Here is a 576,716-nt window from a genome sequence, read left to right as displayed (position 1 = left end):
GGAGACCCGCACAGTAGCAGTTTGCTCCTGAAGGACTGCACACCATGGAAAGGACCCATCCTGGGGCAGTTTGTGAAGAAGTGCAGCCTATGGGAAGGACACATGTTGGAGAAGTTAATGAAGAACTGTGTGCCATGGAAGGGATCCCATGCTGGAGCAGGGGAAGAGCATGAGGACGAAGGAGTGGCAGAGGCAAAGTGTTATGAACTGACCACAACCTCCATTCTCCATCCCCCTGTGCCACTCTAGGGGAGGAGGTAGAAGAATCAGGACTGAAATTGAGCCTGGGAAGAAGAGAAGGTTGGGGGAAAGGTGGTTTTAGATTTCTTCTTATTTCTCATTAACCTGCTGTGATTAGTTGGCAAAAAAAAAAATTAAATTAATTTCCCTAAGTCAAGTTCATTTTGCCCATGATGGTAATGGGTAAGTGATCTCCCTGTCCTTATCTCGAGCCACAGGCTTTTTGTCATATTTTCTCACCCTATGTTGTTACGAAAAGGGAGTGATAGAGTGGCTTGGTGGGCACCTGGCACCCAGCCAAGGTGAACTCACCACAGTTACAGATACAAATTACTTTACTAATGTATCCCTTGAAATATTAATACTTTTACAGTGATACATTGATTTTAACCTGGGTGTAATAATGCTACTACTTAGACAAGCACTGTTCAGAGACTCCATACAGTAACATCCTGAACACGTTTCATTGTTTCAAATAAAATCAATTTATTTAAGCATTGGGCAGCAGCCATTACTCAAGGAGCATGTTCCTGACTTCAATGACCTCTCAAAAAACAACAGCAAAAGAATTCAAAAATTTTGCTGTCTAGTCAGTAAGAAATGAAGGTTTATGACAATTTAGTATATTGAATAAAGTTGATGAGTTTAATTTTTTTTTGCTTCTTAGGTAGTGGAAAATTTAAAATTTCCTTCTCATTCATATGGTTCTACAGATTCCAGAAAATGTGATTTCTGTGTGAACACAAACATAATTCAAGGGAACATAAAGCAAAGATGAAAACTGTGGAAAGTCTCTGTGTGGGAAATACTTTGCAAAAGCAATGAGATTATAAATAAATTGTATAAATACATAGACATATCTATATCCATCTGCATATGTATGTGTTTGTACAGATACATATACTGACAACATCAAAAACTAAGATGTTTGAATCTATGAGTTAGATCAATTCATTAGTTTGTTGATACTAAGATAAATAGTGTTGTAATCAGCAAAGTACCAGGCAACTCACTTGAAGAAAGGGATCCTTGTTCAGACCCTGTCTGCCTTACAGCTGGTTAAAGGAATCCCTCTTTACGAAAATGCACATCTATATGCAAAGTTTCACTGCTTAACTCTTCTACTAATGTAGTATAACTTCCTCAAATGGATCAGTCAGAATGCTGAGTCCATCCAAATAACACTTATATAGTTATTTACTCCTGTAAAGGAAAGTAAAAATTGCTACTCATAGAAACTAAGAAAAAAATCAGTCCTCTGCTCTCATCAAATCCGTCATATCCTCTGTCTTCTCTTTCAAACCACAATCACCTGTTATTAGTTTATGGGAAAGAGAAAATCCATTGAAAGGTTATGGAATGAATCTTACTTGCATCAAAAATAATATTAAAACTCTCCTGGATTTTAAAGTAGGGTCAGTGCTTGAAAATTTCATCTGACATATAAGGAAGTTGCTACATGTGCAAGCGTATACACTACATAAGCTCTTCTGAGAATCAAACACGAAGCAGCTACATTATGGAGGAGACAAGGTGATAATTCAATATATAAATTCAGCCTAATTCCTACAAAAACAATAGGAAAGCTTTGATTTGAAACCAGATGTTTCATCTGCTCAAGATCTTATGCAGGTTAAAGTCCCCAGAAAAATAATGTAACTGTTAAGAAAAATGATATTGTAGTTATTTTAAGAGAGTACTAGTGTTACAGAGATGAACTGCCTGAGATGAAGAAAATGGTAATGAAGACTGGTAAAAAAAAATGGTAATTCTGAAACCAATGAGCCAGAAGATGTCAAAAAGATCACAGCTAGGAAATAGGTAATATAAATTATGCAACTAGAGAGCACTCACAAAAACGAATTTTTGGCAGGAAATAACCAGATAAATAATTTTTCCCCTTCTAGAAATGTAAAGGAGGAGGATAACTCTTGAGGCTTGTCAGATAATGGAGTGGTATCAGTCATGCAACAGTGATATTATCAGGAGCAGAAATAGAAGGGAGAGAATTCCACTCAGCTTCCAGGCTGTCTTCTTTTCCTCTGTTCCTGTTGATAACAGCACAGCAGAGGCACTGTTAAGACATGTTAGCTTGACTGCAACCTAACACTTGGTCTGGAGGTAGCACTGCAGGTGTAGCCTTGCCATATAAAAGCCAGTGATTGAGGCCTGGGTTTGAAACACAGTGTAACTACAGTCTGAGAACTCATTTGAAAGCTAGTTTAACAGACTCATCACAAAAGTGATGGCACAAATAGTAATGAATGTCACAAAAAGGTCGATCATGTTTTCCTGAATGTCTAAATCCACTCAACACTGTGACCAAAATTATCTCCTTTGCTTTCAATAAACCTCTGATTATCTGCAATTCTATCTTAAACTTGTATAATACTTTATTCACCTAGGTACTATAATAAGTAGGATCTGCTGCCCTGGTAACTGGAGACAAAAACAACCAGCAAATCAACTCACAATCACAGTTCAGTGTGTACAGATCCTAATTAAATATTGATTTTAGAAGCACAAGCAATTTCTGGTCCACACAAGTCTGGCAAGATGTACACTGTAAGAAAGTTGGAACCGAGCTTTCCAAAAGATTTTATGAAGCAACTACTCCTTTTTTATGCTTCACATGCTTTTGCTGATACAGTTTCCTAACTCAGAATGTTGGATATGCACACACAGAAGCAGATATCAAGTGAAAGAAGAGTTTTAAAAAAAATTAGCCTTTTATTCCTTCTATGTAAAGCAGTCAAATCCTATCTAATTTTCATGCATGTTAAAACTAATTCTGGTTTTGCAACTGAAAATATTATTTGAACATCTCATCTTCTGCAGAAGACAGAAGGAATACAATGTAAGAAAACCTTATCCTTATGTTACTGTTCAGTTACCCTGTAGAGATCCATAATGCACTAATTTATCTGACAGCCCCCATTGGTGATGTCAAGACTCTATGTCCCAGTCCATAGAACAGATTAAAGTTTTAAATTTAAATGCTTTAATGGATGGCCATTGAGTGAGGCTGTGATAAAAAGAAGGAACATAACAGTGTCTTAAATTTTGATACAACACAAGTTTAACTTAACATACGTACTTTTACATACATCCTTCCTTTAATGAAGAGTCACCACTATAGAACAGACTCTACATTCAGCCTCTCAGCAGATCCTCAGCATTTATTGCTGGTTATCAAGGCTTCCACTGCAATAGAGGACTCATGTCCCTGCAAGAGACAGAGGTAAGTTTGCAGATTTAAGTAGGGAGCTAGATGTGAATTCATGTCATCAAAGCTGCCTGAACACATAGTAAAGCTGATTGATCTTTATCACTCTGCAAGGGAAATCACCTCAGTAGGTTCACAGAAGTAAGGGGAGGAGGAGAGGAGAGGGCAGCCTTCTGGTCAACTGCATAGAAGACAGTGTAAATGCTAAAGTCAGCATTCAGATTTCAGCAACTGTCATCTAGATTAACTACTTAGTGCATATCAATATTATGAGTTAATCCTTTTAAAAAAAAGGATTTTCTTTACAGAAGTAAAAATAGAAGCTTATTAAAAAAATGACCTTGGTTCAAGTTCCATCTCTAGTAATCTCCACTTTGGAAAAATTTCTCCTTCAGTAGGATTTTGCAGAGTGTAAGTCAGCATAGAATATGTCCTAGTATTTCTAAAACTTGTATAGCTTGAAATTTTTACCAATTATACAAAACCCCACAAAATTACACAGAGTCATTAGAAATCATGAGACTAAATCCATTAGGCTTCTGTTTTTAAAGTCACAGACTATCTGCGTTTTTATAAAAGGCAAAACTCTTATTTGAGAGGAATTTAATTACATATTATGAAAATTAGCCAAATGTAACATTAAAAATAATTTTGTCAACAATAGGATGTGACCCTGAAAGTTGAAGCACACTTTTAGCAAAGTGAAGAACACTAAGGATCAAGTGAGACTGGAAATTCTACTTCATACAGAATTTCAAAATAGCAAAATTTTTTTTCATTCTGAATTGGAGCAAAGACATAATTTTTCATTCTCCTTGAAACCAACATGTAAACAGAAAAGAATTTAAGACCAAAAACTTTTTATTTCTTATCAAAATGTAGGTTCAATCAAATATAAAAGGAATGTAGCCAGCTGGCTGCTAAGCTGACCACCAAGGAATCAGAAGTGTAAGAGATTCCTCTTGTCCACCAGCTTTTTCTAACTCTAGCTTACCAGATTAGCTGTTAGAAATCATCTTTTTTTTTTCTTATGAAATGTATGTTTAAATTTCTAAAAATTAACAAGCACCAAAAAACTATCTGTATTACCAATGACATTACTCAAACTCTTGGGAGAATATGGCACTTTTCAGGATACACCCATATGTCATTAGCTGTTGGATAATTGACTGGAAATACATATGGTTCTTTATGGTGATTAGGATGTATTATAAGGAACATTGATCATAATCGGAAAGATTGAATGTGAGAAGAGTTTTATTAAAAATGAGATGCAGAAAAAACTGATGAGACAGCTACACAATAGCCCAGCCAATAATAAGTTGTTCTTTATGGTATTTGGTTAATTTTTCTTTAAAGAAGTCAGTAGATACACTATTTTAAAAAGTTCTTTTTTTTTCCAGCTAAAAATGGCAGCAAATAGTGGCACATAATCCCATTAGAATGCTGACCTGAACTGTTAGAAGAGTATTTTAATGATTTCTTTAAACAAATTAAACATACACACCAGATTTCCCCCTCATTTGATTAAAGAACATCATATTGTGGCATAATCAGAATAGTTCCAAAGGTTTCCAATCTACTTTTAGTTAATGACTAGTAGTGTTAATATAGTGGTTAAAGATTACAGATTGCTCATAAGTAATGTTTCTGTTTGTTGCATACAATGGCAATTGGGAAATTGCCCTGTCGTTACAATTCAACACGTTAGCGTATAAATTAAGATTCACAAATGAAACAACTGAAAGAAACACATGGCCAAGACATGTGGCTAAATCATTAAGCTACCTTTGGAAATGTTTTAAATCATGTGTATTGATTACTTGGTCAGACCTTAGGTGGAGTAAATCGAAATAATGTTAATGAGTGCAATGCAGCTATATCTTCTAATAGACAGAATGAGGTAATTTTCCTGGAAAAATAATGAAATTTTCCCCCATCGCCTAAGGTAGATCCTCAGCTGGAGGATTTCATTCAGTTCTGGACAATGAACTTCAAGATGTAATATGTCAAAATGCAGGCCAGGGAGAAAAAAAAAAAAAAAAGCACAATAAAAAGGAAAAAATATTGTCCCCACTAAATAATTGAAAGGAAATACATATCCTAAACCAGGGAGGTTTAAGCTAAACAATTACAGCTTCAAAGGCCATAGAGTGATGTCTTCTGTGTTTATCATGTATGAAAAGAAACAATAGGTTTAATTACATCAGAAAAGATTGAACTTTAAAAAATATTTTCTAAAAGTAAGAAAAGTAAAGCATGGCTTTACTTAAAGTTGGCTGAGTGACTCTAAAGTATCTGTCACTGAGGGTTTTAAAAAGGGATTAGGTAAATATACACTAGAAATTATATAAACATAAGGAATCCTGTGTTGTATGAAAAGAGTGGGTGAGATGACCTTGCAGTGATCCTTCCAAGATTTTTCCATCTTTCTACAGTTACTGTTCTTATGTAGCCAGTTATTCTTAGAAGCAAGTTTGATTGACTGAACTGGAAGGATTGTTTTTTCCTGGTTCATATAGGCATAAGTACAGACTGCAAATTTTGAGGCAAGTTCTCATGTGCTCTGACCTTTGTAAACTATAAAGGAGAAATGCATAGAAGGACAGAACATAAATAAGCCATACATCAGAAGAAGCCACATAAATAATTAGTGGAGGAAATATTGCTAACGTGGAAAATTGTAAGCACAATGAACCTGAGAAGACCATTCCTTGCCATATTACATCATTCTTAGATACTGAGTTTAGTGTGGACTCCAATATCTCTTAGTTCTACCACTGGACATCACTGAAAAGAACCTGGCTCCATCTTCTTTGCACCCTCCCTCCAAATATTTATATACAGTGACAAAATCCCTCCTCAACTAGGCTAAAGAATTCCAGCTTTCTCAGTCTTTTCTCATAGCAGAGGTGCTCCAGTCCCTTAATCATCTTTGTGCTGCCTTGTTGGACTCTGCAGTGACATACAGAGATACGTCTCTCTTTTACCAAGAAGACCAAAACCCAATACAGTACTCCAGGTGTGGCCTCACCAGCAAGTCGGGATCTGCTGACAATACTTGGCCTAATGCAGCCTTAGAATTGCCTAATGCAGCCTTAACCTTAACCATACCATTAACCTTCTTTGACACAAAGGCACATTTTTGGCTTATGTTCAACCTGATGTCCACTGCAACATCTGAGCTGAGTAGCTGAGAAGCTACTTTGTAAACAATGGGCCCTCAGTGTATACTGGTCCATGGGCTTTTTTCTTCCCAGATGCAGGACTTTGTAGTTGCCGTTATTGAACTTCATGAGGTTCCTGTCAGCCTGTTAAGGTCCCTGTGGATAGCAACATGACCCTCTGGTGTACCAGTCACTCCTCCCAGCTTTGTGTCATCAGTAAACTTGCTGAGGGTATACTCTGTCCCATCATTCAGATCATTAATGAAGACATTGAAAAAGACAGCACCCAATATTGACCCCTGTGTTATATCACTTGCTATTAGCCTCCAGCTAGACCTTGTGCCGCTCATCACCACCCTCTGGGCCCAGCCATTTGGACAGTTTTCAATCCATCTCACTGTCTGTACATCCAACTTATACATCAACAACTTGTCAGTAAGGAACTTATAAGAGACAGTGTTAAAGGCTTTACTGAAGTCCAGGTAGACAATATCCACTGCTTCATCTACTATGCTAGTCATTTGTTAGTGTTTACACTGTAGTTTGCATTGGGTACAGTTGACTGTTCTGCTAAGTCAGAGGAAATTCCCAGAGTTGCACCGGCTCCTCATAGACTGGGTATACTCTTCGCTTTCTGAAACATCCAGAGTGCATTCACTCTTTCCTACACATCATGTTTTGGATCTGCACATGAAGGGAATAATCTGTACTCCTTTTAGTGGAGAAATGGCAACCACATCTAAGATTCATGAAAAGCTGTTAGCTAGTGTGAGATAAATCTCATGCTTTTACAACAGAGCTGTATGGTCTCATTTCCGTTCCTTGTGGCTTCACACACCTTACATACTGGCTGATCTTTGGCTGACCTACAGCTACCACACTGTGTCACTGACACCACTGAATCAGAATGATATTAGATCTGCTGATCAAATGCATCTGGCATGTGGGGTCACAGAGTGGAGCCAGAGGCTACAGTATGGCAGTACAGCTGCAGGCTTTGTAACCTGTTGGGGTCTGCTGCAAGGGGCACTCCCTATCCCTGACTCCCACTGCCACCCCGCTCTGGCATGCAGCTCTCTGTGCTACCTTCTCTTCCCTTACATCAATGCTTTCGCAGACTTAACTAAATGAAGTTCCTTGAGAAAGTGTACCACTGAAAAGGGAGACCTTCCAAGAGTGAACGTTAATCAGAAATAATCTGCTCATGGTTCCATGAATATTGATATTCTTATCTGTAATATGGTAATACCGAGGACCTTCCCAGTCATCAACTAGAATGCTACCATGCAGTAAATGATAGTCTTATTCTGTAGGAGAAAAAGGGAAAAGCAAGAAGGGAAAAGGAAAAGGGAAAATAAAAATAGGAAATAGAAAAGGAAAAAATAAAGAGGAAGAGGAAGAAGGAAAGGAATGGGGAAAGGGAAAGGGAAAGGGAAAGGGAAAGGGAAAGGGAAAGGGAAAGGGAAGGGGAAGGGAAAAAGGAAAGGGAAGGGGAAAGGGAAAAGGAAAGAGAAGGGGAAAGGGAAAGGGAAAGGGAAAGGGAAAGGGAAAGGGAAAGGGAAAGAAGAAGAAAAGAAGAAAAGAAAAATAAAAAGAAACAGTAAAAGAGAAAAAACGAAAAAAATAAGGGCAGGTTTCATTTTAAATTATGATTTTCAAATCAAACAATGCATTTTTTTTTTCTTAAAGGAAAGATAATGCACAGAAAAGACAATTTTTGCTATAAGAATGCTAACCATAATTTTACCTGTAGTTGTAGTACTGAGACTATAAAGATTTGGTCAGAAATCATTAGATCAACATCAAGAAGGCAAATCTGGATTTTCTTCTTTGATTGCTTTGCTAAGATTGCTGCAATATATTATTTGTTTAATATAACCCACAGAAGATTATGTCACTGAAATTTCAATTTGCATCAGGGAAAAAAAAAATCAGCAGACTGAGACTTTCATTCTCCCTAGATCAAGAAAAGTAGATTCAAAATAAATATTTATGTTCGTGTTCATATTCCTGTCATTTAATTAAATTCTCTGTTGGCCAGAAGGGACATCACACTGACAGTTATGAAAAAATGAGACTTTTAAAAAAGATCGAGTTTCATCCATTAACATTAATCTCTAAGCACTGGAATTTAGTCTGGATCTTTCACAAATCAGATTATACTACCTCTGTTTTTCAGATATTTTGTCACTATCTCCAGTGCTCTGTGTAGTCAGAGGACAGATACAGGATTAGATGAGTTGAGGATCTAATTCAGCATAGCACTTCATAAAATATTTAAGTCACAGACGTGTTTCCTTAAACAGGTGTAAACAAAGTATCCATGAGAAAGCCTACTACTTTCTCCTGTCCCATCCCAGACATTTGAAAGCTCCCTCGCAGCAGGAAACTAGAAGGAGTGGGGAACACACTTAGTAGTACAATGAAAGGTGCGCAATGAGGCAGAGGTATCAGTAAACTGAATTCAAAGATAAGGTAGTGATATTACTTCGTTCAAAAATTACTGATATATAAGAAAGTAGTTCTTTCCTACAACACATAAAATTTTCCTCTCTCTGTTAAACTTGCAACAGTTTTACACAAACTGTGTTTTTGTGGGACAAAATTTACTCTAATTTCCTTCAGTCACAGGGCAATTTTCTTTAAAATGCAATCCTACCTTGAAAATTGTTATTTAATTATCTGTTCATTATGCCTCAGTGATTCCAATATTAAAAATGCTAGTAATGAATATGAAAAAAAAATTGTCAGTCACACAAATTCAACCTGAAAGACAGTCTCCCTCCTTCCTTTAATAGAGTAAAAAAGATTCTGCAAATCAAATTACACCTCAATTACAAATGTGTAGCTTCATTGTTTCTGATTATGTTTTCAATGACACCTGTGGCATCTTATTTCCATCAATGTTTTTATGCATGTATAATCTTAGGTAAGTAACTAGAATCTACTTAGTCTTGCCCTGGCTGATGCTCTAGAAGAGCTTGCATCGTGTTCCTCTTTTTTAATATTTCCTCAAAGTTAATGTAGATGAAAATTATTTTAGAAATCCTACTTTTTTGTGACTATACTTAGTAGACAACACTCTCTTAAGAAGCATATATCTGTCTGATCAGAAGAACAATAGAAGTCTGACACTTAATGGCAGTATATCCAGAAAGTCAGCAGACTTACTTACATCTACATTTCTCAAAGAAAAAAACCCCAACCTACTGCAGATCTTCTGAATAGAAATCACACAATAAGGTACATTCACATGAAGGAGGAGCAGTTTCACGCACAAGAAAAAACTTGACTATACATACACTGTAGTTGTACAGTTGAAGTAGTATTCCTAACCTAGTAAACTGCCCTTTAACAAGGATTTTTAGCCTGTGATAAGGCTTGTGTATTTGCACTACTTCTGTTCCAGAGAGGAAGCTATATAGAAAGCCATGAGTCTAATGACGGATTTTAAAAGATATTTTGGTGCATAAAGTTGAAAACATATGTCTAATAAGATCTTTTTTTTTTTTAGTATTTTAGTTCCAGATTTCCATTGCAATCAATAACTAGGGTTAGGCTCTTAAATATTTTTTAGAACACATTTGTTCTAAATTTGTTCTATATTTTTCTCTGATCACTTTTGATCTGCAGTATATATACCTCATTCATTCTTGAATAAGATTTTACTCACAATCTATTTGTGGTAAAATAATCTATGGAAAAGTAATGCATGGCTGAGGGAAGGGTTGGTTTTAAACTCTTTGGAAGAAGGAGGACCTTTGGAGTTCATAATTAGAATGTTTAAGTGCCATAGTGATGAAAACACCTTTCCCAGAATAGAGCTAGAGAGCTATCTTAAAGAAGGTAGTTGTGCACATAAACTGTTCAACATAACCACAACATTGCATTTAGTTGGATAAATTAGTTTAGCTAGAGCACATCGATAGCCTCATATGTTTTGCTCATACGTGGTGTTGCTGTTGTACATATGTTTCTGTTAAATCCAAAAACTAAAGGCAATATCTTTTAAATGAATTCATATCAGTTGGATTTCTAATGTAATTTGGAATACTCCAAAAGTAACAAAATAACGATTGAACTGTCAGAGGGCATAAATTTAGTATTCTAAGCAATAATGTTTATATTCTTACTTTGATGTTTTCACGCAGAGGAATCTTCTGTTTCTTGGAGATCAGTAATCTAAAATTTCATGCCAGAGTCTTATCAGCAGGAATGAAATAAGGAATAAATATTGTAGCTCTTTAAGAAGACTTACTATATAAAATGTAATAAATAAAAAAAATTATTTTGGAAACCGCATGTATTTATTACTGTTACTGATCAAAATTTCTCATTTAAAACCTTTTTTTTTTCCACAAAAGCGTAGAAACAAGTTTGGGGGTTGGCATTTTTTAAGTTCATACATTTTTTTTTCTTCTGAAACAAGAAAGTTAGAATCATTCGTTTTTTCAACAGACAAGTAATTTTTATTTATTTAAGTACTATTTGTGATGGTCTCTGTTCCAGTACTGGTGAACGTGTGAAACCAGAATAAAATAAACTGCAAATATACTCAGAATATGGATTACCAAATTTTTCTCCAACGGTAAGACATCTGACATCTGCTGCTACTCAGAAGGAGGAGAATGACCAGATTGAATTAATTAAAAAATGCTTATCACAATCATGAAGAGCTGAGGAAAGTTATAACCTGAAAAACACATTCATGCAAGAAAAAAATTTTGTGCAAATATGGGTTTTTATTAGTATAGAAAAAAACCCACATGTATATCTGTGTTGTCTTAAGGCTAGTCAGTTTCAAACTGGGATCTAAATGTTTTCTTATAGATAAGTGATGGTATAAAGCATGCAGAGAATAAATTAAGTTTCAAAAAAACCAATTTAGGGGTTGCCTGAAAAACCTTTAATAATAATATCTATAATAATAAGTTGAAGTTTACAGTCTTAAGCAATCAAATCTGTTATTCAGATTTATTTTTAATACCTTCATTTTATCTTATGTCATTCCATCTGCCAGCCACTCCAACAAAACTCCTAGGTTTCTGCTTCAATAAGTCTTGAACTCATCACTTTAAATATCCTACCAACTCTAAAGCCCTCTGAAAATTTGATTTTCTATCTGTGAGTTTTTTTTCACCTCATGCCATAAAATCATAGATATCTCATATAAAGAAGCCTGAAATCTAGCTGAGGGAAGCTATAAATGTAATGCAGTGTAATCAGAATGAAGAAACTTCATTTAGAAAATCATCTTATTAAAATTGCTTTACACAAACAAAACAAACATAAATCAGGAAGATATTCACATAGAGGTATTTTACCCCTCTAACAGATGAATTATTGCATACACACAACCTCAGCGGTATTGGAACTGGCTCCAGTCCGAGTATCCAGTCAATAATTCCCTTTCAAATAACCTATTCCACACAAAATATTGAAAACAAAAATGCTGGTGCAATGGGAGGAATTTATGTTAATGAGACATTTGGCAATATTTGAACATGTATATATGTTGTCTTACTATATTTAAACTATTATATCTACTCTCCACTTAAATGATAATTTGCCAGCTTAAAATGTTGTCTTGTTGGTTTACATTACCATTATGAAGAAACAATAGTCATAGCTTTATTGTTGTGTACTGTGAATGAAAGCAACTTGATATGCAGAATACTCATTATATTTTATTAAAATAATAATAATTTTAAATTCATTCAGAAGGGTAGAATCAGAAGCAGACATACACTTTCTGTCTCTTAGCTCTATTAAATACTCTTTCATTTGCTGCTATTCCACTTTTTGTCAGTAAACAAATGAACTATTATATCTTAACAACTTCTTAACTCAATCTCCAAAGTAAATCATTCATATGATTTTATTAAGAAAAAAAATAATTAAAAAAAACAACTGACACACAACTAATGGTGGACTTAGTTCTTAACTCATGTACTTTGGAAAATTTTACCTAAACTATATTAAAATAAACAGTGTCCCAAAAGATAAACAGGCATCATAAGAAATAAAAATGCTATTTGAAGATACATGAGGAAATTCATTCTCTCTCTCTCTCTCTTTTTTTCTCTCCTCCACCTTAATAAGAATTATAAGGTGTTAAAATGTTATATGGCTTGAAAAAAATACGTTCACAAAACCATCTGCAGCTTCTGAGCAGAAAAGGAAACTCAATTAACTTGCTGCAGTACTTGAAAGTTAGAATAAATCAGTGATTCTCGACATTATACAAATAAGATAGCAGCAGGATGTTGTTAGGTAAACTAAGCACTCTAAAGAAAGAAAAACTTAGATAGAGGTTTTTATATGAAAAATAGGAAGAGGGAACTTGCAAAAGGGTTGTAGAAGTGGCAGAAGACAACAACTGAAATGTAGCAACCATCTTGACCCCTGGGAAAAAAAGAGACAGATAGCCCTGGAATTTTATTCATGAATTTCTGGAATGCTACCAAATGTGATGCAGTCAATAAGATACCTCTACAGCTGGAAAGAGGTGTTCAAAAGCAAATTCACACTCATATATCACAACCATATATTTCAAATTCAAACAAGCTGAAAACTTAAACTTTCTTTCACATGTTTGGACATGATATATAGTGAATAAATGGCCAGTAATCAGTGGAGAAAACTAAGTTTCTCTAAGCTGTTAAATAAAAGAATGCAAGTCTATTTACACTTGCATATTCCAGCTTCGTTGTCTGATTGCTGTTGTTTTATCTGTTCATAAAATACTGTATCTAACTGTCTATCATCCTTTCCATGCTTCTAACAAAAGAAAATGAAATACTAGGAACGGTTACAAAACAATAATTTATATTTTTAAGCCTATCTTTTCCTAGATGTTGTAAAAAGTTACCTCACTGTAAAGTTTTAAAATTGTTTTTGAATTGTTTAGTATGGTCCCCATTAGAAATGTTACACTTCCAGAGGAAACCAAGGGAAACATTTCTTCCGGACTCTAATTATTGAACAAGTTGTGTTCTGAAACTTGATTGACAGCCCTTAACATTTTATCCTAGAAGTACTAGGAAAATGCTTTTCTCTTCTATGTGATTGGAATATGCTTTTTAAATTTCCTACACTGTCTGCTTAATTCCTATCTTGTGTTAATGAATTCCATGCAGTAATTCCCTGTGTAAATATTTGCTTTCCTCTATATTTTAAAATTAACTGTTTTACCATTGAAAACCCTCTTGTACTTTTTTATCATGGATGAAAGTAAATAGGTAAATTGATTGACCCTTCTCTGTTATTTTTCATTACTTTGTGTATTGCCCGAAGTTATTTATATATAAAATATTAAGGCAATATGCTTCTTGCAGGGGGGTTGGACTAGATGACCTTTGAAGGTCCCTTCCAACCCTAACCATTCCATGATTCTATGATTCTAATCTGAGAACTGAATTCAAAGGAAGTCTAAATTAATATTCAAAAGTGTTTAGTTAGTCTTAATCTCTTCCTTTGAAATCAATGAGAGTTTCACTATTGATCCCTTGGGAGCTCACTAAACATTATTAAAATCCAAAGAGCATAATTGTCCAATGTTACTGCAAGTCACAGATGAACACTGGCATCAGCTCCTCTACCATGAGATGTCTAAAATAAATAAAAGCATTTTGTTTGCAAGCTAATTTATAAGTTACTTATATTAATATTATATGTTACTGTTACATCTTCTCTATGAAGGAATTAATGCCTTTATTAGTTATATTCTAAAGCATTTCAGAATGAATGGTCTGACTTTTTTTTATGATGTGTTTGCAAGATAAATCAACATGTTCAGATCAGCACACTCACAAACTACAGTCTTTTTTTTGTTGCTCTACTCAGGAGCACAATAGCTGATTGTATCCCCCAGCTCACACACTGCTGTTCACCAAAACAATCATCTGAAACCTTCTTTGTCTTCTTTCATGTCCTATCTGCAGAAGGCCAAGTCCTGCTGCTGTAGGGATGACCACAGACCCAGCTGCAGGAACAGGCAAAAGACATTTGACTCACAGTAAGTACCATGCAGACTGTGGCAGCAATGCGAACAATTATTATATTGCCTTAGAAACAGCATAAATGAAGAAATTTCATCAGAAAATGAGTGGCTAGTTCAATTTCCCTGCCTTTCAGTCTCCAGAAATTCTAAACAGCTTGCTAGTACTTTTTCTACGTAGAGTTGATGCTAATGTTCATATCTACTGTACACCCATGTGTTAGACTAGGACAATCACACCATGACGTGGTTAATTATCAGAATGATATATTTTCAGTAGCTGTTATTTAGCATTTTCCTGTGAAGTTAATTAGCTAATGTTTGTAAGATGCTTAACTTTCTCAGCAAGAAAGTATTATAAGCATGCATATTGCATCTAGGTACAGTTATATGTGCAAAAACAATGTTTATGGGTAAGTTTCCCTGACCACTCTTGGCCCCTCTTTTTAAAAGAGCTTTTGTTTGTTTATGCATTTAAAATTATTCCAGATATGAATAATTCAGGCTGAATTGCTTTATGTTGCACAATGTTTCTTAAAAGGTTTAAAAAATCCATGCTGCAGAGAAAGAGTAAGGATTCAAATTTCAGCAACAGTATCAAAACAATTATTTGCCATTCACTTGGTAATAATACAATAACAAAATCATAGACTCATAGAATAGATAGCGTTGGAACGGACCTTTAAAGGTCATCTAGTCCAAATCTGGTCCAACCTTCCTGCAAGGAGCAGAGACATCTCCAACTAGATCAGGTTGCTCAGAGCCCTGTCCAACCTGGCCTTGAAAGTTTCCAAGGATGGGGCATCTACCACCTCTCTTGGCATCCCGTTCCAGTGTTCCACCAACCATACTGTAAAAAATTTTTTCCTTATATCACATTGGAATCTACGTCCTTTTATTTTAAAACCATTACCCCTTGTCCTGTCACAACAGATCCTGCTAAATTGTTTCTCCCCATCTTTCCTGTAAGACTCTTTAGGTATTGGAAGGCTGCTATAAGGTCTCACTGGAGCCTTCTCTTCTCCAGGCTGAGCAATCCCAACTCTCTCAACCTGTCCTTATAGGAGAAGTGCCCCAGCCCTCTTATCATCTTCGTGGCCCAGCTCCAGAGCTGGACGAAGTACTCCAGGTGGGGTCTCATCAGAGCGGAGTAGATGGACAGAATCACCTCCCTCGACCCGCTGGCCACACTTCACTTGATGCAGCCCAGGATGCGGTTGGCTGTCTGGGCTGCAAAAGCACATTACTGGTTCATGTTGAGCTTCTCGTCCACCATCATTCCCAAGTATTTCTCCTCAGGGCTGCTCTCAATCCATTCTCTGCCCGGCCTATATTTGTGTCTGGGATTGCCTCAAGACATGTGCAGGACCTTGTGTTTGGCCTTGTTGAACTTCATGAGGTTGGCACGGGCCCACCTCTCCAGCCTGTCAAGGTCCCTCTGGATGGCACCCTCCCCTCCTGCGTGTTGATGGCACTACACAGCCTGGTGTCATTGGTGAACTTGCTGAGGGTGCACTCTATCCTACTGTCCATGTCACCGACAAAGATGTTGAACAGGGCTAGGGCCAACATGAACCCCTGAGGAACACCACTCATCACCGATCTCCACTTGGACAGTGAGCCATTGACTACCACTCTCTGAGTTCAGCCATCCAGCCAATTTCTTATCCACCAAGTGATCTGTCCATCAAATCCATGTCTCTGCAGTTTGGAGACAAAGATATTGTGTGGGACAGTGTCAAATGCCTTGCCAAGTCCAGGTAGATGACGTCAGTTGCTCCTCCTGTGTCCACTGATGCTGTAACCTCATCATAGAAGGCCACCAACTTGGTCATGCACAATTTACCCTTAGTGAAGCCTTTAGTTGGCTGTCACCAGTCACCTCCTTATATTTCATGTGCCTCAGCATGGTTTCTAGGAGAATCTGCTCCGTGATCTTGCATGCACAGAGGTGGAACTGACCAGCCTATAGTTCCCCGGGTCTTCCTTGTTTCCCTTTTTAAAAATGAGGATTATGTTTCCCCTTTTCCAGTCAGCAGGAACCTCACCAGACTGCCACGACTTCTCAAATGTGATGGATAGCAGCTTGGCAATTTCATCTGCCAGTTCCCTCAGGATGCATTTCATCAGGTCCCACGGACTTGTGCACCTTCAGGTTCCTTAGATGGTCCTGAACCTGCTCTTCTGCTACAGTGGGTGGTTCTTCATTCTCCCATTCCCTGCTTTTGCCTTCTGTACTTGGATGATGTGGCTAGATACATCCGCTGCAGCCTGGACAAGGTATGAAGGTGCAACCTCTGACAAAGTGCAGTTTTCACAAGCTCCACACCAACTGCTACTTTAGCATTTTGACTCAGTGCAATAATATGCTTTTGAGGAATATGATCCACTCTTACTATAGATTGCTCAAGTTCACAGCGTAGTTTTTATACTCATGAGCTTGATTCCTACCAGATAAAAGTCAACCAGAATCTGCAACACAGATGCCAACCAATTGTACTCAAATCTCTAATGAGTACATAAGGGTTCAAGCCAAAAACTGGTTCTCTGAACAGCTTTAAACAGCACACATAGAGATATTTAGTGGCTGGAGAGATTTCATTTGAGATCAAACCTTATCTTGGTGTACATTGGTTATCTAGGTGTAAGGTTTGTCTGAGCACTGCTGCTTGCATCAGATAATCCTCCCACACCAAATTAGTTCCTAATGATATACCTGTGTACATAGATACGACTATAAAATATCCTGTTCTTGAAGCTTCTGACATCTGTCTTTCCTTTATGTCTCCTCCTCCCATGAGTTTTCTGATTCACCTTATGTATGACTTACCTACAGGTAGAATAAAGTATTTAGAATGTCAAAATATGTATCTTAGTTTGCTTGATTACACATTTAAGTTTTTCTACTCAAATTTTCCATTACCTCAGATGCTCTTTTTTTCTAAAATGCATCATCTCTGTTTTAATAATTTCCATGCATATTATGGGTTTGGAGGATGAGTGTTGTGAACAGTTACTAAAGAATTAAACCTGTAAAGAACAGAAAAGTTTGAGTAGAAATAGGTGACAAAATGAATTATGAATTTTTTAAAATAAAAAAAGACACAATAATAAAATAATCTAAATATGTTCCTCCTCATTAACTCTGAACTGACCATAGTCAATGAATTCCCTGAGAGTTAAAAATTTGTGACTCAATACAGTGTCCATTAGAAGTACTTAGGAAGCTTCATATTAAGACATGCTACTTCCAAAGTTGATATTAAAACAGAATTTTGGGGAGTGTGAGCAGGAGAAAGATAGGCTAGTGAGAACACAAAAGAGTTTTAACAGCAAAAGTACAAGAGGAAAAATAGAAAAAAAAAACCCTGTTATTTACAGTTTTTGATAAATCAAGGCAATTCAAACTGAATTATTTTCTGTATGATACAAGCCATAATAACAAAATAGCACAAAACAAATTCAGTAGGTGTGAGCCCACTTAGTAAACTGCTGTTCGTCTGCTACTCAGGATCTACTCTAATTTACAGTGACAACTTGGGCTGGTAAATATCTGCAGTATAATTGTCAGATTTTTTAAAGCATTAGTAGATTAGAGAGAGAGCTACCACAGTTTCTTACAGTTAGATATTCCAGCAGTAACTTGCAAGACACTTTTGGCAGTGAGCTGCATTGTTTTATTACCCTCGTATACATTTCTTAGTAACTTGCATTCATTAGTTTGTGAAACTTAGCAAGAAGTGTCAAATGACTTGTTTCTTGGCAGTCTGTTTCTTTGGCTTTGCTAGAATTCAAGCCTAGCACCATTAACCTAGAATTAATATTTGTAGTACACTTATTTAATTTCCTAATAGTTTGTATTTTTCCTTAACCTTTAGATTTGAGCACTCCAGATAGGCAGGAATCCTTGGCATATAAATTATTATGTAGGATGTATGCTTTCCAACTATTTTTTTGCATTGTTTATTTAAAACCACTACTCCAATTCATACACACTTAATTCTTCAAGCTGTAATGTGAATGGAAGTGATAACTCTAGGTATCCATGTCAGGTTATTTTTGAGTGTTCCAAATAGTCATGCAAACCAATCAGCCTGACAACCATCTCAATAGTGTGGGCTCTCTAAAGCTACTCCTGGTACGGATAGGTGAGCATCATGCTTGTTGCCCTCCAGACTGGCCAAATGCAGCCTGCCTCAGAGTGTCCACCGGCTTTGGGGGAGCTTTGCCAGCAGCACCTCCATGCGCTCCAGGTTTGGAGAAAGAGAATTGAGTGCTGTAAATACAATTTCCCCAAACAAGTCTTTTCTAGCAGTGATACTTTAATATGCCCTTACCTCAAAGTTTGAGATTAAAGATCAACCTTAGCTGCACATCGTATTTACATATCTGCTATCTCACTTAAGTCTGAGGCTATTTTTCTGTTTCCTATCCAGTTACTGTTCTATGCTTATTCACATTACAACACTATCTGCCTTAATATTTTCCCCTCATGTTAAACTATTGCTTCATTTGCTAGCTGTTGTGGATGTCTTGTTCTCTCTTCTCAGTCACTGGGCCTGTGAGCCAAATTCAGAAGTGATATGTAAGGTGCTGTAAGATAGATCCCATAATATTCACTTGAATTCCCTCAGTATTTCATACTCTGCTCTTCATAATGTGAAAGGCAATGTAATTCAATATAACTCTCATACAAAGTAGTTGAAAGGAGTTGGGTAAGCTAAACCATCTCCCTCTATAAATTTTCCTTTTCCCAGCTGTTTATTATGTGAGTTAACTTTGATTTAAGTACAGGAGGTCTGAAAGAGAGAGTAAGGTAGTAGACGCAAGTCTAAGGTAATTCTCTGTTCGTTGTGGGTGCACTAGCTTGTTCCTATTTAAACCATGCAGAAGTATAGGCTCTGTGTGGGCTAGTTCAGCTCATAGACAGTTTAGCTATGTTAATTACAGATCTGCCTGGCTCCATTTATTTATGACGACATTATGCTCCTGAGTCAGCAGAAGCAAGCCATCTAAGAACCACTTTTTGTGGGAAACACTAATGAGACACCCACTGCCTTATGCTGACTTAAAGAAGGGAGACTATACTGGAAAACTATTTAACTATCTGGATTGTTTCCATTATTTTCAGTATCTAATCTTCTGAGTAAAGATAACAGAGTTGACTATAAAACACACTGTCTGTGTTTTACCTTTTGTATCACTTCTGAATTCAACTCTACTCCTTCAATTGAACTATGTACATATGTTTGATAAACAAAAGTATTTTGATGACAGTCTTGCCTATTAGGCAAAGTAAGCCATCCTCTATTTATCTGCTCATTTTACTTTAAAAAGAAAAAGTTGTTTTGTTTTGTTTTGTTTTGTTTTGTTTTGTTTTCTGAGCGAGAAAAAGGGTCTTATTTTTTGCAGTGGTCCAAATGAACCAGTCCATATTCTCAGGACTTAGAGGAGACTCTTGTATGTAGCAGCTGGTAACAGAGAGAGTGAGAACAAAACATGAATCGGGATGTCAGGAAGCTCTGGATACAATGTAGAAATAAAATAAAGAAAATACGTGAAGGAGGGACAGTGGAAACAGATTGTGAGCATGAAGGTTGAAGGAAAACATGAGGCAGGTAGTTCCTCTGAAATATATTGTTATTGCCTCTGCTGAAAAAGAAAGTTAAACCTCAGGGAAAGCTGCTGGGTACCTCCTACTTTAAAAGTTACTGGAGGGAGCGTCAGGAAAAAGAAAAAGATGTTTTTTAAAAAGAACAGATCTGCAAAGGTGAGTTTCTGCAAGCCAGTGCTCTAGTGGCTCGATCCTGTCTGCCTGTTTCACCTGGATGTTCATTGCCTTTCATGACACTTCAGTCTGACAACCCATATTACACTGCAGAGTAGCTTATGGGAGCTGAAGTTTACATTAATAGGCTTTCCATATTCGTTTTTCACTGAAAGTGGATGTGTTTGCAACAGATCCTTTTCACTCAATCTTCTTTGTCACAAGAAGATTGCAAATCATGTCTTTGTAAATTCTAACTCTGTGTGGAATTTTTAACAATAAAAATTTCAGTGTTACTGATATGACCATGTTATTAAGGAATACATGTCAAAGAAAGAAATGGTACTCTAGATCCCACATAAATTCTCTATATCTGAGAACTTTGTACCGTATATATATAAAGTCATGGAAATTATTAATAGCAATGCCTTGTCATTTGTCAAGAATATAAAGATATTTGAATGCAAAAGTTATTTTGTATCTAAATTAATCTACATCTTCTGTGCTAGTCAATTTACACTCTAGCAGTGTCCAAAAGCCATGTCCGTGATACAGAGAGCTTCTGTGATACCTGCCTTGTGCAAGCACCATGTAGATATTGCCTAACTTGGAATTATTTCTGGAGGAGTACTGGTACTTAACATGCAGTCTCACTGTTAGAAAACATATTTTTTTCATATTTTAAACTTGGACTGAATGTTAAAAGGATGAATATTTGCATCCTATTCAACTTCAGTGCAAATATCAACATTAAGAATAGTTTTAATGAAGATTCAGTTTTAGCTACCTTATAGAAAATAGTATATAGAAGTAATTCTTTCTTATTGTTTTTAGGAGGGGGGAAGGGATTGTCCAAGTACTTTAGGTTGTGGTTCTTTAAGAAAAAGCTACACTATTTGCTACCTTTAATAATTCCCACACAGTTTCTTATCTGAGAGTAGAGAGAGACATACAAAGTACTAATCTGGAAGAAACATGAGACTAATGAGAACTGACATTTTGTGTATACAGCAGATTTAAAATTTTCCAGAGTCAAGACGATGAGAATCATAGAATCATAGAATAGTTTGAGTTGATCTCCTTTATTGACCTGATCATGTTGATGTGAAAAGTTTATTATCCACAAAAATGCATGCTTGGTTTTAATAGTTCTGTCAATATCACTTTTTCTTTGCATGTTTGTAATTCTTATAGTTATTCCATGAGAAAAATTTAAAGCCGTCTAATACTTCATGGAGTATCCGTAGCTACTTGAGCTCTTTAATTCTAAAAGTGCCCTTTCTCCTACGTGGCATTCCCTTAGTGTACCTCAGGTTGGAGAGTGGAAAACCCCCACTGTATGCTCTAGTTCTTAATCAGTCAATTAATATACACTCAGGAGTTACTCTTCTGCGGCAGACCTACCCATAATTGAATTTATGTCAGATAAGATGTTGTACTTATACATCCACTGGGAGTAGAAATTAAGACATCAGCCATAAGACACACAAAGATTTGTCTTCCCTATGATTTCAGAGATACAGCTGCTAGTTACTTTTAGAGTATTGTGCAGATGCTTAAACAACTGAGGGACTGATTTACCTGACTCTTCTAAGAATACTCAGTCATTGCCCCAGCTGAAAATATATGAGGTCAGGCCATCCCACTGCATAAAGATGACAGCTGACAAAGTTTTACCAACCTATATAATTGTCATTGATGTAAGAACCACTTATGTACGATTGTGCAATTACAAATTTGGGAGTAATTTACAGTGGGTTTGGGGATTTGTTAATGAACTTAAACACTTTCAAACTTGAAATCTTAATTAGTATATCCCTACCAATTTTTCATTTCAGGAGAACTTATTTGTTTGCAAAATTACAAGTAATTTTCCAATTCTAGATTGAGGAATATACAGCAGGAAAACAACTTTTTTCTAGGGTATTGCATCGTTTCTTTTTTTGGATGCAAATTTCATTCTGAATACATTGAAATGAAAAAAAAAGTTATTATTAATAAATTCTAAGAGGGCAAGATAGTATCTAATTGCAACATCTTCCATTCATAGATCCTCCATCTCTAGCCCACATAGACAATAAAGTCAATTGCACAAGTTCACACTGATTTATCCACATGGACTCAGAGGAACCCAAGAGTTCCTTGTCCCAAGCCAATCACCACTTGCTTTTGTATTTGTTTCTTTGCAGCCTCTTCATACAACGCTTGCAGTGCAAAAGGGCAATGAGCAAGGTTGTAAGCTGGTCCTTTGTTGTAAGGTGATGTAGAACTGTTGTGGTTTAACCGCAGTCAGCAATCGAGTACCACACAGACGCTGACTCCCCCTCCCAAGGGGATGGGGGAGAGAACTGGGAAGAAAAGAAAACTCATGGTTTGAGAAAAAGACAGCTTACTAGGATAGCAAAGGAAAATATAATAATATATGTGTATATATAAAAATAATGGTGATAATAATGATACTATTAAAAACATACAAAACAAATTATGCACAATTTCTCACAACCTAACAACCCAATGACTGATACAGCACATCTGGAGCAGCAATAATAAAATTAAAAAAAAAACCTGAAAATTATCCCAGAACAATTCCAAACAGCAAGAAAAATGCTAGCCAGCTCACCAGCCCACCCCCACTTATGTACTGAGCATGACATTTACTGCATGGAATAATCTCTTTAGCCAATTTAGATCAACTCTACTGGCTAGACCTCTCCCAGCTTCCTGCACCTGCACATCAGCGAAACCTGGTAAGCTGGAAAGTGTCCTTGGTCTCTTCAGCAACAACTCATAACATCAGTGTATTATCAACATTCTTCACATACCAAATCCCATACTAAATCCAAAACATAGCAGCTACTGAGAAGAAAATTAGCTCCATTCCAGCCAAAACCAGAACAACAACCAAAAGTGAAAAAAACTAAAATACAGTCAACTCAGAAAAACTAAGTTAAATTGCAAGAGAGCTTCCATATTAGTACAATAAGGCATTCAGTTACTACCCAACGAGGCAAGTGATTAACAGATCCATGTACTGGGACAATTTTCTTGCATAAAAACAGGACAATGAAAAATTACAATTTGCCTTTAATGCTTTCCATATTGAACTGTTAAAAACTTTCATACTCTGAAGGATTTATTCAATTACAAGAAAAGACTCATTAAAATAAATATTACATTTTAGTTCACCCTGTGAGAAACTCCTATTAAGGTCAAATGTTTGAGTCAGAAAATGTCTTGAGCTTCAAAAATAAACTGTATGGCTAAAAGAGATTCTTCCAAATCCACCCTGAAAGTGTTTGATTCCTCTTCTGTTTTTACAGATGTAAATCACATTTCATTTAAACTGGTAAGAGAAAGTGGAGAATTCAGGCCACACTGTCTAACCACACAGTACTTCAGTTTGAAATTTGTAATCATTTCTTTTTATTCTTTTTTTTTACTCAACAGAGGTAGGGTTTACAATAAGGCACAGCAGTTAGAATCATAAGGAAATACCCTATAGTCAGTGACTGATTGTCCCTTGATTAGATTCTGCTCCAGGCCACATTTGTTCACATCACTTCCTTTTTTCTGTTTTCAGGATCCACAATTGCAATCAAATCTCAGACATAAACACATAATCACAGTCTACTTTAGCTGAAAAGAGATTTCTCTTTACACAGAGGGGAGTCCTATGGTGTTTTTCAAAGCATAAAGAAGGTTTTTTTGCCCCACACATAAAGAAAAAAATCCAAACCCTTCATTTTTCTTTCTGACTGAGTGCCACAAAGTCTGTAGGGGGATGTTAGATCAAGTGCAGAGTGTAATACCCTTCATTTTCAACTCCCATCCTAGCCTTGTAGATTCTACTTCATGCTTGTTCCTATGAAAACATTCCCAGGCTCCGGTGTCACCTGCCTTTAACATTACTCAAGGGTGGTCTCAGGCTGATCTGAGTCTAATCTTAGAAAGTGTAAGCTACCTTGCCTTATCTAACATTACTACCCAAAACAAACACTATTTAAGCTATCATGAAAATAATCTTCTTAAAGGAATTGCCTTTCAGTTTTTAGGACACTTAAAATTCCTCTAGACTAATACTAGTCCGAAATAAAAATAAAGGTGCTGACTGATTGTTAATGCTGCAAACCCTCTGCCTCTGTCTATAGTATAATTTTAATGCCTTTGCTTGTGGGTAAAATAAGCTGTGTTTTAGGATGTGAGCATTTCACTTCATTGACACGTTTTATTTTCCACATGTTCTACAATAACCGTCAAAAGCTGAGACTACTCTTTTGCTATGGAATTAATCATCATTAAACACTAAACCATAAGAACATAAAGGAACTTGTCAAACATTAACAAGCTCTATAGATTTAGCAGACATTACCACAGAATTAGTGTGTAGACCATCTTTAATGGCCACATGTCATTATAAATGTAGTCAAATTTCTATGCCCAATCTATGATTGATTCATTTTACAAATGTATTAAATCCACTAAAGCAGCTTGCTCGGGAGATTGCCAGAAATTAGATAGCTAACAAATGAGTTAAGAATTAACTTGTTCGTTGAATATGTTCAAATAAATATGTTGTCATGTTCATAAAATCCATTAACTTTAGTACATAGCACAGTTAATCACGGAGCACTTCCAGGATTGCTCATTGTGTGGTCCTTGTCCACAGGAAGAAAGAAAATGGAACATCTCTTCTTTCATCTGCAGATTTTCAGACGATACCCACATTCTGAGGGTGATCAGATATTTCAGTAGCATGTATAACATAGTCTAACAGAAAACATGTTAAAAATGAGCTTTAAGGAAATTGCATTACTTATCTACGGAGTACTGTTATATCTCCCAGGCTGCCAATCATCCTTTCTTGGTCAAACACACACTACAAGTCAGATTTTTAGCTAAACTGAAGGCTACATTTCCAGGAGATGCTGCAATAAAATATCTCACATTCTTTCTAGGCCAATAAAAAGGCATGTCAATGCAACTGATTTGATGGTGATTGGATGATGATTCCCTTAAAGAATAATGGATTCCCTTAAAAAATACGGAGTATGTGATTGGAAAATACAGTACTATAGATACAGAACAAAATATTTGTAACTTTGATGAATAAATGAATTGGAGGAAGAGTCCTAGAGCCATAAAGGCAGACCACAAACAGATTTATCCCAGAGAGAGTAGGATAGCCAAGAGTATTAGCCACCATGTAAAGGTGAATGCTGATAGTGTATGTGGAAAGAAGGCTTCACAGTATGCAGAAGCAAGACATGAACAATAGCTGAAGACTCTAAAGATTCAAAGAACATAGATCAAACTGCAATGTAATGGGAAAAATAGAAGTGTATTTTGCCTACATGAGTTTGTCTCTGGATCTATTTATCTATCTATCTATACCTGGATCTAGAATCCTATGACAGAGCAGTACATGCTCTGTGTTTAGTATTTAATACTTCCTTCTGAAAAAGTTAACCCATACAAGCAAAAATTTAGAGCTAAGGGGTTCATAAACTCCAGGGGGTATTGACAATCACTGACACTAGTAGCTGGGTCATGGGTTGTCAGATCTCAGACAAGTTGCCTCCAAGGATCTGCCTTCTGTTCATGACAAAGGGCTGTAGGTGCAAGGAAACTTGGTTTGAGAGCAATCACAGCAGTTTCAAAAGTGTCCAGCCAGGGATGACTTGGCTATAGTTCTCACAGGGTCCTAATATCCCCAGGTTCCTTAACACATTGTACTCAGGAAAGAAAATGGAAAACCTTATATTACAGTAAGAAGACAGGATAGCCACAGCAGATACCCTTTTAAAAGTCATTAAATCTGTTCTCCACAAATCAATTATCATTGAAATTACATTCATCTAGCTTTCTGTTCATCCTACTCTGAGGAATAATCCTATTTGCCACTATTCTCAGTGACCCCTGGGATAATAATGCTTCCTTTGCTTGCTCTGCACATCTCTTGATAGTAATGAGTTGCCCTGTGCACATGCACTTTTAAATCCAGAGTTAATAAGGCAATCACTTGTTTATTAGAGACAATCACATTTTCTCTTTTCACTTGATGTTGTAATGTGGCTTATTTCAAGAAATAAATTTTATTTTCTGGAAGTAGATGGAATTTCAGTATGTTCTACATCACATACATCACATCTATTTCCCAGTTTTGCTTCATCAAGGCCACAGGGAAGGGGTCAAGTGGTTTTTTGTTTGGTTTTTTTTTCCCCAGATCCAGAAGGCTGATTAAGATTGTACTTTTTGGGTTAGCAAATAGAAAACTACATTGGGAGAGAGGAAGAAGACATTGGTCAACATTTTATTGGATATAATGCATAATCTCTGTGTACTGCTGGTTTATGAATGTGAGGTATAGGCATTGACACTACAGGTCATATGCACGTTGAGGACAACAACACACAAACAATTAGTACGGACAATTTTTATGTTGAAACAGGTCTCCTGCCCTATAAATCTTAAAACTAAAGGAATTTCTGTGCTGTTTTCTAATTGTGTCAATGGATTATAAATATACTATATTTTTTCTCTGAGTTCCCTTTAGTAGTGATAATTCTTTCAGTCTCCTAGCTTAAGTTGTCAACCTTACAAAACAGCCTCAGAAAACAAATGGTCATGAATGCAAACAGTTTTTTTGCTCAGAGGAACTTGCAAAATCAGAAGAGAGAATCAATCACTTTCATTATAGGAAAGTTAGTCCCTCTCCAAGTAAGCTAGTTTCTAGTAAAGCATGTGATACTTACCTTTAGTAAATGGCTTTTGCTAATGCATGACCTCAATTCAACTGAACACTGAATCAGTGGTACAGAAACCGTTCCCATAGTCACAGGCCAAGGTAATCACTGCTCAGAAGAGGTTTTATTTTTCTTTACTGTCTTGTATCCAGAATTCAGTCCTTATTCATAACTATAACACACTATGTGCATACTTATAAATAATGAAATACTATTCCTATCTCTACTGATTTAGGCAGTTTAGATAATAATGAATATATTTCTAACAGAGTAAAGATGTTATCTTATTTACATTCTACTATATATTTAAATATATGTAGGAAAAATTCTAGACTCCTTAGCCACGAATTTTGCAAGTCTGCTTAATGCTTTTATGAAAACATTAAGCAATCAGCAAGAGAAAATAAAATATTTGTTCCAAAAATTGTCATGTTCCTCTAACTAATTTAAAGAGCAAAATTAAGTCTTTTTTAAAAATTATAGAAACATATTCTCATGTATCTATAAAGCATGTAGCAAAATACAATATTTTCCTGTATTTCTATAATTATAGGTGATTTATTGTCAAACTAATAATTTTATCATTAGTAAATTCATAACTACCACTTCCTTCTACTCTTCCTCTGAAAGACATCGTAGAAGAATTGAAACAGGCTGTCTGCAATAAGAATGTTGAAGCTATTACTCAAGCAAAATTCCATCTGAGATCATCTGGAGCTGTCTCTAAAATAAAAATTTAAAAATCACTTTAGTTGAAAATTATGAGAAGAAAATGGACAGAGTCTTCAGAGGTTTTGACAATGCGTTATATTTGTTCATATAATAGAAAACACTATAGAAATTTAAGTCCAAATCTTAGTCCAAAACTACAAAAGATCCCTATTAGTTTTGTCCTTGCATAATTTCTCCTTTTCATTGACTCTTGTAAGGAGATCAGTGAGATTTAAAGTTCCATCTTTAAGGTTGTAAGTTTGTAAATTAGCCCGCAGTATCAGGGCTGACTTTCTGACAAAAGGTTTTTCCTAGTGTGTAGCAAACGGCACTTTCATTGCCAGTCAAAATATCCATGTCATAAAATGAGGGATTATTGCTGTGCAGAAAAGAGGAGGTGTATTTTTTTTTTTACAGTGGAATTTTAGGTGCTTAGCAATTTTGGCAACAGATTTTTTCTTTGTATGACAGTATCGTATCCACATAATTCACAAAATTCAGCAAATGCAATAGTACAGGTCTCTAAATATACATAACTAAAGGGTGTCATTTACAAAATCTTCACAGAAAATATTTTATGCTAATTCCAGAACAAAAAATTTCAACATGAAACTCTATATTCACAGTGAGAGCTCAGAGAATATTTTGTTCCATATGGACTGTAACGGAACATATCCCAGCCTCCATTAGCACAGCTTAAAATAAATTTGTATACTACCCAAAACATTCACCCAAAATCAATAAAATTCAAGCCTAAATAATCATACCTTTCTTTGTTTTATAACATTTGGTCAGAATTAAATTTTCTCTCACAGCACAGCAGAACACAAGCTATATTGATAACTCATTATAAAAGCAGAGAACCACTTATTCTTACATTTGTTTTATATAAATAAATTGCTATACTGTTACTATGTCTTTACTGCTGCTTGACGAGAAAGACTTCAGCCTGGAAGAAACAGTTTTAATACATGATTGTCTACAAACGTTCATCAGTCATTGGAAATCTGAGCATAAAAAATGCCAGAATAAATGAGAGTAAAACATCACCACAAGCCAAGCTCTGACCTTATTTCTCAGTTTTAACTCAGCCTTGACTTAGGCAGACTTCTCCTGAAGACAGTGGAATTGAGAAATGAATCGTTACCTATAACTCAGTGTGTATGGCTTAGTCTCCAGTATCTGCAGGACAGTTAAACTTGTGTTGCTTTCTTCTTCACATTGGACAGTAGTTGGTAGGGCTTACAAGCTCATATGTCCTGAGTTTTTCAGGTTTTCCATATCAAATAATGTTACACTTCCTTAAGAATGTTACACATTTTAGTCCGAGAGCTATCACATTTTCAGCAAATGCCTTGTCCCCATTCATTTACGCTGAAAAAGGCAAAGCTGCCTAAGTCACCTTCAACTCCACTACAATGTCGATTCTGTGAAGCAGAAGGGTTGGTCTCAGTACTTCCCACTGCTTATATCACAGACTTTGATCCTGCAGTTCTGCTGCGAGAACCGGAACAGATGTCTGCTAATAACAGCAGGTCCAAGAGCTGAGTGGATGTGTCACTCACAAAGGATGTGACACAGGATTGTTCCTGGCATGCACAGTGGCTGTTTGGAGGGAGATTCAAGGCACCAACAGGCCAGACTTATGGAAAAGCACAGCCAAGTGAAACAAGTGGCAATTATTGAAAACATTGTGAATTCTTTTCCAAATCAGCAGAGACAAGTATATGCCTCCAAGAACACTTCACTTAACCTATCAAAGTGAAATGCAGGAGACTTCTATTGAAACATCTGCTGACTGCTGACTGCTGACTGCAGACTGATGTCTGCAAATGGCCCTGACTTGTAGGTGATACCTCAATGGAGATCTTCAACTCATCTTGTTGGCTGTTCACAGGTGTGTTTTTCTACTGGAGTTGTCCCAATCTGCAGAAATCATTTCAAGTGTACTGCAAGAAGGATTTGAGTCTCAGATTCCAGCATCAAGGCCAACCGCATCCTGGGCTGCATCAAGAGAAGCGTGGCCAGCAGGTCGAGGGAGGTGATTCTCCCCCTCTACTCTGCCCTGGTGAGACCCCACATGGAGTACTGTGTCCAGCTCTCGAGTCCCAACATAAGGAGGACATAGAACTATTGGATAGAGTCCAGAGGAGGGCCACTAAAATGATCAGGGGGCTGGAGCACCTCCCCTGTGAGGACAGGCTGCGAGAGTTGGGACTGTTCAGCCTGGAGAAGAGAAGGCTCCGGGGAGACCTAATAGCGGTCTTCCAGTACCTCAAGGGGGCCTACAAGAAAGATGGGGAGAGGCTGTTCAGTAGGGCCTGTTGTGATAGGACGAGAGGTAATGGTTTTAAAATAGTGGGGGGTAGATTTAGATTAGATATTAGGAAAAAATTTTTTACAATGCGAGTTGTAGAACACTGGAACAGGTTGCCCAGAGAGGTGGTGGATGCCCCATCCCTGGAAACGTTCAAGGCCAGGCTGGATGAGGCTCTGAGCAACCTGATCTAGTTGGGGATGTCCCTGCTCCTTGCAGGGGGGTTGGACTAGATGACCTTTGAAGGTCCCTTCCAACCCTAACCATTCTATGATTCTATCATATGTTCAGAGGTCTGAGGTACAGATTCACTCCCTTTGGCCCAGATACTATTCAATTACTTGTGCAGCTGTAAAAACAATGCCAACAGAAAAAGTGGAGAGACTTTCACAAAAATATCTAAGACTTTGGTGATTTATCAACGTAGGACTGTGGGAAATAGGTGTAAATACGGCATAACATAATTTTGAACCAGAATTACCTATAAGCTAAACAAGAGGTCTATTTTATTGACTATTTTGATATGGCTTACTTTTCTACATACTACTTCTCTCTCTTGTGTTTGTCAAAACACCTAAGTTTCATAATTTTTCTCCTTTATTCTCATTCTATCTAATTAATTTTCCTCATTGAATACCTTTTTCTTTTTAATTTCTGTCTTGCATATCTAATACTTACCATGCAGTGATGGAGAGGACTTCATTTAAGACAAGGGCTCCTCCTAAACAATAAAAAAAAGCTAGAAATAATAATAGCAGAACATTCAAGCTCTCCACAGTTAAGCACCTCTCTGACAATGGTGCATAAGCTATTAATTGCTCTAAGATATTTGTATCCTTGGCTCCTTCTGATATCAGTGAGGGGTGCAGAAACAGGAACTCAGCCCTGTGCCAGATGAGATATTGAATTCCTATTTCTTCAGAAACTGTACTCAATTTCTTCAGTCACCTTTAAGGCATTTGGGAACCAACACACATTTTGAAGGTCAAAGGTGGAACAAATCTAACCACTAGTACACAGTAGTTCTGGCACAATGATGGATGAAAATAAGTTTTTTGTAGCTTCATTGTAGCTTTTTGGAAGAAAAGCTACCAGATAACAAAATGTTTTGTGAATTAATATTGCTTCCACCACATCTTTCTTATACTAGAAATACATCCAATACAAAAATCAACTAGAAGTCTAAGCTACACTGTACCATATTTTTTTTACTTCCTTCTGGTTTTGCTCTCTTTCACCTCACTGAACCAGCCACAAGATTGTTGAAATCTATAAAGCACCACTTGGCCTCATTTCTGTCAAAACTGCTAAGTCATATTTGCCCAAGTTCTAAAAGAGATTATTCATAACAAATGTATTGATTTGTTCATAACCATTTTAGCTGAAATAAAAGGAACCTCCACTGTCTGCAGATTTATAACCCCACAGTAATGAGATGTTTGAACTGCATGAGAGACAGCCAATGTTTTTTTATGAACCCATTATTTGAAGCTACTGTACTTAAATGTGGTATCCAGAATGGAATGTAATGGTTTCATTTTATTTGTCTTACTTAAAACTTTCCACTTATCTGTGCAACTGGGAGATTGAAATCATGGATTTCCTTACACATCCCACAAAGCAAAGCCACTAGCATAGCCAGCATCTTCCCTCTTTAGCTGAAAAAGCATACATATCACGTCTGTATATTGCAAAGTCTATTTTCAGCAAAAACATTTCAGCAAAATCTCATGCCAAGTTCATTATCTGTATATATTTCCATACATCTTGCATACTAATTCTTGGAATGGTCAGATGTTTTTTTTTTTAAAGGTTATGACATGTATTTTGAACTCTATGCATAAGACAAGGTGATCCAGTCAGAAATCTTCCATTTGCTCTGTTACTTTTTCCACAGAAGAGGAGTGACCAGCTGAGCAACGTGTGTAGCCTCTACAAAGAGTGTCTGTTTGCTGAGAGGGCATAGTGAAAGCCCCACATATCTCTGCCAAGCCCCGATAGCAGGATGAGGTGAACAGGAATCTTGCTGTTTTAGCAGTTTCATTTCCAACCCACAGCATTGTCAACAGCATTTGGGGCAAGGTCTCAAAAGCAGATCAGGTCCCAGTGATTTAAGAGATCAAACTATGTATAAAACCTTGTACGATGGACTGATACTAAAGAGTAAGAATTTGTTCTGCACCAGCAGAAACAGTGCCTGGAGATGGAGAGTGGATGGGGGAATGGTCTTAGAGGAACAGACCTGGAAACACCCATCACAATAGCAACAAATCCCTTCATGCCCTGATCACCTTAGGCTTTTTAGAGATTTGTGACCATTTGGGGCTTAGCAGTTGAAATCTTTACCCCTGATAACTGAGGTTTCAGTACATTGCAGCGCTGAATAGCTTCTCCTCTGTTTGATTTTTGGATACTAGACTGAATCTGGATTAGATCTAATATGTATTGAATTTGGCCCAGTGTGTTTTAGATCTAAGCACTTTTAGAAGACAAATCACAGGCTGCCAATAGAAGACTTTGCATCTAATTGCAATGACAGAGTAAATGTTGCTTTAATCGCACCTAATCGGGCAATCTAACAGCTGAAACTGTGCTGCAAACTAGAACTATGATTTAAAAAAGAAGAAAATATCAATATTCATTTCTGATATGGGAAACATGCACAGCTGTTTAACTGAGAAGGAATGAAGGATGAAGGACAGAAGGGAAAAAGGAAGAGAGGGATATGGCATTCAGTGGGGAATGACTAGGGTGCGGTCCTTCCCTCTACTTCTCCTTTCTATATTTCCCAGCTTGATATCCCCAGAAATGATTCCTGACAACACAGGGTGGTGGAGAATTCCTTAGATGTCACTGGACTCAAATTCTGCTTTGTTTGCTATGAAGGATATTAATTTGAAGAGCTATGATTTAGTACTGCATACTGCAAGCTAAGCAACATATATTTTGAGGGTTTCTATGGCTCTTGTGGTATTTGCTTCTTGAAATGTTCCATTTACCTCAAGATTATTCCTCTCCTGTCAACATTTAGTGAACAAAATGAGAGAGGAACTACCCTTGACTTAAAGGGAACTCTTTAACAGCCCCAGGATATATATAATTGGTTTTCATGTATTATACTTAAGTTTTTCTACCCAACATCTATTGTGTGTATATTGAAAGAAAAAATAGAAAGCTGAGAAAATAGAGAGAAAAGACTTAGGAAAAGAAAAAAAAATTACCAGCAGGCATGATCCAAAACAGCAACTGTTGAAAAAAGAAATACACTTTCTTATTAATTTCTCTCTCTCGGTTACCCTTCCTTTATCTTTTTCATTCTGCTTTACTTTATTTACCCCTTACTGATTGATCTTCTTTGGCTAGCAAGCAAGATGAGATCTATCCTGTCTCTGGCACATTAGCTTTACTAAAGCAATCATCTGCAAAACTGAATAACAGTACCACATTCAAAAGGGCTATTAAAGGATAAATCACTGTTTCACATGCATAAAGCTACCAGGAATTAGATATTCACATCTTAGGTGTAATCTATTCTTAGTCTCCAGTCTGTAAGATTCCTGAAAGAGCAAAAGCACGAAGGACTTCCCACTGATGCCAGGATTCACATGTAGCACCTCACCATTCTGCAGCTCCTGAGACAGTTCCACCATCAAGTCTGCCAGATAGGCTTGAAATTCTGAATGCACCACATATCTTGCCTGCCAGAAGTCAAGATTATGCTTTAATCACAGCTGCTAGGCTTCTTCACTTTCCTCATTCTTCCATCTTCCATGATATATTTCTTCATTGAATCACTTTAAACATCTGATTACCATTTGTGAGGATTCTGGTGCTGCAAATGGGTTATTCCACCACAACCAGTCACCACTGGCATAGTCAGAAGGGAAACTAAGTTATTGCAGTTGTGTGTTATTATGTGTTAGCTGAAATGGCTGCACCTCTTCTCCTCTGGTTTTATAAACTTGTAGGCACAATAGCCAGAAAAATTGATGTGCTTACTCTGGAAAGGTGGCAATAAAATTCAAGAAGTTAATACAAAGAGTCATTTTGTTACAAAAGGCGCATGAGTTAGAATAGTTCCAAGGCAGTGTTACCAGCGACACCAGTGATCAGTGGGTCAAATTCCCAACATATCAACATGTGGGCAGCTCTAATGCTGCGGTGACAGCCTCACAGCTGCCTACGTGATGGTCTGTAACTTACTGGAACGCTCCAATCTCCACAGTCCCATCATCAACTCAATGACCACAGCTTTTTTTTCTTCTGAATTTGTATTGAAGTGGAAAAGGAGAAAAGTAGACAAAGCTTATTGGCAAGTGTAGTCGGTAAAAATATCAGAGTGTTGGGGGTTTTTGTTGAAGTTGTTTTTTTTTTACTCTTTTGAAAGTCTCAGTATTGCCAACTTGGATGCATTCACCGAAATGTTTATGAGATTTATGAATTGAGCTTCTGGCCTTTAACATTCATTTTTCAAAATAAAATCAAGTGGTATTTCACAGAAAGTAAGGGCAAAAGTGAAAAGGGCCATCTTGTAAGGATTTCTCCTGTAGGATTTTTCACTCCTTTTTCTCCTTTTTTTAGCCCAAGCCTAGTAGTGCTGTGAAATGGGAAACAAAGAGGAAAAAAAAATAAATTATATAATAATTATAATATAATTATATAATAAAATTGTTTTCAACAGGAGTTCTCCTGCTAATTTCAAAGGGTTTTTGAGAATTTTGTTGCTTCCTAAATGTCCCAAAGTCTTCCATGCTGAGGAAAGACAGAAACTTTTGAAAACATTTGTTCAGCTCCTTTCAAATCAGAATTGCATTTAAAATCCTCAAGAGCATTGCAAAAATTTGCTTTCCTTTACATTTAAGTTTCTTCTAAATTTATTTTATAAACATTCACTTGCTAACATATTTTAAAAGCATCCACATAAAGTCACAAAATTTCATGTCTCTTCAGCAATATAGGTTGCTGAATTTATGAATACTGTCTATGAAGCTCAAACTTGACATGTCTCATAGTGTCAAGGAAAGTTCAACATACCTCTTATCTTCAGCATTCAAGGATAACTAGCCTACCCACCAGATGTACCACTCTAGACAACGACTGCAATTCCCAGTTTCATTCATCAGGTAAATCAGACCTTTCAAACACTAGGAGAAAGTCTCTCTGAACAGGAGGTTGTTCTTTACAGAGCACTGGTCCAAGTCTGACACATGAGGAAATTAAGACTTCTTATATCTGAAAAATCACAGACATGTGGAGCCACTGAATTTTTTTTTTTTTTTGCCCCTCCTTAGGAAAATTTGGAAAAAATTACATTTAAGTGTCTCTCAGGAATCTTTAAGAAACTGACAATATTTAGCAAAAGTTACAGAGCAGCACATGTAAAAAAGGAAGGGAAAAAAGCAAAAAGAGAACAAAAAAGGGGAAAATAATTTATAAAGCATTTAGAATACCACTTTCAGTAGCCTAAAGGAAAATCAAAGAGGCAAGCACAAAATATCCATCTTTCATATTTTTTTAAATTATGTCAAGAAAAAATTATAACTCTCTAATTTAAATCCTGGGGAACAAGACAAAACTTTTAAAATTGTAAAATTGTTTAAGGCTTTTAGGTCTTTTTCTATTTTAACCTACTACATAGAGAAAAATAATCTAAAGTGAATCAGATTAAAGAGATGTCTCTGGAAAGTAGCTGTCTTTTCTGTGTCTTGTTCGTCTGATGGCCAGTACAATGAGCCTTTGACAGAAGTTCTTATATGCTTCAATAGTGATAATAGACTGAAAATGCAGATAAAATTAAAGCATCCAATGTCATCTCCTCAGACAAAATTTACCAATAAACTCAAACTCATAATTTATAAAAGCAGTAATATTCAATATTTTTGTGCTGTTTTTATACTACAAGTAATAGGTTTGGGGGTTAGGGGACATTTTTATTGTCTCAAGGATTTCCTTCTCCAATACTTTTGAACGTGTACATTTACTGGTGTTTCCACTACCTTCCAGGAAAGCCCTGAATCTTACTTCATTTTATGTGACTCTGGATTTTCCCTTTTTGTCTCATTGCCTTCTGAAGCTGCTATTATCTGGTTTCCTTCAGCCTTCCTAGTCTTAATGTAAGGACAGGGCTTACCCTTACAGTTATGATTAACATTATGGTGATGCAAAAACATTGCCCCATCCCAATTGTACTTACCAGAGCTCCTGGCAGCATCCCAAAACTCAGCCTCCACTACAGCAAAACACAATTCAATCCACACTGTATTCCCAGACTTGAGTTACCCTTTTCTCCTTTTGCTTTAGCAGCCATAACATTGAGGCATTGTGCCTCCCCCTACTTTTTATGGCTGAGGGGGGAAACATTCCTCCTGGAAGCCTCGGATACTCAAATCATCAGGCTTTTTCACCTAGCTTTCTACCCTTGAACTTGGCCTCCTGTTTCCATCCAATTGTCCTGAATTTACGGGCTTTGGGCAGCTCAACCAAATCAGTCCCTAGGCTGCTCTGAAACCAGCCAAGCTCCAGGAATCCCATCTACGTATTTAAGGTTTTGTACAACAAAGGGGGAAAGGAGGGTAGAGGGGAGCCAACAAGTTAGCAGAGCTTCCCTTTATAATTTCTCAGGGGAAGAAAAACGGCACTCTAATGATTTAAACAGCCTGATGTGTGTTGTCAAGGCCCATAAGTCAGCACCAAAGAGTTATATGCAATATACCTCATAGCAGCTAAAAAATGCATTTGCCATGAAACAATACTGTGTTATTCACCTAATATGCTCCAGAAATCCTGCCCAGGCCCTTTAGTAGGTGACCAATTTAAAGAAGGTAAAGCTCTGGAGATTGGTTATTACTATACACTGTACATTGCAGAACAACTCTATAGCAAAGATCTAACTGAGAAAAATCTCCTTCGCATGTACTCCCTTTCTCTGATCTGAGAACCCTAATATCCACAATATTAAGGTATTTTAGAATGTAATTAATTTTCACTGTGAGTAAAGTAAATGCTTCTAATTTAAGGAGTTCTCACAGTGCAAAACCTGCAATGAATTTGCTTTAAATACTTATCTTAGAGATAACTGGCAGATAACTGGTCCATATTCAAGGAGCACCTCCTCCAAGCTCAGCAGAGGTGCATCCCGATGAAAAACAAGTCCAGCAAAAAGGCCAGGAGGCCGGCATGGATGAGCAAGGAGCTCCTGGACCAACTGAAAGTGAAAAAGGAAGCCTATAGAGGGTGGAAGTGGGGACAGGTAGCCTGGGAGGACTACAAAGAGGCTGCGCGAGTGGCCAGGGATAAGGTAAGGAAGGCCAAAGCCCTGGCAGAACTGAATCTGGCCAGGGATATAAAATGTAACAAGAAGAGCTTTTATAGGTACGTAGGGGACAAAAGAAAGTCCAGGGAAAATGTAGGCTCCCTCCAGAAGGGAACTGGTGTCCTGGTTACCCAGGACATGGAGAAGGCTGAGGTTCTCAATGACTTTTTTGCCTCAGTCTTCACCGACAAGAGTTCCTGTCCCACCGCCCAAGCTGTAGAAGGTGCAAGCAGGGACTGCGAGAATGAAGAACTGCCCATTGTACTCAAAGAGCAGGTTCGGGATCATCTAAGGAACCTGAAGGTGCACAAGTCCATGGGTCCTGATGAGATCCATCCGCAGGTCCTGAGGGAACTGGCGGATGAAGTTGCCAAGCCACTGGCTATCGTATTTGAGAAGTCGTGGCTGTTCAGTAGGGCCTGTTGCGATAGGACGAGAGGTAATGGTTTTAAAATAGAGGGGGGTAGATTTAGATTAGAAATTAGGAAAAAATTTTTTACTATGCGAGTTATAGAACACTGGAACAGGTTGCCCAGAAAGGTGGTGGAGGCCCCATCCCTGGAAACATTCAAGGCCAGGCTGGATGAGGCTCTGAGCAACCTGACCTAGTCAGGGATGTCCCTGCTCCCTGCAGGGGGGTTGGACTAGATGACCTTTGAAGGTCCCTTCCAACCCTAACCATTCTATGATTCTATGATTCTATAAAAATAACATTAACATTGTGTTTATTAGAATTTAAAAGTAGTACAATATGTGCATGTTTTATTAAGCATTCTTCAAGTCATCACAAAAAAATATTAATCTACTAGTAGAGATAACTTCAGTGTATCTCCATCCATCCTAAGCTAGCACTTCTATTCTCTCTGACACACAGGACATGTTAAGGAGACAGGAAAATTATTCTGACTTCTGTTTCAAGGAGACCTGGCGTAAATAGATTCCCAAACTTAGAGACACAGGAAATCTTGTTAGTGATGCCCAACAATGTGCATGCATGCCAGACCACCACGCATCAGCAAGCTGTGTCTGCCCCTCACTGCTGTCTGCAGGAGTTACCCACCATGTCAATGTGATGTTTGCTCCCTGGCCAGCGTCCATCAAGCCCTGCTGCCACCCAGCACCTACTCTGCAATCCTGCACCCATCAGGTGTCTTTCCCTAACAAAGACCTAAGAAGTTGCTCAATATTTGGTGTAAAGTCCCACTGAATTTGGCTCTGGTTTGAACAGGACTACTCATCATCTTTAAGCAAAGCATCGTGTCAGAAAAGGATGTGAGCCAAGGAAGGCCTTGGCCCTAAGCATTTCAGGCTTTCTGAAATCAAATCTGAGCTAGCAGGAGATGTATATCAGTAATAGTTCTTTCCATGTAACCAACTATTACTCCTGACACCTAGCCAAGTGGAGAAGTTGAGGGTCACTACATTTTAATACAGGATCTCTTAACTTTCACTGTTATTAAGACCTTGTGAGTCACTCAAGGTAATGATTCCAAATGGGGGGAAAAAGTAAGGCCAATAATGGAACCTGCAGACATGGAAGAGATTTTTATTATTCCTGGGAGATGCTATAAAGAAATGTCAGACTGAACACCTACTGAAAAGTGCTGGAATCAGTGTCTCTCTGTAAAAGTGAGTAAATGCTCAAAATAAATTAATTAAACTAGCATTTTTTTTAATAAAAGTCAGAAGGATTAGGGGTGGAGAAGGATTCTTATCTTGTATTTACTCTGGTCATTATTTTTCTGTAGATTGAACTGGATGAAAAGTAATATATGTATTGCTTTTGCTTTTTGGATCCTAAAACACTATAAAAGTACTATTCACCTAAACTTAGGTGTGATGAATTGTAGTAACCCTTCTGCTGTAAAGAGGTAACTACCATACCTCAGAAGCTCCTGCTACCATGAGCTAATTTTTCCAGCCTATTTCTCCTCCTTCCATATGAAAGCTGTTGCCTACAACTTCAGATTTGCTTTGATTTCTTTTGACTTTTAAATATTAGACAAAGAAATTCTAAGAGAAGAGATGTAATTTCATTTAGGTGTCCTTGCCTGGAAACAAACTCAGTTTCCAGAAGTAGAAAGCAAACACTGCTCTACCTACTTTTTGTAATACCCATTAGAATCCTCAGTTTCAAAGTCAAAAGGCTTAATTAATAAGGTATTATTAAAATTACTTTTAGTAGGTTTAACAGCAGAGTCTGCGGTAATGGCCCTAGGATACTTCTGGTAATCATTTGGTCTTCGGCCTTTCCTAGTTACTGTTTCCACTAACTCTGCTTTGCAGATTACTATTTACAAATCCTATTAAAAATCCTTTTTTTTTTCTTTTTCTTTTATTTTTTTTGTCAGAAGTCTCTTTAATATACACAGAATAGATATCAGAAGCATTTTTTGTGATTGTGATCTTCAAGTTGGTTTTCTTTTTTATTTCAGAGATATCTAATTTCCTATCTTCTACTGATATATCCAGGGGCAAAAAGAAGTTCCAAGAAATCCCCACTTCATCACATTTCATTACAGGTCAGGTTTGTGTTCCTAAATTTTATAGGACACAATATTAGTCACACAGGTCCTTGTGACTGACTACTTAATATATTCATACTTGAGAATTGTACTTCAGCCAGTCCTGAACAACCACTAGCAGTTCACTGCAACAATATTTAAAGACATGAACTGTGTCTCCAAAGTCCCGTCTTTACATTTCACGTCCAGTTTACTTTTTACTCATATAAAAGTAGGTAATCTGGCAAGTAGGTTACCAGACTGCTTGTAAAGTTTTTTCTGCTTTTTTTTTTTCTGAATGCTCTATGCAGATTTCTGCTTATTTCTCTTTCAGTTTGAGATACTATATTCATATGCATTGTTGTTATTTCAGTAGAAACTACATCTGCTTGCTGAACACATGCGATTAGAACTGGTTTTGTTCAGCCTGGTTTAGAACATAGGGATTTTTTTTTGCCTTTAACAATCTGCCAATGCATATTGTTAAAAATAAACCTCTTGCCTCAAAAGGTATTTATTTTCTTCAATTATATTTTTCTTTTTAGAAAAGCAAATTTTATTTAAAAATCGTTATATTAATATTATATGTATATTTTATATATACATCATATATTAATTCACATACCTTCAGTAATTGGTGTATAGCCTTCTCCAATTAAGATAGAGCTGGATATCAAAATTAATGAGAAGACTGTAGGTTTTAACACTATTTTTTTTCTCTCCTCTCTGAACTCTCTGGATATTAAGTGATAAACTCAACTTAATCTTTATCTACTAAGTTACCACTCTCTGCTGTGCACTCCCCCTTCTGCAGGAGGTCACTGTCTCCACAGTAATATAGCTAACAAAAAGCTGTAGTGTCCACACATCTATGTTATAGTGGGAGGGAGAAAACATCACCCTGTGGCACCTGTTGGCAGAGGGACAAAGAAGAAAGAAATGCGATACAACTTTTAATCATCACAATATGTCTCCCTGGACACCTCTTTGTGGTCCATCAGGAGCATCCAGAGCGGCATCAAGCCTCTCACAGAGGTGTCAGGCAAAAAGATCACCTCAGGTTTCTTCTCTACTATTGTGTAGGACATTTGGAGTTCCTGATTTATGCAGACTTACTGTTCATTCCTTTAACTTCACCATTTATATATGCCATTTCCAACATCCAAGAAAACTTTTGGTTATGTTATTTCTGCAGGTAGATCTCTAAACATCCTCCTCCTCATCACACTCCTTCCTTTGTTCAGGTAGTTGTATAAGGTTTCTCTGTTTGTTATTATTTTATTTTTCAGCTACAGATTCAATTCTGTGTCAAGTGATATTTCAGCAAAGGGGAAATGTATTTTCAAAGCATGATGAGAATTCAGAGTTTGGATATAAAGAACTTTTGGGGTTTGTGTCCTGCGAGCAGAAGATATTGAAAGCAATCAATACCTCACAGCATGAAGCATCTTCTGAAGGACTCCTATCTTTGTAGTTAGGAATAACCAAGTATGTACCTGATATATACCAAAGCAAAAGGTACAAAGTGGGTTTTAACCTGATTAGTCTGGAAACAGAAACAGAATGAAAAGCTTATTGTAGGTATATGAAACAGATATTGACATGTTATAAATCTTTGTAGCCCTGTGTGTCCCCACCATTTTAAGCAAGACAGAGCATCTCTTTTCAATTATAAAAAGAATGACAGTCTCTGTGTCTGTCTGCCTGTCTCTCCATTTTGGACATGGACTTATCACACAATAGACATAATTTGAAAAAGGAAACTCAAAGTACTAGTTAAAATTTTTATTATTTGTTTACTTGGGAAAGCTGGATCCTACCACAAAGATCAACTAGAAACATCAAAAAAAAAAGTGCATCCAAGGAACCTTTTGTTTGTATGAAAATATGCTTTCTACCACAAGGAAGAGATTTGGCCAGAAATTTATTTTGATTTCCCAACATTTTGTATCATTTGAGGTAACAATATGCACCTTTTAAGAAATAACAATAAATAAATCTGTGGTCTGTGTTTGTTTTCTTAAATATGTGAAGTAAGATTAAAAAATATTTTCCTTCATATCAATCAAAACCAATAGACTATAAATAAATACAGAATTTTCTCAGATAACAAGCACTGTAAATCTACAGTTTAGTTTTCTTTAAAATATCCTCTTTACATGCGGAAACCTTACTGAAGGAATGGTAGGAACTGTGGTATCTTTTTCACTAAAAAAGAGACATTACAAAAGGCATGTGTTCAGGAGGACTTAAGGGTCAAAGTCAGGGATCACTTATACCATGAAGTTCCGTGGAATTTAAAGATTATATGTGAGCAAAATCTGCACTTTGAAGTTGTTCAAAATGCCTGAGGCAGTCCCTTAAGAAAAAGTCTATGCAGTTGCCTAGCTGGGAGTACTGATATGGACAGGGCTTTTTTTTATGAGCAGATCCACTTCAACAATCATGACAATTAAACATACAAAGGTCCCAGCTGGAGTGATGCTAACATCAGTCCAGCTGTTTCACAAAGAAAAAACATCATGTAAAGTCAGCATTCCCCCGTCCCATGTTCTTTGTGAGATGGAGATCCCAAGTCTCCCACAAACAAAGAAGATAATTTGGTGTTATGTTACTATTATTCTGCAGGAAGAAAAAGAGACCATGAAATGCAGATTTATGAATGAAATTGCATCAGGATTTCTGAAGTTGATGCACATTTCAATAGAATTTAATCTGAGAAGATGCAAAAGGGAACTACAGTGCAAGAAAAAGTCCTATAAAGACCATAGTGTAAGGAAAGGAATCATCAAATATCTCTCTTTTTCTGTCCCTAGGACAGATTTTTATAGTGTTAGGGTCTTTGCTTTAAAGAAAAAAAAAAAAAACAAATTGCAAAAGCTAATTACAAGCTATAACTTTCACAGTCAGCTATAGTTTTCGCATTCTGCTGCTACACTACCTTCAGAAATTCTGTAGACTGAAGTGAGAAGTTAAACACATATGGGATGTGTCATTGTCAGTGCTGTTTTATATTGGCACTATGAAAATGTTTGGATAATTTTTTAATGGTTCCTTTTTAATCTAGTTAGAGACTAGAAATTACTAATGTAGTAGTTCCTCTATTACTTTTTTTTTTTTAACAAAATACATTACAGCAATAACAGTATATCTTTATGGCCTCCATCTAGTTATATATTTTTGTACTGACAAAGCCATATTACATCATAGCTTTGCTACACAAAAACATCAGGCAGTAATCATAGCTAGCTGCTTGTTCTTAAGGTAAAGATTAACACTGATGAGATTAGTAACTCCCGTAAAGATTGTTCATGCTTGTCAAAAATATTGGTTTAGATTGTTGTAAAGTCTGAAAAAAATATAATCCTTCAAAATTAGCCGGTGTTTTTAAGGTTTGCATAACAAAGGGAAGTACTAGAACCACATTTTTATTGAATGAAAATCTTGGCATTTTGGAACAAAATATGACACAGGTGAAATCCATTAGTCCACTGAGTGTAAAGGAAGGAATAAAACAGTTCCAGAAATGGTAAAAAAACCAAAAACTCTTGTTTCACAATGCAAAATCATGTTGCCTTTGGAACTGAAACACTTTCTAATGAATCACTTTTTTACAAATATGGAAATCAATTCACTTTTCGGGAAACACACCATCTTTGTATAAAATTGGAAAGCATCACGTCTTCCTTGTAGTACTATACCAAGTTACGTGCAAGAAAATAAGCAAACAACTCTGTTGAAAAAGTATGAATTACGGTGCTATTTCAGCCAAAGGCTGGAGAGTCGTACAAAGCTACACCTCTAAAATGAGCTATAGTTAGTTCAGATAAGGACCTGAACATAGGAAGGATCTGAACTTATCTGCTCTCAAGTTAGAAAAAAAAACCTCTATAGGGTTTTAAGGCTGCCACATTCATTTTTTTTCAGTATCAGGCACTTGAAAAGAGACAAATGTCTCAAGTTTTTCTAGGCGTTACCTCTGTCTTCAAAGATGTCTCTGAGTTTGGATCCAACTCGTATGGAGAGTGTATAGCTATTCAACAAAGCACTTCCACTTACATTTTAGCCTGACTCAACAAGTATGAAAAGGAGACATCACATACATTGAGAAATACTCTTTATAAATGAATGAACCACAGAAAACATAAAGGAAAGGACATCACAAGTCTGCAGAGATATGATTTGAATTAAAGTGGGATTCACTTGCTACATTTCATTTTGCATTTTGTAATAAGTTGTAAGGAGGGATACGGAAGAAGCTATTGCTTTATAATCCATTTGATTCAGGAGAATACTAAAAGGAGGCAATATTGCATAGGAACAAAAACTGAAAATAAGTTAATAAAAAATTCAAAGAAATATCTTCTGTGATAAAAAATTCAACAAAAAAAAAGAATATATATTTTGTAAATAAACTTTACTATTAATTTTACAATAAAACAAAAATGAAATGCTGAGAAATATCCAGAATTCTGTGGACAAAGGGATTTTTAAAAGATTAAAATAATGTATAATTTGGAAAACACTTTTATGTTTAACTAAAAGCTCACAACTTTTAAAAAATTCCACTTTTAATAAAACCGTTGAACCAAAACAGCCTCCGAAGTTTGAGAAGACGAAGGAATGGCTCATGTAATTTTATAGGGATCCTGCTGAACCTAACTAGGAAAGGCTTTCTGTGTGGGGGCTTTCTGAGAATGTATGCAGGAAAAAATTAAGATGAGATGATGAAGGAGATAGAACATTATCTTGTGCATGGTGTATTTGCATGCCTCAATTTTTCTACTGTATAATATTTTGCCTGAGTGCATAAACTAAAGTGTGATAGAATGTGTGTCGTGGTTTTGTTAGTGAGGGGGGGCCTAAGGTGGTAGCTTCTGTAGGAAACTGCTAGAAGTTTGTTCAGTGGACTCGGCCGGGCCTAGGGCGGACCTGCTGCTGGCCAAGGCCAAGCCGATTGGTAGCAGAATGTTCCGTGATAACGCCTCTGCGATAAGAAGAGAAGGGGAAAACAGAAAACGTATTTAAGAAGGGGAAAACAGAAAATAAAAAAGAGAGAAGAGAAGATGTGAAGAAGCTGAGCCAGGGCAGAGGCCAGAGCGGAAGGCACAGGCCTCGTGGGCCTTGCAGGCCTCACCCTCTGGCCTCTTGCCAGGCAGCCGACTGGGCTCGACTCGGTCCAGCCTGGCTGCAAGAAGTGGAGAGGAGATGAGAAGTGAATAAGATGTAAACAAGATCCTGAGAGACATCTACCAGCCTGTTGTGAGGAACGGTTGCAGACGCCAAGGTCAGTGAAGAAGGAGGGGGAGGAGTAATGCAGCTCCTGGCCAAGATTCCCCTGCAGCCTGTGGTGACGACCATGGTGGAGCAGGTTGTCCCCCTGCAGCCCATGGAGGTCCACGGAGGAGCAGAGATCCACTTGGAGCCCGTGAAGGACCCCACACCAGGGGAGGTGGATGCCTGAAGGCGGCTGTGGCCCATGGAGGGCCCGCTGGGACAGCTGTTCTAGAGGGACTGCACCCGTGGAAGAGATGACCCACGCCGGAGCAGTTTTACGAAGGACTCTGGCGTAGGGGTTGGACCCCACAACGGAGCAGGGGAGGAATGTGAGGAGTTCTTCCCCCAACCATGAAGCAGTGGCGTGAAACAACATGTGATGAACTGACTGCAACCCCCATTCCCTCTTCCCCCCTGTGCCGCTCAGGGAGGGGAAGGTAGTAGAGATAATGTTAAGCTTGGGAAGAGGGAGGGGTGGGGGGAGGTTATCTTGTTCTCTGTCTCATTCTCCTGCTGTTTGTAGTAATAAATGAACAGTTTTTCCCAAGTTGAGTCTGTTTTGCCCGTGATGGTAACTTTAAGGATTTCTCCCTGTCCTTATCTCAAACCTCGAGCCATTTTTCCTTATATTTTCTCTCCCCATTCTCTCGGAGGGTGGGGGGAGTGAGAGAGAGACTGCGTAGTCTGGTCCTGATCAGGGCTGAACTATGACAATGTGTTAGGGAAGGCAAGTGGTAATCCACTAGCTAAATGAGAATATCGAGTTCTTGTTCATCAGTGGTCTGATGTACATGTTTCCAGAAAGACTGCAGACTAATTTTGCCAAAGCCAGAGTAAAAAACAGAACAAAATTAATCATTCAAGTGCCCCACTATGAGGAAAAAAAATGAGGGAAGAAGAGTGGCTTAGCAGAAAAAGAGACAAGCAGAATTTCCTTGGAGTGCTTTCAAGACACTTCTGCTCATTTAAACTTGAAGCGGGTGACAAGCTGCAGGCAATTGATTTAATAGTTTGAACCCTTTTTCTCCGACTGTTGTGTGCAATAGCTGAGTGAGCAGAAAATAGGTCTGTTTGTTTCAAACTTAATCACAAATGCTTGAAAGGTAAGACCTGACAACCCTTAATTGCAGTTTTGCAGACATGTTGATATGGAGTAAAGAGGTAAGGAGTCTCATTTTAGTGTCTGGTCTAAGAAGCTGAAAGAGATTTCCCTGATAGACAGATATATCTGAAAGGCATATATTTGACCAGTGGCAGGTCGGGGCTGTGGACAAGGGGAAAAAAAGACCTCTCCTGGATTTCTAACAGGATGATAGATGTTGGAGAGTTGTTATCTTTGTGGGACTACCTAGGGAATGGAAACCAGTAGACCTTTGATACGGAAAAAGGCGAGCAACAGTCTATCACTGGGAAGAATATCTACAATGGAAACAGAGGTGGGAAAGAATTACATTCTGCAGTGATTGAAGTTTCTCTGTGCTCTCAGGAAAATGCAAAGATTTCTCTAAGGAAGTATTCCCAAGACATATTTTACCACTCAGTATTTTTGTCAAAAGAGTCATCTGTCAGAGGACTATTTCCTCCATAAAAAAAAAAAAGTTTATCTATCATGGTGTGATTTTGAAAATTTAACCGATGTATGATCTTTGCAAACTTCTAGGACTCTTTTGCACATATGGAGGAGCAAATTTATCTTTTACTGGAAATATCTGAACATATTTTGGTTTTGATGTTAATTATAACTAATTACATACTCCTAACAACTCAATGGCAGTGTAAGCAGATACTATTTGCTATCACCTTTTGAAAAAGAAGACATATTTGCATGATTGCAAAATATAAAATTATAACAGGCACAGGATGGAATCATCAGGAAAGGAAAGCTGAGGTACATTTCAGAGTGGGACTACTGAGGAAAACATTACTGCCCTTGCTGTGAACTAGCAACTGCTGTCATTAGGTGCTCTATTTAGATGGACTTGGCAGTAATAGTTTCCAACTCTGTTTGAGTCAGAGACAGTGAATAAACTTCTGCTCTGAACATTGTTCCATAAAAGTGAACAAAGTGTTTGGCAGTTTACTGATGAAAGATTTTGCTGTATTAATGTACCAGATTCATTCTTTATAATGTGGCTGATATTTCAGTACCACTACCAAATAAGCAAACTTTTAGTGGTAAAAGTGGACTAGGTTTTTTTTGAGTGAAACCAAGAAATCTGCAGGAAGGGTGAGCAAGGGCAAGGATAAGACTGAAAGTTATATTTTACAAGGTATTGACAAAACAAATGAGAAAAACACTAGAAATTGATTTTCAGGGTGTTCTTGGATTATTTTAGGGACCTTTAAAATTGTTATGTTCTTATTTTCTAATTTACACATGTAAATCTGAAATACTTAAGTATGTATTCAAAATTAAAATGCAATTTTTGGTGCAATAACTCGTTTTACAAACACTGAGGCACACAGCCAGTCACAGAGGTAAGCCAGTCCATAGTCAAAGCTTGGCGAGGCATCACGGTACAGGAACTGGCACTCCAAATATTTGGTTTGGCTAAGTCATGCACTCCTAGAAGAAGAGAGAAGTATTTCTCCTCTCCCCTCTGCCTCAGGATGTCTTACATGCTATTCAAAAGTTGTCATTCAAAATTAAAACCGTAGAGTCATAGAATAGTTTGAGTTGGAAGGGACCTTTAAAGATCATCCAGTCCAATCCCCCTGAAAGGAGCGGGAACATCTCCAACTGAATCAGGTTGCTCAGAGCCCCATCTAGCCTGGCCTTGAATGTTTCCAGGGATGGGGCATCTACCACCTCTCTGGGCAACCTGTGCCAGTGTTCCACCACCCTCATTGTAAAAATTTCTTCCTTATTTCTAATTTAAATCTACCTTCTTCTAGTTTAAAAATATTACCCCTCATCTTATTACAATGAATCTTGCTAAAGATTTTGTCCCCATAGAATCATAGAATGCTTAGGGTTGGAAGGGACCTTCAAAGGTCATCTAGACCAACCCCCCTGCAAGGAGCAGGGACATCCCCGACTAGATCAAGTTGCTCAGAGCCTCATCCAACCTGGCCTTGAATGTTTCCAGGGATGGGGCTTCCACCACCTCTCTGGGCAACCTGTTCCAGTGTTCTACAACTGGCATTGTAAAAAAAAAATTCCTAATATCTAATCTAAATCTACCCCCCACTATTTTAAAACCATTACCTCTTGTCCTATCACAACAGGCCCTACTGAACAGCCTCTCCCCGTGTTTCCTGTAGGCCCCCTTGAGGTACTGGAAGGCCACTGTCAGGTCTCCCCGGAGCCTTCTCTTCTCCAGGCTGAACAGCCCCAACTCTCGCAGCCTGTCCTCACAGAAGAGGTGCTCCAGCCCCCTGATCATTTTAGTGGCCCTCCTCTGGACTCTGTCCAACAGTTCTATGTCCTACTTATGTTGGGACTCGAGAGCTGGACACAGTACTTCATGTGGGGTCTTATGAGAGCAGAGTAGAGGGGGAGAATCACCTCTCTCAACCTGCTGTCCATACTTCTTTTGAAGCAGCCTAGGATGCGGTTGGCTTTCTGGACTTCAAGCACCCATTGTTGACTCATGTTGATCTTCTCATCCACCAGTATCCCCAAGTCCTTCTCAAGGCTGCTCTCAGTCCATTCTCCATCCAGTAAAATATCAAGTATTTCTGGTTTTGAATGTTTTAAAATGGTTCTATACCTCTAAAATAAAATATTTTAATGTAAATAATTAAAAATTTGATGTTTTGTTCTTTAGAAAAACTTCTCTTTTACTGTTTCTGCTGATTTAAAACAAACACACAAACACAGATGCCGAATCTGTGCCTGATTTCAGTCTCCAGTTACAACATTTTCCACCAAATGAATGCAATACTTATAAAAATTGTTCCACTCTAAATGCAAGAGTTATTTTGATTGTCTTTCATGCTTCACTCCCCCTCTCTGAGGCATGCCAGCGCTCATGGTTTCACTTCTAGCCTTTGCTTGCACTGTGTAATGATAAGAGGGGACTATGGTAGAGCAAAAACCTGGATAGTGTAGAAAGGCAAATTAGAATAGCAGGTTTGGAACCTTCTGAAGAGGTGCAATGTGCAGTCTTTCCCTGCACAATAGTGAGATAGTGTGAGCTTTTGCGCCATCTTCACAGCTTTTGTATGTAGAGGTGGCATTAATGCTGAGCAATTGTCCTGAACACAATATGGCCATCTGTGTGTAAAGATCACACACACATGTGCAAGAAAATGTCTTAGCCCTTTCTTTTGCCCTGTAGAGGGAATCCAGGACAATCTATCTACAATATTTGCCCACACGATTTTTGGTAAATTTAGAGTTATTCTGCTCATTTTTCATGACTTTTTTCAACATGCTGACCACCATAATTGCTGTAACAAGTGCCAGCACAAAATACAAGTTTTTTAATTTTACTGAGCCTGTAACAGAGAGTGCAGGATGTCCAAATTCAGTGTGCTGTATGTGAATCCAAATAAGAGCCATCTGTAGACGTACAGCAGGATGTATGCTATCCTGTAAGCCCGAAAGCACATATGAGGTTAATTGGTTTTCAGTTCAAAATACCACTTTTCTAAATGCAGTATTATTTGTTTTGAAAATAAATGAAAGGAAGGAAACAATAGGTTATGCAGAACAAAACAATGTAGGAAATAGGCATCAGAAGAGTGGGATGTGTTCCATACTGCAAAGTTCATTTACCAATAGGGTATTTGAAAAATTACAACGAGCATGCTTTCAGTACATGAGTCCTGAAAGGAACAATAACATGTAAAGACATCCTGAGGCAGAAGGGAGACGAGAAATACTTGCCCCTTCATCTAGGAGTCATGATGTAGCCAAAACAAATATTTAGAGTGCAAGTTCCTGTACAGTGATGGCCTGCCAAGCTCTTACTGTGGACTGGCTTACCTCTGTGACTGGCTTACCTCTGTGACTGACTGTCTGCCTCAGAGTTTGTAAAATAAGTTATTGCACCAAATACCAGACTGATTTTTCGACTTGCAGTAAAACAATGTGATATTAACAACTCTATTACTTCCTGTGTATCAGTCTGAACAGCATTCTCTGTACCAATCCTTAGCCTTTCTGTGAGCAGTGAGAAGGAAGGGCTGTGTAGATGAAGGAAATAGGTCTCAAATCTTTCCTTAGGAAAGCTATCATTAATTTTCTTCAGCTATATTTTGTAAGCTGTTAGTTTCCATTTTATTCTCAAGTCAGCTTACAAAAAACTTTACACTGCTGTTTCTCCATCTTCAGTAATATTCTGATTTTTTTAAGTTCCTCTGCAGTATCTAGATATGGCTGAACCCGTAAGTAACAAGAATACAGTTAATACAGTCAAAATCTTAGAGTCATAACTTGGTAATCTACATAAAATTTGGGAGGAAAGCAGAAGGACAGGCTGCAAGAGGAAAGGGCTTGCAGAAAGCAGTAGGAAATCATGCAAATTTGATGCAAAGAAAATAGCTTCCAGTTACCCATAGGCATCAAAGCTGGAAGAGACAGGATTTTGTTTGGTGATTAAGACAACTCTTAACCACTCTTCCAGCTGCTACCTGCTCTAACGCCCTAATTGGAAGTAAATTTTACTGGAAATTTAAAGATAAAGACTGGAAAGAGGAAAGATTTTGGAGAGATCTGCAAAAAACAATTCTGGCTTACTTTTTCATTTCACATTAACAGGAGATAACAAGACCTATTGAAATGTCTTTAAAATGCCGTTATTCTTCATGTTTATATATATATACTTACACACACATGCCTACATATATATTCCTGTTATGTTGTTCCCTCACATCTGGTGTCAGAAAGCAAACTTAAGGCACCTAAGTGTCTTTGGGAGAACTAATATAGCAAAAGGATTATGGCTATACCAATTTGCTAAAAATAACCAAAGCAATTTGCATAACATAATAAAAGGATGTTAATTTTTTCATACAAAACAGAGGAATGGCTCTATTAATAGTTAAATAATATCCTTAATATTCCAAGGCCATGGAGAAACTATTTACTTTTGTCATTACTATTATCTAGCTTTTTAAATTAGTTTATACCCACATACATATTCATATGAACATGACTTTTTTTTCCAGTATATTTGTAAGTATTTTAAAGAGTCCTCATATGGATGAGGAAGCTTCAGAAAAATCAAGTGTCTTGTTTAAATATACCAAGTTTACCAGTGGCAGAGCCAACCCCCTCCGCCAGACAAACAAAAAAAAGTGCTTCCACTATTATCATTGCAGACATAGCTCTCCATGTCACTACAGTGTACTGGAATGTGAGCTTGAGTTTGCAGGAGAGTAGGAGCATCCGTCTATTTTGCGACTTAGTTTGCTGCTGTTGTAACGTCAGCCCCTTCTATGTTTTCACTTCAACTGTCCCCATTCCTCATATTCCTTAATTAATCAGGAATAACAATTTAACAGCACCGGGGTCCCTGCAATGCTCCATCCACATAGTCTTCTGATAGAGATTCATTCTGATGGCTTTGCTGTTCTTGAAGAACTCTGAATTTTTCTAAAGATCCATTCAGGATTTCAATTAATGACATGCATGTGCAATATATTCAGCACATCCTGGATGCATAAACCTATTAAGACTCAGCTGTAACACTGAGAAGTAGATAATTCCAGGCTTTCTAGATATTGTATAGCTTGGTAAAAGCGGTAAAGTTGCCAAGAAATCATGGATTAACATATGACATCTTACAACATCATCCACACTTGACTTAAAGATGGAGAAAGAGGTCTTGTTTCAGAAAGAATAGATGTATACAATCCCTTTATGTTCTGCAAAGAGTGGAATCTTCTGCATAATTTGTAAAATTTCAAAAAAATCATTAGTACATCTTTTCTATTTATTACCAACTTATGATAAATATATACACAGGTAAAAAACATGGCCCGTTATTTTGGTGTCTCTATGGCTAAATGAGACTCTATTCTGCTCATATAAACCTTAAAAACACCCCAGCATTATAATGAAATTGCTTACCGTCTGAACACACTAGAAGATGAGAACCGTATTTGTTGGATCCCAGCTGTGGCACTGAAATAGAAGAAAAATGCAACTATTGTGTAACTGCATGAGCATCCTCAGGTCTCCAATTAGATATTCTACCAGGTGCTAATCCTGCCAAAGACACTCATTGACTTCTGCATATGTCCAAACACTCAAGCTACTGCGTGGCTGCCAAGTCTACCTGGTTGTCACTAAAGCACATCTTGCCATCTAAAGGTAGGACAGTAATTTCAGGAAAATAAAAGGCAGGAAGTCATATTCAACATGGTCTTCATTTCTTTCTGTGAATTGCAAGAAAAAAATTTCAAGTAGCCACCATAGATTTTTGGAAACTTTCTATATTGCTGAGACATTGATCTCTGCATTCAGTCTGGTTGTTGCTTTAAGTTCTGGCAAACTAAAGCAGAATGAAGACAACCAAGAAATTGATATCTCCAGGTAGATTACATCCCGTATTGTAACAGCAAAACAGCATTGTAATAATGTCAAACCAACAGCCAGTGGTCAACACAGGGTAACTACTCTACATCAGTATGATTAAAAATGTTCTACTCAGTTTATCTGGTCAGCGTAGAGCTATGCTGGATGTTAAAAAAAAAAGCAGACATGTAAAAGTAGGGCTGGCCCTCAAAAAATCCCAGAGTGGCAGAGCATTGTAATTCTTACATAGTACAGACTCAACCATTGAACTACAGCTCCTCAGCTTCCAAGGTAGTTTAAATGCCTATGTAGAAGCATTTCAGGGAGAAGTAAAAAAGCAAACACTGAAAAAAATGCTCTCCAGAGAAGTAATGTCCACAAAGGTATCAAATCAAGTCACAGATGGTTCATTATATAGACTTTTTTTTTCTCATCCTAAAAACATTTACACTGAGTTAATGGTGATTTCTGCAACCTCACCAAGTTCCCTGAGATCTTCTATTCAGAAAGGGGTTTTTTTTCTGTTCATTATGAGCTTAACTTGCATAACTTTTCTGACCCCATTACACATTTTCTTTCAATAACCATTATTCACAACAAGTTTATAGATTAAAGTGACTTTCCTCTTACCTTTCACCTGCCTTGAATAATGTATTACTTCATAGTAAGATTCAAGATGTCTCTTCCTCCTTCATTTATCATATACACTGATTGAATTAATTTCAAATCAGGCTGTAGGCTATTTTGGGCAAGGGTCGTTTCCAGCAGGGTATTTGCAGAGCATTCACTGCATAGGGGTCTGCTACAATTGGGTGATAGCAGAGTACAATAACAGATGTTATTAGCAACAACAGCAGCTTTAGGTTCAAAGGTCAGATGAGGTGATGTCTTAAAACAAATGAGACCATTTCATTCTGCTGGCTAGTGAATAGTGATTACTTCACCAAATGAATTTGGTGTTTGCAGCTTCTACTGAGAATACCTGATTGATGTGAGTCCTGGCTGGTGCCGCTTGTCAGAGCTGTCAGAGCATAACCTTGATGGGTATGTTACAGCACTGCCTGCCTCTCTCTATCACTTTCACTATGTGTCAAGCTCTAGTTTGTTGATTACAAATTGATGGTCATTTTAGCATTACTGATTTTGTTCGTTTAACATTCGTGATACTGCTTCTCCACCCTGCTCTTTATGTACGCACAAGAGAGGTACAAAGTAAAAGCTAATAAACCATGTAAAGAAGCTTCAGATGAATCCAGCATACTTATAGAATGGTGATTTAAATTAAGCTAGGACAGGGTATTTTTTTCTGCATGCTGATTTTAATTTTTTTTTTGACTAAGCAATTTTCTAAATTTAAATAAATTTCTGTAAATTCAACACACAATACAATTAGTAAGTCCATTTACACTTTTGAAGCCTAGAATGGCAGCATATTATCATTTTAAGCCTAATTTATAGTGAACATCAGTGAAGAGCTATCCATGTGAAGATTTTAATAACATCGTGCAATGTATATGAAATTACTATCTATAATAGCAAGAGCATGATGACTCATGGCAAATTAACATATTTATTAGTCAGTAAAATTGATAGTACCAAATTGCTGGAGAAATTCAAATAATATAATAGGCAAGGTAAAATTTAAAACAGATAAGATTATGCAAATAAAATACCACTGGAATTAATATATAAATTTTGTAACACAGTATAATATTGGAAAAGTGAAAATATGCCTTGAAGGTAGAATACTTGATGCACAGTAATTTTTAGAAACTGTAGAGATTTGTAAATCTTCTGATAATAATACAAACATTTCATACCATTCAGAGAAAAAAAAAGCCTCTAAGTGACTGACATAGAAAAGCAGTTTCATAGCAGAAAAATCATAGAAAAGGATGTCATATTATATGTCCATTTTTACAAGCTGTGCACGTAGTCCAGTTTGTAAAGTAGTGAAACTTTGCATCTTCTGGGAAGCTCAGAAAGATAATAACTTGGTAGACATTTGGAGAGTGTTTCAAAAGCCTGACTGTAGGGATTTTGTGGCATTTTTGACCTTAGAATAACTGCAGGGTACTAGCTTATATGACATAGGACCACAAGAGACAAAGATCCCTTGAAGAAGCAGCTGAATATCAAGCATGAGACCCTAGAACATTTAAAATAACAGTAGATGACTAAATCTCAGCATCTGAATCCTGTGTTCACCCCTGCTTAGTCATCTTGCTTGAGCAGTTGATAGACATTGTTGTCACTCACAGCATATCCTAGCATAAGAATTCAGGAGTCTTTAACTCCTAAGTCCCTCTCAGCACAGAAGACATTGTGCAGTTCTCAAATTACAGATGAACAACTATGTGTAACTCCTGAAGGTGTTCTCACACACTTGGAGGAAATTAGACATTGCTACAGATATCCACCCACCTATGGTTCTGGCACATCTACATAATAGTACATGTATCAAGCACGCGTTTGCTTAATCACACAAAACACTCACCTGCACACAGAGTTAGATTCTTAGGATACAGTAGATAGCACCTCAACTTTAATATGCTTCAAATTGCTTTATGTTTGTGGCTTCTCTCCAGATTAATAGAGGCCCATGGCTAGCTCCACAAATATTGCTTCAATTACTATGGGAAAAGATCCATTGTATTGTAGGGGTATTCTCTATCCTGTGTTTTATGCCAGTGGTTTTGTGGACATTGCATTATAGCATTTTATCTTCTCTTTTTCTTTTTGTCATGCAGTTCATTAAACACATTTCTTCCAAGATCCTGTTGTATTATTCATTTTGATTCACTGAAGTCCTCTGAGATCGAGAAAAACCTCCAGGGTATATACACTCAAAACAAACCTGAAACTGTGGAGAACATTGATTTTTCTTTATGTATCAGCATACTCAGCTCAATTTGTTGCAGTAATATTAAAATTAAACAATAAAAAGCAAGGAACTGTGTAGGAATTATTCCTCCTACACTGCTTTTTAAACAAGTAAATGATCTCTATCTTGTTGTTCGAACTAAAAAATAAAATATAAAAACTTACTGCGATACAATGAACACTGCTCAGTTATCTGTCTTACACATTTTTCTACATTTGCTTCAAAAAGCATGAGTAACATTGTAAACCAGTAAATGGCTCAGAAATAAGTCATGTTATCATGACAAATACCGTAAGTCACTTTGTTAATTAAAGAAAATAATAATTAGAAACTCTTATTTTCAACAATGACAGCAGATACCTCATACCAGCCAAGCTCTGAAACTGCTAGATATTTGGCAGGTCTCAATATTTGTTGAACAGAAGCAAGTGAAACAGTAGGTGATATAAATATTGTCAGTTTATAATTCAGATATTGTTGTCATGGTCAAATTATTCCTTCATAAATTCTGACTGTTTTCACCTTTTTAAAGAAATGTGGGAAATTCCACATTTGAGTACTTTCTACTTAGAAAAATCCAAACTTAGAAAAAAATAGGTTTTCTGAAGCAGTATTCGGGTTATGCTGCAGTCTTACAAGAATCCACAAGAGCAAATTAATTTAGAAAGTGAGGAAAGAGATGGATAGAGCAAATTCTATAACTTTTAAATGTCAAGAAAGATTACAATGTCTTGTACTACCATGTATGGTTCATATCTGAGGTCTGATTATAAAACAGTTCCTAGACCACCTTTCCTATTAACAACAGAAGTTTTCTGGTAAACCATGGATTTGCAGTTCCTTATTTAATATTTTCAGACTTCAGACACCATTTGCGTATGGAAATGGGTAAACAGAAAACAGAACCATCACACTTCCTTCATCTCACCTCTCCCTTATATTTCAAGGACGTGAAATGGAACACATACTTGTCCACACTCCTATAAATCAAGTTTCAAATGAATTTTTACTCATTATAGATCACCTACATGCTATGAATTACATCTGTATCCATAACTGGTATCTCACTTTCATTGCAGATCTAAGTGGAAAACAGTGAGTTTTAAAAAACCAAAACTTTTTTCTAGGTATAAAACTGAAAGGAAACTTATTGTGTAAGGTTACTTTAAATTGAAAAGTTGTTGAAGAAAATTGTATAAATTGTTTTAAAACATAAATCTAATTAATTTTGTTATTATTGAAGCAATCGAGAAAATATGTTAAATTTTTTACCTCAGCCTGTAATTTATGAAGAAAAACTATAAGCATTTCACCCTTCTCCATCAAGAATTTCTAAGAAGTCCATGTGGCATTCTTGAAATTTTTTACTATACATCTTGTACTATTCATAAGGCACTATACTATCCATATGTCAAATAGCAACACACCAGGAAGTTTCTCATTTGTTCACTAAGATGTGCTTAGTGATGTCTGAAAGTTCTGCCAAATTACTCAGTCTGCTCCTATGGAGCATTTTTTTCTCTTCCATGAACCTCCAAGAAACATATTCTGAGATTAGAGGGGGTACAATAGTATGTATTTTTTCTATTAACTTTTTTTTTTGTGGCCAAGACATAGACTATATTGCACTCATGTATTTTATTACAACATATTATACTGATAGGTTTCAGGGATAAATTGTACAGCCTTCATATGCTGATTCCAGGTTGGTTGCTTATAAATAGCTCTTTCGCATTTTCTTTCTGTCTTGTTTATACAAATGCATTGTGCTTTGTAGCTGTACAGTTAAATATGTGTCAGATAATATATAGTATGTTAGTAACATATAAAGAGGACAATATAACACGGGCTGGCAAAATTAATAAATAAAAATAACTGACAATTGCTGTTATCTCCTGCCAGTGACACATTTTATTTTTTAACTGAGTTACAAAGGAAGAGTTTAGCTGTAATTTATCTGGGTGGTGTTTACTCACAGCATCATGAACATCTGAAAACTGAAACATTCAAGGCCAGGTTGGATGAGGCTCTGAGCAACCTGATCTAGTCAAAGATGTCCCTTCTCCTTGCAGGGGGGTTGGACTAGATGACCTTTGAAGGGCCCTTCCAACCCAAACCATTCTATGATTCTATGAGTCTATGTAGTAAGCTTTATACTACACTTTACGTTACTTATGGTGTGAGTTGTATGAAAAGTAGGATAAAAATGGATGCTAAACAACTATGCATTTAATATGAGTAAAATCCTGAATCTTGCACAAATTTCAAGTAAGGACTTGATCCACAGTGTGCCTTTGATTAATGACAACTATTTCTAGAGGCTTCAGTGGGCTTTGGATTAGGCCTTAAAAGGCCAGGGCAGGATACAAGGAGCAGAATCAAGCCATTAAAGTCATACAGCACCATACAATGCACCAAATACCTTCAGGTAAGCCCAGAACTGCTGTTTCCTCAGCATCTGTATTCTTTCTTGTGCAGGATGATATTTTCAAGGTGGATCCAAATAAACAATTACATTGCCATATGTATGTTGGTAATAATGTGACCAGGCTCTTCTGAATCTAATTTTGATCCCAGAGAAGAAGATACATTCTTAGAGCAATGATGTGTCTCACTAGGCTATGGTAAAATGTTCCTGAAGCTACAATAGCAAAGATTCTGTACTTGGTTAAGCCAACTCTCAGAAGTGGCAGCGATGACAACTTAATTCCAGCCTTCCAACATTGATATTAGCACAGCTGTGGCATGCTGCTGGGGACATCTTAAATGTTAAAGTTGGTATTCAGTAAAGTAACCCACAAATATAGTCTTTGGAAATACTGGTGACATTACAGTTGCTTTTCTTAAGCAAACAGGGTTCATATGTGCCTTCTTTCAGACCCATTAAGATATCTTCAGACCCAGCTACAAGGTTTGCCAGGGAACAAAGCACAGCGTACCTGCAACAAACATCCTGACTCAACCTGTTTCAAAAAGGTCTGTAATTTCTATTTTCACATTACAACAGAGCTGTGCTTTCTGATATTTTTGTTTATCAATAATAGGTGAAAAACCCTAAGCAAAAAAACAATGTGTATGCTGCACTACCTGAGGAGAAACCCTAAAAGCACTGGAGCTTGCAAGTTGGACTTTTACTCACAGAAATATAGAGCTGCCAGTGGGGATGAATACTGCCTATTATTTTGAATTTAACCTTTTGCTTGAAACCAGAAAGTCTGATCTGAAGAAAATCTTTGCAAATCTTTTTTTTTTTTTTTTGTATCCAAAGGCTTAGACACTCTCTCTGGGCAGCAGATTCAGTATCAGTGGTCATTACCCTTGTCATAGTTCATCAGCTCATTTGTGCTGCTTCATCATACAGAGCTGCAGCTTGAATCAATTAAGGTTAAAAGTAATGGTTTGAGGTTTTGATTTTTTTTTTCTTCTCTTAGGTTTGTCCACGTGGCAGGTGGTTTTGTAGCACTTACACTAATTTTTGGCCTTGTTGTTATGCATCATGCTCTTGAGTCAGGAGTGTTGTCTCATCTCTGAAACAAGAAATGAATATCTGGCCTAATGACACCTTTAATTTCCTCATCACCTAATGAAACTACATTTAAAGGATGCCTTTCCCATCTCTTTATGTTGGTGTAAGTCAGCATCAAGGTCAAACAACCTATCTGATTCTCACTGCTGCCCTCTGTGTGCAGCACAAACATCCTTTCTGAATACTTTTTTTTATTATTATCTTTTATTCATCAAGATAGTTCTAATTCAGGTTATTTCCCCAAATCTACTCTGTTATGTAGCTTTATAAATGCTCATACAAACAGAAGAGAGGTGGTAGTGGAAGGTAAGTATGAAACTGTGGTCAGAGTAGCAGAATGACTCACCCTCTCCCTGAAGGCCCTGTGACTATACTCTGAAGTATGTAGTCTTTCCTTGGATGCTTACAAAGGTGGTGAGGAAAGTAAGAGTTGGCAGAATATGAGTTTTGTCGAAAAGTTTGGTTTCCGATACTGACTTTCACATGCACATGCAAAAGGAATACTTTGGCTCTTGACTACAGTCGTGGCTACTTATTACATCTCTATGGCAAATTTTCAGCTACGGAGTTAAATTTCTACATAAGTTGGAGGCTTTGTACATGGATGTAAGACAAATTAAGGGACTTCAGAGAGTCCAAGGGAGAATTCAGGTGTTCATGTGTATTAGTCTTATTTAGCTTGATTTCTCTTGGATGAGTGGTTAGATCGAGTCATAATCGATTTTGATCAGAAAGGGACTGTGTTTTTACAACCAGATGTGAATCAAAGCACCTAAGCTTTGAATAGGGGATCCAGTAATACGGAAACTTAGTAGAAATGTTCATTACAAAATAATAATATTTTAAGGAAAATCTTTTACTGGCAGCATGAGATTCTATAATGTTTTCCCAAATTTTCCCAGTGCTCTGCCTTAAGTTTACAAGGATTCAGAAGGTCTCCTTTACAAATTGTTTTAATATTTCTGTGAAGGTACCATGAGTGTCCAACTGCATATTGAAAGAATTTTGAATTTTTTTAAAGTATAGAGTTTAAAATGGAAATGTAAACACTAAATTTTGTAAATTATTTTCAAAGATATTTACTGCCCCCAGGCAGAACTTACCTGACAGACCTCCTTCTTATCACATTAGTGGGAAGTCAAGAAAAATTGAAATCCAATATAGTTTTGAGCCTATTTTAATAGTAATATCTCAGTGTTATTCATTTCATAGACTGCAAAGTAACTTTGAGGATCAGTCCAAAACAGGAAAATATTTTAATTCAGATACTTGTGTTATATTATCTTCCTAAGCATCTACCCAGTTTTTAGCCACATGAACCAGTTTTACCAGTATGGTGGGAATGGATGTATGCCATAACACCCTTCTCAAAAACTAAAATGAAATGAAAAAATCTTGATGTATTTGCCCATGCCACTGACATTTCCACCATGCACAGGAAGGGCAGAGACTTTGAAATCAGAGATATTTTGGCAAAATGAGAACAGTTACCATTGTGTCCTTGCTTGACTACTAGAAGTTTTCAAATCCCCTTTCAAAGGTAAAATGAATTTTACAATGAGGATGGTAGAACACTGGAACAGGTTGCCCAGAGAGGTGGTGGATGCCCCATCCCTGGAAACATTCAAGACCAGGTTGGGTGGGGCTCTGAGTAACCTGATCTAGTTGAAGATGTCCCTGCTTCTTGCAGGGCCGTTGGACTAGACGACCTTTAAATGTCCCTTCCTATGCAAACCATTCTATGATGCCTCTAGATGTTCTAATGCTTTAGATATTGCAAAACTAAACAACATCTTCATACTTAAAGCACACTAAGTATCCATTTCAAACATATGGTTACACTTAGAAATAATAATGTTCATGATCTTTCATTAGTGGACTCAGTTGCCTTTTTTAGAGATATTTTAAAAAGGAGATCGTAATGTGCAACCACTTTGTAAAATATAATAATTATGCAACTTTAAAATATATTTTTGGGGGTTTTTTTTAGTAACTATTGGCAGTAAGACAGCACTTTCACACCAAATCTGCACCGACCTGGAAGCATATTACATGCTTTACATGTCTGACATTGCACAGACAATCTAATTTGTTGTGGTAAGAAAGATGTTTCTCTGTGCATGTCACCTGTGTTCAACAGCTGACAAGCAAATGATTCGGACACATGAAAGAAATGTGCAAAATTACCTTCAGCAGCTAATAGAGGAGTTCATTTACAAGAATTAACTGAGGGACACGGAAACATATTCAACTAATTAACTATACAAATTACAAATGTATGAGGGAATAGAAAATAGGTAATCTTTCTCAATACTGTAAAAAATGGTAGATTAGTGATCCAAGTATGCCATTGCCAGATTATTTCACAGTGTAATGGATTCTTGGGTGAAAGATCCAATACATATGTAAGGTATTACATCTGTTTTTCTAGTGGTCACATTTGTGATCCATGTGTAAAAGAAGAGAAAGCTATATTTTATGACTTGAGATGACAGAAGACTTGGATAACCCAGAGGTGATCCACAAGAAATGGAAATCATTAAATGTATAGTAGCCATCCTATTTCCATCTAAAGCATTTAGGACTTCTATATAAACCTTTGAAGCTTAAAAGAAGGAACTAAAAGAAAGAAACTTCAAGATAACAGTCTCCAAGACTTATGGCAGGACTGTGTGAGGTTTCTCACTTGTCATATGTACTTCCATTTCATGAGATACATCTGGCAGACAGAAAGGAAATAGTTGCTTCAAAGAGAACTTTAAGGAACATAATGAAAAGGCCAAACAATAATCCTTATCTATCAAACCCATCTCAATTTTTAATTAAATTCCTCTGTCATTTTCTTCTTTAAAACATCTACAGCTGACAAAAAAGTTTCAGCAGCTAACACCAAATAGTTTTGATATGTCATCAGATTTGTATCATGTTTAAACATCAGTGTGAAACAGGTTAGCTCTCAAGAACGAAGATTCATCAATTATACCCTTGGTTCTACTAATAATTTTCAGAACAATTTACAGAAAACTACTCACCTACATTTGCTTGTATGTAAAGAGCTCAAAATGATACCTTTGCGTCCACAGATTCCATAACTACTCATATTGCTCTAAGTTGAGGTCCAAGCAGAGCCAACATTTAGCATTATGCCAAAAAAGACATCAAAAAAGCATCATGCTCGTTGCTTATTCTGAGGCACTATGGACCAAGTGAAAGTGTGTGCGGATAGGAAACTTAAACATCCAAAAAATGTTCTAGTATTAATTGAGTAACAAGAGTCTAAGGAGGCATTTCACAATACCATGGGATATAAATTTTCAAAATTAAATATATTCAAGAAACTGAATTTTTGTGACTTGGTCTATCAAGACCTGCTCCTGTCTTGGCTGAGCAGAGCAAATACATTTCTATCTCATAACCAAACCTATTAGAGAGTCATTAATTAGGTGTTCTCGCACATAAATGTCTTAAAGATCCTTTGATTTATTTTGCATATCTCTAAAAAATATGAACAGTACTGAGCAGAAAAACATTTATTCAAAAACATGTTGATGGCTGTGACAACAGGCAATTACATGAAATTATGGCTTGTCACCCCAGGACTTATTCCTTCATCAGGGAAGTGCTAACTTGTTGAGGACTTTACCCCTTCTACTAGCATATGACAGTATCTCCCTTCAGAAGAACTTAAATTTTTTTTGCAGGCAAAAACATTCTAAGTTACAGGCATCCAAAACGTTAGCCTTCTTATGTTTCTGAATTTATTATATCCATGGAAATAAATCCATTACAGTTTATGATCACCAGAATCCACTTCAAGAAGCAACTATACTTGAAGATGCCTTCTTTTTTTTTCTCTTTCCAGCAAATGAGAGATTTAATTTTGATAATAGTAAAATAAGAAAGTGGGTAGTTGAAAAGCAAATATATCACTAAAATATGACTCCAAATACTACTGAGAATAAGATTCACCCTTTGACATTGAAGGAGTGGGCTAATTTAGGAATCTGACTTTGCCTTTCTGAGTTCTGTCAGTCTGTATCTTCTCTGTCACTGTGTCCAAACACAATCCTCCTGTCTCTTCTTTATACACCTTTTGAAAAGTTATTCCACTGAAAGCATAGCTTTTCTATTTATTCTGCCTTAGGCTATAATGACTGACAATTTATCCATCTCCTGCTTCGTATAATATGTCAAATACCAAATAAGACCATGAGTTTTCATCTGCACCACACATACCCCATTTAGTAAATCATAGAAATTAACTTTCTTCTCATTGTGGAAACCATATTTTATATACTAATAATATAGTGGAAAATTAGTCATTTTGAAAGCCATTCTCTTCAGTTTCAGAAGTTCTTGGCATCATAAATGTCTATTAAGTAGTTAGAATACTTTGTAAGATTTTGTTGGAGTTTGTGGTCTTTTTACCACTGCATCGGCATTTGAAGAAAGTATCTAAATCAACAGACTACACACAAGACTAAGTAGATCATTATACTCTTCCCAGGTCTCTTGTTTGAGCTAAGATACTCTGCAGCAAGGCATGGAAAATGTAGAGAAGTGCAGACAGAGGAAGAAAGCACATAAATTTCAAGCAGCTTGATTTAATAACCTATTGATGAGTTCATTCGGGATTTAATTATCAAGCACATGGGACAGAGATTCAAGAATATCACAAATCAGCCATTCTAATCTAAAAAATAAAAAAGTTTGATTATTTATAATTTATGGATACAATTATAGAAGGATAAGTAAAGGTGAAAATGTTACATTGCTGAAGCACAGGTGTACTGGATAAGATCATAGGTCCATATAGAACTGTGTTTGTCCTTTCGGAGTACCTATTAAGGGATACCATGGAGAGGAGTTTAGATCAGCATATATAGACAACAATTGGGCCCTCTACATACTTTTTCAGGACACCTTCCTAGCTTCCACCTGAAGTTTAGACATTTCCTGAACTAGTGGTTTATTTACTAAACTTTTAAAATAACAATTGATTAAACTCTTAGACAGATACCATCTGTACTGAAACATTCACTATAATGCATTTTATCAACTTGTTCTAAAATCACTTCCTTTAACAATTTATTCTGAGAAGTGCCAATGTGTGCTCATACGCCTTCCTTTGTGAGGAAAAATTCTGGTGCCATAAGATATCTTAATCTCCTCTGCATGAGACTAACATTCATCCCAGAAAGGAACTTTCAAATACTGTTGCAACTTAAAATTTTATGTATGTTCCCCCTTGATTTGTGTTAAGACCCGCAAGAGTAACTCCGATCGAGGCCTGATAGCTGAAACCATGTCAGGAGAGGGGCTAGAATAATGCTTTATGTACATGAATCTTTGTAGGAGCTTTCCAGTTCAAATGCGAAGTAGTATTCTTGCTATTCTACCTCTGGGTGGTTAATGAAATATTTTATTTACGAGACTTTTAGTGTTTGCTGATTATGCTTTCATTTTTATTACTTAATTGTTTTGATCTATTGGGATATATTTTCTTTTAAAATTAAACTGTGTTTTAGTTATAGTTGTTCAGAACACATAGGTCTATTGACAGAGGTACCTTTTAATACAAATACTTCATTATTATTCTTTCTAATACTGCTCATTATTGTGACACATATTATATATTTACTGCCCAAACTGCTTTTTTCTTCTTTTTAATATAAGCATGACCTACTAGAAATGGAAAGAAAAAAAGGCTGTTAAATAAAGAAAAAAAAAACCAAAATTATATAAATAACTCAAAGATGTATCTACTATGAACATGAGAGACCAAGAGCAAATTCCACAGAAGACATGAAATAGGGAAGAGATATCCCGTGAGTGAGGAAAGATTTGTATTTTCCTTGACCTCAATTCCCTGACAGAGACAAAGCATGAGGAACTGAAATGCATTAAGCAAAATGTTCCCATAGAATAAATAAAATTACTTTAATATTTTAATGTCGAAAGTTGTCACTCATAGCTCTTGTTCATAAAAATAGGAGACATTAATTCTAATAAACGATAGAACTTTATTTAGTAGTGCACCTTTCATAAAAATTGTATTCAAAGGCACTTTATACTCTTAAATAATACAGTAACAGATCTGAATAATAAATAATACAGGAATTGAGGAAGAGAGAAATTAGGTAATACTGGCAAATGGATTTTTTTTTCTTTCTAAGAGGTATACAAGATTAAAAAAAAAAGAGCATAGGCACAGATAGACTGTTCTGTATGATAAGAGCTGTACTGGAAACAATTCCATCTGCGGCCAAGCTGTGGATAATTGTAAGTGTTTGGTGAGTGTTGCATAAAGACAAGACATGATAATATGAAATAAAACACTGCAAATCTTCAGAGAAAGAGTGGGGAGAAGAAAACATAGAGTCCTGGACTGGGGGTTTAGAGGAGTTTTTTAAATTATGATACCTGATGATCCATGTTTTCAGATTGGGACTATGTTACATACAATTTTGTCTGTTAAAAGAGAGAGAAAAAATTCACATAAGGGATCAACAGTTAGACACTCAAATCCCCAGTTTAGCCACCTACCATGATTTAAACATTCAAAACTGGAAAACTCTCAAGCTGATATGAAAAGAGAAAATGGAATTATTAATTCTAGTTCAGGTGCTCAAATATAAGTAAGCACTCAATGCAGATGGAGATGGAAAATAAAAACTTGGATGAGTGCATCCTATGATCCCTTCCCCCATCTACATCCATGTTGGAAGTCAAGGTCAGACTTCCTTTGATTGGAAAAGACCACCATGAAATAATTTGTCATAGTATGGTAATATTTATGTAAAGAATTTATGTAACAAATTTTGTAAGCTGGACAATAGAAGATCCCAGCTACTTAAATAAGTGATCATCTTTAGTAATCATTGTCTTGGGTTGCTCTGTCAGCTAGCATAAAAAAACGTTCCTCTGTGCAGCACTTCAAGGGAATCTGGATCCATGTTTTTACTATTTATTTTCTTTTTAGAGACACATCTGTTCTTCTCTGAGTTCAACAAAGAATATACTTTACAATTAATTTGCCATTGCATTAAAAAACCCACTTTTACTTAGTTATTGATCAATCTGACCTTATTTTTTGAATCCTACCAAAAAAAAAGAATTTTCAGTATTTCTATTCTACACTCTGTGGGATGCAAAAAACATCCATATAACTTCCTGAATTTGTATCTATGTAATTCCTCTGCAATCACCGTAGACATCAGAATCCCCTCTGACTATGATCACAGCTTGTTTACCATGATAAAACTTAGACTGGTAATACATATTATTAATTAGACTATATTAGATCTTGTTAACACAAGAGTTCCCAACAGAATATCAAAATAACTTGTTCTTAGTAGGCATTATGTTGTGAACTAGCACTGTTTCAACCTCATTATAACAATTTTCATCACTAGTGTACTCTATTTTCATAGCAACTACAATTGCTTATATAAAAACTAATGTGCTAAAAGTATACACATTTATGAACCTCTAGAGTGTGTTTGGTCCTCCATTTTACTGAACTGAAGAAATATCAGCATTTTCTTTAGATAAATGTATCTATTCTTTTTCAGTGTAAGAGAGAACAGAGAAACACTCGTATTAGAAATTTAGAAATTTAGGTCTGTTACAGGCTGCTTTTCAGAAATAATTGAGATGGTTTTGCTAAGATATTTTAAGACGGTCTCAAGTTTGACCACGTGTAACCTTTTTCTTAAACATCTGCCTTAGTTTCCATCCAATCCCTAAACTTTTTATTCTGTAATGTACAATTGTGCTTTCACTTATCCAGAGGAAAGGAGACAGGAACTTGTATTTACAAAATTGTAACAACATTTAAAAAGAAAAACAGTAAAGTTGTTTTTCTTTCTTTCTTTCTCTTTTTTTTTTTTTCAGTAAAGGAGTATTGGACTTTATAATTTCAACAGAGGAGCTATCCTAACCAGCTGCTCTTTGAGTGGATTGTTTAGCTAAATTAACCATACAGAGATGACTAACATATTTTCAATTCCAAGCTTCAAGTGACCCTTGTATAAAGAATATACGCAAATATTTCTCGTTCTTGCCCTTTATTTTTTTAATAAGCTCAACTTATTATAGCAGGAAAGTACATCCTGCCTTGTGCTCCTCTCTACATTTATCTTAAGAGCAGCAAACAGAATGCAAATCAGTACCTTGGACTTGTTCTGTCTTAAGAGTATAGGATCACTTCAGCTATGTGAAGCAGCTTTTCACCAGGAAAAGGCTAGGCGCGACAAAGCTCAGTAGTCTAAAGGTAGAGCTTATTAAATCTATGAATAGGATCGCCCAGCATGGTTGGTTGTTGGGGCTGTGCTGAGAAGAACCCTCTCCAGTCCTACACTCCCATATGTCAGAAGGAAATCCTCTGCAGGGAAATCTCCCATTTTCCACATTAGCAATTTCCAAAGATCTCCAAAGGCTTGTGTCTTTTGCTGCTTTTCCTAGCCAGCACTGATCTGACATATTCTCTCTCCAAGCACAGAAACTAAGAACATTATAAGAGTTCTCTGCAGTTCCACAAAATACATATTTCCCCTGGGCTTAGGATGTCTTTCAACTTGCTAAGATTATCTCAATTTATTAAAGTTGTCAGTGATTGGTATAATTGCAAAACTGAAAACCACATTTGCATCATAGGGGCAAAAAAGGTAAAGAGTGATTCAAAATAATCATTCCGTTACTAACTGGTCTAGCCAGCTATGTCACTATCGGGGAATAATTTTTCTTACCTTACCACAAAACTGTTTGCCCTATGTAGTGTCTGACTTCTATGTTTTATCAGCTCATGCATCATCTACATTTGATAACAAATACCATTTAGTCACATGGATGAAACAATCACAGATAGGAGAGGAAAAAAAAAAAAACAAAACTAAAAAGATCAAGGAAAAAAATCCTAAAAGATTAAGGAATTGTTTAAATGTCAGAGAGATGTATATGTTAACAGCATGTTGACCCATTCTTAAACCCGGTTCAGATAAAATTCCCCAAACATAGAGTATCTAATCTAATATGCACCAGATGTAGAAGGACACAGCACTCCCCAGTCCACACGTATTGGTTAATGCAACTTCATCAACTCATAGTACTGGCATCATGTACTGAATGGGTCACAATCCACAGTAGAACTTGGTACAACAGCACCCTGAAGAACATTAAGATCATTCTTTCTTTCTGTGGGTGTTACAGACCTAATCACACAGTCATATCCAGGCCAAAATTGAGCAAATATGTGCAGTTTGATATGGTTTAATTTAGACATAAGAGGGACACCCTACACTGATAAGGAAACCAGGAAAAATGAATTCTTTAAGATGAAAATATTAGAATCTTACTAATATATTTTACTTTAAAAGAATTTTCTTCAAAATTCTCTTTCACTTTGGAGCCAAGAATTACCTTCTTGAAGAACTCTGTATTTCCCATTGATAAGAAAGGCAGATTAAATCCCTAACATAAGGACATTTATGAAGTTTACAGTTAAATGTAAAGAACAGGTAATTTTCACTTAATTAATTTCTTATGCATTCTTGAGAGTATTTTTTTAGTGAAAAACGAAACTCTCCATAACTTGCGTTGCTAGAGTTGCTTATAAATATGTCCTATTTCTAAATGTGTAAATCCTTACAAGAGCAGAGGGAGAGAAAGCAGAATTTGATACCCTAGGACTTGCCTTGGTTTTGCAACATCTGCCTTCTGTGCACTGAGTTGCACTGATCAAAAGCAATCAAGCTGAAATAATTTAATTTTAGAAGAAAAAGCACCTGGTAATAAAGAGTTCTCTGAACTCTGGAGATCGATTTGCTCAGTTTGATTCCCTGATGTAAGACCAATAAAGGGCTGAAAAGCTCAGACTTGATATGATGCTTTTGGTGATGGCTGGATTCTCCAAGGACAGTAAAGCATGTATTTTATTTATTATGTGATTTATATGATCAAGTTGGTTAACATTATTTCAGGCCAACAGCTGTTCTTTCTTCTCATTTTGGATCATGGTTTTTCAGATAACTGCTAAACAGCATTTTTGGATTATAGGAGATTTTTTTTTCATAAATTGGAAAAATATAATTAAAAAAAAATGCTCTGGCATCTGACAAAGTGCTTGCCTGAGATGGATTTGTACAGATGAGTTTTAAAATATGATGTGTGGTTTCATCAACTACTGTATATTCTGAGCTTTAAGTGCAGTAGTTTTTATGCAAATACAAACACTTTTTCAGATACCTTTTTCAAGGTCTTTTTCCTCAGCACTTTAGATCCACACAGCATGTGTCATGGAAAAATTTTGTCCCAAATTGAATTCCTAATTAAGCAGTGATTTTGTGAAAGAAAAAAGGACAGTGCTATGTTTGAGATTCAGTTTTGCTAGTGTTCCTGTCAATTTCAGCTGAAGAACAGAGATTTAAGTACTCTAAACACATTCTACTGTCTAAAATATGCTCACATATCAAACATGAAAAAGATATTAATAAAAGAAGTCTCATATATTGATGACTGGAACCTGATCCTGCAACAATCTTTACCCATGCAATGTACTATCAATGTTAAAGTGTAGGAGTTCATTCTTATGGACATGTAAGATTCATTGTTCAGGCTTCACTGATAGCCAAAAAACCAGAAAACTAAGATAAGTTGAGATTCTAGAATAGAATCACAGAATAGTTAGGGTTGGAAGGGACCTTTGAAGGTCATCTAGTCCAACACCCCTGCAAGGAGCAGGGTCATGAGAAACTTATTTTTTCCTTTGAATTTTGCAAGGCAATTTCTTAATGGAGATACAATAAGCTTAAAATGTAACATTAAAGAGTCCCTATCCTTTACCAGCTCTTTGTCTTCATCCCCTTTTTATCTGCCTATATACCTACATGGTCCTTTCTGAGTTTTCTCTGTCTCCATAGTTACGTAGGAAGTTGTCATAGATGCAGTAAGACACTCAAGATGTTTAGATCTTGGATGTGTAAGGAAGAACGGATGGAAAGAGAAAAAAAAAAAACAACCTGCAGAATTTATTTTTTCAGTATGACAGCTGATGACTTAAATGAAAACTTTCACAAAGATTCCCAGACTACCTCTTAGTTTGAATGCTAAACTGCATTATAATGAGGTAATATTTCTAACCCAGCTTTAATTGTCACCACCTACAGTATATACTCTGTCCTAACACACGCACATATAGTTTAGAACTTTTATCTCAGTCTCTGTACAAGGAAATTAGCATAGGTCCCATACTGTCACAAGTAAGAAATAGTTACTTAAACAACTTGACCATCTAGGCTTAATACTCTTGTAAAATACATATCTGAAATGATGTATAAATCTCTGCAGTAAAGAGTTTTTTATTTCATTTCTCTGAAACTACTATATGATATTTCACTCAGTTAAATTTCAGTTGCTGAAGTTGATCCTCCATCATCTATGTATATTTTTTAAGGCATTTTAAATAAAATTTGAACAAAATTATTAAAAGTGTTTTCAAATTCGGGGCACTGGGTACAGCAAATGGACTATATCATTACTTGTGCATGTATATGTGTGTGTATGTGTATACACGTATGCATACACCCTATGTGTGCAGACCGACTATAGATGGATTGACAGGTAAGTCTGTATACACTTGGTATATGCATGATATGTACAGACAGGCAGACTAGAGAAACAGACACATGGATAAATGGATGGATCAATTAATGAAATTCTTCCCTAGTAGTTTCTCCCTTCATGTATGTGGAGTGGGAGAAGGTAAAGCATTTCTGTCAAAGAGAGTAATTTAAGACTGTCTACCATCGCCGCAGGGAGAAGTAGTTCCTGAGGACTGAGTTCTAACCACGTTGGAAACAATCTTTACAAGATTCCATTAATCTTAATTTTGCTTACCATATTCGCAAGGAAACATTGTGTTACAGTTACTAAGCAAAGAAAAAGTCCCTCTGAAGTACCTTACTCTCACTACAGGCTTTCAGAGAAGGAAGTAGTTTCCACTTACCAATTTCATGCCTGTCAAAGGCCCTGGAAAGCATTTCCTTTTTTTTTGTTTTGGTTTGGGATTTGGTTGGTTTTTCTCCTGCTGCTCTGTTATTCTCAATGGTATTCCAATTATTTTATTTCTTTCATTCTCCCTAGGGTTTTCAGAAAGTTTGCCAACCCTCTAACATGACAAGGAACTTCTCCTGAACCCCAGCTTCTGATTCACTCCAGGACCCCAGGATATAAACTGATTCTCTTCTTCAGGACTTTGGGTCCTTTTCCAAAGCATTTTCTGATAATGTTTGTAAACAGGCAAAATGAAATTAAAGGAAAAGAACAGAATAAAGAATGCCTTATAATAGAAGAATAAAACAGGCACTTTAAAGACATGGATATTTTTTATATTTTCACTCTTTCCCCTTCCTTATAGACTCCTTGCAGCAATATGAGGCTCTCCCTGTGACTCCTTGCTCTCTTCTACCAAGACCAACATCAATCTTTGTCATATCAAACCCCTAATAATCCAAGTACTAGCCAACAAACAAGAAGTGACAAGTATCTGCCTGAACCTAAGAGGGAAAAACTGAGGCAGGCCTAGACACAGTCACAGATGCAGTGTCAGAGACAAGCATGGAGGTGTGCAGGCTCTCCACTGATGGAGGAGGTAGACCATGCTCTCTACCAGACCATGCAAATGGAAGAAGAGTGATTTTCTTCTTACAAGTACATGGAGAGAGTGGTTGGAGGTTTCTACCTCCAAATAAACTAGGCAACCTTTTGTCATTTCCAACTAAAAATACATGTAAAATGTAACTCAGAAAAGACCTGCTTTGGAATTATGTAACGGACAATTTTGTTCAAGCATTGCAAATATCTGCACATTAGTGTCTTGCCAGTAACAGATTTTTTCCATGGTCACTAACAGACCCATGTGGTTTAACAGTCTTACTCCGTGTCTGTTTAGACACAGTTTCTTTTCTAACCTTCTTGTGAACCTAAGGAAAAGACACAATTGGCTGGTTTTAATTTACATTCTAAACATGCCACGTGACAATTCAAGGAAAAGAAGTTATTTCAGTCTTGACTTATAACTAATATAAATATGTTCAAAATGTATGCATATGTCTAATTTTGCAAGCATTTGGCTTTGATTGATAAATACATACATGTACAAAATGTTGATGTATATATTAAATATAAATTATACAACTTTTATATATATACAACAAATATATACAACTTTTAAAATTATTTAACAATTAAAATATTCTTAGGCTAATTACAGTACAAAACCTCATGTCAAGGCACTCACATTTCTCTGTTGAATATTTTTTCTACATTGTACCATGGCAATGAACCCTTAAGGAATTTTCTAAGTAAATGTGGCAAAAACATTGATTGTGAATTTATTTTTCTTATAATTTGTGTATGTTTTCTTTCTCTTTAGAACTTCTGCCTTTGTTAGATGAGGGATCTGAACATTTCTTTTTACAATTATGCCACAGATTCTGAGGTCAAAAGTTTCCAAAGTTTCTGGGTAGAAATACACAGCACAGAACAGCAAATGTATGCTAAAATATACAGAAAGTTTAGTGACCATGTACAACAAAAGGATTGGAAGTGCACACGACTTAGTTGTGAGAGCTCTCAGAAGTACATTATTCTGCTAAACCAAGTTCAAGAAATCCAATCTTAAAATTATAGTGCCAACTAAGCATAGGATTTTAAAGGAAGCTAACAAGGTTTTCACCACCCCTGTGAAAACATACTAGGCCAGTATGTACTACTTTGTCATAGAACCAAATTGAGACTTTTCCCTATAAAATTAAGATCAGCACTGTCCCTCAACTAAATCTATTTACACATGTAGACTATTGATTAAGACCGTGCTTTTTCTATAAGCAGTTAGTAGGAACAAATGCTTGCTTATAAAAAAGTCTGGAGAGGACCAATAACTAGATTTGATCTTTAAGTCTACATGATTCACATTAGAACATACGAAATATAGAGACATTTTTTTACTCTGGACATGTCAGTGTGGTCCTGCACCATCTTGCCAAGTGCTGTAGTCCAAGTTCATTAAGGTTCATAATTTTGCATCAAATCTCAGCTCCCCAAATTAAAAGATCTGAAAATAAAAACACGAACAGCAAGAAGAAAGAGAAACTATGCCCTCAGCTTGGTGTCGAAACCCATTTGGAAACAATGACCATGAAGATTCAAAAAAAGAGGAAAAAAAAGCTGTCTTGCCTAAGATATGTATCTCCAATGTAACAGTGGTCATTAATGGTGGTCCAATTTTTTAACACTCTACTTTTTTCCTAGGTAATAGCAAGAATACTTGTCAATCAGGTAATCTGAACCAGGAAGTCCGGTTCAGGATCCATAAGGATCACTAACTCATCCAAGTTTCATAATACACACAGAATGACCAGGCTTTTCACTTTTCAAAGGAGGCTTGTACTGATGTTCATGTGCAAGTGCATAACTGTGTAGTCTAGAAAACAAATAAATATGAAATTGTCGTGGTTTTGTTTAGTAGGGGGTGGGCCTAAGGTGGTAGCTTCTGTAGGAAACTGCTAGAAGTCGCTCCCCTTTGTTCAGGGGACTTGGCCAGGCCTAGGGCGGACCCACTGCTGGCCAAGGCCGAGCCGATTGGCAGCAGAATGTCTCGTGATAACGCCTCTGCGATAACGTATTTAAGAAGGGGAAAACAGAAAAAAAAAAAAAAAGAGAGAAGAGAAGATGTGAAGAAGCTGAGCGGGGGCAGAGGCGCAGAGGGGGAGGTGCAGGCCTCATGGGCCTTGCAGGCCTCACCCTCTGGCCTCTCGCCACGCAGCCGACTGGGCCCAACTCGGACCAGCCCGGCTGCAAGAAGTGGAGAGGAGATGAGAAGTGAATAAGATGTAAAAAAGATCCTGAGAGACATCTACCAGCCTGTTGTGAGGAATGGCTACAGACGCCAAGGTCAGTTCAGAAGGAGGGGGAGGAGTAATGCGGCTCCTAGCCAAGATTCCCCTGCAGCCTGTGGTGATGACCATGGTGGAACAGGTTGTCCCCCTGCAGCCCATGGAGGTCCACGGAGGAGCAGAGATCCACTTGGAGCCCATGAAGGACCCCGTACCGGGGGAGGTGGATGCCTGAAGGCAGCTGTGGCCCATGGAGGGCCCGCTGGGACAGCTGTTCTAGAGGGACTGCACCCGTGGAAGAGATGACCCACGCCGGAGCAGTTCCACGAAGGACTGTGGCCCGTGGGAGGGACCCCACGATGGAGCAGGGGAGGAATGTGAGGAGTTCTTCCCCCGACCATGAAGCAGCGGTGTGAAACAACGTATGATGAACTGACTGCAACCCCCATTCCCTCTTCCCCCCCTGTGCCACTCAGGAGGGGAAGGTGGTAGAGATAATGTTAAGCTTGGGAAGAGGGAGGGGTGGAGGGAGGTTATCTTGTTCTCTGTCTCATTCTCCTGCTGTTTGTAGTAATAAATGAATAGTTTTCCCCAAGTCGAGTCTGTTTTGCCCGTGACAGTAACTTTAAGGATTTCTCCCTGTCCTTATCTCAAACCTCGAGCCGTTTTTCTTATATTTTCTCTCCCTGTTTCTCTCAGAAGGTGGGGGGAGTGAGAGAGAGACTGCGTAGTCTGGTCCGATCGGGGCTGAACTACGACAGAAATATAGCTATAAACAGTGTTTTCTCCGAGCAATGTAATAAATTAGGTCGCTACCATGATCAGTATTCCATATCAGTTTCACATCTGTAAAAAATACTAGTTTAAACTTGTGCAGTTGTTAAGTAGTTCCAGAAACACCACCACTGTAAATATTTCTTACATCGGTTTATGGCAACTGTTGTGCTTCTACAAGATTAAAATGCTCTGAAAAGCAAATATGATTTTAGAGTTTCCTCTTGAAGAACACACAGTATCTGCATTCACTATACTTATCCCTGCAAGTATTAATAGGAGCAGTAGCTACTGAGTTTTCCCAACTAAACCCTGTGAGAATAAAATCCTTCAGCTCCGGAGAAAATAAATTTAAATAATGTAATTTTGCTAAAAATGTGGCTTAATTACACATAATGTTAAATGGCAATTATAGAAGATGTAAAACAAGCTTAAAATTATATTTATAATTTGAAAAAGTCCTTCCTTTTTCCCTAAACTCTCTTCAGCAAATAATGTAAATTAATTATTTCTTTTCTGAATTTTGGAAATGTATTCAAGTAAAAAAACCCTAAATAGATAAAAAACAGATAAAATCTGCCAACTGTGTAACCATGAAAACTCTAGATCCAGATGGAAAATTACTTTTTCTCCATCAAACTTTCATTAAAAAGAAAGCTATTAGCTGGTTTTAACTTATAAGTCTAGGGGAAGTGAGATAAAACAGAAAATTACTACAGATTTATGTTGTTTCAGTAAATGTTGCTCCTATGTTAACCAGAGTCTCAGCTGAGATAAAGTGGAATGGCACTAAAACACATGTAATATGTAGCAGATAATACTGACTTCTTTCAGACCCCGTGATCCAGTCCAGCATTTCCTCCCTGATCAGAGGGAAGTGGAGTTATGGAACTACGTAAACACTGTGCTGAAGAAGAGATTCTCTGGAAATCTTTCTTAGGAAGCGTTTGGAAAGAGACTGTAGCTACATATAAGTTTCAGGTCCTGAACTTGGGTCACAACAACCCCATGTAATGCTATAAGCTTGGGGAAGAGAGGCTGGAAAGTCACTCAGCGGAAAAGGACCTTGGGGTTGTTGGTCAACAGCTGGTTGAATATGAGCTGGCAACGTGCCCAGGTGTCCAAGAAGGCAAATAGCATCCTGGCTTGTGTCAGAAACAGTGTGGCCAGCAGCAGCAGGGAAATTATTATCCCCCTGTACTCGGCACTGGTGAGGCTGCACCTTTAATACTGTGTTTAGTTTTAGGCCCCTCAAGAGAGACTGAGGTGCTACAGCATGTCCAAAGAAGAGTAACAAAGCTGGAAAGGAGTCTAGAGAACAAGTCTTCTGAGAAGCCACTGAGCGAACTGAGGTTTTTTACTCTGCAGAAAAGGAGGCTGAAGGGAGACCTTATTGCTCTCTACAACTACCTGAAAGGAGGTTGTAGTGAGGTGGGTGTTGGTCTCTTCAGGTTCTCTCTCCAAGTAACAAGTGATAGGATGAGAGGAAATTACCTCAGGTTGCACCAGGGATGGTTTAGATTGGATATTAGGAAAAGTTTCTTCACAGAAAAGGTTTTCAAGCATTGGAACAGGCTATCCGGGGAAGTGGTAGAGTGACCAGCCCTGCAGGTGTTTAAAAGATGTGTAGATGTGGCACCTGGGGACATGGTTTAGTGATAGACCTGACAATGTTAATGCTTGGACTCAATGATGTTAAGGATTATTTCCAACTGAAATGATTCTATGATTCTACATTATCCTCAGACTATGTCAAGCATAATATTGTGTGTACTAGTCCTCCTGATATCGCTGTCTTCTTTATTTTGCCCTCTGGACTCTTGAAAAAAGTATAAATAAAGTAGGATAAGAAAACTGAATGTGGATGTCTAAACTAGACATTGTGTAACATTATTGTAAAGGTAGATGGTCTCTTAGAAATGACTTGGTCTCCTACTGAGAACAAGAAGCTACTGAGCATGAATCTAGGATAGACGGTTTGAATCGGTGGATCTCTGTGTGCACTGAAGGCGCCAGTCTCCATTCAGTCCTGGCAAGTCAGCTAAATGCATTCTCTTTGAACTGAATATCGGCTAAGTAAAAAGATCAAATATCTTTTCTTTATGTAAAGCTTCTTCAGCCCTGAATGGGAGATACATTTCCTGTGGGAATAAAATTGAAAGCTAAGAAAGTAAGAACACATCTTTTAACCATTCTGAAAGAGACTTTCTAATTTTTATTTAACTGTTCCTTTGTACAAAGTGTTATCCAAAGCTTCAACAGAAACTTCTTTGCTTTGAGAATGCCAGCAGTTAGTAGATATTTGTGAGATTGTATATTACTTTAGTATAAAGTTTCAAAAATAGTTTAAATTCTGAATTGCCTAAGTGGAATTTACGCATAGCTATTGACAGCAGATACCTACCCTGTGAAGGACAACCAAGGTCTTTTAAAACGTTACTCCACAATACAATTCCCCTGACTCCTCTGCTCCATGGACATTTATACACCTATAGATGCTGCTAAAAATTATTGTAGCTTTGCATAAGGACATATGAAAAAGGCTTTCAGTTCACTGTGGGAACAACATTCTTAAGTTCTGGAGAAAGTAAATTTTAAAAATGTCATTTTGCCTCTTCTCTTTAAGTCCAGGGTAATCAAGTGTCTCATCCTTCTTGATATACCAATATTAAGATAGGCATCTCTTTTATATTGCCAGTCTAAGTAACTTGTCTTTGTAGTGGCACTTCTTGGAAGATTCATTTATTCTGAGCCTCACTTCATACTTTGAAGATTCTTTACAAGATTCTGTTGTGAGGTTTCATTTGAAATGGAAAATACATTAAAATATGGAAAAAACATTATATATATATACACACACACATACACATCCCACACACCGTGTCATGAAATGAAATCCAATTTAGTCTTTCTCTCTTTTTAACAAAGGTGTTCCTGATCAGCATTTGACTACTTTGGCAAACGTTCTGCCCAGTGAAAACAGTGTATCAACACAGCACAGCAAGGATGCTGATTGACTGCTTCAGTGCAGATCTAGGCTGATTTAATTACTGGCAAGAGTTTGTGGCCAGGAACCGTGGTCTTGCTGTTTTATATCATCAAATTCTAATTCTTATTCCCATTACGTTTAGGAAAATCCAAATAAAAAAACTAATGTAATTAGCAAGTAATATATGTAAGGATAAATTTGATTACAGTTTGAGTATTTATAACAGATCTGCAGCAGGTATAAATAAGCATAGTTTCATGGATTTAAAGAGAATTTTCCCTGTTTACACAAAGTCAAGATGCCAAACTTCTATGTTCTCATAGATATTTGCGATATATTTAGGATTAATTCATAACAACTTGCTCTTTCTTTGCAGAGACATATTCTGCATAATTATAGTGCAGTGGTATTAATCTGTAATGCATACTCAGTGGTATTAATCTGTAATGGATAAGAAAGAAATAAAGCAGGGAGCAGGGGAAAGACATTTTAATGTAAATACCCATCTGCTGACAAGAGCCATTAACAAATCATGCATGCCAAATGATGCTCATGTTACCTTAATGAGGAATAGTTAAGGCACAGAAACAAGCAAAAAACATTTGGCAGGATTTGAATACTTTGCCAGACAATACCAAAGCTACTTGGATGAAATGGCCAAGGCATGACCTGATTCAAGTGAGCAAAGACAGTGGATGTGAAATTCTAGATTTTTAGGTTAATGCTCAGTGCACGTAACTACTCCTCCAAAAACTCTTCCTCTGAAAATATTGTTCCTGCTGCTGTACAGCAGTTACTTTTATTTTAAGAAGGTGGGTTTTGTTACAAATAGTTGTGTATTATGAAAGGGAAGAGGTCTGCATAACTAAATCCAGATGAATCTCACAACTATCAGCCATTGATTTACATCGTTCTACGGTCCCAGTGCTCCCATATGAAGCAAGACATTTATGGAATTCCACCTGGGGGTAGGTGAAGAAGTCAGGCATGATAATGAAAAAGAGAATTCAGAGAATATAAAGTTAACTTCATCTCTTTTGTGTATTTTTCTTAGCTTTAGAAATATATCTGCAAATAATCCTAGCCTAATTACTATTTCTTTTACATCATAATACTTAAGCAGGCAGCAATCTCAAATGTCATTAAAGCATAAAGTAACTCTTGTCTGGGATTTTATTTTAATTTTTTTAATTTCAACATTTATTTAACTATAATTTCTAGAACAGCAACTGTATCACAGATCTGTGTTTCTGTTTCGACTCTGTCATACTCCAAAATCTGCTTTAAAGCCAGATCTGCATATTGTCACCATAGGGAGCAGAATATCTCTGAATGGCACATCCATTAAAAGAGAAAAATCAAAACACAATGGAATTAAATATTTGCTACATATATACTGGAATTAACAGTAATTGTGAGAACCATCATTAAGATGGATATGCATGTCTTCAGTGTTTTTTCCTTGTAGTTCAGAAACTCAAGTGAAAATGCTAAGATTGAAATTAGCAACATTGAGTGAATGATGATCAAGATTGGAAAAAAAATGATGAGAACACTATATTACTTACCTATAACAAATGATATATGAAGAACGTAATATAATTTAACTTACCTAAGGTAGGAGAATTTGGTTGACTACAGGACCTGTGGGGTTTTCTCTCTCCTAGTCCTGTAGATGTGAGGTTGTTACAGTTCCTTGTCCCCAGGGCCAGGCGGTAGGGAGGCTGAGCACAGTTCCTGAGACACACACACACCAGACAGCTAAAAATTGGACTTAATAGGAATAGAGATCATATTGTCGTGATGAAGCCCAGGACTCAGACAAACACATGTGCTTAACAGCCGGCACCTTCTTACCTGTGGCCACGCACTTCTAATATCTTTCCTTCTATTTTCCCACACTTATCCCACCCCAGTCTTACTTGATCCCTCCTCTTCTCCACCTTCAAACTGTCTCCTGAACATCCCATAGTAATCTCCTGTTTGTCAGTGTCCTTCTGATCCCTGTCAAGTCTTTGTGTAATTTGCTTAGCCTTTATTCATATAACATAACAAAATCCTAATTTATTTTACAAAACTAGTATTTACAGCACTCAAGTCAACATGCTTGAGATGACACAGTAGTACAAAAATACTTAATGAAAATTTGACTGCAAGTCTAATATACTCCATTTGGCACTTCAGACCTCTCTACCAAAAAAGCAAGTCACAGGATTTTTCACTTCGTTAAAAGATATACTACCTTTTAGGAAACAGTACAAGTCCCCATTAAAAAAAAAAATATTAGCTGAAGAATTATGTTTTGGACTTGTATTTTGAGACATGAGAAATTAGGATGTATCTTAGTGTTTATTTATTAGAAGAAAGACTGACATATTTTCATGTTAATGCCACTGACCTATTTAAAGCAACAGCAACTTTAGGCTTTTGCAAGACTATTCAAATTACTTTTTTCAAGAAAAAAAATATAGAATATATGTGAGAAATCATGGATGTAATTCAAAACATAAATGAAGGTCAAGCCTTATGCAAGGCCTCGCAGCCATCGCCCAAACAAAATTTTGCTGAAAGCAAAATTCTCTTTCCATCTATCATTTCCTTTGATAGCGCCTTTCCAGCCTCTCTGCATCCATACCTCTGGCCTTCCTTTTTCCCACAACCTAACTCTAGCCTTAAATGAAACCTGAGCCTTACACAAGGACCCCTAGCCTCCTCATTAATTTAAAACTCCTCACAGCAAAGTTCCTCTGAATCCCACATTTTCTTTTGGCAGCCTCTTTTCAGTCCTACTCCATCTGCATCCTTAGCTTTCTTCTTTCTTTGAATCAGCCCTAATCTCAACCTAACATAGCAGAACAAGCTTTACCATGTAACTGTAAAGAAAATTTAATAATGTGATTTTAATTTAGGAACCAGAGAATCTTTATTGTGAAAAGGTAGCCATCAAAATTTCTCCAGAACAGAATCACAGATCTAGTCCAAGCCCTCAGCTGAAATAGATTGCTTAGGGCCATGGTCATTTGAGTGCTTAACAACTCCACAGATGGAGACTTCACAAGCTCTCTGGGCAACATGTTTGACTGACCTCACAGGAAATAAGTTATTTACTACATTCAAATGGAAACTCCTGTGTGCCAATTTGTGTCCATTGCCTCTTCTCCTGTCAGTGGGCACTGTTGAGAAGAGTCTGGCTCCTTCTTCTTCATTCAATCCCTCAGGTATTTACAGACATTCATGAGAAGCCCTTGAGCCTTCTCTTCTCCATGCAGAACAATCCCTTCTTTCTCAGTATCACTGCATGTGAAAGGCGTTCTACTCACAGAACCACTCACATGTATTTTAACACATAAAACTACACCAATGCAAAGCCAAGGGAAACTGAGACAGTAGCAGAGAAATACCAAACATTTGCAATATTCAGACAGTAAAGGATTTTCCCAACCACATAAACTAGTCACAGGCCTCACTTTGAGAAGTTTGAGAAAATAAATGGGAATGCCTGGGAAATGCTAACACCCAAAGATTCTCTAGTGGAGAAAGACTCTTTCCCAGGAAACAGTAAAGAAATAGAGAACGGTGCACCACAAAAACAAGGTCCACTTGAATTCTGTGTTAAACTGCATCTATGCAAAGTCAAAATCAGACTCAAAAATATAAACTTTATTGATCTCCTATCAATTGTGAAGGAAAAGACTTTTCATATTTTTATACATAAATCATATAGATACTCAGTAAGTCTAATGTTCCAGGAAGTAAAAATTACTTGAGAACCAATTTTCCATAGGTGTTTAATAATTGTCACGCGTTGTACAGATATGTCTGCATAAAGTGAAAGACAGCATGAGGATCAAGCCTCAATCCAGAACCAAAAGATGCTATTTTACCATGTCCTTATTGTTTACCTTAGGCTACCCGCAAGTATTATTTCAATTAAAAAAAAATGGAGCTGGTTATGTTTATATTCCATCAGACTGGTAATGTCTCCAAACTTTTTTGGTTAGTGTTTCAGACTGAATTACAGTCTGAAGCTTTATGATATTTTAATTACAGGTTATTCATAAAGATTGCAGTTAAGGAAGTAAAATTATTTTAAAAGCCTCTCTGAGATTATTTAACAATAATTTACAATTTTTAAATGTCTAATTTTGTTAGGAACTATAGATGGTTTTGGCTTGAATCCCTAACACCAAGCTTTCTGTAGGAGAGAGAAATCTAGTAGTTGAGCTTTGATCTTCCAGTCACATAATCCAACTTTAAAATAAGATTAGTTATAAAACCATGTTGTTTATTCTACTTTTTCAATTTATCAAACTATCCATACATTTATTATATTCACAATTTTCCTTCCTTTTTTTCTGGTCATTTTTCAAAAATATCCCAGTTAATATATTCTTTCAGAAAAAGGACCTTTAAAGTTATTATCTCCATGCTGTCTTAAAGCTAAGAAAGTCTATCACAGTTTTCAGAGGATTAAGAAAGTATTATTTTAATCCTTGGAGATGTTCAACAGTGTGCCTTGGCAGCCAAGAGGACAGATTGCTTCCTGCATAATCAGTCAGTCAAAAGAGGTGATTATCCCTCTGTATTCAGTGTTGGTGCAGCCTCACGTTGAGTACTGCCAATCAATTCTGGGCCTCACAATTTAAGAAGGATATTAAGGTCCTTGAATGCATCCAGAGGAGGCCAACAAAGCTGGTGAAGGGACTGGAAGGTGTGTCCTCTGAGGAGTGGCTAAGGACTGTGGGCTTGTCTAGTTTGGAGAAAAGGAGGCTGAGGGGCAACCTCATTGCTCTCTACAGCTTCCTGAGGAGGGGAAGTTGAGAAGGTGGTGCTGATCTCTTCTCCCTGGTATCCAGTGACAGAACATGTGGGAATGGTTCAAAGCTGCACCAGAGGAGGTTTAGACTGGACATTAGGAAGCACTTCTTTACCAAGAGGGTGGTCAAACACTGGAACAGGCTTCCTAGAGAGGTGGTTGATGCCCCAAGCCTGTCAGTGTTTAAGAGGTGTTTGGAAAATGCCCTTAATATTATGCTTTAAGTGTTGGACAGCTCTGAATTGGTCAGGCAGTTGGACTAGATGACCATTGTTTGTCCCTTTCAACTGAAATATTCTATTATTTTCTCTTGTGTTTGATTCACCAGCAGTGTTGTGCCAAAAGCACTGACTTGTCATTTTGCCTGGGCTTCAGAGTCTGAGAAATAAACTGAACAGTTGACTGTTAATTGCAATAGCACTATATCAGTCCTAGTCTCTTATGATCCTAATGCTGAGGGCTTGGGTTTGTGTTTTTTTTTTTCCTTTCAGCTAATCCTGCAGTAAAGCTGTAAAATATTAGCCCACATTTTTTTTTTCAGAAATTCTTCCTTACTGGACAAATGGAATAAGAAATTTCTGTATGACTAACCGAAGTAGAGCAAAGTTAAAAGAAACTCAAAGTCAGATCTGAGAAGAGAAAGTTTTAAACAACTCACTTAAAAGCTTCCCATCAGCTTTACACAAAGTACAAAGCAGAGACAACAAGGTTTTAGAGCAACCTAGCCACAACATATCAGCCAACAAGTAAATTGAGTCATCTATTTTGCCATTGTTATTTTAATACGGGTATGTTATGGTTTTGTTAGTGAGGGGGGGCCTAACGTGGTAGCTTCTGTAGGAAACTGCTAGAAGTCGCTCCTCCATGTTCAGTGGACTCTGGCAGGCCTAGGGTGGGCCCGCTGCTGGCCAAGGCCAAGCCAATTGGTAGTAGAATGTCCCGTGATAATGCCTCTGCGATAACGTATTTAAGAAGGGGAAAACAGGAAAAAAAAAAGGAGGGAGAAGATGTGAAGCAGCTGAGCAGGGGGCAGAGAGGGGGAGGCGCGTGCCTTGTGGGTCTTCCAGGCCTCACCCTCTGGCCTCCCACCGGGCAGCCGACTGGGCCCAACTCGGACCAGCCCGGCTGCAAGAAGTGGAGAGGAGATGTGAAGTGAATAAGATGTAAAAAGGATCCTGAAAGGTGTCTGCCAGCCTGTTGTGAGGAATGGCTGCAGATACCAAGGTCAGTGAAGAAGGAGGGGGAGGAGTAATGCAGCTCCTGGCCAAGATTCCCCTGCAGCCCATGGTGAAGACCATGGTGAAGCAGGCTGTCCCCCTGCAGCCCATGGAGGTCCACGGAGGAGCAGAGATCCACCTGCAGCCCGTGGAGGACCCCACGCCAGAGCAGGTGGAGGCCTGAAGGAGGCTGTGGCCCGTGGAGGGCCTGCTGGGACAGCTGTTCTGGAGGGACTGCACCCCGTGGAAGAGATGACCCACGCCGGAGCAGTTTCACGAAGGACTGTGGCCCGTGGGAGGGACCCCACGCTGGAGCAGAGGAGGAATGCAAGGAGTTCTTCCCCCGACGATGACACAGCGGCGTAAAACATGGCGTGATGAACTGACCGCGCCCCCTATTCCCTCTTCCCCCCCGTGCCACTCGGGGCGGGGTGAGGTAGTAGAGATAATGTTAAGCCCGGGAAGAGGGAGGGGTGTGGGGGGGTTATCTTGTTCCCTGTCTCATTCTCCTGCTGGTTTTAGAAATAAATGAGTATTTTTCTCCAAGTCGAGTCTGTTTTGCCCATAACGGTAACTTTAAGGATTTCTCCCCATCCTTATCTCAAACCTTGAGCCGTTTTTCTTATATCATCTCCCCCTATTCTCTCGGAGGGTGGGAGGAGCGAGAGAGAGACTGCGTAGTCTGGTCCCGATCGGGGCTGAACTACGACAGGGTATATACATTCTGATTATAAGGATAAGAAATTCAAGTAACAGTTGTATCCAAGAAGTGGAATAAAGGTCAGGATTTTAAATTGGTTGTTTAATTATAGCAGTGCAGAAGCACATAGAGATGGAATTTGATAATGGGTCAAAGACTTCTGTGGGAATAAGGGTTATGGCCCAAACAATGAGGAGAAAAAGAATTATATTTATTGAGAGTAGAGTCAGACAACTTGGTTTTATTTCTATAAAGCATTTCTGGCTAAGATTTTTGGGTAAAAGAAAAAAAAGAGAAAGGAAAAAGAAATAGAAGCTACTTATTCTTTAATCAGTCTCTTAAAGTAAAACACAGAATAATCAGACTAGAAAGACTGCAGAGCTTGTAAATTTCAGTCCTTTTCAGTTGTCTGTTTCATTAAATACCTAATTTACTCTTGAAAATTTACTTTTCAAATATTAATCATTGCATTGAATTTCATGTAAATCAATATGGTTTCCAAAACATCTCACACCTTCTACATATGCATCTGGAATTCCACATGTGTTTCTGGAAAGTGTGCAATAAAATGCAAGCCAGTGGTAAATCCTCATTTCCAATAAGCTATCAAATTTTTATGGAACTCCCTTCTGATGTCACGACCCTGAAGAAACATCCTTATTTAGTTAGTTTCATAAATATTTCCATTGCAGACAGCATGTTCATAACGTATTTGCCTTTACATACGGCAACACTATGCCCTTTTAAATGGCAACACTTCAGAAATCAGATTCAGTAACTACATACATTAATTTTGAGTTTTCCAAAGCATGATGCAGCTACTGAAAATTGCTCCAAATGTTTGTTCTACAGTTGTGCATGAAAATGAACACAGGAATGACTAACAGCTTATTTTATATTTTCTATTATAAATTCTCCTGTGCTCCAAAATTTAGGGTAAGCCTTCAGCAAACCAAGAAAATTTGTTCTTAAGAAATTATTGAATATAGTCTCACAGATCTCACATTTTTTATCTTGTATTTGTCTAGAGAAATAGATTACTTAGTCCTTTACAATAGACAGCTCTCAGAAATATGTAGCATAATCATACTGTCCACTTTGTTCCTTCACAAGACTGGAATGGTTTTGCACTTATCACGTAATTTTATTTTTTTATTGCTAGTGAATGGTGAGTCCCACCAGACCTTCAGAATAAGGATCAGGCCTATAACAAACATCAGCACTTCCCTTAGCTCTCTGGAGTCCACAGCTCGTAACCTCATACTTCCTTGGATTTTTTTCAGAAATTCTGGTAGTTACAGTTCTACACTTTCACATGTTAAGAGTAGGAAACCTAATTCCTTATTAGTTTATTATCCCTTACTAATGGATACATGAAACACTAATGGCAGAGACATAAGGCATTTCTAAGAGTTAGCAGCCACGTGGCAGATACGAGTTTCTCACTCTGTTATACCAGCCAGGAAATGCTTGACTCTGATATAACTACTACTGTTAAGAACTATGGAAAGATGAAAAAATAAATAACACAACTGAATATCTTAAAGCATTCAGAGGTACATTTCATGGTACCATAGATGTAATACTCTGCATACAATGTTTTACAATGAAGCTTTGCCTTAGCCCTTTAATGGTGAACCAGGAATTCTTAACCCAGGTCTCTTACAGCCGTTATAAATAGTGATGGTAAGAGTTAAGATTTGTTCTGAGAGAGATTACCAAACTGATCTTTAACTTTTCAGCAACAGGTAGTCCCTTATAATGTGCAATTCAAACTTTTCAACACATAATAAAATATTTTCATTTCCTTCACAAGCTTCTTAGTTGGATCTTTAATTCTATTTGTCACTCATGAGATGCCAGGAATTGTCCTTTCCAGAAGCACTTACAATTTAAAGAGTTCAGCCTTGCAGAGCTATTATTTATTTAATCTTTCCAGAACCAGCAGCTGATATATCTTCTATGCAATGACAGTGTTCAGCTTATAACGTGAAGCTGGTGATTCAGCTTTTGAAAAACATTCTGATTTGTTTGGCTTAGAAGACTGATGGCAAGATAATCCTTCACCTCTGTTAGTTCTAGAGTTTGGCTGAGAACAAATTCAAGGGGGCATGAATCTGTATGTATCACTTTTCTTGGAATATCCAGTTCTGAGACTCTTAACTAAGTTGCTTTCCAGTAGCTTGGTTTCCAGCATGTCTTGAAGCCCCAGCTACTCAAAGAATTCTCATGAAAGAGAACCAAAGTAAATAGTAACCTTTCAAAATCCTGAACATGATCTTTTCAGGTCAGAAAAAGATCAAATATTTTCCATGTGGGACACATTAGTAGCACTTTGTGTATAGAAGACACTTAGTTTCTGTCAGTCTTGAATCTTTTACAAGCATTTGGATGGATAGATGGTAGTATCATAGCAGTTCAATAAATTATTGTAATTTTAAGCTCCCAGTACTAATATAGGAATTTCCACTTTTTTTTTTCCCAACATTTAGGAAAAGGTAGCATCAATAATAACTCTTTTTATCTAAACTTTTACAGTTTGAATAATCTAACAGCATTTAGGGATTCATTTCATGTGTATAATGTCTTGTAATTTATATAATTTAATCTTAAGTAAGTAAAGAATGTTTTATTTGTAATATGAGAAAAACACACTATCAATTTTAAGAAGTCTTGGAAGAAAATTCCTATGAAGGTATTTAAAAATCTACATTAAATACTCTTACCACAAAATTCTATTTGGCTTCTAGGGAGAGAAGAATAATATTTACTGTAATTCAGAAGATCAAGTTCTCCCTTGATTTAGAGATATTATTTGAAGAAAGCACAGGGCCAAGAAAAGAGAAGTATTAGAACTACCAGATATTACGCATCATGTTTTCAGACCTTGATGCATTCAAATATGTACTATTAATAGATATCCACAGGTTTTTAATTTCTCTTCCAGTTTTTTAAGTTTATAAAAATTCAAGTATATTATGCAGTTCTCTTTCTGCACATTTTTTAATTAATGGAGAATAGGTGTGCTACTGGAAATCATAACAAAGGCTTTTTTACCAACATATATTTATGGTTTTCTGTATCAGATGAACCTACCTATATTTTCTGCTGTAATTCTGTAATATTACTAGCAGTGCAAATAACCTTAAACATTACAATTTCATATGATGATTCAAAAAACTGTCCAGGTAGACAGATCAATTACGTATAAAAATCCGGAATATGTCTTACATAATTATATGTCCGTATTAGCAAACAGACATGTAGCTCTTATTAAAAGTCTTTGCTTTTAAGAAGGAGAAGAATATGATGTTTCTTATTAGGCAATATTTCACTGCTGCATGAACACATAGCTAGCTATCCTCAAGCCTGCTGAGCCAGACATAGAACTGTCATAGTTCAGCCCCGATCGGGACCAGACTACGCAGTCTCTCTCTCGCTCCTCCCACCCTCCGAGAGAATAGGGGGAGATGATATAAGAAAAACGGCTCAAGGTTTGAGATAAGGACAGGGAGAAATCCTTAAAGTTACCATCACGGGCAAAACAGACTCGACTTCGGGAAAAGTATTCATTTATTTCTAAAACTAGCAGGATAATGAGACAGGGAACAAGATAGCTTCCCCCTACCCCTCCCTCTTCCCAGACTTAACATTATCTCTACTACCTCCCCTCCCAAGTGGCACAGGGGAGAAAAAGGGAATGGGGGTTGCGGTCAGTTCATCACGTGTTGTTTTACACCACTATGTCATCATCGGGGGAAGAACTCCTCACATTCTTCCTCTGCTCCAGCGTGGGGTCCCTCCCACAGGCCACAGTCCTTCGTGAAACTGCTCCGGCGTGGGTCATCTCTTCCACGGGGTGCAGTCCCTCCAGAACAGCTGTCCCAGTGGGCTCTCCATGGGCCACAGCCTCCTTCAGGCCTCCACCTGCTCTGGCGTGGGGTCCTCCACGGGCTGCAGGTGGATCTCTGCTCCTCCGTGGACCTCCATGGGCTGCAGGGGGACAACCTGCTCCACAATGGTCTTCACCACGGGCTACAGGGGAATCTTGGCCAGGAGCTGCATTACTCCTCCCCCTCCTTCTTCACTGACCTTGGCGTCTGCAACCGTTCCTCACAACAGGCTGGTAGATGTCTCTCAGGATCTTTTTTACATCTTATTCACTTCTCATCTCCTCTCCACTTCTTGCAGCCGGGCTGGTCCGAGTTGGGCCCAGTCGGCTGCCCGGTGGGAGGCCAGAGGGTGAGGCCTGCAAGGGCCACAAGGCTCGCGCTTCCCCCTCTCTGCCCCCGCTCAGCTGCTTTACATCTTCCTTTTTTTTTTTTCCTGTTTTCCCCTTCTTAAATACGTTATCGCAGAGGCGTTATCAGGGGACATTCTGCTAACAATTGGCTCGGCCTTGGCCAGCAGCAGGTCCACCCTAGACCCGGCCGAGCCCACTAAACAAAGGGGAGAAACTTCTAGCAGTTTCCTACAGAAGCTACCACCTTAGGTCCCCCCTCACTAACAAAACCAGAACAAGAACCATGACTCCAACATAGCGTGACCGCACATAATTCCAGCTCATACCTTTTCGCTCAGTGTCACAGAGAAGGGATGTGTATCCCACCAACTTTGGGATCAGTCTGGTTGTGACTTCTGCAAAGAATCTGGATCACTACAGAGTGATCTCAAGATCAAAAACTGTCCAAATGGCTTACAGCCACCATTGAATGCTACAAATTCAAATGGAATGCATAAGCTACAGTGCCACATACTTAAAAAAACAGACTAGAACAGAAGTCTATACTTAAGGCACATAAAAATTTGTTTGATTAATTCCCAGAGATTTATAAGACTGGAAAAGATGAGCCCAAATTTAGAGATGGAAAAAATGGCAAATTTTGTTCTTGTGTAAGAAATATGGACTCTCACTGATTTTATACAAATACCAGTTCCCAAAGCTATCATTTTTAGCAAGGAGATAACAGTGTAGAAGGGCTAGTGAACCGTTTTCTTTGAGACTCAAGCTGATCTTTTATTGCTAAAAGCAGAGCTCATATCTGTCCATTCATACATCCTACCATTCCCTGAGGCATCAGGGGATTAGATTACACTAAAATTAACAAGAAGCAGTTCAATAGGAAGAGACCTGTACATTGAAATATTTAATAATGAAGTGTGTAAATATCTCAGGGATTTTACTTTGTGAGATTGGGCTGGTACCATAACTGAAGAAAACTAGCTGCTGAAATAGTGCACACCTGGAACATATCTTCCAGTGTAAGGTCATCAAAAGGAAACCCAGTTCACGTCCTCTAGTTTTCTTGGTAGGCGTGTGAGAACAACAGACAGATTTCACACCTAAACCGCAGTCCTCATCTTCTGTATATCATACAAGTAGATAAATTCTTAGGTAGCACGATAAGATTTAACAATGATAGAGTGCCAAAAATGAGTCCACAGTAGGACAATGATATCTATGAGATTTTACATTCTTAGAAGAAAGTATCATTCTAACATTTGGGAAAAGAATAAGTAATTTTGGTTTGAGTTTGATTATTACTACAGGCTAACAATCTAATCCATACGAAAAGAAAAAGCCCTTCATTCTAAAACACTGCTTTCATAACCTGGAATTTTGGTAAGGTCAGAAAAAAAAATAGATTTAAATCTCATATTTCTAAATATGAGCAGCAACGGCATTTCCTCTGTGGAGAGAGTAACATGTCCAGAAAGTTACCAGATAGAAATGGCTGTCAGCAGCAGGAAGACCTGAGTATCTTATTTGCTGAGTTCAGTAGAAGTGGAATGGACAAATCGATTGCTGCAGCCTTTCTGGTCAGTGTCACTGCTAAGCAAGAAATTAATATGTGTCAGCTATCCATTAATGAAAACCATGCAGTAATAGAGGGAACTCTACTAGTTAGATAACTGGGGCCACATCTAGTACTGATATGAAAAACAACCACCATGCTGAATTTGTTATACAGTATGAAATTGTTGCATATGGTTACTTTCTAAATGCTGAGGTAACATGAAGCAACTCCATGTAAATCAACACCTGCAGTATGACTTCACCCTGAAACCCGATGAAGTATTCCATGATGAGAATATACCTGGGAATTGCATTCCGAGGTGTGCAGGAGAAATAAAATAAAGATATGAAGGATCACTTGGACACAGGTTAGCTTGTAAATCTTTGGAGCTCAATCTCATGATTCAATAATAAAATCAGGAGTATTTTTTTTAAGCAAGGTTAGTTTTCATATTGAAATTAAACCACTATAGAAAAACCTATGAAAACAGAACTGGCTCTCTCCTTTGCAAATTATGTCAATCTGTATTAATTCCATTCCTGGTACCAAATGTATGATATTACTGGGATGTTCCTTCAGCACTCTGCACACAGTGTAAGCAATTTCATGGAAAAAGAAGGAGGGATGACTGGGTAAAAATCCTGTACAAATCAAAAACCTGTACAAATCAAAGCTTTTTATATGCTGCAATAAGTGCTACAAGTATCCTACAGTCTGTTAAGGGGACTTGAAATGATGTGGCAGGGTGTGTAAAGGTGCTGGATAGATAGTAGCTCATTGTGATATAATCAACACCAGAATTTGTCCCAAGATTCACAAATTTGCATGCTCAGATGGGAAAGCCATCTACCTCCTAATACCTCTTTTGGCCTCTTTTTCCAAGAAAGATTTCCTTCTGAATCAGACAGTGCACTTTCTTCTTACAATTTTTAAAAATGGCATTTTCTGTAGTGTCCATGTTCTTTTACATTCCATGCAGCACAACCTTTTAAAAGTATTGTTACCTAAAGGAAACTCTCTGAATAAGTCACTGTAGATGAGTTATAAAAACTGTCTATTAATTACAACTGTCTATTAATTACCGACCTACACATTAGTGTCATGTCAGCTACTCAAAACTACACTGCCCACTTAAAACCTAGGGGCCTATGGTATTTTCCACCAGATGACAAAGAGGATTGCACATCCATCTCCACTGATAGCTGGCCATAAACAGATTTTCTTACTAATCTTTGAGTTTTCAGAGTTAGGTGACAAGGACCAGAGCTTTGATTTAACTACACAACATCAGAATATGATCTGCCCCTTGCTGCTGTTTTTAAGATACTTTTTGTTAATTAAAAAAAAAATATGTAACACATGGGAATGAATATCCATTCCCAATATCCACTAGTCAAGTAAAAAAAATATATATATTTTGCAGCAGATTATATGGTAGTATGATTTGACAGATAACAAATAAGTTAATCTTCTTGCTACTTATTCAAAGAAAAAAATATCTTTTGGTATAAATATCCATATAATGTGTAGTTTCAAAGAAATTGAGGTGCAAATATATATTAAATATGCTTTAGTTACAGAAAAGCTTAAGAATTTTCTACTACTCTTTTAATACAGACTTGTAGAGCTAATCTTCTGCTCTCAAGCAAATTTTTGCAGATAGTGATAGAATTTCCATATTACAAAAGGCAAATGCTTGCTTCAAACTTAGTTCCCATTCTTAGCACAGAATTTCATACAACAAAATACTAACATTTATTCCTAGATTTATTCATAATGAAGAGTGATAAAGCTTTTAAAAACAGGTAAGATCTCAATTGTGTTTTTAAAATGTTAGTTCCAAAATCGGTAATGTAACTCTTTGTAGATCTCGCTTCACAAAAACAAGAAAAGCTTTTCTTTAGGTTTATGCCATACTTAACCATCACACGGACACTGACCATTGTCTTCTAAATCAAGACTTTCATGCTTATTTTTGGTGGATATTATTACAGTTCCTAAAAAATAATGCTATGGCTTCCAGATTTACAAGCCTGAGAAATAATGAAAGCTGCAAACCTTTAGGGCAAGAATAAGACTTAGATCGAGTTCAAGCACACTAGTCAACTCAGTGCAAAGCAGCGTATCAGCTTAATATAAAGTTGATATGGCCCTATCAGTCATATGAACTTTCAGCATAAATTTGATCACAGGTCACAATGATTCAGATGTTTAAATAAGATTATTTTCCTCTGGTTTATAATACATCAACTCTGCTACGGATGCCTTCTCCATTTCCAAAATCATGATCTACCCCATCAGTACGGTGAGACTGCTGTCACTGCACATTATTTTGACTGTGTTATATCTTACTGACAACATCACCTCTTTTGATTTACATTGACAGGACTTAAAATACATAAGTGAAATATTCTCCAAGGCATATAATCAATAGCATCTGCTGCACTTCTGGTATTTCCTTTGCCCTGTTTATACCATTACTGTCTCTGCTGAAGCTATATTACTATAAATGTTTCCAGGAGCATATGTTGGCATCAGCTCACAGCACTAAAAATTTAAAATCTCAGAGGAATCTCAGAAGTATTACTACTTTATTTTTCTAATATTCAAGTTATAGTGATGATAAATAAGATGATGAAACATACACACTAAAATCCTGTGTAGCATATTGTTGTTTTGGGCAATACAAGGTAATAATGGCAAAGAATGTTCAATAATAATAAAAAAGACTTATTATATTGAAAAAATAGTAATTATTACTTTTTTACAAGAAAAAACAAATAGTGTTCAAATATTAAAATCTGCTAACTTTTGGAAATATGGTGGCATGAAAATCAATATTCTCAAGAACTATTTAGGACAATATGACCAACATTAAGTGAAAAAGTGATGTTATTTTTAAGGAAATAGTGTATATGCATTATTTCAATTGTATTTTCTGATGTAAGTATTTACATGTTATTAAAAAGCACAGTTGAAAATGAAAGGATTATGTTAAATACTGAAAGGTAGAAAGCAAGCTGGAAACAAAATTCTGATAAGTACAGGTCTATAGCTGAACAGTGGAGAGAAAAATCTATGCATAATTTAAATTAAAAAGCATGGTCTGATTTATTTTTAATATGTCAGATTGAGTACTCTAAAACACATTAATTTTGGTAGTGTTGCACTAAGCTTAGGCACATCATGATTTATTAAAATATTTCTAATATAAATATCACCTAACTGTTTAACTATGGGATAGACTTATAATTTTTTCAAATGGTTATTATTTTCTTTTTTTAAAAAGAATATTTAGTGTGTTCAGGTGAAGCAAGAGAATAGTCAGTGCAATTACTTTCCTTTAGGCAGGTGAAGAAATGCTTTGCTGAATCAAGATAAAAAGTTCTTTCAAGGTCAAATGCTAAGAGAAAATTATTACATTTCAAAAAGATATCAAATGAGAAGCTTGTTGAAGTTTATCATTGTAAATGGTATGAGGAGCAGTAAGACATAATGAAGAACTGAAAAGAGTTATTGCAGATCATTTATCAGCTGCATATAAGTCATTCATGATAGTACTGAACATGCCACAATCTCAGCTGTGTGCTGAAGTGCATATATGCGGGGCCTGTGAAAGTTCAATATATTAAACCTGTTTACCTGATTAATGTACTTAATTTGTATTTCTTACAAATCACCTGTTCTATCAAAAGATTGAGGATTTCTTCAGACTAAAAATAAGTCTATATTAAACTTAATTCAAATTAAATTTCAGAAATTATTTTAAAGTAACTTAAATGTTAATTTAAAATTATCTTTCAAAAAGGAAAGAAAAAAAATACCATGTGCTATCTCTGTATTGAAAAAAAATAAGAATATCAGTATTTTCAACGTGACAGAACATATTTCTTGAGTAAGAAAGGAAAATGAGTAACTTTTGGATTCCATATCTAAATCTGGTCCCTTTTCTTGAACTCTTTATTGAGATTATGCTGTTAATTATCAGACTTTTTTTCCCCTTGTATACTTTAATGACACAAAATTCTGGCTGTTAACAGTTTGTGTTAGCATATTCTAGGTAGTTATATCAGGTAGATATTCTGTCAAAAAACTAGTCTGGGCCTTTTCAAGATTAATTTTGAAATAATGTTTTCTTTAAATCAAAAATACAGTAATTGTTTGGACCTGTCATGAGCAAGATTAGTTGCTTGCTTCAAAGACATTACCGCTTTTTAGATACTATAATGGCTAAAAGGCAAATTTTAAAATTCAGAGGACTTTTTATTCCTAGTTCAATTAAACAAGTGAACTATGCCATATTCAATGTATCAATTACTACAATCAAATGCAGGCTCCTGCCTAAAGAGAAGCAGTGATCAAAGAAGCTCACTCTATGAACACTTATGTTCAGAGTAGATCTGTCTCTGTATCTTTTTCCATAAGCATGAAAATATTGGTTAAGAGTTTTTAGCCCTATTATTCCTTAGAATTAACGCTAAGATGGTTCAGAGTTCTGGTCAGACTGTAAATATATTCTTAAATCTTATCTCAGATGAGTAAAAAATTGTCAAAAGATGTGCCTACCTCCAAAGGTAGAGATACAGGAACAAATCTGAAAATGAATATATATGAAATCTATAAATAACAGATACTAGCAGCTTCTGTGTGGCATTTATCAGTATGTCAGACAGCAATAAAGGTGAATCCATCTCCTATTTACAATAAAATTCAGCTTCAGCTGAACTCCTAAATTTGTAAGTGTTTATTTCTAAGGTTTTATGTATGATTTACATTCAAAATATGAGATTCCTCTCTAAATTTTTTTCAAAATATCTCATTCTTGCATGCCTCAGTACTTCTATGTCAGAAGTAAATTGAAATGTAGTTCAAACATGGGTGGGTGCTGGAAAAGAGTAACAAGAACATTTGATTGATACATTCCCTAGAATGTGGGTAACTTTTTAAGGAAAAATAAAAATACAGTAACATAGCACAAGAAGGATAGATAAAGACGATGACATTTCCACATTAAAACAGTCATGATTTTCCTTTGGAGGACACATGCTTTTCCTTAACTCGTACAAGAATATAGGTATTTTTAAAATGTGTCCACATAAATGCTTGAGAACTCAGTTTCTGCCACCTACTTTCATTGGCTATCGGGGAACTAAACTTTACAGATTTCAGGCAAATGTTACCTAGCTTCAAAAGCCTCTTCTAAGAAAAGAAATGCAGACAAGGATGAATGAATTATAAATGCATCACAAGATCCACTAAATAACAGCCTTGCATTAAAAAAAAAAAAAAAAACCAAACCTTTTTTTAACAGAACTTACCAGGCCTACAATTCTTCTACTTTGACAGCCAAAAAGAGAAGCACACAGAGTAGGTGGAGTACTGCGTCCAGTTCTGGAGCCCCCAGCAGAAGAAGGACATGGACCAGTTGGAGAAGGTCCAGAGGAGGGCCACAAAGATAATAAGAGGGCTGGAGCACCTTTCCTATGAGGACAGGCTGAAAGAGTTGGGGCTGTTCAGCTTGGAGAAGAGGAGGCTCCGGTGAGACCTAACAGTGGTTTTCCAGTATCTCAAGGGTGCTTACAAGAAAGATGGGGAGAGATTGTTCAGTAGGGCCTGTTGTGATACGACAAGGGGTAATGGTTTCAAAATAGAGGGAGGTGGATTTAGATTAGATTAGATATTAGGAAAAAATGTTTTACACTGAGGGTTGTAGAACACTGGAATGGGTTGCCAAGAGAGGTGGTTGATGCCCCATCCCTGGAAACGTTCAAGGCCAGGCTGGATAAGGCTTTGAGCAACCTGATGTAGTCAAAGATGTCCCTGCCTCTTGCAGAGGGGTTGACTAGATGACCTTTGAAGGTGTCTTCCAACCCAAACTATTTTATGATTTTATTCTACTGTATTTTCCTTGCATTTCCTTGTCTCGTTGCAAGTTTAGGAAGATAGGTATTAGCTTTAAAATAGTATTTCAAATAGGGAAATGTAAATTTGTCTATGATTTTCCCTACCCTTCACAGTATCAACTCAGATTTCATTTCATATTGCGCAAACATCAAGTTAAAACTCCTACACTGGCTTTCCTAACAGCTATGTGCATTTTTGTGTCTTGATTGGCAGGCCTACACATACAACAATTATGTAAAGATCACATTTTAAAGTGGTTGTTAAACTTGCCATATGACTTGTCTGGTGTTCTGCAGGTTTTTTTTACAGTATTAATATTCAGAAAATGATTTATTGATGGAGAAATATCTTTTGAGAACTACCTGAGCACAATTTCTGCAAAAAGTAGAAATAGAATACAAATTACATACTTCAGTTAGTAACAAAAGGGCTGTTAAGATTGGCAGCCAGTTATACTTTACATATTAGAGCTATAGTATTCATAATACTTCGTGGGTTTGCTGTTGCTCTAGGACAGTTAACTTTCAATCCAGAACAAAGAGAAATAGCCAGCAACATCTCTTTTTGACAATAAAAATGCAAAGCTGCTTTGAAAGAACCAGAGGGATACAGGTTTCACAGTGCTTTATTAGCCACTTAAAGACAGTCATAGCAAGCTTTTTAAATGAGGAATTCCAGCATTTTTCCTACATATCGAGTTTTTTAGTGGAGTCAGCTGTAAGTCTAAAAGGCATGTCCAATGATCTGGATTATTCTATTTATATATGAGCAGGTAAACCCATAGGTGAGTACTCAGTGCTTTATTACAGGTGCTACAGTATGAGACAGTCATCGCAGCATAGTGTTCTGGATTGTTTTCTTTGATTTAGGTGCCTCTGCTCTACCCAAGTCTAATTTTATGCACTGAAGTAGAAGATTTCTGAACTTACTTTGTCTTCATGTATGTCATATATTAGTGCATCTTAACATACAGAAGAAGAATTGAAATACAGATCAAAATGAAAACAAAGTATTCAGTAGATCTATATTATGTATTTTATATTGTTTTGTATTGATTCTTGGAATGTCAACTTTTAATCTTAATTCTGGAAAATAATTATTTTCAACCTTTCCATGTCTCTTTTCCAGTTCCCAGAAGGACAAGAAATTCAGTTTTGATTCCTTTCATCCCAAGAATTAATTCCATTGAGATATCATTTATAACTTATATGTTATTTCCTTTTCTTTATGGTATTATCTAATTTCATTTTTCCTTCTTCTTTAGGCATTTACAATTATACCAATGTTGGAATACTTTCTTCTATTTATCCTTCTTAGATATTACTTTTAAGATGTTCTTCTATCTCTTGGGAAAGTTCCTTGTATAGAAGATATGCACATAAGAAAAAAGAAAATATAATTCCAGATGAAAGTAGTGTAAGTTTAAGTTCTCAGAAAAAGTATTTAGACCACTCAAGGTCTGATTAACATACAAACTGCTACAATTTGTTGTATAAAACAGATCTTTGGAGCAGTGTTGACTCAGGCACAGGTACATTTTAATGACAAGTCTGATTGTAAAACAGAATTTCTTTTTCCAATTACAGTTTAACTTCACAAGTGTTCTGCCAGTTTAATTTTCTTGAATATTTAATGCATAAAACCAACTCTTCCAGAAACATCAGGACTCCAGATGAAGTATTAAAGTACAAGTAAATCTATTTTAAATTTGAAAACAAAGAAGTTTAATCAAACTTTCTTTAGGCTGCTGAGCCTGGAGAGAGATGTAAAAAATAAAACAGAAAGTCAACTCACCAGGCAGGTTCTGCTAATCTCACAGACTATTAATCATATTCCTTGTAACAAGAAAATACTATTAGCTGTTGCATTTAAAATGATGCGCAAAAAAAAACATTGAAAAGATCTTATTTTAAAAACTATTTTATCTTCAAAGTTTTTAATGGAACAATTAGACTGACCCTTCAACCTGACATACGACACATTTATTATATATACATTAGTGTACAGAATTCAAGCTCAGTATTTGGATGACTGGATATACATTTGGACATGTATTTGGGCAGTTAAGTTGCATGTTTCTTTTCATTCATAAAATGACTGTTTCCCTACACTACAACTCTATTAATCAAACAATACTCTCATAGTGAAAAGATCTTTATACACTGGAAACATCATGCTCTGTGAGAAAGTCAAGATAAATAGCCAGTCGAGATCATTTATGTCTCAGCTCTCCAAACTTTCTGCAACTGAAATCAGTTCCTGAATGGTATCTAAACGACTACATTTCCATTACCGCTAAAAATACAATCTAAATTAGAGTCCAGTCCTGCCATCTTTTAAGTACTTAGTTAAATTATTGGATTCTAAGTCCTTAACAAAGCCAAACATATTTAACATTAGCCACTTGAGGCAATTTGGCTATATTATAATCTATATTCACCATCTAAACAATGTGGAGCTTTCAATTCCATTCCAGAGACCGTGGCAGCTCTCTGCTCCTCACTTCCACAGAAGATTCAGAAGGACAGCAATCTCTGGCATCAGACAGTTCTACTAGCAATTACTAATGAGCAATTTGTCCTATGGAAAAGTACTGAAAGTAAAGGTGTAGGTATTGCAAGAAAAAAATATCTCTGCACCCCTTCCAACAATTTCATGCATATACAGCTGAGGTGCAGGCAGTTGACCTAGCCCATTTAGAAGTTTTATGTGGAAAATTTATGTCTCCTTCCTCTCCTCAATACCATACACAATTCAAATATCATGGAGTTTTTGGCAAAGGAAACTGGTAGGAAGGCATACTGTTTTCATGATGTTTTGTCTGAGTACATTACACAGTCATTCTTTGCAATGCCATTTCTCTCTTCCATACACACAGAAACAAATTCAATGAACAGGCAGCCTGTGAGTTGCTGCTCCTCCTTAAATGGTGAGAAATACTTTATGATTGTCTCACTGAGAATAATCAATATAATGAAACTCAAAAATCTCATCCAATAAATGTGCTTCAGTGGCTTTGATTTTTTCTACAATATAGCTTATGTATATTGCATTTTTTATTTCTTTTTTTTTCGTTATGCTACGCTTTTGATTGAGAGACACTTTGAGAGAGAAACTTATAGTGCCACCTCAGATTAAAGTTTCCAGTTATGAATTTAACTAGGCAGTTATTGGGCACTACAATCAGTAAATACTAACTGATTATTAAAAAGAAATTCAGACATTATTAGTTGTGTAATAGATACATATATATTGTATCACTGTAAAACCTCAGTTTTATAGGGTTTTACTAACCAACTGCTATTTCTAGTGCTTATAAAAAATAACTACTCTATTAAATCTGGTTCTTTAGCCTGAGTGTGATGGATTATGTACTATTCTGTTACTATTTGTGACTGCTGTATGGTGACCTGGATACTGAGATTGTTAGCCTATGCCTGTGTTTTGCTACTGGCAGAGTTAGATGGGCAGTGTCTCCGCTGCTGTGCATCAGTGAACACACACTGCACTAAATAAGACCAGTAAGAGAAAACACTGTGCACAACAGTCACTTTAGTCCTCATCATCCAAAAAAGGCAACCCTTAGTATTCTTAAAAGAAGAAACCAATGCCTGAAGATGATCCATACTTCTACCTTCAAGGTGATTGAAATCTAAGTTTTGACTCTTGGATTCAAGGAACTGTTGAGGTTGGAAGGGTTCTCTGGAGATTATCCAGTCTAACCACTCTGCTCAGAGTCAACAGATTATGTCTTCTCCTAATATTAGCTCCATAAAGAACTCACTGTACTATCCAGAGCTGGTTCTTTGAACCAGACCACCAAAAGGTCCTCCTACCATTAAATGGTCTTGCCAAAAGAGGCCATTGTGAAGGTGCTTGTCAGATGGATACAGGCACATGATTTCAGCCCCACATTCTGATAAAAGAAAAACAAGGTAATGTTGTCCCTTCATATCCTACTTGAACTTCATCACCAATAAATTTCATTAGGCAGGGTACCAATTTTCTATTTTAAACAAAGGGCTTTTGCACATGATTGCACTCTTAGAGCTTTGGGAGTTATTCTGCTCTGACTGAACAGCAGTGGCTAACTGTATAGCCACAACACAATGTCAAACATGTCAAAAGAACCTCAAGGAAAGAGGCTTAAGCTAACGTGTTATAGGTCAAGCTGGGAATCATGCACAATGAGTAACAAATGCTCAGTTGACACTTAGTGTGTGTTCATATGTAACTTTGTTTTATGTCTGAGAGAAACAATAAAGTCCAGAACCCACTGCCACTGGAAGAAGTGGCTAATAGAACTTACGCTAAGAAAGTTACTGACCCTTCAAAATAAACCACATCACTAGAACATGTCCCGAGTTTCCACATGCTTTTTTCTCTCAGAAGAAAGTGTATATTCTTAGCTTACATATTTAAAATTCTAATGACTTGGGACCATCCATACAACGCTTGCACACAGTTAAAAGTGTGTCGGGTGATTGCCTGCGTAACTACTTGCTAGACTTGAGCTGTGAGAGTGAGGAAAATGCACGAACAATAACTGAATCTCACAGATTTCCATTTTTAGTCTGGAACACCCCATCTCAGTGTATTCAGAGGGGTTTCAAATTTTATTGCCATGGTAGTAAAAACAATGACCCAATAGCAAGTCCCTATCCAGCCAGTGAAAATTCCAAAACTTAAAAGTCTGATCCAGTAAGATATTTAAACCCATGTGATTCCTTAGCACAGGAGTAGTCCCACTGAAGTCAATTAGAACTATTTCTTTGCTTAAAGAAGTAGTTCTAATTCTGCCAAACTGGGACCTAAAAGAAAGTGTCATAGAAAAACAACTATAATACCTATTTTCTTTTGGGGACTATCGATTTTTTTCCCCCTAAGTTTTCACATCTGGGCTCAGACTTCCTTACTTAAATAATTCAGCTGGCATTAGGAACATGTAGATTTTTATTTTTTAAGGAAGGCTAAATAGAAACAGAAGCAAAAAAAAAACTTGCAATGATAATAAAACAGCACAGTTGAAGAAGACCAACAAGGAAAAGCTTCCCTAAAAATTCTGACAAAACTCTACAAATCCTTTGTGTTCCAGCATCACCTCTATGCAACAGACCATTTTACTACACTTATGGACTAAGAAATTCAAAGAGTTAGTTTTCTTCAGCTTTGACTGTTTAAAATTAAAAAAAAAAAAAAAAGAGAATTAAAAAACCCAAACAAAATATTGTTTATAATAAATGAAGGCCAAATTATTTAGCAGAAGCTTCTGAGGAGGCTTTCCCTGATGGTCTAGCACCTTCCCTGACTATGTATACACTTTAGTATACACTGGCGTGGAGAGAACATTAACTATTTCATGTGATGTGATGGCACCCTTGTTCAAAACTCGGTCCATAATGCTAACCACTTTAGCAGAAATTAAACCCTAGAAATTTAATATCTTTCTAGTATTTTCTGTACTCTTTCATAGAATCATAGAATAATTACTGTTGGAAAAGACCTCCAAGATCATCAAGTCCAACCATCAACCTAACACCACCATGTCCACTAAACCATGTCCTGAAATGCCACCTCTACGTGTTTTTCGAACACCTCTTCTCTAGACTGAACAATCCCAGTTCCCTCAGCTGCTCCTCAGAAGACATGTGCTCTAGACCCCTCACCAGCTTCGTTGCCTTCTCTGGATGCACTCCAGCAACTTTCATAAATCAAGAGTCAATTCATAAAAACAAGTCAGTACACTCCTTGTAACTTAGTATATATTGGAAACTTAATTTCATATATTTTCTAATATATTATGCAGTTAGGTGAAATTGGGCTTTACTTTGCTTTTTTTGCCCTGTTTATAATCTTCTGACAAAAAAAAAATAATGCATTATTGCTGGATTTCTAATTAATATTACACTTTTTCAGAGGGAGTTTTATGACTCACCAAGCCCACAAAATCATTTGTATTAGATGACTCACGTATATTATTTTCTCAGAAAATACTGATTTATATGTCATCTACTGAAATTCAGTGCATTCAATTTGCTCTTAGTTTTAGCACAAACAAGGAAATGTATCTTGTTTTCACATTCCACCCCACTAGTCATACTGTTCTAAGACAATAAATATCCATGACACCCTTGTACACAGTCTAACATAAATACAATATTCAGGAACAAAGAAGTGTGCTTATGACACTGCAACATGTTTGTAACAAATGGATTGTGAAGACCCTTGACCCTGGGAAGGTAATTATGTGATTTGATTGGGTCCATAGTAGCTGCAATATGATTAGAGAACTGATAACATTAGTGTTGACTGTGAATCTGTCAATACCTTCCTTTTTACTCAGAGTGTTTGCTTTAGTACAGCTAGATTATACTTCTTAAAAGAGCTATTACAGTAATTTCAGTCTGATTGTAATGTATAAACTAAATATTAGGGTCACTAACTTGCTAACATTTTTTCTTTTTTTTTTTTGTTTTATTCGCTTGATTGTTTCAACTTGTTTGAGGTTGGAGTGAAGGAGAGGTACTATAAGGGTCTTACACTCAAATAGTTGAAATGAAAAGTTAATTAAGGTGGAGTGTTGAAGGGTTATGGCATACTTGCTCACAAGAGAACAATATAGACTGCTTTTGAGAACTATGAAAGACGCTTTAGAGTAGCTGATTTAAGAGACCTTGAAATATTTATCAAATAGCATCACTAAAGAGCTGTATGCTTGGTGTTATATTCAAAAACGTGAAGATGAAGAAATCTAAAAGTATTGACCTTCTGTTTGTAACAGATGCACCCAAACAGCTCAGCTAAATTCTATAGCTGATAGTTAATGAAGCACATAATCTAAAGTAAATATTCTACTCTCTAAAAGATCAAGAGAATTTCACCTTGCTGGATAAAACTTCCTTTACCCCAAAAGGCATTACTATATGCACACATATCCTTTTGAATAATGTGTATAATTAAAAATCCTCTAATCCTCTCAAGCATTATAATGTAGGTGACTTTAATAAAGAAACCTATACAGAAGCTTCATCTTTAATTGAGTTTGAAGATAAGAAAAAAAAAGTCACAAATTTGTATTTGATAAACCTCCCCTTTGTATTGCATATGCAAGCTTTTGTTTGCACGTGAAAACTATGCTGTCTGAGCAAAGCACAAAATTGAAATGTATCATCTGTATGTACAAATACAGTTTGTGCCCCGTTTTCACATTCGTTCCCAAGGAAAGCCTTGACTGAAGAAGCATTCATTAAATTATGAATGTAAAATTATCAAGGTGCAATGTGATAAACACTACAGATGCAAATCTATAACTTAAATGTTGATGACTTGCAAAGAAAGTGTGACATAAGGTAAGTGGTTTTCTTGCCCTGTTTCTACTGTGAACACTGTAAAACATGCTAACTTTCTGTCAAACTTAGAAAAATATGCTGTTATTTATCGCCTGGAAAGCCAGTGTCTGTTTTCTGAATCATAAGCAATTTGATGGGGACTAGTTATTTTGGATGCACAACTGTAGGAACACTAATAATGTTGATAACAAGAACCTGAAGGAGCTACCTAGTCTATCAAACACACTCTCTTCCTTTTCAAGTAAACTACACTGTGCAGGTCTCTGTCTATATCTTTAAGGTCCACCTTAAAAATATTTAGTCCGTTTTGGCTCCAGTTGCTACATGGCAGTAGTTTGGTCCAAACCTCATTCATCTGATGGTTAAAAACCTTTCTATTAATTTCCACCCTAGACTTATTCATGGCCACTTTGTTTACGTTTGTTCACATGCCAAACACTGTTTTTCAGCTAAAATAGTCATTTTTCTACTCCCCAGTGTTTAAGTTCATGAGCCTTTTACAGAGAGAAAAAAAAATATTTTCTAAGCTTACATTTTACTACTATAATCAAGAAAAGCTGTTGTAGCCTCCTCTCATAAAATTAGCTCTCCTAATTAGTAATCGGCCATTAGCTTTTTTCTATACTTGCATAAGTCTGAGTTTCTTCTAGAACATGGGGGAACAGAACTGCACACATTATTCCTCTGAGCTGAACCCAATATCTTGCAGTACCCTCTCTAGTGGAAAAGCATCTCTTTGCACTACTATCTCTGTTTTCAAAGCTGCTTCATGTTGATAGCTCACAGCAAACTTTCCACAAATTAAAACACATATTTTTTACATGCGTGACCATGCATTTTATTTTATGGAATATCGCATTGTTTAAATTATTACGATCCACTGGGTCATCCAGTTCTTCTTTATGGAATTGCATAAAGAATTGGTTATGCCTTTTATCTTTGTTTTATTGTCACTTTTCTACTTTTTGTGGCAAGGTCTTTTGTGAAATTTTGAATCTAGTCAATCCCAAGAATAAACTTTGCAAAGCTTTCCAAAGTAGTATTTGCATGATGGCTGCTTCTTTTCCAATGCTTTCTACCCTTTACCTTGTTCATCCTCGTCCAGTTTAACTAGAGAGTCTAAGTGAAATTATCACTGATAAATATATGACAATCGCTTAAAAAATTAATTATTAAAAAATTTACTACTTCTGTCATATATGGTCAACCTTTGGTAAACCATGTTTCCACCTGCTTGCATGTTTTGATTTGTTGTTTTTACATTATTTGAGAATAATTTATTTAAAATAAGCTATATTTGCCTAGTCTTCTGAAGGACTCTTTCCTTTTCCCCCCCAAAAAAATGACTAATGCTAACAAAAATACAAGTACTTCTGTTGAGATGAAATATAAAGACAGCCTGTTAATCTAATGTAACCTTTTACATGCCTGCTCAATTCAAACACTTCCTAGATGTGTCAAACTAGAGGCCCTGAGCTCTAAATTTGTATTTATTCACAGAAACAAGTGCAGAATAAGTAGAAACTGTAGTTTTATTCACCATTGCCATGCGTATGTCTTCAACTTCATCCTCGGGGAACAAAGTCAGAAAATCAAATTAATGTAATTTTTGGTTTTTCCTGCTCATAGTCTTCCTCATGAGTTGGCTACAAAAAAAAATAAAAAAGTGTGTTGGTGACAGTTATGATGGTGAGACAATTTGTGTGCTGATATGGACCATTCTATTTCAAACTGTCCCCTTGGTCAGTATAGGTAAACAAAAAAGCTTGCAGCTACTTCTAATGAGGGGGAAGGATTGGATGCTTTGGCCAGTTCCTTCTTCTGGTTGTTTTGCATGCTGTCTAGAGACAGTAGCATTCTAATGATAAAAGAACATTGTTGATTGGACAAGAATGAAATAAGGAAGGTAATGCTTAAGAAGAGAAACACATAACAACCCAGTTGTAAAAATAAACAGGGTCTCACTTACTCCACAAGTCGAGTCTGTGTGCCCATACGCCACAAAGAAGAAATAAAAGATCAGGTAATAAGCGTTCCCTGAAATTTTTTAACTCATACAATGTTAGTAATTTTGGTGAATATGACGGAATGATTAATATGTATAATTAAAATCATTGAAAAGATGTTTCAAAAGTAGCAAATCCGGCAACTGTTATTTAAATGCCACTTACACTTCCTTCTTTTCTTAATGATTGTTTTATCCTGCAAGCTTTTTTTTGTAATAGTTTTCATGAATAACATGAAAAACATATTGGTTTATAGTTTGAAAAGTACGCATGAGGCAGTAGCTATTGGGAAATTAGTAGCTAACAGGAAAATAAATTTTTTTCAGGTCAGGTGGTGAATATGTTGAAATTAGGAGCTAGAAAGCATTGATTTTTTTATTTTATCATTGATCTTAGAATTATATTCTGATTTTTAAATTCTTTTTATAATTACATATACTAACAATTAACATTTTTTTAAAATATCTGGTAAAAAAGAATAAAAGATACCTTATATCAACATCTCTGGCTTGCTTAGGGAAAAAAAAAAAAAAAAGACCTCTAAAACCTTCCCTCTGGTAGTATCACCTGCTAATTAACCACAAAAATTTCAGTGGTATGTCTGACGATGAAACGTGGTTTAACTCCGTGTGACTTTCAGAGACCTGTTAAAAACTGAACATTTGAAAATAAACATGGTAAAGCCACATCCTTAGTTTAGGGGGCTAAATTTGCCTTTCAGGGCATTTGTTTTCTTATTTTATTCCCTTCAGGGGAGAAGGTCTTTTCCTGGTCCCAGCAAGTTGCTCTTTCTCCTGACCTGGAACCCTGCTGGTTCTGGTCCCCTAAAGCGATCTCTGTCTCTCTGTGTCTCCCTCATTGCTCTCCCCACACACTCCCCACTTTCTCCATAGCTATTCCCTCTCTTAGTATATATTGATTCACTCGTTCTGTAAACCATATTTATGTGCAAGCTGGATACATATTTATGACTAGTTCTGACCCTAACACCCTGCAAATGTGTAGTAAGAAATCGAATAAAATAATAATTAAATGCCACAAGAATAGTGGTATTTTATAGCAAGACACCCAGTAGGCAGTAAGATATTTATTATCTTCCTGAGACAGCAAAGTTATACTGTTAAGCCAGGCTTAAAGTCAAAAACTGCTTCTTTGTTCAAGGGTATCCCACATAGCATCCTATCTAAATTCAAAACATAACAGAATAGCTCAGTCATCAAAACTGAAGTGAAAAGCTATGCAGTGTCTGTCTTATTGCTCTTGAAAATGGACACTGTTTTTTTTTTTCATTTTTTTTTCTAATACTATTTCCTAATACTCTTTTCCAGTACATTTCCTTTGAAGTCTTACACAGTTTTCAAGTGCGAAACTACATGCTCTTGAGAGGTGTCAGTGGCCTGCTTGTAAAAGATAAAGCAGGAGAAGCTGACACAGTCAATGTATTTTGTTTACAGAAATTTTGCCTCAGTGATCAATAACCATATGTAACAGAAAGATCATTTCATTCTCCCTTTGACATGGTGCTAGCCACATTGCCTAAGGATGTTTTTCACTGTCAAACATGTTTTATTCTAATATATATAGCCAGTTTAGCAGCAACGTAATGTTCTATACTCAGAGACGCCAGCTATGCTTTCACATTTGATTTGTATTTATTCCATCAAAATGTTTTTATTCTAATATGCTGTAGCGCCTGGCTTTAAATCACTGTCAGCAAAGTAAACCTGCTGAGCAACAAGCTCAAGACCACAGAGGATATTTCAGGCAGTGGAGGGTTTTACTGCAAGGTTTCATTTTCTAGAACTCGATCTTCATAACATAACCTCAAACATTGTGGCAAAGGTTATTATCATTCTTGAAGTATTTACTAAAAACACAGCTGCTTATGGAAGCTAGAAGTAAGAAAAGCAATACATCTGAAAGATGCACATTCCTTCTGTTCTCCATTTAGGTTAAAAAGGTATGAATGTGGATGGAGGCATGGTGTAAAAAGGCACACTCTTATATGATTGGCAGGTAAATGAGCAATTCATTCACTAATCTGTACATCAGGAAAATCTATTTTGGATTTAAGACTTCTAAAATATTAGTCTGTGTTTATTTTCCTTTTGTACAAGCAGTTTCTCCCTTATCTGCCTTATATCCATATTTTCATAACCAAGTTTACGGACTGATGACTAAATGTTACTCTCTTAGGCTGACTCAACTATTTGCATGCTAACAGCTGAGCTGACATAACTGATCAGCTATGCAGGCTTTTGTCCTGCCCTAGTTGTGAGACAAAATACATTAGCTCCATTCGCAAGCATGCTAAAAGCAAGATGGTGGACAGGTAGATTGTTTCATTTGTTCAGTAGCTCTAATACAGTTACATTCAGCTGTGGGGCCATACCTTTAAAATATGTCTGTGCTGCAGAGTACAAGCCATGGGAGTGTATTTTTGGTAGTGGTTAGTTCCCGCAGAAGAAGCTAAGCAGGTGATAGGGTTTTTTTTTTAAAGGAATAATTCTAGAGAAATAATAGACTGTTGTACTGAAATGGGAATATAAATGAAAGATGAATGTCATTATTTAAATTCAACATGAAGTCCTGGGTTGTTTTTCAGTTTTGGTTCATTAGGACAGAAGTCTTAGAACTTGATATACCGATGTTTTAGCTGAGAAAATAGAGCTTAAAAACCCTGTCAAAAATGGTAATTATGTCTGTACAGACATGCCTTGAACCAAATGAGTTCAAACTTTTCTTTCATGTGAGATCAAGTAACAAACAACCCATTTATCGCTGTCCAGATCCTAATGTTAAATCCTTCTTTTCTTTTCTGTTTCTTTTCCCACTGCAAATTAACAATACTATTTTCTTAAATACTAACTAAATAAAATACACATACAATTTTAAAATAAGAAGCCGTTAAAAAGGGAGGGATTTCCAACATAATTTTTCCTACTTTGATTGCAGTAGTGTAAAAATTTGTCATTTTCAATCACAGTAACTTACTGCCTGGACAAAATGGAATTTGGGATGTAGTGACTAGAATTTATAAGTATTTTTAACCACTGCATGGGCCAGCACTGGGGCAAGAGGCCAGAGAGGAGTGTTATTTATACACACTTTAATTCAATCCCCCATGTTAAATCAATGCTTTAGCCGTTTGTTTGTTTGTTGGATTTTTTCTTACCGTTATCAAACAGTAGTTCACCAATTAGAAGAAATAGATTAATCCCCAGTCAGAACCAGTGGAAGACTGAACTGCAGTCAAAATGGCCTTATCCTATTACTTTTTTTGCTCCTTTTTTCAATTATTTTATCTGGACCCTTCCGCTTTTCTGGTCAAGAAGACCACCAGAAACACAGCCCAGGTTTCAGCTGTGGTTACTGAAAACCAGCAAACTTCTAGAAAAGGGCTGGGAATTTCATATCATCTAAAATTTTGAAAATATTTTGAGGTATTAATATCTATGAAGATTGTGAGATGGGCAAAGAACACGAGTGTCACAATCTCTCAAGTTTTGAGATATTTTCTTCTTTTGAATAAGCAAAAATCTCTTACTGATATTTTTGCAACATCTGCACTAAAGAAAGGATTTCAGTTTGGATATGACTCAGAAAGAATGTCAGAAACCTTGAGATGGAATTTCTTCTGTTTGCCAGGGCTTCGCAAAGGTTAGGAAGTGAGATGTATGAGAAGAAGCTGCTTTGCGATTTTGTTTTTTCCTCATGGAACATAACAGAAGGAAATGTCAGGGCTTGTAAAAGGAAGAAGTTGATAACCAGGTGCTAAAAAATCAATGAAATAGCTAGAATTTGTCTTGGATAATTCTAGTGTTGATAGTGTGCGTGCGTGCATGTATGGTTCTTTCCTAAATTGCTTGACATGTTTAGTGATTATCAAAAGGCACCCAAAGGCAATACAAGATTTAACACAAAGGAACACAAAACTTGACAAAATTATTTAGCAGCTACACAATGGGTAGCAGAAAGTTAACTCATGCCTTGAAAGAATAATATTGCAGGGTGTAACACCTGATCTGTTTCCTTTTTTATCCTGTTGACTAGGTAAAATTAATGCTATGCTTGATATTAACAAATGTATATTTTCCAGGAAATTAAGGTTTTGTTTTGTTTTGTTTTTTAATTAATCATTTCAGAAAATAATGCCTGGAAGCCACATCAGCCTCATTTCTACTTTTAATTATTTAGGGCTTAAAGATTTTCTATAGTTCTTTAGGGAGTCTCCTCACATTTTCTCAATACTATTATAACTCTTCCTTTTGTTTATGTATAATTATTGGATCATCTTCATGCACTGAGAATGAACAGGAGAAACCTGATTTTTTTTTTTTTAAATTGTAAACAGCTAGGTATTTCCCGTGGGTCATGTTGTGCATTTGAAGTGTATTCCCTGGAATCTTCTGGAGTTTCACTTTGGTGTTCTCTCTATGGTACACAGAAAGGTGTGGAAAGGTCTGTCTGTGCAAAATATCCTGAATACTGAAACTTTTTGCAAAGGTGTCCAGATCATGGCAATAGCTAAAGTAGCTACTTTAAGCTACCTGTTCAAAGTTTCTCATTATGAAACACAATTACAGAGATGATATGCAAGTGATTGGAACCATCAATCTAATATTTTTCTCCTACTGATATATTCATTCTAGTCAGAATGATCACTTTTTTACTTAGCTAGGAAAATGGTTTAACTTTTTATTACAAGTATAAATATAAAATTACATTAAAGTTACATATTGAAGAAGGAAAAGTCTGCTTTAAAAATTTAGGAAGTGAGAGCTAAGGGTCCAACCTATACCTGTAAAGGGAAATTACTATGAAATCCTGCCCAACACACATCTAGCTGAAAAGACATAACTGCTTGGCCAAAAACAAGTCATGTGATGAGAAAATACACATCATTTTTACTTGTGTTTGTGTATTTCTGAACACTCTGGAAAACACAAACAACCTTTCCAACATCCAATAGCCTTGAAGTTCACAGAAACCTTCTTATATGTCTGACTTTCGCTGTTTTACTTACTCTTCACTCTTCACACTAAATGTATCAAAGAACTAAAAGCAGATGTTTAGAGGTAGGACTTAGGTTTATGGGTATAATTTTACTTTTGATACTTCTTAACATTTATATTTTACAGTTTTCATATCTGTTTATAACAGATTTTTTTTTTTCCTTAGACTAAATTCATAGGCTGAGAGCATTTTTTGGTTTGTTTTCTCCTGCTGCTGCAAGTTACCTAGTGTAACTGCTGTGATTTAATCTGTGCAACAGAGGAATAACTCTTACCTTGCTCTTGGTATAGAAAGACTCTCTACAGGAGTGAAGCTCCTGGTGTAATTTCCTGAATAACAGAATGAGGTGGACTGGGCCCAAGAATATATTTCAGTATTTAGACATCAATTTGGCAATACTTTAAAATATGGAAGATATCAATCACTAACAGTTAATCTACATATTCATGTGAATGTACAGCCGGCGTAATTTAGATAAGCATAATGCAATTAGCAGAGCTGGAATTTGGATAGAACAATGGAGCTATCCCTCTTCCTCTTGAAAATATCATCAAGAGACTATTTTTAATCACCACAAATAATTAATATCTTGATTATACTTCTCCTCTAAAAAAATTGATTCCAACAACATGGGTCATTATGTAGGAACATTAATTTGATTAATATTGACTCACAGTAAAGAATATAATCTATTAAAATGCCACCATCACTTCTTTTGGAACCTGGAAATATTCTAAGCATGTTTTATACAGCTGATGCTCAAGGACTCTATTCTGTGATGTCCTTTTTTTGTATGCCTATAGAAGATAGAAGCCTTTTGTTAAAGGAGAATTTATGGTTTCTGCCCTAAAAGTCATATTTAAAGAAAAAAAATTACAAACCCATATAAAATAAATTAAAAAAAAAATCTGTGTAATATACACCTCTAAATTCAGAGCAGGAACACTATCGTGCTGCTCCCTAACCAATAAATTACCCTTTTCATCTACTGCTGATTCACTTCATTCAAAGCAGAATAGTTTCCAAAACAAGTTATTCCTTTCAAAGAAAAAAAAAAAATCACTTTAGACTTGCCTGATCACAGGAACATATCCTGTCAACAGCTCTGCAATAAGATCCAGTGGGATGGATGGTTTCCAAAGAATACTAATCAGGTTTCTGTATAAACAAAGTACATTCTACACTTCAATTTCTGGAAGCTTATTGTCCAAACATTTTATTGAAGAATTAAGAGCCTTTAAAAAGTCCTGCACAAGAGCAAGAACTATCAAAGTGCCTGTGGTAAAAGATGTGATCGCACTTTAACTTTCATGATATGTTTTTGCAAGTACCAATTCTGTTGATGCTATCAAGAAATTGTTCAATTTGTGCAACTTCAATGTTTCCAGTCAGAGCCTCTGACTGGGATTCTGCCCTTCTAATATTCTAGCAGTGGAAGCAATATGTGTATGTGGGTGGTTGTGGGGCAGAATGAGATTAACTTCTGTGGTCTGCATGTTGGTGTTTAAAATGTCAAGGTGGAGTCCAATACAAATATTAGCAATGAAGGGCTGCACACTTAACTCTTGCTCATCTTATTTCTCTAAATTGTAGAACAAAGGATGCTGAACACATTTACAGCACAGCCCACTCGCTGAATTGCTGAATACCTAATCTCAAACCAACACTAGCAAATGCAGTAAAATCCTCTGAGGCAACACTTCAGTGTCCAGATTCAGCAGCAGGGCATCCAGTGAGTCCAGTCTGACCTCTGAGCCCTCACAGTCCAAGAGTCATGGAGTCTAAAGCACACAAATTACAGATCAAAGTAGAACTGTGACATTTCAAGGCTTTCCTTCTTTAAATATTGACCTAAAGAAATAGACGGAACTTGGAGGACGTTTGGTTTGTATTTCATCTGATTACTTTTCAAGCTATAAATTAGAGCCTACAAGGGGAACAAGTTTTCTGTAAAACAGTTTGAGGCTGATGTGTTTCAGAAAGCAGAGAGAAGAATGGGGAAGGGCAACAGTCCTACTTTCTCTGTCCACACACAAACTAAATGCTGTATGGACAGGGAAGGGCAAACCAGAAGACCTCCAAATCCCAGAACCCTCCTGCAGAACCTCTTAACCTTGAACTTTCTCTATCTCCCCACACTTGAATTTTAATTTCAAGTTTTTATGTTCTTGCTAATTCTTTCTATGAGTAGTCTAAAGAAAAGGCTGGTAGAGAAGGAGAGAGGCAACCTGAAGGTCTTTGGGACCATCTCCTGTTGTGAAAACATAGGGGTTGCCCTCTACCTCATCTGCTATCCCCCAATGTTTTCCCATGAGCCCCATCTCCCATCCACTGTTCCATGTTTCTCAGTTCTTACAGTACCTGCAACTCACAAACTAGGAAGCTTTTACTTTTGCCCAGTTTCAGTTGCCCGTTACTTGCACATAACCAGTGGATTCCAGGAGGAAGAGACACCAGGATATCACATAGGTATGAAAAGCTGTGCCAAGCACTCTTGCCATCCAATCCAATGTGCAAACTCCCGCAGCCTTCCTACCTGTGGGACAGGTGATGGTGAGGTCTGACCCCGGGTAGACTGTCTCACACACTGGAACAGTGTAGGTGAAAACCTACAGTGGTAGGTTTTCACAAAACTCTGAGTGATTTCAGGCCACAGATACTACTGACTTTCAAATAGCCCTGTACCTTTACAAGATCCAAGAACACTTTCCAACTGCTTGACTCAGGTGGGAAGCATAAGTATCTACCATTTTTCCACATATGTTCTAATTGCTGTGGCAGGCGACCCCATTGTGGGGCTGGAAGTCTGCCCCAGCCCACTCCAGCCACTTTTGACAGCAGACCAGCCCAGGGACCACAGTCCCAGGTGCATGGCACAGAGCACTGCCTCAGTACCAGGAGGTACCAGGACCATTTCTAGCTCAATTTGTCACTGTGTGCCAAGTAGCATTGGACAGGTATTTACTGTGGAACTGCATGGAACAAAATTCTGTGCCAGTGAGGAGAAATGGTGAAGTCAGGAACTGACAGTGATTTCCTTGCAGAAAAGCCCCCACTAACTATCAGAAGACTGTTGATCTTTCACCTGCCATGTTTCACGCATATACAATTTAAATAGGTCCCTGCATGAAAATATTCTGGATTAAAACTTAATTTTCTTACACATCTCAATAAGATTAACCAGACAAAAGCTTTAATTTCAGAGTCTTTATGAGTAACTAATTAAGAATAGCCATTGTGCTTTAAATCCATACCAGTCAAATTCAGTGACCTCCATATGGAGAAGCCGCCATGGCCAAGGACTCTCTAAATCTACATTATCTTCCAGTAACAACAGAAATCCAGAAATAAAAGTCTATTGAAGAGTTCAGATATGTTGTACATGTGTTGATTTGCTACTGCATATCATTGAGTCAATCTTATCTTTAAATGGAAAGTAGATGGTATTGAAAATATTTTTGTTCAACTGCAAGCTTAGCTCCCATTGATTTAATAAATATGCTTCTGGCAATGTGTTATTGGCCCAGGGTTATGTATACTTCTCACACAGGTCCATGCAGTACTATGTGTGTGGTAATGCCAAGGTCACAGTACCCTGAATTAGCAGACACTTCAATAGCCTCTTTGCGAAAGAGCTTTGCTTTTTTAAGCTTTATCAGAATTGCAATGTAAACAAACCACTTATAATGTCATTGACTTTATTGCAGTATAACTGCCAGCGACATTTGCATTTTCCTCAAAACTATCTCCACAGAATTGACGAGAAGTTGTTTTCTCATCAAAAGCTCCATCAAAACCACATCGTAATGCTACTAGAGAATTGTTTTAAAATTACTAAGATAATGTCACAGGAATATTCATTAGTGTGACAAGATTTCTTTTAAAGTTGTCATAAAGCTTCTTTGTTAGAAATTGAATAATCATACCTGCCAAATAGCTGTCTTGCTTCAGCAGAACACTAATACTTAAGACAGTATTCATGTACACACTTTTAGAAGATCCTTTAGGTATCAGCTGGGCATTCTTAAATGATTTCATATGTGACATTTTGAACAAACGAGAATAAGATGTGCTTATGTGATCTCCTGAACTTGATTTTCATTACTTTAAAATTACATTATTGAATGAAAGTTTTGGCACAGTTGAAATTTATTTTGATTAAGGAAGAAGTTGTGGGTTTTTTTTAAATGCAATAGCTACTCCACTTTGAAATGCATTTAACTTTCAACATAATTAAATTTGCAAATGTTTTCTCACATGGAATTATTCAGGAATACCTAATTTCTTGTGTTATCAAGATCTGATGAATTTTCACAGCTCCCATAAGAAGCAGGAAGTATTATCATCTTTGCACAGATGGTGAATTTGAAGCAAAGTGCCAAGGGAAAATAAAGTAATTGACCTGACTTAAACTAGACCTCCAGACACTCTTGCACACACACACACTTGTGATCAGCTATCCCACTTCTCTCACTTAGAGGAATGTAGTCTTCTGCGACTGCTAAAACAAACAGCAAAATCATGTGGTTGAAGTTAAAAGATTTGCTATCTGAAGAAAATTGTCATATGGTTATACCAAACTAAATTCTACCAAATTTATTTATTGATGATTTATAACTAAAAAGGAGAGGCCTTTTTAAATCATTGTTGCTTATAAGCAGAAAAGTCATCAAAGTACAAAGATTCTGATTTAGATAGGCAATCTCAGTCATATACATTTCTGAGACAACAAATCAATAACAGCTATTAACATATGCAGCTACAAAATCTTACTAGTTAAAAAAAAATTAATAATAATGTCATAATCATGTTATAGGGTAAATAGCTTCTCACTTGTGCTTATTCCCTTGAAATAATATTTTATGTCTCCTTTTTGTTAACCTTATCTACATACAGAGTATCCTAAATTATTAAAATTTCTTTTAAATATACAATATAAAATATTTGTTAATATTTTAATACTAACAAATACTTTCCACATACTAGGCTGCAGTAGTATATTAAATAAATAAAAACACACTGATACAACTAGAGGTTAGCTTAGGTCAATGAATATTAGAATAAACTAAGAGATTTACTTTAAACAAATAACATTATTAGAATAAAACATTTTTACATACTAATCTCTCAATAGGATTAACAATTTAATATCCATTTTCTTTTCATAAATGAACAAATCCTTAATCTAAAATTCAGAAAATTACCACAAATTTCTTATACTCTATTGCTATTAAAATTGTTCTTCTGGTTTTAGTTACAATGAAATATAGGTGTGGATATCCTCTTTCTTTAGATGACAATTATTCAGTGTACCTGATCAAGATCAAAAAACTCCATTGCAGCCAACACTACAGCAGTTTCACTAGCACCACACTGCTAAACCTTAAATTATTTAAAAGAGTGAATAACAAAAATACAATTTGCATAATAAAATCCTTTTCTGTTCACTGAGATTGCTCAAATAATTAAGTGATTTTATGGGTAAATAAGGAGTTGAAAATCTGGCCTTGAAAAGAAAAGCTTCATTAAGGCTTATTTCTCCTTTCTGGAAAGAGAATGGATGGGAAAAAAATAATGAAGTATCTCTGTCAGTTGTGAAGCAGTAGTACATAAGCACAAACAAACATTAACTTTCCTGTCCAGACAAACTGCAAGACACTCACACATACTGTGGGAATGGATGCTTTGCAGCTCTTTCCGCAGAGAAGATGGAGATGGTGCTCATTTTTGGCTTGAAATGATATGAATGGCAAATAATACTAAAACATGTGAATGGAGGCACTGATTATATAATTACAACTTGTTTCCTTGAAGAATAGAGGGGTTGAAGGTACTTTTTGGCACTAGCTATTAGTAGTCTAACCTTTCCCCTCTGAAGACATGAATTCAAGTCATGATAAGAGTAGTTTTTGTTCCTGTGCCCAAGGACATAGTTTGGCATGCATATTTATAAAACGATGTTTAGAGCAGGACAAGGTATGCAAGTCTTGCCTTGAGGAAATCAATGACAGCTCTCCTTTTGGCTTCCACTGGCCAGGCTTTTCCCTAAGGCCAAGAATATAAAAGTGTCACAAGAGACCTGCCTAAGCTTTAGCTTCCTCTTTGGCTCCATCGCACCTTGGCAACATTTCCATTTTTCTTGGCTAGCTCTCTAGAATTCCAGTAAAGAGAGGACAAAAAAACAAAAACATAATTTTGTCTTGCCTCTTGACTATTTCAGGATCCTGTTTTCCCCTTAAGTTGCATCTGATTTGGTCTATTCTTTCTTGCACCAGCCAAAATAGTCCCTTTGGGACATTCTCCTGGCTCAAGAGCCCAGAACATTTTGGGCTCCTTTCCCTTCCGACCTGGCAAATCCTCTGCACCAAAGGGCCAGCAGTAAGTGGCCTACATCCAGTAATACCACTGTTATGCCATCCAGAGGCTTACCTAATTAGAGAGAATATTGGTACAGGAACATAGAAATTACCATACAAGACATACGGTCCTCCTAACCAGGACTGAACCTCTCACAGTTGCTTTTACAGAGGACTGTAAAAGAATACATCACTAACATTGTCAAATAATTTCAGGATCCATTCTCCTCATTAGATCTCAGCCTAGGTGTTGGCACTTAGCTGTTGTCTTCAAATGGATGTAAAATCGAACATCTGTGCACTTTATCATATCCCATCTTATTTACCTGTTCTTGAAGGCAAATAGTCCTTACCTTTTAATTTCTCCCACCTACACCAGGACTATGTATATCTTTTTATGGCCTGTCTAAACGATACTAAAACTGTGTTATGCAAAAGACCTTGAGCTCAGTGTGTGCAGACTGGTATGCTTACACAGCAGAGCCCAGAGTTGTGTTGAGATATTGGGTCACTTCTAGAAAAAGTGCAATTGCACCGGTGACATACTACATCTAAGCCAGTAAGCCTCACTCCTCAGCCTGGACAAAGCACAACCTTGACACGACTGCTGCCACAAGCAGTGATTCATGCTATTTGTGTGACTCCATAAACGGTTGTTTTTTTTCTTTACAAAATCTTAGCAACTTCTGAAGACTTTACTTGATTTATTTCATACACATGGGTTTTGTTTGTTCTTACTAAACTGCTCCTTTTACTGAAATCTTTTATAACATTTTCTGCTTGTGTCACTTGCTGTCCTTTAGATGTTGAACTTTATTATGGTGTTCAGTTACTGCTGTGACTTGAATGAGCTTTCTGGTGAGTTACTTCAAATTAAGCAAAAATAGCCTCTGTTGCCATTCTCTGCAACTATCTATTCTAAGCACCAAGCACTCAAAATGTCAAGAAATACTTTTCACAAACACTGTACCTTTGTACATGGTACAAGTGGGCAGCTGAAATTGCTTGTTCTAAGTCTTGTTACATTTTTGCAGCCTCTCTGACCACACTTACCACTGAGCATGCAAATTCTGCCCCCCTGCCCCTTCCCATCATTTGAGGGGTTTTTTTTTGATACAGAGGTTGGTAATAAAGCCTTACCAACAGATACTATTACAGCTTGGGATTTCTAGTCATATAGATAAAACTCTGATAAGATAACGGAAATAAAATGGAAGAAAAATACTGAGGAAAGAGATGTACATGACTCAAATAAATTTAGGATTGTAACTATATTTATGGTATCAGGAACAGTAGTGCAGCATCAGGTATATCTAGAAATACATAGAATTTTAAGTGGATATGTATGAAACTGCGGGAGTGACTAATCTACAGATGGTAGTGAATTTTCTCTGCTTGAAGAATTCAGCGTGCCAAACTGAGTAACCACTCTAGAAAATTGATTCTGTTTGTTATTTGCCTACTTCCACAAGCGTTACTTCTATTCAACTTGTTCTTAAAGAGCTGTCAGTGTCGTTTGTTTTTTTTTTCCTTTTCTTCATGGGAAACTACAAGGATTCCTCTTCTGAACTTCTCTTCCTCTTAAAAGCAGATTTGTATTGCCAAGCATACACCATGCTCTGAACTTGGTTTCATTCCCTGAAGGATTTGGTTCTATGGTCTACAAGAAGCACTAATGACTGACTGAAGGGAAACTGCTGCTGGTAGATACTCCTATCTCCGCACAAAGTTGGTACTGTTTCCACAGACAATGAAAGGTGCAGTGCTGTGTGATCTCAATCCGTCTTCATCACAGTACACAGCCAGTTACAAGATAAAGATATACCCTTGAAAACAGAGCAGAATTTCAGAGGGAAAACTACACTTGTTGAGCCTGCAGTCGGTGTGATTTGTAATAAAGAGCACAACAGTACTCTTTCCTTGCATAAATAATTTAAATGCAGCAACTACTGTGGCAGCCACACAGAATATAAATTGCTAATTCCAGAGACCAAATCCCCTGATTTCAATATCAAACCGTTAAGAGGTTATATTTGTCAGACCACAGCCAGTGCTTACATGGCTGTGTGAGAAACATTAGCTCTTCTCTATTCAAATGCTAATTACATGAAGTAGAAACCCAACCCTACCTTAAATCTTTAGCTATTAATTTTCACTTTTCTGATAAACAAATAAAACAGCACTGGTTTTAAAAGAGCACTTTTTAAGTGCCTGTGCACTTAGATCTAACCATTTTGCATGCACATTGTGAAATGTCCTTCCGCACTCTGCCAAATCCGTTCTTTTGAGCAGGCACGTTACTAGGATTTACAGAAGTCCACTTCCCATGGAAAGATACTCTTGCCTTCTCAGAGGGACTGCAGATTGTTCGCCCTCATATGCATCTCACAAAATAAGGAAAGCCAGGACATGAAAAAAAAACGCACAACAGAACTATTGGGTACTAGAGGTGTAATAAAAACAGAATATACTCATCTGGAAGTCCAATGTTGTGGATAATTTGAAAAATGCTAAGTATTCCTGAAAATTGCAGATGCTAATGAAAATATCAGCCCTGTTTCTTTTACTATGTATAGTAGCTATTGATTTTTTTTTTTAAGATCATTTCCTTTTAAAGCAAGACTTCTGAAATCATAGTGTGTTTGTCTACTTAATTGTTTACCTGTCCATCCTCAGGTGCGAATTGTCATGTAATTTTCAGCCAAATTCAGCAGAACAGACTTGATTAGCTCCAGTGTTCACCACCCTATCAATTTTTTTTTTTTTTTTAATGCCAGGTAGGAAAACTCACAATGTCCCACCAAGACATCCTTCCAATATCAACCCCTTACATACTCAAAGGGTTCTCTTTGAAAAAGACTTGTCATGGAATGATTGATCTTACCTATACTGGACACAGCCTATAAGGAAAAAAAAATATAATAAAACCAGTTTTAATCAATATTCCTTCTACTTGAAAACTACTCCTTTCTAAGACTCTGGAAGGAATGTTTTTGTCCTTCAGACACATGGCAACACTGAGAAAGACTTTTCTTGGACCTAATTAAATCTGTATTTCCCAGGAAATTCAAGTATATGTATAGACTTGCATTTAGCACCAAGAATAAGATGTAGAAATATTTTATGTCCCTAGTAGGCACAGATTTTACTCTAGATCTTCTAATTTCATAGTAACATTTACAAAAGACTGCTCCATTGAAATGACTTCCATAGATGATGTCCTGATTTCAGGTGGGATAGAGTTAATTTTCTTCCTAGTAGCTGTTTGTAAATAAGAAGCACCTCAAAATCTTACGCCTGAATACTCCTGAAGACAGCTTAGCAAGGGCCAAAAGCTGTTGATATTCACAGACATGATGGGTTTGATTTCTTTCCTTTTGAAAAAACAGACAATAATTCTATCAACTTTAAATTCACCTAAAAATGTTTGGGTTTGTGATTTTGTTTGGGTTTGTTTTTTTTTTTTTCCGCTAAAGTATCTGATTTTCACAATTAGGAAAACCCAAACACTTGTGTGTGTCTTTCTTTCCTTGACACTTAGCACTGTGAGATCTGTGGCAGCATTGACAAATATCTGAGGGATCATAAACACTAGCTAGTGACATAGTTCTCAGTGAAGAAACAGCTTCTCCACAATGGTCTATGGAAAATATAAATAGCTATGGCAAACAAAGATACTACATGGGAAGACATAGTCTTTACCAATTTAAGCAGTTTGGTTTAGATAGTGTCTCCATTGTACTACTTCTTGTACAAACTCCACATTCCTTGATCAGGGAAACATATTTTGGACCATACAAACTGATTAAATTATTTTCCAGCTGGCAAATTAAGTAATCAAAAATAGAAGTGTCCCTAATACATCTACATGACATTCTAGGGAAAACTTGAAAGAAGCAGCTCTTCTTAATGGTAAATGGGTGTAGACTGTTTACACTGGAATAAGTCATCTTCTTTTACAGAACGATAAACACTCCTTGACCAATTTGGCTCTTGTATCTGAAAGCTAATAATGTGTGCAGCTTCCCTCTACCACAAATGTATTCAGTCACTTTACAGCTGTACAACATTTTTATACTCTCTCTCAAAACTAAGGAGAAGACAGAAAAAGGAGAAAGATCCTCTGCTGAGAAAAACCCCAAACCAAAACAGAAAAAAGCCACTGTATTAAAAAGCAGCTTCTGTTATATCCATTTGCACTGACTGTTTCTTTTATGCATGTCTATAGCCTACACCGCATGTCTTTTTTAACTATTTTAGTTACTAATCCATGTTTTTTAACAACATTAAAAACTATTACTCTTGCAAGTTAAAACAAGTGAAGCTGATATTTATTCCTGTGATGGGAATTCCATAGTTACCCCAAAGCTATATTCCCCTTATTTCTATGATTTTCCTTGCCTCGTCTTTCTTTTTATTTTTGTGACAAGATATATAGGGTAAAAAGATTAAAGATTTCTATGATATCATATCCAGGACAATTGCAAACGCTAATTCATATGTACTAAATGCTTGGAAAATAAGATCTACATTCAAATACAGTCATTTATTGATTTACAGCTAAAACTCAGTCTGTCAGATTTACTGCCTGCTAATATGAAAAGAATATAGAAACAAAATGGGAAAAAATTATATCATCTGCTCCTGACAGATGTTTTAGCACATTTTAACAATCTACATTGATATTTCTTTTTCGTTTACTGTAAGCAATGAAAGCAGATTAAATATTTGTATATAGTGGGTTTTTCACTGTCTCCAAAACTCTCAAAAAATGCCAAATTCTTAGGTGGGAGAGAGTCTAAGATAAGAAAGTGAAGCTGATGGACAATGAAAAAAAGAAATGCATAAGAAGAAAAGACAAAATGAAGATGTCATAAAAAACCACAGTTTGGAATAAGCAGTTATCAAAGCATGGGTATTAATGGACTCCATTTGCTGGTTCCCAGAAAAAAAAAAAAAAGAGGCTACAAAAAAATCACAGCATTGTGGCTAATATAGAGCATATATTAATAGAGAGTAATTTTTTAACACCTAAACCACTGGGAAAATAGGGATTTTATGCATAAAAGATCTTATTATTTTAGTTGCTGTCAATAAAGTATGTGCAAGAGGATTTGCATGTGACAGTAACAGCAAACTTTTTTGGTAAACAGCAGCAGCAACAAATTGCTCACAACTCCCTGCTCTGCATCAGCTACGCAGTTTGAAAGACTTCCCACGTCTTTAGCAAACACATGCACTGTTTGCAAGCTGCCTAACTTAAATTATTAGAAATTAAATAAATCCCAAAAATTCAGGGTTTTTTCCTTCCCATTGGTGGTATTTTTTGCATGTCTATTTGCTTTAGGGAAGTTCATTTCAACTCTCTTTTTGCAAACTAGGTAATATATTGCTTGGAAGCATCTTGAATGCTTCTGTCATTTTTGGGAGCCCACATTTATTAATCTCAAAATATGAAAACAGACTGAACAAAAAGTTTGAGATTCTAAAACTGCAATGGGTATTTGAGGGGATTTTTTTCAGCGGAATAGATAAGGAATTTCAGAGGTGCCCCCATCAATCTCCTTCACAATGCTTCAGCAATATGAAATGCATCTTCAGCACCAGGCTAGGTAACCCAGCACCTACAGTCTTGGCTCAGCAGCATGAGCACATATTCTGTCATAGTCTGACATTTCTTGTTTTCACCTGGCAGTTGTCTAAACTGATTTCAGTGGAGTTTTTCTTAATCTGATATGAATATTAAGAAGGAAGGAATAACTCCTTCGACTCTCATCTTTTCTTCTTTATACAAATTTTAACTTGAGAGCACTATTGTGAACTTATAGCAAAAACATTGTGAGGGTATTTTGAATGTATCAGCCTGATGTTGACCTGAGGATTAGGAAAGAAAAAAAGAAACTTTGCTACTAGTGTCCAACTATAGGGACACTTGAAATGACCTAGTACTTAATTATTACTATTAGTATAGTATTATTTTCTTGGTCTTTTTTTAAGATTTCCTTGAGCTTAGAGCAGAGAAATAACTAAACATTACTATCATCCCATGTGAAGAGCATTATACCCTAGATGTGTCCTGACTAGATCTATATTTTCAAAACTGCTTACACCAGATTTGTGCATCCAAAAGTACAAATTCAACCTTAACACCAGTTCATATTTTCATAGAACTAACCAGAGGATATTCTGGCCAGTATCTCATTCAGAATACAGTGGAATAGTCAGACAACACCACTCTGACATAAAAGCTGATTTGTCAAAAAAAAAAAAGAAAAAGAAAAAGAAAAAAAAATACATCTAGTAGAAGAAGTTTATCCTACATTAGCATTTTGATTTGTGCATGTTTGATCCCGTGTTAGTTGTCAAAGCTAGGTTTACCATATTGATTAATGAGGGATTTAGAGGCTGCACGAAACTTAACCTCACTTCCACATATGAGATGGCTGTCAAGGAGGGATGTGCAAGAGGAGCATGCAGTCCTCTCACAGCTTCTGTAATGCTTGTACTAAATGGAAATCAGGATGTAACTCTTTTTTAAAAGTGAAACTGCTCAAGCTGGACACCTCAAGGTACATTTTTTTTAAAAATACTGTCGTGACTTCCTAGAATTGCCCTTAAACATTGCAATATTAACCAACAATATAAATAATGGTAACTCTGCTGTAATCCAACCTCCAGTTTTGTTGAATGACAAAGCAGCTATAGAATAACATCACAGTGCCTAATGCCAAATTCCTCTGGAGAAAACTCTTTTCAGGTAGGGCACGGTAATTTTAAAAAGTGATACAGTAGGCTTCTTTGTGGGGTAGATGAGTTTGTTTGCCTACAGAAATTCATATCTTGGCTAACCTCAGTCACATTTCAAGTGCTGAAGCTGTTCCACCAATGGCTTTCTAGAATGATTCAAATAATTTGAATTTAATTTGAATTTAATTTGAGACAAAACATTAGCATCTTCAGTGAACTCAAAAATAGTCACGCAGTTCTCAGCACTCAGGAAGGTAGTGTGTTTCAAAACATTGTTTTTAACTTCTCTGAGGCCTTGATAATATCAGTAGCAACAGGATTCTGTAGTTCAGAAACCTCTCAGGAAACCTGGACTCTACTTAATTTGCTCTCTAATACTGCTAGTTCCAGCTGGAGTCTCCAAAAAAAATGAAGTTCATTATTAAGATGATCTTTAAAGAGCATAACAATCAGAGTAAATGTCACACTCATTAATCACCTTCCTAAATAGACAAAGCAAACATCATGACTGCATTAACTCTGATTTCCTGAGAAAACACCATTGATTATGAAGATCAACACCACATGTGATAGTTGTCTAAACAAAAAAATAAATATGCATTCACAAGAAATGCAGTGTGAGGCATAACGAAGTTACTTGCTCACATCTCTGATAACGCTGGTGAATCAAGTAGTAAACAAAAAGGTAGAAAGGCAAATGACATTTTCTATTTCACATAAAACACTGAAAACATCTCTGCTTGGAAAAAGATTAAATTGGAGTTGTATGTCATGTAAAATAACAGATCATCAGGGTTTCAGACAAGTTTAACGAAGTAAACACACACAAAAATAATCAAGGAAACATAGGTTGCTCCATGCCTTTCAGGGAAGTATAAATAGACAATGCTCTCAGCATAATCTGGTCTCCAAATTGGTCAAAATTGCCTGAGAAGGATGACTTGGCATCAACCACACCCAGTAGCTGGGACAGGAAATATATGGTTATTATGCCCACTTAACGTATCCTTTTATATCGTTCTGGAACAGGAACCAGTACTTTCCAGTGTGGCAACAGAAGAAAAGAAGTGCCAAGAGATGTACATTAACTTATACTCTGTAGAAGAGCCACCACAGTGAAGGTCCGATAACTGATACAAGAACTGAAAAACAGAGTGCTTCACTGAAGCAACACGTTAGTTGCCTAACAGTCTTTGTTCACAATGGAATTTCCTTCACTTGTCTGTTTTCCAAAATAAAAGTATCTTGCTTGAAGCACATATCCCAAAGACAGGAAACTGAGATCCCTGTATGGTAAATAGAGAGAAGGTGATCATCCCACTACTTTGAGTAATGGAGAAACCTATAGCAGACTTTTACCCTTCCACAAAGTTCATGGAGAATGATTTATTTGTCTAACCACTGGCATTAAACAGTACAAAATTTCCCTATTTCATTTACAGTAAAAGGGTTTGAGTGTTCATGTCTTCAGATCAATTTTTCTCCGTAGTGAGAAGAAAGCACTAAAGCTCATGATATTGCCTACCTTCAAACACCTAAAGGCACTTAGGAAAAGCAGTTTCTGTATAACAAGTTGTGTCAGATCTATATAACCTGTCACATTTCACATCCATAATGAGAAAAATCTGAATGCTGATGTAAGAACTTTCTAAGTGTCAGGTTCAGTAGACCAAACTGACAGTAGATGCTTATCACATCCTTGCTTAGATTGACAGAAATATAGAACTTTGTGCATATGAGCATATACTGCACCACCTGTTCTGCTTTCAAAACAACAGAAAATAGGTGATGAATGCATGGCAGAATTTGCATTTTCACCGGAGTTTCTAGAAATATTCATATGCACATTATCAAGTTTCCAATACTTTTAATGGCACACAAACCCATAAACAAATCTCAGCCACTGAGACTCTTTCTATAATGTGAACTCTGAATGTGAACAACAGAAATACCCTCTCCTCCCTGCAAATAAAAGCCATACATTATTATGTGGAGTATATTAGTTCAATTCAGTTAAAGGACAAGAAAAATATTAGCAAAAAGACAGAGGCAAAGAGAACGGAAGTGCTTAAGGTGTGAGTGACAAGAACATGCTAGTCTCCATGGGCTTTTCAAGAGTTTGCATGGAATAAAAATTACTTGGACCCCCAGCACAGAAAAAATAGTGTTAAGGTGAATAAATTAAAAGTATGTGAGATGTGGTGTGATGTAATGAAGCTGCATTTATTTGGCCCAGGTAAACATAACCCTAGAAGCTTTACAGTAAAGGAAGTTGAAGAGTACTAGTGTCATGATACTGACTATGTTAACACTAATTCTTGCAACACGAATAAAGCAGTGCATATTATATAAATTGAAGCAGCCAGGGTCCTGAATAGAATATATCCTCAGGCCAATGCAATGTGATAAAGGAACCAGCAGACAATGAATTATCAACACACAGTGCTGTAAAAGAGCCTATATTAGTAAAGAAAAAAATGTTGTTTCTTAGTGTCTCAAATTTTCTCCTTGGCCAAGAATATCAAGTCAAAGCAGGGGGGTTTATGGTTGTGTTGTCTATGCAGGCTGATTCATGCTAGGTTGCTTTCCATTGAATCAAAGTTTTCCTCTTAACTGGTAAATTCTCACAATTATGTGTTTCAGTGCTTTGACTTTACTCGTAGCTCATTTATCATAGCAGAGAGGATTGACTGAAGAATTACAATCAAATGCCTGCCTGCTTTCTTAGCTGAATGAAAATCTAAAGCTGAAGTTATTTACTCAGCACTTTTGTGGCGAACTTGTAAGATCAGCCAGGAAAGACAATCAGTGTGTAGCTGAACATTACCACTGTCAGTTTAGTGGCACAGAAGAATGTAGCCCCTTCCTTTCTCCTGGTGTGCGATATGCACACTTGGGATTGTTTTTATTACTCCTACTTTCTTTGGGCTTACCTAACAGGGTTTGTAGTGCCATCTTCTCTAAATATACTTAATCGTCATTTTGCAAGTTATTTCTTCTAAAAATAAACCAAAAATTATTTTCCTATTATCATTGCAAATTTCACCACTACAACCTCAGGGCTGTAAAAGAAGGGCTTACTTACAGGACGTACAAAGCTGCAGCTGCTGAATCCAGTGTTTTCTCTCCCAAGATTTTCCTAGGTCATTTATCATCTCATCCTCCTGCTATTGTCAAATCTTCTAAGACTAAACTGAAATTGTGCTGGTTGTTGATATTTTTAATGTCCTTTTAAGTATTTTTTCCATACATTTCAATATATTGAGCTCTAATTTTCTTTTTTTTCTCTCTCTTTCTCTCTTCCTACCTCCCTCTCTCTCTTCCTTCTCCACCCACGACTCACTCTCTCTCTTTCCCCCCATCTCTCTCCCCCATCTCTCTCTCATTTATTTTTTTTTCAGGTAGAAGAAAATATAATAAATACAATATATGAACTATATCTTTAGAATTCCCACAAGGGCCTTCAAAGTACAAACAAATGTTATTTTCTACTCTGCACAAATAAACTTTCCATAGTGGAAATAGATCATTTATTTTGCCAGAGAAGTATTGATTTAAGCTGAAATAAGTTACAACAGTATTGGAAAAAAAGAAATACCATCTGGCTGCACTAACAGATGTATTCCTTGCCTAACTGAAAGTTTACAAAAGTATTTTTAACTCTTTCTCAACTAGAGTATTTTGTGACCTGTGAAGAAAAGACATTTTGAAATAAATGATACTCTCTTTCCTTACAAAGTTCTCCTTTCTATCCTGCTACATCCCATTTTTCTGGACACAGTAAAAATGTTTCATTGTAATAATACCACACTGAAAGCTGTAAGTTAGATATTTAGTCCAGCATAGTTCTACTTAGACCTGGACTCGGCCAGATAAAAAAAAAAAACAACCAGAATTGGACTTGCTTCTTATAAGGGCAAGGAAAAATTTCAGAAATTCTTGACCGGCACTAAAACTCTTTTTTCCCCACCTATAAATAGTCAGTAGACTGCCTTATATGAAATCCAGGCTCTGGTTCTCAGTCTTAAATCAGCAACTCTAATTCATTTGTTTGAACTGTCCCACTTTCTATAAATAATTAAATCTTCTTTGGACTATAAAGAATGAGACTAAAGCAAGGATTTTAACCTAGGTCTCCCACATCCTGCCTAACCACTGAACTATTCAGGAATTTTCCTTGACAAGAAACTCCAGACAGGTATTTTTTTCTTCAAACATACAATTCCAATAAAAATATTAGTCTTGACAAATTATCATTTTTTGAGAGAAGGCATTTGCTCAAAGATTCCTGACTAGCTTCTCTCAGAAAGGTGACGTTCTTCATTATTTGCTATTTTTCAGCCCTAAGTTCTGTCCCAGACTGTATTGTGGCACCAGTGACCGCCAGTGGGGTCAGAACCCTTCACTGGTGGCAGCTCCAGTCGGAGAACATCTGCCTTAGCGCGCCATGGGGAAGCCTTGGGGCTGGAAACAAACAACATACTGGTTTGAGTGTAGAAAGATTCTTTATTTTACCTAACTGGGTAAATTAGGTAAAATAAGGAGTCTTGCTACACAGTCTGTAAGTTTGCTAGCTTTTCCATTTCACTATTAGTTTCAAAACAAACATATGGTCATCTACTCTTGAAATACTATTCTGAAGTGAAAATTTATTCTGAAGAAAACCCCAAAACAATTCATTTTTAAATTGGCAAAATTAAACACTATTATTTGATATTTTTTCAGGGGTTTTTTTTTGTTTGTTTTTTACTAATATTATTCATCAGATTAAGCATAAATTCTCAAAATCTTTTCCTTTGACCAACATTTACTTAGTCATTCACAAATTTAGGAGAGTGTCTGCTCATGGGTGAATACAATAGCTATTAGATTTATACTTTTTGTCAGAAAATATTATGCAAATATGTTGATGATATTAAAAGAGCCTAGCCATTTGAATGAAAAACATGGATAATTCTTCTTCCTGTTGAAAGAAACAAGAATTGATCTTAAATGTGACAAGTCTGTAGCTTTTAAATTTCCTTAAACTTGGACCACCTTCCACTGCATCATTTGGGGCCTGATATCAACATTCAAGCATAATTCCACTAAAATACCTGCTAGGAACCCTTAAACGGTGCCTTCTATGATAGGACCTGAGATGTGCTAAAAGCTTTTTATTTTATTACACATAACAAATTTGAGTGAACTAGGTGTTTTAGAAGAACTCTAGTTTTATGGGCATAATTCTGCACTTTCAATAATTGTAAGTACCAATTACATTAACACATTTTCAGTGCTCAGTTAGACATACAAATGCTGACATTTGCCCTTACAGTTAGCTTATGGAGATAAAACTGTAATCACAGAACAGCACATTGGCTTACGCTCACTTTAGCAAGTAACATCACAGCATCTTAAAAACTTGTCCCCAGCTAGAACCTCTCTTTCCTCACGGCCTTCTGAGGAGCATAGGAAGGTAATTGGTCCTTCTTTTAGACTGCAAGAATTAATACTTCCTAAGTGTGAGAATTGTTTTATTGCATTGTATACCTCAAACAAGGCTTGGATTTATGCAATGGTTTTTTCGGCCTGCAGTTAAGTTACAGATGTGGAAGTAAGTATAAAGGGGCCATTTGGGGCTTATCTGTACTAGCCTTGCTCCTTAAAACACCTTTTCACTGAATGATTACTCATTCAGTGCACATCCCTTCAGAAGCTGTAGGAGTCAATAGAATCAGCTCATTAACTGCCAATTCTACTTACCTCCATTCTGGGAGAAACCTCAGCCATCCTATCTGACAGTGCCATTTTCAGCATTCACTAATGAGTAATATGCAACATTTCTGGTGAAAGTAGAGCTGAAACTACAAGTTTATATGTAGAGATACATATATATATATATATATAAGGACAATATTGTCTTTATTCACACATGATACATAGAGTATTAGTTCTTAATGTGAACTATAATCATATTAGGCATTCAGTAGAATTTAATTTAATGTGATTTAATTTAATTACTTTAAAGTTTTAGACCAAAGATTCTCTGAAAAGGGTTGTCTCATTCTGCAATTAGCTTAACTGTTTCATTGATTTTGCTTTCATTAAAAATTACTATCTAAGAAATCAGAGTACAATACTAAAAATACATTTGACTTTTATCTGAACTTTTATTCATCTGTGGTATAGTTGTGTTCATAACAGATAGCTGCATTTTTTCTAAATCTTTGGTAGTTATTCTTCAGAATGAAAAGTTATTGTGAGAAGTACATAGAAAGAATTTAAAGGAAAAAAATAGAATTACACCAATATAGTTACAGTGGGGGAGAACAACCACACAGTGTTGTTTACTACACATTAAAAGAGCAGTAGATTAAAAGCACATACAGAAAATAAACCATCATATTTTCTACTTAAATTGTGTATCTAGTTCAGGGGGATAACAGGAGGGAGACCGTTGTGGCACTCTGTCAAAGTCCTGCAGAAAGATGACAACTAGTTACAGGAGGAAATTCAGATGTATTTCAAGAATAAAAGTGGAAAGAAGGATAAGATGTTACACAAAAATATCACAAAATTTCTCTTCTTCATTTGTTAATTCTAGCAATGTTGCCATTCCACGGGCCAGACGACAATTTTTTTTTTTTTTTTGTATCACACAGGTGTTTTTTTTTTCTACTTCTACCACAGCACCATCATAGTTTTCATCCCATGAAAAAAAAAATGCTTAAATTAAATAATTAAGTACTAATGGATCATAGAGAGGGTGAACAGAAAACTTAATTATGTATACAGTAATAAGCCAGGCTAAAAATTTAAGTTAGATAGTAATATTTGTTTGTCTCTGTTCATTTTTTTCCCTCCGCTTTTGCAGAGTGAACAACAGCCAATGACTTAATGTAAAGCACATTATACTTACAAAAGAAACTGTATGCAGAAACTGCATGTAACACACAGATGTACTAATCAATCGTGGGACTGCGGTGACCGGCCAGAGGAACAGACCGAGGAAATGGTTTAGCAGACAGAAATCCAACCACTGTTGTTTAAATTTTCAGCTTATGCATGCGCTTCTGTTGTTTGCTTATTTAAAGCTTGTGTCAGTACTTCTCTGGAAAACATTACATCTGTCTGGGCCTACAGCACTGTTTTGGAAGAAATTAATGCTTGTCCTCAAATGAGTTTTAGAGATAGCTCTCAGCAGGGATAGGAGATGATGGGGTCCATACTCACCTGAACTTTATAGCCCCCTGACTCTTTCTAAGTACCAATTTCCTGCTGCGCTGAGCATGGTGGCAGGCTGCCGGCATCGAGCCTGGCACTGCCAGGGATGTGCAGGAAAGCAGTCTGGATACTGACACCACCCGCGCTGGGGGTGCGGAGGGAGCCCAACCAGAAAAAAAGCACTAGAGCTGTTGACAGACTGTATATCTTGAATATACAATAGGAAAATTCACTTTGTTGGCTTTGCCAAGGTCTTTTATCATTCATATTGCTGACTTAAAACATTGCAATTACTGTTAAGAAGAAAACAGATGAAATTTTAAGTGAGGGTCCAGACCTCTGCTCAAAAAAATAAAACAAAACAAAACTTTGTTGGCAACTTCATTTTGGATCCTCTGTTGCTTAAGTGTCTGCAGTTGAACAGCGTCCAGTATTGCCCCTGCCCACACAATTCTCTCCCAAGAAAGGAATAAATTTTAAAAACTTGGCACCAGCATTGTGCTTTCATCTTCCTTTACCTGAAAAGCAAGAGCACCACATAGCTCCTTGCAAGAAGGGACACAAAAGCAAACTTTGGACTGCGGCTCAACAATGAGAAAAGAACTTCCCCATAGCGCTGTGGAATTGACAAAGCTCCAGGTGTATGTTGCTGTCCGCATTCCCCAGTGTCTCACCAGGCATTTGGCAGCTTCCCAGTGGCCACACTGAGGGTTTTGGATGACACGCTGAAGAGCTTGACTCTTCCTGTATGTTCTGTATGGAGACTGGGCACATGAAATGGAGTTCTGAAATCTGTTGTCTTGATAAGTCAGTTTTTCTTCTACAGTTTGGCCTGTGCTAGATCCAGGTATAGCTGCAAATACGCAAAATCATAGGTAGACATAAAAAGCAAAGGAAAAAAAAACAATCAAGTTTATCCAGAGCAGAAAATTCACAAGGAAAATCCCACAGTAATTAAAAATTGGCCTGGTTTTATAAAGTGATGGAATAATGCTGATGTGCAAGCCTGTCAGTTACATTTCATGACTCAGATCTACAAACTGATTGTATTCAGGATAGTATTAATTTTGCTGGAAATTTAATAAAAATCGAAGTAGTCTAATGAAGAAATGGTAACTCACAAAAATTAAGAGCAAAGACAACATTCTGTAAAATCAAACTGTCCTAAAACTATGCAGAAAAGACATGCAAATAAGAAACAATGCTGGATTGTTGGATAATCAGAATTCCTTTTCATTTACTAATATGAAAGAGAATCTTTAAAATAAACAGACTAGAATGCAATTAAGAAGCATCAGTGTGAATGATGTGTCTCCCTTTTTGTTTCGCTGCTCATTAAATCAAGCACAGTACTGTAAACTGAAACAACAGCGAACAGCGGCATAAAAAGGACAAACTGGGACTGTCCGACTCATCAATGAGAAGTAGATTCCACCACATTGTTGGCAAATATAGCCTGCTTTTGTTAAATGAAGATGAATTCCTGGTTTCCTTTTTGTGCTTTTTCTTCACCCTTCTATTCTGTCTGTAGGGCACGGGGTTTTTTTCCTGACAGTTTGAGATTTCTGAGCTACTGCAATACAGTGCCAACACACACTGTGCACAGTAAGTGAAGAAGAAACAATCTGGCTGTTGTTTCTTGCTTTGCAAATAGCAATTTGCTTCTCATGACTGTATTTTAGATCCTGGTACCAGAGGCTTGATTTTAGAAAGCTAAATGTTTCTGTCTCACTTTTATGTGTCCATTTAAGATGGTTATTCTGATGTAAAATTAAAATTGGTTTCCAGTTAAAATAATAAACTATGCAAACATCTGGAATATGTTGCAATACAACTCCAGCAATTACACAAATAAATCAGAGTTAAAGCAACTGTTGTTTATACTTACTACTGGCCTCGCTTTTGTGAGGAAACAAGTTTCCAATATTGACTGAGTTCATCAAAGCGCATTCAATTAAATTTAAATAAAGAAGAAATTTAAAAGCATTTTTAATAAATTGTACTTCATTATTATCTAGCATTAAAACAGTAATACAAATGCCTTATATTTAACGCAGATTAAGCTACAAGACTAAGAGATTTGCTACTACCACTTATTCTATTTAGACATCGACTGGCTATGCTTAAAAGGAAGCCAAATTTTCAACAACAAATTTCAGATCTTTTTCCAAATAGTAATGATAGCAAGTTAAGAAATTCCTAGAACAAATAGTGTTATAAATCATATGCCATGTGCAATTAACTATATATTTCATTTAGATTTAATAGGCTATTTACTGCATGATCTTCTTATGTAATGAATTATCATAGCTCTGTTGAAGTCAATGAAGCCTGTTTATACCAGCTGAATCTCTTCTCCTTACTGTTGAATGATTAATGTTGCTTTTTAATATTCAGTAGAAAAATATGTTGTGACACTGAAAGACATCAAGAAAAAAGCACGCAAATAAACATTTGAACTGCTCTGGGACTTTCCAAGAGATCCCGAAAGTCAACATTTAGGAAGGAAAAAGAAAAGCACAGATCACATCATAATTGGTTTACAAGATATTCTGATTACTTTATTTAAAAATCTTTAAATTAACTCCCATGAGGAAAGGAGTGAAAGGAAAGTAGTAGTACTGGGAGTAAGTCCTGTTTAAAAGTCACCATCAATCACACATGTGAGGTAAGAAGACTAATTGACTAGTCTAGAGATTACTGAAGATCAGAGTGATTCTGCAGTAATGACCACTCTTAAACACTGGATTAAGTAAAATAATCCAGAATTATCCAGTTTAATTACTTGTACTTTTGTCTCTCCAAGAATGTGACAACTTAGTTTGTAAACGGTTTACTTAATAAAGAAACTCAGCCGCTCACATACGTCAGTTTTCGTTATTCAGTGTCGTGTCATATTACCCACTAAAGTAACATGGGTTACTTTACAGCCACTTCAATGTGGCTGTATTTCAGAAAAAGACTAAAAACACAATGACCTTTACAAAATAATTAAATGTGATAATTCTGGATTATCTCTTAATTAAACCACAGCTTTGGAACACTCTTAGTGATTCTATTAACAACTGATTGCTGATAATCTTGAGATAAAACAATTAATCTTCTTTCCTTTTGATTGCTTTCCTTGATCCCCTATCTGAAAGTAGTAATTAACATTATTTGCCTTCATTATCATCTGTCTGTTTTAGTATTTGGACTTAGTTTTATTTATAGGTGTATTCTCATGTTTTCAATTGATTTTGCCACCAAAAGGTTGAGCACCCTTTCACCCTGTTTCAACCATTCACCAAGGGTTTCACAGAAGTAGCATTTCCACATTAGCCATGTGGGGTTTTTCTTGTGTTAAACTCTTAGATAGGCTCCTGACAACAGTCGTATTTTGATATCTCTATTTCCAAGGTCTGCTACATAGATCCAGTTGTCTCAGTATTCAGTGTGACAATATCCAACTAGCTAGACTGTCAAGTAGCCAAAATAGTAGTGGGTTTCAGAAAGAACAGAGTATGTTAAGGAAATTGGATCTGAAGTCAAGTTTAACTTCACAGGATTATTCTAACTGCCCTACTTAATTAATGGAAAACTACACAGAATTACTTAAAAGCCCCCGGGGATCAATATCATCTCTATTACATTCTATATGACCTTATTTTGGGAAGCTGAGCATCTGCCATTGAATTGGCCTTGCTGGATGTAAAGATTTTCATAATAGTTTAGAAAAACAAGACCTACTTAAGACCTTTTCTGAAGAGGCTTACACACATTTATTAGTGCTCTATTTCTCTTTCATCTCTATTAATGTCTGTGAGGGTTGGCCGTAAAGGCCAACATTATCCTAATATAAGGCTAATATCTTCCTCTATGTTCAATTCAAAAAGACAGAGGGTCATTTAGAAGAGCTACACCAAGTCTATCTTTCCCAATTAAATTGTAGCAAGATTCTAGGGAGTTTTATATCATCCTTTGTGAGTAGCCTTCTCCAAAATTTTCACATGTAAAAATAACAGCAACAATTTCAGACTGTTTCCTGTAAACTATAAAATAAGTACAACTGCCATTTGTCTTTCTTTTTATACATTTCATGTTATTCAGAAACATATTAACAGCAAAACGGCAGTTGATTATTAACAGACACATTGCAGATCCAAATAAACATTTCTATAATGAGTTGGAATGTACCAAGTTATAACAAACCCAGGTCAAGACTAGTAAAGAGGAATAGATAGAAATTATTACTCTATCAGCAGCCATAGGTAGAAAGTAATTGTGCTACAACTTTTCATTAAAACATAGTTGTCAAATTGGAGTGTGAATTTTCTTAACGATAAAAGGAAATGGGATTTTTGTTTACACTGATACAGAATTTATAACATCTACACATTGAAAGCTCCCATTTTTGAGGGGTCCGTGGACTTTAACATAAGTGTCTATATTAAGTGATTTGTTAAGCTAAGAACAATATTTGGCCCAATATCTTAAAGATCTCTGAAATATATCTGCATTCAGTTACATTTCTGATTATTATCACCAGGGAATAAAAGAGAGAAATCATCATGTTTCAAATTGAATTTCTGCACATGAAATACCCCAGGAGTTTCTGGACTGTTGAGAATAACTGAAATGCATAACAGCGCTGTTAAGTAGATTTATTGTCCATTAAAAGCATTATGTCACCACTGAAAATCAACCTACAATTTTAATGGCATACTAAATTCCTGCAAATATTAAATGCATTATTTCATACCTATGCTTTATGAGCCATGAATGATACCAAGGAAGGTTTCTAAGTTTTAAGAAAAATTTTTTTAAAGGTCTTTCCAAAACCAAGCCCATTTCTACCATAAAGGGATTTTCACAATTGTGTCTTCTTGTCACACACATACACACACACACACACAGAGTCTTATAATCACAGTAAAATAGCAAAAAGATCTGAATTTTCCAACTCCATAAACTGTCAGCTGATGCTAAGAAAATAGCCTCAGATTTTTACACAAACTTAGTACATATTCTAGGTAACAAATACAAACTTACACCTGAAATACACGGGACTCACTAGTTGGAGTATGCAACAGATCAGATTGGCAAACAGAAGCCATCTGCCACACAAATAGGCAAAATTATAAAATTACATTAATTAAAATAACAATTTTCATTGATTTTACTCCCCCCCCCCAGCAAGAGACACTGTTGGTAATAAGCTAGAAATGCAAGAAAAATCATAAAATATTCACTATATCTGAGGAAGAGAGACCTCCAGTACCTTGGACATAAAAGAAGGGAAGACATTACACTTATCTCTCAACAGCTACTTTTCCATGTGTAACAAGAAATAATTTTATTTTGCAGTCAGCTATGTACAGTTTCTATTAAAAAGTCAGTATTACATGGCCCTTCAAGAAAACACTAAACTGAGGCTTATTAGAGAACTGACCTTTATGCCTGTGCTTGTTTAATCATGATTTATATATATATATATATATATATACACACATATAAAACTAAGTTTTCTAGAAAAATATCAACTATAGAACACAATTAATGAACTTCTGGAGAGGGGTAATTTAAGCTACTGTACTAATCAAATACTCTCAGGTTCAAAGTTTTTTCTTTTGGTCTTGTAACACATAGACTTGTATTCTGCTGAAGGGTAAGCCCATAAATTCATAAGCTCTACCCATGAAAACCAAGCATGGCAGGATACTTTTTTTTTACCTCCTGTGACACTGAGTACTCTTCCTGTGAAGGTGATGTTTTCCTTTTTTTCTTTTCCTTGTACAGAACATTAAATACTTCACAGGACTAGAATTTGCTACTGATTACACTTTTTCTTACTAAGTCTTCTTAAACCATTGACTGGGATTTCAGACTGAAATATCTTCTGAATGAGCGAGAGGTATTTTAACACTCTCTAGACTTCTAGTAACTAGAATGTCTCTCCTAGTTAGCCGGTAAACTCCTTAGAGAAGAGACGGTATCTTATCTGTGAGTGAAGAGCACCAGACATACTACCCTTACTAAGTAATAAATGATGGCATTTTCCCTTGTCTGTCACTTAACATAGCAACAGCCTGTCTTTCACTGTCCCGTTCTTGGACTAGAGGAGGAAAGACAATGTAACTGGGAAACTGAAACAGGAGTATCTAAACGGTGATCAATACAAAGGCCTATTTAGATTTAAATTGTTACTCCGTTCAGACTGTCCCAAACCGATGGCTGATGACCCTTTTTCTTTCTTTTTTTTTTTTTTTCTAAGAGGTCAGTTTATTGGTTTGGAAGAGCATAGTCAAACAGCACTGAAGTCAATGAGAATACCATAATTTACTTCAGAATGATGAGAAATGAACTCTGTGAGAGAAAACAGTTATCATGCTCCTTAGCTGTTCTTTTCCCAGCTCCCAAAGAAAATTTTTCTCCTTCAAGGCTTAAGAATGTGGGCGGATGGTGTAAGTCTAATGTATCTACAAGTTGTGAGGCTTTAAAAAGGAAGGAGATACAATGAGTCACAGGGGGTTTGCAGCTCAAAAAGATATCTGGAGATGTAATATTCTCAAAGTATTCACTTGCTATGGCTCAGAAACTTATATCCAACCTTGCTGCAGTTTGAACTCAACATGTATGTATGTATATATACCCATGATTAGTGTTGTACTTGAAATACCTCTTATTATAATCATACCGTGAAGTTCCTCTTGTCTCAACAGCCACAACAAAGGAAGTTGCTGAGCCATACCCAGACTAGTATTTGGAAAGAATGAGAGAGTGAATGCAAAAAATGGCATTTGCTTTATATTCTAACTTCAGATGGTAAATAAAGTAGGCTGTGCCATCTGCTGAACATTTTGCCTCCGTGCTGTCTCGTCTGCCACTTGTTCAACATGTAATGCTATATGTCACTGTGACAGGAGTGCAACATTAGCAGGCCCTAACAGGGTATGTCTCTCAAAGAGATGACAGCCGATGTTGACTCTGCTTCTGAAATAATGCCAGTTTCATTTCTACCCTCCAGACTAATTTCTCAAGATTATTAATGATAGTTTGAGACTGAGTTTGCAGCACACTGAGTTTAGCTCCCGACCATTACACCCTGTCCTTTCCAGAAGGGAGGCCTGTGGGTGTTATGACAATATCATTTTATTCTTTTAGCTCACATCTTTTTTTTTTTCTCTCTGTTTTTATCACACTCACTCTGTCATCTTCCCTGCCTTTTTATGCTTTTTTTTTTTGTTTAACTTAATATTGCCTCCTCATAAAGAAACCTCAGTCTTCTTTGCTCAGTCTCTTCCTCCCTGCCATCCCTACCCTTGGTGCAGGGGTACACAGAGAAGTCACTGTGGCAGGGTACAGAATATTTGGATGCCAGGTGGTTGCTCTGAGTTATGCCTGCTATTAACACAGAGCACTAAATTAGAGCCTGCAGCCATGTTATGCGGTGCTGCAATCCCTCCAGATATTTTAAACAGAAAACTATCTATTATCACTAGCTGTTTACCAGAACAACTGTCATGGTTGCTAGCTTCATCTCGCTTTCAAACACTGCTACCAGACCAGGGTCTTGCATTAAATTTTACTTGTTTTTCACCTGCAGAACCAGAAGCTGATAAAACTTTCCAAATTATAATAACTACTGATCACTTCGCAGGTCCAGCGGCATATAAAACATTTCATGCTTTCTCTCTTTGAGAATCAGTGATTTGTGGTCCTGTTAAAATAGAGTATTTTATATAGTAGTTGGAACAAACCATGGGAGCAACTTCATTAAAAAAACAATTATAGAGAGGTTATTGAAACAAAAGTAGCTCTAGCACTGGTAAGGCTTATGAGCTCCAGCACGGCAATGTATTAACATGTCTTTATGGCTTCCAGGCCAGAGCTGGCTTCCATTCAGACAGCTCAGTGTGCAGGCAGATCAAACGCATGACTGTCTGCACCCGCCTGTGCAGACAAAGCCCCGGCTGCTTTCTCTGACTCATCCTGCTTAGGCTGGTTTTGATGCTCCCCAATGAAAACATACTAAAGCCATTAAAAGTATTTATGCATGCTCTCCTAAGGCCCCAAAAGCTAAGTGCTGGTGGTCAGCAGAGCTTCCAGCTTTTTTCTTGTTGGATAGGCTCTGCTAAGTAATCAGACCATAAGCTGAATGCTCATTCAAGTGCGTAGCACACGCAAGCAAAAAAAATACCAGTGACTGATAAAGACTCAATATTAACTTTACTAAAGAGCGGCTTGTCTTATTGAATTTCACTTACAAATGGAATTTACTACAGTTTTTAACTCACTGGATATACAGACTATCTTAGCTCAGGTTTGATCTTCAAGCAGTAATCAGAACTGAGCGTGCTACGAATCAGAACCATGATTTAAACAGAAAGAGGGTAGATTTAGATTAGCCATAAGGAAGAAATTTTTTACAATGAGGGTGGTGGAACACTGGAACAGGTTGCCCAGAGGGGTGGTGGATGCCCCATCCCTGGAAACATTCAAGGTCGCGTTGGACGGGGCTCTGAGCAACCTGATCTGGTTGGAGGTGATCCTGCTCCTTGCAGGGGGGTTGGACTAGATGATCTTTAAAGGTCTCTTTCAACTCAAATTATTCTATTCTATATAATAAAAGCAGTGCACTTTTTTTTCTGCTTCCTGAACTACAGGAAAAGTCAATGATTTTGGTTTATCAAAAAGTCTTGTTGCCATATGCCGTTATCATGCTACATCTGAACAGCGACATAACTTTCCTTTGTTCTTCTGTTGTGGAATCACCATCCCTTATGGAAATGTTTACTAATACTAAACATGCATCATCTTCTAAGAACTATAGACTAGCAAAAGTATATCAAAGTTGGCCTTGCCTTTCTACATTCTTTTCAGTGAACAGAGTCGAGTTTCAGGTCAAGGCAGCCAATATTCACAAGTTTTCAGATATCTATGGCTAGTATATAAAATGTTTACATAAAGATATTGATTAAAATCATGGTATACAGCTGTGCTCTTCTGGAACAACAGAGTACTTGAAAGTAAGGATAAATCTTGCCCAGCCAATAGATACCAGTTTTCCACAGGACTTCCATTTGAACTAAAGTCCAGAGCCCTCACTGGCTTCCTTGCTGAGTACAAGATGCTTTTTCACATCTTTTTGTGCCAAAGGTGTCCAGCATAACCATGTAACAGGATAGTTTTGTTAAAAACAGTATTAAAGAACTATTTGAACAATAACTATGAAGCAGACTTTAACTATAAATTTAACTTCATGTACATTCATACTCTCTTCTCCCCTGGGAAGAAAATACAAATGAACTACAGGTCAGATTTTCAGCTTGCAGTTTATGTACTACTGGAACATACTCAAATACTGTTGTGAACAATGTCATATTAAAAAAAAAAAAAAAATCACAGATAACAGAGTAGTCTTGGCAATGCTTAAAGCTAGACGTAATAAACATAATATTAAATAGCCAGAGTGCATGCTCCCATTGCATATATGCTTTTGCATCTCCTAAGCAGCTGCATAAAATAAGGACATCTCCATTCCTCGTTATTTTAAATAATTTGGGATACATTAAGATGAAACATACAATGTCAAGATACCATATTACTGGGTGGCCAGTTCCCAGTTCACTGCTTTTGACATTTTGTTCCTCCATGTCAGCTTCAAAATATAGTTTAATTTATTGAAAGGTTGTTGTTCTAGCCCTTTGCACTGATCTCATGACCTTGCCTTGATCTCCAAAAATCCCATGTTACAATAAGAAGCGGGTAACGCTAAGCAAGCAAATGCCACACGGCACTTCACACATAATGCTACCAATCAGTAAACTTCACAGGGACTCTCTCTTTCCAATAAGAAGACAGAGGGTCTTAGTCATGGTTTCTATAAACTTTGTAGAACTTTGGTACAGGAATAGGGTGCTAACCTCACTATCTTTTAAAATTTCTAGCCAGATAATTGCATCTTCCTGACTTACATTCCTCTGGCAGTTGCAATTGGTTTTGGTAGTTCTTCTCACTGACTACTGTAAACTGCCCTTGAGAGTTGCTCTGAAGTGTTCAATACTGCTTTGTTTTGCTTCAAAGGCATTTCTGCTATGTGAAAATTATCGCTCTATGACCCTTCTGTATGTTGCAGGAGTGATGGGATATTAAAATATTCTGATAGCCTCAGGAAAAGGTATTAAGGAATACACCAGTATTAATAAAATACTGAGTGGTGTTTTAAATCTCTCTTTATATCAGAGCTCCTAATGTGACATTGAAATCTATGGAACACACACTGCATGAGAGGACTGCCAGTATTTCCCAGCTTGTCATACAAGGAATGCAGGTTTTAGAAATATCAAGTGCACAACAATTTAACACAGTGGAATTTTCCTTCACTGCTGGAAATTAGGCCCAAAATACCTTGTGTCATATGCCCCAAAACTATGCCCCCAGGTTGAAAGTCTCAGGAAAAAAAAATTGCTTGCACAGCTGAGCCTTTTTACATTAGAAAAACAGTGCTGTGGGCTGCAGGACTAATGAGGCCTGGTTTCCTATGGGTTGTGTCTAATGGTGAGATTCCCTGATGTCTAAAAAGGTGCAAGCTCCTGTTTTCCCACATTGAGGTTTCACTCTCCAATATGGATTTGCTGTCAACATGTCTCTCCTTAAAGAACTCGGGGAGAATGGGAGAGAGAACAATAACAGTCTTTTCCTTGTAACCAGCTGCCTATTTTCAGGCTACTAGCAGGACAGCTGTTTGTATGTCACTCTGTAGAATTTGGTCAAGAAAGATCACAAACTGGTAGGAGTGAGATAGACGGACAGAAAAACATCACTTAAGCCTCATCTTCCTAAAAGACATGGCAAACTTCACCCCCATCCTTGTATTTTCAGCAAATTATTTCCAAAACTAAATAGTTTATGCTGTTCTTCCTTAACTGCTATTTCTGCTTAGACCTCTATTCTTCATCCAATGATCAGAATAGCATGCGATTCAGGTATGTCCAAGAAAATATCCACTTGAATATTAATGTGACAATAAAGCATTTGCTAAACAGTATGCAAGACAGTTGATAAAGCTATTTTTCTACCCCAATTTAGGTAAATAATTTTGTTTTCTGCAATTTGTGGAGAGTTTCTCTGGTTTTATTTTATATGCTTGTCATCAGGTACTTTGTCCCCTCTCTCTTTCCCTCACTTTAAATTTCTGTCAGCATTTGATAATCTCTTTTTAGTTAAGTTCACTTGTTCTGGGGAAATGCAGTTCTTTCAGCTTTGTCTATCACTTCAAAAAGAAGATAGCAACAATGAAAGATATAATCAAAATGTTAAACGTGGAAGCTCAAAGACAGGTTAACCACAAAGATAAAACAAAATCTACTCTGTCAAAAATACGATTTAGACTCTGCTGTTAGAGGCTTCTGAAGAAGCAGTAAGAGTAAATAGTTTTCTCAAATGTTTGAAATCAATTAACTTTAATGAAATGAAACAGCACAGTGATTAGTAATCTTGGTACTTTAAAGTGATAGAAAGAACATAAACTTCCTCAAGAAATGTATTTATTGAGCAATTTTAAATTGAGAATATTTTCAAAACGTAATATCTTAGAAATGGATTGCCTCTCAACCAATTGAATAATTCAGTCAAAGTCAAGAGCACTTGGAAAAAACATCTATCAAGTGAGCAAGAACGGTTTAATAATATGTTAAACAGAATTTATTGGTAATGTTATAGACTAAATTAAACATTAAAAAATTGAGTGTCATTATCTCATATGTGCCAAAAAACACCTAGACAATCTTGGACAACTAGGATCAGGAGAAAAATCTAGAATATTTAACTGGTTTGAAAACAAGTCCTATCTGTGTTAGAAAACACTGAGAAGTTGTACATTTTGTCATGGGGATAGCAGTGCTTCATCTTAGCTCCCTTACTATTGAAAATGGCCTGTTTGATGTCCTCCAAGCTGGAGACAGAAGTGAGGCCATTAAGCATCAGTGCTAGAGCAATCACTGGGACACAACCCCCTAAGAAGAAAAAAAAAAAAAAAAAAGCATTCTTAGTTCAGAAATAAAGTTCATGCATTACCCTTCATCTGAATGGATTATGTGGAAAGTCCTAAGTACAAACAACTTTAAAAAAAGAATTATATCCAATGTTACTTTTCTAAGCTGTGTGTTGCTATGTTTGCTTACAGAATTCAAGTCAGGTACCATTAAACCACACAAGAGGAGCAGACCTGTAGGTGAAATCAGATCTGCTCTCAGTGTGAAGTAAACACTTTCCTTTAAGGTTAATTTTGACAGACTTGCCTTTGTCATAAATCTTGAGATCCAGAATGCATTTATCTAGCACCAAAGCTAGTGAGTACCCCAGCTCTGTCGTGTGAATGTCCAGCTCCATCCAAAACTATTTTCAGTCCAAACATAAGGAAAACAGGAACCCTCTCTTGTAATCTAAGAGTGTTGCAAGATGCAGTGACTAGTAAATTTAATGTCTCTAACTCACTGTAAGAAGGTAATTAAAGCTAGTCATTCCATTTTTCATCTCTGTGCAGGAATTATGAAACAAGGATTAGCAAGTACAGAATCAAATACAGAGTTGGTAGCTATTCAAATAATTTGGCATGTGTTTGTCATCACCGATTCATCTGAGTGAACAGCAGATGCCATTAACTTTGTATATTTTTGTGAAGGTCTTATTTGGAAATAAAACCACAGCCTGTTTACAAACACATATTCTTTAACATACTTTCCTTTTCAAGCTTGCTGTAATAAAAAAGTAATTATTGCTCTTCATAATTATATTTTTTTTTTAGTTATGACTGAATAACTGTTGTAGTTTAGCCCTGGTCGGGACCAGACTATGCAGTCTCTCACTCCCCCCACCCTCCAGTGGGACAGAAGGGAGAACTGGTAAACAAAAGGCAGCAAAAATGCTTGGGTTGAGATGAAAAAAAAAAAAAAATTAAGAGCAATAACAGAAGGAAACAAAACAATAATGGAAAACAAATACAGTACAATGGCTTACAAGAAATCTCCAAACCCAGTTTCTTCCCACGTAGCAGGAGACTCTCCTCCCAGCTCAGGTGAATATTAACTCTACCCTAGCCAGAACCAGGACAATAACATTATGAATAACAAGAAAATCTCTGGGGTCTTGGGGCTCAATTCTTTTTTTACATATGCTTATGCAACTCCATTTTGCTTTGGTGGAATTTCTTTAGAATTACAGCAACATGCCTGAGACTGTAGTGGGGTCCTATGATTTTTCTAGTTATGAAAGTGTAATATGTGGGTATTTTCATAGGATGCAATGGGTGTGGGCGTTATTCTTTCCTGTAATAGACAGCTAGCTTTCAAAAAGCTTATGCTTCTAATCCTTATTACAGCACTGGGCTGAAAAACAGATATGGTAAAGGGGTCATTTTTCTTATGTTTCTTTAATATATTCTCACGCAACATTCTCTGTCTTTGATGTATCCTATTCCTCCTACTAATGATGGATTGCATTAGGCACCACTAGCTCTTTGACCAGTTTCAAATGATCTGCGTATTTCAGTTAGTGTCCTGATACTTCCTTGCATTGCCAAACTTTGCTTTTCCAAACTCCTATATGTCCTACTTGGTCTCACTGGATTTCACTAAGTTCACCTAAAATGGGGAAGATTATATTAAAATTTGGTGTTCCCAGTCCTCTACTTGATGCAAAAATATTTTTAGTGGGACTCTTGTAAATATTATGTTTTTAAAGGATTAAAGATTATCTATTCTGGCATGAATACTGTGATCAATTACATTAACAACCATGAAGGACCTATCAATAGATCCAATCATTCTGGCTTCTCAGATGGAATAACTGTGATCATTCTTGTGCTGTAAGCATGAAACACATCGTCCGGTGTGGCTTAGAAAAAATGAATTTATCAATTTGTTTTGTTAACCCTCTCAAACATAATTCTAGGGTCAAGTTGTATCACTTCTACTCATGTTAACTTTTACTTCACCAAAAAGTAGATTCTTGCTTTCAGTGTGGATAATATTACATATGTTACTGTAGACCAGCTGACATACAGTAAACATTAATGAAAAAATGTTTAATCACATCAAATATGAGGTGACTAGTCTTAAATTAAGCTTCTTGCATTCTTGCTTAATTAAATTAAATTAGCCCATGTTTGCAGTGACTACTGACAGTGACTGAACCTCAGCTGACAAATGTCCTGCAATAGCCACAACAGTTTGAAGGCACTCTTGGACCCTGCAATTAACTGCACAGTTTGTAGGATTTTGCTGGGTTTATGTTTGTTTTGGTTTTGTTGTTTTTTTTTTTTCATTTGTTGTTGTTTTTGTTGGTTTGGGGGTTTTTTTTCTTGCTTTTTGTTATTTTGAGGTTTTTTTTGAGAAGCTCACAAAAATGCACACATTGTTTTCCTTGTGAAGTTGTCCTGAAAGATAAGACCTTCTGTGAGCTTCAAGTACCAAAATGTCTATTCTAAGTCCAGCAAGCAAGTTTGCAATCAAAAGTGCTGTCATTGTTAATGGGTTTGAGACTTGGAAGTGAGAAGCTTTTACATTTCAGATACACATGATTAATCTTTTATACTGCCAGAAGGATGCTAAGCCCTGATGTATTAAGCTCCATAAAAGGCCCCTCCTTCCATTGCACAGACCTGCGCTGAAGGAAGGAAAAGCTATGAGACTGTGGGAGTCAGTGGCAAGTTAAGCCCCTGAGAAGCTGAGAGGCAATCTACATGAAAGACAATGATTAACCCTTCCAACACTTCTTTGAAAAGTTAGACTTCATCAATGTATAAGCAATATTAAAACTGAAGATTAGATAACATTAAAAGATTGCATTTTATATTTTTTTAAAACCCTACCTAATAACCAACATGACTCATGAACTTTAAAAAAGCAGATTTCATGCTTCTGTCATTCCTCAACTGAATCTTTCAACTGAGCTGACAAATTTTCTGCTTTGCCTTAGCCTGTAAAAGTGGAATCTGCCAGCTGAGTGGTTAGTACTGTGGCAAAAAGGGCTTAGAAAACAATCCTGGACCTATTCAAGAGGAGGGAGATGAGGTGGTTAGAAAAATCAGGGAAGGAGACAATCCTTTTAGAAAAGCAAGTGAGCATGCAATAAACCGCAGCTGTGATGTGGAACGTAGAGCCGAACGTAACTGTGGGAATCCAATCACTGAGAAAAAAAATGGAATTAGAACAGGAAAAGGCATCTATTATTGAGTTTATTTTTGGATTTTCCTTGCTAAATAATTTGAGGTACAATTTTTTCATTAAAAGTTAACATCATGCAAGCCATAAAAGCATTAGCATTTCAGAGGAAAACGTTCACCAAGTCTGTGACAGAGAGGACTAATCAGTAACATACAAGAGTTATTGTAACTGGACATCATAAAAGAAAACAATAACAAAGATAAAGTGCACATTTTATCCTCATCCTCATGAGACAGCATATGTAGATTCTTTGGTTTATACCAAGTAGAATCTACCCTTTTAAATATGAACTCAAGATAACAGAAACCCACGTAATTTCAAGAGGTTTGGGATTTACTAGGGGTGTAGGTTGTATTTTTTTCTCCCTTTTTTAGATTTAAAACACCAGTAAATAACTTTTGTAACTTTCAGAAATTATAGCTTTTTATTTCAATTATAGTTTGCTAAAGCAAAAATAAATTTCAGGCTGAGATCACCCCCTTTTGATTATTCAGCTTTGTCCTACCAATCAGGATTATGCTCCTGCTACAATAATTACAATTTTCAATCAATTTTCAAACAACGTTGCTCAGTGGACTACAAAGTGCAGTTGAAGTTCATCATAACAGAGGTTATACTGAAAATACAGAAATAATTCTTTTTGCAGATTGGGCAGAGAGGTTATACATAGGAAAGACAGAGAGATCATCTTCCTATCAGGCTTTAATATTAATTCAGTACAGCACTGAAATAATTACAATTGTGCACTTGACAAACTGAAACATGAATTAGTTCTCAGTTGGATACTCTAATTGTCACAATAACAGAAGCTCTCCAGGCATTTGGAGGGAATATATCTTCAAACAAATTGTATTTTCCTAAACACATGAGAAAATAATTCCTTTTGCAGAGCATCCTCGTTATAATTTGATAACATGACCTTGCATGGTAAAACAACACCTCAGCTGTTAGCAACCAGCACTTGTTCTGCTCCAGCACTGATGCTTTAAAGCAGCTTCTGTCCTGATGCTCTTAATAACACAGCTTCGCATTGTCCGAGTGGAGCAGTAGGCTCTAACAGAAAAATATTGTGTACTTGAGGGGTTTCTTGTGTAAAAGTTCCTGACTAGAGGATGTGTAAGAATAATTTTTATTGTGTTAGATCAAAAAAATAATCAGAGAAAACAACATATAAATGTAACCAAGTCCTCGTGCCAAACAGTTTTCTACAGCAAAATTTTAGCCACTCAATGACAGAACTGTTATAATCTTCAACTGGGACAGGATTTCTTCCTTACAAGCCAAGCAGGTGAAAAGTAGGGGCACATTGTCTGAAAAGCAGCAGAAACTGTAAGGCAACAAGATCTGTTGGTTGGGAACAGGCCCTCAAGCAGAAGGACCCTTGAGAAGTTTCCTGTTTGAAACAGTATGTTTGTTTATTTTTTCCAGGTTTGTCACTTACAGTGCTACATCTTATTCTGTTTGTCTCTCTTCAAGAGAGTTTGATTTATTGCCCCCCTCTGGTTTTCAAAGTACCACCAAGACAGAAATTGCTGGCAGGGAAAATTACTGCCAAAAAAGTACTAACATATTAAAGCATTTATTTAAGACATAACTATCTGGACCTTTTCCAGCATTTCAGACACAGGACATACTGTATCTAATATAGAAGGATCAGAGCTAAATATTACCATTGAACTTCATAGTGAGTGAGACTGCACAAAAAAAAAAACCCCTTCAGTTCTTCTAATCAGGTATTCAACTTTGTGAACCAAGTAGGGTCCTGGAGCTCAGCTATATGCACAGAGTTATTGTCGCCCTTGTAGCAGGTCTGCTCTACGTGCTCATAGTAATCACCAATGTTTAATTTAGCAGATGGTTGGAACCTGTACAACTCCTCTTTAGAGGTACGGGGGTATGGTTATATCATTCCCAATGTTGAATTAAAAGTTGAAATCCAACACCAAGTGATGCTGCTTATCCAATATAAGTCAGTCTATCATTTCTACAGCTTTCTGAGTCTCTCTGAGCTGAAATGTACGAGGCAGTTTTATGTTTTAAGTATTAATGCTTTTTCTTGTAATTTAAAAGGCAAAAAGAGAGGTGCATATTAAAAATCTATTAACCCTGCAAATAATTTATATAAAAGTTAAATTTGTATACCCTCTTATTCTTGCTTATAGTTCCCTGAATGAGGCAGAAAAACTAATTACTTTTAGTTAAACAGTCCCATTAGAGTACTTTACAGCCAACCAGAAAAAAACAAATCACTGTCTCAGGACAGTGCTGTCTGCATTGAATACAGCAGGGGAAGCAGAAACAAAAGCCAAAGGTAGGAGTGAGGTTATGGGAACATTAGTGTAAGGGAAGTTCGAGAGATGATCTCTTCATCTTTTCACTTCCAGAAATGCTAAGCTGGAAACAGTCAAGATGGGTGTGACACTTTGGGATTTGCAGAAAAATGTCATGCAGTCCTCTTCAACTCAAATTTCTGAGAGCCCAAATATCACTTGGTATTTTTATAATAAGAAATAAAAATGGGCAAAGCAATCGGTTGCAGTTCAGCTTCCCACATTGTCTGTCTGATTTTTTTTTTTCCTCTGAAGTAGTAAGATTTGTCCCTAGGAATTCTGTTCTAAAAAAAAAAAAAAAAAAATTCTGTATACTTTATTAGAAGGCTGCTTTTCCCTTTGTTTTGTCATTCAATGCCTTCTTTTCTGTAGTTTACATTCAACTCCAGTTTTAAAAGCCCACATTTCTTCATCTTGACAGTTTTCCTAGTTAATTTCTCATCAAAATTGAATTAAAGTGGCTTCTGTTGTCATACCAGGGTTCATAGACTTGCTTTCAGAAAGATGGTTTTTTTTTTTCTCTTAGAGGTGGGACTGAAATGGAGATTTCCTCCTCACCCTTCATCCCTTTTTGTTTAGCTGTTAGTGAACTGTTATGGCTACTTTTTAATTTGGGTGGTGAAACAGCAAAACAAGAAACATGTACTTGAACCCTCTAGCAAATAAAGGCAGTAGGTTCAGGCAAGTGTCTGAACTGCTTCACAGCTTTGCATGTGAATACTTGATATAAAATCAGTGGCCTTTTAGATTTGCACACTTTGTTTATAAAAGCTTTCAGGATGCTTTGGTTCGGTTTTGCTATCATTTTGCATTTTGTGTACCACAGGCCTAATGAAGTCACTGGGATTCCACCTCTGCAAAGCAAAAAATTCACGTAATCAAGACAGGTGGTCTTTTCATACTGTATTTTTAAAATAAGTCAGATGAAATCCATGCATGGTTACCAACTTGCATTTGCTTTTCCCTCCTCTCTCAGTGACCATTCACTGATGAACTATCAAGGTCCAGCCTGCTTCTCCCAGCTCAGCTTCTCCCTATGGTCAATTAACACTTGTCCAATTCCTAAAGGTATTTACAGTGGAAATCATGCTTTTGCAATCCCTGTGCACCCTTTCCAAGCGGTCTTGCATATGAAGGATCGAGTCTTCACATACACGCAACAAGCTATCCGCCAAGGCAATCAGAGAACCCAGGTACACTAGATCAAATTAGAAGTGTATTTTCACATTTTGTAGGCTAGAAGGCCGTAACAGTTCAAAAGATGCAGAGAAAACCAAAACTTCCTGACATAATTCCTGCCAGTACTCCTTTTTGAGACTTAGTGTATTATACTCCAGGTGTTCCAGGTATGACCTTCATTTAGCTTATGCATGTCTTTCAGAAATAGACTCAGATGGGCTCACCTGATTTCAGGATCAGCAAAATTATGGTAAACCTCCTGACAAGCTGCAGTTGGCACAAGTGTGGTGTGAAGATCCTCCTTCATAATTCTGTGCCTCTTTGGTTCTCTTCCAGGGAAATGTGAGACGTTTCCTCAGCTTCACTTGCAGTTCCCTGGGCCAGGTGCATGCATGGGTTTTCTGTGGATCACTGTGGGCTTTGTACAGTTAATTACATGTTCATATGTGAACAAGGCTAAAAAGTAACTAAAAGCAATCACAAGACTTCTCCTTCCTTGTCCTTATTCTTAAACTTCCCTCAGAATAAAATAAATATAAACCAGATTATCTGTTTAATGGCATCTTTTATTAGTAATTTCTCAAATAATTTGAAAAACTATTTCAAATATACCTTTTTTTATAAACAGTAGATTAAAAAATGCACTATAACTGAAATTATGATAAAAGAACAAGGTAAGTAAAAAGTTAAAAATTATAGAAATTTTAAAAAATGTTATTACACTGATCAATAAAAAAGCATTTGAGTAAGCTAAACTTTCTGCAAATCTAAATATTAACAGTTCTGTTTACAGAGGATTCTAAATATTAACGATTCTATTGCAGAAGCTAGGACTCATTCTCTTTTTAGAATCACCAGCTTCATTGAGTTAAACAAAAATATACTTTTATATGCTCACCTCTAACTGACACTTATGTACCCACTACTGAGAGACCACAAAAGTCCTGAACAGTACATATCTGATTTCACATGGCTTGACTGCTTTTCCTTCTTCCCATGCCAAATAGTCTAAAGTTTTCATATCAATCAAAATAAACTTTATAGTAAATAACTTGGTCAAATCAATGGGGTAAATATGTGCAGTGCTGACAAGCAAGATTATCAAGACAGCTGTGAAGCTGCCAATGGGGCATACATGTGTACACGTGTACAAAGCATGTCTTAGCATGATGAAATGCAAAATCTGTTGACTCAATAGTGAGTTTTCTTAGAATGTTGAAGCCAATTGTACGTCAACCATAAGTCCATGGTAAGCAATAAAAACTTGCAAACAGCACTTGCAAGTAACTTAGAATAGTTTACACCATTTTTTAGCTTTTCATTTAAGTAGTTTCATTTGGGTTTTTAAACTTTTGATTTTTGGTGTTTTTTAGTCATAACATTGCAGGCAGAAAAGTTAGACCCATCTGAAGAATTCGCTGTGATACATCTTTGTTTGATCAAACAGTGCTTCTTAGATTGAACAGTGGTAGGCAGCAAAGGCAGAAGAGATCCAGATGGAAAGGTGCTCTCTTATTAGGCCAGCTGATACAGTTAGAAATGGTTGCTGAGATTTTCAATTCCTGAATCTTTTAATGAAGTCTTAAAACTTACATTATTGAGAGACTTCATGTAGACCTAATTAATGGTTCATAGGTTACAGTCTTTGCAAAAAAAAAGCAAAAAAAAAAAAAAAAATTTTTAACATCTTTGGCTGTAAGGTACAAAACGTGTTGGAGGATCTCAATTCACACCCAAAGCTGTTCTCTGCCTTTAGCTTCAGGGAAAGTAGTTCCTCTTCTAGTCTCTAAATCACTTATAAAACTAACAAAGGAGAAGAGGAAGGGGAAAAAAATTACTCAGTGCAAGAATATACTAAAGACTCAACTGATGGGAACAATAGTCAGAAGACTTATTCCATTAAAGAAAAAAAAATCAAACAAAAAAAATACACAGAAACACAAACAGATTTACAGTTATATTGCTAGAAGATTAATTGCAGCTCACAAACTTCATTGATAAACTGCATTTCGGAGGAACGGCAATTAAAATAATATTTTTTTTCTAATGATAGAGCCACTATGCTCTATCCGTGAATTTTAAGACAAGTGCCATTCATAGAGATCTTCTTTTATTAATAGTATGTATTTGGTTTTTTTTAAAATCCAATTGTTAAAGACTTACTTTAATTAAGGAGCAGCAAAGGACAAAAAATGCTATGAAATGATGGTGGTTGAGAAGAAAGAAAAGATCCAATTGTACAGCAGGAATAAGACATATTTTCTAGCATCCTACATCTTCATGTTGTCATATAAAGATATTCACTGCCACAACAGGAAGAACAATGCTGGATTCCAGAAACTGTGGGTGTGCAAAATGTACTCTTTGTTGTAATGACTGGCTTTGCATATTGGATAGAAACCAGAAGAGGGAATTGATTTAATATAAGGAACAATACACTTCTGTACTGTAAAGAAACTTATGGCTGTGGTTACAACAAACATGACAAAATAAAAAATAAATCAATTCTATGTAAATGTAATTTATCATTGTAATAAAGAAAAATATTGAATATGCAGGGAACATCTGTTTTCAAGAAAATCAGAGACAAAATAAAATCTATTTCTCCAGAAAAGGACAAAAAAACGCTTTGCTGACAGGAAAAAAAGTCTAGAGAGGAAAGAAACAAAGCCTTTCAAATAATCTCTACTTTCTGGGATTACCTGGTGCAGCACATCACTGTATTATTTGGTTAAAAAAATCTGATCACCTGGGTTAGATAATTCCTGAGATAAAAACTGAAGTAAAGTTTAGCCATCAAAGCCAATTTTCATTTCTGCTTAGCTCAAAAGAGAACCTGTGGCTTAAACTATTCAAACTCTGCAGGAACACTGCTTCAAGTTCAGAGTTACAGAAAAACAAAAATATCCATGTAAAAATAGAATGTCAGCACCTAAGGGATCGGTAATACAAGGAAACATAGGTTTAAGCACAAGTTCTATCAAACAGGAAAAAAACCCCACAATTGTTCTCAGTGCACATGGTTTCCACGCCTGTTTCTTCAAAACGAAACCTTAAGGTTTTTTAAAAGATAAATTTGTGCTCAAATGCACACAAACTGACATAGATCTGTAAATATAAACAATTTAATCTTCAAACCTTGCAAATAAATATCTGTAAGCTCAGTAATTTCAGTAAGTAAATGTAATTATGCTTTGTCACTGCAACTACATTCAAAATAAATGAGTATATAGTAAGCATAATTTAATCTGTTTTATCTTACATCTTTCTAGAAGGTCCACTCTGATATTTCTGTCCTTCTGAAATGCTTCCTAATATGTAACCTTCAAAGCTGACTCTAGAACTGTGGTACTACCAAAGAGCCAATGCACACCAACAGGGTAAATATAACAAAACAAAGAATATACAGGGAAGGGAGAAAAATCAATTTGAAATTTGAAAACAAACACAACCATAAAGTTTTTCTAATTAAGTGGCATAACTTGAGGCGTGCATTCAGTCTTTCATGGGCAATATACTGTTATGTCCTTAACTCTATTATACCATCTTCCCAGGCTAGGTTTTCTAGTTGGTAATGTTTGGTTTTGGTTGACTATTATACCAAAAGAACTTTTTTTCCAAGTCTGTATTGCTTCCCGCCCCTTCCCTGCCCAAATTTACTGATGCATACACCCTTTCCTGTAGTTTATCCTAGCCTAACTTGATCTTGGGATTCCTTCTTTGTTGTTGGAATAAAGCCCATCCCACTAAAACTCTTCTTCATTTTCACAAAAATGTCTGCATCTCCTGTCTGGTACCTCCCTCCCCCAGCCCTGCACAACACTGGATGTATTCTAAACCTTTAAACACATTCTTCCAATGTCACACTACTGAATCTCAGAGAGATTATATGTTCAGTATCCGTGTGAAACAAGGCAGGGACTTAAGGGAGCCTATGTAACATCTGAGTGGGCTCTCTGTTTTATTTCTAAGGACCAGAAATAGAAGTTTCAAAAAGGTAAGTGATTATATGGGATTCTCTTTAGATTCCCCACAATTTATTTCTAAATCTCCAGAATCTCTCACTAGAATACCTCCTTTTCAATCCTTAGGGATGCAGCAAAATAAACATAGTAATTCAGGTGTCAGTGACTGTTCTCACACTTGAACTGGAGGCAAAGTCTCTCTTACGCCACCTGTGTTCACCTCTGTTGGTCAAAGCTGCTATGGGAATGCCTAGAACAAAGAGACCAAGCCAGATCCAAATGAGCTGGCATATTTACACAGAATAATTTAGTGTCTTACCTTTCTACTAGTTCAAATCCCAGAAGTAATACAGCCATCTGTGCCAGCTACAGCGAGCAAGTTCAGATGGGCCTGTGTAGGACAGCAGGACTAAAAAGCCACTGCAGAGCTGCCTCCATTGGAAATGAAGGTGTATTAGGTGACGTATCTGTGTGATGCTTGGAAGAACAGAAAGATTGGAAGCACAACACAAGGCAGACCCTCACCGAGAAGCGTTTAGGGATAAGAATCATAGAATAGGTTGGGTTGGAAGGGACCTTTAAAGGCCATCTAGTCCAACCCCCCTGCAAGGAGCAGGGACGTCCCCAACCAGATCAGGTTGCTCAGAGCCCTGTCCAGCCTGGCCTTGAATGTTTCCAGGGGTGGGGCGTCCACCACCTCTCTGGGCAATCTGTTCCAGTGTTCCACCACCCTCACAGTAAAAAATATCTTCCTTATGTCGTCTGAATCTACCTCCCTCTATTTTAAAATCATTTCCCCTCATCCTATCACAACAGGCCCTACTGAAGAGTTTCTCCCCATCTTTCCTGTAGGCCCCCTTTAGGCCACTATAATGTCTCCTCGGAGCCTCCTCTTCTCCAGGCTGAACAGCCCCAACTCTCTCAGCTTGTCCTCAGAGGGCTGGAGTATCTCTCCTATGATTATCTTTGTGGCCCTCCTCTGGAGTCCCTCCAACAGGTTGCCTGCATTCTTATGTTCGGGGCTCCAGAGCTGGACTCCAGGTGAGGTCTCACAAGAGTGGAGCAGAGGGGCAGAACCACCTCCTTTGACCTGCTGGCCATGCTCCTCTTGATGCAGCCCAGGATGCGGTTGGCTTTCTGGGCCTCAAGGGTGCATTGCCTGTTCATGTTCAGCTTTTCGTCCACCAGCACTCCCTAGTATTTCTCCTCAGGGCTGGTCTCGATCCATTCTCCACCCAGCCTGTATTTGTGCTTGGGATTGCCATGACTCACATGCAGGACCTTGCACTTGGCCTGGCTGAACTTCATGAGGTTTGCACGGGCCCACCTCTCCAGCCTGTCAAGGTCCCTCTGGATGGCATCCCTTCCCTCCAGCATGTTGACTGCACCACACAGCTTGGTGTCATTGGCAAACTTGCTAAGGTGCACTCTATCCCAAGATGTTGAACGGGGCTGGTCCCAATACTGATCCCTGAGGAAGGCCACTCGTCACTGGTTCCACATTGTGCCACCGACCACAACTCTTTGAGTGTGGCCATTCAGCCAAAGAAGCCAGAGCAGGAGTTCAAGCACATGTTTAAATTCTATTTCCACGAGAAAGGAGTGACATAAATCAGACTGTTCTTTGCATACTCCATATTCCTCATCTGCTATTTCATCAAATCCTACTGAGGCAAGGAATGACCATGTCTGAAGGCGGCGTGACCTCTGACAAAAATAAGGCATGACAGTTGAATTTGGAAGTCAGTGACCCAAAGCCTCTCTAAAGCTCTGCTCATGCCCATCAAAGTTTTTCAGCTGTAGAGCAAATCTATCAATGCATAGGACCTGAATGCAACAGAACTAGGAAGGTATGAGAATATTAGTGTGAGGTCCACTGGGCTAAGAAGGCTCTGTCCATAGAAGAGTAAGAGAAAACCAAAAGGTCAAAGAATCATGTAACTTTGTAACATCTGCACAGGGAGCCAGCAGATTTGAAACTGATCATGTGACGCTGCAGCACAAGAGAAAGGTGATCTCGGACACTAAAAAGACCGCGTATGTATGCAAAGTCTTCTTTCCAGCTTTTGTAGCCAATTAGACATTTTAGAAGCATTTTTACTGACATCATGTTTGTATGTCAATATAAGAATAATTTATAAATATATCTTATTCATCAGCTTTATTCCCACAGAGTTTAGAAACAACAATTAAATATAATACTTACCATACCCCTTTGGCTAGATTCAGTGAGCAGAAATACTAAAAAAATGCTTCCAGAGAACCTTTTTGAAAATATCAGCTGAAATATAATTGCAATAGAATACAGAACACCAGCCATGATAGGTTATACTGTACTTACACTACATAGTTCTCCCATAGGTAAAACAGTCAATATAACTCATTAAATTAAAATAATTTTTTAAAAAGTGTTGTTACAGTAACAGATAAAGGAACGCACAGTGTATTAGTTATCAATGCTTTATTATTGAAAACAAAATTGAAATTCTCTTATCTGGCACATAAACAATTATTTCTACAAAAAGGAAAGCCTACAAATCTTGATAATTTATACAAATAACAGTTTTTCAAAAAATAAAATTTTAATTTAGTAAACTTGTCTTGTGCTCTTTTATTTTCTTAGCACTGTCTGCAATAATCCACCATAAATCCCTGAGCAGAGAGATATATTTTAAACATGTTCTAAATTTATCCCAAAAGAAGATAGTTATCAAGCCCAGACCTTTATTAAAAAATGTATTCAGGGACATTCTTGTTCAATTTACGCTAGTCCTTTTTTCTTTCTTTTTTTTTTTTTAAAGAAACAAACAAAACCAGCTACCAATGCAAGCATGACACTGCATCACAGGAGTGCTCCCCCTTCCTCCCTTTTGTGCAACGAATAAAAATTACTAAACAAGAATGAGTACAAGCTGAAGGAGACAAATAACATAGTGAATGGTTAAGACCAAGAAACCATCAAAGTTTGATGGCTGTTGAGCAAAGAAAGCTGCAGGATACCACAGTTTTACACTGAGTTCAGTTGTAGTTACTATCATCTAATTTATTTCTATACCTTTTTCAGAAAGTCAGTAAAGCAGGAGAATAAATTCAAGCTATCATTGTATTCTAACACTGGTTTCAATGATAAAGTAAAAAGTCAACTTTTGACCCTTCAGTTTTGCTTTTCCAGCCACAAAACCAAACAATCTTGCCCTCCTGGTAGGCCAGTTGCAAACTTAGCAACTTACGGTATTTTAGTGAGCAAGAAGAAAGAAATGGAAACACACACTACTACAATTTTTTACTACACTGATTTTGAAACAGCTACTTCTTAATCTATTTCAATACAGATTTAAAATCCAAGTGTAAGGGGACAGTGATGAAGAAGGTAGAGTATAACTCAAGTGTCTCCTTTCCCATTAGGTGTGCACACTAACCACAAAAAAAAAATGCAAGGAAAACCAAATAAAAGAAATAGCAACACTTGCAGACTACTGTGTTAATGACAGGTAACGTTGCTGCAGTCAGGTAATAAATAAATAAATACAGCAAAGTATTCTTCTCTACAGTTTTGTTGAAATGGTGCTCAACATTTAAAAAGTGAAAAAACTCCAAAGCCTTTCTCAGTAATAAAGAGTTTTTAACAGAACATCCTGAAGAAGCTTCAGTTCAAGGTGCTCTACCACTTTAACATGATATCTACCATTATGAAAAGAACACTGAAGCAGATACCAACAGGTCATTTAAATGAAATAGTAAAGTTTCTTACAAGCAATAATACTTATTCCAAAGAAAAAAGCAGTTAACAAATGGTCTGGAAAAAAAACTGACTAAAGCTTCAATACACTGCAATTCAAAATAAATTATTTTTATATTTAAAGACTAAAGATTAAAATAGTAACTAGGCCAAATCATTCTGAATGAGAAATAAACTGACCCTCACCAAAAGCATATTTAGATATTTGACAGCTCTGCTGCTAGCACACATGTCAATACAAACAGAATGCTAATATTTGGTTAGAAATGGAATAGGTAATATTTTTTAAAACACCACCACTGTGAAAAGTAACTGGCAACCACCTTTACAGATTTCCCTTGATCTACACTGTTTTAAGTCTGATCTAATCCAGTCCCTTCAGTTATTTGCTAGCCTCACCTATGTAAAACATTCTCCTTTTTTCCGAATTGCTCATCAAGTCTCATTTGTAGCATGTCCAAGCACTAATATTTTCAAATCTCACTTGGCTGTGTTATTGCAAAAAACATTGTATGCAGAGTCCAGTTTAAAGTTGGTCTTATCAGACAGCAATGTAAAGAGAGCCAAATACATTTTTTTGTAATACCTTTTTTTTTTTTTCTTAAGATGACAGTCTGATCACACTCATTTGATATCAAGGCAAACATCAGTCTTGCTTGTATTGTTAAATCACACCTCTTGACTTTTTTTTTTTTTTTACCACTCTACACACACATCTGATGTAGGACATGGGCAGTTCCTTGCTCATTCTGTCTTGCCCACAGCCATTTGACTGTGTATCTCGAGAAAACTGCATTAAAACTTAACAAGCTGAAATAATATGCATATTCTCAGTAAACAATTCTGAATGCTGTCATGTAATCACAAGTGACAGGTTTGGAAAATTAAAAAAAAAAAAACGATATAAGCTGTGAAATTCGTAAGCAAGTGGTCCTAAAGTGAGATACAGCAGCATTAAGACAAACTGCAAACACACTGGATTTAGTATACATTTTAATGGAGTTACAGTATCAGCAAAATACTTTAACCTACTATTACCACTTTTACTCCCATATGGCTTAGTGTATACTGTACAATTTTCCCTTAGTATTTCTAAGGCAGTATACATTTCAAATACCCACCCAAAAGTGAGCAATATGGGATTTGCAATGATTTATCAAATGTGCCAAAACACCTTCTCTCAAGTGCTATGGTTCAAAATATTTTTGTGGGGTAATTCACGAATATATCAAAGTTCCCTTTTTCTATTTATCTAGCAAAAAAACTTACGCCAAAAAAGCAAAATAGCATCTTCTAGCAGCAAGTAAGACCTCTGATCCTTGCAGTCAAGTCCAATGAGTTCTCTGATTGAACAACTGTGTGAAAGTTCTAGTTTGTGGTTTTAATAAATTTAAGAAAAAAAAAGCTCAGAGTTTTCATCATCATGTTTTAGATGTCTTCAAACCTTGTTTCTCCATGATATTCCACAATTTGCGAAGATTGGACTGAGTGATGACATCATCAGGTTTAAGTTGAAGAGCAAGGAGGTAGTTTTCTTCAGCTTCTTTCAGTTTACCGTTCAGATGGAGAATAGCTCCAAGATTCATTAGGGCAGCTGGATACTGGTACAAAAAAAAAAGGGAAGGAGAAATATTAGAAATATTTTCAGTTTTTCTTTTCAGACAATCTTCTTACACTTAAACAAATTATTCCCTTATGTTTGCAGACTTTTCATGGAAGCAATTTAGCAATTTAAGCAAATAGAGATAACAAGAAAAAGTTTCTGAACAGCTGATGTATACTTTGTGTTTTAAACAAGGCAAGCTCTGATGTCTACAGACATAGACTTCTCTCTTTGATGAGAAAACACAGAACTCACAAAGCTTTACATGTGGTAATGTCGGCATAGTACAGTTACCAAGAGAAATTTTAAGTAATCTAAGAGTGGATTAAAGACAGGAATTTATTTTTAATTCAGTCCATTGCCAATAAAGAGTTTGTAATTGTTAGGAATAGTTAACACATTGGAACTCATCTTTTTTTTTTTCTCTTTCTCTTAATCACAACTAGGATATCCATTTAGATTCAGGCTGACTGTGGCAATTATTTCTGAACAAACGATTGAACAGAATTAACAATGGTGGAAACATGCCATTTTAATAACAAAGATGTGAAAATTCAAAACAAATCCATTACTAACATTAATTTCCATCTTTAGCTAAGACAAAATGTTTCTTATTTGTATTTTTTCATCTTTAGATTATTCCCTCATGAAATAATAGATTGATCATTATAATTAAACATGCCTGGTTACTGGAGTTAACAAATACTGCAACGGCAGAAAAGTAGATTTATGAAGCTGAAGCAAACAGTCTAACCTACCTTTTTGGAAGAACCTAAGGTATTCATGTGCTAGTGAGAGCACAGTAAAGGCTTTTGGCAAACAAGTACCTTGCATTTCAAAGAAAAAGGGGAAGAAAATACTATACAAAGCTCATTGTGGTCTCTCCTCAGCTCACTGTCATTTCCAATGAGCTTCAGGAACACTCACTTTTGAAGTCACATAGTTTTGCCCCAGAGGATAAGTGTTTCAAGATACCACTCAGCAGTGTTCTGACCAAAATGCAATACTCAAAACGTGAAGCTACAGGGAAACCCAGCTATAGACTACTGGGTAGGGGTGTTGGTATGCTGTAAAAGCCCTTCAGTGACAGTGATTTCAGGAAGGTATGGTAGGTAGAAGATCAATAAAATATGCACTAGAGCTGGCCTCCCAGACTTATGAGGTAATAAGAAGTTATTAGGATGAGGAAGACTTACCTACGTTCCAAACCTCTCCACTAGCAAGTTAAACTCATTACTCTTATCCTTCTGAATGACACCCCCAACACATAATGCTCGTTTTGAAACCCTACATTTTGTGGTGGAAATGTGCTTCAGAAAATTCTCTAGTTTTGTATCCTACAAATATTTTGTATTTTTTTTTCAGCTTTCTTCCTGCTTCATTTCACCTATTAACATATGCATCATAAAAACCTCATAAAGAACTGTGACACATCAAATTTTCAGAATAACTGGCTTCCAGAGTTTCAAAATTAAGCAAAACAAAGTGAGTTCAGCCCTGCCTATTATAAACATCATAATGCTAATGCAGTGGAATCTAAAGATGTTATTTTTAGATTCAATTTTTCTTGCTTTATCCTGACAGATTATTTCCACTGTGCCTAAGTCAGCTACTTAGTTCTACTAAAAATAAAAAAAAAAGTAAAAGTCTCCACAGCTGGATTTTATAAACTTTTCCCAGTTAAAGACTCTCAAAAATTTCCTCTTCAGTCATATTCTGTACGGAGAAGGAAAACTAAGTCCCGGAAATGTAATCTTTGCTATGCAGGACACATATCGACAGCCACATTACCATAGCTCAACCTTTCAAGTGCCAGTCTTGCATACTGTTTCATAATGGAACAATACACTCCTTAATTACAGATGTTCTGGGTGCTAATTGAAGTGATGCAAGTGAAGAATCATTGGAAAACAGCTCCCCTGTATATAGATGGCTGTATAAATATCCGCATATTTTATTTATTAATTTATTTTTAGACTTAAGATGGTTTGAGAGAATTTTCTCAAATCATGAGTGAGATGGTCCATTCCCACTAACTGTGCTCCTTATTTGTCTAATTAGAGCTTAGGAATCAAACAGCTTTTTTTTCAAGAGCACAGTTATTGACACACAACTACCTTCTCACTTGAAATATAATTATGTGCGTATGTTTTCATCCAGAGAAAGCTTACAATGGATAAGGATTAAAAACCCTTAAACCTAGAAAAATTCATATTAAATAAGACACACGTTAAAATATGCTCAAGGCTAATTCTACAGTATCCACTAACCTATTGTGTGGGAAGTAACACAGCTGTCTCATACGGCTTCCAGAATTCCTCTCCATTTCCTTCACACCCCCCTGAAAATATGGTATGTGTATGGTACTAATCAAGTACTTTAAAGAATGTCATATATATAAGACTATATGCCTAGCTAAGAAAACTCTTCTGGCACCATGTCTTTAATCTGATAGATATTTCACTAGAGAAAGCAACAAAAACAACTAGAAAAAGAACAAACTGCATGCCTTTTAACTGAACTTGAAATTTGCCAAGTTCTACTCTTCATTCCTGATTTCCAACAAATTTTAGGCCATTAACGCTCTAAACAAATGTATCCATGGAAAACATGAACTGAAAACTCATTTCAGGTAGTGCTGAAAGTTCATGACTACTCCTTCATGTTTCAAATGTGGGAGACTGCTCCCTAACTTCCTAGGGTATCAGCCACCCCAGTATCTATGGTTTATAGTAACAGTCGCTAGAATTTTGGGTGACTGCAAGATTACGTATCAGTGCCATCACTCTGACAGCTATAAACAATGGTCTGAGGACAAGAGAGCAAGAGACATTTGTTATAGTTTTTCTTCACATATATTGTCTTTTATTAAAGACAGCTGATAAAACTTTTCAGTACGTTAACAAAGGCAGTCGGCAGCTACCAGTGCAATAACAGGGGACTTGTAGCACTGTATAACAAATGACACCACCTACTACTTCAGAGACTTGAAAGGAGAAACAGGCCTGCCTTCATTTCCTTTTGGAGACAGATGCTTTACATTAAAAAAGCTGACTGGCATTTCTATCGGGGTTATAAATGCCGTCTTTTATGGTCTATTGGGAATTATTCCCTTTATTAGCATTTTTATCATGGTGTGCTTGTTTCCTTAGTGGTTTTTTTGAGGGAGTGGGGGGAGGTGCTCACAGGGAGGAGAGGAGAGGAATAACAGAGTAGTTAATGAATAACAAAATAGCAAAAGGCACGCATTTAGTTGCCCGAGGTGTTTTTGGTTTACATCTATGACAATTCTTTCAAACTTTCTCTATACTACCAAAATAAAAGGAGAGCCTTGGGGCATGGAAAAATTTTAACGGAAATTGAAGTCCTCTCTAAAATTAGAAAACTATGGAATCTCCAAATAATTCAAAATAATTCTGAGTAGTACTTCAGGATTACACTAATGTAACCAAGTGCTGTGCTGGACCCACAAACAGGAAGAATCTTAATGACATAGCATATGCGTTCCTCAGGGGTCCGTGTTGGGCCCGGCCCTGTTCAATATCTTTGCTGGCGACATGGACAGTGGGATAGAGTGCACCCTCAGCAAGTTCGCCAATGACACCAAGCTGTGTGGTGCCGTCCACACGCTGGAGGGGAGGGATGCCATCCAGAGGGATCTTGGCAGGCTGGAGAGGTGGGCCCGTGCAAACCTCATGAAGTTCAACCAGGCCAAACACAAGGTCCTGCATGTGTGTCGTGGCAATCCCAGACACAAATACAGGCTGGGCGGGGAATGGATTGAGAGCAGCCCTGAGGAGAGGGACTTGGGAGTGATGGTGGATGAGAAGTTTAACATGAACAGGCAATGCGCCCTTGCGGCCCAGAAGGCCAACCGCATCCTGGGCTGCATCAAGAGGAGCGTGGCCAGCCGGTCGAGGGAGGTGATTCTCCCCCTCTACTCTGCCCTGGTGAGACCCCACCTGGAGTACTGCGTCCAGCTCTGGAGCCCCGAACATAAGGACATGGACCTGTTGGAGAGAATCCAGGAGAGGGCCACAAAGATGATCAGAGGGCTGGTGCAGCTCTCCTGTGAGGACAGGCTGAGAGAGTTGGGGCTGTTCAGCCTGGAGAAGAGAAGGCTCCAAGAAGACCTCATAGCAGTCTTCCAGTACCTAAAGGGGGCCTACAGGAAAGATGGGGAGAGACTCTTCAGCAGGGCCTGTTGTGACAGGACTAGGGGTAATGGTTTCAAAATAGAAGGAGAGAGATTTAGATTAGATATTAGGAAGAAATTTTTTACACTGAGGGTTGTAGAACACTGGAACAAGTTGCACAGAGAGCTGGTGGATGTCCCATCCCTGGAAACGTTCAAGGCCAGGTTGGATGAGGCTCTGAGCAACCTGATCTAGTTGAAGATATCCTTGCTCCTTGCAGGGGAATTGGACTAGATGACCCTTGAGGGTCCCTTTCAACCCTACCCATTCTATGATTCTATGAAGTGTTTTCTTGTTCATCATCTCTGGCTCCACATATAGCCAATGCCATATCAGAAGAAGAGTGTCAAACAGAAGACAAGTTTACTCCTACATATGCCTAAGAAGTTATAGAAAGAGAAACAGATACACAAACACTTATCCAGCTCAAAACCACCTCTTGCATGGCAGTCAAGTATGAAAAAACAACAGCTGAAACACAAGCAAGGAAATCTGAAATAGTTTTCCCCAAAGCTCTGCTTACAGATGACCTTCTCTGCTCAATGCCACATAGGCCAGGGCAGCAGATTTTCAAATGAAAGTGCATTTTGTTGCTGCAGGGGTACTTATAAGGAAAATCATGCCAATTTTTACTCCAGTGGAATCACAAAGGCAAGCTACTTCTCACTTAGCCATTTTCAAAGGTCACTGAAAAGATGTTGCCAATATTCGTGTTGCTGTTAATGAATTACTGCAGTGTGTGATGTTTCAAAACAACCCCAGGACTGTTTAATGGATACTGTAATCAGCAAGGCCAACCCATCAGAAACGCAGAGGCTAAGTGTTTTGTTTTAAAACAGTCCAATTAAGGACACTTGTTCTTTTAAGAGTTCCTGTGGAGTGAAGTCCATACTTAAAAAAGGATTAAAAATGTCATTCACATGTGAATATTTCACACCAGCATGTCTAGTTAAACATGGGTGAAGAATTCAGATATTTCTCTTTGAAGATACATAAGAGTTACAAGACTGAGTAGTGAAGCAGCAGAGCATTAGTTGTAGAACAGCTTCACTAAACGTGAGAGCAAAGCACGGTGGACTGCTTCATCTTATCAGTGACCAAGTGATAATGTACTGTCATGCCTCTTTTATCCTCCTACAGTGATGGCAAGAATTTTCACTTGAATTTTTATTACTAGTGTTATTGCTGTAGCACAGCATAGTATTTTCTGAAGTAATCAAAATGCCAACAGCACCTTTTTTATCACTAAAGATAACTGTGGACAACAGAATAATTTCAAGGGTGGCACTTGCTTTTGACAGACCTCATAACTTTTGAGTAAAACCATGACCTAGGAGTTGCCCCAAGATGTAAGCATATTACTTTAAAGCATGGGGGTGGGCAGAGAAGATAGAAGAGGAGGCAGGTGAGGGACATACAGTGAGATGGCTTCTGCCAACTGGATCTTACTCTCCAATCCAACACATTGACAACACTGTGAATTCAGCAGTGACACATGGAAGTAGAGCTTTTCATAGGAGCAACCTAGTCTTGCCAGATAAGCCAACTGACAATTATATTCCTTCCAGAGACTCATGTTTCTACCTGTTCTCTATGCTATAAGGCTTCTTAAGAACTACAGTTTGCATATGCTATGTCTGGTATTTTGTTCCAAATAGAAAATGAATCACAACTAAGACACTGATCACCAGTAAGTTGCCCAAGATGACAAGAGTAAATTGTGTAGGAACAGATAACTTGGTGCAAAAAGCATTTTGGAACAAGATGACAGGATGTATGACAGAATATCATGGATCAGAGAGAATAAAAAAGCATAAAATTTCCAGTTGAGAGGGATTTCCTGTGTCATCAGCCCAGACAGCAAAGCATTCAGTACTGCTGGAAAACAAAAAAATCAGCATCTTTGCAAACTCAAAATGGAAGAACACTCTTCAACTTCTCCTTTACTACAGTCAAGCACATTATTTAAATTGGAAGTCTGCTTATGAACAGTTTCTGTTAGTATGCTTTTGTGTCAACAACAGCTTTCAGCTTAAATCATGAAGAGGGGAAATGGAGAGAAAAACATTCTCCCTGCAAGTACTGATTTGAATTAACATCGCGAAGAGCACAGTTTCCATGGTTGTACTAGTCAGAAATGGGACCTAAACGTCTCCGCTGTAAAGGCTACCTGCATTCTGATCTAATTACCTTAAGACTGACTAACATACATAGCTATATAAATTTAACCAACAAGCCTAGGCTCTAGAGGGGCGCGGATTCTTGGATTCAGTCATCATCTTTAAAAGTACCACATTATTAATGCTGACAGAGAACAATCTTAGTTAATAACTACTAGTATGTCATTAAATAAAAAGGGATTTCATTTAGTGGTCTATTCATATTTTGTTCACCGAAGTAACAAATTATTAATCTCCAGGAAAAAAAAAAAGACATCAAAAAATAAAATAGAGAAATAGGAAAAAAATTGTTTCTGTTGAATACTATTTATGAAGTTATTAAGTCAGAAAAATAGCACGAGTTAATACGTGGTCACCTTAACAACTGATGATGCCATAGAAATGTTAGGTCACATACATTATAATTTTTTTAAATTTTTATTATTTTACATTTGGACATTCAAAGCAGGTACCACTTTAACTGGCCTAGTGAAAGGAGAATATACATGGAAATTGTTTGTATGCATCTAATTTTGTGTGCTTTCAAACACTGGAGACTATCCTGTCTCAGATTGCAAACTATAGGATCTGTACATTTAAAACTAGAAATTAAAAGTGAAGGAAGGGTTTTTCCCACATTGTTATATTTATGGGTGGCAGATGTGGGAGTTTTCATCCAGAAGCATACTGTGAAATTATTCAGTTTGCTTGTAGATTTAGACATTGGCATCATTAAGGAAACCCACAGCTGTGAGTCGGGGAAGAGTTCTAGACTTGGCATGGGAAGGAAGCATCAAGTAGTCTACTTTGATTCTCAAATTATCACATCAATAGGAGACATTTAAGCATCAATGTTCTCCAGCCAGTGGAGATTTTTTTGCTCAACATATTTTTCATCTTAACCTTCAGAGACTGCTCAAAGTTTTAAAAACATAGTTATCTGAAACCAAATAAGCATGTATGTATGTATGTATGTTACATCTTGCTGCTGAAGAGCTATCTACCATTGGCCTTTATATAGATTCAGAGTATACTGTTTTATACATCAGCAAGTTAGTAAAAGCATGTATTACAACTGGAAAAGACTGCAGATCATAACAACAGTTGAAAAAGTCCCACAGAAATGTACTTACATTAGTAATTTCTGTGTATTTAGATTCCCCTCCCTCAATGGCCATGCATCAATTGCTTTGATTTATGCTTTAAAAAACTCCTAGTAACCACTCTCAGTTTATAAAGAAACTGTGACAGACATTTTTAGATAACATACTTGTATTACCATAATAAAAGCTACACAGGAACATACATTATAAGTATTAAATAGTATGATTATATTAAAAAAAACCCAAACCTAAAACATGTTTTTCATGCCTGGAAGTGTTTCTAATTAAACTTCTTAGCTTTCCAGCTCAAATATTTTCATCAGTATAGGATATTATAATCTTACTCAATTTTCCTAGCACTTTAGGATTTCATTTAAAAAAAAAAGTCTTCAAATGACTTAATTTTTGTTTATAGAAAACCAACTGTGCTCTGATGTCTGCAATTGGATAATTTTAATACATAGCTATGATTATGGTATAAAACATTTAACAAATTCTTTACTTTATCTAACACGAGTACATTGCGTGCTAATTAGGAAGTCTGTACTCCCAGCAAGGGAGAAACTTGCTGAATAGCAACGTCATCTGTACTGCCATACTGACAGAAAGAAATTGCTCAAAATCTTTTGGCTACAGAATTTTGTCCTATTAAGAACAAGTAAGGGTGTTTTAAAACAAAATTGAATCTGATAGTAAATGTATTCTTGTATGCACTTTCTTTCTAAACCTTAGAAACTAGAAAAATAAATGGCTTTGTGTTACTGCCTAAAGAAAAATAAACCCCCCTTTTAATTTAAAATAAATGTTAAGTGTTAAAAGAAAAATGAATATACTCTACGTCACCCAGCAGGACAGTGCAGGGCTGATTAGAATAGCTGTCCATATTAACACAATCCAGAACAGTTAATCTTCAGAAAAACTCTAATGTACAGATCATCTGAGGTTATGGTCACAATTATACTCACAGTATACACTGCTAGCATTAAAAAAAAGTTCTTTTTTTTTCAATGAAATAAATGTCAATGGAAAATAAAAGTGACTGCTGAGAATGAATGCATCTTCTGTCTATTTTTGCCCAGATACTGATCAAATATATCAGTACCCAGAGAAGGTTGTGTAGGTTTTCAAGATGCTAGGCACAGGCATATGAAGTAGTGCATCAGAGCTTCCACTTTTGAGCAGCATAGCCAACTACTGAAATTTCAGATGGGAAAAGTTTTCCTTTCTGGCCTTGAAAAGTTAGCTAAGTTCTAATTAAAGAAATCTCAAAATCACAAGATTTCCAGTGTTTTGATTCAGGTTGCTCGCACCTTTGGCTGACAAGTATAGTCAGCTGAATTCAATGCTTGAGAACTAGTTAGTATTGATATTGCTGTATGTTTCCCAAAACTATTTTGGCATTTGCAGCTGTAAGGTACAGCTTGCAGGCACACTATGTAAACCACTACGCAACTTGACATACTTGCTCTGAGCAAAAAGAATGAGAATCTTGCCCGTTTGTTCAAGGCTTCTATCATGCAAAATCACTATTAAGGCAGCCCACAGAAAAGGTGTGACAGCAAAGTATTACAGAAACAGGAACAAAGAAAATACTGGGAGATTATGAGGCACTGTAGCATGTTTTAGGATGAATTTTAGCCTTCATTCCACCCCTCATTAACACATTTTCTTTTGGTTAACTTTCCCTAGACAACAGAATCAATCATTATTCCTCTATTGGTAATAATTTCACTGGCAGAAAAGTACAACTGATGTCTAGCACATGAAGTCACACAATTTCCACTACAGTATGGTTTACCAATAGTGTCTCAAGGTATTTTCAAATTGGTCAAAAAATGCAACTTCAACATGTGGAAATGTTGCCATGGGAATTTTGCAAATAAAAACTAATTCCATAACTTTGTAAATAAATAACAAAACTCTTGAGATGAAGTATCATTCAAGGAACTACATTTTTGTTAGAGTGGAGACAACTGAAAATGCTTGAAAAAATCTTGTTATAAATATTTTATTTTCTGAAATTTCTGCATGGAAAACCTTTAAGTATTCACATAACAATCTTTTTTTTTTTTTTTCTTCCCCTTTGTCCTTTTTCATCTGGCTTCTATCACTTCCATGCTTGTTGCATACTGCAAAAAATGTTATGCCCACACTCTGTCTTGTCTTCAGTTTTACCTGCAGGATTATGAAAGCGGCTGAGAAAAGAGGCACGTGCTATTGATTCTTTGCAAAATCCTGAATTACAGTGCTCTGTGTAATTCACAAGAATTCACGCCTTACTTTTTGGCAGCCAGTAACCTGCAGGTGTTCCCTATACAGTACTTAGCAAAGAAATCTGCAGTACATATTAAAATTATTAACTTCCTCAGTAAGTGCAAGGATTTAATTTTGATTCTTGTAGCTTAAAGATTTTAAGGCTGTAGTTTCTAAAATTTGGTCTTTTGATAGCTAATAGTAAGACCACTGGGCACTAACTGCTCTCTCGAATTTTACAAAGTTGTGACTCGTAAAAAAATAATTACATCTGTTCAGTGACACATATGTTTACAGTGCTTTGTAAGTAATTAATATGAGTAACAGCAAGACATGTTCAGTGGCAGATCTACACATCCTGAAAGGTTGCACTTGATACTGCATATGCCAATAACTGCTGTTTATTGAACAGAAGCTTTCTGTATTCTTCAGACTACAAAATGGACAGACAAAATAACACTGTGAATATTTTTCCTTTTTAAAAGGTTTAATTAATTCTTTCTGGAGGCATAAGAGGACAACTAATATTTGCAGGACTAGCACTGAGAAATCAAAGTTATACTCCTGCCTCTGAAATTCAATGTCAAAAATTACTCCGTGAACTCAGATGCTTGTGCCTAACTGCCCCATAAAAAGCCTTCCAGGACTGAAGCAAACTATAATGCAGGGCCACTATCATCACTGCAGTTCTGCAGTCAATGGCTCAGGTTAATTTGCCTTCTCATTATAGATTTTTACTACATATGCCACTCATTCTATATGAATGCCACAGGATCCTGCAGAAATTAATTTTGAGTCCTACCTACCAACACTCTCTTTGTTAAAGCTCATTTTTCCCCCCAGATCAAAAGGTTTACCTCCTGTGCAATTTCCATAATCTCTGGTCAGAAAGGATTTTCTTCATCTATTACAGGTAAAACATCCAATTTGTGAACTAATCAGCAAAAAACTCCATCAATGCAGCTATCAGAACAGAATTTTTTGAACAGAATTAATGAAGGACCACGTAATGATGTTTCAAAAAGCATAAAAACCCCCAATTTTTTACAATGACAATTGTAAAGTGACAATTTTAAGTGTATTTAAACGCAGTCAGAATGTGAAGAAATGAAGTAGAACTGCTGATCTAGAATAAAAGTCCACCAAAAAACTCCACCATAAATATATCAATCATTTACCCCATGGAATCTAAGAGACACACAGCAAACCTTCATATGGAATTTAATTTAGGGTTTTATTGTGGATTTTCATTTTTACTGTTGTTGTTACATTGGAAAAGATTTCTATTTTCTTTCACGCCGTAATTGTTTTTAGTGAGCTTGAGGCAGCCAGATGCTGAGGCAACTGGCACTGTTACAAACCGTAACATCAGATTAAAGTTACTCACTGTTACAGGAAGACAATCTTTACTGGAGCACCTGAAGAATTAGTAAAACTGCCTCAGTCATACTGCTTAGTAATAGAGCGGTTCATTGTATGGAAGGCATGTTTCAAAAGGGTACGTACACCTGAATGTATATTTCTTCTCCTGTAAAACTAACTGCGGTAAATAGAATCACATAAATGCAATATGCAGAGCTGACCAACATACAGTGGTTCAGAATGCCTCAACAAAAAGGGACGGTTCTTTGGGGGACATGAAAAGCCAGCCATCCGCTCCTCACTGCATATTCTCATTAGCAGACTTCTGATCTCCAGACTGTAACTTTCCCAGGGAAAAATACATTCCGACTGGCACTGAAGTTACTCTTAAAGACAAATTTCAAGAAAATTGATTCAGCTACACACCTGCCACCCATCCCCTTCCTAGCAGTCTGCTAATATACAGCGCATCTCAGACCAAAACTACAACTTATTGTAGGGCATTTTTTCTCTATACAATCACCTAGATGCAGCCAGAGGTGTGAGAGGGTAGGGGAGAACACCAGTTGCATGAAAACCATCTTGTGAAACAAAAATGTAAGTTCTCCAGAACTTATGGGGAAAAAAAAAAAAATCTAACAGGATATGTCAACCCATAACTAAAAATAATTCATAGAATGAGAAATACATGAGAACTATAGATTAGGAAGAAAATTAGGAAGTTATTTATTGCAAAACATCCTACTAAGAATGTACTGTTGCTGGGTTTATTTAATGAGCATTAGAAACACTTCCTTATCAGTTCCAATTGCACAATAAATTAATTGTATTGTTTCCAGAATCAGCACTAGAATACTCCATTAGGAAAAACCTTGCTGGATTCTCTCTTAATTGAGTTCAAACAGATGGTTTAATTTCTGAAACGCTAATCTACTGCTGTGAGTTTTATATTTCATGGCACTTTATTATTGATTGACACAGAGGGCTACATTTACAAGGCAAAGCCAATCTTGCTCTCTGCAGGAACTGATGCAGGCAGCATAGTACCCCCTGCCATATTACTATCAGGCTGTGAATCACAATCAAGTGCACAGGTCTATCCATGACACACCATCTTCACTTCCACAACTTCAGCAGAGATTGCATCTTTACAAACTACTGTGTCCCATCATAATCTCAAAGCATGATGATTCCTTTTATTTAAATCTAGGCTGTGAGTTCCTATTAATTAGTTTCACTTTTTTTTTTTAATTATTCTGTGAATGAACATCACAGTTGACTACCAGCACAATTGTTGCACAGTTATTTTCATACTGAAAAGTCATTGCAGAAAAAAAGAAGTTATCTGTATACTAAGATGTGGATGAAAAACACTAAAACACTAGATGAAACAAGACTGCATTCCAAGAGACAAGCCTAGTTGACCTCATATACTTTTTTCTTCAAATAATTTTGATGGTGCACTGAACATAAACCACTTAAAGACTTCAGATTTGCATAATGAAAATACATATAAAAACCAGAAAAAGAAATGAGAGGACACTGATATTTCCATTCAAGTTAACTAAGGTGCATTCCCACAAAATTTCTGAATCAAGGTCTTGACAATAAAATAGCTCAAGTATTATTTGGTACAAGAAATTCTATCATCCAATAGAATCAGAAGAAGAATGTTCTGTGTCTAGGTAGGTGTCTAGAGAGAAAACATAGAGTGATAAAATCACAGAACCATTTAGGTTGGAAAGGATCTTTAAAACCATTTAGTCCAACTGTAAACAGAACCTACACCTTAACACTTGGGTGATAAACTTCTTTGGAAACATCACTGAACTAATAACAAACATATATGATTTTTGTGAAAATGTGGTCTTTTACTGTTTGGAGATTTAGTCACATAAACATTTTGAACACTGACAGCAGAGCCTACAATGGAAAATGGCTGCATAAACCAAAATACTCTGGGCTATATTTTTTTTTGTGAAGAAAATACTTTCTCAGCAGCTCTAAGCAGCACAAGAGATTGCCACCAGACATACTGAAAACCTTATATGACCTATGTCCTGAGTAAATAGCACATGGATTATCGGAGAGTTTCTTTCTCTCAAATTACATGTTAAGCACAAAATTACTGTTTTGAGAGTTCTTGGTAAGAGTAATTGATGATTTAATGAAGACCTAAAGGTTAATTAAATTAGAAAAGAAGAGTTAGTATATAGTTGCTTATTTGCACCATCTGTTCCCCCATTAAAGAAAAGCAGGTCTATACATTTTACAGTTCACAAAGATGAATGACTCAGAAAATACAGTACGTCAGTAATTAGACTGTAGAAGGATTAATGTTTAAGGGAAATTTGTAAACATTTTCATAGCTAAAAATGAAACAAAAACCACTCCAAATTACCATGACAATGACTTTCTGGCTTACTTTGCAGAGTGTTTCCAGGTATGCAGCTTACTGTTTGAAAAACTTTCTGTTAAGAAGAGTTCATAGCTGCTTCCATAATTTCAACTGAAGAAATCAGGAACTACAGAGCCCAATTTACCTCTCACATGCAGGAAAAACAGAAGTAACTCTAAACAAATCAACAGTGTTACTGCAATGCAATATCTGTGTCAGCAGAAGAAACTAAAATGTATTTTCATTTAAGTAATTTAGAACTTGCCCAGACAAAATACCTCCCTATTGATTAGGATATTGATGTACAACAAATTATTCCAGATGGGAAATAAACAGCAACTTAAAGGCATTTTAATTCAATTCCAAAGCTCACAAATTACACTGAGTGAGGCAATTGATCTCAGATATCTGCATATTTAACTGCTTGTATAGCAGAGCAGTACAAATGAACACCCCATAATCCCTCACAAAACTAAAGCTGGGAATTGTAATGACATGATTTCCAACTTTCTCCCATGCGTCTTAGATAAAGATGGATCACAATATTGAGAACTAGATTTAAGTATTCCATAATCACCCAAAAGCATGTTCAATCTTTGCTTTCACAGAGTTGCTACAATGCATGAGAAAACACACACAGAGTTTTCTGGGGTAAGGCTATAAAATATTCTTATGTATTTCCCAAAGGAAATTCAGTGTTTTCCACAGCTGAGTAAATTGGTTTCCAAAATATACAACTCATCCTGATATTGTGCTTCAGTATTACAGGTAAATAAACCCTTTCCAACACCTTGTGTTCCTTCTTGGTCCCCTGATGGAGATCACAGGGATGGGAAATGCTATATAGGGGTTTTTGTTTCCTTTGTCTCTTGTTTTTTTTAAGGTGGGAGGCACTAATCTCTTAAAGGAATACTTTAAGATTCAGAACAACGCCAGACAATTAATCTTGTTAACAAAGCCTCTCTTGAAGCTGATAATTGTGCATGAGAAAAAGCTAAATGTGTCTTTAAAATATTCAGGACCACGAACAAATACAATTGCAAATATAGAAAGATAACTTATTGTTCAAAAGAATAAACATAGTTTTTGCCAAATAGATAAACAGTGATAATATATCTGTCTTGCACTTAGTACGAGACAAGAAGGATGAGCTGCGTGTAAGGACCTGGAAGAGGTGAAGCAACAACAACAACAAAAGAAGATTGAGCTGAGTGTGCAAACTAGATTTAAAAATCTTTCTGGCTCAGGAGGAGCAGAGAGAGTTCATGCATGGATAAACTCTTTACATGGAAAAGTTTGCTATTTCTGCATAAACAAAGAGCCTTTCTACCCAAAATGAAGGGAAGCTTGCATTCAGTTAATATTAACTGTCTTGAATTTCTCCTTTAGGCTAGGTCAGCCTTCTGCTAGGCAGGTTGAAAAATGTCACAGCTATTCTGATATCAAATCTCAGAATCAGTCTTTCACTGCCTGTAAATGGGGAAAGCCTATGCAATTTATAGGAACTAAGAAAGTGCTCTCTCATACTTCTGAGATCAGCGAGTGGCGTCTTCTTTTCTCTCAGGGTGTTCCACTATCTCCCCTCCCAGTGGAGCCAATCCACACCTAAGCCTCCCAGTATGCCATCTGGAAATAAGTTCACATCAGTCATGCCTATCTTCTTGTTAGGAAGCCACAGTACCGTTTTTTAGTCCCTAGAAGTCCTGCATGACCTCTAACAATTGGTTCAGTCTTTAGGAAGAAATAGAACAGGAAGAGAAGAAGAACTAGATCCTGGGAAGTTTTCTTATTCCTCACACCTTCACCAGGGGAGAAGAAAGGAGGCATTCTCAAAAGGCCAAGGCTGGAAGGAATCCACAGCCATTCATATAATTGAGGCAGAAAGTTTGGCACGCTTGAGAGGAAGCCTTAAACAATACGAGGCTTAGCAACAGCTGGTGCTGGTAGTGGGAAGCTGTGCAGCCTTAACACAGGGCAGGAGAAACTGCTCAGAGGGTAGGCAGACAACCAGCAGAAGCTCCACCTGCCCCACAAGGCCCACTTTTGTGTCTTCTGGAAAGGCAGACACAAGTACTAGAAGATAACTGAACAGGTGAATCTGCTGGATGCTAACTACCTAAAAATACAGCTCTGTGGTCATTCCATGGCACCTATACATAAAGATAAAAGATTGACAAGTGTGCATTGCTTTGAACAAACAAGTAAACAGATGGAAGAATATTTTAAAAGAAGGATTCTGAACTGGAAAGTGTCATCTTTTACTGGCAATAATACATGGTGTAAAAATCATACGTACTGTTTCTCTAGAGGACTACATCAGCTACGGCAAGACGTTTATTCCAGTTGGGTTTGGATAATGGGGACTAGGTACACCTGCTCAAAAGAGCTGCAGCAGCAATAGATTCATCACTGGTGAGGGATCTGCAGTATCTCTGGAGCAGTGAGGATGACATTGGATCCACTGAAGCATGGAACAATGACAGCTTTATTTCAATTGAGGATCAGCTGCAGACAACTTAAGGATCACTGTTAACCCACCCATTACTGCCATCAGCAGCAGAACTGATATAGCAGGAGCTCTTCAAATTTTTATGAAAATTCTTCCTGGCAATAAAGAGGACACACCCTTAACAAAGCTGGCAAAATGCATTAAAGCCGTCTTCCTCACAATTACTCCTAGCCTGGCAGGTGGCCTCTCTATGAGAAAGAATCACTGAATGTTCAGGAGAAAGTAAAGTAAGTAAATTTGGCACGGAAACACCCAAGGAAAAAGTACATAATAAAGCAGATCTTGGTTACATATGTTTTAAGACAAAATCCAACATGTACTTTATTTTTTAAAGATGTATGTACCATCGGAAGTACATTCATTTTTAGAAGTCCTGCCATGAATAAAACCCATATATTATGAACACTTTCCATAAGGAGGCACTGAAAGCATGTTATCTATAAGGTGACTGTAAAAACATAGTTAATTATCTGGAAATCACCAGCATTCTTCTTTCAACTGTTAAGACAGCTCAAGGTAGAACTTATTGCAAGCCTGAAGCCTTTGACATGAAATCTCTATGCCAGCACTGGGGAAAAAAAATAAAAGCAGCACTTGTAGAAACTGCTTTTTAATATGATATTGTGTTAACTGATTACATAAACCCTTCAAGTCAAGAAATGGTTTAGTCCTCTACATCATGATTAAACCATCTAGTGGAAATTGTATTTATTTTGCTTATAGGTACATTTCTCTTTTCCCCCTCATGCTATGTGTGTGTCTTTACATATGTTGTTACAATAAGACATTTAATCAAGCCCTTTTGAAGTGGTAGAGTGGAAACAGCTGTTTCTGACAATGTGCCAATGACATGGGGCTTAAAGCTGTCATGAGCTCCAGATTGCAAGCAGCACTAATACGCGGTTGGGATGGGAGTGACTTGCAGGTCATGGCACCTCCTTGAGGAATGCTTCTAAGCCAATCAGCTCAAGGTGGTGGCTCAAAGTCTTAAGGCTCTGGTGAGCTCTCTTTCATTTAATACTCTTGAGGTCACACTTCAAAGTGCCCTTTCTTCACAAGAGCCATTGGCCATATGTGGGAGTTCTAGAGCAGATTTTTAAAGACTGTCTGCTTCAAGTCCAGACTTAAAAAATTAGATATGCTGTTCTATTACACAAATGATGTCTTAAAGCTGAAGCTTAAGTCAATATCTCACATTCTTGTAAAGAATGCCAATTTAAAGAGAGTTTCTGGATGACTGATTTTTCCACAACAAAGTGTGCTTAAAGCTCACATTTTAGAGTGCCTAAACAACTTGCTAAAACAATTTCCTGGTTTGTGAACATTACAAGATGTAGGGCCGCTAGAAACCATCTCCGAATACAGACTTTCCTCAGCAACACTCCCACTCAGAATAATTACTGTGTAAATGTCTTGCTGTCCAGGAAACTTAAACTTTTATTTCTTTATGCAACTGAATTTGTTAAAATTAACTAATAGGATTAACATACATCCCAGCCAACATCGCTAGAACAAACACATATGTGCTTCTCACTGAGAAGGCTCTAAAATTATTTTGTTTTGATCATGGTAAACACATGATGTGGGAATGCATTTTTCTGGAAAGTATTCAAAAAGATCCAGGGGCTAGGGAAGCTAATCTCTGTAGGTTACCTAGAGAGCTGAAGGAGGAGAAGAGAAAGCAAATAAAACCAGATTCCTCCAAACCGTTTCCTAGATTCCTCTCTCCCCCTTGGCTCTCCAGGGGAAAGCCAACTCTGCAAAGTCTATTTGGAAATAAATAGACATAATCTTGAGAATGCTTGCTTCTTCAGAGAATTTTAAGACAAATGATTCTCATCTCCACAGCAGCACTATATTCTACAGAAAATACTGTTGTTCTGAAATTTCACTGGAAATTGCGTTCATAGAGGATAAATACACACCCACTGCAAATAAGGCCAATCATGGACATCATTAAGAGAACAGTTAGGTCTAATTCTGGAATAATAATACTAGCCAGATTTGTTTTTTCTCTGCACCCAAGCTGCATTTCAGCTGGTGTTGCTACTGTATCAAAGTGTTTTAATTCTTTTACACTCTTCAGAATTAAGCTCTATCCAAAAGCAAAGATGACATTCAAGATGTTGATATATATTTTAACACACCTGTGCTGTATTTAGTTGTTCTTTTACCGGGTATAATATTTTGCAAATACTTTTTTTCATTGTAATACAGCTTTCCATAAAGAAAATAAATGGTATTTTCAGCTTTTTTTCAGTCCTCTCAGAATTAGTTCAATGATGAATGAAACACCCCCAATACTATAAAAATAAAATCTTTCTATCTTTGCTTTCTTAAAAACAATGGCTTGCATGTTTCAGAGAAGTCATATTTGTTCTGTGACTGAATACTGTTTTCCTAGGGATGTTTTTAGCCTCCTTAGTCACAACTTCTACAAAAACTGATTAGTTGAATGAGAAAGTGACTCAGACAGGAGGGCATATGCATTGCTCACTGTTGTTCCTCAGTCTTGACACACTGAAATAAAAGAAGGCTTACTTAGGAGACAAATGCAAGAGTAGAGACTGCTGTCCGGAAAAAAACCCACTGAAATAGCCAACTAAGTAGCTCTAAAAGTCATAACTCAGATGGACATTTAAACTGGACTTTGGTGTAGAAAAGCTCAGCAGAGCAGCTTCTGGATACAAAGGGCTTATGCACTGGGGAGCAGTTGAGGAAGTATTATGTATGAAGTACTTGTTCATTCCAAAAGCAACAGGAACAGCTGAGAAACTAACGGAAGGGATGCAAAAGGAAAACAAGTGAGAATGCAGAGAATAAAATTGTGTGATGAAAACTCCATGAGCATACATAGTAACAAACAGTAAAAGATTGAGCCCATAGCATTACTACCATCTCTTACTGCTGCTAAGGATAGTAATCTTACAGTAGTGACACTAGTGATATAACACAATATTTGTAAAGACATGGATGCAAGGGAATGGAAATCTGAGTTTTGTTTCAGGCTGCAATAGCTGAATACCTCTCAGAAGCTAGGCATGGGTCTAACTCTAAACAACAACTGATAATTTAGTTGTCTTGGTACAGTAAATAAGAAAAGAATTGGTAACAGAGAAATGGATCTTCAACTTGGGATCTGGTAGAGTGACAGGGATACCACAGGAGAAAAAAAAATCATGCAGAAAAAAAAAGCAGAAAGACAGTTTACTTGGAATTCTGATCCAAAATTCACTAATGTCAACAGGTATCAACTCAAAAACCAGGACGAGGAAGGTTCTTGCTAAACAGACACTTTTAGCACTCAGTTGTTCTAGGAACAAGGTTGATTCACTGCACAGAACGAGACTTCAGTGCTGCCACAGTATTGTCACTGAGAGGGAATTTGGGAATAGACCTCTTAGCAACTAACATTAAACAGGTGCACACAAATACACATAGAGATATTTTATATATACGGTATGTATATATAAGATGTACGTATGCATGCATTTGTACATTACATCAGATCATATTCATACATCCAGTGTTTTGAATTTTCTACAAAGGAATGTTTCTAGATCATTAGTGACAGATACAAAAAAATGAAATGAAAATTCTTCAGCACTATATTTTGCTTAAGGATATTTCTTTATCATCTTGACTCACATAATTTTGCTGATCCTTCATATTCATAAAACAATGAGAGGACGCACAGGCTATACCCAAAATGACAAATTAAACTGTGGGCATTATCAAACTGCGAGGATGGCTCCTGCATAGCTCAGGACTGGGCCACTGCAGTCTCTCAGAGAGTACCTAGGCACTCTGAGAAGCTGGTTGGATCACACTAGAGAACAGTCCTAGGCACATTCAATTTACCAGTATAGATGTAGTTATAAAGTAGACAGGATTTCACTAATTTGTATTCCACACTCCTTTGGAAAGATTGGGAGCTTCTGCCTTACCATGTTTGCACGATATTGCTTATTACCTAGAAAACCTCCTCAAGTGGCTTCTTTTCCTCCCACTCTGAAACTATTATAGTACATTCGAGAGTTAATAGTAAGAAAAAAGATACGTATGGCTACTTCTGGTTTTATTTTCTTTCTAGAGAGATTGCCCTTGTACAGTCACCAGACAGTTGATGCTAGTAGTGAAAATGGATACAACTTTCCCACTCTGTATAATTATAAAAAAAAAAAAAGTCACAAACCATATGCATACTATGCTTAGCTAGAAAGTTAAATTTTATCATCTTCAACATAAAAGTGAAATTATTTCTTAAGGAAAGCTGAACAGCAGTATCTACTGGATTTTAACTGAAACTTTATCTGATATTTTTTTAGAAGAAAGTGGCTATAATAAACCGTTCTGATGATCTTATCCTGCAAAAAGGATACTTTGGTCTTAACATATAAAGCTTGTCAGTAATACTTAGAAATACTTAACTTTTATAGTACCGCTGCCATGAGCTAGAAGTCCTCAGTTACTTCCAAAGCTCTCTAAGAAACCTCACGCATATAATCACATTCACATATGGTTATATAAGAATACACGTATTTCTGAGCATCTGAGAAACATTTTGAGAGTACAATGAATCACAGAAAAGATAAGAGGAACTGCACCAACTTTGAGGAAAATAAGGGAATTCTTTCAACATTAAGGTATCCACTCAGAATAAAACAAAAGTCTTGCATCTGAAAGCATAAGAAATCACAAAGTCTAAATTGTTATCTCACAAAGTATGAATTAAAGAAATATAGAGATTTTGGAGAGTTTTTTTTTAAAAGATGGTGCGAAAGTGTGTAATTGCATATGAATAAGTTATTTGGGGTTTTTTTTTTTTTGATCATATGTTGTTAGCTTGTTTTGAGTTTTAGCTGGCGTTGCTTTTGATTGTTAGGTCTGAAACACCTTTGATTTAAGCCTGTATTTTTTTTTAACTTGTTTTTTTTTTCACTGAAATTGCTAACTTGTATCCTCAAATTTGGCATTATAGACTTTGTGACAGGAATGTGTTCTAAATGTGATTTATTGCACAGACAAAGTATTAGGCATTTAAAATAAATTCTGCCCATTTATATTCATGAGAATTTTTTTTTCCCAAAATGCAAAGGTAATTGAAAATAAATATAACATTGAACAAAAAATAGTAAAAAGAAAATATTTTATTTCTTTAGTTCCTGATTCAGTAAAATTGGAAATAAGCTTTTTCTTTTAAAAAAAAAAAAAAACAAAAAACAGTCTGTCACATACTCCTACACATTTCTGCTTCAAGGAACATGCATTTCTTTGCCAGTACACAATAACCTCAGAGGTAAATACCTCTGAGGTAAAATAATCCTTAAGTTTTTTGAACAAAAATGTTTGCCAGAAGTTCATGACGAGGAAAAGGTGTAAATGTATTTAAAATGTCTTAAACAGTGGGTCACAGAATAGTGTTTCATTCTCTTTTACTAGTGGAAATACATGGAATTAGAAGAGCTTTCCAAACTTAACACATTCAAAGGCAGATAAATGAATGTAAATCTAGAAATCTTTTCCAAGTATGTTAGCCAAGTAAGACTTGTTGCTAAAACCGAGGTAACTTGAAAGTATACTGATTGGTTTGAAACATGAACACTTTTATTTGACTACCCAATAATTAACCATTAAAATAACATCTATAATATTGGCCTAGAGATCAAATGATCCTGCAAGAAGTTTCTCCTCAACACAAAGAGTTCAGCACTGCAGCACATTCATTAACTTAAGTAGGGGATGTCATTAAAAAGGCACTCACGTTAGGTCTTAATCCTGCTGCCATTTCATAATACTTCTCAGCTTCTTCATTGAGACTGGCTTGTCTGTCAGGATAGAAAAAACAATATAGTTATACCTCATCTTCCTTGGGTTGAAAAAGAAACCATAACTAAAGAAGCATAGCTAAACATAATACTGCAACTACTCTCCATTGTTCAAGGATATTACCCTAACAAATGCACAAAATATGTCAATATAAATAATTATTTTTATAGTTCAGAATATACATTATCACAAAACCTCTTTGTGTACCTTATTTTCTTTTTAGTTCATAAATTATATTAGTACACATTGGATAGAAACGCAGAAGGCTAAACACTCATCTCAGACAAAATCAGAGACATACTGGTCTTCACCTGAGGAAAATTTGGCTCATTATTTCTAATCAGCCAGACTTCAACAGTAAGTGATGAAGCTGTAGATTATATAGTAATGCAGTTCCTTTCTTTGTGCCTCCCCAAGAACACCACCATTCCAGAAAAACAAAAAAGAAATCAAACCAAAACCAAACAGAGAATACAATCATCTTTCAAAAACAGGTTACCACGATGCAGGGGATTCATTCAGAAGAGAGAGTTCTGATTTGACATTTACCTACATCAGTCTGAGAGGAGATTTAAACTTAGATCTCACATCCTGGGGGAAAAAAGATGAGTTTCTGAGTACCTGAAGCGCTATCAGCTTAGCTCTTTTTCTTTTCCTTACAATACAGATGGCTTCTACATTTTCCTAGTAATTTAATTTTTATTTCTCCTCTCGAGTTTTCAGTTTAATGTCTTCAAACGAAAATGCAATATGTTGTCAAAGAAATCCAGACACATTTTTGCCTCAGCGGGCCCTTTTTATCTCTTCTCTCAAACTCCTCTCTTCTCTTTTTGTCTCTACCTTCTTTATTTCCCTCCAACTATTCATTTTGGCTACTGGCTCAGTGAGTATCCAGTTGATCACATACACATATAATCATAGAATCATACAGTGGGTTGGGTTGGAAGGGACCTTTAAAGGTCATCTAGTCCAACCCCCCTGCAAGAAGCAGGGACATCTCCAAATAGATCAGGTTGCTCAGAGCCTCATCCAACCTGGCATTAAACGTTTCCAGGGATGGGGCATCCACCACTTCTCTGGGCAACCTGTTCCAGTGTTTCACCACTCTCACTGTAAAAAAATTTTTTCCTAATGTCTAATCTGAATCTACCTCCCTCTATTTTAAAACTATTACCCCTCTCACATCATGAGAAAGATGATAAATATGTAAAAATAACCAAGCAGAACTATCAGGCAGGCCACATATAATCTGTTAAAGTTATTTGTTTTTTTTTCTTCTGTGAAGAGTTAAGTCCCTTTATAGAAGAGTTATGACATGAGATCTTCAACATATTTGTGTTTGTTATGTGATTACAGATGCATTTCCATGATATAAAATGGAAAAATTATAAACCAAGGATAACATTGAGTAGGGTTGGTTGTTTTTTTTTTTTCCCCCCTTTTTCTTCTGCTTCCAGGAACAGTTGCTAGTTCAAAGAATATCAAGCACTTGGAGATTTTACCTTGTTCGTTACACCAGCTTTTACATGCTTTGTTATTCAGTGATCAAATTGTGTTCTAATTTTATGTTCCCATCCATCCAAATTTTAAATATTAGCCACATAATACATGGTAGGCACTTAATCCCAATCAATACACTTTGACAGCTATTGGTCTTGGGAGGAGAGAGAGAGAGAGAGAGAGAGGAAGGATAATTTCTTTGAAGTTTCTCACATAACTCACGTGCAAGCTGAAACCACTTCCTGACAAACAATTTGCCAAGTAGAACCTGGTTTATACCTGTTAACTGTTTTAAATTACTTTGCACATGTATCATTGACTCAGTGGCTGCAGTGGTTAGAAACAATTGAATGTCTAAAAATATTCCTTTAACATGGTTCTGAATCACTCCTGCTAGGCATTAGTAGCACTTGAAATGACTGAAAAAAAAATAATCTCATACTTCTGAATTTCAGGATTTACTACAAGGCACATAAAATGAAACATGTCACAGAGCTTTTTTTTTTTTTTTCCTGTTTGCACAGAACCTTCAGGAAACAAAGCATTTCTGCACACAGTGAAATTCTGTTCGATAAACAAGGTGCCTTACCCAGGAGGCAGATATAGACGGTACACTTCACCTCCAAAAAGTGTTGTTGGCATGTGTACGTGCAACAAATTAAAATTTTGTCCCCTTTTAGCCCAGTGGAAATACATAGCTTGCTTGCCTCCCATGTGTACATATTGAAACATGGATCATTAATCCCTAAGTTGAAATCAGTTTGAATTTATACTTCTCCATTAAAAATGGTTTATAGAAATGAACGCACACCACACTAATCTTGTCAGGAAAATGCCAGTTCCATTTCTGGGGCATTTGACAACAGCTCCTTTAGTTAAGATACAGCAGAATTCTCGTTCCCATTTTACTACAAATCTAAACTAGAAATTCATTACGTTAAGCCCTGGAATGATGGCTTTCCTTTGAGAAAAATTAAAGGCACAGAGGTAGGAAATTGCAGTAACCCTATGCCACTGAGCAGTAAAGGGCTTTAGATCAATGTCAAACAATGGAAGGACACTACTATAGGAAACATAATTTACATTAGAGTAAAACATTAGATAAAATGATAATAATAAAAACAGAAAGGAAGGAAAGAAAGCAAAGAGAAGTTCGAAGTCAGAGCCCTTTTCATAGTTACGAGCTATATTTCAACCTCTATCCTAAATCTTCTCAGGAGGACTGACCTGGAAAACACCTCTGATTTTCCCCATTAACACCCAGCATTCAATCTTATTGTAACGGACAAAAATATCTCCTCTTTTTATTCTCTCATATCTCTTGACCTGAGCCTCCAGACCCACCAGTTCCCTGTATTTTGTTCCAGCTGACTGCCAGTGACACCTCATAAATGTGCTTGACAACACATTGCTCTTAGGTTCTCCTGAAATCCAGTTATATTCAGCTTGCATTCAGTTTGAATCTTTATGTTGATCACTGTCAAGAATACTGCTTTAAGAGACAAACAGCACCAATGCTGACTGGTTTAGATACATAAACATGTGAATGGGAAATGGTTATTTTTAACCCGCCTATTGCTTGGCGTAAGGCTTCAGACTGTTGATTCTATATTTTTTTAGTGAAATCATGGACACCAGTCCAGCTATAAGGAAGTTTTCTTCAAAGAGAGTCCTATTTTAAAATACTGAATACTGATACTTGACATTCTTAATGGACCTTTTTGTATCACAACAAAATCATAATCAGATTCCAGATATGTAATCCTTTATCCACATTTTTTGTTTTCTAACAGTTACAAAATTTACATCGGCTACATGTCTAGTCATACATGCATACGTATATATATTCAAGCACATGGACAGTAATTAAAGAATGAAGAAAATCTGTTTAGGCAATAACATAGGGTGAACTTGTGCCTATGAGGCTGTTGCCAGCGGCTACACTCCACAGTCAGTCAGTGCACTTTGGAGAGCCAAAACACTCTCACAGAAATTCACTTTAAAATGAAGATCATGTAATGTAGTATTGCCCTAATTTAGACTTCTGTTTTCAAATAGCCAATAAACATGCTATAACTTCATGTAATATGAGTGTTTCCCACAACAATCCACTATCTTACAGAAGCGTGAAAAAAAAATTATCCCTACAAAATGTGCTTCTAAGCAAAGCTCTTCTTCCTATGCTTGTTTTCATTTGGAGATAATGTGAAGCTCTTTTCCTGTTTCTAATTACTAGGGCAGTGTCACCACACTGCCATTTCTCATTCTCAAAGCAATCATCCCCTAGATCACAGGAAACTTATCTCATGGCAGCTCCCCTCAGTATACAACTACAAAGTGATGCTTAGCACTGTTAACAGATGACTCAGTCACCGAAGCTACAGCCACCATATGGCATTACAAATATATGCTTCACTACATTCCATTAAAATGTATCTAGGTTTGCTGAAAGGCTTCAAACTGAGGCAAGAGCTGAGCAAGAGCACAGCAACTGCTACGTAAGTAAAACACATGATCAGTTACTCTTTCAACAAGAACCACCCAAACAGCTACACGACTTGAATGAAGCTGTCTGGAAAAGAAATTTGCTGAGAAAACAAATTTTACAGGCAAGTACTATGCAAGTTAAAAGTCACCAGACTTTTCATCTCACATCTCACTCCTATTACAGATTACTTGATTCATCTGGCATTACATTATCAGCATCCTACAGAAGTCATCTAGGTAAAAAATTAATAACTATGTTTGTGTAATTAGATACAGGGAGGTCTCTCAATAATGCAAACAGAACTAACTCAGGTTTTCTTTTTCTCGATTTCAGCTTCAGTTTTAGTCACTAAGAGAGGAAGTAAACAGTGTTGGAACACCTGACAGAAGCAGAAGAAATCTTTCTTGTGACCGCTAAACTTAGATACAAGCGATATATAATATAGCTACTGCATTTGGACATGTTAACAATTCTGTGGCAAATTTCAGGAAAAAAAAAAAAAAGGCACAGCATTCCTGTGTCTTGTCCACAGTCTATGACTTGTTCAAAATTTGCAAAATTTTTTGAGTTTTATTTAGGTTGCACTTTAATTTAAACATTTTTTCCCAGAGAGTAAAGGGATTAAAAAAGGAAAATATTTTAGCACTAGAGTAGAAAAATAAATTTGATTTGGAGGGAATGTTGTGATTGTTTTCCATCCAAAGCAGCTGTAATCCAAATTTGAAAGAATTTGCCTACAATTCTGAAGAATGTCTATAAGTTTCTGAATCTCATGACACTCCTGTGATTAATAGTGGAAACAGAAGGGAAAAAGTATTCCTTTCAAATTCAACTGGGTAGAATATTTGGTCTGAAAAAAAAAAAATCAGAACTTACAAAAAATCTAAGTTGCTGTTATTACCTCCCTGTCATTTTGGACACTTTGCATCATCCACATTAATATACATTTCTGTTTCTTAATCCGTAAGACATCTTTATATTTATTCCTTCTCTCTCATGACGGTCAATTCATTTCCATGCCCTGCGAACTTCTTCTATGATGTATTTTTTGCCTCACTGCTGTGCAGTCCATTCAAAATTCTTACTCACTTATAAGTCAGGTTTTATAGCTCTCTATGGTACCTAAAGAGCAGTTGGTCACCTACATGAAACTATTATATTGAATAATTTCAGCCTTTAATTTATGACTGCCTTTAGCATTCACTTTCTAGCTGTATCACTCTATGCCAATCTGAGTACACCCTTCTTTCCTTCATCCTTTGTATGTTGGTATCTGGTTTCCTCTTGGAACCACCTCAACTCTCCATCATTCCAAATATCCCAAAAATCAGCTTCTTCTGAAGTTCCACAAACTCATGATGGATTTGTAGCTGCTCTGTCCTAATGTATGAATATACATTCCCCTTGTCCAACTGATATTATGTAAGCAATATATTAAATAAATTGCTAAGTAATGCAGTGAATAAAGGCAGACAACAGAATCAGTCAGCTCATAACACATGTGTTTTTAAGCAAACACTTGGCAGCACTGAATTTAACTTTGCCACCCTGATTCTTGCTAAATCCTCCAGACCACTTTAGACTCTCAGAGCATATTAGGAAGATATTATGATCTTCCACAAAGAAAGCTGAGTATTTAAGTGAAAAACTAGACCAACTGAGTATTCCACAGGAGCACAACTGGATTCTAGCTAAACTAAACCATCAGGCCTTTTTTTTTTTAAGGGTTTTGGTTTGGTGAGTTTTCAATTTTTTTTTTTTTTCTCAAGACTTTGGTTTTTGCTTACAGCTAAACTAGAGAAAGCAGTTTAGAATCATTGAGCTCAATGCCAGTTAAAACCTCCCAAAAAGCATCCACTCCCAACCAGATTAAACAGGGTAACCATGGCTGATGTACAGTACAGCAGCATATCTCTTACTCTGAGAACGAAGAAATACTCGTATCCCGATGTAAAGACATGTGCCTTCAAGAACTGGGATGCTTCACTCAGTACTCAGAGAGAAAGTAAGAGATTTCTTAAACCTATTCCCATAATAGTACTGATCCACACCACCACAAAATATATACAAAAAAACCTGCATAACATTTAACCATCTTCCACAACACACTCACTGAAATCAGAAGTCTGATCCACTCTATACTCTTCTGGATTCAGCTTTCATGCCTAACTCGCTATTCTTCTATGAATTTGTTTCATTAATCTAAATGTTTCAAATTACTGAATTCTATCTCGAGAGATATTGTTCAGAAAATAATCAGGAGGAAGGGAAGGGTTCTTAAAATAGCTGACACAGTTGTGGCAGGTTAAACAATAGTTTAACCATTTGTCTTGGCTTCCTTTCTAATCTATAAGGAGTGAGAGTTCTCAAAGGGCATCTTGGAGCTTATTTCAAAATCCTAGTATAGAACCCTTCATTCTGAAATACAGGTCACTTGGCTGAAGCTGATTCTACCTTCTCTTTAATACTATTTTCTTTTTGTTTCATTTCATATTCTAAATGTTAAAAGCATAAACGGCTAAGTGAGATATCTTAATTAGAGAAATTATTTCAATAACTGGTTTGTGCTAATAAAGTATATTTTTTATTTCCTTTTTAGTGCATTTTCTAATCATAGATATAATCTAAATGAAATCAAATATCCTCATAGCTGTTAAGTGGACAACAAACAATAATCAGATAGTTATCCTAGAAACAAGCACGGAAGATACCTATTACAGTAATGTGAGTGTAATGATAATGCTCAGGTAGAAACCTAATGTTACTGAATATCCAGGTTGACAGCTTTAAAAGGAAAAAAAGAAGTCTAAAATTTTATTCTATTCAGATAGGAGAACCAAATTAAATATAAGACTATATTTTACATCACAGATTCTGATAATATCACTACTAAGTGCTCCTCTGAGTCTCAAAGTCATCATTAGCCTCGGAATATTTAGATTTCTAATTATCGTAGTGTTCCCTACTGATATTAACATGAAATGTGATATTTTCTATATTCTCTAGTTACATCCAGACCAGAAATACAGTCCATTATTTGCAGTTGCTATGCATCCTAAATTTTTTAAAATCAGGTGAAAGGAAATCCTGCAGAAGGTTCTTCACAAATGAAACACTTGTGAATAACAGACATTTTGAAGGTAAGAAATTACGAGATAACACATAGAAAATTAGAAATGGAAAATGCTAAATTCTGCAAAAAATTCACTCCAATTCTTTTTATCTTATCTTATTAGCAATATTGAATTACTCAAAAGAGTTGCTGGGCTTTAAAAAGAACCCTGTGTAAGCAAAGGCTATAAAGACTTTTTCTTTCTCCAAAAGAAGAGTGGAAAATAAAGTAAGGCAGATGTAAAAGCACTAACCTGAGCATATGGGCTGCATTGAAAACAACATCAAATTCTGTATTATCAAGTTCAGCTGCTTTTTTTGCCATCTCAGCTGCTTCTATCAGGCGGGATTCTTCTAGGAGGAACTGACCTGCAATGGAGTGCACAGAAAACAACTGATGGTTAATACTTCAGACAATATAGTTAGGAAAAGGAATTATATATAAAAAAAATTAGATGTCTCAGATTGCATATTCAGTCATTTTTTATCTGCTCTGTATTTCAGGATCTTTAAAAGGTAGTAAATATAGAAAAAAAAATGCAATAAATACAACAGGTAATAACTAACTGCAATATTTGCAGACCATATTTATGAATATTAAGAATGATACAGTAACACTCAGCCATCAAGAAACAATACTTCAAACCCCCAACAAGCCTGTTAATTAAGAACTTGCCATTCTGCCTATACACTGATCTTCCCTTCTTCAAAAGAAAAAGAAACAAAATAAAATAGCATCTACAAATGAAATACGTTCCCATTTTAAAAGCATATCTCAAAACTATATGAAATATATATTTGTTGTACATATACAAAGATATTTATTCAGCTTTAGAATTATAAATGGCACTTTGCTTTAAAATGATTATATCTATGTGTACCTTGATGACCTGCTATTTTACCGTGTATTTCAGTAACACTAAGAGAATCAGAACAGGCCAATTTTACAAGTTTCCTATAAGATATTTATCTTTTACCTTAAAAAATATTAGATGGCTAAAATCAAGCGACTGAATTTTTACAAATGACATTATAATAACCACTAAACCAACTTAAAACTGAAAAGAATGAATAATTTAGCAAAAAAAAACCACTTTGGAAGGTACTCGAACCACCTTATTTCTGCTCCTTTTAATGATTTTTTTCACACCTAATTTGTAAAATGTGGTATTTTTGGATCAAGGACTTTTCAAAGGGTTTCAGCCGTCTAGACTCTAGTGTGGACATAACTTTTTATATGGAAAAACTATCTTAAAGTATGCAGCATCTCTTCCTTCCTTTTTAATCTTACTTTAGAAGTAAGACCACTCAACCAGAAGTTCACCAAGACATCACTGGCCACAAGCATCTTCAGGAACAACGCGCCATGAAAAAGTCATTTCCTCTTATGGTGAAGGATTTTCTTTTTTTTCTTGCCTCCTTTCCTCATACATTCCCTGTTACTTACATGCTTGCTATATGCTTATGCAGAAAATCCACTTAACTAGAGCTAGCAAGGTCTGTAGTGGTGAGGTAAATCCAGTGATGCTTTGGTACAATGAAGACTTTCACAGAAGGAATTATCTCAATAAAAAAAAGTGATGAAAGACAGCTATCCTAGCTTTTTCTTTTCTCTGTGGATGCATTTCAACCTAGCAAGAGATGGAATATTATTTACTCAAGCATTTACCTGTATCTTAGTTATTCATATCTGCAAAAAGTCTTAGAAAAACATTCAGGTGCCTTTCTGCATTCATAGCATAAGGATTGCTTGCTTCAGTTACACCCACAAACTTCAGTATGTGCAACCCTTTCAAGTATTGTGATGCTTTGTGTTCATCATTTCTAGAAACTGATAATTTCCAAAAAGGCTTTCTCACATAGAACAATAAGTAAAATATACAATACAAGTAAAAATAAAAGTAGAGAAAAAGATAAAAAAAAAGCATATGAGAACAGTTTGTATAATAAGAAATTAACTTATCTTCAGAATTAGAAAACATCACTTGAGCCATTAATGGAAGTCTCTTAGGGAAAAAAAAATATTGACAAAAGCTGAAGTTTGGTTTGTTGTTTTTTTTTTTTCTTTTCTTCTTTCAGGTACCATATCAGGGTATTCCTTAAATACAGTAGGACAAACTCAGACACGAATCTGAAAATTCTCAGACAAGTAAATGCACCAAATACAGTAGTCACTTCACATATCTTGATTTGGGCTGAATTCCTATTTTGTTTAAAGAGAAATCTTTGAAACAAGCATAACTAATTAGCATTCCAATTCTCTCCCAACAAATTAGCTAATCTTTAGGTCTATGCTAAAGGAAATCAGCCGTAAACTGTTAACATTAAGGTTCTTTTGTTAAGGAAAGCAGTGGATAGCAGAATGAGAACTAGTAACTGGATGTACTACTGACATCCAGTCAGGGGAAAGAAAGGGGACACAACCTTTTAGATTTCAAGACACAGCGAATATTCAAAATAATTCTCAAAAAAAATTATATACTTAATTTAGGAAAAATATTTTGCAGCTTAGAATTAAAAAATGTCAACTGGTCATTAAGTTAATTAGTTCAATAAAGAGGAAAAACTCTCTCATTATTATCTTCAATAAAAATCACTCAAGGGTTTTTAGAGACAGATCTTCAGAAATATACTTCTAGTTTTCTGTATGAAATATTTAACACTGAAGCTCAACAGAGATGTTATCTTATGTATATTTATAACTACCCTTAATGTGAGAAAATAGAACTGATACATTCTACTTCATTTAACATAATCAACAAGATTCTTGACTTCAGATTAATTTTATTTAACAGTAAAAAACTTACACTTCATCCATGTAAGTTCTAAAAATATAACATTATTGGAAACAATTTCAAAGAAATATTAATGTTTTATCGGCACTCTTAAGCCACACACTAGGTTAATTCTTAGCTCTTTAAGAGATCTGTAAGATCAACATGTACTGAAGATATCATGAAATTCGTACATGCTTGATTTCTACAAGAAGTCTAATTTAGAACAGGGTATTATATATATTTATTGAAAAGCAAGTGCACTACTAGATGCTTTAGTCAAAAGCTTGGTTTTATTAACTGTTTTTCTAGGACTTTGACTGCATACATTCCATTAGTCTACATGGACACATCAAACCCATCAGCAACAACTCTAAACTAATGTTTTAAATTGTTAAAACCACAATTTACTCTCCATTTACTACTAAGACTCTAAAAAGTGTCTCTGTAACAGGATTATTATTTTATACAACATATTAAAGGATTATCTTTATTACAGGATTACCAAAGTTAACTAAAAATGATTGCAAGTACTGTGCAACACCAGCCAAGTACAAGTAAAACTTTCAGGTCTTCAGAAAAGAAAATTCTAGAATTGTGCATCACCATAAATAAGTCTCTCCCCTGTACTGGAGGTGGTAATAACAGTGGCAATAAAGCTGAGTGGGTAGGTAGCAGATGATAGATAGCATCCTTTACACCCAAACCCTTACAGGATATTGACTGCAAACACGGGAGGGCAACACCCCTTAACTTCCTTACTCATTGTCTGAGTAGAGGTGATTTAATCACAGGCTGCTGATTAAGCATTTCCTTGATTGGATGGGCTATAAAAATAATTGACTGCGACCTTCTCAATCTAGTGGAAAAGTCAATACCTCAGTGTACAGGTGTGTGGTGGGCTATCCCCCTCCAGCATCCAAACACTCATGTAGCCACTTACTCTCCCCCACTCCAGTAGGGTGAGAGGAGAAAACCGGAAGAAAAAAAAAGCCAGAAAACTTGTGGATCGAGACAAATTAGTTTAATAGACGAAAGAAAGAAGAAAAAAAACCAACACAAAAACAGCGAAGGAAATGGCTCACCACTTCTCACATGTAGGCTGACGCCCAGACAGTCTCCAAACAAAGGACAAAGTCAGAAGCCAAAGCCCTTCTTCTTCCTCTACCCCAGATTTTATTGCTGAACATGACATTATGCAGTCTGGCACATCCCTCTGGCCAGCTTGGGTCAGCTGTCCAAGCTGTCTCCCCTCCCAATCACTTGCCCATCGTCTGCCTACTCGCTTAGGGGGCAGAGTGGGTGGGAAAAAGAGAAAGCCTTGACAGTGTTCAAGCGCTGTTCAGCAACAGTGAAAACATTGGTGTGTTATCAAGTCTGTTTTAGCCAAAAATCCAAAACACAGCATCATCCAGGCTGCTATAAAGAAAGTTAACTCTGTCCCAGCCAGACACAGTGCAAGGCAGAAAATTTCAGTTCAAAATTGATTTTCCAAGTTCTCCTGAAAGGCTGACTGATTTTATTCACACATCTAGATTTAATTTAAAGCACTTAAGTAGAGAGATCCCATTTTGAAAACATTAATCGGCATTCCTTTTAATATGATATACTAAGTTCATACAAGAATTAACTGGATTGGCAGTTTACTGCTTTATTTTCTTCATTAAAAAGCAGACTTCTGAACTTTTCCTGTCAAAGCCGTAAAGATGCATTTTCCCAAAAGAAGAGCACTAGCAGGGCAGAACATTGGCCCTGAAGAGGGATCAGAAGGTCTGATCCACAAGCCCCTGGATCCAGGAACCACTTGTGTGTGTCTAAATTTACATACAAGATTTTCTCCTCTGGCAGGTACCTGGCAAACCCCATGATTTATGAGACACTGCCCCGTACCACATACAGAGCTTATTTATTTCAGGTGTCGCAACTCCAACTCTTGCCAACAACATAAATTATGGTAGCCTGATTGTTTTTTGGAATCAGAACCAGCTTTTGAGAAAACAGCTTTCTAGAAGCTCTGAATCCCAGATTTTCCTTCCTTAAAAAAAAAAAAAAAAGTGTATTTCTCATTACTATTCGCCTAGAATGGGAGTGGGAAATCCACAGTTCAGGTTCAGGTGTGATCTCCAACAACATTGTCTCTTGCCTGGAACAATGTTACTTTTTTAAACAGATATTTCCACCTTTCCTGCTAGACAGCACAGAGCTGAGTGTAAATGTGTAGCCAAGAGTTCTTAAAGACCTTAAAGAGCAGAGAACTGATTCAGTACTTCACTATTCTTTTAGTCATTTTCCCCTAAACTAAGATATCTAAGCATCAGAAAGAGCATAAAAACTGAAAATTTCCGTACCTTGTTCAAACTCTTTTTTTTTTTCCCTTGCAAATTGTCAGGTGTTTTTGAGTCTATATTTGACAAAAAAATGTTGAGGTAAGATATACAAACTATTGAAAAATAAGATAAAAGTATATATGTAATTTAAGCAACAACAAAAAAATTTCCAGTTCCCAGGATTTGGAAAAAAAAAAAAAAACCCAATGTATTTTCATCTTCTGTCGAAACTTTTAACGAATATTTATCCACAGCAATGAAAGCATACAGTTCTCTCTCCCGTATAATTGTCTCTCTAAAATGATCATGAACATTTGCATAGCATTTTAAGACATGTGCCAACAGCAGTTTAAAAGTCACGCATCTGAATTGGTAGTTCTACTGCTTTATTGCAATATGAAAGGTATTACTTGGTTGGGATATGCCTGTGTGTAACAACCTTTTATGTTCAGAGCACAAAGGCACTAGTGCCTTCCTCCAGAATGGGCTCAACTGTTCCCTACAGGCACGACAACCTTTTATTTCACTAGATAAAAGTGCAAGTTGCACCAATCTTTCTTTAATTGAAATGTTCTTTCTCTTTTGCTCACTGGCAAACATTCAAAGGTACTTTGTACCAGAACAGAGTAGGTTTCTGAAATAGCTCATCTTGCTACTGCTGCTTCTATAAAGAACCATTTTTAATGTTCTCACAACGCTGTTGGTTCTGCACTTAACTTAAACATCAACAACTTGCACTTTTGCCCTGATATCTTCACTAATCTAAGCAAAACACAGTAAACTGCCTTCTGAATAAGAAGTAAAAGACTACTAATCCCACCATAATAGCAAATAGGTAGCATTTGCTTCTTTTAATATGTTTGTCACCAAGTCTTCTGCATCTTATCCTCTTCAAAAGAGTTCTCTCCTTCCATGGCAGCAACTTAAACAACTATATTGACAGGAAAAGTAGGTATATCAGGACCATAGACTGAACCACTGAATCTATTTATAATAAACGTCACTAGAAGTTCTTTCAGCACATTCAACAGGGAAGATTTGAAGCCAAATATTTGTTGGTACTTTCAAAGCACTTCAAGTTTAAACAGAAACCAAAATTGAGATCAAGTTCTGGCTGACCCAGTGCACTGTGTCTGTCTTTGAAGTACACAGCAAGGTCACAAGATCTTGAGAACTGAATGACATTCTCACTGGCATGAGCCAGTGAACCACTGAAGTCACCATCAACTGCAACCCTGTTGTGGCAATGCAGAGCAAAAAAAAAAGCAGATGCAACCTGAGATATCTGAATGGAAAATTTCAATCGCATTCTGTGGAAGAAATGAGAGGAGAGACCTTGTCTCAGAGTTGATTTCCAAAGCTTTTCAGGTGATGAATCAATGTTACAAGATGCCAAGTCAAGAGACATGACCTAATATTTCCCTTAAGAGATTCAAAACAGATTCAATAGCTGTGAATGAGCAGTTCCCAGAGTAAGGGAATGTTTGCTTAAAGATTCTGCCTAACAAGCCTGTTAAGACAATTTCTTGCTGAATGTATAGGATGTGACAGGCGAAGCAAAGAGAACTTACATTAGGATCATCTAGATGATAGTAGCATTCCAGGTTCTTATTGCTCCTTACACCCCATTCCATCTTATTTAAAGCTGTTCTCCAGCTTTCTCGCTGGAAGGGTTTTTGAGGAGTTTATCCCCTGAACTGACTCCCACTGAGAAGACTATTCCATGCAAATAAAATATATAGAAAGACTACACAAGCCAGTGGGTGCTGCAACATCAATATGTGCACTGGCTTGGAAATATCACTTTTATTAGCAATTTTCTTTGTCTGAAAAACTTATTTGTTGCAGTTGTGCTAAATATACCATTGGATGTCATCCAGAGCACAACCAGAGATAAGAGAGAAAAAATTAAACTGCAAGCCTTTGGGATGTGATGACTGAACTTGTGACCACATCTGGATCACTGGAAGCTCTCACTAAACCATAAGATTAATGATGGAAACATATAATACAGAGGACCTCATGTTTTACAAACACTAAGCAAGATTCTGGACCCTATTTCATTCCCCAGACACCTGATGATGTATAAGGTTTGGAAAACTGAAATTTGGATGGGAAAGAACTATCCAGTTGCACTTCTGCAGCATGTCCACATTATCCTTTCAAAAATCCTCATAATGAGATGGCACTCATAGGTCAAACCATACGATCATTAACAAAGTCTCCGGGGTTGTTTGTGCCACAGGCTTTTCCAGTTTCTGCAGAAACCCCAAATTCTGGCAACATCAAAGAAGCATAAAGCCACATCAATAGCACTGTCTCTGATCTGCAATTTCTATACCACATCTCTCAAGCAGTCTATTATATTGTGCTGAGGAAGCAGAGTCAACCACAGACTTGGGATGTCAGAATGATAAGATTTATGGATAAACTCAAGGGAAGAGCTAGAAACATGGAAATCCCACAGCGTTTAAGGTCAGTGACCTAGCTTGTTTGGAAATACTCCTCTGCATTCCGCTTAAGTGATTGGTTCTAAAGGGAGCTTGGAATAAATAGTTATTATAGTGGTTTGTAAGAATCTTCTTTTACTGTTGTGTGATAGCAACAGCCTAGAGACCAACAAAAAGGACTTGACAATTTATGTACATATGCCTTTGTACACTCATTATTCACAGCTGCCAAGATAACTGCAAACAAGACTTCAAATGGATATATTCTTCTGAATAGCTCTGTTTCTGGTATATTCTTGTTCAGTTTCAGTCTGGAAGGAAGAAATACTGTCTGTGTTAATAGTAGCTGAAGATTTTCTTAAATCACAGTTACTGGTGAGAGTACTGGGAGCAGAAAGGTCGAAAGCTTAATGAAGTCTTTTGGAGAGTCAGATACATCTCTCTTCCTGTTTTGAGTCTAGGAATCCTGTTTTCCTGGAACTACATTCATTGATATTGCGGGTGGAGGTACAAGCTGTAGTCCAACGTTAGGATCCTAATTTCACAGCAGCTCAAGACAAAGAGACTCTTCCTCCAAAGCGTGCCTATGTTCTACAAACATGTATTATTTGAGTATCATAAACTTGGTTTAGAGTTTCCCTACAAAATCATTATATATTTAATGTCAGAATTTCCAAAAGATTTAAAATGGCAAAAAAACCTGTCATTTGCTGAGAGGTTAATGAGCACATATTGGGAAGGGTGGCAAAGTGATGGACATATTACATCTGGTTGGCTTTGACTCCATCTCATACAGGAATTTAATTTCTCAATTCATAATCACCATGTAGCATCTGGTGTTCCCAATGGAGCAGATCCATGCATTCTGTTTTATTTATCATTCGACATATACTGCATTTAGCAAAACTCTCAGTCAGAAATGGAAAAATCATCCACTGAAATTAGGGACTGTGAAGTCAGTTTTAATAATTTCATTGACAAAGATAAAAATTGACCCTCCTATGGACTAGGGTGACATTTCTTCCATGGGCACAAAACTCTCCTGAAGAAATTAGTAAGACTTTGTTTCTAGGTCATAGTTGATATTTCTCTTTCTTATCAACACAATTTTGACATTTTATTTTTCATTATTACACTGTTTTCTTCATAAGATCTTTTCTTTGAATACGCAGGAGAAAAATAAATCTTTCCCAGGCTGTTCTTCAGGCAATGAAGAACAAAGACATACAGCTCCAGCACTGTGAACTATGTGACTACCCAAATATGTTATAAATAGCATCACATCTAAGAAGAAAACTGAATGCACAACTGTAAACATATGTAAATTCTCACACTCACTAACACATGTAAATGTATGACTTAAAGACTGAAAAAAATGACGCTTGAAAATCTCCCGCTATCATATTTCAATGAAATTTATTTTGAAGCTTAAACCACAGCAGTTCAAATCCATTTTCAAGCTAAGACTTAGAAGTAGTAAAGCAGTCATCCTTGGAGGCACGGCAGATACAAAGTGCTCACAGATCCAAGTGAAAATTTAGGTATCAAAAAGAGTTAAAAGTTCAGTGCCTAAATAATGATCAGAAGGACTTAAGATGAAAGTAAAAAAGTAAAACTTTTAATAGTTAACAAGCAGTTAACAAGTTAAACGTATGTAAAAATACAGATAATATGAGAAAAACTATAAAAAACAACTCCCAAATTATAACAAATTCAAAACTGAATAATAATGCTAAAAAAAAGAGAATGTTTGGGAACATGTTAATCTGTTCTTCCTTCAATGAGAATATAGCTAATATGCTTCAGTTTTACCTAATCTGACAGCATGTTTTCCATTTTGTTTTATATCTGTAACTGGGAATGCACTGAAAAAGGCAAATGATTAATGTGAATTGCCTAATCAAGTGAATGCATAATTAATCTAATGAGAATAATTCATTTTTAGAATGAAAAATGAATCATTAAACAAGTCAGAGTTATTAGAAACAATGTATTATTCAGAGGACACTATTTTAAAATGAGGTCTCAATGGTAATTAATAAAACAGAGTTAATTTGAACATCCTGTTGGGTTCTAGACTTACCCATTCCAATTAAGCCATTACAAGTGTAAGGGAGGCGAGACCTCTGTACACACATTTATCTTGGAACCTCACTCCTTTCTCCCCACTTCATTTTCATTATGTTGTAGAGAGGCCACTATATGCACTTTAAGAGGCACAGTAGCAAAACCTATTTTTAGTAAAGTAAGTAAAATGAAATCTTGAAATCTGCTTTAGTGGTGGTGTTTTGTTTTTTTTTTTTTTGTTTTGTTTTGTTTAAACCAAAAGTTATAAAGGAAATAAAACCATTTTGGAGGCAAAATGTTCGCACAACTTAAATTTCACTGTACCTTTACGGGTTTTTTTTTTGTTTGTTTGCTTGTTTAAGTGAAAGCTAGTACAGAAAGCCTTCAACAACTTTAAACCCCTCAACTACACTGCATCTTACTAGCCATCTCAATGAAAAGATACTGAAGAATTTATTTTTGTTTCTTTTCAAACAGACAAGGACTTAAGTATACTGTTTGAAATTCACCTCATCTCTCCGCATTAACAAATTTTATACAGAATCTTTCTTCAGCTTCTCCCGAGCTTGGCTCAGTGTAGACAGAAACGGGAGATCTGCATTCCCTTTGTGGGTGGTCAGCACTGTATCCAAAACAAAATAATCTCTGGGCCGTAATGTCACTGGTCTGACCTGGCTGAACATTTCTATGTTTGGCACACTTGTTAACAAATTTGACTTACTGACTCTTTATATGCCAAGAGTTTTTAAAATATTTATATGGAAATGCCTTTGGAATCCATTAGGTCTTACGTATCTCTCTGCGCTTTCTCAGATTGATACTTCGATTCATCCCACCTGACCACAAGCAGTTAATCAAGGCCCCTAAGTTTTAAAAAGTCCCCTCTACAGTCAGTGGAGACCATTTCAATTATGTCATTGATCTGTTGATGACAGAAGCCAACGATGTCTGGGAGAATCCAAAATTGAATACTTGACTTAAATGTTCAAAGTGAAGTGGGATGCATGAGAGCCAATATCCAGAGTAGATGTGGGTAGGATATTCTGAAAAAAAACTTTCCCGGAGAAAATAAAGATGGAAATTAAAAAATAAATAAGCACTGATTGAGTTCAACTCAGTTTAGTTAAAACTGTTCACTTTCAATGTTCTTTAAAAAATGTGTATTAAAGATATGCAATTAAAAACCTCAAGCTTTATAGCAGTACTCAAATCTAGTTTCTGAAATAATCTCCTTCAATGTTTTAGTTTAAAAACATGTAGGTTGTGCCAAAAATAAATTTTCATTGGTGCTTCTGTACTCTTTCCTCTGCTATTTTTTCCTCTTCCTGGTTCATATGCATTTTCTTCCTTTCATCTGCTTGGTGTTTCTGGTAGCGTACCGTGTACCTGAGTAAGTTGTATCAGATCACCCATCAAGACTACATATTCGTAAGACAACAGTTCCACATAAAGTCCAAATGTTCAGTAACTGGCATATGAGAAAGGGAAAAGGGAAAAGAAGGGGAAAACGTGAACAGGTGAGCAGCTGCCTGCATTTCAGGCTGAGAGGGGACTGCTACTCTCTCTGGTCACTAGAGCGAAAGCCACTTCCCATTACGCCCAATGAAGTGGCATCACATCCGCAGTGTGCAGGGACTTATATCTCTTCAACTTTTCCACTATTTCTCCCTTCAGACATCTGCAAGCATAATGAGTTTCAGAAACACTGCTTTGAATCTAAATCCACTGAAATCCAAAGCCAGTAAATTACCTGTACAAAACTAATTATCACACTACCTCGATCAGAGTAACATGCTTTGGTGGTATTATCCCAAGAAGCAACCATAAAACTGTTCACCTCTCAATTTTCATGTGATCAAATAAGCTGGCTTCTGCACTAAATCACGTCTTCTAAGCATAGCTTTGGCTTAAAGACTGAATTAAAGCACATTATAATACAAATGTAAACCTCTCAAAAGATACAGAATATGAACAATTTTTTTTTCTGATAGCTCCAAAAAAAAGACAAAAAGGTTAGAAGTCAAAAAGAACATCTGCACATCCTGGGAGCACAAATTTTAAGTGTGTGCATGTATGTGCACTTGGAAGAAAATCTTCAGTCCATTTATTCCTGCTACTCCATCAACACACTGTTGTGTTCCAGCTGACCACTCTTCATTTGCTGTTCCATGAGGTTATGTGGTTTTTTTAGGGTTGATGCCAACTATTTTATTCTCTGTTCCAACATCTTCATGCTGAGAAAAAACGTAATCTCTAAGATTTACACGCAAAATATGGATGTATTTCCCCATAGTTTAATGCTTGGCAAATAGGACGTGGACTGTACCTGTGACAAGGTGCTAAAACAAATTAATGAGATGTAGAGATAAAGCTTAAAGTGCTCACTAGGGATCCTTGTGTAATACTTGGAATGTCCCTGGTAAAACACACTACAGATTCCTGACCAATACAAGAAATAGGTGGAAAAGAAAAGAGAAAGAAAGATGAAAAGAAAACAAAGGGAAAAAAAAAGCAAGAACAATTTATTTCAAATATTACAATGTCCTGTTCCTGAAGGGACAAGGTTTTGAGATGACCTACACTAAACAGACACATATGCCAAGCAGAAAAAAACATATCTTTCTCATAGCTACTTTGATTTAAACATGGAGTGACATCACTAAATTTGGTGAAGTGATCAGAAGCTATAAAAACAAAAGAAAAGGTTTCACTTGCATTCAGTATAGCTCTCTGTGTATAAAATACTCCATGATGGAGACCTAGTGACTGGTATATAGAAATTTCTTGGGTCTATAGCCCTTCAGCATCACATTTTATTAGGCTGGTATTCCAAACACTGACTAAATTTTGCCCTTCACTGTAATCTGCAGAGTAGAATCTCACTTATGTTGCAAAAATGATCTCTGCAAAAGGACACAGAAATCACTTTTTGTACCTGTGACACAATAAAGGAAAACTTTGCTAGTTTTTAAGGAATAAACTGAACTCGGAAACAATACATTATTTAAATATTGTAGTTTGGTAAAGAAGTCAATACATCAGAGATGAATGATTATTTGAATAACCTTGCTTTTAGTTTATAGGGCACTTGAAAATGACACAGAGGGGATGCTGCAGGAAAAGACAGACAAGTTGACGAAGTAATGAGAGAGAAAAAAAATCTAGATCTGCAATAAAATATACACAATCATAACTTCAATTGCCAGGATGGATTGTTGAGATCTACCTTTGAATTTGTATGCAAATAGATTTCCTAATAACTATGGATAGATTTCTTAATAACAATGGCAGGAAGGGGCTTGAGTAGGATTTCAAGAAACAATCTGCTGCAAATTTTCCTCATTATCTTGAGATATCAACTATACTTATATCCAATTGAAATAATGGAGCTTATGTGCACAAATACCCCTATTAGATTTACCCGTACGGCCGTAAATAGAAGACAAGGTCACCAACTGCACTGATCCATAATGCAAAATAATGCAACACCGGGCTACATTCATTTAAATATCACGACATGTTCAAGTAACAATGTATGCATTGATTCTGGGAGCCTAACATACAGAATTTTACACTGCATAGGACCCAGCAGAAATAAAATGTGTGAGCTATTCAGACAAAGAAATCGCACAAAGTAAAAATATGGTTATTATGTGAGATTGATTTTCCCTTTTGGCTACTCATTTTCACTTATTTTACATTTACCAGTTAGAAACAAAGAGGAAATTAAAACAATATACAAAGATATATATAGTATCCCTGTGGCTCCCTACCTTCTTCCTTAACTAAGATGGAATTTATTACTTCTTTCTATATTTTCCAGTTGGGACTCCATAGCTTGCATTTTTAGATTCGTCTATTATCAGCTTTAAAATACAATAAGAATTAGTCCATAAAGTTAAGTATTTTCGGTTTCTTGGGACTAATCACATCTGGAAATATTTTTTGCACATCTAGCAAAAACAATCCAAAGTTATAAAGATACCTTCAAATTAACTGCTTTAAGCACATGCATGGTTTAGTACGACAAAGGCACAGACAATTTGTCAAAACCTTTTATAATACTTATCCATTTCAAACCATGAAGATGCTGGGAAAGAGGTAGATGTAAGGCCTGTAAATCTTCAACCAAAAGCAGACACTTCGATATATAGAACTCACACACACTCAAGTACAACTTCTAGTTGCCCACCCACTGGCAGCCAACGAAGTGAGGCCAAATGTTAATAATAATATTCAGGCCATGAAACTTCGACATATGGCAATAGTCACCTTTTTTTTTCCTTCACAGCGAGGCAGCAATACAGGAATTCCCCTTACAGGAGGAAAGCTATGCAAAATATGAAAATCTTCACCTCTCCCTCTACAGTGATTAACAAATTGAAATGAAGATGAAGTTATACATGGCAGATTAGTTTCTTTCCCTTTAAAGCAGGTATTTTGCCAGTAGCACTTTTCAAATCCTTAATCACTCAGAGAGATTAACAGCAATCTTGGAATACGTGTGGAAACTCTATCAATCTGAAACGTACCATAATGCATGTAGCAGTTTCCTTTGGTAGGATCCAGCTGAATAGCCTTTACGAAGTACTTTTCTGCCTCACTCTTGCGTCCCTTTAAAAAAAAAAACAAAAACAAAAACAGGGAAAATTATTTTAACATTGTGTCACCACAGAAATATTACCTACAGTTAAAATTTCCAAATTCCAGGCACTAGAGAAAAACAATTACTATTATCACTAGACTTAACCTAAGTAAATATGAATGTTTAAGTTTTACAGTAAGCTTTGTGGTCAGCTACTTTATGCTGCAGATCTCCAGACTGAGGAAGAAATGTGTCCAACATCGTCAATGTCCAAGAAGTAAGGAAGTGGTAGAAATTGACAAGTGGGACCTTAACAGGCTGGAGAGGTGGGCTCGTGAAAAACCTCATGAAGTTCAACAAGGCCACGCACAAGGTCCTGCACATGGGTTGGGCAACCCCAAGCACAAACACAGGCTGAGTGGAGAATGGATTGAGACCAGCCCTGAGGAGAAGGATTTGAGGGTGTTGGTTTATGAGAAGCATTGATGGCAATGGGTGCTAGCAGCCCAGAAAGCCAACTGCATCCTGGGCTGCATCAAAAGGAGTGTTGTCAGCAGGTCGAGGGAGGTGATTCTGCCCCTGCTTCTCCGTTCTCGTAAGACCCCACCTGGAGTAGTACATCCTGCTCTGAAATCCCCAACATAAGAAGGACATGGAACTGCTGGAGGGAGTCCAGAGGAGGGCCATGCAAACGATCAGAAGGCTGGAGCACCTCTCCTGTAAGGACAGGCTGAGAGAGCTGGGGTTGTTCAGCCTAGGGAAGAGAAGGCTCCAAGAAGACTTTATAGCACTCTTCCAGTACCTACAAGGGGCCTACAAGAAAACTGGACAGGGACTTTTGACAAAGCCATGTAGTGACAGGATAAAGGGTAATGGCTTTAAACTGAAAGAAGGTAGGTTTAGATGAGACATAAGGAAAAAAAAAATTACAATAACGGTGGTGAGGCACTGGAAAAGGTTGTTGAGAGAAATTGTTGATGCCCCATTCCTGGAAACGTTCAAGGCCAGGTTGGATGTGGCTTTGAGTGACCTGGTCTAGTGGAAGGTGTTCCTGCCCATGGCAGGGGGATTGGGACTAGATGATCTTTAAGGTCCTTTCCAGTCCAAACCATTCTATGATTCTATGAAATGTATTGCAAAAAAATACTGTAAAGGGCTTTGGGGGAACATCAAACTATGCTGCTTTTCTGGACAGGCATCAGGATAAGGACTACACTGACTCAAGCTAAAATCAGAAGGGAAGCTAGGAGGGAGCTTTAGACATGCCCTTAAAAAAAAAAAAAAAAAAAAAGGCAGGGGAGAGAGTAAAGAAAAACAATTTTGGTTCTAGGAAATCATAGAAGCATAGAATCATAGAATATCTCAAGTTGGAAGGGACTCATAAGGATGAGTCCAACTCCCTGCTCCTTGCAGGACTACCTAAAACTAAATCATATGACTAAGAGTATCATCCAAATGCTCCTTGAACTCTGACAGGCTTTGTGCCAGGATCCACTTCTCTGGGAAGCCTGTTCCAGTGACTGACCACTCCCTCAGTGAAGAACTTTTTCCTAATGTCCAATCTGAACTTCCCCTGATGCAGCCTCATTCCATTCCCTCATGTCCTTATACACACAGCCAACAGTAAAGTCACCACAAATAAAGGTATATAAATAAAAAATATTTTTTTTATTTTAATATGGGAAGTAAAAAAAAATTGAAAACATTTCTGATTTTAATGTGGGAAGTAGGTTTTCATCAGAAATCATCATCATCAACCACAAAACATAACTGAAATAGAAAACGTAATTTTTCAAGACAATGGTCAATGGTATGACAAAACGATCAGAAAAAATAGACAGCAGAAATGATGGTAAAAAGAACAGATATGCTTTAAATCATAGATTTTCTTATCACTGAAATCATCAAGCTACTGAGGTTATATTATGGTATACAAGTGCCAAAGCAGACTCTTTAGTGGCCGTTACTCTTTTCATGAAGAAAACAGTGATATTGGGTTAGCCTAGTCTGATACTCAGATACAAATCACCATCAGCTATTCAGTAAGATACCTGTGACCTGCTTATCGCTATCCCCACAAAATACATTGCTGTGGTTTGTGTTACAAAATAGAAGACCTCTAGAATAAAGAACAGTTAAGCTTAACTATGGAAGAAAGGCACTGTGGTCTGCACCTCTCAAGGCTGCCGTCACAGATACAAGTCTATAGGCTTTTTCAAGTTTTGTGGTCTGGAAACAGACATTGCACACATCCTGCACTATCCCACAAGTTGACATAGGAATAATAATGAGGTCTGTTCACGATTACAGCTGCTCCACATTCTCAGTATTTCCCTTAAGGGCCTTAGAGACAATGAAATAGAGAGAGAGAGAGAAAAAAAAGCTGTGCAGCACACCAAGAACTATATCAAGACCAGGTTCCATCAAAACCAACAGAGGCCATATTTCCAAGAGACCATCCTGGCAGAGATACAAGCAGGCTTATCATGTATGATAGTCCAGTTTCATAAAATGAATGTTCATTGGAGGTAAAGGTTTAGCCTTATTACTTAGTAAACTTTCTTTGGTAAACCCATATGCCTTAAAACCATATCCACATGGCACAAGGCTCCTGTCAACCAAATGATACAGTGCACTATCTTATACTGCAGTGCCTCTCATCCCTGCTTTAAAAAAAAAACACAACAAACCCACACACACAAAAAAAAAACAACCCAAAAAACCTGCCCTAAAATGAAAAAACATGACATGTAGCCCAGACTGATTTTTCCTCATCTACTAATGCAGTAAAGACATACCTATAGATTAAATGAAATTTCTTTTTTTTTTTTTTTTTTACAATAGTTTACAACCATAGTTGAGAACAAAAAGTGAAGAAGAAAATAATCTCCCATTGAAAACACAACATAAATTTGGGTGGTTATGAAATAACTATTCAAATTAAAATAATTGGGGTGGTGGGGGAGGAGGGAGGATAATTAAAGAGTAGATTTTGCACATTAACTCCAAGGTTGGCATTCTTGGTCTGGCAAAAGGTACCATGACATATGCAAGTCCAGCCTTGAGGTGTCAAAATGACAGGCACCAGGCATATGTATCACTAATACTGACAGAATTCACATTTACAGATTTTGCATCATTGCTTTTTTTAACAGACTAACATCATTAGCCTTAGCTGATTGCACTCTGTCTCTGTGTCTATTTCTAGAACATGAAAGTTCATTGAATACAGTCACAAAATACGTAGCTTCTCACAACAGAACTATGACTATAAGGCCATAAACATTTGTCAAACATAATTAATTTTCATTTACTGGGATGACTAAATATACATGACTGCTCCACTCTTTTTGGCACTTCCCAAATGGCATATTGCACTCAAGTTCAGGCCAGTCAGGAAACCTGGGGTACATAATGATGACAGGTGCCAGCATACATAGCATCAAAGGAATGACTGCGCTATTAACAGGCTCAAATACTCATTATCAGATAAAAAGGAGAAAAATCTTACAGTATATCATCCAAGATATAAAATGATGAGTAGACACTACCAGCACAGCTTCATTTGTTCACATTAGCCATAATTTCCCTATACCCTCACTTGTCAAAAAAACTTAAAGAATAAAAGCATTTTCTTGCAGAATGCCATCCTGAAGAACCTTGCATCACACCATATAAAAAGTCCCCTTCGGTGCCATCTGTCTGCTGCTAAAATGTCAATACTTCAGCATGGATTTAATACACCTTATTTTTGTGTCAAATGACATAAAAATCCAATCACTTGACAGAATCAGGCCATTTCACAATTAAACTTAAGCATTTATCAACTTTTTTCAACTACCCAATCTACACCTTAACTACTATAACAGAATGTACACATTGTGTAGTTAGATTAAGATAGCAATCCCTGTCATCGTCTCTTTCCACTCTATGTGTTAAGTGTTAAATAAAACACTTGGTATAAGGGAATAAAACTCTAACGTTTAAAGAAAATCCAAATAATTGTTTAAACAGCTGAAAAATACTGATCTGGGGCAGGAAGGCATTTTGTGTGCATGTTCACTGTTACATATATTGACCCACACAAATGCAGGCATTGAGACCCACTGGAACTCTCCCAATTTCTAGCAGCAGGGTGTGCAGTTGTATATGCACAACCACATGCTTTGGCAATTTTACAAAGCAAAAAATATAAGTTTACAGCTGCATGCTTGCAGACTTATTTGAAGGATAAAAAAGTTATAAGATTTTAATGGAAAGACTTGATGGCTCTGAGGAGGTTACAATATACCTTTCACCTGTTGGTCACCAGCTCACATCCAGTCCAGGTTGGTAGCTAATGAAAAGGTGTTATCTGACAGCTACTGGTTTGCTCAGGAGAAATGAGTGGGTGGTCCTAGCCTAAGCCTTAATGGAGATCCTCTGCACAGACGCAGTGGCATATTTATGGCTTTTCAGTGCAGAGGCCAATGAGACAGAACCATAAAACAACGAACAGCAATCTCATTGCTAGGAGAACAAAAAAAAAAAAAACCCAACCAAAACCAACAAAACAAAACATAAAGACGACACTTCAATAATTGATTTGGAGGACTGTGCTGATATTCTCCTTACTGTACGTGGACCTTACTCTAATGCATATAATGAGGACAAACTTTCAACAATTTTCCATTGATAAAGAAAACTTCTTTTTTTTTCTGCCTCCCCCTGTGCCTAAACGAAGACGAATTGCCCATGATTACCACCTTCCAGTAACACTAGTAAATTTAAAAGGAAAAAAAAGTGAATGTAACTGACACAGGGCTCTTACAACCTAGCGTGCCAGTTGTCCTGGCTCTCAGAAATACTCCACTCCCCACAAATCATGCCGACTTCAAATCTGAATGGCTGGTTATTTGCAGTTTTGGAAGCCACACAGTTAAGCGTTTAAATATGAATTCAGGAGCTCGATTTTTAAGACTAGTTCCTTGTAGAAGACTGCAGGGGTTTTTTTGTTTAGTTGGTTGCTTCTTCCCGAGAGAAGAGAACAATGGACCTGACGTCGTTAATATGGTCAGAGATCCTGCTTAACTAGGCTTTCCTACAAAAGACTGTTATGATCACCATGACAAACTAAAGAGAGCTAGCTAAGGGCAGCTGATACATTAGTAGAAGACTCTATGTTTGTCCTTAAAATGTTTAAAAAAACTGAGGAAAAATCTACTGTTTTTATATCCACTCCATTTTTTTTTCCTCACTATGCTGGCAAACTGTGCCAAATTCATATTAAGCCAGGTGTTGTACTTCAGGCTGCTAGAGGCCCAAGAACCCTGAGATGCTAGTAAAATTAGAAAAGATTAATACAGCTGAGCAGCTCTGAATAACCCTCTTGTGGAAACTATGATGACACAGTGGCAACCAGTAAGGTGGTTCAACAAATTAGGTGGTCTCCGCAATTTAAACCAACTTTATATTTCGTAAACATTCATTATTCTTTAAAGTGTGCAGGCATTTAATCAGTAGAGCAGAGACTACACTCTTCAACATTTTTACCAGCTTTAACTAGTAATAATGTGATTGTGTGAGGAACTCAATTTGTGTCACAAATGCAGTGACACATCTGCTCAACATTTTTTGGCAAGCATTCACATTTTAAATAAAAGGAATTGACTTACGATAAGATTTCTTAACGGAAAATTGATTAAACTGCAGACACTGAAGATAGAAAAAAAATTATTTTACGTATTACCTTCTTCCTCTTTAGTTCATTTTAAAGTCATAGAGAGAGTACACAAGGATAGTAAAAAGGTCTGAACTGAACTTGTGACTTCATTTCATGATTCTTTAAATTATTACAGACCTGCATATCTGTTTCATAAGCAGTTCCTTTTACGTTACAAAAGTTGTCACAGGATAGGCAAAACACAGTTTAAATGGTGTATAACTGAGTAAATTAGTGATAAAGTCTTGAAGTTTTTAGTTAGCTGGAAGAAAGAAAAAGGATCAGAGTTACATCTTACAATGAGGTCACTGACATCTGCAAGCTCCCCATCTCTCCTCTACATATTAAGACTTAAGAAATTACTTTTATATCTAGTATTTAAATATCTAAATTGATAGAAAGAGTGGTCAGGCACTGGAACAGGATGCCAAAGGAAGTGAAGGTGTTCAAAAAACATGTAGATGCGGCACTTTAGGACATGGTTTAGTAGGCATGGTGGTGTTGGGTTGATGGTTGGACTTGATGATCTTGGAGGTCTTTTCCAACCTCAATGATTCTAATGATACTTTCTCTCTCATTTTGCTGTTATTTCTACAACCCTTCCTTCTTCACTCTGAATTACAACACAAATATCTTGCACCATAATTTGTATGTGAAACACTGAAATATAGGGGATTTGCATTATTCACTTCAAAGGTTCAAAATTTATCTCAATCTCTATACATTCTGTGCAGCAAAGGGATAAATCTTGCCTCTTCACCTCATCATAATAAAATAAAAACAACTGAACATGGCAGAGAAGCAATGACTTTTAAAGGTTAATATCTGGCCAGAAAAACAAACACGAGGAAAGATTTGTAATGAGAAGAACTATATATTTAATCAGCAAAACAGCTAGTTGTGGAGGGGGAAGTTAACAGTCATGTAAAGCCCTTATTTGCACTACGAATATCAGTGGGCTTGTAAAAGATGCTGTCTTTTCAAGGGTTTCCTCTCATACCTTTAGAAGACCACAGTAAGAAATAATACTGTTACCAGTACTGATCCGCTCAAGTTCTGGCTCTCTAATAACTTCAGAAACGTGAGAATATTATCTCTCTTTGGTCTAATATATTAACCTCAGTGTACGGGAGCAAAATTTGGACTATTTTGGAGGAAATTAGGTATGAATCTGTATCTAGCAATCCATGATTATTCACCATATGCTAATCTTTACCTCACAGTAAATGTGAGGCAACTTTCTTATTATTATCCAATGTGACACATTCACACACTTTTGGCCCTGAGGTCATGACTGATGGTCTCATCCCACTCATTTCACTGGACCAGGATCCTCACATACACATCAGTGTATGCATACTGCTTGTGTAATCCAGTAAATTACTTTTAGAAATGAGCCTTGGTAGGATCAATAAAATGCAGTGTCTTGGTTTAGGTTAATCCTCTATTTGCACCTTAAGTGGTTTGCTTCAATCTAAATATATCATGTCAGTCCTCCTTCAACCACAGGGGGTTTTTGTTGACTAAAAATCCATCTACTAGCCTGACTGAAATTCTACCAAAGTTTGTGTAATTTTTCTATAAGTCAAGGTTATTTCAGAGAGTAACAACATAAACTGGGTTCTTGAGTGTATATAATTAATGGCATGATAACCAGAGACCTGAGATTTAAGATTGCTCATTGGCTTTGATGGGAATCCACTAGAGCTTAAGTATTTTTGAATGTGACACCACTGCTTATACATAGATTTTGGAATCTAAAGCACAGCTCATAATTTTACTGGCTTGGGGCATGATTCAGAGCCTATTAAGGTGATATTTTCTTCAAGTAAAGCAGTATGTATCTGATTAAGGAATAATATATTAGAGCTATTTGACAACCATTTTCTTGTTTTATGGGTCTCATATCACAAAAAAACATTCCTGTTTTATTAAAGCATTCAAAACTATACAGGAAAGAAATATAGGCATAGGATTTTTTTTCCCCTTGATTTTTTTTTTGATGTTTTGTTTAGGCTTTTAAAAATGTATACTTATTTTTTATCTTTCTTTTTGCGCAACTTGAGGTCTAAAATGAATTTACTTTCTTATATCATGGTTAAAACCAAGAAAGATTGTGTACAGTCTTAAGTAAACTTTTGAAGAATAGATTTCATTCCACACTTTGTGATTTATTTACTGTCTAGACCTATATTGAAATGTTCACCTCAGTCATTAAGCTTTAGATTATTCTATATCAAGAATATGTAATGAAATGTTAAGTAAATTTCTATGTTAGGCACTTTCTTTTCCATCCAGTCTTAAGCCACATTTTATATTTCATGATAAAGTACTGTACTAATATCTACCCATATTTCACTGGCCAGTCAATAGAATATAAATTCACTATCTCCACATACTGTTTTCACCAAGTCCTATGAATTGCTTCTAAGCTCAATTTGGCCTATATAGCGCATTTTTGTATGATTACTGACAAAATTACTACACACAGAGTAATAACAGGTGACTGGTGTCTATTCTGAACCACGTAGCAAAACAAAAAGATTTCTTTCTTTGATGAAAGTAGTTCAGTCTGTGTCAGTGATGTTTTCTATAATAAGCTTTAAATTTATGATGAGTAAAGCATGAAGTTTAGGGCTCCTCTTTTCCTGTCTACAGGGAGTTAAAAACAAAATACAGAAGATGAGATCCCTAAAGGAGGTTAGTGAGAGGTTATGTGTCTAAATACCTGCTCCAAAGTCATTTACCAACTAGTTAGACAGATACGTTATAAATGAATGAAAATACTCAGTTTTACAATTAATTTTGCTACATTTGGCATGCAGCCAAACATATATCCTAAGGGGACTGAAAAGTATATCTATGGATGCAATACTTATGGCATATGGCCAACCTCAGAAGAAACACAAGCTCAGTAGATGTCAGCTATTGAAATTTCTGTAGTTTGGAAATCCTGACATTCAGCCTGGAGGTGTTAATGCTCCAGATGCACCAGATAACCAAGCCTCAAAAGAAAAAAAAAAAAAAAAAAAAAAAAAAAGAAAGCTTATGGTTCTGGAGTCAATAAACATGACTTTCTACACTGAAGAGGGAAACCCACCCCTCCTATCCCTTACAAGTGAATTGCTTGTAAACTGGAAACAAAAATGAAAACAACTTCTGACAGTTTGCAAATTTCAGAACACATCAGAACTTTGTGCTTGGATCAGTTTTAACCCTCAAGGGACTTCACGTGGCAAGAAAAACTGTAGTGTCTGTGTCAGACTCCATAGGAAAACTGAATATATGACAGAAAAGTAGCAGTAGCTATTGCTTGGCTTAACTTGACTTCTTAGGGAGGGACTTCTCAAGGATTCAATGTAATTTACACTTTATTATGATGGCACTTAAACAGAAATATCCAATTTTCATTAAAAAATTCTTCCTAGAAGCAGTACCAACAGCCTGGGGATTTAGCCTCCCAAAATGAAACATCTAACAGCTTTGCTCATCTAATTTAATTGACCCATTCAGAAAATGTATTTTCACAGATGAAAGATTTCTGTATGTGTAGGCATTTATTTATCATTCCCAAAAGAGGTATTACTAAAAATATTTTTGTTGTTGTTGTTTTAAAGGAATTGATTACTAAAACAAGGGATAAATTGTGCTAGAAAATCATACCTATATTTCACATGTAGCATTTCAATTGCTATATCTTAATAAGTCATGATTCTTTCAACAGAACGACTGCTCTACCTCATCCCTGCCTTCTTCCAATCTGTGTAAATCTAGAGAGGCAGAAAAGAGTAGCAATCATCCAGTGACATAAAAACTGACAATATGACAGAACTGCCCAACAGAAATGCAAATTTCCTTTCTGTGCTGGAACATAAGCAGCAAGTAATTACAGAAATATTAAATGTTGAATTAGAATCATAGAATCATAGAATGGTTAGGGTTGGAATGGACCTTCAAAGGTCATCTAGTCCAACCCCCCTTATTATCATACTATGTTCCCCTATTCCCCTGTTGTCCCATTTCTTTCTGTTCTTACCACCTTCCATTTATTTCTATGTTGTCATTTATTTATATTTATTTTGAGATGACTTTCAAGGACTACACCAATTACTGAATACAGCAGGGTATTCGATAGTGGCACTTTGAGTAATTTCACGACTAAACAAAAATGGCAGGATACCTCTCTGGCCTTCTGCTTGTCAGGAACATAAGCTACAAACAACTGCAGGGAAAAATATGACCACCCACTGAGGAGGGAGTATTTTGAAACTTTAAATACTTTAAAAAAGTATTTAACTTCAGTGTTGACACTTGAATGTCACAATTCTGTTTCTTTTTTTTTAAATCCAAAACACTGCCAGTCTCTATCATGTCTATGTCTGCTTTCTCCCCATGCTCCTTTGGAGAAAACATTTTAAAAGAAAATATTTTAGATTTTAGGGAATCTTCTAGGGTGATTATTACTGAATTTAATATGGTCTGGAGCTGTAACACAGAAATTTTACAAGGCAAAGTAATTTTTTCTTACAGCACGTTGGGTGATTTTCCAAGTCAGTAAAAACAGGAGATTAACAGCACTGTGTGGTGCCATGTAAAATGCAAAAAAAAACCACTGTGCAATTTTTTTTCCAAAGAAATCCAGCAAACCCTGTAATTCCTAGATGCAACATGCTAAATGTTACAACATGGGGCTGCCCCGAAGTACTTCGGCAATTACAGACACTTCAGCAAGCTATGAGGGGTGGTTTGTGGGCTCAAGTTCACTCAAAATAGATAAAACAGAACTTCACAGCAGATTTATTTATAATTGAAATAAAGCTTCTCAGACTAGTGGGCTACTATAACAACCACCCACTGCCTGATGGCAGAGAGGGAAGCCATTAGGAGGGAGGGTTTCTTAATCTTCTCTTTAAGAAGACTGAAGTGAGAGGAGAAAAAAAAAAAATAAACGCCTTACTTCTAAAATATTTTTTTTTAGTACGATAGCTAACTCTTTCTCTTCTAGAAGGTCTGCTCATAAAATGGGAAATGAATTGCAGCACATGCTCAAGGCCTCACCTGGCACTGTCATTTTTGACAAGCTTGATTTTATCTTAGGAACTGGGAGTCTTGCAATTTTAAAGCCTTTTATAAAAATCATGCTTTTCTTTATGATATAGAAATAAATTACCTAAGCAAGGGATAAGGCTCAGATCCTGTAGTACTAAATGTCTGTGCTACCAGGAGATTAGCTAGCGCAACTAACATGTCACATCGACAAATAAATTTCTCAAGTAATTTATGCAGCTTAACAAGTTAAAGGGATGAAAAGCACTTGGAAATACATAATGCAGAAGCGCTGCAGTCCTAAACATCTATATGTTGTTCCTGAAAAATAAATTATAAAAAAAGAAAAGCACAAACTTAAGTCCCAGAAAACTGGCTATTTTCCAATTATTCTACTAGCTGAGCTACTAATCATGCTTTTCAACTGCTAAATTATGCCATTCTAATACATTTTCAGGAACATTGGAGTGTAGCGAGCTGCAATTTTTAGATATGAACATATAACATTATCCAATATAGGGGTTATGAAATACCTGTGACCTGATATTAGCTAAGATGATTGTAAATTCATTAGCTATACCTTTGGAGCTCTTAAGTTGGCCTGTCTTTTCCTGTACATATAACAGCATGCCCAAGTCCACCTGGCATTTCTTGTAGCCCAATAGAGCTAAGAAGCCTTGAGACAAATGTTTGCATTAAAACAAAGCCAGAGGGAATTGGTTTAGTACTAATAAGTATTTTTTTTTTTTACTCCAAAGGTTTTACTGCATGCAAATTTGAACTACATCACTTATGTATTTCAAGAATCAGTGACAAATTAACAGCTATTTTTGGTTTGGATTTTGGTTTTTTTTGGTTGGTTGACGTCGTAGTTTAGCCCCGCTCAGGATCAAACTACGCAGTCTCTCTCTCACTCCCCCTACCCTCTGAGGGAATAGGGAGAGATAATATAAGAAAAAAAAAAAAAATAGGCTCGATGTTTGAAATAAGGACAGGGAGAAATCCTTAAAGTTACTGTTACGGGTAAAACAGACTCGACTTGGGGAAAACTATTTGTTTATTATTAAAACCAAAGCAGAATAATGAGACAGAGAACAAGATAACCTCCCCCCACCTCTCCCTCTTCCCAGGCTTAACTTCATTTCAATTATCTCTACCTCCTCCCCCCCTGCCCCCTGAGCGGCACAAGGGGGAATAGGGAATGGGGGTTATGGTCAGTTCATCACACGTCACTTTACGCCGCTGCTTCCTCCTTGGGGAGAGAACTCCTCACATTCCTCCCCTTCTCCAGCGTGGGGTCCCTCCCACAGGCTACAGCATGAAAACAAAGCAAGATAGATAGAAACATAGAATGATTCATGTTGGAAGAGATAGGATGAGATATACTGTTCAATCCCCTGCTCAAAGTAGATTATTTATACCAGATTGCTCATGCAGGTTATTGTTCAAGTTGGAAAAAATTACAAAAATAATATTTTTATTGCTAAGTTACTAAACTTATCTAGTATAGGGTGTCTTTATTTTAAGTGTGCTGTAGAATTTAAAATTAAAATAAAGAAAAAAAGACAGGCACAGGCCATTGTGGATTTAGAAAATGTCCAGACAACACAAACAAAACAAAGAGCTTACACTCTAGAATGCTCATTTATTTCTGTGTCTCTGTTTATGAAATTCTGAAGAGCTTTCGCTGAAAGTTGGGAAAAGACAGCCTGCTGTAACAAGCAAGTAATTTTGCAAATCTCTAGTCCACACACTGGGCATCGGTGTCGTCCTCACAGTTCGTTATGGGAAGGCAAAGAAAATACATAGTACAAGAAGGCGATCCAGGTATTCAGACTGACACTAAGGGAATAAATGAGTCAGGTCGTGCTGCTTTTAGTAAGCATTAATACTGGTGACAGACTTGAGGAGGCAGAAAACCTGGGGTTAAAATTAAGCCATTTCATTGGAATTTAACTCAGGAAGTAAAGTGTAGCTGAATTTGTGAACTTTACAGGTTTGACTTTACTGCTACAGGTTTTTATACTTAGAATTGCCTTTGGCTGGAACTTAGGAACTTGTTTGAAATCCCCCTCTCTAAACTCCCACATTTCACTGTCAGAGAAAAACTTTCTATCTATCTTAGCACCCTTCCAGCCTTCACTTCATCAACCATCTCACATTTCCTGGAAAAGAGACACAGAGGAATGTTATCAATAGTGTTGTCTCAGCATATATATTCAGAAACAGGATTGCAACAAGTCTGAAGGTTTGGTTCCAAAAGATGACGGGCAAGAAGCTTCTAAAACGTCTCTTCTCTAACATCTGAAAACTAACTGAAGTAGGCTTTTCTCTCTCCTAAATACACAGGCTGTGAGAAAATGACCATGAGCCTAGACAGCAAAGTTTAACAGAAGAATAAATCACAGTTGTACCTCAAGTTAGGTGTGGGTTGAAACAACTACGCTAAAGGGAGTAGCTCTAATGCTGTTAAATCCCAAGGAAGTCTCCGCAGACTTCCAGGATGCATGTCAGTTACAGCAATCATATATTTGTGATGGGAACTAATACTAATACAGTTCAGTACACTAGAAACTAGACAAAATTCATTTAATGTGAATCATTGAGCAGAAGGTAGGCTGCAAAACTGATTAAGGATAAGTGACCAACACGGAGACAAAAAAAATCCATATTCTACTGCCAAATCTTATCATCCATTTTCCTGTTGAACGTCATTTCAGACTTTGTAGCTGAAACAATTAAATGAAATAAATGCCAAATTTCAATAGATCAAAAATAAATTAACTTTTTTTTCATGAATGAAATGAAGATTTGTGTACATTTTTCATCACTTCCTTCCCAAAGTTGGGAGATGCCACTAAGGTTTAATCTTATAACTGAACTTTCAGAATGATGGGACAAAACTCAAGATTTCTTTTTAGTGGCTCACACTGTTTCTCTGGAGTTATGGTACTCGAGGATTTTACTATTTTGAAGGAAACTGAGATCTTTTTTCCCAGAACAACTGCAAAACTTTCCCTATAAGACCTCATATTTCATATACTCAGCAATTCAGAAGCTGTGCAGAATTAACCAGAGGAGTACTGGAGTGGAGAGGTTAAAAATAGAAAAGGCGGTGTGGTGGCGGGGGGTGGGTGGGTTGGGTGACTAAGATTTTTTAATTTTAATTGAGAAAACTCTTTCTTTCCCCACAGCAATTCTAATAAATTAGTATTTTTGTGCCAAAGATGATCTAAGAAGAAACCAGTAACCCTGACTTTCTGATATTACTCTTAGGTACAAGATATGAAGGTATTTGCCAGAAAAGCAAGGTATATCAGGACATTTTGCTGTGTAACCTATTTACAGTTCTATCCCTGAGGAAGGTTATCAGTGAGTGCATGTATTTGTCAATATAAAAAAAAATTAACTGTAACTGGAAATTGTAGTAAAAAACTGCTTTTCCAAGGACTGGAACTGACAGGCAGTGAGGATGTAACACAAACAGCTTGACTTCCATTACTAGCTAAAAATTCCCATCAAGGTAGTTTTTAATCAAACTCTGTATTTGACATTACATGATAGCACTGAACAAGTTTTAATGCTAATAATGTTGTCACTTGTTGCTCACATAGAAAACTTCTGTTCTAATTTCTCTCCCTTTTCCAAATTCAGATACTCTCCACAGCAATGGATCTGCTGAAATTAATTACGAGCTACTTTTCTTCACTGGATCTCTACCATGTGTTCAAAGACAGTTTTTGCTTGAAGACTGGATAAGGCATGCGCCCAGACAAAGTAAAAGCTTATAGCTAGGTGAAAAGTTGAGGAAGATATTCAGACTGAGGCACAAAGATTGAAGAGCCACACAAAGGTGTATCAGCAGAGCACAGGAAGGAAATATAAAACCACTGGGGTGAACAATGAAAGCAAATGTGGAAGAGAAAGACAGGAAAGAGGATATGGTCAGAAAACTAGGAATGAGAAATGGAAAACAAGTGAAATGGAGTTTTAAAATAGAATTATATTAGTGAATAAAATAGAAATCCATTTTCATCTTCAAAATGTGTGAAAAACAAGGAGGGACTAGCACTCTGCTATAACTACCATTGGGCTCGTTTAGCTGGAGCTATAAGCTCATCTGTACTCAAAAGGCAAAGTAAATGTTGGAGAAATTAAAAAGTCCAACTCTTCTGATTTTGTTTAGAACCAGCTCTTAGTAGTTGAGAAGCTCTTTTCACATGTTCAAAGAGATACTCTTAAAGAAGTGCAAATTCAAAGCACGAGACACGTTATCCACAAAGTACAGGTGACAGCCCTAGCTCTGCCATAGGCTGCTACAACCATGCTGGGTCAAACACAGTATCTTTTTGTATTAATATCATTACTTGTGATCTAAACTACTTATAGTAAAGGCTTTTTAAACCAGAGAACTCCTTACTATCTGTTTAAAAGTTCCTACCTACTATAGATGTTTTCTTCTGGCACAGAGGTAGCAATATTTCAGGAATGGATGCAATGTTTCACAAAAAAAAACAACGCCGTCAAAATCCTTAATTAGAAAGGAACTGAAATATCATGACAAATAGAGCAACAAGCAATTTTCAGGTCAAAATCTTCCCATCCCTTTACCTAATCTTCTTGAAAGGTCTGGGACTAGCTCCCACAAGCTGCTGATTAACTCACCGTCAAAGCCAGTAGTTTTCCATAGGTGAGATGGGCTGGGATGTGGTCGCTCTTGGATCGCAACGATTCCACATACCAGCGCTCTGCTTCTGGCAGTCGGCTCATTCTCATATAGGCTTCTCCTACAGGGTGAAACAAATGTTAGTGAGAATGTCCAAAATTTCTCAAGGTCTCCATAATTTATTACCTCATTCATAATTTGCTGTTTATCAACCGTGTAGAGATCTTGAAAAGGGTGAAGTGCTTTGAACATCTGCAATGAAAAAGTGAAATAGTCTTACACACACTTGAGTGAGGAGATTGAATTACGGCCTTATTAGGGCTGAAAGAGCGTGGTTGAGATAAAAGTCTTATTAGAACAGAATTTCAAGAGAGCACTCCAGCTGCTAAGTTTCAGTCAAAAGTCTCAAAATAACAGAAATGTTATCACATCTACTATAGAGAAACTACTTCTTTTCCATCAGGCTATGTTGCACATCACGGAGTGGTAGGGAGAATACAGAACATTCTTGCATTTAACCATAATACATCAAGAACCTAAACATAAATGTGCCCCTGCCCAAGCCAGTGACAGACCAAAATGCCTACAGGAGAGTCTGTATTCCACCATCTCACCAGTTGACTCATTCCAAATAGGTGGCTAACTATGTTCCCAAAACTATGAAGTCACAGTTTATTCAGTGTCACCACTGGAAGGTGAAGAGAGGACTACAGTTGACCCAAGTAGAGGATGGCTAAGGCTGTCTCCAAGTGAGTCACTGCCCTTGGTTCTGCATCACATGGGAATGAACAGCTGTGAGGCATCGGGGCAGGGGGGGGGGGGGAGGATGGGATGGGACGGGGGACAGGACGGACACCAATGTTCTCTGTTCCTGTTCAAGCTCAAGGCCAAGTATCACACCCTCAAAACTCAGAGAAAAAGGTACCACCTACATGCTTAAAGTAGTAAAATAGAAGGAACCCAGCATGAGAGCTACTTTATCTTGAGTACTTACAGGTGCTATGGAAAATTTTCTTGACAGAAGAAAATTGCACAAGGTCTAGGTACATTTTTTTTTCCTTTGCTATCTTTGTCGCCAAAGGATAAGGATCCCAGGCAAAATGTGGCACATAAGTTTGAGTTTTAAGAGTTAGGGTAGATAAAATAAATGTGATGCCACGCTGAGCTAAGGCTAAGGTAAACCAACACTATTTTTAAAAGCAAATAGAGTTTTTCCAAAAAGGAGTGCTAGCCTGTATATATAGCAGATTAGGATTTCTAATTCAAGGATCTACAGAGTACTCTGTACTCATTCATTGGTCTTGGATATCTGACTGTGTACACTGAAGTAAATGATGTTCCAGTCCCAGGAGTACTCAAGTCATTCTGCTGCTGGTTAAGGCCAAACTAAAAGAACAACTTCCCCAAACCCCAAGCCAAATTAAAAAAAAAAAAAAAAAAAAAAAAAAAAAAAAAAATCCAAACAGGAGAGAAACCCCAAAAGAACATGAACACCTCCCAGAACCCATGACCAAATTCAGGGATATCAACGTCACGTGCATTTTTTTCACTATCAACTCTCACAAATAAGTGACATAACATTAGAGCTTGTCATGCACAAAATTAAGTCAAGTACTGAAAGGATGGAAGAAATCAGAAGTCAAGCTATATGTTCCCCTCAATTCCTCTCCCTAGCTGTACACTTTATGATAGAATGTTTAATTATTTGATTGGATGCTATTTTTCCCACAGGTCCCTGCTTCATTTAGCATACACGAAATGAGGAATCCACATTGCTCTTTTCTTTAAGTGGAAAATTAAGGCTCAGTCGGTTACAGCTTGACAAAGTTCCAAGCAATTAACAATGAGATCCTTTTAAAAGTAATGTAATGTAAGCAGATGTAAAAGATGGAGTTGTAATCTGCTGGTAGTATATGCTGAATACACTATCAAATTTCAAAAAGATTCAAGGCTCTCATCTATTTTCTGTGATGGCTTGTGATATAAGAAGAGATTAACATTTTCAGAGTACTGACAAAATAAATTTTTAATAGGTTTTAAGAGCTCGACTACTTTACAAGCTAACCTCTTAAAACTTTGAGGTTATTTCTGAGTGGCACATGGAGAAACAAAGCTACAATATGTCAATCTAAATGTTAAATGGTAGAGAAAGGAATTTCATTCCTCTGAAGGTTTTAGAGAGAATTCTCTATAGCTGAACTTTTTTTTTTCTGAAGAATGTGCTCCATATCATCAAGACTTGCTGTACTATAAGCAATTAGAATATGTCATTACCAAAAAAGGAAGTACTGTTAGGAAGTTCATTATTAATTTCATCTTCTAAATTATTTACAATGACACTCTTATCTAGAAAGAAATCAAAGTAATTTGAAAACTGACAAAGGCTCTGCCATCGCCATACTCAAAGACCGGAAAAATATCAAGCAATCGCTAACTGAAGCGTTAATTCAACCAAGTGACTTTATGTGTTAGACTGATGCAATTTTAATAAAAGCTATTTCAGCTTAAAACAGTTTTCCAACAAAATAACAGAGAAAACAAGTATGGATTGAGTTCTGTCATTCAGGATGCATTTGTGTGTGAGATTAAAACAATTCTGAAAAACAATATTTGTCATGTACGATCGTGTATTTTTATAAACTTTCAGTGTGAATGATTTAGTCATTAGAAAAATAGCAGAGTATCCATTGGCAAAAAACATGCCAACCAATGGTAGATAAGAGCAGGTTTCCATATTTACTTTAACAATCACCTAATTTGTAAAATCTTTCAAAACTCATGTTAAAAATCTGAAAGGTCACACAGACACAATTTATTAATGAAACTTGTCTGAGCTCTAAAGGTCAAAAAGTTGTATTCTACTTTTCTGTTAAAGGTAACAACAACAGAAAAATAAATCCATGGCAGTGGAAACCTTAAGGCATAAATGTACAGTTCTTTCAGTTCCCTAATCCATACCAACATGCAGCCGCATGCAGCTTTGCCTGCACAATGAGTGGTGGCAAGAAATTCAACAGCTAACTAGAGTAAAAGGAGACAAATAAATAATTAAAAAATTTTTACAGTTCAGTTAATATTTTCTGTTATTTAGGCACCCATTTCTTATCCTGTCTCAAAAGGAGGAAGATAGATTATTTAATTGTAACTCTATTTTACTAATGTAGTACAAGAAAACACATTAATAGGGAACTGAAACACTGTTTAAAGGAGTTTATACATAGTTCATTAACACCACATAATATTTTATGACAAAGGAATGAGTAAAGGGTTATGTTTCAACTAGACTCATGTCAATCTAACTAAAATCCTGGTACTCAAGTGGATATTCTTTGCCTTAGAGATAGAATAGTTGCAAGACTACCATTCTCCGACGCAACAGTTACCCACATTTCCCCAGAATCCTTGGGACTGAAAAATAATCTTTCAAAATAAACAAACAAACAAACAAAAAAAAATCAAAACCTCGAACAAACTAAAACAACAACAAAAACATCCCTACGAAAATGATCCCAGGATAGAATCACAGAGTAGTTTGGGTTGGAAGGGACCTTTAAAGGTCATCTAGTCCAACCCCCCCCGCCCCCCCCCCCCGCAAGAAGCAGGGACATCTTCCACTAGATCAGGTTGCTCAGAGCCACATCCAACCTGGCCTTGAATGTTTCCAGGGATGGGGCATCAACCACCTCTCTGGGCAACTTGTTCCAGTGTTCCACCACCCTAATCGTAAAAAATTTCTTCCTAATATCTACTGTGAATCTACCTCCCTCTACTTGAAAACCATCACCCCTAGTCCTGCCACAACAGGCCCTACTGAACAGCCTCTCCCCATCTTTCTTGTAGGCCCCCTTGAGGTACTGGAAGACCACTCGCTATAAGGTCTCCCCACAGCCTTCTCTTCTCCAGGCTGAACAGCCCCAACTCTCTCAGCCTGTGTTCACAGGAGAGCTGCTCCAGCCCTCTGATCATCTCCGTGGCGCTCCTCTGGACCCTCTCCAACTGGATAAATTAATTAAGTATAATTAAAGAACAATAGCAATTATACTAAACATTAAATATGTATATTAAATAGTAATACTCATAAAGAACCAGCTTGCTAGCAGCTGCTTCCCCTGAAAGGCTAACTTTTTACTCAATAATGAAGTGGAATATGAGCTTAATACAAATCCTCAAAAAAAAAATAAAATTAATGTTTTCTAAGACATATGACACTGTTAAAAAGCAAAATTACGTACCACTTACATAATTGCATGTTATATGGTTTTAGGTCAACCTCTCATCTGCTGACTTCATATTTGTTCTGTTTCAGGTGCACGTTGTCATACCAAGTAAAGGCTACCTCCTTGCAGAGAGCATGTTAGACTTTGCAATGAGCAAATACAATGGAATTATGTAATAGCACTATGGCTCTATAAGTGCCATGTACCCATACTTTCAGATTAAGATCATATGTCCCTCCTGTGGTCCTCCTCTTAGAACCCCAAAAGATATTGCTGAAAAGACAACTGAAAAATTATCTCTGTAAAGGAGACAATGCACGGTAAACCTGCCTTGCATCATCCTTCTACATGTTAATTATCTGCCACTCAAATTTCTGGATGGTAAAAAAGAAATACAGAAAATATAGCATTTGGTATTGACAAGAGTAGAAGTCAAAACAGAAAGGAAGATGCAGATACACTTTGAAAAGAAAAACATCTACACATTCAGTCAGGATTTAAATTTCATTTTCCATCATTTCTTTGAATTGAGAACATGCACAGGTTACCTTAGAAAATGACAGAAAGGTCTGCATTCCTGTGTACCATTATACCGCAAGAGGTTTTTGTCTGTCACAATGCAATTGTGCAGCTTTCTTGTGCAAATCAAGGCTGTGGACGGGCTTACCATAAATGCAATTCCCTAGATACATAACTTCCTGTTAGGTACCAGCGCATACAGTAACATAGTAAATCTAGAAGCATAGTTTGATTTTATACTATACTGATATTTAAGATATACTGCAAAAATTAACAGTCTTAGTGATAAACATGCAGTGCATGCGCATCTTCTCTGAAACAGCTGAAGCGTGTGAACTTAACGAGAATCAAGTTCTGCATAGACTAAGCATATTCTGTCTGTTTTTTTTCCTTTTACGGAACAATCTCCTTGAAGATTTCAAGGAGTGTCTTGTATTTTAAGTGGGCGTTTGATGGATGGGAGTCAATCCACATTTACTTTGGTTGAGCAGATTCGTATAGGCCTCAATTAGCCAAAGCAAAGCCTTTGATCTGATTTAATTAGACCACTAAGCTGCTTTTGAAGAAAAATACTTACAGTTGAAAACATATATAAAGGAAGGGCAAAATAAAATCAGTTGAAGCGTGGAAGTGCATGGACTTTGCACAGCTTTTTCCTGTTGTATAAAGACTTGCAGTGAAAGAAGTATATTGACACAAATAGATGCATTGAGCTCACCTGAGATAGATAATTTCATTTTCATTTTCCTACAGATGTGCAACCAGCAATAAACCATAAGAGTATGAACTCAGAATTCATAACTGAACAGGTGATTGCACTCTTTTCTTGCCTTTTACTTTATTTACACACATTTTAAAGATGTATTTTTTTTTTTTTTGTCAGTAAAACATAGATACTATACCAGTTTGGGTTTCTTTAAAGCACTCTCAACAGAATCACTTTCCATTAGAATCATGCCTAACTGGGATGCCTGTAGTCCCATTTCAGTATTGGATGATATTTTTCATCTACAAATGGACAAATGCTACAATTATACTCATTTTCATACAAAACCCAATATATTTAAAATATAAATGCATTTCAGGCTTAGACTCTTAGCTTTTTCAGAATTGTCAAGGAATTCACATGAAATTATAGATCAATAGTCCAAAGAGATAAAACTAAGAAAACCTGAGAACCTGGAAAAAACACCTAGTTCCAAACATTGCGTCCACTACCCCCTCAGTAATCCACTGCTGTAACCCTTGTACCCAGCTTAAATCCCTCAAACAAAATAAAGTAAAAAAACAGGAGACATTGCAGTCAGCCCAAAGATTTATACTCAGCTTGTCTAGCAGATATAAATGACCATTAAAGTCTCAGGGGGAGAAGAGTTAAAGTAGCGGTATGGGAGCAGGGAGGGAGAGAGAAAGAGGCACAGCCTTTTAATCCCATAACTATTGGACTGGACTCCATTCTTAGTTCCCTAGAACATATAACAAAGTATATACATTAAGAAAAAAAAAAAAAATCTTTTTTTTTTCCCATTCAAGTTAGTTTTAAAAGAAAAAAGTTTGTAATATACATTTAGTAAGAAATTACCAGTAAAGGTTCATGAGATGTACAGGAAGCACCCTGATGCCTGGAGCTCAGACAAGTGCAGGTACCATGCTCTGCATAAGTTATAATGTGGGATATGTATTTCACAGCTTAATCATCTTTGGCTCTTAAAAAGTAAGTCTTGCACAGCATGAACTGTAAAACTATACCAGCAGAAGTGTTTCTTGGAGTTTTAAACAATATTTAAAAGTAATTCAATAAAAAGCATTTAATGGGAGCAAAGGGCAAATGGGATAGGAGCCTTAACAATATTAACAGGTTTGTACAAACAGCCACATCCACCCAAAAGCATAATCAAATCAAGCGATAGCTATGTTATAATCATCAACACAGAAAGTCTCTCTGCATGCTAAGCCTTTGTACTTATGATGCAAACCTCTTCACCAGATGTAAAATCTGGCTCCCCTTTCCTGTTCTCTACCTGGCTGCCACTTGTGTATGATTTGTTTTCTGTCCATGTGCAATGTAGCAGATTAGCAAGGAGAAATCTAAACTCTAATTTGTGCATCATTAACTGTATTCACTCCTGCAATGTTAGCTTCGTCTGTAAAACTTGCATTCCTCATAAAAAAATGTTTGTAAGGCTTTGCATTAAAGGCATTTGAAAACAGACATTCAGATGTTACCTGGCAAGGGCAGATGAAGTGTGATCACGACATTTGTCTTTATGATAGTATCTTGCCAATCTAAACCTGAATAATGCCACCCCAACATCTTTCTTGTTACTGTTCGGTATTAAAATAAAGCTTCCATGGTCCACCTCACACCACTTAACTGGCAGGAGGACGAATTACTGTAGCAGGTGGGCCAGTGTGGTTTTAAAAGTAATGTAATACAACCAACTGTACAATATCCGATTTCAAGGAAGGCAACAGACATCTAGAGCAGAGGCTGATCCTTAAGCAATCCTAATATTGGCATTAAAGTGTTCAAGATCCCACAGGGACTATTTTATCTTTTGACCCCAGGTTTTAATTGAAACTTTAAACAAAATATATTACCTATTTAATGCAGCTAAGCTGGACTCTGGCCTTTGTAGTGCATGTTGCCACGCCAAGCAAATTAATCTGTGTAACCTTAGTATGCACTTTTTAATTTACATCAAAGAAATATGACATAGAGAAAATAAATACTAAGCCAACCCTATACAGCTTGTTGAATAATTATTTTGATTCTAGTTTTAGAGTTTTAATTTTTAGCTGGTTTGGGTTCTTTTAAGAAAGAAAAAATGAAAAGGTTTTACTTTTTGGTATAAAGCCAGAGAAACATATGGTTTCCTTAGCTGAGTTGCTGCACACCTGGCAAAATAAATCACAGCAACAGGAGACCAAAATCAACCCTGCAACTTTTCATATGCACAAACTTAGAACATCTGATGCTGTTTTTCTGGCCCTGCCTTTTGTATCATGAATAAAACGCAAAGTCAAATGGATGGCTTGCTTCTTGCAGCCCAATATGTCTTCCTTTAAGAGGCAAGTTAGAGTTTCAAAGGATAAGTCAGCTGGGCAGACTGGCACACCGGAGGAATGAGTCACTGTGCCTGTCAGAGCGAAAGGCCAACAGAAGGAAGGGCAGGAAAAGAAGTGTAACACCACCAGGGAAAGCAGGTGGTGTAAAGGCTTAACACTGCTGGAGTGTTAATGCTACGATGTAGGCAGCTAGGGTCTGGCGGCCGGAAGATATCGCGCTGTACGGGAAGATAGGACCCCTCTCCGGAGTTCAAACCCTAATTCAGTTTAAACAATTCGTCTCCTGTTTATTCTCTTTCGAGTATGTCATGTACACCATACAGGGAAAAAAGCTTCCAGAAAACCTTCAACAAAATAATTGAATAGTTACTAAAAATTAGAGGAAGCACTGTTTTCTTAGAGCACATGCCAATATGTGGCAATATGTGTGCCACCGAATCCAGCAGATCAATTGCCAGAGAGTCAGAATGCATCAATCACAATAAATGCAACATATAAGCCTCAAAATGTAACTATTCCTGGATTTCACGATAAGCCACGAAGACTTTTTCCACACATAGGGAGACAGGGAAGAAGCCTTCCCTCCCAAGCAGATAGGGACCACATCCCAGTTTCTCCCCCTTCCTCCCCAGCAATTAGCACATGGTGAGTGGGCACCGCTCAGAGTCAGGTTCATGCAGTTCCAAGCACACGAGACAGGACTGGCCTATTTCAGCTCCTCTACTCCCCCTTTTAAAGGCAAGAAGTAGGCAGACAAGTTTATGTAATGCTGTTTATCAAAGAAAGTGTTACAGTGAACGTGTTTATAATTTTGTCTTGAACATCAAAACAGAAATAAACAATCCAGTCGGCCTTCTGCTGCCCAGTGATGCAGCATGAACTGCAGAGCGGATGCACTCCTGATAATGGATGCGGCTGCCGCCTTCTCCTGTCACACCTAATGCAAAGAGACCACTGACTCGGTGTTTAGGATTTATCTCACCCAACTCGAGCTAGGAAGTCTAAGTTAGTCACTCAGCTGCTTTTACAGGAGAAATATGCTTGCAGGGGATTATTCGTATAATCTAAAATAGATGTCTAAATCAGGCAGGCTTAATTACTCCCCAGAGGTATCATTTTTTCCCCACACTGTAAAGTGAGCATAGCTACTTAGCTCTGTCTTGTCATTTAACCTTTGCACTATCACAGGTAGGAGAGACTAACCTTACTAACTGCAGTCATGTACGCTCACGTAGACACATCCAGGGGAGCTATAAACAAATCAGTCTGAGTCCTGCTGTTAACATAGATGCACTGCATTCAAGTCAAGTCACTACGCGACTCTTACGTAGCCTCTCAAATTGCCTTTTCAGCACAGCCAACAAGCCACGTCTCAGCAACTAGAGTGGAGCAAGTTCTGGTCGTTCCCACAACAGCAACCAAAATGCAAATATATGCTACATTAATGAGAAGTTGTACTTTACAGAGCTCCATAACAGCCTGTTGCTCTTTGCAATAGGCTGAAAGGGGCTAAGGTAACCTTAGTTGACTCTTTCTTGTTATGGCACTAGGACATCCATGAGGTGCTGGCTACTGCCTGAAAAGTAAAGAGAAGCCAGTATGCGCTAAGCAGTGGAGGGAGGAAGTGTAGCAGCAGCCAAGCCCTGGCAAAGGACTGAACCAGTCTTTGTGTTCACTATCTCTTTGTGAGTTAATAAATGCAAATTCCAGGAACAGAATGAACTTGGACATTACAGACTGTGCTTATAAAGGAGGTTGAGAAAGGTCTCCTGAACCTAAAAAAGTAACCAATTAGCAAAAAAAAAAAGTAAAAAACTAAAGAATCTTACAGGTCATAGTGATTCTAAAGGGAGCATCTATTAACGGGAAAAGAAAAAGGGTGGTAGAGGCCTGCTTTGTGATAGTAAAACCATCATGCTAGAAACAACATTGGTTTACTTTTTCCTATTTCTGAGGACCACTTTTATCAGAATTATGAAATATATATCTGCACTAAAGAGTGCAGTTAAACTTCAGAAGGTTTGCTGGAGCACTTCAGCAATCACTGTTGGACACCAATAGTAAGCAGAGGCTTGATTCATGGAGTGGCGACTGTGATAACTCCACCAGCAAATGCTGATAAATAAAACTGATAAAATAATAGTTCAGCTAAGACTCCCTATGAACAAAAGTATCTGCAATAATCAGATTGTGCATTTTAGGGATTTTAGTCACTTGCATTAATCTGACAAAGCTCAGCACTCAAGGAGAAGTAACTCCCCATTGAACTGTATGAAGTGTTAAGGAAATTTTTATACCATTATTGACATTAGATACTTTGCCACTGTGACAAGAGAAGTACTCAATTTAGCATTTACAGAGATTTGCAAACACATAGCATCAGTTACAACTACGATTTTAGAATACTTTTTTCCTATGCCCAAGTACTTGTAAGGAGCCAATAAAAGATGCTTTTCCTAAATAAGTAGAGAAGAATGAGTGGTGTCTCTTTTCAACAACTGTGGCAAACCCACTGGTATCAACCAATACATTCCCTTGAACTTTAGGCATTAGGTGGGGGGGGGGGAAGCCACAAAGCCCCACATGCTTCCTGTTGATCCTAATTGTTTCTACATCTTTTTTTAATTGCTCTACTTTGAACTACTTTAAAGGCATCTTACATCCTTTTCTGTCCCAGATAGGACAGAACTCAGAGTCCACTGGGCTAAACACTGAGGTTGCTTATCAGAAACACATGCCCTTTCAGAGAGAATTCCACTTAAAAGCATCTCTGGAACAATTAAGAACTTGCCCTCCTGTTTACAGATCTAAATAGTATAAATAATATTATCGTCTTCCTTTTATCTGTTTAATGTATCCTCTTTAAAGATGTGATGAAGAATATGAGGAGCTGAAGTTTAAGTTTATAAACAAAAAAAACCCACCTCACAGTTAAATTAATGTTTCTTGCAGTACTCAAGAGACTGACAAAATTTTGAAGGATGGATAGGGTGGTCCTGGAAGGAGAATTCTCTCATTGTAGATGTCTAACAGTACATCAGCCAGAAATCAAGTTTTTAGTACAACCTGAACAAAAAATCCAACTGCCTCTGTGGGCTTGTTTGGACATCATCTTGGTTTACAAGGAAATTTAACATCCAACATCCACACTAAATTTTATGTTACAATCAATCTTACTCAATTGAAACTATGAAGTTTCAAAAATGATTAAATAGGAGACTTAAAAACCTGCATGAATTGCACATGAGGTCTTCAAGATATTGGATGACAGATTCTGGAGGGAGAGAAAAAGACTAATCCACACATTCTAAATGTAAAAGTGCTGGATGAACACTTTTAAAGATATCCAGTATCTAACAGTCTCATCATTTATTGTGCCTTATCCAGCCTTGCAGTTGCTGGCATTTAAGCTCTGAACCTGGTTTGGCTGGTATCTACTGAAGACAATTATTTTTGTTTTTATTAGCTAATTCTTTTGAGCACCAGTTGCCTGACTAAGCTTTTTTGTTTCACTCTGTCTGACTCATCAAGTATCTTTCTGAAGCACTAACAGTGCACTTACCCATCATGTTGTATAAGCTCTGCGGTGCAAACTGCCTCGGCATTTTCTGTATTGCTTCTTTGTAAACCACAAGGGCATCCTGAAAAGAGACACACAAGTAGGACAAATGATTAGTAAAGCATCGATTTCAAAAACAGTCTTTCACATATAAAGTAAAACCAATCTATCTTAACTATCTTCCTTCCCCAAATGAAAAGGTGTAGAGAGAAAGAAAACACATCAGTATCATAAATATCACAGAAAGTTCACCTTTGCCATTTACAAGTCTTAACAGATTCAGTGAAGCTTATTGACAAGAGATCAAATCAGTTCCAATATTGCAATTCTTTTCCCAGGTGGAAACAAAAGGAATATTTTTTTAAACCCCTCAATGACTCAGGATTTTATAAACAAATATCAAATTCTATAGGCTGTCAGACAATACAGAATAATACCAAACTGCAAAGGACTTTCTTATGACTAAACTACAGTAAGTGATCTAAAAATAAAGAAATCATTGTCTACTGCCAAGTAAGAACAAAATATAATCCTCACAACTGAGGTCTGCACCACTGAAAGAATACAATGGACTATAGCATCAGGAATGCCAAAATTGGATTCCATTCGCAAATGAGCTGTACCTTGAATTACTTGATCATATATTTATGATTCATATAGCACTTAGGATGCTTACTGGTCAGTCTGTTAGCTCTGCATAATTTTTTACATCATCCCATCAATTAGGCACAGCTTGTGAAGGCTGAAATATGCTTGAAAAAAAAAACTAGATGTACGATCAAATCAAGGCTGAGTCAGACTGCAATGACCACCAGGCAGAAATCCGATGGTTTTTATTCTTAAAATCCCTTGCACCTTCCAGGTATTGCGCTGCAGCTCTACACTCTATCGGCCATGCAGACAACATGCTGCTGTTCTCTTATCTTTATGGATGTACTAACTGCCTGTGTCTGTGTTTTAACCAATTAGTAACTGCCATCTGACAGAGCTGGATTCATTGGACAGATGACAGAGAATCCATAGAGCTTGTGCATGCCTGCTCTTAAACACCTGAGGTAACTGTTGCGGTCAGGAAGAGTTATATGGATCAAACCCATGCGTAACTCCTGTTCTGAAGTATGCCTGGCAATGCGAAGAGAAAACAACTTTCTTTCAAATACTGCTAAAGGTCAAAACTCAAGCAAATGTCCAGTTTTAGTAATTTTATCAAGGAGAATGGAGAGCAATCACAACAGTCACATTTACACATGTAAATGAGGTGAGATGGGTCAGGTGCAGCTTATGGTTATATTAAAAATATCCAACCCACTTCAGCAGTTAGGTCAAGTTGTCCAAAAATAGCATATAATGAGATGTTTTTAATCACTGAAGTTTTGAATTGTTCCAACTAGGTCTTATTTTTGGAGACTCAAAGGCAAACATAATTGCGTTTTTTTCAACTAAAGATGGACTTACTCTATTTTGAGTTAAAAAGTCAGCACACTTTAGGTTGGCTGGTCTGTAATCAGGCTATATTCTTTGTGTACCAGCCATGGGGACAAAGCCAAAAAGGCTGAATTAACGCATATCATATGTGACTACTGCTAATGTTGACTCTGACATCATAACATCACAATGCTAATTAACATTGTTACACCTGTGGCTGTAAAGAATAAATATTCCCTGTAGAGAATGCTAATATTGGTTTGGTGAAATTCAACCAATTTGTGTCTGTGATGTATTTTGAAAGCCTGGACGGAAGCAATAGGTATTACTTATGTATGAAGGTTTTATCATGATATTGTGTTCAAATCTGGAGTCTTACCTCATAGTGTCCTTGTTCATGAAAAAGTTTGCCTAAGTTATAAAGACAGCTAGTAACAGAGCTTTTGTGAGCATGAGGATCTTTCAAATTTTCATCAGGGATCTCTGAACACTTCAGGAAAGTCCTCCTGGCTTCCTCTGTCTTCCCTTGGTTCATCAGGATGATACCAGTATTTAAATAGGCAGCTGGGAAGAGTGAAAAAATATTATCTTTTAATGGGATTCCATTATGATTTCTCTAATTTTTTTTTTTTTTTTACTTCAAAGAAATATCTCAAAGATATCCCTTGGTTATCTAATTTGGCTTTTGGATAATAGAGATCAATCACTGGTGTAAAGAAGAATATATAAGAGGTAAAAGTTCACAGACAAGGAAACGAAAAAAATTAGCATAAAGATGAGGAAGGAGGGAAGGGAACACTGGTTAGGCAGGGTGCTCCATTTCATTCCTCTTATGAGGACTGTATCAAGCATATAGCATCATTGTTTGAAATGCTACAAAAATATATACATCTACTTATATACACATATGTGTATATATATACATATACAGAAGATTTAATACTTAAGCTACAAAAAAAGTCAGCAATCTTAAAGAATATCCCCTTAATTTTGGAACCTATCACTGGCAACATCCTATGGATTATTTTCCATTTCTTCCAGGCAAGAAAGGAAAAATGAAAGGACTTCAAAAATATTTGTATTATTCACTCACACCACACACCGTAAAAATCAAGGACTAGTTGTAAGAAACAGAAAATAGGAGCCTGAAAATTTGGGCAGTGGCATCTATGCCTCACCACCCCAGATCAGAAGCATTTTAGGCTCTACCAGTGTAGCCCAGTGTTAACTCATCATCTGCTTCTTCCTTGCACTATATTAGTTGTAGTTGTTGACTAATAAACACTTGCTTTCAACTTAAAAATGCACAATTTCAACTTCTGCTTTCTGAACGAAAAACTTCTGGGGAAAAAAAAAAAGTGTTATTAAAGAGCAGGAAAATTTCCTTAAAAAATATAGTCAATATCATGCAAGCTTATATAATTGAAATACTTACAAGCTAGGGTGGGTCTGCTTCCAATTGCCAGTTTGTAGTAATGCAATGCCTCTGAAAACCTGCTGTTTTCCTGAAGTAGTAATCCTCTGCATAAAGACAGAAAAAAAAAAAAAAAAAAAAGAAAAAAAAAAGGAAAGAGAGAGGGAGGTTATTGCAAAGAGTAATTTCAAAAATAATACTGAAAACAAAACTAAGGTAACAAAGAAAAATATACTGACTGGTCTTTCAGAGATATAAGAAGTCTGCATGCTACAAACAATTCAATGGGATAATTATCTTGTGTGAAAACAGGATTAATTCATAGACATCAGGTGCATCCATAGGGCTTTAACAAAGCAGATGTTAAATGCAATAGTTCTAGCTTTCTTGGAAACCAGGAGATTAATTTACTCAGTTGAGAAAATGGTAGACTGTGAGACTTTTTAAAGCAGATGGAGTACGGTGGAGGTATTTGTAACTCAGTCATTCATGTTTAGCCTGCCTGTCGTCTTGAAATAAGTAGATCTTTTTCAAAAGCACAATAAAGTTAACCATCTAACACCTCACATATATTACCCTAACCAGTCTTTGCCGAGGAATTTCACTAGATTATTCACTGTACAGCCAAGCACCGTAAATATGCAAATATATTAAAATCACAAGGATTTAAAAACCCTTAAAAATTAATCATTTCAGAGTGCAGACTCGGAGCTTCTTATCCAGAGATAGATGTTCCTCTTCACATACCTCAAAGTATCCGCAAAAAAATAAATGTAGCTATTTCTTTCAGGTGGGAGCGTTTCCCTAACCTACAGCAATTTTCCCTTCCTCCTCTATGCTTGATAAGCTGCTGATAGCTTTTTGAACTGCAAAGAACTTGGACTTCTTCTGTCTCCAGACTCTAATCACAGACTTTATCTCCAGATTCTCAGGAAAACTTTTTGAATTAAACCAGTAGACATTGGGGGAAGAAAAGAGAAGAGCAGTTAGCTAAAGAAGTAACAATCATCCACGCTGTTTGCTTCTTATTGTTATGTTAGGATTAAACAGAATGGAGGAATGTATCTTCTTTTTTTTTCTATACTATCTCTTCATCAGCACCATGTGGCCTTGTTTTTGAAACTGACTCTCAACTAACCTCAGATTAGGTAGCAAATTACTTTTAATATTAACAGAACTTTTATTCAGTTGGTACTTGCAGTAATATAAGCAGTGAGGGAATAGCATTCAGGATACTCTTTGGCATGGCACTATGATGGTTTAGCCAAATGTTTTTAACTACTGTCAAGTGTCTTGCAGGTGTCAAGGATACGATCATCGGGACAGTAATAACATTTTCTAAGTTTGAGAACCTGAATTTTGTTTACTCTAAAAATTTTTATCGACTGCAATTACTTCAAGGATTATTATTTATTATTATTATTATTATTATGCTATTTTGAACCAGTTTTCCAGCAGTAGAACTAACATAAAAATAAATGAGTTGCATGGTCTGACATTTAATCTGCTTCTTACTTTAAAAAAAAAAAAAACAACAAACAAAAACATTCTTACACACAACTTTGGAACAAATTTATCAAAGAAATTCCATTCTTTAGTTCTGGAATAAATAATTTCACATATTAAGACAAGTAATACTGTAATTGGTCAACCTGAACAAAATAAATTACTTTGGTAAGTGTATAACACTTGTGCTTTTTGGATTAAAATAACTTTTATTTATAGTTATTACCAAATTAATCTTCTGTGTTCACTACATGCTGTAGTACTGGCACTCTTGATTAATTACTTGATACTTTAAGGTTTGGACTTTTTTTTCATACTCCTCTTCCAGAAATTTTTTTTTCTTTTAAAAGTTGTTCCATTAACAGACATTCTCTCTCTCTCTCTTTCTCTCTCACACACACACATATACACACACATACAAAAAAGCCACCACGCTGTTCAGATGCAAGATTGTGTGCTGAATAACAGCAAATTATAAATAATTAGTGTTTTATTTCTATTTGTTACAAGGTTTGGTAGAAGAAAAAGAAGAAAAAAAAAGGATATAATCTAAAACACTCACAGGAAAACTAAAAATAATGGTTTTAGCTGAATAAAATTAACACTTTGGGGGGTTTGCTTCTGAGAGATAATTGGCTTAGATGTTCACCTATAATGGGATAAATAGTTACTTAGATAAAATGTTAAGATTACGAACTTTGCATTAAACTGGCAAAGCATTTCTGGACTTACAGTCAATATTAGAAGAGTTTAAAGAGCAGATATATTTCACTTCCCAGATGAAAAAAATCAGATCCTTTCTAGCTGTAAGCTCAAACAACATTTAGGCATAAAAATACACCCACCAACTTCTATCTACTCACTCACAAAATGCAACTAAAACTAAAACCAAGCACTTCAAATTTAGTTACTGCCAAAATTAGTACTGCCTGTGAAATGTACTTCTCTTTTTAGACCCTGTATTATCATCTCAGTCTTTAACTACATTATTGCTCACTATTACTTCCACAAGTCTACTGTCTCATTCACCACACAGAAGGAATATAAATGAAGACTAATATAAATATTTGCCCACCTTCTTATAAATATTTACCTGTTGAGCAAAATACAAAATAAGCCTCAGGATCCAATGACAAACTACTGTTTATTTCAAAATCAGTTCAAGAAAAACTGCAAGTCTTCAGGTCCTATATTCTCCTTTCCATTGCTGCAGTTTGCAGTATCTAAGCCATTCCCAAGAGAAAAATCGTGCTGGTTTTCAGCTAGGCACTACATCTGAGAGGCAGACAGAGGTTCTGAGAAACAGCACAGTTCAGCCTTGCTGCCACATTGCTCAATCAGTGAACCTGGTCAGCCAGGACAGCAGGGCCAGCAAAGAAACAGCAGCCCAAGGGAAGGGTCCTGGGAGCACAGCAGGGATCTCATTCTCCAGAGTCTCTGCCGGCCGCTCCAGCAACGTTGAGTTCAGGCAGCAAGTCCCAGGGCTGACTCTGAAAGTGGCTGGCCCTGAAAATTGCTCACCGTTGTCAAGATGAAGATGAAGGAAAGAGATAGGCTCAAGAGAGAAGTATCTAAAGGGAATGTGTCCTTCCCTACATGACTGCAAAGAGGTCATTAGAGCAAACGCTACCAAAAAGGTTCAGCACTTAAAGTTCTTTCCAAAGAAACTGAGAGGTTGAACACAATTACCTTTGCAGCCTGTTAAGTTATATTAACAGCTCTTCAACAAGCTTCAACTGGAAGTTTGAGTCTATATTCCTTCCTTCTCCTTCAGAAATAGGTGAAGCATGGGTTATTTTGCCACAGAAACGCATCTTTTTTCACTGGAATTGAATTTGAAGTCTCTTTCACTTTAGAAAGGAGGCCAAAGCCACAAGGGGAAAATTCAGTATGTCTCCTATGTCTTACTTTCACATGCTTTAGCATTTATTATCTTCCAGATAGAGAATTTTCACCAAAGATACTAAAAATTACTTTAAAATCAGTAAAAACTGAAATGTCTTCATAAAGATAGATTAAGAGCAAAATTTGAAATAAAACTTTTCCACACCAATTCAACTAGAGAATTGCAAAACGTCCTTCAAGCAAACTGACCACAGCTGAACAGAAAGAAGTTGTGGTGTCATAACCTGGAAACTAATAGCTGCATAATTACCATAGTAAGCTAAGTTTGCAAGAAAGAGCTGACTAGCTACAGAATAGAGGAGCAGGGACAAAGGCAGATGAAGTAGGACCCACAGGCTGTAACAATGAAAGTCCATGACCTCCATGAAGTTCTTAGTATCTGTTATTCAGTCCCATTTTGATAGTCCCAATTCCTTCCTTCCTTCCTTCAACAACCTATTTCCCTCCAGTGGATTGCTAGGGCTGAAGTCAGAAACTGGCAATGGCAGTGGAGTCTGTGCTTCCTCATCTACTGGCTTTCAAAACTTTCAGACAAAATTAGTTCCTTTCCACACACCTGAAAAGGAGTGAGAATGGATTAATGATGAGTCCATAAAAATAGCAAACTATTTTTAAAAAAGATTTGGTATATGCATATTTCCATCTTTTTTTTTTGTGGGAAAAAGACTACATGTTTAGCCAAAACCTTTCAACATGGCTAGTAAATTTACCTAATTGTACAATCAAAGAATCTAAAGTTTGTTTGTCATGCTTCTCACTATATTTTATTACATTGAAGACCTCTTAAAAAAGTTCAGAGTGCATTTGTAAAGCTCAACAAATACATAGTTCTACTCCTTTTTAAAGGACACAGTTGATTTTAATCTCATATTGCCACTCCCTTTGTCTATATGAAACAAAAAGGGGTGGGGGGTGTGGGGGGGGAGTTTGCCCTGAATGACCAACTTCTAGACCCAGAGGAAGAACATCCCTCAGCTGGAGTTCACACCTTGCAGGCACTGCCAAGTCCCCAATAGCTCACCTCTCCCAGTGACTGAGGCAGGTGGCTACATAAGAAATTTCCTCCTAAAGCCAGGAGTGGATCTGTTCTTGACATGCCTTTCCCCTTCTTTGTTTACACTTCAAAATTATAACTGCTCTTTGGAGATGGCTGGCAGAGAGAAGAAGGAGCAGACAGAAAGAATACAAAAGCAGTAATACAGCACAAAGCACTGAACATAACCCAGTGGTGGAGCAGAGCGACTGGCAGGTACTGAGTATAGACCTATCTTTTGTAGTTACAGAGACACAAAGCCTTCCTTCTTCCTTATGCAAGGATGAACAAAGGAAAGCACATCCTTGAAATAAGGATGCTTGATACAGAAAAGTAAGCTCAAGTGATTAACTTAGATGAAGAGCTTAAAGTCTAACAACCTTTTCCAGTTGTTAAGAATACCAAGCTAAATAAAGAAAAAGCATAACCCCAAAATGTCCCCCAAAAAACCAAAACACAGGACCAGTTGCTTCAAATTTGCACTTCCAAAACTTTTCTCTCTCCGGTCCATCTCCTAGTTGTAGGGTAGATAAATTAAAATGTTAATGGAAACATTGCAACTTCTGTTCAGAGAAAGTTTACTGACATAACTGGGAAAATGTGAAGTCTGTCAGATGGAGGGAGGGTGGGAGGGAAGTCAATGGCTCCTTCAGCCCAGTAAGACAAGTACTGTGGAGGAATAAAGTTTCTCACTAGAAACACATGAGGACGAAATTACTCAGAAAAGAAAAAGCTACTTAAACCACAGGACACAAAGTAAACAGTTATAAATTGACCATGAATTAATTTAGGATTAATTAGGAGACAAGTTCTAACTATCAGAGTAGCAAGATTCTGCAACAAGCTTACAACATGATTTTTTTTTTTTTTTTGGTGACATTGTTTCTACCTAATTTCACAGTGGAGTGTGACTCATGTATGAAATGGAGGATATGTGCTGACTGCTTGCAAGAGCAGCAGACTTCACCCAGTGACTTAGGAAGTGTCTCAGAATCCTGTTTGTCTAATAGGAATAAAAAGAAAAAACAGTGAGAAGCAAGTCCTGGTTATCTAGAAATGACACACATCATTTTTATAGATAGAATTGCTCATTTAAATACGTGCAGGAAAACACTTCCTCCAAATGAGTTCTTTGCGACTATCCCAACCTTTACCTATCTTGCTTGACCAACAACTCAAAGCATCCTCCTGTCTTCCTTCTCTGCCTTGGTTTTGACCTAAAATCACTGAATACTAATGGCACATAACTGTTTTCGGGGACTGAAAAGCAGTCACAAAATATAAACAGGCAGTAGACAGTCTACCATTTTTATCACGTTACATATTAATTTCTTCCTGGTGTAGTCCTATTAAAGCCAGCTGGCCTACTTACAAAGCAAACTCCTCAGTGACTAAAGCTGGCACAAATTGACCAAGTACAACACACAGAAACCGTAACTGTCATAAAAGTAAATATGTATGTTAGTGAAATATTTATCAAATTATCAGGTCAGGTATACTGTTGAAATAGTTTAATCAATTTTGTGAACTAGTTGATAACAGCTAATACAGGGCGTGTTAGTTTATTATTTTGCCATGACTGCAGTTCATCCCTGCCTCAAACTACATTCATCCCATTGATTTCAGGTGGGATTATCTAGATGCTACACTGGCAAACAAAGAAACCAAAGAAAAGCCTCTTTTATTCCCAAAACAGATGTGTCTCTAGCCACATTGCAATAGAGAATGCGCTTTGCCTAAGGCAAGTTTTTCAGTGTCATTTGCAAAACCAGTGGGTAGAAAGACAGGTATGGATGCTACAGCAGCCCAGCACATGAAACCATTAACTCTGGTCTTCAATTAAGGCTTTTTTGTTTTGGGTTTTTTAAAAAGTAATGAAATCATTTACCTACTCAACCAAACGAGTACTAACCTTTTGTAAGCATATATAACTAGGTTTCATTAACATAAAAGCCAATCATTAAGGAACAGTACAAACAGGCAACACATTTAATGTTTTCCAATAACATCCTGTTAGCAAATATGTAAATGGAACATAAATCCTACCTTTTTAATCAATAAGAACCCAAACATACTCAGAAGGCACTAACACAGAATGACCATTCCCTTTGCAGACCTCACTAAGCCCAGTCATCCATAACCCCATTAGTAAAAAAAAAATCAGAACAAAACAATCGCTCCCAAAACAACCTCTAGTCTTGCAGATAACACAGTCAAAACTCTATCACGGTCTCTCAGTTCTAGAGAAGACCTTTCCAGTTGCAAGCAAATTGTTCAGCAAATATAGTCCTGTTCTTTTCTCTGTTTCTAGGGCAGTTCGGTTGGGATTACCACCATCTGAGCACTGCATCAACTCTCACAACCCCTGTTTCTCTGACAGAGGGAGGGCTGCCACAGAGTGGAGGAGTTGCATTGCTCCTGCCTTTGTCCTTCCTCTGGACACTGGACAGTGGTGTGCTGTGCCAGCAGCTCTCACACAAGACAACAGAAGTTGAGAGTTGGAGAGAACTTCTTACAAGAAGGGCCTTTTACAAAAGTGAACGGCAATGTCTCCCATTCAGTCTGGGAGTCTGACTGTTATTTTCCTCATTTTATAAAATGAACAAAGTTTACATAAGCATTATGAAACACCACAGTTTCAAATATTGAGCCATGTAATTTAATACTTAGGTCACTGAATGCGTTTCAGCTATTATATTACTAACAAAAATATCTGCTTCATACAGGCCCCACAAAGAGCCCAGAGCAGAGTTCCGCACCGCAGGACACCATCGGTCACCAAAGCGACCTTTGGGTGCTACCTCAAGAATTGATCTCACAATACAGCGAGATTTTATCAAGACAGCTTTGGTTACAGTACGACACAAATTTCAGCCACTGTCTTTGATAGAGGAAGAGCTAGCAGGCAAAGCAGAGATTAATGCCAAATGGGTTTGTAGCAAGTCTGCATGCACAGATGGAAAAAAAAAATCAAGTACTTAGACAGCAGATGACACATCCTCTATGCTTTTTAACTCGACATCCTGCATTATAAAAACTTGTGGGCTATCAATGAAGAGGAACCGTAACCTCGACTTGTTTCCTACCACGTGAAGTGGTGCAGCAGCTTTGTCTGGGGCAGGTTCAAACAGTTCAGCACAGGTTAGTAGGTTAGCCTGCTTTTAGTGCTCTTCGTCTCCGATAGCTCAGCAAAGGGGATTTTCATGCAAGCACTTTTAAAAGGTAAAAGCAGAGCGAACACAATTTCAGATGTTATACAGGCTAACAACAACAGACAAGGAAGAACTGTGCTCAAAAAAAAATCAAAAATATTGATTTTTACCCAAGGATGTGGAGTTAAAACTTTGTGTATAAAACACTTCTGCAATCCCAGACTTCACAGTACTAAAATTTCAGCTACTATTGAAGACTTTACTTAACAGAAATCTAAAAAACCCTCCACATTTATTGACATAATACCTTAAGTTTGCCAAAGTAAAGTTTTTGGAGATTCATACTTTGAACTTACCTAAAGCAACTAAATTATTTTAATAACAAACTTATACACAGAGACCTATATGAGTAAAGGCAAAATGAGATATTTCAGGAAAGAAGTAAGGGATGGTTGTTTGGTAGAAATTTATCCTTTATAGGGCATTGTATATGCCAAAAATACAACATTTAAAGTAATTAGTACCATTTTAAAGGAATACTCAATATTTATGTGAGATTGTGAACATCCTTAAAATCAGCTGAGAAACTCAAGGTAATACAAATTACTGCTATAGATGACGAAACAATACTCTAAGCAGAGCTGGGCCTAAATACAAGTGAAATAATGTATGCAACACTGTCTTTTGACTGATAAGCAGTTTTACTTTAGGCATCAAGCAGAAGCAATTTGAAACAATACAAAAAATCCCATGAGCATTAGGTAACAATCATAAAGCAACAAAGACAGAAAAGGCAAAACAAACTAAAAATAATTTGATTTTAAACTACTGAACATTGCCTGGTTTGGAGGAAGAAACTACTGTTTTTCTACAGCTCTGTCCTTGGTACTTCACAGTATTAAAATACAGGAATTTCTCTGTTTAAAAAAAAAAAAAAAAAAAGCATGGAAAGAGATCTCAGTTTCTGCTGATTTACTACCCTATGAAATCTAGCTGAAATCAGCAGTGCTACATAGGTTTGAGAAGTCAGCTTTGAGATTTATTTGTAAATATTACCTGCAGTGCAGTCTAAAGACATCAGAGAAGTTATTTATGGGAGGTAACTTTGTATGTACTTTTTTTGAAGTACAAACAACCTTATTAAAGTCATATTGTAATATATTATCCATCTAGAGTATAAAACAATAACTGAAATCCCTTCTGCACTGAAATTTCTACGAAAATCTCAAATGTTTTCAGAGTTGCCAGGAATTTACCCTCTGAATTTTTCATGGGAGTTTCAGAAGACAAGCTTCCAAAGAAGAATCCAAGCTCTTAGCCTGAGCTCAAGTTTCCCAAATTCCAGGGCACCGATCCTGACTTCAAGATAGGCCAGGTCACAAGCTATCCTGAGGTATAAGGTATGTGTAACTTTCACTTCTACCTATTTGGACCTGAGAAAATGTCAACACAACAAAGCCATTTTTGCCCACACCTAAAGTAGTGATGAACAAACCAACACAATATTACTGTTAGCAAGAGCATTTTTTTCCTCCCCTCCCACCCCCTCCCTTTGTAAATAAATAAAAATAATAATAATAAAAAAACATTTTTGTTTAGGAATTTATCTAAGGATACAGAACTGATACGTTTGAACACTACGGGAAATGACATGTTCAGAATCAGACAAATCTTCAAACGCAGATTATTGAATTATGTAATTTAAATTAATGCAGTTTAAATTGTCCTAAATGGCAAAAGCAGCTGTAACTCAGGTGTAACAGTCAGAAAATAAAAACATAGCACTGAAATCAGCCATTCATCTAATCTGTTAAATTCTGTAGATTTTAATGCATTAATAGCCAACTGATAAGCCAGTCTCACATTTTAGTTTCTTGAAAACGAAAGAAAGAGATCATAAAATGCTTCTGTTTATGTAGTTCCTCTCTTTGATTGTTATCCATTAAAAATTGTGAGTTGATCCTTAATTTGTTCCTCAATCAGATAGCTCCTTGATTTTTTATTGCTGTGTGTGGGCTGCATGTGCCAATTAATCTGTATTAAACACTGAGTGCTAAGAAACAATAAAGAGCATGTAAGGCTATAATATACTTCGAATATATAATGGCCAAAATACAGTGATTAGAAATTACTGTAAGAGTGCTTTTTTCCTAAAGTTCTACATGACTGTTTCAGTTTCAAAGGTACATGCTAAAAACTAGAAACAGCAAATATAAATTGCCTCTTGTAAGCACATACAAGACACGTTTTTCCATTACAGTATTTTTTGTAAAAGGCTGTAGGCTATAGAACTGCATTTCAAGGACGGGCTGAACTTGCAAGGGAGCTCTTCAGAGTTTATGCTTAAAAGAATCGATTCATTTGTGGTCTCATAATACCAAAGCCCACTCAATTCACCACCTACTTTTCATGCTGGATACTTAAGTACCCAACATAGTGAAAGACTACAAAAACAAAAAAAAACATGATGCAAGATTTTTCAGTTTCTATTGAATAACTAGTGGTTTTGTGAAGCTTAAAAATAATAAAAAAAGGAAGTATCCTATTGCATTCAAGATAGTAACAGAAAAGTTAAGAATTAGAGAGCCTTTTTTGCCTATGTATGCATATATACATACTATATAGCAAACACTTCCCTCTGAATAGACTTCCTTTACTTTCATAGGTATATGTAAAGTAACTTTATATTCCAATATATTTCAATCAGCATTTCAGTTAAATTCCTTTTACACAAAATCAGTAGAATTCCTAGAAATTTTCTGTTCAACAGAAATGACAGTCTGTAGGCATATATTTTGTGTATCAGTGGAAAGCTGGAAGATTATCAGCGTGTTCTGAGAACAGCAAAACGACTGAAATCTGATTTCTTTTATATCCCTGTCTTTACCGCCAAACCCCCTTTCCTCTTCTTACCCTGGTATTAACTTCAGTTTCCCTGTATGACATAGTGAGTAAGAGACAAAAGTACTGTGTAGGCATATAAAAAAAACTTAATAGTTATAATTTCCAGCCCCAAAATGAATAGTGTATGAGAAAATTAGGAGTATCAATCTTGTCACTTTTTTTCCTACAATCATCTGCCGGGTTCAGAAGTTATTTTTAAATGTGAGCAGAAAGAACTTCTTGAAAATATGCTTTTCATACTCTCCTTTGCCTAACAAACAAAAAAATATGTGCATCCGTGTATGTGTGTAATTGATTATTTTAAAAATACATATTTTAATATTTGAATTTGATTTTGGAATTAAAATTAAATTACCTGGACTTTCCAGTATGTTTACCTGTAAGGCAAATTAATGAAATGGGCATCTCATTCCTCGTTAATCAAGGAAAAAAGAAGAAAAGTCTATTATAGTAAACTTAATTTTCAGATATTATAAATTACCTTTTCAAAGCGGACTTACAGACAGAATTTTTATTTATCTGTCTATCTAAAGAGGCTTACCATTTGCATTTAGGTTTAATTTCTGTCACACATATACTCTTCTACAGCACACGGAACTTTTTCTTTATACTACTGCCTAATGAATGGCAGTCACTTGGATTTTGTTCTCCGCACACATCACAAAAAAAACAGTGTATGGCTACTGAAAGTGATGAGCCTGTCTCTCAGCAGAGCTCTGCTCTGGGGGCTCGGTCTGGGTGGGTGATGGCAGGAGGGAAGGAAGGGAAAGCGCTGGCACAACAAGCAGCGTCAAGCAGGGAGCAGGCAAGACGCCCAGCCAGGACACCCAAAGAATCTGCCCACTCCCCAGTGGGGTACACAGCATGATCATGCTTCAGTGAGAAGCTTAGCATGACACTAGCTTCCATGTTCAAGATTTGGTACGTTAATGAGTTGGGAAGTCTTTTTCCCCACTGTATAATTATTTTGATGCTCATGATACTTATTATCTTTCCCACCTACAACAGGATCATAGTAATTAAACTCTCTTGAATCTACGCTGCTCTGAAGTCAGTCACAGGAGAAAAGTATTTTGCTATTTTAATTTTTCAGACCTCTGAGGCTAACTGCGGGGTATTGGCTTATGCTAGGAAGTGCTCACACCCACTCCTCCCATCAGTTGTTATTCGGACTTTAAAAAGAAGTCTAAATAACACCTCTATATTTCAGCAGAGTCAGAAATGGATGGAGTGCTACTGTTGCCAGTTCATCTATCTGTGCTTTGTTCAGGGTGGAGTTTTCTTTTCTTTTAAAGCGAATAGATTTGCAAATTTACCTTCTCCATAGTCAATACATGAATATGTAATAATGTTCACCAAGAAAAGGTCCTGCCCACCTCATAATTTAAGCAGCACAATTAATGAAACAATGATTACAAAGCAATCACTAACATCATCTCCATTTCCAGCAAGTAAATCAATAGCTCCATTCACAACAGGTTTCACAGACAATCCAACCACAGGAAAGCCACGCATACTTACAAATTATAAAGCATATCAGCCATGTTGCTGCGGTAGTACAAGGCATTTCTATAGGCGCTTTCAGCTTCAGAAATCTTGCTCTGGCTCTTGAGAACATTTCCAAGGTTACCCCATGCTGTCAAGAGGAGAAAACAGTATTTAGAAAGAGTTACAATCCAATTACTCATGACAGAGTATCCGAGTATCAGGAAGTTCCTCAGGGAGACAAATCCCACAAAGAAACTATTTTTATGGAAGGCGAGGGGAAGTTGGTTGTTTTTTTCCCCCAGTTCTCTGGATCTCTGCATCTTACTGAGAGATTCACATTTCGTGGTGGTGATTTGCATACATTCTGCATACATACAGCTTTTGGGTGGGAAAACGAACTTTAAGAATAACATATGTCTCTATGCTTTAGAAACTACTATGGCAAAGGGAAAGGACTGTTTTATTTTATATGGCCTCTAAATAAAAATCCCCAGAGTGAAATGTGGAACTGGAGCATCTTCATAGTTTTAGCCTTTTTTTTTAAGCCTATCTGCTCTAAACAGCAAGAAACTTTCCCGGAGCAGACACAGCTCTAACTGAAGTCTGAAAACTGACAAACAACGCAGGAATTGAAAGAACAGTTAGGTAAGTAACCAGGATTAAAAGCGTGCCATATGGATATAAACATACTACACAGACCACTAAAATGTATTTTTCTACTTGGGAAACATGTGGTTCCTTTCCATACAATTTATTATGTTACACAATGTGCTTTTATACCCTATCTATAAAGGACTTGAGGTAAAAAAATATTTAAGGCTCCACATGTGTTCCCTTTGCAGTTTTGTTGAGTGGCACAAAAAAGCTGTACTTTGAAAAGAAACTGGAACTAACGTTTTATAGAAAACACAACCCATGTTATTCACAATTTAGGAAGCTAATTTAACTGGCATTATAATTATAGTCTACATGTATACATGAAAAAAAAACCACACTATGCTTATAAATACATCAAAGTTGTTTCATAAAACAGTTCTACTTTCACAAGTATTTTTTTTTTTATGAGCAAGAATAATGGAAAGATGACGCATGTCCTTTACATCAAACACACAATATGTGGCAAACTATTCTCCCCTCCAGATGCAATAACTATAAACATTAGCTCAAGTAGCAATTTAACTGCTTCTTCAGTTACTCAAGCCCTTTTTTTTTTTTCCCCCACAGGAACTGGTATCAATCCTGAGTAATCCAAATTTTCAATGCAGTTTTAACATAACACTGTTAAATAGGTTGATAATTATTTCAGATGTGTTTTTTTTTCCTTAGAAATTGCATTGCTTTCAAGCTGCTGTAGTTTGCTGCAGAAGCATTCAGCCACATGGATGGAAACAGCAGCAAACACAGCATTTTCCTCTGAGCAGAATAAACTAATCATTGCTGGGAAAAAAACTGATAGAATCCTTCTAGGATTCACAAAAATAATGTCATTCAACTGTGCATAATCTATTTTGTAAAGACAAAGGAAAAAAAAATACAGTATTTCCATCAGAAAAGAAGATATTACTTCTGTGAGTCACTTCAATTTAGCCTAGAATTTTATAAGGTGAGAAATAATACAAAAGTTATTTATCACTAAATTGACAAAAGTCAGAAAAATCATTCATCATTCTCCAGTTTAATGAAATAAAGTTGCTGAAAATATTCTCAGATTCACTCAATTTTTACACCACCTTACTACTTTTTGCTACCATATATGCAGAACTCTCAATTTATTTTCCCATTATTGCTACTATCCCTTTCTACACACAGAAAACATTTCGGAAGCAACAAGTAAGGTGACTAGCCAGCTTGTAAGCATTAACAGTTGTAAGAGAAACACAGATTATTCTTTAAAAAAAATATATTTTATGAAAACACACTCTGACGTTGTTTCTGCAGTACATGACTACCCAATTTTGCACAGCTGTATCTTCCGTATAATCTGTAGCCACTTTTTTTTCCACTCTGATCTTCCATAAGAGAGCATAACATCAAACGACCATTTGGACTACTGATAACAATTTCACAGAATCATAGAATAGCTTGGTTGGAGGAGACCTTTAAAGGTTATCTAGTCCAACCACCCTGCAAGGAGCAGGGACATCTCCAACCAGATCAGGTTGTTCAGAGCCCCATCAAACCTGGCCTTAAATGTTTCCAGGGATGGGGCATCCACCACCTCTCTGGGCAACCTGTGCCAGTGTTCCACCACCCTAATCATAAAAAATTTCTTCCTTATATCTAGTCTAAATCTACCCTCTTAGTTTACAAACATTACCCCTTGTCCTATCACAACAAGCTCCAGTAAAAAGTTTCTCTCCATCTTTCTTATAAGTCCCCTTTAAATACAAAAAGGCTTCAATAAGGTCTCTGCAGAGCTTTCTCTTCTCCAGGTTGAACAACCCAAACTATCTCAGCCTGTCCTCATAAGAGAGGTGCTCCAGCCCTCTGATCATCTTCATGGCCCTCCTCTGTACTTGCTCCAACAGGTCCATGTCCTTCTTATGTTGGGGACTCCAGAACTGGATGCAGTACTCCAGGTGGGGTCTCACGAGAGCAGAGGGGCAGAGCCACCTCCATCGACCTGCTGGCCACAATTTCCTGCTATATAGTTACTTGCTCCCAATCTCTTTGAAGCTCAGTAAATGAAAGAATGTATAAAAGAATGAATTGGTTCATCTTTTCATCTGGAAAAACTATTAGCACTGTTAAATGTAATAGTTTCTCCTCTAGACCTCATTTCATGCTCTATGCTCTATTATTTATCAAGAGTTACTATAATTTTAAGGCAATACTTTATTTTACATTCTGCAAAATAATCGGTATCATTTTTTTTACTATCAATCAATATTTCTTCTGCATGATTTCATTTGAAATATATTCCATTTAGACTTCTGTCTAAACTCGCAAAACTGCAAATGATTAACTTAATGTGATATACTAGAAGAAGTGATAGTAGCAGAAAATAGCAAACAAAAACATGATAATCGCACAATTTATCATTAAAAGAAACACGAAAACCAAGGTCTTTTTCCTTCCCCAAACTATAAAAGCTGGGTATAAATCTTCACCTCTATTTAAATACAGAATTAGTTAGATGAATGAACTAGTTTTGACTGGAGACGAAGCTATATGGAACATTTTATAGAAAAAAAATGCTTATTTTTAGAGATCATACTTATAGCCCTAGAAGCTACAAAGAGCTGTTATCTGCAGTAACCACATTATCTTGGTTGTTGGCGTATGAGGGACAGAAAAAGAGGATGGTCTACATGGAGAAGAGGCTACATCAGCTACATGAGGAACTTCACTCCTTTTTTGTCTTAAGTAGTGTAACTAACCTTAGGAAAAACAAAGAATTTCTATTATTAACTACATCTCTGACATCCAATTTCTCAGTCCATATCTCTAGACAAATTTGTCCTGCAAAACTATAAACATTGGTTCAACTATGTGCACATTCAGAAATAGAAACAAAATTATACCCAGTCATGGAGCTACATCCCTACTAAAAACATACTCTGACTCCAACCAAATTTCAGCACTCAACTATTTTCCATCTGTACATGGTGAGAAATTAACTAGGTCAGTAATTCCAGAATTTAGAATGCATTTTTATTCCACTTATTTTTTATGTATTTTTCACATAAAATCTGTAATACCTGAAATTGCAAAAGGAATATTTAATATTCAGAAGATGCTAAAGAATACATATGTCACAATTTAATCTTTAATTACATATTCAGTTTTTCCCCTGTTGGAGACCCTATTCAGTACAAGAGAAAAAGCAAACTGTGAATGAAACAGCTTTGCAATATTTACTTTTTGCCTGCTGCTAAATTCCCTGTGCACCAACAATGAGAACAAAATAGTCCCAGGTCTTTTAGAAATAATATTTCATCATAACATGGGAACAAAGGTAACATTCACGTATCTCAGACACGTACAGAACAGTCAATCCATTAAAATTTTACTCCATTGCCTGCTTTTCCATAGATCATGCTCAATGTAAATGGGTATATTAAAAATTAAATCCATTTCATCATCTTGTGCCCTAAGTGCCATTATAAACTGAAAAAAATCTTGCTTGCGAATTCCTATGCAAGTTGCATTTTTTTTCAGGAAAATGAAGCATTTCAAAGGTGTTTTGTGGCTGTTATTGTTTATAAATAAATAGCAGGAAAAATTACACAGCACTAAGTAGGAAAACAAACAATTTTTCAAGTGTTACACTTGTGGCCATATCAAACAAGATTTCTATTAAAATTTAAATATTACATTTATACCACCTTTCAGTGAGAGTAGGTCAAGTTCTCAGGCATTTAATTGCTTTCAAAATGAAAATGAATATTGTAAATTTCAGCTTCAAATTTAACATGATTAATTTCTAATCTATCTCATAGAAACTGAGGATTAAGATTTAACAAGCCTAAAAAATACCAAGTTGGCATATTAATCCTTCTCTAAGCACCTTCATTCTGGAAGACAGCAAGACAAATAACAGTAAAGCAGGAACAATGTTGTCCAATCTAATCTGCCTGGATTTAAGCAGCACATCTTACTAAAGAGAACAGTTGAACTTTCAGCTTGCTATTGAATTATGAAAACAAATGAGAAATGGAAATGAACGTGTGCAACTATCTTTATTTAAGTAAATCCTTTCCTTTCTACTGAATTAAGGATTATGCCGTGCTATTCAGTGAAATGGAAATAACAAAGCAACAAAATAAAGTTTCAAAGAAATGCACTGAGGTAGTGTAAAAGCATATATGTTGATTATTTGATCCAATAGTTCGCTTTAAAAAAATCATAAATAATTAACAAAAGTAATCCAAAGTATGAAAGGAGAATTCTCCTTCCTACTCATCACCCCTATATAATCCATGCAAAATGAGATAATAATAAAATCTATTTGGAAAGTCACAATCTATTAATGTATCTCTCGCCCAAACGCCTCTGCTGAAACAAGGAGGAAAAAAAAATCCAAACAAAATCCCCTACTAAATCACTGAGATACAACCTGGTAAACTTGTGAAAATAATACAGCAAAGAAAAGGAAAATGCTGTCTTTCCCAGTTTGTTATGCCAAGGGGTAAACATGGCCTTTTATAAACTTTACTAGGAGCAAACATACTTGAAAATTGATGAAATAAAATGTAGGACTCAAAGTTTTAAAAATATATATATACACAACGCTCACAATTCACATCAACAAATTACTGAAGTTTTGTAATGTTGTTCTGACCTTAAATTACCAGACTTATTCGCAAAATAAAAGATAAATCACACATTGATAAACGCACCAAAAAATGTGACCTAGATTATTACTTGAGTGAAACAAAGCACTTGAACAAAGACTGAGGTATTTAGGGAAAAGCCAAGTCATCCATAATCAACTTGTCAGCAGTTCCAAACTCGCAAATTTATTTCACAGAAAAATGTGCATCAAGCCAAGAAAACTTCTATGGAGCTTTACAGATATTTGTGCATTATTTACTATTCTTTAGCTTGTGAAATCAGTAACAGCAGTTCCAGGTTGCATTCCCTCTCTTTACAATTCTTCTCCTGACTCATCCATGAAAAAGAAGTGAACGTATAACAATTATCTCTATTTTTTCATAAACAGAGCTTAGAGATGAAGAAATGTTGGTCTAGAAAAAAAACCCTTAAATTTCTTTTTATTGCAATGACATCTGCTTTATGGAAGTTCTCCAAGAGGTCTGTCGTCTGTTATCACAATTGCATCTATGCTGGATGTAACAGCCTTGGAAAACATGCTCCCAGGCAACATTTATGACAAGGGACACTAACACAAGAACCTTGATACACTGGGAGTTCAGAAACTGAATCCTTGATTATAAAAAAGCACTGCCACAGCAGGAAATTTGAATCTGATATTTGAACAAATAACCTATTTCAGAGCTGTAACAATTCCATTAGCAATGTAAATATTTGCATGATCCCATTACAGAGTGGGACAGGATAAGTAATTAAAAAAAAAAAAAATCTGTCCTACTTCAAAGTAAAAAAACAGTTTATGAATTCCTTTAATGTTCAACTTCAGTAGAGAAGCAGCATTTACCTTTTTTTTTTGTTAAGCCTGAGTAGTACTGATCACCATCTTTCCTTTTGGAAAGAAAGCCTACCTGCCACATACGGCAAAGGGCAAGAGAGGGGAGCAAGTATGACCAAGAACATAACAGTCAACCCACTTTAACTTATGTAAAATGCCTTGAAGAGCAAAGATGTGCAATTTTGAAAAATATTCCACAATTACAAACTACATGAAAAGAGGATAAGAGAAAGTATTTTTGAGTCTAACTCCTAAAGGTCATTTTGTTTGTTGAATAAAATAGGCTTTTATCTGACAGGCTTTTGAAGAATATTTTGTATTTTCTCTCCTTCCGAATAAAAGAATGGGAGCAGGGAGATAGCATTGCACCCCTGCTAAAAATGGAGTGGAAGGAGAACTATGGTGATCATCAACACAGTTATGAACATTTCTGAGGCACTTTTAACTTGTGAAAGTAATGTTGATTGGTATCAAAACTCTCATCAGGCTGATAAACAGTGCAGCTCCTCCATATTCCCCTACTATTTTACACCTAAACCATCAGTACTCTAAAACTAAAGAAAAAGTTATTTCTGTTCCCCTATTTACTTTGCAGACATTAGATTTCAAGACTCAAAGATGATTAAGCATGCGGGCCCAACAGATGCTGTAAAATTACCATTGGTAAGACATTTATTTGGATGGTAACCAAAAGGTAAGAATTCTAATTTTACTTTTCTTAAACATGTTCTTCTGTTTCCAATATTGTTCAAAGAGATTTTCCATTTGCTTCTCTTCCTTTCCAAGGCCTATAAGTCAATTAAAAGTAAGATATGCACATTTTATATGAATTAGTTCTTTGGTACAGCACTCTTGGTCACAGAATCAATATTAAAAATTTGCATGGCAGTTGGTGCAAAGTTTTATGGTTTTTTTTCATTACAAACTTGTTGAGTAAGAAAATCAGAGGGAAACAGGTTAGAATAGTATGACAAAAATTAAAACATTACATTACTAATTAAACTTCCAATTTTGTAATGTTGTGATGCTTTCCAAGAATTTATATCACAGTATGACTTATTTTCAGTGTCTTTTTATTTCCTGAAATTAGTTACTTCATTTTTTATCAGTGTAATGAAATCAGATCTCAAAGAACTACAATAACTTTACGGAAACTAGAAGCTTTTACTACTTTCCAGGTGATGCTTCTGATAAAGTGACAAAAATAGCATGGGGAAGATGCCTTTGGCCTTGATCGCACAATGTGTATTAAAGGGTGGCAGTTTATACGGGGCTCTTACCATAAAAGGTTTGATGAATACTAAATTATCTTCTAAAAGTCTGGAGCATAAAATGGAAAAAAAAAAAAAAAAAAAAAAAAAAGAAATAACCTCTTCTCTTTTGCTACTAACTTTTATGTGGACTTAATTCCTGGAGCAAGACAAGCCAGATTTCCAGTTTACGGCACTTTAATTTTTTTTTTTTTAAACCATCTGTTCTTAAAGCTTTTTCATTTTGCAGTATAAATTACCACTTTACAACTATCAGTATGGAGGTCATGAATTACAAGCATTCACATTGCTACCTCACCCTGTGGCAATATCACCACAAGGTAGGCAGAGTCAAGTGCAGCAGCACCTTGTGAACCTCTCAGCTCTGTGATAAAGGGGAGCAAATAGAATATTGAATATTCTTGGAACTTCCACTAAGTATGTTTTTCTATTCAGTCTTAGCAGCTACACTGAATATTCTAGATCAGATATTTTATGAACCAAATTGTTTATTTTACCAGCTATCTGAAGCTCCATATTAACAGCTGAAAGCCATGCATTACCCTACATAGAGCACTGGACCACTGCTAAGGTTACAGATTAAACAAAAATTAGAGAATTTTGTGAAACAATGCTGAAAGCAGAGGATGTCTCAGTAAAAATAAACTTAACCAACGCTCTGGGGAGACCTTATTGTAACCTTCCAGTACTTAAAGTGGGGCTTTTAAGAAAGATGCGGGCGAACTTCTTAGCAGGCCCTGTTGTGATAGGACAAGGGGTAACGGTTTTAAACTAGTAGGAGGTAGATTTAGATTAGACATAAGAGCTGAGATTTGCCACAGAGGTCAACAAACTTACAGTATCCAAATACTCCAAATTACCTTTGTTGGGCAATGCATGAAGAAAAAGCACAGCACTAGTTATATCATTCACATGTGAAAGGTTATAACCATAGCTATAAAGAACAACACCTTTTCCTCCTTGTCGAAAGGTTAGATTCATCAGCAGCTTAAGGCTTTTTCCTTTCAAGGGTACTACTTGATAAAGCAGAGTGGTACTCCAGTCTTTAGCATTCACATTTCATCAGGCAATCACTTTGTTCTAGAGGGGAAAAGAGTTTACAAATGGAGGCATGATAGGATTGCTCAGTAAAAATTCTGAAAGCTCAGTTGCATACTCAAAAAAAGGCAATGAAGAGAGCTCAACATTTTAAATAGTTTTTCGACAATACAGACCCACTGTCTCTCAAAAAGATATTCAGAAGGTCAATTAGACAATGTTTGTTAAGTAGTATAAAAACAGAAGAGTTCATGTAAATGCTAAAGGTTACCACTTTGAAGTTGAACAGCTTTTGCCCAAGTTCTGCTTAAAGAACATTATGGTTTGTACAAGAGTATTTATGTTTTTCCTATTATTCCAAAGAAATAATGAATTTTTCAAAATGTCATAAATTTGTTCATACCATTTGCAATACTTTTTCTCCAGAAAACGTCACTTGTTAACAGACACATTTTGATCAAGTTACCTCATTTTGCTAACTCAACAGCATAAGTACCTTGTTTCTTCTTTCCTAAAGGCATAAATGGTTTCTATATATCCATAATTTATGAGTTTAATCTACTTTATACATTGATTTTTTTTTTTTTAAAATATCAGTGGGTATGTGGAAATGTTGAGACAGACTGTATTAGAGATTTACCACTTCCTAACCTTTATATATTATTCTTCTTTCTGTTAAGAGTGTTATTTATATCGTTTGTTCAACACTTCATTTGTTGATCAATTCCAGGGCTTTTAGAATGACAGCAGTTGAAAGAAAAACATAAATGAAAACTAGGCAGAGCTCTGAAAGCTATACAACACATCTCAGCATGAGTACTGAACCAACTGGCTTTTGGCAGCCAGCGCTTCAGTTTTGTTTCTTAGTTTTGAAATCCTAATGTAAATGGGTATAAATTCATGACATTTTCTAGTGTGCTCAGCATCACTGCCTGATATACGTTCTCCACTTGCTAAATTACAGAAAATTAAAGTTTCCTCCTCAAATGATATAGTACACTGGCTCTGTCAGCTCAATGAACCTGAGAAATTATACTGAGCAGCTGCTGAAGTGTTCTTAGGCTTCACTATTTACTCTGTTTAGTCTAAAGTATGGACTCCTCAGTCTGCCTGGGACAAACTTGCAGATTTTGGTAATCCAATTAGCTTTAATGAACCTAATCTCAAGTGTGCGATGGCTCCACAACCTGGCTGAATAGTAAATACCACATTAACAGAGCCTTTAGCTAGCACTCAGTATAAACCAAGCCGTCAAAGAAAAATGAGAGGTATACTCACATACTCCCACTTCTGCTAGACAGCCTGATTCACTACACATGACAGACTAACGTATGAAGAAATTCTTGCCAGTACCTTGCTTGAGGTGCGAAAGGATCAAATAACACTTCCTTACGCTTTTTAGTTATGTATCAACAATGTAAAATATTTTCAGGGTTACATTACAGAAACTCTTAACAACATAGCCCTCACTCAGACAACAGACAAGTTCAGCAAGAAACACACTTCCCAAGAGCTCACCTCTCAGATGGAGGTACCAATCTCTTGTCTCCCAGGAGCTGCCTCAGTGCAGCCAGTGTGCTACACGGACAGTCCTTCCACACTTCCACAAGGGTACAATGACAGTCTAGACAAAGCTGTCCTGTAAACCAGATTCAGCCCATAAAGCCAGTGCTCATACTGCAGAACCTCTCAAAAGATTCAAACCAGAAATCACAAACTCATGGCAACCTTGAAGGTATTCTTTATAAACGAACAAATAAACGCAACACCAACACACACATTGTTCTGAATGTCCTCCCATCTCCCAGTCTTTGTACAATTCAGTTTTATTTAATATTGCAACTCTAATATAGATATTCAAATTAAGCTAAAACTACTGCAAGATCACAGTTTTCTACCTTATAAGCTCTGCTGGCACACCCCAACACATCAGGAAACAGCTTTTAATCTGACAGAAAGGTACTAACAAAAGATTGATAAACATAGATCATATTTTATTTCAACAGAAATCTCCTTGTCAAAGGAGATAAATGCTGGAAGTTACTTCAGGACAGTGTTTCATGACACAGCAGCCCTGGTGGAATTACACTTTCAAGGAATTCCTGCTTCTACCACCCTCCAGGCCATTCAGCTCTGCCACCCTGTCCCTCATGCTAAGATGATTTTTTGGGAAGGCTAGGGTATGAATCAGACTAATAAACTGATCCAGGTTAGAAACAGAAAAAAAATAGAAAAGGCAGATCATAGTACCTTCAAGATCTACTCTAGTCACTGTTCTGATTCAGAGCAGAGCCTGATCACACCTTTGTTCAGAGAGCTTCATAAGCTATGTGTGAACACCATAAGCCATTACTGCCATAAACTTACCATATCGTGAAACTTCACAAAGGTCAGGAACAAAGCAGTGAACCACCATTGACCCGAAACTCTCATAAGGAATTGTATTTTGTAGAGGTGATGGACTCAAATAATTCAAAAAAGAAGAGATCAGAACAGCAGAAAAATATAAGTGGAAGAGAAGAATCCTGGGCACCTCAGTATTAACCCTGAAGAACACTTCAGAGCATCAAATTGACTCAGGCAAGGAGGTGACCATGTACTAAACCTGTCAAATTACATAACTTTTTAATCAGCAGGTATGGTTCTAAAAAAAAAAAAAAAAAAAAAAAAAAAGAAAAAAAAGAAAAAAGTTATCTATCATATATTTCAAAATTATCACTTATGTCCCGAGTGGTGAACTGTAAGCCAGACTCCTACAGAAAGGGAAGGGTGCACTTAACTGACTGAAATGACAGCTCTGGTCCTCAAAGCTAAAAGCAGATGGATCATGTTGGCTCCTCTCCAGACAGGGGAACAGACAGGACAGTGTCCTGGATATGAGCCAGAGGAGCCACAGGGTGAGGAAACCAGCGCTGGGGTTTGTCACACCAAGAGAATCGTCAGAGTGCTCAAACGATGTATGTCAGACGTGGAAAAGGCGAATTAGTGCACATCCAGGAAGCAGGCTTTTTATGGCACTTCAAGTTGTACGGTTTTGTTTGTTTTGTTTTAAATCACTTACTAAGGCAAGACAGAGCCTGTGAAGCTTTGCCAGCCAATATATATCCACACTGGTATGGAAATATAGGTGGCAGGGAGGAAGGTGGGTCATAAAATAACCTCCTTCATCTTTTGCCAGTAGTGAAACTGATGAAAGACACAACAACTATTAACTAGCATCCTTATTAGTTCATATTCCAAATATCTTCTATGTTTTAAGAACTGAAAAAAAGGTTCAGTGTGCTAGAGCATCCAGGAAAAAAGAAGGAATGACTTTGAGCACTCAGTCCCTCTATTTTGTGATTTTTTTCCTGTAATTTAAAACAAAACTATGTGCAAGCCTCTTGTGTGTACTAAAATTGCATCAGTCATCATTTAATTTTTGCATGTGTGAGGGCTGGCAATGATGACAGTCCCAGCTTAAGTGTTAATAAAACTCCCTGTTACAAAGGAAGGGCAGTGGAAATCTTAATAAAATACTTGTATTTATCTATCTACACTGGGATTTCACACTGCAAAAAGAAGTATAAAGACGCACATGTGTAAATTACTGTCCTGTCCACATTAAAGGTTAGTTTCTCTATAAGATTTATGTAATGGCACCTCAGTGTGTACCGGTATGAAATCCATTACAGATAGAAAAATTAAGACATGTAACCCATGAAGAAAATCATTATGTAAAGAAAAATTTTTCACAGTTGACATATTTTGAAAAAAAAAAAAAAAAAAAGCTAAAATAATGAAACAATTGGATGACTACCTAAATGCATTTAAACAAAAGTGCTCAGCTTGAGAACCAACCCGGATAATCTCATTTTCCTCTAATTAACAGTAACTCTTTCCCTCCAAAAACAGGCTTGTTACACAGAACACAAAATATGGACTGAAGGCCCGACTTTTAATCAAACTGGACAATAAAATCTATCATTTTCTGGCAAAGAAAATACCAAACTTAATCCATTTCACTTGACATGCTACCAAAAAAAAAATCCATCTTGCCAAAGCTAATTCCTTCTTGACCAGGGGTGGGGAGTTTTGCACTGTAGTTTTTAGCACACATGAGTTTGTGTGCAGAGCACCTCAGTGAAGGCAGGGGAAGAAATAACAGCCTGATGAGTCCATGTCTCAAAACAGATTAATAGAGTTCATGTCTCAAAATTGTTTATTTCTTCAAATTCTTAGTATATGCAACAGGGGAAAAAGTCTAGCTAGTAGTTTATAGCAGATTCTCTTCCTATTCCCTTGCTATTCAGGATTCAAAAATTAGAGATGCTGTTGGACTACATTGAAGGGAAAAAAAAAATTAGTATCCTTGTTTCTAGTCCTTTACGTATATAAAGGAAGACTATCAGGCTGTCTGTTATGCTGCTGAAGGAGGAGCAGAGATCCTACTGTGACTTGTGTTTCAGAGGAAATTACAGCATTACTGAAGAAAGAAAGAATACTGTCACCGGAGAATAAATTCAGACTTTGAACTGATGTGTAAACCACTTTCTTTCAGCTCTCCAACATATTTAGCATGACCAGACTGTTTTGCTGAGGCTGGGCTGCCTGTGGAATGTTCACATGGTCTAGTTAACTACAGCTGTTTCCCAAACGACTTACTAATGGCCATTCCTTCTACACTTTCTAATTGTCGAGGGCAGCAGTACCACCCATTTAGAGCCTCCCACACTACTTCCAGAGAGTAGTCTTTTTATTTAAAGTTGAAACAACTCTATGTGGTTCATTTACCAGTTGATCTCTTTTAAAGCTGTTATAAGTAGCAATAGAAGTATTTCCTGTTTATTTCAAGAACTCTGAAGCATCCTGTACAACATTTGTCCTCATAGAATCACAGAATGGTTAAGGTTGGAAGGGACCTTCAAAGGTCATCTAGTCCAAACCCCTGCAAGGAGCAGGGACATCTTTGACTAGATCAGGTTGCTCAGAGCCTCATCCAACCTGGCCTTGAACGTTTCCAGGGATGAGAAATGATTTCTTGCTCTTTGGTTCATTTCGATAATAATAAAATGACTCTAAAAGTGGCAAAGGTCTGACTCAAATAACATTGCAGTGAATGGAAATTACTGTTTTGGAAGAATGTAATTTCAGTGCACTGATTGCCATAAACCAGCAAATTTTAAAAGTATAAAACCTGCTAATAATTATGCATAAAAGGTTTGCATATTATCACTGTTAAGGAATAGCAATGATATGAGCATAGCACCTGCAATTAGGTATTCACGAGTTTGTTTTAATTTTGCTAATGAGCTCTTCTTTAACCTTTAAACAAGCCACTTTAATATCAATTTTTCCCTCTGGAATGGAACTCATACTACCTATTTTCATTAGACATTGGATCTTTCTTTAAAAAAAAAAATTGATGATTCATTGTTGTATTAAAACCTCTTCACATTTATGACAGTGTAATAACCCTCCTAAGATAGTTGCTAAATAAATATCAAGATACATAGTCATTATGGTGATTCTTGGTGTACTTTTTAGTCAACCTTTTTAGAAGTAATCAGCAGAGAAACACAGCAGCAATTAATCGTCCATTTTTCCAACACCGTCAACAGAACTTTCGGGTACTTAATCTTTCGACTAAAAGTGTTGCATGGATATTTTCCTTGACTTCTATTCTTATTTTCAGATTTGGTCAGAAACTTATGTTTGGCTATTTTTTTAATGAAGAAATTATTGTGAAGGTAGTATACCCTGTGTCAATGTTGTAAAATTGTGGTGGGATGACGCCTATGACTGGAGCATTGGAATGGAGGGATACAGGCTTTTTAGGAAGGACAGGCAGGGCAGACAAGGAGGAGGTGTTGCCCTCTATGTTAATGACCAGCTGGAGTGCATGGAGCTCTGCATCTCTACTCTGATCTGGTCAGACCTCACCTGGAGTACTGTGTCCAGCTCTGGAGCCCCCAGCATAAGACAGACATGGACCTGTTGGAGAGGGTAAAAGTGGTAAGAGGGCTGGAGCACCTCTTCTATGAGGACAGACTGAGAGAGCTGGGGCTGTTCAGCCTGGAGGAGAGAAGGCTCTGGGGAGACCTGACTGCGGCCTACCAGTACCTCAAGGGGGCTTACAGGAAAGATGGAGAGAAACTCTTTAGCAGGGCCTCTTGAAACAGGACAAGGGGTAATGGTTTTAAACTAGAAGGAAGATGATTCAGACTTGATATAAGAAAAAAATATTTTTACAATGAGAGTGATGGAACTCTGGAACAGGTTGCCCAGAGAGGTGGTAGATGTCTCATCCCTGGAAACATTCAAGGCCAGGCTGGATGAGGCTCTGAGCAACCTGATCTAGTCAAAGATGTCCCTGCTCCTTGCAGGGGGGTTGGACTAGATGACCTCTGAAGGTCCCTTCCAACCCAAACTATTGTACGATTCTACTCCAAGGTATTACAATTGCTCTTCCTCACTGCACTACTAGTTGGTATTTTCATTGTCTGCTGAAGGAGAGACCTCTTACTGACAGCTACTGTTAGTAGGAAATCATTTTCTAAGAGCAGATAAGGATAACAGCAGCAAGCTATGAAATCAGATGGAAACAGCTTGTAGTATTTACTTCTACCCAAGTGCACAGAACTAGAGTATACAATCTCTACTATGATAGGCATGGATTTTTTCTTTTTTGTTTTCTTTTTTTTTTTTAATCTGAAGAGCAACTCTTGGATGAGAATAAATTTAGGTGTCTGTTGTCTAATTAACAATACCACATTTATGTAAATGGAACAAAACTAACTGACACGATTCTATTTTTTCCCCCTACACTAACACTTAAAACTGTTTGTATAGCAAATACATTTGTTTCCTCCATTAGTAATGGTAAAATAAAGAGGAAATTAACACCACAAACTATTCAACATGGGTAACAAAATGAAATTTGTTGTTTTAAAAAATATTCAAAACAAAGAGTATATTTTTGCAGTTCGGATCAAAAGGCAAGTATTATCCCACATAGATGAGGGTAAATTCAGCTTTAAGGATTCCTTCAATATGAGCACACAGCTACTCCATCCATTGTTTTTCATTGAAGATGCTTCACAATCCGAATTTCATACTCGTATCTTGACATTCACACATGCATAAAGAAGCAGTCTTTACCAATCCTATGCTAAACTGATGATAACAAGGAAAGAAATAAAAAAAAGAAAGAAAGAAAGGAGAAAAAAAAAAGAAAAATGGTAATTATCCATGAAGTTCCAGGGAACAAAACTGATCAGGGCTGAATGCTACGCCAAAGATGCCAAAAAAGCAAAAGAAGTTATTTAGATCTTCTACATACACAAATACAGCAGAATGAGGCAGGCAGACTTCACAACCCTATTGCAAAGGAAAAAAAAAAGATGATAAAAGTATATAGGGAAAAGGAACATTGTAGTCCAGAAGAGCGTTTCAGTATCAAAATATCTTCTAAAAACATTAAGCAATATGGAATGATTCACACTTTTAAGACCTGGGAGTAGGAGGAAGAGTGGAAAGACAGAAGGAAAGTGGCTTTCTATATTCATATGAAAAAACTTCTATATTCTTCTCTGTCAGCACTGTGTCTTGGTCTTATTGCTGCTCACTGAAAACAACAGGGTAATCGATGTAAGAAGCAAGATCCTAAGAACAGGATTTTTAACTCAAAGTGGGACTATAAGAGGTAATATTAATCTTAAAACAAAGATGATCTGAATGATTTTACAAGACTTTTTTTTTTCAATTTTATTTTTAGTTTTTGTGTCAATCACCTATGAGAAACATCTAAGTAATTTGACCCCAATAGCAGAGTTTATTTGAACCAAGAAACTCCATCCTCTCACCCCAACTTTGCCTTTATGTAACACAGATTAAGAATTTTTTTGTTTGTTTGTTTTTTTCCTGATTCAGGAAAGGACTGAAGCACATATTCAAGTCCCACTGACTTGTCCAAGATCTGAATGTACGACATTTCATTAACACTAACATGTGATGGAACACAGACAAACATGTAAGCAACATGCAGAACTGGTTCTGAAGCCAAAAGCCGTAAGGTCAACTTAAATTAGTATCACATGCAAGACAGGGTTTATCAGACTAGGTGTAGTGACACAATAATGTGGTAATACTGCTTTTGGAAGCAGCCTAGTATCCGCTTCTTGCTGTACATTAAATTCCAAAAAAAAAAAAAGTAACCACATATATGAATTTAGCCAGACTTGAATGTATGGTTAAAGTTAAGCACACACTTGGTGTAGCAGGTCAACTATTTCCAGGAAGGACCTTCAAAGCTTATTTACAAATGTCACAACAAACACCAGGAGACTAAAATTTCATCAGTAAATATGACCAAGCAACTGAAATTTCTCCTGCAGTCTGACAGTCTAAGCTTCTCTGTTATTTTCTGCTTCTTTAGTCAGTGTCTGTAACAGTACAGCAAATACGTCTGAACATCAAAGATCATTACGATGTGGACTGCAAGGTATAAAACGGCCCGAAGGAAAAAGATTATGCTTTTTGAAGCCTACTTTTGCTACTACAGAGAAAAGTACAGATAACAAGGTATAATAAGAACAATTTTTGTGCATCATTATAATTTTATATTAAACACCAGATAATCATCACCCAAAAATGACTCTCAGTCTAACTGAAAAAAGATGTGACAGCTACCACCCATTTTTAACTTATTTGCTTGTTTTTACAATTTGGGAGGCTTCCTTCACTACAGAAGAGCACTCAAATAATGTGAGCTGTTTTATACCATTTGGGCTGCTCATTAAGTTGAAGGCATCACAGAGAAACACTTGTGCCTTCCCCTCCGTAGCATCAAAACAGCCACTTCAGGATCCGTAAACTACATCAGTCTTGCCTGTTTTTCCCTCAAGTGCTGACAAACTGTAACGAGGCAATGCTCAGATCTTTAAAGATATTTTAAATACCAGTCACAATCAAAACAGCAGAAGAACAAGCCCAGCTGCAAACAGATGCAGCTGAGGCACCCCAAGTCCTCATTACGACTCCACCAGCAAAGGGCCAGCAGCTGCCTGCCACACAGCAAGGCAGCCAGAAAATCAGCACATGCACAGTGGCTTGGAGGCAGCATGACTACCTTCTACTCACTTGACTCCCGTGGTGTATTTTGGGGTTTTTTTGAGAGATGAGCTACACACCGTACTTGTATTTTTTCCACATTGTCAGTGACTGACAAGAAAAAGCCCAGAGAAATGGAAGTTGCAGAAAGGCTGTGGTTTCCTGCAGGGGTAGGGGCTTTCTCACCTGAGGCAGAACACTACTACTCTGCCTGCACTGCCTGCAAGGTACCCATGACAGGGCCAGAAGAAAGTGCTGGCAAGGTGGTTATCACCCATTTCTTCACTGAGGACTGAAGATGGAGAAGCCACTGAACAACTTTGTCTGAAAGTCCCACAGCAGCAGAGGAGATTGTATTCTTACACATACTACAGTGCAGAGGACCTGATTATAAACTATCACCATGTAAGACAACCCAATTTCCAAACCAATTCAGCCATGATAGTACCCAAATGTACCTGTGCTAAGAGTTTCTCTCTCAAACAACCTTATTAGTACAGCACATCAGCTCGATGTTGTTGCATGGTATCCAGCCACAGAGTGGCTTTCATCCTGCTAGGCTGGAATACAGATGGATCTGGGACAAAACACTCAAGCTCCTTGCTTTAGCAAAGCTGATCTTCATGGATATGTACTTCTTTATTGGCTCTCATACCGGGAGTTTTTGAAGGGATCCCTCATTGCTTTTTAGCCTAGAATAGAAGAAGCTCTTGTTCAGAAGCTCTTTTGCAGAAGAGAGGAAAAGCAGAACTGTCAGGGAAAATTATCCCGCTGCTCAAAAATGATCAGAAGTAAGAAAATACTCATGAGGAGAAATGGCTGCGAGGAAAATAGAGAAATGAGGAGTGGCAGCCTCTTCTTAGCAGCCTGAAAAGAAGGAAAACACTTCTCCACTCTACTGTTTGACTGAGCAGTTCATTGTCTCACTGTGTGAATAGCCTATTTATCACTAGCATTCATAAAACTAAAAAAAAAAAAAAGAGGCAAACAAAAATAAATTGTTTTTCCTACGTCAACCTCATTTAATTACTGAAGAGTAGTTTGAATTGTTGATCTCCTAATGCTTCGGCAGGATTGGCAGCCAGTCTAGTCCAGTCAGGCTTGCCTGATTGTATGAGAAATAGAAAATAAAATTAGCATAGTCATAGCCAGGGATAATCTAGGAAGTATTCACAATAATGAATAGAGTTGGGTGACAGGTCGCTTTAGCTGGGAGTTTCTGATACTCAGCCTTGTTACAATGTGTGTGGGCTAGTAAACATTCAGCAGAAGTTTAACAGGGAATTTTAAGTAGATTTACAGTCAGCTCAGTCATGTCTATATCACCACACTGACACGCTGTCTTTGCTTTTGCATCTCTTACAAGAAACTTAATGTCAGCTTATATGGCAAGAAACCATATATATATGTAAGAAACCAAATATATATGTAAGCCTGTGCATACTGAGATGTGTATGATGAAAATAGCTCATCTTGTCTCCTGGGTGCATGATACCTAGTAGTCTAATTTCCAGACAACACTGCAGCCAATCCCACTATTGGACAAAAACTAGATTTTTTTTTTTTTTTTAAATCACAAAAATTGGCTCAAAGCAAGAAGAAAACTACTAATAGAGTCTGGGATATCTGTGGATCTCCGCCAAGGACAAAACCAGAACATATATTAACTATTTAACCAAGTGCACACGCACTCTTTCTTTCCAAGGAATGAGAACATTTTAATGCAAACTATACATCAGCACTAAACTGGTAAGTCTCACAGCATCATATCATTCTGGTGTGCTGTCTCCCTATTCAGTTATTTCCCTTCATTTCTTTCCTCCTGCACTAGTTTTGCAAAAAAAAAAAAAAAGTAAAAGAAATGGGATGTGCTTATTCACAGTTAACAAAAATTCACTTACTGCAGCAACAAGTTTAATAACTTTACCTAGGGTGACAAAGTATATGAAGAAGAGTTACAAAATCAGACTGACAATTGACAAGCTACTATAGCACTGCTTTGCAAGGCATCTTATCTACCAAATCTACCTTTTCACTCCCTATCAGCTCACAGAAACTCCTGTGTTTGCCTCCTACTACTACAGCTTTTAGATCATGGCACAATACAACTGTCAGACCAAGAAGCACACCTATGTCAGCAGATGACTTTGCATCATCAGACAATGGGCTTCTGAGCAGAGAACTGGAAAAACTGAAGCGCAGTATGTTCAGGCGCTGTCAAGTTTTTCTTTCACAGACAGGCAAAGCAATCAAGTGATCCCTTCCCACCAGTCGTGAATAACAAAGGTTTAGTCGATGCCTACATTGCACTCACAGGTGGTATTTTGACTGTTCTCCTATAAACTTGCTCGTGTGCCAGCAGCAGTACAGCCAGACAGCATGGATCCCAGCTGGATCTGCTGTATGTGCCGAAACCACAGAGCCACAGCTAAACATTGTTACTGATCCCTAAACTAGCTGGTTTACTGCCTGTTTGGATGTGGTTACGCTAGCTGTAGTCATATTTCATTATGGCATAGACATAACCTTCGAGAGAAGTAGCTGGGCAATGTTATGAATACCTGACATTTATACATTAACAGGAAGGCATGCATATTTAACAATAACTCTCTACAGTACTCGTATGCAGAAGGAACTACAGTCATTTCCTCATTTTTATTATGTAGCATTGACGCTATTTGCATCAGATTAAAAAAAAACAGCACCTCCCTGATGCTGTCCTTTACTATTTCTTATATTTTCTAGTCACAGAGAACAGAACATGCGGTGAACATATGAAAAACCTTCATTAGCATGATAGATACCAGACTCCAAACAGAAAATTACCAGGGTGGGGTCTGTTATACTAATAATGCGTCTTTAGTTTCAAAATACATAACTAAGATGAATGAAAAAGAAAGTATACTCTTAGCTTAGGGTCTCGTTTTCTCCATGTTAAAGCCAAACCTGTAACACCTAATCAAAACACAATCCTGCTTTTCTTCATCTTTTACTAATGTACATACTACTGCAACTTAAAAAGACCTCTTTAAATACAGTTGATAAAATTAGAAAATTTAAAGACAAAGACAGGTAGGAATAAATAAAGCATTAACCATAAAGGACAAAAATTACCTTTAGCAGGGTTTACTTTTATCCCTGACCTATACAGCATCTCCTCATTCTGCCAGTCCCCGTTCCTGACAACAGTCTTGAGTCCATAGAAAAGAATTAATGCAGCAGTGGAACAAAAAACCAAGTTCTTCAGAAAGCGCTTTTGGGCTTTGACATAAAGGGCCCTGACACCTACTGTAACCAGCAGGCAGAAGCCCATACTAGGAACATACAGCACACGCTCTGCTATTACAAAGCCAACATAGAAAAATAGGTTTGTGGCAGGAACGAAGGGCACTATTAACAAAGATAGAGACAGAATGACAATGTTCTCAGTTGAAGGAAGCTGCAGTTTCCGCATTTCATGCTTTTTTATACCATTCTCTTCTTTTGACGCAAAGCTTGACTTCACCTCCAGTGTTTTGTACTCCACCTCTGAGTGGCAGTTATGCCCATTAGCATTCTGCTTCCCATTCATTACAGTTTTCCCATTGCATTCTCTCTCATTGCTGGAGCCCTTCAAGCTAAAATAGGCAAGGAGGAGGAGTCCAGCATAGAAGGCCACAGTGTGGAGATTCCTCCAGTCGCTGACTGCTTTCAGAAGAGGCACAGCATCCATAGACCAGTCAAAGCTCAGGGTATCTGGGCACAGCAACAGCCAGAGATTCTTGGTTGGCAGGTAAAAGAAGGTCAACGTACGCGTGAGCAAACTGTCTGAGTCAGCTGCTGGATTGTCAGAGTTGGAAAAACTTGGGGGCTTGTTGCCCATCCAGTATAAGCGGACACCCAGCAGTGCAGTCCCCCAGGAGGTCAATAAACCAATGCTGAAGAAGAGGGTGAAATTCTTTCTCTGAAAAATACGAAAATAATAATATTTTTAAAAAATTCATCAGCATAAATCAACACCAGGTGTTTAATTCTGTAAGTTATAAACAAAAGGAAAGGAGAAATACATAATACAAATTTTTGTGGTAATGGAAATAAGCACTGTAGATCTCCATCTCTGACATCTGGATCACAAAATGCTGGAGTATGCTGCTGACCACAGACCAAAAGAATAGGCTCTTTCATTTAAGCTGTATCAAGCCTGTATCAGAGTCAAGCCTTTAGAGATCTTAGGGCTGTTAGACCTTGACTAAGACTTAGTTGTGTAACCCTTTTAAAACTCTTTATTTTAGAGGAATTTATGGAATCTTACAATGGTCCCTACATAACCTCCCAAATCCTTTCTTTGCTTCTGGCTGTGACCAAAACACCAGTGTGCCTTAACTACATTTAAAGAATGTTCCAATTCCATCTTACCAAACAAAAGTATCTTCTAAGGTATTTCACCTGTGAACTAAATAAACTATCCAAGAATGCAAGAGAGGAACACTGACACAAATTCCATGTTCAGGTCTTCCAGCTCCAACCTATTAACTACAGTGATCATTTGCAGTCTTCAGATCTGCCTACTACTGAAAGCCCCACTTCATTTTGCACCTCACATCCAAACAACACGTTCTTTTTTTTCAAGTACACCGTATTAAATAAGTGCTCTAAAACCTTTTACATCTTCATACCTATCTAAATCATAAACATGCAGCTGCTTCCACCTACCTATGTCGTCATGCTAGCAACTTGAAGAAACTCTACTTCATGGAATAACTCAACATTTAACAATTTGAGGTGCTTGTTGGGTTCCACCTCGCCGCATCTGAAAGCACTTACTCACTCAAACACTTGCAGAAACATACTTCTGTCTAAATGAGAATCAAGAAGTAAGATTTTTCTCACCTATTTCTAGGACTGATGAGCTGAAATTCTGCTCTCAATTACACGGGCACCTAAACGAAAACTGTTTTTAATTACTCTCTTTGCAGAACACTCTGTAAAAGCTTAAATATGTGTATTTTTAGATTTCAAATTCTCAGATGCCTTTTAGAAAAGAAAAACTATTTGCCAAACAACTCCAGGTACAGTGTAAGCACTTTGATAATCCTTCTCCTCATTATTACAAATAATTATTTGTCAATAATTTTTCGCTTTATTAGGTTTGTTTTTTCCATCTCATACTAAACATTCCTGGGATGGTTATTCAACGTTTCCTCAGTTATTCAGAAGCAGGACCTCAAACTGGAATGTTTTATCTTATTTCTTTCAAACAGCTCATTTTTCTCCTTTGTAGGGGGGAGTCTCCTCTTGATATCATAAAATACAGATGATTGTGGTGGTGCTCCATTTTAGGTCAATTATCAATAGTTTTCTACCATCAGGTTACTGATGTTCCGGTAACAAGACATGGCCTAGTCATCACGATTTATCCGCTTATCTCATGAGTAAATTTATTCCTTTTCACATTTCTATAGACTTTCTCCTTGTGAAGTTTAAAATATTTAATGACAGTTAGATTAATTCATTCAATTTTGAGGCAATGTGGAAAAATACAATGGAGGTATTAGTAGGGAACAAGTTTATAATAAGAATATTTATGTGTTTGTATCAGAATCATCTAAAAAAAGCTGGCACTTTTTAGACATGATGTAAAGTCTGACTCCATAGATTTCATGTGCCATATAAATTCCAGTTTGATTTATTAGCTTTTGTATATTTTTATATTCTGCAAAATCAACAATTTTTTGGTAATAAATCAATCAATACCCACATCTACACTTCATGATGAATGTATTCCCTGGGAAGCCTACTGTAACAACCTACTTTCATTTGTAAGCTGAATAATACTTTGCAACTCATCTCAGATAATGTTTCCTCCCTGCCTGCTAGGACTGTTTAAATGCTTTTAATGCTACAAAGCTCTGTAAACTGGTTATCACCGAAGCTCCCAACTAAGTTTGTATTTGGAATAAAAAGATTATTCAGATTTCATGGAGTTGCATGTATACCTTCATAGTAAAGCCTTATGTCCCTGGTTCCACTTGTCCTTTCATTACCGTCAGATTTTGCTACATGAAAATTTTTCTGCCCACCCCTCTGGCTCCATTATTTTCAAACTCATTTCCCTCAAACATACAAATAAATAACTCTCAGATACCAAATGTGACTTTTTTTGCTCTTTTTATACACCCTTCTACAGTCTCTTAAGAGGAGGCTGCTTAGATAGAAGGAGGCTGGGAAGTGGAAGATGGATTTTGGTTTTGTTCATTTGTTTGTTTGTTTTAATTAGAAATTCAGAGCAGGTCTTTGCCAGTAGGCTATATACCACTTGAAAGATTAAGACATCCCAAGTACTAAGCAAGTGAAATTTGATTAACAGATGAGAAGTGAGCTTTCATGGATTGCTTAGACTGCTTTGTTATTTTGTTAATACTTACTTAAGAACTGGAAGAAAATCTCCCTTCCCTAAAGATCTAACAATTGCGCATTTCCATTAAATGCTGAGGAAGTTCACACTGCAAAGTTATTTGACAAAACCATGCTAGAGCAGATATGCCATTCCTCGTGGATAAACGAGAAACCTGCTAAAAACTTTCAAATCTTCTTCATACATCATAAAATAGTGACAATGAAAAGCTTGTATTTTGATCCTAGCCCTTGAACATAAACAATCTGTACCTCGGAGGTAATCCATCCTCACTGCTGGAATAACTATTTGCAGCCTCCCTTTTAAGCTTAAATTTAAGATCTGTAAGGTCTGGATCCTCACACCTCCTGGTTCTATAGGGAACACAACGTATCTATACACAGTATTGTGTTCCATGCTTTAACAAAACTTTATTTAAACATTTTATACCAGTGCCAAATGAAATATCTAAGCATTCACTCGTGGAGCTCAGAAATATCCGAGTAGGTGGTTTTCCACAACAGTATATCTGTTTATTGTGCTGTACAATAGCAGTTAACTAGAGAAGGAGCTCAGGCGGATTCTTTAGCTTAATTAACTGACTATAGGAGGGGAGTGTAAATATCCTCTTGCTGCATACAAATGGTTTGCATCCTTCTCCAGACACTATTTCAGACATGGATCTTCTCAAAATATAGTAGCTTTAGATATTTTTGAAATCAACTACATATTAATTACAGTTACCAATAACCTGTGTACCACTGACATGTCATTGTGAATTTTCATATGTCAGAGGAGATTCTCTGAACTCAGTCTAAAATAAAGACTAAAACTGCCCCAACACTTAAAATTCCATCACAAAAATTCAAGATAGGATGTCCTTTTTTTTATCTTTTTTTTTCTTTTTAAATCAGATATAGATAGCACTGGCTTAGAAGAAGAATGACAAACTCATTCCTCTTTTTTCCTCTGTCAACACTCATGACTTTTGCACAGCTTTTATCCCTCTATACTAATATAGTCAGAGATAATTGGAAAGGCTTAGCTCACATTTTGGTTTTACTTTCTCCCAAGCTCTGTATAGCAAATTAAAGGAAAGAAAAAAAAACCCCAAAAAACCTGGTTAGAGTAATTTATTAAAATGAAAGAATATAATTAGTTCCCCAGTAGACTTTTACCTGCAGAGAAAGTGGTATCAAAATGAACTCTGCTCAGACGAGCACTTTCACTAGCAACTCTTCCTCTGAGCCTCCTGACAGCCTGTGCTCCTCTGACTGTGTAGGTTTAGTGTAGCACAGCAGCAGGAAGAGATCCTCTGTAATGCTCGGCAGAAAGGATTTGGATTACTATACTCATGAGTCCTAATCCAGCCCATCTGCCATATGTTTTGACACCCCCATAAATCCTCTAACCTTTCATAAGTAGTCATTTTCATCTTGGGAAAAAAATGAGCACTGATTTAGATCAGATTTAACATCTCTCCTGCCTGCTAACAGTCAAGTACCACCACTACAATTTTAGCATTTGTGACTGCAGAAACCTTTTTCATCTCCCTACCAAAATCCATCTGTATGACCCACCCACATTGCACATTTCCCTCGCATTAAATCCTAATTCCTCACTCCATTATACCGCTCTTAAATAAGGCACTGCAGCAGATTTCTTGATTGGGCAGCCCCTGCCAAAGCTCAGTCATCACCTACGTGGTATCCAAAGCATTTTCAAAAGACATTGTTCTTTTAACCTCACCTTGTCCATTTCACAAAGCAGCATTAAATAAGGCACATGGTCAAGACAGTCCAGATAACAAAATCACTGGGGCTAACCACACACAAAATGTTATTTTTAGAACTCAGGAAATGCAGAAATGAAAATGGTTAAGTCACCAGGCATTACTCACAGGAGTTTCTTTTCCAACTTACAGCTCCTTGAAAACATGTTGGCTTGAGAACTGGGGCTTCTCAAAAGTAGCAAAATGTTACCCAATTACCAGACTGACAGTATCTTTTTTTTTTTCCCCGGAGATAGGTACAGGCTCCTGGATCACAGCTCAGCTGACTTTGAGTTGAACTAAAGTTCAAAACGTACCCCCAGAAGGGACGAAGCTATTCGCCACAACCCTTGCTGGGTCGTGGTACTGACCTGGAAGCAGCCTTTACCGCTCCCTCTCCACCTGCTCAGTTTGCTCCCGCACACAAGACCCCCTAAATGAGGTTCATCCATTTTATACCAGTGATAAAACAACAGCAGGCCTTAAGGTCTGTTTTTCCTCTGAGTTGGACCTCTGTCTATAGCCTGTCCACTATTGTGACCAACTGTACGTATTAAATGACATTTACTCCTCCTGTTATGAACCCACACAATTCTTCCTCAGCAAGGAAGTCAGTGCATTCATAACACAGCTGAAGATTATGTGTACATATTTTTATTCTAATTAGCAAGTAGCATACGCTAAGCAGTCCTTATTGCTGTTGACTTGCCTTTCTAAAATTTAAATTGAGTTATAAATACTGGCATTTTAAATTGCCCAAAATCTTCTCTAAAATATTTAATCCTTTAGTATGAATCTTTAAATTAAGAAAAAAAAACAAACAAACAAAACAAAACAAATCCAGAAAAGCTATAACCTCTCAGCTGAAAAAAATGTTATAACGACTACATGGGAAAAGATAAATTGTATTAAGAACAGAAACTCTAGAAATGACTGAAGGTAGTACAAAAGCAGAAGGCCAGCCAAATGCAGCATGGCAAAGGTGATACCATGGATATCCACCCAGGGTTAGTTCACCTATCTGCAGCAGCAAGAACTTAACACAGGAGGCTAGAAGCTCACATTCCTGAACTGCCAGACTGCTCAGGAATGCTGTCCAGCGCTACTGTTACCCGCATTGCATTTAACAAGCACTGCCTCCTTCGAAAGGTTTTGCAGTTGTCCTGGTTTCGGCAGGGATGGAGTCAATTTTCCCCTCAGAAGCCGGTGTGTTTCGGATTTCGTGTGTGAAGAACGTTGATAAACTTACTGATGTTATGAGTTGTTGCTAATGAGACCAATGGCTTTCCAAGTCTCATTAATGGGCAGATGCAGGAAGCTGGGAGGGATACAGACAGAATAATTGACCTAGACTGGCCAAAGTGAGTATTCCATGCCATAAACGTCATGCTCAGTATATGGAAGTGGAAGTTGGCCAGGGTAGGACATGGCTCCCTCTCACTCCTTTCCTTGCTGCTTGGCTTTGTTTCCGTGATTGCTGTTCAGGCTGTACTGGTCACTGGGACACGGGGTGGTGAGAAATCATGCATTGTTCATTTTGTATATTTCAATATCCTTATATCCTGTTATCATTGTAATTTTCCTTTGCTATTCTACTAAACTGTCTTCATCTCAACCCTCAAGTTTTCCTTTCTTCCCAATTCTTGCCCCTATCCTGCTAGGGATGGGGAGGGTGAGCGAGAAACTGTGTGGTGATGGGGGCTAAACCACCACAGGAGTGAAGGAAGGGTGCTACACATTCTGCACTAGGCAAAATGCTGAGAGCTCACTGAACATGCAAGTATGTTCGAAGGCAGAATTAAGAGTTCAAAATAATCCTGAAGAAACAGAGAAATGTTCAGAAAAAATAATCCCATATAAAAGGCAGGGCCAACTACAACTGCTTAAAAGTACACAAGTATGAGGCGTGGAATGAATAGTTGGCTCATCTTCAGAGAAGCATCAGAGATTATCACACATCACAAGCAATGCTTAAATCATTGCTAAAAATGTAAACACTGTAGTGAGACTACAGATGAAAGCACACAGTACAAGATACAGAATCATAGAATCATACAATAGTTTGGGCTGGAGGGCACCTTCAAAGGTCTTCTAGTCCAACCCCCCTGCAAGGAGCAGGGACATCCCAGACTAGATGAGGTTGCTCAGAGCCTCATCCAACCTGGCCTTGAATGTTTCCAGGCATGGGGCATCCACCACCTCTCTGGGCAACCTGTTTCAGTGTTCCACCACCCTCATTTTAAAAAATGTTTTCCTAATATCTAATCTGAATCTACCTCCATTTTGAAACTGTTACCCCTTGTCCTACCACAACAGATCCTGCTAAGGAGCATCTCCCCGTCTTTCCTGTAGGCCCCCTTTAGGTACTGGAAGACTGCTATAAGGTCTCCCCGGAGCCTCCTCTTCTCCAGGCTGAACAGCCCCAACTCTCTCAGCCTGTCCTCACAGGAGAGGTGTTCCAGCCCTCTGATCATCTTCATGGCCCTTCTCTGGACCCTCTCCAACAGGTCCATGTCCTTCTTATGCTGGGGGCTCCAGAGCTGAATGCAGTACTTCAGTTAGGGTCCTTCCACTCTTGTCAGTACTAGTAAATACTCACATTTTTTTTCCTCTAGTTACATTAGCATCTTCTGAACATTTCTAAAATCCACCACTTACAAGCTAACACTTCCTATTTTTCTTGTCAATTGTTGTAAGTGCAAATCCATGCCATTTTCTCTAATAAACAAACCCTCGATCATATATACTAGTGGTTTGCACTCTTCATCTATCCATCAATTTAAAGGTGATTGCTGCCCATCTTTGCCCTTAAGACATTCCATCATCCTAGAGCACATTTCTTAAAACTACTGTGTATAAATGCTTCTTCAAAGTTTAAAAAAAAAAACTGCAGAGTCAATTAATTATTTCTAACCTGACCATCATAATATCAAAAACATTTTTTTTTCTTGCTACATTTCCTCTTCTGCCCTCCTTGCCTTCTCCATAAGCATCCTTCTACCCTCAGATATATGCATACATATGTTGCAAAAACAAAACACACAAAAAGACAGACATTTTGTATGGAGAGCTTTAGTGCAACATCAGACAACATAAATATTGGTTTCTATTTGCTATAAAGTAATAACGATAATTCAAGGTTTCTCGTTGGTAGAACAGTGCTGTTGATGTCAGCATTTACACCAGTTAATGGCCACAGTTCAAACTCATCCAGTGACAATGCTGACAGCTACACTGACAAAAGTTGGCACTATAATGTTTTAACTTCTTGATAACATACAAGATATGAAAAAAAGAAGTTAAGGAAAAAAGAGTAAGAGTAAGTAGTCCAACTAAGACTCTGCAAAAAGCTAACAGCACACATAAAGAGACAAAAAACATGCTTGCAATTTTTAGTACATGTTGTTATCAACATGCTAAGAAAGCCAACTAGCACATACAACCACACAACATGACAGAGCAATTCATGTAACTTCAAAGGGAACCAAGGAAAAATTTCCACTGTGTAAAACAGCACCAGTTCGCCTCTGCCGCATGCTCTACAAGGAAGCACGAGAGCCTCACAGATGGGCGGCACAGCTCAGCGCTGTACTTGAGTAACTTGATGAGTAGGCCTGCCGAGTCCCAAGGAGAAACGAAGCTTTGCCCAAGTCCTGCTGGGACGGCAACGGCTGTACCTGCTGTATAGCAGCGCTGTCCTCTCGAGTAATGAACACACCCAAAAATGAGTACCTAAGGCTGAGGCCCACCGTGTCGTTTGTATCTCCTACACTGTGTTAAGTAAATCTGACTTGACGTTGCTTCTGAACGACTCATCCTGTACAAAGTGTTAGCAACTTACTAAAGCCCTGCTCACCTGAACGCATGGATATGCATTTTTTTCTTCTAAAGGAAGTTTGTTCCGCTCTTCTGGACAACGCACAGGCATGCTTAAGAAAAAAAAGGAGGAAAGTATAAAGCGGCTTTTGCAATCCTACCTCTAAACCTACCAACAAAAATTACTCTGGCATGTTTCCTACACTAAGAAGATGGCAACAAAGGAAAATTAAAGCATAAGAGCCGGCTTAATATGCAGCAGAAGAAAAACACACACTATAAGAACATAAATAGACACATACTTTTTAACTGACTAATATGAATAGAAATAGATTTTTATGTGCAAAAATGTCATTTAATCTCACATTAAGCTTCTGGCAATGACTATCAACTTTATCAATCCAGTAGGAGGAAGTAATCAATAATCAATTTCTGTATATGGTGTATTAATAGCAAGTTGGCTCTAGTTTTGACAGAATAACCTATCTAGGTGTCATAGAAATCCATCAGCTACAAAAGTCAGTTTCTACAGTGTAAAACAAACAGCATCTAATATGGTTTTTTATTTTCCCCTTTGCCAACGGATAAATTAAGATGTTTTGTTTATTTGTACTTTTAAAATAGAGCAAAAGAACAAGCAAAGTTGTTTTGAAACTATGTTCATAATAAAGAAAATGTATTGTAAATTTGAAAACCTAATTGTAATTCTTCTAGTAAACCAAAGCTTAAACACCTACACCACTTCCAAAGAGAAACATAATATTGAAAGTCCATGTGAAATACAGAATCTGCTTATCAATTCAGAAGGCGCTTTGTATTATGAGGATTGATTCATCTAAGATCATACAAGTAGTCACTTATTTCCTTTGAAAAAAGAATATTAAAGCTTGTTTTGGTACAGATATTTTATTTTCAGATCTACTGGTTCAGCAAGATAGGGAAAAAAAAATTAAGTGACTCAGAACCTGCTCTTGTAACAAACTGAATACAAGGCTATGTTGTGAACAAAAAAAAAAATTTAGACAAAATCCCACCCATTAAATATATTTATTTGTGAGGTGATACAAGAGGGTAGCAACAAGACACTCACAAGCAGGGCAACTGTTATGCCTGAAGTCAGTACCTTTAAAAGCAGGAATAAATTTCACAGTATCAGCCATTTACTAGTCATTAATTTAAGATGCAGTGCCTGCTTATAAATAACAGCCTAGAGGACATCTCCTATGGTCTAGACGCAATCTCTGTATAATTTCTACTTATTCTATACTACACTAGCATCACATTCCAAACAATGGGAACCACAAAGAACTGGAGAAGCTAAAGGCAACGTAGCAATGACTTTCAGTCTCAGAAAGCCTTCAGAAAAGTGATTTACAGTGAGGATTACATACCTTTCAAGATTCAAAGTCACTGCCAACAGCAGCTGAAAGCTAATTCAAAGAGAATGCTAACAAATAGTAGGTCACCATCATTGATGAAAAGCTTGGTTTTCAAGTATATTGACAGGAACTCCTCTCATTCTCCTAGTCAAAACAAATACTCTGAAGCACCCCTACATGCCTCCTTTGTCATCTAACCTAGTCTTGCGTCCTATGTAGCTAACCAGGTGGCTATGAAGCACTGGCAATAAAATTCTGGAGATACGTGCTTTGACATTTGAAGAATAACACATTGGAGGAGAAAAAAAAAAACAAAACCCACCAAACAAAAAAAAAAAACTCACAACATCTTAGATAAAATATTAAACAAACAACCTTTACAAACCACTAAGCACTGAAATAGCAGAGAAGCAAGACTGAGAAAATTAACATTTTAATAACAATTTCACTTGTTCCTCTTTTTCATTAGATCAAGTTAGTTTCTTATAGAATTGGTTATGCTCAAAGACCAGTTTGAAGAAGGAAGAGTTTCCTATGTTCTATGTTAATCACTAGGTAAGTTTTTTTGTATTCATTCCCTGTTGAGTACACTAAACACAAATGGGAATGAATATCTATCCGAAAATTAATAGAGAGAACAAATTAAACTTTTTGCAGCAAATAGCACTGGCTAGCTATATAAGTAATGACTGCCCAATACCAGCAGAGTGTTGCTAAGATATCACAGGAACAGAAATGCAAAAATGTAAGAATATTTAGCCAATGATAAAAACTGCAAACACTTCAACAGAAAATATCCTCAAAAGTATGTTTGATAAAAATAATAGAATACCTTGGATAGGATACTCTCTACCTTGTTTTGCTACACATGAAATATGAAGAAGATAATAAAAAAATAAAAAAGATATGTAAAAAACTGTTAACTTTTGTACCCTTAGTCTAGCTATCTTTTAAAGCAGTATTTAAAAGGATATTTAAGCATAGTCCTTTTTAAAACATGAGCTGAGAGAAACAGAGTTAAAGGTAAAGCAATTGCTGACCAAATCTTTAATAATCCAAATAGAGAGAGATGGAAAATGATGAAGCAGAATATGAATGATAAAAGTAACGTCATATCATGGGATTGTAATTGACATGGTGACTGTCGTAGTTCAGCCCCGATCGGGACCAGACTACGCAGTCTCTCTCCCGCTCCCCCCACCCTCCGAGAGAACAGGGGGAGATGATATAAGAAAAACGGCTCAAGGTTTGAGATAAGGACGGGGAGAAATCCTTAAAGTTACCGTCACGGGCAAAACAGACTCGACTTGGGGAAAACTATTCATTTATTTTCTAAAATTAGCAGGAGAATGAGACAGGGAACAAGATAACCTCCCCCCACCCCTCCCTCTTCCCGGGCTTAACATTATCTCTACTACCTTCCCCTCCCGAGCGGCACGGGGGGGGAAAAGGGAATGGGGGTCGCGGTCAGTTCATCACGCGTTGTTTTACGCCGCTGTATCATCGTCAGGGGAAGAACTCCTCGCATTCCTCCTCTGCTCCAGCGTGGGGTCCCTCCCACGGGCCACAGTCCTCCGTGAAACTGCTCCGGCGTGGGTCATCTCTTCCACGGGGTGCAGTCCCTCTAGAACAGCTGTCCCAGCGGGCCCTCCACGGGCCACAGCCTCCTTCAGGCCTCCACCTGCTCTGGCGTGGGGTCCTCCACGAGCTGCAGGTGGATCTCTGCCCCTCCGTGGACCTCCATGGGCTGCAGGGGGACAACCCGCTCCACCATGGTCTTCACCACGAGTTGCAGAGGAATCTTGGCCAGGAGCCATATTACTCCTCCCCCTCCTTCTTCACTGACCTTGGCGTCTGCAGCCGTTCCTCACAACAGGCTGGCAGACGCCTCTCAGGATCCTTTTTACATCTTATTTACTTCTCATCTCCTCTCCACTTCTTGCAGCCGGGCCGGGCCGAGTTGGGCCCAGTCGGCTGCCCGGCGGGAGGCCAGAGGGTGAGGCCTGCAAGGCCCATGAGGCTTGCGCCTCCCCCTCTCTGCCCCCCGCTCAGCTGCTTCACATCTTCTCCCCTCTTTTTCCTGTTTTCCCCTACTTAAATACGTTATCGCAGAGGCGTTATCACGGGACATTCTGCTACCAATTGGCTCGGCCTTGGCCAGCAGCGGGTCCGCCCTAGGCCCGGCCGAGTCCACTGAACAAAGGGGAGCGACTTCTAGCAGTTTCCTACAGAAGCTACCACCTTAGGCCCCCCCTCACTAACAAAACCAGAACAGTGACTCACTACTCTCCATTAATCTAATATGAAGAAATGAGGCAGCAATCTCCTGTGAACCAATACCAAGATACTTCTCAACCAAACTATTAGGGGGTGAAGTACTTAAAAGAGGTCAATTACTGATACGGTAAGAGTTATGCTAAAGCCCCTTAATCAATTACATTAAACTTACTTGAAAGCCTGCACAGTTATCTTGTTTAGCTTAAAATAATATCTTTAATATTTCCTGCTAGGCAATGATCTGTGGTGAAATCAGATTAGCTTTTAAAACAGTCCAGCTTCTTTGACGGAAATCAAAAATATATTCTTTTAGAAGAAACTAAGAAATTTATTTTTTGTTAAATACATTCAGTACCGTTATCAAAACATTCATTTAAAATAAGTTTCTCTGCAAAGGAGGAAGAAATTAAAAGGGTGCAAATGGAAATAATTTTGCCTGCACATACTCTTCCATATTCACACACACACAAACACAGAGTCTTCCTTACTAATTCCTGTTTTGTAGGCCCACCATATTGCAAAGGTGTTTCGGGCATCGAGGATGTAAATACAAGTCTTTCCCGAGCGGGGCCCCTGTGCAAACAGCCAGCCATTATGAAACTTATTCCAGTCTCATTAATGAGTGAAGTTCGGAAGTGCAGCATTTTGGAGCCACGAAAAGATGACTTATAATGAGATATCACTCAGTGGGAAAGCCAAAGTACAGCAGTTCTCTCTCCAGGTTATCATAATAGGAAGTCACTTAATGAGTGTGAGATTTCATCGAGAATTCAAAAAAGGCAGAATTTGGAAGAGGATGTGTTACATTATGCAGACACTGACATCACTGAATGTTTCTGCTACACTAAAACTATCAAAATAAAAATCCTCAAGGTTGTTCCTATTTTGAGCTTTTGGCTTGTTCACAATAAATGCTTTCAAATGTAAAATACAGATTTGTAGAGATTAGCAAATCAACATAATTCAGTATTAGAAAAGTTAGCAAGGTCTAGTGAACTAAACTAGGTTGCTTAAGATCAAGCACTCCATAGCGCACACAAGAAAAAATTGTGCCCTGAAGCAAGATACTGGCTGCCAAAGAAGCAACAAAAGAGCAGAGAGGTATCTTACCTCAAGAAATTCAACGGAAACCTGTGGCAGTTACCTGTCTCCTTACAGCACTGCTCCCTTCAGGGGAGCACTAAGCATGCTGGTGACCCAAATTTAATTGCACACAAACCTGAGTCCTCCCCTTAATCCAGTCTAGATGAAAGCTCTATCCAGCCTCCCATAATGTTTTGGGTTTTGTTTTTTTTTTTTTAAAATTTCAGTAACCTGTGTGTCATAATCTTCATGCATAAATTGGGCAAATAAGGGCTTTGCATGTTAGACATCAATCGCTTAGCTTTCAGATTTCATTACTGAGTTTGCTAAAGAAGGATGGCAGTGGGAAGACGACAACAGAGCAGAGTATGCCAGATGCCTTAAAACCAAAATGCAGGCGTAACTGGACTCAAATCATATTTATTGTCTAACGAGTAACTGTAACGAGACTGTGGCTTCTTCAAAATATGAGAATTTAGACAGCAGTGCTACTTTAGGAACTTTTATTTGTTTTCTTATGGTTTTCAGGGTGATCATTTCCTTGCACAAAGTGAAGTTGTGTCAGCTCAATGGAGGGACAGCATATGGGGGTGGAAAGCTGAAGGAATTGGTGTGACTTTGTTAAGCTGTGACTGCTACCAAAGACGCCTATCAAACCATGACTTTCAATAATATCACTAGGACAGCTGCACTCTTGACATGCATTGTAGCAAAAAACACACACATCCCTGCTTCTTCAGCAAACTGAGACTTGTAATGGTAATACATGAGAGCAGTCACAACTATTATATGTTAAGTAGTAACACTTCATTTTTCTAAGTCTTGAAAAAAACCAAAAGTTCCACTAAACATAAGATACATAAGTTACCTTAAGACAAGAAGTCTTTGAGTCATCATGCACAAAGAAGGATTACACAGTCACAAAATTCCCTTCCGTCTGGCAGTCTTAGGAATGTCCATTCTACACAAGCTGCTTGTTTTAAAGGTCTGTACATAAGTTACTCAGATGTCATGCTAGTAAAGGTCTAAACTCCTTAGTCTTGCAGAAATCTGTGTGATATATTTCCCTATCCTTTGGAAGTATGCACATCTTCAGCTCTTTGATAATCTTCAGATAGTAAGATGAATTTCAGTGCTAGTGTTTTGTCTGTGCTGCAAACCATCTGCCCCACTCACAGAATCCACCATCACCTCATCATTCTCCTGTCAAAAGTAACTTAAGACTTCTTGTTAAACCTCCATTTCTCTCTCATGGATGGAATAGCTATCCTCAAATAGCTCAGAAAAGTGGAGATTCTTCCAAAGTTTTGCTAGAAGTACTATGACAAAATGCACCTGATACCACATCAAGATGCATCTTCTGTCACCGGTTCTGACACAGATATGCTGAATTATATTAAGCAGACTGCTTAACCACCTTTTGTCCCCTTTTGCTCTAACACTTCCCTACTGCCTCTAAATTCAGATGTTATATTTGTAAAAACAGCAGGAATTTGTAATGATGTTTTATATGGTGCATAAGAAGGTCCTGCTCCCTCACAAGGGTCAATTATACAAATAATTAAGCACTACAGACAGTAGTGACCTCTTACTATGAAATCTGGAAATTTTCTTCTGCTGCACATATATTTAATGTAAATAATAGCTTTCAATAACTTTATTTTCACCTTTCTTCACCCTTAACTTGTTTTACTGTTTGCTTCTGTCTCATACTACACTGAAATGCAACGATGCCTTTGGAAAGGGTGGTGTCCAACTTTATGCCTAATGTCTTGTAAAATCAAATAAGAGCCAACCCTGCGTCCTGGAAAGCCCAAGTACAATATCATCTATCACTTATTCTGCCAGAATTTTATGATTTAAATATTCAAGTAGAAAGATATAGAGTAAGTGCAGCTAAATTGAAGCTATAGCCTTTAGCTGACAATTTCAGCTACTACTCTACTACAAATAAATTGATTTCAAAGAATCAATTTTGAACCATCATCAGTTACCCTGTTTGTCAGAATCTCACTACAAAAAAAAAGCAGAAGACTTATTGTTCTTACATATAAGTGAGGTGAGGTATGAAAGGAGAGACAGCATCTTTTGTTGGAGCAAGAAGCACAGCTAGAAAAACCTCCATGTTATAATTGGAAAAAAATAGGCCAAAACTGGACAGCTAGTCTAATAAAGAAAAATTACTCCCTTCTAATAAAGTTTGCTATATTTTTTACCATCACAGTGACAATTATACTAGTGCCGTTTGCTATTAAGGAAGAAAAATGTCTAGAGAATCGAAAGTAATTTCAGCTACCAAAAAAGTCTCTTCATCATTGCATAGTTTTCAGGTAAAATGTGCAAAGCAGAAATGAGGCTTTTAGCACAATACAACTGGAAGACACTATATAGGAGTTTGCTCTCTTAACACACAGCACTCCTGTCAAATTCTTCCTCACACAGGAATGGCCAAAATAATCTCAAAATTCTCTTTCCTTTAAAATAATGTTGAACCGAGACATTTCAGAACAGTTGTTTAATGAGGGGAAGACATGGAGCAAAAAACTAGAAATATTATGGGAATTGAAGGAAATCTCACAAGTAAGAGCAATTAGTAATTTAAAAGAGAGAAACAAAGATCAAGAAAACCAAGAAAAACCAAGAGAAGAAAGGAGTGACACCACAGACATAAAGGAGAATAGTAATGGGTTAAAATAAGAAGAAATTCAAGTTCTTATCCGTTCCCAAAGAGAAAAGTATGAATTTGAAAAAAAAAAAAATGGGGGTGGAGCAGAAGAGTACACAAAAATCTTCAATAGTAGAACTATTCAAAATAAACCACAAAGCAAAGGAAATGATACTGAAAAAATCTGAACCTCCACCTACTGAGCTATAAACCTGCGCAGTCAGTAAAAAAAAAAAAACAAACAGTTCCAGAGGAGACTACAGGAGATCTAGGATGAAAAAAGAGTTAAACGGGACTACTACAACTTGTACTGAAGAGCCAAGGCTCCTAGCCAACAGTGCATATATTATTTTTTTTAAGATGTTTACATATATACACACACACACACACACACTTCCATCCATGGATGGAGCAGACACTGTGGCACACACACCCTTTGGCAACTCAAGGGTTTATAGCCTGTTCTTTTTTTTTCCAATTGCCTAATGAGGACATGACTAATTTCCATGTAATGAATTCTAAACTTCCTTTTTCTCATAGAATTCTGGCTCAGGAGGAATCAGCACGGCAGGCTACCCAGGATTTTTTAGCATTATGCATCCTGAGATGTCACAGAAGGGGACTGACCACGCTCAATTGATTTTCAAGACAGCAACTAGGCTGCAAAATGTCAGAAGCCGTTAATCATTTACACACTTCTCAACTTTGCCAATCAATGCAGCAAATACATTTCTTGACCTTGCTTCAAGAAAAAACGAGCATAACCTTTAAAGCCTAGGAGTACTCACACATTATGGATTTATCTGGCTAGCCATATTCATTTCAGTGATGAAAAATTTTACTGAAAAGGCTAACATTTTTAAATTACATGCCTCTAAGTTTCATTAAAATTCCTTCTTATCTGCACAAGAACATAAAAATCATCAATCAAAATACATGCAGGTACAGAAATTACAACTGTCAAATTTTTCAGGAGTCTCTCTGAAGGGACTTTGGCATTTTTTCAGTTATTAAAATTTACATCTTCGACAATTCATATATCTAAACAGGAACTAAATTGTAAAGACTACTCTAGTGGTATTTGTACTTGTCCGAAACAAACTGTTTCAGTACTGCTAGGCTGTTTTTCCGAGGTGATTTCTGAGATTCATGTTTCTAACACTAAAATGATGAAAATTATAAAAACATCACAATGTTAGAAATTCCAATGATTCAATTCTTAATCACCTTCCAGCTTGGAAGCATCAACATCTTAAACATTTGAAAGCGAAAAGTCTTAAGCATGGACTCCACGGAAACCAAACTCTGGGCAAAGTTACGTCTAGGCTAGTCTCTAAAAAATGCCAAATTCTGCTTTCTTAGAAACCTTACTCCAGTCTCAAATTCTCTAATAGAAGAATCAGGCAGTTGGATCTTATTTTAGAAAACAATGTATTTTCCTTCCTTTTTCTTAGTGCCTTTTCAGAATCACAGAGATGGCCCTTCTTCTCAAAAGAAAATTAGAATTTCTACATTTCAATCTGTATTTGTTACAACAGACCCCAGACTGTACAGAAATCATCTTCTTAAGACTGTCGTTTCCTTCTCTCAAAGCTAATTGACTCTGCATGCAATGCAATGATTAGGTTCCCACAGCTGACAACAATGAGCATGAATAAGCATGACTCAAATCCTTTGTTTTGGAGGAGATCTGAGCTTTGGTATCTCATTGGATAAGTAATTAATTTGGTATCTATTTGAGCACATACTCATAACATAGCTCATAGCGCATACAGCAGCCCTGGTGTGCTAAAGCACAAGCAGGATGAAGCACCAAAATCCTGACGGCGCAGAAGTAAAGGTGGGTGGTATATACAGATCTGGATAGGCTTTGCAAGGGCTCTGCACACACACGTTAGCGTATGCCTAAAAGCAGCTGCTGAAGGACTTAAGGATGGTGTCTAGGGACCCTGTTCAACTGCAGGTAACAGATGAAAAGGACCTGAAGACCCAGCTTTTGGACTTTGGCAAATGTGATAGTTTATAATCAACTGTGCCCCTACCTGCTCTGCATCTTGGCCTAAATGCTTGTGTGAAAGGTTTAGATACTTTACACATACTGCAAGTATAAATGAAGTGGGGTTTGAACCAACAGTTTAATTATGAAGAACATCTCTTGCTGCCTGCAAGACCTCCTTCTCACAAGAACATCAACCTCACTCCTGTCAAACCCACAGCTAGCCTTTGAATCTTATCACAGAAATAACTGGAAAGCTAGAAAATCCACTTCATTTTAATTATTGTTATTTGCTTTCTGAAATCCCAGATTAAAAAGGTTTACATTCTTCAGCACTGGCCAAAACCATGAGGACTATGTATATTGGTCTGTTTGTTTTTTTTCTCCTATGAAAGTTGAGATTCTCACTGGGACAGATGTTACAAGTGTATAATTTGTTGCTCACAGTTTACAGTATATGTATGCTTTTCTAAAGGGCTGTGGCTTGTCAGAAGAGCAGTGGGCTGACTGCTTGCCTTACCAGGCAGCTACACGCTGGTTCAAACAGGATGTTGGGAAGGAGGTGCTCAGAGAGCACCAAACGGAGAAATACTGCAACAGTGCAGGGGTCAACAGGGAAAGCGATGGGAAGCAATGAGCCACGAGGATGAGAACAGGAAACTTGAGAAAAACAGGGAATCAAGTCTCAGAGACAACAGGCAGACTTTTCTAGAGACCTACAGGAGACAACAAAGATCCATCTAAACAAGGGAAAAATAAGAGGCCTTGCTCTTGCAAGGACAAAACTTGCTTTCAAATGTGACTATTTGAGTACCCATCACCCAGCAAATCTGTTCTCTCTCCTGTGAGATTCTGATTTATTTTAATATTTGTATCCCAAAAAAAGTCTGTAAAAGTTTTAAAGATTCTTGGTATATTCTCTTTAAGGAAGAAGTCCAGACAGGATGTCTCTCAGCTCTTTCTGAGATGGCCTCATCAGCCTAAGACATAAGGCTTAAAATGCTGAGAAAGCTGACACATCAATTGGAACTGCACAAGGTGTCTTCTTGGAAGTACTGTCAATAAACTATTCTTTGCATACTGAGGTTCGCCCTTGCTCTAACTAATATCATTGATCCTGACAGAAAGAAAACTTAACAAATAAAAGGGCAATTTCTGTTTGCATAACCTTTGATTTTCCAAATGGAGAAAGATTAACCAGTATATAGTATTTTGCAACTAACAACAAAAACCTAGCATCTCCCGAAGGTCAGGAGCAAAACCAACCTAGGAGGAAATTCGTCTCCAAACCAGGTAGAGAAGAGATTAAAAAGACAGCTCAGAAAGCTGAGCTCTCTTTGCCTGGGATCTAAGCTAGGGTATAGTCCTGGAGGAGTTTCCTTCAGTCTAGGGCTTCAACTCAAGTGTGTAGGATGTTAAGAGCATTTGCTCATTACCTGCCACCTCCCCACCAGGTTAGGTTGTTGCTTTTTAACCATTTCCTTTGAGGACAGGAACGTGATAACCAATTTGGCTGTGTAGAATCCAACTTCACAAGAAAAAAAATAATAATACAACTAGAAAGATCTCTAAGTAAATGCCTGTTTACAAGTGGTTCAGCATATCAGAGGATTAGTTCTAAAAACGCAAGAGTGACAACATTGGCAGCTCATTGAGGAGGTAGGTGAGGAGACAGCAGAAATGTGCATTGAGGTTCTTTAAGTCACTGTGGATGAGTACAGAATAATGCAGGACATCTAAGGATTTTGCACAAAGTTATTTCCTGGAGAGGAAAAGAGATGAGGAAAAAGCGCCTGAACTTTGCTTTTTGAATGCTACAATTTGTTCTTTTTTACCCTGAAGCTATCTGAAAGCAGTATTTTATGCCAATTCACCTGTCTTTCGACTATTTCCTAATCATTTACAAAGCCAGGCAGCAGTGGATCCCCAGCAGGGTAGTATCTAACCTTTCCTCATGATGCAGCTAGTATTGCTGGAACATTTGCTAACTTATCAGGCAGTAATTCTTCTCTGTTACCCCACAATTGCAATTCATGCAGAATTTGTATTTTAAAATGTCATTAATGCTAAGCATGCTGTCCTATAGCTGTAGCCTGGAAAAGGTTATTTTCCAGATGAGTGAGAAAGAAAAGGGTATACTTTGTATGTTAAAATATGGACTTTCAAATTGTGAAAATAAATTTAAAACCCCAAATTTAATATGGATAGCAAAAATTCCAGTATTGTTTATCTCATGTTGTCTTTCTGTGACAATATAGTTAGTCGACATGAAAAGGCTGGAAGCAATTGGAAGTATGCTTAAAAAAAAAAAAAACTAACCGTACAGTTGGAGACATAACCATACATATTTATGTATGGTTAGGAAAAGAAGCAGCTAAGAGATACTTCATTCCTAAAATTTCATTTAACAAAGATTATGCTCCAAACAATTCACTTCAATACAGCAGCACAAGTGTGTTTCAGTGCCATCTAGCTAACGCTCAAGGTAACTTGCATCACTACAGAGATTTTTTTTCCCTGCAAATATCCTTTCTTCGATAAAAAACAAATGGAAAAGTGGCACATTAGCTTCATCAGTGTGTTGAAGCATAAAAACTTGGGCTGCTCTTGAAATACTTGAGCTTTGATGAATTTACGTAAGGAATGTTAAAAACGTAACCCCAAAACCCTTTATGCTGTGACTGAATTCTTGATCTGGACAGATACACATGACTGAGTACTTTAAATACTGCTCTTTCAAGTATAAACATATCAGGTGTCATTATGTTGAACCATTCTGTTCAATTATTTTGTGCCACACATTATTGGAAGGGTTGAGACAAAGTAAGAAAAAAAAGGAAGAGCAAAGAAGGAAGACCATTTCAGCTTGTTTTAATAAATGGAAAGAGTACTGATGTCTAAATAAAAGAATTTGTAAGAGCAAGTGAAGAACATATTTTGAAGCCTGGAACACTACGCATTAAATCCTCTGAAACTTCATTTTGCCTTCTCCTAGAATGTGTTTCCAGATAATAAAAGACATTTTCAGTCCTGACTATGTCACTGTGACTATGTTACCACCAATTGAAAATGTGCAAGCTCTTTCTGAACTTTAATCAAAATTCTCTAGATTAAAAATAATTTGACAGTCTAAGACTTCTCCCTCCAGCCCGGAACAGATGGGAGGAAAAATGGTTTCTTTTGACTCAGCAATGTGATTTTATATCCTCTAAAAACCATAATTCAATCATAATGGCCCAGCTTTAAATCCTTCTGCCTTTAAAGTATATCATTCAAACCTCTTCAAAACTATCTGAACAGCCAGTATATACCTACTAAGTCATACCATTGAAAATCTCAGAAAAGAATAAACATAGAACCAAAATCATGCTTGTTTTCCTTTACACAGTAACTGTATTTTGGATTGCAGATTTTGAGAGTACGCAAACTGAATATCCTTAGGGGAAAAAAAAAAAAAAACAAAACCACAAACACAAACAACACACCAGCAATCCCAAAACTCAGCTTATCAAGAAAAAAAAAAAAAAAAACCCAAGAGGTTGCAAAAGCACAAAGTTGAAGGTTGTGGAACACTGTACCAAAGTCAAATGCAGCTACTAGATAATTCTGCAATGAAGTTACTCTTTACTTCTCCTGCTATATAATCTTTCACTATTTAAAGTCCCTGTGTTCTTTTTTTTTTTTTTTTTTTTGCTAACATTTAACTAATTCCCCTCCACATAGCTAGTAAAACATCTTATCAATAGTTTAACAGTCAAGTTTCGCAAAATGCATTGCAAAACATTTCAGGAAGATTATTCTGAACAATAGGAAATGTCACTGAACAAAACATGGATGAGATTAAAACATGGTACAGGAACTTTCTCCTGAGAACAGTTGTGTTTTCTCCAGTTGAGCAGAAGCATCAGCCAGCAGCTTGCTCCAGCAAACCCCGCTTTCCCTTCCTGCCCTCCCACATCAGCTCCAGCTCTTCCTCCCTTGCCCACCTTGACTCTCACTAGGATACAGATCACTCTTCTCTCAGCACCCTTCCCACCAGCTGTTCCACCCAAGAACTCCCTCTTCAGCAGCTGGCTTGGATATCTCTTTTGGTTGCAGATCAGTAGAATCATAGAATCTTTAAGGTTGGAAAAGACCTCCAAGATCTAGTCCAACCATTAATCCAACACCACCATGCCTACTAAACCATGTCCTGAAGTACCACATCTACACATTTTTTGAACACCTCCAGGGACAGTGACATCACTTCCTTAGGTAGCCTGTTCCAGTGCCGGATGACTCTTTCAGTAATGAAATTTTTCCTAATATCCAATCTAAACCTCCCCTGCCGTAACTTAAGGCCAGTAGGGAGTAAGGGAAGAGCAGGGCAGTAGTAAGAAAGATAAGGCAGAAGGGGCTCTGCAAGGCACCTGTGCAACAGTGAAACAATACTGCATGAAGTGAACCTGAAGAAAAATGAGCTGGTAAGTGGACTAAAGATGAGGTGTTCAGAGCAGTGACATTTTTGATAGACTATCCTTGTTCAGACTGGAGAAAAATTTCAGATACTGAAGGCACAGGGAGCACGCTTATACAATGAATTGGCAGGGGCTCAGCTGGATGCACTGCTAAAATAACTATTTAAGCACTTTCCCATCCTACTGGACGTACGGAATCACAGAATAGTTTGGGTTAGAAGGGACCTTTAAAGGTCATCTAGTCCAACCTCCCCTGCAATAAAAGCAGGGACATCTTCAACTAGGTATAGACAATCTCCACACCACAAAGAGATTGCATAAATTTTCACAGATTTAGGGGTTTTCAGTGTTTTTGGTTTGCTTTTGTTTTGTGAGGTTTTTTTTTACCACTACAATGGTAAATTTATTTGGCTGAATAAATCAATCGTTCTTCAGATGACCATGACAGTTTCCAACTGACAATAACCACCAGCTTACACAAACTAATCTCCTTTACTGAATTAACCACCTTCATTGCTTCATTAACATTAACTGCTTAGGGATAAGCCTGAAAGTTTCCAGCAGAGTCTAAAGAGGGTTAAAACAGCTTTGAGAAATCCAAGCTTAGCTCTTGTGGAAGATAACAAATGAAGAATGAAGATCTCTACTTGGAGATATTTTGTGGTTGGCTAATCATCTTTATGTTATCCAAAGTCAAGAACTTCCTCTAAGCCTTCACCAGTTTGTGTGTCTGAACTGTAAACAGACTGATAAATAAAAGACACTACTGAATAAACCTAACTGCTGTTTTCACAGCCATGATCACATACGTTTTCAATAATCCCACCTATTAAAAAAAAAAGGAGATATTAGAGAATGTGAGCAACTGAAAAATCAGAGCAGTTTCAATCATTTACGCAAACATGTAAATGATCTGAAATTCCTGCCTTGTTCTTCCACTGTATCTAGAAGCCACCGGACACTAAAGAACATCAAGAGCAAACTGGGTACAGTTAACGTGTGTTTGATAGGCAAACATCAAAGTTACTGAATGTCTACAAGAGTTATACTTTGTAAGGCAGCATCTCTCCTCTCCATGACCAGTCAGCTGTTCTGACAGGCCAAGATCTCTGGGACAGCAATGAGTCCACCTATACACCTAGACAGAGATCTGCACATTGTGCTTGGTCATGGTGTGATGCTCATAAACAAAGTTCAAATAGGAATATGAGCCTGGAAAGTGTAATATATACATCTCTGGGAACTTAAAGTCTGCTTTAGGAATCAGCTCAGTTCTTCTTACTTTCTCATGTCCACCTTAGATGCTACTTCATACCGTCACTCAGGCAACTGGAAATAGCTTGTACAAAAAGTTGCTACCTTCAAAAAACTATCATAACAGTCTGCTATCAGGGAAATACTTTCATTAATAACTTAAAGCAATGGTATACATGTGTGTTTCAACATCACGTAACCAGCACTTTGTGTGCACCAAACAAGGTGTGAAAGCCTAAAAAAGGTTAACAAATAATTCGCATAAATTATTTAGAAAGTGATCTCCTGACCCGACACAATTTTTCCACAAAGATTGCAAACCACTGCTGTGTGTTAATTACGCTGTCAACGCTGACACTCTTACAGACACCTTCTTCTCTGCTATGCAAATCTATAAGACTAGACAACTTGTCCAATGGATTAGAGTAATTGTATTAATTCCCAGATAAATACATCTAATACATCTAGTGGGACCTCTGCCTGGTTTAGCCATCATAGTCCAGGTGAGGCACTTCCATCAAGCTGTCAATCATGTCCTGACAGGCTTTCAGCACTCATGATCCTGCTGGCAAACGCTGGGTGGTGCTTTATCAGGTGTAGCACTTGTACAGAGAGCAGGAGGAGGGAAGCAGCAGGAGCGGTGCTGGGTAAAGCCGTGGAATCCGACCTTTCACTCTGGGCACCTCCTCAGATTTTGGCCAACAGTCACGCTATGTTATAGAAATCTTTTGTTAAATAAGTGTGAAGTGTTCAATGCAAATTCCTAATAGATTGCACATCTGTCAGAATGGGCAAACGCGACGCATGCGAGGCTGCAGACAAGGAAGGAAGCCTGTACATGTAGGAGACAGCCACCTCATTAAAAGTACACCTCCCCTGCACCAAACTAACAGAGCTACAGTGAACTGATGATAAGCAACTGCAAGATCTGCTAACAGAAACATGAAAATAGAGCAGGTTTTCATACTGCTACAGCACCCAGTGCAGCAGACAAAGCACCACTTAACAGCATATATATCTCCTCCATAAACTACAAGATCTATACACAAATCACATTTCTCTAAAGACTAAGGCATTACCAATCTTTAAACTACTATCTTCACAGCCGTTATAAATCATACAACCTGGCAGAATTGATCAGAATCCGATAAAGTTAACATACATAAAAGAAGGGGAAGATTCACCACTTAATTTAACAGGCATTCCACTTAAAGCCATGAAGGCTTAATGTAGTCCAATAAAGAGGTAGATGAGAAAAGTTACTGAACATCTCTACTGATGGAGTTCAATTCAGGATGTAAAATTACAAATTGAAAAATCACTTAAACAAAATGATCATGTTCTGAAATTCTCCTAACATCAGGCCTTTTCTTGACACAAATTAATCTTAAAAATTTTGAGACTGGATATTCCATACATCTTTTTTCTGATTAAGTCTTATTTGAGAAATTTCTCAGTAAAAGAATCACAGAGACAAAAGAGATTATCTTCCAAAATTGCTCATCTCTTAGAAACTTTATAAAAGGACTCCATTCAAATGTGAAACCTGAAACCACAAGGAAGAAGAATTTACACCATAAAGATAATTTACAGACAAGCCCATTCCTTTCTATTTGACACTCTGCAATCTTCTGAGCTTTGTAACCGTACTACTTTCAAAAATACACCAACAAAGTTATAGCAAACCAGCCTATAGAAACGAAGCTTTTCAGAGGATAGTTGCACATGGAAATCATGGAAACAGTATACTGTTATTATTAACAATCCACAGAAAAATAATCTAGGTACGGAGAATAGTGAACTTGTCTATTTTAGTGGTAATACTGGCTCAGAGGTAGAGCCTGGCAGTCCCCAAGATACCTACAACTTCTACTCAACTTGCACAACAAGAGTTTAATACATGTTGGTAAACATAGCACATGGGAACTGTTTTAGTGGAGAATACTAACTAATGCGGGGGGGAAAAGGCTCATATTATCAGACTTCTGGGAACAAAATCTAGACTTTGAGGCATTGCCCCGTGAGATAAACATTTTATTCCTTATTCTAATACATTTCTGAGACAACCAGGTACAAGAACAGTAATCACATTATGTTGTCCTTTCCTAGTCACATTTCCTAGGTGAGATAAAACTTCCTATGACTACTGAGGAAAGAAAACAAAATTAAATATTATTATTTTTAAATATTAAAGCATTTACATTGTTGCAGACAATTTTCAAAAACCATTTTTCTGCAACTGCAACCATTCTTTTTTTGTTTAAAGCAAAAAAAAAAAACAAAAACAAATATTCTTTGAAAGCTCTGAAGTACCTTTAGAAAACTTATAAGCAATTGAGAACTTTGATCAAGCAGCCAAACAGAATATCGTGTCTTAAATATTATGAAGGAGGGAAGAGAAAGAGGGGAAAAAAAAAAAACAATTGCCAGTTATCTTCTTGGTAAAATTTGTAAGCAGACTGTCAAATACAAAAGATTAAGTGACTCAATGTCAAACAAAAGATGAAGTATCACTCCTTGATAGTGATTAATAAATACCAGAAAAACCTAAAGAACATTTTGAATAGCTACTGTAAATATTTAAAACTTTGGCCACAAACTGGAGAATATTTCAGCTAATTGATGAGCACTTCTCTTCACACGCTATCAAAATTAAATTTTTTGTACATGCATAACATTCAGACTCTCCTAAAAACTGTGCACAGAGCATTGATTTGGAATTCCCACTGCAAAAGCAAGGGAAAGCAAAATGTGAAGAGAAAATCATAGAATCATACAATGGTTAGGGTTGGAAGGGACCTTCAAAGGTCATCTAGTCCAACCCCCCTGCAAGGAGCAGGGACATCCCCAACTAGATCAGGTTGCTCAGAGCCTCATCCAACCTGGCCTTGAACGTTTCCAGGGCATGGGTCACAGTGGACACAGGCCTATGGAGAGGATTAGTTTGGTAGTGATCCTTTTTCAGCATTCCTTAAATCCTATTATATAATTTGTTTCTAAATATTTCAAATGAGGAAGGGTTTTTCTATGAGCTAATACTGTGCTTACATGTCCCATGTAAGTGATAAGGATGGAACAAAAATTTTGTTTCGAATTCAGATGTTCCTACAGAACATCTTCCTACTTCTGGCTGACAGCACCCATGGAGTAGAAATACGCATCAATATTACATAAAAGTTAAAAGCCTGTGTATTTCTGGACAAGAGAAAAAGAAAGGAAAAAAAAAGATTTAAAGCCACCTATGTATAATTGGCTTGTAAGCATTAGCACTAATGAAATCTACTTTCTAGTGAATGCACACCCTACAATCAGACTCTTTATGCCTGCTACATAGTGCAATTTTTCAGAAGTCAGAACATGTTGCTGCTGCTTGGATTTTCAGTGTCTAACAAGGTGCTCCTGAGCTATTTTTTTTTCTCAGGGCAACCCGATGTCTCTTCTCTATTCTGAGTCCAATTTTAATGAAGCTTGTAAGAGCTCCACCTTTGAGAACATTGTTCCTCTGTCAAATTCCCTTCTCCTTGATGGATGGACACTAAAGTAAATGAGTAGAAAGGTGGACAGAAATACCAAGTAGGGTAATGTAAGCTACGTGTCCTTTAAAATAAACCTTCACTGAAACACCATTACTAGTTTCTGGTACAACACCACCCAAAGATTGTTAATGTGTTAAAAATCTTCCGTGATCTAAAATTTGCTAATTTTATATCTATAATTTAAGAATACTAAACTTGGTTTTTGTCACTTTCCAAATAACCATACTTTATGCTCCATGCTAAATTTTGGCCAAGACCATTTTTATAGCTGGGTTATAAACTCTAGAAATAAGACTGAAGTAGCATCTGGTTGTTGAAGCTGCTTTAGGAGAATACAGAGAGGAAAGTATACACAACGTCATTTTGTTGAAGGGGTGGAGAGAAGTTAACACTGAGATGGCTAAAATGCTGAGGTTCAAGTATTATCAGGAAGAGTTCTGAAATTAAATTCCCTCTGGAGTACAAAATAGAACTTGAAGAATTAGAAAAAGAATACACACAGAAGGAAAAATAGTTGTGCTAGCTGTCTGTAACTGGCAGACATGGGGTTTAATATATTTCTGTTTCTCTGGTTCATAACAAACAACCTACTTCCCAGTACTTGGCATCAGTTCTTTGTTTCTGATTTGAGTGAAGCAAGCTCCAAAAATGCCTTGTCCCCTTGCCCCTCCACACAAGAGACAATGCTGCTGAACCAGCCTGTTCCCTTGGTTCCTGCAATCCCTTATGCCATGGTCCCTTATGCCATGGCTGTGACAGACACCCTGGTACCCCCTACAGTGCCAGGCTGATGGGATTGCACTTCCCTGCTTCATGCCTGGAATGTGCTACCAGCAGTCCTCTGTGCAGTTACAGATTACACGCTAAAACTGTCAGCTTAAGACTTATCTTTTCCCACTGGCTTTTTCCTAAGCCATCTCAGCGACGGGGATCTCAACAAGCTTTACTCTCATTTAATAACTGGGATGCACCCTGGGGTCTGAAGACTCCATTATAAATATACTGACTGATCAAGTTTCATTAGTGATGTTACCTCCAGACTGACCAGCTTGGTTTTAAGTGGCATCATACCTGAAGTAGTTCATAAAACAGAAGGCTGAGGAGTTATTTTTCCTGTTAAAATGTATCATAACATTTATTAATTTAGAGAAATGATATTTTCACTTTTAGGTTTGATGGGTGGAGGAAGTGAGGAATCCCTAGTGCTTCACATGCATATTTTTATGATGATTTACTTGACAGGAGAGAGACATGACAGCACAACCTTCTGGGAGGTTGCTATTTTCCCAAGATACAGACCAAAATGTTAGAATATGCTAAAAGCTCTTCAGCTTACCCCAAGAACTGAAAAACCTGCTGTCACTCAGACATCTAGGTTTTCTAATCAGTTGCTGTTTAACATTTATCTAAATAACAGCTGACAATAAAAAAATGAGATTGGTCATATGAATTTTAAAATCCTTCTTTAAAAATTTCTACTAGCCCTAGAGAGAGACATGCACACCACCCAATCTCACTGGCAAAATATCTCTTCAACATGGTTGATAGAGATGTATGGACAATTAGCAGGTCTTTCAGCTTCAGAGATTTTTTGCTACTTCATTTTCTTGCTGGAATGTTACAGATTATACATTTAGATAAAACTGAAATTTTTCTCTCTAGGTTATCATCAATCACATCAAAATAAAAACAAATAGTTGCGTCCTTGGGACACTACAGAGCTCACATGAGAGTAACTGGTTTTGGTTTTACTAAAGTCTTCTAAGGCAAATTTACTGTCTTGGTATGCATAAATGAATTGTGCCTAGTTTTGGTGTGTATGACATTGTTCTTCTAAAGTAAAGGGCTATTTTGCAAAAACTAGTTGAAGAGAAGTCTTGCTCAGCTCTTGGCCCAATCTGTTGTATGATTACAGCAGAGTGTGGACTGACCTGTCTTGCCAATGAGCTTATACAGCCAAGTTCTATTTTCTCCTCTTCTTTTCTTACATTTTTACAGGACATGTTTCTTCTGACAAAGCATAAAGGTAAAGACAAGATCTAAAGATGTCAGACAATTCTCTATGTATTAATAACACATTCCACTTCCATATTTTATCTACCTTTTTCCTCCTGATTATAAACTTTTCCAGTCTGGCTCTGTTCATTCCATAGAATGGGCTTCCATCTTTAACTTGAAGGAATATTCCCAGAATCTGGTGTAAGAAAGGCTCATTCTTTGCTAGAGGACATAAAAAAAGTCCCTTCAAGCATTATATTTTCATTATTCAATTATTTATAAATTAACAGCAAACTTTGTAATCGCTATGCTAAACTTGCGTATTTTATTTTCTGGCTTCCCTCACTAAAAAAAAAAATAAATATCAAAGCATCTAGCCCCTGACTTTCTGCTGTTCTTGTATGGTTTCTAAGTTCTTTTCCCCATAATTGTCTCATATGGAGAAAATTCTGAGAAAGTTTTGCCTCTCAAATATTAAAACATTATATAGCAAGAAATAATTTCATTCTTGCATTATGGTAGAATGTCATAGCCCACAGAATCTACTTTAATGATGGTTTCTCTCCTACTACAGCACACAGACATTCAGGTTGAATTCACTGATCCTCATCATCTTTAGGAAGATATGGTAGGACACTCTTCCACAATTAACATCTTCATATTATTCCTCTCCTAACATCTGGTTTGTTTTTTGTAACACTACCACCCAAAATTTCTTTATACAGTTGTCCTTTTTTTGAAACAAATCCATTGCATTAACAGTTTTTCATGTCTACATTTCTAATCCATTTTTGGTAGTAGCTACTAAATGGTTACATATAACCTCATAAATTTCAGAACTCTAAATCCTCTCTAATTTAATCCCAATGGCACTCTTCTGAAATAATAGTTAATAGCATAAGTTACCAATAGTTTGAAATGGTAAGTGGAAAATAGGAAGGGCAAAACTGTATCTCAACTTCAGGTATGGTAATTATTTCTTTTACCTGAATGAACATCTGTGATCGTTAGTTTTAGATTATCATTTCTTACAAGCAAATTCGCTCTAATCTCTTAAAGCCACTTTGAAACTTCACATCATTAAGTTTAGGTCCCCCCTTCCAGTTCCAAATGTATACTTGAGCACAACAGAGCGCCTATTAAAGAAACACTTGGCAACATAAAAATCGCAGCAGATGGGCAAGGTGCAAAGAGCCACAGGGGTTGAATTTAGTAAGCCAAAATCAAAAAACCCACCTTTTTCAGATTCTCTGTTGTAATAAAAGGACAACATACATAAAACAGATATTTCTTAGAAATCTGGAAGTGTTTCAAATGACCTCAACAAATTACCTCTGTTAGCCTGAGAGCTGTCATTTGTGTTATCTCCTTTCATTTGTGGTATACTTGAGTCCTTTAATTTCAAAATCCTCTAAAAACCTCCTTAGTGCATTTTAAAGAACTCTCATAAAATATTTACAAAGACATAGAGTAGTACAGACCCAAATATAAGCCTTGAAGATCCCAGTTATGTGTGACAAAGTCATGTATCCTTCTAGTTCGTCTGTCAGCTACCCAGGTTTTCATCCACATGGTAACAGTCTTAAAACAAATATGAAATAATTTTAAAGCAAAATTGAGATAAAAATATACTATAAGTGCAGGATTTGAAATTCAGACAACAAATTTTTGAAACTACTGGAAAGAATTTGTGTATTTGTAATCTTTTAGATTTTGAAATTCAGGATTTCTAGGTAAGATGAACCATCATTCCTTCAGAAATTTACTACTAGCAGTGTATGACCTACCTACTAAATGAACACATATCAAAATGTGAATGTGAATTCACACATATGCCTCTCTGTACACAACGACTTCTGCTGAGTGGGAAACTACAACATTAAAGCCTGAGCTGCAATTTAAACTTTGAACTCAAGATTCAACAACATTATGAATTCATATTTTTCTTATTACGTTTCATTCTCTTCACCATCTTGTTTTACTTTACAGTCTCTCTAAACAAAACAAAAATAAAAAATTAAAAAAATAAAGTATTAAATTCATGTATGTTCTTCCTTGTTTCCCAGCTGCTCAAACTGGGCTGTTATTCTTAGAAAATTACTTTAGGGACAAAGTCAGCATCCTGGTTTGGGGTGAGGTTGTTTGTCGTTTTTTTTTAATTGCATTTTTCTTTTTCTCAGTCTCTCCTCATTGTGTCTAATAAAGTTCTTCCCTTTCTCTGTTGCTAAGAGTCTTTCTCACTTCACTCTTTTAGGCAACCATTAAATCATTCTGGTTTTCACTGCCCTTGCGTGTCTTCTGAAAGACTTCTGTCCATGTATTATTTTATTTCCTGTTTACAAAAGTAACTTTGTTATTTAAAACATCTTAACTTCATGAGAAAATGCTACTTGGGCACAAAATCATGTCTGGTGGTCCTGGTATTTCCAATCACTTACTCTCAACTTTCTCTCATATTTAAGCATTCAAGCAGACAATCTTGTATTCTTTTCTGCAACTATCAAATCTGGATGTCCCTGACAGGCAGTTCAAACAGGCTAAAGCAGATTAACTGTGATTCAGCAACAGGAATCTTGACTTTGTATCAAGCATTTCAAGGTGATCTTCATCCACATAATTTTTTGTGCATGCTTTGAAAAATATCGCAGCTTTTTAGAGAAGGGGATAAACTTTAAAAAAAACACATCTAAACTCCCGGATTAAGGCATACGTACAATAATCCCACACTTGCATATCAGAGGAATTTTCTAATAGAAGAATAATCCTTTAAAGTCTATTGCTGCTGTTAACTTCAGATGGAAAGCTTTTACTGTGCAGTGAGGTCACAGACAGTATGATTTATGTAGAAATTGATTAACCAGATCTGAATGGTAGCCACAGCTGCATTAACTTTTCCTATCTAAAGTAGCTCTGGGTAAATATTTAGGATTTATTTACCTGTATCACCTACTGCTAAAGTCCTTTTTTAAGATCCAAAAGACACAATAGTTTCCAATAAATGAAAGATTTTTCTCTCTGCATGATAGGGGAAAGCTACCCAAAACACAGTCATCTTTCCCTTTTCTGCTATTTTTCCAATAATTTGAAAAAAAAAAATCAGAGAACTTCGTTCCAGGTGGACTTTGAAATCTACGCATTATCTTGTCAGAAAAAATATCTTGTTTAACCAGTCTTTCATTTTTGAGAGAGCACCTCTAGATACTCCTTCTTAGGGCTATCATTATCTACACACCAAGAAAACATGGTCAAATAGCAACAAAACCAAGATTTCTGAAGCAAATCTTGGCTAAGAACTTGCTTGATCTTGCAAATAAGTCTGTTGGTTCAAAAAAAAAAAAAATTACATTAATCACATCAGAACTAGATTTCAAACTATTTTCACAGCCAGGAAGAACGTCACTATTTCTGACATACAAGTAAAGTTTCATCCATGATGGCTGAAGCATATAATAAATGCAGCTTCTATTAGACAATTTAATATCTTAAGGAAAAAACCCGACTTTTCAACACAAAGCCCTGCTTCAGGGTTCAGCAAGATCTTCAGTAGACACTGGACCCAGAAAAAGACAACAGTCTCATGTTAAAAACAGGACCTTCACTTTTAAGGACAGCACATAGAATAAGGACATAACATTTGAGTGCAGAACTGCTGAAGTTGTGATAACGTTAACTGGACATTTACATTTAATTAAAAATTCACAGGGAGTCTATATTTCTGCAAGCAGCCTATGTAATACACAATTGGCTGTACTAGCCAGTTAAAGGCAGAATATATCAGATTAACAAAAAATTATGTATAGAAAACACGATGTACTTAAATTTCCACCACCGCCGACACAATCAACACAGAAAAAAAAAAAAAGGAAAACAATTTACTTATTTTCTTAAATGCACAGAAAATTCAGATTCCTGGAAGAATGTTATGATTCAACATGCAAATACGCTTTATTTGAAAAGGTAGTGCTAGGATTTTTAGTAAGAAAATTTCTGAGCCATTTTGTTGCAACCTCTTCATGTTGACAGGCTTGGAAGAAGTCTGTTGATGCTGAGCAGCATGGTTTTGGGACTTACAAAAAGGTTAAGTCTGCAGTGACTTTTTAGACATGTATGTTTGGGGGTTTTTAAATACCTTTTTTAAAACCAGATCTGAATATTTCAAAGGACAGACAGATGCTGCATCCTCTGCCTGATAAGACCAGCTCTGCTGATTAATATAGGAACAGTTAGCCTGAGTAGATTCACAAAGTTTGGCTTCCACATCATACACTCGGCTTTTCAATCAATTCTTCATTTTGTGTCATCACTAGTCATTTCTCCCTTTCTTCCTTACACTTCAGGCAGCTAGCCCAAAGAGTTAGACTGAAGCAGGCATTGAAATTGTTTCATTCGAATATAGAAGGAAAAAAAAAATAATTAGAATTGGTATGACCTGAAGCTAAAAACACTGAGCATTAAGGATTATGTCAAAGAGCACTGTCTTCATTAACAAATTTACTAAATCACTGCAGCTTCAAAATATGGTTCAAAATATTTCAGACTGAATTTATTTCTAGTAGGAAATCAGGCTATAACTAGAAGAGAGATCTATGCCATGTACCTATTACATTAATATATCACTTCCTCACTGTATGTAGATTCGCAGTCACAAATATCAACAAGGCAGATATTACTGAAAGAGCTACGCTGACACCTTTATCTTCATTATTTCACCTGATGATGGCAGGGGTTATTATCAGATTATCAGAGCACAGAGGAACCATCTGGGTACTACAGAGCCTTGGAGACCAACCTGAGAGAGCAAGGACACATCAACCTTTTTGCTACTGTGCACAGATTGCTGACAACACACCGTATCATGAGCAGGGCAGTGCCAAGGCAGAAACAGTTACTTGCAAAGGTTTAGAGCTAATATAGCACCATGTATATCATGGTCTACAATGGAGTGAAAATTATTTTCTAGACTGAAAACTGATGGATTTAGAAGAGGCGTGGGTTTTTTAAGTTGCATGAAGAAACTAGACATCTTCACATACATCAACACAGAGCTACCAAAACAATAATTAAAATATGAATACAGATGAATTGCCTTTTTTTTTTAATTTGAGTTACATATAATACCTAAAGTGTAACTGCACGTAAAAAGTGGAACCGTTTAGAAATCAAGTAATCTGCCACAACTGTAGCCAGCTCACACTTTTGTTTTACAGTATCCTAACATCAGAAAAGAAGCACAATTTTCAGCATGTAAGGATCTTTTCTTCCTCCTTTTCAAGCCTCAGGATTATCCAGAAAAGATTTACTTTATAGATTTGGAAAAGAGGAAGCAAACTAAAACTTCCCAAAGTTAATGTTTACCTCCCAGTTATTAACACTTTCTTCTGATTTTGGAGTTTCTTACCACAAAGATCTTTTATAGAAGTTGACTGAAATAATGGATTGATTTCCTCTTCCAAGGTAAGATTAGGGAATCATAGAATGGTTTGGGTTGGAAGGGACCTTAAAGACCATCTGGTTCCAACTTCCCTGCCTTGGGTAGGGACACCTTCCACTAGACAAGGTCACTCAAAGCCCCATCTAACCTGGCCTACCAGAACAGAGCTGCATGGAGAGAAAGTGAGGTGGGTGGGTTTTTTTTTGTTTTGTTTTGAGGTTTTGTTCGTTTGTTTTGAGGTTCTTTCTTCTTATTATTTTGTTTGGAATATTTTTTTGTTTGGGTTTTTTGATTGTGTTTGGATGGGGTTTTTTTTTTTGTTTGTTTAGCTTGCTTGGGGAGTTTTCTATTTGTTTTTTGGTTTTGGGTTTATTTTTCCCTCCCATGTGAGAAATATGTATGTATCTGAATCAGTAAGAGATCAGAGAAGGTGCAAAGAAAACAAGGTAAAAATATACAACATGCAGGTAACTTCCCCCTTAATAAGATGCAAGATAGAGCTCTGCAATGCTAGCTGAAAAAGGACTTAGAATTGAGATAAAGATAGTTTGAGATGTTTTGTTCTTTAAGAAACTATACGTGAGATTTTCTTTGTAAGTAAATAGGATTGCATAATCATGGAACGAGGTATTTTTTAGTCCATATTCTTAACCAGAATTACCCACAACAACTCAAGTTCTTGGTTAACAGCTTAGGTCAGAAGACGTAAAAATATATAATGGTTTAAACAAAACAAACAAAAAAAAAAAAAAAAAGCAACACCAACAAAAAAATCACTCTACAAAATTGCTCATGCTGACTTTCCACAGATTTCAAATTACAAGAAGCCAAAAATGCTATATATAAAGTAGTCCAAAGAAGCAAGAATTACGTTTAAAAAATTGGCATTGCCTCTATTTTAAAACTCATGAGAGCTATTTTGTGGTGGTGTTTTGCCACTTCTAATAATGTCTTTTAAGGAGAAAAGTCTTCAAGAGATAGAACTACAATAAATGTATACTTTAAAAATAAACCGCAATCTCACAATCCCTACTAAATAAACATTGCTCTTGATGCAAGCTTCATTGTGCTCTACAGCAGTATTAGCTGCTCACGATACTTTTAAAACATCCAGACTAAAACATGCAAAAAATTTATCCATAACTCCCAAAGTTTTCTGGGAGAGAAAGAATTTACAGAGACTCAACACAATTCTACCCTCTCTTTTCCTCTGCGCTCTCATTGCCTTTATTAACTCAATATGCCCCTACACTCACTTTAAAGACTTCGTTGCTATGGGAATTTATTTCCATATTTTATTATCAAGGAGAAAAACAAGATTTGGTCATTAAATGTCACAGAAGTTCTGACTTTTGCACAACCCAATCAAATCCACAGCTTTAGAAGTAATCTGTGCACATGTCCAATACTCATCATAAAAAGGTACATATGTTCTACCCGGCATTTAAGAGCACAAAGTACACAAATTCTCCCTCCCTTCCCCTGAAAGCTTCTGGATAATTTTAACATAATTTCCTCACTGCATTTTCAATTAGTTTCCTAGAAACTTAGGAACAAAAAAATATTTTGTTTCTCTCCTCCTCCCAATGTGGACTATCTGCAGCATCAAGGGATTCTTCTCTTCTCGAAGAGACATTCAAGCTCAGTGAGGCTAGAAATTTACCTCCTAACAACTGACACATAAAGTCAGCTACAGGATTGCAAGCCTGGGTTCCTTCCCTTCCCATACGTTGCAGCTGGAAAAAGAAATACAGGCATATGTACAAAATATCATTCAGTTCCTCCACTAAATATGCCAGAAAATGTTTGCTGCCTTCTATCACAACTGGCTGTAAATCTCATACGTTTGTATTTTCCCGCTTCTTAATATTTTAACTGTCTACATAGGTTAACGTTCTGAATCACTCAGCTTGGAAAAAGTGTGCTCGTAATAATTAAATCATTACGACTGAAATAAAAATGAGCATAAGTCAGGAAATTAAAAATTAAACCTAATATTAAGAGAAAAGTCTCCCTCATGGCTCAGGGTTTGCGTATGTTCCTGTTCTTTCAGAACATGTTCTCCCAGGTCTGGGATCAGAGCTCATGCTCATGTATGAATGGATCTCTCTTGGGCAGGACTCTAGGAAGACAAGTGTCTGACAATATGGTTCTACCAAATAGACTCAGGGAATGCTTTCCAAGCGCTACTGTTCTGAAACTTACGTGACTAGAGTTAAGAGGCTCAAATAATCAGGAGCCTGATCTTCACATACTCTCAACAGTGTTATCTTTCCTGAAGGTGCTGTAACGCACTGCTGGGAGTCAGAACTCTGAGCATCCAGAAGCTGCACCTGCTCCCTAATCTATTTGATACTGGTTAAGGACATACTTACAGGTTTTCCTCTTCTGACACTATCAGCACATGCCCTGACCACTGGGAGCAGACAGTCTAGCTTGCTATTTAGCTGTGACTGACCGAGTACAATGGGTTCACTTAGGATCTACAAAGTTTCAGCACAGGGCATTTAGGTGCCTAAATATGACATTAGGAGGCTAATGTAAAGTACTCGTGACTGAATATCTATATGCAAGGTGTAGGTATATACTTTCTGTCTAGCATTTAACAAACACAAGGGATACATACTTCACGAATACAATCATGAACGGATGCAATTTAACCAAAACAACAAAACAGGTTTAAGTAGAAAAGCATAACTCCTGAAGCAAATCTACAAGAAAGAAATTGCACCAGGAGATGCTTAACTCATTAAGACACCACTTAGCTTTAGCACTGTATGTTATTTTTCCGATTTTGTGGCCAGTAGCCAGACAACTGACTCATGGGAGAAGCAGAGCTAGAGGGAAAAGGGACATGGTTTTCCAGCTCGTGAACAAACAGAAAATTGAAGATCAGCCAAAGCTGCAAATACTTCTTATCCCTCAAAGTTCACAAGTACCTAAGTCCCCTTATCTCAGCATAAAATACTTAATACTTTGACCATCCCTACTAAAAAAGTATGAAATTTAAGTGTTTTTTAATACTGGTATTTTAAACAGGAAAATTCCCAGCTGTTAGAAAAAATCAGTTTTACAAAGCTTCTTTAATTAAGGAGGTAAAGTACTCACTAAGATGAAGGAAAAAAGCCACCTGCAAATATTCCTAATGTTCAGAAACACAGTTGTTACATGCTATGGTAAGTTTGATGCTTTCATTTGATCTATTAAATATTTTGAAAACATTGAAAGCTAGGAGAGTAACATTGTCAGATAGATATTATTTGCACAGGTTTTGTAAACCGGGAAGTAGCAAGCCCACTAATACCCTGTAATTAAACAGGACCATGAAAAAGGCATACTGTTCTTGATGTTAGTAATTGGTATGTAACCTCAGAATTAAAAATAAGTGCTAACACCAACTGTGTAAAGCCCCTGGAAGGTTTTTTACCCTGTGCCTCAAAAGAGATCCCTTTTAAGCCAGGGGGAGACTGGAAGAACACAGCATACTTCGCATGTACCATGCAGTGTAAATCTTATGCAAGACTGAAGAGAGCGACAACCTTTCTCGAGCAAACTAACCTCTCTGTTAAACTGAAGGTTCTTCATGTTTTCAGTCTCTGTAAATATGAAAAGGTGCTTATCTTTTTTTTTTTTAATTTACTTACTCTTTTATTAAAGAACTCTTTTCCACCTTTGCAGAGAGGAATTCTCAAATATAGTCTCCAAAATATTATTGTAGACTTCAAATGAGTAGCCAAAAGTAATGCAGAATTTAGTAGCAATGCCAATAAAGTCGTTACAGATTTAATATTAAAATATAATCAATTTTAAGCCAGTGACTTTGGCAAGACATCTTACAATTCTTCATTTCTTAAAAAGTACAGCATTTGCTAAATTTGCCTTAGGGCTGCTTTATTTCTGTCACATGTGATCTATTTCAATAGTACAAATCACCCCATGAAAATATTTTCAGGAAACAACAGCTATTTATACATATTGATATCCAATTCAGTACCACTCCACCGACATCACAGGGACCTGCAGGAGATCAATATCTCGGAGAAGAAAGATAGTGGAGGCCAATCTTGCTTTTCTTATTTCAAGATCAAAAGGAAAAGCAGCAAGGAGCTGTGAGAACCACAGGAAACAGCAGTATTAGCTACTTGAAACTGTCAAGAAAGAGGTAAATTGCAAAAAGCATCCTTTGTCTAGGAAATATCTGCTGTGGGGAGGGGGAGTGCTGGTCAAGACCATACAGGCCTCATGCTGCTGCCATCCAGCAGAGTGAAGAGAAAAGCATGGGGCTGGCTCATCGCAAATATAAGCAATGTATGTGCAGGCACATTCGTCTCAGCATTTCCACAATTTTGTACCGGCTTAAAGCTGCCAGAAGAATTAACTCCCAGCTGACCACCGCAGAATGAGAGATCACAGCTAGGGAACAAACAGGGTCCCAGCTGGCGATGCAGCTCTCAATCTTTTCCTGGGCTCCTGAAATGCAAAAGGTTACACGGCACACAAATGCAACATTTAACAGCTTAGTGCACATGAATATGCAGCTGCTGTTACACAAAATGAACCTGTGAGAGGTCAGGTCATGCTTTGAGGCTGTAAGTTATTTATTATTTTTAACTTGGACAAAAATAGTCTCAAGGAAAACGTATGTTTACTAAATATCTGAGTCCAAGTATGAAGTCTGTCCTGCAAGGGAGCGGCTGCTGCGCTAACAGTCTAAACACGGCATTGCAGAGATGCAGGAGTAAGGCTGGACCATACCCATGCAAGTGTTTGAGAGAAATAACTTAGAAAGTAACAGGTTACCAATCAGTTCTGCCAAAATATCCAGGCCTGTGGGTAAGTTCAAGCATAATAAAATTCCTTAGATTGTAGAAAATAAGCAGAATGTAAACCATCAAGCTAGATTTTAAACAGTGATAAAACACTGCTGCAAAATGGCAGAACTTGTAGATGGAGAAGTGGTGAAAACCCAGCAAGACCAACTACTGCATTGCTAAGGCTTTACAGCTCCTCAGAAGAGGACAGAACTGCAACTTTAAATCAAGAGCAGCATTTTATTTTGAAATTGCTTTCCAAAGCACGATAGTTCTAAAAGTAGCGACTTCAAAGAGTAAAGAATGCAGAAAGTGGCTTGTTTAAAGTTTAGAGTGCTCTCAAAAATCAGTAGCTTTATCTAATACCCAGCAAGTCCTATTTTGAGCAGGAATCATACACATCACCCACAACTAAGGCTGTTTCAAGACCATAAAAGAAAGCAGTGTTTTATAAAACTTGGTTTGGTGGTTGACTATGTCATCCACGGAGGCCCTAGGTTTACATCATTACCTTAAATAGAATATAGGCCTCCAAGAAAATTGCTTTCTACAAAACCAGTACTGTTGTAATAGCACAGAAGGTTAGATAATGCATTCTGCAATCCAATTTGCAGTTCACGTTAAGCTATAGATACCAATAACTAATTCCACATACGAGACAGACCTCCGGGGGGGGTGGTGGAGCAGAATTTTAATCAAAGAAGTGATGGGAAAAGAGAGTTTTCCTTATTTTAGCATAACAAACCCCCTATACTAACAATAGGTCAATCTGGTAAAACGTTTACCATGCTGTAGCGGTGAAACGTTAGTGGAACGTACATCTGCTTTAGTTATTTCTGTAAGGTAGTTTGTACACACAAACCACAGAGCAATAAATATTTTATCATTATCATTATATTAAAAATGAGCTTTAAATGCACTTGTCCCATCTTTTTCAACTGCTAATGTTGTCCAGCTCTATTCCCACTTAAAAAAAAAAAAAAAATTAAAAAGGGTAGCACAGTAGGGCTTATATCAGCTTTGTACTACTAATTGGACAGAAGACTGTGTACTGCAATGTTGATTAATGGTTCTGCTCTCAGGCTGGAGATCACAAGTACAAAAGAATTAGGCCTCTGAATTCGCATATTTTCTATAATTATGAACTTATCACAGCTCTCTCTCATATTCAGGTTTCCCCCTCCTACACCCTACATTTTCGGTGGTTTAACATGTGCAAGCCTATCTGCTGACAGGTACAATCTGATACATATGATACATGACAACTCAATCTGTATACCTGCTACGCAACTTACACTGGAAATGGCTCCAGGTCCAAAACGCTGAAAACAAAAGTCTAACTTTCTTCTGTAATGAATGCTTTGCCCCAGTAGAGCACCACTTTTTTTTTTTTTTTTGAATTGCTCTCATTTAGGACAACTCACTTATGACCGCAATAAATACACTTCCATCAAAATCTGATGACTTAAAAGACAGAGAATACATTCTTGTCAGTGTGCGCTTCGAAAGCCAGTCAGACAGAACAAAATAGAGCTAACCAAATGAAACGTGGTCCACACTGAGCGACTTTGCCAGACAGAGCGAGAGCATCACAGGCAGACAGGAATACAAGACTTGGCAAAAGGAAAAAAATCAGCAGCCAAGTTCTACTGAATAACCAATACACAGATGACAGGGAAAAGAGCTGGGTAGTTTAATAAGTAGTTACGATATAGGTTTTTAAAGTGCATTAAGAATAGCTTCTAAATAAGGGGTAATATTCATCTGCTCTGCTGGTGGTCCTGCTCTGCAGCTGCCTTACTCAGAAGCCCTGCCAGTCTACTCAGATCACACTGGGATGCTGTCATGTCCTTGATGTGACAAACCAAGACTCACACGATAGCAGATGTGAGCCCAGTAAACAGCTACTGGTCTTACGTAGTAGCCACCATTTTGTATTTATTGGACACTCGGTCCAAATATAAGAATAAAATGGAATAAAACAGGCTTGTCACCCCAATGCCATCTCCTACCTAGATGGAGCATTTTTAAAGCTGCTTTTACCAGATCATCCTTCACTGACCATCTTGAAGAAGATCAGTGGTTTTACTACTCTTTAAAAACAATTAATCATGTCTCAGTTTCCCCAGTGGTATATTCTGAACAGGTTTATAGAAGCCAACTCGCCCAGGTCCTTAACCACCCACTGCCCCAAATCCCTTGCTCTCTGCTCCTTGTTTCTGCCCTCTCACCTCAGCTTTCCTCTCAGTATTTGCCATTATAGCTGCCTGTACGGCAATGATGAGGACTGGATATAACTGAATTGATTCAGGTTTAAAATAACTCCCAGAGATGTATCTGGGATATTTGGGAAGTTTTTTTTAAGGGTTATTTTTTTCCCCTGCAATCCCGCTCAGTTCCAGTTTGCGGCACAGGCTAGGAAACAGTTGTGTCAGCTCAGCTGGACAGGGTTTAGCTTAAGGCTAGGTAAACTGAAAGCGGTAGCTCCTTTCTACCATTCCATTACAAAGCTACAGTGGCACGGTGTTTATTCTGCATTCAGTTTCATACCATTACTGCTTACTTATTTAGCTCAGATTTAAGCTAACCATCTCTTAAAATTATTTTCCTTTCTTCCTTGGTTCCATTCTTCACTTCCCCCCTCCTATGCACTACAAATACCGTAATTTTTTTCCGGACTGCCCTTTATGAGGTCTTTTTTTCCTCCCTTTCTCCACCAGTTGCCCTCCCCCAATGGTCACACTGGGAAAGCACAAAGCACAAATTCCAAACAGGTAAATGGACACAGTTCTTTCAAATTACCCAGATATTCTAATAGAGTCCTCTGATGAGCTGGGGTTTTTTTTAATGGGAGGTGTTTTTTGTTTTGTTTAAACCGTACTCCAGTTTCTTTAATGCTTAAGCCAGCTGGGTAACACAGGATGACTCATCTGTAGATGGCTACTTTGGTCTCACGCAATTTTCAATGCATGAATGCCTTTCCAAGGAAGAAAAAGTGCAGGCAACAACATTATAGAAAACAAACAAAAAAAAAAAAACAAAACACCTTAATCCAAACTGATTTTGTTTGCTTAAGGAAATTTTACAGCTTGCTCTAGGAAGAAATAATTTGTCAGTTCTTACTAGGGACACAATTCATGTAAGGCCAAAACAGCAGTAAGAAAAAGCCAGCACCCAAATGATCCCAAAGAAATGCAGAGTTGAAAGCTTTTTTCATTTTTGCTTGAGTCTGTGCTTTAATTCTGCATAATGTAAAAATTAAACTGTTGGCTACATACTTTGGGGGTTTATTTTGATTATTTTAAATACAAAACTTAAAAGAAAAACACACATACACAAAAAAAAAAGTGGTTTTATCATTTTATGTATAAACACACAGAACCAAGTTAAAACCAAACCTTTTAGTAGGAAAACTTAACTCTGTTCTTACTAATGATTTCAGAAGACCCAGGTTATCACATTAAAATGTCAATCTTACAGCATAATCATCTTGAAATTATTTGAAAATAAATCTAAACAGTAATTTCAAATCAACAGTATAGCATCTAACTTGCCTTCATACTCAGGACTTGTCAAACATTGGTCAGACATGCTACAATCAAAACTTAAATTTCTCAACACCAAGTGCATTGGCCATTCTCAAATTATCCATCAATATCAACTAAATACTATTCTCCAAAAACAATTTCCAGTTTTTGGATGGAGCAGGCCACAGACAGTCTCACTAACTTGAACATTCTCTAAAGAGTATTTTATGTGAAAGGGTGAAACTCAAAGACCAAAGGAAATGCAAACACAGTAAGAAAGTGCTTCAGAAAATACTGACTGAAAAGAAGGCAATGCATCAGAATAATTATTTTCATTATCTTTTTTAGGTAAATAATAATGTTTTTATTGCCCTGAAATGTTTCTATGATACAGTGTCAAGCTCTCCAGAAGACTGAAGCATTTGTTTTAATTTGCTTTTAAGGTGCTACCTTTGTTCCTCTTTAAGATACCTGTCTTTATTTATGTATTTTGAATTTACAGTGATTATCTTTACAAAAGGCTTGTATTTCACTCCTTCACTTCCCACAAAGTGCTTGGGAACTCGAAACTGCTATACTAAAGGTAGAGTCCATGCAAAGTTGCAGTACAAAAGAGTATACAGAGAGGTACTCAAAAAGAAACACTTCTCATAGAGGGCTAGGTCAATGAAGATACGTAAGAACGATATGGTCTTACAAAAATCTATGTAATTTGTGAATTATTTTTGTAAAACTTAAGTAAAAAAACAAGTTTTACTGAAGATATTTTATAGCTGAAGGTCCTAGCTGAGCTCCTCATCACTATCAATGAAGAGAGGCTTCTCTAGTATTGAGATAAAACCTGGTCAGCAGTGCTCAACCTGAACAGATATACAAGGAAAAGGTAGCCTACTAATTCAGTGAACTGGGAAATACATTTCTGGCAGATTAAGCAAAATATTCATATTGCTGTTCACTGTACTCCCTCCCTATAAAATTCCCTCCAGCTAAAATTCAATCTCCATAAAGGTCCGTAATCTGCAAAGCACAGAACTATTCTTTCGATCTTTATATATTGAAAAAATGGAGGCATTGACACAAGTTTGCTGTCCAAGACAACAAGTCTGATGCAGAGTGAAAAGAAAACGCACAAGTCCAGTGTCCAAATGTAGATCTTGATATCTGAAAAGAGGCCTTGCCTGCATTTCACCTGTGTCACTTAGGTCTCTTCTAGACCAATTTTACCTTGGCCCTGAAGCAGAAAAGGGGGAAAAGGGAAGAAAAAGCTTTTCCCCATCAGAAATGTCTGCAAAAGTTTTGGTTTTGAGCAATGACTTTCTGTGATTAAAGAAAAAACTTCCTAGCTCCATGACCGTATCTTGGTCACCGCAGGCTGCAATGAGGAGAGGCTGTGAAGCCATGCACAAGGTGTTCAGAATTTCACGTGTGCTATACAAATGGTTTTACGCACTGTTAAATTCTGTAGGACAGGGTAACATTTGAGTTATGAACCAGACTCCTTGAATCACTTCATAAGATCTCATCCTGTATCTTTCAGAGTAAAACCTGCTGTTACAGATGCACTTTTTTTCCAAAAAACTTAATTAGTTTATTGTTGGTTTCCGATTAGCATTAAGTGTACAATTAACATACAGCATTTGGACTCTGGCATTCAACAGGTCTTTTCAGCTTTGTCAGAGAAAGGCATGTAACTAAATCAACATGTCACAGAAGTTTATGAGGGAACTACCAGAGACTACTTGGTTTTTTGATTCGACTATTTTACTTGTATACTACAACTATGTATTCTATACTCTAGAAGCAGAAATCATCACTTCTTTATGAAAATTTACAATTTATTTTCAATTTGAGTGAGAAATCACAGTTTTAATATCATGGTGTTTGAGACTGCAAAGCCTTATTTTGTTTTATTGCTTTTCTTGGTTAAATCTCACTGAAAAATGTGACAACACACATCCCTATGAAACATTCTCCTTTGTTAAGTTGGTATTTTCTGCAAGAAAGCCTTTTCACTGAAAATAAAATTATATACACTCAGCTTACTCATTTATACGCCAACTGATTTAAATAAGTCTTGATTATAGCTGGGGTTTCTGGATACCACTGAAATACACGTGGTTTTGGTGGGCTTGTTTGTTTGCTAGTTTTATTTTTTTGTTCCTGGGCAAGAAGTTGAACAATCAGAAATATTTATTTTGTTACAGCAATAATACATTTGAGTCATAGCTCCCACTAAAGGGAGGGGAAGAAAGAAAAAAAAAAAAAAAAAAGCCACAGGCATGCACCCAGGTCCTATGCATCTCTTCAACTAGAACAATAAGAGCTCTACCTTTGCCCCAGGGAGTCTGTAGATGATATCAGCTGCCGCACTTGCACGCTTCATCAAACTAAGCTGAGTTTGCAAGATACAAGAGGATAAGAGCATGAATGAATTCTTTGAAAAAGGCAGTCAGATATCTAGTACTTGACAGTAAACAGAATGAGAAGGGAGGTGCTGGGAGCAAGGAAAGTAATTGAAAAAAAAAATACATCCCCAGCGTCAAGTAATAGCAATGGATAATAACACATTGTTTAAACAAAATGTAAAACCACCATACTAAACCGCTTTAAATGTTTTTTCAGCATTAGACATTTGTGTTTATTTTTGAGAGTTGACTAAACTACTAAGAATTATTGTGTACTTGAAAACTCATTTAGCACCTGCAACTGGTGCCTTACAAACAGCTTATGGGAAAGAAAAGGAGACTCACCTTATATAAAGCAGGAATGATCTGATGCATTTTCAGCCGATGAAATACAAAGATATCGTACACTGCTGAAATGGCCAGAACAGTCACTCCTTGCTCCTTCCACAGCATGCTGCATCCTGCACACAGCCCCGCTCCCAAGATCCAGCCCCAAGTACTCGGTGAAGAACCTCTGGTAGAGCAGTGCTTCACGTAACACATCAGGGAAAGTAGAAAGAAGAGGCAGGCTCCAATGTCTGCCCTCCCTACGATCCCCGCTACTGCTTCCGTGTGGATTGGATGAGAAGCAAACAGCAGGCCTGCTATCAAGGTCCAGTACCCATCCCCAAACAGGATCCTGGAGAAGTTTGTGAAAAGGCCTGTGACTGCAGCATGTAACAGGACATTTACAAGGTGGTAGCCCCATGGGTCCATCCCTCCAATGGCATGGTTAATGCGGAAGGAGAGGGTGCAAAGAGGTCTGTAGGACTTGTGGCTCCCACTGTGAGTGAGTAGTGTCCCCCAAAAGTCATTGTAGAAGATATGGGTCCATGGCGTCTCGGGTAGAAGGTCCTGGTTTGTCTTGATAGCGCGACTACAAAAGGCAAAGAAAAACTTCATTTCAACAGAAGGAAAAGGGTACAAATGAAAGGCTGTAAAAATACAATCACTCTGCTACCACAAGAAACAATAGCATTGCTTTGGTGCTGCTTTAATTCAAGTTTTGAATTTTTACAGGAGGTGTTAGAAAACTAAGTATCTATTGACTTCCCGATAAAGCAAAATTTCCATATAAATTGGCTTTTAAAACATTAGAAACAGATGTTATGCTGCTTCCACTAAATTAAAACACTCTTCAGTGACATTCTTCTGCATCTAACCCAGGAGTAATCGGTGAAGATTTGATGAGTTATAATTAAAACATAAAAGAAATATGAAAAACTGACAAACATTATTGTTGAAACAACAGATCCTCCAGTAATTCAGAACTAAAACCCCAACCGGCCTTTTAGACTGAAATTTTAATTTAGATGTTGGAATGAATCTGACATGGATGAACAATAAATACAGAAGTTGGTAGGAGCATGCAAATCTCTGATGCTGTATGGGGCACTCCCATACAGCATCTCAACTGTCTCATACATATTTCGACTGGTAACATTTTCTGCTAACACCTTGCTGAAGGTACACAGTAGAATATTTTACTGATGAAAACATACCTCCTCTTTAAATTTCTTCTATTTACAATTGAGGAAGAATCATTTTTAGGTTGTATTAGTTTATGAATTCAAGTCTGTGTTAGCTTGATTGGAAAAAAAAAAAAAAAAGCTGCAGCTTTCAGCATTTATGGTGCCAGCCATTAGCAGTCTCCATGTCTAATTCGATACTGTAAAAATCTGTCCCCTATAATGTTTGTACAAATCCGATCATTTGCATTTAAAATTTATGCTGTGGGAGAAGGTGCGAGACCTGCTTAGTGCAAAAAGATGACTAGAATTTAATTAGCTACTTGCCTTCATAATCAAAGTTGTATTTAAGCCATTCTTTAAAGATGCATTGTTGCGACTACTGAGCTTAACTCATTTAGCATTTATTTTACCAGAGTAATTAAAAATCCAGCCAGCTCAAGACTCTTCTATTAAAAATATTAAACAAGAGAGATTATTTATATCTAATTCTTTACTCATTCCCTCTTTCTGCCTTTCCAATAAATATCCTCCCATAATTAACAATTTTTCAATTCAGATAAGGAAGAAAAATAAACAGTGTGAAATTCAGGCCCATATTTGAAAAGTACTAGTCATACTCCAAGACTCCCCTCGCATTCTTGCGCCCAATAAAACAACTCCCTTCGAACCTGTATTCAAATCTCATTTTTCTATGGTATTAGTTTCAGGAATGCTGTCTTGTTCGGTAAAGAAAAATGCTCAAACGCTGATATACTATGCCACAGAATCTCCATGCAAATACTCTGAATACCGCGCAGCTCAGCATTTCCATTGTCTGGAGCGCACTGCTGTAATGCTCTCAGGCATGCTTCCTACCGGCATGTCCTTTTGTCTCTCAGTATACGGAGGTTATGGAGAGGTCAGCTTAAATCCTTTAAAGATCTGAGGACGCTTTCTAGAATACTTGAAAATTTTCATTTTGACTTCTGCTTATGCAGTGGATCAGGTTGCTTGTATTTGTTTTCCCAACCCCACACACATTTTTCTCATTTCAGTCCAGTCACAAAAGAACACTGGAAGAAAACAAAATCTTTGTTTTCACATTATTTATCTTTCACATTATTTATCTTGTCCTTCAGCGTAGTCCTCTCCTGAAACCTAATTCCTCTGTTTGTGATTTCAGTTTGTAGTATCACTCTCAGAACCACTGTCAGAAAACTAGGAATTCAGCAAGAATAAAAGCAGGTGTTAGCCTAGAAAGAGTGCTTCCTCTGAGAAAAATACAATATGTCAGACTACAGACTCTCAAACATTAAGAATGGCTATCAGATGTCAGGATTTAGAGTTGAATCCTTGAACTGCAAAAGTGTTTTTTTCTTGGGGAAATACTGAGAAAATAAGTGACACTAATATTGCCAGTACAATTGCCCTCCCCTGAGGCAGAGCATTCTGTTACAAAGAGTCTAGATGGTGCACAGGTTCTTCTCAGGAAATGGTAGCTTTTATTATATCTTTTGCAAATGTGACCATTTCCAATACTTGAAGCCATGCAACCACTTTAAAAAAAAACAACCAAACAAACAAAAAACAGAACTGCAGCTATGCGTATACATGTATAAAACAACTCCACACTATACTGCTACACTTGTTAAGAAAAAAAAGACCATATTTTTCATGCAGCCCATACTCCTATTGGACTATTTTCCACCAGAAGTAAACTACTTTTATCCAAATCACAGAAAAATCTGTTGTACATTCTGAAGGCATTAATTCAGTCAAATTTTGTTTACAGCCTTAATAACAACCTTGATGCAACTCTGATCCTTTCCTGTTCAGTCTTGCTCATATGAAAAAACAAAAACAGTCTACCAAAAAAAAAAAAAAATCGACAGGAAGCCCTGAAGATACAGTATTGATCACTCCACATTTGGGTACTGAATTCAGCAGACGAGTCTGAAATACTCCTAGTTTCTCATCCACATAAAGGGAACAGATTCAGCAAAAACACAGAGGCTGCCAGTTCCAGCTTACTAAGTGGTCCAGTCAGGTCAAATGTTTAATTCTCTATGAGTCAAAATTTGAAATAAAGTTAAAAGTTCTTTCCATACAGTTATTTTTTGTTTAATATTTGAAAGTAGAAGAAAAAAAAAATCTGGCTAATGCTTTGTGATATTAGAAAAGTCTAATACAAGAGTGAAGCTAGATGTTCTACAGCAAAGAAGCAAGCCTCACATAGGCTGCTTGTTAACGTTCAACAACTGCCCTGTTTCACATTATAAAATGTAATAAAAAACACACTTGGCCAACTGCACAGGAGGATGCAGGAATATGTGTACCTGAGATAACAGAGCCAGGCAGCTCTGTGTCATTTTGCCCCCAAAAGTGAACAAGGTCTCAGTAACACAAGGGACAACACCCTGGACATCATTATGGCAGGTCAGACAGAAACAGCCCAGGGGCCCCAAACCAGCCAAAGCTGTGCCCATCTGCACACCCAGCCTGGCTGTCTAACAGCACTGTCAAGAAAAACATGAAATGAAATGTTTACCTCAGTGAAGGGGAGAGAAATACAAGCCTTGTATCTAATAAAAGAAAAGAATGAAAATAAGTGGTACTAAATTGCTCATGGCCGGACCCTAACAGCACTAACAAGCCTCCACAGCCCTGACCGCTCTTCGCCGGCTTCACCCCACGGCCCAGGTCCCCATGTCAGCCCGCCGGGGCCCTGCCCCAGCGACAGGGCAGCAGGGCCGGTCTCCAGCTCCCCACAGCCCTACCCTGCCCGGCCATGGGCCCTGCCAAGGTGGGCCCACCCGCACACCCATGTCCTGGCCTGGCCTCAGCCCCAGGGAGCTGCCTCATGCTTGGGGCTGGGGCTGCCCCACTCCTGGCTGGGGCAAGGCCCTGTTTTTCTTTAATTACTAAATTCACAAGCTGTTAACTCTGCTGCAGTATCGATGCTTAGTCACCAATTTCAATGGCAATTTTGAAAGCAGACCCTCTTCACGGCCTGGCAGGTAGCGCTGACGTGTCCTTTATAAAGCCTCCCACTCTGGCAGCCACCCGGGCTCTCCGCAGATAGAAAATAATATTAATTGCTGGCTCTGGGAAAGGCTCTGGGATAAAGGAAACTACAAAATGCCTTATTAGCCTTGTCTTCTCCTTCACTCACAGTTTACCTCCAGGTTACGTCCCGCAGATTAGTCCAATCTTGCTAATGGGCATAACAAGAGAAACTCTCTAACTGCACTCATCACTCTTAAACAGAGCCGTAAACTCTGCTCTCACTAAAAGGCAGCGGGTCACCAGGGAAAGTAATTTTTCAAAGCTCCAACACAATTGGCATTTTTACTTTCAAGCAGCCTCAGATAAGGTTTGCAGACTCAGTCAGGGAACTTGCTTTCTTCAATTTTTAATGCCTGCCCATTTCACACATCCCGGGAGAGTAGGATATCTTATTCAGTGTACAATAAATGGATGGGTTTGAGAGCAGGGAAAAAAGGAATCAGAGTCAGCTATCAATTCTTCAAAAATTGAAGTTTGAAGAAAGACAAAAGCTGTAAAGTCAAAATCATAATTTATAACCCACTCAGAAGAATCCTTCTGCCTCCTGCCATAAACCGCTTATTTGCCTAGGTTGGTACACACCTTGAGCACAATTTAGTAAGATTTTTTTCATCAAATGCGAAAATGCCAGAGATCCATTAGTTCACACATGCACATATACATGTATACACACAAAAAATATCCCAGATGTTTTTAAAATTTACAGCTATACGTCCTAAACTTCTGCACTAGTGCTAAACTGATCCAGGTGTTAACACCAGGGTAAAAAAACAGATGCGACGTTCTAAAGTGATTTAACACGTTAAGCCATATGTCCAGCTTCAATACTGCTAATGGTCCCCATATGCTGAAAATGAACATCAGCATCTGAAGTATAGAACATATTTTAAAGAAAATTGAGAACTCCCAAACGTGCACACAGGAAGCCATTGACCAGCTCTCTCTCACATAAAACAGATAGGCAGTGATGGACTGGCAAGTCTCTGCTTGGAGGTTCTTTGTTGTTTTTCCTCAAGATCATTTTAGAATAGTTTTAATTTATTCCTTTTTAATAAATAGCAATAGGAAAGCACCCTAGAGTATTTTTACCGTGGATCTTAACGAGTCATGCTAAGGATGCTTTCAAGATTATATGTTGCTTGTGTAGACAACAAACGTTAAAATATAGCCAGAGACTACTTTTTTTGAGTACAAACAGCTTCAGATCCCCAGAACATACAGCAGCTGAGACTACTAAAAGTCTCTCTAAACTACTTACATGCTATCTACTAAAAAGGTGCATGGTCAGAATGCAGGTACGTAGAGCTTGTCATACTTTGGACAATTCTCATACTTACCCACAGACTACAATATACATGTAGTCTGTATTGACAGGGTACTGTCTCATACACAAAGATGTCTTAAGAAAGTAATAAGCCTAAGTACATGAAAACTCATTCATTTAAATGTTTAATTATAGCAAAGTGACTATTTGCCATTCTGGTAGACTTCTGGTAGCAATTATACATAAGACATATAGATATATGTCTTATATCTATGTTCTGTATTAAAATTCATTCCTTCTAAACAGTTGTGAAAGTGGAATTTATTTACAATTCCAGCAGGCAGTACAGTTTTACCCATGCCACTTATTAAAAAAAAAATCTCTATATTGTATATGAACTAGGGACACCTGCAGGGGATCAAATTCTGTGCATCCTGTGTTTCAAGTTGCAGCTTTCAGTTTCTCTTAAGAACAAATTTTCTTAGGTGAATCTGTAAGGAACAGCTAACAACTCATCTGTTTTCGGAAGGGAAATACTGAGTAACAGCTACCTAAGTGATATATAGCATCCTGAGTTGCTGATCAGGCTCTGAAAATAGGACTATGCGTGCCAAACAGATTGAAGGAAAACACCTAGGTTCAAATAACATTTTAAATTAAAGGAAAATGAAACATCACAAAAGGGAAATAAAGTTCTAGTAAACTACTGCCTAGTTTATTTCTGCCATTAGTATGGTCCTTTTCTAAGTGTACAGAAATACTTGAATGAATCAAACTCAGCTCAAACACTAAAGAAGATATATATTTTTAATATAATACTCCTATCCCATGTAACTGCTAGTGAAAGCTATTCGCCAAATATATAGTTAGTACAGAGCCTCACAAACAAATTATAATACTATTTATAGATTTCGGACTTTTACTGTCCTATAGCAGTAATTGTACAGTCAAACTTCAGTTTAGTACCAGAACAAAGAGGAACTACAAGTAACAAGACTGAAAGTGTTGTTTTACTCAAAAATTCCTTGGATGAAACTTTCCTGAATTAGATATAAGCAGAAGTGAAAGATGCATGACAACTGTAACTATACTCTCACATGACTGGGATTGGCACCAAAAATGAAGACACAGAGAAATCAACAAAAAAATACACTTCAGAAAGCAAACAACAAAATCCCACAGAAAGGTTATGGCCTTGTACCACAGTATAAAGATTTTTCTAAGATTTTCAAAGCTGTGCAATGCCTTTTAAAGGAATCGATCTTTTAAAATAAGCAACATAAATTTGCAGACTGCAATGGAAAAAAAAATACATCTAAGCGAGGTAACTTGTTCCTTGTTTATTTTCATGAACCTTTCCATCTGCTGTGGTTTGACTTCTTCCACCAGCAGGCTACGAGTCAGCACCCCATCAGCTGCCGACTGCTAGACTTCATACCTTTGCGGTTGAAGATGCACAGTGTTATTCAGAAGAAGGAAGCTGTAGCAGCAGTTAGATGTAACACTGAACGCTGCTGGGCACTGCCTTAACTACACTGAAGTACGCTGTATGTATTGATTTTCTTATTGACTAAAAGAGCTTTGAAAACTTTAAGCAACTAAAGGTTCAAAACATTTTGGTTACAAGATGGCCTGAAAAATCTTTTCCACCCAGAACATAAATATTTCAAAAGCTAACTATAAAGGCTTTGAACTGTATCTTTCTCCATAGTATAAGCCTCTTTAGCTCTAAGTGTGTCCTCATATACTGAAAGAATCTGGCCTTAACATTAACCCTAAGGGCACCTCCCTCCCTCAGCCTGACATAGCAAACACTAAGAGATGGACTACGTGAAATTTGAAACCCGAATTAATACCAACTGCCTGGCACAGTACTACTTGATTATGCATGCACAGGTAAAAAAAAAAAAAACGCATGCTGCAGGGAAGTGAGAGAAGTAATTAATATTTTCTGATGCTGAACAATGGGATACCATCAGTTTCCTCTCAGGAGGAAGCAGATAGAAACAGAGGGAGAAGAAGGGCTCCTGTCTTTGTATCTGCTCCCTGAGTTTCTTCATCACAGCATGGTCACAGTATGTCCGTGAAAAAAAATTTATTGAAAAAATACTTAAATTCCTGAACCAGAAGAGGCTTTTTGCTGTTCTCACAGCTGCTTCATAAGCTAGCTTCTCGCTGAACTACACCATACAACATGAAACTGCTAATTCCATTCCTCTAAGACTTCAAGATACTTCGTATTTACCTGATCACATATTCTTTCAAACAGACATTCAAAGTTATTCTTCAAAATATTCTTCAGTGCCAAACTACTGCCTGGCAGTAACTCATGATTTGTTTGTTTTATATATATGTAATACCAGCTTCTGAAGCATGGTCAGAATTCATAGTTGGAACCTCTGCTGCCCTTTTCAAATCTATTTTAGATGATAAAAGTGGGCCCAGCAGGCCTGATTAGATTTACTGTTCTGCAGTAGAATATGGCACTACGCTATTTCTCTTTCCCACTTTCCTTTGAAAAAATAAAACATAAATAATTTTTGCCATTTCTCCACACAGCAACTCACAATGGTACAGACATTTTAAGGCTTAAGAATACAGTACTTAGGGGTAGACATGTTGAGTTTCTTAACCAGATTCATAGTGTGGATATTAAACTACTTTTTTTTTTTGACAAGACATCATCTGAATATACATAAAGGCTTTCCAAGACACACACATTTTAAGCCATTATCTGAAAATGGAGGCACATTATGGAGGCACCACTACAGAATAGTTTATCAGTCATACATCAGTCTCATGACCATGCACTTCCCTGTTCTTTTCAGTACATGGTAGACTATACTGAGAAAAAAGCTCAGTAATTTAATTTCTGAAAAAGTACCCTTTTTTCCCCATTCAGTCTATTTTTTGACATTGCAGTTTCAGAAAGTTCAAGGAGATTGTACATAATTATGCCTAAACACATGCCTCTTGTGCACTCTAAATTTAAAGCTCAAAATAATTTTTAGGTGGCACTGACTTTTATTTTTAGTGAACCATTGAAGCAAATACCCAGGAACACATACACATGCAAATATAGAATTAACGAGTAGAGGAGAAATTTCTGAACCACAGTATAACATACAGACACATTCCTTTTTATATTTGGAGGTGGGGAGGATGGTAGAGGATAAAGAAAAGCATCAAGTTGTTTTGTGTAAGTTCCTTTCTTCAAGTCTTTTATTTAGCACCAAAAAAAAAAAAAAACCCCTTCATTAACCAACGTCTGGTCTAAACTTAAAGTTCTACTGGTTTAACTGAAAGGTGTTATTCAAACTCTATTTAGTGAAAACAATTTGGTATATGCATATCCACAGAGGTCAATTTAACCTTTATACGGGCTTCAGAACTCATACTGAAGAAATGTCCTTACTGGGGGAGAGGGAAAAAAACCCCAAACAATCCCAGACCCAGCTACAGCTGGTCACGTTCATGTTTTTCACTGTAAGGGCAGTAAGACTCACCCTGTCTATCGTTATCCGCAGAATTGCCAAACAGACCCTGTCATACTACAAATTATCAGCTGTGGAATTTGTGCCCACCCAAAATTCTCCTGTCTTCTCCAAAACATCCTCTCTTCCCTCCCTTCAGCTCCACCATAAGATGCATAAAACTAATGCTCTGACACACACCGATTGTACGTTTCTTACTGCTTTTCCTACCCAAGGAATATCATGCTAGCAGATTTGTGGAGTGGTTTCTTAGTTTTGGTTTTGTTTGGTTTTAATATTGTACAGAATAAGCATTTTCCATATAGGTTAAGCACATTTTGGTATCTTACAAATATTTATGCTGAGACTTTAAAAGACTATTTTGTATGAAAAAAAAAACAAACTAGAACTCTTAGTTATCTTTTTATTGTGGTATTGCCCATCTTCAGTATAACTGCCCTCAAAAGTAGCCCAATTATGTACCTAAAAGATTTCCTACAAATTTATTAATTTAACACACTATGAAAGGTACCATTTTTAGACAGTAACTTGCAAATAAAGGGGTGAGTGAAAACACAATGCTTACAATTTTTCTTTCCTGGTATTAGTCTGGTCTAAGGAACTAAACATATGCCACTGGTCTTCAAAATCATTACCATCTTCCTAGTCTAGTTTATCACCTTCTCTGATATGCAGTCACAGGTGATTGTGGTCATAGCCTTATTTACAGCCAGATACTAAATAATATTAGGAAGGCAAGGGAATCTTCCCTGAGGATTAAAAAAAAAAAAAAAAAAAAATCTAATTTATTCTGAGTCAGCTCCAAAGTCCAGCTACACAATCATGAACCAAAGATGATGTACTGCCATTTCAGTGAAATAGTCTGAAGAAAGACAAAAAACAAAGCAAGCTTAACTTGATCGAAAAAGCAGTAAGAAATGTTAAAATATACTTGTGATAAAACCCAAGGCTTACATTTCTCTGTGATGATAGTTTACCTACCAGTCAATCAACAAAAATACTTAAAGTATCTTCTCAGAGGATTCCAAATTAAAAAATAGTGCAGCAGTTTTCCTTCTCAGATTCCTATTAAGCAAAATTCCTACAGAATATATAGAGGGGCTAAAATCTGGATAGAAAGTATTTGTGATGGAGAGAGTTAGACTTTATCCTCAGGCCTTGGCATAGACACATCAGACAAATTCCTGGAAGTATTTTTATAATTTATAGTTTGGGGGTTTTTTTTAGCAGAAAAAAAAAAAAAAAAAAGAAACTTGTTACAGACTTATAAAAAAGAAAATACGGGCTTTATAGTTACCATTATATGCAAGTCTGCACCAAGCATACTCTTGAGGATTTTACTGGATGCTGTCAAAGGTTGAACTAAAAAGCCAGGAAACAACAAATTAGTTGAATTACGTTATCAGAACACACAGGATCAAATTCTGATTTCTGCTACATTAGCGTTAATCCACATTAATATTGGAATAACCTGCAATTTATGTTACTGAAACCAGTAGGGTTTTATAATCAGCTGCAACTAGCGTAAGCTTTTATAGCCTTTCAGTAGACTCTTTAGATTTCCAAGTATAAAAACAAAACAACCAGAAAACACTCCTTTCTGTGTTTTAGAGTAGCTGTTGGGAAATAGACAGTAAGCAAAAAGGATCTCAGATGGTAATCCAGGTAAACTGAAGCCATTACCAGAATCACGTACCTGATCAGCCTTCCTGACGATACAATGACAGCTAAGTCACGCTGAACTACAAAAAGCAGCTAACGTTGAACTGAAATAGTGCCAGATTTTCAGATGTCTCCAATTCTATGCTACCAATCACTTGTACTTTTCTCCACTAGCAATTTCTGTGCCTTTTTTTTTTTAATCAGCTTTAACTTTCCTAAGAAGTATCCTTCTAAACGATGAAGGTCTGAAGATCTACTGGAAGATCAAATCAATATTTAACTGCTAGGCTTAACTTCCCTGCTCTAACATTTAAGTCCAGCCGTCCTTGACAGCCACACAATGGAGGACTACGGTTTTTTTGGTAGCTGAGAAACCCAAGTGCCACAAAAGGTTATGGTATTTTGTAACTCTGGCTTTTAGACAATAACAGATATAAGTTCTGTCTAAAGAGACCTATAGAGGAAAGTTGATTGAACAAAGCTTTATGAAAGTTTAAAAAATGAACAGTTTGCTTCTTTCAGTAGTCTACCTCAAACACAGAAATGGTTTGTGGGGAAACAATTCACGTGTAGTATTTTATTAAGACAGAAATTTTAAGTTGTCCCTCAAAATTCCAGCACTGCTAAAGGACAGTGATAATTTTGCCTTCTCTATTCAAAGGAGGAGGACTGGTTGAGATCACAGTAAACAGGAACTTCAAGTACAGGGGGAAAAAACCGTCATGGCTTAAGAGAAACACAGGCAGCTCAGTGCAATGAAGGTGACCCAAAGGGACCAGAGAACAGACTGCCTGGAGAAGTCAGTAAGCAATTTGACACTTCAAAAAGAAAAACTGTGGATACTGTCTTACTGCATTTGTTAACAAGGCAAATTTATTCTCTTCAAATATCTCAGCTTCTCACATAAGAAATACAGAATTTCACCTTGGAGAGAAGACGCTTCAATTTCACATGCCTGAGCTTGAACCAACTCTGTTTTCTACTACAGATCTACTTGTGTTTCATAGAGACCATTTAAGAAAGAGTATTGTAATGCCCTGGGTTTTTTTTCCCCAAAGAGCTACAGTCCGTTTGAATCTTTACATAAACTACAACACATACATATTACCAATAAAGCTAGGGAAGGTTACTGCTTCAGAGTACAGGATCCCTTCTTTGCTATCTCCCATGGCATTACAAGCCACTAAAGGTTTAATGAAGAAAATTATAGTTTGCCAGACCATATAAACCAGCAGGATTTATTTATTTCTGCATAATAAAACCAACTTAAAGTAACATAAGGAATAAGCCATTTCTGCTCTACGAGACCTGCTTCTTTTTCTGGAGCTCTACATTGATCTTGCTACAAAATAATCACGAATTCAAGATTTATTTCTCACCACAGGAAATCAGTTGTTTTGAATAATACAATGCTGTATATGCATCATAAATTTCTCAGATTCCTAAGATGTTGTGGTACATAGAAAGACACTGAGAAATGAATTATGACATATAGAAAATAAATAATACACCTATCCAACCCACACATCCCATCCACTAAAACAATGTAGCACTGAAGGTGTATGAGGATTTCAGTGTAGACTGCATCTTCTTTCAATTAATTTTGAAGAAATATTTAGAAAGTAAGATACTGCTATGCAGGTATTTTCAAAAAATTTACCCAGATGTTGTATGTAATCAGCCATATGTACCTCATTCAAATCAAGTTCATCACCCCCTCTAGTCCCTTGTCAATTCTAGGCTTGTAGGATAAAAGCCTGTAGAAAACAGTGTGGAACAGAGGCAGCTTCTGGCTCATGAGAGGCACTGGGAGCCCACAGGAAACCCAAAAACTCACCATCACATTTTCAAACTCTCTAGAAGTTTCAAGTTCGACCCCTGGAAACTGCACTGAGTCTAAATGGGAACTGCAGCAGTGCTGACTATGAGAATCATTTCACATTAAGACATTCAACTCTAATCCCAAACTTACAGTGAATGCTTAACCATCACCTACCGAGAAAGATAAAATAGTATTTCTAGAGATACAAACTGCTATTATTTTAACATTACTGGCCAATGTTACAGGCCGGCAAAACAGATGAAAGTTTTAAATTAAAGGTCACTTCTGTGGGCTGATATTCCGCAATTTTATATATAAATCAAGCCAGGTGACTTATTTCCAATAGCTATGAAAATAATAAAATTGGTTTCAATGACCTCAGAGATATATATGCTTATTTGCGGTTGTGGCCCCAGGCAACCCTGAAATCAACCATTCTATTAAGTCAGAAGCATGGCATACAGCCAAGCTCCTATAAGAGTTAAAGGTCTTGAACATACTTTCTGTGTGCATTCATTTTAATAGAAGGGTGACTTCGGTTTTGGGCCACCCATCACTTACAGACCTCCCATAGTATTCAAAGGAACTGTTCAGCCGAATCTTAGCATCCATAAGTCAGCCTTGGGATACTAGCTCTTTAAATGAGACATAAAAGCATCAAAAATTGAAGCAACAGGGAAAAAAAAAAAAACCATCAAAACAGAGCTTATCTGGAGATATTTTGATGTGTATTTTCCTTTACAGATGAGTCATGCAACATTTTGGGTGCAGTTTAATTACAACAATAAGATAAAGAACCTAAATACTGTTATAAAGCCAAAAGAAATACACACTAAAACACAGTCCAATATAATAAAATAAGAAATAATGGTGACAATTATCAGAAAACAAAGGAAGTACTTCAAGTCACCATGCTGTAAAATATTTTTTTTAAAATATAAATAAAATAATCTCTTTTTCCCTTTTTTCTTCAGGGTCACAAAAAGAAGCTGTAACAGATAACTCATATAATCAGGAATATCACAATAATATTGTGGGGATATTAGAAACAAATTCTGATTTGAACATTCAAAAATTACTGGCATTTGCCAATAGTCTTAAGGACACCCTGCTACTAAATAAATAAACCATCAGTTTCTCAATCTCGGCTCCAGAGCCGCAAAAGTAATCTTGAATTTGATTTTCATTCAAAAGCTTCAAACTTCAGTTTGGTTTTTTTGTTGGTTTTTTTTGTTTGTTTGTTTTTGTTTTTTTTTTTAATTGAGGAACGTTTCCATAATACAAGAAAAAAAAAAAAATCAGTGTATCCTATTTCTACCTATACAACTGAACTCTCTCAAATAAGACAAAGTCACAAGGAAAAAACACTATGCCAAACGATGAGCAGGGGAAAATAAGAGTCAAACTTGCTGCCATATATAACACAAAAGCTACACGGGTGGTACGCCTTTTTACCATAAAAGGTCTCTCTAAGATATGTTAAATTGATACAGAATGTTATGTTATGTTAAGATATGTTAAATTGATACAGAAAAAGAGAAGAAAGTTTTTAGAACTTGCTAACAGCAGTCATTCTGATCCATTCTGGAATTCATGGCCCCATCTCTATATTTTAGAGCACAAACACTGAATAAAAGAAACTAGTAGGCAAAATGTTCTAGAATAAGGACAAAATTTTCATGTTTTTGTCTTTTACCGGGTACCACAATCAAGGTTGGCAGGTACCAATTCCAACGGTACCACTTCCAGCTTGGCCAACTATTACTTTGAACAGTCATAAATTATACAGTTGTGTATATGCGTACACTGCAATTTAGGAACTATTGCTTTAAAAAGTTGACTCAGTGCCAACATCTAAAGCTTTACATTTGGCTCCTGCAACAGAAAAGGGTACAAAAGCATGACTGCTCACTAAATGCCAAGGAAGGAATCCAGTGCACCTCTCAGCAATAATAAAAATCAATTAATAAAACTGAATTATTATTTATTTGTAGAATTTTTTTAAGTGCTCATTTCTTTATAGCCTTAAATAAAGAGAGGAAAGCATTGCCAAGAACAGCAGAAACTTTGAGTTCTGCCACTCCACCTTTCCTGGCACTCAAAAGATTGCTAAAATAAGATAATGGTTGTTCTAAACTGAATTTCACACAGCTCCTATCACTAACTGGGAAAGAAAAGTTGCTCATTAAACACAGGGTAAAGGCAATGTATCCAACCAGTTAGAACCTGTAACTGGAAAGATTGCATCTGAATCAATCACAAAAAGTAAAAGTGGATAGAAATACACAAAAATGTTTAGGTTGCAATAAATAAATGTTTTAATAGACAGCTCAGCTAAACTGTTTAAAAAAAGAAAAAAAAAATCTGAAGAAGGGTATCCACTACACAAGGCAGAGGTGGTAGGTACTGCAGCTTGTAGCACACCTGCCAGTTCGTCGTGTTGTCTTCTTAAAACTATCAGAAAAATTAGTCTGCAAGTACCTCACTCTGGTATGACACCCCACTGTGCTGGCGACCAAGGCTTCCTTCTCACCAAGCATGTTTTGTCTTTGTGGAATTAACTGAAAGCCAGGAACAACAATCCACCCTTCCTCTTGGTATTTATTACACAGCTTCTTGCTGTCTGAAGGATGCTGATGTCTCTTGGATAGGTTTTTGTAATTTTTCAGAACTTATTTTAGATGCTGTGTAATGACTTTTAAACTGAAGTTTCATGGTGATGTTTTTCAAGCTCAACTGATTAAAGCTTGTTAATGGATCTTGAAAATATATTATTCACCTTAATGAGAATTTATGCAAATCATTGCCACTAGCTTCTGCAGAAAACCTTTTCAATTAATTATAATTAGGCTTTTCAGTCTTAGGCTTCTGTTTTTTTTTTTTTTTCTAGTAGCAAATTATAAGCACAGATTTTTTTTTCTTTTTTTTTTTTTAATTGTGGCAGATTAAGAACTTCATTGGTGTGATGTACAAATTCTTACACAAATGGACTTGTAAGTGGAGAGACCTTTTCATCCCTGCCTTTCAGATCAGGTCTAAGTATATATTCCCAGATATCTGTGATTGGAAAGAAGATAAAGTTAATCATTGTTGTTGATATACACATAAATTATTCCTTGGCTTTAGGAGATGGATTATATAAGAACAATAAATCAGTATTCAAATATTGGCACGTCCTCCCAACACTTCTACAACTCTCTCAAATACAGAAAGATCTCTCTATATATATAATACTCTACAAGTATTCTTTCTACATATTTCGTGGGCATTTCAGTGGCTTGCCTACTTAGCATTAATATAAAAAACCTTGTTTAAATGGATAAACTACTCTTTGAATATAGCCAGAAATATTCCAGTAGAGAAGTAGCAACAACTCAGAAAGAACAATGCACTTACCAGTAAGAATATTTGAACTATTTTTACAGGTATGGATTTACAGTGAAATGATGGTGTAAAGCTCTGTATTGCAGAGATAAAGAAGTCAGAGGTTATTACGATTAATTAGATTATATATTGAGAAGCTACTCATATAAAAGTGAAATCCTTATTGTATTGCAACTGATTTCCTAAAACCAGGTGCTTTTAGGTCTTCTGAACAAAGAGCTACCTAGCGCTGGTTTGGTACTCATTTTATCAGCTGAGGCCAGGGAGGGAAAGTAGAATATTCTTTTTCTTACAGTTTTTCTAATGAAGAGTCTTAACTCTGGAGAACAGAACAAATACAACAAACCTTGCGTGTTCTTGTCAGGCTGGACTGGGGCAGAACTCAGCCAGTGCTTAGTTCCCATCCTTTTCCTTGGACAGTGAAATCCTATCCCTGATTCCCTGATCCCAGAACTAATCCTGAAACACTCAAACCTCACTAATTCCCTTCATCAAACTCATGAATAATTCAGGAGGAGAAGGAAAGACAAGATGGGAAGGGACCATGAGGTTGTAACCTGGAATTACAATTCAGTGAAGCCAATTTCTGTCTGCCCCTGTATCTCCCATGGAGCCACTGGATTCCAGTCCTACAACACCTGCATTTTGACAGCATCTCTTTCTAAAAGCAGTCTAACACACCTCTCATTGTTCTTGCCCTTCTGTTAGGATTTCTCATGCTGGGACAGAAATTAGGTAGAAACAAACTACTGCCTTGAGCAACCCATGTTCTACAAACGCACAGCAACCCATTGATAAAAACTCCCTTTTATGTCCCTTTTCAAGTCCTCAGGCATGGCTTGTTTTCAGCTACGAAATGGAAGTTCTAATCCACACTGATGGCTGCAATCATAGCTCCTATTCATAAAAGAGAGGAATTCATAATTGGACATAGATATATTCCCTCATCTGTCACAGCTGTTTCATCACGTGTCATTTAACTAGAGATCAAAGTGCACTTCCTCTTGGAAAAGCAAACGTGGAAATGACTGGTTCTAGGTATGTAGTCTTCTAATCCAGATCAAATGTGCTTACAAAAAAAAAAAAAAGAAAAAAAAAAGATACCACTGTCCAACTGTTAGCTCCAAAAAATCCACCAAGGATCTGCAAATCAAGCTGTTCCCTCTGAAGTTTATATTGCGATGACTTACGAGGGAAAGTTTGGTGGGCTAATTCCAACTGCAGTGATATTTTATATAATGCAGTGCTAAACATTAAAGATCTCAACAAGACACAAGCCTAGGTGTATATCTACTGTGCCCAAAACAGTAATACTCAGAATTAATGTAGAGAACAACCACCTTGAGCTGAATATAAAAACAAGAGTAAGGATTTGGAGCAGCAAGTAGATTCATTAGAAATTAAAAGGCAAAGCAGAATACTAAATAGCCACATAAACAAGGTGAAACCGTGCTATGCTTTTAATTTGCAGGTGGAATTTGGCAGCTGGAACGTCATTAGCAATTCTCTAGGTGATGTATGAACCAGTCCAGCCTCTCATGACTGTACCTGTTCTGCAGGGCTAGCAGTAGTAAAACTGACATAATAGCTCAGATCGTAAAGACAGAGAACACCACTTTTCAACACCCTCAATAAAGTGATGTGGTTTATTTTCTAAGCAGCCACTTAGCCCTTTTGGAAGAGTAGTTACGGTCAGATGACAGAAATCATCTTTTGAACTTCAATATTCACTGCTAAAGGGATATTATGATGCAAACGCACATCTCCTTGTTTTGCCATTAACACTGCCTGTCAACTTATTTCTGAAAGTAAAAGAGATCTTGTCTTACAAAATAAACCATAAATGCAACTGTTGAAGATTTTGTTTTTAATCCCAGCAACCAAAATGTTCACCAATATCCTAGTTCTGATTTCTAGGGAAAGGTACAATAACCTATCAGCCACTAGAAACCAGAGTTCAGGAGAAAAAGTACAACTGATTAGGTTTCTGAGAGACGTTTAGCTCATAGAATAAAGTGGCAAGTATAAATAAAAACTCAGGCATTCCAAGACAAATATTCCTGTAAATTACTTCTTTTATATGGAACAATGCTTTATTGACTGATTTTCTTTTTTCAACAGTCATCTCACCAAAGATAATCTAAAGGAATATAATTACAGCAGCAGTAAGAATCTAACATTCAGTAACATTTTTCTGTTACAAGTGATGCTTTCATGCACAACAACATTCAATACTATAATGGCACAAATTGGCTTTCAGCACTGTAATTTCAAGAATTACAGTTTCAGAGTCTCAAGTATTTTGCTGCTGTAAGATTTCAGATTTGTTCTGCTCTAAGTAGCCAAACGTTTTAACATTTCTCCAGTTCTATGTCAGATTAGAAGACATTTGCCCCCTCCTCCTGCTTTTATTTCTTGGCTTCTGTGTTCTCCCATTTCCATCTAAGAATGAAGGATTACTAAAACCATACTGGGGGGGGGGAGGGGAAATCACACAGTAATGAATACAATTACTTCCCCCTGCTGAAGAAATTAAATTTCAATACAAATACATTGCGTTGTCCAAATATATGAAAGTTCTTGTCAGAAACATCAACTCCATCCAATGAATGTTTTGGCGTTGTTTTGGTTGTTTGGGTGTGGTGGTTTTGTTTGTTTGGTTGGTTGGTTGGTTTGTTGTTTTTTTTTTTTACAAATGACTTCTAAAAGAAAGTTTCCACTTCACTTTTTCAGCTTTCATTACCCCACCGAGTGAAATTAGCTGTCTAAAAGAAAAGCCACACACACGCATGCAGCCATATACACAAATATTTCTTTCCCGGAGCACGATTTCCCAATTTAGCCATTCTGCGTAAGTCCTTAGGTTCTGATAGCTCTCATGAAGCTAAAACGTACTTTTAAGATGGGTATAAGTAAAGTGGGAGAAGATGCCTTTATGCCATTTTCCTCCCTTGCAAAATCATTCAGAAATAACTATGTATAAACTTCCTTTTAATCAACAAAATGATGCTACACTTCCTAGCTTTCCTGTGCACCTTTAGAAACAGAGGAGGAAGTGGCTGCAAGGGTCACAAACGAGCTCGGAAGGACAAGAAATTACGTGCCGGAAAACCTTTCCCTGATAAATTACACAGTGACTTCCTCAGCCCAAGAGGTCAGAAATAAATCTAAACAAAAAATACTGCTATGTAACTGCCTTTGATCTTCACTGCTATTATCACCTCGCTCTGCAGAGAGTTACCAGGTATAGTAAATTCTTTAATATTTATAGAAAAAAAAAGGCTTAATTTCAGAAAGAATAGTTTCAGAAGAGTAAGGGCCTGACTACTTGAAACTAAATGTTGGACAGAGTTTTTACTTTCCACTACTTAAACAGAGGCACTTTTTTCCCCAATATTTTCCTTAATAGCAAAAAAGCAAAAACATTTTGGTATAACTAAAGGGAATAGTAATTTTAAAACAAATTTCTTTATTATTTCTTTTTATCCTACTTTGTGCTAGTGGTGGATTTATGGAGAACTGAAGGTGGGGGAAGGGTTGATTCGTTTTTAATAGACGCTAAATAATCCAGAAATCAATGAATTTACAGGAAAACAATGTTTTTTCCTTGCTGATAGCTGGAGTGAGTGATAGAGGTGCTGCCCTCTCTCACCAAGTGTTGATTTACAATGCAGCATTGGCTTTTAGGAACTTAACCATTCTATTAAGCAAGTGATCAAAATTTCAAATAATCTATCCTTTTGGATGATGTCAGCTTTTAATAGTCTGGCTAAGAATTTCTTCACGCCAGGTTCTGAAATCTTGCTCCTAAATGCAGATCAGAAAACTTTCAAATGTGACTGTGAGCTGTTGTGAATATGCACCTTTCTATTTCTCTCAAATTACATTGACAGGTCTATCATCAAGAACATTTTTGTTTTGTTTGTTTTTTGGTTTGTTTTTTTTTTTTTTTGTAAGGTACAGATGTTACGTTAAAAATACACCTTCCAACGTCCTTTCTCTAGGCACGACAAACCCATTAAATATATTTGTGCAAAAACCAGACAGCATAATTTAGGGGGGAAGCACAGAAACACAGAAACACACATAGAAACACAGAATTGTTTCTTTCACACTATTGTCCCATTATGCCCAGGAGTCTTAAGAGCAAGCACAGTCTTCTACTGTTCTGCATGAACAAAAATTAGAGCTAGTGAATTAGGTTAAACTAAATTAAACTGGTTTTAAATTTAGAACGTTCTTGTTCAGTCATTTTGTTATACCCTTGTGGGGAATTCTCAGTACTGCTGATGGGTATTTAGCCACCAAGTTTCTCACCTACAGTACTGTACAGGGGTGTTTTTAAAATTAATTAATGTTAGTATAGCACTTCAGAAGTGTAAAATATTATGTAAATACTAAAGGCATTCAGTTAATGTTAATAAGAGTAGCTTAGCTAAATCCCCATTTACCATATTGAAAGTAAGCATTTTATATTTTTAAAGTTCACAGACTGTCTATAAAAAGCCTGGCAAATGCTTAATAGGCACTGAATAGCACACTAAAGGCACGGACAGCCTCAGCTTCTCATTTCTGTAACAGATTTTGAATGAATTCAACTCAGAGCAATCATCTCACAAGAACAGGAAGCCCTCATGAAATCACAGTTCCCAAATGAAAAGGCAAGGAGACTCTGTGCCTTTTCTGCTGCCGTGACCCAAAAGCCGCAGAGGGCAATGAGATTGCTTTAACTACTGTGAACTTTGAATCAGGATGTAAAGGTCAACAATTATTAGCTGAGTAACAAAAAAAAGCTAGCATCTTCATCACCCAGAAAATTCATTGCAGTAGAAAAAGCATATACAAAACGCAGCTCCTGTAACGGCTCCTTGATATCTTCTCCTTCCTCTCTAACCCCAGTCTCTGTACAACATGATGGAATTTTTTGTCTTTATACTGTACTGTAAAACTTTCTAGGTTCTTGAGTGTGAAAAGCTACCTGGAATAAGCACATGTGCTAGCGCACCTGCCCTGCTATACACAACCTACATAACCATTATCAATACGAGAAAGATTCCTTTATCCATAATCAAATCCAGAACAGAGTTAAGTTTTTCAACCTTGCATTAAATGGTTGTTAGAAAACAACACTTTTGGACAGCACTGCCAGTTCTCCAACGGAATAAATGGTTCCGGCCAAAAGGACCAATGCTGGTGTTATACCATCCCATTGTCTTGTCTATGGCTCTCTCCCGGCCATGCTTCTCAACAGAGACAGGTTAAAAATCAACACTCCACTTTGCAGTATTTACATATGTTTAGAGGGGTTTTTTTTAACCCTCCAGCAGGATAGTTTATTCCACTCCAATATTAAATAGCCTTCATTAAAATTTAGATGGTCTACTAAAACAAAGTGAACTTCAATTGAAGAACAGAATGTAGCTACTCTTTGCTGGAGTAACAAGGGGGAAGTTCATACTAACACCAATGTAACCAAAAAGGCCTGAAAATGTTTGTTTTGTTCTACGTATGTATACACAAGATAGAGGTATTACTCATCTTTTTTCATATTTCCTGCAGAGAGATCAGTAAATGTACTGGTAGTCTGCAGAGAAACATACCTAAATTTAAACCTCTCACAGCTGTGTAATAATGAGCTTCAGTGAACAAGATGGTCTGCAGCCACACTAAACACTTCACATTTTCCAATCAGTGTTAAAAAAAAAAAGAAAAATCATACCTTATATATGCATTCACAACATCAGTAGGAAATCAGCACAATTCTCTTCGCTACCAGTTCCAGACTACACAAATAGAACCTTTTCCACTCTGCAGAAGTTGATACATCTCAGAGTTCAAATGTCTGGTACTGCTACAGCTGTGCCAAAGTTTGATGCAACAAGCACAAGAAAAGGGTTTCCTGGCATTCGCATTTCACTTAAATCTCTAGTTCCAGATGCTTGGCTTCAACAGCAACATTAAAAGAGTCATGACTTCATTTCAGAACATCATTTCTGTTCTTAAGACTTAGTAGCAACTTTCACCACTGGTGAGTTTTACACTCCTAAGCGGCAACAGCGGTCAGTCAGATGTTGGTTTAGGGGCCCACACCTAAGAAGACATCTGAATACACACTGGAGTCCTGCCATCGCTACTCAGAACAAGCCATGCACACCACTACCTTTTCCCAATAGTAAGGCTATTTATGCACCTGATTTCTACAGCCCACATAAGGCCGCTCCTTCTGACGGGTCTCACTTTATTGGCAGCTCCAAGTCTCCAGGGTCTTCTCACATTTATGTTCAAATCATAGCCTGTTCAAAAGGAACACTGTTAACCATAGCCAGGACAGAGGGCCAAAAATGGCAAATAATGGCACTGAATACAGCCAGATAAATTTTCAGAGTAAAATTTTCCTTAAAAAGGGATGAATAAAGTAGATTGCTAATCTGAGCATTGCATTCTCAATGCAGAGTGATTACCGAATTGTAATGGCAATTAGCCTACTACTGGAATACTACAGCTAGAACACTCCCCACAATACTACATTACTTGATTACTTTTCACTGTCATTCCACACACATGCCATTAAAAAAAAAAATTAAAATACTTGAAAAATTGAAGATATGGGAACCCAAAAAGCTAGCTGTTCACTGATAAAGCTTTTCTTTTATGTTATTAAACTAAAAATAAGTTCACTTAACATTTTCATTTTAAAAATCTCTAGGGAGTCCCTGTGTTTCAATGCAAATATTTTAATTAAAGTTGGTTGAGTCATGCTACTATTTCGACAGTAGCAATAGTTTAATGCATTTGTCTCAAGCTTTCTGCAAGGCCTGCCCCAAAGAGAAAAGTGAAAAAGCTTCAGAGCCTTTTATTGAAGTAGTTTATTTATCTGTAGTCAATGCTAACTTCACCCTCAGCCTCCTTTTAACAATATCAACAAGAGGCACGGAATAAAGCAGCAAGCAACCAGAGGGATAAATAAAAGCCCTATGAGTTACAGGCAGAAAGAACAATGTGGGCAATATTTTATCACCCAACAGTACAGTATTCATCCCTTCCTCTGTAAGTTTTCAGACTTTCAGGATTCTTGAAAGCAAGAATGAAATCCCAGGACCAGAAACATAATAAATATACCAAACAACAACAACATATGAAAAAAGTTACCACGATTCTTTCAAATATATAATCACAATGATGAGCCTAGAGGGAGACTTTCTCACTTTGTGTCAGATATTATTAATTAAGGTTCTGTGATGAACGATACAACTATCTAATTTGTTGCTGGTTCACTGCTTAAGTAATACATGCTGTACATTTTGTGAGAGAGCTGAGTGATAAGGTTGTCTCTTAACATCAGCTGATTGCTGCAGCTCTGGGTAACACTGAACCATCTGCAAAAGCAGGAAATTATGCCTCCACATCCCAAATGCTTCCCAAATGACAGAGGAGAAGAGCGTCTTCAGCCAAAGGCTTGCCAGACTATGTTCAAATCATAGTCTGTACGATTTGAACAGTCTCTGCCAGATTGGTAGAGAGAGCTTTAAACTAATGTTGCCAGGGGAGAGGAACCGCAATCCATCCCACTACTGTCAGTATGGCACCAGTGCCAGCAACAGATGCCCAGAACCTAGGGGAGGATTGCAGCTAAGCAGGAGAGCACCTAGAGTGCAGCTTAAAGGAATTCCAACCACTCCAGCCAGCAAGTCAGCTGAGGGAACTGGAGGATGAAGTTGCCAAGCCACTATCCATCATGTTGGAGAAGTCATAGCAATCTGGTGGGGTTCCCACCAACTGGAAAAGGAGAAACATAACACCCATTTATTTTTTAAAAGGGAAATAAGGAAGACCCAGGGAACTACAGGACAGTCAGTCTCACCTCTGTGCCTGGCAAGGTCATGGAGCAGTTCCTCCTGCAAACCATATGGAGGCACATGGAGAGCAAGGAGGTGATCGGTAACAGCCAGCATAGCTTCACTAAAGGCAAATCATGCCTGACCAGTTTGGTAGCCCTCTATGATGGGGTAACAGCATCGGTGGACAAGGGACGAGCAACTGACATCATCTACCTGGACTTGTGCAAAGCATTTGACACTGTCCTGCACAACATCCTTCTCTCTAAACTAGAGACACATGGGTTTGATGGACAGACCACTCAATGAATAAGGAATTAGCTGGACAGCTGCACTCAGAGAGTGGTGGTCAATGGCTTAATGTTCAGGTAGAGATCAGTGACGAGTGGCCTTCCTCAGGGGTCCATATTGGGACAAGCTCTGTTTAGCATCTTCGTCAGTGACACGGACAGTGGGATAGAGTGCAACCTCAGCAAGTTCACCAACACCAAGATGAGTGGTATGGTTGACACACGGAAGGGAAGGGATGCCATCTAGAGGGACCCTGACAGGCTGGAGAGGTGGGCCTATGCAAACCTCATGAAGTTCAACCAGGCCAAGTGCAAGGTCCTTCACCTGGGTCATGGCAATCCCAGGCACAAATACAAGCTGGGCGGAGAATGGATCGAGAGCAGCCCTGAGGAGAAGGACTTGGGGGTGCTGGTGGACAAAAAGCTCAACATGAGCCAACAATGCGTGCTTGCAGCCCAGAAAGCCAACAGCATCCTGGGCTGCATCAAGAAAAGCATGCCCAGCAGGTCAAGAGAGAGGATTATGCCCCTCTACTCTGCCCTGGTGAGACCTCACCTGGAGTACCACATCCAGCTCTGGAGTCCCCAAAATAAGAAGGACATGGACCTGTTGGAGCAAGTACAGAGGAGGGCCACAAAGATGATAAGAGGGCTGGAGCGCCTCTCCTGTGAGGACAGGCTGAGAGAGTTGGGGCTGTTCAGCCTGGAGAAGAGAAGTACCTCAAAAGGGCTTAGAAGGAAGATGGGGAGAAACTCTTCAGCAGGGCCGGTTGTCATAGGAGAAGGTGTAATAGTTTTAAAATAGAGGGAGGTAGATTCAGACTGGACATAAAGAAAAAACTTTTTACAATGAGGGTGGTGGAACACTGGAACAGGTTGCCCAGAGAGGTGGTGGATGCCCCATCCCTGGAAACGTTCAAGGCCAGGTTGGACAGGGCCCTGAGCAACCTGATCTGGTTGGAGATGTCCCTGCTCCTTGCAGGGGCGTTGGACTGGATGACCTTTAAAGGTCCCTTCCAACCCAAACTATTCTATAATTTATGTAATTAGGGAGCTTTTGGAGCTGGCTTTGCCAAATGCATTATCTCTGTAGGCTAACAAAGCACAGCCTGGAGTATCAGTACAAGAGATTATTCTCTGTGTATTTCAGTGATCTCTTGTCTATAGAAGAGCAATTAAAGAAATTATTTACCTTGCTGTAAGGGTGAATATTAAAAAGAGTGCGAAAAGCTCAAATACTATAGTGATGTGGGTACAAATATACTATTAATGGAGACCTCAGTTCCAAGCACAAGAAGTAAAATAAAGGCAGAACAAGCACTAACTTGCTTGACAAATGAAAATAATTATAAATAGTCCTACCTCCTCCCTTTTTCCTTTATATATTTTCTTTGGAAGACATTAGTTTGATGGAATGGAGAAGGATTACATCACTAGTGGGAAGTGTACAAGTAATATCACTAAGACATTATACATTTGTCTCCAGTTGAAAAGAAAAATAGCAGCTCAGTGTTTGGGCCTCCACTTGAGCTCTGTGCTGAAGGCACTCATCACCGTAGAGGAACCCATTTGGGAATCTTCTTTCTTCTGTTGTGGGAGGAGGAAAATAAAATTCTACTTATTACCCAAGCAAACATAATAGTCTTGGAAGAAAAATATTAGGTGTTAATATTTTTCTTGAACAACTTTTCAAGGCAGAAAAACCAAAGAGATATGTAAAAGAGCTTTTAAGATTTAAGTGGAGGTGTATATCTGGATCTTGCTTCACTGATGGAAATGGGATTTTGACAATGAATTAGCTACAGAAAGATCTGGATTTATCTGAATAGCCTGGCCATATGAAAAATTAAAGGTCAGCAATAAATTAGTTAGCTTTGCAAACAATCACGTTTCATGCCAATTGGTTTACTTGACAAAAGTTTGGAAGTGGTTTCTACTGGGCAAACACATCCAGTGCCTGCCCGTATGCACACAAAGCCCTATATGTACAGAATTGTTTATTCATACAGGTAACACCTTATTTGTAAATACTCGACCGTACATTACTTAGAATGACAACTTTACGGTTAGGAAAACAAATCTTGTTTGCCCCTTTCCATGCCAATCATATGAAATGTTCATGTTTCACTGCTTACTTGACATAACTTGAAGTCTGCAATTATCAAGTCACTAACATTTTTATAGCAGCCCAAGTGAGATGGCACACGAAAATCTTTTTAAGCATGAAACAAGACACCTGCATTTTTCATATTTAAAGACTGTCTGTAAAAAGCAGTAGGTGGAGGAACGCAAAGGCTTTCCAGTCATCAAAATTAAATGTACTGAAAGCAATAATAGAGTTTATGCAGATAATGACCTATCCTAATGATCTGCATTTGTACGCAGATTTTGTCAGTACTAGCTTCCTCAATTTCTCACAATTTTTTGAGCTAATCAACTTGAATAATGTCTGTAACTCTTCAGAAAAATCCTGCTTTGTTTTCCTAAACTTTTTCTGAAGTTTATTCCCTACCTCTCTATTCAAACTCTGAAACAAGTTGCAGCTCAGTAGTTTCTGAATAAGCAAAGACATCTCTGTTCAATTCCTTCCTAGATTAGCTCTACAGGACTTTTACCCAAATGATTTTATACAAAAGCAAATGTCTCTAGTTCTTAGAAGCCTGACATTAAAGTCTAACACATCATTCCATGGAAGCAGCATCCAGGGAAAAAGGCATCTATTCACACGACAAACATGCTCTTATGCATGGGTTCACAACGCAACCCGTGCAGAGAGTTGTGAGGCTGTTCTGCCAAAGGCAAATGAGACCCTGTGAAAGGCAATGCCTATTTTATAAAGCTGGTACTGAGAATCTGTTTCTTACAACACATTTTTGCAAAGCGTAACAGAGCTCCTCTGTCCCTCCCACATTTCTGGACTGTACACCAGCAGATCAGCAAAAGGTCACAGATCTGTGAATCAGCTGTGTTTGATATGCGGCGGAAGCAAGGCTGTGTAGCCAGTGTATGAAACATTTGGACCACAGCAGGAGAGCATACAGCGAGGGCCAAAAGAGTAAGCTTATGCTGAGCACATAAGACATAACAGGTCTGTAAAAGTAATGACTTCCAGCCTTCAAGAAACACTCTGTGGCATTCCAAATCAATATAGCAGCAGCTCTTTTCCTGCCCTGACCTATAAGATGTCATCCTCTAACAAATGACCCAGAGGAGTATATGCTTTTTTTTTTTTTCATTTTATTATGAATGAGAATGTAGAATTACTTTTTGGCTGGAAAGACGGGATGATTTAGGTGCGAATGAGCAGATCCTGTCGAGAACTTTCAGCAGAAACAAAGGTATGAAGGAAATTTTATAGCAACAGCAAGTGAACAACAGCAGACAAAGGCTTTGCAAGAAAGCATGACTGCCCTGGAAGCTTTTAAGAGCTGAACAAATGAAGCGCTGTGCCACCCCCCAACACACACACACACCCCTACTGAAGATAAGTCACCACTTACTTGGAGCCACATGTGCCCAATTATCTTCCTTCAACAAAGACTGCCCAGACAATTGGAAAGACCTGCATGGCCTTGCTACCATGAAGCCACAAAAGGTGAAGGACGGAGAAGAGTAGGAACCATGAAACAAGTCTCAAATACAGGAAGAAACTGAGAGAAATTCGTTTGTCTATAATTGTGATAACAGAAGCACAAGAGCTAAATTGCTTTCCCGTCTCCAGCAGTGTGAATGCACCTGTCCAGAAGGACATTGTGACCCAAGCTGATCAATCACATATTGCAGCTCAGCATCCGCTGGCACACTGAGATTCGCAGCTCTACTGTTAGGCTCCCACCACAATGGGGAAGAAAATATCTCACCATCCTCCCCTAGCTTCTCTCTTGCATATTCTGAAGGAGCATTTGAGAGCATCAATGCTTAAACCTAACAACTCACATCTTCCACACACATGTTCCTAACTGAATGACTCCCTCTACCACCAGCTCTCCCTCAAGGTGAGCCCCCTTCCTGACTGCTCTCACAGGATGAAAATGGTAGTCTGTCATCTCCAAAAGCTGAGCAACAGCAGTATGTTCCAGAAAAAAAAAAAAAAAAAAAAAAAAAGGGAATGTGGTTCGCACTAATCTACCTCATTGCCTGTTTGGACAAATCTCTTCAGCACAAGGCCTTTCTCTCCTATGTGATCGCACTAGATGCTACACAACATAGCCTGCTCTCAGGTGGAATCCCTCACAACTCCAGGGCAAGTACAAGTGACAGAAGACCCACCAACTCTCTGTTTTCTTAATTCTGGATATTTTCAGCTGGAACATGGTACCTCACCTGGGAGGAGGCAAGGGAAGGTGACAAGGAACAGCTTTGAGCTTTAAGAAATGAGTTCTTTACAAGAAGCTATGTATCTCTGCCCATCTCTCTGCTCAAGTAGCAGATCAAGATGAAAAGTAGCAGGACTCTTAATCAATCGAAGCAGTCTGCTATGAATTGCTTACTTTGTTACCTCCAACACTCTACATAAATTGTATTACCTAAGTACTTCCCAAAGGAGCAGTCTCTATGAAAAATGAAGCATATAAAGCCAAAAGACAAGGTCTTCAGCTTCCCAGAAACCTTCTGACACTGACATTTATTATCAGGTTATTAATAGAACTAGACACCCCTCTCTTCAAATGTATTTTCCCCCACACTTTAGGGAGGAATTCATCATAATATCTGGTATACAATAATTTTTCTTCTGCTTTTAAAGCAGAAGTAGTTTTCTAAAAAAAAAAAAAGCAAGCTTTGAGTGATCCACACACATGTATCCCCATGTACACCCATGTGATCAGTGCGACAACGCACTTCAATACCAGAACACAAGGATACACTCAAGTACACAAGTGCATGAACCTGTTGCAGCTAATCTTCCTTTCATCCACATTTGTTCTTAAATTGAAATGTTTATAATCGAAAAAACATCAATGAGAAGAAGTATGTAACACATCCATTGTGCTTTGAAATGTCTGCCCCAAAATAATCCAAATTTCTAAATACTAAATCAGGAAGGTGTTTGGGTATAGCAGCATTTAGTCTACGCATACACACAAATCCTCTGATCGCACAGCTCTTGCCCACGATCTCTGAAGTACCAACGCAGCAGATGTCATGGTAATTTTTCTTTTTTTAAACAAAGTTTACATCACATTAGAATAGACTGAAGACAGAATTTTGGTAGTTTTAAATTTAAAGTGACAGTGGCAGTGCCCTAAAATGTTTCAAAGATAAACCCAGCTTTGCTTTTCTACACACTAGCTATGGAACTTACTACATCTATGTTTGCCGTTAAACAAAAAGTTTTTCTTTTTATAAGTTGTAACTCAGCTAAAAAAGCAAAAAGCCTACTTCACTCTCACATTTCAGAGAATCAGGAGCAAGTGTGAAATCAGGCAATGAACACAAAAATCAAAAATAGCAACTATGTCGACTGTTGGAAGAAGTGAAAAGCAGAGGAGGTAAACTGGAAGCCAAATGGATGATACCATACAAGAGAAATACTACATAAAAGGAACATTGTAATAACATCTAATTAAAAAATTAACTATTATAAAGTTTCTAATATGCTGCATTATTTACAGTATATAAGAAGGGTGGTCTTTTATTCATTATGAATTTATATGTTGTAAATCACCTCCAGGGTGCAATTCCAGTCTTATTTCAAGTAACCAATGTATATGCTTTACAAAAAGGTAAATTAAATAAAATCTGTAACTTATGTAGATATAATTTCACTTTCTTTGCTAGTAGACACCAGAATAAAGAGACACCAGTGCTATACATTCAGTGGAAAACACTGAGCTGCATCATTCATTACCGCACACCATCAACTTGAGTTATGCTTTTCTGCTTACCCTCTTTTATTGAAGGGTAAGATGTAGCATACTTAAAAGTGAAAAATAACTGGATGTTGAGGACCATAAGGTTGAACCTACACGGAGATATAAAGCATTCTGATGAGCATTACAGGGATGAAAAGAAGTCCAGCCCTTACAAGAGAAATATTGCCTCTCTCCACTGTTAGAACTCTTTGGGAGAGTTAAGAAAACAGCGGATAAGGAAGAAGCAATGAATGTAGGTTACATCCTACATCAGAGGCTGTTTAAAAAAAAAAAAAAAAACAAAAAACCAAAACACAACCTTGGTAACCGCAGAGTGAGTAGTAAAGCCCTGTCACAGCCTGAAAGCTGGCCAACAGGTAGGAAGCAGAGGAGTATTAATAAATGGCCAACTCTCAGCACAGAAAGAAGTTAAGAGTTGTGTGCCCTGGGGAGCTGTGCTGAGACTTATGCTGTTCCATCTATTTATTAATGACCTAGAGGAGATGGAAAAAAATGCTGATGGCAGGAAATTATGTAGGTTAGTCAAGATGAAACAGCATTGTGAGACATTCCCAAACAGCCTAGCAAAACTAAGTTGGAGGTAAATCTTCCTGTATATTTAAATAAAGCACATGTATCTTCATGAAGGACAAACTGCTTGTACATTCCTAAGCTTACAGTTTATCTCTCAAAAATCTTTAATTTGTATAAAGTGGGAATAACCATTTATGTTCATGAAAATTCAGATATAAATATTCAATAAAAGGAGAATCAGATCTTTTAATACTCCCAAATTGAGATAAATGCAATAGAAGAAAGATTAAACAAGAAAAATAAATGTATAATAGCACCACTACGTAAATCAAAGGTTTGCAACTTTTCAAACTTTGGTGATTTCTTCCAAGAAGAGAGGTGGTAGATGCCCCATCCCTGGAAACATTCAAGGCCAGGTTGGACGGGGCTCTGAGCAACCTGATCTGGTTGGAGATCTCCCTGCTCCTTGCAGGGGAGTTGGACTAGATGGCCTTTAAAGGCCCCTCCCAACCCGAACTATTCTATGATTTTAAGATAGTGAATTTCCACTGCCTTTCACTGGTTTTGACAAAAAAACTCAAGAGCTCAATGTTGACATGTAAGGATGGAACAGGAAAAAAGTTGTATTTTCATTTAAAACATAGCAGCTAAAACAAAACGCACAAACCTTATAAAAGGCTCAGAATAAATTCTTAACATCCATCGCAAATCCTTTAGAGAGATCCAGAAAGCACTTCTGCTGTTCATCATAATAATAAATTATTGAAAAAAAGGGAGTAGAGGAAGAAGGGAGTAACAGTGAAAATGAAATTACAAAGTTTGCTGCTGTTAATCCAATAGTAAAAATTAATGTCAATTTTGAAGAGTTGCAGAAAACCTTCATGATATTTTGCAATCAGGCAATGGATTACATGACAAAATTCATTATTAGTAAATCCTATTATATTCCATAGATGTGTATATAGTCAAGCAGAACATATTCTGAGTATACCTACATAAAAATGAATGGGCTTTGACCTAACTATCATCCATGAAGAAAAAATTTCAGGACTTAAGACATTCTTAAACCTGAATTTTAATGTTCATTTATTTTAATGTTCAAGTAAGGATACTTTTTCAAAAAAAAAAAATTATCTTGTGCTATATACTTATGGGTGCTTCTATTATTTATGTATTTATGTGTTTATTTATTTTCAGGCTCAATTTTGTTTTCCTTTTCTTAAAAGGGGAACTAGAAATCATAAAGATAGGAAAAAGATTAACATAGTCCATACCAGGAGCAGCTAAACAGACTGAGATCCTTCAAATTGGAAGAAAAGACTACAAAAAGCCACAGACCAGAGCTACGTAAACATTCAATGGTATGTAGAAAGTGAAATATAAAGTGTTTTTATACTGTTATTTACTGTTTCTAACACGCACTCTGATTGCTATTCAGTGCAGATCCAAAATGCAGATTTTTAGTATTAAGGTTGCAGGGAAGCATCACTGTTTTCCACTGCTCTCATACACACATCTACTCACTTGCCATTCACTCCTGCCAACAAGATAGTATGCCAGACAGAGATGCAATTTTATCTAGTATGACCATTCAAATACTCTTATTAGGGAAAAAACGGTTATGATCAAAGAACGTTGGGAAAATTATTGTAGAAATGACAGCCTGGGGGTTAGAATTTGTAGGAGTTAGCATTAAAAAACGATAAACTGCCACATAGAATAGCCTTTCTGGTTTTTAAGTGCTATAATATGAAAATCAGTGTCAACATGGGAAATGTTTAAAAGTCAAATGTTGCTGATAATTATCATCACAGAACTACTCTCCTTAACTTAAAAGGCTTATTCACAATTTTAAACCTAGCCGTACAAAGGGCATCGCAAACGACGACTTGAAGACACAGGCACTGTAGCAAAAGATGCACATCTAGAATTTTAATGAAATAAAAGGTTCTGCTGCACCTAGAGCTCGACTCTTCTTTGCCTTGCCATCATGCGGTCATTTATACCAATAGCAGAAGTGTCAGTAGAAAAGCCAATAGAGAAACTCTAAAGTACTGCCAAATTAGAATGTAGTGGTTCATACCTTCCCAGCAACAGCCTGAATAGCTGCAGAGTAATTGAGCATTAAGACCTGATTTACTGTGAGAAAAAGGGGATGGAAAATGTCCAATTATTTGATGACCTTTTCCAACCCTACTCCACTGAAGAAATACATAAATAAATAAAACATTCAGAATGCAGCAGGAATAATGAAACAATGCTCTTACACAAAACTAGTGGTTGAAGAGAACTCTCTAAAAAGGAAAAAAAAAAAAAAAGGGGGTTCATAGCAGAAGCAAGACAGTGGAGTGGGTGGAATTAACACTTGGAGGATATTGACTCAAATAGTTTAGTAAGACTACAAAACATTAGTAATATAGATAAGAATAATGTAAACACAGTCACAGTAAAATAAAATAAAATTACAAAGGCTATCAGTACTCAAGTTCCAGGGTTTTTTTTAAACAACCTCTAGGTAGGCTAACTTTATATTTTGCTCATAAAAACGGACATCTTCACACCAGTCTTTACATAGCTTTGCTCACTTTTAGAGGCAAAATATTTGAGTACATTTCCCACTTAAGTAGAACATAAAATTTCTAAACTAACTATTCAGCTAGCCCTTACATCAAGTGGCATCAGCATATTAGTTTTGAAATCAACATTGAAAAGTATTTTACATTTTACAAAAATGTTTAATTACTGGTAAACAAAATCAAGTTCAGAGAGTCACAGGTTATAAGCAGAGAGGAGTTTAGCTCTGCTTTTTTCTTTAACCAAGGAAAAATGAAGCTGTTTGGGAGCAAAGTAACTTTCAGGAAGAGATCTGTAAACCAGAGTGTGATGAAGGGGTCAAAAGCTCCACACTGCTTTAGGAAGGGGAAAGCAGCACTGGATTAAAAACACCTGAAGAGACCTTATGTGTCATGACATTTTTCTATATTACAGTTTTGCCTCTTGTTCACTTAATAATAAGATATCTTAGAACTATAGTCACAGACAAGGTACATGCCAAATACATCAGCCAAAGCAATCGGACAAAGTTTCCTGTTCAGGAGCAATCCGGGGCTGTCATAGAATCACAGAAAGCTCAGCAGTAATCACTCACAGCAAAGACACTCAAAACAAAATACACACACACACACGAACTCCACGTTTCTACAGATATATGAGCTAAAAAGCTTTTACTCCTATAATTTTTCTTCTACATAGCAATTTTTCAATCTGATGAACAAACAAGATGACTCAAGACCAAGAGATGGTTTTTTCCATCCCGTAGGCAATTTACCTACTATAGTACTCCTCTAAATATTCAAGCGTACCAACAAACTTCTAACACACTATCACCCTTAGCCTGCTGCATTCTAGGTTGCTATTTGCAATTTTTTTAAATATTCAGAAAAAAAAAATTAAGTTTTCCATCTTAGCTGACTGGATTTTTTAGCATTGATTAATCAGTTCCAAGTCATAAGGCCCTTAGCTCCCAAGTAAAAAGGGACCATGCACAACCCTTTTTGCTCACAAACTTCACCCAGAAAAGTACGGAGGTCTCACTAACAAAAAATTCTGGAAGTAAAACTTGTAATGTTTTTCAAGTTTTTGCAGACTCTATTTTATTGACCACGCAAGCTTTACACACCTGTAAACATGCATAGAAAACTCAGTTTCAGCTGGTTTTGAGTATAAGTATTCTGGAATTATTCATTTGATAAATACATAGCGTAATCTTCAACATGAACTACTTTTTGTGCCTTTCCTAACTGAAAAGTAGCTTGGATTTCAAATATAGTTCTCAATTTAATAGACTAATAAGGAAACTTTATCCCATCATTCCTAATCCTAATACTGACCATGAAGAGTAAAACAAACAAAAAAACCCACAGAAAAAACCAAAGCATCTGCAGTTTCTGAACAGCACCATTATTGACCTTCCTCATATTATCATAAAATTGTGACACAATTAAAAAGCCAGAAAAATATAAACAAAAATTTTAGTTCACATGATTTCCAAGCCATCCCAGCTATCTCAGGCTGTACTTGTAAAGAATATACTTATCTTACCGAGATGGACTTGGGCAAGTCCATTTTCTATCATCGAATTTGACTTAGGCAATGTATTTATGGGATAATCTAGTGGTTTGGTGCAATGTAACAACTTTATAGTAATTATTCAGAAACCAAAAATTCTTATCAGCAAGATTCACAGTTTTAAGCAAGTCCTCCACAAACAACAAAAGAATAGAAACAGATCGTTCAAGGGTGATTTATATGTTGGTTTTGGCTCTATTCACCCAGCTGCTGCTAAATATACAAATTATTATGTGAAGTCCTGAAACCAAATGCCTATTAGTTCCTCTTTAGTACTTTTAGGAGGAACGCAAAGGCAGCCCAGCAGACAAAAAGTATTGCACTATTTGAATCTCCAGTATAATAGTCTTTTTATCTGGCACTCTCAGTGTTTTGAATTAACAGCTACGTTTTAAAGAATTGAAACAGAATTTGATTGGGGACAGGCAGGACACCGGCGTACCCCTTTATGAATGTGTTATCTAGCCAGTCTGAGAGCACGCCAACACTACAGCGTTTGAGCACTTAGTATCTTAACCTCATTGCTTAATAACCACATAATGCATCTCGTATGGCAAATGCTCAGCGTGCAGGCAGTTCGGGAAACTGGGGAAAATGTGTTGCATCATTCTGGGACCACCAATGCAGTCTTTGGACAAGATGCTGCTTTCAGGAGGACACAGTTGAAAACAGCTCTCTAATTAGCATCAGACAGGCACAAGTTTGAGCAGAAAGACAAGGGTCAACAGACTGAGGAGTGGGTCAAGCTTCCAAAACTCTATGGGACAATACACAAGCTACAGGGCAGCAAAGCTTCTCATCCATGTAGACAATAAGCTATGCTAAAATCTCTGAACCCTCCTCCTCCCTCTCACTCCTTCCCCCTTCCAAAGGGGGAGAACAAAATTAAATGGCTCTGTTGTCAGTGTGACATGATCACTAATTAGCAGTTACAATTTTCTGAATAAACACAAGTAAACAGAGGCCAAGTCCACATCATTTGCAGCCAAAAATGTTTATGTTGTATATAAGACCCAATTAGCTGAGCACTAAGAAAGCACAAACATTCCCTTACAAAACTTCACACTTCCCATCTTACAGAGGATGGAAAATACACACAAACATTTCTGGAAGAGAATCAATTGTACCTATTCAGCCATTGTGATTTATTTTATCACAATAAATGATGCTTTAAAAAAAAAAAAAAGTGGGAAAAAAAGGGCAGTAATTACAGATCAGAAGGTTTGTTTCTCAAAAACAATTAGTATTGATTGTTACTCCAGAGCAAACACACCACATCCCTGAACGGATTTCTCCAGTGAGATTACACACTCCCAACTTTAGATGTCTGCCTTTGAGAAACAAGCACTTATCTGACCATTTTAGACACCAGCTTTAAGTGAGTCATGCTCAGAGTGCCTATTTCTCCTCTACTGGCTTTGAGGGGAGCCCAGAACACTAAGATGTTAACAAATATATTGAACCTTTGTTGCTGGTGGATTTCTTTTTCCTTTTTAAATTTAATGTAAGAGTAAGGTAAACACACCACTGTCTGCTTTTGCTAAGCTGCTACAATCAGAGCATTGTATAACTTCACATCTTCCTTAAAGTTTTATATGTTTGTCCTTTTCCAAAAAAGTCAAATTTCCCAATGGAAAAAAAAAAAAAAAAAAAAAAAAAAAAAAGGTTGTTCTTATCAGGGAACCAAATTTACCTGCAACTGCTTTGCTCAGGAACAAGCTGTCAGCAGCCAGTGAGACCGCTGCTTCTCATGGCTTCCCTGGCATCAAGTCAAACTACTCTAAGCCCAATGGGCCAAACCTCAATATCAAGCACAGTCCAGGCAGGAAATGGCACTGGGAAATGAGTGCACACTGGGGAGATTTGTGGGGCAAGAACCCAGTTCACATACAGAGGAGGAGGAGAAGCTGAGGCAGTAGGAGATCAAAGGGAGAAAGCGGACCAGTAAAGGGCAGAGGAACACTGGGCAGCAAAAAAATATACCAGTGGATGTGAAACCAAGTTACATGCAAAAGGGATTATGAGTCCTGTCAAATTTGGTGATTTAATCTTGATTATTATAAAATGGATCAGAATAAAAATCATCATCCATGGAGAAAGAAAGCACTTCCCAGGACCTAGATCTTCCTAATCAGTTAAGAAATGTTGCTGAAATGCAATGACTAAATAGCAAACCATCACATAACTATTTTATTTAAGGAGTTACACATTGCATTGCTAATCCTGTAAGCCACACACTTATAAACAAATGGAAAAATATGATTTTAGGTTAAAAGGAATGAAAAAATTATTTTTTAATCTATTTTTACATTTTTGGAGCCTTCAGGGAATATCACTCAGTATGTTTTTCAAAATATGCAACTGACTAAATGAGAAGACACCTGAAAATATAATGAGAGCATTAGCGAGGGTAAAAACAGGCGGTCACCTTTCCGAAAACAGTACAAAGATACACATGAATGGAGTCAGAGCTGAGTGACCAAGAGGAATGGGCCAAAAAACTGAGATCACTCCAAATCTCGAATTCACAAGGGGAGGGGAGGAAATGGACTGAAACTTTAAGACAATGAAAGAAAGACTTGTTTCCAAGAGTCAAAATTTGATGTTATCATTCAAGCAAAATGAGCATCAAACAGGAATTTCAGACCACAAAGTCGATACAAGACCTGACTAAATATTGTAGGCTTTAGACTAGTTCAAAATCTAAAAATGTAGGGCAACAGATGTTCCAGAATAATATAGGTCAAGAACAGCAGTTCAGCATTTTAAAATAAAACAGTTCTTTCATATTTGACTGTTGTTTACAGATAGATAAACTGGAAAGGGAGTAACCTTGTCAAACAGAACAATGCAATGGCTCCTCTTCTAAAATAACACCTGTACATTAACTGTTTATTAACTGGCATATTTCATATATTACGTATTTTAACTTAACTACAATGAATGCTCTAGAGAGTGTAACGTCTAAATAAAGATCTATATTCCTACTGGTTCAAGTTAAGAACTTTAGAAATGCCCCATGCTTTGTCTAAGAGGGATTGCTAATACAGTGCATTGAATCTTTCAGGGAATTTTCTCCCAAGAAGGAGAAAAAAAAACCCAACTTACTTTCACAATACTATATTTGCCTAATACATGCCATATGCGTAATATGTTAAACATCCACTCAGTCCTCATTGCAGTCATAGATAAGAGTGAAGAAAAAAATACAAATGTCACTAAAAGTTCAGATTTTGGAGCACATTCTTTTCTCTTGAAAAACAAAGTTGTTTTTTTAAATGCAATTTGTTTTTAATAGCTTCTCCTGAAGGAGCAGTTTTGAATGTAATGGGGCAAAAAGACGTGTTTTTTCTGGTTGCTAATGTGCAACATCATACTATTCTGCTGTAAAGGATGGAAGAGAACTTAAACTTCAGGAAAAGCCCATCTAAGTCTCTTTCTCAAGGGCTACTATTACAGTCAAAAGACTAATTATTTTGAAGCTTCAGGAAAGATTTATTTTCATGGATCTTTAGACCAGAAGCAAAGTTGAGGGGGAAGAAAAGACAGAGGATGGAGGCAGCAATTAATTGTCACATTACCTATGATAAGCAAGTAGCGTGCAGTATTCAAAACACAGAAACTAAGGAACAAACATTATTACAGCAGAATATCCACTCTGCGGTTTTAGCAATTCATCAGCACCTTTCAAAATAGTACTTTGGGATTAATTGAAAAGGTAGACCATAGATTTTCAAATTAACTTCAGAAATAAGCCTATCAATATAAAGGATTATATGTAAAACAACTTTTCTCCATTTTCTTTCTAATAGCTTTTCCTATTTTCTACTACTTAACACAAAAAGTTACCATCTTTATAATTAAGTGTTAATTTAGAATCCTACAAACTTGCTCTATTTTTGTTGGTGAATTCAGTCTCTTACACCACACCTCCACAGCAAAACATTGCAGTACATTCAAATTCTGATCTGCAGTTCCATCTTTAGAAGTTTTATGCATTTGGAAAAATTCAAACAAATGCATTATTTTATGCTGAGCTAAAGTTTCACTACACAGCACCTGCATTTAACATATCTATTCACTCCAAACTTCAGTATTTTAGGAAAAAAAGAAAAAAAAAAAGGTATGTGTTGGAGAAATATTTTTGAGACAACATACTCAAGACCTTAATGCAATTCATTTATTTGAGAGGGATTCATTTAGGTCGGGTCTTTCTTCCAGCTAAGGGATTCCTCATCTAATAACACTAAATAGAAAGCAAAAAGATAGCATCTTAAGTTACATATAAAAACTTTTCTTTGCAATATGACTGCACAGTTTGCAAGGACACAGCTTAAACAAGAGTTCAGAATTTTGCTAAACCAGCTTTGATCACTTTGGTTTTCATACACCAAAGTCATAGGCAGCGCCATATCCCAACTTCTCCAACAAGAGCTTGATCCCATAAGGCCATTCCTCACTGACTTCATGTAGAAAAGCTCTGAGGCACTACAGAATAAGTGGCCAAAATTATTCCACACCTGTAGAGTTACAAGATTGCCTTTTTAAGGAACTGCAAAATATGGATTTATTCATCTCCTTTTCCTTCCCCCTTCCCAAATGAGACAGTTTAATCGTGACCTGGCACATCACAACCAGCTGGAATTTGATGCTATTCCCAGCACTGATCAATCAGGACCTTGAAGTTAGATGGATGCATTAAGGCCCAGAAGATTTTAAAGTACAGGCTTCAGTTCGTGCAGAGCTGGCAATGGTTTCGTTCCCCCCTATTGTTCAGCGATCCACAGAGAGTTCTTACAGATGCTGAAAGTTATACTGCAGTGAAACCAAACCTTTAAAAGAGCAAAAACAGAATGTGATTGAATGAAGCTGCAAACCAGAGTGAAGACAGCCTTTAGCAAGATTCTCTAAAAAGGAAAAACAGGCTTAGTATTTTGCAATGACACAAAAAAAAACCCTCCATAAGTTTGAGACTCTTCTTTGAGTCAATCTGGATAGAAGCCTGCTTTGCACAAGCAAGCTGAATGTCAGTACACAGACTGTAGCACTTCTGCACCCCTCACCTGCCAGTTTGCTGACTGCCAGTATCAGAAGTTCTTCCGAAACACAGCTCTCGTGGCAAAATACAAAAATTCAAATTACTATTTACTTCAAGGGTAGCTTCTCTTTCAGAGAAGTTACACACTATCCTCTATTAGGCTTTTCCAGTAGCATGTTGACATATTACTGTAAGGGGGAAAGGGGCTCCTAGGTGCCATCTATAAACTTGATTAGAGTATTTGCTTGATTGTGCTTTTTAAGATATCCTTACAGTATCTTCATCAGGACACTCACATTGCATTTTAGGTGCTTACAGATTTAACTCTGGAAGTCACCAGAGGAGTTCTATAGTGAATTCACAAGCACAATGCAATAATTACTCAAGTCTTTTGTCCCTTATGCCAAGCGGAGTGCAAATTTGGCTCCTATACTGCTGTTGCGACTAAGGGCCTGGGACAGATGAAGGCACAGTAAAAGCAGGTGCTGCGTAAGCATTAGAAAGCTTTGCCAATATGCATGACTCCTGATCTATGACTATCCTTCGGTTCCAGCGCTAAGCCTCTGCGGAAGACAGGTTGCCAACGCTGTGACAATGCGGGATGTTCCTCTGATGGGGACAAATGTCCCTGAGGGAATAGGATAAATCCCATGAACTCTAGCTCATTTGTGAGTCACGCCAGAACGCACATGTGAGAATAAATAAATAATATTACTTTAAAAGACAGCTGTTCAATGTTAAAACCTGTAATAAAAAGAATATTTCTTTTCTTTCTCCTCCGCACTGCTCCAGAAACCAGACAGAAGACAAACTGGAGGGAGCAGAGAGGACTTCCTTCTTCTCACACTTATTTTTTTCAAACTACCCAAACAGCTTCCAGCCAGTAAGTGTACAAGAACCTAAACAATACATCATCAGAAGTCAAAAAAATCTACACTTCAAAGAGAATACAAGCCATTAATATAAAACAATAATAATAAAGCCTCTATACTTCAGATAAAAATACTACAATCCAGTTCCAGAGTCACATATGGCTATGGATATTAAAAACTTGTTTCTCAATCACTAGGGCGGAACAAGTAGGCACTCCAACAGCTGCTAGTATTTAATATCTGCCCCCTTAAGAAGAGATTGGTGTTGCAAGATGAGAAAATGTTGCATCCCACTATTTTCAGCCACACCTGGTGGAAACATGCATGTTACTCCTCTCCTTTTCAATTCTGATGCCACAAGGCTTTCTGTTTTAACCTACTAAGCAGCTCCAACATAAGCACTGTCTTAAGTGCTTCAGATGCTCAACGACTTCAGTTGGGTTTAACGAACTAATACATACATGAGGCAAAATACTTGTTGAGGCTCTTGAGAAAAAAATTTTGTTTCATAGAACAGAATTATAGAATCGTTAGGGTTGGAAGGGACCTTTAAAGGTCATCCAGTCCCTGCAAGGAGCAGGGGCATCTTCAACTAGATCAGGTTGCTCAGAGCCCCATCCAACCTGCCCTTTAGTATTTCCAGGGATGAGGCATCAACCACCTCTCTGGGCAACTTGTTCCACTGTTCTATCATCTCCATTGTAAAATTTTTTTTCCTAATATCTAGTCTGTATCTATCTCCCTCTGTTTTAAAACCATGACACCTTGTCCTCTCACAACAGCCCCTGCTAAAGAATTTCTCCCCATCTTCCTTCTAACCTCCCTTTAGGTACTGGAAGGCTGCTGTAACGTATCCCCGGAGCCTTCTCTTCTTCAGGCTGAACAGCCCTAACTCTCTCAGCCGGTCTTCCCAGGAGAATTTGAAGTAAAATTTGAAGTAAAATTTTTTGACTTGAAGTAAATTTTTTTCTGTTTTCTCTGTTTCACTTCAGGAAGGAATCATCAAAACATAAAAATTATATTTCAAGTCTTAGATGCCAAAGTATACCAGGGAGACTGTTGCTCAACACTCTCAAGGCCAGATAAAAGATTTCCCTTTCTTCCTGCTCTACTGCTTGGGTCTGTCCAGATACCTCAGTTGGAACTCTCAGTTCAACACGATAAAGAACACAAACAACAATGTCCTTCAGCACCATGAATCTTCAAGGTGGCTATCATAACACCATCTGCCCTTGCCTGGATGAGAACAGCTTCCAAAAGCAAGAGAATCTGGGAATGACAATCATCCTTGCTCAAACTTCAGCTTTTCCTCAGATAGGCAGGACAGGGCTAGTGCTGGCTATTGCAACAGCAGATCAGTGGGAATCAGTGCTGCACCACCAGCATTTGAAGATCACTTGCATGGGTAGTTCCAGGAGGAATTCTCTCCCATTTTACTCAAACTCTGTCATCTTAGTGCAGTGAGAGAATTGATAATTTTTAACTTTCCCTTCTCTAAGCGAAGGCATAGCCTCAGTAAACTTGGGCAAACATTACACTCTCCTTGCGCTCATAATCAAGTGGCACACAATACCAAAGGCAGTGCTAGATATAACTTCAGTTACATGTTACTTTTTATACTAAGAATCATAGTTTCTATGGATCAATTCACTAGAATAGAAAAATCAGTAAGAATTTGGACATTAGTAAAGTCCCTACAAAGTTCTGTACTAATCAACATCCATTTTCCTTAGCTCACATGCCTCAGAATGTCATTTCTGACAGAAAAAAAAATGAGAACATTAGTTGCTTCTGACATTACCAAGCAACTAAGATACAGTAACTATCAAAACAGAATGATAAATGTCTTCAGTAGTACATGATGAGACAGACAGGTAATAAGACTATAGATGTTTTATTTCTGAAATTTGGACTTTTTCATCAACTCTGGCATTTGGTTCGTATTTTCCAAGCAAATTCTTACATTGTACATCACCTGAGCTAAGGAAAGCAAGCAAAAGATGGCAAGGAACACGTCCAGTGATACTGTGAAAGCTGATAATATTGTAGGTAGCTTAACACAGCTCAGAGACTATTTACTGCACAGAACTAACATGCATGTGAAGTCCTGCCAAAACACTGTCAAACTTGCAAGTGCTGAAGTGCCAGAGGTGGAGCAAAGAGCAAGAACAAGCTATCAGTTGATTAAAAGTTAAAGCCACCGCTGTATAAGCTACTCTGGAGACAACGCAGGGTCTCAACTTTTGAGAACAGCTTGAAAAGCACTTCCATTGCTAAAGAAAAAAAACAAAGCAACAATTAAAATTTAGAAACACTTAATACTCCTGTGCAATTGGCAGACGGCATGTCATCCAGGGGGAAAAAAAATAAGTATTTAATTTGTATTAATATGTTTTTCTTCGTTCAGATAAATTTTCCCTAGAGGTCTACATATGAAAAATAGCACACAACATTCAGTTAATGAAGAGCACTCAAAATTATGAGAGGAAAACAAGCTGGAGGTGAATCACATTTTAAGTGCTTCTCTTGAAAATGTTTCCTCTAATCTTAGGTAAGTAGTTAGTTCTCACCTTTCTTCCATTCAGCAGGCATGAGGAACAAGAACACGTCTAAGGTAATAGTAACAACGTACAAGAAAGCAACAGTATTAACTCTGAAGCAGCAGAGCTGCCTGGATCTGCTCTGGACGTCTATCGCAGTAACAGCACCGACGCGAGGTGCCAGGATTGGTTCTCTGGGGTAATTGGTTTGAATTAGGCTCTGGTTAAAGTTGAAACAAATCTGTTGGCTAATGCTCAGGCACTATAAAACAACATGTTCCACACCACAAAACCACCAAACATTTCTGCAAAAGCTAGCAGCAAACGAGACCCACCAGTATGAATCACATGGATGACAAATGTTAAATCACCATCACTGTGTTGGACACCAAGGTGTCCAACCTTATTTTAGGAGGGGAAGGTGCAGTAAAAGCATATAAATAAGAGATAAAGGATACTGATGATCACGATGTGTAACATTACCCTGAATGGTTTCTACTTTACATTATGAATTATCATTACTCTTTAGGTACCTCTTGTAAATGAGACAGTTCCACTGCTGGCACACGCACACAATCCCCGTTCACAGCACATCACACTGCAAACACGCCTTGCGGCACATTGAACCCTGTCCAAAAACTTGTTAAATATCATGCAGTTCTGCCCATTTCACCCAAGTAGCTACTAAGGACAAAGCATGTCTGAATTTGCTATACGTTTCTATAGCTGTTCATGCAGTAAATACACACATCATTATCCATCACACGTCGGTAAAAAAACCCACCAAGAACTCTTTTAAAGGAAAAAAGGGCAATTTTGCACATTTTGTCAGAAATACAATTTACAAGTTATTTCCAGAGGTTCAGTAATGCCTTTCCTTTCCACAGTACAAATACTATTAGTCCCACTCAGTCACTTAATGGGAGAAAATGTACAGTTCATTTTTTCCAGAGTTCCAGGACCAAGAGCTGCAATGGACAACTTGTTGAGTGGTGAGGGTTTTAACTCTGAGAGGCAACACGACTCTGCTTTACCTCCACCTTACCTGCAAGGAAGTGTTCTTCTCTACTTCTTTAATGACAAGTGATTTTGCCTGTGGTTGGTACAGCCTTCTTGGCACATTCCTTTCTTAAAGAAACTGGCTTACAAAAGAGCATCCATAAACAGAATTTAATTAACTTATTAGTAAACTTGACCTTGTGACTGCTAACACCCAACCTCCCTTTCCTGAACTCATATTTTGCATCTTACGGCCCAAAGACAGACTGAACGCAGCATAGTGTTTCACTCATGTTTTTCTTCTAGACAACGTAGCGTCCACTTTTGAAATCCCAGTATTTGCTTAAATTCATGAGGCCTGATTTTGATTAAGTAAAATCAGCCTTACTGTACAGGAGGTCTCTAGGGAGGAAGTAAATAGTTTCAATTCTTTGTTCTTGTAAATTCAATTCAGACTAGGTGAGTGTGATCACAAGGAATTCTGAATGACAGACTGCAGCTCCAAGAAGGAAAATTAATTGGCAAGTTTCTTATGCATCCAGGTAGACCAGGTCCCATAATAAAGCTGTAAAATGAGAAACGGTTGCATGACCAGATTACAGAGTATATCCAGAATTCCCAAGATACCTTGAAAAATAGATTCTTTTAGGAGGTTTTGGATTTGGTTGGTTAGGGGTGGTTTTTTTGGTTGGTTGGTTTTTTTGGGTTTGTTGTTTGCGGGTTTTTTTGCTTGGTTTCGTTTTCCTTTTTTTTTTTTTTACTTTTTTGCAAGTAGGTAAGTATGAATTTTTTTTTCCTTCACTAAAGTCCTAAATGTATTTGCAGTTGTTTATATTTCATTATCTTCAAAGAGAGAAAAAACCTCTATACCAGTATGTCCAGCATTAGGTCTTTTGATTTCACTGACAGCTCTTCTTCTGCACACAGGAAGAAGTTTTGATCCATACCATTTATGCAAAGCAGTTCCTCTGGATAGCTGAATTTAGACTGGGGACATGAAGATGCTAATTGCTTTTATGTTCATTCCTTCTTATTAATTTAGTAACAGCAAGGAGTAACATTTGCATTCAAAGTTTCAAATACTCTGTATATAGATCAAAAGACATCCCTGTAACATGCAAAGTGCTTTGAAATTTAAGTATCAACATAAATTCTATTTATTTCCCTAAACAAGAGAGACTGCCAACTTGTAGGGAGTTCTGCATCAACATGAGGCTTCAAAATTTTTATTTACTCAACTATCAAAATCTTTGCCATAAACTTCTATTTCAGACATTACCCATGTTTCTAACCCTTATCTCCTCTTTAAGGTCTGACAGTTCTTTCAACCTTGTGAGCTCTAACCAGGTTGATCTGAGGAACTTCGAGACCAACTAAAGAAAAAAAAAGTGACCTAGGGAATACAACCAGGTTACAGTTCCCAATGGCACCTGCCCCTTTTGTTAATGTTTTGAGTCTTTTTTAACCAACAAAAGAAAGGGAAAAGGTTACTGCTCAGTCAAGAAATACTGACAAGACACTGAAAGTCCTTCTGTCTCTGCTTTACTCAAACTCAAGCCACGAGGAGGTAACAACATGAATATACAAAAGTCTTTCAGGCAGCCTGGCTTAACCTGGCCTGGAAAACATCCACGTCTCAAAGTCCATTCAGCGCTTAACCCTCTCTGCAAAGTGCACGTAACGAAGACTTAAATCCTTTAGACTTGCACCCAAGCTCTGCTGAGATTCTCCCAGCCAATGTGATACCACTCTTCATTTCATCCTGTTATCATAACATAATTGTTTAGATTTCTGATGAATAGTGGTTGGGATGCACTCCAGGTCATTACTGCAACAAGCTCAAACCTGGAATGAGCTACCTCCACCAGAGCAATCTTCCTCTGGAACTTGCTTGCTTCCTCTGTTTACAGTACATCAACATCAGCTCTGAACTCCACAAGATTTTTTTTCCCTGGAGCAAATTCAGAGTTTAATTTATTTTTTCTGATACTTAATGTAATTAAGTCAATAGGCATTTAACCTGTTTCTTGGACTTACATGAGAGTTTAATCTGTTGTAATAAAGTATAATACAATATATATTAGTATTTAAACACACGACAAGAAGTAAAGAAATGAGAACTCTTTCCATTGTCTGAATGAGATTGGAAAAAAGCAAATTTAAAATTTTTTACGAAACTGTACCGTCCTCAGAGGGAAAATATTCAGCAGTCTTTACAGACTGCACATTATCTGTTCCCACCATACCTTTTTTCCAATACAATTAATTATATATTCCTCTTTTAAAACTTGCTGTACACAAGCACCTCATTATAGCATGCAAATTCTTTGGTTGCCAACTTCATTAGTGTGGGTGAGCTGTATTAAGTATCGCTGCTTTCCGCACTTGCTAAATGAAGAGTATTAAAATAAACCATCGAAAGAGAGAAAGAAGCAGGAATTAGAAACTAGACAACTTGAGTCTCCTTTTGCAGTACATAAATTTATAGCATTACCTCTCTTAGCCATCTAGCTGCTAATAAGGCAGGTTTGTATACCTGACACAGCAACAACACTTAAATTAAAACAGCAATAAAATTCAGATAATAGGTTTTAGTTGCCAAAAAGTCTTTGTAAACGTACACATAGGGGATAGTGAATGTATGTGCACCCATGCATGCATACATGAATTTTAATTATTCTGCCCTAATTTGCACACACATCATTTGAAAGAGAAGCACAAAGGCTTATAAGGTTTGTAAAGGTTGTGTGTAAAACACGTGTCAGACACCTGCACATGCATGCTCCGGCGATATCTGTAGGAAGGATGAATTATTTCCCGTCCTCTTTCTTACTACAGGATCCTAAAATCCTGTTATGAGCCTGTTCACGCAATGCACACCAGAAGCTGACCAAACTAATTTTAAGATTCAAAAGTTCAGTCTCTGCTTATTGGATATTTGCATGATACTGTTTTGACAGAACTATTTTTTCCTAGCCTAAATACAAAGCTAGAACTGTTAAATGATTTAACATAGACAGTTGATGTGAACAAGATCTACAAATTTAATAGCGACTTTTAACTTGGAGAAGGTCATATTTTCTCTTGATTATAATTAAACAGATTTTTCTTTCATTCTCAGATACAGACACCACCAACGGTTGGGTTTTTTGCGGCGGCGGGGGGGGGTGGGGTGGGGTGTGGGGGGGAGGGTTGGGGGGGTGAGGGTGAGGAGTTAGAAGCATGCTTACAGATCTTTCTTTACAACAGAAAGGAATAGTTTAATCTGTGGACTCTTGGCATCAGCAGGCCAACAGCTGTAGAAAACTAATTTCATTTGAAACCCTATAGGCAAATATTCTTGCAGTCTCCAAAAGCTACATCAAATAATGCAAACTGTGAGCAAGCTGTTGCAGACAAAGGAAACCTGCTTATACTCACAAAAGCTCAACACATGTGATTCAAGTCATGTGTCAAAGTGAAACAATCCAATTAATATTCCATTCAATATTTTCAGGAAGAATTAGTACACACAAATTTTCAAGTAATTACTTAGCAAAGCTGTTTGTGTAAATCATGCAAAACCAAGAAGAACTCTACAGAAAGCTCAGACCTCCGCTTAGTTCAAAACATTAGAAAATATTACATCCTAGCAAATCAGAAGCTTTTAAGAAATTAAGTATTGCAAGAATCAAAAATTTGCTTTTATTTCTGGCATTAAAAACCCTAAATACTATAGGTATACCAGTGCAGGAACTTGCTGTAAGAAGTCATAGCAAAGTCTGCTAGCTTGATCTGGAGGATGAGCAGCCTTCAGTCCATCACAAGACACATCAACACATCATGGCTGCCTACATTTCATAGAATCATTAGAGTTGGAAGGGATCTTTAATGGTCATCTAGTCCAACTCCCCTGCAAGAAGCATGGACATCTCCATCAGGTTGCTCAGAGCCCAGCCCAACCTGGCCTTGAATGTTTCCAGGGATGGGGCATCAACCACCTCTCTGGGCAACCTGTTCCAGTGCTCCATCACCCTCATTGTAAAAATTTTTTTCCTTATATCTTCTGAATCTGCTTCCTTCTAGTTTAAAACCATTACCCTTTGTTCGGTCACAACAGGCCCTGCTAAAGAGTTTCTCCCTGTCTTTCCTGTAGGCCCCCATTAGGTACTGGAAGGCCGCTATCAGGTCTCCCTGGAGCCTCCTCTTCTCCAGGCTGAACAGCCCCAACCCTCTCAGCCTGTGCTCATAGGAGAGGTGCTCCAGCCCTCTGATCATCTTCGTGGCCCTCCTCTGGACCCTGATGTTTCATCATCAGAAGATGATTAAACAGATTCTGTGATCTCTAGAAATTGGAGATAGGGCATTTGATTTTTTCAAGCATTGAGATCAGCTGTTAGTCTGCTTACTTGAACATATAAAAAAAATGAAAAGTTACTGAATTAGGAAATGAGCAATTTTTGTGCTGTTTCTACTTATAAATCAGTTATTTTGGAAGTAAATTACCTCAATGGGTAACCAAATGACCATCATCTTATTGGAAAAAATACTGATGACATTTTATAGGAATGGCAATTTTTTTAAATACTGTATGTCACCTCTGGTATGAAAATATCCTTTAGTGTTCTGAGGTAAATAAAAATGTATATTCTCAAATTTCAGAAAACAAAGTATATATTAGGCAAATTCTATGTTTGTGCTTGCAATTTAAAAAATGTTAAACTAAGATGGTAAGTCAAGTAGGGGGAGAAATGGGAGCATCTGTAAGATAGGAACTGATTGTCAGGGTGGCAATGACAGCCTTGAACAATGCACCTATGCTTTATCCTCTGATAAACGACAAGAGTTTTTAACTGAAAAGTTTCTAAATGCAATATGTTTCTCACCTACTTAAATAACAAATTATTTTTGCCAACAAAATGCAACTGCTTAGTAAGATTTGCATTCATAACAGAAGCTTTCTGGTAAAGTAGATTTTCAAAATTTCCTAAGACTTGCCAAGCTTCAATACAACGAAGCTTAATGCTTCTAATGCTTCTATTCTGAAATGTTTCAGTCTTCAAGCACCTTCAAAAAAAAAAAAAGTTACTTCCTAGCCCACTTATTCTGACTAAATATCTGGCAGTATAAAAGGTTAATTTATAAAATGCACAGCTGGAAATGGTCATTTTTATAGTCTGTTGTGCTATTATCTCATAGAACCCACATTCAACCAAAGCCTGCACAGCTCTTCGCCAGCTTTCCAACTTCACCAATCCCCTAGCCTTCATCATCTCTTTCCGTTGAGATGATGCAGAAACACATTCCTTCCCAGCTTCTAGAAATCACATTAAAAACCAGCAACCACTTCCAAAAGAGTTACAAATTTATTACCTGGGAGATAACAGCTATCAGCACCTGGTTACATATACTAGCTATGATGCTCTTGAGTGTGCTTTCAGTTTTTTGAAATCTTAAAATGAAGTTGTGATTTTTAGCATCCATTAAAAGTAATTTGAGGAGTCCAAGTATTTTACTGTTTTAATGAACTTTAAGCTCATCCCTCCAACTTTTCATTCTCCTTACCATCCATTTTAAGAACTACTTTCACAACTTGGCTTGTTAGAAAACCTCTAGCCCAAGGAGTAGTACTGACCAACATCCACATAGGCTATGTTTTCCATTGTCAGCTTTTGGTCAGATGCTTATTTTATTGCTCATCTACAAAATACCAACAGTTAGCAGCCTTAGCTTGCTAAAGGCAATAAAATACATCTCATTTGTCTTCTGTAGTCATTCCACTCAGGTGTTTATTCCTGGATTTATCCAACAGAGTCATTTACAAACCTGGACATATATCAGCGACCATGTTGACACAGCCTGATAATCACAGTCGCATTGCATTTTATATAGAAGCAGGAGTTGGAAGTAAAAGACCAAGAACAGACATTTCCATACAAGTACAAAGATTATTCAGTCTTGGCCCTGGGTAGCCAATACCATATACAGTGAGTATTTGATAAAGTTACCAAAAAAAAGGATTTAAAGATTCTGGTTTTCTACAGTAACAGGAAAAGGCCGATGGAGACCAAGCACACTATTTTTGTCCCATCTATATTTCATTTTATGAAATTATGTGTGCTCTGATGCTAAAGTGGAAAAAAAAAAAAAAAAAAGCAGCCCCTAATCACTCTCCCTTCTGTCCACGCTGAGAGCAAATCTGCAAAATTAATATGCCACGAAGAGCGTAGGCCAGGAACAGCAAGGTGCAACACTCTCACAATTCAGTGACAGCAGTTTCATTCACCACACGGCAGACAATAACCCGGTCCTGCAAAGAAACTCTTCACTTCTCTGCCGTCCATTTTTACCATTTGCTTTGTCTGACAGCTGACCTTGAGGTACAATTCTGACTGCAAATTCTTTTTTAAAAAAGTCTCAAATATGGAGATACTCTGATGCTTATCAGAATGCCTTTTTTTCAGATTCACGTGCACAATGGAGCACACACCATGTCCTGAATAAAATTAACATAGCAAAGAAATTGGTGCCAATTTAAGAATACAATCTAAGCCTTACTGTACCTATGAACTACAGATCACATCCAAGAATACTTAATTGGGTAAAGTCTCATTTATTTTTACTTCTTCCACACAGACCAAGCCACTCCACTGATCACCAGGACGACTAAAGAACTTATTAAGAAAGGTTCAGAGCACTTCCTCTGAAAATTTTATCTCGTGCTATAGGGAGCCCTTTTTGCCTCTCCTAAGCTGTACAGTGCAGCTGTAAGAGTGCAGCTCATCTGTCCCAGCCTGATTAACAGGTTTAATAATTGTAACAGTGGAGGATTTTCAGGTATACATAGCAATATGAGCCCCAAGCAGCCCACGCACAAGAGAGAGAAGAATTAGAGAAAGGGTAAATCAGGCAGCAAAAAGGCACTGAAAACTACTACACAAGACATTAAAGGAAGGTGGCAACCTTCCATGCTCCACTATTCCTCTTATTAATAGGACAGGAAGATTAATTAATTTAGATTAATGTGGAGGAGTGAGATTTCACCTTCTTCCAAAGCATCAGCAATTTATTACAACTATAGAGAAAATGCACTAGTGTTTCTACTTATATTAAATGTTCAGGTTGATGTGCCCTTAATATCTGACCAAATCACCATAGCTGAGTCATGATAAAATTCTTCTCCAAGTCAGACTGGCAGAGAGCTATTGAGATCTATAGGTACATATTTTGCTACAACCTTATTTAACATGGTATGTATACTTACTATGCAAAACTCTCTGATGAAACAGAGCATTGCAGAGACATTTCCCCCACCTCTGTCTCATTTTTTGAGGCTAATGATTCCTTCTCAGCTCTCAAAACCCCTGAGAAATGTACTGAACAGCTAAGAGCGTATGGTTTGTGGTTGCATACTCATATGCGAAGCAGACGAATCCCACCAGATCAGCCACCTAACACACATTGTTGTAGTAAACATGATTTGAGCCCAACATTTCCAGTAAGGAAAAACAGCCACAAATGGTGGAGGTCACTTCACCACAATTTCAAATTGAGTAGCTCAGCTTGTAAAACTCAGCTGCTCTGGACTCTGCAGGTTTTACACAGCTCTGTTTCTTTCTCTTTGGGAGAATTTGTTGTCCAGTTTGTATTGAATCAGTGTTTCCATGCCACATAAGAACCTCACGGCACAAATCAGCTACAGACTAAAAGTTCCTGTCAAGTAAAAAAGTAAAATCCATAACCAAAGCATTCCGAAGTTACTCAACAAGTTGCTGCAGCCATTGATCCATCCATCCAACTCACAAAGCAAGAAGGAAATCTGACAGTAGCTGCTTACACATTGCCATGTGGAAGAAAAAGAAAATTAAATCACAGGATGAATTGAATTTAAGGACATTTTCTTAACTAAGAATTAAAAATGGAAATTTATTTTAGAATTCAATTTTTTAGAGTGCTACTCAGAAACCTTACACTATTTTTATTATATTTTCTAATGTTCCTGGTGTCCAGAGACTGAGATATAAATTATGTGGTAGGCTGTTTAGGACAGCAAAATGGTCAAAAAGCCTTCAGTAACACTGTCGATACTGAAAATTATGCTTACTACTTAAATGGCATCTTAACTCAGCCCTGCCAGCAAACTGCACAGTAAATGGTAACAATTTATTCCAACACTATGACTTACAACAGTCCTTCCATCCTGTTTGTTATCACTTAGCAAATCTCTGAAATGAAGTAAATTACAGAAGTTTGCAAGTTTTGCCAGAATTTATTTTTTTAGAAGAATGAAATGTCTCCTATTAATCTCAGTCACTGAAGAACGTTTTTGTACCCAGATTACAGTACCATGCTTAAGAACAATACAGCACGATTCCCAAGCTTTATCTTGTCATCCTTTAAGTGCTGCCCGTAAGAGGGCCACAGCTTCCAAGACAAAAGGTCAATGAAACATCATGCAAGAAGGTAACCAGAAATTTCTACCTAGTCTTGCAGTGACCACATACATGAACACACCCACAGAATACTGCAAATATTCATAGCCTATGTCCCACTCCTTCAGTTTTATGAGAGTAATAGGGTAGACATTCGCAAACCCAACGACCCTGACCGCTCTAAAAATGCTTGATTTGTTTAGTATCATCAACCCAAAGTGTCTATATACCCTCCTGACTGCAGCAAAACATTCATTTTTTACAGTTCTTGTTGGCACGGAACTCATGTTAAGGTTACAAGAGTACAGGACAAAAACTTGAAACCAGTAAGTCCCATGAATCACATCCCACAAGCACTATGAGTGCTTCAGGAAGAGTTGTTCTACAATGAATCAGTAACGAACAGAAGAGCTCTCCAGCAGTTAAGCTCTCTCTAAACACACTGGCTGGAGTCATCTGCTGCAAAGAGCTGTGTTTGCTTTTTCTTTTTTTCATCTGTTTAAACAATGAGAAGAAGCTCAGAAAGGAAATTATCAAATTGTGATTCTGTGGTATTTGAAGGAGAAAGGGCTTTCAGTGCTACAGAGAACTTAGAAAAAGGGGAGTGAAGGAATAAACAGCTTTTTCACTCTAAAAAATTTTTTGATAAAAAAACATATTGTAAGAAAAGTTTTGTTCTGTTCCTATCACCGGTGTCACAAGCATCACAGAGGTACAAACTTAATGAATTAGGAAGTGCCAAAGATATTTTTCAGGACATTAGACAAAACTTGTCTAAATGATCTCACAAATACCCAATAAACTCATTAAGTCTTTGCTTTTGCTTTTTTGTTTACAGAAATCTTTTCAGTATTGAATTCCTTTCTTGGTATACCTAGTTTACAAAATAGTTTTCATTCCATTCTGTACTAAATCAAAATACTAAAGTCATATTCCTTGAGCAGCTCTAACTTCCTTGACCAGCCAAAATAAATGAAGAACTTGCTCTAAACGACTAGCACTGACTCACAACCACTGCAATCATTTGCACCATTTCAAGTAGTATCAGTGGAAAGATGCTTTTAATATAGACAATCTTAACTGTATTTTGATCTATTCTGCATAGTGATCTACCCTGGAGATTAAGAATATCATTTATGTTTACTACCAAGAAGCTTAAGTGATTAGAAGTACTTCATAAAGTTATTAGCTTCTACATAAACTTACCTAATAGTTTACACTGGACTCTAAAGGAACTTCAGAATAGAGTTTGACATTGAACACTATGAAAGATGAAATTTTAAAGAATTATCACACCATCTTTACAACTCAAAGTTCCCTGAAGTACATCAAAAAGTTGGTTAAAAATTCTCATCTCAAACCAGAGATAGTTGGATCACAGTTTGGCTACTGAGAGCTTCCACTTCAGAAATGAAGTGTCAAATGAATCAGAAGCATTTTCATCCACGATGAACAGAGATGAGAAGTTATTGCTGTGAGGTAACAGGAGTCCTAATGCCATGAAAAATTCTGAAATATTTTATTTATTTTAAATCCTTTGTTACTGTAGGCACTTTTACACACTAGCTGTCATATACAACCAGTATTTCAGTGTGTGCGTATGAGTTTTGTTATTTAGGTTTAAACTAAGAATAGATTTTCCAGATAAGAAATGCCAAAGCTAAAGATCTGTACTTAGTAAAATGCCACAGCAAAAATAGCAGTCTGTCCTCACTTCTCCCACGAGCAGCTTTGCAAAACCACTTTTAAACTGAATTCTTTAACTGTTATCCTGTCTACTTTACCTCTGGAAATATTCATTACAAAAATTCTAGGCTGCATGATTGAATTTTTCTAAGTCAATTTTTTCCTCTCCTCTACATCCTGAAGGATATCTCTCTCATCTAAAAGCTATTCTAGTCTCTTCCTATCCTAAGGGTCCAGGTATAGGAAACTCACTTCCTTCCCACACTGGTTATTTTTCCTCCTAATAGATGCAAAGACTGATCTCTGATAAGATATTTAGTCACTGGGAATGGGAGGGGAGTAGAATCCCTTTAGTACACTTTGAGAGATTAAAGAAAAATGCTGATTCAGGCCAGGCCAGCTGTCAAACAACTTTATGCACAGGATGATTAACACTCATAATATCATCTCATTGTTACTCATGACAATCACTACACATTCTCTTATAAGATAAAATACCTGTTACATTCAGCTATTGTCATGGAAGATACTCAACAATCATCAATTCCATTGGCTAATATTAAGTACTTTATTAGCTTGGTACCTTCTCTGTACTCCATCAAGCCTACCTTTTAAGTGAGGCAGCAGAGCATCCCCATGAATGTCATTCACAACACGGTAATAGCTGAAAAATGCACTTTTGCACACGTTCCTTAAAAGCCATCAATCAGATGTGAACATCATCATAGACTTGTTGCATCCAATAATATTGACCAGCATATGACTGATCCAAGATGCCAAAGGAGAAGCATTTCACTGCGGGGCAATTTTGTCACACTGCACGAAACCTTGGGATGGCTGTTCAATGCAGATGTCGCTTTTCCCTGTGCCAAGGGTAGAAGGAAAGACCTACAAACAGAGGACAGAAGATCCAGTCTAACAGTAAGGCCAGCTGTTGTCCACGTGGTACCTACATACAAGAATTCCAGCCAACTACAAGCACCTTGAAAATTCTACATAAAAAGTGACTGGCCTTTCTACCCCTGTACATAATATTTTTTAAATAATTCACTACATTCCAAATGGTTTTGCATAATATCTGTATGTTCCTGTTCTGCAAGGTTACAGAAAAAAAAAAGTATCAGCTTCTAAGGTTACAAGAGAGGAAGTAATTTTATTTAAAGATGACGAGCACCACGTATGGTTAAAGAGGGCTCACTGACTACGTCTTAGTGCAAAACTGGCAAAATAAGTTCTACCTCCAAACCATAAAAATATTATTCTCATTTTAAGATGAGGCTAGAAGAAAGCCACATTTGCCATCTATTCATATTACAGGATATAATGAAACCTCAAGGCTAAACAACAGCAACACATATTGAAAAGTAGTAATATTACGACTATTTCAGCTTCAGATGGAAGACAAAAACACTGCTTACCACCTTTGCTTGAAGAGAATTTTGAGCACCCCAGTGTCAAAGACAAGTGAACTAAACAGCAGCTTTTCAATCTAAAATTAGCTGCGAGCCATATCAATACTCAGTAATTTGCTACTATTTCCAGTGTCAGAATGTAGGGAAGGAAGTTTCTCTTAAGATCTGCTCTTGCACTGTCAACATTGTTTCAAATGTGTTCAAGGTTTCCCTAAGCTTTTTAAGATAAACCAGCATGGCAGTCCATTTCAGTTTTATCCTTCTTTGCAAAAGGAAGTCACAGTATCCTTGGCCACAGCCTTCGCTCCTATAGAGTACGCAGAAGATTTCCTACAACAGATCTTATCTAACCTTCTTTGATGTAGCCAGAATAAATGTGTCATTAGATGATGCACAGCATTTCTTGTTTCTACTAATCCAAGGTTACACAATCTACAGTTTAAGGGATCAAAGAGATTAAAAGGTCACAAGTTATAACAAAGGAAAAACATGTTAAGTTTCTAAAACTGCTATCTATAGCCCTTTCTAACGATTATACGCTACTGCATCAAGACTATTGTCCATACTTACAGACCAAAATGAAAAATACACTTTTTAAAAATTTCCTCTCTCCTTGTACATACAGCAAAGAACCATAAAGAACAGGGTAATTATGATATATGCATGTGCTAACATGCAAATTAAAAATAACAATAATGAAAGCTATTGACAATCCCTATATATTATCATCAGTCTAGGACAAAAAGCTCAGCAGCACCTATTAGGCAGTAAAATAGAAGACTAAAGATGATCAATACAAATAGTCTCAAAACCACTACTCTGCATCTGGTGCCATCGGTTTAGCCATTATGGGATAAAAATGCTTTTTGAGTAAGCTAACACTTCTAGAAGACTGCATCTTTCTCAGTTGACCTTCACCTATAACATAATTCCCCACTCCCATCAGAAAGAGACCAACAGTGGAGCTGGAGACAAATCTCACAGCACCAAAGACACCACTGCTGACCCCAAAAGCCAGAATTGAGGCACATGGATTTAACTTCATACCCACAGGCACCTGCAAAGGCCAATACCTTGTTTCTGTCTAACCCATTTCTTGCTATAGAATAGCATCTGCTTGATTTCACTTGTAAAAGACGCACATTGAAGCATCTGAAATATGTAATTGTAGTTGTGGTGATTCCCATTTTGTTGTGAGGCTATATACCAGAAAAATACTGCTATTACTAATGCATTAAATCAGTTATGAGCTTTATAACCTAAATTGCATTGCTTCTAAGCTTGTGGTCTGATATGTCCCTGGAAACGTAGCTTATGTCTCTCCACAAGAAAAAGAAATAGTACTGTGAATATATTTCAAAAGCAGATAAAACAAAGCAGAACTCCATTCCTAATGATATTAAGAGGAAATAGAAAGGACAGATTGTCTGAGACGAAAAGCCACTATGTAAGATTCTGCTAAAGCAGCACTGAAAGGTGAAATGGCTGGCCTGTTCCCTCCTTAAGATGTTTCATTGACAGTTAAGCTTTGCCTTTTAACAGTAAAGAGCATTTATGGCCAACAGCATTGAACAAATCATTGAGCAGGACCAGAGAGCAAAACATGCTGCTGAAACAGTCCACAATAGACAGGCATAGCTGGGAGAAGCCTGACCACGCACATCAGTACTTAGAATCATAGAATAGATCATAGAATCATAGAATGGTTAGGGTTGGAAGGGACCTTCAAAAGTCATCTAGTCCAACCACCCTGCAAGGAGCAGGGACATCCCTGACTAGATCAGGTTGCTCAGAGCCTCATCCAGCCTGGCCTTGAACGTTTCCAGAGATGGGGCCTCCACCACCTTTCTGGGCAACCTGTTCCAGTGTTCTACAACTCGCATCGTAAAAAATTTTTTCCTAATTTCTAATCTAAATCTACCCCCCTCTATTTTAAAACCATTACCTCTCGTCCTATCGCAGCAGGCCCTACTAAACAGCCTTTCCCCATCTTTCCTGTAGGCCCCCTTGAGGTACTGGAAGACCACTATCAGGTCTCCCCGGAGCCTCCTCTTCTCCAGGCTGAACAGCCCCAACTCTCTCAGCCTGTCCTCATAAGAGAGGTGCTCCAGCCCTTTTATCATCTTCGTGGCCCTCCTCTGGACCTTTTCCAACTGGTCTATGTCCTTCTTGTGTTGGGGGCTCCAGAACTGGACACAGTACTCCAGGTGGCATCTCACCAGGGCAGAGTAGAGGGGAAGAATCACTTCCTTCGACCTGCTGGCCACGCTTCTCTTGATGCAGCCCAGGATGCGGTTGGCCTTCTGGGCCGCAAGGGCGCATTGCCTGCTCATGTTAAGCTTCTCATCCACCAGCACTCCCTAGTATTTCTCCTCAGGGCTGCTCTCGATCCATTCCCCGCCCAGCCTGTATTTGTGCCTGGGATTGCCATGACCCAGGTGCAGGACCTTGCACTTGGCCTGGTTGAACTTCATGAGGTTGGCATGGGCCCACCTCTCCAGCCTGTCAAGGTCCCTCTGGATGGCATCCCTCCCTTCCAGCGTGTCGACGGCACCACACAACTTGGTGTCGTTGGCGAACTTGCTGAGGGTGCACTCTATCCCACTGTCCATATCGCCGACAAAGATGTTGAACAGGGCCGGGCCCAAAACGGACCCCTGAGGGACGCCACTCGTGACCGGTCTCCACATGGACATTGAGCTGTTGACCACCACTCTCTGAGTGCGGCCATCCAGCCAACTCCTTATCCACTTAACCAAACTCCCCGTCCTTTACACCGGTCTCAGACTGTGACCCCTCAGGACATTCACAATATGACTATACGGAGGCTACCTGTTGGGATTTTTTTTTTTTTTGAAGGGGGGATTTGTTTGTCTGGGGAATTTGTTCTGTTGGATTTGTGGGTTGGGTTTGTTTTTTTCCTCAAATAAAGTGTAGCAGCTGACGAGTATACATAGCAATAGTCTGACTAAAAAGAAATGACATGGGGCTTTATGATACTGCCCAGCAGTCCCTATTCATGTTAAGACAAAAACGCGCGATTCTTTCATTATCACATTTCCAGGTACACATTGATGCTTTTAAAGACCCACCTCACAGTCCACATAAGAAACCAGGACACTGAGGAGTGCTGTTTGCATCAGCTCCCTCAGATTGGGTCCCTGAAGCTCAAAAAAAATGCAAATGGAATAAGAAACAAATCGATGAATACTGGTTTCTGAGAAAGTATTTCTCACTGTACGTGCCTCCTAATTTCCACCACCCATGGAAACTGCACATGATGAGGAAAGGATGTTTGAGACATCGTGCATAGTTTGAGGTGCGCACATAGCCTCTGATTAGCATTTCCGAGAAAGAGCAATTCAGACCCAGGAGAGGTGGGAAGAAGGTGGAAGACAGGAATGAAAGGACATGGGTTTGGGTCAGTCAGACAGATCGAGAGGGTTGCCAGGTCAAAGATAAGAGAGAAAAGAAGCAGGGAATGGAGAGGATACTAACATAATTCATGAGCATGTTTTAAACTCCAGTCCTATCCCTCACTTTCTCCCAGGCTTCCCCCTAAGAAGTCCCATTTCTTTCCTTAATATTCTGTAGTCCTGCCAGGTAGTTGCTGTGAATATGTAAGATTTGGGACAGATGAAAACAATCTCAATTAGAAATAGTTAACTTGAGCTGATGATCAGCCCTATCAGTTTTAAAAGGTGATGTACTGCTGAACAAGTGTTGTCCAAGGACACTTCCCAGCTTAATTTCCCTAAACTTAGTTCAAAGTCAACTGAAAAACAAGATGTGCTGAGGCACAACTTCACTCACGGCACCTGTTTAAAACTCTCCCTCCATCTCAGCAAACATTCAATCCAAAAGCAAAGAGCTACACAAACACAGGGAAAATACAATAATAAAATCCAGCAATATAGCCCAACTTCAGTAGTTGAAAGGCTTGACTACACTAGCTGCTAGAAATTTTCAGAGCAAAATTCCTGTCTCTTTTAGCTCTTTTTCCTCTAAAGAATCCTCTTCACCCTTTTTTATTCTTTATACATATTCTTTATATTTTTATACTATATACATAATGCACCTGGTCTGCCTGGCAAAGAGAGAAGACCAAGACAGATTAATTTTTACACATGCAAAAATGTACTAACAGTCTCAAGAAAAACATTCTCTGTATGGTAATCAAGAGCACAAATTCTACAGTGAGCTCTTAAAAAACCCACATAATATGTTTGTCTGTCTAAGCACGCGTAGTTCATTAAAGAGATAAACCAGCTTTGACAGCTATAGCATGTTCCGTGAATACAGCAAGGCTATATATATTTTTTCTTGCTTCATGCAAATAGCTCTATTCAGTTACTAATTTATTCAAAACTGATGAATCCACAGGGAGTTGCAGAAACAGGAGAGCTTATTTTCCAGTCCATCAGTAAAATGAAAGTGTGATCTCTTCTAGTTCCACAAACAAATCTGGAGGGACCCGGGTAAGCAAGATCAATTAGATCTAGTCCCTCCACTACCAATACTTCCTTTGGTAAGTAAACTTTAGGGGGAAGGTTCTTGTAATTTTTCTCAGTTATTCAGAGTATGCAAGACAAATGGAATGCAAATAAAAAGTCTCAACTGTTCTATCATTCATACAGATATTAATTGAATCATCAGGTGCTCTAGGTTGGAAGAGACCTTTGGAGGTCATCTTGTCAAAGCCCCTGTACCAAGCAGGGCTAACTTCAAAGAAAGGTAAGTTTGCTCCAGACTTTTATCAGTGCAGTTCCTAAGGCTCCAAGAACAGAAAAACCTGAGATATCTTTTCCACTGCTTAACCACTCACAATGTGGATACTTTTTAATCTTTTACATAATCAGAATTCCCCTACTAAAATGTGTGACTGTTGTCTTTGGTGCTTTCACTACACACCTCGAAGAAGATCCATCTCCTCTAAATGGGAAGACAGCAATCAGAGCTGAGATCTCATACTCTGTGATATTAAAGAGAATTAGGCACCTGAATGCTTCTAAGAGAGAATTGAGATCATCATTTAGAGTACTGTCCCACGAGAGAAAGAAAATTAAAGGGAGAAGTGGAAAAATCCTTTAAAGATGCTTTTTAGCAAGTGTCAGAAAGCATTTCTGACAGTTTTACAGAAAATTAGTATCTGGCGAGATAATAAAGCAATCTGTTTACTCATCTGCAAATCACATGTGTATGTACCAGTGGACTAACTTGGGGTTTGATAGAGACAATGCAACACATCAGTGATTTTCTGGAATCTCAGCACATCACAACAAACATGTTTATCCACAATAAAACTTAGATTTTACTGATAATGCTTAGAATATAAGTGCGTAAAATCTGAGTGTTGTGCTACAGCAACATTTATTCAATAACTCAGATAAAAAAGACTCACCACATCTTTCTGACAACAAATGTTTCTAGCCATTTTTTTTGTGTTGTTCACTGTACAAAAAAAAAAATAACATTTCTATCCCTTAGATGTAAATGATTTTGGACATTTGGGAGGATAAGACATTGGACTGTGTGACAGTTGCAAATGCCATCTTCCACATTTTGAAAGATCTGTATTCTCTCATTCAATATTTCTTAATTTTTTTTTTTTATGAAATATGAAGTATCAAGCACTGATTCTGCTCCCTGGCTGCCTCTGGCTGAAAGTCCTGCTAAAATAGATATTCTAGTTCTCGCCTAAAATTACAAGTGATTTTAACATACTCTTGTTTCGGAAAAGAGAGATGAGAGGCAGTAACAGCTGAGTGCCTTTGACAACCTGCATTGTCAAGAATGAAAAACATATCTTGCAATAAAAAGCTCTACACAGAATTATATGGTAAAACAGTACAGGAAGCTCCTTCCTCCATATATATCATGTCTTCAACATGAGTTCTTCTACTTTATTTTCCCTTTTCTATTGCATAGTATCTGATGTGCCCTTATTCCTGTGTGATGAAAGGTGAAGGCTAGTCAGCAGCCACAGAGAAATGTAGTTTACTCATAGAAAAAAAAAAGCAGAACAAGCCCACTGCAGTGCCTGCTTATGCAACAATGCTGAATCTCAGTGAGATATTCCCTTCATCTTCTAAAAAGACATACTGATCTTAAAATTCAGCTAAAAAAAGCTAGAAATCAGTTCAGCTGATAACACCTGCCTTTGATTTCCTCCACTAATTTGTGTAGTTCACCACACAACCACTTTTCCAGTCCTTCAAAGGTTCCTCTTATGCTTATTCCCAAGAAACACCCTAGTGAGGAAGCTGACCAGAGGTCTCCTGACCAGCCTCACCCATCAGGTGCCCACGGTGCCCTGAGCACCCAGGGCCTGAGGGGATGCCCCCAGACTCACACTCACTGCTCTGCCCTCCAGCAGCAGAAGTTGACAGGAACCCAGGCAGGACATCACATATGCTGTTCCCTATAGCTGAATTGGAAGCAGCTGTCAGCACAGCGCTGATGAAGGCCCCTAAGCTTCCCACTCTACAGCTCTATGTTAATAAAACAAAAAAAAAAAAAGGAAGTAAATGCAAATAAAATATTGCATTTTTCTGTCTCAGGATTCATTGGGATTATTGCATTTTGCATCACCAGAGAAGTCTGGAAATAGTCTGAAGTCAAAAACTCCTAGGACACCAAGACACCGCACAGGTGCAGAGGCAACGGAACTACACATGAGCATGGCTTTGAGAGTCTGACACTCTTCTGTGGAAACCAGACTTACAGTTGGATTTATGTTTTGGTCATATATAAACTGCAAATACGTTTAGGACTTTTAATAACCTGACATGGTGTGTGATAGATTTGTTATTTGATATCCTAACTCTTCCCTAGAGAGTCAGATTGTAAAATCTTGCCCCCTAATTGTATTGTTTGACTTCAATTATTATTGTTAATTAATTATTTGTGCTATAGATACTACAACTCTAACATCAACTAAATAGAAACTTGCTATACTTATACGGCAATCTAACTTCCCTGCTGCCTCTCCCCTGGGAAAGCTGATGAAGCAAACACTGAGAAGCACTTCAAGAGAAGGGGAGGAAAGACAATTCGGCTTTTCAACTTCTCCCATGGCACAAGCTGGTATTTCTCTCCGTATCAAAATCCTGGAACAAAATTTGCTGTTCCTCTGGAGAAGAGAATGGCAGGGAGAGTCCTCATAAGCAAAACCCACTTCCTAAATGCACTTCACATCCTGTCAAGGCTCCTCCCTAACCACCAATGTCCCTTCGTGTGGATGCAGAGCTCATCCTAAATCCTGAGACTAGATTTTAACAGAAAAAAATGTTCAAGAAACTAACTCAGGTTTTTTTTACATTCTATAGGAAGAAAGATGAAAAGCGAAGTGGGTGGGAATGATCATAACCACAGAAATTATGCATCAGGTGATGTAGGGAATATATCTGTCTTCAGCTTTCTAGGAGTCACAGATGCACAGATTGCAAGTCTTCATTAAAAATAAAAACTGGAAAAAATAGCAAAGTGCTCAAGTAGCAGTGTTATATACACCTGGATTATGTTTTTGTCCAGTAATTTAATGTCTTACAAAAGGGATAATTGAGTGAAAGTTACAGTGTCTAATAGACTTTAGATCACAGGACATCCTAACATTCCTTTCTGGCCTTACTCAGTGAATTTATGTGAAAATATATTTTTATTCTGATTATACTTAGGTAGTCCCTCTTGGCTTTGAAAGTGCTTCAGCTTAATATTTTCTAGCAGGACATGCAGGCAACAGCATACTTGCCTCCTCCTTTCTTTATACATTAGATATCCGTAACGTATTTTTTTGACATACAACCTTTTGCAGCTGGTACTCCAAGAACAGTTCTCTGGCATCTGTATAATAACTTCTTCCAGAAAATAGCATCTGGGGACTTACAGAATGACAGCAGCTTTTCCCCCTGTGGGCTCGGTTTTGGCATTAAAAAGCAAATGCTGAGCCAGAAGTTTCCCTCACTAACACAAGTGCAAATTCAACCCTGCCACCCCTCAAAATAAACTTAATTTACACCAGTAGAACTCAACGTCCAAATCGGACCCTCTATCACCAGCTAACTAGCCACTCCACGTTTAAATGTATTCAGCATCGCTAAGCACTCAAATGCAGAAAGGTGACCTTTTCCATTTCAAATATACAAATTTCTGCCTGCTCCCCCATACTCCCATTTTTACACAGCTCTGAACCGATACCACCGTGAAAGCATAACAAGCCTCCTACTCTCCTTTATTTGACTTAGGTTGCTACAGAAGCATCTGCCCCTTTCTCTCTATGTAGGTTAGGCTGAGATTTTTTGTTTACTTTTAAGGAAATAATAGCACAGCTATTTTTGAAGATTGCGTATAGCTACTAGTTCACAGCCACATATCAAACCGTAGAGTTTCTCAGCATAGTTGTCGTAATTAAGTGTGGGTTCAAACCAATTTCAAAACAGTTTCATAAAGACTTTAATTATATTACTCTCATATTAGTGTCATTTTTGCATAAAAATAATGTATTTTAAGTATTAGTTGTCATGCCGGAATTATTGTGTTACCTGCACAGGATTCCGTGTACAGGTAAATCAATGAAACGTCACTTTGACTTGTTCAGTGTTGAGAAGGAAGAAGCAGAGGGACCAATACATGCAAACACACATGATTATGTGAAATACAGGGTCATGCACATCCCCAAACAAAGAATGCTTTTTCAGTAAAAGGTCTTCGTTAGTCATTTTATTTCAAAATGCCTAACTGATCTGCTTCTTGTTTCCATTCTGTGCAAGAGACTTCAAGGTATCAGCAGACTGAGAGAATAAAAAGTATATCACCACTGTCAACAACTTGAAAAGCCTATTATTTCAGAGGAGCTCAAGCTGGATGAAAGGATGGGACAGAGGCACTATCAGACCTCAAGTTCAATGGCAGAGCCATATTGAAATGAAGAATAGATTATATTTTCCCCCCTCCAATTTTACTCAGCATAAAGTGGATTCCTCCTTCACATTTTTAATAAAGTTAAATTGGGGGGGCTAAATAAAATACTGCCTCACTCCTTCAGTTCATGCAAAAAAAAAAAAAAAAAAAAAAATGAGAACCACAAGCAGCTGCCTAGCACGCAGAGGCTGAGGGACGCAAGGGAGGACGCAAAGGGAGGACACAGCACCACAGGGCTGCCGGCGCTCCCTTCCCAGATCACAGCCGAATTCCAAGCCCCTTTTTTTTTTTCCAATTTCGAAACACGATCTCTTACCTTCCAGCAAAGTGCTCCAACTACCAGTTTGGAAGGCTTTCCAGGGGTCAGCGGGGGACAGAGTCTTTCCTGCTGAAACCATTGCCAAAACATACTAAATGTGCAGAGTCAGAGGAGAGGAAGAAGAGGAGGGACAAGAGCTGGGAGGGCTGTCTGGGAGAGCTGTGTGCCTGAGGAGCAGGGTGCTCACCCACAGGACAGGAGTCTTGGCTCTGGCCTGATGCTTAGTGAACATACAAATAATTTTGCTAATAATTTTAGGTAGCTTTACTTCCAAGCAGTACTGCAGGACTAAAATCTGCAGCCCAGGGCTGCAAATCTCATTATTGTTAAAATCTCATTACATTGCAACTGCACAAACATTAATAAGGCTGATGCAAACGCACAGCTGAATTTCTGAAATTAAGTACATCTTTCACATGAAAAATTCCCATTAAAAGAGTTCAAAAGGGTTAAATAAGAAACATGTAAGGCATCAGAGCTAAAGGCATCGTAAACAGTACACATTGATGTCTGACTACCAGCCTTCCCCATAGCCTCAGAAAGTCACATCTGCACACAAAAGAAACAACATAAATGTCAACAGACCACTTCAGGAAAGAAATAAGCAGCAACACTGGATCCTAAATTCTTGATACCTGAGTTACAAAGTACCATTATTTCTGCTGGATTTCACTGTGGATCAGATGCCTTGAGATGCTGAAGCCGATCTGACAGGTTCCAGCCTTCTCTGGTGTCTCCCAGGGCCAGTTATTCTCACATGCTCCACACTGCTTCGCCTAAAGCCTGGAGGCATTATCCCCTGCGAACAGTCATGCTGCTACCAGGCTTAGTAACTATTCCAAAGACAACAATGTACTTCTCTCCTTCAAAACTCACTGCGGTTTCCTATCAGGTGTAAATCCCTACAAGATAAGGCTCAGAGCCCTGTTTCTGCCCCCTAGTATAAGAGCACAGGAAAAAAAAAAAAAAAAGAAAAAAGCCCAAAGCCTTCTTTTATATTTTTGTTCTTCTGCATGTTTGTTTTTTAAAGACACATCAAATTCTTTGATACTGTTCTGTGAACATTACAAAGAAAAAAAATTGCTACTTCTACTTTTTCTATTTATGAGAAAAACAATCCTCTTCTCAACGCAATGTTTTTTGTATGATAATAGCAAGCTAAAAATCAGATTAACTGTGTCAGACCATGAAAAAAGCCGGGAAAGGTTTGGTTTTGATTTTCTGGAGGCTGCGAGACCACCACCAAAAGTTTCTCAATGAGTAGAGCAGGAGTGGGCCAGGCATAACATCATTATATAAAATAACGTGTATTTCATTTATGTAGCCTTGTGTCATGTGACTGACCCTCTTAACATTTACATGGGCAATACTTACTGAGTCAAGTGAGGTCACCACTTCAAAGCCCCCAAAACATATCCAGAAATAGCCTTTGAACCTCACCCTAGCAAAACCAGCCAGCAATGCAGGTTCGCATCATCCATAGCAATTTTTATAATCCCTGCCTCCACTTTCCAGGCACAGGAAAAAATCTTTCTGAACCCAGTTGGTAAACGTTGCCCTCCCTTGTCATAAACTCAACTGTTTATTTAAACATGAGCAGGACACTGCTGCAGCCACATCTGTATCTCCCATCCACCCCAGAAAGAGCAACCAAACTAGTTACAATTACCTATAGGCAGAAGCTGACAGCCAGACTACTGAGAGCTGGGAACAAGGAGTGATTGGGGTGGAAACACAGCCTTTTAGGAGATACCAGCCCCAGCTGATAGCTGCATATTAGTGTAACTGCATCGGAACCTACACAACTGCCCTCTCTACTGGAGACACGCAGCTCGCAAGCTCTATGGCCTCTGCTTCACTCCTGCTATAGTCATCGCTTCAGATGTGAAAAACATCCTTCCTAGGAGGAAAACACCTACTAGAGTCCCTCCTCTCCTCCTCCACCAACCCTAAAACCAGTATAGCCACAAACAAGTCATAGCTCCAGCTCAGTTATCATCCCCCGGTGTAGATGTGCTCTCCATAACCTTAAACGCCAGAGGACCCTGGAACAAAGGGCTCCTTCCAGAGCTGCTCCTCTCATCCTGCCCTCCTTGACTGACAGAGAGTAAATATCACCAAGATGGCCATAAGCCATCATCTCCTACACACCAGAACAAAACCAGATACCCTTCAAGTCTCACCTTTTGGTGATCACCACCCTCTCACTTCTAGGACTGCCATAAGGCTGTACTAGCTAATATTTTTGATGTTTTTAAACAGTGACTACGGCACTAATCCCTTTTTTAGGGCTGGGAAGGACCTACAGTTTAACAAGACATGGAAGATGCGCCCACCTTCCATGTAGGAGTTCACGGACTGCTGGAGAAGACTCAGATCACGCTGTGCTAGAAGATGTCAAGCGCTCAGTGCAAATACTGTTTTAAAGACAGTTTCCTGACAAATACAGTGTGCCTACCATGAAAAACAAATACGTGCAAGACAATGTTTGGTATAGCAAAGAAATTCCTCTCTCATCTTTATTTGATCAGATTTGAAAGGAGCCCAAATGGGCCTACTGACAAAACCTGGAGCCAGCTCTTCAAAGAAGTGGATGCCAGTGAAGAAGGGAAAAAAAAAAAAAAAAAAAAAAACCCCAAAAAAAAACCCCACAAAAAAAAACCCCCAAAACCCCCAAAAAACCAATGACTGGCAAACAGCTCCCCAGCTCCAGTTGCATCTGCGTCTCCATCCATCCCCATCCCTTACCACCTGCAGCTAAGAAGACCGCTGCTTTAGGAGGGGACCTTAGCTATACCACAACAACTTCTGTTATTAAGGAATCTGACCTGCATAACCAGGAGGGAAGAACACACCGTGACTTTTATTTTTTCCCTCCATTGTTACAAAAAACTAAAAACCTACTAGCTCAAATGCTGTCAGCTGGGCACTTCTCCTGACTCTCTAAGTGAATCAACACTTCCTAATTCAACCTCAGTTGTAGGCAGACTCTCATTATGTTGTCATTGCAAGCTCCAAATGAAAGCACTTTAACTCAAAACAGCCCAGAAAAGCTGGAAGAACCACTAAATTAAAAAGCATTTGGGAAATCATAATGTTAAAAAGGCAGTTTTCATAAATGTTTAGATACATTTTTAGCAAACTTTTAAAGCCAGACACATCCGATTTCCTTCTGTTTTTTATTTACTACCTGTGTTAAGAAGCTGCAAAGTAGAATTCCCAGCTGTTACATACACAAAAAAAAAAACCAAGTATTTTTTAATTCACTGCTTTAAGTACAAATTTTTAATAGAAGACTCCTTTAAATCAAAATAAGCTCTTTATTTCCTTAGCTACATATTGTAGGAAGGAAAAACTTTTAAAAAAAAAAAAAAACTTACTCCTTCGTGGACAATTACTGCAACAAACAGCTGATAACTGTCATAGTTCAGCCCCGATCGGACCAGACTATGCAGTCTCTCTCTCACTCCCCCCACCTTCCGAGAAAACAGGGAGAGAAAATATAAGGAAAAACGGCTCGAGGTTTGAGATAAGGACAGGGAGACTACCTTCCCCCACCCCCCCGAGCGGCACAGGGCAGATAGGGTCAAATTTATTATGTATATGTTCTCATAAATTGTATTGTTTACTACACTTCTCAAATTTTATTGCAACAAAATCAGCAAAAAATCAGTACTCATACTTACATCTTTATCAAGAAAGAAAACACTACACTCTCCTAGTCAAGGTCAGGAAATATTTTATTAGCCCCAGACTTTTATTCCCAGCAGGAGAACAGAAAAATGCAGCACGCGTTAATCAGAATGTAAGCACCTCCATATTATCAAAATATCAGCGCAGCCACAGACTCCTCTTAACCAAGTTAGCAATAACTCAAATACAGAACATGATTACAGAGGGACTATTAGAGACTCGATCAGTCCTTATTTCACTTGTTTAACTGAAACAGGAAAAAATGATGGTACAAGAGGAAATGGTTTAAGTCTTTACACAACCCACAGCCTCACATCAAGCTAATGCTTAGATCTTAAAATCGGAGGCAGAAGGAGAATGCAGGAAGAATACCACTCCTCCTGATTAATTTTTAATTTCATTTGACAGTTTAAAATTCTAATTTCTTTTTGCTTCAATATAATTCACTTTCTATTATCATCAAAACCAGATCCACTGAGTAGTTACTTTTTTTTCACCCGGTAATTTTCAGACAGACATTGCTCCAGCCAGGATAAAGTACAGGGATATATATGTATCCATAGCCAGAGGCTCAGCATTTCTTGGAAAAGGTTACTGGCTAAATAAATTATCCTCAATAAGGTGCGCTGCTTGCCGGAAACCCACAGAATACACTGACCATGGATAAGAACAGAGGTTAAGGAGAGTAAAGTCAACATAACCATCTCTTCCTAAAGTCTGGGAAAATAGAAGGACTTCACAGCCTGCTTCAGAGCTAATCCTGGTTTGGACTATTTCATACCAGTCAAAGAGAAAAAGAAACTAAGTAAATTCCAAAGTGAAGAAAACCTCAGAATCAAACGGCCCCGGTCTCCTTCTTCCAAGCAGATTGACTTTTGGGTGCTTCTCCTGAAGACACACTCAGTGTAACAGCTAGCGGAAGATACCTGGTTCTCAGAACCGATTTGCAGATTCCCTTGCAGAATTCACTCATAAAATACAGGCTATTTTTCACACTCATACATAGCGGTAGTGACCACCTAGCAATGGTAAGGAACACGATTTACAAATCAATCACTCTATCCTCATACTAACTGCATCCTTTCAAAGGATTTAAGGAGTGGCTCAGTACAGTAACATGGAAATCAAGAACAACATCTAGATCTTGATTAAACTTGATGACCAAAACATGAAGCACAGCTGAAAGGTCACCAGTCAAAAATAAAGGTCATAGCTCCTTAATCCAAAGCAAAGGAGATGAAAATACATTACTATAGCTACTTCTCTTCATTGTTCTCCGTGCGTCTTGGAAAACTAACCAAACATCCATCCATACTTTTTATGTGCTTTCTCTTATTTCCGAACTCTACCAGAAAAGTGTCTTACTTGGTTATATTCCAAGCATACACAAGACAAGTTAATCAGATATTTTCATACTCAGTTCAAAATTAAAAGGAAAAAAAAAAAAGGGAGGGGGGGCAGAATCAATATAGAGACAGGACTGTACTATACTCTTTCAAAGTATTTTTATGCACTAGCCATTAACAGAGAAAACTCCACATTATTCTCATATAATAAATTCAAATTTGGACAATAAATAAAATGTTATAAATAAATAGGATTTGAAGATTCAGGACACGACCTATGCAAACTGAAGGGGTGGCTATATAATCCTCCAAGGGAAGTATGCTGTTATCCTTTGCAGATTAGCCAGTAAGGGGTGCAGCATACTTCACTTCTGCTTTACATTCTGCTTATCCACATGATTTATACATACGATAGCTATTCATTCTTTTAATGCCTTCGATAAAAGCCTAACCTAAGAATGTTAAACCCTACATGAACCATGATGTAGTTATTCATGATGTACTTTAACGCAGCGTGTACCGGAGCAGTCAGATAAATGAGTCTACAATCATTTCTGTACATTTTTAAGCACAGCCTTATCTCCTCATTTGCTGGCTTCCTTGATAGGAACTTCTAACTGTGACTAACATGTAGAGTACACAGTATCTTAAGTACCATATCCGTAAGAGGCGAGATCTTACATTCACCAGTTGAGAGTCAACAGCAACAGTCATTACTTTACAAAACGGGACAGAACATTTAACAATTTTGGAGAAGTGTTTCTTTTCCCTCGTACAGCGGGGCAAGGGGGAAGGGAACAAAACACAAAAATAGAAACTGTTTGACTCTTTACAGTCTTAAATGGAAACAAGCCTAAATTTCTTGCCAAGAATTTGCCTTCCCCTACAATTTGTATATGGCATAGTATACACTTTTCTTCAGTTATTTCCTGATAGCATGTTATTTCTCCCCACCAAGAACATTATTGTACTTCGTAAGCACAATTTCCAACGGATGACAGAGACACTACACCATACCAACTAATTCCTAGAGAGGCACTTTCTGATGCTTCCACACTGAGCAGTGGCAGTGTGATAGATACATTGCCAAGGATTTGGCTTGCCTATCAATGCAAAATGCTGATAAGGGTTAACTTTTTAATCACTTGCAAGGACTTATCCCCAAACATCAGAGTTTAGCAATTCCAAGATTCCTTTAAGCACATAAACCTTTGATGTATCTTCTTTAACTAAAACTTACCATTTCATTTGCAAGCTACCTTTGAAGCAGTCATGAAACTATCCCTTTCCAAAGCTGATCCCTGTGCTTGCCGCTCAGAACAATCCACGGAAGCCTAGCTTGATGGACAGTGCGATATAAATCTCTTTGCTAAATAACTATGCAAGGTTTCCTGTATCAAGGAGGTTAACACATTTTTTTATTATTAAATCTGCATAATTATTAAGCCGTGTTCATGCAGCTCTGCAAGATATTTTAACATAATTAACATTTTAGATCAGGTCTTTTTTCAAAAAAGACTATTTTCCCTGGGTTCTAAACAAAAATGGATTATACTCAAATTAGATGCACTACCCACTGGCATAGTACAGCTGTGATTTCAAATCAATCCTACATTACTGGTGGTGACAATACTGTCAAAATAGCAGAAGTCTATTAAAACATAATATGCAACAGATCCATGCCTACCATTTCACAAAGCATGAATATATCAATTAACAGTCTTGTTAATTGGGAGAAAATGCTACTATCGTGTCAGGGACATTGAGCCTTAAGTGATACAGATGAAATTATCTTCAGGTAACTAAGCTGGAAACTGTCCCTCTAGAAATGTTCTCTTTGTCTTTGGTCTTTAAGCACTCTTCTATACTGACAAGACGACCAGCAGCATATCTGGTGGTCACCTGGAAGCATGAATCAGTATTTACGGAGAAGATTTTTAATTAAGCAATACTCTTACTGAAGAAGGAATGATTCTTTAATACTGGAAACTGCTTTCACTGAGAAACCAGTTCTGATGCAAGGTAAGATAAAGGTTTTACCTCTAAAATATTATGAGAACACAGAAGATTGGGGATTTATGTGGAACAGGAAACATAGATGGAAATTACTTTTAACTTGTTTATCCATGAATCTAACTCAATTACATGCTCTAAAAAATTCTTTCACTATCAAATATTAAACAAAAATTTCATAGAATATTTAAAACCAGCTTCTCTCACTGTGAGGCAAGAAATGCATTTGATTTACACATGTTAATGTAATTATGCAAATGTTGAAACTTTCATCATGTCCTGCAAATAGTTTCATTCTTTTGAGATTTTTATCTACTCAGTTTATTTTTAAAAGTGCTTTCCATCTCTTAATTGATTCTCTTCTGCCCCACCTCACCTCCTGGAGGCAGCAAGCAGGAATCAGGCTCCTACCTTCCCTGCTACCCAAGCACACCTCCTCTGACAGCAGAGAGCACAGATCGCAGCTGCAATCAAGGATGCCTTCAGTCACTAAAAGTAAAGGCAAGGCAGGAGGAGAGGGCAGAAGGGCAGGCTGGTCCTCTGATGTCTAGTTTGGGTTTCCTGATGCTGTGATGAAGATGCAGAGAGCAGAGTCACCAACATTTCTGACAACCTGGGCATCTACCCAATACACGGAACAGATGCTAAAGACAAGCTGAAGCCCAGTCATGAAGTTTGAGACAGGCTATGTTTGCAAGAGCACTCTTCAGGCTGTCATTCACTATTAGTGCTCAATGATAAATACAAGTTACAATTATGTTCTCTGCTAATTAGGCAGCCACATGCAGCTTCCTCCCCTTCCCACCAGCTGTGAAACTTTAAGGTTCAAGAGAAAGATGCTTACATCAAAAGGGCATCTTTGTCTTACTCTATAAGTAAGCATAAGTAAGCATAAGTAAGCACTCTATAATGAGCATCATTAAGGTCAAGTGCACTCCTCATGCTATACACTGCAACCTTTCTTTTCTGTCACTACAGAACAGAAACACTTAAAGGACTTTGCCTATCTATCCTCTGCAGCACACAGCTTCGCCTCACCTTCCCACAGTGTAAAGGCAGAGGCCTCACCACAAAACCCATTCCCTCATTACATCTTTGCTCTCCAGGAGAGGAAAACAATGCTTTTACCTAGTAAGAGATATAAGGCCACCACCATTACAAGAAATTGTTTCCAGAAAAAAAAAGATCAAAGACCATATGGCCATATGATATCCTATAGGAATTCCCTTACAGGAAACCATTTCAAAGTGCACTCAGAGGATGCTGGAGCAGTTGTACCTCCACCTCAGTTGCTAAACCCACTCTGTTTCCATTCCACTGTCAACAAAGATTTATGGTAAGACTTCTTATCTGAATAAATAATCAAATTGCTTTAGGAGTCTCAGTTTTATGTTATCATAGACAATTATATGAGAGTAATGGCAAAGTAGATGTTATCTAATTGGTAGAGGGATTCCCAAATCCTTTGAAGAGAGATTGTCCATAAACCATAAAATTAAGTAGGGCATGCAATTGCACAACTACACACAACAGCAATGAAGCAGAAACAAAAAGATTACATTTATAGAAGAGATTGGTTAAATTACTAACCAAGAATATTAGATATGGAAGTATGGTTTTAGAAAGATTACAGAGGGCAATAGTATCACAATACAGAAATGCCTGCACAGCATGGCAATGAATTTGGAAAGATTGCTTTGCTGCTAGAGGGGCTTAGCTGTTCATGGAGGGCTCAAACCAAAGGTTATCAAAATTCAGGAAACTGATATACTGCAGGTGAACTGTTATCATATTTTAAAATGAAACATTTTGGATAGTGCTCAAATGTATGTTTCCAAAGAATTTTAATGTTTCCCTTATCTTTTAGCCTAGCCAACACATCTTTTAAATAGCAATGATGATATCTTTAAAAATCGCTGCATTATCTCTGAATTGTTAAAAATACATCACTAGCAGTGCCTTAGGTAACATTACATGCACACTGACAAAGCTTCTTCCAGCTTTGATGCCATCTATCAAATCAAGGGATTACAATAGCAGCTGTGGATTAAGAACTGCATTAAACTTCTCAAGTCAGCTTCATATATGCACAAGCACAAACACATGCACAGCAGCATACTGGAATTGCATCTGCATAGAAAAAAAAAATATCTAGTCCAGTAACACCATCTTTGAAAGTGGTCTTTGCATATTTAATAGTTTTCTCCTCAGGCCATCTATGTTGCAGAATGAAAAAAACAAATCTACTCAAAAGGCAGTAAGTGCAAGTCAAGCTGTACTTCAACTTCTTTGAAGACGGGTCTTCACTGAGATTTTATTCCTCTTTTGAATAGTAATTCAGTGATAATTCATTCTTTCCCATGCAACAGTACTGAGGCTTGTAGCTGTTGTGATAACATACGCTTGAGAAGCAGCTGTGTCTCAGGCAAAAGAGGCTTCAATAACAACTCACTTCACAATGTCTGATTGTTCTGATGCAATTTGATTTCTGCCACTGTGATGGAAGAGATATGCCAGGCCTCTTATACTGCATAGAGAAAGCCAAGCCCAGTGAGGTATAAGTATACGATTGAAAACCCTCAAGATGGGAACCTTGTCAATTAAAAACAAACTGTTAAGGGCAATAAGCAGCTGCTAACCACTTCCATAGGCTGAAAACAGAAATTACATTATCCCACAGAGCTCCCTGCACGTTCCACCCCTCCCCTCATCACCAAAAATGCCTGTACTGCTATTTCAGATTCAAGGCATTCTTTTCTGTCAGTCTTGAACTGTCATTAACAAATCCAAAACTTTCCCAACAATATTAATTGTAAGGCACAAATTCCTTTTCCATTATAGCTCAAGACTCAGCTTCCTACTCCACTACTAAAAAAAAAAAAAAAAAGAGAGAGAGAAAAGCACTGCAACTTTAGAGCTTATTTGGCACTACTTACTCCCCAATTTCCTTTTTTTAATCCAGCAAGCGTTTCAAAATTTAGCATGCAAGTTACATGGGCTCAATTCAATTCCTAGATGAGATCACAAACCTGAGATGTGTGGGGCACTTCCAATCCAGGCTTCAATACAAGGGATTTATGCATCTCGCAAGATTTTGGTCATGCATCTTGCAAGATTTTGGTCCTTAAACCCTGCTGATTTAAAAAAAATGCCGGGTCAAATCCTTACGTCAAAAGGCCGGCATCCTTCCTCCTTCCTACCACCAATCCTTCAAGTGTCTTCTCTGGGACACCCCCAAGTTGTCTCAGAATACACCCAAGGGAGGCAGAGGAAGGGTCTGAAGGGGCCAGAAAAGACCTCGAAAAAAGGTTTGGAATAAGTGTACCCATTATCTCCAGCTGATTATATAGTGGTATTACTGGATAATTGTTGTAAAAGGTTTTCTGGGTCCACCACAACCATGCAAATTCAGTTCAAAATGACTCACAAAGGAGTTACTAAATGAACACTGACAGTCTCGTTTGCTAAATTTCATCCAAGCATCTTTCTCACAATCTTACAAGTATGATAATTGCTGAAGCCTCTGGTATTTCCCCATGAAAAACAAATTAGGCTTTAATAAAATATGCAATCTCATATTGCATTCACCCCTGCTTAATATTCCACAACTAATACCAAGCAGCTTCTTGAAGCCAAGGGAGCCCGGGCAGATGATGCTTCCCCAGCGGTACACATTATTCTGCCTCCTGCTTCATGTCAGGGACAGTAGGCGTACAAGCAAACGCACGTGTTCAATCGTGACAACACTATCTGTCCAACACAAGCAACACACTGTCAGTAACCAATGTGACTGCATTTATTAACATGTCTAGAGAGCTGGAAGTCTCATTGCTGGTACGTTTTCAATCGCTGTAATATAATTTTGAATTTTTGATTCCCAAGCCCATCAACAAATACAACAAACTATTAACTAGGCTACAGTACCATCACCTCAGAGAAGTTAAATGAGACTGTGAAACTACAATAGGTATAAAATGGCAGTCTGCAGTAATCCTGTGTTATATACTAGCCTTGAAACACCACATTTCAGTTGATTCCTGATGAAAGCTTATCCCATTTCACTTCTTCCAAGTCCTCCAGACTTTGAAGGCAAAAATCAAGTACGCTTTTTAAAAGGCATAGATTACCAAAGGAGGGACTTTCATATTCTAGCCTTCAGCTACTAAAACTGGACTGAATTTCTCAGCAATTCCACAGCTGCATTAGATGAGACGAGCCGATTTCCAAAGAGTGAGTGCTAGCATTAGAATTCATTATGGTTTTATTCAAGATAGGGTAGTGATATCACTTCACATGCATGCTCCCTCCTCCCTTTTTTTTTTTTGTTAGGCAAGGCAAATGCATAAAATTCATGCATTCATCTCTTTCCTAGTAGCTAAATTAAGAGTATAAAAAAGGACTCCCTACTTTATTTGTTTTCTATTAAGGCAGTGCACTCTTAACAACTTCTGGGTGTATTTTTCTAAAACAGAGAAGCCACAGTGCTTTAAAAGGTTGATGTAACACTTCACATTTTTATACTCATCTTTCAAACTGTACCATGGTTCTTGCAGTAGCAGAAGCAGCGACACAAAAACAAAAGCCCAGGAAAATAGTCTCCCAAGTGAGACCACAGTGGGAAAACACGTATTCCTAATGGAGAATGCCGCTCCATCACATTTCCAAACAGCTTTGTAAAATGAAGCCAGACAGAATTAGCTATTATCCAAACACTACTTACTTGCAATGCACTGTGTATTTCTCATTCAAAGTGCTGCTTAGAAGGGCAGAGAGGTCCCTAGTCTGACAATAGCCTGCTACCAGGTGGAAACAATTAAGGAAGGAAGCTCTCCTCCACCGTGCGAATTATTTACCCGCAATCTCCACCAAAGCTCATGCCATGACCTAATTTAACCACATCACGTGCATCATGTCTCTCTCTTCCTGCATGACTAGGACAAGAGAAACCCCTGAATTCTCTGTTTCTACAGAATATTTTGATTTCTCTAATTTGTCGTAATTGTAGCTGCTTTAAAAACTAGTCTGCCTTCTTCCTGCATCTGAAAGCTGAAATAAGGAACATCTTTCTTTGCTGTAAGTCAGTCTAATTCTGTTTACCAGCTATGTATTAACTTAGATCAGCTGAAACTCTAGCTCAGAGCTAATAGCACTGTGTTTTATTGATGGTTTTTTGAGTTTGTTTCTTTTAAACATGAAAAAAAGAGGGAAGGGAAGGAGGATAAAAGATATGCCACTGATTTTGTAATGATATTTTTTCTAGTAATTCTAGTTTCAAAAGACTAGTATTTGTATATACAACAGATCAGCTATAATGCTACTCTACCTTATCTTTCTACACAATAGTCTCCTAATGAAGTACTACAGGTAAAGGAAGATTTTAAAAAACAAAGGTTAACTTGATATATTCTATATATTTCAGCCACGCTATTTGGTCATCTTTGATATCTTGGTTACCTAAACCAAGAAGTCAGTATCCATTCTTACCACAAGATGATTATTACCAAAGGTTACTAATAACAACTATGCTCAAGTTAAAGGAGAGAATCCTAGCATACATGTATGAGAAGGAAGCATTTTAGACATTTGATTTAAAATACTTAATCATTATGAATGGAGATAGAGAAGGGGAGAAGTGTCTCTCACAAGGCAATTCACTGAGCCTGCAGCAGCTGCCCATCTTTACATGCTCTGAGCAATGTTCTCGCCCCTATAACTGCCTTAAACTAGATCTAAATATTTTAAGACAACAAAGTTAGGCAAAATAAATCTTGCTTGTACAACTAGTATGTCATTTGGGCTCAAGTTTTTTACATCAGAAATGGACTACACAGCAAGTCAGTGAAGTTTCCAATAGCTTCAAAAGCAGCGTTGTGGTGCTGCTTGGCATCATTCATAATGACAGAAAGGTTCCCTCTTGCCTCACACAGCCACAGGTAACACGCTCTGTTGAGACAGTTTAATACATTTGAATGTTTTCCATTAATCTCAAAGGCTCCTGCTATTTGATACTACTCAGGACCACCCACCCAAATGTGCACCAAGAGCAAGCACAGTGGGGGGGGGGGGGGGGGAACCTGTGGACTGCTTCCACTGGGTTTCCTCTTTATTCAATAAAACAGCCATCACCAAGTTTGCCAATTTCAAAAGTACGGAAAAATATCACTTCCTCTCTTTCTCAGAAACAGCTGAGGAAAGAGGACGAAGACGCAGCATCGTTGCCTCATTCCTGAGTCTTACACTGATCTGATTTAGAAGAGGGAGGAAAAGTGACCAATATTTGAGTCATTTTACCACGACTGCGAATATCCGTTTGCGTCCTCCTCCTTCCCAGGGCATACAGTAAAAGTAAGTTCAACGTGCTTACACAAGCATCAGTAACTGCCACAGAGAACAACCATAGTCTCTGTATCTTATTTCCTAAGTACATGGACCAAAGGAAAGAAGAGAGGGATGAAAATAACACCTCTCACTATGAAGAGATAAAGAACAAGACTGCTATGAATGGAGCACGGGTAACAGCTCCTCCTCCTCCCAGCAAAGAACAACACCGAAGGAGCAGTTAAAAGTAGCAGCAGGAAATGCATCAGGGAGAACCCTAACACTTTTAATCCTCAGTAAAACAGTCAAGCTTAGAGAATCTGTGGAGCTCTTTACATCACAAAAGGGGGACAGAGAGCCTAATTACTTGCTACAGTTACCAAAAACCATAAGAGGAAGTACTTTGCACTGGCCCCTTGAGTAGGGGAGTAGATTTACATTTTAGTCCCATCGAACACTTTAATAAGAGTTCTTGAATTTTACATCATCCTCAACAGTTTAAGGAGGTTAGCCTTGTTCTGGGAATACGGATCATTAGCAAAACTGTCAGCCCTATAACAAAATCATTGCTTTATTTCCTTGGTAACAAAGGAAACTTATAATGGAAAGAGATTTAAAGTACAGAGTGGACATTCCTCTCCAGACTGTAACCTTTTCCAATAGAGTCTAGTTACAATACATCTGCTGAATATCTCTTCTAGAAGGGATTTGGAAGACCACACAGATCATACACAATTTAAGACCTTACAACACCACTCAGTTAAAAGTACAACATTCCTCTGAAATCAGCAGTTCACCTCCTGGTTCTTCCACTCATCCACTTAGGAGAGAAACACCGCTGAGTTAGAGAGAAGGTCCTTAAACAGAAGCAGAATTTGAAACAAAGCTCAGACTAAGCAAATGCAAACGTGACGTCTGCTTACACACATCTGTACTGGGGGAACACCAGCTCTGAAGCACAGGCACGCAATAGGTTTTATCAATCTGTGCATTTGACTGGAACTGGTTTAAAGCTGACTGTGTGCTTAGCCTGTTGTCTTGGTAGGTAAAACAAATAAATAAATAAGAGGAGACACTCTGCAACAGGCTGATCTTGCAAATATATAGTCAACTATTATCAAAAATACTTTAAAAACTAAGTAGATCTCTACAGGCATTGTGTTGTTGGTAATGTTGCTCAGCAATCCAAAATAAAACCACCACAAAGAATAAATATCCAAGTAGAATCTGAGTAGATATCAAAAGTAGAAAATACCTGGAGAAAAGAAAAAAATATATTGCCCTTGAAGCATCTGCCAGTAGATTTGGCTCCATTACAGCCAGTAGCGCCCAGCTACATCAGTGCAAAAGCTCAGACAAATGTGCCTGACCAACAGCACTTTTTGTATTTTCAAAATTGTCATGGAAAATGGGAAAGTTACCAGTTAGTTTTTCCACAGTAAAGGAGAAAAAACTGAGGAAGGTACAATAAGAAAAACACAATGTAACACAATTGAAAAATCTGGATAAACTCAATACTCACATCAGGAAAATAAAACTAAACAAAAAAAAAAAACCAAACACCAAAGGCTTTTGAGAAATTGCTCTTTAATGAGGCTAAAAAGACCTTATTTCCCACTGCACACTATCTCCTCAAACAAGAAGAATACATAGGAACAGGGAAGTTTAACATTTGGGAATTTTTTTAAGTTTTTTTTTTAAAGGAATACCACAAACTGGACCTCCTCAAAGTTGCCCTGGATTAGAGGCTATAAATCTGGAAGACCTGCAGAGACCCACTGGCACAGCAGAGTAAAGCTTGATCAGGCTGAATGGGCCAAAGGGAAATTTGATTTTAATCCCCATCGAGTGCTCCCACAGTCACTCTAAGGCACACTGTAAGTTACACATATGTCATTTTTCAAAGCCCAAACTGGAGCAAACAGATGAGAAAAGCCCTTTTCAAAAGCAGGCATAAATTAATTCAAACACCACATTTGTATTTTCTTCTTTCCTGTCACTTCTCAGAGACGAAAAAGGAAAAGGGATGAAAGATGGACTCCTCTGTCCAATACATAATTCCTCATTTCTGACTGCTTTAAAAGAAGGGAAAAGAACAGATAAATTAAGGTTGGGGATTTTTTATTAGGAATCCATGAGACACAAAGGAGCAAACAATCATGAAGGGCTTTATTTCATTCTGCTTTTTAACCACTGATACGATGGTATTCCTAATACTTCATGTAAAAACCACTTACGTACTAATTCTTATAGGGTGCTCCGGCACCTCAGGCACTTCTAAGCAAGTTCCCACGCCTGTGTTTCGGATTCGCTCTCAGGCAGCAGGGCTGCCTGAAGTGCCCTGCCGCACTGCCAACGGGGACCCTCCAGCTGCTGCCTTCACCCACAGCTTGTCAGATCAGCACCGCCAGCATCAGGATGAAGAGAAGCGCTTTGAGACTAAGTGACTTTGGAGCTTCAAACGTTTTCAGAAAGGAATTTCTGACACCTCGCGGAAGGGTTTGAAGCCAAGCTCACGCTGCCTGCACTGTAACAAAACCATGATCTCGACATTTTGATAACGGCAAAAGCCAAGGGAGGAATACACATTTTTAATATCATTATTACATCACAAGTCAGGGCAAAAATACACTTTTAAGTCCTTTACATGTACCCTTCAGCAGTTATGCTGGGATTAATATTGCATTAATTAAGAGGGGCTGCAGGGTAGGAGGGTTATTGCAAAGTTCAGCACCTCAAAGTAGAGTGTTTGCAGGTTGAAATAACAAGAGATAACCTTTGTATCATCTCCCTGAATTTCTACATTCATTGAAAAACGTTATTATTAAACAGCGATATGGAAGCTCTAGAAAAAGCAAAATCGACAATACCTGTACATTTTAAAAGGTCTCACATACCAGGTTCAAATACTAAAACTATTGAGTCTACCTAGCAGAGTTGAACATGCTGTCAAAACGAAAAGAGAACACAGATTGTCCTAATAAATGTAACCCAGATTCATTTAGAATTAAAGCATTAATTTTTTACCTGTACGTAATTAGTTTAAGAGATAACCAGGTATGTTTATAAAGTGGAGGCAGCTAATCTGAGTGGTGTATGTTCAAACTGTCTATCAGTATTTAGGGAATGATTTAATCACCTGAACTGACCCCTACCCTTCTCATCACCAGCCTCCTCACACTGCAGATTACACATTAAGCCATCTACAGATTAGTTTTTGTTGGGGGTGCTTTGTAGGAAAATAACTGACTCAACTGCAGAAAGCCCTTTCTAAGCATAGATAGTTCACAGATCCATGCTGAAGCTAAAAATAATAAGAGGCAAACTTTTAAGAGATATGTTTACTTCAAGGACAGTGAGACATCATCTAAAACAAGTGATGTTTGTTCCACTGAACCTGGCTAACAGCCCCAAATAACACAGGACCAACTTGGCAGCTCTGTATTTTTGATCTTGTCGCTGACTAGTCCCCAGCCCCTATATAGACATCCACTGACAAAATTTTTTGCAGTAGGTCACACCACCGCAGACAGCAGGTCCCAATCAAATTTGAGTATAGCCTGACCTACAAACATCCACTTTCTCCTTCCAGCTCTCCCAAGAAAGAAAGCAATCACAGGGAACTGCTGACAGAGCATCACTAATCCGCACTTCACCACGGCGGCACCGGGGACAGGGTACATGCAGCTGCCATCGCTGGGACCAGCGATGGGGAGGAGGAACACATAAAGCTCGTCCTTGGAAAACAAATCCCTAGCATTCACTTAGTTAAAATAGGGCAATGGTACATACGTTTCACTGAGGATGATGTTGCTCTTATCTCTATCAGCTCAGCAGGGGTCAGAGCCAGGTTTCCAGTGCCCTAGCAGCTTTGCTGAAGCCAGAGGAATCAAAGGGAAACTCCAACAGCTGCTGCAGGATTATCTGAGCAAAGCAGGCAGGGGAGGAAGAGCCAGGGAGCTTCAGCGAGGCAGTCATGCACATCCTGCAGCAATCGTTCTTGGGAAACCAGCATATCCTCAGGACCGCTGTGACGATGCTGCAGATCTAAAGGTGGCCCTGACTCCTGATCAGGGGAAGATTCTCATAGATTTGCCCTGCTGGCGAAGGTGTCCTGGAGGGTGTAGTGCAGCTCACAAGCAAAATTCATGAGTAGCATGTATTTTACCTAAGCACCATCGTTTTCTATTATTTTTCTATTTTACTCTCTGTTAGTGTTCAAGAACTTCATATAATATAGAACAGACACTATTACCCATCAGCGAAGACACCTTCCTGCAAGACACTGTACAAGCTCCAAGCAGGTTTGCCTCAGCCCACCAGAGGTGCAATCTAAGGGTGAGGTAGGGAAGAACAAGTAGATATTGAAAAAACAAACAACAAGAAAACAGGAGACAAAACAAATTTAATATTGACATTCAAGAAGATTAGTTCAGCTTGCATAACTTTCACACTTCATGGTCTATGATGATATAAAATTGCTTTTGTTCCCAACATTTTTTTCCTGGTAGAATTTAGGTTTGTTACTAAAAACAAGTTTTCCTAATACTAGATTATTAGGACTGGAAGAAATAAAAGAAGAAAAAAAAAGCCACACAGAATAAAGTAATGTTAAAGCAATTAAGAAGTAAAAGACTTTGTAAAATACCACTTCAAAAATATACATAACATTACCTACCTAGCTAAGGCTATAGGCAGATCTTTGTCAAAGGTGCAAATTTAATCTAGTAAATCAATGCATGAGCGCAACTTCAAATATATCCCTCTGAAGGCTCACAACACCACCTCAGGCAAATCCACAGACTAGCTTGTGGCACTGCTGATCACTCCAAGCTTAAAAACAAAGTAAATATTTATTAACATTAACTGTTACATTTTGGTTCAGTGATTTAAGGAATAACTACCTTCAGAAAGTACTTCTCCTAGAGATAGGCACACTGCAGCAGCAAAATACAATTTTCCAACAGCTTTCTGAAACGCGAAGGGAAAATTATGAGTGTGATTCAGAAACATTACAAAAAAAAAAAAGCAAGCAATTCTTTATTAACTGCAATTAATTTTGATTGTAATAGTCACTCCTTTAATTATGGCTGATGAAAAACATTACACGTAATTTGTTTTCCCTACACCAGCTTTCCAGATACAATTTCCATTACCTCATCAATACCCACAGCATGAAGTAATCAGAAATAAAACACGAGAATATCTAAGATTTTTATGTTCTTAAAAAATATAAGACAGCCATACCAATGTTTAGCCTTATATAAGCAATCCTAGTAAGTAAAATAAAAAATGGACAGGGTAGATATGAAGTATGTTGGCTTTGGAATGGTTTGTTTTTTTTTTTTTGTTCCACAATAAGGGTCTGAACATCAAGTACTTTAGGACCGGGACAGTTTATACGGGTACAGTCTCTCAGACAGTGAGGACCCAACTCTAGAAACACCTGACTGCTTCAAAACTCATGTTATGATACTAATTACAAAGGTTATAGTTTATACTTTTGAACCACCTATATTGCAGATAAGCGATTTACTAACTCTGGAAGTGGTCTCCATCTCAGCTTTCTGACTATGTCTGCCCTGAAGACAGGGCCACAACTCTAGCATATGCCAGGAATATCTAAATCCAACTAACTCAGATTAACACTGAGGCAAAACACAATGATGTTTCAGCTCAAACTCTGCAAGTCAATTTAGACCTCAGAGTATGCACTGCCCATATGTCAGCCTTTACCCTGGACAATTTCCTACTTTTAGTCCTCTGTTAGGTTGGACAGAGATTACAGATGTCCCTCGTATTTGCAGGGTCTCCAAAACTCCAGTTAAATCCCCTTGAAAATAGAATATCATTGCCACATGGACTTCAGATAGTTAACTATACACCAAAGCAAGTGATGAAATCATGTTATGACAAACATCAGCATTCCTGAATGCTCACAATACTTTTTTTACTTTCATATATAAAAGTTCTTATTGCTTTCTGAACACTGCCGTTATATGCCTATCACTTGAATATGCTTCGTAACACCACCCTGACCAACAGCTGTGGTGAGAGCAGTACTGCTGAGGCACAAGGCAGCTTTTTCTGTAGCTGTTACCGGCTCACCTGCGCGAGCAGGCCGCTCCCACGCCATGTGCAGACCAGTTCTGCCGCTGTACACGACATCCAGACCTCACCACGCACAGAATACAGACATACTGTAAGGAATGTCCTGTCAGCTAAAGATGAATACAGGCCATGGCCACCAGCACTATTAAAGGATTCTTCCCACCTAAGAAAATGGTATATTAAAAAAGCAGAATGCTAGCATGAGCTATAGAATAGTTTGGGTTGAAAGGGACCTTCAAAGGTCATCTAGTCCAACCCCCCTGCAAGAAGCAGGGACATCTCCAACCAGATCAGGTTGCTCAGAGACCTGTCCCACCTGGCCTTGAATGTTTCCAGAAATCTCAGAGTATTTTCTTCCTAGTTTAGGATGAGAGAGGGAGATATATATGAACCGGCAAGTGGGGATAGGCAGAACAATTGCTATTCTGTTTTTCATGATAAATTGATAGCAGTCTAGTTACATAGTGCATTTCTACCAAGCTCACGCCAGCATCAAAATTCAGGCAATACATAGGGAGATGCAGGAACTCTTTTAACGCTTCATTCAACATTCTTGAGAGCAGCCACCGGACATTTCAGTAAAGTTCCACCTTGAGCTGGTCTCAGAATACACTAGTTGTGGCTAGTTTCAGATAGCAAGCCTTGGAGGCCTGGGAGTATGTCTTCACAAATCATTTCTTCTTTAATGTAAAAAAATGGAGTTTTTCTTTGTTATTTAAGGTAGACATGGCAGGAAAGAAGATGAAGTCCAAAAAGAAAAGCCTGTTTACCTGCTATTAAAGACTCGTATTTGTCTTCCATAACAATAACCTAAGCAAACATAGGGAAAAGAATACTTGTTTAATTCGCAACATTTAATCTAATAATGGGATAATAAATGAATGCCACATGCTGTGCAATGCCATGTTTGACATTCACAGTCAATTCTCTTGCTGAGAGGGATTTGAAAACTTCTTCAGAGTAAAGTATTCAAGCACAAGGCTCAGTGCCACTTTCCAAGAGTTTCTATAGCTTTATATCATCAAGTATTTCTTCACATACATAGCCCTAAAAATAGTATTGTCTCTGCTGATAGTTCAGCTTGGCCTTCTATCCGAACCACTACTGCCAAGACTAGGTTAAAATTGAGCGCTTCATTAGCCACACAGCAGCCTTGGCAAAGACCAGCTCAAAGCAGCAGTGATTCGCATCGCCGCCGTCTGTCCCAAACTAGGACTTAAGTGTGAGGAATAGCCAAACAAGGCAGCCACAAAACCATAGCTTCTGCAGCAATCTAGTTTTTGCACAGCAACAGCTAAGCCTCTGTCTTCCGCCACATTGTTTTATTCATTTTCCTTTCCCAAACAATTTATCTCTTTTAGTCCACATTGTGTCTTTCTCCTTGAATGGGTCTAACTCTATTACTAAGACATTGCTCATTTTTCCTACTTTGGTTCCAGCGTCTGTTTTCTGCATATGTCTTATTAGCTTTCCATTGTAGGAAACATGAGAGGAGAAAACCACCCAGGGAGACAAGGAGAGAACAGGTTAGAAGAGCAAACTGAAAACTCATGAAAAGCAGGAGTAAAATCCACTGAGATCTCTCCAGACAGGCTTTCCTGGTGCCATCTGATCAGATTATCAGCACCTATTGCTCATACCCACTTACACTGCTAGCATTACCCCCTTCAGACGTGTTGGCTGTGCTGGTGGTGCGATGGACCTCAGCTTCATTTCAGTGATGGAAGCATCCTTGGCTTAAGCAGTTTGACCCAGCCTGGCTCACTACAGCAGAAACAACTGAGACTGCCGAAGTCTAGGGCTAATGTCTCTTCCAGCAAATGCAGTAGCAGCATTCACACGCTGAAATTGTTCTTCTAGTTTGTGTACTGGTTTTGGATCTTCTGCATCCCATGTCCCTGATAGCCACCAATAGCTATATCTCATTTCACACTTCTCTGTTATGTCTTTTGTCTTGCCTTCTCCTTTCTCCAGACCTTCCCTCACTGTCACTAAAGTTTAGGTGGCTCTCAAACCTGCAAACACAAAACAGTCCAACATGCAAGACCACTACAAATACACCACTTCTGTTCCACACATTGCTCTTCTCACACCTTTCAGTCCAAAGCTCCTTGGAGCAGAAAAATCTCTGATCAAGTGCTCCTGAAAGCACCCTAAGGTACCACTCCCTACAGTGAGATAGCATAACTGAAGGGAATGGATGCATCAGCATCTTATCAGACTGAATCAAAAACCTGAAACCTTAAGATCTACAAACATTGAGAAGTGAGAAAATATTTGCCCCAGACACCCTTGCACACAACAGCTGAAGAGCTTTTTATCAATGCTGAACCTGCTATTGCCTTGCTGCTTTACTTTTTTTTCCTACTTGCACACTACACTAAGTCTTTCCTGTCTATTCTGCAACAAGTGGACTGCAGAATCAGCAGGATAATGGAGCTGGTATGTTCTCCTCCTTCCTCCAAACATAGGCAATACCAGCCTCCAACCTGGAGAAGAGATAAGGTTCTGCACCCACCTGTAAGGAGAGAGCAAAGACAAAGGAAAGGTCGGAGCTTGAATCTAATCTCACCTGGGGTGTGGGGGGGGTCATGTTCCTCCCACCACTGCCTTTTAAAGGCAGGCACAGAGGGAAAAACAGCCGCAATAGCATGACAAAATGAAGTCATTGAAAAGAATGAATAGCAGCTATTATTTTCCTAAGACATCAGTGTTTCTTTCTCCACGCAAGTTCATCCTACAATAGAGCAGGTCGAGTTCAAATGAGAATTAAGCTGCTGCTTTTCAGTATGCTCCAGGTAAAGCGGGTCAGCACACACAAAGGGCACCTGATAACATTATTTGCACATGCACTATTGTGTAACTGTTTCCACAGGCACAAAGGGCTGTCAAGCTGCCCTAAGACTTCATGCTAATTGCGTGTGTGTTATGAAATGTAAATTAGGACTCCCTCAAAAACCTGGAAAATGGGACTTATCTAAATCTCACAGAATTACAGGAAAGTCATTCAAATACTTCTCACCAAGAAACACGAAACTAGGCTCCGCAAAGATGTTCTGCACAAAGAGAGCGACGGAGATCTGTTCGTGTACACGACAGTTGTTTTGCTGCACAAGCAGCTCCAAATCAAATCTGCAAACTGGTGAAACGTCTGAAGGGGAGAGCCTCAGATGGCAAAAACCATCACAGTTACGGTAATACCAACAGTGTGTTTCTTTACCAAGTGTGACGTGAAATTGAGTGGTTAATACACATAAAGATTACAATAGTTGACATAATTATCAAATACTGCATGACTCCTATGATTAAGTAGCAGACTGAGGAGGGGGTGGGGGGGCTGACCTTTAACTTCTTTCCCTTCCAAAAGAAAGTGTCTCCCACTACTAAGTCTTTCTGAATAATAAAACACAATAACGACACTAATTCCTTACATGCATTTGTGCCAAAAAAAAGTATAAAATTAAAATATATTACAAGAACAAGTACAGCCCATAAACATTTTCACTGCTTCATTATTTAAGATCAACCAAGCGTTTTATTAATTGTAGTTATTTATGATGTTTTATATACTCTGGGTTCGTTTATGTTCAAAAGGTTCACCCACTTCCTCACTGTGGTTCCCCATCATGCAACAGCAAGATGGGTCAGACTTCAAACTGCGTCGCAAGGGTCTTATTCTTATACCCTTGCAGGCCCTCTATCCTGCAAACACTTAGCCATGTGTTTAACTTTATGTATACAAGTAGCCTCACTGAACTCATTCATGAAACTCTAGCCTTATTTAAATTGCCACAGGTTTTACCATTGACTCCAGTTGGATCCAGATTTCATCTTAACAAGACTATTTACATCTGAAAAGCTGAACACATGTCCAAGCATTTGTAAAACTGAAGTCTTAGCCACAAAGCCGAGGCACACACTGCCATTTTATCTCCTACTGGCATGTAAAACCTACCAAATAATTTACTTTTATCTTGACCTTAACTAAGTTAGGACACAATAAACAGATCATCATTAAAGCAGATTATTAGATCATATTTTTCCTTCTTCTTGGATAATAATAAGCAGGCTATTCATCCTCGCCAATCTGCTCATTTTTTCCATTCCAATAAGCATGAAATAGTTGATGCATAATCATCTAGGCCCAAACACTGATTTTGCTTAGCTGGAGAGTTTACTTGTTCATTTGTACTTCAAAAAAGAATAAATTTCAAGCAGGTACCACACACCTACAGAAAAACAGATCAGTTAGCTGCAGTTTTCTTTCTTCAACTGCAACAGACGCAACACTCAACCAATCTAAAGTGAATTCAGTTAAATCAAGGCTTAATCAGTTCCCAAAGCAATAGCTGAAGTATAATCGCTGCACTTAGTTCCTCATTTAGTTTAACTTAGCATGGAGAGTGTAAGGTGACCCAAGTACCTAACTTCTAACATCCAGCAGAAGAAAAAAAGAAAAAAACAAAAAAACAAAAAAAGAAAGAGAGGAAATCCCAAAATTGCAAGCTCAGAGATCCTTTGCTGCAGCAAGTAAAACCGTAGACATTTCTGCTGCACGAGAGTTCCAGCTGAAATTCAGAACGATGGCTAAAGAAACAAAGACTCTTTGAATAATAGAAAAAACAACTTGCTTTTCCTGATTACCATACTGCTTACTATATTTATGAGCTTAGAAATTCCCCAGGGTGTAATCTGAGACTAATTTAATCGCCCTGCTGGAAGATCCACTGATTGCAGGGTCCATCCCTTCCCTCTCTTCATGACCCGCATTGCTGTGTAGAGGTAAGACAGCACTGCCAGCACAGATAAGATGAAAAACTGTCTGTTATTACATGTGCAATTAAACGTGCATATTAAATGCAACTGTCCTATTACAAACAGGGTTCTTTTTGCATTTTACAATAGAAAATACAGCCTGATAAGTGACCGTCTTTCAGCAACTTATTCTGCAAGTGTGGTCACTTACTCTTGGCAAAGGAGGAACTGGTACATTTTCAGGTTCAGGCTAAGAATTATCACAATATCTGCTCTTCCTTAATAGGACTGTGCTCTGCTACCTCACACATTTTATGCAAGATTTCAGTCCACAGAAAGTAAGGATGGAAAACAAAGACTCTCCAGTCCTTAGTATCTTTTCAGCCACGTATAACAGCATATAAAGTATAACGTTGTGCACTTTCATACTCTACACCCAGATGTTTCCCCAGGATTTCTTATCTTGAAAGAGATATGCAAAATAAAGTGCTCTCAGTGCCCTTGTTCAAGAAAAAAAACATTCAGCCATCACTCCCACTGTGCTACACAGTGAACAGACATCCCTACACCCTTGGCCACACCAAGATCCAGGGCAATTTATACTTTTAAGCAGAACTGTTTAAATTACACTAAACCAGAAGGAAATAAAATTTCAATAAACTTATTTTAATTCCACCCATTACTGAACATTCTCATCAACGTCATTTAGATTTTTCTTTATATTTTACAGAAAGAATGAGGCATAGGCATTAACAAAATACAGTTTATTCTGGAACTCTGTAATCTTTTCTGTACTTACATTTGCCTGTGTGTTAGTTCTTTATTTTCATGCTTTAGAGTCATTTTACTTATTCAAAAAACAGTACAATAACATTTGGATTCAATAGTAAGAAACTGAGTTTTAAACCTTTTGCTGTAAAATAAGCTCATGCACTTTTTCACATTATTAACAATTAGCATAGTGCTAACATGAACTGAAACTCCTTGCCTGTAATAAGCTACAATAAAGTGAACCTCAACAAAATCTACAAATTTCGGTCTGCAAGATATTCAGACCAAGCCAAGCACAGAACCAAATTGGTAGATTTAAATATCACACACAGCATGTGAGCTCTGGAAACTGTGCATAACAGGGTGGTACCTTGCTTCAAGCTACTGCATCAGAGCCTTTCAAGATATGTATATCGTGCTCATCACCATGGTACCTGCAGACCTGTACTATCCAATTTTCCTGCTTAGACAAGACACTTTCTCCAACAGTATTCCCAAGGAGCACAGAGATCTAGAGCAGCAAACCTTCTCTTTTCCTGCAAAACTAGCTGAATTCAATACACATCAAGTCAACAACTCAGAATTACAGTAGCTCGAGTACATATTTTAGTGTCAGATGGACAAAACGCTACAGGCATTCCTGTACAGTTGGTGTTTTTATCATTTCTCAAAAGACTAAAATACCAATACTTACTAGTATCACAAACTAGCAGATTAGGTATGCAGTACACAACCAGGTGAAAGCCAATATTCCTTAAGGTCATCTTCTTTGTGGGATCCTGTCCTCACCTCACCAGTCAGTCTCCCAGCCCCTAAACAAGGTAGCCTTTACTATTTTTGGAAAGGACTGCACACATTGCCTGAAATTGGAACATTTAAAAAAAAAAAAAAAGAAAGAAAAAGCTGACCGTGCCTTAGAGGAGAGGAGTTTCCTGCAAAATCTCTCACAGGTTTACTGTACCTCAGTAAATGAGTTTTGTTTGGTTATAAACATCAACATTTTATTAATATACTTACATTATTTTCATTGTCAAGTACTAAAAACAGGCTCTAAATTCCAGAGAACCAACTAGCTTCCTGCTCCCTGGGCATTTAGTCCTTCCTTTTGCTTTTAACCCTGTATAAGCCAGGCATGATACTCCAATACCCAAATCCATCAAATTAGATTAATTCAGGGTTCTCTTTTGAATGCATACAAATCTACTAATTCAACACTAATCAAAACAGAGTTAGTGAAACCTTTTTTTAATTAAAAATGAGTACAATGCTACAGCAGATCACACTCAAGAGAAACCACGGCCAATCTGCTGTGGCTAAACAGCATTGAGACATCTAGCAATCCTATGGGAAGAGGAAAGTATATAAAGCAACTTCCATTAAATTTCCCCTAAAGCCCAAGCGATGATATTAAAATAGCCAGATGTCCTTATCAAGGCTTGAGCCACGGTGAAGAAACCAACACAACAGACCTACCAAAGATGCGGTTTCGGCTGCCAAGAGCTTGTAATCACATTACAAGCAGAAACAGGGAGCGAGGAAGCAGAAGCAGTATGAGATGCAGTGACTCGCACGGTAGCTCGGGGCACATCCAGTCACACAGCCCCAGGCCCACTGAAGTGGAGAAGGCTTTCATCTCAGGCCCCACCACAACCATAACGCTCCATAACACTAGCTGAAGCTGCACAACCCCAGTGCAGAGCTGCTTTCCGCAATCCTTTCAAAGCCCAGGAAGAGCATGAACGTGTCTGGCAGTCACAGCAGCGTAGACGTTGGACTGATCCAGCTTGGGTTTTGCTTTTTCAGCATGAGGCCAACAATGTGAGGAGCCATGTTCTTTGTGGTCTTTCCTCATACTTAAGTCTTTCATTTTCTAAAAAAAAAAAGTGCATCTTGAGAACTCTCCAGAAGCACCATGTTTGTTAAAGAGAAATACTACCATTTTTAACAAGCCAAGTGATTTACATACAAGAGATGAGTAACGTACTGTAAAATGCAATAGAACATACAGCTGTGTCTTTTCACACAAATAGAAAATTTATTCAAGTATACTGGTGTTACAAAGAAGCTATAAAGAACTGTTGGTGCTACAAAATGAAAGCTGCTACACACAAAAATGCTATTTTATTTGATTAATTTTTTTCATCACTCTCTTCATACTTTTTCTTTCAGCAGGCTTTATTTATACAGCCATGCAGCATTTAAATTATTTTTTTTGGCACTGTAACCTTAATTCAGATCAAAGTGCTTTTAAAAAGACAAAGTTTTCTTCTGCTTTAATTATAAAAATGTAAAAGATCAGAAGTTTAATTACAAATAATTAATTAAAAAAAAGAAGCCTTTCTTCTGCAACTAACATTAATTTCACAAGACCAATCCTCCTGTTCCTCCTGAAAATAAAAAATAAAAAAAGAAATAAATAACATTTTAAAGTTTCAGTACAACTGAAATTGTTTGAAGAAACCGAAGCATACACACTGAAGCTTCATGGAATTTATCACAAGGAAATTATTCTTATAATTCACAATTTTGCAACAAGGAATACCCAGCTAGATGCATACCATACCTAGAAGAATCTTCCCAGGAACCATACAGTGCTTCTTTTTGGCATGGGAGTTGGGAGGAGGTATGGAAGGTCAAAGGAAGGATGGCAGAATGAGAGTGACCTTGCTAGAGATCCATAAACCAAACTTCCAAAAAAGCTTTGCAACTTCCAAAAAACCTTCACAAATTATTTCAGAGAGTTGTCCAAGATGATTCACCGATGAAATTCTGGCACCAACAGGGAGAGCTAGGCCAATACAAACAGGCTTAATCTAAGACTGTTGTGGTTTAGCCCCAGTCACCACAGTTTCTTGCTCACCCTCCCCAGCAGAATGGGGAGAGAACTGGGAAGACAGGACAACTCATCAGTTGAGATGAAGACAGTTTACTAGAATAGCAAAGGAAACTTACAAGAATAACAGAATACGAGATACAAGGATACTAAAATATGCAAAATGAAAAGGCAACATTTCTCACCACCCAATGTCCCAATGACCGATACAGCCTGTCCCAAGCAGCGATCACAGAAACAAAACCAAGCGGCCAGAAAAGGAGTGAGAGGGAGCCAGCAACATAGAGAGAGTGATGCCAGCGACCAAGGGAGAGAGAAGATAGATGCCCTCCTCCACGGGCAACCCCCACTTATATACTTGAGCATGATGTTTATGGCACAGAACGCTCTCTTTGGCCAGTTTGGGTCAACTGTTCTGTCTGCATCTGTCCCAGCTTCCTGCACCTGCAAAGCCAGACAGTGTCCTTGGTCTCATTAGTACCAACTCGAAACATCAGTTCTATTTATCAACATTCTGCACATACGAAATCGAAAACACACTGGCTACTGAGAGGAAAATTGACTCTATCCCTTCCAAAACCAGGACAAAGACAAAAATATTTTTCTTATTTTAGTGGTATCCAGAGGGATGATATGTAAAACACAGAGAAAGACTTCTTAAGATACTGCCTCACTTTTGAGTCTATGCCTCACTTCTGAGCCTAATTTCTTCTTTATCTGGTTATTAAAACTCATCATCTTTGTCGGCGACATGGACAGTGGGATAGAGTGTACCCTCAGCAAGTTAACCAATAACACCAAGCTGTGTGATGCCATCGACATGCTGGAAGGGAGGGATGCCATGCAGAGGGACCTTGACAGGCTGGAGAGGTGGGCCCATGCCAACCTCATGAAGTTCAGCCAGGCAAAGTGCAAGGTCCTGCACCTGGGCCGGGGCAACCCCAGGCACAAATACAGGCTGGGTGGAGAAGGGATCAAGAGCAGCCCTGTGGATGAGAAGCTCGACAACAGCCGGCAATGCGCCCTTGCATCCCAGAAGGCCAACCACATCCTGGGCTGCATTAAGAGGAGCGTGGCCAGCAGGTCAAGGGAGGTGATTCTCCCCCTCTACTCTGCCCTGGCGAGACCCCACCTGGAGTACTGTGTCCAGTTCTGGAGCCCCCAACAGAAGAAGGGCATGGACCAGTTGGAGAAGGTCCAGAGGAGGGCCACGAAGATGATAAAAGGGCTGGAGCACGTCTCTTATGAGGACAGGCTGAGAGAGTTGGTGCTGTTCAGCCTGGAGAAGAGAAGGCTCCGGGGAGACCTAACAGTGGTCTTCCAGTACTTCAAGGGGGCCTACAAGAAAGATGGGGAGAGGCTGTTCAGTAGGGCCTGTTGCGATACGACAAGGGGTAATGGTTTTAAAATAGAGGGAGGTAGATTTAGATTAGACACTAGGAAAAAAAATTTTTACAATGCGAGTTGTAGAACACTGGAACAGGTTGCCCAGAGAGGTGGTTGATGCCCCATCCCTGGAAACATTCAAGGCCAGGCTGGATGAGGCTCTGAGCAACCTGGGATATATCTGAGTCTGGGATATTCCTGCTCCTTGCAGGAGGGTTGGGCTAGATGACTTCTGAAGGTCCCTTCCATAACCATTCTATGATTCTAAAATAATTAAAACCATCAACACTGTTGCCACACTAAGCAGTGAAATCACACAAATACAGTATCAAGTACAAGAGAAAGCATGACAGCCTCTTCACCTTCACATAACTGTTGGAAAGGAGAAGATACGACAAGACACAGGATGCCTTCAAATATATTTTTATTTGAAAAAAATCAGTTTTTAAAACTTGTGTGAAGCATGAAAAAAAAAAGTATATAGCAGAAGGCTTGTAAGCTACAGAACAACAGCTGCAAGTGAATTCTTACACCCACACAGTCGCACTCAAGGCAGCATGGGCTCCTTCCACTTCGGTAAGAAAAATCCCCGGTGTTACTTGGAGTTAGGAAAGCTACTCTAACGGCCAGAGGTGACTGCGAGCATCTCATCTGAATTTCCGACTAGACCTAATTCCCATCTCAAAGTAACCCAGTACTAGTTCACTCAAACAAAGCAGACAGCAAAATATAACTGATCCCGACCCAGGAATGTTATCAGGCTGTAAAATGAAACCAAAAACACTTCTATGTTACCGTCATGCTACAATATCACATAAAGGCTAAAAGCACCAACAGGAGCAGCCTGCAGAAGAGAAACATCACAGTACTAAATAGCCTATAAAGGCACAGGCATCCTGTGCTTTAAAAAGCAGATTTTTAAGTGTATAACTTAATATGCTGCTTTGCACATTGGTCAGCGAGATCCTCCTGTGGCCTCTCAAAGGCCCACCATTGAAAATACACTCTGAAAATGATGGAACCAAACCACATACACACGACTCGACACCAAAGTTAAAGTCCCAGAAATGGCTGATTTTCAGAATAAGCTTCCACTTTAACATTTCATGTTAGAGACCTGGAACAAACTGGCCATCCACAGAAAAAAAAAAAAAAAAGTTATTCTGGATTAGGAGTTCTAGTTCTCTCTACACTGCATCCAAGACATTGACCACAACCGTATAATCCAGTGAACCGCATCTTTCATTTCAAAGTGAATACTAAAAGCCTGTCAAATGTATAGACATGAATACATAAAGAACTTCAGTTGGACAACTTACATCCTCACTTACAGCAGCTTGAACTCTCAAAATGCTAAAACACACCTCAGGGAAACCCCCTGGGCTGGAAGGCAGGCACTGCGAGACTCGTGGGTCTGAAATAGAGACCAGGCACATACTGAGTATTTAGAGTTTAAATGATGATGGGGCATACCATCTCTGTCTACCTTCTGAAGGCCACTTCAGCACACCAATCTTTTTTTACACAGATGCTTGGCTCCTTGTAAAGTCTTTCATCTCCTATTGGAACCTAAATGAAGCTGTATCAAGGGCTCTTTGATAAAACCAGTTTGGTGCTGTCTGAGTGGATTTTGAGGCTTGGTTTTAACCGTGATACTCCACAATAAGGGGCTTGGCTGACCTATGTGTACAGACAGGTTTATTTTCCTGGTACCAGTGCTAATCCTTAAAGATCTTTATAATGGACAATATCCACTGCCTTGGGTTTTTTGTCCCCACTAAGTAATTCCATTAACCACTCCAAACATCAACTTGAGGAGACTATTTTCAGTGGAAGAGTATTTCTTAGTGCTTTACTCATACAATGGAAGTCATACATGCTGAGTTTTTTAATACTAAAGTAAATAACCATTACCAGCTTCAATAGTTACTGAGCAAAACCTAAGAGCTATTTTAAACAGCACCAACTGGGAAACATTCACACATAGAAGTTGGAGGCTGGATGCGGTAAAGGCACTCCTGATGCACCACGATATTGGGAGCCTATGCACTTATCAGCCAGCCACTGCCTCCTAAAGAAAAGCATTTAATTCACAGAGAGCCATCCAGCTCCAAACTACATTCTTCTGCATCGGGGGAGAGAAAATTCTCAGAAAAGCAACTAAAAACCTAAGTCACACTCACTCAGAGCAGATAACCAAGCAATTGGAAACGCTATGCACAGAAATTAAACGCTATCTCTAAGTTGGGACTGCAGACAAACACTTGTAGTGTATCTCTTTTATTTATGGGTTCGAGAGGGTTCAAAGACTGGTTTCCCACCAGAAGGGTGCAGATCGTTCTGCAGCAGTGACAGGGAAGCAGCACACTGGAGCCTGAGTCCTGGGCCCAGCACCAGTTATTAATTGTTATATGTAAAAAGCCACAGAGGTGGGTAGGGAAGGCAGAACAGACATCTAGGAAGGGTCTAAGCTGCCGTTGAGTGAGTTTGTTTCCATGACAATTTTGGTCACTGAATTGTGACCCTGTTTCAATAGTTCAAGTCCTTTTTTAGGATTTAAGTATGCAAATTACCAAGCTGCATGAAAATAGCATCCAGGCACTGGCAGAGACTTTACAGCGATAGTTCTGCTACCAATTACTGTGTTGTTCCTCTGAACTAATACTGCACTAAGCTGACTAAAACACATAGGAGTTAAAAATCATACAACCCTCTCATTAGCAAAACAGCCTAGAGTAATGCTAAGTTCAGAAAAAACTTATCCTGGAAACTGGATGCTAAATTCAGAAAAACCTGTCCTCCCTTGAACCACAGGTCAGAGGTCAGGGCAGGTTTTTTTTTTTTTGGTCTGCTGATGCGTTGGTGAATAATAGGAGATGCCACAGATCAGTCCAGTCATCTAGCAGCAATGGTCTGTACCATCATGTGGAAAATCCTCATTCAATTATCTGTCAGTCTCTGGCTTCCTGGGCCAGCTGGTACCGGGATCACTGCTGCACCCAATGTGCTTAACTCCTGGAGAGAAGGAAGTGCTTTGAGGCAGTCAACAGTGACCCCCACAAATAAATTAAGAAGCCTTTGTGGCAGACTAACAGAAAGCCTGTCCAGCTCGCTGCTGGAAGACAGATGCTAAAAGAGACTTGGTCTCAAGTTTTAGGCGTACAACAAAAATCTGCTGTTCTGTTTACTATAGTGATGGTATATACCCCTACATGTGTTTTTAGAGGTTACCCTGATTTTTAAGTTTTTGAAGCATGAATATGGGACATTTGAATAAAATATTGGGAAAAAAAAAAAATCAAAATATTTAAGACAGAAAAGACCAAACAGCTTATGCTGAAAGCACAATACTTCCAGTAAAACAAATAGCAATTAAAAAGATGAAGAGATGAAGAAGAGAAGGGACATGGAGACAGTAAAAGAGCATTATTTGCCTCCAACTGAAACTTCCCACTATTCTTGAAAAATCTCCCCATGAAGCCAGTAGGACAAGGAAGGCTAACAGAGTAATTCACCGTGTCCTAGGGAACACAAGGATTAGTATTCAAGGAAGCCACTTTTACTGTCTCGCCCTCTTGAAGCCTAACAAGGCCAGGAATGGCTGGGGTAGCAAACCATCGGAGCACATCGACTGGTCATCCCGTTACAGAGGCTGGGTGGCCAAGTCTCATCAGCTTCAGTCTGATTTACTGGTTTTCTTTTTCCTCAAAGCGAAATAGAGATTGACAGATCACTTGATCCTTAGCCGCCATCCCAGTCACCCAGCACGTTTCTTTGTTTCACAATAAGCTGACATACACGAACAACAGCAATCCTGTGCTAGGCTGAGGCATCCTCCAAAGGCAACATCTAAGTGCACACTGCTGCCTTTGGAGATGCTCGTTATGAGCCATTCACAGGTCTGCAAGATATTTCAACTGTCCTCTAGTAGCAAACTGAACAGTAGAGTGAAGATATTAAGTAATATTTAGGGTGTGATTCCAACAAACAGTTTCCTCGGGCTCTTCGAGTTTCATTCAGCAACGGCCTTCGGGGAAAAATGGTTTAGTATGGAGTTCTGCGGAGGCTGAAACTGAAAAAAAAATTACAGGATTTACACCTTCTCCCTCTTACCGGGAAGGGAAAGCAACAACAGCACTATCTCCATTCTAGAGAGCTATCCTGAGACTGCAGAAACACAACCCAAGAACACAATCTAGAATAAGTGAAATGAAACCCTACTGTCATTCTGACTACTTCAATAACCTGCCCACAGAACAAGCTCCCACTTTAAAAAAAGATAAGGGCAGTTTATTAGATCAGTCACCCCAAGTGGGAAAGCATGGGGAGTTCAAAGGCCACTAAGACTTAAAGACCAACAATAGGCTTCCGCAATCAAGAGATGTTCCAAAATTAATTTAAAAACCTGAGGAACAAAGTGTCTGAGAACAAAGAACTTCCAGCATAGGGTTTGAGTCTCCAGATGAAATGCTTCCATCTTTCAAATAAAGATTTCAGGCAAAAATTAGGGATTAAAAAACATTGAGGGAAACGAACAGTTTAAAAATATTTATTTTCCAAAAAAGACAGTTAAAGCAAAAGATGCATCAAGCCTATAAAATATTTAGAAATAAAAATGAAAAAATCTAACCGTAAACATTGGCTCAAAGAACAGATTCATTTTTACATAAGTAACAGTAAGAATAAGCATCTCTGTCTTCTGATTTAGTCTGTTTCTCCAAATGTATGTTTGGAGCAACTTTCACCACAGGTTGCCAGCAGGCTTGCATCTACAGCTTCAGCATCAAATATTTCAGCTAAAGAAAGAAATTCCATAAACAAACAGCAAAGTCTGCTTCAGTCAACTTCACAGGGGGAAAAAAAAAAAAAATCTAGCAGCCAACAATGAAGGAAGGGCAAACTTCCAGATGAGAGAGGCAAAGGAGCTCTACTTCAGCACTCTTGCAGCTATCAGATGGTTAACAAATTGAGACGAGAGACTTCTGAGCCTTTTGAGCAACTTTCACTCTGGCAAACTTAAAGGATTCAGAAGTGCAGCTGGAATACATATGGGAGATGCTGGAGAAAGTGGATCATTTGAATTTGTGACTCCATTGTGTGCTGGAAGAACTTCCTGCAGATGAGGCGCATCCCGTCAGTGACTCAGGGAGACTCTCCGCCTGCTAACAGTCATGAATTTATTCTCTGAACCAGCTACCAGAAGTGATATGGTTTAAGTTAGTGTTATATATGCAACAGGAATCTTAAAATAAAGCCTGCAGGGACACAATTTCTTTTTTGCTTCCGAAAATCTCTGTACTACAGCATCTCCACTGCAAAAAAAAAAAAAAAAAACCACCACTATTTTGATGAAACTAAGATTTCACATTTTGATCTAAGTGTTTCATTCAACACAAATTTTTATGCAGAAACACTTTTTAAATCAAAAGCCTAATATATTTTTAGATTATGTTCAGCATTTAAAAATGGAACTGGTATCACACTAATAGAATATTATCATGTCAGGTTCACCTCACTAGATAACCAGTTACTGGTTCACTTGGTTGATACTCAACTACAGTACCTGAAAACAACGTGGCCTCAGTTACTCAAGCATCTTCTCTGGATTGAAGTCCCTGTTTCATATACAAGTTATCTTTACGGTAATTTTAAATCAGCACATACAAGATGCAACAGGAGGGATGAATGGAAAACACTACAGAGAACGTATTCAAGTCCCCTTCTCCCTGCCACCAGTCTCACTGCTGGAATCCAAAGGATGGCAGCCACCTGCAAACTGGATCTACTGAAAGCTACTGGGGAGGTGCACTTGGAGCTGAAAAATTGAGAGTAAGTGACAAAAATGAGCCACAAAAAGGAAATATCACAGATGTAAATTAATAATCAAACATACACACACAACAAAGAGACAGATGGCAAGTCATTTTCCCCAGTGTACTTATACTTGTTCTTCTAGTGCATGTATTTGGGTCACTTGCTAGATTAAATCTCATGTGGCAGACCCAACAGAGGTACTGCCGAATGTGTATGGGCTCGGCCTGTTTTTAAATGATGCATGTCTGACGCTAGAGGGTGAAGGCATTTATCAGTATTTCTTCAACGTAGTTTGCAATATTGCCCTGCGACTCTGAAACAAGGCTGTTGGATATTTTCTACCATCAGAAAAGCTGCTCCATTCGGGCCTGCTAAATAAAGCACAGAAGAAGCTAGAGAAAGTTGGTCCATGCTACCAAACCTCAAAGACGAGTCCTACACGGAGACAAATCTGTATGTATTTTCCAGAGTACCAATTTTGTCATGTGCCACAGAGAAAATATATTACTCACAGTTAAAGATTCCTACTGATACTCTCCTAAAATACGCCTTTCTTATGACGCTGGGGAGTAGGAAGGAACACCTCAATGGATGAGTTGCTTTTGACGTGTTCACTGTAGCAACGCATGACCTCAGATAGACAGAGCAGTAAATCTTCCACACCTCAGCTATAAACTGACAGTGACCCGTCTTATTTAGCACAGGTCACATCAAGGACTACAGCTTCAATGCAAGGCACTCACAGGTCAAATTGCCTACTTCTGGGGAGGCTTAAATGGCGAGGAAAAATAATGACGCGGGTGTGTAAGCCTAATCGCAGCAATGGGCTTCCCTCCTGTAACACAGGTAGACATGAGCATGAAACAAGAACTGCATGTGCAGAGATCAGCCCTCCTTAACCTGTCAAGAAGCTGGGTTTAAGGCAGTGCAACAAGCAAGATCTTAGATACAGCTGCAGGAGTGGAAACTGTATCTCTCTTTACCCCTTATTATCAATTGCAAGATGATTTTTGCTCAGCAATAAATAAACCTTCATTAACAAGCAATGTAGCATTATACCAAAAACATGTAAATATTTCCCCCCTTCTTCCTGCAGTAACCTGAAAGAAGAGATGAATGCATGCCACGTCCAGCTTCAAACAAAACAAATAAGCAAAAAGAGGGAAAAATATATTTACTAGTTCCTAGATGATTAAGTTGAAGAGGAGAATTCCCCCATAATAATCTACACATGTACCTAGAAAATATCACAGCTGTCTGTGAGAATTACAGCAGTAGGGAATTGGGTGGAAAAAGCTTGTGTTTTGTAGGTTCACAGAAAGAAATTTTTTTTAAAAAAGCAGTGTTTCTTCTTTACACCGGCTCTCAGGTTTAGACGCTGTTGCTTTCATTCAAAGTAATCAATAAGTCAATTGATCAAAAAGATCACGTGTTTGCACTGATTATGTGCATGCCACATATCTGTCTAGTCTGAAAGAAACAACAAGTTAGGCAGACTAATGATGAAAAGTAAGAATGTATGCATTCGCTTACTCAACTTCCTCTGGCTTTAAAGTCATTCAATTTCAGTTTAACTGGGTGAAGGGTGGGAAATAAAATACTGAATCCTTTGATATAGAGTCATAAAGGCCAGACTACAAGCAAGTTTGTTATATCACTGTCCATACAGTCTTTGGTTTGGTGCCGTGCCGCCGCTAAAATATTAAGTTTTACCATTGGGAAATTGATTTTGCTATGAGAAGTTTTTACGACGCCACTTAATCTTACCCAACCTACACAAAAAAATACAGAAAGCAATTACAGACACCCTTTATATAGGAAGCTTGATCACTATATTAAGAAAAGAACAGTCTGATGTCATTTCAATATAACGGCAAAGCAGAAAAAAGCTATGGCAATATGCTGCCCTCCTGAAAGAAAACATTGCAGGTTCCCAGCTTAAATGCACAATCTTGATTCACTTAAAGTTAGTAGCATGATCCATCTCCCACATGGAGGGCTGTGTCCTGCAGCTCCCGCATCGACCTCCCTTTCTAGTGTTACGTTTCAAGCCTGCTCCTGCGGGGCAGCGAGATTCTGTGATTACAGTTAAAAGAACACTTTGGGCCTGAGAGCCTGCCTCTTTGAATAGGTAACCCTTTCTAGTTCAACAATTACTAGCATGCAACAGCCATTTCTGCCTTGCCCCTTCCAGTGCTGCAGTTGAAAAACATCCTAATTAGATGACCCTGCATACTGAAATGCCATTAACCGGCTTTCAGAGCACTCTAGCGAATGCCTAAATTTTAGTTACAATGACAAGAAGTACTTTATTTAGTTAGGAGGTAAACACAAAAAAAAAAAAGCAGCAGTATTTTACAACACCTTTTAAACAGCCTGGGATCAGTACTAGCAAAGCCAGCGTGTGATCATCTTTTCCACCCTTTCTGAGATGACACTCAAATATCACTATTATCTATCCGCATTAAAGCGCAGTCAGGCGAGATCGAGAGTCACCTTGACCTCCATGTCAGGAACACCAGGTAATACCTCAAATTGCCTTCTCTGCCTGGCCAATCTGAACCGGCCTGCAGGGCAGGCTTATCAGCACGTCCTGAAACAACCCAGTTTTGCCTAAATACTGCAACAGATGCTACTGAGGGGTACAGAAATCTTCCACAACTCCTGCAGTTCTTAACGGTAACAAGCGAGTTTAAAAGAGTCTCAGTGTGTCAAAATATTCACTGTTTCCTACTGATCCAACTCAGAGCTTGCTTTTCAGGATAACAGCGGATTTCTTTTTTTTCTTTTACTGTTTGCGAATGAAGTTTTGAAACGTTAAAACAGGTTTCAGAAAAATCACTGCAGATAATTGGAAGGCTCACAGAAACCTAAAAACACTTAATTGCTTCACAAGGCTTCAATTGGATGTAAGCGACCTGAAGGACCGAAGCCGGAATGGCCACACTCTGTGGCTGACGCCGTTCCCAACCAGAGACCCGGACCAGGACTGACCCTTGGCATTTACTTCCAGTATAACAGGTTCAATGGTAGCAACCCTTGAAAAGGTGCGGGGGGGGGGTGCATGGGACAGGTATTCTGGAGGCGGTGACAGATCCTTAAACACGGCAGGTGCACCTTAATACGGTATAAGGGAGGCAAATTCCCAATTTAGTAACTAATTGACTCCACGACAAGCAAGGTTATTTCCCAAGGCAAACGCCTCATCAAAGACATCACTGACCCCTCCACATCCCACCAGCGCGCCGGGAAGTCCCGCTCGCATCCCCCTCTCCCACCCCGAAACCTCCCACGCGCGAACCCTGCCGCTGTGAACCCCAGTCACGACGCGGGGACCCCCCATCCGCTCACACACAGAGGCACTCACGCACAGCCCCCCCAGCCCTCCTCTATCCGCCCGAGCCCCGCGATGACCGGTTGCCGCCACCGAGGGGGATTCCAACCCCACGGTCTCGGCCCCAGGGCCCGCGGGCAGCCGCCTGCCCCCGGGGGGACTCGGTGCTCGCCAGGGAGGAGAGAGGCTGGGGAAAAGCTGTCAAAGTCAATCCGCGCTCGCTTTTTGGACGGTTTAATTCCAACGGAGCATGAAACACCCCGGGACGGTTAATAAGTTTAGCCAGGCGTGCTGCTCTCCCTAATACATTTTAATTACGCATCTGTTTTAATCGCGACCAGATTAAGTCAGCGGAAGAGGCACAAACTGGAATTTTCCCCGGCTGCTAACAGCTCCCGAAGGCAGCAGGTACGCTCAGCAGCCCGGCCCAGCCCGTCCCCGCCGGCGGGGCTCCGGTCCCCGCGGTCGCACGGAGGAGCCCGACGGCGGGCGGCAACTTCCCGCACAGGGCTCGGTCCCGGCGGAGCCCGCCGCCCGGGATAGGCGACACCGGTGGGATCGGCCCGGGAGAGGTGAAGCCAGAGCGGCGGGTCCCTTCCCACCAGGGACCGAGCCCGCCTAGAAGCTGTCAAAGCCCCGGGAGCGGCCACCCGGAGCCGAGGAGGCGCCGGGACCCTCCCGCGCCACCCCCGGGCACCCCGAAGGGGGTGACCGCCGCCGCCCCGTTCCCGGCAGGTGGGAAACCCCCGCCCGCCGTCCCGCCCGGCCCCACCGCTGCCCGCCCTACCTGTCATCGTAGCAGAAGTCGGCGCCCAGGGTGTTGAGGTACAGGGCGAGCCCCAGGGCGCTGCTCAACAACTCCGCGATCATCTCTCCACCTGCCGCCGCCGCCGCCGCTGCCGCGCTCGCACCGGGGCAGCCCCCCCACCCCTCCGCCCGGCCTCCCGCGCCAGCCCCGCCGCGGCTGCCCCTCGCGCCGCTCCGCGCTCCGCCGGCGGCCGCAGCCTGACGGCGTCCCCCCCCACGCCGCGCCTCCGCCGCCCCCTACCCCATGGCAGCGGGGCGAAGGGCGGAGAGAGAAAGCGCGGCCGAGCGAAACGGGGCGCAGCGAGCAACTGCCGCCCTCCTCTCCCGGCGCTGCCGCGGCTCCGGACCCGGCCCGCACCCCTCTCGCTGCCGAGCCGGGCGCCACCGCCGAGGCTCTGGGAGCGCCCGCGTGGGGCGCCCCGGGCTCCCACCGCGCCTGCGTGCGGGCCCGCCCCGCGCCCGCCCCTCCGCGCCCGCCCCGCCCCGCGCCCCCGCCCCGCTCCCCGGCCGCCCCTCCCGCCCCGCGGGCGGCGCCCGGCCCGTAGCGGCACCCGGATCCGAGCCCAAACCGGCACCAGAAAATGCAGCGGAACGGGGCGGTTCGTGTGCTGAGCAGAGCTCGCCTCGCTGCTGCCGCAGGCCTGGCACAGCCCTCCTCTCCAAGGGATTTTTCCTTTCTCTGTTTTCCTTTTTACTTTCTTTTTCTGTCTAACTTATTTCCTTCCTTCTGTCGTTTTTTTTTAATTTTCAGTTTATTTTTCTTTCTTTTTAGTTTCTTTTTCTTTCATTTTAGTTTCTTTTTAATTTCTTTCTTTCATTTTAGTTTCTTTTTAAATTTTTTATTTTTCTTTCTTTTTATTTTTTAATTTTTTTCTTTTTCTTTTTAATTTATTTTTTCTTTTTATTTTTTAATTTTTTCTTTCTTTTAAATTTATTTTAAATTTCTTTTTATTTCATTTTCTCATCTCCGTTGCTCTATTTCCCTGTTCTCTTCTTCCCTTTCCCATCTTTTTTCTTTTTCCTTTCCCCAGTTTTCTTCTTTTTACCCTGCCCCCCAGCATAGGTCAGATGGACACTCTTAGCTGGAAAGCGGGGGCCCTTATGGTTGGGAGTGGGATGCCGGAGCAGGGGGCTCCACACTCCCACTTGCCCTGAGCCCAGTGTTCCCCTCACTGTCAGTGTGGGCATCCACGTGGAGCTCTTTGCTCAGCTTCCAATTAAGCAAAAAAACAAAGTCGACTAGCGAGACTTGGCCGAGGGGGACTGGAAACAAATATACCCCAAGGCGAGGAGCTCTGCACACTGGGGCTCCCTCGGGGCAGCTCCACAACATCAGGGTGCTGCCTGCAAGAGGTGGGGTGGGCACAGCCTGAGCTGGGCAGTGGCAGTGGGACAAAAAAATGGCCCAGGCAGGAAATCCAGCTGTGGGAAATAATGCGCTGAAACCATCTTCAATAATTCATGGGATATAGAGTTATGGAAAGGGTTTGGGTCCATCAAGCTGATTGTTACCTTTTCTAAGAGAGTTTTTTAAAATGTTGCCTCCTTTTTCTGCTAGCCAGCACTTTATATAACGGTTTCCTCTGGATTTCCATCAAGTGGCACATCATGCTGTCCCAGCAGAATGGGAGTCTGTACATCAAGCTGTGCCTAATGAATTGGGGAGCTTTTAACAAGTTTTCTTTCTCCCTTACGTGATTATTTAATGCTGTTCTTTGCAACCTCAAAATATATTAAGTGCAGTGAGACCTCTTTCAAGCAACGCTTAAAGTGCACCAGTGAAGTCTGCCGCAAGTGTCACAAACATCTCGGTGGCTTTTACTCAGATTCAGGGGGTGTGTTATCACCGCCAGTGGCAGTAATTGCAGAGGTGGGGGGAGGGTGCATTTTGTTCAGAACATTAAAGCTTTGAGGGGCCTTATTGAAGCCATTAGCGGATCACGTTGATCTGGAATTAAACTTTTCAGCCTGAAGCACAGGACATAGTAACCTGGATTTTAAAGAGTCGGTACACTTTGTCAGAAGAACTGCAATCCCAACCTTTGAACACCAATTCTGAACGTATTTCTGGACCCACTGCCAAGATGCCAATCATCAGGACTTAGTCCTCCTTGCTGCAAGGGGATTGCTGAGCTTACGCTCTAGATTTGCACAGCTCTTTCTCTGGAACATCCCAATAAACTCTGCATAAAAAACAATTGCTGCTGAGTCACAGTGGCAGAAGTCTCTTGTTCTCCATCAAAAGCACATGGGTTTTTTCTTCAAAGAGTCAGGGCTACTGTCTGGGGTAGATGAGGGCTGGTAGAAAATAAAACAAATCCTCCAGGAAAAAAAAAAGTTAACAAAGCCTGACACTGGCTAATAAAACCGAACGTCAGGAAAGGGTGGGATTAAATGTGTAGACCACACGGAGAAAGCCTGCTCCACTGGACGTCCTCAGTGCTCCAGGGTGGCTGGAGGTAGCACTGGGGCTCCACCGGCCTGTCCAAGTGGATTTAGCTACACTCACAAGAGTACAAAGTCCACATCTTGCAGAAATGTTTCTCTATATGAACAAAGGATAAGCGTCCTCCCAACGGCAAGAGCTTTCTCTGACGGAGAAACCCTGCTTTGTAGAAAGAAATAGAGGGCAATGTGTGTAGGTACCATCCCACCTGTCAGCTCTGGGGCCCTGCACGTCAGGCTGAGCAGGGGGCAGCAGGTGGAAAGAGCCAGTGCAGAAAGCTGGGGGCAAGTTCAACACAAAAATGATTGTCCTTGTTGACCAAGCAACACCGCAGAAGAAAACAAGAGGGTAGAAATCAAAGTGTGTTAGGCAAATTCCTTCTCTTCCTCGGTTAGTTAAAAGTAATAAATGCACCGGAGCTATGAACAACATTATCTTTCACTATATCATCAGGAGATGTCAGATAACGCTCTGACTCATAGCAGATTTACAGTGTGACGTACAGTAATCACAAGGTATCAAAAGAGGTAGTTTAGAAGTTCAGATGTGTTACTAAGCAGCCATTTCCAAAATAACCTTCACTTCCAGAAAGTCATTGTCACAGACTCTGGTATCAGGGAAAAGGGAAGAGGTGGAGGGTTGTAACAACACATAATAAGAACAGTAATTGTAAAGATGACTAGCGTTATGCAGTCTAACGGCTGATCTATTGTGTACAGCTTAGTAGACAAATTCACGTGCTTTAGTGCAAATACGGCAATCAAAAGTGATCTGTTTTAATACCAGCCTGGAAATTTCTTAATTAAAGGCGTTATAGACTCTGAGTCACTGCGCTACAATACACTTCACCTAAACTGTGCGTGAAAGATTAAGCTGTGGCACGGCATGTAGAAATAGATGTCTGTCACAGTGACAGATTTGGTTAACCGGTCACTGACTATGAGACCTGAAATGTCAGGGTAATGCATGTGGTGCAGATCCCTCAGCAGATTAGATTAGACACTTCAATTTCTATACACTGGGTTCATTTGCTGGAGCTTGTAGAAAATGTTTGTGCCAACTTCCTCAAAGCGTCTGAGAAAGGCTAACCCCCTGAAAGCTGCTGGGGTTCTTTATTAGAATGAAGCAATTGGATATTTAGTGTTACTATAGGAATAATCAAGTGGGACTTACTAATTTTTTGCCGGTTCTTACGCTCACATACTATCCAATAAATGTCATGACGTATTGTGCACAATTTTGAACAACCTAAATTACATCCAAAGATGTGACTTAATGAGCCTCAGAAATATGAGCTTTGGTGCATTTCAAAGCACTCACGCAGTTGCTGTTAGCGGTCACACACAAGCTGGTGTTATCAAAGGAAGGAAATCAAGTTAGTTGAATACATACATGAACAAGTGACCTTATTTTATCAAAAGTGGAGAAAGCGGAGTAGAGAAGAATGTTTTAGCCAAGTGCCTCTTTCAGAATTACTCACTGATTCATAGAGATAAAAGTTGTTTGATTTTGTGGACCAGGATCTAAGCTGTTGTTTTCCTGTTGTGCTGGCAAGATCATACTGATTCTCAGAGAGACCAACATTTCTGCTTTCTCTAAGAAACTGCTTTTTTTTTTTTTCTTTTCCTAGTGTTATGATAATAACATCAGCGATGAAAACCAGAGTAAAAATAAGTTGCAACTGCAAAACAGTAAAATCTTACAGAAATCTGCATGAAACACGACAGTAAAAACTAAAGACATGCAGAAAAATCAAGCATGTGCAGGACTTGCGTCAGTACTTGGAAGAGATTTTAACTGAACAAGTTTCCTAAGGAAGTACATTTCCAGGAGGCACCAGTTCCTACTTTAGATCAGTCAGTGGAGCTAGAGTATTGCTGCAGAGCTGGAGAGAGAGAGAGAGAAGAAAACAATGCTGTTTTAGCCTGACCTAATCTAATTATGCAGACTCTCTAGGAAGAAAGAAGATGATAGTTACAGGGAAGTTTCTTGTATGCACAGAACATGCAAGAGCATTTGTGTAACTCAAGTGAGCACATCTCAGGGAAGATGATTATTCCAAATGGCTGATTAAAAATGATAACACGTTTTATGGAATATTTTAGGACTAAAATCTAAATCCGTGAAGTGACTTGGATATCTCATTCTTCAGAGAATTTTTCTATGCCTTAGATGTAGGTGCCAGTGTGGTTTTTGTGTTCAGCTGACATCAGACAACCTAAAGTTTCAAAGTACCTAATTCTACACAGTTAAAGCTCCGTACACATCTAGATTGTCACTTGATGTTTTCAGAACCACCCAAAAAAAGATGCTGTCATGTCACTTAAAGCTTTAGCGTATCCTGAAGCTACATCATAGTTATCAAAACAAGCCTTTTCTTGCCTCTCAGTGCCTGTGAGACCTGAGACAGGAGCTTGCAAAACAATACACAGATGACTCGTTTTCTACTGAAGCCTGAACCAAGGACGCAGGAGACACAAGGTGTCTTTGCTAATCTGCAGAATGGATTTGAGCTGTAACATCATCGCTCTGAAGTTACCGTGCCAACATCAGGCAGTCTATGACAGGATGCTTTCCCATCTGAACTATTCCATTTTAATACAATACTCATTTATTCATGGCATGCAAGAATAATTGCTTCTACACTGGCAATTAGGACATTCATGTAGAGTTTGTGAAATCTGGAATCAGATGACTATTCCAAATCAGGAAGAAAAGGGCAGATTGTGAACTCTGACAACTCTGGTAAAAAGCTTTAAATTGTAAAGCATTTGTGATGAGGGCTAAGGGAGCTCCCTCCTGGCTAACTATTTTTATGAAAACAAACTAATGTATATAGTCACCTATCTCCAAAATATATTCGCTGATAAAAATCAAAAGGAAAAGGGCGTGGTTCCTTGCAGCTAAATTCTTGAATGAGCTCTAACATATATTTCCTCCATTTCTGCAAAGTTCTTGGTTTAATATCCTGCTATAGCCAAGAAGAAAATGGTCAGATTAGGTTCTGCTCCCTTGTGATTAAAAAAATCTAGATATTTAATGGAAACACTGGGATTTTTTTCCTACCTCATACTTTAGGTGTCTCTCCATAATAGACTTGCTGTCGTCTGCTAATTCCATCTTCAGATGCCTGAGCCTTCCCATTTAGGAATATCTACTAAAATAACTATTTTTTTTTGTTCACCCGTGTGCAGCAGGAAATAATTACGCATCTCAGATCTCAGAAGGATGCTCCAGTTTTCCATGTTGTCTCAATTGTCAATTAATTTGCTGCAGGATACTGTTGACTCATTTACTGATTTCTGGTGGTATGCTCAGTACTGCTTGAAGTAAAAGAGCAGTGGCACAGCAAAAGGTAGTTTTCCATCTCTTCTGAAGTTTCAAGGCTGATTTTCTTAATGTTACTCCATTCTAGACTAATCCTAGTCTGCTTTACATATTTATTGCCCTTGTCCTTTGAGACAGCTCAAAGTGAGATCAAAAAGAGTTTTTAATCCTTCTTGTTCAGAGTAAGCTGACAGTGTAAACTTACTAATTGCAGATATGCCAACTTGTCATCTCCCAGAACATGACCCTCTTTACTGTTTGTTTCTTCATACTTTATAAAAATAGCAATGTACCAGTTTTATTTTTTTTGTAGTTCCTTTTGTCAAAACAGCTCAGAGAAGTACACATCCTTAAAAGATGACTCTGGAAGTGAATTAGAATTAACCTCATTTTGCACAAGTGGAAATCGAGGCAACTGGCAGTTGTCTCGATTTGTCCAGATCACATGGGAACTCTGTAGCAGAAGAGGAATCTATCTGAGATTCCAGCCGTGATTCTCAGTCATTCATTTGCTTTCATCATGAGATCATCCTTCCGTTCACAGTAATTGATATTTCCTTAGACAAAACACAATGGAATTATCCCAGGGATTAATCTGGCCTAAGACATTAATTCTGAGAAAAGTCCTACTTGACAGATGGATGCCTGCAACAGAACCAAGAAGTCTATGGCGCACAGCCTGGATTTTGTGCAGGTGGAGGAAAGGGAGTGTGAGTGGTATATCATATCCTGCCTCTCATCGTTTCTTGGCAGATATATTGCCCAGTAGATGGAAAAGCTTCATCAACAGCTGAAAATCTGTTTCTTGTCATCTTCCTTCCCATAGAAAGAAGTGAGTCATCGTGCTGTCCATCAGTCCTCTACTTTTCAGGGTACTAACATTTCCCCTGTGATGCAGATGTTGAAAGACAGTTTAATTTTAGTCTAGATCTGTCTACTTCTACTTCATTTGTCCTTCAATGTACAACCTGGGATATAGACTGTGAAAATTGGACAAAAAATTATGTCTCTATGCTAGCAACATCAGACCTTCATCCCACAGCAGAGCAAAACCAGCCAAAGATGCAAGTGTAATTTCCACCTCAATCCCTGCAGATTTTCTGTGGAATAACCTAATTTGCTTCTTTACTTCAGTACAATCTTGGCTTCCTGCTGTACAAGCATGAAGTAAAGCCAGGAAAGCCGTGATTACTCTTATTTTAGAAAGAACGTGTCAACATTACTGAAACATATCTAACACCAGCACAAGCACAATTCTCAAGAGTTAAATAAACAAGGGAAAATTATTATAAGGAGTAAACCTTTGAATCTCTCTGAACAGACTCAGTTTGATTTTTCATAATAATGTTGGAACCAAATGACATTTTGTACTGTAATGTAGACTAGTCCAGAGAGGATAGTCAAGGAGTTCTAGGTTCCTAATGAACAATAAAGCAGAAACAGCAACTAAATTAGCAGGAACTAAATTGTTTCTTCTCCTCTCCTCACTCAGTTTGAGAAATATCTTCTCTGTATACATTAAATCCTGAATGGAAATCTCAGATGGCCTCAGTCTCCATACTTTGAAATATGATTAACACATGCCAGCAATGAAGTCACATTAAATTTAATTTTTAGTGGATTACAGACATTACTACTTTTTTAGTGGATTAAAGACTTTTCTACTTTGATTTAGGGCTAAGGCAATTGCTTTTTTTTTATTTGCAAATATGGAAAAATACAAAACATGAACTGTTTGAGGGATTTTTTTGTATACAAGGTTTGCAGGAGAAGTTTAATCAGTTCAGTGGAGCATTCGCAGCTTTTAACTGACTGCTGTGACTCAGGATACACAAGTGACCCAGATTTCTCCCCTGCTGTGTCACACAAACAGATATAGCAGTGTATGCTTTCTGTGATCAGTGAGTCTATTGGTTTGCTACAGGCTGTTACATATAGATGCTGCTTTCCAATTACATTGGTGTGTGCTAAAGGATGCGATGAGGTGAAGGTTATAATCTCTAGTGTAAACATCAAAAATAAAATTCTTTGGAGACCCTACTCAGGCACTTTTTTCTCCCATGTACATTGGTACAGGGGAGAAAATTCCCTGTGTTTTCCCAAGTAGCTGCATCCTAATTTATTTAGTCTTTCCATAATTTTTTTCTAATAATGCTTATTCACTTTGTTTGTTTGGGAAAATATACTTATCTCTAGCTCCAGTAAACTTTCCCATCACCAAACAGGCCTATTTATACCAAAGTCTTTGAGCACTGGTAACAGCAAACTTGGACTTTGATCAAGGTCTAGTGACCTTTAGGAGAATTTAGCGTGAGGAGATTGTTTTTCATTATAATTTATAGATAAAGTTGGTAAAAAAAAATGTTGTGTTTTCTGTTTCCTTTAGAAATTTTTTGAAAACAAAGATCTAAATACGTCTCGTGGAAAATACTGACTTTCTGTGTTAAAGCTTTCATTTGTTTTGCTGAATCTGCTAACAAGTGAAAGATGCAACCTGCTTTGACAATGAAAGGATTTTCCCATATGCTAGCTACCATGTAGTTAAAACCATATTTTCTAGCGTAGGTACCTTGTCAGAGATTTGGGATCATATTTGCAGCTGGTATAACTTGTCATAGCTTCAACAGAAATGTCAAGTTTCTATCACATAGTGTCTATTCCTTAATACTCAATACAGAGGGAGGCATGAAAAGAGATAAACAGGTCTAGGGAATGTTGACATTTTAAATTCCTGCCTACTCTATTTTGCACAAGAAAGAGCATTACATTTGGCTATGTAAATAGATCCCAGATTTTAAAATAGCCAGGTTCTTTTCTGCCTCAAGGAGAAAGAAAGATATAAACCAGAATTATTGGCTTTCTGTAATATTTTATATTCAATTTTCTCTTGTTACGTTCATGCCATGTAATTGTGTGCACATGTGTACATGCGTGGTCCTTGCTGTACAGGGTTACAGCCAGATTCTTGTCTGAGTGCCAGAGCTCTACCAGGGGTTCAGGGAGTTGTTGCGCGCTCTCCTTTATTCCATGTACAACAATGAATACTCCTTCCTATATCTGCCAAACGCATGGTTTGATCCCATTGATATCCATTTGGCACCAGGCTGTTATTCACTAACCCTTCACCACAGCTATTAATCACACGCACATGCAACGTGCTGTTTGCAGGGGCCGGGTTCCCATGTCTGCTTTGTTGTCTCGTGTTATTAAGGGCTCTAATACCCCTGTTCTGGCCTAGTATTTCTCACCAGTCCATCACTGAAATACATATCCCTGAGTGATTCCTGGCTCTCCACCCTGTTCCTAGCACCCACAACATGTAGGACTCATCCAAAGTGTAGGGCATATTCCAGCTGTTTCCAAGAAACTGCCTTTTCCATTACCTCAGAGTTATCCCTCTTTCCCTGGGCTCACCTTCAACACCACACTGCTGTGTGTTGCGGCATATTTTAGCAGGGTTCTTTGGAGAAAGCCACCCATTTTAGAAAGATGTTTTGAACATTTAACCGACTGCAAATTCCTCATTCTTCATCCAGTTTGGTCTCAGCAATTTGCCTAATTTGGGCTGATTTGGATAGTTTCCATTAGCAGCAGCAGATGGTAGTTGGCTAAAATGTTCCTGTGACACAATTCTCTACGTGTGCAAATAATCTACAAACAACCCGCAAAGTACTTTTTTTTTATCCCTGATCACAGCTGAAATCAGATGAGAAAAAAAATTCTTTATTTGCAATTCCAACCCTCCTTGAATAAAAATTTCTCTTTAGCTTTGAAAGAGTCAGGACAAAAGTTAGTCATGAACATTGCCAGATGAGCCCTGCTCCAGGGCTACAGAGCAGCACCAAACAAGACTCCAAAAATGTTGATAGCAACCCAGAGCTTTACCAGCAAAAAGGAACCGAGTCATGAGCCTGATCTTGTGAGCACAGAGTCAAATCCTCAGTTCACTTAAGTCAGGATTGCTTTGGTACAAAGACACAGAAATTAGGATGGCTGCATGTCTCACATAGGATGTCTGCAGATGTGTCTCTTCCCACCTTTGCCATAAGCTCTATGGGGAAACTGTTGCAATGCTACTTACAAAAAAAAAAAAAAGGGAAGTGTCTTATTTTTGCATCTATTTGAACTAAGGTTTGGAGAAAATTTCTGATTGTCTCTATAACATGCATTCTAAAAGCAAACCTTCAGTGGCAAAACATACAGAATAATAAATTATTTTTCAGTAGAAAAAAAATAAACTCTTGTCAAAAGGACACATTTATCTGATTCATATTCTCCAGTGATCGCTCTTATTGCAGCTTTTTGAGCCAAATGGTTCAGTTCAAGTTAATAACTTTTCTGATGTTCGAAGTTTGGCAATGGGTAGACAAAACCACACATATAGCAGAGGACATGATGGGGGAAAAAAAAAAAGGAGCACAGGGCTGGAGTGGGCTCCCTGAGACCCTGAGCTCAGGGTCCTCCAGCTGCAGGCAGCTGCAGTTGGGGCCCATTCCCATTATCCCCAGTACCAGGTTTCCCAGTTATATTCTTCTTGGGGTACTTCTAGTGTTGCTATCACAAACCCCAGTGCTTCTGAATGGTTTTGAGAGCACTTAGGGAGCTCAGAATTACAGAAACAGATGTCAAACATCCCTAATTTGCTTTGTAGCTATTAGAAATCATGTTTTCCTAATCCCAGTGTCAAAATGGAGCCAGGAAGATCTTTGCCACAACTAACGCCTAGCATTTTCCCCAGCCTACTTTCCTTATGAGGCGAAGCAGTGAAGTGTTTGAGAAGGCCTACAAAGCTGAACAGCAAGCTCAGCTGTTCATTCTAAAACAGATATGCACTCACCACCACTAGAAAAAGTAGCTACTTGCTGCTGTACTTCTATAAGTTCTTAAATGCCCAGAGTGCTGCACTGCAGCAAAAACCTTTTTCTCCATGAGGAGTACATATCTGTGGCTGCACAACTGGAGAAGGGAGGAAAATTTACCTAGGTTTGTTTGAAAGACTTTGAGGAACTTAAAAATAGCACAGAAAAATAATAATATTAAAAAAAAAACATTAGTATCTCTGTCAAAACCAACCTTTATTCTAAATGAAGAGAAGTGACAAGACAGAGATGAGGGCATGGCTACCTGCCCTTTGCATTAATCACTTTTGCTGGAGAGGTACGGAGTGGAATACACAGTGTGATCAATCCAAAAGCAGAGGGAGGATGGCAGTTCTAGGAAGGACAAAAAAAAAGTCCCAAGTCCAGAAGGTCCTGATATACAATGTAGGATGATATCTCTCCAGCAGAGAGTTACAGTTCAATGCCACATTGTCAAATCTTGTTCTGCAAGTATATAATACAACAGATCAAGAAAGATGTTATTCTTTCTAAATCACAGGAATTGAAAGGTAATCATTTCCTCTGTCTGTCTTTCTCTCTTTCTTTCTTTCTGATTGCAGCATTCTGTCTCCTCAAATCCTAAATAAAGCCACAATAAAGCTTATGGTTTAGAGAGACTCCCAAAATGCCTTTGAAGAATTTGTGATGAATTGATGAAGGAGTTTACTTTTCAGGTGGTATTTTAAGTTAGAGACATTTCATAACAAAAAGGGACTGTATTTGTTAGCAGGTGCAGAGGATAACTGTCTCTTTTCACTTAGAGACATCTCATCTATTTTCAATCTGCTTTCAAGTTTGTTTGAGATTATTTTACCAGTGCAGAGACTTAGGTGGCTTTAGAAAGTGTGTGTTCCTGCAGTTTAGAATATATACTTCTGGTTTGGAGTTTGGGTCCAGTGGAATTTGCAGTCGTATTTCTTCCCTTTCACTGCTTATCCTGTTCTTAATCTGCATTGATTTTCCCCCTATAAAGCAGAAAAAAAAATCAATTTTCCATTATATTTTTTAATCAGTCATAGTAAGAGTTAAACAGTCCTGGGCATTGCAGGTAGAACAGCTGAGAATCAGTTATCTCATTTATTACTCTGAGTTGACAGGGGGGTAAATTCTTCCCTTAGCATCACGGCTAAGGCAAGCAGAGCGATGGTTTGTAGCATCCAGGTACAGTGCTTGCCAGAGCAAACTCCACCCCAGAGGCTGTGCCAAGTGATGTTAGAGACAGTTCTGCCATCCTGGATGTGTCTGGGGTAGCTGCCACTGACGACTGAAACATCTAGAAAGAAAGAAACAGCTAGAAGTAGGCAGCGGCCTGCTGTCAGCAGACTTCAGGGTCAGGAAGTGATTCTCCGATCTAAGCATTTGTTAGTCACTGGCTGGGAGACCTTGGTCTGCTGCCGCATGACAGAGACAAGACAAGAAGTGCTGAGACTGGAGCTGCCCATACAGTGACTCACCCAGGACCCGATCCAGCTTCCCTTAGAATCAATGGGAGCCTTTCTGTTAGTTTTACAGCAGGAGTTTGTTCAACAGTCACCATCACTTGCTGGGAATTATTAGTCTGGTGGAAAGTGCGATGAAAAAAAAAGGTCCCCATATTCATCATCCTCAATTGACAAGAAACGAAAGGACCCTGGTCAAATAATGCAGTTTCAACCTGCGATAAAAACACTTCAGGAGTCTGAAGACTGGGATAAGCAGATCTTTCCCTTCCCTGATTATTCAAGTACAGGGTCGGGAGACTCTGTGTAATAACTCTCTGTGGTCACAGCTTCAGTTTCACTACTATGACTCACCCTTGATTGCTCTTAGGTAAGTGCCAGATGCCTTCTTATTGCTCTCAAGCTTCAGTTCAGCAAAACATATAAGCACACGCCTAAACACTTCTCTGAATAACAATGGTCTTCGCACATAATTAAAATTCAGCACATGCTTAAATGCATTGCTGAATCAGGGCCTTAATGCTTAATATGGGTGATTAAAGGATCATAATCTAATAGTTTTTGCTGACAATGTGACATAATTTTTCACTGTACCTCTGTAAAATTGGGATAAAAGCTCAAAATGAAATTAAGGAGTACCTTTAAACTAGCTAAACATTATGGTACTGAAAAAAAACCCCAAAATGCAGGTTCAGGACTCTGCTGGAAGCAAGGGAATTTAATTGCCCCATTAATCACACTTTTACACTTCATCACATTTAAGTATAAAACATTGATCAATGGTGCTCTCCATTGCTCCAACTTTTCAGTGTTAGTCGGGGCACTTTACAAATCTTCTCCAGACTCCACGACCTCTCCACTGTGTCCTGCCCCTAAAGAAGGGGCTGGTACTGAGCACTCCCATGTCAAGTGGCATCTACAGGCTCTCGGGGCCTTTTTCACAACTGTCATATTACTTTAAGGTATCTGTAGGGTGATGGAGGGGTGGTAGGGCAGCAATTCTTAGAAACAACCTGACAAAACTATTGGGAAAATGCTGCCCCTTGGTGGTCGCTACTTCCTTTTCCCTGCTGGCTGGCACAGGACTGAGTACTACTGCCTGTCTCCATTTCCACCCTGGTTTTTTTTCAGCAAAATGCAGCCAGTTTCCACCACTTTTCAGTGTCAGTCTCCTCTCTGGCTCACATACAGATTTTTCTTTCACCTCCATGGTGCTCTGGGTGTGTTGTAGAGGTATGCATGAAACACAAAGAGAAGTAAATTCTTCCAAGCAGTTTGGGTATAACACTCGTTACTTTTTGCTTTGGCAAAATACCAAATGCTTCTGCTGCACATGGTTTCAGGAAAGACTAAGTTGCTAGTGGCAATCAAAAAAAGGCAATGCTTTTCTGTAGGGATGTTCTGACAGATCCCACACTGCAGCCTTCCAACCCACTCAGAGAAGACGACTAGAAGTTACAGCATTAGACTAACTACATATATCAGGAACAGTGAGATTACCTAAGACTTGTACAACAAGGTTATGTATTTTACGTTTTTCTCAATTTTGCAAAAATGACAGTTTTTACCAAAAAAGTGTGGACTACTCATATGTGCTATAGCTGTTAGACCGCTCCAGTCTGTGGACATCTCAAGGAAGGGTTGCTGTCTCCTCAGGTGCTGGGTCATCAGGCTTACCTGAAGTCATATGCAGTTGGACCACTCTGGCCCATGACTAGCGTGACCCTCAGATATTCTTCTTCATCATTGCGTGAAGGTGCTTCAAGGGTGAGCTCTTACAGACTCCAATGGCTTTCTGTCATAATCCCAAGGACTCCTTCTGTTTTTCTTAACTGACAGAGAGCCCTTCGCCAGCTGGTCTCCTTCATAAGGTCATTTGCAGGACAAACTATTTTCAGTCCCCAATTGATCTTACAGACCACTGTGTGATGGGAGCTGCAGAATGGATATTTGTGTCTCACTCTGACCTTTCCTCCTGCCGTTGCTTTTCTCCCCTCGCATACACTCTCCCAGGGATGCTGCTTTCACTGCTGGCATCTTTCCTGATCCAGCCTTGAGCACACAGAGCCAGGGTCGCCCACACAATTCCTGGTGCTATATGAGGAAGCGTCTGGGTCCCTTCTGGACATCGCGTGGCTTTCCACTCTCAGGCACTTCTTCCTCTCTGCCAACTTCTGCTTGAGCAAGCAAACATTGTGGTTTCCTATATTTGGCCATGTGGTCTAGACCACATGAACTCTTGCTATTGTTTTGTTGCCTATTTTAAGACATTCTGCTAGGATGCACTTTTACCGCACCCAGATTTTATTGACACTCTTTCCAGTCTTCTCATATGATCCTAAACCATGACAAATCATCCCTCTAGGCTTTGTTCGTGCTTCTTGCCTCATGCTTCCTGCTATTGTACTGTTCTCCCTTCATCAGGAAGCTAAAACGACCAGCCATGAAAGTATCTTTGTTTCTATTACTTGAATCCACCTTTGTGACCCCTCAGCTCAGCACCTGCTACTGGGTGGGCTGAGGGTGCCACAGGCATGGGCTAGGCTGTTTCTGTGAGACAGCAATCCAAACTGTCAGAACTTCATTTTTTCAGGCCAAAATTAATCTCATTGTTTCACAGGCAGTTTTTGCAAGCAGAGCCATATGACTTGTGGTTGCCTTCCAGCATAGTTCAGAGAATATCCGGAGTCTCAGACAGTCCAGTGACATTCGATCATTCTTAATTGTATCCTGTCTGACTTGCAGGCTAAATGGCTTCTTCAGCCACTTCAGACAGAGGGACCTCATCTTCTTGAAATCAGTCTAAAAGCTCATAGACAGAGGTACTTCAGCTTTCAGTCTTCCTTGGTGGGATGGGTAAATCATCTTGCTCTTGGCAACAGTACAGTAGATTTTCACCTATGGTGACACCACACCTCCCACTGCACACCAGTTCCATCCTACCGAGTTTGGGGCATCCTTGCGCAAGGCTGCAAGAAGTGTTCTCAAATCATCACACCAGCACTGTAAAATGGTTAGGGGAAGTGGGGGAGAAGATGGTAATGTAGGCAGAAAAAATTTACATACCGCAGTGCCAGATGTAAACTGTCACAGGCCAGTGCTTTCACTGGGATATGCCTGGGCATCCCTTGCTACTTGGCACAGTGCAGCATTCTTCCTTTTATCTCCTTCCAGGCTTTTTAGCTGATCTATCTGAATATCACTATCTTCCAGAGTGAGCTGGTCACATAAAAATTACAGTCACTTTAATATTAATTTAGTCACACACACTCAGACAAAATCCCTCTGCCATCTCTCCTGGATTTAATTCTCTGAACACTCTTCATTCCCCCATAAACAGTAATGTAGCAAAAAAAAAAATGTATATTTTTTTTAGAAGCATTTTACTTGAGCTCAGCTTAAGGTGATTTTTTGACAGCCAAAAAAACCAAACACCAGCTCCCAGGTCTACTCTTCCACAGGGAGGTCTGATAGACAGCAGCTCTTTTGAGTTTTAGCCACCAAGTTGTTCAGCTATCAGTTAGAGGCAAGAAGTCTAAAACAGATCTGCTCCTCTTCATGTTCAGATTTCAACTGTGTAATGCAAGTATGGGCATGGCGAATGAAAAGTGGCTCTTGTGAGATGTGAACACTGTGAAAGCTGAACTCTCCTTATTTAGGCATGAGCCATTAAATCTTTTCTGATGTGTATGGCATGTGCCCATCTCCCTTACACCTAAAATACCACAGACACTATGTTCATTTTGTACGTGAGGATTGACTAACACCTGTCTATGGTTGCTCTTTCCATTATGATTATCAAGGTAAGAACCAAAAAAAGAAGGAGCTGAACATTGGAGTCTGGTTGTAGAGTCTTTATGGACCTCTTGAGTGTGGCAGAAATACATGTCCAGTTCTGCATTTCCTGGGGTTAGTCCATGTAAGTAGCTGGAGTATCTCCTCTTGCACACTCATACCTACTGGCAGTAATGAAAGACACCAGGCTTTCCAAGGATTGCTGTGCATTTATGCATCATATTATTATTAACAGTAACAACAACAATAATATATTTTATATGTTGTCTACTACATGTTATATTTAGTATCTATTATATATCATCGTTTGTACTTACACATGACTTTTCATCTATTACTTTCAAACTTTTTGTAATTCTCACTAAATGTAACTGCATTGGTTCAAAAGCAGTTATTAGTAAGACATTATTGTATAGACTGACAAGTGGAGAAACAGATAAGTTAAATGACTTGTGCAAAAATTCTCAGAATTCCTCAGTCTTAACTCTAATATTGATTTAATTTAACAGAACCAACTACATGCTATGCAGTATCAACATCTTTTAAACTTAGTTGCACTGTGAGAGAGGAAGACAACACTATTTTGCACTGCATATTTCAATTAGAAAGATCAAATATCCACATTTCCAAAGGTAATAAAATGCACATCAAAGCCCTATCATCTGTGTTTATCAGAAAATCTATAGCTTTACAATTTACACAAAAATAAAACACATGATTTCTTAAGCTATAGTATCTGTAGTACCACTTATATTAATATATGATATACTTTATCTCAATTGTTTTCCCATGGGATGATTACATGGAGAGAGGAAATATAGCCTATTCTAAACCAAGTTGAATGTAACTCTTGTAATATCATTCTGAAAGTGGTGAGGAAATGTAAGAATATGGTGATTTACCAAATTTATGTAACATAAATTCCAGATGTTGGTCATATGAAGAGTCTTTTATGTAGAACACACACGTATGATATTTTCCCTGATTCACAGAGAGATTCCACAGTCTATCTTGCATTTTTTGTTTTAAAATTGAAAAAAAAAATTTTTTGATGTGACCACAAATCTTTTGTATGATGAATTCAATTAATAATTATTACCAGATCTGTTAAATGAGTAAATGTATTAATAATAAATCTGCTGTGCACAAATGTCTGTCATTTTCTCAGATATTGTAAGAGTTATTTATGGTAAAATGAAAGCCAATTCCTGCTAAAAGATTTGACAATTTTACTGATTAAGTGCACACAAAAGAAAAGTATGGACAAAGATCTCTACTTATATATATTTGCCAGTAGAAAATTTACCTTTCCTTTGCACTTATCTGCCAGTTATACTTGCTCAGTAATTAGGTTCTGCCGGAGGAAACATCATCTCCATCCATTGTATGAGGAACGGCTCTATTCTTATGCTGCAGAATCCCTTTTTTAGGATCATGGAGTCAAATCTTAAGTTGGCGTTAATGGAAGTTAACCTCAGGACTATGGCTTGGTTTCTTTTAGTAATTAATAAAGTACTATAGCTACAGTACTTATTTACAAAAGAGTCAGCAGGCGTCAGCAAGCAGCCGTGTGGAAAAGAGGATGGGGGAGAGTCAGTACTGGCAGTACTCATTTTCCATCTCTCTGGCCCTGATTCAGCAAAGCACTTAACCACATGTTTAATTTTAGGCGCATGAGTAATCCCATCTCTGCAGAGCAAAGCGTGTGCTTCATTCTCATTGACTTTAATGGGGCCACTCATAGACCTGTCAAATTTTGTGTGCTGTGCGTGACACTTTCACAACTGCGTGCACCTCACTCCCCCCTGCAGCACAGCCTTTGCTATGAATTTTTGCAAAACATGAGAGCCTCTCTTGCTCTGCGACCCCATGAGCCTTATGACCTTGGTGCATCTGACTGTATTCTGATAGCTGTATCCTACATGTGGTAACTGGGAACCATGCTACTTATTCGAAGCATTCCCAGACCAACACCAACCTCATTTTATTATCGAGCTTATGAAGTCATAGAATCATAGAATAGTTTGGATTGGAAGGGACCTTTAAAGATCATCTAGTCTAACACCCCTGCAAGGAGCAGGGACATCTCCAACCAGATCAGGTTGCTCAGAGCCCTATCCAACCTGGCCTTGAATGTTTCCACGGATGGGGCATCCACCACCTCTCTGGGCAATCTGTTCCAGTGTTCCACCACCCTTATTGCAAAAAATTTCTTCCTTATATCTAGTCTAAATCTACCTCCTTCTAGGTTAAAACCATTACCCTTTGTCCTATCACAACAGGGTCATGCTCAGGTACTCTGCCAAGACAGACTTTATCATCCTAATCAGACTTCTAAGGATATTCCTTGATCCATTAACTATCCCAAGGCTGGCTAAATATTCAATATGTATTTCTGATGGACAGGAGATTCCCTGCTCAGGAAGGATCCTTCGAAAAAAATAGGTGAACACCCAAGGCCCAGATCCACAGTTCTGCAAGTCCTATTTAAGAGTCTTGTTCTGGAGTCATGGAAGTCAGTGGACGTTTCCAATAAAAATGGGATCAAGGTAATAGGCTCTCATTTAACTAAACATTTAAGCAGATGCTTACTTTAAGAACAAGATTAAGTCTCTTTGAACTCACTGAGAATGAAACACATGCTTAAGTACTTCAGTGAATCGGGGACCTATTCCAGCTTTGGATCCACAGCAATGGAAGGTATCTACAGAGGTAGTCCAGCAATTTCCTGTTGCTGCCTACATCTCTGGCTGCAGCTATGCTCTGCCTATTTTGATAAATAAAATATTCTTCCCACTTCAGTAATTACTTTTTTCTTTAATATGCAGGGCACTATAAATACGTAATTGTTGCTGGACTAATTGTGTTCTGAATTGATTGTATACATGGAACCTGAGTCTGTTTTATTCTGTTGCAGTCTTTCTTTAGATTTTTGCTCTAGCCCATTGATTGAATCATGACAAATGATTTCTTGAGCATGCTGACTGCATTCAGCTCTGGTGACATTTCCAAAAGCCTGCTTGTGACGGCTGATTTCATTTTCAAAACTTGCAGGGGTTATTTATGGGAAAACAGAAGCCCTTTAACAGATACCTAACAATGCATTTGGCTAGTTAGTTCATTTACTGTGCAAAATGGGAAAACACTCAGCAGCTCTTCCTGTGTGTGTTCTCTTATAAAATACTACCTTTGGTTTTGAGTCATCTGCTTGTCAATCTTTCATGCCAAATTGGCTTTAGAGGTAAAGACTACAGCTTTACCACAGCTATTATGTCGTGCCAGTCATGAAAGAGCCAGCATGGGATGCATAATTTGGCAGTCTGCTGCCATAGAAGGAAGCACTTTTCTCCCATCAGAATCAAAAGTAGACTCTTTGACTAGAGCCTGGGGGGCCCTTGAAATGTCCAGGATCAACAGTGACAAAAGCCACTCTCTGTTGGATCAAGCCCAGTGCGCACTATTCTAATGTCAGATGTATAGGAATGCAAAACTGTACATAGTACATTGCAAAACTTTTCCTTCACTTGTGCACAGTTGGAGAATAGCTTGATGTTGAAATTAGATCTCTTGATCAACAAAAAAAAAATAGTTGACATTTTGTTTGGAAAGTTATTGTGTATGGACATACACAAGAGGCAATTACTTAAAGTAAATACAAGTGACTTAAAGTCAATAAGCAGTATTTTCAAGGCTGACAAGGACTCAAGTTTTATAAAAGTAAAGCTGTCTACTAGGCATAGAAAAGGCACTAAAAATTAGGGAGGGATGAGATCATCCCGTTTCATTTCAAGCAGTGCATTTTTGGTTTGAAAGTTCCAGCCTTCACAGTATTTCTCTTCCAGCTTATTAAAGTTTGTGGGTATAAAAGGAGCAGAGACTGGGAGAGATTAAGAAAATTACCCAAAAAAAGTACAGTGTGTACTGTATGTGCTGCCATAGACTCATTCATGCCAGCCTAGCCAGGGCATCTGGCCTCCTTCTAACAAAACAGAAGCAGGTTTTGTATAAAGAAAGGGAGATTTTTCAGCAGAAACTTCCCTCTCCCCTCAAAAAATGTTTCAGCTGTGAGAGAAAAGATTTATAAATGTAAACAAATTCTTCAAGCCTAATAATCCATCTGTGAGATTAGTTACACTGAGGACAAACAAAACTATACAGAAAACATAAAAACAGCTAACAACTGGTGGACCAACTTTTGGTAAAGACAGGCAGCTCATGAATAAAACAGAGGCTGCTTGTTGTTTGCTCACAACAACAAAATCACAAGCCAAAACTCTATTTTCAGAGCTAATATATATTTGAGACCTTATGCACAAGTTGCAAAGAGATTTATGTGCCTCATAGTCTGTGATATTAAAGGGAAGTAGGCACCTGAATGCTTCTAAAATACCATGCAAGATTCAAAGAGTTAGTGATATTTACATGGCATTTAAATTATATTATATGGATACTTCCAAATAAGAATTTCAGGTTGCTCTGTTATTCATTTAGATGCTGTTTAAAACAATATCTGATTAGCCATTTTTTTCTAAGACTTGTATTCTCACGTAGATTTTATTCACATTAACAGATTTATCTTCCATAAATACAGATTTTATCCATTCTAAAGACATGAGAATATTACATTTGTCCTCATCAGGTTTAGGTATATAAAACAAAAAAAAGTATAAACAAAAAAGGCAGCTCCCTACTGCATCAGAACCCTTGTGTTACCTTTGCTAGAGGGCATACATTGGCTGTTCCAGAGGCAGATGGAGCTCAAACCACCACCTCATGGAGAATCAATTTCTGCTTTTGCCTCCTCGTCCCATTTCTCAGTGGCAGCAGCAGAAACAGGAAATCTTGCTGTCCAGGTATTTTGTTTCAGTGTTTTATTTGGGGTCTGTGATGATCTGAGAGTGAAAGTGCATTATTGAAATGAATGGAGAAGGAAGAAATATCCCTGAAGGAGGGCCAGCTGGAGGGCAGGGAGAGATCCACAGTTCTCCCCAAAGTGTCCTAGGATATCCCAAATTACCCTAACTGCTCCCCTCCCATTGGCATGTCTATGCCAATACACGCCATGCAGATACTGAGCTCATTGTCAACTCACAGGCTTTGTTTGGAGAAGGCTGGCAGGACTGAGAATATCTTGTTTTAAATTGTCTTGTGGTGGAGGATGATATAGTGTGAATACCAGAGGAGAGGGCTTTCCAAAAGTGCACTGAGTCAGGAGATATAGACATGTTGTCAAATGCAGATTTTTTTACTGTCTCCTTACAAAAAAAAAAAAAGCTGTTGGCAATATACAGGTCCTGAAAGCTGGACCAAAAATAACAATAATACATAGACCCTCTGGCCACAGAACACTCTGTGAAATATAGAGAATATAAATACTAGCATTGCTACTTGGGCTAGCAAAATGCTGAAAGATATACAGGGAACATAAAGACAACTCGTTTCGTCTTACTTTTTAAGTAATATGACAAATAAAGAGTGTGCTTAAAGCACTAGGATTTTTTTTTTTTTTTAAACAAAACAAGACTTAGTAAGTGACTTTAGTCCACTGTGTCCTCCAGGGCAGGAGCGAAGATTCAGGAATGAGGGCTGCACACCCTCTAAAATTTAACTTTCAAAATTTAGGGCTTCAGCTTGAGATTTTCAAGCAATAGATACTTCCAAACTTACCCCATCAGTGTGGTGTGCCCCCCTCAATCAGGACATGTTTGCAGCAGTGCAATATGCATGGCAATCTGTAGGTGCAGGATGGTAAGAATCTAGGGAAACAAGAAGACATCTCTGAGGAGTACCCCATCAGCACATGGAGGAGGTATTGCAGGCACTGTAGGAAGGACAGAAAAATGTGATCGTAAAGATGCAAAGATTTTCACAGTTTTAGTTGATCATTAACCTCTTGTGACAGGAACACCTGATCATCCTTGGTGAAATATACAGTACACCAACCTGGCACCTCCATCACAAAGGTATGCCACAGAGAAAGTTCTCAGAGCTCTCCCTCACTGCAGAACCTGGTATTTTCTATCCTTCTTCATAGTCCTCTGTATGAGGTGTGGAGATATGTCCAGAGCAGGCCTAAGACGGTATCCCATGTGAAGCAGATTCGGACCAGAAAATAAAAAACACAGGTCTACTAGTCTACACTTGTAGACTTTTTGGACCTCCTAGTCTTTGTAGGATGTAGTCTTCTTTTCCACTTCCCTTGAAGTGCTTCCTCTGGACAAGATCTGTGAATTGATATCCCTATTCTGAACACATTCCTCCAGGAAGCAGCATCTGAAAGAAACACTTGATTTCTGTGCTGATCTCTGCAGATGTTGACTAGACAAGAAAAGGAGAGTGATCAGCTCTGGTAAGAGAGGGCATGGACTTGGATCACAGTGACTGATCTGTAGACTTTAGTAGCTCATCTGGTGAAGGTGGTGGTGGGGATTGATGGAAGAGGGAGCAGAAATAAATGTTGGACTTTGTGCACAAGGAGGAGACAGCTAGGCTGTCTCATTGGTGTACTACTGCCCGCTTATTGCCTCCATCGTACTTCTTGAGAGAGAGAGAGTGTGCAGCCAAGCGAGGCTTTGCCAGATTTCTTAATTGTTGTAGTGCCAGAATGATTATGGAACCTTGCTTTCCAGAACAGGCTTGGTGTACCTTCCTCATTCACAGTAAAGCTGGTCTGGCATTTTATGCCCTCACTTCAGCTCCTACGGTGTGAGAGCTGGGTGTGTTTTAATGAGTCTCAGCCTCATTAAAAGCTTTCAGGAATGTGCAGGAACAGCTAAAGTTCTTGCTACATGAAACATTTTCCTATGTCCCTGCCCAGGAGTGGGCGAACATCTGGATCACAAGCGACAGTCAGTTCAATCACAGCGTTGGGCTCTTGGGCCCTGTTATGGAGGGTGGAGAATAAGGACCCTTCCGGCTTTGGCATGGAGTAATTATGGGAACTGACTTTTCAGGGTGTTGTATGCTCAGTAAGGACTCTCCCAGTCTATTTTAGGCAGCTCATAGTCAGGACTTCTTCCTTAGCTGGGCTGTCAGCTTCTCACCAAGATGCTAGCCTCTGTGCACCATTTCCAATGGGAGCAACCTTGCTACAGACCAAGAGACATGGAAGAAACCAGTGAGGGTAGACCCAGGAGGGAACTAAGCAGGTGGACAGGTATATGAGTCTGTCCTGGAGACTGGGGATGGACATCTGCAGGTCTAAGTCCTGTTAGAGCTGAGGGCAGACCACAGGACTGCTATCGGTGCTGAGGGTCGCATTACCGACTGAAAGAGTGTGAGCAGTTGCCTTGACACATCACTTCTGCCTTGCCACTGCAGCCACTCAAACTTGGTACTAGCAAGGGCGGTGAAAGATGAACCAGAGCTTTGGAGACAAGGAGCTCTATGGCCATGTGGTCAGAGATCGTTCTAAAAACATACTTTAAAAAAATCTACAATAAATTAAAAACCTTACCAGATATTCCTATACTGAAAATCCTGACTGGTAAGAGAAGAGTGTCACTGGTTCTTCCAGGGGGATTCTTGCAGAGCTGGGAAAGGGAATTAATCTGGTAGCCCTGAGAGAGGACAACCTCTGTAGGTGATGACAGAGGAGGAAAATCACTGTTTGCTGCATCTGGAGAAGCACAATGATCTAATGGGCCAGGGACATTCCACGTTCATCTGCAGGTGATTACTAGGCAGATATTTTGCATCCAGTAAATACAAATGATTGCTCAGAAAGTGAATCCACCTCAAGAGCTCACAGAAAGAGGGGAGGAGAGGCTGTGACTGTGCAAAAATTAGACTAGGGCCTAATCACTGCAAGACACCTCAATCTGTACCCTTGCCCAAAGAGGTCCTCAATTAAGACCCCATGGTAGAAATCCCTGTAAAACTAATGGTGGGTGTCAGGGGTAGGGACAATCAGAAGTATTTTATTGCCAGATTAAGCCTTGATACTATGCTAACCAGGACAGTTGCCAAGCAAATAAGAATGTCATTCATTTATTATGTTTCATGATACAATGCATAAGGTGTTATTGGTGTGATTTCAGAAGGCTTCAAGGGAAAAACGCAGCCTAAAGCCAGTAATGTGCAAACTAAGGTATATAAAGGTATGCACTCAAAATGCTAATCAGGGAGCTTTGGGAACTGGGGACAAGGAAGAAAAGACAAATGGAAAAGAAATAGGATGATCCTCTCATGGTGTGCCCTAGAGTCCAGTTACAAGAAATAAAAAAGCAAAGTCTTAAGAGAGAGATGTATCAAGGCTAAGGTGTACCTGCCAGGTACAGAAAGAGCAAAGAGCTGTAAGTCATCTGGAAAAGAGTCATACAAGGTTATCTACGTTCCTAGAGTGAAACTGGCTGAAACAGCTCCCCGCTAATCTACAATGGTCACAGGTGGTCACATAGAGTTTTTTTGTCCAAGCTGGGTTTGAGCCAGTTTTGATGGCAGCACCAATACCCCTTAGCAGTAAGCCCAAAGGCACGGTCCACAGATCCCTGTTAGGCTTTCAGTACACAGTTGTTTTCCTGATGATCATGCCACTAATTGGCCAAAGTCAGTAGATGCACAAAGCCAGTGCTTAACAGCAGTGCAGCTGGATGCCTGCTCTCCCCTTGCCACCAGCTGAAGATGTTCATGTCACTGAAAAAAGAAGGAGAACATAAGTCCCCCAAGAGCAAAAAGACTTTAAGCTGGAGCAGAAGCAGGGCTACAGCTAATAATATGGCCAGAAAACTTACACGTAATGGGTCTTGATATGCTTAAATACATTCTCAAGTTCTGACATTTCAGTACAGATGTGATTCTAGGCCTGTACCCTTCTTGAATAGCCTGGACAGGTACTCAGTGAATAGTCAGAAGCTTTCCTCGCAGAGGTGTAGCTGTGGCTTTGCAATACCTGGATAATGTGAAGTTTTGCAATGCCTCTGTGAAGCACTGACTTTCTGATGCTCTCTCAGGTTACAGAGCTCTCCAATACCTCTCCCTGTAATTCTTTTCTCAATAGAACAGTATTATTCTGCACTGCGTGAATTGCCTGAGGCTATGCAGACTGAAAATACAAGACTGCCCTTTGTGCAAGGAAAAGCAGAAATGAAAGAAGAAATTTTTAAGACAGTTCTTTCACTGTGGATTCTCTTGTAACAGTTTCTTGACAAACCATAACTGACCATGAATGTTGGAGACCTGAGATGTATACATCTACACTGACATCACAGATGAGACTGCAATGTTATGTTGAGATAGGCAAGCTAACTTTAAATTAGATAGCTCAGATACCGGAGTAGCATTGAAAGCAAAGCATCACAGGCTTCCAAACAAATCCTTAGTCAAGAACCACCAGACTCAGAGGAGATTAGAATAAAATTAGCATAATGGACCAGTTTTGCATCTTGGTTACTTTCCTTTATTATTTCTTCACGTGTTACAGCCTTATGTATATAAAACAACATGCTCACTTTTACTCTTCTTTGTTCAAAAACTCAAATAAATAAGAATACTTATTTACATTAATTAGAGATGCAACCTAGTTTTCTAAGCTTTATTTTTCAACAGTCAGTGGAGCTACTTCAGTGTAGCTGAAGGACTGATTTTCAGGGAGACTAATGGGGAAATCCACCCCACCTCTGAAGCCTCGCTTCCTGCTTCTTTGCCGTGGCATTCTCACTGGGGCCTTAACGTTGCTTTTTGTAGTCCTAGAGAAATAACATGCCAGGCCTGTGCCAAGGGAAATCTGGTGCTCTGCGGCTGGCATAACCCAGCTGTGGCTGGGACAGCAGTGCAGAGTCACAGTGTTGAGTGGTACCATCCATGTCAGATCAGCCTGCGGTGTCCAGAGCAGTGTCAGACCTTGCAGCTTCATGGCTACTCCCATAACTAAGGCTTTTAACTGAGAAAACAGAACAGGCTCGAACACTGAGAACAAAGCACATTTGTTTCATTATATATAAATAGTATCATGTGTAATAATTAGATAATGGGTATAACAATAACATGAATATTATTTAAGAGACTACTTTTTCAGCCCAGCTGTGCACTTTATACTAGCTCAGTTGCTTTACTAAATTTTGCTAGGATTATTATTAGTTTCTCATTTCTTAAGATGACTGCAATGAAAGCAGAAGTGGATGCCTAGGCCAGGCCCAGGTCAGAGAAAACTCCTTCTCTGGAGACTATGAGAAAGTGATTGTGGAATCATACTTAGCAACTAACGCAGCTCAGGTTTTCCACAGACTGTAGTATAATTTCAGTGGAGAAGACGTGAACTGATGCCTCAGACTACTCTCAGCACTTTCAGAAAAGGATGTTTCATGCAGCTTATCTAAGTTCGGCTCCTTGCCCTCCAGGATGACTATTCCATGTGGAAAGGGGGACACAGTAATAACTGCAGCTCCACATATACTTTCCTTTCCTGCCATTGTTCAGTATACCTGTGCTGTGTTCTGTTCCTCAGCTGGAAAAGTTTTGCCTCAGGAAATGTCTGAATACAGCCAAATAGAAAACAAAATGGCGGTGGAAATCAGGTCTATGTCAAGGAACTTTTCAGCTATCTTTCCTGTAGCTCATCAGCCTGACAACCAAAAATTTAAAATAAAGACCAAGTAACATAATCACAGAAACTTTATAAGGTCTATTAACACAGCAACTCAATCAGATCTGCTGACGTAAAACAGCTGGAGGTGCTGGAGCCCTTAATAAATGGACCCTTCTGATGAGATTTACAAGAGCTCTTGATCTGTCATCATGCTGGTTGCATCTGTCATTTGCACCTGGTATGAATATCTTAGTTAGCTATCAGATATCACTTTCATGTGGTCCAGCAGGACAGCTGGAATTACTTCACCTTGTGTTTAGGCTTTTAATAGTGAAATGTGTTTGATAAGATTCACTTGTGCCATTGCTAACATTGCTTAGTGCTGGATTCTCCTAAAACAATAGTAGGTCTGCAGCAGTCCCACGCGTTTGTGACGCTCAGCTCACAACCAGCATTGTAAAATTCATCTGTGTTTCTTTCCTCCCTTTTATAGTCTGTCACATTCCAAATTGGTTCTAGGACAGTGGATCCTCTGGGGACCTATTTCAGCCATTATCTGAAGCTTGTATTTTGATTTAAGCATTTTATATGCATCTCTTTTTGGGCCACCGGCATTTCACAGGAGGATGTTCCTTGACAGATCTTAGGCTAGATCAGCATAGGACCCGAGATTTCTGTTATATGTTATCTCTTTCTTTGTTCTTATGCTACTGTCACTACAAATGTGTGATTGCTCAGGTGCCTCTATCACATATCAGTACCCTGAAGCAACAAAACTGTTTTGTTTCAAAACCATAACTCAGCCTGCGTCAGCTTGGTCCTCCTCCTCAGCGACAGCTGTCTCCTAAAGGCTATCAACATCTGAGTGAAAGTCAGGAGGCAGATGAAGTGCCTCTCGCTCATATATGATCCAAAGGAGAAGAGTACAGACAGCAGCAGTTGCATAACTTTTGACCAGTAGTTCACACTACTGGGGCAACTTCATGCAAATGGAGTAACACACAACCGTCAACACGGCCCAAGGTTTGGACCCCTCTGTTGAAGGTTTTTATACACTGTTTGAGAGGTTCTCCAAGAACGATTGGAGTGTCCAGCTTGTTATATGGAACAATACTGTGAACAGCCCACTTCATTTTAAGCAGAATTAAAGAAGAGCTTTAATTTCCACATGTAAAAATAGCTGCATTCATTTCTAAATCATAATTTCTTACTGAGGTTATTTGCTGCAATGTATGATACAACTGATTTGTATCTGATACTTGATGAAGATCCTCAAAAAAGCAACTTTTACAGATTTTTAAAAAGTCTCCTAGTCTATGATTTTGAGAGAGTTACCCATTACCATTATTCTGTCTCCAGATTTGTGAAGTGCTTACAGTTTAATACAACATTTCCAAGCATGTCACTTGCAATTGAGTAATTAATACAATTATCTATAAAGCACAAATGATGGATCTAAATCACCTGCACATTTCTTCTCTTTCCTTTGAAAATTGTATTTCAGACATGATATTTGCATCCTGGCAAAAAAGCTATTGAAGCTCTTTATATAGATATCCTCAGATAAATAATTTTTCTGTAATGTATTACATACTAGGTTAGAGTCTAATGACAGAAGATTAAAGGCATTATTCTTCCACGTGAATAATGCCCTTACCATGTTCCCTTTTTTCATATTCATATGCTCTTAATACTATTCTTTTAAATTTATATTTATTTCAAAATAAATTCCCAATTCAGTTCAGTATTATACACCAGTCTGTGACAACGAAGTGCTGAATTTTTCCCCTCATATTGAGGTTTTTCTCTTATTTCTTCCCAGCTTGAATTATTTCAGTGTTTTTTGTCTTCTTGCACACTAGCTTAGTGAAGTCAGAACAGGGATTTAGGGGGTATTTTTACTTCTATCATGCCTCGTTCTACCTTTCTTTTTTCTTTTCTTGTCTTTTTCTCCCCTCACTGTCTCTCATGTACACACATTCAGATATTCGTTTCTATTCACACAGTGAATCCTTTATTTTCCCAGGGGACACATGAAGAAGAGTTTGTGTCAATGAGAATAAAATCTTTGGTGAAAATGAAGCACAGCGCAAACAACAGGAGGAAGGGGAAACTGAAGAAAGGGGTAGCCTGAAGCAAAGGGTGAGCTGTGAAGGGAGGCAGCGCTCCAGGGAGGTTATGGTGCACATGGGACAAGGCAGAACAAGGAGATCCAGAAGGGGCAAACATGGCTAAGGCTTGCTGGCTTCTGCCACTTGACAAAAAAGTGGCACTGTCTGGAAAAAGCCCAAGGAAAAAGGCAGGATAGCTGGAGGAAGTGGGGGGAGGGAAGAGCAATGACAGTGGGTGCCAAAATCTCCCACTAAAGCTCTTGGCTGTGGAAGGGCCTGACTAACCCCTTCCATCTTCCCACTCGCATGGGCTGATCCTGGCTCTCTCTTCCAGCTGGCCTTTTGCGTTGGCCAGAAGTTTTACTGAGATGAGTAGCCTGCAGCTTAAGCCTTTTCATGAGCAATTCAAATTTAATTTTCAAGACGTCTCCCTCTTATCTCTCTCCAAAGAACATCCGTGAAAGAGTGAACAAACTCTTTGATGTACGTTTCATTAGGAAAGCTACTCACCTCACAGTCAACATCAAAGGAAAACATCCATAAAAATACAAATGTCAGTGTAATGAGGCCCAACAAAAGTGCGTCGAATAAGACAGCTTGCGCCACAGGTGAAATAAAAGAGGAAAAAGGAAGAGAGGGAAGTGTAATAAAGCACTCAATCATCCATAGAAAACATGTGCAGCTCGAGAACCTGAATGCAGTAAGTCTTCAAAAAAGGGATATTGTGCAGCTTTTCTGAGTTCTTCCAAAGCATTTGGAAATGACACATGATGAAATAGAAAGGAGGCAGAGGCATCCATGCTCAAAATGTTTATAAAGCTGACAATGTTAAATCACTACTATGTTGAGAACAGAAGGAAAAGAAGTCAACGAAAGAAGACATTTTTCGAAGAAGGTATACTGACTACTCTTAAACTACCCATGTCCAGTTTGCAAAAGTGGAGAAAATGAATGAACTAGGATCATTTTCACATCCAGCAGGATATTGTGGCAACCTGCAAGTTTATCTTGTGACTAAAAAAAAACCAGGAAAAAAGGAAACACATGACCCTAGAAAACCTGATGGAGAAGCCTTAACAATGAAAAGTTAAAAGAAATTATCATGACAATATGCTTCATTTGAATAAAATAAGAAATATTAATATACTGGAAACTGTAACAGGAGATTATTAAACAGAGAGCCAGCTGTGAGGCTATTCTTTCCACAGTTACTTGTCTTTTCAGCATTTCCACTGAGCTTCTCCAGAATGTGTATATATAGCAATTTTTATATCCTCTAATTGAAAAGATGAAAAATAGATAACAGGGTCACTTCTACAATGTAGCTTTATGATATCAATCTGTGGGGATCAAGCAAATGAAACAGAAGGATTGTTACTCAGAAGTTTAAAATACTTTGAATAAAACTGTACTTGAAAAATATGCAAAAATTGTTTTTACATGAGCAAATTAACCCTTAAATTGTATTGATTGCATAAATTAGAAAGTCTCCTTTCCTTTGACCATGCTTATATGTCACACCTCTTTTCTTCTAGCTCTTCATCACTGAAAGTATTCTAGGTATCTCAACTAAGAGCAGTTTTCCACAATATGCACCTCAATAGTGTATAAGATCTCTATGTAGCCAGTGTAAATAATATTTGCAACAAGCAAGAGCAATAATAATTATTATAACTTAATTAATCTTTTAAAATTTGATGGAGTTTTGCATTTGAAAGACAAAAGATAAAAGGAGAAATAATGACTTTCTTTTTTACTAGGCTGAGCAGGAGTGGTCATTTATTAAAGCAACATGTTCAACAGCTCTTTCTGAACTAGTAAGCCTGGCAAAAAAAAAAAAAAAAGCATATTTTCCCAAACCCTCACAACTCTAGTTAATTTGTTAAAAATGCTTTCTATAAAATACATACAGCTCCTTATCAAAATTATTTCAAAGTGAAAGCATTCTCTGGAGCTTTCCTCAGTATCTAAGTAGAAAAACACTTTTAGTCTAAGAGATTCCAACTTAAGCCCCTTTATCCATTATTTCAGCTAGAGGATAAGAGCTCTTCTGGATGCAGTTTTCCTGCTATTGAAACTCAATGATGAAATGAGATGGCAGGGAGGGTGGTTCTGTTGTTTCAGAAAAGATTAAAATGTGAAAAGCATAACTATCTTGAAGTCTTTTGAAATCTGGATCTCTCTTAGATTTCTTTTTACTATTGCCAAGAGATACTTCCTCACTGAGTAGCTGGCTTTGACATGGGATTCAGATGATACTTTTGCTCATGCTTTTTAGGGCTCACACTAAAGGCAGTGTACCTTCTCTTAGGGTGATACTGATGGGAAATTAGTATAAAAATCTGACTTCTGGAAAGTATTGCTTTCCAGCATTAGAACATTGCTGGCAGGTTTGTTCACTGTCTACGAGGAACATATTTTTTACCAAATGCTGGCCCTGTGGATAGCCAGGCTTTCTGATGGTAGAATCACCTTTTTTAAGCCACACCATATGGGCTGCTAAAAGGAAATAGGCACCTTCTGTGCCCAGTGAAGAGGCCTGTTCTTTTTAATGACCTGTCTCCAAAGTTCCGTGAAGGGACTTGATTTCATAGGATTTCAGGCCAAAAGGGAAACTCCAGAACTATCTAGTCAAGTCTCCTTTGGATCTTACATTTCATGCGCTTATCCCTGGGTCAAACCAAGTAACTGCAGCTTAACACTAGCCTAACTTCCAGACACCGGTTTCTTTTGTGTTTACTACTTCCATTTTCCCATGGCTTGCTTCAGACAAAAAGGATCACAGAATAAGAGTAGATTTCCATATGACTTTTTTCTCTCTTTCCTAACTAGAAGAAAATGTCATAAGGTGACAGTCATGTTGAAAAACACAGATCATAGAATCTTTAAGGCTGGAAAAGACCTCTAAGATCATCAAGTCCAACCATCAACCTAACACCACCGTGCCCACTTAACCATGTCCTGAAGTGCCACCTCTACATGTTTTTTGAACACCTCCAAGGATGGTGACTCCACCACTTCCTTGGGCAGCCTGTTCCAGTGCCTGCGCACTCTTTCAGTACAGAAGTGTTTTCTAATATCCAATCTAAACCTCCCCTGCTGCAACTTGAGGCCATTTCCTCTCGTCCTATTGCTAGTTACTTAGGAGAAGAGATGAACACCCACCTCCCTACAACCTCCTTTCAGGTAGCTGTAGAGAGCAATGAGGTCTCCCCTCAGTCTCCTCTTCTCCAGACTAAACAATCCCAGTTCCCTCAGCCACTCCTCAGAAGACATGTGCTTCAGACCCTTCACCAGCTTCATTGCCTTTCTCTGGACGTGCTCCAGCAACTCAACGATGAAAAGATGATAATTTTTTAAGTGTGGTTTAAGGAAGTATCTCTCTTCTAAGTCTGCTCATAGACTTGCCTAGTACTACACCTACCTATGTGGATCTCAATTAAAGCAAACTAAGTCCAGGGACTTAATGGAGCCATTCTTCTGTAAGACAAGAAATTTGGTTTATATTTAATTTTGCAGAAATGTTCCATAGTACAAATCAAAAAGAGAGTAAGTGTGAAAGACATGAACACTGTAGTGCATGCAAACTTAGAACAAATATAGCAAACATAAATTATTACCTTTGTGTTTCTATTCTTCTATAAAGGACTGGAGAAATTACCTAAGTATGTCCCATAGAAATGGACATTAAAGAAATCTCCAACAAAATTAAAATCAGTTGACAACAAGGGTGCAATTAAAAGACACAATCAAGAAATAGTTGAATAAATAGGCACTGTATATAAACAAGTGGATACATAGATAAATAAGCCCCTTTCCTGTCTAATGCATATAATTAGTATTGGCAAGAATACAGATTTTTTTTTCCCAAGGTCTAATGAACTGTAAAGGTTACAAGAGTAGGTTCACACTGTTATTCTGCTTGCCTTGAGCAGCTAGATTGTATAGAGGTTTCTCTGAAATATTTTTGCTAGGAAAACAAACTCATGATGTATCCAGGTATTTCTTTACAAACAATAGCCAGTAGCAAAGAGTATGCTCTCACCTAGGTTTTCTCAAAAGGTTTTTTTTTTTCTCTCTCCTCTTCCAGTTTCTCCTCAGAGCTCTGCACTGGAGCCTATTTCCTCTTTAGATTTGACCTTCGACTGATCCTTTGGTGTTTCTTGTGCTACTTTCTTCTCTTTTTCTCTCTTTCATCACAAAGACACAGGCAGAAAAACACGTGACAAACAGGTCCATAGAGCTGTAATCGATCCTGTGTCTCTCCCTTCCCTTTCCACACTTCTTAAATTCAGAATCCCCTGGACCTGCCCAAAATCATTTTCCATTGTTTCTTATTTTGTTAGAGGAAAAAAGAGACAGCTGTTAGGCCTCTCATTCACTCAGAAGAGGATGTAGTTGTCCTTCCTGAAGGTCTCAACATAGCAATGTGCTGCCCAGCAACCCTCAGGGCTGAATGCATTGCTTCACTTCTGCAAGCTAGCTGTAACTTCAAGAATCTTAACTGCACTGTGGTTTCTGTCTGATGCTAATCTATTAAAATTGTTAAGAAATTGTGTTATTAAAATAAGCCTTGATATGTCTTTAAGATAAATACATTTCATCCTCTAGGAAAAGCTGGTTTAAGATAAAGATAACGTGATAATATTAAGATGAAGGTATTCCAGTTAAAAAGAATCAGAAACCACCATGTCCTTATCTTATGTAAATCCTACATTGTGAAAATCCTCTCAGGCTTAGTCTGATTTAGCCTATGTAACTTTTCAGCTGTTATATTTCAACTGTAATAACAAGCAAAATGTAATCTTAACAGATCTTATCAAATCACCACAATCCTTCCACACTCAAGGACAAAATAACTCCTCATCAGTGTTAGGTACTCTATATGTAAGGGGTTCTTTTGGGGTTTGGGACTTCTGTCTTCCCTTTCCTTCCCTTTCTAAGGAAACAAGAAGTGTATTTGCTAAAAAATAGCCCAGTCTATGTTCCTAGGAGCCTAAGAACGCTGTCTCCTTGTGGATTACAGCTGGCAGCTGTAAGGTGTAAAGTTTTACAATTTACAGTGCTGGGATTTCTTCTTCTTTTTAATCTCTGCTACTCAAAAACTTTTCATTTTCTTGGCGAGCTGTGAAACTTCAGTTTGCTAGTTAAATGGAATGTTCTGCCTGCAAATATTATAATGTGTATATATACGGGCTAGAGGGAGTGTATAGTAAATGAACGCAGAATGCATTAATATTGTCTAGTTTGGGGAGAGTGGGTGAAACTATAGGAAATCTTAACCAGCTACAAGAGCTGTCATAAGGCTGAAGGGTCATTTAAGATGTCAATTAAATTTTTATCTGTTTGTAGAAAAGTCCTTTTACAGTCAATATAGAATTAGCATACCCTTTTAGCAGAATGGGCAAATTTCTGCATTACATTATTTAGATTGATTTTATGTATCTTTAGAAATTAGTTCTATAATTTTTTAAAATACTAATTTTATCAGAAAGAGTGTTTCCCCGGCATTCCACTGCAGTTGTCCCATTACATTAATTATAATTATTTTTTAAAATTATGTTTTACAACAGCTGGACCATATCATCCACTTCTGTGCTGCAATCCTCAGAAGAGAGTTCTAGGAGAAGAAGACTTGATGAGGACCTCTTTGCAGAGACCCATGCTCTCTCACTGGAAGGCCCAGGTTTTCCTCAGTTCAAAAAGGGCACTGCACTATTAATTTGTTCAAATTCTTAAGCAGCTGCCTTTGTCTATTCCTGCTTGCTTTGGCCTCAGGCAAGCCTTCTGGCTTATTGGCAACGTTGCTGTATTGTACCTGTGCTGTATGGGATTTCCTCTGGCTCTGCCTGACCCTAATAAAAGCCCAAAGAGGCAGAGCAGAAATAATAATACCAGAACCCTAAAGTAATTGTGGCTAGAATGGATGCTTGCCATTTCCCTAAGCCCCATCCAATTAACTTTTCCTATCTTTCTTTAATCCCCATGTAAGAACCATGTCTCCTCCTGTCAACCCTGTCAGCAAATGAGCATGCAGGACAACCTATCTCTTCAAGAAGAAAACCTCTGTGTGGAGATCGTACGTGTGTATGGTAGGTATCCAATCAGAGTTTTTCAGTGGAAAAACAGACGCGTTCCCCCTCCTTTCTTTTTTAGGAAAGAGATCCCACTAACTAATTTCTACAAGTCTAAACTGATTGTTAGCAGACTTTGCACTGATCCTAGCTTTACCTTCATTTAAAGGAATGTTTCAGCAGTGTGCAACCTGGGGTTACTGCAATGGTCAAACAAAAACCACTAGAGACAGGAGTTCAGAAAGGCTGGAACCAAACTGTTACCAGCCATTAGGTTTTGCATCCTTCTGCTCTCAGCCACAAAACAGATACGAAGCAGTCACTCCATCACTGTCTTTGTTAAAACATCTCACACACAAACTATTTTAAAAATAACTTCAGTAAATTAGCCGTGGCTACAAATCTCAAAATTAATCTATTCATGTGTTTCTGCAAGCAGTTCCTCACAAGGCCCCTCACTGACGCGTGCTCGGTCACTCCCTCTTCTTCAGCCTGACTGCCGTGCTTCTGCACCAGTGTCAAAACACAACATAACCTAAGGACAGAATTTCAGCCGTACTTGCAATTTCCTCGTCTTTATGAGATGAAGCCACACCTTGACTTCACTTTAAAGCTAGATCTTCTTTCATCTTATGCTTGTTTAAAAAACAAAGAAACCTCTTAAATAAAGAAAAAAATAGAAGAGATTATGTACAAAATGCTTCACTCCAGCATGTTTTCAGACAACATATCACTTGGATAACATAGTGTTAACAACATTTTCATGGCTATTGCATTTGAATTATTGAATTCCTCCACCCTCAAACAAAACATAATGAAAACAGCATATTGGACATTACACCTTAACAACTGGCATAATATCAAAGTCAGGAATTATTACATAACATAAGACTAAAGCAAATAAAGCAGAGCTACAATCATTTAACCCTCATTTTCTACTCACTGTTTCTTAAAATTACCAAACTCATTTTACCTAATTTTAGGGGGAAAATTCTTTCTGTGCTCAAACTTGCTCAAAGTTACTTAAAACTGTTGAGTATGTGTTTCAGTCCATTTACATGGTACCACAAAAATTGTTTCAATGTTGAAATAATGACCCTGAAAGGAGCATAGTAAAGGTTTAATACAAATGTGTCATCAATGCAAAGAGTAAGGTTGAAATTGCAGCTCTGTTAAGTCAATAAAGCTTTACTGACTTCAGAGGAGCTCAAGATGCCATCCTGTTCATTTTATAAATAAACTTACATGATTTTGACATCATTATGGACAACTGAAGCTATGAAGGCATTAATTTTCCCTATAATTCATAGATATATTAAAGTCCTGTGGTTACTGTTCTCCTTAGCCTGAGTACATTTCTTCTACAGACTATCCATGGAAATATCCAAACACAGCTGAGTACATCATGGTATCAGCAGGAAGTTGTACACTGTTCAGAAGGCAAGATACAATAGGAGAAGTCACACATTTTAAACTTTGTACTAGTAAACATAGTTTACCCTCTTCTTCACCAGCTGGACATCTGTACTTAACATCATGCTAGTTCATATATTATTTGTAATTGTGCTCAGCATGGAGCTTATTTACTTCAGAGTTAAAATGAACACAGTTGGATTTCACTTTATTATTAATGAGTTTTAAAGGGCATGGTTCAGTCATTTTACAATTTCTTTCAGAGGCACTGGACAAGCTACAGGGACTAGTATCAGATGATTAGTTAAGCAGGGTAGTTTTCAAAAAAGTTTCAAATTTATGGCAAGCATCTTGAAATGATTATTAATTACAATCACTTTAATGTTTGTATTCTTTTTCCTGAAGTCAGTTATTGCTGCAGCACTTATAACATTCCTCCCACCGTATGCAGCCATTTGCTGTCTAGAACTCTTCGAGTTTTAGATCCATTTGAGCTGATGTTAGGGGAATTGATGCCCAGCACAGTTCCTAGCTGAAGCGTTGGAGTCTGGTGGAGCTTGGTGCATGGTGACCTCTGCTGCTTGTGCAGTGCTACAGTCATAGAAGGCTCAACAAAGGCAGAGAACTGTGACAATGTCGTAGTTCAGCCCTGATCAGGACCAGACTACGCAGTCTCTCTCTCACTCCCCCCACCTTCCGAGAGAACAGGGAGAGAAAATATAAGGAAAAACGGCTCGAGGTTTGAGATAAGGACAGGGAGAAATTCTTAAAGTTACCATCACGGGCAAAACAGACTCGACTTGGGGAAAACTATTCATTTATTACTACAAACAGCAGGATAATGAGACAGAGAACAAGATAACCTCCATCCACCCCTCCCTCTTCCCAAGCTTAACATTATCTCTACTACCTTCCCCTCCCTGAGCGGCACAGGGGGGAAGAGGGAATGGGGGTTGTGGTCAGTTCATCACATGTTGTTTCACGCTGCTGCTTCATGGTTGGGGGAAGAACTTCTCACATTCCTCCCCTGCTCTGTTGTGGGGTCCCAGCCCTACGCCACAGTCCTTCGTGAAACTGCTCTGGCATGGGTCATCTCTTCCACGGAGTTCAGTCCCTTCAGAACAGCTGTCCCAGCGGGCCCTCCACGGGCCACAGCCTCCTTCAGGCATCCACCTCCCCCTGTGTGGGGTCCTTCATGGGCTCCAAGTGGATCTCTGCTCCTCCGTGGACCTCCATGGGCTGCAGGGGGAGAACCTGCTCCACCATGGTCATCACCACAGGCTGCAGGGGAATCTTGGCTAGGAGCCGCATTACTCCTCCCCCTCACTTCTGAACTGACCTTGATGTCTGCAGCTGTTCCTCACAACAGGCTGGTAGATGTCTCTCAGGATCTTTTTTACATCTTATTCACTTCTCATCTCCTTTCCACTTCTTGCAGCTGGGCCAGACCAAGTCGGGCCCAGTCGGCTGCCTGGCGAGAGGCCAGAGGGTGAGGCCTGCAAGGCCCATGAGGCCTGCGCCTCCCCCTCTGCACCTCTGCCCCCGCTCAGCTTCTTCACATCTTCTCTCCTCTTTTTTTTTTTTCTGTTTTCCCATTCTTAAATATGTTAATCGCAGAGGCGTTATCACGGGACATTCTCCTACCAATCGGCTCGGCCTTGGCCAGCAGTGGGTCCGCCCTAGGCCTGGCCAAGTCCACTGAACAAAGGGGAGCGACTTCTAGCAGTTTCCTACAGAAGCTACCACCTTAGGCCCCCCCTCACTAACAAAACCACGACACAACTATGTGTGTTTCATGGTAGAAACATAGAATACTTTTTCTGCAATGCTAGCTTGGACTACTTTGGGACAGTCTCAGACAACCAGCTGCATAGTAAGCCACTTGAGTCTAGAAAAAACAGCACATCTCAAAGGGTGTGTGTCTCTTTCACAGATTTAGAATAGCGCTACATAATTTCAGCTGAAATGCTATTTATTGTAACTCCAGATGTTTGGCTGCATCTACTGTATACCAGGATGAACACTGTGCACATTAATGAAATATACTATCTGTAATTTCATTTTGTGCAAAAATTTTACATTTATTGTTAATTTCTAAATTAAAAATGCCGAGATTTAGCATGCAATAAGGTATAGAAGCATGCTAGAAAGCATTTTCTCTGTGCAAAATGCTGACAACAACTTAACAGCAATTTGCAGATCCTCCATACAACCCTAACTCTCACTTTACAGTATTGCCATGGAAAGAAGTCTGTATTAGTACAAAAGGAGGACACCAATGACTAATACAAAGTCTGACACAAGGTAAGGTGACACTTGGTAGATCCATGACTTGCACTCACAAATGTTCTGTTGCAACTTTCAGACTTTTTTTTTTATTAAATCTGAAATGAGAGTGGTATTAGGAGGTAGGAGTACTCTAGTCAATATAAACAGTCCTACCATTTTCACTCTCTTCCTGGAACAAAAGACTTTCCCCAGGCTACCTTTCTTTATTTTATTTATCCTTTCCAAGAGAGTATGACACCACCTAATGTTGAGCCAAATTCAGTAGCTGCAACTGTGACATTTGTCTAGGACCCTTTGATAGATTCAAGACTAAAAACATCTTCTCACATATTGTGTCTCTTCCAGGCACACTTTATGTCATGCAAAGCCTGGACAATGTCATTTGGCATTTGGTAGAGCCCCAGAAATAAAAAGAATTGGATAAAATTTGGTTCAAATCAGAATACTGTAAAGAATTGATGTTGCCTTCAAGTTCCCAGCTTTGACATTTGCCAACTTTCTTCTTCTACCTATTCCTTTCCTCTTTTTAAGTGACAAAACAGAAAATCAATAAAGCCAGGGAAAGAAGGGGAAAAAGAAGAGAATATTTCTAAATCCTGAAACTCCCAACCTGGCTAAGAGCTTGAGGTGAATGAATGTTTCCACAATATGGTTGCAGGTTAGTCCTTCATCTGTGCTCTAACTCCAGCCCCACTTCATCCTGTATAAAACAATGCTTAATGATTACAACAAGGGCACCTCAAGATTCTTGTAAGACTCCAAAGGAGATTTCAATTGTGCGGCACCTCTGAAGAGCTAATAAGGGGTGTCTGGGACAAAGTTGCATCCCACAGATGATTCCAGGCTGCATCGTGGTTCATGAGAAAGACTGGCCCAGGAGCCCCGGTGCCGCCTGCGCTATGGCATAGCCATAGCCTGCACAAACTGTGTGTGCTATGGCATAACTGAGCAACACAGAGTTAAGAGCACATAAAGACAAAATTTTAAGGTATGTACTGTGACCAGAGTTTGGTTGTGGGGTTTTTTTGTTTGTTTTGTTGGTTTGCATTTTTTTTTTTTAGAAGACATTCATGGCAGGGGGGAGATAAGGAAATACTTCCTTTAAAGAACCTGTAAGGAGACTTTACTGGAAGAAAGGAGTGGTTTTTTTGCAGCACTTCTTTCAGCCCACAGATTGAGTATGCACAGGGTATATTGCATTCTGAGAGGTATAGGGGAAAAAAAAGGTATGTTGCGCTGGTACAGAGGGATAACTGAGAAGAAACTGCTCACATCAAGATACCCTCTGAGCAACAGCTGTAAATGAAAACTGTCTGAGAAAACTTGTTTTATTCAAAACTATTACAAATGTACAGTCTCACAACTAGAGGATAGATAGTTTAACCAGGATACTAAGCAAATTTGTGTATACTTGTCATTGCTTCTGTCTTTTTGAACACAAGTCAAAGTTTTTTAAGTCTTCCCATGAAACATTGTACAAGTTAGTGCAAAAGTACTGCTCTAAGATGCTTCAATTACTTTTGATTAATACTCTGCACTTAAATGAAAGAAAAAAAAACAATTTGAGGAACATACAGTTATAATACAAGTGCTCATAGTTAAATTCAACCAAGAAATTTTCTTAAAGAGAATTTAAAGTCACTTTTAAAGTAAAATAACTTTTAAATAATTAAAAAAAAAAAAAAAACAACCAAACCTAAGACTGTTCCTGTTAAGCTTCCCATTCAGACTTTCTCATGCCTGCTACTGTTTAGGCAATGAATATTCATGAACATAAACATGATTTGTAACATCTGCGTACCAGTGGTAGAGTGTTAGCAAGACATTTACACTCCTTTGTTTGGGATATATACATGTATACAAAAAGATAAACTTTCCCTTGTGATCTTCTCCAGAGATGATTTCACAGTCCAAAGTCTGGCCTTAAAAAATTATAACGTATGTCATATGATTCTGCAGGAACAGAAGTGGAAGCAGAGTGTCTCTCAGCCCACAGCCAAACCTTTCTACCTTGCCAGAAAACAGAAATAAAAGTTTAGTCTGTGAATCCCTTTAGCAGCCTTCACTCCTCTTAAAAAAAAAAAAGTAGACTGCATCTGGATTTGTCAGTACATACAAAATCCCATCTTCTGAGTTAAAATTCCCCTTCTAAATGTAATTTCTGTGTTCCAGTTACCCCAGCTGAGTTAGATGAGGTGGTGGGGCTTGTCACATGAGAAAGTCACACTGATTTACTCAATTATTCTTTAACAAACACTTGTGACCTATGTGAAGTCTGTTATTTCAGCTTCCCAGTCCTTGTTTTGGCTTGTCTTAAATTAAGTCAAAATTGTAAACTTAATTCACCAATTTAAATTCACTCCTGGGAAGGGTTCTATGGTGAACGCTTCTAATAAAGACTAAGAAAACAACTACCTGTGACCTGACTGCAGTATCTTTCTGGGCATGTGGTTCCCAGCTAAACCTTTTAGAAAGTTTTATCAGCTAGATAATATCCTTCCTAAATGTAGATGCACATACACATACCTGAGCATCTCATCTGCTAAAGCTACCTGTCCAGAACAGAAGAGCATCTTGCTTAACGGCTTCAACACACTTTCTTACCTTCTAGTCACTTTGCTTTTCTGCACTGTTTGCCTGTAAGAGCACAAATAATTTTGATAATTCTTTTCCTCCAACTTACTAATTTTTATTTTCTGGGCTATAATAGAAAGTGAAGAATTGCATATTCGTGCAACACTCAAGTTTCATAAATGGAAGTTAAACTGGCCCTGAGTGAGCTGCATGTCTCAGGTTCCTACCCTATATAGGATTCTTTACATGGAGGTCACTCAGCAGTTCAGAAAAAAAGACTCTAATTTGTCTATTGACTTAGCAGTTCAACTACTAACGTGAAGTGAGTTGGTAATTAAAGGTCAGTCACTCAGCTGTTAATCTTTTCTGACTCAGAAGTGAGAGAGAACTCACAAATTCAGGATTCATGGAAACTGAAGTGTATGGGGTTATAAAATACTGATGCCAGAAGGCACAGGTTTACAGAATAGTGCAGCATTTTTTAACACTTGCCTGCATCGAATAAAATATAGTATGTGATGCACCAAAAGGCTTCCATGAGTGATTTGAAGTTGTACTGCGAATGTACATCCATGTGTGCTGCTTTTGATTGGGATAGAGCTCATTTTTCCCGTAGTAGCTTGCATGGGACTATGTTTTGGATTTCTGTTGAAAACGATGTTGATAATACAGGGATGTCTTAGTTACTGCTGAGCAGTTCTCACAGAGCGTCAAGGCCATTTCTGCCTCTCACACCACCCCACCAGCAGGTAGGTCGGGGGTACACAAAAAGTTAGGAGGGGACACAGCCAGAACAGCTGACCCCAGCTGACCAAAGGGATATTCCACAGCATATGACATCATGCTCAGCATATAAAGCTGGGGGAGAAGAAGGAAGGGGAGATGTTTGGAGTGATGGTATTTGTCTTCCCGAGTAACCATTACACATGATGGAGCCCTGTTTTCCTGGATATGGTTGAACATTTGCCTGCTGATGGGAAGTAGTGAACGAGTTCCTTGTTTTGCTTGGGTTGTACTTTACCTATTAAACTGTCTTCTTCTCACTTTTACTCTTCCAATTCTTTCCCTATCCCACTGGGAGCAGGAGTGACTGATGTGTGGGACTTAGCTGCCCACTGGTGTTAAACCATGGCACCATGAGACAACAACCAGTATTCCTATGGTTGTTTTGTTTTATATTTTTAAACCAAAATGTGCCTTGTGTTATTGTGGTCTATTATGTGATTCTACAGTCAGCATATCCAATAGTCCATCCAATTTCTTTGGAAGGAGAATTCTTTATTGAGCATTAATCTTTAATTGGTATCTGAAGCATTCCTCTCCTGGGATGAGGGCTGTTGCCACTGTGCTGAAAAACATCATTAAAAATATCATCTGTCATATTTCTAAATCTTAATCTAAGAAACTGTCACATTCAGACTTCTCAGTCAGTATGAAAACAGTCCATTTCAGTCTTCGTACAGATAAGATAGGTAGGCTTGAGTGGAACATTACATCTTTTTTTTGGTCCTTAAGTGTTGCTACATACAAAATTCAGATGCTTTGTTAGATATAACTACATGCTATGAACAGTCCAGTTATCCTACTGCATCCACATTTCAGATTAACTCAAACCTCCTCCTCTGGAAAGCCTTTAAAAGAAAAATTAATGGCAAAGAGGAAGCTTTAGAAAACACAGACATCTGGAAGTAAAGATATCATAGTTGTGTAAGCCACAGTGGAATAAAACATTTGTTTAATTCAACCTTTAGACTCAAAAGTCAGTCAATAGAGAAAGAGAGCCAACAATTTAATGGCACACAATTGTTTATGTAAGGTCTGCTGTGTAGAAGAGCCATCCAATTTATTTTGCATACTCTCCAAAACAGCAGGTGCTGGGTGTGCTGAGCTGTGAGAGCACCCAGTTCCAAGGGGTAAATACACATCATCGCTCACATAATCCTTGAACTTCTTCTGTCTGGCTGGTGACCTTCATCACATGCATAAAACCCTTCTTGCTCGATCTCTTGCAGCAATGCAAGGCCAGACACAGACAGGGAGGAAACCAGCAGCACCAATTCCATAGGGATGGCCTACACCTACTCCCCGCTCCTGCTCAACAAAAATCCTACAGTATATCTCATCTGGATGTGCAGCTGCTGCACTATGGCAACAGCTACCATAGGCTCCTGCAAAAGTTCAAGTGTGGATACACAGCAGCATTAATATAAAAAGTTAGTAGTTTTGAGTATTGTGAGCTATTTTGCTGATGATGTTCACATTGTGCTGATTTTTAATTTCCCACTCAGCAGGTTTAAATATTTTCTTCCAGACTGTCTTTCTCCTTAATCATATAAGTCTGTTTCTAATTGCAGCTGATATTACAAGAAAGTTATTTTTTTCCTTAATGTCATTTCATGCAGTGCATTAGTATTCTCAAATATCTTCACTTGTACAGTAGCATTGTCAATAGGTAACAGAATCTTAGACTCATAGAATCATAGAATGGTTTGGGTTGGAAGGGACTTTTAAAGGCCATCTAGTCCAACTCCCCTGCAAGGAGGTGGGACATCTCCAACCAGATCAGGTTGCTCAGAGCTTCATCCAACCTGGCCTTGAATGTTACCAGGGATGGGGCGTCCACCACCTCTCTGGGCAGCCTGTTTCAGTGTTCTACAACTCGCATTGTAAAAAAAAAAATTCCTAATATCTAATCTAAATCTACCTCCCTCTATTTTAAAATCATTACCCCTTGTCCTGCCACAACAGGCCCTACTGAACAGCCTCTCCCCATCTTTCCTGTAGGCCCCCTTGGGGTACTGGAGGGCCACTATAAGGTCTCCCTGGAGCCTTCTCTTCTCCAGGCTGAACAGCCCCAACTCTCTCAGCCTGTCCTCATAGGAGAGGTGCTCTTATCATTTCCGTGGCGCTCCTCTGGACCTTCTCCAACTGGTCCATGTCCTTCTTATGTTGGGGGCTCCAGAACTGGACGCAGTACTCCAGGTGGGACAGCTGTAAGGAAAATATTTCTTAGCATTCTGGTTTGCAAACAGCGTTGCACCATGGGAAGAATCTCCAAACTCATTTGCATTTTGTGATCCTTTAGTGAAGAACAGAGGTTTAGCTCAGAATTTTGTAGACTTTCTAAAAATGAAAATACTTTATCTAGTAGATGACTTGGTAATAGAAAGTACGTTAGAACATCAATAAATCACATTGACGGATGGAACCTTGTCAGCAACTGAATTTATCTTGTGCTAAAGTTAAATCCAATTTAACTGTGTGTATAGGCAAGGTTTGAGAGACCAGCTGTGAATTACCAAATATTGGTCACATTTCTGTAATGCAGTGAGTCACTTCCATTTTCATTCAAGTCAATATAAGTCAAGAATATTTACCTCTTTTTAGAACTGAATGATAAGATAAAGGATTATTCTATGACGAAGGAAAATTAACTGTTGCATAATGAACAGATACAGGAGTTTGAGGGGTTTAAAGCTCATGGGTCATTTTGAAAAGACTCAAGACAGCCTTGCATCTTCAACTATAAACTTTGATTAGGACATATTCCTATTTAAAAAAACTTTATTTACTGTCAGAGAAATAGAAATACCCATTTCCCAAATTGAAATGAAGAGTGAGGAACAGCAATTATTTTAGCCATTGCTATTGAGTACTGTAAGATTATGGATCAAAAGATTATGGCCATTCTGGTATCCTTATGCAAACAAATAGAGAAGCAACTGTGGAGCAACTGGGAGTATGCTGTGATAAATAAGCAAAAAAAAAAAAAAAATCTCTTTGCAAGGTATCTTCCCATATGTGAAAGAACCACAGCAGAGTCTATTTCTTTGTGAGATGAAGACTGAAGAAGTAGAATCGTCCAAGGTTTCCTCTTGCAAAAGACATCTGTCACACAAACAAGCATTTGTATGAAATCCTACAGCAGTCAGGCAGCATCAGCTCCAGTCTCATAAAGCCAATCGCAAGCTTATGATTAATTAAGCTAAACGGTAATATGTATATTCAGATTGGGAGGGAGAGAGCATAAAATTATGCAAAAATAGAAAGGATGCAACAAAATTGCATGGAGGGAATACTAGATGGGCAGCAATTATCTAGCCTGAAGTTTGCAACAGAAATTAGCAAATTTCCAGTGTAAGCATAAAAGTTCAATGTAGACATAAAATCTCATTTATTTTGTTCAAAATCCTCCCTGCTAATTTGAGATTTTTCCTCTTATTAATTTAATTGGAAGGAAAAAAAAAATAGATTACCAATAGCAATTAAACAGTTCAACATCCTAAAAAAGTCCTACTTTATCTGAGGGAATGAGAGTTATTTTTGTTTGAGAACAGTAATTTCATTCCAGAATATAACAGAACAAGCAAGTGGCAAAAAAAAAAAAATAACAAGGTTCAAAATATATTAAGACAGACTGTAAAAGATTTGTTATTTTACATTGCGCAATGACAGGATTCTCAAAAGTATTGAAAAATGCCCAGTAAATGAAAGCTGAGTATCATACACACAGGAACAAATATACCATAACTTACACCTCTCAGTCACTACGTGCTTCAAGCCATGAATGGAGCAAATTTAGCAGAATTTCTGAAAGACTGAAACAACTTCTTCCTGAGACTTTATGTACACTGCACACTTCTAGGGTAGCACACGGTCAAATTATGGGATGTCTTGGTGTTACCCATTTCTTTGAGAAACAGTCCTAGAAGGAATGTGATACATTTCCACTTTAAAGGCTCAAGAATCCCCTTGGTTTTTACTTTGCTGAAAGGACAGTCCTAACCCTTACAGCAAGACTGTGAGACCCAGCCTACAAAGAATGAGTTGATGCCTCTTCTGGTGTCAAGCAGTCAAAAATCTTGGAAGGAAGTCAAAAGTGCAATTGACAAATGAGATAATTTGATTATATAAGCAGGATCTCAGCAGAAATGTTATTGTCAATCTTCTCTGCTAAGTAAAAAGTCCAATTTTATCTCCTTACACAAAGAAATAGTAAGTAGATTCGCCCTCTCACAAACACGTTTCTCTCAGAAGTTCAGCTGAGACTGCTGTAAACTAGAAAAAGTAGCAAACACATTTATAAATTATTTTTAAACTTCCTCTTGCTTCATTCTTTTTCCCTTCTCTAACATTTCTATCTACAGGAAAGTCTTCCACCATCTCTTGAGAGCTATTCTTGGGCTTTATCTTTCCAGAAGTGCTTATATCACATGCTAATTGGCTTAATTAACTACAAGTCATAGCTCCAACAAAAGCATTTCCTCTCTAGTCAATGTGACCATTAAAAAGTGATTTGCATTACATTTGGAACAGCAGACACTTAGCTTATGAAAGGGGCTAATGAAGCATGTGTTCTGGGCACACAAATCAGGTGCTAGAGGTGTAGAAAGCAATGCACAAATCCTTTGCAGAAGCAATTTAAAAGATTTTAACTACTGGTTTCCCAATAAAGACTGACATAATTTTTTTTGCAATGATAAAATAATTAAGAGAAATGGAGAACATCTTCCTCAAGCAATTTGACAATTATAAGAAAAACCACAGTCTTTAATTGTAGTAATTCACAGAAGTGATTCAGCGTGTACCAGATCAGAAAGATATCTTGTGATTTATATTTTGAAAACAGAATTAGGAAGGGAAAGTGCAGTGTTTGTGTTCCTAATGACCTGCAGAGACAAACCTGCACAAACACAGGGCTCTGCTCTTACAGTGCTGCTGTAACAATGCAGCACTGCAGGCATCAAAAAGGGACACCATTTCAAGTGACATTTAGGTCATACATAGGTGCCAATATGCAAAAATATAATCATGAAAACCTCCACACAGCTGCTGACAGACCCTGGACTAGCTTAAGCTCTGTAGGCACTCTTGTTTTCAACATAGGCTTTCCATCGCTACCTATAGCTTTTACCCTCGGCATATGTGTATGTATTTCGAGGACTGAGAAGAGTTGCCTGCAGCTGGTGCTAGATTAAGATCAGAGGGATGGGATTCTGAGCTCCTGTCCTAGGCTCCTGCACTGGTCTGGGAGGCATTCTCAGAGCACTTCTGAAATGCCTGCACTCCACACAGCACACAGATGAAGCAGGAAACCCCTTCAGAATATGGCCAGGAGAAGGAAGTGTTTGATTGTCTCCCCTTCCTTTTCTCCTTTTGCCATTGCTTGGCGATTGTCCCCACAGACGTGATGAAGGCCACACTAAATTCCCACCACCTCCTGTGGAACTCAAGCTTTCTGGCCGCTCACTCACATTTTAAACAAAGACTGCTGTGTCTTCTTCATCTTAGCTTTTATCTGACTTTGGCGTTAGTCCTGCTTTGGGGGCAGACCTTCAGAGGTCACTTCCAGCATAAATTATTACATCATTATATTATCTGCTATTTGTATTTTAAAAAACGGCAGTAGTCCTTGCTGATTTTCTGCAAGAAAAACTGTAGACTTCTTCTGTGAGCTGTATCCAGAATGAATAAGGAATAAGTATAAATAAAGAATAAGAAAGAATAAGGAAAGTAAATCCCGTCTGTGGAGTTTTTGTGTTGGTGAGCTGTAGGTGGTTCACTGTGCATATAGATGTACAATTCAGGCACCCCTTCACTTTCTTAGGTATTACTTAGGCACACAGACCTTCTAAATTCACTCATGAACCAGAATTTCTGTCCCTAAAATTCAGGTGTGGCACAAACAGGATTGCCTCTGGAGAAAGGAAATTCCTGCCTCAGCTGCTTTGGTACCAGCTAATGCAGCGCGGTTGCTGACAGAGGTCCATTATTCAGCAAGTCCTTTTCTGATTTTGCAGAGAAGTCTGGCAGAGAGCTCTTTCACTCCTGCCCCATTTCGATCCAAGCAGCAAGCCATGAATCAAGTCTTCGTGCCCAGAGGTTGTGGTTCTGATTATAAAAAAGTTAATTGAGGTTTTAATTCGTCACCTCTCTTCTTACCTAGTTGAATGTAAACAGAAAGTCAACAACTGAAAATCATGTTGATGTTAATGCAGCAGCAAATTTCAAATTATTGTCCAGTCTACCTGTAAGCTATCAGCAGAGTGCAACTAGACTTGAGACCATGTCTGTATTAATAGGCAGCAGTAAGGTGACAGAGGTTCAAGCCAAACTCTTAATGAAGCAGCCCTGGAGAAGTGTTGGGCTGTGCCAACTGCCATGGTTTCAGACACTTTTCAGTGTGCCCAGGTGCAATGGGATGCCTGGGCTCCCATGGGCTGCGGGGCAGGGCCTGGCATCAGGCCCCATCCCACCACCCCAGGCAGGAGCAGGGCAGCCCCAGGCAGCCCCAGCCCCAGGCATTGGGCACCTCCCTGGGGATGGGCTCAGGCCAGGACATAGGCCTGCAGGTGGGCCCAGCTCGGTGGGGCCTGTGGCTGTGCAGGGCAGGGCCAGCTATGGGGAGCTAGAGACCAGCCCTGCTGCAGCATCACTGGCGCAGGGGCTGACATGAGGTCCTGGGGGGCCAATGTGGGGACTTGTGTCATGGGCAGGGTGGGGGCAGCCCTGGGGAAGAGATCAGGACCCTGAGGACCCTGGTGCCCTCAGGACCCTGAGATAGTCATGGACCATTCTAAATAGGAAAGGATGGATGAGGCTATTTCTTTTGGGGCAGAAGATAAGTTAGCCTTGTGGCTAAAGGCTTTGGAAACCTTCTTTTCTCCAGGCCTGATCCCTTTTTTCACTAGAATGAACAATAAACAGACATAGTTTGAGATATCATGTGGACATGTCCCGTGACAACAGTTGTTGCCTGTTGTGAGTTTATCCTCTCATACATATGAAGGAATGATATTCTCTTAGGCATCTTTGGGCAATCCAAAGGCTTTTGCCTTTAGTCTCATAGTCTTTAACAGCTTTTCTAACTCATTATTCAGATCTGCCTCTTACATCAAACCCCACACTTTTAATCTCTACTGCTGTAGAGATTGGATTTCCATTTGGCCATTGAGTAGCGTGGCAGAGCTGCATCCACGTGTTGTGGCTTTGACTGGCTGAGTGGGCACAGGTTCCTCCTCTGGTCCACACACACCTCTGGGCATCACAGGAAACTGATGGTGCCTCACAGGGCCTTGCAAGGGGCTGCCTGTATGCTTTATCGTGTTCATTCCTCATTTCTGTTCCTTATGTTCAATTTAAATTGGGGAGTTCTAGATCTGTATCTTTGGAATCATCTGGAACAACACAAAACTTCTGGTCTTGCTCATATATTAATTTCTGCACACTAAGATGTCTTGCATGGATCCCCTAAGAGGAAGTAGAACTTTGCTGGAGGCTTGAACTGTCAGTTCTGCCAGGCCTGGCACATACTCCTTTGAGAAATCCGTTATCTCCTGGAAAGCATCCTTAAACTCTTCCTCAATATTTTATTTCTCTCAAAACTGCATCTTCTCAAGACGATAATTTAAAAAAAAAGGAAAAACTTTTCTTTTTCAGAAATTGTGAAGTTTCCACATTATTTTTACCCACTTACTTAGTTTTCTTCTTTTCTTAATAGGGGAAGGACCACTCCTATAAAACCTTGAATCTAACCATTAACCTTCTACTAACTGTGGCTTTTCTTTCAGTGATAATATCATGGTTTCTGGCAGCAAACAGACTTGTGCACCTGTGTCCAACTTAAAATGAATAAATGTTCCATTTGTTTTTGGACTGGTGGTTAATTATATTCTGTTGCAAAGATGTCCAAAATGTCCTGTTTCTTCATTCTCTCTTCAGGCTCTCCTGGCACCGGTAAACTCTTAAAAAGTGATGAAATTTCTTACAGTTGCTGCATTTTTTTTTTTTCTGAAAGCCAGGCATTGTCTTGTTTATTGCAATGCATAGAACTGTTTCATGTATGCTGATTTTAATCTCCATCTGCTTTCCTTCTCCCTTATTGCAGTAATTCATCTTCTTTTGCATCTTCTGTGTCAAAAATGCCTTCATCCCTTCTTGCAGCTCAGCCCAGACTGGATGATAGCTTTGTATGCTCTGTTGAAGAAAAAAAATCTAAGGAAATTTTTAGAGTTGAAACTGGATCTCCTATTAATTACTATATTCTAATTCAGATTTCAAACATAATTTGCTATACAGAAACTTAACTTCCAAGATTTGAGGCATTTCAGCACTCTGTAAGTCAGAATGTTTTGTATCTTCTCTTTTCATTCTGTGATTCAGAACACCTCTCTCATTTCACATAACATAGAGCAGGGTATTCCTCCATCTCTGTGAAAGAGTTTCAGTCTGCCTTCTCTGTCCTAGTGTTTGTGAAGACAGTCAATTTCTGCTCACAGTACTCTACATCTCTCTAGGGTTTCAGATATTTTAAAATAATTCTATTTATCTTTCAAGCGTCTTTTTTTTTTTTTTAGTTTTCTTCCTTCCTGGCATCCTGCATTGATCAGGAATCATCAGAATCAAAGTGCTTGACAAATGTCTGGTTTAGACTGTAATATCCCAGTCATTAACACTTGATCGATGCGTTTCCAGATCAGCCAGTAATATACTTTCGATCCAGATCAGGTGTGGGCATGTAACCACTGTTTCGTAAAACTAAGAGCACGCAATATGGTGTTAATGCTGTCTTTACACTGCGGGATTTTTGATCTTGCACTATAGTCTCTATACCTGCCTTTAATGTGCAGTCAGACCATGACCTCAGTGCCCGAGTTGTAAGCTAACAGCACAGCGTAATGTGAGCCTCAGCAGAACACAATGCATTCCCCGTGGCTTTTGCAAGGGTGTCTGAAGTGTGTAACTCCCCGCTAGTTTAGGTGAGTTACACAAAGGAACGATGGTCAAAAATAAAGGTATGTAATAGTGTGTTCTTGTCCATAGACAGTGATATAGGACTCTTGATACTAAATGTAAACATTTGAGAATTTTTAATTCTTTACTATGTTCCTCATTAGCCTGTCAGTTTTTTCCCTGCCTGCATGTTTCAGAGCCCACAATTGCATCATCATAATAAGCTTTGGGTCTGAATGCCAATTTAAATATACAATTATTGAATGTCACTATATATTTAAATAGGCTTTCAAACTCAAATAATTAAAGTGTTCTTTAAATATTACCAATTTACTCTTTCTTGTGAGATATGTCTTTAACTTTTGTCGTAGTTTTAATCAATGAGATCACTGTTGCAGACAGGGAGAAGGTTGCAGGGTAACTGAAGAACATTTTATTTCAGAAATCCTGTCATGAAAAGGTGAACATAATTGTCCTCAAAGTGAGCAAGCTAATGTAAAGGAGGAGAGTGTCTATTTCATCTTTGTCTCTTCTGCAGAGCACAGTTTATTACATTTGTCTCCACTTTCTCCTTTATAAAACAGGTGTGGAAATGTATTTGAATATTGTTACAGTCAGAATCTGGAAGCAAAGACTTATGGCCATATTCTTTATGTCACTGTGAACTCTGATACTACACTTATTTTATAATTTGTGAAAGTCCTCAGTGGTTGATTGGTGGATTGGAAAGATTTGAAACCTGACACTGTGGAAATTACTGCTTCCAATTTCAACAAGAAAAGTAAAACTTTTGGAAGATGATACACTGGGAGAGAGACATAAAAATATGGGTCTGGAAAGGCTCTCAAGGGATCATTTAGCTCATTCATTTCTAGTGGGTGAAGGACACCTATTAGATTGGATATCAAGCTCCGCCAGGCTTGTGTTGACTCTGTGCCAACTTCAGTGCCATAATTTTTTGCATAAGAACAACCTAATGCAGTGGAGCCTGAGTGCGTTTGGATGCACAGGCTAATGATTCAGTGGGGGACAAGGATGAAGGGGTGGCAATCTCACGTGTGGAGGAAAAGTGACAAGTGCAAAGCAGAGAACAGCTGGAATGGGTGAACTGGGATAGGGTGAAGTGAGCACTCATCCCATATTAATGCTCTTCTTCCCATCGGCTTTGTGCTTATTACTGTATTCTTTGAAAGGCTGTATGCCGTGTGTTACTGTGGACAGGGCTGGAAGACAATCTTACAAAACACAGGATGGGAGTGGTAGAACCCTGTGTCTTTGGAGCCAGATTGAATAGAGAGACATAGGAGGCCTGGGGGGTAGGATAGAAAAAACTGATTATCTGTAATGATCAATGATCTACTGCACACATCATTTTAAATATCACATTAAATATCATCACCCTCTTAGATGGTCCTGTAACATCTCTCTTCCTTACTCTCAGAGGAGAGCTCTGCAGATTTCCTCTGAACCTTCACAGGTATTCTGCCTGGATTTGGGGGACAGAATTTGTGGATTTTGAACAGGAAACTAAATGTGGACTAAATCCATGTGCAAATGCTAAAATTTATATTCAACGGGGAGCTAAATGGATTTCCGAGGTCTGCAAGCTTAGAATGCTGGAAAACTGCCAGAAACCTGGCAAGGTGACGTCATCACCATTCTGCAATTACTGTGGTATAACATAACCTAAGTTTTCTTGAGGGGAAAACAACCCATTCTGATCTTGTACAATAAGCCTCTGTCAAGTACTTCCATTTGTGGGAAGCTACAGTGTAAACAGTGCTTTGAACTGGAGTAAGTCACAAGGTTAACGGAGGGCTCCATGGAACCCGAGACCATAGCCGAACAAATTCCAGTGGACCAAGAGCAATCTCTAGTTCCACACTTTGAATTCATAGTTTTCTTTTCCATTAAGACCTTTAAAGTCCAGGTAGGACTTTAAAAATATATAATAATACCACACATGGTTATACATACATAGGCACAAATGTGAAGTCTGAAAGAAGGGAAACCTAGCAGACAGAATCTAAGCTTATTTTCTTGGCAGATGTAAGGATTTTACTTTTCCTTTAAGATAACTGTAACATTCCTTAGTTAATGGGGGGAGGGGGTGACTTTAAAAGTTGATGCCTTGAAGGCTTGATACTCTGACATTCAAACTTTGTTTTATATAGTGAAAATGACACTGTGCCAAAGGGTTGATTTTCTACTTTTTTTCTACTTATTACAACAACAAAAGGAGCATTTGTATTTTAAGAAAAATCTTTAATTTAACTTCCTGGGAAAAATGTTTGAGAACTATATTAGATTGTTGATACTTTTTTTTGTAATAGAAAATGTACTGGTGGCCTTGCTACATGCCGTATAAAAGGTATTAAGATCAAGAAAATTTCTTATATTTTCCACTGAGTAAAGGAGGGTTTGTTTATAGGTGACACAGAGAAGAACTATGTCCTCATCAATTCACTTTTTCCTTTTGCATAGGCTGTACAGGCAATCTCAGACTGGTAGGAACACAGGTAGGAATGCTGATTATTTGGCTGGTGATTAATTTTCATACCAACAAAGGAAAATTAAAAATATTTCAAGAAAATTCTAACAAATTCCTGAAGAAGAGCATGCAAACAGAACTATATGAAATGAACATCTTTCGTAAGGTTCAGAAAATCTCCTTTCAGTAGTTACCTAACTGCAGGAAGAACTCAACCTGAGGAATTCAACCACTTATCTCTGTTTCCCAAAAAATTACAAAAATCTTTGTAACTAGTCAAAACTTTGAAACTAATGTGTATCCTTCATGCATCCTTGGTAGAAGTGGTTGTAAAATATTACCATTAACATTCTTGTCTACAACTTGCGAACATGCAACACTTCATACATTAGGAAAGTCAAAGGGATTTTCCTGGTGCATGGAAGTTGTTTAGCGCAGGAGAAGATAGAGCCATAGACCTTGTCAGCTCCATCTCTTTCTTCCTTTGACAGTATTTTCTGCATTGAGGTGCAGCACTATGAAATCCCTCTTGGCACTTTTCCTCAAAATGCCAGTACGTGGAGTTAAGAAGTTACAAGAGAATCTCTTCTACTTTTTTAACAAGTACTACACTACTTCAGTGAACTAAAGTGAACCATGTAGTTCAGAAAGCAGAAGATACATCAAAAGAAACATAACCCCCCCCCCTTTTTTTTTTTTGTTTTCAGTATTAAAACCCCTGACTTCTGAATGCCTGATAGTCAGACAGAGAGGATAGGATAAAACAATCTCTGCTCAGATGTGAATGGGAACACATTGGTGTTTCACATTGCTAGTACAGAAGGGCAATATGAAGGGACTCTCTCATGCCCAATAAATACAAAAAAGCATGCTCAGACGCCAGCCCTGGATTTGTCACAGGAGTTATTAGAAAAAACAGCAAACAGAAAATACATTCTAAGAAAAGCCAACAAGGATATTGAACATTGCTCCTTCCCTGAGCATTCCAGTATTAAAATAGGCTTGCATAAGGGAGTGGGAACTGGGAAGATAAAGGCCCCTGGGGTTACTATACAAGGACTTTCAGATTCATATTAATGATTGATACAATGGATTGAAATTGAGAAGATATTCCTCGCATGGCAGTATTACCTCATCTCACATTCAACAGAGAGCAGTGGGAATATTTACAAAAACAATACAAAAAGACAAGATGATTTTATTTTCCAGAAATTAAAAAAAAAAATAAATTGAAAATGAAAATAAACAAATGTGAAAATTTAATGGAAACATTTCTGACTTTGCCTAAACTGCAACTTTCATCAAATCCTGACACATCTGTAAAACCCATGAAATATATGTCTAGATACAATAGAATCAATGACAGAAATTCATCATTCTGTGCTATTCAAAGCAGCGTACTGCAAGGTATGTATTTATACATCATGACAGTACAAGCACAATATTTTCTGTAAATCAAATAGTTATATTCAAGCAGATTTGAGTTAAACATTTGCCTCACATCTTTAACACCCACTGAGTTGGCTTAGAGTTTTCCCATTAGAGATAATTATTTATAATTTTTTTTTGTGTGTTGAGCATACAATGTGTAAAAATAGATACACTAACTGGAAACAATTCTCCTTCCCTTTCTGTTCAATTATGTTGGTTTACATTTGCTATGTTCCAAATGGTCAACATCTTTTTTTCATTAATTAATTAAATTGGTCTTGCTTTTGTTTTCTGTTGTAGCTAAACAAAGTCTAAAAAGTTTCCATTGTTGCTGTTGCTGTGCTTCCAAAACATCCTGTGGTATGTCCGATCCACAATACATTTGGCTATTTTTCATGCGCTTGCTTTGAATTTTCAGTCTGCATACCATGCAATATTCTTTCTGGCATCAAATGTCTGAATTTCCTTCCTAGCCTGTCTGTTACTGGTTCATGGTACACTAATTAGATCATTATATTAACAAAAATATTCAATGTATATATTACACATAGCAAATTTATCTTGCAGAGAAGTCTGAGATAAATACGTTTCAGAAGTGTTTACTTTAACTATCAATTTGATTTTTAAAATATATTTCTTTGGCTTTGTTTGTGCCTATTTTGTGTATATGTTCCATAAATAGTTTTATAAATGATCTTCATTAAATGAGTAGTTTCAACTGCTGATTTTGATCAGATGCTTTAATAGTTGCCAGAAATATAGTTCATAATTTATATTCCATCATTAATCCCCTCCTTCAATTTACCATTCTTGCTGTTCTAGCTCATGATCCTCAAAGATCTTCCCCACTTATTTTACTACAATGAAATGCCTCATGACCTAAACAGGACTTGAGTAGTGAGGCTAGGCAGATGAGACAATGTCTGCAGAAACAGATCTTGCTTTGTTGCAGAAATTATCCAGTCAGAAAACAAAGCAGTGGAAAATGCAAATAACAATTCCATAGCATTTGTGAACCATCTGCAGGCCAACAGTTATTCCCTGAAGAAATTAATCTATATTTCAAGACAATAAATATGAGAGATAAATATGGTCTGCTCGTACAGTTCACATCGGGGAATTCAGCCGTAAGAAATGAGACAGAATCAGGTAGACACCTTGCAGGCTGATTTTTAGCTCTCCAAATAATGTTAAAATTAGATACAAGTAGTTCACGTACTTTACATCTAGGAGAGGAATTCACATAAACCAAGTAAAATTAACCAGTTAATCTGTCACAATGTTTTTCTGTTCTTCTATGTAGAACATACACACTCAGTGAAAAATATTTTTACAAAGAAAGATGACATTCAGTCCAGAAAATGGGAACACTTTGTAGTATTCTCCTGATAGTGTTTACTGAAGCATGCTTGTTTTGTTATGGGAAGTAATTGATTACCTGTGTGCATTTTAGGGCATCTTCTTAGCAACAAATTGCGGAGGTAAAAACCCTTGCATTTTAAGATCACAGCCAAATACAGAATTTTTCAGGAAATGAATGTAAACACTTCTAAAATCATTTTCAACAGAAGATACATTGATGAGACACAAAAAAGAACTTTAAAATCCCAATAGGGTTGTAGCTAACTTTTGTAACAAGCATTAGGGATTTCAAGTTTTCATTGATAAGTTGTGTCTTACATAAAACTGCCTGTCTAGAATAATTTTTTCTCGGGTTTTGGGAGAATGGACTACAGGAATTCATGTTGCTCAGTACATCACTGTTTTGTTTTCACAGGCCATACAAACTGAAGGAAGTGACTGCGTATATTGGCATTGGAACTTTGTAATTCAAAACTGTAATAGGCACACACATTTTCAGCACCTACGGAACAAATTTCAGATTTCTTTTCTATATGAAAGCTTATTTAGATTACTTGAAAATATATGTTGCAAACAGTACTTCAACTGGAAAATGGTACTTCTCTCCAACACTCTGTTATCATACAACTGAAGAAAATAAACCAAAAAGAACAGGTGAAAAGTGCATGGAAGTTAAATATTAAAGATAAAAATTACATTTCTAACAGAAAAGGATAGTTTCCCTGAGGAGATGTTTCAAGAGTGAAGGTCAATTTTTTGAAAAGCACTTTAAAGAACATTTCATTTTGAAGCGGACTGTCAGAATGCAAATGTACTGATAATGCAGATAATGTATGTCCAAGATGCTTTTCTGCCAACAAAGAGGGATGTTTATGATTTATCACACATAATAATACTCATCTGTCTGAACAGAAATTTGATTTATTTATTTATTTTTTGGTTCTTTCTCATAATGCCCCCTAGGCAACCTGGGAATGATAATACGCATTGCCATGTTCAATGGTAAGCCTGTGAATTTGCTGTTCAAGGGAAGCACTCTAGTTCAACAGAAAAATGCTCAGAACAACCTGGAATAGTATGCCCGGCCATATTGCAAAGCCTTCTCGTAGAAGGCAAAGCAAGTCCTGCAACAATATTCGTAGGAAACAAGAAGACAGCGAAAATTAAAAATCATCCATTCTTTGCAGTGAAAACTTAGCAGATTTTAGACAGGATTTTAATTTAGCTCCTGGAAGAGATCCATGCACGTACTTTATTTTTTGATAATACACAATACATGTGCCTTTCTAGAAAACGTCATTGTATTTTGCATACTGAGCTCCAGCTGTCACTGCTGATATACAGTAGTACTCATATCCTTCCCCAGCCTTCTATGAGAAGAGTTAGTAGAAGAAATATGAAGGAAGCAACAAGAGGAGAATTAATGAGAAATGATCTCCAAAAGTAAAACTAAAGTAGGGGTTCTTAGACTCATATTTTCAAATGGATACACCAAAGCATGTGTATTCAGTCTGAATCCTACCCATTTGTTCCAAGAATAAAATTGCTTTCTGATATTACCCGTTCTTTTTGTTTTAGAGATGGAAAAGAAGGCATTTGCGTAAGACAAGAAGCCCACAGATCACCAGATTTTTTTTTATTATGATGTATTTGAGTTTCTCTCTACAGTGTTTAACTATTCTCTCACCAGCTGGACCCAATCACTCAATCACCTATAGAGAAAGTACAGAAAAAATACATTGTCAGGCGATAATGTTAGGTGCTCAACTTTCAGGACCTTAACAGTTGCATGCCAAAACTTTCTTGGATCTGAGACACACAAAAATGAAACCATCCTCAACATGACCTGAGGACAGGCATAGCTTGGAGAAGTTCACAGTGGAAGATGAGAACAGTTTCCTAAATGACTGACCACTCCACTGCATTAATAAGGGTACTCACTGCAATGACTGGACATGTCAGGTACAAATCAGGCTGACTTCCACAACTGGAATTACCCAGCATTTGGTGGCAGCCTGTCCCCGATACTAATTACATGAAACAGCTCTACAGGAGCCTTGCTTGACTGGCTCATCAGTCACACACAATGTGCACGCTGTTCATTGCTACCCTGAGACAGAGAAAACTTTTAACCCAAAGTGCATGAAGGCATAACACAAGCAATGGGTGGGAGAACAGAAGTAATAAAGCTCTTCCTTCTTTATTCCTCTAGACCATGCTCCTGTCTCAAAAACTCAGACTTGATGCTCAGAGAATGCACCTGCTCCTCCTCTGGACTATGCACCGGTACAACCCTATTAGAGCAGCACTTCACCAGTCAACTGGCAATGCTGCGAAGCATAGAATTCATTTGGGGTAATACCACACTAACAGGCTTATGTGGCCTCTGGGACCCAAGGTAATAACATTGCAGTTTTAGGTGGTGTAAAGCAGATCTCTCTTTCCTTTCCTCAGCTGGAGAATCAGAACCTAAAGCTGGTCTCAAGCTTTAACTGGCTAAAAAGCAGTGAATTAAGTTGACATTAACTTTTGATAACAAACTGGTAAAGAAACTAAATGCTTACTTGTGAACCGTAATCTTCACTTGCATGTGTTCAGATTTATTTTGGCAGCTGTTTTAATGGAGAAACACTGCATTATTTACCATACCACAACACTCCTATTTCATTCAATAAATTCTAGAACACTAATACGTGAAAACATGAATGTTCCTAGATTTGCTCTTCCAGAAACTTAGGTACAGTTTGCCAAGGAAAAATAAATTAGCAACATATGAAACTGCAATATTTCAATAATACACTAGAAGAGAATGAATAATTGTGATATATTTTACACGTAATTAATTTTTGTTGTCTTAAAGCTAAATGCTAAATCATAACAAACAGGAAATTTTTTAAAAAATTATTTCCACTGACAACCTGAAATACTATGTTCATTCTTCACCAAGATCCTACCTCCAGTTACATAATTATCAAGTTCTGCCAGAAAATATTTTCAGTAAAATAACATTTGAAAAACAATTTCTATAGAAATTCATACCAAAAATACATCTTGAATGAAATTGTAAAAATCAATCAAAATTTATGTCTCACAGTCTACATTTATAGGTTCTGCATTGAATTCATGCGCTGTGCAGAGTTATTAATTAACGTTACTTTCTTTAACACATAGTTCATTAATAAAGGATGCGCTGCCTGCAAAGTGCTAGAGATAGCTAATGGGGGAAGCAGACCATTTATATAAATTCTTTCTTTTACAATGTTCTATGAAATTCCTGCACAGAGGAAGGGAAAGAAGGGAAATATAGGCTTACAGTGAAATCTTGCTATGAAGATATTCTACTAAAATACTGTAACAAATATTGCTTTTTGAAGAATTAAGGCTAAATCTTACTATTCATAAAAAGTTAGAGTTCATGAGAGTTTTACATGTACAGTCTGTGACACTTGAGTTATTCTTAGGAACAATAAGTGCCATTTAACTCTGTATTACTGTAATCAGTGCTCTCATTGTTAAAGGACCAGTAAGCGGAGAAAAGAAAATCCTGAGAGTTTTAATGCATTAAAAACATATTATCTGAAATAAAAAATAAACAAAAAGACATTTGAACCTTCTCTTACTATATGTCAGCAAGATTTCAGTGATGAACCAGCCTTCATAATAATTTCTATACTGTTCAACTTCAATATATATAGATAAAGGAAGTGTACACAATCTCTGCCTTCACAAATGTAAATTTGGAACTGTCTTTGTACAAAAGATATTTTATAATCCACACTGCTTGTCTTCAGCAGATGCTTTTGTATCCAAGGCTGCTCCCATGGAAATCAACAGAAATTTGCCAGTGACTCAAACGAAGACGACCTAGGTCTTCACTGTGTAAGTGTATGTAACGGATTGTTTTGCATTACTATGTTTTAATGTTTTATCTATGGACTTTTTGTATAATGCTGAATGCTTGGAATTGTCCTTTTCTATACAGACAAATTATAATTATTCAAAGGACGTAAACGTCTTCAGAGAAGTAATGATTTCAATTTCCATGCTACTTAAATGTCTGATTTAGGAAATGTCCTTTTCTTCATAACTCATTATTTCAATAACTGCTGTTTAGATAGATGACATTAAACAGGACTCATGTGATTAACTAGTACAAATGGAATGGTTATGCAAAAAAAATCACCTCTTTGATGCACTTGTTACATTTTCTGTCACTTCTGCCTTACTGTTTGAGGATAAGCACAGGACCAAAGTGGCACTTCTCAAAGTTTTTTCTTTGCTTACCTTCTTTTTCTAAATAAACTCGATTGAATTCTGTTTACTAAGAAAAAAAGTTCAACACCTTTATAGAAGTGTGACTTTAAAAAGAACGGTGACTTTTAAAGAATGCAAATGAGCAATTCTCTAAAGCTCCTGTTGGCCAGACATTTTTTACATAAAACAAGAATGTGTCTAAGGGTAATTGTAATTATATGCTTTTTCACTACGTGACTCTGTACCATTATGAATATTCTCAAATTAAAACTAAAATTTCTGGGAAAGTAAGGGGTTTAATTTTTTAATTTGCTTTTATTTAATTTTAAAAATCATAAACAGTATAGCAACAATTTTGCTGAAATCACTTTTATAACCCTTGCTAGCTAATAATAGTCTGACAATAAATAAACACTGAAGAGCTTAAAATTGGTAAAACTGGGTTTATATGCTGTCTATTGAGTATTTTGAGTTATGTTCTTTGAACTGATACCCATGCCTTAGAGTATAAAAAGGTTAGCAAATGGCACATTTATCCAAGTAATGTACAGCTCATTCTACACTTTTTAACATCTGTGTGTCCTCTTGATGACTTCAGCTTTTCTAAGACCAACAAGTGAATTTAGGATTTATAGTTGAGAAACAGCATGGCTGCTTCTGCCGTCAGTCTTTATTCATTACTCTAATAATAGGAGGTGTAATAAACAACACAGATTTACAACTGTACATTTTAATTATTGTTTCTGAAGGTTTACATAATCAGGAGAGGTGAATGCTCCTTCTTATTTGGAATTTTCTCTTTTGATGCCAGACACTACCGAGTTATTCAGTAAGCAGACAGCTTTGCTCTTTTCATCAGTGATTCATGAAAGGGTTGACAGTTTGTGTGTTAAGGCAATCCGAGCTTCAGTCTAACAATTTGATTTGTTGGCTCAGTAGATTTACTGCATCTTGATTTTCTTGATAAATTCCATGTGAAACCCAATACTAGCTGCCCTGACAACATCTTTATCTACATGAATAAGTTCATATTGGTCCAGATGCAAAAAGAAAGAGACTTAGATAAAATTGAGAATTTTGTAATGAAAAATTATAAGTTTGCATAGGTTTCACATGCAATTTTTTAATCCACAGATAAATGATAGTTAAATTTAGACATGACATTTAGCTTTTGTCTCTGTTAGTTTTAATAAAAGATACTAAATGATTGTATCTTATTAGCATGTGTTACATACAAGAGGAAATGGAAAGTCCTTGCTTACTATACATCGCCACTGTAATTGCAAAAGACTGAAAAGTGATCATTTAATGATAAACTATTAAAAAATAAATGAAGCATAGACCAGATCTATGGATTATACAATAGGCACAAAATAAATGTTCTGTAGAAAGTAACTTTATTTCCTGGGTTGAACAGTATATCAGATTGTTGCCCTAAAAAAAAAAAACCAAAAACTTCTGCATCTAGTTCCTAGATTGTTAGGAAAGTTTAAAAGCTGAATCTCCTGTTTACTTGCTGAAAGTTCATGCTTTCCTGTACTTCCATTGAATAAGATAATTACATTTCTCCCTACAGTTTATAAAGAATAGTAATATAGTTTATGGTAACTGCAAATCTTTGAGATATTTTTCCATATAATCTTGTCTATGTGTTTTGTGTTTGTCAGTTTAACAAATTCTGTGCAACAGCGTGCCTCACAAAGTAACCTGTACATATACTGTGCTTTCCTACAAAAGAACACACTTATGAAGTACAATTCCAATTTCTTCTAAATTTCATTTGCAACTTAGAAACCATTTTCTATTTTCCTTTGAATCCCCAGTTCTGAGGAAACAATGGTATATAGTAGGATTCCACTTGGATAAAGTAACTTAAAATTACTGTAATATAAATTAAAAAAAATAATAAATCTAGAAGTAGCTCCCACTCATAGCAATTAGTTAAATTCATTTACCGTTCTGATGAGCAACAAAACTGTGTTATGATAAAAGTCTACCTGTGGAACATTAACCACAGGACAAAATTTTGTAGACCTATTAATGACAGTCAGTATTGACTGAAGTAACTAACAGACTGAACTGACTGAACAAGACTGTTAAACGCTTTTCAATAACAATATCTGGAGAAATCTTTGAATGCTGGACAAACTCCTTCTAAGAGTTCTTTTGCCTTTTAACACAAATCAGAGAGCAGAATGTCATTCTCTTGCAGATTTCATGAACAGCATCACTGGGATGCTGAGACAAGCGTCTACTCCTCTCCAGTTTGATACAGACACTGCAGACAGGCTTGAGAAGGATGCAGGTGTATAGTGGGAAGATCGGTGTACAACAGCATATTCTAACAGTTTGAGTCAAATTTTCATTATGTTGGTGGGTTTCCTTGGACATCTGAATTTAATGATAATGTACAGTGGAATTTCTGTGAAGAAAACACTTCAGAGCTCTTGAATCAAAAAAGACTTCTGAAGAGAAGATAATGTGCATAGTATTTTTAATAACCTATGCTTCTCAGGCTGTCTGGTGCTTATTAATCTGTTTGATCATTAGGAATTAATTTCAAGGCTTTAAGCGAGAAAGCAACAAGAAGCATAACCGTGGTGCAACTTCTCTGAGGCATCCTAAATCTCAGAAGGATTTTATTCCTTTTCGTAGAGTAGTCTGAAATAAAACATTGACAAAGATAGCAACCAGGGACAAGCAAGTTCAAAGAAACCAACCTATTCAGTGGTTGCCTGGAGATACAGAATATAGAGCCACCAAACTGGGTTGGTTATTTCAGACAGTGAGGGAATTGCAGCTGGACCCCAGAGAAGTAGGCCATGGTGCCATCTGGCAGGAAGTATGGGGATTTTGAAAACTGAAAAATTTGAACGGATCTCAGAAACTAGGCAAGATAAAATCACTGTTCTAAGGGTTAGGTGGCCATTTTAAATGCCTCAGCAACTATACTTCAGTTCTGATTTGATTATCAACACTGAAAATTCAGCTACTTCTCAGAGAAAAGGAAGTCTGAGGCACCATACTAGGTTAGCTATTTCACATGTAAGCAGGGAAGACTGTCTTAGTGCTGGTCCTATTTCACCTCTTGCCTTTAGCATTAGTGTTCTTGGTAGTATAATGACGCACTTAGGATGTTTTTTATGAAGTAAATCTGAACCAATAAGTACTGACAGGAAAGAATACTCCAATAATAAAAAAGACATATAGCTGCCACCAAGCCAAATACTTTTAGCATATTTTCCCTGTGCAGATTTTATGCTGTCATAGGACATACAGATTTTGAGTCTCCATCATGACATAGCAAAAGCATTTTAACTCTAAGCAGACAGTTGTTGTTTTAACAGTGAATTAACAGATAATGTCAATGAAGAAAATAATTTGTAATAAAAAAGTTAATATTTAATCAGAAAAAATCTTGAAACTAAAATCCCAGAAACTGAAACAGTGTAATTTTTTTTTTTTTTTTTTGTGGTGTGATCCTCTAAGGCATGAATCAGAACTGCAGAATTAAAGTTTATTGCCACAAAAGCAGGCTTGGAGATCTTAGGGCTACAATATACTCTTGGATTAAGGTTGCACACATACCCTGCATATACCCTTGTTCCTTTATCCAAGAACAGAATTCAGCCCTAAGGAAAATAAATAAAACACTCCAAATCTGCTACAGAATATGTAAGTGTGCCAGGAACAGAAACAGGCAAACACCTGAGGGAAAACAGGTATATCCACTGTTCCTTAGGGAGCTTATCAAGATAGATAGCTCTCCATCACACTTCTATTCAAAGATTTCATCTTATTTAGGATATGGTTTACGTTATGGAAGAACTTCTGGCTATAAACATGAAGAAAAATAGTGTTCTTCACCTTGATTACTGTCAGGGATCTTTCGATTATGTAAACACAGCTCATAGGTATTCAGGCATCCAAAGCTTCAAAACAGCTTTGAGAGCAGACAGCAACTGACTTTGCTGAATGCAAACTTGTCATATAAACCTCTTGATAGTTATCATTCTAAGAGGCACATCACCTCTGTCTTTGCCTGCATAGACTACAAAATGCGTGAAAAGTACTGAAAGAGCCTGAGAAGTTGCTGGGGGGCATGCAAATTTATTCAGACCTTTTTGAATCAGTGGAAGAGCACTTGGGCTAATCCTAGAGATGTGCTTGTTATTCTAAACTGTTGCAAATGTGCTCTTAAGATAGTAATAAGAATTTCACTTTGAATTTAGATAGCATTACACACATATAAATATCACACAAAATTAGGAATAGTCTGTATACCCTATGCAATTTTGACTGTGTTCAAATTAAACCAGGTGGGGCTTGTTGAAATGAATATTTTTGGGCCATAACAGGATACTTTTAAGCACTTGCTTTCAGCGAGAAACTGCTTTCTTAGTTTGGACATCATGTATGCCCAGTTTTTAGAACACGGTCTGAAAAAAACAGAAGAATCAATTCATAACACAAAAAAGGCAATTTCATACCCAAGGAAATTTTTCCAGCAGCACACAAGATTGGCATGACAACACTAACACTTAACTAATAATTAGTCATCATGTCTTAGCAGAACATAATATAATAAAACCTATTTTTCTAAGATTTTGTTGATCTTTTTGCTTTTTAACATCATGTACTTTAGATTGCCTCTTTATATCAGATATTACTGAGTTCTTTTCCTTCCAGATGCTCACAGGTTAGGAAACTATTTTATTTCTTTTGATTCCTCTCCTGGGAAAAGAACCTACCAGCTTGTTAGCTTCCTCAGTACTCCCTACGTAACAAAAACTGGCATATATGGAAGGCCTCATTTTCTTTTCTTGGCTCTGCTCCAAAGATGCTGTGAGCACCTGCAACTTCTGTTTATTTCCTTGGGTATTGCAGGTGTTCAGTAGCTCTAAGGATTGAAAGTACTGGGATCGAACAAATGTGAGAAGCTCATACCGGATCCATGCAGCTAACAAGGACTGTGAGTCCTAAAATAGACAGCAGTGAACTTACACCACCAAAAAAAAAAGTATTTCTTCCAAGTGACACATCAAGAAAGAAGTGACTTGTTAGAAAAATACCTTATTTCTCTTTTCTTGAATAGCCAGGTTCACAAGCTCTCATTATATTTTGCAGACTGAAACAGAATAAGATTTGTTCCCACTCACATCTGAATCTCAGTTTGATTCCCATGACTATTACTGTCACTATACAATTCATATAAAAATATTTTCTGTTATTCTCATTTTCTGGCCACTAAAGTTGCATTCTTCCCTTTTCTTCTTTAATGTCACATTTTATTATTTATTTGTTGTCCTTTTTTCTGTGCACTGGTAGTTAATTATGTTTTATATATGCTGGAAAATTCCAATAAAAGCACTAGGACTTAGAATAGAAACTTCTCTTTTTTAATTGATGGAAAATCTCCAAGTTTAATTAGGCAACCCATTGAGACAAATGCATCAACAAATAAATTTCCCACTCATTAATGCACTACAGCCAACAAGAAACTGCCTAGCAAGTTTCAATTCACTTGGGTACCAAAGTATTTATACCCACCACATTTGGGCCAGATAATAGCCTTCTGATAAAACTCAAGGATTACAGAGTGAACTCCAGCAGGGCAGCTGATTCTTAAGCACTGGGAAATCTCCCACTGGATTAGAGCACACACAGTTTTTAATTTCAGAGTGACAGGCAAACAAGTGTATGGCAGGAACACGCCTGAAGGAAGAAGGGGTTAATACAAAACTGCTCTTTGCAGGTAGTTACTATGTAGGCTTTTCTAGGTTGCTCTATAAATTAGCTGGTCCTGATGGCCTGGAGAAGAGGGAAATACAAAGATCCTATTTAGTCTATGAACCTCTTCTTTACGGTGCAGGCTATTTTGCTGTTTATACTATGCACCAGCTGAATCCAGAAAAGAAAAAGGCAAGGCTAATCTGAGACTGCTGATGCCACTGGTAAAAACTGAGAAGGTATGATCTTGTGATCAGACATATCAAGAGAAGGGACATTGATACATAGCATAATGCCTTAAAAAGAAGAAACATAAAAATTATTTTAAATAATAATCACATAATACAGGTCATAAATTTTATAATAAAGCCAGATGTTCAACATTGTTTAATAACTGACATACGGAAGCAATGATCTTTATAAAGGAGATATTTATTTCTCACGATTCAGAGGCATTGCACTTTTTACTTTTGCAGCTGAAAAGCAAACAGTCAGTGTACTTGAGGAATCAAATAAAAATAACAGAACAAAAGTGAGGAAACAGCAGTATCAGTTCAGCGCTTTCAACCTATCTGCAATTTGCTTCCATTTAAAAACATGACTGTTTCTTCAGAGCAATAACTGCATAGCATCTGGGGGATTTCACGGGATCAAATAACTTCACAAGTCCAGACCAGGCAATGTTGTCCTGTAAAATGATATATGATTGAAGTATATAAAAGTGTGTTTGACTTAAAAGCTAAGATACGGTAATAGGTCCACATTTTGAAATACAAAATTGCAAAAAAATATTAAAAATCATCCTTGACGCAAAGCAGAAAAACACTTACCTAACAAGAAAATCATGCAAAGTTTGTTCTGAAAAAAAGATACCCAAAACAGGATGTATTTTAAAGACATCAAATTATTTCTGGCACTATCAAATGACAGCTTTCCACCTCCTTCATCAGTAAAGCTTTTTTTTCAGTGGAACTATAGCAAAGAAATTAAGGATCAAGTCCTACTCATTTTATGCAGCACATTCTACTACTGAAGCTAATTAACTGACTTTTCAAATGAATAAGGCCAGCTGGATCTGGTCTTCATGTTGCATATGGCTTTTATAATTTCTGGTTTTTTTTCTTCCTAAACACATTTTGTGAACCAGCTAGTACAAGATTAAATCAATGCATATATTATGTTTAGAAAAGGTAAATTAGTGCTAAATGCAGCAAGTCTGATCTCCTGTCTTGGAAACCATACAGATCTCTATGTGATTTATAACTGGTTGACACTTGGGAAAATACATCATTATTTAAATATTTCAAATTTCCCCTCTGTAAAAATACCAGTTAGAACAAAAGCATACATTTACTACAACTCAGTTATTCCAAGCGCACTGTGGCAGAGAATAAAGTGAATTTTTACTTATGACAAAATAGAGCTGTTAAAATGAAAAGTTTATGGTGGAAAAACAGAGCTATTCACATGAATGGGTTTAAACTTTATTTCAAAATTTTCTTTTGACTGTGGCCCAGAGCAGAAGCTGGAAGATGCTACCATTTCCTCCTAACAAACTATTATTTGTCCAAAAAATGTTTACTGGTGCAGAGAAAGTATGACTGCTGCCTCTGAGTTAATCAGGCCAAGCTCAAAGTTAGTGTTAGAAGAAACACTGTAACATAAATCATTATGGAGTAAATATAGTAGCATTTGCTTATTATATCCCAGGTCTATTCTTGTAAAATATATCCAGGCTGTATGTTAGTTTAATGTACCTCAGTTGACCCATACAGTTGGAAAAAGTGCACCCTCTCTCATCATTGATCTTAATTAAAAAACAATACAAAGAAATCAGAAACATTTTGAATCTAATTCAAAATTTCTTGAATTATATGTTCCAAAACATTCACTGGAAGCTCTAGCATATACAGCACAATGTTTGTGTAGGATTTCCAGTATTATTTTTCATTATTAGACATCTCAATATGTTGTATAAAATGAGCTTTGTTGCATATTTAATTAATTTACTTTTTACTGTCTATTGACTAGTAATTACCATACAATTAAAAGAACATAAACTTTACTGTTGCTGCTTTGCTGAAAATAAAAACATCTGCTGGGCATATGTTTATACTAAATGGAATGAATGCTTATACTTTTGCAAATATGATGAGAATATTAATTCCACAACAGAGACTTTTGGTCTGCCCAGTAATAAATTTGCTGAAATAATAGTCTCATTTCACCAATGTAGCCTTTAGGTATCACAAAATACAATCCAAAAATACCTGCTCCTTAAGGTAGCAAAGACGATCCAGAAGTATCAAAACTTCTATGCAGGGAGCCAGAACAACCTTCAACTGAAAGAAACATTAGATACTCTAATGACTTTGGGAAGGAGAGACAATACACTTCCAAATGGCTACACCTCCACAGAACCATTCCAGGAAGGTCAATAATTTTCTAGTGGTTCTGTTTTACAAATGTCACCTTGCCAATTTTCCCTGTGGGATGGACATCTTCAAAACAGATTATATTAAAGATCAAAAATACATGGAATGCCATAAAGCCAGGAAACTATGTTATTTAGTTGGTTTTGAGACATTGTCCAACAAGAAAATGATATTATATGAAGCAGAACAATTTTAAAGAGGGAAATAATGAATTTTAATAAAAAGAATTTTTATGAAATAACTGTATGGAGACCAGTATAGGTTTAAAAGGAGACTGACATTTCGTTTTCCAGGGTAATAGTCCCTCTTGAAAAAGAATCTTCCATGTGTTCACTTTATTATTTTACTGACACCTAATATAGATTTGGAATAGGATCCAAAGTTTGGAAGGGGGAGCTGCTTTGTTTTTGAGATTGCATACCACAATGTAAGACCTCTGCATGAAACTTAATGGGGCTTTGTTCTAGACTAGCACATATATACAATGTAATAGTATTAATCCTATAACTTTTACCATATTAAATGCTTCAAGCTCATTCATTCTGTCCTTGTATTTTTCATAGTAATCCATTATACAGCTGTCTGGGAGCTGCAGGGGATTAAAAAAAAGAAGATATCAGAGTTATTCTAGTGTACTTTTTCAAGAGAACTTTAAAATGACATATTTTTCCGAGTCACACTACAAAATGAAATTTGCGTTTTGTTTTTGAAATTAGCACTTTCCTAAGTTTTATAATAATTTTCCAATAGCAGTTTCTCAGTTGTCATTTACAAAAACTGTTCTTCAGATAGCATTTTGCACTGACATGAAATACTGAGATATGCTCATTATTCAGAAAGCTCTAGCCATTCTTAAATGAGTATTACACAGTAGAGATAACATTCTCATTTCCTTTCCCACGTATCTTATCCCCTCCTGACCCCTGTCCTCAAGAGATTTACTTAAACAGCTGAGGAGTGGATTCTGGTGTGAGAGTAACATGATTCAGTCAGGATTCCTGGATGGTATTTCACATTACAAAACCAACTATCAGATTCTGGAAATAATACTTTGTTTCTCTGTGCCTCAAGTTACCTATCTTTAAAATAAAACTTTCTCTACTTACTTTTAACTACTACACATTCCCCTCTTCTTTTCCCAGTCACTCAATGCAGCATTGCCAGCACTGACACTATGACTGTAAATGCTGTGATTTGGGGCTGAATTTGATACAAAGGCAGCTCAAGAACTTGACTAAGCCAAATACTCCTTCCCTTTTCAGCTCTTAGTGGCCACTGCACCACTGCAGGTAGCTAGAGCTATGACCATAACCGCTCTTCACAAAGCACGTTCTCTGCAAGGCAGCCAGACCACAACGTTGTCCAGTTTTTAAAGGTCATGATGTCTCTACTCTCCTGCTGTCCACAGTCCTGGATGGTAAAGAAGACAATTGGGCTAGCCACTTAAGGAATCTGTCAGAGAAGAGGGAAGTAGGTTTGCAATGTAACTGGTCGTGGAGGCTGCTGGAAAGAGCGGAGCTGAAATAGTCTGATGTACTACTTCAGTATTGGGAGTCTGCTCTACAGCTACTCTGTTATGGCTACGGAAAGAGCTAGTTCACAACTTAAAAGTAACCGTACTGACAGAAGACAAGGAAAGCTGAAGGGTTTAACACATTTTTGCATACTTTTATCCGAAGAGTTATCAAGAGTTATCTGAAAACACATGGCTAATCCAGTTGCAAAGAAGTAAAATCTCAGTCTAAAACACGGAAACAAACTAGAAAACATTTTTAAAAAAATTAAGTTTTCAAATTAGGTATGTATTATGAACTTCATCCTAGGACAGCCAAGAAGGGAATGAAGTGACCTCAGAACTATTACTCATTGTCACTGAGAAGTTCTCAAAGATGGTATGTCAGATGGCTAGTAGATGTACGTCTTTTATTATAGAACAGTCTGTTCAAATGCAATGCATTGAAAAAAATGGAACAAATAAAGAATATAAAAACACTGGAATATAAGCAAATGAGTAACAGTAAGCATGAATTTGTCAAGAACCAATCACAAGTCAGCCTACATTGTTTGTAAGAAAGGTAAAAGAATTTGCAACAGCAAAAAACTACTAGTTGTTATATTTTGATTTCAGCAAGATTTTGACATGATTTCAAATAACAATTTCATAAGCAAATTTAAGAAATAAGGTTTAGATTAAAGTATTATAACATTAACTGAGTCTGCAAATGTGCAACAGGAAGGCATTGCTAGAACTTAAAATAATTTTCAGAAATTGGAGCATTGCTTCAAAAAGAAGTTTGAGATGCTGTCCAGGAAAGCAGATGGGACTACACTCAGGCAGAAATAATCAGCTGTTCAGGACGAGGAATACCAAACGACAATCTGGGAGATACAGCAGATCATAAGCTGAGCGAGAGTCACAGTTGTGCTACTGCAAAAAAAAGCAATCTCCATTCTGCGACACGTATAGCAGAGCAGCCTGCAAAGTGCAGGAAGTAATCCTTCAGCTCTGCCTGGCAGTGGCAAAGCTCTAGTTGGAATACCGCATCCATTTTTGGGCATCAGGTTTCAAAGAAAGAAATGAACTGTCTGAAAAAGCCCTGAGAGAGAAAAGAGATCAAAGATCTAGAAAACATGACCTATGAAGAAAGACTGAGAGAACAGGAACTGATCAGGCTAAATTAGAGAAAATTGAGAGTGGGCATAATAGCAGTTTTTACAAGGCTATCACGAAGAAGCAGGGAACAGTTTGTTCAGTGCCTACACTGGGTAGATAAGAACTAATGGGCTTGCATTGCAGCAAAAAAAAAATCAGCCAAAAACCTGGAGAAACTTTCTCTCTCTGAGTTTAAGGACTGGGGAAGTTGTCAGTCTCCACCACAGGAAGCTTCAAGAAGATTAGACAAATATTTTGTCTAATGACGCAAAATTCTAACGCTGCCTTAAAACAAGAGGATGGGTTAGAAAAACCTTTGCACTCTTTCAGTCTTTTTTTTTTTTTTTAATTTAGAAAGTACTTTTTCCCAACTACAGAGGCAAGGTTGAATAGCTGATCTGGCAGTACTAATGTGGACTAACAGGACATTTTTGATCTTGTTGCTATTTTATTTTCAGTAAAATCATGTAAATATTTCAGGTTTTTTTTTTCTTTTCCCCTCTAAAGAGCCAAGCAAACTAAAATATATCAGTCATGAGATAAACAAAATAGTTTATTTAACCTCTGCCCTATAAGCTTTTCATTTCAACTGAGAATTAAAAGGGTTTTCGTACAATGGATTTTTTAAATTACGAGCTATTTGGAATTAAAATACAAAGATCTGTATTTGTAAAAATGCAATCATGGAATCTTTCTGCTTTTGCTTCCTTTATGTTCTCCATTTTTCAACATGAAGCATTCAAATGAAAAGCAAACAAGCTGTGAAATGTTTGGCAAATAAAAAGCTCGGTCAAAAATGTCTCTTGGATGTTGCCATACTCAAGTACTGAGCCCAAATGCCTTTCCACTCCATCCCTGCTTACTACACATTCCGACTGAACGCACCCTGCTGCCATGGATAGATTAGGTACTACTCCAAACTGTTAAAAGTTTGGTGAGTGAACTAATTCAATGCAACAGCCCAGCTGGAAAAGAGAGAAAGCAACCACCAGAAAGGACTGATAGAAAAGGGCATGAAAACGGTAACTGGTGGCTAACTATATGTGGTCCATTTATTGCAAGAAGACTAAAACCCGGATAACACTGGCTTTGTCTGAAACTGCAACAGCTTGCCACCTGGCTTCAGTCCTTACAAGGTACCTAACACAATCTCCAGCTACCTTTCCAAGGTGAAGAAGGAGTAAATTGTTTACATTTCCAGGAACAGGATTGTACTTGCACATGCAAACCAAGCCCCATGTAGCCACTGGTGGTGTCCATGCAGTTGTTCTCTATGATGTGTTGCCACGCATTTGTGTATCCAAAAAATTCTTTAAATACATGCACTGAACTTTTTACATTATGATGTCGATACTGTGAACTTACGGCCTGAGTGAAAATGCAAAAAAAAATCCCAAATACATGTAATTATGCATTTGTCTTAATAATGATTCTGTACTCAAAAGATCCAACTTACACTGCTGATATTCAAGTAACCTTCAATACATAGAGAGGTTTTTGCTGATTTAGCCACAGTATCTCCTGGTCTTTATCAGGTTGTAAACAAAAGCACCTTGTCTCTTTGCACTGTGATGGTGGTGCATGCCTTCTTCTAAACTCATTCCTATGTGGATTGGTGTGGTGGCTCAAACAGCTGAAACAAGCAAGAGGAACTAGAAGGCAGCAAGGTCTCCACTGACGTAGATATTACTATACTATATGCTGGAGGTGGCACTAAAACTATACCATAGGCCAGACTCATCCATTGCAAATGCTATGAGACTGTCAACGGAGCCCTGAGAGCATGTGAAATACCAGAAGCCTGAGCACGCCCGACTTAGACTGCAATCCCACAAACATGCTGATTGAGCACGGGCCAAAAATGAAACATTCAGGCACAAGGAGGGTGACGATTAGTGATACCATACTTAAAATTTCTCCAGAGAGTATTTTTCAGAGCTGTGTCTTCCCCTACAGTAGGAATATTTTGATTGAACGAGCGTCTCTTGGACTGAACATGTCCAACACTGCTCGCGCCCTACAAAGCAGAGCCAGAGTCTAAGGATGCCGTTCCGCACTCTGTTTAAACAGATGTAATTCCTCTTTGCTGCCTCAAAGGGATTGCTTTCCCCTGCACTGACTGCACATTTCTATGTTTCCTCTCTCTTCCTGTACCAGCATTACCATGAACACTAGCAAGAGTACAAGAAAGCAGTACCGCAACCCTTTTAGCAGAGCAGTGTCTCAGATCAGTTCAAAACACTTGGGAGACCGTACCATACAGCAACTTTCTACAGTTTTCCCATGACTCAGGTAGTTCGAAATAATGTAATGTAATATAATGTAATGCAATGTAATGCATTAGTGTAGAAGAATGTAAAACAGACAATGTAATTACTGAGAAACTTAGGTTTATTTAGAACTGCGTTTAAAATGCATTTCAAGCAAATGCAATCATATTATTCAGAATTATATCTAACTGCAGTAAAAGTCACATCTCTTAAGACTCCTTGTCAGACTAGAATGTTTTGCTACCATAATTGGGATAGTATTTTGTCTGTTTGAAAAACAATACAGTAGAAAACAGCATTATGCAGATATACTTTATAGGGTGTAATACAAGTGTTACCTGAGCTTTCATTCAGCATTTCCCTAACTAACAAATGAACCAGAAAATATGTGAGCTGAAATTCCTTCTGTCCAATAAAACAGTTGAGAAAGTCACCTCTTCAACAATTGTAAAATGCACTAAGTGTATAAATTCATCGAGTGTCTCCAATTTTAGACTCAGTTAATTGCTGTGTTAGAATTCATGGGAAAATGGAGAGTATTGTTTTGACCTTGACTCCATGTTTGTCAAATGGCTGCACACAACAAAAAGCATCAAAACTATAAATAATCTCAGCAAAGACCAACCAGTTTGAGATATTCACTGTCATTTAAAGATATAGTGCAGGGTACACATTAAGATTATAAGTAATTTCAGGTTAAAAGTCCCTCTCTTTCCCAATTTCCATAAAAATTTTCCTTTTTAGTTCCCAGTATAGTTATATATTTCAAATTAGTTCATGTCTTAATGTACTATACAATTCCACTGCTGACAGTTCCCTAGTCTTAGGTATGTAATTTTCCAGCACTTTTTTGAACAACAGTAAAATTAAGCCACACAATAAGATTTTTCCTCTTACTTCCTTTCATTTGCTAACTGCATTTCATGATATTCCGCTAGTCATTGCTGAGGAGATACTACAGGCCAAGGGACACTCTACGGCAAGTTAAGAAAAGATCACTACGTGATCTACAGAAGCTCGGAAAGATCCAGTGCAGATCCCACAGGACGCAGGGCACAATTTTATTGCATCACCAGCTATAAGACATATCTTTTTCTCTTTGAGTATCACCCTGGGATGGCTTCCTATAAGCTCTGTAGTTTGGGAGGATTAAAGTGGTGAGGGTTGTAAAATCTTGGGTTAAAGTGGGCTCTTGATTAACTTCATAAGAGAAGACAGTGCAATGATGTTTTTAAGACACTGACAAATGCCAAAGAAGAGGGGAAGGCGCTCCTAGATTTTTATGATAGCAAAAGAGCCAGTGACACTGTTTTCACAGCAGCAACAGTGTTGCCTATTAATAATATTTCACTTGGTGCAATTTAGCTGACAGAAATGGAGAAAAAAAAAAAGAGACTGTCACAAAATCCACCATGTTCTCAGAAAACATTCTGGTGGCACTTAGCATTCTTCCAAGAAATGCATTTGAAAACAAAATTGCTATCTCAAATAGCACACCACACTAAAACTTAAATTATGAATTTGCCAGTAGTAATTCTCTAGTTAAGACTCAATTTTCAGAAACTGAGAAACATGACAGATGAGAAATGGAAAACATATTCAGCCATTTGAATTTAGGAAGTAAAAGAAATCCATTTGGTTAAAGAGTTCATATTGGTACTGAATGTAAGTTTAGAAATTCTTCACTCAACTAATCCTTTGGGATAGGTTTAGAGAATGCCATGCTCCTTTGGTCAAAATCTTGCAAGGTCAGTAAAACAGAAATTCATATGAAAAGCTACTTTTGCCTGCAAAAATTTAAATATATCATCTGTACTAAAGGTGGAAGAAGTAAAGATCACTCCATTACTTTAGAGTGTTCTCACATGGCCGTGAAAACGTTATTAAGCGGTTTCTAGGAAGGACGGAACTGCCCAAAAATCTAATTTTAAAAAGTGCAGCTTTCTAAATACTATAATGCAACTTATCCTGACAAGCTCCATAAGGACAGAGGCTTTTTATTTTGTCCCAGGCTCATGTGCTCACTTAATTACACCATTGCTTGTCAATGATGTGTACAGAGCACAGTGTCTCTTAATTATATGGTTTAAAATGATGAAAAAAAGAGGTGAAACATTCTGTTCAACGTATTTCGACATAGTTGTGTTCAAGTTCAATGAATCAGAAGAACATTAGAACACCTGAAGCACAGCTGGTGTAGGACCAAACTAGGAAATACATGTGATAAATTGCAAATGGTATTGCACGAGAAGCACAGATGTGGAAATGGGAAGGTGAATCCGCAAAGCCTACTCACCATTACTGACTAGAACATGATTATGGACTAAAACCAGGACAGCTCATGACACAGGCTGGACTGAGAGCCAACATAGAGGGGGACAAGGCTACCCCTGCCTGTTCCTCAGAGGGACCACAGAGCTCGTAAAGGCTTGTCAGATGGCTCCTCGTTGGGGCTGGAAGGGGGAAAACATGATCTTAGGGGTGGATCCCAAGAAACTCAAGAGGTGTTTCCAAACATTTTCCCAGCCACTGACTGTGAAGTTATTTGCAATGTACATCTCCATCTAATACTACAGCAATCTGAACACTATCCCATATCTACGCAAACTGGAACTATTTTTGTATTCATTGTAAAAAGAGCACTATTATCATATAAATAAATGCAAGCAAGCACAGCATAATTTATGTCTGCTGAATATTTATTCAGGACTGAGCCCAATATATTAAATATAGATTTAGCTAACATGAATAACTGCCTGATCTTAAAATAAAATAAAAAATCTCCTTAATCCATGTTCACTCTGCCATCTGAGCAATTATAAGAAGGAAACATATATTAAAACTGCAGTTCTAAACCAGTGATAAATCACTGAAACCTGTAATACAACCATATTTATGCTCCAAGTGTAAACTCAGTTAATTTAAAATTAACATGTCTTCTTTTTATTAAAAAAAAAAAATCAACAGAATCAGTTATTTTATTATTGTCTTTAAAAACTCAGACCTTTGACTTTATTTTTTACTGGATAGTTATAGCATTGAGAGATCACTCAGCTCCGCTACTTAGTTTTCAGGCTTTAGATGTATGCTAATACTACTGGCAGACACTTGCCTCATTAAAATGAAAGCAAAAATTCACATACACATACTTTTGTGTTTTCTTAAAAAGTATCACTCTTTTAAAAAATCACTACTGCTATTTGAAACATATATCAACTATTCAAACTAGCTATATACAAAGTGTCCAAAGATACAAGAAAAAAAAAAATTGTCTGACAAAAAATAACCAATTAGTGAAAAAAAAAAAAATTCACACAAATTCTGATTTCAGTATTATCTATCAGTTTTACCACTCAAAATTAAGTAGTCTGGAGTTTGCAAAAACACAAAGTCAATAGAATAAAGGAAAGTAACTTAGGAATTCCAGTAAAACTGAGGTAGTAAGCCCAATGTATATCAGATATCTTTGGGTTTATTTAATTATATTTAAAATGCAAGCATAATTAATACAGGAAAAGGATTCCTTTATAAATGAATGATATGAAATATTTTCAGAGATTCTTCTAATTAGAAGACAAAAGTACATAAAATTAATTATTAATTATAAATAAACCTAAAAGTTTTGGTTATTGTAGAGAAAGCAAGCACTAACATGTTTATTTAATGAAATACACTCCTAAATATATAACCTTTGCAGAATATACAGGACAATGTGACTTATATCTAAATTTAGCCATATAGCTACACCAAGGCTTTGAAATATTTTGAGTCTAACATTGATAGACATAATATATCAAATATCAAAGTTGTCTGCATTACTTAAGATGACAAATGAGCCTTTTACAGGACATGAGTTTCTCTTACTCCGTTATTAATGTAAATGCTACTGTGATGGGTAAAACGCCTCACAGAAGGGTCCAGTGCCCTTCACTGACCTGCTGGTTGAGACCTGACAGCTGTAAACTTTTTTTGGGATGCTCTACCTGAAGCACAGGATCAGAAAAAGACAAATGGGCAGCAGCTGTTTTTAAGGAGTATGGTCAGGGTTAGAGCAAATGAGGATGGTGGAAACTGAGCATTAACCCCCTGTTTATTGTTGCAGATCTCACCTCTGGTTGTTAGATGGGGCACTTGCCAAATAAATAACTTTCTTCTGGGGGAAGAGCCCCAGCAACTGCAGGCTATGTACAGACACCAGACTGTTTGAAACTGAAATACACTAGTCACGCAGGACTTGGAAGCTCAGTTAAACAAAAATCAAGTAAATCTACACCACCACACTTGCTGGCAGGCACATATACTTCTGTTTGTGTGCAAAAGCTTAATGTGATCCTACCTCTGAAATGGCTATTGCATCTCCCCAGCATATGTCTACATCTGAAAGGGTTAAGTGATTTATAAAGTATTTTGACTACAACAGAGTAACTGCCTTATATGCTATTAGCCCATAGCAGTAACTATAGCGTGAATATAGCGGGAGATGAAATCAAAGTGACTAATAGCTTTTCTTTGCAGATGTGTCAGGAGTGTTTTCAGTCCTGTATATCTCCCTGCAATCGGACGTGGTATTAAACAGCATTCTCTCCTTATTCCCAGACTGCACTTTACATGAATCCTGGCCGGCTTCTCTTTGTTAAACAGCTCCACCCGCTGAGGCTCTCACTTAACCAGCAGAAACGGATCCTAGCTGTGCCATAGATCACAAAGTCTGCCAGACACATACTCAGGCCTTGGCCTTGTAAGCACTTTCTCCCTTTAATCACCTTAAAGCCAGGCCCTTTGAAAGATCTTTTGCTAATCTAACCCAATAAGTACAGGACACTGGGCAATTTAAGAAAGTTTTGAGTTTTTCCTTCAAAGACTCAGAAATACATAAACATTTACAGAAGGACTTTTTGCTGTGGCAATGCCATTTGTAGCACTTATTCTCTTAAGCAGCAACCAAATGTCTTAAAAAAGAGGCTTCATTTTAAATCCATCTGCAAGGCGGCTATAAACAGAGCTGAAATGTTCTGCTGAAGAGAAAGGAGTGTAAGGGTGGCCAGCTCCTCTAGGAGACAGAACAGGGATAAATGCTTCATTCTCTTAAGTGAGAGTCCCATATTCATGTTAAATTAGGTAAAAAAGTGAATAAAAAGAAAAATAAACCTTCTGATAGAATTTCTTTCATATCCATGCAACACTGAATGCTCTGCCCATACAACACGGAGTGCATAGGAATAGAGTGAGCTATGATGAAGAAGAAAATAACGAGGAATAAAATATTGCCTTGGTGTGTATCCCAATCAACCACTAAAGCCCTGCGCTGGGATCCATGGCCCACAAAGCAATTCCATTCGTTCAGAAGCTAGAAGCAATATAACCATACCTGTGAAGCATCAAGCTCACACTGAAAGACCTCTCTCTGCCCTCTCAAAATGAGAATATTATGTCAGACATTCAGAATCATGGCGTATGTCTCAGTTCTCCTACCAAGGTGGAGAGATGTGTGAAAGGAATGATCCCATACCAAAAGGCAGAAAAAAATAGTTCATTTGCATCTCAGTGTTTAATCTGGACCTGACAGGCTCTTCCACATTGAAAAGACACACAACAGAGGAAATTATTTTGGCTAAGGTAATAAGAAACTTCAGTCTCTGAACAGTAACTTGTAACAATAAATGGCAACAATAAATACTATTTTTTTTCCAGCAGAAAACCAATTTTACTATTTTGTCTCGCTCTAACTCACTTCTGATTGACAATCTTTTCATAAACGGTCTGGTTCCTATTTCAAATAAGCAAAGATCTTCACATCTATTTCACAAATGAAAGAGACAGAGGGGCTTGTTCACATGAAGAGCTGGCAGGATTAAAGAACTTCTCTTTACTGAAAAACAACAGCAAAAATTAACTTACTGTTTGGATATTTATACCTGATAAGAGTCTTCATCAGTTCTGTATTTAGGAAAAGGCATACATTTACATAAATGAGCATCAAAGTAGGTTAGGTGTCTTATGCACTTGCTCTCTTTATCCTGCCTCCACATTTGTGCCGCCTGGAAAATGAGTGCATTGCACCAGAGCTACCACTTGATCAAGAATGGAGACATTGGTATGTACACAGGAAGCAGCTGTGATGCTCATCACGAACCACGAGTTTGGAAGGATGTTTATGCTCCACAGTCCAGATTCATCCACAGGGATCAAAAACATCCACCACTTTACCATACAAGGCAAGCTACCAAACCCTGGCAGTGAATCCTAAAAACTTAGTGCCACTACCCATCTACTTCCCAGTACATTTACACTGGTTCAGAGATTGACCTCTTTTTAATTTTTTGATAAGCATAGTAAAATACCTGAAACTCTCAGTTTTCTGTTTTTGAGGAAATATTTTTGCACATGTAAAACAGAAACCCATATGCAAGCAATTTTTTCTTGTAGTTCTCTGGTTGTACTACACAGTGTTACTAAGTTTTAGCTGGTTTTGGAACACCACCTAAATAATTTCATGCGTGAAGACAATGATTACTCCCTTTTCTTGTGAATGACAGCCACATTTTGGATTATTCTGAAAGTATCCTTCCTATATGCTTGCTCCCACCTTGTATTCTTCCGAAGGCATCAGGTTTTGGCCACTGCAGGAGACAGAGTAGACATTTTGTCTATGCAGTGCAGCTGCTCTTTTGTTCATTTTTAAAAACAAAACTACAAAACAAATTCTGCAAAAATACGTCTTTGATTTTTGTTGTCTTTCAGAGCATATGTTTAGGCTTCATCACATTTTTGGCTATGTAAGTACTTTTTTTTTCTGAAGAGAGGAATTTAACACATTCTCCAATATTGTATAGATACAGCGCTGACTCCACCACGAAAACTGCAGTGTCAGAACCACTGTTGAGGGAGCAGTAACAACTTTCCTCTCAGTAGTATCAAAATAGCACTGTTTTTATGCTGCTCCAGATTTCAACATAGCAGGGAAATAAAAAATAATATTGTTAAGATCAGCATAAAATCCAGTCTTCAGTATGCAGCCAGCTGTACATAAAAATGAGGAGAAATATAAGCAAAAATGAGCATTTACTTGAATCGGGTCTTTAGCAACCACACAAACATGTGCAGCTTGAAGTAGTGTTGACAGACAACTTTCTCTCAGGGCAACTTGCATTTGTTTAGGCTCTTTCTCGAAAAAGGCGGCGTGTCTAAAATCACATATATTGACACAAAGTTTCTACGCTCACTGGTTTTAAAGAAAATAATGGATAACTCTCTACCAGCAGTTTAATTAATGATTTAGTAAAGTGATTATTGCACAAACAATCCCCTATTGCTTTTGGGTGACTGTACACATAATGTGGAAGACACCATTTTAGCAGTTCTTTTCAGCTGGGGTAAACGCATGATGTTAGAGGCTATTTACCCAGAAAAGCAATCAGGTAACTCAATCTGCAAACAGAATTAAATATAGTCCTTTTAAAACAAAGTGAAATTCAGGCATAAGTCTTACTCTTAATGCTGTAAGCATGATTCCAATGTCCTTTGCATTTACTTGTTTATTTGGTTTTGCATTTTTCTCCTAGTTCACGGTTTGATTAGCCTGGCAAATTTTAAGGGATTTGAGATTTTGACTACAGATTTTACAAATTGCTTTGCCAAAGACTACTACATTTACCTTAAATATTTTACATACTTGACACTCCTACTTTTTTATTTTATTTACACTAAATGTGTACTAAATGTACTCTCTGGTGTCTCCATCGCACAACTTGTTCTCACAGTGTGGTTGTGATCTTCATACGGTCATATTCCATGCCTAATGCTATGTTGCCATCTGTTGACCAATTTAACAGTTGTAATACTGAGATAAGACAGTCAAGAAGATTAAAAAAAAATCTCTGGGAGATTTTATAAGTTTAAATCTCAATTTTGTATTTACTTCTTTTTCTCTATCTAGGAAAGTTACTTAAAAATCTTAATATTTATCCTCATCATTTAGTAATTTAATGAAAAAAAATATTAGGCCTTCAAAGATCTTCAAAGGCCACTTGAGACTGTCTAAAGGCTAAATAAATTGGGAACTAAACTGTAAGAAAAACATACTGTATGGATGGAATTGCCTATCTTGCTATAATGTTACATTTTTCAGTTTCAAAAGGTGTCCAAAGGGATCAAGATAATATTGCTGCAGAAAAAATGAAAATAAAATGGGGTCAAAGTGTTTACTATGTGATTCATTATTCATGGTTTTTTGGATCACTTTCAGTTTAAACTTAAGTACAGATGAAAAAGTAACACGTTTGTATAGGATAGTATTTCAGTTCGCTTAAAAGGGTGTAAGAGTTACTTTTATCAGAATATATAGTATCAGCACAGGCAAGAAGTTCTTCATGCCTACTTCACTTGGCATCTGAAAAGTGTATTTACCTCTAAATGACAACATGTAGAAAATAGAGTATATGTATTACATTTTTTTACTTCAAAGGAGATTTGTAGGATTAACTTCAGAAATACCAGAAAGGCTTAAAAAAATTCTGCTCATGAGCACCATGTATAAAAAATGACTGTTTTTATACGAAGTGATTAGAATAAAGTGATTTTAAAACAAAATATTTTGAAGAATTTATACATAGAAGTCTACTTTGAAAAAAACGTTAAAAACCCAACTTTGATATATATTTTTTATTACATAAAAATAAGCATGGATTTGCTGTATTAATACTCATAAAAATGAGAATGCTTTATATTTATACAGTAATATACAAATTAAATCAACTCAGTGGCTTAAACATTCCATTGTGGTGCTGACTTCAAGAACTTACATGGATATAAGAATTTCAAACAGTCTCTGTTTAGTGACTCACCTTTGAATCATCTAGTTCCAGCTTCTTCAGAGACTTTCTGACATAATCTATGAAGGAGGATGACTTGGAGAAAGTTTTTCCAACATGTCGATCACTGCAAATATAGCATTGAGATGCAGGCTTCTATAAATCTGACAGCAGAAATTTACACATTTTAAATTAATTTTAACTAAATTTTAAATTCAGGAGAAATAAATCAGCTACTACTGCTAATTTAGTAACAATTTTCTTTTCTCTCCCTTTTACTTAAAACAAAACAAGCTAGCTAATACTTACAGAAATTTGTAGATACAGCACCTGTACAATTGTACTATGGTTATAGTATAGTTATTATATGATCTAAAAATTGGAGAGTTGAAGGTTTCTTTTTGATTTCTCCCTGATACTTTTATTTCTCTGTATGAATGACAAAATTCATATTTCCAGTGACAGATATTTCCTTCTATACTTCTACAATACTTCTACAATTTACTATAATGCTACTGTAATTTATTTACCATCAACCACTGAGCAAATGCCAAGTTGGAATAAAACTTCACTTTCGCTTGTTACCTTGTGTTCTTGTTTCTGTTTCACTAAGCGATGCCAGAATTTTCTCCTACTTACAACTCAATGGTCTACTTTTGAAGACAGCCAAAATTATGGGCTGTTTCAGAAAACATGCTAAAATAATGCATGAAAACATTACGAAGACTGAATCCTAACAGGCCACTTACATTTGTTCTCTGTGTTTAAAATATGTTGGAGAAACAATATAACGTTTTTGTTAGTCTGAATTCACTTTCTTGACTGTGTCCTAACGTAATTCCTCTTCCAGCTGTGCAGTGTAGGAGTTACACTTTCAGCTACAGTAGCTGTTTCTGAGTATTCAATTATTTAAGAGGAAATACACTTTCCCTGTCATGAAATACTAAACAGAAATATCTTCAGTAAAAATTTTCCTCGTCTTTATTCTTAGTAAAACCCCTTTCTTCTTGTTTAAGGATCAGGATTAAGATCTACAGAGAGACCTCGCTCAGTGGCGGTTCTAATGCTTTTTAGCTGGCAGGGATCCCCACTCACTGAGAATCAACAGTCACATTTATTTTTAAAGAAAGCATAAATTTCTGTAGCATTTAGATGCACCTAACCATTTGGGCTGACGCAGTCTGAACATCAGTTAATGATTATGCTGTCATGCCATTCTTTGGAAGACAGGCATCTGCCTTCTAATCACAAGCTACCAGGGGAAAGATATTCTCTGGGTCTGGCTGGGATGGAGCTGACTTCAGAGCAGCCCCTATAGCGCTGTGCTCTGGATTTGTGACTAAACCAGTGCTGGGAACACACCAGTGTTTCAGCTATTGCCAAACAGCGACTGCACAGCATCAAAGCCTTCTCTGTCTTTTCAAGGTAGTCATAGCTTTTATTTCAATAAGTACAATCTTAATTACTTCCTCTAAATTATACTTCCTTTAATATATGAAACAATTATCATCTATCTCACACTTTTTCTTTCCTTTACAATTTAGTAGCCATGATTTTATGTGCAGAATTTTACATAATTTTAAACTAAAAAAGCATTTCTTCTTTCAGGATTTTGACCTTCTGAAGGGTAGCCTGTCCGGCTCTACATTCAGCAAAAGATTTGGGGGTATCTGCGTTAGCACTTATTTTAGATCAGGAGTATACTTCTGAAGTGAATCTTCTGGTTTTCCCACCTCTCATGCATTGGTTCACACTGTGGAATAGGATCAGAGCTCAAAAAATGGGTTATTTTCAAATTAAATCAAACTGCAAGGTGTGCTTCTGGATGCGCTCCACGTGCTAACGGGCACACAATCCACAGAATTAGATAAAAAATAAAATCTAATCCAACTATGACTTCAGAAGCAGGTACCAGGTCCTCAGCACCAGCTCTCCAAATCCTGCCCTACAAGGGCGCAGCCCTTGCCAGTGTAGGTATAGGCAGTAAGTAGCTCCTCACAGTCATGCTGGCCATTGGGCTTTTAGCAGTTTTTCCTCAGGACAAATGGAAATGTCTTTTTGTCTTCTGCAGTATTAAAGCTGGCAAGACCTCTGCATGACAGGGTAGCCCAGGACTGTGTTGACTTTTTAGTTATTTTGCAACTGATTCTCTGGTGAAGATATGTTTTATCCACGTACCCAGCACCAAAGAAGACCTATTTCAGCTATGGGTGAAGGAAGGGCAATATGTTTGCGATGTAGATTTACGATGAACAAATGTATCTTGCATTTTAACGCCTATATGTATATACAGTCTGATGAGATTGATTCTTACACTCTTCTGCTTTTTAAGAAATACTTTCTCTACAGAATAGATGTGGCAGAGAATCAGAGCTTTGGTTCAAATTCTGTGAAATCAGAGCTTCCTACCTTTTGGTAACACCATAAATTTCTTCTATAATAACCTGAAGAACAGCTCGATAAAACAATGATTCTGTAGGCAGCTGCAAAAATATTTTACAACAGCAAGGATTTAAAATTGGCATAGAAATTAAGATCATAGTAACAAAATCAGCACTGGCTTCCTTAACTACTTACTGGCTTGTATTCTTTACAATCAGTCATAACAAGTTTAAGAGGACAATTTGCTAATATTCTTGCATCCAGTTAAAATTATGGTTTTGGGACAGATTCTAACATAACCATGAATGCAAGAAAAAAAAAGAAACCCAAACTCTGAAGTAAAAGTTCAAAGGTTGGCAGAGGGAAAATAAAACAGAGGAAAACTGTACTGATCAAGAACCAAATTCTACTATGCAAAATAAATACAACAATTTACCTAAGCTGTTCTAAAGACAAAAGAAGTAATTCCCTAGCTGAATCATCATACACTGTAGTCTGAACCATGCAGAAAGTACTATGCTCAGAAAACAAAAATACACTGAAAACTTCGTACCTTTGTGTATGAAAGATCTGTTAGCATAAAAATAGTTAATGCTTGCCAATTAAAAATTCACAGCAAAATGCATTTACAGTAAAAGGCTATTGGGGTCAGTGGGCTTACATACAGAAAGAAGAGCTTTCTCAGCCTTGCCTTTTAAATATTTGCACAGTTGGTGTCCACTGCCTAAAAGGAGTGCCAAACTGGCACAACAATAATTTCGAGTATTCACAGGGAAAAAAAAAATAGACAGGGATTAAAAATGAGAATGATGATGTTTCTAACAGGTTCAAGCTTTTGTCATAACAATTTCTATTTTTACATTAGTTGATAAAACACTGGGATAGAGTGAACCAATCCAGGGGTATCAGAAGGACATTTGAATTTATGTATTAGGTGAAAGATAGATAGTGAAAAAAGTTAGGAAGGGTAGTTTAATGTCTTAAATTTTAAGGTATGCTTTTTTTCCCAGACCCTTAATTGTCAAAAGAAAACAGATTCACTAAGTAAAATCACAGTAATAAAAATGTGATTTCATGATGACACATGCCATCTATCAGTATCTGATGCAGTGTATGCTAGTATTTTAGATTTCAGAAGTCCAGAAGTTCAATAAAAGGTCATGGATTAAGAGCATTCAAGGAGGAAAAACACATTTTATCTTAGAATGGCTAAAATAAACAACATTACTCACGATTTGGCCAACTGCAACTCGCTCCAAAGCCTTTAAAAGTGAAGGAATTAAATTGCTGATATGTTTATTCTTTATCAGAACATTTTATAAACACATTGTATAAAAGTCAGAGGAGATGACATTTTAAAAGATTAATGGTGTGACATAACACGAGCTTGCACACTTTAAAGTGTTAATACCTTTAGGGACTCATTATCAGCTCACTCCTGTTATTTTGGTTTATTTATAGCAGAAGCAATGACAACCAACTGTATGGAAAAGATGCATGCAAAATTTGTTTGTCTTTCTTAGTATTGCAAAAGAATTTCAGAGGATTATTTTTTGTGAAAGTACTAAAAAGAAATGCATTTTTCTTGAGTTCGTTCCTACCGAAATACAAATAATTCACTTTGCATATTCAACTATCTTAAAGTAAATATTAGTTCAATGTCCAATGTCTCTAAATACTTTTAGTCCCTAGTATTCAGATAAATCAAACTTCCATATGGAAAGTTAGGTAAAATAAAAACTTCAAAGGGACTGCAGTTTAAAATGCTGTGCATTATCTCCCACTAGATTCTTCACACCATAAATCCTGATGCAGACATGAGAGTACTTGATTTTTATGATCCACAGTGACAAAGAATTACAAATAATTAGAAGCCTGGAATATTTCTCCACAGTTGAAAAGATACTGTGCCTATAAAAATTTCAACTATTAAAGATTGTAGTAGAAATGAAGACAAAAATTAATTACATTATCTGACACTACAACAAATTAGATAGATAGATAGACAGCAAACCAAAAATGCCTCACTACTTCTGGGTCACCGTCACCTTTAGTCCCCAAACTCCACTACAGTGAACAAGAATGCTTGTCTCTGAATCACCCACCAGTCCTTCTCCTAGTTTTAGAACTGATCTTGTATTTCAGACTGTTCTTCAAACACGGTCCAAGTAGTTGCAGTTCCTCTGCTCGTGGCTTTGGCTGACTATCAGGTCTGACTTCTTCTGTGTAAGCTCTAGCTCTCGTACCAGCACGTATCTGCTGCTGCTTACAAGATGGGTGTGGGTTCTAACATTGTAGGGGTCTGAAACCGAAACTCTTACCCAGAACCTTTGGCCCTTGGCACTTTAACCAATCTGAATGACATGTAATAAGGAACATAAGTATTAAGGCTGAGTGTTGCTGCTCAGCAGAACCATTACGCCTAGGAAGATGGGTGCCTAGCTGCACTGCGCTGTCTGCCTTGTACCTCTGAGAAGGCAAGGAAAATCCTAGTACTGAAAAATGCACAGAGAGACTTACAAACATAATAACAGTAAAAGTATCTAGTGACACAGGAGAACTCTTTGCCTTTCGTGACTGTTTAAACAAAAAAAGTTTTTAACTGCCAAATTTCTGTGATTTCTGTGAAATCTAAAATAGATATATATGACACAATCAGTACTGTCTCTTGGGGGTCATTCGCTTACAAAATTTATCTTCCTACCATTGTTGAAAAACAGCCCAAACGTTTTCTTTCCAAAAGAAATAGAATGGGAAAGGAAATAGCTAATGTGTCAGCTGAGGAAGAACTGGTATTGTATGACACAAGAAAAAGAGAAGAAAAGGCAAATCTCTTTTAGAAAGCACTTTTTGTGAAAAGTTTTACAGCAACGTCTCTAAAAGGAACAATTTTTTTATTGCACCTTGCCAAGGGTAACACATTTAAGCCTTACATGTACTAAACAACTGTCCTCCTATACCTTCTCCTAATAGCATTTAGTTACCATGCTAGTTCAAGTTTACATAACCTTGGTACATTAGCCTATACCAAGTCTTTAGTCTACGCTGTTCTCTGTAACAGAGGTACAGAGCTAGCAGCAGAAGCTAGCCAGAACCTGAAGTGATTCATCTTGATATGAGAAATTAAAAATTATTAGAGGAAAGGAATAGTGGTCTTCTAACTGAAACAGTGGTTGAAATTTTCAGTACTTAATCTATTTTTTCAAATTAGACAACAGTTCATCATCCTGTCTTGGTGACGTTAGGTCTTTAAAAGCACCTAATCTCTTGGTGCAATGTTAAAAAGATGTTTCCAGTCTCTTAAGCCACATGGATTTTAGAGCTCTTCTAGTTTTTGGAATAGGTAGGTTTGTTTAGGTTTTAAACAGTCAGAGCATTCAATATTATGAATCATGAAGGCGTTGGGGGAGTTACTGATTGCAATCCTTCTAAAATTACCTTGTTCCCCCCTAAGTCCTTGGCGAGGAACTATTACCCTGAGGGGTTACCTTGTTTAGGTTTCAACAAAGGTTTGGCCTTTCTGTCCACTCTTAAAACACATTTCTGTCAATACTCATTTTTTCATGCCTTCAGCAAGTATAAAATACATAAAGCTGGAAGGTCAATACTATTTTTTTTAGATATAATTCATCATGCTTACAACATTAATGATGTTATTCTGTAGAGTCTTGGATTAAAGTCATGGCTCTAGGATTAGAAGCCAAAAACAATGAATCCTGTAACATCTGGATAAAGCTCTCAGCAGGAAAAAGAAAAGAAGGGGAATCATACCAAGCACGCTGACATTCTAGCATTGCGGCCACAGCACCAGGCCTTGTCCTTCAAGTACTGACACATGGGAAATCCCCACACTTCCTCTGGGCAATCTGCAAAATGGAGAAAAAAAAAATAGGCACAGCTTTCATGGGCTATTTTTCTCTTACTTACAGAATACACAACGTATTGAGCAAGATGAACAGTAGTTAATGGTAGCAGAAACGCTTTACTGTTCTACTCCAGTACAAAAACCATGGTAGTGTTATAGTGTTATATATTCTCCCCATAACAGATGTTTTTGGTTTATGCTGAATTTCTGACAATTTCACATTTTCCAAAACAATTTTAAGTGAGTGTCTTTTGTGAAAATTCACTGAAGAAATGTTCCAAGGGACAACAGAAGAGTTTGCAAATGCTCATGGTACCCCATGCCCCGCCACGAGCCACCAGATGTAAGCCGGGCAGTCGTTCAATGTAGCAGGACTTCAGTACCGCTTCCCATTGGGTTCTTCTTCTATCATAAACATCTTTTAAACAACACACAGAACAATGTGTATTTGTTTATGTCAGCCGTGAAGGCTTGCGCTTTGCTGCGAGGCAGAATGTTTGTTTCCCAGAACAGAGCAGCTGCAAAGGCTCTTGCTGTTTCTCCATAACACCAAGAAGCATTTGCACCACAATTTGTGCTTAGTTTGTTTCAGATCATTAATATTTTGAATAACACCACAATTATTCAATTATTTATTCAGTTATTTAACAGTCATGTAAATGTGGGAAAATTAAAGTACAGAGATTACTTTATAGATGTCCATAATACCTCGTTTTAAATGTAGATGAACTGTACAATGTTCTGAATTTTCATTAGTGCGCTTGCCAGCTGATATTTTAGAACACTGAATAAGAATTACTACTTTCTTTAGAAAGAAAAAAAAACAAAACAAATTGGCTAGGATCCTGGCTTTTTAGCATAGAAAGATGACTCGAGCATATTTAAAGATAAATCAATGTAATGGGGTTAAAGAAAGGACAGCAGAAACATGACTCTTTGAATTTATCAGAAGTCTGAGATACATACATGTAAGTAGAACTCATTTTGGGAAAGTTAAGCAAAGAAAAAGGGAAAAAGGAAACTCTAAATGATACGACCCTCATCCCCACAGCAAAAGCCCTTGGTTTCTAGCAGTAGTCCCCAGTCTTTGCTGATCTCTAGAAAGTAACAGCAAGCAGGCAATCTTCTGCAGGCAACCTCACACTTCGCTCTCCTTTGAGCCCTGAGAAATGTTAGAGGCTTTTAGGGGATGAATACTGGTTTTAGGACTCTGATTTAAGAATAGGAAGTTAACTCTGGATAATTAGCTGAAGGAGAAAGAAAATTCCTTTAGATACAAAGACAAAATTTGACAAAACAGATTGCAACTGATTTAAGCACTAGGAATGTACCAAGAATTTGTAAGTGCCTCATGACAAGACATAAAACATTAATTAACTTCAAGTCTAATTATTGAGTACATGGAATAAAACTGAGTATTTCTACCACAGGAACGGTAATAGGAGCTTACTGAATATATTTTTTGCAAAGGAAACAATGACTGCTATGGTTCCTATTGTATGATTCATATTAATGTTATTCATATTAAGTCTTTCTAATACATATGCTAAAATATTTCAAAATAAAAATTTGCAATCTGAGTCAGAAAGATGAAATCATTGATCTTTTCAAGTTATCCCTTCGAATTTGTGCCCTGTCCTCTAGGCAAACTTAATCATCCATGCAAGTTAAAGTTGCCACCCACTGAGCTACAGTCCCAATATTAGCGCACTATACTCATGCATAATTCTGAAGAATTTATGACATCTTTGAAAAAGATAATAAAGGAAAGCACCATTTTCATTTAAATTATTGAAACTGTAAAGCAGGAGAAAAAGAGAGGGAAACTAATGCTCTAACTTAGAATTTTTTGTGTATTTCCAAAGTTGGCCACATATCTACAATATTGTCTTGACTTCTATTTATTTTTCCATAACCAGTCCACTCTCAAGCACATTGTTGATTAAAAAAAAGTAGGATGAATATCTTGCTATAAGGTTCATACGTTTATCAGCTACATTTTAAAATCCTGGAAATTCTGTTAATGCTTGCAACTATTTTCAAATATACTTAATATTATATAGCTCACTAATTACCATATTGTGCTTCTATCTGACAACACAGCTGCTGTTTTAAATGATATAAACTTCCAAAAACATTGAAGCAACATTTTAAGTATGGATATACTATAGAAGATTTCATAGCAAACGGCACAAGTGTTCAGCTGCATATGAAGCAACCATGTTATAATTCAATATAGAGGAGCCAATCAGACAGAATTCTCCTTCCAGTGAGAAGTTAACAAAATGGGGAATTCTAGATAATCTTTTGATGAGCTGAACTGAAGCTATGCTGGGATACAGTCCTAGAACCTGTTAGTTAAATAGCTATGACTTTACCTTTAAGCTAACATCTTAAAAAGACTAGACTATACAATTACTAAAAGAAAATGCTGCAAATACTGCACCAAAATAAATCATTGCAAAAAAAAATAAATCAGTAATTCTGTTATGTTCTAGAACACAATCTATAATTTCACTGTTGAGGAAGAGAACATAGGAAGCATAGTAGAGTTAAAGCACCATCATGAACAACATGAAAAGTTGTATCCTGCTTAATCTTTGTGGAATAGGATGGTTCACTGGAAACCTACAGAGACAAAATACTGATCAAAGTATTTTGAAGATACTTGCTGTTATTTTTCACTGTCCTCATAAACTGCATACATCTGGTTGAAGTAAGGAAACATTCTCATCAAAATCACCCAGTTACACACAGCAGATTAAGACAAAGTATATATTACACAGAAACATATAATTCTGAATAAAACAGAAAAGAACAATTCCAGACTTCAGTCATAGAACAAGCTCCTATTATTTCCCTCTGACTGAGTTTAATAACGGTCATAAAACTAAACAAGAGTTTAAACAAAGTAATCCTGTCCTTACCACTCTTTTTTGACATTAAAGACCATTTTTCCGATAGCCGTATCTCCTCTCCTAGAAAAGGATTTTAATAGGAACTTTCCACTTTTCACCACTTTTTTTCCATTACAATTTTTTTCACATCTTTTGAAAAACAAAGGAACTTTGGGGATCTTAAAATATAGGTGGGAGAATCCTTTTACATAGTTGCATACTTTAGGCAATCCCTCAATAGATTTAGTAACTCTTCTTGTGACCACAAGGATGAATAATTAACGTCAGTAGCTAATTTCTGACTCTAACAGGCAGAAACGCCATATGGAGAAGCTGTCTTGACTTCAGGTTACCTGAAATCCTGTGGAGGAGATTAACACTTTGGGAAACAAATGCAAATATATCCAGGTGCCAGCCACAACTGAAAACTATTCATAGAATTTTTCACTCAACGCTTTCTAGGAAAGGAGAAGACAAAGCCTCAGGTCTATACTGGTAAAACATTTTAAATTTGAGTAAATGTAAAGGCTCATATTTTATCCTCAACTGAACAAGACTAATTTTTCTATAAAGGATGTCAGATTACCTTTCCACTTCTTCTGGGAGCCCAATACTACTAGTGTTTTTTAATATTTCATCAGAATTAATTTCTGATTTCTTAACTTAGTCTTGGAAGTCATATGTTATTTCCTGTCCTCTAATTATTTACACCTTTTTGTAAGACCTTCTGTAAACTGCTGTTAAGTTTTGTTGAGGAATTTTAATTCGGCACTCTTCAGTTGTGTGTATTGTTTGTAATACTGCAATAGTAGTGGTCTATTGCATTTGGAGCACCTGTACTATTTTGAATTTTATTTGTAAAGGATTTTCTCCCTTTCCACTTAACTTCCAAATGAAAAAAAAAAGGCAAAACAAATGGACATCTGGTATACTGAAAACATTATATTGACTACTTAAAAAGTATAAATCACAACAAATATATCATGTATTTATAATTAGGTCTACTGCAGCTTCCCTCATCATGATCTAATTATCTTTGGATCAGAGAAAAGCTTCAGGCAACCCTTATTGTTGTTACCATCCTGGTCACAGATCCGGTAAGACACGTACTGGTTCTGCAGTGTTTCAAAGACATTTTTAAAGAGTTGTTTAACTAACAAAACAATTAAGTGTACCTAGGAAACAGGATTTCCAAAATATAGAACACTGAATGTTTTCTATTTATGCTTCCTTTTTTGGTAGTTATAGAAAAAATATCTGGCAGTAGAAGTGAGATGAAAGGATTTCACTGGCTAATCCTTCTGTACATTCTCACAGGTTTCCAAGAAAGTTCAAGAGAATGCGACAAGCTTCTCCACAATAGTTTTTATTAGGCCTTACATAGTTCTTCAACTCTAAGTAAGATGCTACAATTTCTAGTGTGTTAACACTTAAAATTTACTTCACACAGCTTTACAGCACTGTCTAGTTTCTATGTAACAACAGAACCAAGGGGTTTTAATGTTACTAGACAAATAAGCTTAACTAGGGTTCCATGTGGCCTTGTAGTTTCTTGTTTATCTTCCTTTGCTAACATTTCATGCAAACGTATTTGCATTTATGCTTCCCATCTTTTTACTTTCTTGCAATTCCCAGCTATTCTGAACTTTGCTATGTTTTCTGCTTTTCCTTCTGAAAGAGAAAGTTTTACTGAGATAAGGTATTGAACGCTATTTGTTAAACTCATCCCGGCAGAAACAATCCAACATTTGTCACAAAACAATGCCTATCCCAATGGTTAATGGATTATTTATGGAAAAAAAAATAATCAGGATTTTGTTTCACTTTTGTGGTACAGTATAGATTATTATAAAGTCTGGTTTTAAATTCTTCATCTGCTCTGTAACAACAAAGTAACACAAATAACTTATGAAAAATGGCAAAGTATTACAAAATAGAGGGTTCTAATTTGCTTGGAATGCACTTCATCTTTCTATTCTATTCTTAATATTTTTCTAGTATATACATAATGACAACAGAAAAGATTTATTTTTAGCAATGAAGTTCACCAGCTTGTAAACACCATGTGGCAAAGAGAAGGCAGAAATATGTTTTCAGTGCGCAGGCTGAAGTTTCAATTCTACTCATTGTATTTTATTTAAGAAATCATATTCTCCTTAAAAAAACAAGCACTGTTTATTTCATTCCTAAACTTTATCTTTACTTGGACAATTTATTATTGAAATGTTGTGAAACACAATCTCTTGATGTGTTCGAGCATGAGAACACAACTTCAAGAGAAAGAGAGCTTATTCTAATTTAGTACAGCTAACGCTGATTGTACACCCACATCTACTGCTGTGTGAAGCCACTTGCATGACAGTTTTTAGTGGCAGATATCTTACGCTTCCTTTAAAAATTACCATTAAGATTGAAATAAATTTCTGTATTGAACTTCACTTACCATTTTTTGTCATTTATCTTAATACAAAAATGTTTTAATGATTTGAAATAATATTAAAATGTTAATATTAATAATTTGAAATATATTTCAAAATTATATAAGTATTATCAGTAGTTCCTAATACTGTTCAGTGAGTTATCATTGCAGTATAATCTTGTCAGTTCTAAATGTTTAAATGTATCTTTGCCTTTTACCACTTAAAAACTGCATTGGACAAAGACAGCGACATCTACATTTATGCATGCAGTGTGATTAATATCAGCCCTTACAAAATATTGCACGTAGCAATGTAATCGGTTAAGGTAGAAGTACTCCTAAGAGAACTAAAATTTTAGTTTTATATTTTCCTATCTTTTTTTTTACTACAACAGTCACATTGCTACTAATTTGACATTAACATCTGCTAACATCTATTTCAGATGATTCCTTCCTGATGCCTTAGTTTCTCATCTTTGTCTATCCTGTACCCCTAACTTCCAAATTCCACTACAGCTATGAAGTACAATTCTTCAATTTGCCTCTCTACTTAAGTGTATGATTGAGGTTTTTAAGAAGCTTAATTCCCATTGATTCATGGAGCTATTTTTCAAAGGTTTTATCAATTTTTTTTTCATTTTCTCTATTTCAAAGTACAAGAAACCTGGAGTTCAGATACTTATTAATTAACTCCAGTTGCATTTTTGTACTTCACATCCAGTGCACTTGAGTGTCTATTATGTTTTTCTGTGATCATGAAAGAAAAAGAAAAACAAAGATGAAAATCAAAGAAATGCAAGACTATGTGAAGGCTCCATTTTGAACTACTCCTGGGCAGCTAGAGAATACTCAAGGCAAAAATAAAAAGCATGTCAATTGTACAGAAAAAGTCCAACTGACTGGAGATCAGACACAGCTGTCAGTGTGAGGTAATTGCACAAGGACTGCCAAGCACATTGAAAAAATCTCTGTACTAATCATACAGTTGTTGGCCAACAACGCTTTGGGATTCTCACCAAAGACATGTAGATAAGGCATCTAAAATCTGTACATGGCTGAATTCGCAAGGCTGGCACTAAGAACTGCTCTTCAGCTATTTAATTCAAAGAGCAATACCTGAGAGGTAACAACCGTAGGAATCATGTCCTTCCTTGGGTACTTCCTGACATATTGAGCGTCAGATTTTAAAAAAGCTATAATAGATGGCAATAAATTATTCCTTTCCCCCTTGTTCCTAATTGTCTTCTGTCCCATCATTCCTATTTTAGCATTTGAAGTTGTTAGAAAATCAATATATCCTTAAAGAGTGCATGGTAAATGGACAAATTACATCTTTACCTGTATAAAAAGCTGTGATCTAAAAAGCCTGGAGAGGATCTTCTTCTAGAGAAGACTCTAAGTAGAGTCTTCCTTCTTCCAAGGAATATAGTTAAAGTTTCTAGAATTGGAAAACTAAAGAAAAAAGAAATCAGGGCACATTTGAGAACTAAATGCCATTATAAATGCAAATTCATTTCCCTTCTTCTCTTCAATTTTTTAAAATCTCAGTTACACCACAAAATCATAGAATCATTTAGGATTGGAAAAGACCTTTAAGACCATGGAGTCCAATTATTACCTAGTCCACCACTAAACGATGTCCCTAAGTGCCACATCTATTAAATCTTTTAAATACCTCCAGGGAAGGTCACTCAACCACTTCCCTGGGCAGTCTGTTCCAATGCTTAATAACCCTTTTTGTGAAGAAATTTTTCCTAATATCCAATCTAAACCTCCCCTGGCACAACTTGAGGCCACTCCCTCTTGTCCTATCACTTGTTACTTGGGAGAAGAGACCAACACCCACCTCACTACAGCCTCCTTTCAGGTAGTTATATAGAGCAGTAAGGCCTCCCCTCAGCCTCCTCTTCTCCAGGCTGAACAACCCCAGTTCCCTCAGCTGCTCCTCGTACAACTTGTTTTCCAGACCTTCATCAGCTTCATTGCCCTTCTTTGGACACAGTCCAGCATCTCAACGTCTTTTTTGTAGTGAGAGGCCCAAAACCGAACACAGTATTCAAGGTGCAGCCTCACCAGTGCAGGGTACAGGAGGACAATCGCTTCCCTACTCCTGCTGGCCACACCATTTCTTTTTGTTCTCCTTTTTTAATTAATCACATTCTTTTAAAATATTCTTATTAAAATGTTCTTTGTAGAGAAAGGGATTTTTTTATCTAATACTCTAAACACAATAACACATGATTAATAATAGAAACATGTTACTAGAAATGAAAAGGAAACCTTGAAGGGCAACACCAAGTGAAACATGAATAAATGGTTACTGACAGTTTTATGTCAATACTGGCATTTCAGTCGGGGCCACTGTAAGGTAGGGAGGAATCTCCATTCTTCTAGACTCGTTTCTACTTGAAAGGCCTTGAATAACTACAGTCTAGACAAATCAGAGAAGCAGAGTGAGGATGGAGACGTCAAGCTCAGGCTCAGAAGGAGCTCAGGGAAGAAGCCTGATCTCCCAGGAGAAAGCTGAGTTCATTCTAGTACTACCACCAAATCCAGGAACTGCCACAAAAGTTGAGGTTAGCAGCTGTTCCAGGAAATTAAAATAAATTCTTTGCTAACACTGTATTAAAATATTGCTTTTTAGACCTGTTACCTAATTCTAGGAACTTAGCACTAGTCATATTAAAAATCAACAACAGAAACATGAAACTCCAATTCAAACATCCAGTGAATAAGAAATAAATATGGCCTTTGATTTGGACATACACATAGTGTATTAAATACTATGTCATTTCCACTTACCTGACGATTCAAGAGAAAGTAGTCATTTTCCAAATGCACAAACCAAAATATTTACTAGTAAAAGGTACCTTACATTCTGGTACTCAAAATTCTAACTATAACATTAAACATTTTACATTATTGCAAAGTACTACTTAGAACTGTATCAACTGGAAAGGAAAATGACCCCTAATTTTAAAGTTAAATTACCTGGGAAAAAAATCTCATCTTCACTGGTAAACATGGTAAATGGATAAACTCTCTTTAGTGCAAAAATAAAAAGAAATTATAAGATGCAAAATCCGTAAGTTTCCACAAAAATGTATAAGCCAATTAATTTTTATATAAACTCTTTACTCAGTGATCAAATATTTTTCTCAATTTTCTTATATATAAAAACTTATTTTCTTAGACCTGACAATGGAATATCCTGCAGTTGCTTCTAATAAACTTCAAACAAAAGGGAGATTAATTTCAACACTGACAAAGGCTGTTTTATACACTAGAGTTGTCTACCTCTTTCAGTTAAAGAAAACTCCCACTGAAGCCAATTACCGCCTTTTCATACTACTGGACATCTCTCATAGCATTCAGTTAGCAAGGCATGACACAAATTTAAAAGAAGCAAAAGAATTTATATCCTAAATCAGACAAATTGCACTTGCAAAGTAGGAGAAAGAGGCATAATATATGCATAGACACACTATGTAGCTGTCCCTATATATCTTTTAAGGTAACCAGTAACATTACAGAACTATATTTTATACCTCCTAATTCTCCTCACCTCAGCCTACATTAGCTGGCAAATATATGTCTTATCTTAGTGGAAATAGGTCTTCTGTAACAAACACGAGATATGCCTATGTAAGAACTGTAGGAATGGATATACCATTATTACAATACATCAGAAGTCTTCTACATGACAAACCCCGTAACATCCAAGTTGGAATTAACACTCAAAGGTCCCACTGTACGTTAGGTTTTTCTCACTAAGGCCTTGAAATTGCAATACTCAGTGCAGAATATTATGCTTAAAAGGAATCCTGCTGAAGTCATTAAAACACTAAAATTGTTTAGTCTACTTAGATGCTGTAGACTGAAGGATCAGAATATGTACAGTGGTGTCTTTATGCTGACGTTATGCTACAAAGTTGTATAAAAAGGCAATATCCTAAGACTTATAAAAATCAATCATCATGACTAAAACTGTGGAAGACATATTAAATGACTTTGCAGAAACTGTATTTCAAGATGGGAAAAAGTTTTCTGAAGTTTTTTATTTGAACATGGCTCTTGCTTTCAAAAGAAAGCTTTCTCTTTTTCTTATTTTAGTTTGAAAGATTTTTTGTATTTGTTCTCTCTTGTCAATTAAGACAACGTGTTTATTTGCCTAGTTTGGTATAAAATGCACAATATAAGAGATTTCATAGTGAAACAATCAATTTTTTCTGTTTCAAAAAAGGCAACTAGATAACTATTTGGTACTTTATTTTTTCAAAAGACTATTATTACATTATACAGATGTTACTGAAATAAGAGGGATATTGAACACGTGCAGTTCATCATTTTCATGATATTTTGCCTCCTGAGAATTCGTGTTAAGAGTCCTTAATGACTGCTGGACAAATAGGCATTAGTTCACATACCTTAAGCTCTTTGCTCTTGACAAACAAAGGTTGTCACTATCCACAGACTCTATTGTTACAGAAGTGCAGGAAGGACCAGCAGAAAATATACAGCAACATTGTGCTTCAACAATATTATAAATACTACCATCCAAACAGGAGAGTAATCGTGCTTACCAAGGATTTACAGCTTTAGCAATTCTTCTGCTCTCAGTATAATTAGTCCTTTTGCACTTGATCTCAATAACAGCCATTATAAAAAAAAAAAAAGTGAAGTTTTTTTTTCTTCTCAGCTATGAAATTTTTATTATGTTCTAAATATTCTGAGCATGAAATTGTATAGGGTATTATTCTGAATCTCCTTGAGAGAGCATAAGCTATTTAACTGTGTTCTGCATGGCGACAGAAGAAAAAAGGTTATTAACAGATAGCTTTCTTAGGTCAGTAGTGTAATTAGCACAGGCAAACAAAACATTTTTCTTTCAATAGTAAAAAAGTAAAAAATAATTCTGTATGTTCTTTCAAAAATAATTTGTATAGATCTCAATTTTTCTTTAATCTCAAATCTCTTTGACCTTTTGCAGATATCTGAGTGTACAGAATTTCTTATAAATACATAGCAGCTATAGGACTACCATTCTGATAAAGCTGTAAAGGATTGCTCAAGGAAACAAAGCACGGAAGAAAAGCTAAAGGCATTCTTAAGCCACAGTCCTGCTTCACAGAAGGAACTCATTGGATAAAACACCTAATATTAAAGGATCTCAAAAGAAGTTATAAAAAAACAGGAGTTGTAAACAGCAAAAAAATTGCCAAGGTCATGTGGCATTCATCAAAAAGTAAAACCAGAATGAAATTGCCGAACTGTAGTGTGCAACTTCTGGATTAAAGCTCTTTGGTTCTAGAGATTTGAAAAGTAGGTAATGCTTATGAAGAGCTCAAGAGCAGGTCCAGGGAACTTCCAAACAGGAAGTCTCATGTTTATACGGGCAGAAAGTATTTTAAAGAATAGAATCATTGCACATATGAGCAAATATAACATATTTGGGAAGAGTCAATGTGACTTTCTCAAAAGGAAGTAATATATCAGAAACATATCGGAGTGTTTTTTTAAGGCTTCAAGTAACACTTAGACAAGAAAGATAGAGTGGACTTCCAAATGGCATTCAACAAGACCACTAGAGAAACTATCACAACACAGAACAAGATAAAAAGTATTCCTATGGGTAAGTAGCTGACAGAAACAAAGGATGGGAATAAAATACCATTTTTCACAGAGGATAGAGATCACCAGCAGAGGCCTAAGGAGACTTGGGCTGGAACAGGTTGTTGATCAAACTCATAAATGATCTGGAAAAGTTAATGAAGAGTAGAACAAAGTTTGCTGATGATCCTAAGGGATGATCCTAAAATTAGAGCCATTTCTAATAAAAATTAGAGATGAAATGGCATATAAAATACAATGTAGATGAAAGTGATTCAAATTGGGAAAAACATTAACTTAAAACACACAATGAACGGCTTTGAACTGAGAGCTGACATTTTGATGAAAATATCAACCCAGTACTAAAAAGGGTAAAAAAAATTACTAATAATTATTAAGGAATCAACCCAGAAAACACTATTATGCTACTACATAAATCCATGCTGCAACTCAATCTTGAATACTGTGTACAGGCTTGTTTTTCTCACCTCAGCTAACAAGTAATACCACTCAAAAAGGTGCAGAGCAAGACTTGTGCAAGACTGTCACAAGTAAGGAACATTTTAATAACAGGAGTAAGTAATATGAGAAATTGAAGCTGTAAAACGGGTAATGAGTGAATAAAAAAAATCTCTCATTCTATTTTGTTATCAACATATTACTTTATATAAAAATGAATGAGTCTTCTCTCATAAACTGATGCCACATTTGTTTAAAAAAAAGGCCTGAGAACGTGATATAAGCAATGTAGACATTCAAACTGTACTCTCAGGTCTACCAATGGAGCAGGTAGTGTGTGAAAGCCAGCTAATTTATTAACATATGAACTTGTACTGTGACAGCAAAGCAAAGTATTGCAGATACTAATTACCTGTAGTAGTGGAGACAGAAAGAAGTTTGCAAAACTCTCAGCTATTCCATGTATTTAAGAATCTTGAAAAACTCAACTAAAGATGTTTCTAATATAATATCACGAATATGATGCAAGTTTGGTGCTTATTTTAAAGTTGGGACTATCTCAGTGGATTATGTCAACTTAAATTAATCAAAGACCTGTTTCATAGTGTGTTTCAATCATAACAATAACATGGTAATTACGTCACTCAAATTTTCATTCCTTTAATAAACTCCATTAATATTAATGAAATTACAACAAATCTGTATTTAAAAGTGTTAAGCTTGGATCGTAACCAAGGGAAAATTATTTATCTTTAGTGATTCTGAAATCCTAGAGGATGCATATTACAAAGCAATACCAAAATCTTGCATGTATTTTCCAGTACTAGGACAAAGACAGAGTAATTACTGAGTAAAGACTACTTAAGATGAATAAGTAATTCAAAGCAATGATGTAAAATTCTCAATAGCATCTTCTGAGATTGTAATTAAATGGAATTAAATATCATTTTTCCATCCCTTGAGATTTTACAGTGGAAAGTAATCTTTATCACCCTCATCAAAATCCTCAAAAGTCTCCTTTGTCTCTTTGCATACACTGCCAAACTCAATCAAGGTAGTAATGAAACACAAATAACCCAATCTGGTTTAGGTCTTCCATGGCATCTATCTTCCATGACATAGTTGTATCTTAATCTACTTCTAGGATTCCAAAGAAAGGAGAGGAACTATTTAAATTGCCTTCTTCCTTCATGGGAAAGACTAAATCTTCCTTGGACAAAGACCTCACAGTTCCTTGAGTTTGTATCTTTCTTAAAGGAGGAGGGAGAAAAGGGTTTCCTGATTTCAGGAAACAGAATCCACTGCCATCTAAATTATTTTCAAAAACCAAACCTAGGGCATGCTGTAGTTACTGTGCATTCTAGAAACCTCGGCTTTCTCAATTATAACCTCTTATTGTGCACACAAACATAAATTATAAATGTAAGATAGTTTCAGGTTTGAATACATTTTTGCTACGATTATTCATGAAAAATAATTTAATAACTTAAATAGGTAATGCTGTCATTTAACATCTGTAAAACTTATCTAGTTAACGTTGTTTCAAGTTTCATATTTTTTTCAGGATTAATTTTAATAGAAAACATCTGGGTTTTAGTGACTAGTTAGCTCTGTCACAAATTCATGGAAATGTGCCCTGTGCAGCAATATCTAAAGATGCCTTGGAAAGGAAATCAACCTTTTTGATCCTTTGCTTGGAAGTGTTTTCCTGTGTTGCCATGGTATCAATGATAGTTATTTTAAGACATTAGCCATGGAATATCTTTGAAAATATACCTAGGCAACACATAAATTATATGTACTCTAATATTTCTAAAACAGTGACTAATCTTTCCATATTTCAGTGGAATGGACTGTTATGAAGTCATTATGTTTATGTAAGGAATCCTTTAGAAAATTCAGTTTTGAAATTCTTGTTCACTGAATCCACCTTATTCCAAGTCTCTTCAGTTTTCACAAACCTGGTAAAATTCTGTATGTGAATTTTGACTACCCTTTGCATCCCTTTTGGTTCCCTTAATTACGTTCACTAGCTTTTAAAAGTCAGAGTGTAACAAATGTAGCTAAAGTTTATATTTACATAACTTGAGATTCCAAGTCTCTTACTCTTCTGCACAACGTCTGCTGACTTCTTCCAGAGTGCCCTATGGACAAGCTACTCTTCACAGATTCCAGGATGCCTCTAGAACTCCTATGCCCAGCATATATTTCTTCTTCCTAGAGCAGTGACCTGACTTGTGAAATCCTTACAAAAGCTGGAGTTCATAATTTGCAGTACTTGAGCTAACCTCAAAAAGGGTTTCTATCAGACAGCTATCATCGAAACTACCTATACAACTACACCTATGTCTTATTTCAAATTATTAAATATTTACTTACAAGTAGCTCCTTATAAATAATTCCTCAACACAGAGAATACCAGATTGAAGAATTTCACTGCTTTCTAGACTAGTGTTGACATATTTTGTGGTACAGACAATGGAAGAAAGAAAAATAGAATATAGAAACACATCAATTCCTTTTTAAGGAAAGCCAATTCTTTTTTAATTTCAGTTCCTGTTAAAGGATAATCATAGTCCAGCTGGTACATTGCCCCTGAAATGTATTAGCTGAATGTAAGATAAAACAGCTCCCAAAAATCTTGAGAATAGCTCCTGAACAGAGGCACAGAGTCTGTTTTAACCTAAAAATCATTAGCAAACTGATTTTTTTTTTCCAGCAAAACTGCCATAATGGTTCACTATGTAAATAGGTCTATGTAAAAAGTCTCTAATAAATAGTAAAATCCTTATGACTCTTACGTAATTGACTATCCGATGCAGTAACAGCGAAGAAAAACCCCAAAGGAATCAATTATACTAATGGCTAAGTGCATTTTATCCACAGAAGAATCTCTGTATAAACAGCCAATTCTCCTTAGAGAAAGCCAAAGTAAAAACTACTTAGAATTGTCCAAGAGCTGTCATAATATTCCCTATTAACTGAAATTTAGTATTTGGTACTGCTTATAACAGCAGTGAAATTTAAAGACAGGTGTTAAAAGTCACTGGCTTCAAGTTTTTTTAATTGAATCGAAATTTGACATTACACAGCAGCTCTTGGTTACTGTCATTACTAATAAATCAAAACAAAGGCTTTCATGATCTTAAGAGTTCAAAATTATTCCCAGCATAACTGGAAATGTGGTCCTATTACAAAAATTTCTAGATGAATTCAGCTTATTTATAGACACATAGAAGGACACTGTATACTGATTATAATATTCAAGACTGTGACTACCGGCATCTATTTGCATCAGAAACACTCCCAAACTATTCACAGCGGAACTAATGGCAAACTGAATCAAACAATCTTGCAATATCTTCACTATTTTTAGAACATATGAGAAATGTAAGGAATTATTTATTCCCTGTAGTTGGCTCCTCAGAGAGAAAAACCTCAACCTTCGATAACCAAGGTGACTCAATAGCACGTCAAAAATAGCACAGTAACATCTTGTTGATACTTTGTCAACTCACCACCTCAAACTTATTTATGAAATACATAATTTCTTCCCATGAATATAAGTTAACCCCAGTTGATACAAACTGAAAAAGTAATTTTTCTCTGGCCTCAACCAAGATTGATGTTGGTATTAAATAAAATGTAAATGCCAAATAACATACAGCCCAGCCATGTCAAGTTATGGCAACAATCAGTCCACAGCAACTTTTTTGGGAGCTGGCACAGCTGCCTCAAGTAGGCTTATGAGAACAAGCATCCGCTTCTACGTTAAAAAAAAAGAAGCAGCAAAGATCGAAAACGTGCTACTGTTGGGGAAAGAGCTTTGAGGTGGACTTGCCTCAACCTTTTCCTTAACAGTGTGCACCACACAAAAACAACAAAAAAAAAGCTTTTAAATTGGGAAAAAAAAAAGGAATATAAATATAAAATAGAGCAATTAAAATTTTAAAACATATTTTTTAAAAACTTTGAAGCCTTGAACCTATTAAGTCAAGACAAAATAAGTACAAGATGCTTTATAACAGAACTTCCCACTGTGTCCTCACAGGCAAGCCCTTGCTTACTGGATTGACTTCAAACAAATAAGTTATTTCCTGTGTTGCAGCAAATTCTCTCTGTATCTTAGGACGAAATTCTATCCATCACTGCAGAGACCTACATCTAACTCTGCATCCCAACACTAACTAGTCTCTCCACATAAGGTTTCTACATGTCTCTGCAATCTCAGGTTGATGCCTAGATTAGCCAGTGGCTTCCTTGAGCTTAGTGGTAGAGCCTGGGCGAGCGAAGGACTACCTACAGTAGAGATTATATTGGCTCAGGGACCACACAAGCAAACTGGAAATACTCAAGTGCATGTGACCAGATGTGACGCATTTCAGGAAGCCAAAGCAACTGGCTGGTGTCACATGAAGGCCACACTCTATCGTCTTGGAAAGGTCATGAACCTTTGAAAGGTTCCTGATGACAGGAAAAAGGCAAACATCACACCGATCTTCAGTCTAACCTCTGTTCTCAATAAGTTTATGGAACAATTTTTTTCCTGGAAGCCATGCTCAGGCCCACGAGGACCAAGAAGAAGACCGAGAATAGCTGGCAGGAGTCTACCAGGGACTGACAAAACTTATTGCCTTCTGACTGGTTCCATGAACTAGGGGACAGCAGTAGTCATAGTTTACATTGACTTTAGCATAACTTTCAGGAAGGTTTCCTTAGTATTTTTATAGTCAAATTGGAAAGATATGATTCAGACAGGTGGACTCAAAGGTGGATAGAAAATTGATAGGAATGGGCTGGTGAATGCCCTTGGAGATATCCAGAACACGACTGGACAAGGCCCTGGACAATCTGATCTAAGTGATCTGGACCAGATAACCTCCAGAGGCAACTTCCACGTTAAATTATTTCATCACAATTCTATGATTTGGTCCATTTTGGAAGCAGTACCAAAATTTACTCACTTTAGACAGTTGCAAGAGGAATTTATTTACTTCTTGTACAAGTGAATTGTTGGATCCATGCCATCTGGTTAGTTACAGTTACCTCTAGAATGCGTTGTCAGTTTGAAATCTATGCACAGGAAGTGTAGACACAAGCTATAGTCCTAATTCTTTCCCATTTTCCCTTTGAAGAAACTTTAGCTCTTCGATATTGTTGGTCCTTGTGCTCTTAGCCCTCCACTGTGCATTTACAAACAAGCCATACAGTAGAAGACGACTTTTCCAGGGGAATATAACAACATTATAGATTTTAGAATATGTACCTTCACAGTAACACTTAAAAAAAAAAAAATTTCCATAGGTACCCTCATAGTAATAGTAAAAAAAAAAATCTTTTTCTTTGAGCATCACTGGAACTACTTATGTATTCTTTCCCCCAAAAAAGAGTACTGTAATTTCCCTTTATTCTGCCTAAAGGTTCTTCTTTGAGAATAATTTTTATTCTGTAAGCTGAGAAAAATCAAACACCTAGAAATTCCAACATGCTACTTGGCTTCATTTCCATACCGCTATGAAACCTCGGTATCTCTTACCACCGTGCATGTACACCTGTTTGTTTGAACTTAGAACAGGTTATCACATCTCATCCTTTGGTGGTGTCCAGTAACAATAATTTAGTAAAGTCTTATGCACTGGTCTGGGAAAAGTAACTCTACAGCTAGAACAGGCTGTCATGTCCTCTTTGCAATATCAAGAAACAACCAAATATTTCAGACACACAAACTTAATGACAAGTGTCTGAAAAGTTCATCATTTTTTAAACTCTGATGCAAAAGGAACTGTATGGTTTTTACAAACAGCATTTCTGTAACAGAAATTTTGATTGTATCTTCTTTTCCTTTGTTTTTGGGGGTGATCTGAAGTATTGTGAAATAACTGAAACTAATACACTTCAAAAACTCTTAAAATTGTTGCAGAACAAGATAAAAACAACATGAAAAGATGATTAAACTAAGCAAGAGCTAGCATGTCTCATGGTCAGTCTGGAGCTGTGCCTTAGCTGCCTGAGCAGCCAGCTGTTGAAGAGAACCAGCTGGGTTCCACCTGCCTTTCTGTCCATCAAGTTCCCTGAAAGAGCTGAAATAAACTTTGTCAACCCACTCCTCTCTCAAATTTTGTTGATATGATGATCAGTTTCTCAGACTTCAGCAGACAGTCACTTAGACAGCTCAGCAACACACCCCTTGTCTCAGGAAATCCAGCTAGCCAATGTTTCTCATTATGGAGAATTTACCTTTCAAGTAAAGATACTAACTTTCCATCAAAAAAGGAAAAAAAAATCCACATTTGAAGGAGAATTTGCCTGTAGTGTGAGTCCCCAAGTAATTTTCAGGTTATCTCCCAAGAAAAACTGTTATATATGTACTGTTCCATAATGTTCTAAACTGGCAATGCCCCAGAGCACAGCACTCAGATGAGTGGGTTTTTTGAGTAATAACTTACACTACAAGGACTTAATTCTGCTCCTAGTTGTACATGTACAACTCAACAGAAATGGATGTTGCATGGAGACAGCCAAGGGCAAAATCTGTACAAAACATTTCAAAACGACGAAAACACATTGGACTAAAAAAGCCTCCACATTTTACAAGTGAAGTAATGGAATAAAACCAGCTGTATTCATAACCACATAAAAACATTCTGCTTTAATGTCCCTAATTTCAGTAAGAATATTAGGAATATTGGCATAACAGAAAAGCTACAGGGCGTCGGGGAGTCAATGACCCACATAATGTAATTAAAACCAGTACTAAATAAGCCACTGGAATGGAACAAACACAAGGAGGTTATTAATTAAAAGGTATATTCTCAACACGCAAACTGGCAGCCAGAAGTTAGGCTAAGAAGAATTACCTTCTTGGTTTTCAAACTGTTCTGACAACAGATGGTAGCAGCAGCCTACACTGCAAACTGCTTTGATTTCAGGCTTGGTAGTGAAAATTCGTAGCGTATTTGCAGCAAGATCACCACATGTATGTAGACCCACCATCATACAGTCCTAAGAAGGAAAAGAGAAAAAAAAAGCAACAATAAAGCATCTCCCTCTTCAACTGAAAAAGCACAAATAACAACAAACCCCAAAACCCAAACACACTGCAAATGGTTATTGAGCTGTAAGGTTTAAATACACAACTCCATTGTGAGTCCTGCTGTTCTGTTCTAGAATTTTTCAATGTATAATGAAAGCTCTTGAGTGCTAAGAAAACACGGTGTATTGCATCTGTAGGGAGTCAGACCACCCATTGTTTTGTTCAGGAAAAGAACTATGTGCGGCTGAACTCCACTGACCATGAGGAAGCAGAAGTTCAAGACTACGAAGAGCAGCTGGTTTACCTGCATGGAAGGGAACATCTACACGGTGACTGGACATGGGCCATTTTCTCTTGTCTTTCCTAGCTTTCCCATTATTATTATTATTATTATTATTACTGCCACTGCTACTTCCTTTTCTTACTTCAGATTTACTGCTGTAAGTCCGGCTGGACCTATATTTGGCATTTCTGCTACTTTGAATTGTGACAATCAAACCAATTTCCTAAATGTAAATGTAATTTGAAGAGCAAGCCCTTCTCCACTTTTTAATTTCTGAAACTGTAGTACTGTTTCGCAGTGTGGCTAGTACTATTCAACCACAAATGGGCATTTTCTTCCATAGCACAAAGTAAGACCTTAAGCTTCAGGTGCTCTGTTCTGTCCATTCTATCTCCTGCTTTCCTTTTCCCTCCATTTCCCCTTTCCCTCTATTTCTCCATCTAAATTATCCTTCTTTTCACCACTCATAACAAGATATTTCCCTTTTGGTATTAGTAGTTGGAACTCACATGGTAAACATGGTGTTGCTTTGAATTTCAGCCTTATTTATTAGTAAGGTTATCAACAAGAAATTAGCCCAGGGACATTCAGTTGTGATACCTTTCTATAATAATTTTTACTTTACGTGCCCATCCATTTTTGCTGCTTTATATTTTATTTTCTCACACATCTGTATTATATAGGAACGCATGTGTGAAATAGTAAAACATCCTCATTCTTCCCTGTTTTTTAATTCTTCCTATCCTCCTCACCTTCCAGTTTGTGCTACTTCTCTGTGCTTCCCCCTCTCCTTGTCTTAGGATCCAAAATGTGTAGGTGGCAAAAGTTCGGTTTCCACATTAGTTTTTAAAGACATTTTTTCCTATCAGTCAGCTGCAGCTCACCATTTCACAAAGCTTTTTTTTCCATGTGCAATTAGAGAAATAGTGGAAGATGACTAAAGTTTGGAAGCTAAGGGAAGATATGCATTTGCAAGAGCAGCATTTAAACCCAAGGACAGGAAAAGTTTGGGAGATTCTTTACGGAGAAAGCTAGTGGAAGATGGCTACTACATCCAAGATACAGAAAAACATTACGATGCTCAAAATTTCTGAATAATAGAAGGACAGTCTGTCTATGTCAGACACACTTCTGGACCATCACTGACTTCAGTGAGGTTGTCTGGGTCGTTGGCTTAAATGTAGCAAAATTTGGTATCTAAATATTCATCTTAGGCTATATACAAACATACATTCCCATACTCATATTTAACCAGTAGATTAATTCCAGAACTTATGGTATAGATGAGTAAATACCGATTTTACCCATTCCCCATTTGTCCCCAGCTTAGGAAAATTTGAGGAAAAAATCAATTTATGGTAACAATAAAAAAATTAAAATATTTGTAAAACTATTTCTAAAAAAAAAATATTGAAAAGAAATATATTATTTCCAAAAAATCTCAAAATACTTTAAAAACATGTAAATGATTTCACATTTTAAAGTTTCTTAGTTATACACATTCATCACACATAATGTGCACTTCGGTTATTACTATTTTTTAACACAAAGAAGCTTTTACCTCTTCTGACAGTAGGGTTTTTTTTATGAAGAAAGGCAGTGATACAGGATTTCTTCTACCTTCTATATCATACAAATTACATGCTAAGAGAATATAAAATCCAACTGTGCAAACGTAAGGGCATATGCTTCATCAACAAACCCTGCTGTTCAGGGCTTCTTTTGCAAACAGACATGAGCTTGTTCCACACATTCTCAGATACGTAGCAGGATTTATTAGCTGAAATTATAGGGCTATTAACACAAACCTATGATCTTGAATCAGAGATGAATTATAGCCCTGAATATATTACTTCAGTTACTACTGGACACGTCTTTCCATAAAAGACTGACTGCATCTACCCAACCAACGTATGTTAGCTGAGGCATAGGAAATGAACAGCCAGACAGCTTCTAGACTTGCGTCACTGTCTTTGGGCAGCTGAGTTTGGCCTTGTTTCTGTAGACACAATCCCCATCACCCAGTAAATTACTAAATGAATTTAAAGTAACTCTGAAAAGTCGAAATACAAAAAACATGATTTGGAAATAAAGGGCTTAACAAACTCTTTATGTTAAGTACTATACACAATAAATTCTCCTATGCTTTTAAAGTTTAATTGAAATTACAAAAATAGAAGACTTAAAAAACATGAAATTTCAGGAAAATTGAAATTCCAGTGCTTAATATATCTATTTACCTGGTTAATGTAACTCTTTTAATAAGAATTAGATGTTATCTATAACTACAATTGTAAAATACCTGAATATGCTCATAGGTCTGCTGTTAACTTTGACAGCTGATTATTATCTACCCCATAAATTCTAAAGGCTGCTTTACATATTCAAAATAATCCCAATACATGTATTAAAATAGAAAAACAATCTGTATCTGCTAGATATAGTTCTGCTAACTGGCTGAAAAACATTATTGGGACAGAATATTAATTTACACCACTGATAGCACTCTATGTGTACACTCAGCAAACATTATGTACCTATGAAAATGGCAACATAGAGACAATGGACAATCTACTTCAAATATTATTAAAACAACCTCCAGATCTGTTATGATGTCACTGAGTTCTGTTTCTGCAGTGATGCAAGAGGTCAATGGAAAATACAAGTTCGATTCACTTGACTTGCTTGCTTTAGCCTTGAGAGATGCCATTTTTCTTTGCTCCTTCTCCTCTTCACAGAGTTCCCCACAGTTGCACTGAGATGAAGAAAATACTTCTACAGCATCTGCCGGTAGAACATTTAGAATAGCAAGAAACTCTTCAGAAAGCTGGCTCTCATCAGACTGTGTCCGAGCCACCAAATCAACTTCAGTTTGTTTGCTGGTTTCAGATGTAGCTGTATCTGTGAAACCACAAGAAGGAACTAAATTCTGGATAGTCACTTGGTCCTGACTTTGAAGAATGTTGTCATTATTTAAGGGCTTTTCATTGATTGTTTTAGATTTAACTTCACTTTCCACTGGCCTGTCACTTGCCTTTTCCAACCTCTGGCTTTTGAGGTTTGCTCTTCCTCGACTCTGATATGCTCTCCAATGTTTCTTCAATTTTCTGTTCCTTTCATGAGCACCATTAGTGTTGGAGTTTGAGGAATCAATTCCATAAACTTTTAAGTTATATTGCATGGACAAAAATGAACTCAGGTAGCCTTTTCCAGAACCTATATCAATCACCTAGATAATGAGGGAAAGAAAAAAAATCACTATATTAATAAACAACAAGACACACTTCAATCAAATGCAAAATAATTCCCTAAAAATTTAAGCATGGATTTCTTAATTACTTTATCAGTTATCCCTCCTAAATATACTTTGTTGATCCACCTTCTAGCTTTAAAATATCGAATTAAGTCTTAACTGGTTTGCTCCAGAAAACAGACATTGCAACACTTACACAACGCATACGTCCTGACTCTTCTGGGAAAGACTTTCAGTGTGTTTTTTGACACAGAACTTCCTTCTGCTAATGAAAATAACCATAAATCACCAACAGCACGACCTGCCCTTGCTAAACTGGGTCAGGATATAGAGTAAGCAAAGAAAGTGTTCACAGGATTTAGCTTTAGGCACCTCACTCCCATACTGAGGAGTCTACTACCACCAGGTGTACAGAAATAAGCACCTTCAGATTTGGTGCCTAACTTAATCACTTCAGATGTGACCTAGAGACAGATGATGTTAATACCCCCTTTTATGTCAGAATGCTTATTTCTACCACTTTCCCATTCTGCACAAGTCAACCATACAGCTTTGATTAACATACGGATGCTTTTGTAATAAAACAAAGGGGCTTCTATGTCACATGTGCTTTCCACTGCCTGTTCTGGAGGAAGGAATGACTGGAGGGGATAGTTAGCTAACAGTTTAGTTTATCTCTTAGCTCATAGCACGTGCTACTTCAGTGACTGAGATCAGACAGAAATGAAAAACTATACAGAGTAGTAGCAGAAACAAGGGTAACCTGAGACTTTAAGTACATTATTATAGCTTGATATCATGTGTGTTTTAAATTGTAATAAATAGATTTTAGATACAAATAATACATTTTATAAATATTTAATAAACATTTTAGATGCCCCATCCCTGGAAACATTCAAGGCCAGGTTGGATGGGGCTCTGAGCAACCTGATGCTGTTGAAGATGTCTCTGCTCCTTGCAGGGGTGGTTGGACTAGGTTGTGCCATCTAGGTACACTATAATCCCCAAATTTCTCGAATGAAATCAGTACAGGAGTGGATTTAGTAAAACAGAATTTACATAATCTAAGCATACTTTTTGAAAATGCCGTTTATTTGTCACATGTATCAGCAATATTCTTCTAGATTATTTAAAAGTGAAGGAAATTAACGTGCCCAAGGAATAATTTTACCCTCTATTTTATGTAACAGATATTACTATTATGCAGAATAGGCACACCTCCACTTCAGTAAGGTTTTTATTTTTTTCTGTGAAAGGCAGCACTTGGACACAATCAGCTGGTGAATTATTCCTAACTCCTACGGGTGACCTCTAGTGGCTGTACAGGCAAACTGCTGCTTGGGTAAGGTTTTTTTAGGTGCTTCCAAGTAAAAAGAAAACGGTAATATATTGTGAAATTAGCACTGGGAGAATACTTTTAAAATGAAAGGAAAATTTGACTAAAAATAAGCAGGCTGAACAAATAGACTGCATTAAATTAATCCCTGCTTTACCCTTCCTTGATTACATAAGGAAAGGTAATCAGCAATCCCTCGCAGATCTGCCAAGCATGAACTTTTAAAATGAAATTTCCATGATATAATGAACTCCAAAGGTCTTGTCCATAGTGAGTTGGGTACTATGTTTAAATGCAGTTTCTGGCACAGCACAATCAAGAGCGCCATTTCCAGAAGGATTCCAACATTTCCCAGTACCAAACCACAAATTTAATGGATGCTGAATGCAGAATTCTATCACACTTATATTACACATCGCAAGTCTTGCTGCACATACTGCAATTTCCAAGGAAAACTTTCACAAATATACTAAAGAAAAAAATGTGCATTTAAGCAAAGAGGAATCATCAATGGCTTCTCTTCAGAGTTTAATCAAAAACTTATTTATAAAATAAAGTTCCACTTGTACAATAGAAGCAATGCTTAAAAGATCCAGTAAACTGAAAAAAAAACCCCTTTAGTTAGTTTGCTTTAATGTTTTAATTCAAATCGTTAACCTAGAAGTGATTACAGTAGTAATGAAATTTTTGCTTTTATTCTTATTTTACTATTTATTATACTACATTATAAAATACCACAAGAGAAAAATATCTTCTACCACCCATTATACATCATAGGTATTGAGGTGAAATGGAGGGCATTTTTCAAGCTGTCAGTGATCTGTAATATCTGAAAGAAACACCCTGAGGACACATGTTGTTGTAAAACGTGTTGTGTTTTCATAGCTCTAGATCTTTTAATTAAATGTTGCATATATTTTGTTTTGCAAGAAGGACAGAAAAAAAAATCAATAAGGAAAAAACTCTCCTAAAACTTTACAATTCCTATATTTTTTTTTAACTTGAAAGGTAACCAAAACAAAAGGAGTTGCTTTTTTAATAACTGAGAAAGAGGCTTTTTTTTTTTTTTTAATGTAACTAGAAAGCTCTTTTCATATATTAGGGATTTGTAACTTTGCACAAATAAATTCTGTTAAAGTGTATGACTAAAATGGGAAAAAGTTAATAAAGAGCAGTCAGCATTTCATATTCAGTGATATACTGCAGTAATATTTTTCATTAAATGTTACATTTTCTTCAAAAAATAAACAGAAAATAATCCCTTGTCTAAAGATACTCCAAGGCATCTGATAAAAGTGTATAATCACTTGGTGAAATTGCAGCATTATTGACAGGTAATTAATAACAATTGTTTTGAAATTTTATTAGTAACCAGCTACATTGAGACTTAGGTGAGGTCATTAAGGTAGCTTTACTTTTTTTACTCTCTGAATATGGGTTGCTCTTTACTTTCATTCCTGAATCTCACAGGAACTATTTAAAATCTAAATGAAAATGCTATATGAAACACCACCTTCCAGCAAACGCAGAGAACATTTAGTATTGCATTATAAGCAAATTACACTCTCCTACAGCTTTTTCAGTACGTGAAAGTCTTCAACACCTGAACAACTAATATTGCCTGAAGCAAAAGCTGAGCAAGGCAAAAAACACGCTAACGATAGAAGAAATTATTTTACAATTCTGCTGCTACTGTGTTTCTGTCCTTTGCAGAGTGCTTTATGGCTGTTGAGGGCACCCACACTTCTCACCGCAACTGGCTCTTCAAAGAGCTGCTGGAGAGAACCCCTTCCATTGCTGTAACCAACTGCAGATGCTCACAAATTGACTGTCTCATCCAGTGATATTTGGTCCTAATTGCAGTCCTCTATTTACCTGGTAATCCCAGTTGTAAGAAGGCTGCTTAAAACTTTGCCTTCATCAGTTCTTTCTCACAAAACAGATGGTCAAGATTCAGAGTTTTAATCTCTTTCCAAGGCTGCCACAAGCCTGACCCAAACCCATCAAGAGTACTGCCTTATTTACATCACCTAAATTAAACTCAGTCTGAGCCAAATAACTTCCACATCAAAGTTCAGCTTCAGTAACTCAGAGCAGTAACCCAAGTTTTGGGGCGTGCCCTTCGGTCTACGGGTCTTTGGGGTCTACGGTGGCAGCAGCAGCAACTTGAGAAGCTGCAGTTACATCTCTGCCGACTGAACACAGCATGGCCATGTACTCCATCCCCGGCATATGAGTGCCAACATCATTAATTTTTAGCAACCCTCTGGCACAGGTATGAAGCAGGCCAACTAGCACTCTCCCATTAGAAAGGCCAGGCTCAATATGGCAGACAAGATACACCAGAGATCACAGTAATACAGACTTGGGCTGCCCAACTGCAGCTGTCTCTCTCCCCCTTACCCACATCTGATATATTAATTTTAAACCACACAGATATACTTTCTTAGGAAAAAACCCAAAGGCTCAGAGGGAGTATGTTCAGAATAAAATCTGATACCTTGTTAATCTTTGGTTTTAAACAAATATAGTTTGCTCTCCACAAATTTTTGTGGGAATTAATATTAGGTTGGAGGAAATTAGTCTCAATTTACACTTACAGCCCCTTGCATAGAAAGCAAGTGCAGCTTAGATGTTGAAAGGAATCAAAGGCAGTGTCCAGATCCACCACTCATCTACAGTTTAAAGTGAGCATGAAGCTACATTAGCCAGATACTAGTATTACAGAGATTAAAATTATTAAACCAACTCAGTTAAATCAGCTGCTTAAAAATGTTGTCTTACTGCAACAAAGGTCTAAGATGTGGAATCTAACAGAAAGTTTAACACTGAAAAAGCTTACAGAAAATGTACATGTATGTAATGGAGGAAATGGTATTTGTGTTACTTTTGTTTAACAGAATGGGAAATACAGAACTGCAAAAAGTCAAGTTTTGTGATGTTTATGTTTCGTCAACAGATACAGAAGTAAACACCTACAAGGTTTTAATGCAACAGTGACTTCGTGCATTCTGCAATCCTAATTACATGTAAAAAAAAAGGGTAAGTTACAATCACGTTTTGAGAATTAATCCTGCGCTTCTCCACCATCCCAGGATGAACTTGCCATCTGATGTATGAAATGGACGATTCACAGAGGAATCACTAGTGATCATGGTGCCGGGTGCCCAGATCTTGTGTGTGTTCTAAGAAATCTATCTCATACACACTCTGCTACATAAATCTTTGCTTCATCTGGTCTCTCTTCAAACTAAAAAAGTCCTAGCTAAACTCCTAATTGAAAATCTCAATCTAAGTTAAATAAAGATAAATAGCATTAAACAATTGGGACCGATCTAAAACCCTTGTACCAGAGTAACGAGATGAGCTTGCAAAATTTCTCAGATTTCCTGCTTTGGTCTCTATTGGGGTACTTGTGTGTGCCTGACAGAAGGAGAAGAATGAAGTTTTGCCAGCAATATAATTGGTAAATTGCCAGCAATAGAATTTCAATAAACAAGGCAGTGCCCATCCATAGCAAGAAATAGTACAATTTTTAACTGTTCAACACATGGAGGATGACTATAATTTATTAAAATTTGTCAGGAGTCATAAAATGATTATGACTCACTGAAAGGCAATTTCTTGAGAATGATACATCATATAAACAAAAGCGTCCCTCAGCTTGGCCCTAAGGGCTCTTCTTTAGCTACACTTATTCACAGGAAAAATAAGAACAGCAGTGACAGAATATCAAAATGGGGTATTTGAATGGAATAAGGAGTATAATTTGGAAGGCATACAGTAACATATAGTAAGAAATGCTTTCTTACCTGCTTTATACCACAAAAATTTGCTATTCTGTCTACCAGCTTTGACATCACCTGCACTTCATGGGATTTCTTATTATTCATAAACTCATCAGTTTTGATACCTGTATCAGATTGAGAAAATAAATACACATTAATACAATCCACAATAATAAAAAATTATTATCAATCAGAAAAAAATACCAGCTTAAAAGTATGCTCTAGTATTTTTATATTTTAAGGGTAGTAATTTTAAATTCAAACCTCATTAAACAATTACAAGACTAATCTTCTGAATTACAGATGAATTTGTAAAATCCAACAGACTGTAAAACTTAATACCACTACTGTCATTTTTTTAAGACACAGCATATCTAATACCTGAACAGATATTAAGACAAGAGCTACTACTATAAAACTGTACTATTTCTTCCTGTTCATTAAAAAATATTTATTTTTGTGTCATTTATCACATTTTTCTTCAGATATATGAAATACAAGGGCAGGGACAACTAATAAGCACATAGCATGGCTTGTTAATTCTGCAGATTTGCTCACAGTACCAGGTGGGAGACACCTCAAATAAAAGTTATGAGCAATGCTGGGGAAATTCAAAGGAAGACACACTTTTATTTTCTTTATTTACCCTATGGATGGGTTATAGAACTGCTACATCTTCATGGTACAAAATCACTTATTTCAGTGTTGCTGGAGAATGTGTAAAGGAGATGGAGCCAACCCCTACCACAGATTTACTGCCTGTGGAGAACACCAAGCACCCACTTGCTAATCTCTACATCCCCCAATTAAAGGAGCAGCGCCCTGGGAAGAAACCCACACATTTCTCCTAGGCCACCAACACTACAGGACCACTTAGCTCTAGTTAAATTAATGGGAATTTTTGTAAGTCTGAGTGAGGGTAGAAGAAACTAGACTGTTACTGAGGAGCACGCCCCTAGAAAACAAGACATTTTTACATGACTTTTACAGATTAATATACTTTCCCATTCTCTACTTTTTGCACAGTATGTCTTCATCTGTCCAGAAACTGATCATTAGACAAAAACTATGCTCATTCCTTGATCAGATCATGCTGGGAACGGAGCCAAGAGGGTTACTTCTTTAAAAGAGTGTGAGGAATTGAACTCAGCTCATGAGAAACCTAATGTTTTCTCTATTTTTCCCAAAACCCACAGGATCTCTCTATTTCTTAAACATCTGGTTTTTTCGTAATAAACTGTTACGACAATACTTAGAATCTAATATAGACTCTAAGAACTGACAAAAGAAAACAAAATAGACTAAAATACTTTTAAACAAAACAAATAGCAGAAATTAGTATTTATCATTTCACTATAGATTCTCCGTAACTTTAAAACTGTTAAGATCTCCATGGTGTCCTAAAAAACTCCGAATTTGTAAGCACTTCAAATGAAAGGAAAAAAGACATAAAAAATAAAAATAAAAATGTCTCTTTTTTGTTTATACTTGAACATGTTTGTGCCTGGATAGACTCATCAGAAGAAGAAGCAGAAGGGGAAAAGGAAGAAGCACACATTTAACTTCTTGACAGAAATAAAGGTTGTTTGTTCTCCAAAGCAGCACTGTCACTTTGAACTATCACCGCATATTGCACCTTTAACTCTTTGCTATAGTATGAACTCAAAAGACTGAATTGGCTAATGCTGTCTGAAGTACCATTTCAGAGAGTACTTAAGCCAAATTAATATTTCAAACATGGGAAAAATCCAGACATCCAGACCCAACTTACAAAATACGAGGTTCCAGGTGAAAAAAATCATAGTTCGTTTATACACACATACAGAAAGTATTTATCAGTTTAGCTACTAAAGTTCCTTAACCATTTTTAGACCTCTGTTCCTACTTTTTTCAGAATGAACACTCTGCTTATATTTGAGCTCAATGATACTGTTGGCAGAAAACTATGGATTTTTTACGGATTTTATTGTTGCCACATTTTCTGCAAAATGCTGACAGATTTTTCTACATTATTTTGAAAAACAAGCAGACATATTACAATCTAATAGAAAAACTGTACTTGGAGACTTTTATATTGCCAAGACAACTGCAAATTTGAAAAAAAATATGTATACTAAACTGTGTAAATGCAGTCTACTATCACAAAATTACTTTCTTGGAACAAATAATTATACATGTAGATTTCCTTATTACGTGTACAACTGATGCAAGCAGAACAAATACTAATTTCAATAACCGTAAGAAATTTAGAGATCCAGTTGCTTTCGTGATGACAAAAAAAAAATGGGGTTCGAATTACTTTACAGAAGTACTCTGGATATAACAGAGTAACAGAAAGCTTAACGTTATGAGAATTATCTGGTACTGAAATGTTGCTTATTTCTATCGTGAACCCCTACACAGGTAGCTTTTTTCCATTTGAAAAGCTGCTTCAACTCTATAATGCCATTTACAACTACATCTTCAGTTGCAAAGCTGAACAGATTGAGAAGAGACTGTCTTTTATACAGGGCCAAGGCAGATCTTCCTAAGAAGATCTCCTAAGGCAGGGTGTAGGGGTTTTATACCCCAGCTACCTGTGAAAATTCAGATACACCAGACAAAAAAAAAGAAATTCATAGTCCACACAAGACACCACCACCTATACAGAAGTTACATTACTATGATTTAATTCCATAAGCCAAAATGAGGGATTGGGATAATCATATACTAAAAAAAAAAACATTTAGGCAGAGTGATATTCCAGTACATGGGATTTAAACAGTCACTGTATGACTATTACCTTGGCCATAAACACATTGCCAAGGTAGAGAGTACTTTTAATCCAATACTCTTATCAACTCTCAGTTCTTATATTACATAAAGTAATAAGGGAAACTCTCTCTGCTGGCTTCTTCCCCTTCGGCCTGGCTCTTCTGGACCTCACATGTTCAGCGCAAGCAACCTGATGGTGCAGTAAGGACCACAGTGACCTTCAAGGAAAGGAGAAAGCCCTTTAAACTCACAACTCCATTCTGAGTAGCTATGCCACAATACGCTTAAAACGTTTGTGCTTACCAGTTATTCCAAGGAAGGATGGCAATATGTGTACATTAAGACGGTGAAGAAGCTAGAGTACTGTGCAAGTATTCAAACTGTGGGAATAGGCTCATAAGCATGTTTGTCTTGAACAAGAAAATGTATTAAAAACATCTGAAACATAAATGGAATTATCCTGATGCATACTTTTGAGAATATAAGCAAGCCCATCGTAAAGTTGCCAGTTTTCTCAGACTTACACTTCTCTTGACTTGTAAGCTTTTCTATGTCAGGAAATGAATGTATTTTCTGAAATGTAGAATTAAGTCCAAAATATCTGAAATAGCTTAAAGTTAAAAGATCACAACTTTTATTTGGCAACTTGCACGTTATGAATCCATAATTTGGTATTTTGCTTCTGCCAAATGATTACCAGGAACTTCAATTAAGTTAATTTAACTGATACTTACTGCCAATCCAACACAAAGGTTTTGAATTATAATACCATTGTATACATTTGGAACATGCTTTATTTTTTCTATGAAGTAAAACTTAGAATTACTGTATCACAAACCCAGGCCCCAGTTACCCAACTGAGCGCACTCCTGCAAGACACAGAATAAAATATTCAGCAATTGCCTTATCCTGATGCCCATTCTGCATAACAAGAAGATGAAAGAATCCTTGTACTTTTCTCTAAGAAAGCTAATCCAGATATGAACTCAAGTACGAGTATAACAAGGTAGAACTACAGAATTACAGAAAATTAAGTAGAACACAGGGAACGAGAACATAACAAAAATGTAAAGAGCTAAAAAGCAAGCAGACGAAACGCAGTATACACTTGTCAAACAAGAAAAAAGGGCTTCAGACGAATGAAGAGCAGAAAGAAAGAAGCCAGAAAGTAAGACCAATGTACAACAAACCATTAAGACTATCTTGGCTATGGCATTTTAGTAATTCCAAAGAAATTAAAAACTGGGGAGCCAACCATGGAAAATGTCAAAATTGGAAAGAGAAGATTGCTGTAGAAGATGGGAGAGAGGCCCAACATACATAACGGTGCTATCACTTAGGATAAGAAACGTCAGCGTTTTAACGTTTTCTAGAGATAAAACACAGCAGAAAGCAAAGGCAGAGAGCTGCTCCGTCTGTCTCTGAAAAACTAATGAGAAATCTGAAAGACAGTGACAAATCTATAATGACTGAGGACTCCATGAAGAACACATTTTCTGTGAAAATGACGGCAGTCCAAGTAAGTATAAATGCCAGTTTATCATCTAGTACAAAAAAAATATAATCAGAGGAAAGACTTCCAGTGTCGAACTCGATGCCAACTTGAAAGTGTTTTTAGGTTTATGACATATATTTGGTATTGGGCCAAAAAATACAGAATGAACAAAATCTTTTTCTTTGAGACATCAAACACTTATTGGGCCATATTCAGCTAAATGCCAAAGTACATATTTAATATTAAACAAAAGTTGTAACAAAAAAAACCACACTTGCCAGATTTTAGGCAAGAGACTTTAAAAAAAAATAGCAACCACGATTCCTACTGCTAAAGGAGAAGGAAAGCAAAGGCAATTAACAAATATCTCAGATAATGATGTGTCTGCTGGCCAATCTCATCCTCTTTAAAACTGAATCTCAAGAAGGGTCTATAGGTACTGAATGCTGTGACTCCTCTGCCCAAATTTTAGCAGGAGAACCCATTTTCTAAACAAAGGCAATGAAGAAACAAATGAAAATTGAAGTGAGAAGTATGTAGGAAAAAAAACCAACCAAACTGCCCTTCAAAACCAAAACTTGGCAGGTCCTATAGTGAATAAGTAAAAATTTAAATACAAATGTAAATATACCTGTTGTTTCTTGACTGCCTCCTCGCAGTGCTTCAAGTATGTCTTCTAATGGGGTACACACTCCAAGGTGGGGCAAAGAATAATACTTAGCAGCCAAGGCAAACAAATGTACATTGATAAGCTTCTTAGAGTTTTCACAAAACATATTGGAAAACACGTCATCATCTGTACAGAAAAAAAAAATAAAATATTTCTGTAAACAGAATTATTAACATCCCTGTAATAGTGCTTAACATCTCTGTAATAATGCTGATAGAGAACTACAAGCAATAAATACAGAGCATCAGACAGAAGTAACCATTTATTCCACTTTCAGAAGTGGGAACTCATTCTTTCTCTTCAGCTGCATTCCCCCTTCAGAACCAAGATAAAATTTTACTCGTAGCTGAACTAGTGTAAACGTGGAAAAATCCAATATTTTAGCAGAGCTACTTTAGTATAATTGACAAGAGAATTCAGTCAATATTATCACTTCTCTTTTGTTTATAAACTGGCTCATTACAGATTTCCTAGTCACCCCTATCTGACAATATACACTACTAGATTTTTTAAGAAATCCAGCTGTTCAATATATGAAATGTTTTGATTTACAATCACTATATTAACATATTTTCCTAGCTACTTTGTAGCCGGTGAATCTACTGGCAGAATTAAATTAATTTTTATTACCAATCAAGTGTGAGCCAAAGTTGGACTCCAATGTATATTTTGTTTGACTCAGGATGAAATATTTCAGTTCTTTACAAAACATTACTTAGTTCTTTACAAAATATTTCCTTTTCAAAAATGTACATTTATTTTTAAGTGAAACATGTTGCTATGAATCAATTACTAATTCTGACAGTTACATATTTTCTAATTCCTCTGTATTTTAGCTAAAACTATTTCTATATAGTTTTGCTAATAATTTTTACATTTCTAAATACTTTTAATTATTTTAAAATATATAAAAGCTAACAAGTCTAGCAAACAAACTGCTACAAAGGTTAGGAAAATGTCTCCCAGTTTGCCTTTTGTCTCATGCATAGATATTGAGCAAGTACATATCTAGCACGGTAGCATTCCTGAATCTGGCTTACACACCTTCATGACAATGGAAACAGCTGTTTTTATTGACCTCACCTCTAATGCTCTTAATTGTCTTGCATGACCACAATTACCAGTCACGCATATATTACAATTTATAGAAAACAATCCCAACAGCGTTGACATGTTAATGCGTTACACTACCAAGGCATGCGTCCAGCAAACCAACTTTGGACCTAAGAAAGAATAAATATTGCTTAAGCTAAAACCAGAATTAATATTATTTCAGTGTCTGCATGGCACTTCTTACTCCTCACTACTACAAAATCAGAAAAGAAAGCCACCTTTCTCTATAAATGACTTCCTTACTTGAACTTCCAAACATCCACTACCTTTCAGGCAGTCAGTCTTCATGAAGGATAAGGGTGTAACATGATACTAGAGAATAGAAATGAAGAGAAACACTAAATCAGAATAAAGACTGAAAAGCTTTTAGGGAGAAGGGGCAATTTTGCTTTCCAATGTCTCTGTAAGATATGTTACAGGAAGACAATAAATTAGAGACGTACATTTTGAAATGACTGGAAAAAAAATTCCTTTCTGATAATACCTTCAAATCAAGCAAATAATGGAAGAGACTAATAAAATTGGGTTAAGATAATAACTTTTGGACAATGTACATAATTGCCTTTTTTTTTTTAACCCCAAAGGTTTCAACACGATATTTGTGTGAATATCTACACACAAAGAGTATTTTTGCCTTCCACTGGCTAAATGTTATGCAAGGAGTTCTTACAATAAACTCTCACAGTTTTGAGTTACTGCTGAAGAAGAATATTTCTGTTTATTTTTAAGGGAGGTTCACTCATTTAACTTATTTTAGATTTTCTGGCAATGAAGAGTGTTCCAGAAAATTTATAGACATTTACAAAATTAATGTAGTCTGAATCAGTAAAAATGCATAAAAATGTTCAGGTCTGATACAGTGAGAAGAAATCACTAATCTGTCAAGGAAGAGAACAAGGATTAAGAGACTTAACAAGCAATTATATGCCAATAATTATTGAGAAAGTGATAGACATTAGACATTAAGTCAAAAAGCACCAAGGGATACTTTGACCAGCCAGCCGATCAGTAGTTTTGCCAGCTGAAGAAGAAAGCTGATTTTCTTGATGAGAAGTCAGTGTTCCACTTTGTTATATGCATATTATGACCTCTTTGAATAAGTATAGTATTCAGTAGAACATACTGGAGAAAAGTCTGGCCCATTCTAATATACATTTACGTTGTTCTTGATCTCTGTATTTTATTTCCTCAATGACCATTACGGTTTGAGGATTTTTTTCATTTTAGAAAACTGGAGAACATAACACTGAAACATACAATTGTTTTATCAACTGGCACACATTTTCAAATATACTGGTCAATCTTGTATGACAAAACAAAAAGCAGTCAAGCAAAAACTTTTCCCCCAGAATCCACCTACTTTCTTCATGATATAACATTATATGAAATGAAGGAGATTTGAAAATACATTGGAATGTCACCCGGTTACAAAATATTTCTTTAACATATGTGAAATGCATGAAAAACATCTGAAAACTATCATCAACCATGCACATAACCATTGTATACCACACTCCCCTGACATCGATACAGAAAATCATTAAAACTATACCTGAAGCTAAGCTCCTTGAAGAAATGTATCCTAATTTCACCCATCTAACTTTCAAACAGCTCACCAAGACCAACAGCATAAGCAAATGTTCTGCAGATTAACAAATAGCAAGTGAAACCAAACCCTGCCATTATAAGAAGTAAAACACATCTCTACAGCTCACACAATCTGACCCTCCCCATAGTAACAGGAGTATCAAAACCTAAAAACTAATATTCAGGACTCTACTGGGTATTAAAATTGTGTACTCGGTAAATTGGTTTTATGGTGTAAAAGAATATATCTGCTGAGTTCTCAATGTTTAGCATCCCAATCTTCCTTTCACCTTCCTTCCTACTGATCCCAGTATATTGCCCAAATACAACTGACCCTGAAACTTCCTAACTTCCCTCGGTTAAAGACTGGTTATTGAAATTCAGAGTTTTCTGCTTCTTTGTCAGAACTCTTGAAAAGCTTGTAAACTCAAAGCATGCCTGCTTTCACTTTTTCAGCACCTGACATAATAAAATATATTAACTCTCCTTACAAATCTCACTTAACGGAAATTAAATGCAGTAATACCCATGTTCTATAATTTCCTTGAATTCCGTTGTCTGATGGAAGAACATGAACAGAACTTGTAGGATCTCATATAAGATCACTAGCATATTGTCTATAATAACACTCCACCAAAGTAAAATTGCTGTCCCAGTTTGCCAACTAAAAGGAAAAAAAAAAAATCAAACAACTATACTAACATATCTGAAGCGTGACTTCAAACTATGGAATGGCAATTGTCAGACTATGTATTATTTATTACTATTAAAAATGTCAGTTTTGTCAAACAGTTTCTACTTTGGTTCCTCACAAGATGAAATCTAGTATGTCTTCACAGTAAAATATGAAAATACTTACATACAGATTTTTCTGTGCCTGTCTCCAATTTCCAGCAATGACGTGATAAACAAGACGTAATATGGCAAATGTCAGCTTTTTAATATATAAAAATAGGAAACAGTTTTCTATATTTAAAAATGGATGTGAAACGTTTCTGTAGGGTACAACTGAAAACAAGGGCTCCACCCTTTATATGAACATTATAATGAAATATCATCTGATGAGTATCTGAAAATATTCTTTGAAACTGGTTTACAGAACATGTAATGTTCCATAACATGATTATCTTCCTGCATATAATACTGTACAACTTAATTTTAATTTCTTGCTTGCTACCCTATAAAACTACAACTCAGCATACATATTTGCCAAAATCCCTATAGTAACATAAAATATTATAGTAACATAAAATATTGTGCAAAATAACAGGTTTGTGCCAATCTGCAATAACGTTACTTTTTAGTTTGCAGAGCCATGTGAGTATGAACTGACAACTTCACATTTTCAGATCAGTTCCGTCAAATGTAGCTTATGTTTCCTAATAATTTAATTTGAGATCTCTATTAAACAGATTGTAGAAAAATTTTCATAATGGTTTGGAGATTTGTGAATATATAAATTTAAAACTTTTCAAACTCTTAAGAAGCAAAGGTTCTATTATGTGAAATCAAAATGTTATTTTACACGTATTTTGAGTAAGTTATTTAGGGCGCACGACCACAGTGTCATTTGAGCATGCAAAATAAATCTATTCTCATAGCCACATTCCAAAAAAAAGGCAGTTCTATGAATGATAGCATGTTCTGAGAACCTCTTAGTACCCATTGCAAGGTAAACAACTAACAATCAAAAATCTGATGATTTTGAAGAACAACCACACAAACAGTTAATATTTTAGAGGAAACATAAGGAAGAGTCCTTTCTGTTTATGTGGGGTTTCAAGATCTCTAATAGTTGATTTCTGATCTCCAATATTATTAAGTTGTACCAATGCACTCAAATAAGACATGATATTAAGTTTCTCAATCCTAATTTTAAGACAGGCTAACAGTGCATTCATTTTCAACTTTAGGAAGATGTTTGCAGGTATCTTCAGTGCGAAACTCATATTCTCCTACAATGTATTTTCATTATAGGACTGGATGGACAGATACCATGCAGTAAAACGAGTCAGGCATGAACCACCAAATCAGCAAGCACATGCCCGTTCCACTACAGTGCCTCCAGTTTTGTCACAATACTGGAGAAATTTTGAGAGTGTCTCAAAACCTTTCAAATGTTAAATGGCATACTATAATTTTGAGGCTAGAAAAAAGAGCAGTTGTCTTGTTTTAATGAGCAGAATTAATCTCTGCAGAAACCTAAGAAGAAACATTATTGTTTAGCCACAGTACGAAGGCTTCATACTCTTCTAAAACATGTGCTTCGTTTTAGCCATGAATTGTGTCTTTCGTTCCAGTAATTTCTGTATCAGATTCTATGACAGACATTTTGACTATAGATTACTAAATGATTTTCCAATTTTAAAGTCTACAAAACAATACCCTGCCCTCCTGATTCTCTTTCTACTCTACAGGCCACCACTTCAGTGTCTGAGTAATTGAATGGGCTTTCCCATAGACACAGTTAGGATCGGGGTAATTTTCCTCTAGTGTTTTCTTTTTGATGAGTTTATCTAATAATTAGCTCTGTTCCCGCCTCTATTTACATTTGCCCTGAATTGGTTCTGACTCTGACACTACCTGTCAAAAACATTAGTTTTCCCTCACTGCTTCCCAACACTCCACTGTCTTGTTTCCATCTGGCTCTCAAAGTTAATTCATAATCCAGTGTCTTTTTCATGCACAAATAAATTCTGTGGGGTTTTTTTTCCCAGATACTTCAACCTTTTAAAAATGAGTCTTACAGTTAATATTTTGAAGGTCTGTAAATCCAAGAGAGAAATGTTACAAGTTATGTAGCAACTCATACTTCTTCAATCTCTTTCCAAATCCAAATAATCTTAGCCTGTCTTCTATGCCAAAAAGCACACAGCTCCACATTCTACTTCCTGTGGACTCCTCCATCACACTCAGTGGGCTCTCCTGTCTCACCTGCCATTTCACGTAGCATTTCGGAGCAAACGTGACACGAGAGCTATCTACACTTCCATAAGCTTTGGCATGATGCAGGTTTTTCTCGGCCGAGTTCTTTGTCAAAGATTTGACCTTAGTTTTGAAACTGATCTCTTTGCTTGGGCTCAGTCCCCTCAAATACCATACCTTTCAGATACTTTATCTTCATTTCTGTGCTCTGCCTGAAAATGTATTACCGGTATGTTTCCCTTTACTTGGCCCGCAGTAAATTCAGGAATACAGCTTCATAGCTGGCCTCCTCTTGAGTTACTCGAAAATTACTAAAAATATGAAGTGCTTCTTAAACAGGTCTTGTCAGAAATAAAACTGCTTTCTGTCTTCCTTTGCCAGACACTCATTATTACAGATACACAGGAAAAGCGGTGCTTAAGCCTTTTCCAGCTGTCCTCCACATTTCCAGAGTTTCAGCATTTGGAAGACTTTTAACTGTTACATCTTTCCACTCATGCGAAGGGGTCTTTTTTTGGTTGATTTTCCTTCTGTTCTTCAGAAATCACTCAGAGCAAAGGACTCTGACAGTTAGGAGTTTCATTTCATTTGTAAACGAACCGGATGAAATTTATAAAATGAGACCACCACCACAAGCGTCACTACTAAGAGCCTCCTCAAATCCAATTCCTCCCACCACGGCCCTCCTCCACCTGACCCATGACGGTTCCAAATCCACCCTGTGACCCTGGAGAAGACGAGCGCTGCTGGTGCAAACACAGCCACGAAAAAGCAGGAACGGCTTCAGCCGAAGGCCAACTAACGGAAAAACGACAGGGGAATGGCCGCAGGAAGGCAGCCAAGCGGTGAAGACATAGGGAAAAAAAAAACAGCTCAGAGAGTGGGGTGAAATTCTCCTGTTTTATTAAAGCAAGGAAAATAACTTGAAGCACAGACAGGAGGGTAACGAGCGAGAAAAGAGGTCGAGGTCACCCGAGAGTCAGGAGGCAGCTGGAAGTGGGGAGCCGCTGAGAGGCTCACAGGTGGCCCCAGCACCCCACGCACAACAGGAGGCCGCTGCGCTGCCGCCACACCTCTGTGGGCCCTTACACCTCCCTCAGCCGGTGAACGCCACCGGCGCCGTGCCCCGAGGGCCGCCGCCCCCACAGCAGGGGCCCTCGCACCCCCGAGCCCCGGCCCCCGCCCCGACTCACCCCACAGCGCCGCCGCGGCGCCGGAGGCCTCCCCCAGGGGGCGCCGCAGCGCCAGAGGCCCGGCGGCGCGCAGTGCGTCCAGCACGGCGGCGGGGCGCGGCGCCACCAGCCGGTCCCACAGCCCGCGCGTGTAGAACTCCACCGTGTGGGCGCGCAACAGCGGCAGCGCGCGCGCCAGGAACCGCGCCAGGCGCCGCAGCGTCTCCGCCGCCGCCGCTGGCGACGGTTGGGGCGGCAGCGCGCCGGGCGGCCGCGACATGGCGCCGCGCCCGCGCGTAGCTGAGGTCCGTGCTCGGCTCGTCGGGCCTGCCGGCCGGGCCGTCGCCGCCGGCTACGGAGGCGGGTGAATCGAGCGCCGAGCGGCGGCGCAGCTCGGCGACGTCGTCTCGCTGCGCGACGCTGGGAGAGTGATGGCGGAGGCGCGGCGCGGCGGGCCCGGAGCGGCGGCGGAAAATGGGGCTGCCGCGGCCCGCGGTCCCCGCCGAAAGCGGCTGTGGAGGCCCGTCTTGCGGGGCATTATGGGCAGCGTCCAGGAGGGTGAGCCGTGGTTGGGGGGGGGTGGTGGTCAGCCGCGATTGGCCTTCGGCCGGTCTGAGGTGGCGTCGTGCTGGGAGAGACGGCGCCGCTGCAGGCCCGGCCCGGCCCCGCTGGTCGCAGCCCGTGGCCTCTGGCCGGGCCGGAGCCAGGCCTACCCGCCTGAGAGGTTTTAATTGAGCCCATCCACCCGTCCAGACCGGCTGCCCGAGGGGTGGTTAAACACTCGTGAGGAGAGCGGTCTGTCCGCGGCGAGGAGAGGCTGGTTGGGGACGGCCTGTGTCCAGCCCCGGCTCCTGGCCCTCGGCGCTTTTTCGGCGGCGCCCTCGGGCCGGCCAGTGGTGGTTCTCTGGTTTAGGACTCACCTTGAGTTTTCAGTGAAGCGATGTATTTAAAATAGAAGCATATGGAAACAGGTTCAGACTGTTGACAGGCGGTTATGCAAATGTGAAAATAAACTGACGCAGAAAAGCATCGGCTTTTGCAGCACCATTCTGAAATGTCAACTTTGGAGAAAGTGTCACAGGAAAAGTTGGAACTATTTTGCATTTACTGCCTTTAGAAACTATTTTGTTAGTGTTATCAAAGTCAGTAGCTTTTAAGACTACTGCAGTAAAAAATAACATAATAGGAAAAAAACATGCTTGACTTCAGATTGGTATGTGGTTACATAATGATTGAGACTGAAACAACCATGATCTCATGTTTCCTTTAAGGCTACATTGTTCCATGACGTCGCATACTTTTGAAGTTGGAACTGCAGGAAAACTCTTCCTGGACAGGTGTAGAAAGAATGTAGTTGCAATAATACTATTTGTGTGAAAAGATATAATGGGCTATTAATACAGTAAAATACAGTGATTTAGTGACTTTTTTTTTCCTGTGGCATCTGCAGCAGGCTACTTAAGCAGCCAGTATTATCATTGTCTTCTTGGGACTATCTTTAGGAGCGTATTTTGATGTTGCTTGTGAAGCTGTCAAAAGTAAGAGAGAAGTGAAATGTTAATTTATCTTTTCACTGTATTCGAAAAGCATTGACAAAGGTGTGTAATACTGAGCCTGCATGAAGTAGTACGTTTGCAATGGCATATTCTCTCAAGGTTTTAGGTGATAATGTTCAGTAAATCTGTACAAGCTACAATGCTGCAGTAGGAACAGATTTATAACAGTGTTTTTCCGTGAATTTTTGACTGGTCCTTATTAAAATTAGCACAAGTAGTGGGTTTCTTCCTATTTTGTAAAGAAAATTGAAAATGATTTGGTACTATTTCAGTGCAGATATATTTAATATTTTTCTTACATTTTCAGGACGAGGATTTGCATTTCGGAGAAAACAAAAGATCGAAAGACAATACAGGAAATTACTGAAAAAGGGAAGAAAGATCAATTCACAACAGGATAATCAGTTTACGGATACTTATCCAGAGCACTTGAAACATCTTTACCTAGCCGAGGAAGAAAAGCTTAAGAAACGGCGCAGGGCTCCAAATAATTCAGCTTTGTCAGAAGAAAAACATTATAAAGCAGTAGAGTAAGTTTTTAAAATATGTCTCTAAAAACAAGTAATTGTTTCCCTCACGAAAGAAATATTTTAAATCTTAGGCTTTACATGGACTTCAGTATGGTGATTACTGAAAAAAAAATGCCATTAGGTCTTAAATGCTTTTCCTAATTGTTAAAATATTTAAACATACAGATTTGTTGTGTTTGCATCAGAATCAGACAGCAAAATTGGTGATGTTTAGGGTTTGACTCCACAGAAATAATGTGACAGTTACCATTGTAGTTTAAGGATAAGGTTCAGCCCAAGAGCAGTAAGTGGTGACCAATTTCTTACCATATCTACAAAGATAAAACATTTAATTTAGTGTGCTTCTGAGTCTACAGAGTTTTCCTTTTAATTGAGTCTCAGTATTTCTAGATTAATGTAACTTTTCACAGGAACATTTTTTGCATTATCTTTCTGTTCACAGTTTGATAAGTTTTCTTCGCCATATTGCACTGTTTTTCAGCTAGAACGAGCAATATTTTGTGCAGTTACTCTTTTGTAGTGTTGCTAGTTTTGGAGGGATTTAACTATAAACTAAAAAAAAAATTAAATGGAGGATGTAGTAAAACCTTAAGTCAGTAAAGTGCTCTTGATCAAAGTAATAATTTTAAACAATAGAGATGTCATAATAGTTTGCCAGTATCATTTGGTGTTTTGGTTTTGTTGTTTGCTTTATTTTAAATTTACTTACAGTAACTGGGAGAAGTCAAATGGAGTTTCTCACTTGAGATCTAACAAATGTTAGACAAACCTTTTTTTCCCTGTGTGACATAATTTCCCCAGAAATTTTGGTTAGATGTGTCAGTAAAATGAAAAGCAGTAGTCGCTCAGTTCTGACTAACAGTGCCATGGCAGTGTTTTCAAACAGAGCTCACATACAGTGATTGATATAATACCTCTTTATCCCCAGTACAAGGAGTGTCATAAGTCTTTGAATTCCAGGGAGAGGAGGGAAAAGCAGTCGGATCTAAGCCCAGCAGTGGGAGAAAGGTAGTTTTGTCTTGCATAGGCAGCTAATTCGTGGGGGTATCTGAAATAGGATGATATTTTTTCTTTAAATCAGGCTGTTTTTAAATTTGCTTAAACTAAGGTCAGTGTGATTGTAAACCAAAATTAATAATACTGCAAAAATGTGACTGCCCATCTGTGAAGTAGTGTGATGTGTAGAATATATTAGGTGGACTTCAGTGTTCTGTGGAGATTTAAAATAAGACTTTGGTTAGGCAATTCTGTTTTTAACATATATTGCTATTTAAGTAGTTCTATATTTTGTGCGTGAGATGATGAGGTGTCATTGCACAGTATTGCCACAAGATGGAGATGAGAATAAAGCGAAGATTTTTTTTTTTCTCCAGAAAAGAGTTATATTTCTAAATGCAAGTATGAGCAAATATCTTCTCTTTCCTTTTTGATCATCTGTCTGAAATCTTCTAGTGTAATAGAGTAATCAAAAACTTACTTTGTGAACAGTTTTAAAATATCTAACAAGGCTTACATTTTTCAAGGGTGAAACATGTTTGCTACCACACTGTTTATGTAATAGTTTTAATGTGAATCAGAAAAAAAATAATTTAGAACTAAATAACCAGAAAAAAATCCACTCAAAGTAGTATGACAGTAAATTCTAGGCAAATGGCGCTGGTTTTCTTGTACTGTTTTCTTTGGTGAAAAATACCTGGACAGTTTATTATATTGAAATCAGAAGAAGGAGCATAATTTCAGTTGCTAATTTCAGAACATTAAGGACAACAATATGCCACCTCCTTCAAGAAGAAACTTTTAGAAAGGCATTGTTGTTGCTGTGCTTTTTCATCTTGCCATGTCAGCTTGACTTCTCTAGCAGACAGTCTCCTAACAGGTGACTGTCCTCATATCTCTGCAGCTGTATCCATACATCAGAACTAGAAAGAGATAATACAACTCTGAGCTAGTACATTCGGTTTTTCTAGCCCTAAAGATCTGGTATGGATGGGGAAAAAAAACCCCTCTTTTAGGCACTCTTTAAACTTTGTGAAACATCGTCCACATGAAGATCCAGCAGATAAGCTGTATGTGTTACTAAAAGTTGTGTGCAGTCCAGTCTTCGGTACACTCGGCCTTGGAGGAGTTTAGTTTGCTGTGTTTACATGCTGGCTGCTCATCACGTTATGTGTAGTGGTGTCGGCTGTCATTAAGAGTGCTACAAAGAGGTATCCGTTCAGTGTAGAAGGATGAGCCTTCTGAAATCTGTATTTCTAATTAACTACCCCAAATATGCAAGAAACAGTGAAAGAGTGGAAGATTATACTCTGATTTTGCAGTGACCGTGGGATATATGGTTATATCTGCTTGGTGATAGTCCATATCTGAAGTACATGTACTTTTTCTAATAGGTCAGTTATGACTGAAGGGAAGTTTAAGAAGAAAACGTCCAATCAGAAGGCAAAAGAAGAGTATGAGAAAATAAAGGCTGAGCGTGCTAGAAAGAAAGAGGTAAGTTTTAAACAGAGATCTTTCTTGATTGTAGACAAAGGCTAGGTTAATACCATTTCTACCTGTCAGTCTTCCATCTGGACCCATAGCGGAGGAACACAGGTATTGGTATTCTTTCAGTCTTTTTCAACTTGACAGTAATATTCAGGCATGCAGGTGTTCAAAGTTATCATTCTCTTTGTTCGTACTCATTTTTGTTGCTGTTAGTGGGCTTTTAGTGTGTCTGTTGGTACATCAAGAAGAACTTGGAGCTTGATCTGCATATTCCAGTGGGTTATACTAGATCTCTTAAATATTGTAGAATGGGAAGTAATAACAATACCATCTTGTGATGAAAAATGAAATAGCCATCCTGTTAGAATCATAGAACAGTTTGGGTTGGAAGGGACCTTTAAAGGCCATCTAATCCAACTCCCCTGCAAGGAGGTGGGACATCTCCAACCAGATCAGGTTGCTCAGAGCCCCATCCAACCTGGCCTTGAATGTTTTCAGGAATGGGTTATCCACCACCTCTCTGGGCAACCTCTATTCCTTATGGTGTTACCATAATGCAGCCTTCATTTTACCTTTTTATGTTCTTTGGCCAACAGGGAAACAATTAAGTGTAATGGTATCCATTGCCAAAATCTTCCGTATTTTTTTCCTCATTCTAATTAAATAGGACTTATTCTTACAGGGCGTGTCTTCATATTGTCATTGTTGAATAACTCAGTTGAGTTATTCATTTGAGACTTCCCTATTTAGTTAGTTTTGTTCTCTTCCAGTACACTTTTCGTTGCACTGTAAAATGGCACAGATTGTAACATTGTAGAAGTTGTGTAACTTGCTACTGTCAAAATAAATTTCAGTAACTACTGTATAAATATTACAAAATATATAGCCAGATAAAACATTTTTCTTCAGTTTAGCTGTATTGAGAACTAGAGTAGTTTTATGCAAGCTGATCCATGATTCTGCCTGAGTTACGTGGTTGTTCAGCTGAGAGCTTTTTCTTTGAGTATTAGATGTAGATCATGCTAAAATAAATGAATGTTATGACCAGCTCATTTAGAGGAAATAGGAATAAACAAAAATCCATCAAGATTGCAAGGAATTTTCTTTGAGCAGCACATAAGAGTTACGTGAGGTCAGGTGCTAGCATTTTTGGTCTTAAGATATTTAGGCAAAACAAACAGTAGGTAAGTGCCACAATAACAGTGGTCATTTATGTGGAATACTGGTATGGGGATCACATGCTTTACCCTCATGTATGTTAGCAAGCGCTGGATTTGCTGTTACTTATTTTGGGAAAGGAAACAAGCTTAAAGGCACAGTTTTGGCCTCCACACTGTATAAAAAAGCTAGGATTTAGCAGAGATCAGAAAAAATACGAATGTAAGTAACAACTGCCTAAGTAAGATGAATGTTCTTGCTTTGAGTAAGCATTTGGTTGGTAAATGGATGTTGTTTACAACAGTGTGCTGAACAGCAGTGAAATTATTAGATAGAAAGTGAATTACAGGTAACTTAGAAAAAAAAAATTTTAAAAAAGAATTATATTAATCATTGTTACGGGGAAATAAGTGAAACATTCTGTCTTTGCAGGTGTGGTGCTGTGGTTTGTTTTTTTTTTTCCCCCGAAGCCTCTTAGATTTCTATTTTAAAATATTTTCTTGAGTTATTTCTGGTTAATTTTATATTCTGCTTCACAAAGCATTCTTACTAACTTTGTACATCACAGAAGCTATCTATCCATGGGAAAAAAAAAACATAATTGATAAAATACCATCTCTTTGGGCATTCTGTGGAAACATCTGCCTTTGTGGTCAGCATGGCACTGCATTTCAAAGAATAAGCTTTATGAGAAGAAATCGTCCAAATGAACTGAAGCAATCCTTCGGTCTGGTTTGTGATGTCTTGCATATTTTGGTATGACATGATATAAGTGAAGGAAGCTAGTTAGCTTGCTTGTTGTGAATGTTTGCCCAAATTACTTACTAAAATTACAGCACTAGAGAAGGGAGTGTAAGCTCTTTGATAAAACCTGAGCAGAATATCATGATTATCTGTATAGTGTAAGTGCCTCCATTAGTGGTTTGGTTGCATGTGTGCTGTCCCTTCAACATGGAAAGTCTGCGCAGTTGAAAATTTTCTCTCGCTCTTAGTAAAGACAACAGTCTGCGTTGCTTCGAAGAGGACAGACGACTAATAGTTTAGTCTTGATTAAGTTGCCCTAGGTAATGGTACTTGTGATGCTGTCCTGGTATCACGAACCTGCCCAACCTCCAGCTCCAGTTATGTCCCATATCCTATCTGCCAGTGCCGTGCATTTACATGAGGGCCACTGGATCAGACTCTTTCTTTCTTCCATTCAAGAGGAGAAAGTGGGAAATTTTTGCCACTTTGTCATTTAAGGAAAAAAGTCAAGGAGCTCATTTCACAGAAAGGAAGTAGTACATATTTTAGCGAAAAGCCTTACTGTAGGATGTTCTATTGAAGAAAACTTGCCTCTTCTCTTGAAGCTTTACGCAATATAATATGTTTTGATTGCGGTATGTGCTGAAAGAGCATCCTGGTTCAGCTTTTAAGAGTAATGGTGTTTCTAGTGTTATACAATACCTAATTGCCAATATCTTTACAAAAATAAATTGTATTGCTTATAGAAAGCTTCATAGTTATAGAACGTAGGTAATTATTTCATAATCATATCTATTTATTTAATTTCAGGAAGCAGAAAAAAGAAAACAACAAAGAGAAGAAGCTCAACGGTTGTACAAGCAAAAGAAAATGGAAGCTTATAAAATATTGAGTAAGAAGACAAAAAGAGGACAGCCAAATCTAAACTTACAAGTGGAGTTTCTTCTTCAGAAAATACAGCAAAATACATAAACATCTGCGTACATCTTAATTGCAGGTTTTGAGTTACCTGTGGACATTTTATTAAATTACTTTTAATAAATAATGTCATTTTGCTTCGATGTGACTTTTGTCATTGGCTTGATTTATGTCATCAGTCCTGAAAATATGTATTTTATTCTGAGAGTGAGAGAGATCTGGTACCTTGAAAATAAATGGTCTATATTTGTAAACTTAAATTCTGTTAGCTATGCAATATCCTGAATTCCAAATCATTAGAGCCTAGTACCATCTGAACATGAATCTACATAGAATAAGTGTTTGTTTTCTAGCTCTAACACTTCCTGCAATTGTGACTACTAAAATTATGCTTACTTGAGAGGAGTAAAATGATACATGTGACATAATTGATAGCTCATAAACTGCCAAGGCTAGGAGTGTGTTTTGTGTGCTATTGGATAGGGTTTGGCACATGAAGACAAAGAACATAAACTATACTTGGATGGCTATTATTTTTCATTCTCCACAAAGAATAAAACTTAGCAAAGGTCTAAAAATGGTTTGAATGTAAAGATCTTATTGACTTAGTGTATACTTTGTGCTTGGTGATTTATGCTTTGGTGATTTATTTTGTTCAAAAACTTAAGTATGACTTTCTAGCTATGATGGATCAGGTAGATGGGTTGAGGTTTTGGTATGCTGCATGTATCAAGTTTCTAATCTTTGTTCCCAATCACCTGTTCAACTCCTCCCTTCTCTAACAATTTGTTTTCTATTCTGTGAAACCCTGCAGATCTCAAGTACTTATGTCTTTCCAGTACATCTTCTAAGTAAGATGAAGTGGAAGGGATAGGGCTGCACAGTTTGAATTTTGTTCTTTAAGTTGGATAGTCAGTGAATGCAGGCAACTTCAGACATCTCTTTTTTTTCCTTTCATTATAGACCAGTGAAGCTGTGAGTCAGAAATAAGGGAGGGAGGAAAGCATCCGGTACAATACATTCGTTTTCTCTTTTTGGTTCCGAGGAACAGAATGTGAAGCTTCCCTTGCTGCTTTTGCAGCAAACTGCTTGGGAAACCATACTAGTAACTTAAATGGATCATCTCATTAAGCTGGCTTTGACAGTATAGCAACTGTCTCACCCCATACCCATCTTGAAAGATGGTTTTTCTTGTCACTAATAAGAAAAACAAAGTGAAAACTTTCATCTGTTAAGATGCTAAGGCTTTGGAAATGTGTGACAATGTAGACTTATTCTTTTATCTTCACAGTCTGATAAATTACGTCTGCAGTAAGAATTAGGTAAAGAACATGAAGTTAAAAACCTGATTGTAATCTTAGTGTCTACTTCTTTCACAAAGTAATGTTTTGAATCATTAATGAAGGAGTTTAGAAGCAGTTTGAAATGGATTAATGGACAGATGTGTCGTAAGCATATGAAAAACAGAAGGGCACTTAATTTGATAAAATCAGTGAGAACAGAACAGAACTCTGAAATACCAGTTTTCCATATAATTTTAACTCATACATACCTTCTGGAAGTTGCTGAGTGGGTAGTTAATAATGAACTGAGAGCCATGCAGCTAGCTTGCTGACTTTCCTCTAGAAAAAAAAGAACCTTTATGGGATGTGGGGAAAAAAAAAAAACAACAGTCTGAAGTAGTTCAATCTAAACTCTTGGTAAAGTAATTCATGGTCCATTCATAAAGCTGCTGTGTAACTGAATCTACAACGTGCTGATTACCTTTTGTGCATAGCTGTGTCGTGTACTTTGTTGTCTTCTATGTAGTTTTTTAATTCATAGCAATTTGGATAATTGTTTTCAAGTCTGGATTTATTTATATATTTTCCCCAAAGAGAGATTATCACAACATTTGTATCTGGGTTTTTTTAATATTTTGACATCAACTCAGTTGAGGAAACGCATATATCTGTTGAGAAACTGTATTTAAGGGTCCCACTTTGCGAATTAAAAAAGAAAATAAGAAAAAAAAAAAAGAAAATAACTGCCATGAGACAATTTGTGTTACAAAACCCCAAGTGCTAAAAGCAGACAGACTGTCTCCCTGAGGAGAGTCTCTGGTTTCTGCTCGCAGTAGGTGCTTTGGTGCTGGAATCCAGGATCTGCAGATTAAATGGTTATGGCTCTGCTGGACCAATCTGCTTATGGGGCACCACGGTGGGCTAAGCTGCCCGTTGATATGCTCCTTGCTGCGTAAATGCTGTTCTCTGGAACTGAACAAGAAAAAAACACCTCTTTTTCACCTTTCTAGTTGCCATGATACGAGAGCTGATAACTGTGTTTTAAGACTGTCTCTCTAATCCAAGAAACAATTTATTTTGAAACAAAAAAGAGGAAGAGTACAATTTGTTACGTATATACACAGCATTGAACGTAGATATCTAGCTACAAGGACAGTGCCAAGAGGAGAAATAAGTTCATCTATATAAGTTATTTTATCCAGTTGTTTAGTTTGTTTTCCTCTACATTACTGGAAACTTGTAGTCAAAAGTAACAGCAGGCTACAGCTAACTGCTTCTTTTATGCACTTCTTAGCATGATGATTGCTTTTATCAATTATGTTTGGATAGCTCAGGGGATTAAGGAGAGTTCTAGAGATTAGCAGTTGGAGTCTGACCTTTTCATTTAGGTCCTGTGCTTATATTTATTGTGATCAGAGTGACTAAACGCTTTCCTTCCTGACAGCTATGCAGCAGTTAGAAAATTTTAGTGGCAAATGTGCCCTGTGTCATGAAATCATACAGCTCATGTTTTTAATTGGGAGGTCGACAGAAGTGCACAGAAAGGGAATAATCTGTTTAATCCAAGGTGACTTCAGACAATGCTGAAGATGACAGGAGCTACAAAAGGGATATGAATAAGAGTAGTGGTTCTGTTGCTACCGGCAGGATTTCACTTTGAAGTAGCTGTCACTAATAATTTGGGAAGCAGTGAACAAATGAAAGCATTATGGAAATAAACACAGGTATGTGCATTCAGGAACTATGGATGCTAATTCTTCTGTAATACCCATAAACAGCACAAGCGTTGAGCCATACAGCATACAGGGGTGACTAATGTAGTAGTCTCATGCACTGAAGACTTAACTCCATGGGAGGTCTCAAAAACAAGGTAAAAACAACAATCAGGAAATTTCTGAAATATTTTTTGACAAACTGAAGGTAGTTTTATTTGTCCCGTTTTAAGAATATAAATGTGACATTCTAACTCAAATGTTCTTCAGATTTTCTGTAGTCAGTAAGGATACCATGAACGGGCAAATAATCTCATCTGAACATAAATCACAGCTGTCACTCCTGGAGATACGTACCTGTCCATAACGAGTTTATGGTGACTGGTTCTAACATCTACACTTCTAGAGGCAGGTGGGATGAATCCCAGCTTGTGTCTTAAAGAAGCAGCCTTTGCAAGTGTCATTTGGCAACACCGCTTAATTGGAAGTCCATGATTCACAGTGCAGTTGTGTTAAAATTTAGACGCAGAGTTGAAAAATGCTTTCTGAGCAGCAGAACAGTAAAACAGTCCTGAATGTATCACACACCGCTGACCAGGACAGAGTTCCTCAGCTCTCTTTGAGCAGAGAGCTGTTAATTTTATTACAGTAGTTTCTCTCTTTGTCCCTAGAATTATTATTTTTTTCTAGTTAAACTGTAATGATTTGCTACAAGGTAGATTCTTTTTCTCTCTTTTCCTCCCTCTTTTTTTTCCTTATGTGATATAATAAAGTACTAGGACTTAAATTAACTGGCAATAGCAGATGGGAAGTACATGTCCTACAATTTCTGACGTGTCATCCTAATCTAAAAGTCAAAGGCATACTGGCATGAAACTAGAAATCATTCTCCTCTTATTTAACATTTTAAAAAATTGAAACTGCACTGTAATATATAGTACATTTTAGGTCAACAGCCAGCTCAAATCAGTTACACATATGGCTTAGATTGCTTTGAGGAGACTCAGGTGGTGAAACGTGTACAGTAGCAAGATAATGCTAGATTATGGTAAGGCTTTCATGTTTTATCATTCAATTGTTAATATTTATTTTCAATTTCTTTTATTGTACAGTTAAGCTAGATCGAATGGAAGGTCAAATAAATAAATACTTTTGGTTTTTTTTCAGAATAGAATCCTAAGTTGAATACTTAGCAATGAATTTTTAAATTTGTTCTTCGTTTCGAGGACTGGTTGTAGTTTTGTATGTAGAAGTATCCACCAAACTAGTCAGGCTGCTGCTGGTAAGCATTCTTTCCCCAAGAGCTGCACACACCAATTGAGTGTTTAGAATTAAAATGGTCTTCAGGTTGATATAATTTATGTTTCCTACCTACACCAGTTTTGGGTTTGCTCCCTGGTGACAGGACTGCTGTATTTCTGTTGAGGATTTTCCAGGGAGTAGCTGCCCTCCACAGACGGCTGTCTCATTGGCAGGAAATTCATCTGTCTCAGCATTTAGGATTTACTGTGCACACACAAACTCTGCATTCAGTGCACACACAGTATGTCTGATCTGGCCCAGACTCATGAGATTTATGGCAGGAAGCTTTAAAGCTGATCTGCACAGATATTCAGGATTTGAAGCTTCTAGAAATTTTACTGCATGTTTACATACATGGTACAAAACTAGCTTGCTTAGCATCCCTGACAGTTGGCAATGCACTATTCAAGTCTGCATCCATGATACTGGGTATTTAAAAGTTATGTGAAAATGTTAGGTCATCAAACTTCATCAGACTACACAACTGGATACAGAAAGTCCACTAACACCAAATGTTTCATAACCCTGTCTGTTAATAAATTAAAGCCAAGCTTATTTTTCGTAAGTGCAGTTGCTTTTGCTTCAGTAACCTTTTTCAGTTTGCATCTTATTTTCTGATGATAGCTTAAAAAAGCAACATTCTGCACTTAGGATCATGAAGCATATATCTGCTGGAGTTAGGATGTCTCCTCTCAGACATAAAGCTGTAATATATGATATTTTATATTCCATTATAATCATTAATGTGTGTTTTTGTCATCTCAGAGAAATATGCTATAATGTAATTTCTGCTTTTGAATACAGTACATACATTTCATTCTCCAAAGACAATACAGTGAAAGCTTTTTTAATGCTGCTTTGATTTCTCCCAATAATGGTCCAGCTGTAGAAATTATAGGTATAAAAACATTAATTCATGCTGTGTCATAATTTCTACTGATATTTATGATTTTTTCTGCTACTTGTTTCATTTTGGTTTTTTTTTTGTTTTGTTTTGTTTTTTCCCTTTTTAATTCCTTACAGATAGTTTAAATAAAACTGGTACTTTAGGTGGAAAATGGTATTTGGGATTAATAAGGTAGACACAGTTTCTTTTAAAATAATCTGGTTTGCATTAAAATAGTGGTTGATAAACCAATACACATTAAAATATCAGTTTTTTCAAACTATGTTTTTATGATTGTTTTATAGATGTCAACATGTTGAATTGTTGAATTGCACAGCAGATTTGAAAAAACAAAACTATTTCATATACACTGTACTCAAGATTAAAGGAAAGGAAAGGAGATAAAAATTACATATCCGTACTCATACATAGCTATCTGTAAACACTGGTCTGATTTTCAGGCAATTCCTTAAGATGGTAATCTTTTATTTTAAAACTATGACTTGTTGTCCAGGTGGTAGTGATTGCTGTTGTCAGTGTTATTTTAAAACCAATTATATACATAATGTTGTGGTAATTTAATTTTCTGAACCTACAACTACATGAGCTCCTCGATCTTTTTTTACAGTATTCTGCTCTGAAGGCAATCCCTTCTTTAATGCACACAGGTAACGTATGGAGGTACACTGATAAATTGCCTTTGCACTAAAAGCTATAAATCATGCCAAAAGTAACAAATACTTTCACTGGGAGTGCACAAAGAGGACAAAACACAGTTACAACATATACAGGAACACCTTCCATTTCTGCATCATACTTACCTCAGTAGTAGAGCAAGTTGTCAAAATTTCAGCTGCATAAGTGGGAGCAGGACAGCTCTTCCAATCCATGTCCTCACTTCCCAGCTCTGCTTGAACAAGCACTCTTAAGAATGAACTTTGTCTTAAATCATTTGGGTTTAAGCACATGCCTGAAGTTAATCATACAAAGTAAGAGAAACTAAAAAGGAAAATAAAAGGCTACCTCATCCATCCTCTGACCTCTTATGTTGTTTGGTTTTTGTTTGTTTGGTTGGGTTTTTTTCTGAAGTTGGAACCTAAGTGTTATGATTTGTATTTATTTCTGGCAGAGTGCTTTTCATTACATCACACCTGACCGCCCCATCACAGCAAATGAGCAGTTGGGTGGCAGTAGGCAGCCACCGCGGGAGCTCATGAAGAGCACTACCACACTGGAAGCTTTCTGAAACACTGGATTTTTCAGTGCATTGTCAGAACATGTCAGAATGAAGCATATTTATGTGGTGATCCTGAGCTAGCACAGGCAGTAAATAGCATGCAGGAAGAATTTTTCATGAAAATCTTACATTTCAAGTAAATTCTGAGTATTCCTCGTGCCTTCAACCTTCACAACTGATGAAATCAGAAAGTTTTTGGGTAGAAGGTGGACCTATATTTAATATTCTGTATATGATGAAAATAAAGATTGTTTGCCAACTTCTTGGTTCTGAAAGGTAGAAGGATTTTGCAAAAATAACGTATAGGCACAACTTTCACAGTATCACCCTTTTTGAAAAAATATTTATAACTTTCTGAAGATTCTTGGGCTGTGTTGTAAACTCTTTTACAATAGGTCATCGCCTTCCTTGGATTTGGATTCAAAAACAAAAATGTGGGTATGGTGAAGTTTGAGTATTTACTATTTAAGGAAGAGCTTGTAACTGAAAAGCAAAAAAAAAAAAAAAGGAAAAAAAGTAATCAGAAATGAGCTTAATCTGAAACTATAATGGGTAGGTAAGACTGTCATAGTTTATTTCCTCAGAATGTCATTTGGCAAGTGTGAAATTAAGCCACCTTGGACCTCAGGCAGCTGTAAAAAAAAAAAACCACAAAACAAAACAATGAAAAACTCCCAAAGCAGGTACAGGTAGAAGAATCTGTCTCAAAAAGTGGTAGTCTCCTTAAAATTATGAATTTGATATAGAAAGGATACTTTGACCTGTGCTATAGAAAAAAATCAGAGTTGATGATTAGCGTAGGGCTCATTTGCAGTTTGAATGATTATCTAATATGTTTGGGGTATTATTTCTACTCCACCAAAATCTAATTTGTACTGAAGACTGCAGACTTTTGCATCTGTTAACAGTTGCAGATTAATTATAGGCTGAAAAGCTTTTCATTATCCTTTAATTTCCTTGTCTTTTAGTCTCAGTTCCGTGGTAGCATTAATAAATCGTAAACAGTTCTTTGCTAACAGTAGCAGGGCTATTGTGTGTGAAAGACGAGATTGATTCTGAAGTGGGTTTGGTATTTGATGTAAGGAAGAGGCCTTCATTTAAAGTGATGGGGGATCAGAGATGTGTATTTTTGACATATTTAACCAGCATAGAGGAAGAGATCTTGTTCTTCTTCCCAACTTTGGACAAAAGCTTTTCCCTGAACTGTGTTTTCTTCTTTGATATATTAAGAGTGCACTTCCTCATAAACCTATGTTTTTTTAACATAAAGTGACACACCGCAGTGAAGTTGAGGGCCCAACAGAGGAGAAAGGGATGGAAGGCACAGACAAGTGGCAGAACTAGTAACAACCGGGTGTTTTTTAATGTGAACAATATTCAGAATACAGGTTGAGATCAACTGCTGTTTTACAAAACCACTGCATATATGTAAGAAAATAGCTCACATGATTTAACAGATAAGTTCACATTTACAGAACTTCTTTTATCATAAGCATTTTAGAGTATATATCCAGGATATTTCTTAAAGTTTAAAACAGAGATGCCGTTGCAAGTAGCTAAATAATATCAATTGGAAAAAGAGTACAAAATACTTTTCCTTGGTTTGAGTGTGGAAAATATGCACCACAAAGGAAAGAATTATTTATTACCAAAATCCAGTGTTGTAATCTGTTTTGTATTTATTTTAAAACTTGAAACTAATTTCAGGTTTTTAGATTAAAAAAAAAAACCAAACTCCCCTGAAATTTAAGTTTTCCCTAGTGTCAACTGGCTTTGGACGTTTCCAAATGACTATGTTTCTATAGCAACAGCAAATATATTATGAAGATTATTTTAAAACATTTTTAAACATCTCACATTTGTGGTTAGCTGGCTTCAGAAGAGAATATCAAATACCTGTCTACCTTTCAGCTGAGCCACTCCATAGAGAAGATGGAGAGAAATAATTTGCAACACCCATGCTTCCACCGGTACTGCGTGTGTGTAAGCACTTTTGAGGGGCTTTTTTTTTGTTCTTGGTTAAGAAAAGCCCACTGGGTGGAGACATGGAGCTGAATTTCATCAGGAGATAGCAAGTCATAGATTAATACATGTCAGAAAGGAAGGGACATTCAGAGAAAAAAAATGGTAGACTTGTTTAATGAAGTCTCTAAGACCAGATCATTATTTGAAGCTGTGCACATCTTCCTTAAACCTACTGATTATAATTTGAAATTATTTCTGGCATTAGAGGATCCATGGGAATCTTTTGCGAACTGCTCAGATGTATCCCTTATTTTTAATTTTATGCTGTATAGTTACAATTTTGGCTATATCATGCTGTAGCTTTGCCAGTTACACAAACAATACTGTGACGGTTATATATGTATTTGCACTTCGTAATCTACATAGAAGGAAACCCTGAAGTCTTGCAGTATAGAGTCAACTTTAGCAATGTTTTGGCTCTTCTGAGAGCTAATTGCCAGTTTGTCAATATTTTTCTCTTAATGAGGGCACCGAAACTGTTCCACAAGCCATTGTATGTTGCACAACACCTTGGTTTTCGCTACCTTATACACTTGTCCCATGCGAAATAAAAGACTTGGCCACAACCCCTCAATTTCTCATCTGAACTTGCTGCCTGGCTAATAGCATCAACAACCAACCCTTCTTGCAACAGAAACTGAGAGCAGTAGCAGAAGGTAACCACAACTCCACAGCTTCCCTGGGCTCAGCTTTCTCCCATGGGTGCTGCCAGCTGCGGCTGCACAGTCTGGTGGCCCCAGTGTCACAAGCAGCGCAAATGCTTTTAGCCAGGTGAGCCTCTGCTCCTGAGGATCAACCTGAAATGACACAGAGGGTGTGCCTGCATCCCCTTGCAGTGGGTCAGCTGGAGGAGTTGCTTCAACAGGGCTGGTGACCTCGCAGACAGAACTGGGGGTGGAGGGCCAGAAGCAGTCTACTGGAACAGGTTGCCCAGAGAGGTGGTGGATGCCCCATCCCTGGAAACATTCAAGGCCAGGTTGGAGGGGGCTCTGAGCAACCTGATCTGTTTGGAGATGTCCCTGCTCCTTGCAGGGGGGTTGGACTAGATGGCCTTTAAAAGTCCCTTCCAACCCAAACTACTCCTCGATTCTATGACATCCATTTCATACATATATAGGAATTTTTAATGGCATGCTGTGAAGTGCTGGGATTTGCTAATCTCTGCCCCATCTGCTTTCCTGTGTCCTGAAGCTGGACACAGTTTCAGCCCAGGACCTCTGTCTGTCAGCTGTAATGGTAGTGACATCTGCCATTGACTTTTCCTCTGTTGATACATCTCGAAGCAACACAGGTCTTCTCTGTGGAACTGTGTGGGAAGAAAAAACAGCCAAATGTAACCTAGTGAGAGGCTTGACAAATATCTTCATAGTCAGCTCAAGTTAACGGAGGTCAAGTACCATAAGGTCAGACACTGTAATTTTGTCTCTAGATGCCTATTCTGTGCTCCTTCCTCCTGGAAAATGCTTGGAGAAGGTCTCCAAAGGAATCTCAGTTACTACATGGAGACTTGGCAAATATTGACCCATCTGTGAGAAAAGTCAGTGCCCCAGGGTTAACTCAAGTGACTCCTGTGCTGCTGCAGTGTTGTCATGGCTCTTCTTCGCGTTGATTCCCTCACACATCTTCAGCCAGGCACAAAGGCATTCTGCAGTCAGGATATATGCACCCTTAAAGTACAAAGCAAAAATGTATTGGTTAACATAGAGGAGATATCTGGGAGTTAATGAGCTGTTAATCTAAGCATCAGTGTCCCCACCATCTCTGGTATGAACAATCTTCGCTGAGAGGCTGGCATCAGTCAGGAGGGGGGGGATTGGACACCACCACATGTCCTCCATGCTCCAAGTTGCTGTCTGCCACTAGCTACATCAACCCTGATGATACTTGCAATTTACTAGATATTTTCTATCTAGTTCTCAGCTGGAAAGACCACTCTGACTAGCCTCCCATCTTTTTTCTCCATTAGGACTTTAAGCCTTTCCCTTCTGCTGTTTTCTCTCTTATATTCCTGAGATGCTGATGATGCTGTCCCAACAATCCTACCCCTGAGTGAAACTTTTGTCTTTTCTGTCTCTTTACAAAACTTTTCACAGCTCTTTCCCAGCAGTCTGAGCCCAGGTTATTCTCCTGTGTCACGTGAGAGCTGAGTCTTGGATGCCCGGTCCACTGAGGAGACAGCCTTTGGAGGGAAAGTTTCAGCCTGTGTGCTGACCTGGGGAAAGGAGACAAGAGTTAATTCCAATGGAGAATTAAATACTGGTTTTACTCTGCTGCTGCTTTTCACACCCTGGTGTAAATTACAAAAAGACTGGGAATTTCTTCTTGCTTGAAGTCACTCTGGATTGTGGAAGCAGCATTTTCCTCCAGGTCAGGATGCTCTGCCTTCAAGTTCAGGAGTGGATCATATGGTGTGGTATTGGGTTCTTCCAGCCCAGGTCCGGGACTCCGATTTGTCCTTGCCCCTGACACTCCTGTTTGCCCATTCCCCCAGCCTGCCTAGGACTGAACTGCAGCCCTGCCTTCAAGCATGTCAATTTATATCCCCAATTTGGTGTCCAGGTCACTAATAAAGATGTTTGACATGACAGGTCCCTGGACAGACCCTTGTGTTACTCCACTTGTCACTGGCTCCAGGTAGCATTCTACAACCCTCTGAGTGCAGTCACCCAGCAGCTTTTTGCTTGTCTAGTAACCTGTTTAGTAATCATTTTTTGAATGGGAAATACACAATGCGCATCTCATTTTGCTTTTTCCCCAGGTAGTGAGTAGAAATATTTGTTGAAAATTAGGGCCTCTTATGATTTTTTTAATCAATTTGTCCCAAAAATCGCATTGATAGGATTCCTTTTGTCCTAAATAGACCTTAAATTAGTTTTGTTTTCTGTACTGCCAGCTAAAAAGCTTCCTTTTTATCCTTTAATTTCCTCTATTGATTTTCTACGATTTCTTATTGATATTCATTTCACTATCCTTTTTTTTTCTGCTCTCTTGAACATGAAAAGGATTTTTTTATTAATCTGTAAGAGCGTGTGATGTATACATGTAGTAAAAATGTAGAAGTACTAATTTACGTGCTTAAATTCAGGCTCATTTGGTATTACTGAAAATAATGAGCATCATAAAAGAGGCAGTGATACTCCATATAAAAATAGAAATAGCTATTATGCTTGTAACACCTAACAATCCTGAAGTACGAGAATATTTTCAAGAGTAGTTTTTACTGTTTTATAAAATCCGCTATGTCACCCTGGAAAGCTGTAAATGTGTGGCGTCTAGGGGGAAAATAAGAGGCCTTTCCACTGAAGATTTTAAAACCAATGCTATCTACTGTACCAAGATTATTCTAAAATTCTTATGTTTTGGAAATAATTTTATTCAGCTCAGTAATATTAGGTCTTATCTTTCATCCTGACAGATTATGAGTTAGATCATAGAATTATAAAATTTTGTAGCTTGGTTCCAGTGATCATAACTTGATTACATTTGTTATGTGTGAGGTATACACTGATGAAGCAATATGCTTATAATACTTCAAAAGATACAGTGCTGTCCTGACACACACCTCCTATTCAGGGATCTTTCCATTCTGGCAAAATAATATAAGGTTATTAGAATATAAGCTTGTAAAATAGCTAGATAGCTTGTTTATGATATCTGCTACTTTCATCTTGTAGATTTATGATGAATGAAAGCCAACACAGAAATTTACAAGAAAAAGTGCCCTTGTGCATTTATGCAGATTATTTCCTCACTGTTCTTCTCCTGAGACAAAATGTATGTTATAAATAAATTGTGGCAACTTACAAATTTGATTTTTCTCATGAGTTTTATGGGGAATTGGATGTTTTCCAAGTGAATTCATCACCAAGAGCTTGTTTACATAATTTGATTGACAAACACCTCATACAATTACTTCTACACAGTGGAAAAATTCCTGGGGAAAAGAATAATTGAAGGGATTATTTTGTTTGCTGGAGCTCTAGCAGTATTCTGACAACAGTGTATGTACAGCAGGCAATATTTTATATAAAGGCAAGTGTTTTCTAAATGTGTCATGGTTTAACCTCAGTCAGCAACTAAATACCACACAGCTGCTCATTCACCTGGGGGGAATGGGGAGGAGAATCGGAAAGAAAAGGAAAATTCATGGGTTGAGATAAAGACAGTTTACTATGACAGCAAAGGAAGAGATAATAATAATAGTATATATATATAAATAATGATAGAGTCATAGAATAGTTAGGGTTGGAAGGGACCTTTAAAGGTCATCTAGTTCAACCCCCCTGCAAGGAGCAGGGACGTCTCCAACTGGATCAGGTTGCTCAGAGCCCTGTCCAACCTGGCCTGAATGTTTCCAGGGATGGGGTATCAACCACCTCACTGGGCAACCTGTTCCAGTGTTCCATCACCCTCATTGTAAAAAATTTCTTCCTTATATCTCGTCTAGATCTACCTCCATCTAATTTACAACCATGACTCCTCATCGTATCACAAGAGGTCCTGCTAAAGAATTTCTTCCGGCCTTTCTTCCTTCTAAGCGCCATTTAGGTACTGGAAGACCACTATCAGGTCTCCCCAGAGCCTTCTCTTCTCCAGGCTGAACAGCCCCAACTCTCTCAGGAGAGGTGCTCCAGCCCTCTGATCATCTTTGTGGCCCTCCTCTGGACTTGCTCCAATGGGTCCACATCCTTTCTTATGTTAGGGGCTCCAGAGCTGGATGCAGTACTCAAGGTGCAGTCTCCTGAGTAGAGGGGGAGAATCACCTCCCTCAACCTGCTGGCCGTGCTCCTTTTGATGCAGTCCAGGATGTGAGCATTGCCAGCTCATGTTGACCTTCTCATCCACCAGTACCCCCAAGTCCTTCTTCTCAGGCTACTCTCAGTCCATTCTCCGCCAAGCCTGTATTCGTGCTTGGGGTGATGGAGGTACACTCCGTATAAACTTCTGCCACGTGGGTTGTGTGCACTGGACTTTATCTGGATCCTTGGATAACTCTTCACTGTGCAGGTCACTATAAATCTCTTCCAGCATGGCTAATTCCCTTAGATACTGGATACCTCTCTCCAGGGTCATCCATTTGAGTGGATGACATATAACATCTTCCTTGAAGGGATACCTTTCCTTCATACTCGACAGGAGTTTCCTCCAGTGGCTGAGGGCTTGTGCCCCTCTTCTAATCACTATCAAAACCTCCTTCCCTAGAAAAGGATCCCAGCTGTTTGACTTCCCTGGTGTCTAATTCCAGGCTACTGGCACTGTTATCCCACCACTGGAGCAGCCAGGTGACAACGTGCTTGCCTGGATGACGGCTGAAATATTTTTGCATATCTTGCAGCTCACTCAGAGATAGGGATCAGGTGGTTTCTATCTCATGTATAAGTTCTTCCTCTTCCTCCTCCTCTACTCTTAATGGCCCTGGTCTTTCATAATCCCTTACTAGTTTACTAACTTACATCTCCATTCACTTCCAAGATTTCTTCTTGTGTACAGGGGCGACTGATATCGGCGAGGGTTGGTTCTCTGGTTCTCCTTCAGTGTGTGTTGTGGAGATTGGATCAGCCCCAGTGCCTGTTGCTGGGGCTGGAGGGGCTGCAGTGCCTGTTGGCTGGGTTTCCCTCCCTTCTCCCTGAGGGTGCTGCATAATGGCAAGCAGTGTTTGGTAGATACGAGCCAGTGCCCAGCACAGTGTGGTAAGTTGTGCCTCTTTGGAACAGCCACAGCATTTTCTTTTCAAATATTCTATCACTTCATCAGGATCCTGTAGTTGTTTGGGAATGAAATTTCAGGCCATTGGAGGTGAGGAGCTCTGCCCCAGCTGAAACCAGGGCACCTAGTAAACTGTCTTTATCTCAACCCATGAGCTTTCCTTTTCCTTCCAGCTCTCTTCCCCATTCTCCTGGGAAAAGGGAGGGTGAATGAGCGGCTGTGTGGTATTTAGTTGCCGACTGATGTTAAATCACAACAAAATGTCAGGTTTCATTCCAATTGGCTTTTGAAAACACATTCCTAGTAGACCACTGAATTTGAATTCTACGGACTGCAGTTTCTTTGACACCCACTCAGGGTAATTGTGCTTATTTATGGTTGGAATCCATAGGCTAGAGCAGTACCTGAGGAAGTAAAGCAGCAATTCACGCAGAACTGAAGTGAGGCATGGTGATGAGGGCCCACCCAACCTGGCAGTGTAGTGTCTGTCTTGTGAAGCTTGAAGAGTGGTCTCAGTTTGAACAGGAGAGGGGGTCACCATCACAGCTAGTCACCATCTCAGATCCTTGCTCTAAGCTCCTCCCACTTGATAACATTAAGGGGTGAACATAGTAGGTGGGAATGATGCTGGCTTGGCACTGCTCTCCCCTGCATGGTGTAGATACTCCTTTTGTCTTCGACCAGCGTCCAGCAGAAACAGTCCATCAGCGTGCAGCAGGAGAGAGTGGGGCAAATTATAAGCTACTCTACTATTTTCTGTTATATCAGTCATGCATCACTATTTATCAAATGCTCTATGGAAACACATTTCAGCCTGCATGTTATGCACATCTTCCATTCATGGTGCAATTGAATCTGATATTATATATTTTTATTCTGATTGTTCTACTAAAATATTATAAATAGCAGAATGATTGATAAGTAGTAGGTAGTAATGATTTTTTCCCCCTGGTGTATCTTCATAAAATGAATATGAGTATTTTAGGATTATCTGTAGCGTTACATGTACTACAGTCTTTCACATATCTGCAGTTTTGACCTGCAGAGAGACAGAGCCACAAAAAAAAGACACTACGTGGCTCTGTGTATGTGTGTGTGCGCATCTGTATGTGTCTGTTTAAAATGTGAAGGTGTTATATGCTCAGCAAATAGCAAAAGCTTTCCGTTGTCTGATTTTACGCTGGATCCAAAAAGTTATTCATCTGTTTTAAGAATGATCAGTTCCAGAAAAGTAATCACGTTCTTTACACAGAGGAATAAAATAAAGCTTTAAAGCAGATATGAAGAAACTGCTATAGAGTTAAAGACATACCACTGACATACTTGATTTCCTTCTTCGCCCATGTCGTGGTTTTGTTAGTGAGGGGGGGCCTAAGGTGGTAGCTTCTGTAGGAAACTGCTAGAAGTTGCTCCCCTTTGTTCAGGGGACTTGGTCGGTCCTAGGGCGGACCTGCTGCTGGCCAAGGCCGAGCCGATTGGTAGCAGAATGTTCCGTGGTAATGCCTCTGCGATAACGTATTTAAGAAGGGGAAAACAGAAAAAAAAGAGAAGAGAAGATGTGAAGAAGCTGAGTGGGGGCAGAGGTGCAGAGGGTGAGGTGCAGGCCTCATGGGCCTTGCAGGCCTCACGCTCTGGCCTCTTGCCACGCAGCCGACTGGGCCCGACTCGGTCTGGCCTGGCTGCAAGAAGTGGAGAGGAGATGAGAAGTGAATAAGATGTAAAAAAGATCCTGAGAGACATCTGCCAGCCTGTTGTGAGGAACGGCTGCAGACGCCAAGGTCAGTTCAGAAGGAGGGGGAGGAGTAATGCGGCTCCTGGCCAAGATTCCCCTGCAGCCTGTGGTGACGACCATGGTGGAGCAGGTTGTCCCCCTGCAGCCCATGGAGGTCCACAGAGGAGCAGAGATCCACTTGGAGCCCGTGAAGGACCCCGTACCGGGGGAGGTGGATGCCTGAAGGCAGCTGTGGCCCGTGGAGGGCCCGCTGGGACAGCTGTTCTAGAGGGACTGAACTCCGTGGAAGAGATGACCCACACCGGAGCAGTTCCCCGAAGGACTGTGGCGTAGGGGTGGGACCCCACGATGGAGCAGGGGAGGAATGTGAGGAGTTCTTCCCCCAACCATGAAGCAGCGGCGTGAAACAACGTATGATGAACTGACCGCAACCCCCATTCCCTCTTCCCCCCTGTGCCGCTCAGGGAGGGGAAGGTAGTAGAGATAATGTTAAGCTTGGGAAGAGGGAGGGGTGGGGGGAGGTTATCTTGTTCTCTGTCTCATTATCCTGCTGTTTGTAGTAATAAAGAATAGTTTTTCCCAAGTCGAGTCTGTTTTGCCCGTGACAGTAACTTTAAGGATTTCTCCCTGTCCTTATCTCAAACCTCAAGCCGTTTTTCTTATATTTTCTTTCCCTGTTCTCTCGGAGGGTGGGGGGAGTGAGAGAGAGACTGCGTAGTCTGGTCCCGATCGGGGCTGAACTACGACAGCCCATCTGTTTTGAAGGCTGTTGTTATTTTTGTTGCATTATTCAATACCAGTTTTCCTCTAATACTATACTGGTAATATGGTTTCACTACCTGAAAACTGGAGGTAAGATTGCTTCAGCTGGACTTGTCACAGCCTGGAGTTGTTCTGCTGGAAATCAAGAAAACTCATGTTCAAGTCTGAAGATACTGCTTTTTCACTCTGGCCACCATATGAAGAGCAGTTTGAACCTTTTCTTAGCCTGAATCAGAGAAAAAGTAACTACAAAACAAAGGCTAGCCCCTGGGTAACAGAAAAAGAAACCAATAATCATATGTGATGTTTCTAGTAGCTGACCAATTTTCTTGAGTGAATAGAATCTTCTTTCCAAGTCAGTATCTTGATTATGCTTCTTGATTTGGGGCTTTACTGGCTTCCAAGGTAAAAGAGAAGGAACACCAATTTTTTTCTACTTTTCCTATTAACAGCCCTTTCCCACAGAGCTTCACAACAATATTTTCCCCATTTTTTTTTTCCACAAGAAAAATAAAATTCTGTCATAGAGATATAGTAGTAGTAGTAGTAGCAGTAGTAGTAGCAGTAAAATTATCCAGATACTTTAATATTTAAAAAATAATTGAAATAGCTTGTATTAACTTTATTGCATTGAATTGATTCCTGGAGTAAAACTTTGTTCTATTGAAGGCACTCAGATTTTCACTTCGTGTTTCCAGCATGCCAAATTTTCTCCCCTCTGTTCCTGTTGTCAACCTTTCTTGCCTTCATTCCAGTCTTTCATTTCTTGAAATGATAGAGTTCAAAGATCTGATCACAAGGCCTGATAGATCTTGTGGACCACAGCCCTTAATTTTCTGTGTCAGTAATTTTCAAGCTGTAAAAGCAAGCTTGCTAGATCTCTAGATGAACAGATTTTATTTTGTCTTCCTAGTGTATGTGGATGGTAAAACCAACACAGTGCCTCAAGACCTTTCTGTCTCTGTGACAGAGAACACACGGCTTTTTATGACCTCAAAGAAAAATGCAGTCAATTCATGTTGAACCACTGATTTCTCACAACTTTCCCCTTTTCAAATAGCTACAGCTAGAGACTTCTTCCTCTGCTTGAATGTATCAGTGCACAGGGAGTAGTACATCCTGCAACAAGCGTAAGTCACCTTCCCTCAGGTGTTGAGGAACAAAGGCCTCATCTCAGGTGTGCACCCTGGGCCATGTCTTTGAAAGGCAAATCTGTTTGGTGGTGTGACAACAGTACAGGAAAGCATTTTGTAGCACCTGCTGCTTTCACACAGCACACAGAGGGCATTTCAGGACATTTTCGAAAGAGAGTCAGTTCCAACAACTCTGCTAGTTTTGATGCTCTCAGTTTACTATAGAGGAAGATGAATGAAACTTCCTTGTATCCTTTACAAAACCAATAAAGTACAATCTTCACAGAAATCATATGGTTCCAAATTTCCTTTGGACACTCTAAACAGCATTTGCTTGGGAGAAAGCCATAATGTAATTTCAAAGCACTATTAACAAATGTGTAACCTGAATAAACATCTCTGCATTCAACCACTAGGTCAATAAAACATTCAGAAAACTCAGTTCTAAAAACAAACTGCAAACTTCTACAGAGGAGGCTACTAATTTTATGGCTTTATGGGTTTAAATTCACTAGTGGATTTCATGCTAGTGTAAGATGAAGCATAAGTTCAGTCAAAAATGATAATATGGCTAGATTATTTATGTCCTTTAATATCACCAGTTTTTATTTATTACAATCCTACTACAGCATACCACTGCATTATGAGGGGTGTGGGGTGTGTGTTCTTGTGCCCAGTTGTGGACGACATGAATTTTTCCAGTGATGGCATAGTCTGGAGAAAAAAACTCCAGACACACAGATTACTGTGTAACAGTATGGCTTTGTGGGGTTTTTTAAGTCATATTTTGTTAGTTCCCTAGAAGTAATTCATGCAACCTCAGGAATGTGTGGATCACAAGCCAAAAAGCAATCTTTACTACTGAGCGATCCTCCTCGTAACTGAGGTCTGGATGCTAAATAATCAGAAGCATCTGAGGGTTGGAAACCAGCAGCTACAAATCACATCAGGAAGGAGGGAACATACAGAGTCAGGGCAGTATACCAGACCTCTAGCTACATCTTTTGACTAGAAGTTTTTCCAGCTGGATCTCTTAAATCTGCCTTTTCTTAATGCAGTGGTTTCATAAACAACATTTTGCCTGAATACAGTGGGCAGGATTTTCTGAGGAGAGGCAATTCAGGTCACCCAGAGTAGGAAGAGTCACTTCCAGACAGAAGGATTTATTTACGGGTGTTCACTTGAGACTCTAAGGAAGAAGAGCTGAGTATGCTCTAGGAGTTCTTCATCCCATTAGTAAGTATTCTGGGAAACATGGGATTGCTTGCAGGGAAACATCATGGGTTTTTTGTTTTTTTTTTTTGCTGAAGAAGGGGAAGAGTCGGTTCCCTGATACATCCCTCTGCCACTGCTTTACTTAAGACTGTCCTGACATTTGCATGGGCCATTTCTCTTTACTAAATGTTTGAGGGTTTTTTGGTTGCAAGACTTTGCTGTGCCACTATATGATACTTGGCATGTTCTCTCTTTTGACAAAGCTTTTGACTTCTTTTTTTCTGGCACCTAGCTAAAACTTCCAGGATACAAGAACCTCATGTAATATCAAGAAACACAAACTGTGGATGAATTCAGATTTAACAGAGCTGAACTTCTGTGCAGCTAATCTGGTTTTATTCTAAACTAGAAAATGCAGGCAACATTGCAAGCGATATGTTTATTGTTCGGCAACAGTGTCAGGCTTTCAGCATTACTAAAGTTGTCATAATAGGGCTATCTTCATGGCAGAAAGAGGACTATTCAGTAATCATATATGAAGACTGTGAAGAATATAATAATTTCCTACAAGATCTGATTCCATCAGGATCACTGCTAGTGTGACTTTTAAAATCCATGAAATAACTTGTTTGGAACCAAATCCTGAAATTAGATATTAATGTATTGCGGCATGGCATTTTAAATGGTGGTAATAGCAAGAAAGGCTTCTTCTTAAAGGATTTTCTGCTTACATTTCATGATTCAAATGTTCCCATTAGTTTATATTTTCTCTTGCCTTGCCTGTGTGTGGAACATTTGCAGAACTAGTGAAAGATATAGAAGGCATGCCGTATTCTTTACTGAATAATGCCCTTCCTAAGAGAATATTTTTCCAGTGATAGAACCGGGTCATTGACAAAGAAACCTTGTTTTACTGTCTGTAGTTTTAATCAATAAACCTGATTTGGGCCTTCTTTAGACAATTGCTTTCCTTTATGCAAATTTCTCAAATGTAACAAACAACTTTAAAAAATAGTTCTTAGCTGAACTTGGAACCTTGCTCAGTAATAAAAAGTTGCATTTTTAAAAGGTTGTATTTCCTAACATAATGACCGTTCACACATGACTGAGATCAACAGTACTTTCCATCACTGATTGGGGAATTGTAGAGTTCTTCTGGATGCTGTGTGGTTTACGCAAAAAAATATAAACCACTTTCTTCCTGACCTTACAAGTATTTATTTTTTAGTGAGAGTTCAAATTATATCAGATTTTGTCACAGAAAACCAATAGAAGAAATATTAGTAACATAAGTCAGTGATTTGGGAGTGGAGAAAAAAGCAATATAAGGTTTAGTAAATGTTTTTCACAAAACATATCATTTTTCCAAAGAGGGGCTTTACTTTAATTATTTTTACTTCAGATTTCATCCATTGAATTACGAATTCTTACAAGAAGCTTAAAAAAAAGTGTCTCACTTCTCCAGAGAAAACAGTAAACTGTCTCAAACAATGAGCTGCTGGATTTGTGGAATTGCCTCCTTTGTTGTCATGGAAACTACCGTTATGAAAAATTGAATGAAAGAAGCACATGATGCCCCCCATAGTTTTCCTGTACCTCTTGGAGCTGTTAATATTCCTTAACACAGATAGTTATTTGTAAATATTTTAAAGCAAAGGATGGAACAATATGGAGTTTTGTTGAAGAGTAACTGAATATTTACATGCATAACTGGAGCATACTAATACTTGTTAATCAATATCCTACAGAAGAATGTTACAGATCATAATCCCAGCAAAGTTAGTCAGTGAAAGTAGTAGGAACAGAATTTGATCCAAGTTATGAGGAATTATTGTTCCACAAATTCCTCGGAGTTTCTGCCACTGGGAATTAATCTCTTTCTAAAGGTTAACTGACAGTTTTTCTAGGATTAAAACATTCTTCAACTGTTGTTTCCACAAGGTTAGTGTACAAAACTCTTAAAAAAAAAAAAATCAATGCACTGTCTTCTACAACACGAATCACCTGAAAAAATCAAGCATATCTTGTGGGATCAGCCCAGCAAAATCCTCTGGGTCAATTGGTCTAGACAGTTTATAGCTATGGTCTTAATTATATTTATAACTGGCTTCTGAAAAAAAAATCCTGTATTTTAAGGTACTCCCACAGTTCATTAACATGCAAATTTTTCTTTGGTAATCATCTAGATCAACTTCTTCCTTAAGAAGGTATCTTGGACCATCAGGGATCAGAGGTACTTTGCACCTGAATATACAGATGTTTGCTGGGCATCAACCCAAATCCTAACTCTGGTTTATCTTTTCTTGTTGATTTGACAAGTAATTATTCTCTTTTGTTGGTCACGGGAAATTTTGTAAGCAAATACTGGACATACCAGTTCTGTTTTCTTCAATGAAAACCAGACCCCAACCCTCATAGACTTTGTACCAAGACTACCAGCAAAATCTAATTTATTACAATTGCTATTTTTATAATCTTAAAGGATCTGGGATTTATCCATAGATTCTTTACAATAATTCTAAAAATGACTACTTAAATAGATATCTGCAGCTCAAAAAATGAAAGAAAGGAAGAAAGAGAAGGAATAGAAGTCCAGGCATAAGCACTGGTTTTCTGAAGTTGGTAGTGACAGTTCTTTCAACTATCTCCTTTGACAAATTTAATGTTACGTGTTTTCACTGAATTACAAATTGATACAGTTAGTAGTACTTTAAAAATCAGTCATGATGAACCCCACCTGTAACAACATACCAGCACACTCCTTTCTGTATCGTAAATTAATGCTTAGAGCACTGTGTATATAGCTAACATCTGGGGTTAAGTCTCCTCTCCCACTTAAAGTCATTCAAATCTAAACTAAGATAGATTATGTGCAAGTCATTTAAGTGCTTGTTTAGAGGCTGGGTGAAAATACTCTCCAGCTTTTCTGTTGAAGTTCTTCATTCTGCAGCAATTAACTCATTCTTCTCTTAATAGTGAAGGGACAGCAAGACCATGATGGACCATGATGGTTTGGGTGTTCCCATGTTGCACTTTTCATTTAAAAGATTTTCAATATATGGCATAAGCATCTCTGAGAGGAGGACTCTAGCCACAAGGCATGTCTCTGATTCCTGGTCGCTGTGTTAAAGTCCGTGCCTTTTGCCTCCTGGGGCAAAATTCTGGGGAGCTGTCTGCTGACTGTGCTGGCAAGTTTGCACTGGCCATCTCAGGTGTCCGACTCATCCCGGCAACTCTATTAGCAAAGTCTTTAATTCAAAGCTTCTTTTTTAAATTTTCAGACATTAAAAATTTAGTATTATTGTACTTAACATAATGTCTGTTTAATAGACCTAAATATTTATTCAATCTGATCCTTTTTTTTTTCTGCTTCAGTTTTCCACTATTTAGTGATGATATTACTGTTATATTTCACTGCTATTGTTCACAAAGATACTGCTAGAAAAAACATGTAACTTGTGAGTTGCTCACGTACTAAATTAATGATTGCCATAAAAATTAACTAGACAAGAACAGATAAAACAATACAACAAAATGTATCATTTCAATTTCTGAAACTTAAAAATAACTTCCCTAAACCACAAATCCATGTATGAAAATACAAATGACAGTATTAGCAGATAAAATATAGGAACAGTAGTGCAAAATATAACCATTCTGTTCATTCTTTATTAAAAGGATAAGTTATTCAGAAATGAATAAAAAATCTACCAAGTGCAAAAGACAAATCAATTATTATCTATAAGAGTTTTGTGTTGCTTTCAGAGAAGTCCGGATTTTGCTTTGTAAGGTTCTTCTTTGACTTCACTTTGATTTTATTCAGAATTGTTCATCCTGATTCAAATCATGCTCAACTTTAACTCTTTGTCATTGAAACCTAAAGCCAGGATTACTTGAAGGACATGTTTGAGTGCTTTCTGTAAGTCAAAGCTTTGCCGAATCTCCTGGTTTAATCACATTGTTTTTCGAGAAACATTTCCTGGATTTGTGCAGTTAAGTAAGAATTTTAGCTGTGAAGTTTTTCTGGGTGTCTTTTTTATTAAGCATCCTGTCTTTATAGAAGCAGATAAAAACTAGAAAATATGACTTTAAAAGCCTGTAAAGGCACGCCTTCCAGAAAACAAATAAAAATAACCCCAAAGGGGCTCTTTTTATAGCTTTTCTTTGTGACCTCGCCTCTTTGATGTTATACCTTCAGTGATAAAGGATCAAAATCCTGAGACATGTGTAGGAAACAACTACATTTTTCAAGACAGATATAATTTTGTTTCAGTGAAAGGAAATAAAAAACTCTTCAAATCTTGCATATGAATGGTTTTCTTCACAATAAAAGCAAGGAAACAAGACTTCTGTTTAACCTCAGGAAGAATGAAGACATGAGAAGTGCTAACTTAGGTTACATCCTGCATATAATTTGCACTTTCCAGACAGCTTATGAAGGCAGCAAATTTTAAAACATATTATTTTAAAAGCCATAGACTGTTTATCTAAAAACCGAAATATGCTTAATTTATGACTATATATAATTTTTTTTTACAGGATAATAATATCATTACTATCGATAATTTAGTAACCTAAAGTTGAATGGCTTGGCAATCTTACATTTTTTAGAGGTAAAGGGAACAAGGAGGCTTTCAAATATTAACATGCTTGTTAGGACCCTTCTATGCATAGTGTTAAAATATAATCCCCACAAGGCCAATCTTCTACTATCCTGTGTTTCTTCTTTCATTGACATAACTTTTTCAACTCTTCTGGGGTGAAATTAAATAAGATATATACAGAGATATCTAAACATAAACATATCTCGGCAACCTCAGCATATCTCAGATCAGATGAGGAAGCTATGTTTAACCACTGGAACATTTTATGGATGCTCATTCTCCACCACTGTAAGTTTCCAGGAGGATTCCTGAAAGAATGACTTCTTAGCCCTATATCTACTACTCTGAAAGAACGACTTCTCAACCCTGTGTCTAATATCTTTTTCAATACTTGCAATTCTGATTCATCACTAAATAACAGTTTGAATTCAAGACTTTTTTTTTAAATGTATGCTCTCATTCAAGTACCACTACGTGATATGATGGAAAAATTAATTAAACCCTGTGGATTGTTAGAGCAATTCTGAAAATTGGAAGGGATTAATCTCACCCGACTTTCAAATATTAAATTTAGGCACCTAGTCTAAGTTAATTGTTTAGGATCCCTCTATATCCCATTAAGAAAAGAGGTGATGTCAGATACTGAGTCCTGCTGCTGTAAGACAGAAGTCTAAGGCAGACAGATAGTGCACTTTCTAGTAATACCTCTGCCTCTCTCCCACAATTGACTGTGGTGGTATCTGGATGATGAGCAATCGTATCATATAATGGTTTGGGTAGGAAGAGATCTTAAAGATCCTCTAGTTCCAACCCCCACCATGGGCAGGGACACCTTCCACTAGAAGCATTAGTGAAGCTTAAGCAGATGATGCCTAAGTTTTCATTAGTAAAATGAAGGGCAATGAATCTCGTTCTGTGACAGAGTTCTCATCACCATAATATTTCAACACCAGGAAACTGAGATTGTGTAAGGCATGTTTCTGTGCTGTATCGCGGCACTGGCAGCGGCCCCTCTCCTAGCTCCATAGCTCCTTTCTGCTGGTGCTGCTACCTACTCTCCTCCCTGCAGACTGGCAGCTCCCAGCTCCACCTCTGCTGCGGCTTGTGGAGCCATGCCTGCCTCTACCAGGTGCCAAACAAGAAACTTGCTGCCTCAAAGGAGCAACCTGCCTCATATTGGGGTGGGATAACACAAATTCTGCTTCTAAGCAGATATCAGTGGTCCCTACAGGGAAATCATGGGAGGGCCAAGAGAGAACTTAAAGGAAAAAGCCTGAAGAGAAATGGAGAAACAAGAAAACGACAGCTGTAGCAGAAGAAACAAAATGTGAGACTTATTTATGTACACATAAAAACAAGGTAATACATAAAGAACCATGGAGGAAGAGGCTGTTGGAACAAAGAAGGAGATGTAATTCCAATTTTTTTTTATGAGGGACTTGAGTCGACTTTGAACAGCATGGCTCGTGAATAGTTAAACTGAATCTCTTGAATAACCTATAGAGTGACATTTATTTCCTTAAATTATTCACTGAATATCTACAAATAATAAACTGATTTGTTGTAACTGGCTTTCAAGCAGAAAAAGGGTGAAATTTTCAATATTTTGTTCAAACAGCTGGAGTTCAGATATATTTTTATGTATATCAGCCACAAATACACTTGAGGTGTTATTGGATGGCAAGTGTGATAAACCGGGAATTTCCTTTGCATCAAATGCTATTGATTGCTGAGCTCGGAGAGCCATTGTCTGCTGAAAATGTGGAGTATTTGAGCTTTTGCCAGTTTCTTGTTGCTGAGCAACGGCATTTGTCCCTTCCAGTTTCTTGTGTGTATGTAGCTTGCACATATGGATTAAACTGAATGTAAAATGAAAACTATCTTAACCATTTAATGACCATACAAAATATCTCCTCGGTTTAAAACGTAAGTACTACCAAACAGTAAGTTTTCTGGATTTTCCTACACAGCTTGGGCTTATGGAGAAGACATGTCTGTCAGGGAGCAGCCAGAGCAGGGACCCCAGAGTCCATGTGCCAGCTGGGCAGGGGCTTAAAGTCAGGGCTCAGCCCCACAGCTGAGCAAGGGAGCAGAGCAGACCCAGAGATGATGGCCAGGCCCAACCAAGGGCCCAGATCATAAGACAGTATCGCGGTGATGGGGCAGGTCCAGCCAGGAAGTCAGGCCAGGGGCAGACACAGCCCTGGGATGACTGGGCAAGGCCATGGGGATGGTGAAGGGCTGAGGTTAGGCTGGGACACGGGCAGGCGGGTTGGCCCCTCTTGGCGGGGCCAATGGCCAGGCATGGCAGGGCTATGGGCAGCTGGAGACCGGCCCTCCTGCGGCACTGCTGGGTCAGGAGGCCTAGGAGGCTAACATGGGATCCTGGTCTGTGGACAGGGTGAGGGAACTCCAGTCCCCTCAAGTCCCTGACAGTGGTGTTACTAAACATCTCTAGTGAGAGTCACATATTTTCTCTGCTGTGTCTGGATTCTTTTATAATACTGAATTTCTGGACAAAAAGTAGATACTTTTTACTACACTTTATGCAGTGTCTGCATTTGTTTCATTCCATAATGACTGTGCAAGCAAAAAAAAAATTAGTATTCATTAAGAATGAGCATGTTCTCCAAAGCTTGGACTGTTAGTAGCATCTCATCAACATGGGAAAATGAGAGCATTTTTGTAAGAACCACAGACAGGTAAAAGTGGGATTCACGTGACAGTGCTAAAGATTATTTTGACCTTTTCATCAGGAACTTTACAATGTCAGATATTTTCAGCTGACTCCACACAGCACTTTTAGCTCCATTAAACACCTGTTTTCTATCTGATATTTTAAAGTTTAATAATAAGTTCAAATAACTGCATGTTAATTAGCACAACAAAAAGTGATTTCCCTTATATTTCCAAATGGGAAGCTCTCAGGTAAATTCAAGTTCATGTAAGTTCAAGTACGAAGTCGTCACTGAACTCAGCTTCCAATTCTTTTAGCTCTTACGAGGTCCACGGTGCTTAATCAGAGCATTTTCGTGACTCATCGATGAAAGTCAACAGCAGACTTCTTAAATGTGATGAGAAACAGTCATGCTGGACTGAGTTACTCATATCTGAAAGTGTTTTGGTCAAACCCCAATTCATCTTTTTTATTCTAGCAGTTCTAGCTGGAGTCAGCAATGTAACTTTTGCCTCCTAGCTGAAAAAGTAATTAGTAGCACAGCAGATTAAGACTGTACTGAGTACAGTATTCGAGGTGTGGCCTCACCAGTGCCAAGTACAGGGGCACAATCACTTCCCTACTCCTGCTGGCCACACTGTTCCTGATGCAAGCCAGAATGCTGTTGGCCTTCTTGGCCACCTGGGCACACTGCTGGCTCATGTTCAGCCAGCTGTCTACCAGAAGCCCCATGTCCCTTTCCGCTGGGCAGCTTTCCAGCCACTCTTCCCCAAGCCTGTAGCATTGTATGGGGTTGTTGTGACCCAAGTGCAGGATGTAGCACTTGGCCTTGTTGAACCTCATACAATTCACCTTGGCCCCTCGGTCCAGCCTGTCCAGACCCCTCTGCAGAGCCGTCCTACCCTCAAGCAGATTAACACTCCTGCCCAGTTTGGTGTCATCTGCAAACTTACAGAAGGAGTACTCAATTCCCTCATCCAGATCTTTGATAAAGATGTTAAACAGAACCGGCCCTGAGGAACACCACCTGTGACCAGCTGACAACTGGATTTAACTCCATTCACCACAACTCTCTGGGCTCGGCCATCCAGCCAGTTTTTAACCCATCAGAGAGTACACCTGTCCAAGCTGTGAGCTGCCAGCTTCTCTAGGAGAATGCTCTGGGAGATGGTATCAAAGGCTTTGCTAAAGTCCAGGTAGATCACATCCACAGTCTTCCTGTCATCTACTACGCGGGTCACTTGGTCATAGAAGGAGATCAGGTTGGTCAAATTATTATGCAAAAGATTATGAAAGTTTAAAGCTGTATGTTCAGAAATGCATCCAGTTAACGATCTTATGAAACTAATATTCATATGGTTTTGCAAAGCCAAGTGTTTTGTGACAGTACAAGTGGAGGTAATGGTCGGTGGTGAATAGCTTCATATGGAGTGAGCATCACTATTTTAAAAACATACTTCTTTTAATAAGCTTTCATTTATAGCCAATGTTATTGAAGGAATGGACTAGAAGAACACCCCCGCATTGTATTTTTGCTTCAGAGATTATATCATAAAATTTTCTTCATAAATGAAATAAACTCCAAATTTGAAAATCCTGAAATTGTTTAACTCCTGTTACAGCCATAATAAGGCTATTCTGGAAATGTGCTTCTCTGGGAGACCTTCTAAATTCAAAGTAAATTTTATTCATGACCAGTTTGTTTTTATTTGTTTTGATGCCAACATTGTCCTTCAGCTTAAATAGTTCTTATTCTTCTCCCTTGTTTATTCCCAAAGTGTTTCTAGAGAGTGTCTGTATTCCCTCTCAGCTTTTGTTTTGCTAGGCTAAAC

The 576,716-nt window shown here is 37.6% G+C and overlaps 3 protein-coding genes across 9 annotated transcripts; 1 reads left to right on the top strand and 2 right to left on the bottom strand.

Moving 5' to 3' along the window:
• Positions 1 to 156,771: 156,771 nt before the first annotated feature.
• Positions 156,772 to 414,212, bottom strand: TMTC2 (transmembrane O-mannosyltransferase targeting cadherins 2). Its single transcript, XM_086749874.1, has 12 exons — positions 414,119 to 414,212; positions 310,286 to 310,856; positions 264,276 to 265,104; positions 243,684 to 243,798; positions 231,684 to 231,769; positions 230,628 to 230,812; positions 228,827 to 228,905; positions 217,459 to 217,580; positions 201,994 to 202,075; positions 188,098 to 188,212; positions 180,680 to 180,743; positions 156,772 to 158,933 (listed from the first exon to the last, which is right to left on the bottom strand). Exons 1-12 carry the CDS (start codon positions 414,199 to 414,201, stop codon positions 158,754 to 158,756), a joined length of 2,511 nt encoding a protein of 836 aa, XP_086606000.1. The 5' UTR covers positions 414,202 to 414,212; the 3' UTR covers positions 156,772 to 158,753.
• Positions 414,213 to 480,422: 66,210 nt separating this feature from the next.
• METTL25 (methyltransferase like 25) lies at positions 480,423 to 541,639 on the bottom strand. Of its 7 annotated transcripts, none has more exons than XM_086749883.1 (12): positions 541,242 to 541,639; positions 534,385 to 534,549; positions 529,529 to 529,629; positions 523,724 to 524,356; positions 520,669 to 520,813; positions 502,333 to 502,427; positions 499,794 to 499,823; positions 498,589 to 498,662; positions 496,213 to 496,306; positions 482,961 to 483,035; positions 482,282 to 482,353; positions 480,423 to 480,699 (listed from the first exon to the last, which is right to left on the bottom strand). In XM_086749883.1, the coding sequence occupies exons 1-12, from the start codon at positions 541,498 to 541,500 to the stop codon at positions 480,601 to 480,603; spliced, it is 1,842 nt and encodes a 613-aa protein (XP_086606009.1). In that variant the 5' UTR covers positions 541,501 to 541,639; the 3' UTR covers positions 480,423 to 480,600. The 7 variants fall into 7 exon arrangements, 5 of the variants coding, with proteins under 5 accessions (XP_086606009.1, XP_086606046.1, XP_086606019.1 ...); XM_086749920.1 differs by lacking the exon at positions 541,242 to 541,639 and adding an exon at positions 535,780 to 535,848; XR_015258784.1 differs by lacking the exon at positions 480,423 to 480,699 and adding an exon at positions 492,254 to 492,384 and having other exon boundaries at positions 482,298 to 482,353.
• On the top strand, positions 541,551 to 548,751 carry CCDC59 (coiled-coil domain containing 59). The gene is made up of 4 exons (XM_086749941.1): positions 541,551 to 541,778; positions 543,084 to 543,306; positions 545,697 to 545,796; positions 548,503 to 548,751. The coding sequence occupies exons 1-4, from the start codon at positions 541,652 to 541,654 to the stop codon at positions 548,662 to 548,664; spliced, it is 612 nt and encodes a 203-aa protein (XP_086606067.1). The 5' UTR covers positions 541,551 to 541,651; the 3' UTR covers positions 548,665 to 548,751.
• Positions 548,752 to 576,716: the final 27,965 nt, after the last annotated feature.

This window comes from Chlamydotis macqueenii, chromosome 1 (genome assembly GCF_036417535.1).
Source record: "Chlamydotis macqueenii isolate bChlMac1 chromosome 1, bChlMac1.mat, whole genome shotgun sequence".
In the NCBI taxonomy this organism is placed as follows: domain Eukaryota; kingdom Metazoa; phylum Chordata; class Aves; order Otidiformes; family Otididae; genus Chlamydotis; species Chlamydotis macqueenii.
This window is presented reverse-complemented; position numbering and strand designations above follow the sequence as displayed.

Excerpts from the sequence above, each read along its gene's own strand:
- METTL25 (XM_086749883.1), bottom strand. The coding sequence starts at position 541,500 with ATGTCGCGGCCGCCCGGCGCGCTGCCGCCCCAACCGTCGCCAGCGGCG. Across the intron at positions 499,824-502,332 it reads CTAGAATGTCAGCGTGCTTG|GCTTTGGAGCGAGTTGCAGT; the intron begins GTATGATTCCCC and ends TCACTTTTAAAG. Across the intron at positions 482,354-482,960 it reads AGCTTGAAGCATTTAATATG|TTGAAGGTTGTTCTGGCTCC; the intron begins GTAAAAGTTATA and ends TGTTTCTTTCAG.
- CCDC59 (XM_086749941.1), top strand. The coding sequence starts at position 541,652 with ATGGCGGAGGCGCGGCGCGGCGGGCCCGGAGCGGCGGCGGAAAATGGG. Across the intron at positions 541,779-543,083 it reads TATGGGCAGCGTCCAGGAGG|GACGAGGATTTGCATTTCGG; the intron begins GTGAGCCGTGGT and ends TTACATTTTCAG. Across the intron at positions 543,307-545,696 it reads AAACATTATAAAGCAGTAGA|GTCAGTTATGACTGAAGGGA; the intron begins GTAAGTTTTTAA and ends TTTTTCTAATAG.
- TMTC2 (XM_086749874.1), bottom strand. The coding sequence starts at position 414,201 with ATGATCGCGGAGTTGTTGAGCAGCGCCCTGGGGCTCGCCCTGTACCTC. Across the intron at positions 231,770-243,683 it reads GCTGATATGCTTTATAATTT|AGGATTACTACTTCAGGAAA; the intron begins GTAAGTATGCGT and ends GTCTTTATGCAG. Across the intron at positions 158,934-180,679 it reads CAGCAGGATTAAGACCTAAC|TATCCAGCTGCCCTAATGAA; the intron begins GTGAGTGCCTTT and ends TTTTTGTACCAG.